The 544,009-nt window shown below is 44.6% G+C and overlaps 2 protein-coding genes, 2 long non-coding RNA genes and 2 pseudogenes across 7 annotated transcripts; 3 read left to right on the top strand and 3 right to left on the bottom strand.

Moving 5' to 3' along the window:
* The first annotated feature begins 30,604 nt into the window (after positions 1–30,604).
* Positions 30,605–32,083, top strand: LOC133748026 (uncharacterized). The gene is made up of 3 exons (XR_009864429.1): positions 30,605–30,671; positions 31,270–31,454; positions 32,015–32,083. It is a non-coding gene; the product is annotated as an uncharacterized LOC133748026 (long non-coding RNA).
* Positions 32,084–93,047: 60,964 nt separating this feature from the next.
* LOC133748380 (uncharacterized) lies at positions 93,048–440,737 on the bottom strand. Its single transcript, XR_009864452.1, has 3 exons — positions 440,680–440,737; positions 438,975–439,058; positions 93,048–93,114 (listed from the first exon to the last, which is right to left on the bottom strand). It is a non-coding gene; the product is annotated as an uncharacterized LOC133748380 (long non-coding RNA).
* LOC133748345 (peptidyl-prolyl cis-trans isomerase A-like) lies at positions 252,167–252,649 on the top strand (annotated as a pseudogene).
* Positions 408,477–408,629, bottom strand: LOC133748930 (U2 spliceosomal RNA; annotated as a pseudogene).
* MPHOSPH6 (M-phase phosphoprotein 6) lies at positions 440,694–457,561 on the top strand. 3 transcript variants are annotated; one of them, XM_062177134.1, is made up of 5 exons: positions 440,694–440,713; positions 443,759–443,871; positions 452,819–452,909; positions 456,431–456,525; positions 456,902–457,561. In XM_062177134.1, exons 2-5 carry the CDS (start codon positions 443,762–443,764, stop codon positions 457,032–457,034), a joined length of 429 nt encoding a protein of 142 aa, XP_062033118.1. In that variant the 5' UTR covers positions 440,694–440,713; positions 443,759–443,761; the 3' UTR covers positions 457,035–457,561. The 3 variants fall into 3 exon arrangements, with proteins under 3 accessions (XP_062033118.1, XP_062033116.1, XP_062033117.1); XM_062177132.1 differs by lacking the exon at positions 440,694–440,713 and adding an exon at positions 440,781–440,888; XM_062177133.1 differs by lacking the exon at positions 440,694–440,713 and adding an exon at positions 441,170–441,278.
* A 23,292-nt stretch (positions 457,562–480,853) lies between these two features.
* On the bottom strand, positions 480,854–540,879 carry HSD17B2 (hydroxysteroid 17-beta dehydrogenase 2). Of its 2 annotated transcripts, XM_062176459.1 has the most exons (5): positions 540,318–540,876; positions 508,644–508,856; positions 502,847–503,032; positions 488,765–488,902; positions 480,854–481,575 (listed from the first exon to the last, which is right to left on the bottom strand). In XM_062176459.1, the coding sequence occupies exons 1-5, from the start codon at positions 540,565–540,567 to the stop codon at positions 481,217–481,219; spliced, it is 1,146 nt and encodes a 381-aa protein (XP_062032443.1). In that variant the 5' UTR covers positions 540,568–540,876; the 3' UTR covers positions 480,854–481,216. The 2 variants fall into 2 exon arrangements, with proteins under 2 accessions (XP_062032443.1, XP_062032444.1); XM_062176460.1 differs by lacking the exon at positions 488,765–488,902 and having other exon boundaries at positions 540,318–540,879.
* Positions 540,880–544,009: the final 3,130 nt, after the last annotated feature.

Here is a 544,009-nt window from a genome sequence, read left to right as displayed (position 1 = left end):
ATGTCCTTCATTTTTAAACTTTGGCACTGCTGGGTCAGGACCAAGGTATGGGTGATAAACACTTCTACTTTTAATAAACTAAAGAAGTCTATTCATTATGCAGGGTCAGCAATACTTCTTCTTTAGCAATAACAGTATCACACAGATCTATTTGGTAACTTCCAGAAAAATCTCTTAACCAGAATTATATATAAAGTAGAGCCTCCTCCACTTCTTGCTGGATGGAAAAGGTGATGTTCTGCAGCACTCTGGACGTCTTGCTCGATCCCAGTCCAGGCTGCGGCGTCTTCAGGATATACAGCAAATAATCCTAAGCCAGCATATGTACATAGGCAAACTCGCAGTCACTCATCTTCCGCTGCTCGGAGAGCAGAGCCAAGGACTGCTTCTTCAGGAAGCCTTTAAAGAAAGCCCTAAAAGGCAAACATTTAAGCAAAGCCTGGCAAAATAGAGAAGTTGCAAAAGAGTAGCAGCATATAAAGGACATGTAGCATTATAAAAATGTGTAGCAGCAATTTGACCCAGTCTCCAGTGCCAGTCCCCACCATTAATTATATGTTTTTCCTAACTATATCCCCAGTACCTTGGCTACCGCTACCACCATCTGACTTACCCTATAAACACAATGTAACTTTCTATTTCCAACACCTGTGCCACCATCTGACTTACCCTGGAGACGAAGGCCGGCCCGGTGTCTGACCCCAGTACCTTTGGTAGTCCAAATCAGGGAAACATTGGCACAATTCTTCTTCCTGGTCGATAAAGCCTCTGTCCATTTTGAGTTCCCCGTAGGTAGTGGCGAGAGCGTACCTGCTGTTCTTGTGCATTGCCACCCGCTCCTTTTTCTTAGCTGCACGGAGTGCATGGTCCATAGCGATCAGCCCTGCCTGCCGAGCAGAGTCCTCGGGGGGTTGAAGGTGGAAACCCAGACGTGTCCCAATGAGGGAGGGGCCGAGGGGCCGCTGTCGCCCAGTCTCACCACTCCGCTGCTGTCGTCTTTCCTCTCGCTGGCTTGCAGAGGCCGTTTTCGGTCAGTTCAGTCTCGTGTGGCAGTCGTACACCACTTGACTCTCGTTGTTAGTCGGACCTTAGGCAGACTTGTCCTTTTGGGCACTTTTCTGTGCTTTTGCCAGTCTCCGGGGGTCCCTGCTTACCCTGATTCTCCCTTACTCTGCTTCCTGTTAACTGTGGTGGTCAGGATCCTAGTTAGTTCCTCTTTCTTAGCCCATTTTAAACTTCCCCTTTTTTTTTAACTAAAAAACTTTAACCCCTTCAGCTAAACTCCTCAGGGGAGTCTGGCAGTAGAGACTGAGTCTTTTACAAAATTCCATTTAAGTATAGTAAAATTAATGTTAATAAAACAGGCCCTGCAAGTCCTGTCAGGGCTTGTCTTCCCAGTTATATGGAGGAGGAGGACGGCCAGTTAGAACGGGCCGGGGGTCCTCCCTCCTCTGCTTCATTCTAACTGTTACATTTTTGTAGGTTTGTACAATCTTAACTATTTATTTCCCTTTTGGCTAGACCTCCCGTTTGATCCACATTTGAACTAGCAATACATTTGAACTAGCAACGCCTGGTTGTTTAGCGTTAGCTGGACGGAGACTTCATCGGTCCCTTTTAAAGAATCTGGCTTCTGAGCCAGAGACTGGAGCAGCTAGAAAGAAACATGTTTATAGCTGAAGTTTAGCATCATTTTACATCTTGGCACCACTTGTAATTTAAACAGCCGATTGGTTATTATCTCTGCAAGATGAGAGATCTCTTTTTGACATCTCCAGGGGCCCTCTGGGGGTGTCAAAAGTTCGGATAATTTAGAACTTGGATTTTTAGAAAGTCTGTTAAAGGTGCCAAGAGAACTTAGAGTATCTGGTCAAAATAGAATTTCTTAACATCCTGAAATAGTAGCCATTTATTAGTCAGGGTGATTTTTACACTTTTAAACCAGATTTGATCATAATACTTAACAATGCTTTTTATTAATTTAAACTTAACAGAAACAGTAGAGTACACAATAGATCACTTTGGTAAAACATGAATTTTATGTCTGTTGTTAAGTAAACCAGAAATAAAAACCTTGAACATAAGGGTTTACATAATTTAGAACTACCCAACAGAGCCAAAAAGAGCTTATAGGACCTAACTCTAAAAATGGCAGAATAACTGATTCAGTAGACACTGTTAAAATAGACATTACAATTTTTGCAAAAACAGATTTTAAAACTTAGACCATTTTTAGGTATTTTGTTGTAACAGAAGATCAGACTTTAACTTTAGGTCAATGTAATTTTGGCATTAGCACTTAACCCAAAGAAAACTCTGTAAACAATTCTAAAGTTGCAAACCCTTTAAAACTTTTTATGACTTGCTCACATTTTCTGAAACTTTATACCTGTAGTTACTTTTACATAGTCTTGAATTGTTATGTATAGACAATCTATAACAATACATGTTAACAAACTTAAACAGTCTCTCCCATCGAATTTAAGATGTGAAAAGTACAATACATTTTTTTTTTACATTTTGCTTAGCATTAATGCCTAGATGGCTTAAGACACTGAGTTCTGAATTAAAAGTCCTGGACAGCAAACATGGACATAACCTTGAAAAGATCTTCATCGTTAAGAGAAACATGTCTAAAGCATTTTAATATATTTTATTTTAACAAATTTTTAGAGTCTCTTCCTTTGAGAGTTCCAGGGATCCGACTGGAAGCCCAAAGTTGGAAGACTCAGTTTAGAATTTAAGCTGTCAGAGTCAAGCGGTTTGGCCAACAATTAGTACACCTCTAATCAATTGGGTAATCACTCAAACACTGAAAACAGATAAACAACATAAACAACTTCGCGTTGCAGTTTTCCCAATCAAGACTCATAAAGTAAGACTCAAAGGTGTAATTAATTCCTGTCCCATATTGAAGGGGAAAGGCAAATAAGGGAAGTATATTAAAACACAGAAAACAACCACAAGACTCACAAATCACAAGACTTCACAAAGACACTGCGCACAACACTGGAACGAGACCTGCGCGCCCTAATGAGACAAGACCTGCGCGCAACAAAACTGAAACCAAAACGGGAGTGGCTGCTGCCACCAGCTCTTCTCCCGGGGAAAAAACCCTACTGAATCCTAACCAGAGCTTCCGATGAGAGCGAAGCGGCTGCCACCCGCCACGCTCCCCTGGTAAGCTTAATAATGGGAGCGAAGCGGCTGCCACCCGCCAGGCCCCCCCCAGAATACCGCCAATGGAGCGTCCTCCAAGGGCCTGAGCCAGGGGTCTTGACACGTCTGTCCTTCCTACTACTGGCTCAATACAGATACAGGTCCTGCAGGCACAATCTCAGTAAAACATGAACCTCCGGTACGTCAAGCGCCCCGGGAAAAAAATAAAAAATCAACAAAATCAACAGAACACAAAAAAACACTTAAAACAGCAAAAACTTACCTCCGATTGGAAAATGGAGCGTGGGTCTGGGGTCTCGAATCTCGGTGGGACCTCCAAGAATGTAAGACCCCCGACAGGTGTCTCACACTTTTACCGACCCCAGAAACACGATTCCAATCCAATCGCTGCAAGTGCATGAGGAAGTTTATTACATCTGCGCAGATGGGCCATCTCTGTGCAAGAAGAGAGGCCCCGACCATCAACTGCTCAAGGTATTTAAGACTAAAAACCACAACATTAGCATATCTCCATAGCATGACACAAAGGATCACAAGATAAACCGCAGCATGACGAACCATCATAAGATCCAGGGTAAGGGGACAGAAGACCTTGAGTAAGCATAAACACGGGGTCATCATGACCAAAAACTTGTCATATGCTCAGTTATCTCATAAACGCATTAACTAAAGTTCAATTAGCTCATGAAAGCATTTTGCAAGCCCAGCTATTTTGTACAAAAGCAGAACAATATGCAGTTAGCCAAGCGACTCCATTTTAAACCCAGGCTGCCTAATTTCTTTCTTTAAACCTGTCTAATTTCCTTCAAATATTTCAGTCTCAGCCAAATCTGTTGGATTTAAATAACCTGTCACAAAACGGCAAATTTCTGGCTGTTTCCTGGGAGTTGTTACCAGGGAGCTCTAGGCCTAAGGCCTGGCCACATGGTTCTGCTGCCCTCAAGCCGGAGAGAATCAAAGATCCAGATTGCACAGTCTTGGTTGGATTCCCCCATTTGTCAGTCGCATCAATCATAGTCAGATTCCTTACCACAGTCCGAAACCTTGGTAATCACCCAGGGTGTCATGGAGGAGGGCTGCACCATACAGAGCAATGATGTCACTAACAGGTGATGTCACTGTGCCAGCCAGGGCCAGAATCCTACAGACACTGTGCTCACGCAGCCTCAGAAAGTGGGTGTGACTTGGGTCAGCACCCTGACACAGTGGGCTGGGCCTCCGCCTACAGCACCAGCATCCCATATGGGCGCTGGTTCATGTCCCAGCTGCTCCATTTCTGATCCAGCTTTCTGCTATGCCCTGGGAAAGCAGTGGAGGGTGGCCCAAATGCTTGGGCCCCTGCATCCGCATGGGAGACCAAGAGGAAGCTCCTGGCTCCAGGCTTCAGATAGGTGCAGCTCTGGCCACTGCAGCCATTTGAAGAATGAACCAGCAGATGCAAGACCTTTCTGTCTCTCCCCCTCTCTGCCTATAACTCTACCTGGTGAAATACAGGCCAGAAAGGAGGGAAGAGGATGTGAAGAGACATAAGAATTCCTCAAGTGGCAGCATGTATTGTGTGACTGTCCCATGCTTCGCGCTTCTGCGTGCAGCAATTCATTGCCTTCTCTAGCCAGGAGAGGGGTGCTGTTCCATTACCAGCTCTACGTTGTGGACAGAACAAAGAAATGCAGACATCCCCTGCTGGTTCCAGGTCCTGCGGCTCACAAGGGTCACAGGCAGAACCAGAGCCCAACAGTCCGGTTCCTGGGGTTATACCCTTAGCTAACCACGTCATGTAGTGGCCTTGGTGCAGGATGGTTCGGCTGGTCCTGACTGAGGGCACAAGGTCTCCTGTTGGGTGTGTGTTTCAAAGGTCCCTTTTCTCGCTTTTGCTCCCTTCTTACTTTGCCGGCACACAAGGACAAGTGGCCTTAAGGGACAGCATTTGAGGAAGTGCCTGTTCTTCCTCCCAGCCTCCTATCTTCATCCAGTTACTCAAGTCCTGCCCTGCCCTGGAGCCACGTCCTGCAGAGCTGGCCTGACCTTGGATTCTCACCTCCAGAGTGTGACCCACACAAACCTATCAGTTTTGCCTTGCCATAGCTGACCCCTGTACCTCCATAATGGGATGGGGAGATAGGCTAGAAGTCTCTTGTCCCCCAGGGCTGGGAATGAGGACGAATGAAGGCAGCTGGAAGGACAGAGAACTCCATCTTGCCGCCATCCCCATTATTTAGATAAAACAAGGTGCAGAAATAACTACAGGAGCTGAGCTGAGGTTGAATTCAGGATTGTCTGATCCCAAAGCTCTTAACTACTAGACTTCACTGTTATCTTTTGAAAGGTGCCAGGCACAAATAGGTACTCAGCTAAATGCTGCCTTAAAGGATGAAGGGATGGGTAATTCAGTGAGCGAAAGGCTCACAGAAACAGGCAGGTGTATGCACACCCAACAGCCAAATATGACAATAGAGCCAGCCTATGCATGAAAATGCACGGTGTGCTGGGTGCCCAGCTTAGGACGGAGGGCCAAAGAGCCCATCTCAGAACTGCTGTCAGCAAAACTCTGAGACCCCAATGCCTTGTCTCTCAGCTGCAGTTCAAGGATCTCTTGTTCTTTGTTTTTCTTGTCCAGATAAGGACAAGTGGATTTCAGGGACATCCTTTAGGGGAGCACCTGTTCAAGCTAGGATGGCCCCTAAGGGGAGAGAAGTGTGCCCTTAGGAGCAGCAGAATTGTGGAGAGAGAGTCTGGAGCAGAGACTGGGCAGCTAACCCTCACGCCACGACTGACCAGCCTCTAATCGCCTAATAGCAGGGCACATAATTGGCAGAAAAGATTGCCCTGCCCTTTACACACGTGTCTGCAATTACTCTTCAAGCCGGAGCGATAAGTGGCATGATTGGTTTCCTGACGCAGGCTCCTGCTCCTTGGAGGCAGGGGGCTTTTCTCCTGAAGCTGCGGTCGGCACCGTTGGTCAGGAGCAGAACAGCCCCCAGCAGATGCACATCTGGCCTCGCAGAGAAATAAGCCTCCTACTCCTCACTGTGGTCTGACCTCCTTTTCTACCTCTCTCCCTCACATACTCTGCTTCTCATCACCCTCCACCCTGAGTCTCATCACTCCTGGTGTGTCCTGTGGCCGCCAGCTCTCTGCCAGTACTTCTACATGTTTTGGTTAGGTCTTGCAGCACAGATGTCACCTGTATCTCACGTCTACTCCCTAAGCCCCCAGCCACACCTGTACTCCTCCACTGAAGTATTTTTATTTACATACAAGGGTGTACATGATGCTGTGTCTTGTCTGTGTCTATGTATTCATTTATTGTCTGTCTCCTAACTGGGATCAGAGCTCCGTGGAGCAGGGATTTTGCCTTTCTCATCACTGCTCGCTCAGGATCCAGAAGAAAGCACATGCAAAAGTCTATCAACAGGTCAGAGTATTTTTTTAAAAAATGGCATGGCAGGTACTTGGTGTAGCAGTAAGATGCTTGCATCCCATACTGCAGAGTCCCACCTCCGCTTCTTTGTTTTCAAAAATTTATTTATTTATTTGAAAGAGTTATAGAGATAAAGGGAGAGACAGGGAGAAAGAAAGATCTCCCATCTGCTAGGTCACTCCCCAGATAGCCACAACGGTCAGGGCTGGGCCAGGCCAGAGTCAAGAGCTTCATCCAAGTCTCCTACACGGCTGGTAGGGGCCCGTGTACTTGGGCCATCTTCAGCTGCCTTTCTCAGGCCGTCAGCAGGGAGCTGGATCCGAAGTAGAGCAGCCAGGGCTTGAACCGGCACAGGAGGCAGCTCTACCTGTTCCATCACGATGCCCAGCCCCCAGGCTCCACTTCTGATTCCAGATTCCTGCCAATGTGCACACAGGGAAGCAACAAGTAATGACTCAAGTAGTTGGGTCCCTAGCACCCACATGGGAAACCTGGATTGAGTTCTGATATTCTGACATCAGACTGAGCTGTGGAGTAAACCAGCAGATGGAAGCTCTCTCTCCCTCTCTCTGTCTTACCCAGTGTGTGTGTGTGTGTCTTTTCCTTCCTGCTCTCAACTAAATCAATAAAAAATTCTAAATGTGTGCCATGAACTGACCTCAGAAAATAAGGAAACCCCACCATGTGCCATAACAGGAGTGCACCTCACAGCAGCCATCTGCGACAGGCATGGCTCTGCCTGGTTTCCAAATGAGGAAACAAAGGCAGCCAAGAGCCCAAGGGCTTCCGAGGACCTCGCAGTCCCTGAGTGGCAGCCCCAGACATCAGAGCCAGGTCCTCTGCTTTCTTAATCGTGCCAGTTTGCTTCCCTTGAAAATGAAAACACATCACAGAAAATAAGCAAGACATGAACACAAGCAGCCCTTGGACCCAGAAAATTTAGTTTGAGGGTCACAGTTTAAATTTCCCCAAGTCCTTCTCCTTGATAGCTCAGGTGGAGGAGGCTAAGCCTTGGGTAGGGCTGCCGGATAAAACACAGGACACCCAGCTGAATTCAAATTTCCAATAAACCCAGTTTTTTACATATATACTTAATAATTATGAGGATAATTCAAAAAAATGAAATTAAAAGATCCATGTGTAGTTTTTTTTTGTGAACTGTGTGAAGATTTCACAAATTTTTTACACCAAAATAAACTGATCTCTTAATTCCATTTTCCACAAACTTGTTGTAGTTTGCTTGTATAACTTTCTCTCCTTCTCCCTCCTTCCCTCTATCCCTTCCTTCCTATCTTTTGCCCCTACTTTCTGGTGAATCTGGATTTCTTACAACCCAACAAAGTGTACACGGCTATGAGCCTATCAGTGCTCCTCAGCAGAAGTGGGGCTTGTGGTAGGCACTGGAGGACTTCCCAGTCCATGGCCCTCTGGCCTGCTAAGGAGCCCACCATACCCCAGGCCCGACCCAAGGGTCCTGACTGCTCTTGACCAGTCCAGCTGTCTGCTGAGAGCCTGAACCAAGAAGCCTGGCAAGCAGAGGATGGGAGCTAAGGCAAACTTCCAGGGAACGTCCAAAAGGGTCCCTGAAGCTTAAAGGCCTCCCAGACCTTGGCATGACCAAGTGGAAGAAGAAAAATAAGGACACAGATGAGGGAAACTTCTGGAAGCAATGGGATCAAGCCAAAAGAACGAGGAGCAGAAGTGGTGCTATCCAAGTGGCTCCCTCGCCCAGGCGGCCTTCAAGAAGATGTAGGAGAATCAGCAAATGGAAAGGATCCTGAACAAAGCATCTAAAGCCCACAGAGAGTGGTGGACTTCCACAGACTTGTGGGTACACCCACAGAGCATTGCAACATTGCCAACATCAGCCAAAGTAGCCCCAGCCCTGAGTGCCAGCAGCAGCATGAAGGGGAGCAGAGGGCCTTTCCAACCACATCTGTGCCTTGGGTGTTGCCTGTAAACACCCTTCCACCCCTGCCCCGCATCATGTACAGAGACTGCATGTCTGGAAGCCATGTCCCCTTATCCTGGAGCTGTATTAAAATGCTATTGTCCTCTTATGTGATTTTGGATTCATGGCTGCCCATAGAAGATAAACCTTTGTAGTCTGGACTGGAAAGCATTACATTTTTCCAGAGGTTAAGATCATTTCTGTGTAAGTGCCAAGGAAAAGTGTTTGCACCCCCGTGAAGTGGCATCGGACATTCTGAGGCCTGTAACGGTCCTAGCCTGGATGAGATGGGCTACTGAGCAGAAGGAGCCAAAGCCAGCATGGGCCGCCCTTCCAGCCTCCCTGTGGTTTGTGCTAGTCCACGCGGGCTCTGGGGAAGTCATTTGCAGCTCCACGGCCTTCTAGCTGTCTGCTCACTGCCCCAGACAGTGAGCACAGGCAGCAGACTACCCGTGAGCATGGAGCCTAGGCCTTGCCCTCTTCTGAGCCCACGGCAGGCACGCAGCCCCTCTCCCCCTCCTCCCTGCTCCTTCTAGACACATCTGACGGGTTATTGCCAAGGCAGGCATCACTAGTAGATCACGGCACTCTTCATAACAAAGCCAGGCACAGCCTGCATCAGAACTCTAAGTCCTGGCTGTCCAGTCCGTGGATGCAGAGTTGGCCCATCCTGTGGAGCCCCTGATCAGGGGTGACAGGACCAAGGCAGAGCCTCAACACAGACAGATGTGGATGTAGTCAGATGAGAGGGCCCAGGTTCAGGTGCTGCAGAACTGGGACCTCTAAGGGCCGACATGTAGGGGTCCACCTGCATAAGCTCTTGGTAGAAGCAGTCTTCAGTAGCCCCGATACTCAAACAATGACCATTAGAAGCACTGGGCTTGGGGCTGTTCTATGTACAGAATAAGGCAGGAACAAGGTATTTAAAATAAAGAAAAGAAAGTTCCGCTTTTGCATTTCTTCCAATTTTGCCTTCTATTGTCTTTTGGTTTGGCTTTATTTACATTGTTGGCTTCAAAAAGATTTTGGCTTTTGCAACTGACTTGGCCCTGACAGACCAGACAACTCACGAGAGTTGTAAAAATGACCCAGACTCTTGAGTGCCTGCATGAAGGCATTATCGCCTTTTAAAAATTCTCTAATGTTATTTATTTCTTCAATTCGTTGCATTTTATTTTCAATAAAAAAAATACCATTCAGAGTTTATTGAAAAGGTAATGAGACTTAATGTCTTGAAATAACAGTCATTCCAAGTGTCATCAGCTTTGATGGGCAGGCTCCATCCAGTCTTCACGCAGCATCCGATGACATTGGCACATCCCTGGGGACAGGGAAGCACACGCCATCTTCAAGAGACAGTGGAGCTCCCACATGTGGCTCCCCACGTGCAATGCATCATGGGCCAGGATCCTTCACTGCCTGACACCTGTGGTCCCATCCTGGTTGTGTCACCAGGTTCCTTCTGTACCCCAGGAAGAGGCAAGCATACCAAAGCCCTGCTATCACCAGCATTTCTGAGAATAATTCCCCAGCATCCCAGGCTGACAAGGAATTGCCTATCTCAATCTCTGAGGCTTAGTAGTCCCTCTAAGAATATCTGAGCAACTACATTTGAGCACCTGTCAGGTCACTACCATTTGACCCCAAGCCCTGACCCTGGCTCTCCAACTCTGCCCAGCTCCTGGGGCCTGGGACTTGGCTAGTGTTTCCATTCTAACTGAACTTTATGTCACATCTTCCAGAACTTAAAACTTTCCATGCATGGGAGAGACAGAGTAGGTTCACTCTACTGACCCATGGCACGACCCCTCCCTGAGTCCAGTGCCTTCTCCCTGGACAAGCATTATCACCACCTGAGCTGTCAGGTGACATTTAGTGGCCCAACACTGTCACTTCTTCCAGACATACGTTTTCTGCATGCTTTTCCTAATCCAGAGGACCTTCCTATCTCCCTGCTGAGCACTGTGTGGCTTCCTCTTCCTCTCTGTCACGGGACCTTTGCTTCCTTGACACCCACCACGCCGTGTTCACAGGCTTTTAGTTGCTTTGGTGGATTTTTTAAAATCCTGTGATGCACAGTGTTAAGAAGTTGGGGTGCCGTAGCCCCAGGAGTCTGAGTGGTGTCCACCCTCCTCTTCCTCCATCCTTCCTTCCAGCCATGCAGTTCTCATAAACTACATGAAAAAGGAAGGAAGGAGGGAGGGAGGGACGGAGGGAGGGAGGGAAGGAGGGAGGGAGGGAGGGAATCTAAATCTCTTTTCTACAAAAATGTCTACTCCACTGATGAAGACCAAGCCGGCTTCTCTAGTCTTGACCATCAGCTCTTCTGGCACTGACTTTATGCCCACTAGATGACTTAGCACCTGCTGTCCCCCAGTTTAGTGGCTTAAAGCAGCAACAAACTTTTATTAGCACTCAGAGTCTCTATGGGTCAGGACTTCAGGCACAGCATGGCTGGGCTATTCTGACATGGGTGTCTCTGTTGAGGTCAAGAGCTTGACTAGGACATGGGTCACCTACAGGCTTGTCCAGGGCTGGAGGACCTGTGCAAGTGGCCCCCTCTTAAGGCCAGCAAGTTGTCGCTGGCTGGTGGCAGGAAGCCCTGGCTCTATTTCACCTGGGCCCCTCCGCAGGGCCGCTTGAGCTTCCTTGTGTGATGGTGACTGACTCCTCCATATAGGGGGTCTAGAGGTCAGAGCGGACTCTGTCATGCTTCTGTGAGAGCCTCAGAGGTCAACACAGAACAACCACGACCATGGCGGATCGGCCTTCTGAGTAATTCTGGGAAGAGATAACATGAGGGCGTGAATGCCAGGAGGTCAAGGTCGCTGGGCTCTGTGAAGGAGGCCAGCTTCCATGTTTGCCACCTGGCCCTTCTCTCTGCTCTGCTCTGTTCACACATCACTAACCCACTTCAAGTTCCTGGAAACCCTTACAGTGATTTGTCCACCTGCAACAGGGCAGACGGAACCTTGAGCCTACTACCAATGGTCATCTGACAACACAGTGCAGGTTCAGAGACAATGGAGGAGGTGCAAATCTAAATTCAAACCATACCAAGGTTGCCCTGTGCTTCCTAGTCATCTCCCACGCACCAACTCAGTCCTCCCTTCTCCCTTTCTCCAGCTGTCATCCCACCTGAACTTCCCCTGCCCACAGCTGTCACAGTTCCCTCTGTCCCCTCTGTCTCTTCTCCGTCTCCCATGTGGGCCAGCAGACTCCAGGGTGACGCAATGACAATACTGCGCTCAGGCACAGCACATTTCCCAAGTGCTTGTACATCCACTATCTCAGGTTAGCCTCGCTCTCTGGAGATCCGGAGGACAGAACAGTGACCAACGGCAGACACTATGAGGCAGACAGAGAGAACAATGTATTTTTTTCCTTAGCCCAGGAAGACTGCCCTAATACATGGAGTCATGCAACCTATGGACCATGAAGAATATATTTCCCGCTACACAGGAAGAAACCGAGGCCCAGAAAGCTTTGGTCACATGATCACAGCTTCACAGCCCACTCACAGCAAGGCTAGAACCAGTGCTATGCCTCCCATGGGTTCATGCGTTGAAAACTTGGTCCCCAAGTTATGGGTTTGTTTTCATTTTAGATTGATTTATTTATTTGAAAGGCAGATAGTCAGAGTGAGAGTGCCAGAGAGAGAGGGAGAGATTGTTCACCTACTGGTTTACTCTCCAAATGGCTGCAACAGCCAGGGCTGGGCCAGGCTGAAGCTAGGAGCCCAAGAACTGTATCTGGGTCTCCAACATGGGTGTCAGGGGTCCAAGTACTTGGGCCTTCTGCTGCTGCTTTCCCAGGCACTTTAGCAGGGAACCTGATGGGAAGCAGAGTAGCCAGGAGTCAAACTAGCACTCCAATACAGGATACCCATGTTGCAGGTAACAGCTTAACCCACCGTGCCACAATGCTGGCCTCGGTTCCATAGTCTTAGGAGGTGGTAGAACCTTTAAGAGGAAGAAAACAGTGACAGGGACTGGGTCACTGTCCTCAGAGTGGATAAAGTAGTTCTTGTGGGACCCCAGTTAGTTCCTGGGGCGAGCCAGTGATTATGGAAGAGCAGGGCCTGCACCTTCCTGTTTTCTGGTTTCCTGTATCTCCATATGCATATGTATATTCCCTCTCTCTCTCTCTTTCTCTTTCCTGCAAAGTTGCCATTTACCATAAGGCCCTCACCAGAGTATGAATCAGTAAAATTTCAGCCTCTGAAACAGTGAGCTAAATGAATCTCTTTATAAAGTATCCAGCCTCAGATACTTCATCAGAGCAACCCAAACCAAATACAGCCAGTCCTCCAAGTCCAGAGACCCTGAGTTCAACTCTCTTTCCCTGTGTACCGTCACCAAGCAGCACTCCTTGGGTTGCAGACAGGAGCAGACAAGGAGCCTTGCTCGCTGTGTCATGGAAGTGCCGGTGGTGGCACCCCTCGCCTGCTCCTCCTCGGAGCTCAGCACAATAATGCTTTGCACTTATCAGACTCCATTCATCTCCTCGTCCCCCTGTGACATTCATTATCGAAAACACAGGCACAGGGAAGGGCAGGAGCTGGAAGCAGAAGAATGCACAGCCCTTAGCAGCTTTCGTTCCGTTTATAATAAACTCTGTTAAAAGCCTGAGCTGGGGAGTGCAAAAAAGTGGAGCATGAGGAACAAAGGCAAACATCTATTTTATTTGTGTAACAAAGGCTCATGGGAAAAGCTGGCTGTGGCATAACAAGGCGTGCTTCTCTAGGATGTTACTCCAGCAAGAGAATTCAGAAGTGCTTATGGGAAAGATGCGATTATCAGGAGCCTTAGTGAGTTCAAGGAGCAGAATCTGACAGGCACTGCAGAGCAAGGGGTTGAGGTGTAGAAAAGGGGTTCCTTGTGTGAGCAGAGAAAAGCACACCCTCACCGCCCCAGGGACCAGGAACAGCAGTGTCAAAAACTCTCCGTGGAACACACAATCACAGTGAACTGGGGAGCCGGCACAGGCAGTGAGAAAGGCCTCTTTCACACATCCTAGGAAGCAGAAGGTGGGAAGATGGTGGGGTCCTTAGTCCCCAGGATCTCCTCTCTATAGAAGAGGCTTCCTGAAAACAGGCATAGCGGCTGCTGCTCATGCCACCCCCTCTTCTCAAATCTGCAAAGAAGCCCCCAGGTCAACAGAGCTACAGCAAAGGCCCGAGCCACATTCAAGAAGACAAAGCCAAGTTTCTTAAACAAGCTGCCTGGGAGTTGGCACTGGGTTCAGGGTGGAGTCTGGGATTGGGATTCTCCGTTTCTTACAGGCTCCCAGGTGAACATGCTGCTTGTCCACTGACGGCACTTTGAGAAGCAGTGCAATCAGCTTCTGTTTTTTCTGCTTTACCATGGACTTGGTTAATAATGCCAGTGTTTAATAACAGCTAGAGTGGTTACAATGGCACCCTCACTCCCTCAGCTCCAGGAGTAACTAAAACACTGGCTATAATAAGAAGAGTGACTAATCCAGCAACCTACATGGCTGGTTAATAGCCCTGGTGCCTTCAGGGCACTGTCCAAGCTTACCTGAAATACAGGGAAATATGTATTAGAGAGACAAGGGCAGTGATGGGAGGGTGGGCTACAAGGACCCTCCAGTGATGTCTCTATCATGTGGGATGTAGGGAGGAAATTCAATCCTACAAACCTGTTTTCAAATCCACTTCCCCTTTCTCCTCTTGTTATAATTGTGGGGCGACCAACATAACTCATCTGCAGATTCACCAACATCCCCCTTAGTGCAGAAAGAGGGTTTGGGGACCCAAGAAGACAGAACAGGACTGCTCTGGGTGACAGAGTGGGTCCTGGGACAGTACAGTGAGGGGCTGTAGGCTGTACATGGATCCTAGACATCAGGACGTGCTTCTGACCTCGATAAGCTGCAACAGAGGCTCTGTCTGCCAGCTCTCTGTACAGCACAGGGCAAGATGGAGGTGCCGGGAGTTAACACACCCAAGAGCAACGTTTAAGCACTGAATGTGAGATGTGGTAACTGCAAACGCCAGTTTCCTCGCTCTTCAGGTGAGACCACTGGTGGAGGTGTGGCACTGTGAGGTGCCCCCACAGGGTGGAGCACCACTGCACAAACATAACTCGCTCATAAACACACCCTGCTGTGCTGGTTTCCTGCGGCTACTATAACAACTCGTCATAAGCTGGGCAGCGTAAAACAGTGGAAATCTGGGGCCAGCATTGTGGCATGGCAAATTAAGCTGCTGTTTAGGATGTATCATATATATCATATGTCATATATATCATATGTCATATATCATGTCAGAGTGCCAGTTCAAGTCCCCACTACTTTGCTTCCAACAAAGCTTCCTGATAAGGTGGCCTTGGGAGACAGCAGATGATGGTTCAAGTGCTTGGGCCCCTGCTACACACATGGGTGACCTGGATCAAACTGTAGGCTCCTGGCTTCAGCCTGGCCCATCCTTGGGCGTTGTGAACAAGTGGATGGGAGACTCATGTGTGTGTGCATGTGTGCGCACATGCACGTGTGTGTGTAGCTCTTCCTTTTAAACAGATGAAAATAAATAAATATTTTTAGAGATACCCAGACATTTATTTCTCACAGTTCTGGAGGCAGAAGTCAGAGAGCAGGGGGCCAGCCCTAGAGCTCTGCTCCCTCTGGTGAACCAGGGGAGAATCCCTTTAACTTCTGGTAGCTGCCGATATTCTTGCTGCCTGTCTACATCACACCAGTCTGCCTGTGCAGTCATATGGCCTTCTCCTCTCAGTGTCTGGTCTCTCTCTGCCTCCTTCTTATAAGGATATGCAATGGCATTTAGGTCCCTCCTGGATATTTTGGATCATCTTTCCATTCTAACTTCTTTTTTTTTTTTTTTTTTTTGACAGGCAGAGTGGATAGTGAGAGAGAGAAAGACAGACAGAAAGGTCTTCCTTTTTGCCGTTGGTTCACCCTCCAATGGCCGCTGCGGCCGACGCATCACACTGATCCGAAGCCAGGAGCCAGGTGCTTCTCCTGGTCTCCCATGTGGGTGCAGGGCCCAAGGACTTGGGCCATCCTCCACTGCCTTCCCGGGCCATAGCAGAGAGCTGGCCTGGAAGAGGGGCAACCGGGATAGAATCTGGCGCCCTGACCGGGACTAGAACCCGGTGTGAGGCGCCGCAAGGCGGAGGATTAGCCTGTTGAGCCATGGCGCCGGCCCCATTCTAACTTCTTAATTTTTTCACATCTTCCATCACTTTGTCATGCCGTGACACATTCAGAAGTTTCAGGGATTAGAACACACCCATCTTTGGGGGCACCCTTCTTTCAGCCTAACATACTTAACTCACTCCTGCAGTCTCCACGGGGAGCTGCATTGGAACCATTTCCTAAATAAAAAATGTCCTTGTGCTCAAATCTTTGTCTCAAGGTCTGCTTCTGGGGAAACCAAAACAAAACAGATGCTTCACTTCTTGAAAAAAAAAAATGGAGCAAGATTCGAATTTCCACCTGTACCGGAATTTGGGAATATAAACTCATCATGGGTTTAGACCCCATAGGCCAGGGCATTCTGAGTCCACCACAATGAAAGAAGACAACCTCCTTGTCGCACAGGCCTGTCTTTGGGTTCCACTGCCCATTCTGGCATCTTGCACCTGCTCGGGAGTCTTATCAGACTGACGATTTCCCCGCCAATTCCCACCAGTCTGGGGCTCAGTCCCACCCTTCTCACCGCCGTTTTCTCCTCTTCAGCACCCTGCCTGTGTTAGGAAGAAGCTGCTGACCCCAGGTGGGGAGCACACAGGCAGCTGAGGTTGCATGGGGCCAGCTGATGGGCCACTGATTGGGAAGACCACAGCAGCATCACTTCATACCTTCAGCTCCTGAGAGAAGTCAGAGAGGAAGCTGAAAGGACAGCCCTGCCTCTCCCTTCTGAGGTCCAGCTGATCACAAGCCCCAAAGTGTGACCAACAGAGGACACCCACAGCCTTCTCCGTAACTTGCCTCCATGGCAACATTTTCTTGGAAAGCATCATGCACCCAACAAGCCTTGCTCACAAGGTAATGCCTGGATGCACATGGAAACAGTGGATATTCTGGGACACAGGTCTTCTGCCTCACGCACCTGCCCTCACCCGGCAGAACAGCGTGATTGTTAAGAGTTCCATTTGACACATAAGGAAACTGAGTCACAGAGAGATTAGGAACCCGAGTTATGGTCTCACCACTATGAAGTACTGGAACAAACACTTCAAGCAAAGCTTTTGGACTCCTGGCTGCTGCTCCAGAAACTGCCCACACTGTGGGGTCAGCTCTGACCTCCACCCATGGCTGTCAGGAAATGCCAAGGACTCCAGGCCCAGCTGGTCAGGAACATAGTTCTACAGTCACTGCTCGTCCCCACCCGCTCACCCTAAGTCACCTCCCGGGGCCTCCCTGGATCTCTGAGTTGCTTTTGGCTGTTTCCTGGAAACTGACACACCAGGATTGAGTGACAGGAACAGGAGCTCAGCCTGGGACAGAAGGAGAAAGAGGAAGCCTGAGTCCGTCAAGGGAGTGTCTACGCCCCTCCTGGCAAGAGTCTGCCCGCCGGCATCTTATTATGCTGGGAGAGTAGGCACAGGTCCCTTCAAGCCCATTCATCACTGTTCCATTTGGTCCACTGCTTCGAAGCAGTAGCCTTGGTGGTATTTCTCCTGCCACTCCCAGTTCAGCAATCTGGGAAGCAGAGGCAGGGTAATCTGTCTCCCCGTCACTGGGGCGAATGGGGGAGATTCTCCAGTGGACACGGCCCCCCAGGGTGGGTGGGCAAAAGGGCAGGCTGCGGTTTTGAAATGAAAAGGCTGACTCCTGGGGTCCTGTCTCCAAACAGAGGCTGCGGGAAGATGAATGGTGTGGGCGCCTGCAGGCAGGGAGTGCCCTTCTGCTCCGACCTCAGGAGACACAGGGATGGGCCTGGGCTGGGCTGTGCACAGAGAGCTGAGTCACTCAGAGTGTGAGAAAGCAGCCACTGGCACCCAGAGACAGCTGGGAAAGGCAGCTTGAAGAAGGGGCTGCAGGCAGGGCGAATGGTGCCCCCTGGCTGGACGCAAAGCACAGCTGTGTGCCAGCTCAGCTCTGAAGTACTTCTTGGAACCTGGGTTTCATTCTTGACCTCTCTGTGTTTCCTGGCTGTGCCGCACTGGGCACATCACTTGTCTTCTCTCCTTAAGAGTTAGATGGGGGCTGGTGCTGTGACATAGTGGCTAAAGCCACTGCCTGCAGTGCCAGCATCCCATATGGGCTCTGGTTTGAGTCCTGGCTGCTCCACATCCAATCCAGCTCTCTGCTGTGACCTGAGAAAGCAGTAGAAGGCGGCCTAAGTCCTTGGGTCTCTGCACCCATGTGGCAGGCCTGGAAGAAGCTCCTGGCTCCTGACTTTGGATTGGTGCAGCTCTGGCCATTGCATCCAATTGTGGAGTGAACCAGCAGATGGAAGACCCCACCCCCCTTTCTCTCTCTCTCTGCCTTTCCTTCTGTCTTTCAAATAAATAAATATTAAAAAAAAAAAAAGAGTTATATGGGGGCCAGTGTCCTGGCATAGCAGGGAAAGACTGCAATGCCAGCATCCCATATGGGCTTTGGGTCATGTCCAAGCTGCTCCACTTCTGACCCAGCTCCCTGCTAATGGCCTGGGGAAAGTAGGAGATGGTCCAAGTGTTTGGGCCCCTACCACCCAACGTGGGAGACCTGGATGGAGTTTCAGGCTCCTGACTTTGGTCAGGCGGCCATGTAGGGAGTGAACCAGTGGATAGATCTCTCTGTCTCTCCCTCTCTCTGTAACTCTGCCTTTCAGATAAAAATAAATACATCTTTTTTTTTTAAAAGAAGAGTTACATGGATGAGATAAACATCAGTGGATATCTGAGGTGCAGATGGAGCAATTCACGCACATTGAGAGTCCAGGACATAGCAAGACTTCAGCGACTACGAGCTGTTATCAGCCTCCTCACTGTAAAATGTGAGGCTCAATAACAGGACCACTGTGCTTGGCCTCAGAGGTGGGAAGGACATATTGGGTCCTCAAATGGTCTACCAAGTCCATGCAAGGGCTTGATAGGCATGGAAAAGTGGGGCATTTTTATTATGAGACTAAAAAAATAATAATAATAAACTATATTAACTAGCATCACACTAACTGTTCTAACAACTCCCCAGATTCCAGGGACTTAACAAAAGAGAATTTTTTTTTTCTCTCATCAAACAGACCAGGGTGCTATTCCTGGTTGGTGGACAGGTCTGCCATGTTAGCCTGTGCCATTCTCTAGATGGTAGGAGAGTAGCTCTGGTTCTTTCTGTAGATAACTACATCTGGTGACCAAGTACACAGAGAGGCAACAGATAGCTTACTGAAGAACAGTGTGAGTGGTCAGTGCAACATGCTCTTCCCAAGTTCCAACTAAGCACAACGACACAGACACGGTATGGATGTCTCTGCTTCTACAAAGCAGGAAGAGTCACACTCCTCCCTGTGTAGATCGTCTTCTTGTTTGGTAAATATGGCAGCAGTACACTTTCCCATCTTGTGATACTGAACGCGGCCATTTAACTTGCTCCGGCCAGTGGAATGTGGATGAAGTGGCTGTGCACCATTTCTGAGTGTGGGCGCATTTTGTAATAGGTGTTAGCTTACACAGAGAACAACCAAGCCTTTATCTTGAGTTTCTCAGAGGCCCTAAGATCTACCAGGCATTTGAGAGAGAGCTCTTGTCAGGTCTACAGGTCAAGCACAGAGACTTGCTTTGCTTCTGCAGTCCGCTGTGCGGATAGCTCCACCTGCATTTGTCCGGCCAGTGCATTGCATCTTAGTGCTCCTCCAGTTCTTCATTTGGAAAGTTTATCATTTAATATCTCTTAAGTCAGGTTGGTCACACAAACCCTGTTTTTGATAGTGCAAATTTCCTCCTTCCCAAGGAAGGCTAGATAACGACTCGAGCACAGATGGAGGAGATTTCTTTAGGGAAGAGAAGCAGCATTTAGGTTGGTTAATGCCTTCCCTGGTGAGCCATTGTACTCTTGTTTGGGGTTTCTGGGCCCTTGTTTTGGATATAGCAAGACTCTTCAACTGAGATTTATGGTGTGGAAACAGTCGGCAAGAGCAAATGAATCAATCTGGGAAGCCATCTTGCCCTCCACGTAGTACATTTCCTTCTGCTTCCCCCAAGTATTTACCCTTTTCTTACAATCATTATTTATCTGATGAAACATATTAAAGCAGTTTCATGGGTACACTCAGCCAGAGTGTAGCATAGTATGCATGTTGATATGACTGCTGCTTTTGCCTACATATGTGGCTTCATTTATTGTCTACTTCAGAAGGCGTCCGTCTTTGCGCTGTAACGAGTTGGGCCCAGGCCTGCTCTGCGTGTTGGAGAGCAGTAAGTGCCTTGGACACCCCCTTAGCTGTCTGTGCTCCACTCGACGTTCTAGGAGAACTCTTCAGCTTCGCTCCAGGCAGGAGGGAGCTTTGCTAACTGTGGGGTGCTCTGTGGATTACTGCTGCTTCCTCTCCCCAGCCTGTGCTTCCCTGGGCAATCTGGTCTACTCCTGTGGTCTTAAGTAACAGCTCTACAATGCCAGTCCTCTTACGGAGACCTCTATCCTGGGGTCTAAATTCATTAAAAAAAAAAAAAAAAAAACTGCCTATTTGACACCTCCACTTCAGTGGTTTAGGGACATTTCAATATAGTGTTCAAATGGACCTCTCAACTACTCTGCCCTCTCACACAAGCACCAAACTTCCACATATGATTGTCTACCAATGTTCCCTTTTCTCAGTACATAACATTTGCATTATTTAGGGACTGAAGTCTAGAGTCTGGGAGGCATTCCCACCTCTCTGTCCTGTTCAGCCCCCACAGCCAATCACTTTCACACACACACTGCTTCTCCCTGCCACCGCTCAGACCAAGCACTGGGACCCCTTCTATTTGGCCTTCCTCATTCTGTTCTCTGTAAAATAAATCAGCAATTTTCTTAAAAGTGAAAGTCAAGCCATATCATAGTTCTTCTCAAAACCCTCTAGTGACCCCAGCCATAAGAAAATAACCACAAACTTAGTGACTTCAAGCAACACAAACTGACTGTTTTACTCTCTGGAGGCTGGAAATCTGATGTGGGACTTGTGGACGAGCATCAGGACGTCAGCAGGGCTGGTTCTTTTCTGGAGTCTCTGGGCTGGATCTGTTTCTTTCTCTTTCCAGCTTCTAGATGCCACCTAAATTCCTTGGTTTGTGGCCAAACATTACTGTGACACTCTGCTGTGACTCTGTCCCTCCTGCCTCCCCCTCACAAGGATCTCTGCCATCATGTGAGCCCACCTGGATACCCCAGGATGGCCTCAGCTTAGCATCCTCAGTGCGGCCACATCTTTACAGTCCCTTTTGTGACATAGTCACAGGCTCTGAGGATTACAACATTTGTGGAGCAATTATTTTGTCTATCACATTCCATCTCACTTAGAACAAAATTAAAAGTTGTTCCCTTGATCTACAAGGCCCAGTACCACCGAGGATGTTCAAGTCCTATTACCTTTCCTGTTGTTCAGTCAAATCCCCACTGGCTCCCTGACCATTCCCCAAAGAAGCCAGTCCTGCTCTAGACACTGAGGCCCCTGGGCCCTCCCCAAACAGCCAGGTAGCCACTTCCTCCTGTAATTCTCTGCCCAAATTCAATGTATAGCAAGAGCTTTTTTTTTTTTTTTTTTTTTTTTGACGGGCAGAGTTAGAGATAGAGAGAAAGGTCTTCCTTCTATGTTAGGAAACTGGCTCAGTTTTATCTATGGTGCGATCTATACCCTGATTTACATCCCAAGCTCTAGCCCCTGCCGCCATTGCTGGAAGCCAGGTGGCCATATGACCCAAACTACCTGTGCCAAGCTCCACCCCCAACCTAATGGGATTCGCTGCTCCTGCTTCCCTGCCCGCCCTCTGGCAAAGTTTTAAAAGGACCTGTTCCTGAACACGTGGCTCTCTTGGATCTCTCTCTTGGCTCCTCTCCTCCTCTCATCTCTCTTCTCTGCTCTACCTTCTCTCCTCACTAGCTCCTCTCCTCTGGCTCTCTCTCTCTCTTATACTCTCTCTCTTTTATCCTTCTTTGTTGCTCCCCTCCAGTCTGCTGGGTTTTCCCCCAATAAACTCTTTCCCTTTAAAGAAAGGTCTTCCTTCTGTTGGTTCACCCCCCCAAATGGCTGTTATGGCCAGCGTGCTGTGCCGATCTGAAGCCAGGAGCCAGGTGCTTCCTCCTGGTCTCCCATGTGGGTGCAGGGCCCAAGCACTTGGACCATCCTCCACTGCCTTCCCAGGGCACAGCAGAGAGCTGGCCTGGAAGAGGAGCAACTGGGACAGAATCCGGCATCCCAACCGGGACTAGAACCCAGGGTTCCAGCACCGCAGGCAGAGGATTAGCCAAGTGAGCCACAGTGGTGACTGCAAGGGCTTCTTTACCAACAATATAGACTCCCAACCATAGACAAGCACACCACACACACACACATATATATATTTACCTGTTTGTTCATTACTTAACTCTCCTAAATGTAAGCTCCCTAAGAACAGAAACTTTATTTGTGTACGTTGCTTTCCTATTTCTTTTTTTTTTTTTTAAGATTTATTTATGTATTTGAGAGGCAGAGTTAGAGAGAGAAAATTGAAAGAGAGATCTTCAACTTATAGGTTCATTCCTCAAACTGGACCCAAGCCAGGAACCCCGAGATTCTTCTAGGTCTCCCACATGGGTGCAGGGGCCCAAGCACCTGGGCCATCTTTTACTGCTTTCCCAGGCCACATTGGATCAGACATGGATCACCCAGGGCTTGAACTGGCACTCATATGGGATGCCAGTGCCACAAGCAGAGGCTTAACCTACTATGACATAGCACCAGCCCTGGCTCATTGCTTTTATTCAGTGCCTAGACAATGCCTGACACACAGTCCATATTTGGTGAACAAATCAATGAGAAAACAATTAAAAAGTCCTGGGCCAGCACCGCGGCTCAATAGGCTAATCCTCCGCCTTGTGGCACCGGCACACCGGGTTCTAGTCCCGGTTGGGGCACCGGATTCTGTCCCGGTTGCCCCTCTTCCAGGCCAGCTCTCTGCTGTGGCCAGGGAGTGCAGTGGAGGATGGCCCAAACTGCTTGGGCCCTGCACCCCACGGGAGACCAGGATAAGCACCTGGTTCCTGCCTTCGGATCAGCGCAATGCGCCAGCTGCAGCGCGCGGGCCGCGGCGGCCATTGGAGGGTGAACCAACGGCAAAGGAAGACCTTTCTCTCTGTCTCTCTCTCTCACTCTCCACTCTGCCTGTCAAAAATTTCTTTAAAAAAGTCCATTATTGTTAGGTAGAATGGCCATACACAAGGGTATGAAAACTGAAGTAAGAAAATGAGGCAAAATTTTGAGGGAGAAATGACACTGAGCAAGTGGGCAAAACACTTAACAATCCTTCCCAAATCACCCAAGCTTTACCCAGGTAATCAGAACAACTCAGCTGCCAATAACTCTCTCATGAGAAATGCTAAAGAGTAGTTATTTAAGCCACTAAGTTTGGGGTGGTTTGTTACACGGCAGTAGTTAAGTGATATGGGGTGAACACAGATGGATTTTAAGACAGGGGCTGACACAGAGAGGTGGGGAATGTTGTGTCTCAGGGGAGCCACAGAAGCACCAGCCATTGCTAGGCCTCCTGTACAGAGCTCAGCAGCCACAGGTTCACATCTAAGACCTTCAAAAGCCAGGATACAGCACCTGCCAGACTATGATCGGCTTATGCACTGGGTAGTTGTGTTCCTGAAGTTTGGGTTGATGGGCTTCTGGAAAACAAGTCTGGGCTGAAGCCGATGGCCTGTGAGCCTGGAAGTCTTCTCCACTCAACAGGAAATACGCTCCCTGGTAATCAAGAGCAGGACACGGATTCAAGAATCCAGCTCCCTCTGGAGACTCAACAGCCACCCAGAGGAGACTCTGAAGAAGCAAAGTTGCCAGAGAAACAAGCACAATTTCAGGTGCTCCCTGGAAAGTTACAGCAATGTTTGATGGACATGGATAGATATTCCTCAGACAGCAGAGGTTTCTCTGAGATTTCCCACTCTTCAGAATAAAATCAGCTGGACAGAATTTTTCTTTCCAAATGTAAAGCATTGTTTCCAAACAATGGCAGTGAGATGTTTTCTACAGCTGCTCCATATCCATTATGCCTTTGCAGGATCATTGTTCGTGAGGTTTTTATGATGCAAAAAAATAATTAAGATGAGAGGCACTTCTTGTCTCTAAATCTTTTTTGTTTAAACATGTTTTGCAAATGGCCAATATCTCCTGTTACTTAGGTTAGCAGCCAGAAATGTTAGCACTTGATTATGAAATCAGCAGCTAATGTACTTAATGACTTTCCATTATACTCAACAATAGCTGCACTGTGCTGTACAAATGCATTTGCATCCCTACTCCCTTGACCTACCCATCAGAACCTTGAGGCAACCACGCTCTAACCATTTACTAGTAATTGTCTTGGTTAACCTGGAGGCCCTTGGTGTGCTGTATCCAGAAAGGGAAGGAAAAGACTTCTGGAAGAAAAATCAGAGTCCTGGCCCACAACCCAGCTTTGTCTTTCAAGAGCTCAGAGTCTGTATGTTTAAGATTCAACAGCTGCTGCGCTCCCCAGGAGTTAGTGGACTTCGACACTCAACAGCGAGGGTCACAGAGAAACAGCCAGGCTTGGTGCCCGAGAGCAGCCCAGAGAGAGGAATGGGAGACCAGTGGGGTGCTGAGGAGTGGCCAGGAGCAGAGGCCAACGTGCTGAATTGTGTCCTCATAAGTTCACATCTTGCAGTCCTAACCTCCAGTACTTACTCAGAAGTGACCACATTCAGAGACGGGGCCTGGGAAGAGGTCATTGGGTTAAACGGGATCCTGGGGGTGAGCCCAGTCCATGAATAGTGTCCTGTGAGAGGAGAAAATGCAGACCCAGACAAGGACAGAGGGAAGAATGTGGGCGGACACGGGAGAAGATGGCACTGCACCATGGAGAGAGGCCTCATGGGAGGACACGGGAGAAGACAGGATCTGCTCCATGGAGAGAGGCCTCATGGGAGGACAAGGAGAAGATGGCACTGCACCGTGGAGAGAGGCCTCATGGGAGGACACGGGAGAAGACGGCATCTGCACCATGGAGAGAGGCCTCATGGGAGGAAATAGCACTTTTCACCTCCAGAACTGCGAGAATATTTTCCTTCCACTGTTTAAGCTGCCAGTCTTGTGGATGACCTGGCAGACTGATACAGACAGATTCCCGCAAAGTCCCCAGCCTCAGGCCAGGGCAATCTCCAGATACAGAATGGTTTCTGATGGACCCTACTGTGGTTCTTTATCAGCTTCCCACCACCTCCATAAGGCAAACTCCATGCGCAGGGGATTCAAGCCCCTCAGCACTCCCTGATCTGAGGAACCCCAGTCCCCTGCCATTCCTCACGCCCTCGCCCCTTCCATCCTCCATCTCCCTCACCTGCCCCGTTGCTCTGTGCTTGGCGAGTTCTCAGCTTTCATCTTCTCCCCTCCTGCTCTAATCCCATCATCATGGGTCAGGTTTTCTTTCCTCGCATCACACTTCCTGTTCCTCCAAACTCAGCATCTGCCACTCCAAAGGGCAGCCCACTCAGTCAGGAACCCCACAGACATGGAAGCACAAACCAGGTAGGTTTGTTCTTCCCCAGCACTTCTCAAACTCTGATGTGCAGTCACATAACCTGGGGACCTAGTTACCATATAATTCAGGTAAGTTTTGCTGAGCCTGATACCCTGCCTTTCCCACAAGCTCTCTGGTGCTTCCCAGGCTTCAGGGACAGGGACATCCTCTGAGTAGCCTACCTAGCCCAGGGTTTCTCAACCTCAGCACTTGGACCAGATCATTTCTGGGGTGCAGGTTGTCTTGTGCATTGCATGGTGGTTAGCAGAATCACCAACTTCCATTCACTGGATGCCAATAACATCCTTCAGTTGTGAAAACCACAAATGTCCCAGACTTTCCCAACTATCCTGGGGGCAGGAGAAGGCAAAGTGGCATCTTCTACCGAGATGCCTAACTCTGAGCATTGCTTCCTGAAGCTTTTCTGGCTGCAGAACAGGCAGTCACATACCCTACAACCATGGCTTGGTCAATGAGAGGCCACATATACAGTGGAGGCCCCATAGAGTCTTATCACCACATGACATGGGGGTCCTCTTAGTTCATGCAGCTGTACCCTATGATTGTTCAGTGACAGAACCAGCTAACAATGCATTTCTCAGACCAAATCCCTGTCACTAAGAGATGCAGGACTGTTTTGGAAAGGAAAACGCACACGTAATTCACTATAAAGATGTGTTGAACAACTGAGGAGGGAGCATGCTGCAAGGAGTGACTGTTCCAGTAATTAAACCACACCCCACGTGAATACCTGGGAGGGACATCCATGGAGCTGGCTACCATCAGGGCTGATGAAGGGGACTGTATCCACTGCTTCTATTGGTGGGAACATCTGTCACAAAGCATCCGTTCCTGTCACTTCCCCAGTGGTGTCAGGACCACCGATAGCCTGGCATGAGTTTGATGAGCTGAACACTGGAGGAACACGTATTTTCAAACTGGTCTGCTTTGTCCAATTTGTCTTTCAATGTATTTCCCACCAAGAAGGTGAAGGACTTGGTTCCTTTTAAAAAGCCCCGGTTGGTAACAAAGGATCAAGGAAAGCTATAAAGATGCTGGAGTCACTCTCCTGTAATAAAGCTATTTGGTACAGTGACAGAGGGGCAATGTGGGTGAACTGAGAACTGAATTAGTTGACACACCATGAAAAAAGTTTCCCAAGAAAATTCCTCCTGAATAGAAGACTGTTGTGGAGGACTCTGGCTCTCGGTATAAGCAGACAGACTTCATCGTCAGCTTTCCATTTTCCTTTAACCAAGAAGTATGGGGAGTTGGAGCTGGTAGTTAGACTAACAGGCAACCAAAGTGACAATGCAGAAAAACCAGGTATCCCCTGGGAGAGCTGGCAACTAGGAGAGAGCTGAGGTCAGCATCAGTCAAAACAGGCACGAGCGGGAACAAACCATCAGCAGACAGGCCAGAGTCATGAACAAGCCCTGATGAGGTGCTCTCCATGGAAGACAACTGTGGGGGCCGGCACTGTAGCACAGTAGGTTAAGTCGCCTCCTATAATGCCAGCATCCCATATGGGTGCCACTTAGAGTCCAGGCTGCTTCACTTCTGATTCAGCTCCCTGATAATGCGCCTGGGAAAAGCAACAGAAGATGGTCCAAGTGTTTGGACGCCTGACCTCAATGTGAAAGACCCAGATGAAGCTCCCAGCTCCTGACTTCGGCCTGACCCAGCCCTAGCTGTTGCGGCCATTTGGCGAGTTAACTAGTGGAATGCACATTTTATCTCTGTGTGTGTCTCTCCATTTCTGTCTGTAACTCTTTCAAATGAATAAATCTTAAAAATAAAAAAAAAGACAATCGTGAATGCATCACAAACAGGGGGAACTGCCTCCCCCCTCAAGTAGTGATGGGAAAGAGCTGAATTCTGAGCAAAGACGACCCACCTTATGGTCCTGGTTCTAGCATGGACTGGAACACCACTTCCTTATTCCACTATCGTGTTAAGTACACATACTTCCTAGGGTTGCCAGAATGATAACAAAACCTGGGGGGCTTAAAGCAACAGAAATGGAGTCCCTCGCCGTTCTAGAGCCCTGCAGTAGAGATCAAGGTGTCAGAAGGGCCACACTCCCTCCAAAGGCTCTCAGGGAAGAGCCACCCTCACCTGTCCCAGCTTGCAGTGGCTCTCTGCAGTCCTCAGCTGTGGCAGCATCATTCCAAACTCTGCCTGCATCTCCACGTGCTGTTCCCTCTCTGTCCTCCATCTCCCATGAGCACACTTTCACTGCACTGGACCCATCTGGGTGTCTAGGATGATCTCATGTTGATATCTTTATCTTAACCACATCTGCTAAGACTTGACTCCAAATAAGGCATGGGTATTTGCGTATGGACCTAACTTTGAGGACCACAATTGAATGCATTGCAGTAAACAAAAATTAATAGCCTGATTTTTTGGAAATTCTGTAGTTTTGAGGAAAATAGCTAGCTGGAAAGACCATGTGCTGTGCTGAATAAAACCAAGTTTTCTCTGCTTGTATGTTTCTATGAGGGGGCTTCTACTACATTCTTCAGAAAGGGACCGGAATGCTTCTGGCCCCTTCTACATGTCACTCACTCACCTTATGGCAGGTGCTATGACATGAATATGATTTGTCCCACATATTCATGCAGGATTTCTAGCTCCAAAGTCTTGTGTCAATACTGAGTGGAAACTTAATCTGTGATGTTCAGAAGCAGGGCCTATGCAGAATAATTAGAGTGGAACTCCATGACTGAATTCTGGTGGCTCGATAAGGGGAGGAAAGAGACCACACAGACACAGACAGACGAATGCTGTCTCTGCCACCTGATGGTCTGTGCCTCCCTAGGATTCTGCCAGCAAGAAGGTCATTATCAGACAAGGCCTCTAGAACCTCCAGAACTGTTGGCCAAAATAAACTTTTTGTCTTTAAAAGATAGCCTGCCTCAGGTTGTTTTGTTTTAATGTAACAAAAATCTGACTAAGGCAGGAGGGTAACCGACTCATTTGTCTGTAGAGACCGTGGAAAGTTTAACACCACTTGGACCACTTAACAAGCGTGGACAGACAGTGTAAGCCTATTCCTCCTCAGAGATGGGCCACTGGATAGCTAGGAGTTCTCTGTGGGCTGGAACTTGCTTGGCATGGCTGTTAGGAACAACACGGGTGTAGATGAGTCCAAGTTCGAGAATCAGGGGTGGGGAACTTTTTGTCTACCAAGGGCCATTTGGATATTTATCACATCATTCGTAGGCAATACAAAATTATCAACTTCAAAATTAGCTTGCTGTAGATTTATTGAATTTTGACTCCCGTCTGTGGTTGCCTTGGCAGGGCAAGACCAAATGGTTTCATGAGCCTCATGGGCCTCCAGGCCAGACTTTCTCCACCCCTAGAGGGGCTCTCTACAAAAATGCTCTCTTTGACCTCAGGTCTAAGCTGTGTTCTCCAGTACAGTTGATCAAAGATCCTGAATATGAAGGGTTTGCGCACCACCCTTGTCCATTAATGTATCTGATGATGCATTTGACAGTCTCTGGTTCTTTGTGTCTATTTTCAATTGCGGAAGAATTCATGGGAGAAGAGAGGAGTAGAACCCTTAAATCTTCAAAGTGCCACTTTCCTATTTTCTCTGTTTTATGCATCCCTAACCATCATTCTCAGGCAGTACTAGTTTACTGGATCTTAGCTATGAAAACTGAAGAGGCATTGCCTAGAGAAGACAATTAGACAATCAAGATTTATAGGTGTGCCCTGGCAAACTAAAACTTAGAAAGTGATAACACATATTATATAATTCAAGAGGTGAACTGCATAATAAAAGTTCTGGACTTGACAACAAAATGTCAACATAAAATCTTAAATATTTACTCAGTTATATGTTGACTGTAAAACATAAAGCATTTCCTAAAGTAAAAGAATAATTACTCTCATAATAGCGAACAACAAGAAACCTCTTAAATGTCTATCAATGGAAGACAGTTAAAATGAATTCTGGTATAGTATCTCCATACTGCAGAGCAGCAAACAGCCGCCAAGAAAACAAAAGTCACCTGATGTAAAAACAGAAGCTGCAGAATAACATACGGCACAGGTCTGCACTTTTGATAGAATAAACCATGTATTTCTGTATGTTCCAATTGTTCCCCATACATGAAATGCTAGAAAAATGAAATGCTAGCTTCACACTGAGCTGCTGCAGTGGCCACACCTGGGAAGGGCAGACGGCTTGCCTGGAGAGGCGACAGGTGAGAGGCAGCCTCACATGTGGGGCTTTCTGTAGGTTTCTTCATGATTAGAAAGCATTCTGCTATTACTTGAACAGTTTAAATGAACATATCAGTTACTGTATTTTTAAAAAGAGCAACAGGCATGGCCGGCACCGCGGCTCACTAGGCTAATCCTCCGCCTTGCGGTGCCGGCACAGCGGGTTCTAGTCCCGGTCAGGGTGCCGGATTCTGTCCTGGTTGCCCCTCTTCCAGGCCAGCTCTCTGCTGTGGCCTGGGAGGGCAGTGGAGGATGGCCCAAGTGCTTGCCCTGCACCCCACGGGAGACCAGGATAAGCACCTGGCTCCTGCCTTCGGATCAGCATGATGCACCAGCTGCAGCGCGCCAGCAGCGGCGGCCATTGGAGGGTGAACCAACGGCAAAAGGAAGACCTTTCTCTCTGTCTCTCTCACTGTCCACTCTGCCTGTCAAAAAGAAAAAAAAAAAAAAAGAGAGCAACAGGCAATCACTAGATCTCTGCAGAGGTTAGCAGGGAGGTGAATCGAAAGTGGAGCAGCCTGGACTCGAACAGGAACTCACGTGGGAAGCTGGTGTTGCAGTTGGCTTAACCTCCTGCGCCACAGCATAGGCCCCCGGAGGTAATTTTTGGATGAATATTTTCAATCTGTGGTTGAATTCAAGGATGCAGAACTTGAATGTATAAATAATTATATACACAGAGTATTAATTTACTAACCACTAAGTAATTTCATTTCACAGATTCATTAAACAACTGGCAATTCTTCTTCAGAATTTTTATGTTTTTGCTGCCGTACAGGTCCAAGTTGCATTTAATAAAAGAGAAATTTCCTACTCACTCTCCCTTCCATCCTGACTCTTGCAGGATTATCCCTGGATTCTAGTTGAAGTGAGTCAGTTCTGAACTCTGGGAAGCCTCATCCGCCTGATTGATGCAGGTGGAGAAAGCTCTGGTCATGACTGTGAGATTGAAAGGAGGTGCAACCTGACCTAGTAAAATCATCAAGACTTTGGGAGTCAGGTCCATCCATTTTAGGATTCTGGCTCTCTCCCCTTAATGAAGAAGCCCAGCAAGACAGTTCAATTTCACCAGAGCTTGGGAATTCACGGAGGAGGTGTGACAGAGCCAACAGTCAGCCAGGGCTTGGCCTGCCGTACAGAATGACTGAGCGAATGCTGAGCCTACTACCCACTGCCCCTGGAGGACAGGGTAAGTCCATCTTGGTCTTTCATGAGTGAGAGGTTCTGTGCTTGAAAATGACAAAGGGTGGCAGAGACTAGCAACGATGCTATACCTACCAGCTTTGTATCCTTGTGTCCTTCTAACAGGGACAGGTAAAAATTCTGGTTAGAAGCACCTGGTTAGAAGCACCTCCTTCTCCACGTGTTTCACATATGTCCAGGCTTTGGCATTACTGTGACTGCCCCACAATCCACAAAATCTCAATTCTTTATTTTGTCCAGTGAAAGTCTGCTTTCTTGCCTCTTCTTTTTAGGCTAAGGCCAACTGCATGAAATGAGTTTCTAAAAGTGCTAAAGAGGTAATACCACACTTTCATTCCAACTGGCATTTGACTAGTTTGGAATATGATCCTTATTAGTGAAGCTCTGTTATCCTGGCTTTTATTTCCCTTGATCCCCACCAACTTTACAGCTATCTTCAATAGCTACTATACCTTCCTTCTTATTTATGGTTTCTGAACGCTGGCAACAGTGCTTGAAATTTTCCTGGGTGAGTCAGATGCTAAAATTAGGGCAGCCACTCTCTTACAAAACCCAAACCCTGCCCCACTCTCTCTTCTCCGCAGTTTGTTCATGGGCTGCCAGCTCCTGCAGCGCTCCCTTTGCCATCTCAAGTTTTCCATGCAGCCAACAGACCACGGTGAAGAGCTGTGAAGTGGAAGTAAATAGTCAAGTGCCAGCTGACTGTGCTACACTCATAGCAGCAAAACTCAGAAGCTAAAAGGGCAGGTGACTGTTGGTCTGGCTTGCGGTAAGCATCAAATTGCATAATGTACGCAAAGTGCCTAAGATAGCTCCTGGCACTTGGTGGTGACAGTGGGGGTGACAATAACTCATCTCTTTCTCCTTTTCCTTCTCTCTACCTTCCTCTTTCTGGTTCTCCTCCTCTCCTTCCTTTTCCTACTTCTATTTTCCCATTTCCTCCTCCTCCTACTCCTCATTATTGTATTGACATAAATAGAGCCACAATTACTGCTAAGGTGCTAAGCTAAGTGATCACCCACAACATTGCATTGAATCTTAAAAATTATTCAGCAAGGCAGTCTTTGTTGAGCAACCCTGATTGCAGCAAAGGCAATGATTAATAGTGAAGGCATTGAACTGTTGAGTCCAAACACTCAAATTTGAATCCTCACCTGACCTTTATTAAGGTTGGGCTCTGAGCAAATAATTTCTTCATAAAATATGACATCTAGCTCATTGGGCTACAAGAAGTTTATAGGGAAGGGTACAGTGCCTGGCATACAGTAGAGCTTTCCTTCTTACCGCCCCCACTCTCCATCACCCCCTTGCACTGCTTCTCATCTACAGGCCAGTACTGTCCCATAGAACGATGGACATTTGGGAATTTCACGGGTGAGCTGAATCTGTTACTTCACATTTTCCAATGGCACATTCTTAAAAGGCAAAAGGGAGCAGGTGAGGCTGACTTTAATAATAAAGTATAGGTAAACCAATGTATCCAAATGTTGTTTCAGCATGTCCAGATGTAACTGATACCATGAAATGTTCTACCTCCTTTTGAAATACTATGCGTTTGTAATTAGGTGGGGGACTTCACCCTCGTGGTACATCTTGGGCCACAGTGGCCACACTTCTCTGGCTCCATAGCCACATGGGTTTGGTGATTATGGCAGCCTGTAGGCTGGTAACAAAGAGGGTGGAGATGGATCGGAGAGGGCCGGGTAATCAGGCTCAGCTTACCTGACTCACACAATCATGATTCAAACAATGTCCATCCAGAGCCAAAGCCTCCTGTGATTTTATAATAGCCACAGAAACAACCGGGTAGTGACTCAAGGCCCACTTTTTTTTTTTTTTTCCTTCTAGGTCTCTTAATGAGATGGTTATCAGAGTCAAAGGGAGACTGGAGACTCACCCCTTCGAACTTGGCAGTTGTACCCCATCTCTCTAAACAGCTGCTGTCATAACTAACATGCATGTGCCTTTTTTGTGTAGAGAGCCATTAGTCCCTCTTGACCCTTAAAGAAATAAAAGGTCAAAGACACAGCTGAGCTCTGCCTCCCTCCTCCTTCCCGGCCAGAGGTAATCTCTCTCTAGAGGCTGATGTGTTCTTTCTAAAGACCAGACTCAAGTCATCGTTGGCAAGTGTGGGAGAGCCCCATGGGAGTGCGATGACTAATCAGTGCTGGTCTCGGGGGACAGCTGGCCACTTGCTCATTCACCATAGTAAAGGGCACATAAGCCTCAGTAATCTTTTCAAATCACTTTGAATTGCTTGGCTCAAATCCATGCATCTCAGTCCCACACCGCGTGCTCCCTGATCCTTGAGCCATTCTGAAAAGCAAGTCGGACTGAGATGACTTTCTGAAGAGAAGCACTGAGGGTCAGTCTCTGCTATTCCACCCTCCCAGGGAAGTCACTGGGAGCATTGGGTTGGTCTGAAAAGTGAGCACTTCCCACCCTCCAAGCCAACAATCCCTGAGACTTCACTGGAGATCAAATTGCTGCCTATTCTCAGTGAAAGAACATTTTGAGTATCTCCATAGAACTAAATTTACACAGTATAGAATCTGATCTTTTCTGGCATTCCAATCACCCTGTCTCTGTTATTATTGTGACCAGTGTCAGGTAAGTGGATGCCCAGGACAGTACAGCCTCTGTCTGGGAATACTGGCATTCCAGAAGCATGGCTCCCACCACTTGAGCTAACTAGCAACATGAAAGAGAAATGAAAAACTTCTGCTGCTGTATATAATTCTTGGCTTCCTCTATTAGATGGTAACAAGAGTTGACGTTGGGGTGGTATGTGTCTTTGAATACCTGACTTGGCATAATAAGGAGTTGACAGTCCTCCTGAAGTTTCCTGGAGTAATGTATGCATGAATGCTCATACAGTATTGTATTTAATCCTCCAAACTACTGTACAATGTAGACTTGACTTACCTGTATAGGATTCCATGTCTAGGAACTACAGATCTGATATTTTCCCAATGGCATGAGACATAGAAACACTTGGAGACTGGCAAGACATACATGGGTGAACAACTTTTTGAAGAGGCATCAGGAGAAGAGAAGTCACCCAGCTCTGCCACTTTCTTCTTGGCTTATTTACTTTTCTGAAATGGGTGGGCCACCTCCTTTCCACCATGACATCATCATGGAAACAGCGGTTAACGCTGACTGGTTGGGCACTGCCCAGAGTGCCTGCCTGCATTATCAGCTTTACCTCTCACCATGACTATAGGAGGGGATGAGTATCCCTGCTATGGGGAAAAGGAAATCAACAGGAAGTAAGGGAAGGAAATGATTCATAATTGCAGAGCTAGGGACTGGTGTGGCTGGTATGTGAGCCCAGGTCTGCCTGATAGCAGAGCATGTATCCATGACCACCGTGCTTTGGCAGATTGTGTAACTACGTAGAAGCAAACGGGTATGAAAAGCATACTTAGTACCACAAACTGTGCAGCTCTTTTTAACTTGGGTGGCCAGCTCGGGTGTCAGGGACTCATGATTTTGGGATGCCAACATCTCCACTTAGGATTTAGTAGAACTTAGATTTTTCACTCCAGGGAACTAATATAGTTGGGTTAGAGTGGCAGTATAGAGTGATTGTGACTGACTCAGAAAATCTATCTCAACCACATGCCAGGTTCTCAAAGTACACACTGCATGGCCAAAGACAACTAACTGTCTCATTTCTCCAATATGTCCCCATGTCTATCCTTCACATGAAAAGGCATGATGTACCTGGATTTTCTGGGCATTTATCATTTCAACAACTTCTCCACACTGCATTCTAATCAAGGAAGTTACGAAAATTACTCTAAGAGTACAAGAACTGGATCAGGTGCCGCTAAAATGGAGCCTCTTATTTGTCAGAAGCCCTTAGTCCTGCTTTTACCTTCATTTCTTCTCACTTTGCTCCTCCAACCGCAAGAGTCACCATCACAAAGTGCACATGCTATGGAAGCTACAACTGCCCTTGCCTGCAAAAAGAAGACTAAAGTGGACTTAGACAATCAATACAGTGAGCCATGTTGCACACTGCTCCAATTTAGCAAACCACTCAGTCAGTTCTGGACACGACTTGAGTCCCACATTGTAACACAAGAAAATAGACTTGGCTTCTGCCACCCTGGAATCAGTCTCAGCCTGCTGTTGATCCAAAGCAAGAGAACAGCATATTCTCATCTGCACAACCTTTATGGGTATCTATCTCCGGTTTGGTTCAGGTCCAGGCGAAAACTTGAATTAAAGGTTGAGATTGATGACTCAGAACTTAGCTAGCAATGCGGATGAGAAAATGGAACTACAAACTCGCAAGAAAATATGTCTGAGGGTGAGACGGAGAGATGGAAGAGCCAGACACTCAGACCCTTGTCCCACTACATCCGCCCCAGGAGCTCCCATCAAGGTTGGTGCTGTGGGCAGCAGAGGGCACTATTAATACATTCTGAAGTAAACAGCACACTCGAAGGGGAAACACAGGTTTAAAAAAAGTCTGTGTATGGCATCTGGTGGGGGACAGGTCATAGGATTATACTTATCACCTTTACCCTCCCTTGTTCTTGGGCGGAAACGTTATCAAGACTCTCAAGTTAGGCTACAGGATCAAAGTGTTCCTTGCAAAGAATCTCAAGTTCTAAGAACCTAAATATATACAAACATATGTGAAATACAGTCCAATGTCATGGCGCTAACGGCTTTACAAGCATTATTTTACTTCATTTTCAGCTCCCTGTAAGTTAGTTAAACATGAGGAAATGGATGACCAGAGAGGTCAAGGGACTTGTCTCAGGTTGGCATCAAAAAGCAACAGGGCTGAGACCTTCATACAGCAAAGCCCATGCTCTGCAACCCTCAGGCCACGTGTCATCAGACATTCCTCCAGTAACGGGAGATGTGAACATCAGTTCTTTAACCTGGTCCAACAGGAGTGGAAACTGTTGTAAATTAGTGTTGCTACACCTATGCTACAGAAATTGTAAGGATGCTGCCACCCTGCTGTAGCCTGTCTTCCTCCTGCAGCCAGTTCTCGACCTTGTCCTGGCAGGAGTTCTATGGAAAGTGGATGATTCTGTTGGAGGTTCAACAGCCTCAAGTCCTGAAAACACGCCTGTCGTCCCAGGGTTTTAATCTCAATGCCAACATAAAAATGCTATGCCAGTTAGGGGTCTAAGGGCACAAGCCACAGGAACTAAGTCAGGCTACGCTGAGCACATCAAGGGAATTTATTTGAAGGAAGCTGAAGACGAGAAACAAGGAAAGCCAAGTAACCGTAACAGCCAATCCCCGTGGACGCAGCCTTTGAAGAATTTTCATGCCACCTCCCTCAGGTATGCCAGGCCCAGCTTGGACACTACCTGGGCTACAAGGGGAGGTGGGGCAGTAAATTTTGGTGGGTGGTCCACAGGGGCTTACAAATGGTAGAAGAGACATTTCCTGAAATAAATACAGGAACTGTTTCCAGAAGAAGGGAGGAAGTCAAAATGCTCAGCCAGCTAAACTGAAGTCCACAGCAGATATCTGACAGAGATACCTTTATACCTTTCCCAGGAAGCTATCGAGTTAGGGGTTCATTCTTGATCCATCTCTCTAGAAGATCTGGCACAGAGCAGGATGTATCTATCATAAATTCTCAATAACTGCTAAACATGCACATTAATAAAAATAAACTAGTGACTCATTGAAACTCAAAAGGAATCAGGAATAGCAGTAGAATGCACAGGTGGCTTCCATTCTAGAAATGCCATCAATATGGACCTAAAACCCTAGTGCTCCAAAGTGGTGTACTCTAAAACTCCTATGGCACTTTGGACCCTCCCTGAAGCACTTCTCTGGGCAATATTGCTCATCGTGTTCCCATGAAGCATTCTGATAGGGATACAGAGGCCATTTGTCTTGGAACTCTCAGGGTTTGCAGTGCGTTACACTCCTCAAGTTCAATTCTTTTCCTAGGGATGACAAATATAAGGGGTGTGTGTGTTTCCACCCTCTGCACTCCCTGTGTCCTGGAAAGACCTTGCTAATGGATCATGACATTCTTCCCACTGAGGCCAGTCAGCCACAATCCATCAGAGTGGGTCTACAAGGCAAAACCCACTTATTATTCTCAACTCATGACATTTGGAATCACTGCTCCAGCATCCCAGGCAGGTGATGACCCAGCTCATGCCTGACCACCTCCACAGATGAGAAACACACTCTCATCCAGACAGCACATTCCATCTTCAGAACTCTGTTAGAAAATCTTTCTGAGGGACATTTTTTGGTGAACATAGAGACAGAACACCTGTGCCTGCTACAAGTGGATCTTTCCAAATTTTATGAAAATTCTCCTAAAGATAAAAACAACAGACTGCAGCTGGCCTTTGCAGGAAAAAAAATGACAAAAATCCAAAGGGAATTTTTATTAACTGCATTAAGGATACGAATTGATAGAAAAGCATATTTTTGAAATACACACCATATGTCCCACCCTTTAATTGATAACAGTATAAATACCTCTAATGAAAGTAGGAAACATACTAGCCCCTTACTCCAATAAATTTCACTTTGTGCTTTGATTCCTATACTGTCCAGAAAAAAAAAAAGGAAGTCAACTCCCTGGAACATCTTTGTGAGACACCCAGAACAAGCGTTCCAGGCAGCCCCTTCTTTCCCCATCATTGGCTCCTCTTTATCTCCCCCCTACCCCATTTTAAGACAATGAAATCAAGAATGCTGTGGGATGCCTCAGGTCTGGTTCTAAGATACTTGTCTACCCAAGGAAAGACCCTATTGGTAGCTATGTGATCTCTCTTGCTAAGTATGTACAAAGAAGAACTGCAAACAAGGACCTAAGGAGCCAAGTAGGGGTCAGAGAGACCCCTCCCTCACCCTGCTAAGGCTGTACTCATGAGTGACCTGCCTATGGAGCACGGAAAGTGAGCTGCTGCACCTGCACAGCACTGAGGTCTCATCAGAAAGAAGCCTTAGGGTGTACAGCTCTGTGTCTTGACAGCTGCCTTAGGTCTGACTGGTCTAGCTTGGATCCTGCATGGGGTGGGAGGACAGGGGACACCCTTATCCTCCAAGGATGTGCAAGCAGGATACATCAATGCTATACTTGGAGCAGAGACCACTGACAAAATAACTTGATAGGTAATTACACTGAGGAATGACTAAATGAATAAGGTCAAAATGAAAACTTAAAGGGATAATGAGCATCACAACAAAGAACAACACATCTATCAAAATTATATTCTTTTTAAAAGAGTTACATGTTTATTTGAAAGGCAGAGTGATAGGGAGAGACAGAGAGAAATCTTCCATCTATTGGTTCACTCCCCAAATGCCCACAACAGCCAGGTCTGGGCCAGGCTGAAGTTGGGAGCCAAGAACTCCATCCTGGTCTCCTGTGCGGATGGCAGGAGTCCAGGTATTTGGACCATCTTCCTCTGGCTTCCCAGGAAGCTGGACGGGAAGCAGAGCAGCCAGGACTCTAACTGGCTGTTGATATGGAATGTCAGGATTGCAAGTTGCAACTTAACTTGCTGTGCAAAAATACTGACACACCAAAGTTACATTCCTTAAGAAACAAATAGAGCATGGGCTTTGCAATGAGCACTGGGTCACAGTATTGTAGAGAAGACCAGCTGGACAAGCTGAGAAAGATACAAGGCCAAGTACTGGATCCTGAAGTTCTCTGGGGCTCCGCATATACTGCACAACAGCAGGACTGAAGCTTTCATTGGAGGCCGTGAGGGACAAGGAAGAATTTAAACCCATCACCCGCCTGTGAGAGTGGAGGAACTCCCAGGTGGATGAGAAAGCTGATACCTATTCTCCAGGGCACCTTCCTTTGACATCACTCCGGTCTTTCTGAGAGATGCCTCCCCTGACTACCTAAAGTAGAACATCCCTATTTGCTCTTCTTCACAAGTAAATGTAAAATTGTTTCTCGCCTGTCTCTCTGACTGGAAGCTCCCTGGGAGCTGGGCCCTTATCTTTGCCCTGCTGAGCCCTTGGTGCCTGACAGGAGAGCAGGGAATAGAGGAGGCCCTGAGTGAGTACTAGTCATGCAGAGGTACAAAAGAAAGAAGGGAAGAAAAATTCACTACCACCAGAGTTCACTCCTTCAAAGCAAGGGTGGTTTAACAATAGAAGACCTACACAGTCTCATGTTAATAGATACATTTTAAAGGTAAATTGAAATAAAATCTAAGACTTTATCATGATTAAGAGCAAAAAATTCTGGTATGCTAGGGATAAAAGAAAATTACCATGACATGAAAACTAAGTTAAATCAATGATATTTAACAGTGGAACAGCACCATTCCTCCTAGAATCAGAAATCAGATAAGGGTACATAATCTATAAAATTATTTTTAGGTTTTTCTGGGCATTCTAGCCTGCTGCATAAGTTCCAGATAGAACAGAGTGTTAAATGAATACAGAGAACACTATTAAAAGTTTTTTAAAAGTGAGAAATTAACTCATCTTGCTCAAAGTATTCAAGCATCAAAGACTTTTTTTTTTTTAAATCACATTGGAAAAGAAAAATCTATTCTCTCTATAAAAACTAAAGCTTTTTTTTAACCTTTCAAAGTAATAAAACAGGAACATTATTTTTATAAAAGCTCAATGGAGGACAGCTCAGTGACACAGCAGGTTAAACTGCGACATGCAGTGCTGGCATCCCATGTGGGCACCAGTTCAAGACCTGGCTGCTCCACTTCCAATCCAGCTCCCTGTTAATGGACCTGGGAATACAGTAGAAGCTGGCTCAAGTGTTTGTACCCCAGCCATCAACATAGGAGAGCTGGATGAAGCTCCTGGCCCCTGGCATCAACCATCTGGGGAGTGAACCAGCAGATAGAAGACCTCTCTATCTCTCTGTCTCTCTCCCTTCTCCGTAACTGTAACTCTGCCTTTCAAATGAATAAAATAAATCTTTTAAAAAACACAATCTCATGTAATATTTATGTATGTTATGTGTGTTTATTAATTATAGGTCAATTAAAGTTTAAAAAATTGATAATGACTCATTTACTGAAAGGGCTTCTAGATCTGGACATTCAGTCTAGTGGCTGAGATCCCCACACCCCGTGTTGTTGTACTGGCTGATTCCTGCTCTGGCTCCTGATTCTCACACCCTGCCAACGCACATCCTGTAGGCAGCAGCGAGAGGTTCACGCCACTCCTATTCCTACTGTCTCACTGAGTTACCTACTGCTGTCACTGAGAAATGCATTAGACGAGTGAGAGGAAACCAGAACACTGTTCATAGTTGGTTTTTTTTTTTAAAGCAAATCACTTACTGTATTTTTATGGCAGGAGGGAGAAAAAGTGTTAAACGGTTTCTAATGATGTCAGATATTTAAATATGAATGACTAATGTGTTTAGTAGAGACAAAATAAACCAATAAATGATAAAAAAAAAAAAAAAAGAGACCTGGAATTTGTTCCTGGATCTCCTCTCTGGCCTGCACCCAGCCCTGGCCACTGAGGGCACTGGGGGCGGAGGGGTACAGTAGAGGATGAGAACTCTCTCTCTCCTTGTGTCTCTGTCTCTCAGCCTCACAAATAAATGTGGGTTTTTTTTCAATTTTAAACTAGATTTTTAAAGTTCTGTTATATAAAGCCAAATTCCAATACAAATGCAAAGTTCCAAGTCAACAAAATGATTTAATTATTTAACATTTCCAATCTTAAAAACTGCAAAATAAAGCAATAAAAATGAAAACATTTTATTCCAAAAGTCTTTTGCGGTGGAATGAAGCAGGAACTCATCGCTGGTGGCAGGAGAGGAACTGCTGAGTGCCCCATGTTCAGATCCACTCTTTTCCCAGTTCTGATCTCTTCTCTACACCACAGCCTGAGCCACCTTGTCAGCCGGCCAATGGAACTGCAAGACTGACTCACGCAAAACCCTTCAATCATCTCCCACTGCTTCAAGAAAAAAGATCCAAATCACAGCACAGCCCACATGGTCCTCTAGGGTCTAGCTCTGTCTCTTCCTGAACCTCATGTCTCAACATCTGTTACAGATCAACAAGAGCCTTCCTCTCTGTACTCACTATGGCTCATTATCTCTGACCCGAGCTTTTACAAGGTGGTCCTCTGGCGAAGAACACTCCCTCTCTTCCACCAGTTCACTTTGATTCTACTTAGGTCTCAGCTCGAGGTTCAGGGAAACGTACCCTGTCCTCCCTGAATAGGAGCTCTTTGAACCCTGTGGGCCTCTCTATCCTGGCACATACCACCTTCCTAATTGCATATTTATTTGGATGGTCATTTAATCAATATCTCTCTCCATCTGGGGTGTGTAGATAGCAATGGTCAACAAGCTTTGTGTCCACTCAAACTTGTAACCTGTGTAACTTAGACCACAGGAGATGTTAAGTAGTTATTTACTGACGGGGCAGCGCTGTGGCTGACTTGGTTAATCCTCTGCCTCGTGGCACCGGCACCCCATATGGGCGCCGGGTTCTAGTCCTGGTTGCTCCTCTTCCAGTCCAGCTCTCTGCTGTAGCCCAAGAAGGCAGTGGAGGATGGCCCAAGTGCTTGAGCCCCTGTACCTGCATAGGAGACCAGGAAGAAGTACCTGGCTCCTGGCTTCAGATCAGCACAGCGCCAGCCGTAGCGGCCATTTGTGGGGTGAACCAACAGAAGGAAGACCTTTCTCTCTCTCTCTCTCTCTCTCTCTCTCTCTCTCTCTCTCACTGTCTATGACTCTATCTGTCAAATAAAAATAATTGTAAAAAAAGTAGTTATTTACTGAAACAAACAGGCTGCTCCAGTTTTCTGGGCTTCTCCTATGATGAGAAGACCTAAAGTCTCACCCACAAACGGCTGGTGAAGACAAGGAGACGCAGGGCAATCACATCTCTTGGTGTGCCCTCTCGTAGGGTTGAACATGGGTGAAATTACTGTCCTCCAGCATGACTCTGTCAACCCATGGCACCTCCAGTCTTATCATGGACCTACATTTCCGGCTTCCAAGGTGAGATGCTATGTTTATCCCTACTAAACTCCCCCATAATTTCAACCTTAAAATCCCTCTGAATCTCGATTTTTCCAATTCACAAATAGTTTTCTTCTGAATTATTGATGAGTGTTGTAGAGTTACAATGATGTCTTTGAGCCTATCAATCATTTTTGAGCCCCTTACCTAAAAGCACCAGGTCCCAAGAGGCTCCAGTTGTATGACAGTTGCTGGCACCTTTGTAACATTATGAGGGGTGTTGTCTCAGTCTTTAGACATGGGATCTGCTAACTTGACCAAGATTTCACAGATCTTAAATAGAGTGACAGGAACTGAACCCAGGCATCTATGCCCCCAAGCCCTTTTATATGATTGAACAGGTTGCAAAATATTATTTCAGCTTAATATCATTAAGCTAACATCAGAAAGAATTTCTGCCTAACACAGCTTTAAAATCACCATAGCATATTAGACTGATGTCCACCAATGCCCTAAGTCAGGGTCCTGAATGAAAGAATATTAGATTCACAATATAGGAATTAGTCACTCCTTTTAAAACATTCTAGACTATTTTGGAACATTTTAGAATACTCTGGAAAAGATTGCAATGATGGAAATATTCCATTCTGTGCTGTCAATCTGATAGTCACCAGGCACATGTGCTACTGAACACTAGAAATATGGATGGTGTGACTGAAAAACCAAAATTGCAGTTTTGTTAAACCTAAATTAAATTACATTTAAATTCAAAAGCCACACATGACCAGTGACTGACATATTAGGCAAAGCATTTCTGATAATTATGACTTGGCTCTATTTACCAGATTCTGCTTCATACCTTCTTACTCTCTTTAAGACACAATAGATTGGAAATAAAAATGCAGACACGGCATCAAGAAAAATCTAGCATCAGGTGCTGAAAAAAAAAATGTGCTTGCTTACATCTCCCAGCTCCCCCTGCAGTTGGATTGGCACCATGTGACCAGATCTGACCAAAGAACTCAGAGGAAGTGACACAAGGCTCTTGTGGGCTGAAACAGTTAATACTCAGTGAGGCCTGATGTCCCTCTCGTCATGGAGGCCACTTGCTCCAGAAAACACAACTAGAAAGAAATAACGTGTACTTCACAGAAGCAGAAATAAACCGTTATCCCCTAAGACTTCAAAATGAACTTTTACAACAGGAGCCAGCACTGTGGCACAGCAGGTACAGCCACTGCCTGCGATGCCAATGCCAGCATCCCATATGGGCACTGGTTCAAATCCCAGGTGCTCCACTTTTGATCCAGCCCTCTCCTAGTGCACCTGGAAAAGCACTGGAAGATGGTTCAAGTCGGGCCCTGAACCCAAGCAGCAGACTTAGCAGAAGCTCCTGGCTCCTGGCTTCAGTCTGGCTCAGCCCTGGCCATGGTGACTTTTGGTGAGTGGATCAGTGGATGGAAGACTCCCCCTGTGTGTGTGTGTGTGTGTGTGTGTGTGTGTGAGAGAGAGAGAGAGAGAGAGAGAGAGAGAGAGAGAGAGAGAGAGAGACTCTGCCTTTCAAGTAAATTAAATAAATCTTTTTTTTAAAAAAAAGTTACAGCACCAGCCTATTGCTGACAAAAAAAAAATAGTAACAATGAGATCATTCAGAATTCTTGGCAAATAAAAGCAGCAGAGAGGCAGCAAAGACGGGACTCAGGGGGTGAGAAATCAGAGACAGCAGACCAAGGACAGCCAAAAATAAACTCTACTCACAGTAGCACTAATTTTTGTGCATCGCCCTATGGAGAAAAGTGACATTTTCACAATAATTGTCCTCCAGGCTTATAATGGCAGATAATTAGGAATGATAATCTCCATTCTGTTATACCACAGTTTGCTTCTTAGGAAAAGTTGTTCCCACTAAGCACCATTTCACTTTTTTCCTTGGGAAGCAGGCTTAATCCAATTATGTTATGTAAGTGGAGATTATAAAACCTACATTAGCAATGATTCCTCCAGCAGCCCTGTATCCTTGGATCTATCACTTGGAAATTGTTTAATGGGACAGATGTGGACCTTTGCGTATGAGGAGTAATGCGGGAAATAGACTTTTATGGCCACTTTGTCAGGGCTGTTTTTCACCAGAGGCAATCCCTCATCTCAATAAGGATTCTATTAAGCCCCACCAGCGCTCTGCCCCCCAGCCTAGAAAGTCGGGGGCCAATTGGACACCATTAGCTAAGACCCACTGTATCTTTGGCTAAAAAGATGCATTCTTTCAGTAAGTATTTACAGAGGCTTCACCCCAAGATACATGGGTTGTTCAGGGATTTCTCTTTGGCAACTTCTTGGGTCCCCCATTGAGGGACATCCAGGACTGCCACCTCCCAGCCCCTCAATGAAGCAAGCAAATGTGCATTGTAATTCCCAGTTTCATGCCCTGCCGAGATTCCCAGAGCCTTCAGAACAGCAAACCACAGCACAGCTCAAGACCCAACAACCCAGGCGTGGATCCTGGCTCTGCTACCTGCTAGTGCTGTGACTATGGGCAAGTCAACTTCTCTCTCTATGCCTCGGTGTAGGAAGACCCAAGAGTGCTAACCCTCTGTGTCCCCACGTCAACATGCCTTCTGGCTTCTGGAGCCTCTTCACTCAACCCGAGAAAGTCAGCTATCCCTGGGAATTTAAGGCCCCAGCGGGAGTGGTAGATGAAGACGAGTACAGGGGGTCAGTGTCCAGCAATCTTGACTCCATGCAGGACCAACTCTGCTGTGCAACTGACCTCCAGAATCCCATCTGGGATTAAACTGAGGATGGAATTTGGCAGGAACTCTCAGCTTCGCTTCACTGTCTCCCTGCCCTACCCTGTTTCTCTCACTCTCACATCAACTTCCCCAGGGAATGCTTCCTTTTGCTTATAATACACTTTTCTTATTTTCCACTACTTAGGGGTTTACAGAGATTTTTGCAAAGACAGTAAAAGAGTTTCCACATACCCCACATCCAGCTTCCCCCATTACCAACATAGTCTATGGGGATGATCCATTTGTCACAGCCACAGAGTCAATACAGACAGATGGTTGTTAACTCAAGGCCACACTTCACTCAGATATCCTTAACTTTTCCTAATGCCCTTTATCTGCCCCAGGATCCAGACGCCACGTGGGTTTAGTCATCAGGCCTCCTCAGGCTGCTGTTGGCTTTGACATTTTCTCAGACTTCCCTTGTTGCTGACAACTTTGACAGTTTTGAGATGTAGCAGTCGTTTATTTTGTAGAATGCTCCTCCACTGGGGTTTGTTGAACACCTCTCTCTGATGAGACTGGAGTTGCAGGTTTTGAGGAGGAACATCCCAGAGGTAAGGTGCCATTTCATCACATTTTAAAAAAAAAGACCTAAATGAAAGATCTCTGTGAGTGAGATCCCAGTGGAAAGAACAGGGCCATCAAAGAAGGAGGTACCTTTCTCTGAAGGGAGGAGAGAACTTCCACTTTGACTATGACCCTATCGGAATAAGATTAAAGTCAGCGAACTCTAAAGGCTTCCATAGCCATGGCAATTCATGACTAGAGCCTAGGGAGATTACTGACGCCATGAACAGGAGTGTCAAATTGTTAAGTCAGCAACAGGAGTCACTGTGTACTTACATCCCATGTGGGATCTGTCCTTAATGTGTTGTCTAATGTGAAGTGATGCTATAACTAGTACTGAAACAGTATTTTTATACTTTGTGTTTCTGTGTGGGTACAAACTGATGAGGTCTTCACTAATTATATACTGAACTGATCTTCTGTATATAAAGAGAATTGGAAATGAAAAAAATGACCTGGTGTTAAATTGGAAATGGCATAGAAAATTAATTATTTTTTTAAAAAAAAACTATTATGTAGTATCTCTGTCTTTAATGTGCTGTACATTGTTATTTAATGCTATAATTAGTACTCCAATGGTAGTTTTTTCACTTTGTGTTGCTATATGGGCAAACTGTTGAAATCTTTACCTAATATGTACTAAACTTATTTTCTGTATATAAAGAGAATTGAAAATGAATCTTGATGTGAATGGAAGGGGAAAGAGAGCGGGAAAGGGGAGGGTTGCGGGTAGGAGGGAAGTTATGGGAGGGGGGAAGCCATTGTAACCCATAAGCTGTACTTTGGAAATTTATATTCATTAAATAAAAGTTTAAAAAAAAAGATTATTCACTCTCTGAGGTTGCTCTCCTCTGCTTCTATACTGTTCTCTTGTAAGGAAGTCACTGTGGGATGCCCGTTGAAGGACTAGGGAATTAGGGCCTGCACTGTGGCCCCACAGGCTAAGCTGCCACCTGTGACATTAGCATCTTCTATCAGTGGGCAGGCTGGAATCCTGGTTGCTCCACTTCTGATCCAGGTCCCTGTTAATGCACCTGGAAAGACAGTGGAAAATGGCCCATGTACCTGTGCCCCTGCTACCCATGTAGGAGACCCAGTTGGTCTTCCAGCCTCCTGGTTTTGGCCCAGCCTAACCGTCGAGCAATTTAAGGAGTCCAGCAAATGAAGGATAGATTCTCTCTCTCTCTCTCTCTCTCTCTCTTATTCACTCCTTCTTTCAAATAAATAAAATAAATCTTTTAGAAAATGTAGTAGAGAATCACAAGCCATCTCCTTTTTGGTGAAGTGTACACATAATCACTTTGGAACTTTTCTCAATGGGAGACTTGTCTCTCTCCCTCTGTTTATGGATTTAATCATTTATTTGTGTTAATATGTACTTAGATATTTATTTTGTATTTTTGTTTATAATCCATATATGAGGTTTTGCCCAAATTGTTCTAGCTTTGGCCACTGGAGCTCTTCTGCTTGGCTCCTGTGCCCCTATGTTATACTCTTATCACTGTTGTTATTTTAATTTTTAATATTTTGTTATTTTCTGGCACTACAAGATACCCTCAGGTCCTCTTATATGCCCCTACCCAAGTGTTTGAATCAGCCATTACTCCAAGGAGCTCTGGCTTCTTTTGTTGGAGAATGATACATGAAGCCAAGATCTGAGTGCCGGGTGTGCTAATTGCAGCCCGGATGTCACTGCTTCTAGGCCACCTTAGCTGGCAGAACAAGGAAATACATCTATAACATTGGAGATGATGGAGCTTGTAAGTTTACTGCAGAAAAGTTAGAGTCTAGTTGATAAAACTGTTTCACATGGATGTGGGTTAGCAATTTTCTGAAACCACTAAACATATACGCTGGGAAGCCATATGCACTAATTTGTATATACATCTACAGGAACTACAGACTTCCACTGGAAAATGGATTTAAAAAGATAAGCTTGTTTTGGTGCAAAAGTGTTGAAAGCCATTGGTAGTTTTTAAATAATTTTTCATGAAAATGTTTGAAGTCCCCTCTTACATACACACCTATGCTTCGATGTCCCCAACTCTAACCCATTACACCATGAATCACCCAGACATTTCCCTTGCTGATCTGTAACCACCACCAGCAGAGAGAAGCACAGTTCTACGTCTGTCATCTGTATGCCTGATCACTTCCAATATATACTTACAGAGCATATGTTCCCCACACCCCTGCGCAAAACCACTTTATCAACTGGAGTGCAAGGCTCATGGGTTTAATCTCACAGACTCCATTCGTTTCCAAAGTTACTTAGATCAGAATTTTTCCTCTCAACCCCTTCAATGAGATCATTTCATAGATTTTTAACACAGTTTGATCCTCTTGTCACATTCTGCATTTCACTTTGGAGTTCTGCAACTTCCTAAATGATTTTTTTTTTATTTTTCATGCATCGTGTTTCATTCTTTATGCTGTAAATTTATGGATTTTTACAAACATACAGTGTCATATATACATCATCACTATGTTATACAGAATAGATTCACTATTTTTAAAATTCCCCTCTGCATGACTCCCAATCTTTTCCCAGTTGATCTAATCTCTTGGCAATTGCTGCTTTCTTGATTATTACTATTTATTGTCTTTATAATTCTGTCCTTTCCAGAAAGTCATATTAATGCACTCATACAAGAGCATTTCAAATGGCTCCTTTCACTTGGCAATGTGAATTTAAGGTTGATCCATCTCTTTTCATGGCTTGAAGATGTATTCCTTTTTATTGCTAAATAGTATTTCATTGCACAAATATAATAAAGTTGTTTTACTCAGTCACCCATTGAAGAATATCTTGATTGATTCTAGTTTCTGGAAACTATGAACAATGTCACCACAAACATTTGCAGGTTTTTTGTGGCTAGAACTTTTTCAAAGGAGTTGGGAACACATGTATAAGTGCAATTGCTACCTCCTATGGTAAGACTGTGTTTGACTTTCAACCTGTATTCCAAAGTGGCGACATCACTTTTGCACTTCCACCAGCAATACTAGATCCTTTTGTTCTTTGTCCATACCAGCTTCTAAGTCCATCATGTATGTCCCACCCAAGCCTTTGACAGACATTTCTTTCAGATTTTTGTTTTCATTTTAGCCACACTAATATGTATATAATGATATCTCACTGTGGTTCTGACACTTCCCTAATGACAAATAATGCTGCAAATATTTTCATATATTTATTCATTTATTCAGATCTTTAACCCATTTATTGAGATGTTTTCTTACTGCTGATTCTTAGGATTTCTTTTACTATCATATATATATACACACACACACACATATATATATATACATACATGTGTGTGCGTGTGTGTGTGTGTATACATACATACAGTTGGGTCTTTGGGATTTTTTACATAGACAATCAGGTCATCTGTGAATAAAGTGTTTAAGTTCGTCTCTTCTAATAATATACCTACACTCCTTTTTCTTCTTTTATTGCATTAGCTAAGACTTGCACTGCAACGTTGAACAGGGGTGGTTGGAAAGGACATCTTTACCTTGCTGTTGATCTTTGAAGAACAGCATCCAGTTTCTCACCACTAAGTCATAGCATCTTGATAGATATATTTTGTAGATTTACTTTATCAAGTTTAGAAAGTTCTCCTCTATTCCTAGTTTGCTAAACTGTTTTTCTTTTATTATGAAGGAGTCTAGAATCTTGCCACATGTTTTTTTATTTTTTTATCAGTTGATGTGATCATGATTTTGCTTCTTTAGCTTGTTGATATGATAAATTATGATAATTGATTTTTGAATGTTAAACTAGCTTTACACACTTAGACTAGATTCCATTTGGTTGTGATATAATTTTTATACACTAGTGGATACAATTTGCTATTTGGGGAGGCTTTTTACATTTATATCATGAGAAGTGTTAGGTCTGTAGTTTTATCTTAAGTTAGGAATGGCCTCATAGAATGTGTTAGAGTTTCCTCTGCTTCAATTTCCCAAAAGACATTGCAAAAGATTGTTAACCCTTTTTTAACCTTTTTTAAACCACATGAATCTCATTTCAGGATCTGCTTCTGAGAAACACAACCAAAGACATTATTGCCTCATCTGTGAAATGGCGAGGATAACAGTGCCTTCTTCCTAGGGCTGTGATAAGCTCACACGTGCTATTGTAGCAGATGCTCTGAGCACCCCACCCATATCCCTTTGCCAGTCAACAACTTCCATCCTTCAGCTGCTATGAGCCTTGGCTGCCAACAGCTTACAGCTACTCCCTTTCCCGCACTATTACCCCTGGAGGAACAGAACTGTATCATCTGGAAGAGAATGCCATTCCCCAGGGGCAGCCTGTAGTCAGTGACAAGGGACCAAAACTAATCTGCTTGCTTTGACTGAGGGACAACTTCCTAGGACACTTTATGCTCCAGGGGTCCCCGTGGACCAGGTCAAGGCCAGACTCTGCCTGGCTCAGCATATCCCCCTCCCCTCTCCTGTAGTCCTTTCTCCTCCAGAGATGTCTTCTTAAGAGCAATTTCTCAATAAATCGCCTGTGCCTCAATCTGCTCAGACCTGGCCTCCAGGATGCCATGGGTAAACAGAAATGGTCCTGGGGTGGGGGGCGGAAGCGGGATTCTGAGGTTAAAATCACTTTTTGGCAGTTGGATAATAAAGATTCCCATCATTGGAACTATGCAGAGGCACTGATAGTTTCCCATGTGTGGGGAAAAGGCAGTTGCAAAAGCTTTTATCTGTGGTGAACTGCAATGGGCTGCAGGTAGAAGCTGTACCACCTCGAGGGATAGCTTTGGTGCTGCAGAGCTATGGGCTGGAAGGACACAATAATTATAAGGACTCAATTTGAGTGACTGTTGCTGAAAACAACACTGACTGATGCTTTGAAGAGAGAAAATGACACAAGGAAAATGAATTTTGGAATTCCAGGCAATAACCTGGAATCCAATAGCAGGCTTTATTGGGACTCCCCGCTTGTCCTGTGATGCTGCAGGAAACCAGGCCACCTAAGTGGGATTCCTAAAATGACCCTGTGCCCCATTTACCAAGCCAGACACACAAAAACACAAAACGGTCAAATTGTTTTGTGCTATCTGTCTTATGGAGCTAAACAAAAATGTGGTTGAAAAAACCCTGACACTGCAGCACGTGGATTCTATCAAAGAGACAGTTCCTCCGTCACGGGACTGACAGCTTTTCCCAATTCAATTAATTGAAACTTCATAGAAAAAAAGAATGCTGTACAATAAAAGCTTCAAACATCTGGGACCCCATGCACAATCCAGCAGAAAGCACTAATATGAAGCAGTCACAGTTTGTGGATGGAAATCTTAAGAGTCTTTATTTCTAAGAACTACTGCTCAGAGCGAGCACGACATTTTTTTTTACAATTAATGAACAAAGCATGTTTAGGTGGTGGCTTTTCTGAAAAAGCAATTTATTGAGACATCGCCAATGATCCATGAGACATAAACGTATTTATTAAGTGTCTCTTTTGGGTCAGCCACCATGGGTAAAGTACAGTGGGGAACAGGGTAGATGCCAGTAAGCTCCCTCCTCACAGAGGTGAGGGTCTAAGTCCATTTCAAGAACTCACAGCCCAGAATGAGAACATCACAGAGAGAAGGCTGCCCCAATATGACATATCACCTGAACTCAAGGGACACAGCCAGCTGGAGGCACCAGCACCCTCTTTTCTCCATCCAAGGGCTCTCCATGAGCCACCCCAACCAAAAGCAGGGGCCACAGAGCCGCCAGTGACCAGTAAGGAGCTGGGAGCCGAGGGGAGCTGGAGAGGCACTGGGAGACAATCACCACACAGGTGTGAAGCCCAGCAAAGCAGAAAAAGGCTGTTGTCTCAGCAACCCACTTCCCCCAAGCTGGGCAAGCTCCAGGGTCCTCTCAAGGTATCTCTTGTACATAATTTTTCTTGCACTAAATTCTGAATGAATTAATCTGCCCTCATCTATTCTTGTTTTTCTATGCAGCTTCTTGAAGATAATGTTGACTCCCCTTCCTTTTCCACACAACCTATTTCTTTGAAACAAATTACTCCCTTTGAGGACTCCTAAGAGATCATATTTAGCCTTTTGTTAGGAAAATACTGATAGAGCTAAAACCTATACAATTCCAATTGGACCGCCAACTTGTGTTCCTAGCCACTTTCAAATGAGAACTCATGAGATTATTGAAGAAAACACAATCTGAGAATGGTAAAACACACCTGAAGGATAGCGCTCTAAGACCACGATTGTTACTGTGCAATGTTCACTTAGCATTGCCACGGAGAAGAGGTTTACCCAGCACCAGATGAACTTGGGAGCTATGCATTCCAAAGGGGAGCAGGAAGCTGAGAGTAACACGATGTCACTGACACTGACAACAGTAGTAACAGTGGTACTGATCACTTACCACAGCTCTCTACGCATATTATTTAATATTTTTCAGTAATATCAATTTTATACACATTTAGTATTCAAACTGATTTTGCAGAATTTGTATTTTTGTACAGTTTATCAAATGCTGTATTTTAATTGATATTATTTCAGAACTTTTTAACATATAACTTTATGCACTTATATACCTTTTATCTCAATTAATACTGAACGTATTAGTCTTCCAGATCTTTTCATATATTATTTTATACCCTTTATTACATGTACCAGTCAGACTGCTATTGGCAGTCCCACTTTCGAGCATAAGGAATGTGAGTTTCTACTCAGAACCTCAAACTGGGAGCAGTGGAACTGGGTTGAAGCACATTCTGCTGCTCCCTCCAACCGCAAGAGCCGACAAGCAGCAGTCCTTGCCACGAGCCAAGGCCAAGCACTGTAGCTGTCCTTTACTGAACTTCTTGCATTTGATCTTCACAACAGCCCTCGGAGGTAGGTTCTATTTCCAATCTTTATTTTGTAGATCTCAAAAGTGGCACTCAGACAAGCTATAATAATTAAGGGAGATTTCTACTACCCAAACATCTGCAGGGAATCTAATCTGGCTAAAAATAGAGGGTCTGCAGAGTCGCTGTGCCGAGCACTGTCTCATCCTCCCTGCACTGACAAAGCAATGAGGTGGCCTGTCCCTGAGGACGGAGCTGGGTTTACATAGAAGACGAGTGAGTGGTGACGGTGTGGCAGCAGGCCACTAACAAGCAACAATTCGCCTAAGATCCTTAATCATAAAAGAGGAGAAAACAAGCACAGGCAAGTGCAAGCTTTACATTCAGAGTAATCATATTAAAAAAAAAAAAAAAAAAGCAGTGTAACAGAGTCCATGGCTGTAAATAACAAGAAGTGACTTTGGCTGCCTGAGCACTCTGCAACAACTACAAAAACAATGCCAGCTACTTTGCACAGAGGCATGGAGTTTGGTAGGCTACGTGGTTACAAGGCTTACAAGGGCTGGCACAGTCCAAAGAAAGATAGCAAAATTGAAATCACAAAGTATCCCAGCAAGGAAGGGAATAAGTGGAGCCAGCAAGGCAGCAGTGTGGCCCTCTGAAGGCACCGAGACTGAGACTGCCCAGGGACAAAGGCAGAGCGTGGGAGCAGAGACAAAGGTGAGACATCCACGTTGACCACCAGGAATGGTTTAGGGAAGGGACCAAAGTGAGGAGGCTAACACGTTTCTCCAAGAGGAGGGAGAGGGCAACAGTAATGGCTGACCTTGGTCATGGCAAGTTTAGGCTCTGGAATCTGACGGAGCTGAGCTAGAATCCTGGTGGTGCCATATACTAACCTGGTGACCCTGGAGCTCTTCTGCCAGATGTCTATGGGACTGCCTTGACCCCTCCAAGTCTCCATTGCTACCATGAGCTTCTGAATCATGTCATCCTGACCACTTCTTACCTTCCTTCCTGCTGGATATCAATTTACCATGTTCTACTCATTCTTTGTTATCTCCTAACATGCTGACTGTCATTACTGTATGTCCTGATTCCCAAACATACACTAGCACAGGGCCATTTGTTGATTTTGCTCAAAGATGTATCCCCAGTGCTAAAATAGATAGGAGTGTTTAATAAATACTTGCTCAGTATTTGCCCATTTTAAAATTGGGTGATTTGATTTCTTGCTCTTGATTTGAGTTCCTAACATATTTTGGATACTGACTCTTCATCAAATATACAATTTTCAAACCTTTTCTCCCATTCCTTAGATTTTCTATTCAGTTTTCTGCTTGCTTTGTTGGCTATGCAGGGCTATTTAATTGGATATAATCCCATGAGTCAGTTTTTGCTTTTGGTATCATATCCAAACAGTCACTTCTGAGACCAATGTATTGGGCTTTCCCCCCTGTGTTACTTCTAGTAATTTTACAGTTTCAGTTCTTACATTTAAGTTTTGAATCCATCTTTGGTTGATTTTGTACATGGTGTGAAATAAGAGTGGAGGTCTTTTGTGGTTATAAACTCATTCTAGGATTGTTTATCTATTTGTATGAAAAATAGCTTGGGACCAACACTGTGGCACAGCAGACTAAATCACTGTCTACAGTGTCAGCATCCCATACGGCCACTGGTTTGGGTCCCAGCTGCTCCACTTCCAGTCCAGCTCCCTCCTAATGTGCCCGAGAAAGCAATGGAGGATGACCCAAGTGCTTGGGCCCCTGCACACATGTGGGAGACCTGGATAAAATTCCTGGCTCCTTGCTTTGGCCTGGCCCAGCCCTGGCTGTTGCAACCATTTGGGTGAACCAGTGGATGGAAGATTCTCTCTCTCTCTCTCTCTCTCTCTCTCTCTCTATCTCTGTGTGTGTACATGTGTATGTGTGTGTGTGTCTTTCTTTCCCTCTCCTCTGTAATTCTTTCAAATAAATAAATAATGTTTTTAAAAAGAAAAATAGGTTTAGAATTTTGACAGATATTACATTAAATTTGTAGCTACCTTTGGGTAGTATGGGCGTTTTTAACAATGCTAAATGTGTGTTGCTTACACATTTGACTAATCACCCTTAAGTAAATTAAACTGCAATAGCAAATATCATCTCCTGAATGGGTTTCTCCAGAAGCACTCTCATCATAGGCTGAGGATGCACAGTGTATTTGGGAGCTCTTGGGAGAACCAGCCCACAAGGAGTATGTTATCAAGCCAGCTACTTTATTACATGACTGACACTTGGCTCTGCAAGGAAGCTCTGGGAAAGAATACACAGCCATGGCCAATGGGTAGGGGAAGTGAGGTATCCACACCTCTACCCTTGTGCCATTGGGTAGGAGCTCACCCAGGATGGAGATGTGGGTAGCTAATCCCAAAGCACTACAAGTCCACAACGTGCATACATGTGTGTGTGTGTGTGTGTGGTCTGGAAGCTGGTGGACAGCCCAGTGACAAAGATGCAGTTCAGGCTGCAGGAAGTGAGTTGTTGTGCACAGCAGGAGGGATCTGAGATGGATCATCAGCCAAAGCTGCTACCTACACCACACTGAATCTTTAGAAATTTCAGACACCTTCAAGAGAGACAAAGCATGCATACAATCCTTACGAGGTAAGTAAAACCTATTCTAAAACAGTTCACCCAGTGTTTCATTATATCTGCCTTTGAGCTTTTTAATTTCCTAGAGTTACTGCTGCGAAGCTTTTATTTATTCCTAGCATTTTCATTCTAATATTTTGACAGTTTTCCTGGTTTCAGTTATTAGTCTGTATACTCAAAGAACAAGTTGTTAGAACAGCTGATGTTAAATATTCCTGGAGGCGATGGAAGCCTGGTCATCAGGCTTTGGAAGCCCTTCAGCATCCTTATGATAGAACTTTCTAAGCCTACTCTTTCACACAAGTTTTCCTTTGAGTACCTTGGGGATATCCTCATCAACTGTGTATGCTGAGGGTTCTGGTGGGATATTACATTTGTTTGTGTTTTAATGCTGTCATCTTAATTTATTGATCTTATGTGTTAGCATTATTAAAAATGCACAAACTTCTACTCACATTTTATTGTTATCTGCACAGCTTCCTAGAGGTTTCATCTCCTAGGAGGAGAGCAATTGGGTCTGTGTACTTAGCATGACTCTCAAGGACTTTGGGCTAATTAATCATGTTGAAACACTGTGTTGAATCGTCCATCTACTTGGCCATAATACAAGATCATCAACACTGACCTGTCTTGCCTGAACTTTAAATATAATCTGCCTTATCATCTTTGGGGTTACTTGACTTTTGCATGCTTGTCTAGCTTACTCTTGCTTAATTATCCTGATCAAAATAAATACAGATTTCTATTTCTTATACAAATACTTGAATGAAAATATTGGTTTATATAGGAAGTGAGGAAGTGACATACCTTTGTGATAAGAGCACAGACCCTGGAGCTAAGTGGCCTAAGTTCAACTCACCAACTGTGTGGCATGGAAAGGTCACTTTGGACCTCCATCTGCTCCTTTGTAAGATGGGGTTAATGAAGCCTCTTTGGTCTTTGCCTGTATCACGTGAGTGATTAGGTACAGGGAACTTAGCCTGGTGACTGGCAAGCAGTAAGCCCAGCAGATTACCATTTTCACTGTGAGGATTATGATGATCAACTCTCCCTTATCTACTAAAGTCAATAGGAACGCTGAACATATTATATCATATTGACTTTTTCAATATAAAATACTGTATACACTTGATGTTAAATTTTCTCTACTGAGAGGAATTATTAACTTGCAGTCTTTAACAAACATATGTTTCCTTATTAACTGTTACTACTGTTGTCCTTATTACTAATGCTCAGATTGCCACTGCTTGGCTGGTGGGAGCTCTCTTAGGCTGGCTTCTTGGTCCACACAAGTAATGTATTCCTCATGATTACGAAGCAGCCTGCTTTCCAGCAACAGGAGGGTGCTGCAAACCTAGCCTCGTCTTTTTCCATCCTCAAACACAGGGAATCAGCATCCCGGTGTTTGGGTTTATTTTCTAAGTGTACTATTAGCTACTGAAATCAAGGCACTGAGGCTGGTGCTGGGTAAAGGTGCATCTGCCGCTGCTATTGATGAGATTTTTTTTAGTGATGATGGAGCGATGCTATTTTAAAGTTATGAGTTCACACTTCCCTTTCTCAATATAACAAATTGGTTTGTGATATCCCACTTTCCAGCCAGTGTGGAGTTTCTTGATTACTACAATCTTATTTTGCCTTGACAGCAGAAAGAAGGGTAGAGATGGGAGGGCATGGAAGGCAAAGAAAACAGGATGTATCACAAAGGATGAGCAGAAAAGAGTGCACCATGAACTAGCACAGAGGAGGAGTGGAACGGGGGAGACCTGTGGTGACTCAGTAATTGCATGACTATTGGAACACAGGGCTGCCTCCTCATGCTTCCCTGACCAAGGCAAGTCCTCTTACACTAGATTTCCATGTCCCATGTAGCTCTCTTTGTACTACTTTTAATAGTTACAATTATGTACCTCATTAATTGAAGTCTGCACCTTCTGTTAGACTAAAAGATCCAAAGGGCAGGGATGTATTAGTTAGGGACAGAAACAAATAAATCAGGGACTGGCGCAGTGGCATAGCAGGTAAAGGTGTTGCCTGCAGTGCTGGCATCCCATATGGGTGCTGGTTCAAGTCCCAGCTACTTCACTTCTGATCCAGCTATCTGCTATGCCCTGGGAAAGTAGTAGAAGATGGTCCAAGTCTTTGGGCCCCTGCACCCACATGGGAGACCTGGAAGAAGCTCTTGGCTCCTGGCTTCACATTAGCCCAGCTCTGGCCATCACAGCAGCTGGGGAGTGAACCAGCAGATGGAAGAATTCTCTCTCTCTCTCTCTCTCTCTCTCTGTGTGTGTGTGTGTGTCTTCCTCTCCTTCTTCTCTGTGTAACTCTTTCAAGTAAATAAATAAATCTTTAAAAAAAGAAAGAAACAAATAAATCAAATAACCAAGGTAGCTTAATCCTCTAGAAGGATTTTTTTTCATTCAGCTAAAATATAGTTGGAAGGAAGCCTTCCACACAGTCACTAAGGCATCCAGGCTTATCCCATGCAAGAGATCTACTATTCCGGGGCCTGGATATTCTCTGAATCCCCTGCATATGACCAGTAGCAGAAGGAAGAGAGACAATTGGGATTCATCATGTACACAATGTTTTAATAGGCTGGGCCTGGTTGTCATGACCTTTATAGCAATCCATTCTATTATACTGGCTGGACAGGGCCCTCACCTAAATGCCAAGGAAGCTGGAAAAGTAATCCTACTGGGTGCTCTGGAAGAACAGGAGTGCGCTCTTCCACAGAGTGAGCTCTCTGGTTACACTCTCTGTGATATCCTCAGAGCCTTCTCAGCTCTACATCAAAAAGGCTTAGATCTCACGTAAACATGTATTAAACACATGAAGAGTCATTACAAGGCTGAAAAGCAAGGCTGAGGCCATATTGCCTGGGGTCTTGGACATCGTCAGCATCAAGTGGTCTTTCTCACAACAGCAGTGAGTCTTTATCTCAGCAGTGAACCCATGCCCTAAGAGGAGGGAGCAGACGTGCACCGAGCAACTGCCCTTCTTACTGCACACGGTGTTTCACTCAGTTCTGGATATCATCTTGTTGAAAAATACCTTAATGAAGTAGGAAGCATTTGAAGGTCAGTTGAGATAATAGAGGGGCTGGACATGATTTCCTCTGAATGGGACTGGAAAATATAATGGATTATTCCAGCAAAAGAAGGGGAGAGCCCGTGAGATGACCTGGAGGTGGCTCAGGTGCATACACATACTCAAACCAACCGAAAAGCTCTGGAAGCTCCATGGCAGGCCCAGGGTGGAAGCTTTACAAGGTGATGTGTTGGATTATACAGCATTACTCTGTTTGTGACTCGCTTATTTCACTTAGCATAGTATCTTCAAAGTTCATTCACGTTAAAACGCATCAGAATTTCATTCCTTTTTAAGACTGAATAATATTCCAGTGCATGTATATGCCACATTTTAGTTATCCATTTATCTGTTGATGGACACTTGAGTTGCTTCCACTTCTTAGAATACACATAAGACTATTGAACTTTACACTTAAACATTATTTTGGTAGTGGGGGGGGGTGCGGAGTTGGGCAGCTGCTCACCGTCCATCCCCAGTAACAGAACCCTGAAATGCAATGTCCTTGCAGATCTGTGATGGACAGAGACCTGATCCACCCAGGCTCCATTCTTCCAACTCCTTCTATGGGAAAAAGTGATACGTGTATGTGTGTTTAAAAGATTTATTTACTTATTTGAAAGCCATAGCTACAGAGAAAGGGAGAGACAGACAGAGACGACAGAGAGAACCTTGCATCTGCTGACTCATTGGTCCATTCCCCAGGTGGCAGCCATGGCCACGGCTGGGCCAGGCTGAAGCCAGGAGTCAGGTGTTTCATCCAGGTCTCCCACCTGGGTGCTGGGACCCACATGGGTCATCTTCTGCTGCTTTTCCCAGACCATTAGCAGAGAACTGGATTGGAAGTGGAGCAGTCTGAACCTGAACCAGCACCCATATGGGATGCCAGAGTTACAGACAGTGGCTTTACCTGCTATGCCAAGATGCCAGACACACAAAAGTGGTTTGGAAAGACTGCTTGTGTGAAGCCCCAAGTCCTCGTGTGTCTTACGGTCTCTTGCTGACAGGTCTGCAGCACTGGCAATTGTACACTAAGGATCCAGAATGTGAGAAGTGCTCCAAAGCACTGATATACTAACCCTACCAGTATTTCCAAACGTTCCATCTCCACATCTCCAGTATCCTCTGAGATATTTCCAATCAGAATATGGGCTGTTGCCTGTGATAATCATTTCTGGCATTATGGTCCAACAGGCCCATTTGCAAACTGACTTTGGCATTCAAAGTCTGGGAGTATTTGAGGAAGCTAACTAATTTGCTTGAACCTCAGCTTCCTTGGGAAGGAAATGAGATGAAAGGCAAGCTCTCTCTTGGACCTTTTTCCCTAGAAACCCACTCTCTACATCTGAATCTTGCACACTGTTGGGAGATGAACCCATGTGGACTGTACCAGAAGTTCTCAACAGAGATAATGCTGCTCCCCTCTACCCAAGGATATTTGGGAATGTCTAGAGACATGTTTGGTTATCGCAACTGAGAGAGTTGCTTTTAGCACCTGGTGGGTAGTAGCTAGGATACAGTTAAACATCCTACAATATCTAAGATGCTTCTCCACAACAAAGAACTATCCAACACCCATTGTCAATAGTATGAGGTTGAGAACCTCTGGGCTCTATGAACAGGCTCTCTTGCCTTCTGACTTATGGTTGATTTTGGCTAGTGAATAGACATAGCATGGGTCAGGAGAGGAAAGAGGGGGCAAGCTATTTATCCTCTGCTCCCATTCCAAGGAGTCACCTTAGGTTGGCTGTGTCTCTTCACCCAAGGCTGCTACTCCTCTCAAGGCAGACTGTCCTCCTTCAGAACTGCTACCTGTCATCATCTCTTTGACCAAAGGGTGGTGACACCTCTGTTGCTATCAGCCCCTGGCTACTGTACTCCTCCTGAGGTTCCTTTGAATCTTGCCACACCGTTGTAAATAATCCCCTTTCAAATAAACCTTTCTCAAATTATCACCTCTTTTGTTTTGAGAATTGAGTAGTATCCCTACCAACCTTATAAGACTCTTACAAACTTTCAGTGAGATACCAGGTAGGAGCGTTTGGCACAGATCACATCAGAATGTCAGTGTCCAGCCAACTGGGGTCTTCTGGCCGGTCCACTTTGGGCATTGCTGTTACCCTGGGTCCTCGTGGCAGATGACCGTACCTTCACAAGAACCACCTAGAAGCTTTCTTCCTCTTCAGTCTGAGGCTCATTTGGAGCTTAGGAATAGATCTTTTTCTCTTTTTCCTACAGTTGAGCTCCAGGGTCTAGAGAGAGCCATTCTCTGCAGTGCTCAAATATGGCACTAAAATATGTTGTGAGTTGGAAAGCCTTTGCAGAAATTCCAGGCCTGTCTTTGCTCTCAGAATGTGAGACATTATTTGTGTCACTGTCACATAAATCTGAAAGTGCTGCCCATGCTGGCCTTTTTCTCTCAGGTTTCCCGACTCAATAGTATGAATGGATGAGCCCCATTTTTAATCTTGGTGGCAGGAAGAGAAGAGTAGGTAACAGCATCTGCAGCTATCCCTGGACAACCTTCAAACAAGGAGAGGGAAATCACCCTGCCCCTGCCCATGAGCCCACACCTGTGGGCAACCACGCTGGGGCTGAAATGCAAGCCCAGGGTGTGTCTGAGGGTATGGGGTGGGGAGAGCAATTCACTACTTCTTCATCCCAACAATGTATATTGATATGAGAGGAACGGATGCTTCTGCACTTCAGCCTGTTCTAGCCATCACCTCTAGGACGCAGAACAGTAATAAGTATAGACAATATTCACCTTCTCACCCACTATTTCATAGAGAACACTCAAAAGCCTTATGGCCCGTATGAGGAGTAAGGCAACTGAGACCTCGGAAGAGTAAATCCTTGGAGCAGGCTGCAGAGTGGGGAATGTGGACTCACATGCAGACGGGTGAAGTCTAGAACCAGACAGACTAGTTCCAGTGCCTTGCCGACTCTCTGTCCTGAGAGTCCTGTGGCTGAGAGACCACTGGACTCACCTTGCTGCCCAAGCGACAGCCAATGCTAAGGACTGGCCACATTGTTGTTCAGGAGAAAGAACTTTCTGTCTGGCATCCCTGAATTCCAACCCTGCTCTTCCTCTTAACAGCTCTGCCCTTAGGATGAGTCCTTCAAACCTTCCTGGGTCAGGTTTCCTCATCTACAAAGACAATAATATCTGCCTTACAGGATCACCCTGAGGACTCAACGACAATCGCAAAGGTCTCCAGAGTGGGACACATACATGCCACGACAGGGCTCAGGATGATCCACTAGTGTGCAGGAAGAAAGCCTTGGGATTTCTATCTCCCATATATTTATTGTATTTCAAAATTAAAAAAGAAATTGTCATGATATTTAATGCATGTACAAACACCTGACTCCCATATCTGACCTGTATGCCAGCTCTTTTCTTTATTCTGCAGTGCAGAGTAGCTGGTAACACCCCTCATTCATTCATTTGCTTTTAGCAAATTGTCTTCTGTGGCAATTTATGCATTCCCAGGTAAGTGAATGTAGAGGTGTTCTGTGACTTAAAAAACACTGCTTCTAAGAATTCATTTAGTGAAAAAAACTAACAGGTAAATATCAGTGAGCAGCCCGAAAATGACAGAGCTCACCTTTCTTTCACCCCTGTGAGCATGTTCACTGGCTAAGGCACAAGGCAAAGTAACAATGATATACTCCGAGCTGACAAAGGGGTGTCTACCACCCCTCCAAAGGAATTATCATGGGATTGCTTGCAACATGTATTCACACCCACTATCCCACTATGTAACTTTGGAGATATTAGCTAGCAATAACACAAGGCTACCACACTTAGTAAGACATTACATATTATTTATCCCAACTTAATTTCATCCTTTTAGAATTTTTTTATGTTTTTATATCCTTTATGTTTCATAAAGGACTCTAAAAGCACCTTTTGCCACTATGTGTATAAGTGATCATAGGTAATTACATGGGTGGTGTTAGCACTTAAAATCACTTATATAGATGGAGACGTAGAGTTTACAGTGCGGGAACCTCCAGGCCAATAGATAAAATATAGTAACTGACTCAAAATACACTAGATGCTCAATAGATAGTACCTGTTATTATTAACAATTTCCTATTCATTGAGCACTTATTGCATACTTCTTTCCACACATTTTAAATACCTTCATTATGGAAAATACTAAACACTTAAAACACAATAGCTTTACCCGGCTTCCACAATTATAATTCTACTGATCTTGATTTTTCTCTTCCCCTACTAATTTTTCTGGATTATTTTAAAGTAAGTCCTATATCAATTCACCTATAGAAAGTTCAGTATGACTCTCTAACCAATAAGGACTTTGTTTAACCATCTTGCCATAGTCACACCTAAAATAATAACACAAATTTACTTAATATCATCTACTTTGCTGTTATTATTGCTATGCCATTATAATTATTTCTTAAAAATGAAAATACAATCAGGTCCCTCCAGAGCCATTCTGTCTCCTGCAGGCCCATAACCAAACCTCATGAGGGGTCACAATGCCCAGGATGATCTGCTGTGCCACCCTCCCACAATGCCTGCCGCACCCCTGGTCCTCAGCACCCTTGCACCTGCTGAACCCTGTACCTAGATAGGTCCTTCTCAACCGTCGGGTCTTGGCTGTAAGGTCACCTCCAAAGAGAAGCCTTTCCTGACCTCCACATGGGAGACTAGTTGCCCAACTTACTCATGCACTAAGTAGAGTCCATAAGTATCAGAACACTAGGTAAGCCCTTGCTGGTTGCCTGCTCCCTTTGTTTGACTGAGTCTGTTTTATGCCTCAGCCTCACCTTGGGCCCGAGCTCATTGCCAGGCAGAAAGCCGCAGCTGACAGGCATATACTGAGTGAAGTCACTACCTCATCCACGCTTCCTTCTCCCTTCCAGTCTTTCTTGCCTTGCCTAACCCTGCAAGGTCTCCCACATCGCTCTCAGCTGCACACCTGTCCTTCCACACCACATCTCCCATGCCTCAACACTCCGATCAGGGAAGACCTGCTCTCGGAAACCCAGGCTGCCTCTGTGCTGCCTTCGGACTTGCAAACCCAACTGAGCTCATCGAATCATTCACTCATCTTTTGCCCTCTCTCCTCTCTGTACTCCATGAGAACCAAGACCCCGCCCTGCTTAACTTGGTAATCCTGCGCAATGCCTGGAACCCAGTGCCGGGGACATCTCCCTGTAGATTTCAGAACTGAATAAACAAATTGGCTGGGGGCAGGAAGCAGAGCCAAGCTGAAAGGCCAGGAAACAGAGGGAGAACGATGTAGGGAGTAGGTATGGCTTGAAGACATAACGGGATGAGGCCCTAGGAAGCTTTGAATCATCTGATAAACTCAAGGAACCTGAACAAGTAAGAGGTCCCTAGGTTTGCATGTCAGGACTTGCCAGGTGTGACCTTAAGGTGATAGCAACTCTTTAAATAAATGTAAAACAATCAGAATATGAGTATAATCATCTTATAAAACAATCAGAGCATAGCTTCACTAGGGGAAGCTCCTCTGAGGAGGACCCTTACCTATACCCTTCACTGCTGAATCTGTAGTACCTGGTGGATGGTAGGCACTCAATGAGGATTTCTTGAATGGATACATGAATATTAAAATGAACTCAGGAAAGGCAGAAAATGAGGAAGAGATGGGAACTGTATCTCAGTGGAGATATGAAAATGCTGGTGCAAGAGAGAAAAGACACAAGCCTGCCAAGACTGTAGTGACTGATACCAAGCCTATCTCATTTAAACTTTCATCTTCAGTGCATAGCAGTCTGGCACCTAACAGTGCTCAATAAATCACCATGGGATACATGATTATTTCTGTGAAATGGATGCTAACATGACTAACTTCAAAGTGCATTAGGATTCTAAGTGCTCTTCATGCTCTATATTAGTCAATCCCTAAGGTTTTTTTTTTTTTTTTCCCTGTTTGTAAGTGTTGAATGGATTCCAACTTATCAATCAAGGTCAGAACTGTCACTGAGCATCTGGAGCGTACTCACATTACTATGAGTATGTGTGCATTTTACCCAGATTTCTATTTTTACTATCGTTGAGTGCGTGCCAGGCCGTCTCCAATCACAAAATCATAATTGGAACAACAGGGTCTTGAGAACTGTGAAGAGATTGTGATGGAGGAAAAAGAAACGTTGTTTGGACTCATGGATTTTGCAAATTGTGCATTAAACAAAAAATTATTCAGTGCAGGATTGCTCAGATCCTTTGTTCTTTTAATATGAAACTGTGACTCCCTTAAGAGAGTTTCCAAAAATATAATTCTGAAACTCATAATTGATGGAATCCAATTTTTTTTATCTCTTCATGGAACTTTTTTTTAAAAAAATATTTATTTATTTATTTGAAAGAAAGAGTTACAGAGAAGCAGAGGCAGAGAGAGAAAGAGAGAGAGAGAGAGAAAGGTCTTCTATCCAGTGGTTCACTCCCCAAATGGCTGCAATGGCCAGAGCTGTGCTGATCAGAAGCCATGAGCTAGAAGCCAGGAGCTGTTTCCGGGTCTCCCCGGGGGTCCAGGGACCCAAGCACTTGGGCCATCTTCTACTGCTTTCCCAGGCTGTAGCAGAGAGCTGGATTGGAAGTGGAGCAGCCAGGCTCCAGCCAGTGCCCACATGGGATGCCGGCCCCGCAGGCAGCGGCTTTACCCACAACGATGCCACAGTGCTGGCCCTGATGGAACACTTTTTAAAAATCCAGAGGCTGCTTGTTCTAACAGCAGAGCGTAGAAAATGCTGTTTTCCAGAACACGGAACCATGAAGACTTCTGCATTTCCTTAACCACTCAGTGTATTGTAGTGCAGGGGGGTATGCACTCATGCCTGCTCCTCACCCACTCCTCTGAAGGGCAGAAGCAAGAGGATCAAGAGGTGGAGCTTTGATGTGAGCTTGACCTCCTACGAATTTCAGTTCTGCCACTTACCAGTTGTGTAACATACTGCAAATTAATTCTCTCACAGCTTTGGTTTTTCCATCCATGAGGATGAGAACAATGTCACCGCTGAGAAACTACATGGCCGTGATGGTAGGTGGTATCTCTCAGAGCGCATGGCAGGCTCTGCACATAGTAGGTGATAATTCATTCATGGAACATCAGGCATGGACAGAGACTCTAGATGGAGCTGAAAACAAGACAGAGAGAAGTCCCTGCCTTGGGAGAGACATTAGCCTAGCAGGAGAAAGAAAGTTCTGTAGAGGTTGGCTCCTCAGGTGGTTTCAAGGTATAGCCAAGGTGGGGCACCAAAATTCTAGGCCAACGATAGGTGCTGTTCTTGGGAAGTGCGTTACTGAGGTTTTCCAGACAGGCAAGGAAGCTGGGAGTGGTTCTGTGCCAAGGCCCACCCAAGTGCCGTCTGAGCGCTGCAGCCACCCAGGAGGAGGGGCAGATGCCTGGATCTTTCCAGTTCTCCCACACAGTGGAGACCCAGAGAAGCAGAGCATCCGTGCAGCCTCACGCCAGGGTGTCTTTGGACACATATGCCAGTCAGCCCCATGACAAGGACCACAGGCACAAAATGAGGCCATTTATTTGCACATAGCTCACAGATGACATGACGAAGCGTCAAGGTTCAATGCTGAAGGATGGACCTGCAGGGACCAGTGGGCAATAAAGCCTGACAGCAAAGCCTGTCTGTTCTATAAAGGCTCAGGTAACTTTATGAAAATGGTGGTACACACCTTGGTGAGCAGGTGCTCAGGGCCTTGATCTGTCCCTGTGTCTCCCACAGATGGGCCCACGAGACCTGCCGAGGTGCCTGCCGCTGGTCTATGTGCTGCCTCCCTGGAAGGGGGAGAAGTCAGACCCTAATTGCACTTGCTTTTCCTCCCGCTGCCTGCATCCCTCCCACTGCAGTTTTCTCACAGGCATTAGGCGTCTAATTGTGCATGCCACTATTCATTGTGCCCGGGGCTTAAGCAGGGGCTGCCGGCCTTATTTCTCCACTCCACTGGCTGAGCGCAGAGCGCGCTGACTCCTGTCCTGCCTGCCTCATGAATCACAGTGCAGCATGTTCTCATAGTTGTCTCAGGTTTCAGGTTAGGAAGGAGATCCTAGAAAGCTCCAGAAGGTGCAATATTTAGTTTGCACCAAATGAAGGACACAATTGTGTGTGCTTCCTTTGTACACCAATTAGCAGCATATGGGGAGAACAAAATGCACTAATAAAGTTATAAAGCAATAGAAGGGTTAGGGAGACAATCACTTGCTCACAGGCGCAGGCAGGAGTGCGAGCTGCTCACATTGCATTTTCCCAAACAGATTGTCTGAACACCTGCAGGCATTCAAGGGCCCTCCGACTCTCAAGCACCCTCATCTATGTCTCTTTCAGCTGAATCGCCAACATTCAGGCGGAGTTATGGTGTTGAGATTGGAGAGGCTGTGTGACAGACAAGTCTCATCACAGACCAGGGGCTGCCTGGCATGCTGTGTTGAGAAGGATTCTGAGGCTGCAATGGGACTTCATGGGCATGAAGGCAGTGATGAGTGGCAATGTTTGTCCCAAGGGTGGACAGGGCAAGGAAGATGTATGCAGACATCAACACATCTACTGGTGCAAAAGAACCCTAACCGAGGAGCCAGAGACCCTGTGGTCCTGAGGAAGGCATGCCTTTTCCTCAGCCTGTTTCCTGAGCTGTAAAACTGAGGTAGGTTTTGTCATGTTTCCCTTATGGGGCCCTGGTTAAGATCAAATGCAGTGGAAGGAATCCAACTGCTTTCAGAATCATCATCCATCACACAATCGTGAAGTCCTGTAATTGCAAAACTATCTGCACTCAGATGTGTGTGTGTGTATGTGTGTATTTGCTTGTCTGATGCTCCAGGGAAAGCCTTCTGCACTCCAGCGCTTCACTGTTTTATGTAAGATCAATCTTTGTTGTAAGGGTCTGGCCTCTGTATTGCAGGATGTGCCACGACGCCAGTAGCACACCCCCAACAGGTGTGACGGCCAAAATTGTCTCTAGACGTTGGCTGGCAAATACCTGCTTAGGGCAAAAGGCTCCTGGCTGAGAACCCCTGGCCTAGATCAGCAGTTTCTCCTCAGGATGCATATTGGACTCATCTCTGGAGTTTTTTAAACCCACTGAGTGCCAAGTTCCAAGCCCCACCCAAGAGGATTTGTATTTAACTGGCCAGAGTGGACTGGGCACTGGCACCTCTTCTAAGGTGATTCCGACGTACATTCCAGAGCTAAGAGCCATCCCCCAGCCCCACAGAATCCTGGCTGTGAGTGCACAGGGCCTCCTCTGCCATAACTGACAGCCCCCAGGCAGACTCTCCAGGCCTGGCCACAGACTGGCCTAAAGCATGCAGCCATGTGCTCTTTAGGGCCCAGCCAAAGATCCTCCCAGGGCTTATATCAGGGAGACTGCTCCTCACACCTCAGCCCAATGTGTAATTTCCTTCCTGTATTCAATCACAAGAATTCCACTTTTTAATGAGCCTATGAACAATTTATCCTTTAACAGATGACTGGGGGAAGTTGATGAGGGAGATAATTAAACGTGATGGATACCCATGCGTGTCCATCTTGAAACCATTTTTTAAAGGCCATGGAAGCCCTAACATCCCTTTGATGAAAAGGAGCCAGACAGAAACACAACAAGTAACATATGACTGGGGACAAATGGTAAAATTAAAGGCAAACATTGTTGATGAGCTTACTAGAGCCTGAAGTATTGAAGCACAATATTAGCCTTGGTGGAAAACAACTTCATTGAAATATGTCCTTCCTGCTGCACGGCTTTCCTAGGGCTCCCAACACCGTCTGTCTCTCTCGGCGTCTCGCTCTCTGTCACCAGGCGTTTTCAACAGAGTGCACAAGGCAGAGAGTTTGGGAATGAAAGTGAAGGATAATTGAAGTCTTGCCTTGATCTATTGTTACAACTGAGTAGGCAGACAAACACTCAGTTCCTGTGTAGACCCTCGCAGAAGAGCTTCTGCTCCGGGGGCTGGCACGGCAGTCAGTCAATCAGCATATACTTACCCAACACCCACCATAAATAAGCCACCGTGCTAAGCTCCCCAGGGAATACAAAGATGGATAAGACACACATCCTGCCCTCTAACCGTTTGTAGTCTAGTTAGGGGCCTATAAAAACATAATCAATAACATGCAGTCGTCTCAGACTAAGTCCAAATAAATGACACTGAAAAGAGACATTAGCTGAGGGGTTTCATGTGAAACCAGATGCAAGTTGGACACAGACACCCAGCCACTCAATCTGGACCCTGGCACTGCTTACAAGGTCATGTGCAGGAGGCCATTGGGCTCCTGAATGAGTTGGGGAAGCACTTTGTGGAGGGCCAGGGCACAGAGAGCAGGTGGAATAATTCCTACTCCTCCTCGGACCCAGCCATCAGCTCTGTCTCTGAGACAGAGACCAGGGTTGCATGGAGGCACAGGGTGGATGGAAAGGCCAGCTCCCATCGCCCCGTGGTGAACAGTGGCAGGACCACCCACACAGAGAGGGGCAGGGGGCTGGCTCTTGCCTTCTACCCTGGAGCAAATGTGTCCTCGGGCAGAGCTCTGTTTTCCAGGAGAGAAAACTGGGACCTCGGTATGTGGCAAGGATGTGACACGCGTGCTGCCAGCAGAGTGGCCTGAGTCGCTGTAACAGCCTGTGGACTCACGCACTAACTCCAGGCGTCCTGTTGGAATCCGTCAGCAGCCACCTTGTTCTGGGCTGGGGACTAGGGGAAGCCGTGTGATACCCGTGGGAGAGCAGAAGGAATGGAGACACATGGACATGAACATCAGGAGGAACAGCTTTGGATAAGCTTAGCTATAAGACTAGTGTGAAATGAACAGAGCCGCAAACAATCAGCACCACACAGGGTGAGACCAGCAGGTCACATGGCCGCCAACAGCCTGAAATCTCTCTTGGACAGGAAGGCTGTGTGTGAAGAGAGACACAGCCCCAGTGGTCGCAAGAAGCCTGATCCAGGCCGGCGCCATGGCTCAATAGGCTAATCCTCTGCCTGCAGCACCGACACACCGAGTTCTAGTCCCGGTCGGGGCACCGGATTCTGTCCTGGTTGCCCCTCTTCCAGGCCAACTCTCTGCTGTGGCCTGGGAAGGCAGTGGAGGATGGCTCAAGTCCTTGGGCCCTGCACCTGCATGGGAGACCAGGAGAAGCACCTGGCTTCTGGCTCAGCGTGGTGCGCCGGCTGCAGTGGCCATTGCGGGAGTGGGGGGGGGGGGTGAACCAATGGCAAAGGAAGACCTTTCTCTCTGTCTCTCTCTCTCACTGTCCACTCTGCCTGTCAAAAAAAAAAAAAGAAGAAGCCTGATCCAGAGGCTCATCCAGTGGTGAGGCTTCGCCTGGGCGGCCTGCAGCAAGGGGTGGGACCTGGGAAGTGTGGCCGTGAAGCCACTGCCAAGTCCGGGCCCCTTGCTCCATTACCTCCCAGTGGGCTTCCGTGCCCCTAGTGCAGATGCTCGACACAGCAGCAGAGTGAGCCTGTAAAGCTCCAGTTAGACCACGGCACTGCCCTGCACAGATAATCCATGGATTCTCTCATACTAAAATCTAAACATCTTTCCATACCCACTTCTCCCTGCCTTCTCCCTAGGTTCATTTCCAACCTTCTTCATCTTACTCATCTCATTGCATTGACCATGGCTTTGTCCTGAACCCAGAACACACATAACTTGTCCTGCCTCAGAGCCTTGGCCCCTGCTGCAGATACTAAGACACCATTCCCCCGATATCTTACGACTGTTTCACCTTCTCATTCAGGTTTCTGCTCAGGTCCCGTGACTCCAGAGAGCCCTTCCTCGACCACATTCTCTCAATGAGCCCCTACCACCTCCTGTACCCTTCTCCTAATTACTGTTTCTTCATAGCACTTATCTCCCAACACTATTTTATAAACTCACTTGAATGTTTATTGTCTTTAAGTCACATTAGAATATAAGCTCCAGGAGGAGAACCTACCCCTGGTGGCTAGAGCAGTGCCTGCCAGGTTCTTAGTGCACAGGGAATACATGTTAAGTTAAAAAATGAGCAGCCCCCTTTCAAACCATTAGGTAAGTTGCTGAGGGCTCTAAGTCCGCTTTGTAAGCCAGGAACTCGCATTTTAATTCATGATTACAAAAGCTGCACCCACAAAGGGCTTTTCACCCTAACTAAGCAATCCTCTCTGTTACTGTCACTTCACTTGATGTGGTTGCTCCATGACATTCCAATATAGATCAACACTGGTGATTGGTTATCTACTCTTATTTTTACCTTTTTCTGCCCACAAGAATATCAGCCCATGAGACAAGGCTCATGCCTGCTTTGTTCACTGCTATAAGGCCACACAGGGCAAAGAATGCACACTTAGTGAACATTTTGTTAGGAATCAATCCAGTGAAGCCAGGATTCCTTGGTCCTGACATTTTTTTGGTGAATACTTTGCACCTCAGAGCCAGATCTTATTTTACTATGATGAAATAGCTTCGTGTTACATTCACCTCTCATTCCTGCCTGCTGAACTCGTCAAGATCCTGACTCTGTTATTCAACATATCACCACCCCTGCCGGTCTGTGGAAACTCCACATGGCTGCTCCCACATGGTTCCTGAGGCAGGGAAGGCGGGCGCAGACACGCGGGTGTACCCTTCTCTCTCTGGCTTCCTCCGTCTCCTTGCTGAAAGGTCACCTGATTCAGGGTACAGCTGTGGCTGTCTCCTCGACACACTCCCCAAAGGGAGGGGGCACAGAGTAGACCTTGGGCTAGAAAGCAGACTAGACCATGGCTGGAGGCCCTCCTGCTCCACTTGCTTTCTGAATGTTGGCACTGGCCATTCCCTTCACCTCTCGGCATCTCAGCTTCCTTTACCTGCCCCATACAGGTAGTGCTTCCTACTTAAGTTTGTACGGACAGAACAGTGATAAGTACCCAATACCATGCCAGGAACTCGGTGAATGTACCAACCATGTGCATTTAAAACCAAACATACCACTCTAGAGGGCCAAATGAGGAAGAGAGAGGAGCTGGAAGTTCACCTATTTCACCAACTCCTCGTTAATCCAAAGGGGAAACCACCAGTACCTACAGGCTAGTCCCCGAGAGGGCATGTGGACAGCTGTGGTCATTGGCTTAATATTCCCAAGAAAGTCTCCATGCATCCACATAGCCAAGGAAGGGGTCCGGGAGCTTGCACTCAGGGGGCCAAGAGAAGGTGAGGTGAGTAGGTGCACAGGAACAGGCTGACTGGCAGATGGCAGCCCGGCATACTCGCGGCTCTGTTGCTCTGCCTTCCTTACAGCACCGATGTAGGGTGCTCACCCAGCTGGCATTTCAGCATCTTCCTTAGACTCATTCAAATAATGGGGCAAACTGTAAAGGTGGAGAAATAATCATAAAAAGCGTAGGCAAGGTATGCAAATAGAAAACCCCACAGGCTCAGAGGAGGCTGCCAGAACAAAGATAATCAAGCGCATTCTCCATACCCTCCAGGTGTGCGCGCCTTGGGAGTCGGAGTGGGGCACACAGGCCAGGAGGGGAGGAAGGGAACACCCTGGCTCAGGTCTCCTACCTGTTTGCATTTATAAGCCTGCTCTCACTCTCACTCTCGCTCTCGCTCTCGCTCTCGCTCTCACTCGCTCGGCAGCAGCCTGGCAGATGGCGCTCAAGCACATTCGAGAAAGGAGGAAGGGGAAGTGAGGTATTCCCCATAATGCCTTCTCTCAACCCTGTTCGCATGATAGGCTCACCTTATTCAGGCAGCTACACAGATGAGCTAAAAATGACATCTCCCACTGCTCAGAACCCTGAGGGCTTTTCATCCAGCTCAAAGCAAAAGGCTCAGGCCTTCAAGGCTGGCCCCCACCCTCTGAGCTCAGCCCCTTCCTTCCTGACTCCTCCCACTCCAGCCACAGACAGTGCCTTGCAGAGCCACGATGCCAGCCCTGGGCTCATCCCGCCCTCCCCCTTTTCCGTATCAGTGCAGAGGTCCTCTCCCTGCACGGAGCCTTGCTCCCTATGCAGACTGCACGCCCTCCTGCTGACTCTAGCACAGCTGATGTCCACCTTCCTTCCTCACTTCCGCTCTCCCTCTCCTAAGTAGAATGGAAGCTCAGTGAGAACAGGACCTTGGGTCTGCATATCCGCTGACATCTCCTCAACGCGGTCAACGTGGCCCGGCACATGGTGGGGGCAGAAATATTCATGGCCTGACCATTTTTTTGTTGAGTAAAGCTACACGTGTGTTGACTTTGTCCCATTTTCCTCCCTCTTTTCCAACTCTTAGCTTTGCAGGGCAGGGCTAACACCTGATGAAAAGCATATACATCTCACTGAGTACGTGATGCATATGTAATTAATACTGGCTGTCATTACTATTGGCGAGTTCGACTTCAATGAGTATTGGTAGCAAACCATGGCAGTGCTCAAGAAGAAAGCCAGTGGTGCTATGGCATAGAGGGTAAAGGCCCTGCCTGCAGTGCCAGCATCCCATATGGGCATTGGTGCTAGTCCCAGCAGCTCTACTTCCAATGCAGCTCTCTGCTATGACCTGGGAAAGCAGCAGAAGATAACCCAAATGCTCGGGCCCCTGCACCCGATTGGGAGACACAGAGGAAGATCCAGGCTCCTGGCATCAGATTGGCCTACCTCTGGCCATTGTGTCCATTTGGGGAGTGAACCAGCGACGAAAGATTGCTTTCTCTCTATCTGCCTCTGCCTCTCTGTAACTCTGTCTTTCAAATAAATGGAGGAGGAGGTGGAGGAGGAGGAAGAAGAAAGAAAGAAGGTGGGAGGACAGAGGAGGGAGGAGGGAGGAAGGAGGAGAAGGAGAAGGAGAAGGGGGAAGGGAGAAGGAGAAGGGAGAAGGAGATGAAGAAGAAGGTGGCCAGGAAAGACAGTGGTACAGGGCCAGCACTGTGGCACAGCCAATTAAGCCACTGTCTGCACTGCCGGCATCCCATATGGATGCTGGTTTGAGCCCCAGCTGCTCCAATTCCAATCTAGCTCCCTGTTAATGTGCCTGGGAAATCAGCAGAGGATGGCACAAGTACTGGGACACCTATACTCAACTGGGAGAACTGGATGAAGCTCCTGGCTCCTGGCTTTAGCCTGGTCTGACCCTGGCTGCTGTGGCCATTTGGGAAGTGAACCAGGAGATGGAAGATCTCTCTCTCTCTCTCTCTCTCTCTGACTTTTAAATAAGAAAAAAAAGACAGTGGTAAAAAACAAATGCACAGTGAGCTATATTTGCACAAGAAAGACTGGGAGAAGGGATCAGCCAGGGAAAGGGACCCACAGAGGTCAGGCAGGAAGAGCTGGGAAGGCAGAGGGTAGAACTCACAGTGTGGCTGTCTCACCCTCCCCTACAGTCCTTCCATCTACTTGAATGGCCATGCAAGCACATGTGTGCACTTTGGTTAGAGCTAACTGTGGATGACAGAACTCCCCACCTCCACTTCCGTCCCAAATCACCTAAGTAGGCCAGCATAGAGGCGAGGCTGATTCCAACAGGGCTCCCTCTCTAGCCAGACTATGTGGATGGTGCACCCAACAAGTCGGGCCATTTCCCCAGGAGCAGCCTGCTGCAGGCTGAAAGTATTGAGGACAACAGAGGTGGCCCACAAGTGGATACCAGCCCATGACCAACACTGGTATTATAAACAGAATCTTGGCAGGGTCTCTAGGGCTCTATAAGACATGGCTACCATATCCCCCCACCCCCGCAAGAGCCTCATGGTACATTCCCCATTCTCGGGACTCCAGCCCCCAGTAGCATCTCTGGTTCCTTGAGAGCTTCCCACCCAGAAACTCCTTTCCACCTGCACACCTTCATGACCTACCCTTTCTCTTTTTTGCAAGTTCAGTTCTCCCTTCTAGTGGGCACTCGTTCTCACCTCCTGAAGTTCATTCTCCCAGCTATGCCATCTTCCCTCCATTCTGTTTTCTGGCACAGGCACCTTGTAGACACTGTGTGTGTGAGTGCATGTGGACCAGGGAACTCCAAAGAATTCACAAAAATGCATATCATGCAAAACTATGCCTGGATCTCAAAATTTTCAACACCAAAATAAACTCATCTGATACAATTCCATTTTCCACAAACTTTTGAAGTACCCTCAGGTGTAAATTAGCTCATGAGAATCCCTTTTGTCAGAACAAGGCTGTCTCTTCATCCTTAATTCACCATCACCTCTTCTCTGTGTTCAGATCCTTCCTCAAAAAACAGTGGGTTCGAGATGTCACACCACTCCTGCTTTCAAGGCATTTGCAGTGCTGCTTTCTGGCAGTCTGGGTACCCTGTCTCCTCCAGAGCTTGGCAAAAAAATGTCTCTTATGAGAGTCATCTGCTGACCACTCGGCCTACAAAACACTCTCCCCACCTGCTTACTCTGCATCTCTACATCCTTCAGAATCCTGTCACTCTTCAAGGAATGGTCCTTGGGTGAAGAACATTAGTTTCACCTGAAAACATGGTAGACCTGCAGAACCGGAGCCTCACCCTGATTGGCTGCATCAGAGTCTGTATGGGGGCAGGGTTTCCCAATCACCAATGTGGACATAAAGTTGGAGAAGGTGAATGGTGCTGTGCCGTAGTGGGTAAAGCCACCACCTAAAATGCTGGCATCCTACATGGGGACTGGTTCAAGTCCAGAGTGCAGCACTTCCAATCCAGCTCCCTGCCTGATGGCATGAGAAAGGCAGTGGAAGATGACCCAAGTGTTTGGATCATCCGGGGAAGACCTGGATGAAGCTCCTGGCTCCTGGCTCTGGCCTGGCCTGGCCCAGCTCTAGGGAATAAACTGGCAGATGGAAAATCGGTCTCTCTCTCTCTCTCTCTGACTTTTCAATAGGTAAATAAGGCTTTTTTAAAAAGAAAGTTGGAAAAGTATTTTAGAGCAGCCCTCATGGTCTGTTGTTGCCTAACTTGTTTATTTAGTAATCACCTATCTCACTCCCAACCAAAAGGAAATTTCTGTGAAAGTAGAGGACTTGCCTGTCCTGTTTACCACGGCATTTGCAGTGCCGAACACAGTACTTGCTACATGGTCAGCACCAAATAAAAGGAATGAATTAGCGAAGAAAAGAAAAAATGAATGAATGGCCAAAGTGTCTTCAAACTCAAATGCAGTCATCTTATTCTAGCTCACTTCCCTTCTCCCTGAGATCCAAGTTGAGCCTGTCTGCCTGTCTGCCTGTCTGCCTGTCTGCCTGCCTGCCTGCCTGTCTGCCTGCCTGCCTGTCTGCCTGCCTGCCTGCCTGCCTGCCTGCCTGCCTGCCTGTCTGCCTGCCTGTCTGCCTGTCTGCCTGTCTGCCTGCCTGCCTGCCTGCCTGCCTGCCTGTCTGCCTGTCTGCCTGTCTGCCTGCCTGCCTGCCTGCCTGCCTGTCTGCCTGCCTGCCTGCCTGCCTGCCTGCCTGCCTGTCTGCCTGCCTGCCTGCCTGCCTGCCTGCCTGCCTGCCTGCCTGCCTGTCTGCCTGCCTGCCTGCCTGCCTGCCTGCCTGCCTGTCTGCCTGCCTGCCTGCCTGTCTGCCTGCCTGCCTGCCTGCCTGTCTGCCTGTCTGCCTGTCTGCCTGCCTGCCTGCCTGCCTGTCTGCCTGCCTGCCTGCCTGCCTGCCTGCCTGTCTGCCTGTCTGCCTGCCTGCCTGCCTGCCTGCCTGCCTGTCTGCCTGCCTGCCTGTCTGCCTGTCTGCCTGCCTGCCTGTCTGCCTGTCTGCCTGCCTGCCTGTCTGCCTGTCTGCCTGCCTGCCTGCCATCAGCAAGCACTTTCTGCACCGGAGGCACCATGCTGAGCACTGGGAACAGTCAAAGGCAGTGCCTGCACACAAAGAGCTCACACTCTAAAGGGATCACTCACAAGGAACAGCCTGTCTTTTCTTCCATTACAGCTCCAGCGTCTCACCTTCCATTTCTACAACACTACACAGCAAGAGAGTTTCTCAGTGCTCAGTGGCCAAAGAGCTGCCCACTTCCCTTCCCCGTGGGCTTGTGTTCCCCTGACTGGATCCTGGATCTTTGTTTTTCCAAACCCGTTACGGGAGAAGCGTTTCCCACTTCTGCATTACTCATGAGCTTCTACCCAGTTCCTGAACGCGCTGAGTCCTGTCTGCCTCTCAGAGAACATTCCTGTAACGCTAACCTGGCGTCCTCAGTGCTCCACCTCCAGTCCTGGGAACGCCCCGCCCTCACAGCCCGAGTGTCCTCACTTGCTCACTTTTCACCGCTGGGCACCCACATTTCAGCTGCTGGCAAGCAGTGCTTAGCCCTAGCTTCCCTGCTTCCTCTTCATTAACACCCACGCAACCCCGCCACTCACACATGGTGTGATACACTCTTCTCCCTCCCTCCCAGGGAACTCTTCCTCATCCTTAGACACTCTTTGTGGTACAGGGAAATTTATTCCCACAATTTATTACATCAGCAATCGAGGAGAAAATTCTATGATGATATTACCATGCACTGAAAAGGCATCTAATAAACTTTTGCAGCCATTTCTAAGATGTAATCCGTGTAAGAATAAAAATAGAAATCAGAAAGAAATGCATAAATATAATAATTTTAATATAAGTTGATAACAAATATTAAAATCAGAAAAAATTCATAAAATCAGAAGCTGGATAGAGATTCTCACTATTACTAATATAGTAGTCAGTAGAAACTAAATGATTCCAGCCAATGCAATAAGATAAGGAAAATTAACTAATGGGCCTAAAACAGAAAAAGAAGAGGTAAAATTTTACCTTTTAGCTGATGACTTGATTGGACATGTAGAATGTTCACAAAACTTTTTAAAGATTTCCACAGCTAATAAGAGGATTTGATAAGGTTAAGGAATATGCAAAGAATTTGAAAAGAAAAGAGATTTTTCCACAAACTAGCAATAAGCAGTGAAAAATGGGAACGATAAAAAATGTATAAGTGGAAAAGATCTTAAAATACTTAAGTAAATTTTAACAAGAAAGCCATAGGGTCTACATGAATAAAATTATAAAATCTAACACAATGATATAAAACAAATTTTGAATATATGAAAAGAGAAACTACATTCTCCATTAGGGAGATATAATACTATAAATGTGTCCAAATTATATATATATAAAGCTTAATGATGCTTCCATTAAAACATGAATAGCAATTTTCTCTCCTTTTCTTCAAAGGTAGCATCAACTTCAATTCATACAGTTTTCAAGAAGTGCTCAAGAACACTAACCTTTATATGCACAAATACAAAGACTAAAATGGGGATTTCCTTACCACACACCAAATAATTCTATAAAGCCACTCTAAACAATCCAGTGTCATATTCCCATGAGATACAAAATCTGATCATTGATAAAGGTCCAGAAATAGATCCAAGTAAATGTAAGATCTTAAAATATGGCAAAAGAGGTATCCCCATTAAATAAAGAACGTACAACAGGCCAGCGCCGTGGTGTACCAGGTAAAGCCACTGCCTGCAGTGCCAGCATCCCATATGGGTGCCGGTTCGAGTTCTGGTTGCTCCACTTCCAATCCAGCTCTCTGCTGCGGCCTGGGAAAACAGTGGAAGATGGCCCAAGTCCTGGGGCCCCTGCACCCATGTGGGAGACCTGGAGGAAGCTCCTGGCTCCTGGCTTCAGATTGGCACAGCTCCAGCAGTCGCAGCCATGTGGGGAGTGAACCAGCGGATGGAAAACTTCTCTCTCTCTGCCTCTGCTTCTGCCTCTCTGTAACTCTTGCTTTCGAATAAATAAATAAATCTTTTTTTAAAAAAATAATGTACAAATAGTTGTTAAATTAAAAGAATATGGACAATGGGTACAAAGTTGTGATTGCACAGTAGGGTGACTACAGTTAACAGTAACGTATCATTTGTGTGTTTCAAAAAAGCTAAATTTTGAATGTTATCTCCACAAGGAAATGATAAAATTTGAGGTGACAGACAGGCTAATTACACTGATTTGATCATTACAGAATGTATACATGTGTCAAAACAACACACTGTACCCCATAAATATATGATTATTATGTGTCAATACTATTAAATAATATAGTTGGACTAGTATAAAGATGAATTCACAAAGAGTAATGAAAAAGCTTAGGTATGAAAAGTTATACAAAAACACCACATGAGCAAGTATATCTATTCATAGTTTAGAATTGGAAGATCTTTATACTCAAAAGAAACACTGACTTTTGAAGGGAAAACACAATGCATGTGGCATGTGTCTATGGAAACATCAACCACAAACTATATACCATGTAACTATAAGCCATAAACTATTTAAACATAACTAAAGGTTTCATTTTGTAAATTAACAGAGAAGCCCAAGAAATGGAAGAATCTTTGTGGTGCAGATGACAGGCAACAGGTTAATAAGTACCTATGCAATGTAAAGAGCTCTTGCAAACCCACAGAGGAACCATCCCACAGGAAAGGGAACAAAGGATATGAATAGAGAGTTCAGAGAAGATCAAGCCCAAACTGTTAATAAACACATGAAGAGATATTTAAACTCACTGGTAGTGAGAGAAGCACAAATTACAGCAATGAGTTATTACTTTATGCCATGTACAGGGCAAACATGAAGAAGTGATGATGGAAAAGTTCTACTTATTACTGGCAGAAATGTGAGGTGTTGCTGGAAAGACATACGATACTTCTATTAAAATGAAAACTACACATACCCTGCAACCCAGAGTCTCCATTCTTGCAATTCTGCCCTATAAAAATGAAATTTCAATATCCAAAGATAGATGTTCAAGGATGTTTATTGCAGCATTCTTCACAGAGGAAGAAAGCACTGAAAATAGTAAATGTCCATTAGCAGGGGGAATATTTATTAAGTCATAATATATTTACAGCATGAAATATTGTATTATACAATGCAGCCACATAAAGAATGAGATTTAGAACAATTGTTGAAATTAGAACTCTTATAGACTACAAGGTATAAAGTAGTATGAATAATACCATGTTTTAATAAGTAAAATATTTTAAGCCAATCTTACACACACACGGATGTGTGTAAAGACATAAACAATTAAGTAACATTAGACAAAAACATGTAGAGAGTCAGTTAAGGTGGAGTGGTAGAATTCATTAAGGTGCATTTAGGGGAAGAAAGGGCAGGGCAAAGCAAACCCAAAAGAAAAAATGCTATACTAACAATTCCATCAACAATCCAGGACGTGTGATAGGACCCCATTTTTGTTTGTCTGCTTGTGTGTGTTGGGAAATTAAAAGTAGCACTTGATCTAATCTACTTCCTGTAACTCCATCCCTGACACAATAAGATGTACGGTACGATATTATTCCATCAATATAGACACCAAGTGACCCCTCCATACTCTTGTGTATGCTATGTGGTTCCGTTTTTTGTTATTGTTGTTGGTGTAGAGATGCTGTGGGACTCTGCACAAATCTCAGGATGAGAGGACAAAGGCCATGGAATATACTTGGAGCTCTGTGGTTCTGAATCCTTGGATTAAATAAAACACAGACTGAAATACTGGGGGGAAATGCCTCTGTACAGAATATAGACATTTTTCTTGTCACTCTTCCTTGAACACAGTGTAACAATTATTTATATTGTAGTAGGTAGGTATTAGATTTGTAAGTGACCTAGAGATGATTTCAAGTATGTAGGAGGATGTGTGTAGGTGTTAGCAAACACTCTACCATTTTATACAAGGTACATACACATACGGGGATTGTGGTATCTGCAGTAGGTTCTAAAACCAACCCCACGGGGGCCAGCACCATGACGTAGCGGGTAAAGCCATCGCCTGCAGTGCCAGCATCCCATATGGGTGCCGGTTCGAGTTCTGATTGCTCTACTTCTAATCCAGCTCTCTGCTATGGCCTGGGAAAGCAGTGGAAGATGGCCCAAGTCCTTGGGCCTCTGCACCTGCATGGGAGACCCAGAATAAATTCCTGGCTCGGCTCCTGGCTGCGGGTTGTCACAGCTCCAGCCGTTGTGGCCATCTGGAAAGTGAACCAGCAAATGGAAGACCTCTCTCTCTGTCTCTCTCTGCCTCTGCCTCTCTGTAACTCTGCCTTTCAAATAAAATAAGTAAATATTTTAAAAAATAAAATTAAAATAAAACCAACCCCACCATGGATTTTAAGGAACAACTGTATTGATGGGGGGGGGGGTGATTATCCTTTATGATAAGAATCGATTGTTAGGTATTCTGAACCTTGATAGATAGCTATTAAACCCAGACATTTTCAAAAAGTACACTGTATAAACTGATACTTAAATAAATTATATTACAAGCAAATGAATGAAAAGATACTGCTAATCACTTCTTTTTACAACTGTGGTGTTTAGAGGGCAGAAATACTGTTCCCTACTCTGTTCAGTGATACCACATTGGTAGCTTGAAATCAGCCATGGTGCAGGCATTTACACCACAGAAATTGGCAGCTACTCTAAGCCAAGACTTGCATCTTTACTAGAGAATGTGTTAATAATGCATGTTAACCTTGAATGTAGGCATGTCTTTAGTTGTTACGTTGTGGCTAGCACAAAATGCTGAGAAAATGTTCTTTAGGGCATCAAAAATCATTACCCAATTCAGCAAAGCTGAGTTTGTCATTGATGAACAAGAGACCTTGTGATTTCAATTCATTGTCTCCCTTTTGTCTTCTGTAACATGACCACATCACCTGGCATCTTTGTGAACAAAAGGGAAGATACTGAAGACTTCAACTTTCTAGTTCATCACAATCCCAGGTTGGCTAGGAATATAAGAGTTTAGCAAAACTTAGCTAAAGCAGTTTGTGACAAACCAACTGGCTGTATGCACGGAACTAACATAAAGGATCTCTCCATTTTACTCTTAACTAGACATTACATGCCATACGTCCTTTGTGTTGGTAGCATGCATAGCTAGCTTATGGGCACACACAGAGAACTAGCTGTCAAAGAGTTACCAACACATCACTAGTTGTGTCAATCATGAGTCTAAAATAAACAAAAGGAAAGTGTTAAATTAAGGGGCACCTCTTCTCTGGAGTCTTCCAGAGAATACTTTCTCAGTGTCTCCCTTCTCAGCGTGCCTGGGAGCCCAGCATGTGTGGTGTTTGTCCTGGTGCAAGGGACTGTGTCCAGTCCTTCCTGGCACACTGCTGACTCTCTCAGAGTGGCTGCTCAACACATGAATGAATAAATCATCTGGGGAATCAGAATGAGAGAGAAGATGGCAGAGAAGTCCAGAGACACATGCAGGGAAATGAGAGTGGAAGAATTCTGAAGTGCTTACTTGGGACCCCAGGGGATCAGCAGGACCTGAACTCTCCACTGGAATCCTGCACCTGAGTTCACCTTCTTTATGAATTAATTTCATCAACAGAATTCTCAACTTTTGTATTATGAATACACACAAGGATCTCTGTACTGTGTTTGCTTCTTCTAATTGCTTTCTTTTTTGAACTTTCATTTCTAGATCAAAAATTACTCCATCAATGAAGATATAGTCTCATATTCTTGACAGGACAAGATCATGGCTCCTGGTATGATTTTCTTATCTCTTGTTGATGGGTAAACTAAAAATACTCAGTGAGAATGCTCATCTTGCCCTCTGAGAGTTTGAGTGCAGCAGCCAATGTGGATAACGATGACGGGGCATACAGGTAGTTTGGGAAATACATTCTTACTGTGAAAAAATTAATGCTTTCATTCTTCCAAGTGAAAGAATTCCTCTCTATGTTGGGGGAGCAGTATCACACAGGGGCTTTGGTCTGGCCTCAAATGCCAGCCCTGTGCTGATGAGCCACAGGCTCGAGGTAGAGTCGACTTTGGGGAACCAAAGCTTTCTCTTCTATAAAAATGAGATTATAACACAATTGTATTATACTGGCTGTAGAAAGAAAGCATACGTGTACACAAAGACTTGTTCACAGATGTTTATGACAACATCATGGATCACAAATACTGGAGTTAATCCACCTACCCACCAACAGGTAAATGGATAGACATGGTGTATGCTACATTCACATAATGGACAACTACCCGCAACACACAGGAACAAACTGTTGATATCTCCCACACCAAGGATGAATCTCAGTATAATGATACTGAGTGAAAGTAGCCAAACTCAAATAAGACTACATACCTACATACGATATATCACTTCCATAACATTCTAGAAAATGCAAGCACAGTGACAGAAAGCAGCTTAGCCATTTCTTGGGGGACAGAACTGAGGGTTAAGGGAGAAGAGAAGGAAGAAATGAGTAGAGACCCAAGAAAACATCTGGGGAAGGTACACCTGTTTATTATCTTGATTGTGACTTTGGCTTCATGGGTATATTTTATATATCCAAACATCAAATTGCATACTTTAAAAAGATGAAGTTTCATAAATGTCAAGTATATCTCAGGAAGGCTGTTAAAAACTAGATGTGGATGGGTACTGTGGTAGAGCAGATTAAGCTTGCATCCCATATCTGGGTGGTTGTTCCAGTCTCAGCTTCTCTGCCTCTGATCCAACTTCCTGCTAATGTATCCTGCTAGGTAGCAAATGATGGCCCAGGAGTTTGGGTTCCTGCCACTCACATAGGAGACCCCAGTGGCCTTCTAGGATTAGCTTAGTCCTCACTGTCACAGGAATATGGAGAGTGAACAAGAAAATAGAAGCTCTGTGTGTGTGTGTGTCTATCTGTCTCTCCATTTTTTGTCACTCTACTTTTCAAATAAATAAATGAATGAATACACATTTTAAGGAAAGAGTAAGAGGTTAAAAACAAACATTTACCAAAAAAAACCAAACAAAACAAAACAAAAAAAAACAACCTATATGGGCTAACAGAGGTAAATGCATACAACAGTTTCCAGTATATCATCAAGAGACAATGAATGGTGGCTGTGACAAAGACTATGAAGAAGCTGAGGATGCTGACAATGTTAACATTCCTGCTGCTGTCATTCAAGGAAGGGAGCATTGATTCCTGCTTATATTCTTGGAATATCCACACTCCTTCTCTTTCACCATTAATCACCCTCACCATGGAAGGCCCAGTATAGTTCTCATCTCTCAACGCCCCAATAGTCATTGCCTTCTCTGATAGCAAATATCCCCTGTAGCTCAAATATCTTTCTCTTCAAGCTCAAAACTATTGGACAGTCTTGACCTTGAGCTCAGCAGAGGTGGGCTGCTATCTGCTTTGTCACTTCCTAACTTGGACAAGCCTCAGGTTCTAGTCTGTAAATTGAGGATGGTAACAACAGTGATACCGCTGGCACACTTAAAGGAGGTGGGTGGGTGCGATGTTCAGGCTCTTAGAGCAGACATTCTGCAATGGGGACTTTGATGTTTCAGATGCTCTCTCATCTTGATTGGGTTGTTCAGGGGCTGCTCATCAGCCTGCTCTTCTATTCCTGAATTCTGAACAAATCCAGATATAAGTTGAAAGAGTGGCAGGTGGAAGTCAGCAAACCACCTTTAGTGCCAAACAAGGACGTCACCCAAAGGGAAAGAAAATCAGATTCTTAGCAGTGAACCTCTAAATGTAACAGATTTATCCACGTGCTAATGGCAGCACTGAACTTCGGCAGCTTCCCAACATGAGTACGTGGGCTGGGGCTCTGTGACCGGAGAAGAGCAGATCAATTGTGCCTTCTAGGGGCAGCTCATTCCCAAGAGGGGGAAAAGAGTTTATTTGTAAATGTATATGGCACACAAGTCACTCCACCTGTACCAATCAATGGTACAGAGCCAGAGGCAGAGCAGAGACCAGGGCTGTCACACTAATGGAGCTCTTTCCACGTGAAGGACACAGACACGAGGGGTGGAGGACAAACACTCTCTTTCTGTGATGCTGTTTTCTTGGACAGAAGCCTCACTTCCCCAACTGTATCTTAAGTCTAACAGCTGAGCATACAGAACTGAGTAAGGTGCTGAGATCACACTTTCTGTAGCTAACACAGAATGTCCTCAGGGAGTCAGGGAGTGGCCCTCTCATGGGCACTTCTGTCTGGACTCCATCTGAGTCAGGAAGCTTCCCCCATCACAGACCAGCTCACTCCCCTGGTTGCACCCAGTGTCCAGCAGGTCATGACCATCACCCACCACTTAGGGATCAGCACGAAACAGGAGGGCACCACCTTCTGTGTGAGCAGCCTCCAATGACTAAAGAAAGTTATCCCCTAACCCCCAACTCTGCTTAGGAGTACGTTACTCCATTTTTAATCCTTTCTCAAATATTAGGACTTATAAAATGTTCATCCACATAATTCACCTTCAGTGAGGATTCCCCTGTAAATTGTCAATGTCAGTTATGCTTCAGTCTATCAACTACTGTAAAGCATACCACTGGAAGGCAAAGCCTAGAGGTAGAGTTAATCAATCAATCAATCAATCAATCTCATAATCATGTGCCCTGAATGGCACTGCTTATGGAGAGGACCACACACCTCCCTGAACAGAAATCAAGTCACTTTTGTGTTCTCAGAGCACTCATGCTCTGCTGACTCCTGTGAAAGATTTGCATATCCTGTACTTTCACTTCTTGTTTCTGAGTTGGAACTCCAGAATTCTACTCTGCCTTATCACACCTCCTCTTTTCAAAAGGTAGCCAGTGGGAGGGGATTAAAAGCACAGGCAGCTGTCAGGCAGACATAGTACAAGCTGTGGATATGATTCTCTGAGCTTCTGTTTTCTCATTTATAAAACGATACTAAGGATACTCAAGCCATGAGATTGTTATGAGAAGAGAATGAGACCATGAACATAAATGGCTTGGCACAATACCTGACATAGAGAAGCAAATATATAAATATTAGCTCTCATAATTCCTTTGGTGAATACATAAATATTATCAGAAAAAGACATAAGTAAGTAAGAAGTATGTGACATGAGGTAGAATCATGATTTGATTCAATCATCTTAGAAATTACTTTGGAGCTGTGTGTATAAAACCACTGATAAGCTGAATTTTTAATTATTTAACATCATTACAAGAGATAATTGAAAACTCCAGTGTACCTGTGAGCTGGGAAATCTGCAGATGTCTTACAAAGATAAATGTCTTTTTTTCAGATGTAAAGGGTCAACCATTTAAAATCAACCTCATACTATCTCTCCCCCCGCCCCCACCTTTGCCTTCCAAATAGAAATACAATTTTGAAGTCAATCTACCTTCTTTGGGAGCCTCTACCATTTCATACAATGCCCCACCATCACTATCAGCAGTTCCACAATCAAGTCCTTCAGTAGCCTGGGATGGAATTCCCATAGGATTACAAATTTGGACTAGACAAGGAACTGCCTCTCTCTCCACTTACTTTAGTCCTGTGTTACCACATCTGTGATGTTCTTTCACATAGCTAGAGTGCATTCTTCATATAGCTAGAGAAGATGAACCCAAATGCCAGCCAGGTGGTTGAGCTTTTCCGAAGTCATAAATGCATTTCTTTCCTCTTCATCTTTCTCTGAACATATCTATAAGGACCTTTCTTGCTCAGGTTTAGTTTTACTATCAAGCCAGGCACATCCTACAGTTTAGACTCTGTAGCATATCGATATGTTAATCCATTACAGCCACTCCTCTTGATACTCAAACCCTTGGCCATGTAACTTTGCAGGGCCTCTCACTTTGGACTGATTATTATTACCTGGCCTCTTAACTCTGGACTCAACCATGTGATATGCTTTGGCCGACGGGATATTAGCAAGCGTAATTCAACCCCTTGTATCTCTGACTGCCTCACACGCATTTTCCAGCTATGCTCCTGGACGATGGAAGTCATCCCAATCACCACAGTGAAGAGATCAGAGCATTGAGCAAACCCAGTCTGCAGCAACAGAGTCAGTGATGAACCTGCAGCCAAGCCCAGAAAAACAGGACACTCAAAATCACCCAAATCCAGCCAATACTGTCTAAACCCTAGAGATTTATAGGCTAAGCAAATATTAGGGCCACATGCCAATGCTTTATGGCTTGTTGTTACTCAACAGCATTGTAGTAATACTCATAGGTAACTAATACAGCCTCCCTACACGAATCTATTAAGAATATAACAGGTATGGAACCTTTCCCCATTCCTATCAGTCACACTTCGGTTAAGCTTAAGGCAATACAATAAAAAAAGCTTGGGAGTGGACACTCTTGGTCCCATCTGAATGGCTGATATCACAGTCAGGAACCACACAACCTCAGTGCACAAAAAGTGGAAACCTGATGATTCCCTTGAACATAAAAAATTGTCCAATTCTACCCATAGACATGATCACTAGACACAGAGACAACATTCAGTTTGACACTAACGCATTCACAGTGGATGGCTTGTCTATTCTCTGTCATCTAGAACAATTCTACCATCAAAAGTCTGCTTTTGATGTATAAAATCTTGGGATAGTTAACGACTTTTTGTGCAGCTTGGATTTTTTTTTTTCTTTCACAGAGAGCTATTTTAAATACCCCCAAACTTGTGTGGGAGTGCCAATCGGCCACATTTAATTGGCCAGATTGCTAGCCTCGGCAACGGAGCACTTTTCAGAAAATTAAACATAGACATGATTGTTACTTTGCTCTGTTATTGTGGCTACAGAATGGCAAACCAATCTGTTGAAACCAAAAAACGCAGCCGCTCAATTATCTGTCGGGCTTATACAGCTAAATACCCCCATAAGACAATTTTTTTCCCACTTAGCTGAGGTAGATTTTTGATTGGATAGATTGTTTGGTTGGCACTGTGCATGGACATGACTCAAGGTCTTCTTAACAGCCTGTCTACTCCTTGGGAAAAGGTTGGTCTTATAAATACAAGCACTCACTCACTCATTCAGTCACTTAATCTGAAGGTATTTATTGCAAAGCTCTGTGCCAGAGACTTTGCTAGGTGCTGGGAATAAAGAAAGCTAAATAACAATTTATTAAGTAAACAATTAGAAGATGGTAAGGCAGAGGTAGATGTGAGCTTCTGATTCTAATGGTTCTCAGCCAGGAACAGTTGCCCTCCCTGCTGAGGGAGCATCTGCCAGAATCTGGAGACGTTTTTATTGATCACAAAGTGGGCGGGAAGTGGGGCAGGAGCTTTCAGAATGTAGTAGTGTAGAGTCTACAATGGATTCCTACAATGGGATGACTGCTCTCACAACAAAGGATTCTCCAGCCCAGAACGTTGATAGTGTGGAATTTAAAAATCTCTAAGGGCTGGTGTTATATGTTGCAGCAGGCTATGCCACCACTTGCAACACTGGCAACCCATATACAAGCACTGATTTGAGTCACAATTGCTCTGCTTCCAATCCAGCTCCCTGCTAAGGTGGCTGGGAAATCAACAGAAGATGACCCACATACCTAGGCCCATGCCACCACCCACATTGGGGACTAGAATGGAATTCCTGGGTCCTGGCTTCAGCTTGATCCTGGCCACACCATTGTGGCCATTTGGGGAGTGAACCAGCGATGAAAGGTCTCTTTCTCTCTCTGTACTTCTCTCTCTGTCATTCTGTATTTCAAATAAATTTTTAAAAATCTTAAAACAAACAAACAAAAAAAACCTGCTCTAAAGACACACACTGAACTAATTTCTTTAAGAGCAAAGTCTGTCTAACCTGCGCTGCATCTTCTGTCCCAGTACAGAACCAAGCTCAGGCAGGTGTTCTGTAAAAGCTAGTCGTCTGGCTGGCAGGCTGGATGTCACATTCAGTAGACGATCTCAATGGATATACACAATGGGCATTGATAGAGTTGTTCAGGACATCAGACATTAAGCAGATGTTTATGTTATCCTCTGGAGTTTAGATGACTCCAAGGAGGGAAATGATCTGGTAATTTTGACATGATTTTCAGAGAATTGTGCTTAGTGATAAATTTGGTATTCAAGAAAACCCCAAAGTTCTGACCTTAGCCTCTCTCTTAGGTTCCCCTTAACTCAGATAAGATGTGCTGAGATGTTCCTGCACATCTCCTTGGCCTGAAATGAAGATAATCTGTCTTCTTTTATTTCTTAACCACTGGAAATGAGAGTGAATTCATCACACCCAACACTTGGTAGATTCATTTGGCCAATTATTCCACTTTGGGTCTGAACTCATCCCTAGTAATGTACAATCTGTTTTAGTTGTTAATTTTTAATGGTGTGATTCTGGCTTGTCCTTCAAACAAGCTGAGTTGAAACACTGATTTATTTTTATCTGTTTCATCAATGCCAAAGAACAGAATAAATTACTCAAGAGTATATTCCCTTGCCTATGCTTCCCCCACCATAAGAGATTATGAAAACAAATGCCCAAGGCTTGATCTTTCTGACAGACTGGCTGTGCACCCTGGTATGAACAAGTGCCAGGTTGTTGCTGCAGCAGGAGACATCCTATGGCCAGCAGGATCCCACCCCTGCCTTTCAGGGGATCACAGGAAGGAGCGAGTGAGACGATAGCAGGTGCACCTGGTGTCACGGAGGATCCAGAAATCACTGATATGTCTAGGTCTCCCATCAGGTCATGTGATTCTTTGGACAGAGACCAGGCCCTTAATGAAAACAGTATTCTTACCCAGTTTAAATTTGGTTCCTCAATAGAAATCCTCCAAGGAGAATCACATATTGGAGCAAGTGTTTGGAAAATGTTTCTTCTTAATGATTCAGATAAGATGTTAAGTTTCACCAGCACAGGTCTGGCCAGCCAGGTTCAGCTGTTCACTTGTCATCCTGCCCCTAACACTGTGTGCTGTACTAGCATAGCACAGCACTTGGAAACCCACCAAACAGCTGTCATCACAACTGTTCTGATGAGCCAGATACACTTAGACAAAGTTAAAAGAGGTGAAAAGAAAAATTAGTTTGTTGGTTCAGCAAACACCTACTATGCCAGGCATAATGCCAGGTAGAGGCAAGAAGAAGCACCAGGCACACACATGCACTGCTTTCTAGTTGCTTCCAGTTCACTGCAGGAGAAGGGTTGAGATTTGTTTTGGTTTGCAGCCCCCCTTCCTTTCTGTAATTCTCTAAATACCCAAAGAGAGATGCAGACCTTTTTGACTATGTCTTTCCTTTCTTCAATTTTCAGATGCTTATACATTTCTATCTCTTCCCCCAAATTCTGCTCTCATCCTTGAAAAGGCACAAATGAGAAGCCTGGAGGAATGCAGCTGCCAAAGTCAGTGTGTGGGTCAATGACAATCAAGGCCAGGATTCCCTAAGATTCTTGTTCTTTTTTCTTGTGCTACTTGCCTGTTACAAAATGGCTTCAGAAATTCTAGGTTCCATGTCCACAGATTATACGAAGAGAGAAGCAAAGACTGGACATCCTTTTCATCTAGATCTGATTCTTCCAATAAAGGACCAAAGGTCCATGTGGCAAGCCCCATCCTATAGATTTTATTATGGTCGTTTAAAACACTGACACACGACTGCTTCTAACTGGAAGGTGGCATATAGGAAAGGGTTGTATTTGGGGGTCAGTTTAGCCAAGCAACAGAGTCTGTCAAACAGTTCATCAGTAAAACAGCACCTAAGAAATAGATATGTATAAAGAAAGTCTTTGGGACATTTTTCCCATATTGACCAACTAAATGGAGGTACTAGAGATATGTATGAATTTCTTAAAAGTGGAAATTTGTGAAATTACAAATAGGTTACATAGTTTTTAATATTTTCCATTTTATTATATCACTAACCATTCCATCAACTCTCTGGTACCAATTTAATTATTTTTAAGGATTTTGTTTATTTACTTGAGAGGCAGAGTTACAGAAAGAGGGAGAGACAGAGAGAAAAGTCTTCCATTCACTGGTTCACTCCCCAGATGGCCATAATGACCGATCTGAAGCCAGGATCTAGGAGCCTCTTCCAGTCTCCCCTGCAGGTGCAGGGGCCCAAGCACTTGGGCCATCCTCCACTGCTTCACAGGCCATAAGCAGAGAGCTGTTCAGAAGAAGAGCAGCTAGCACATGAACCAGCACCCACACAGGATGCTGGCTACACAATCAGAGGCTTACCCTACTACGCCACAGTGCCAGACCCTCAATTCAATTATTAACCCCATTTACAAACTGAGATTAACAGAGATGAGTGACTTGTCTACAGTCATACAGACAAGAAAGGCCGAGTTGTCCTCCTTGACTCCACACTTGAGCAAATGTGCAGAATAAAACCTTCTGAAGCATGACATATGTGCACACATTCCAAGCACTAGTGGAGAAAAGGGCAATTAGGCCAGCGTCGCGGCTCAATAGGCTAATCCTCCACCTGCAGCACCGGCACACCGGGTTCTAGTCCCGGTCAGGGCGCCAGATTCTGTCCCGGTTACTCCTCTTCCACTCCATCTCTCTGCTATGGCCCGGGAGTGCAGTGGAGGATGGCCCAAGTCCTTGGGCCCTGCACCCGCATGGGAGACCAGGAGAAGCACCTGGCTCCTGGCTTCAGATCAGTGCAGTGCGCCGGCCGCGGCGGCCATTAGAGGGTGAACCAGTGGCAAAGGAAGACCTTTCTCTCTGTCTCTCTCTCACTGTCCGCTCTGCCTGTCAAAATAAATAAATAAATAAATAATAAAATAAGAAAAGGGCGATTAGAGTGTAGTGGATTTAGCCGTTCAACACTTTTTTTTCAAGAGCAAGTAAGCTTTGAACCAAGAATTCCAAGGTAGTTGAAAGAGCAATTCATTCACACATTTTTACTTGTTGCCCAAAAGAAGCCCTCCAGTTGTGGACTTAGATGCTTCCAGAGATAGCAGTAGTTAAGAAAGGCCAAGGCAGGTCAGGGAGAGACAGATTCAGTGCCTTAAACATGCAGGTCCTCACAGAGTAGCCTGGCTTTATCTCAACATGGTATCCACTGTGCCTGCCCCCTTTCCTAATGGTCCCACATGCCCCTCGCCCATAGCCCTGGCAATAACCCCAACAATAGGCATCCTGGTGGAAGCATATTCTTTGCTCGGTCCCACTGCATCTGATGGAACAGGAGAGCAACATACAGTCCATTTCTCGGGGCGTGAACAACTCACCTGCAGATTGGAGGGATGGCTGACCTGTTTGCTCCACCCGCCCCCCAGAGCAGTGATTCTAGTGATTAGACAGAGCCAATTCAAGCCTCTGTGAAACAGAAAATTGCTGCCAATTGTCTGGGCTGGGTCTGCCCAGGCTATATTCTACCTACACACAGTCCCAAGCGTCAAGGTATCTTTTGACTCTGCAGTCCCTGTTCCAAAACCAAGACTCACCTCCCAGGAGTGAATAAAAGGCCATTTCTAAGGCAGTAATTGCATAATATACCGAGTGTAACCAAAGGGAGACCCCCGAGCGCCATGACTTTGAGGAGTCTGTCAGTGTTTTCATTACAGTCCATTTTCTGTAGTGATTTATCTTCACTCGTGAATCTGGGCTGACAGCTGGGGCTTAGCACCCATGGACCCAGCCCAGGAGCACCGGCTGGAGTTTAATTTACTTGGAGTTGTTTGGCCAGTTCCTTACTGAAGACTTGAAGTCTAAGTTTGAGTTCTCTAGCATTTTTGTAACAGTTCTTGTTCCCAACATCCTCAATAGCTCATCTGAAAATTGGGCTTGGCTGACAGGCTGAACTATACCAAGCCAGGAACACAAACAGGGGAGTCATTTTTCACACTTTTCAAAGGGCCATTTTTGGGTGGTCAGAGGAAAGGATTTGTAGTTGAGATCCATGGATATAGTTTACGCTTCTTTTTGAGTAAAAAAAAAAAAAAGAAATCATGAAAACCCACATAATCTTTTAAAAGTTATTTCCTCTGCTTCCTAGCCTTGAGGGCAGGCTCTGAGCTCTCCTGGAGAAGGTGATACACCACCTACAATGCCTCCGCCCCCAATATGTATCTCCTTGGGAAATAGAAAGGGGGTCCCAGAACCCACATTTGGCACAGAAAAGCTAAGTCCTAGAAATTAATCCAAAAAGGTACCCCAAGGAATGGCTCCCAAGTTACCTAATTTCCTGTCTTGAACCTGGTGTTCAATAAATCTCAGGATTCCAGCTCTGAGACCAGGATCCAGCCCAAAAGCCAACAATCTATCTCAAAGCTCGTACAAGTTAAGGGAAGATAGAAAATCCCTCTTAAAATGTTCCTCCCTCATTTTTCTCTCCCTGGTCTTCTTGGGCACTAATGGCAGAACAATCTATGAGTTTTCTGCAGTCTCTACAAGGCACAGACATGACCACAAGCCCCTGGAATTCTTAAACCAGTTGCTTCACTCTTACCATCATGCTCACCGTCAACAACATCTGAGAGTGCCAGTTCCACCATAACCACCATCAACCATGGCATTTTTCAAGAGCGTGCTTCAAGGAGGGCTTTGTACTGTGTGCTTTCCTGATGTGCTTCCCGCTGACCCTCACTGCCAGCTTCTACAAGCTTAGGCAATGCTTTTACTCCCAAGCTCAAGAGAATGAGTCTTGAAAAGGCGACGTGACACGCCTAAGGGCACCACATTGGGAAGCCACTGGGAATGCTTACATGCTGGGCTACTGTGGGGCTCTACCTACCAACCACTCACCACAGCACTGGCTCCCCAGGAAGCCAGTGCAGAGGTGGTATTTGGAGTCAGCACGTTTCTCAGGGGGCGCTCTTGGGACCAACACTTGTAGAAGGCAGGGGAAGAAGTGGACAGAGAGGGGAGCTGGGGTCTGATACAAGCTTAATAGCCTCCTGGCTCCCCTTTAGAGTGCCTCAGGGGCTAGAACAGCCTGCCTGTCAGTCTGTCCTGCTTTGGCCCAGAAAACTGTACCTTTGCGCCCCGTATTCATATTCCTATTGCTACTGAAACAAATTACACGAGCTCAGAGGATGAAGGTCAGAAGTACAAAATGGAGCACCTGGGCCAACAGTACCACAGCCTCTGCTCCCATCACATCTGTTCCAACGCTGCCTCTTCTGCCTTCCCCTGCCCTCGTCATCCTCGTGAGGACGTTAGGCTGCCTGACCTCCAAGACCCTGGCTTCATCACATCTGTGAAGGACCTCTGCCATGCAAAGCACCACACTTACAGGTTCCCAGGATTACCATGTGGGCATCATGGGAGACCAGGCCTGCCAACCACTGTCCATGGGTGCTGAGCATGATGGCTGACCTCTGGCTGCATATCTTAGGCTGTAGTTCCTTCCTAAAGAGGGACCTGGGGGCCATGTCCATGTCCATCACAACCCCAGAAACGTCAGGTTCAACCCAGCCCAGACCATCCGTGCCTTTGGTCTAGACTTGCATTTTCCGAGCTTCGAATCCCAGCTCTAAGCTCCGCCTCAGACTCCACGGCTGAGTGTGCTGCATCCTCCCTGGCCTGTGAATCACAAGACTCTGATTTTAGGTTTATGATCAACTGGTTAAATGGCTCTGAGTGTCTGACCACAGCTCAACTGTCCATCACTGCAATAATCATCTGTCTCTTTGTATCCAGAAAGCAGCACCGGCTAGGAACTGTGAAGACCACTTTTGGCGCTGAGCAGTTGTGTTTGGGGGGACGGCTCTCCCGCTGCTGTGAATGTGTTACACTGAAGCATATTTTCACCCATCTGCAGCCATGCCATATTGCAGGTAACTATGAACAAAACAAGCAATACAACCGCAAAGGAGCTGCTGCCTCTTCGTATACAGCCCCTCAGTTACCTGTGCTAAGGCCAGAGGTTCCTCTTCTTGAGTTCCTTCCATCCTCGCCGAGCAGCAACTACCACCTGGGAGATTTAAGAAACCAAGTAAGAAAAAGCTGATAGGCCCACTTCAAAAAGCACCAAGGCCTGAGAAGCCCCTCTTCTTTGATCCTGCCTTCTGCGTGATTCCCTTTCTGTGTGGTGCGTCTTGCAGAGTGAATGAGAAACATCACTCTGTCCCTTAGAGTGGCATGTGTTATGGTTTTGCCTGCCTTTTGTGCCTTTCATTGGAGGAGCACTAACTCATTGCTCTGCAGGGGCTCTAGCAGAGACCTCATCTCTGCACTTCCTTGCTGGTGGGTGTTGAACCCAGGAGTCTCAAAGCTCTTGTTAGAGCCACCCACTCAATTCTATCCCCTCTCTCTCTTTTTCTCCTCTCCCTCTCTGCCCCATCTATCCCTCCTCCTCCTCCTCTCTTTCTCTATCTCCCTCTCTCCCCATATATCCCTCTCCCTTCTCCTCTCTTCTCTCTCTATCTCTCTCTCTCTCTCTCTCTCTCTCTCTCCATCCCTACCTCTTCCCCTTTCCCTTTTTTCTCTTTATCTCCCTCCTCTGCCCCTTTACATTTCTAAGCTACCCGGATCAGAGTCTGGGCTGCTGGCTGTCTTCTCAGGAGACAGAGAAAATCAGAGCTCTGAATTCTTCACTGAACCCCTGGATCCAATCATGCTCAAAGATAGAACTACATCTTTCTCAGCATATCAGCCAAGGCAGGTTTCTGTAAACAAAAGTTATTTTTAATAGTTTCTACCAAACAACATTGAAACTATCATCTTGCCTCTTTTGTTTCACTCTCTAGATGTTTCTTAGTAGCCTCAAATGCAACGTGCTTGAAAATTTAAATTGCCCATGCCCATTTCTGCTAACATCACTGTCTTTTCCCCCAAATATCTCCATTTTCCACAGTCCTAGCCCCTGGAACCCCTGCCTATGCTAGAATCTCTCTTTCCTTCAAGACACCAACTCTCCAGTTGCTTTCCCTTTGTCAGGTGTGGATGGCTCTCCCAAAAGCACAGCAGGAGTCTCTCCGAAGGCCCCTTTCCAGACTGATTCCACCAGGCCCACCTATCTGTCAAGAACTCAGTGGTCCCATCGAGTACCAAACAGGCTCCCAATGTCCCTGCATGACCTCTGAAGTGGGGTGCAGTACACACAGGCCAGTCTAGGACTCAGTCTTAGCTCTGCTCCTTGGCTGTGTGACTCTGATCAAATTATTAACCTTGCTAACCCAGTACTCTAATTTCTATAATTTTAAATTTTTATTTATTTATTTTTGAAACAAGAAGTGAGAAACAGACAAACACAGCTGCCATAGATGGTTCACTCTCTAAATGCCTGCAATACCTGAGGCCAGATTAGGCTGAAGCAGGGATCCAGGAACTCCAGCTAGCTCTCCCGGATGGGTGGCAGGGACCCAACTACCTGAGCCATCACTGCTGCTCCCCAGGGTGCGCATCAGTAGGAAGCTAGGCTCAGGAGTGGAGCCAGGCACTCTGATATTGGGTGTGGGTGTGCCAAGTGGCATCTTAACCACTGTGCCCAATGCCTGCCTGTCTTCATTCGTAAAAGTGAGAGAGAACAATACCCACCTTGTGCAGGGGTGGTGAGAATTAAACCAGTTGCTACCTGTTCAGTGCTTAGCACAGGTACTATAGCAGCTGCACCAACAATTAACCCAACAGATAGTTATTGAGCACTTACTGAGTATTTGTTCAGGTCTGTTCTCAGGACTCAACTTACATAGAGAGAAAACAGTCTGGACTTCAGCCTCACCTGGTTAATGGCACCCTTCAGTGCTGCCTGACCAGCATAACACTGGACACTGATGGCAGGGTGCTGACCACAAAGTGATTCTGACTTCAAGGAACCCATGTCCAACAGGAGAGGTAGACAACGGCCATGTGCACAGATCCTTTCAAATGCCATCTGACTGCTGTCTTGCCACAGTCCCTAACTGGACCTTCTAGGAACCTTTGTCTCTAAAATTCTACGAGAGATTTTGCTTCCCCAGAAACAAGAACAAGAAGCCCCAGAGGCACAGACGTGAGAAGGCTATGAAATTCCCCCCGAGTCCCACTTTAGACAGTGTCCTTGCAGCATCCTACCCGGGGAGGGATCTCTCGGCCCAACATCCAGGGGCTGATCTGTGGCAGTGACGCCAAGTGGGAGAGAATCGGAGTCTGCAGAATGACTCTCAGGAGAGCAGTTCGTCCTGACGTCAGGCTCCCTCCCCTCGTCAGAATCTGTTCAACCAAGAGGCCGCCCTGGAGGCCTGCTCCAGACATGTGCTTGCCAGGCATTTCCAGGAATGTGGGCTAAAGAATCTGTGGAAAGGGGGATGTATAGAATGCTCTAGGGGTTCTGGGGAGGGGGACATGGAAAACAAAGCAACTTCCAGGAACTTTCTGGAAGCATGTGGAGCAGGGAGCCTCAGTGTTGGGGCAGACATTGGGCTGGACCTGTCCAGGCATGGCTGTCCTACTGCATGGCCGATACGGAGCAATACCACTCACCTCCACTCACAAGGCACCAGGGTGCCTCCCCGCAATGTGGCAGCCAATGTGAGTCCAGTACTGGCCCTGGGTGGCAAAATACTGCCTGACTGAGAATCACTGGTCTGGATCCAGTGCTTCTGGGAACATAAGGAGTATCCTCAACTTCAGAAAAGGCCCAACACAGAGATTGAAGAGCCTAAAAAAAAGGAAGTTCTAACAGCACAACGAGCAGTGTGAGGAGAGCAAAGGCAGATGCCCGTGTTAGCGCTGGAGTCCAAAGAAGGTGGAAACACAGAGGCCCCCAAATGCCTGGCTGTGCTCTCCTCAGTGACTGCATTTGTCCACAGACAGCATCAAACCCCACACACATCAGAACCCTCCCTGATGCCGAAAGTGGAGTGTGGCGCTGAGCCAGTCCTCTGACTTTTGCAGGCTCCAGGCTTCATCCTCTGCCAAATGAGGCAGTTGGACTGGTCGGGGAGTGGGGGAGGTGTCTGCCATGTCTTACTTCCCTCCCCACAACTTCCATGTCTGTGACAGACATCACTAATCAATCACAGCACACTTGCCTCTTCAGTCTGAGGTCTCCGAGTCCTCCTTCATAGAGTGCTTCCGGAAGGTGCTTCAGCCCCACTAACTGCCATTGCTAACAAGTCCTTAGAGGAGTCATTTCCAATCTGAATTCTGAGGGCATGTGGAGCACCGCCCCAGGGCCACCTGGGGAAGGGAAGAGGGCAGGGAAACCTCCAGGTTCTGAAAGCTCACCTCACTCAAAGCATTCATATGTTTTCTACAACAGATAAGAAATTTCACTTGAACAAAGCAATCCTTCAGCTAAGAGACCCGGATCTGGTCAGTTTGCTAGGACTGCTTCACAAAAGACCACAGGCTCAGAGGTCCCAGGCATTTCTCGAACAATGAATCAGATGGCCAGCGGACACATCAGAAGATGCTCAGGAAATGTAAATCTAAACCACCATGAAGTTTCACCTCACCCCAGGTAGAATGACTCTCATACAGAAAGCAACAAGCAGTAAATGCTGGCAAGGATATGGGGAAAAGGGTGCTCTGATACACTGTTGGTGGGAATGTAAATTAGTGCAACCATCATGGAAGACAGTATGGAGTTTCCTCAGAGTTCTGAAAATAGATCGACCATATGACCCAGCCATTCTACTCCAGGGAATCTACCCAAAGGAAATTAAATCAGCATATGAAAGAGTTATCTATACCCCCAAGTTTGTTGCAGCTCAATTCTCAATGGCTAAGAAATGAAATCGACCCAGATGCCCATCAACTGTTGACTGAATAAGGAAAGTATGGTATATGCTATGGAATACTACTCAAACATTAAAACAATTATGGAATCCTAACTTTTGCAATAAAATGGATGCCACTGGAAACCATTATGCTTAGAGAAATAAGCCAATCCAAAAAAAGACAAATATATTTTTCTCTAACATATGGCAGTTAATATAGAACACAAAAAAATATATAGGTATGTAACTGACATCCTGTGACATGACTGTTGTTCTTAGCCCTTGTTTACACGCCTGTGGAACTGTGGTCTTCCTACTTTTTACTCGTTGAATATTGTGGTTGGTGACAAATTAAGCCTCTGATTATACAGGAGCTTGAAATTATTTCTGGGCAAAAATTAAAGACAAAGAACTGAAGGAAGGAGAGGGGGTTGAAGGAGGGAGACAGAGGGAAGTGTGGTTATCTTTTTAGAACGGTATCTATGAAATACATGATATCTGTCTTCTTTATATTAACACAAAAAATTTGAAAACAAAGAAATGTATTGTTCAGAGTTCTGGAGCCCACACACTAGGTCAACGCCAGCAGGGCTGATTGCTGCTGAGGGCTGCGTGAGAACCTGCCCCGCCCTCTCCCCGTCTGGCTGGGTCACCAGGGATCTTGGGCATTGCTCATGCTGAGCTCCACCTTCATCTTCACACCATATCCCAAAACGCATGTCTGTGAATCCAAACTTTCCCTTCTCACAAGGACGTCAGTCCTAGCATAAGAGGGCCCATTTTACAGACCTCACTTTAACCTGATTACCTCTGTGAAGACCGTATCTCTGTAAACATCACACTCTGAGGTACAAGGGGTTATGACTTCAACATATAGATTCAGGGGGCACAGTCTAATTCCTCACATTCTGACTTCTAGCATCTCAAAAACTCAGAACTTCCCACATGCAATATAAACGTACTCTAACACAGCATTCCTAAAATTCTGAACCATCCCATTGTCAACTCTAAGTCTAAAATCTCATCAAAAATCATCTAGAAGCAGTTTGGTGCTGCAGTTAAAATGTTGCTTGGGACACCCAAATCCCATATTGACGTGCTTAGATCAAGTCCTGGCTCCACTCTCAATTCCTTCCTAATCATGCGCACCCTGGAAAGCAACAGGTGATAGGTCTAGTGCCTGAGTCTCTGTCACCTAGGTGGGAGACCCAGATGGAGTTCCAGTCTCCGTGATTTGAGCTGGCTATTATAAGAATTTGGTGAGTAACCCAGTGGATGAGAGATATCTCTCTGCTCCCCACCTCCCTGTGCCTTTCAGATAAAATAAACAGATAAACAGATGAAACTAAGATAAAACAAAAATCAAGTATGAGTGAGAAAGGATATGACTCATCCTGGGGAAAATTCTTCTCCATCTGTGAACCTGGGAAGGCAGACAAGTTATTGGCTTCTGAAATCCAGTGAAAGGAGAGGGACAGAACAGATGGAGTGACCAAGGCAAGAGTCCAGTTTTCTGTGGGGCCTAGGTACCCTGACATCGCCTTTGTCGGGGCCTTCCCGTAAGTGGTTTCTTAATGGGCACCCCATCCCTACTTGGTGTACCCAAGTTCATGGGCCTGTTTCTTGTGGGCTACATTACAAGTCAAAGCTTCTCACAATGGCAGTAGGAATCTGGATAATCGAATGCTCAGAACCTGCTGAATATGGTTCTTGAAACCCTGTAAGTAGCTTCTCATTCCCTCCTTGCTTGTATCTTTCTATGTGGGAAAAACTAGCAAAATAAATCCTAAATGTTTCTTATTTCTGGCCAAATGAGGCTCAAATGTGCAGTGCAATATTCCCATTGCATATGAATTCACTGGGGAACTTCCTGTGAGTGACTTTGAGCACGCTGGTCTCCCCAGGTTGCTGACGGCCCTGATAGTCATTGTCTTAGTGCCATGTGAGGACAAAAAGCCTTGAAGATCAATGACTTTCAAGGATCAGAGAATGCAAGAGTCTTTTACTCCAGTTGGATAATGCACTTAGGATTTTAATCAACCCTAACGTGTAGATTTTATACATTATTCAAGACCTCCTCGAGCCCCACATAGATCCTTCTGTTGACAAACACACTGTTAGAAGCGTGGGTTGCCTCACTGCAGTCCCAAGACCCTGTTGGTATGCAAGGCAGCAGCTCCCAGAAGAGCTGAAGTCAACACCTATTTATGTTCAAGCCATAGCTGGCAATTGGACATTTTCTCTTCTGAAGAAAACTCCCCAAGTTGCTCCATGTGCTTCGGCGTTAATACCAGCTTCAATGTAAATGTTGACTTCTATGGTGACCCAGAAGGACGTAGCAGGGATGAAGCTGAGGAAATCGCTCTGGGCAGGTGGGAGGAAATGCCCGAGGGGCCCACTGCACTCACTGCTCTGTAGGACAGGAGCTGTGTGAAATGGGAACAAGTCAGAAGTCCCCATTTCTGCCTTCAGCAGTGCACCCAAATGAGCTGTGATTGACATCTGGCTCTCAGGATCTTTCGGGCCTTGGAGTAAGGGGGAGTGTAAGTTATAAAATCTATTGACTGCCTGTGATGTAGTGGGTAAAGCTGCTGCCTCCAGTGCTGGCATCCATATGGGACCTGGTTTGAGTCCCGGATGCTCCACTTCCGATCCAGCTCTCTGCTATGGTTTGGGAAAGCAGCAGAAGACGGTCCAAGTCCTTAGGCTCCAGCACCCACATGGGAGACCCGGAAGAAGCTCCTAGCTCCTGGCTCCTGGCTCCTAGCTCCTGGCTCCTAGCTCCTGGCTCCTGGCTTAGATCGGCACAGTTCTGGCCGTTGCGACCAACTGGGGAGTGACCCAGCAAACGGAAGACCTCTTTCTTTCTGCCTCTTCTTCTCTCTGTGTATAACTCTGACTTTCAAGTAAATTAAAAAAAATCTATGGACCAAGGACCAACTATGCAAATTGCAAGGGGATTAGATTAAGGATCCAAGCTCTGGCAGATCTCAGGGTTTCACATTCAACCCATTAACACTTTTATAGCCAAGGTAAAAATCACTTCTCTCCACCTCATTTTCTTTATGTGCTAACACAGGGAAGCAGTTACACTCAGTTTGGGGACTGTACTGCACACATGGTGGAGGACATGATCAATCAATGCAGAGGCTCAGGGCCCAAGAAGTCTCGGGGAAATACCTCCGATCATGCCTCAGCCAGGAGCAGTAACAGCAGCAATTTCAGTAGTTATGTTTCTAAGACTCTCCAGCAAACACTTTGCAGAAACTATGATCATTCCAACAGTCACAACACATACGAGGAAACAGCTCATGTGTATCAGTGCAGACCCTATCCTAAGCTTTTCACACAAAAACTCAAACACTATGGGTACAGTATAGACTGTATATATGGGTACTGCAGAGACTCCAAGAGGTGAAGCCTCAAGCACAAAGACACAGAGCATCAGAGCAGAGCGGAGTGCAGGCCTGTCTGGCACAGAGTCATGAGTCATATTATAGAAATGGGGGACCCCCACTGAGCTTCTCTACATCTCAGCTTTCACTGGAAGGGACAATTCCTGGTTCAGAGGTGATTTGGGGAATCCAACTGGGCTTTGAATTTAAAAGAGCCACTTTGCACACAGAAAGATCTGACTAAGAAGTTAGGATTTGTTGTTGAAATCACCACAAGGCTGTCATGTGCCTACCAGGAATGCTGGTAGGCAGTCTCTGAAGCTGAGAAACTCATAGAAGTTACTAGGAGCAGTCCACCCTGCAGAGAGGAAGAAAAGAAGCAAAAAAAAAAAAATACAAAACAACCCACATCCTAGATAAGTAACTAGTTCTCTGGCCATCCCAGAAGAAAAGCATGGTAGGAAGAATGGACGTGCAAAGATAGCCAGGTGAGGTCCCTGTGACCATGTCATCTTACACAGCAAATTTCAAATGTGATCAAGTTTAAATATCTTGAGATGAGGCATTATCCTGGATTTTTGGGTCTGGCCCAATGTCATCACAAGGATCATTGCAAGACGGGGGCAGGGGGATTAGAGAGAGGAGGTATGATGACGGAAACAGAGAAAATGTGAGAGAGATTAGAAGTTGTTATAGTAGTTGCTTTGAAGGTGAAGAAAGGGCATGTGAACCAAGAAATGCAGGAGTCCTTTGCCATTCTTATTTATGTAGAATACATGCATGCTATCCTAAGTCATTAAGTCTACAGCAGTTGGCTACAGCAGCAATAGGAAACCTACACCCAGTGTCTCTCGCAGAACTCAGCTGACTTAAAACCAAACTCCAGCCAGCACAGGGAGAAAGAAAGGATGGATCTTTTTTATGTTGTACCACTGTGAGAAATCGTTGTACAGCTGAGCCTTAATACAGGTTCTGTTTTGTTCAAATTTTGTGGTTAAATATTCAGACCGAGAAGAGACACAGCCCCGTTCAGAAAAGAATGTTAGCATCTTGCATGTGCAGAAAGCCAGACTGTAAAACAGGATGAAATGGAATCTCTTTGTAAAATGGAACGTGACAGACACACATACAGGGTTATTATTATCAATATGAATTTTTAAACTCAGAAGTGAGTCCCTAAAAGTGGCAGTCTATAGGGAGCTCCACCACCCTCCCATCTTTGGGAACAGAAGGAGCAGCGTGGAGCTGGCAGCCAGGGCAGAGAAGAGACCCAGCCTTTCTAAGAACTGGGAATAGCTGGATTGTCTCGGATCTGGTCACATTGGACAATGAAGCGTGAATCACTGAACAAATGTGCAACAGAGAAAAACCGCAAAATAAACCTAGAGACAGCATGCTAATAGTCAGGCAAATAAGAGTAGAGGGTTATTTGAATATTCATGAACCTGTACTCCGGAGCTCTGGATGAATACAGAAATGGTAACATTGGTGGTCACACACTCCATGGGGAGGAGAATCCTATCTAAGGAGGTGGAGAGAGATGTGGAGCAGAGCTGTCCTGCTGCCCAGGACTCCCAGGACATTGGCCTGGGTCTTTACATGCTGGTCCACACAACGTGGATTCCTTCCCCATCTGTTACTCACACTACACTGCAATTGGTCTTCCCTTGCCATAGAAAGTTTCTGCTTTCAGAGCTCGGAAAAGGGAGATGGAGAGAATATTAGTATGTCTAAAGCATCTTCCAGGTGCCAGGCCTGAGCTGTATGCTCTGTGCCTATTTCATTGCATCCTCACAACCACCTGTGCGTGGGGACATAATTATCCTATTTTCCAGGTGAGGAAACCAAGGCTCAGGGAAACTACTTACTGCTTATGTCAGAAAACTAGTAAATGACAGAGCTGAGATTCGAAGTTATTCTATGTAACATCAAAACCTGCAACTCTTCTCCTTCACACAGGGCCACCAGGATTCACTCCAGACAAGGGTACCAATGAGATACAGATAAGCCATCAACACTGTTTAGGCTGAAATGCAGTATTTGTAGAGAGGTGATGCAGGCCACACAGGGGGTGGGTGCCCCGGGGTCAGCACGGGCTGGGTGTGTTGGAGCTCCTGGCATGCATGTGTGCACATGCACACACACACACACACACGGCCAGACATTTTTAAAAAGATTTATGGGGACACACACACACACACACGCAAAGAAAGAAAGAGAAAGAGAGATCTTCCACCTACTGATTCACTCCCCAAATGGCTACAATAGCTGGGGCTGGGCCAAGCTGATACCAGGAGCCAGGAGATTCATCCAGGTCTCCCATGGGGTTGCAGGTACTCAAAGACTTGGGCCATCTTCCACAGCTTTGCCAGGCATATTAGCAGGGAGCTGGATTGGAAGTGGGGCAGCCAGGAATTGAATGGCTCTCATGTGGGATGCTGGCATCACAGGCAGCAGCTTAACCTATTGTGCCACAATGCCATCCCGTCCCTGCTGCCCCACACCATGCTGACTTTGCACTGTGCTGATGCAGGAATCAGCAGAAAACAAGGCCAACATGGTATCTGGCCTCCTGGGCCTGAAAGTCTGCTTGAAGTAGATGGACAAATGGAATAACCAACAGAACTTTGACTGCTGGTGGCAGAAGATATGAAGGAAATAGACAGGGATGCAGAGGGTGAAGAGAAAGGAGCAAGAGCTCATTTAAGCCATCAGGAGAGAGGCCTGAAGGATGAGTGAAAGGCGGTGGAAGACGCCTCCAGCAAAGCTATAGCGGGTAAGGGTCTCCAGACAGCTGTTGGTATTCAGCCCTCATGTGGGCAGCAATGGGCATCAGGATCCAGCCATGGTAAGACAGGAGCCAGCCCCAAAGAAAGGGATGAGCAAGAAGAATCCAGCAAGATACCTGGTAACGGGCTGGGGTCTTGAGGCAAGAATATGTTCCTGGTAAGGGAGAAAGAGCAGGGCTCCATAGCCAGGGATCTGATCCAACACTGGCAGGAGCCTCACACAGACACTGCCTTCCATACTCTGCACAGATCCCCAGAACACTGGCTTCTCACCCTCCTTCTCTGAGGTAGATGTCACAGTCCTGCCCTCCTTTTCTATCACTATTTCCATTACTGTGGACACAATGGCACAAACCAACACACACTTGTTGTTGCACAGGCTTCCATGGGTCTGCAGTGGTGCACATTTCGGCCAGCTCTTCTGTTCACGTCTCCCAGAACTGAAAACAGAAGTCAGCCAGGCTGTGTTCTCATCTGGAGGCTGGCCTAGGCAAGGACTGCTCGTGGGCTCCTTCAGGGTGCAGGCAGAATGCACACCTTGTGGTGACAGGACGGCGGGTGGCCTCTGTTGTCTTGCTGGTTGTTTGTGGGCTATGCTTGGCAAGGAGAGATAGCTCTCAGGCCCTTGCTCCTTCAACCTTCCATCAGTTGCTCATATTTCCAACCCCTGTGGTTTCAGGAAAGCTCCAATCCTGTTTCAGGGCCTGCATGATTAAGTTAGAGCCACCCAGATAATCTTCTCCCTGGCTAACTTGAAGCTTTATGTCATCACCCTCAAGCACAGGAGAGTATACAAATAAGCAGAAGGTGTGTCCACCATGGGATGGCCATCTCAGAATTCAATAACTTACAGTGGCTGATAGCATTAGCATCCTCATCCTCTGGCACCTTCCATGCACTAGGCATTGTGCTAGTGATTTAATGTACAACCAGAAAACAGTCAAATTGGTTTGACAACATCCTCATTTCTTAAAGAGGATGATATAGGGATCAGGGAGGTTAGTAGCTTGGCACAGGACAAACGGCCATTGCAAAAATGCTACTTCTAAGGCCAGCCTGCCCTTTAGGCCCTGTGACACAGCTTATTGACCATGTACTTGCCCCAAGGTCTTGATCACTTCCAGCAGCTGGGCTCCAGAGGCCCCCAGAGGGAGCCCCTCTCACTTGCTAAAAGCCTTAGAGGAATATCCCAGAAGTGAGGCAAAAAAGAGCTGTTTGAAGGGACCAGAAAGTGCCCATCCTATTAGGCTGTGCACACATCACAGGGATCCTGGTCACAGTACCAGGGCCAGAGCAGCCCCCTCATTAGACCCCAGTCATGCAAAACAAGACCACTGGGGTCCCAGCCTGGCTCTCCCAGGACCAGAATGCTCCAGCATGTCCAGCAAGGCCAAGAGGCCTCCAGGGTGTGCAGAGTAGGCTCAGGAAGGGCCAGCTGCTCTGCCAGACACACAGCCGATGGGGGCATCTGCCCTCAGCTCCAAGAAGACTACTTTCCAGGCTACCTGCCCAGCGTCCTGACCCCCCTCCCCCTGTGACAGAGCCTGAAGCAGATGGTCCGGAGTCACTCCAGTGGAAATTAATGGAGTCAGACTATCCACACACTTCTTCTCAACCAAAGAGAAATATTTTCCACGAGTCAAACACCAGATGTATTTTGTTTATGGGGCAATTTAGCACTTGCAAGGGTTAGAAGACACTGAAATCAGGGACGAGACACGCTTGCGTTCAGGCAGAGCCCACGCACCCCCCAGCCACCTGCAGTGAAACCAGGGGCATCCTTCCTGAGATGGGCCTGCGCTCCCAACTCAGCACTTCCACACCTGCCAGGGAGAAAGCATGGCTTCAGCAAGTACCTCCCTGTCTTCTTTGCAGGGTTCTGTTTGATGGTGCTGGCCAAGTTGGAGATGGGAAGGGCTGGGGAGAAGGAGAAACAGCAACACTAGAGGACTAAAAACGTTCTTTGGGTTTAAATAATTGCCAGACATTTATTAAACCAGCCTTCACTGGAACCATATTTTTTTTTGAGTCACAAAATTCTCTAAAGCAGTGTGGCTTCTGGGTCCAAAGAGCAGCATCAAGGCAGATTCTCGGGCCATGACCCAGAACCCTTGAATCCAGACCTGCAGGGATGGACCCAACAGGCTGTACTCCAACTCCCCTCCAGGAAGCTCAGATACTCCATGGAGCCTCAGAACCACAGCTCCCAGCAAACACCAGAGGTGAACTTTACAGAAGGCTCACGAAATGTTCACATAAGCAAGACAACATCTCCATGTCTTACCCACTTATCTACAAGATGGATTAATAGTAGGACAGGAATTAATGAGGGAATTAAAGCATTTGAAACTAGAACTTGCACCGTGCACATCATCAGATGTTGTTGCTGTCATTGGTTTCATCATGGTTATCTGCGTTTGAGATCAGCTTTACTAACAGCTATGATGACACTCACACTCTACACTGAGTTATATGCTGGGCACTATACAAATAGTGACAGGTAAATGGATAATTGTCACATGGCTATAGCAAGTGATTTTTACAGTAACCATGACTTTCACCCATTCATTCACTCATCTACTCATTACTCCAACAAATATTCCTGAGCCCTATTATGTTTCAGGTGCTGTTTGCAGCACAGTGATTCAGCAGAAAATAAAGCAGATACACAAATCAGAGCATTCATTCAAATCCAAGCACAATGCCTTGATCCCCACCCTGTGACACGTACACCCCAAAGCCCTGTTGCATGGTCTCATCACGTTGGGTTCCTCTAGGCACCCTGTTCAGGCTGCCACTCTCTGCTCAAGGCCTGCCAGTGCCCTTTCTCCTCCAACTCCTCCATTCACTCTCCCATCCTCAAACTAACACAAGCCTCTCCATGTCCACAGTCCTGTCATGAGAAGTGCTTCCCTCAGCCCTGTGTCCCCCTCTTGACAGAGGTCTCAGTGCAGCGTTGCCTGGCCTCAGACACAGCAGAATGGCTCTTTCTGTTTTATAAACACCAGTTTCACTAGCAGCTTGTGCTACTAGGGTACCAAGGGCAGGGCACTTCAATCTGTTAGCAGGTGGTCAGGGTAAAGACATCACTCTAACAACTCAGAGAATGAGGTGTGCATATGAAGGGGAGGATTCTAGAACTTCCAGCCTCTCACTCTCAGGGGTGACACGTTCCTGAGCCTATTATTACGAATATCCAAATACCTACACAGACTCTCTGGGCTAACACTGTAAATCTTTCACAAGCACATATAACTTAGGCCCTTCAGAATCTGTAAAATGGGGTGATGATTTTGCCTCTAGACACTCACTTATGCATGTACAGTGTAGAACTGGGGTTTGAGAAACCACAGCCTAGGAACAAAAACAGCCCATTGTCTGCTATTGCAAACAGAGTTTTGTTGGACCTCAGCCACGTCCATTCTTAGTTATCATCTATGGGGGCTTTTGCACTACAGGGGCAGACTCAAGTGATTTTGAGACAGATCATCTGGCCCACAAAACCTCAAATTTTTGCTATGTAGCCCTTTGAGGAACAAGTTTGTCAATCTCTGGCATAAAAGACAGGGCTTATAGAACCTACATTAGAAGAAATTCAGTTTAGCCTTTTCACTGACCCGAACAATGAAGTTTATGGAACTAAAATAAAGTAACCAACCATTCCCTGTCCTATCCCCTCTGTAGACTATGTGAGTTGAGAACCCATGAAAACATTTCAACTAATCAGACATAATTGTAACTGATTAATGTAACAATTTAATAACATTACTAAGTATGCTGCTCAATAAAGCTCAACATAACCTCATTCAACCTAAAGGTTTCCAAACCAAAGCAAAAGAGATTCCATTTTCCACCTGGCTGAGGCATAGTTACAGTCTGTGTTTACTCAGGAAGCAAGGTAAAGAGGTGACGATGAAGACATCCCCACACTGTGTTGGGGTGCAGTAGCTGCAGCTCTGGGGCAAATGCTTCACTAGTACCTATCACAACTGCAAACATACCATATTTTTTTAAAGATTTATTTATTTATTTGAAAGGTAGAGTTACAGAAAGAGAAGGAGAGGGAGAAGGAGAGACAGAGAGAGAGAAAGAGAGAGTGAGTGAGCTAGCTCCTGTCCTCTGGTTCACTCCCCAGATGGCTGCAACAGCCAGAGCTGGGCAGGTCTGAAGCTAGGAGCCAGGAACTCCTTCCAGGTCTCCCTGGTGGGTGTGGAGGCCCATGTACTTGGGCTTTCCCTCAGCATGCCAGCAGGGAGCTGGATCAGAAGTAGAGCAGCCAGGACTCCAGTGAGTGCCAATATGGGATACTGGCATCACAGGTGGCAGATTTGCCTGCCACGCCATAGCACCGACCCCCAAATATACCTTCTGACTGGGGGATTCCCCTTCTAGGAACTTACTCTATGGGTGAGCTCTCAAAAGTGTTCAGTGTCATTCACCTTTATGTGTTCATTTGCATCACTGTTCATAACAGTGAAAACTGGAGTGAGGGTGGAAGTTATCCAACAATAGAGATTGTATAAATAATGTTGGCTATTTCCCTACTGTGGAATACAACACAACCCATATAAAGGAATAAACTAGGCCTGAGTCACCTCATGAGATAAAAAACACTCTTGATCTAATGGAGACAATATAGAAGATTCCCTGAGCTATTAAGGTGAACAAAAGGTCATGATGTCTGTGGGTGTGTTTGAGAGGCCAATGATATAAATGAAGGATACATAAACACACACACACACACACAAATCCTTGCACATATGTAAAGTTTAGACATTCTAAATACAGGAAACTGTAACAAGACACAGCCATAGATCCCCCTGGAGGAAGCACCTGAGGGTCTGCCTTGAATTACGCACTCTCTCCTGACTTTATACCCTCTTGTTCTGTTTTACTTCAGTTCTTCTTACTATATGTATATTTTGTTAGTTTAAATGAAAATGGTTTTTATTTAAGAAAACAAGAAGGCGGACTCTGGATCAGACCGGGGTCCCTGTGTGTGTGTGTCAGGGGCTGGTGCAAGACCTTGGTGGTTAGCCTGAATCACTTTCCCCAAACCCCCAGAAAGCAGCAATGGTGCCCAGAGCCGTCCAGCAGGCTGCAGCCAGCTGTCTAACTTGCCATTGTGTACGAGAAGCCAGTGTTATTAAAAGAAAAGAAAAATCAATAATCCATCACGGCAAGGGCTTTGAAGTCAGCCTAGGAGGCTGGGTTCTGGCAATGCCCCAGGAGCTGTGAGACCCCTAGTCTTCTAGGGGTGTTACGGAACGCTCTGAGCCTTCCTTCCTCGCCAGTGGGGGCGGGACCATACTGTGCCCACTCATGGCAGACTTGGGACGGACTCACATTCATTCAGCACATGCCCTGTGGCAGGCTCTGTGCAGAACACCTCACAGGTCACAGGGAGTCATGCTGCGACCCTCATCTCCCATTAAGGGAGAGTAAGGATTCAGGAGCCATCAATCAATCGTCCAAGGTCACACAGTTATCAAGCAGCAGTCAGGAAACAAACTCAGGTCTTTCTGCTTGAGCTTGCAACAACATGACATTTTCCCTTTGTAATTAAATGAGATAAAATGGCTCATCCACCTAAAACACCCTCTTAGCACTCAGCACGTGCCATCCATGCTGATGCTCACAGGCCTTCAAGGTCCCAGGACAAAGGTGCCCAATGAGCACTACCCAGGCCTAGCTGCTACACGGTTGCCTATGCTTCCCCCTGCTGGTGGGATTGATCATAACAGCCTCAGTGGCCTGCCGTCTTGGCCAAGCAGAACATCCTGGCTGAGGACCCTGAACACTGCAGCCCTACCCTGGCACTCCTTCCTGGGCTGACTCTGTTCCCAGCTCCTCTTCCAGTGTGCAGAGGCCTCAGCTTTAACAGCCACACCCTGCTCGGGAAGCTGTGGGGTCCTGTGGGGACCATCCATCTCTCCGCAGCTCAGCAGTGCCTGTCTGTCTCTATCTCCCTATGTCTGTCTCTGTCTCACTTTATCTGCCTTTGGCTCTGCTTCTGTGGCTCTTGTTGTCACTCTGTATGTGCTTTCCTTATTTTTGGTTTCTCTGAAACACACACACACACACACACATACAGGAACAGCGACTGCAGTCACCTTACTAACAGCACAGCTGGTCGCCCTCCCCTCAGTGCAGAAGTTCAGGCTTGCTCTCTCTACAGGACACCCCCAAGCCTAGATTCTGTTCATCAGCAGCTGTCTCAGAACCCTCTCCTACCAGGGCTCATTTTGCTTTACTCATTCATTACTCTAAGAGCTCACCCCACCCTGAGTTGTAGCTGTCTTATCTGTGAGGCAACTGGGAGGAACGAAAGGGTGCAGACTGAGGCAGGGTTCAGCCAGGGGCAGCTCCTGGTACTGACTAAAAAGCACAAATCACACAAGCCATATCCCTGGTTCATCAGCTGTACCTAGTGCAGATCTCTCTCTCTCTCACACACACACACACACACACACACACACTGAGCATCTTGCTTAGTCAGGTGCTATACCAGAGGCGAGAAGAAATCTTGATGAGGGCACCCTTGGGTACAGTGCACACACCCAGCAGAAAGTAAGCAGGGGAAGAATCCTAGGGATCCAAGGCCTCAACCAAGCCCACTCCTTCTGCCCAGGGATCCACACACCCTTTTACCTGCTTTTGCACATCTAGTTGTTAGAAGAGTCCTGCAGGGCAAGCCTTGTTCCAGAAAGAAACTGAACGGCAGCAACATCTGGGGACGTCTCCGCAGCCACTAAGTGGGGGGGAAGCACTGGGCTTCTGCCCCAGGCCACCAGCCATCAAAGCTTGGAGCTCTCTTCCCAAGGGCAGTGGCGCTACTGGTCCTGCCCAACACTACACTCCTCCCAGACAAAGGGACTGAGATCTCCTCGACACAGGAGTCTTTTCTGCACCTCCCAGAAAGTTCCAAAGACAGGACCAGCCAGAGGCCTCACCTCCTCACCCCATCCTACCCTCAAGCATTCTTCTCATTGGGCTCTTGGCACAGAGTGTCCACTTCCCAACACAGTCACTCTTGAGCTGGGCCATCTCAGCCACATGTCCCAAGGACACTTTCCCTCTCTGTAGGGGAAAACTGGAAAGGGCAAGATTGTGGCTTCAGCAGGTGAGTTTAGTTGGCCTGAGGGTGTCTGGAACCCAAGCAAGCAGTTACACAACAGAAGGCTGTACTCATCAGAGACCTAGGAACCCAATTTGACAAAGCAAAGGCGCCTGTGCAGTTCATCCCGCGAGAGGCTGGAGGGAGTACAGCGAGTGCAGCCATCCGTTCTTACTTCCTGCCACCATGAGCAGGAAGGCTCCATAGCACTCTCAGGAGTTCCCTGGAGAGTGCCCCCAAACATTCTTTTCCATTGCTGCACACTTTGCCACTCCCTCCCACACTTTCAGCTAGCTCTGCCTTCAAAAAAGTCTTGGAAGTGGCTTCTGCCGGGTGTACTAGACAGTCTGTCGCTTCTTCTGCCCTGCCTGTTCCTGGATCACATATCTCCTGAACAAGGCTTCTCTCAACTTCCTGAAGATCACAGAGCAGCCACATGATGCCAGCCCTCTGGCCAGCTCCCTGGACCAGGGTAGATGCCTTATGAGAGACAGGTACCACACTGTGACTGACTCAGTTAGCGCTGAGTTAATTCTATCCTGGAAGGAGATTGCAGCTAGGGTGCTTAGGGTGAAAGTAGCATAGTAAACCCCATCCCCATCCGCTCTTCCTAGTAGGCATTTGGCAGAGAGGGATCTACCATGGCTCTTGGAGACAGGGGCTGGAGCCCAGATTGAAGCCTGGTTCTCTGCTGCCTGCCCTGGGGTGTGCTTACCTCTCCCTCAAGTGAATTCAGGAAGGGAAACATTAGGATTTGGAATAGGAACCTGAATCTGCTGGGCTCACTTTAAAAGAAGTAGCTGGGGGAGGGGAGGTGGAGAGGGAGTAGTTGCTGAAGGAGAGGAGGGAAGCCTGTCTGGGCTCATGCAACTGAAATCCAGAACTGCTGCTGCTCCCAGTAAGGTCAGATTCAGGAACTCCATTTCATCAAGTCTTGGTTTCTCTACTTTTTACCAGTGCTTTCCTTATGCCAACAAAACACATACTAGAAGCTCTGGAAACTCAGACTCACAGCTCAGCCACCCTGTCTTTACTAGTTCCAGTAGCCATTAGAATTAAGTCTTATGAGATCAACTTGGGTTTCAAACCCTATGTGAACTGGTTGTTGTGGCCAGAGGATACAGTGTGCTGATTAGTTAGACATGGGACTAAAGCCAAGTGGAGTGGCTATTAATAAACATTAAAAAGCATTAGGAATGTTGAGCATAAAACAAGAGATGGTCCCTAGAGGTGCGCAGAGTATAGGTCTGGGCTGCCGTTCATGCCTTCCCTTGCTTATCCGACGCTTGTTTAGCCCCTCACATACGCCAGGTGTCGTTACCATAGGAGGCTCTGGGCTGAGGTATGCAGGCAGAACTAGCAGCTGCTCCTGAGAAGCCCAGATCCAGTAGGAGGATCAGTAAATTCACTAGCCAGCAAACCAGAAAAGGAGGCGAGTGTGAGCAGTGAGACTGCAGGAGAGGAATAAAATGGGGACGAACACAGGCAATCGTGGTAGCAAGGCAGGCTAAGCTAGTCATCATCTGGGGCCATGTGACACAAGGAAGCAGAGAGCACCAGGTCACAAAAGAGACAGGTGGATGGCAGGACCAGAGACTACATTTTCCAGAGAGAAAGGAAGGCAGGAAAAAGGAGATAGACAAGGATGAGAAGGGCTTTCAGCTCATCTTTTCCCTTACTCTCATGCAATTCTTCCAACTTGTTGTCACCATGAATCCCTTCTACTCAAGTTAGGGCAAAGGGCTTCTCTGTTTTGAACTAAATCACCCGTGACTATGAAGCTAATTAAAAACTCTGAGGGCCAGCCTCATTAGTTGTCGAAAGGATACTGTTTTCTGGAATGGTCCATTTTTAAATGATGTAGCGTGTCTACATTGTTAATAGGCTACTGCTAAAAAGGAGCCACATTTAAGGAAAATACCATACAGTATTTAAACCAGAGTATAAAACTATACGTGTGTTTTAAAAACTATATATATATATATGTGTGTATATAAATAGCATTTAGTGTGACTAAGGATGTACGAGAATGGAGGCAGTCAGTTGTAATTTCTCAATTAAAAACTATAGCACAGGGTCTATCTCTCAAGCTTTCCTCTGTGGGTCTGTATGGGCACAGAGAAAGACTAGCGATACTGCTAAAAGGAACCTCACATCTCCCTCCCCCAGAAAGATGCACAAAGCAAAGGGTGTGCACACAGATACACAAATACACAATGAACACACATGGAAAAACATACATACAAATTATACCCATGCACATATGTATGAAGTACACACATACACAGAAGCACTCAGAGAATACACATGCACAGAGTATATACATGTGCATAAACTGCACACATGCACAGCTACACCCGGCACACACTGAGGCAGAGAGAGCACTCTGTGCCAGGCAGGATTCTGGGTGGGCACACATGCACAGCTACACCCGGCACACACACAGGCAGAGAGAGCACTCTGTGCCAGGCAGGATTCTGGGTGGGCACACATGCACAGCTACACCCGGCACACACTGAGGCAGAGAGAGCACTCTGTGCCAGGCAGGATTCTGGGTGGGCACACATGCACAGCTACACCCGGCACACACTGAGGCAGAGAGAGCACTCTGTGCCAGGCAGGATTCTGGGTGGGCACACATGCACAGCTACACCCGGCACACACACAGGCAGAGAGAGCACTCTGTGCCAGGCAGGATTCTGGGTGGGCACACATGCACAGCTACACCCGGCACACACACAGGCAGAGAGAGCACTCTGTGCCAGGCAGGATTCTGGGTGGGCACACATGCACAGCTACACCCGGCACACACACAGGCAGAGAGAGCACTCTGTGCCAGGCAGGATTCTGGGTGGGCACACATGCACAGCTACACCCGGCACACACTGAGGCAGAGAGAGCACTCTGTGCCAGGCAGGATTCTGGGTGGGCACACATGCACAGCTACACCCGGCACACACTGAGGCAGAGAGAGCGCTCTGTGCCAGGCAGGATTCTGGGTGGGCACACATGCACAGCTACACCCGGCACACACACAGGCAGAGAGAGCACTCTGTGCCAGGCAGGATTCTGGGTGGGTTCACGCCGTCTATAGCAGCAGTGGTTGAGTGCTCGCTTATCAGTCTTCACAGATCCCCTAGGAGGCAGAGTTCTCCCACATCACCTTTTTAAAGGGACATAACTTGAATGGGCCACACCTGTGGACACATCTGTTTTTTGTTGGGTGCCTCCCCTCTGTGGCCAACTCCCAACTGCTCCATGCATGTGTGTGCGTGTCCCCATGTTGCCACACCCAGGGCACCAACACAAATGAGTCTCTCAGCCAATAGCTCTCAGCACACTGCATGTCTCAGGGCATAAAACTGTGCTCTGTATATCCCAGGCCGCAGATGTCAGGGCAGATTTATTGCATTTATTTAAAAACAACAAACATTCTCAATTATTTCCACACTGCTCAGGACCATAATTTACTCAGAGGTATGAACTATCAAGTTTCTCAGGGATTGCTTCAGAATGTCAGATCTAAAAGATGACTCCCATGTTAGTGAATATGAAACACCCATTTATATTTTTCATTTTTACTTTGATTTAATTTCCAGACAATTCAACTCTCTCCCTATGCCTGAGTGCCTAAATTCATTTCACTTGTCAAAAAAGACAAATTTTCATAATTACAAAATAAAACATGGTGGCCTTTCTTTGGTGACCACATATTTCACATCATTTTTTTTTCCCAGATGAAAATGCTTTTCCTAGTCTAGTTGGCTTACTTCTGACACATTTCTATTTGGTCCCTGCCTAGAACAGACAAGGGGACAGACTAAACACTCACTAATGTTTTGTTATGTTAATGAACATCTGTAAAAAGAGTACTGAAATTTCCCAACCGGCCAGCGATGCTTACATCTTCTTTTCTGTCATTTGCAGGGGAAGACATCAACGTGGTGAGGTAACTGGGCTCTGGCGTGAAATACTCCCTGTTCTCAGCGGTTCTTTCTGCTCTGACCGAAACCCTGTGAGCCCTACTGTCCTGCTCTGTGGGGTCTTCATCCAGGAGAGGTCAGCAGTGCCCTAGGTTTTCTTACCATGGGGGCCAGTGACAGGTGCAGGACCCAGTCGGGGAAGGGGTTCTTCTTGTTCATTTACAAAAGGAGCAACTGTTCTTAATACAAACATTTTGAAAAAAATCACCACACTATAGTAAAAAAAAAACAAAAAAAAAAACAAAAAAAAACAAAAAAAAAAAAACAGAAAAATATCTTTAGTCTCTACTCTTTGCAAAACACAGCAAAGGTGTGGATGCAATTTCAGGTCACTGTTTTAAAATTTAAATTTGCGGGGCCAGCGCTGTGGCACACTGGGTTAAAGCCCTGGCCTAAAGTGCTAGCATCCTATATGGGTGCTGGTTCTAGTCCCGGCTGCTCCTCTTCCGATCCAGCTCTCTGTTATGGTCTGGGAAAGCAGTAGAAGATGGCCCAAGTCCTTGGGCCCCTGCATCCACATGGGAGACCTGAAGGAAGCTCCTGGCTCCTGGCTTCGGATCGGTGCAGTTCTGGCTGTTGCGGCCATCTGGGGAGTGAACCAGCAGATGGAAGACCTCTCTCTGTCTCTACCTCTCTCTGTAACTCTTTCAAATAAAAAAAATAAACCTTTAAAATAAATAAAATTTAAATTGGCATTTTACTTGGTTGGGTTCTTGAATACATAAAATGCACTTTTATCATTAGAAACCTACTCTGGTATTTGAAAAAGGGTTAAAGACAAAGGCAGAAAGACAATTTAATTATTCGAACCTCTTCTTTGGAACTACAAAGTTGCAACTCACAGGTTGTTGGAATACCTGGTGCGGTCACCTGCTGCCCCACTCCTTGTTCCTGTCTCTGTGCACACAGACCGTTCCTTAAGGAAGAAGATAGAATTTAAGGTTCAACGGCCAGGTTGGGGCTGGTTCTGTGGCATAGTTGGTAAAGCTGCTGCCTGCAACACTGGCATCTCATATAGGCACTGATTTGTGTCCTCTCTGCTCCACTTCTGATCCAGCTCCCTACTAATGCACCTGGGAAAGCAATAAAAGATGCAGCAAGTGCTTGGGCCCCTGCAGCAACACTGGAGACCCAGAAGGAGTTCCTGGCTCCTGACTTTGGCCTGGTCCAGCCCCGGCTGTTGTGGCCATTTGGGAAGTGAATCAGTGGATGGAAGACCTCTCTTTCTGTTTCTCTTTTTGCTGTAACTTTGTCTTTCAAATAAATAAATACATTTTTAAAAATATTTTTTAAAAATAAAGCTCAATGGCCAGGGAATGATGTTCAAGCACAGAACAGGATGAGAAGCTGTGGAATGAAGAGAACAAGTGAGCAGGGCAGATGCTAGAGGAGGAGTCATTCCGGGGGACAGATGTAAAGCAGTGATACACTCACACTCATATCCTCGTACAACATCCGCCTTGTCCTGGACTGAGGCCTGCAGAACAGACGCTGAGCCGCAGATGAGCCACCAGTGAGGTTCCTGGGGCAGTGTGTGGGGAACAGTCACCCACGTAAGGGAGGCGTGGGAGCCAGATCAGGCCAGGGGGGATGTTGAATGGAGAGGCCGTCTCAGCCAAGGTCTTGGCAAGCCCTGTGGGGAGCTGTATGGCCATTGGGAGTTGAGCCGGGATGGTGTGAGAGGGAGCCTTTCCTCCATCACTACATGCGGCTGCCCAGGACGAGCTGGAACTCTTCAGCCAAGGCAATTCCAGAAGCAGATCGATGTCAAGGGCTACAGGGCATTCCAAGCCACCCCAGAAAGGGTCTGGAAGTTTGTCACAGCACCTACGAAGCTGGTATCTTGCTTTAGCAATGCCCCCCTTCCCAAAAGAAAGGACATGGCATAACCAGACCCTCAATACACTGCTTTTGAGGTACCCCCAAAATTCAGGAGCAGAAGTCAACAAGAGACCCCAGTGATGAAGAAAGAAAAATGCTCATGCTTACACGCTGCAGGCAAGTCCAGAAAGGAGAGAAAAGGCAGAGGCCACTTTGTACAACACCTACTGAGCTACCCTTGTCAGCAGGGCAGTCAGGAACAGTGGGGGACAACCTTGCCTTGTGACAGCCTAAATTTAAATTCTTCCAGAATCCTCAGTTTTGCTGTCACCAGAGCTATGCTCATAGCCTGGTAAATATCAATGTTTCCAAAAATGATGACTGGGAGCGCAGACCTTTCACCCCTCATTTGAGCAGATTCTCTGCTCTCAGCTGAGTCCCAGCCGAGCCCACTATATTGTTTATTACAGGACTGGGGACTTCGGAACTTTTTTTTTTTAATTTTTTTTTTTTTTTATTTTACTTGAAAGTCATAGTTACAGAGGCAGAGGCAGAGAGAGAGAGAAAGGAGTCTTCAATCTGCTGGTTCACTCTCCAGATGGCCTAAACGTCCAGAGGTGGGCTGATCTGAAGCCAGGAGCTTCTTCTGGGTCTCCCATGTGGGTGCAGGGGCCCAAGGACTCGGGCCATCTTCTACTGCTTTCCCAGGCCATAGCAGAGAGCTGGATTGGAAGTAGATCAGTGGAACTAGAACTGGGAGGCTGGCACTGCAGGTAGTAGCTTTACCAGCTAAGCCACAGCACCAGCCCCATGTGATGCCACCAGAGAAGATGGACTCTGGCACCTAACTGCCTTCTCACCTGATAAGGGATGCACTGTTGCTGCATTTTACAAATCAAACAGAGGCCCAAAGCCATGTTCAAGGTCACCTAGAAAACATGCAGCACCAGAATTTGCTAACTTTGGGATTCTCAACTTTGGACGCATATCAATATGCAGGGCTGCCTCTACCTGTTAGCATGGTCATGAATTAGGTCACATTTGCCTTGTCACTGCCTACAGGTATATTTTTCTACTGTCTGAGCTGCAGTCCTATTTTATTCCAGTCCTTATTGTCTATCATAGAGGGACACGCCTTTCCCTGATAATGGTGGACAGGCAGAAAGCACCCGTCAATCCCTACAGAATGACAACTCACAGCAAGATCCGGGTCTCACTTCAGCTTTAAGAAGAAAAGGCCAGGGCCAGCGCTGTGGCGTAGCGGGTAAAACAACCACATGCAGTGCTGGCATCCCATATGGGCGCTAGTTTGAGTCCCGGCTGCTCCACTTCTGATCCAGTTCTCTGCTATGGCCTGGGAAAGCAGTGGAAGATGCCCCAAGTGCTTGGGCCCCTGTACCCGCATTCAAGACCTGGAAGAAGCTCCTGGCTCCTGGCTTTGGATAGGCACAGCTTCAGCCGTTGCGCCCAATTGGGGAGTGAACCAGCAGATAGAAGAACTCTCTCTCTCTCTCTCTCTCTCTCTCTCTCTCTCTCTCTCTGCCTCTCCTCTCTCTGTGTAACTCGGACTTTCAAATTAATAAATCTTTAAAAAAAAAAAAAAGAAGAAGAAGAAGAAGACAGGGCCATGCCTCTTCTCACTGGAAGAATGACAGAATGACTTCCCACATCACTGGTGCAGCAGCCTAACTATGGGTCAACAACAGTTGCCTTTAACACTTCTCTCTGGCCTGTTTCAACCTGATTGTGTCCCATCAAACCTGAAGAATGGGGCTTTGGACAGATTACTGCAGCAAAGATAAAGTGGGAATAACACCCGGGGGAAACTCCCTTTTGACTTGGATGCTATTCCACTTAGGCAGATTATAGTAGGATGTGATACTGTCCGTAATTTAATAATACGGTAAGCACTGTCCTTCCTCAAGTTTCTCTACCAGTCTGACCCTCAGTTTCCCCATCTGTAAACTGTAAGACTTTGGGCTAAATCATGCTAAATCATGGAGGTTCTCTCCAGTTTTGTCTTTCCACAATCAAGGCCCATTAACCCTTACCTTGTTATAATTGCTTTGGGGAAAAAAGAGGAGAAAGACGCAAAACTATCACCGCCACCACAGTCGTATCACTTCCCAAAACAACGAGGACAGTGGGGAGCTTCCCTGCGGTGTTTGCTGCTCCTTAACACAACATTGTTAGAAAATGCTTACGTCAGAAGTTTTTCTTTTAAAAATGGTCTTGTTTCATTCTGGGCACAGTAATAGGGACATCAGCAGACAAAGAACCAAAGCAAGCTGTAATACCCCCCAAAGCTCACTGCAGTGTTTAGGCTATAAATTGAAATTAGAATTATAAAAAATGACACTGCGAAATTATTTTTCAAGCTAAAAACATCTAAAGAAACTGAAATGGCATTCCGACTCAGCGGTTCTGTGGGCACCCCCCAAGTCAGAATGTCTCAATTACGGAAACATCATCACTACCCTCTCAACCGAAATTGCCTGTGAGAGCAGGATGATTTACATCTGCAGTTTATAAAATAAATTAGGCAGAAAAGAATCTCATAATCTCAAATACATTAAGTTTACCAAATTTCTTGAAGGTAAATGGCCAAAGCATGTGATCCTTGAAGCAGCAAACAACGATACTAATGATTTATTAATATGTTCATTAGCAAAATTTGATAAATGCATACTCTCTTCCAGCCAACTCTCAGACGATGGATCAGCAAGAGTTTCCAAGACACGCACCTTCCCCAAACCCGAATCCTACTGTTAGTTACACATACTTTGATAGGATTTCTCAGGACAAGACTGATAGCCAGACTGCTTGGATTTCTACGTGGCTGGCTTAGTCGGGAAGCCCAGAGTGTTGTGTCTAAAACCACGTAGAACAGGTGTTAGGAACCCCTGCTCCACCCTGGCCCAGCTACCATCATATCTGGGGTTACCACAGTGGCTTCCCAACTGGTCTCACGCTGCCCTTCTTATCCTGCCTTCTTCCTTTCTCCTTACAGGAGCCAGAGGGGTGCTTTAAACACGCAAGTCAGTTCACGAAATTTCTCATATTGACTCAACTCAGAGAGGCAAGGTCTGCAAAATGAGGTTCCATCTCATCCGTCTGACCACATCTCCTGTACCCTCCCCATTACTCACTTAGCTCAGCTACATGGGCCCTTTGGCAATGCCTGGAACGTTCCAGATGAGCTTCCACCTCAAGGGTTTTGAGCTCACCATTCACTCTGCTCCTTCTTCGTGCGTCTGCACAGTAACCTCCCTCACCCCTGTGATGGCTTGGCTCCCTGCTTACTCGCCCTGACCACTACTGCCGCTTCCCCCAGACACTCTCACATCCTATCTCCCTCCTTGACTGTTTCTTTCATCCAATAAAATTAAAAGCTTCTAGCATTTCTATTTGCTTATTTTTATGTCTGCTGTTTAATATCTGTAATCTCCAGGGGGCAGGAATCTTTGTTTCGTGATGCTGAGTCCCCAGGCCCTAAAACAGCACCTGGTGAGAGCAGAAACACAATGAGTATGAGAGGGAAGGAAGCAGAGAGGAGCAAGGGAGGGAGAGAGGAGGGAGGAGGGAAAGGAGAAGAGGGAAAGCAGAATATGTAATCATTTTTAAAGAGCTGTTATATTAGAATGACAGAATGAAGGTTTTTTTTTAATTTGTAACACTTTATATTATTATTAAATCATATTGTAATTTAATTTCAAAACATTTGCATAGCAAATTATTGACATTTTCAGGTGGCATGTCTTGAAATGTTTTTTTTTTTATTTTGTTTTCCAGTTGGTGACTTAATTTGAATGTGTCACTGAGAATTGTAAATAAGCGTTTTAAGTATGGTAAACCCTTGCAATATTCAGTTTTATTAAAACGTAAGTCAAGAAATCCTGGGAATATCGTGCAATTCCAGAATGATGTTACACAAAGGAGGGGGGTGTTATGGGAAAGTGCACACAGGTCCTGGTCTGCTGTCTTCATTTTCTTGATCAGCTTGCTCACGCGTAGTGAGCAGACATGTTGGACATAGCCCCATCCAGCCTACCATTCCTCTGTATTCTGCCACAGTGTCAAACATTCCAACCATCTTCTTAAGCCATAAACTATTTTTTACACTTCTAGACTTTGGAAATCTAAATAGTGAGGTGTAGAATTATACAGTCCATTTATGCAAAATTAAATGCATGCATCTGACTGCAGAGGAAGGAGAGAAGGATGGAGGAGTATGTATGTTGGGGTGAAGGGGGGAAGAATAGTTGGAGAGAAAGAGACCTTGGAGGAGCACTTGAGGGAGATGATTTAATGGTGTTACACAAGTCCCTAGCATGCTTGAAAGAGATAACATACACAGAACTTCACAAGCAACTCAAAGGATTGTTGAGGGGCATTTGGATTCCATGAAATATTTGTTTTGTTCTTGGGTTTTGGGCCTAAACTCTAAGTTGGATTTGGCGCCATTGTCTGTTTGTTTCTCAAGGCTACCCTGGCCCTAAATTTGCATTTTAGTGTTCTCAACAAATCTATAGCTTCATATAACTGCCCACACCCAGTCACTGTCACTGAGGACCTAGCCCACTCCAGATCCCCACAGAACCACAGAAATGGGTGAGTAGATGCCATAAAAGTTCTAGGTGATAAGGAAGAAAGAGGATGTGTGTGAGACTGGCAGAGACTGGTCAGGGAGCTCCTAGTACACCTACAACACAAGAACTTATTCAGGCCAGCGCTGCGGTTCACTTGGCTAATCCTCCGCCTGCAGCGCCGGCACACTGGGTTCTAGTCCCAGTTGGGGCGCCGGATTCTGTCCCGGTTGCCCCTCTTCCAGTCCACCTCTCTGCTGTGGCCCGAGAGGGCAGTGAAGGATGGCCCAAAGTCCTTGGGCCCTGCACCCTCATAGGAGATCAGGAGGAGGCACATGGCTCCTGGCTTTGGATCGGTGCAGCGCACCAGCCGCAGCAGCCACTTGGGAGGTGAACCAATGGAAAAAGGAAGACCTTTCTTTCTGTCTCTCTCTCTCACTGCTTAACTCTGCCTGTCAAAAAAAAAAAATTTAAAAAAAGAACTTATTCAATGAGCATCTAAGGAAATGCCAACTCAGTGCCAAAATTCATTGAGGAGCAGTACTAGAAAGTGAAGGAGAAACAACCAACCAACAATGAATAATGGACACAGTATGCTAAGCAAGCTACACTCTACAGCTTTAAACCACTTCTAGTTTATTCAGATGAGCTCCAGAACTTCCAGCCAACTACAGTGACTTTGGAGCCCCAACAGCATTATCCACCAGGTTCTTTGGCAAAGTCACCAAATTGGCTTCAATGCCCTGCTCAAACAAGGTCCTGGAAGAATGGCTCATATATTCATTTATCTATTTATTCACAGATATATTCATTCCCACACACAACCAAACTCCAATCCATCTTAATGAGTTAATTTATTCAATAAGTATCAATAGAGCAACAACTTTATATCAAGAAATTGTTCCAAAACTTCTGTACACAACTGGGCAATTTCTTCCACAAAGATCAACATCCCAGTGATGGATGCATCAAGGGGTGTGGGAGTAAATCCAAATTGCACGGCATGTTTTTGCATTTCTACACTGTGTCTTCCCTCCACCCCCCCTGCAAAAATGGGAAATATCCTCTCCAAAACAGAAGCACTAAGGGATCACTATCCAAATGTACAAATTCTCTTGTCTCACTATTTCTTTCATGTCACGCATCCTCGCTTCTACTTATAAGATTCAAATTAAACTTTTAAGGTCAAAATGAGATCTAACAGAGACATAAATATTCTTAACTAGTTGTGTGGAGATGGCACCTATGGAATACCCAAAGGATATGTTGTATATTTTTAACTTGCTACTAGGACCTCTGAATTCAAGTAAGAGGGTTTGCAAGCAAAGGAAAGACACATCATGTTACATAAAAGAAGAAAGTTCGGTGTTTTCTGCAACCGATGAAAGATGCTTTCCTCTTCTAACGAGTCATGAGTGACTCATCTTCTCTAGGGAAAATCTGAGGTGCCCAGTGATTTGAGTGCATTTTCTGCTGTAAACACATCCAAGAAGTAGAGCCCAGGAGACAAACAGTAAAAGACCCTGTGAAATTCAAATAATTTTCTTTTTCATTTTCCAAATGATAACATATTAAAAAAATTTAATGTGAAAAATGAACTGTCTTTCATCTTAGAAATATTATAGGAGGCCACTGAATCAACTGGTTTTGCCAGAGTAAAAATGGGGGGGGGGGTGTTCTTATCTATTAATGGGATTCCCCTTAAATATCCATCCAATTCCATCACTTTATAAATGAAAGTCGCAGGATGACTTTCACTTCTATTATACCTGGTTGATAAGACACCATTACGTTTTCATTTCTGTTTCTTTTTCTCTGCAGAATCTAACTAGTTTGGTAACTTACAAAGATGAGAAATGTTCAATGTTGAGGAAAAACACCAGAGAACTTTTTGAAATTCATTGTACCCCAAAGGCTGACAGCAAGAATATACTTTCTGGTACAAAAGAAAGAAAAATGTATTTGGTATGACTGGCTGTTAATATGTCATCAAGATAAATCATAGGTCTTACTCTTGATCATCTTAATAAAAGAAGTCACTTGAGATGTGGAAAGTACAAAAATAATCACCAGGAGGCTCTACCTTTGACTAGAACCTGGGGAAATTTTGAAAGTGTTCCTTCATAGAGACACTTAAAGAGACATTGCCCAAATTTATCTTTGTCATAAATTCTTGCTGACTACAAAGTTTCCTTAGAATAATTTACAATGCTCATCATAAAATACTTCATCAAAAGGAATCACTTAGCTTTAATACAAAGCTAACTCTGAGGGACTGGGAAATGGTCTCAGCCAGGCTCCAGAAAAGATGTGATCTGTGGCTGCCATCCGTCTCAAGATTGGCCTTGCTTTCCGCTAGCATTCTCAGCTTCATGACCCTGCAGTGATGGCCTCTTTCCAGAACTCCAGAAAGAGACACGTTCCCTTTATTGTCTATCTGAGGGGGCAGAGGCAAGGAATGATGCCGCCATCTGGACACTGCAGTTGGGTGATTAGAAGTAACCCCATGATTTTTTTTTAAGATTTATTTATTTATTTGAAAGAGTTACACACAGAGAGAAGGAGAGGCAGAGAAAAAGAGAGAGGTCTTCCATCCACTGGTTCACTCCCCAATTAGTCGCAATGGCTTAAGCTGCGCCAGGAGCCAGGAGCTTCTTCTGGTTCTCCCACACGGGTGCAGAGGCCCAAGTACTTGGGCCATCTTCTACTGCTTTCCCAGGCCATAGCAGAGAGCTGGACTAGAGGTGGAACAGGCAGGACTCAAACCAGAGCCCATATGGGATGCCCGCACTGGAGGTGGCGGCTTTACCTGCAACGCCACAGCACTGGTCCTGTAATCTGTGATTAATAAAGCAGACACCCTGAGTCCACATCCTAGCCTCAGAGTGGAGGGAACCAGTCCATGCTAGATGTTTCTGGATGTCCACCCTATCAGGTAACTGGCTTCACTTCATCTCCAGGACAGGGAAGCTGTTAGTTCACAGGTTCATCTCAAGATAAAAGAAATTTATATTTGGAAGAACAGAGCATCAGCCTTCCTTTTTTCTGCTGTTCTCTGCAAATCATTAAGGCAATTAATCTGAACTCTGGTGCCAATCCTGATGAACCCATGTGCTCCAGCACCACAGTCTATGCTGTGGACTCAGTCACTCTTGCTCACACTTCTAATTCTTTTCTATCAATTAAACTCATTGTCTTCTTCCACAACTTGTCATTCTGTAAGGATATCTCCATCTACTTCAAATCAAAGCCTTCAACCTTGACATTCAAGTTGTATGCCACCAGTCTCTTGAACAACCTCATAGTCTTTTCTCACATGCAATCCCCTTGCAAATGGGCTGGCCCAGCTAGACAACTCATGCTGCCGCTGAGGGTCTTTAGCATACTTTTGTTCTATTCCTGAAAATAAATCTACCTATAGCATAGCTCTGCTGATGTTACCCTGACACTAAGAACTTTCAACAGTTCCATGTCTTCTACCATGTTTTCTGTTCTCATTGAGCTTTGCCCTTCATTGTGATAACCATCTATGCAGCCTCAGTTCTCACTAGTCCTTTTAATATACACATGGATGTATATGAAATGTCCTAACATTACACTCCATCATTCCTGGTGCCATTACCCCTGTCCCTACCTTTGCCTGGAATGATCTCTCTCTACTGCTAACCAGTTAAAATCCTACACTTTACAAGTCAAACTAAAGTGCCACATTCCCTACCAAGGATTTCTTTCTCTCGATCAGACAGTCTATTTTGGATTTTTTTCTCATTATACCTGGATCATTTGATACTGATAGCATTTTGTATAATCTTTTATCTCCTATGTTAGTCTGTGAGCATGTTATTATTGGATGGATGGGGGGGTGGGTGGATGGATGGATGGGTGGGTGGAATTAATATTCTATACGGATAGAGTTGATATACAAAACTGTGGAAGACAGTGGCTTATTTGATCAAACTTTCAGTTACCAGTAAGTGGTAATCCTATTTCTCATCACATCCATCACTTCTAGATAATCCTTGTTCTAGTTGTGATGTTGGTAGTTGAAGGAGGTGCGGGAAAAGCAGCAGAACCAAGAATATGGAGACTAGATAAAACTATGATGAAATAAATGTGCATATTTTCCATAGACATCTGAAGATCCTGAAGAGGAGGAGGATGGTGTTAAAGAAGGGAAGACCTGAGCAGGGCAGGCTCCAGAAGTAAGCCCAGAGAAGACGGAGAAGTGAAAAGAAGAGATTTTAAGACCCAGAGAAGAGACTGAACATATGCTCAGAAGTTTTGAGCACAGAATGTTCACTGAAATGCAAATGATTGGAGCTTAAAGTTCAAAGAAATAGATGAGAAGTAAGACTGAAGAGGTGGAGACAGCCACCAATTAGAGGTGACTTCCAGACATTACCTCCTTTGAACAACTCCACATCTCTTACCTGGGGCTGAGTTGTTTCCTTCAAAGATGACAGAGCCCAGGTGCTCCATGACAAGGAAGGTCATAGCCAATGAGTGCTGGCAGCAAGAAGCGAAAGCAGCAATAGTGAACCAAGAGTTGGACAGCTCACCAGGAGCACTGCTGTTGGTGCTGGCACCAGAAAGGTTTGCAGAGTTTTACCAAAACATCACAACCAGAGGTAAGGGAAAGTGTGAAAACAAAGTTGATGAAGAAACCATTCCTTGAAAGCTGCCATAAACCAATCGAAATTTGAACTTCACTTTTCTTGTAAAGAAAATGAAAATACCAATAATGTAAACCACAAAACAGACACTGCTCAGGTGCCTACCAAGTATACGCACATGATATAAGACACTGTCCTCACAGCAACGTATTTGGGAAGTGTTGGTAACCATATTTAACAGATGAGAAAACTGAAATATACACAGATTAAGAAACTTTTCCCAGTCCATATGGGTTAGTTCATGGCTTAGCTGAGCTTCAAACTCAGGTAGACGCATGCCTCAGCACTGCATGACATTTATTCTCCTCCTGTCAGCTCTTTAGGGCTTGACTCCAAAGTTGACACAAGGCTCGGTTAGACCATCGCAAGAACTGAAAGATCAGGCTCGCTGGGAAAAGAGAAATTAAAAGGCTATTCTTGCCTAGGCAAGAATAATTATATACAATTAGGGTCAACAAGTTATCCATAGTCCCAGAGTGCCTTCTAAGGCTAACAGTTGGGAGGGATGGAGCCATAAAGACGTCCTTGCAGTGACTACAGTCATTATCCCATTATTCACGAATAATGAGAATCAGTGAGTTACAGCAGGACCAGCAGCACACTTCTCTGCAACCCTGAAACCTGGAGAGCCCAGGGAGAACCTCCCGTGGCTGCAGTTTCCATGCAAAAGACCCAGCAGCACCAGAGCAGGAGGGCAGCAGAGGGTGAAGGTCAACCAGGAAGTCCTCTTGGAAGGAAAAAATTTGGACACGGTTCTTCAAGTGGCACAGAATGAGGGCTTCCAGGCACTGCACCCAAGAAAGAGAAGCACAACAAATGTCAATCCCCATAGGCACGACAGCCACTGAGACCTCAGACAGCTCAGAGCCAGAGCAGCCACCACCTCCAGCACATCACCAGTTCCTGGGCACCGTGGTGGCCACGAGTCTCCCCACAAGGCAGGACTCGTCATCCTGGCTTCAGGGAGAGCGGGCAGCCAGCAGCCTTCAGGCTGCCAGCCCTTTCAAGAACCTCTTCACCCAAGGTCACCTGCTTCCTGGAGAGGCCTACATGGATGGCAGATGGAGGCAGTAGGACAAAGCTCAAGTCATTTGGGCTCAAAGGACAAGAACGATGAGACATGGGCTCCAGAGCTCCTGTGTCACAGCTCTGCGGGGCCCTGCCTAACCTTCTGCCTCGCCCTCCCTTCCACAGGTGTTGATCAGAAACATGATCCCCAATAAATCCACCATGTACTCTCTCTGTCTCAGAGGGCACTTCCTAGGAAGCCAGCCCCGCAAACAGCATGTGCCTCTTAGCCACATCCCCAGATACCTCCTGTTTCCCATCCTTAATTTTATGTAAACCCTACGCATCCCTGTCTATCTAACCAGATTGGGGACTTGTATGATGAAGGAAGGGGACGAGAGAGGGAGGCTTAACGGCCTACAGGTCTGGGTGGGAAGTGAGGATCAGTGAGAAAACGTTGTGTGCTCACTGGGAACTGTAGGGAGGTTCTGAGGGTTGAAGGACAAGCAGATCTGCACAAAGCGGATTGTATTGGTGATGAAAGAGGTTTTGAGAGGAGTTACTGAAATTATGAATTGTATCCCCATTGGTGTTTTTCAAGAGACACAAGTAAATATTTAAATCACTTTTTAATTACTCCTTAGTACTGGGCCACACATTTAATATTCCACTCCACACAGAATTTGAGGCCCTGACTTTCACTGGGTGTATTAGTCAGGGTAATTAACACTAGCTGCTTTAACACACAATCCCAGATCTCAGCGGCTTAATATAATAAAGGTTTATTCCTTAACCGTATCAATCAAGCGGGGGTGGGGGAGCTCCTGTGGGTGACCCTCCTCCAGACCGCCCATCCTGATGCTGCCATTTTAAACCTGACTCTGAGATTGCCACCCAACTATGCATTACTGACCTAAGGATTATTTAGAATTGTGTTGTTTAGTTTCCATGTGTTCGAGGATTTTCCTAGTACCTTTCTGTTACTGACTTCTAGTTTGATTCTACTGGGGCAGAAGACACCCTGTGCCTGGTTTCAAGCCTTTTACATTGGTTGAGGCTTGTTTTATGGCCCAGGATATGAGCTATCCTGGTAAATATTGCCTGGGAACTGAAAAAGCCATATTGACTGTGCTGCTGTTGGGGGAGTGTTCTATAAGAGTTGCTCGGATCCTGTTAATGGGTGGTTCTTCTATCTTGTCTTGTATCTTATTTTCTGATTGTTTTATCCCTGGTTAAAGAGGTTATTCAAGTCTCCAATCGAAACAGTGAGTTTGTCTTTCTCTCGTTTCACTACTGTAAGTTCTTGTTTGGCCTTTCTACAACTCTGTTCTTAGCTGTTACTGTTGTGTGACTGTCTCCCTCAGAAACGCACACTGAATGTAACTGTTGTGGCTGGAGCTGGGCATTGTGGCACAGCAGGTTAAATAGCCACCTGTGATGCGGGCATCCCATGTGAACTCTGCTTCAGGCCCAGCTATTCCACTTCCAGGCAGCTCCCTGTTAATGTGAAGGAAAGACAAAAGAAGATGTCCAGGCCGGTGCTGCGGCTCACTAGGCTAATCCTCCGCCTAGAGGCGCCGGCACACCGGGTTCTAGTCCTGGTCGGGGCGCCGGATTCTGTCCTGGTTGCCCCTCTTCCAGGCCAGCTCTCTGCTGTGGCCCGGGAGTTCAGTGGAGGATGGCCCAAGTGCTTGGACCCTGCACCCCATGGGAGACCAGGAGAAGCACCTGGCTCCTGGCTTTGGATCAGCGTGGTGTGCCGGCCACAGCGTGCGGGCCGCGGCGGCCATTGGAGGATAAACCAATGGCAAAGGAAGACCTTTCTCTCCTCTCTCTCTCTCTCTCTCTCACTGTCCACTCTGCCTGTCAAAAAAAAAAAAAAGAAAAGAAAAGAAGATGTCCAAGTAGTTGGGTTTCTGCCACCCACTTTGGAGACCCAGATGGAGTTCATTGCTCCTGGCTTCAGCCTGGCCTAGCCCTAGTTGTTGCAGTCATTTGGGAATGAACAGCAGATGGAAAATTGTGTGTGTGTGTGTGTCCCTCTCTCTATATAAATCTGTCTTTTGAATAGATAAAATAAATCTTTTTTTTAAACGCCATTGTCACAGTACTGAGGGGCAGAAGCTGGAACAGGTGATGGGTTCATAAGGGCACTGCCTTTATGAATGGGGAAAGGCTGATCTCGCAGGAGTGTGTTAGCTCTAAAGGGGGAGGTTCTGCCTCCTTTTCTCCCTCTCTTGCCATGCTATGCCTTCCACCACGGTATGGCACAGCACAATGGCCCTCACTAGATGTGGTGCCTATGTTCTGGATTTCCCAGACTCCAGAACTATGAGCCCAATAAACTTGTGTTGTTTCTAATTTGCTCAGTCTGCTATCAGGCTACAGCAGCAGAAACAGACTAACACAGGTATTTGCACACTTTAGGGCTGCCGTGCCTCCTCAGTGAAGAGACTACGCAAAACTTCTCTCTGGCTCCAGTAATTGCTTTTTTCTGAAGTTGATTTTGTTTGATGTTAATATGGCCATGCCTACTTTGCTTCCTTTTGTTCAACCAAATATCACTTTTCATCCTTTTACTTTCAACACACCTATGTAGTTACATTTGAAATAGGTTCTTACTGACAGCATGCAGCTGTATTTTTTATCCAATATCAATCTCTATATATTAATTGCATGTAGGCCACTTGAATTAACACAGTGGGGGTGGGAGTTTGGAGCACTGATTAAGATGCCACTTGGGATGACCACAGAGTACCTGGTAGGAGTCTCAGCTCCTCTACTTGCAAACAAGCTTCCTGATAATGCACACCCCAAGAGACAACCAATGATGGGTTGCAGTCATTTAGGGAGTGAACCAGCAGATGGAAGATCTCTCTCTCTCTCACTGTAATTCTGCCTTTCAAATAAATAACTGTATATTTAATGAATAAAACGGAAAAAATAAAATATACTTATTGTGTATTTCAGTTCTGAAATTCCCATTGGGTTCTCCTTTATACTTCTATTACTTCTTTCCTGAAATATCCTCTTCGCTTTTTATTTGTTTTAAGCACGTCTGTGATTGTTCACCGATGCATTTACATGGTGACTGCTTTAAAACCCTTGTCAGATAATTCTAATATCTGTGTCACCTGGGTGTTGGCATCTACCGATTTTCTTCTGTCACTCAAGCTGAGATTTTTCCCACCTGTGATGGGCGACTGTCAGCAGTATCTTGAACATTTTTCTATTATATTATAAGACTCTGCATCTTATTTCAATCTTTTATTTGAGCAGGCAGCTGCCACTCCGTCACCACAGCACCTCGTCACCACTAGGTGGGGGGTGAAAGTCCCAGTTCTTCATGTTCCTTTCATTTGCAGGGGAAGGGCGGCATTGTTACTGTGGGGGCTGGAATTTCAGACTCCACACTAGGCCTCCGCTGGGGGCGGGGGCACCCCATTACTTTACCATTATGACAATGTACCATGCAGATTATAAACTATTTAAAACATGTTGGAAGGATAAACCTTTTAAAAATTATTTAAAATAAAATGCTAAGGTTCACTGGTGTTCCACACAGGAAACCACTGCTTGGACTCCACTCAAGGGCTGTGTTTCCCCAGCAGTCCCTGGGTTCTGCTGCATTCCACAGACTCCCTGAGAGGCTATGCCCATGCTGTTCAGACAGGCACCCCTTCACAAGTGCCTTCTGCGCAGACCATACAAGGAGCTGCCGGTGGGGCCTCCAGCTAGGCGGGCTACCTAGAGAGAGGGATGGGTGTTCCTGGTCAGGCTTGATGAACCCCCAAAGAGACTAGCCAGGCTGTTTCCAAACAAGATCTTGAAATGGACACAAGTCAATTTCAGTCAGATTTTATGTGGTGACTCTTTCTAAGCGATGCCGCATGGGTAGCTATGGTTTTAAATACTGAAAAATATAAGAAAATCCATTCCAAGACTTGGGTCCTGCTGAGTCACTGCAGCCTCCCATAACTTGTCCTATTCTTAAAGGGTGGTATTGGTGACAGGTACAACATATTGTATCTTTAATAGCCTTAGGTGAGGGTAAGGGAGGCTATCATCTACAGGGTAGGAGTTCAAACCAGTTGGTAAGACTTGGCAATAAATTGCTTCACAAATTCTATTTCAGAGACTTGAAAATTTTGCCTTCCTTTCATCCATTTCCTTACATACTCACTGGCATGAAAACACTTGCATAATGCATATTTGTGTTTAGTGATGCCTTGATGAGCTGCTATTCCAACTAAGGGCATGGGAGACAGCAGCACATCAAACACGATCCTATGATCTGGTGCTGGCACACAAGTGCTATAACTTGTGCACAGCACATGTATAATAACCTATCTGATAACCTGCTCATCACCCATGGCAGACATCACTAATCAATCGTACAAAATCACTGCTGAGCTTGGATTTAGCCTCAGATTGCTCCTCAACACACTCTCCAGTACAATCACTACCAATCAATCACAGTGGGCGCACAGATGAGCTAAGTTTGCCATCTCCAGATTACAGATTTTTCTCTGCTCCAGCTCTGTTCTTAGATATGGGTAGTCCATGGGACATAACGAGCACCATCTTCCCTGGATCTGGTGCTCATTTCCTAGAAGTGCTCCTATTGGTGGAAGAGCTGTGCAATTATATGCATTATCCTTTTAAATGGATGCCTTTCAAGTCAAGGAACCAGAATACCTGTAACGCAATATTGTCCCTTCCTCCACTAAGATATTGTCACAAAGTAAGCTACACAATTGAGAGCAAAGTGAACATTTTAATTAATGATTTTCTTTAAATCCAAAACACTGTATATGCACAATTGCAAGTTCCCTTAGGAATGCTTGCTTTGTTCCAAGCTCCAATGTTTCCTGGATGAATCAGTAAGTGAGAATGAGGAATCAGGCATCTCACATGGGCCCTTTCCTTCTACCCTGGGTGAGCTTGCTCAGTCTCGGTCTACAGAACAGCACCCATCTTCCTAATGGCCGTTCTCCTCCAGTCTCCTGCAGAGAAATCTCATCTCTGGGGTCTGCTAACATGGAACAGAGCTACAGGAAAGAAAAATTTGAAATCCTGCATAGATATAAAACGGTCTTCTTTGGTTTTCCAAAGGAACACACTTGGTTCTCATTATTGGTCATGGTTATATTCTGTGATATCACCACAAACACCAAATGAGCAAATTCTGACCTACAGTTCCTGGGCAAGATACAGTTAACTCCCCGTAAGATTCCAGTCAATCCATTAACTTAGAGTTGTGCTTTCTGTGTGTTTCTCCTTAAGGACACATTACTTCTAATACATGATGGATTCATTAACATGGAACTCAAAAGCCACTGCATTGTAACTCATGTCTGAATGAAGCTGATCTAACACTAGTGAAATCACCAAGAAAAACAACACACAAATGTGAAAACGTAGCCCTAAACTGACAACCGAAGGACGTGCATTCGTGGTCTGAGAAGCAGAGGGCGACCTCCATCCACTGCAGCTGGAGATGTGTGCCTCAGACCACCCAGGTTTTCCACCCCTTCCTGCATGTCTGCCACTGACCATGAAATGCCACACACACTGCTTTGGGAGTGACAGACATGTTTTAGCAAGTAGGAAGATTCCATATATATGAGTACGTCTACTTGCAAATTCACAGATAATTTGCCTGTTTGCAGATTCTCAGACAGGGAACCTGAGAATAATGAGAATGGCTGTATTGAAATGACTGTCATGACTCAGAGCAAGTGCAGTGTGCTGGCTCATCCTTTGGAGGTCAAGAGAATCTCCAGAGACCTGAGTGTGAAGAAGTTGTTTTCAAATATTTGTTGCAAATATAGAGGAAACACAGAGTGCTGCCACTCTGCTGCTGGGATTTCTGTGTCTCCATAAACCACCCACAACCTGCTCCTAGGTAACTAGCTTTAAAGCACATTTGCAGCAAATGCCTACTGAGCTCTTCCTGGATTGAGCGTACCTTAATCTTTTTTTTTTTCTTCTCTTCTCTTTTCTTTTTTTTAAATCTGGCATTCAAGCATTCCTGCTGATGTGTTTGCTTTAAGCTGTTTTCATTCATTCGAATCAGTTAAGTATGGTCCGAGGTGAGGTGGGAGAAGCACAACCCAGCAGAGCACCTAAATCCACATGATGGAAGTTCTGGCAGCCTCTCCCAGAGCTCTGCGTGGCTTGCTACTTTCTCTGAATGGGGAGCCTGAAGGGGCCGCGTGAAGAGAACTGACATAGCAGTAGGAGGAGCAGCAGTTCAGCCCCTCCACCTTTGAACTTTGTGTGCACCTGTGACAGGGGATAGGCTTCTTTTACGTGGCACTCTGGGGGCTGCTTCTCTAGATAGGGGCAAATGAGAGGCCTCTAGGAAGAAAGATGCCTCAGCTCCACGAGGCAGCAACTGCATTTACTTAAACTGCTAGGAAAAGGGGCTGAGACCAGGCTGGGTGCCACAAGAGTTCTGGACAGAACGGTGTCCTCTTCATCTGTGGGGTACACTTGGGCCAGAGGAAGTCAGAGCCTAGAAACAGAACCGCAGGCATGGCCGGGTTTACATTGCAGGATGGCGTGCCAGCCTGCAGGCGTCACAACATCTGGAACCCTGCAGGTAAGGTCCCACGTGGGACCCTCCACTGGGAGGTGGGGACAGCTGGTCTCCCACAAATAAGGTGTCACTTAACTTCATAAGGAGTCAAGATGCCCTCCCTGGATGCTATGGACTGTGGAAACGACTGTGGGGACTGTTAGATTGAAATGCCATGTATCTGAAACAAAGCAAGGAATGAGATTACAGGATTAATGGAGTTGAGAACGTCCATCAGCGGGTGAAAAATCTGCCTCACCAGTTTGCTAGGAAGAGATGTGCCCTACAGGCAAAGTGTTGGTGGGGCCAAGACACCAGCACCAGCCCTTGGAACAATGGGTGCAAGTCCACGTGTGTGACAAGTAGCCCACATGAAGATTATCTTCCTTTTACTCTAGCCTTCATCCTCATTCTGCTCTCCTCACACACACTGGACTTGTATACAACACTGGTGTGGTCCAAGATGAAACACAGGCGTGGGCAGCATCGGGGTCTTTGTGGGAAGCCGTCCCTGCCAATGTACTGCAGGAGCAACTTCCCTGCATGAGAAACCACGCATTGCAAGCTTTTCCCCACTGCCTCCTTGACTCCGTCTGGTCACCTGCCTCCTCCTCCATCTATGTGTCAATCTCTCTTCCAGCTGCACACGGCAGACTTTCCTCCAAGATCGAGTGAACGAGTTCACCTGGACTGGCTGCTGTGCGTTTTGTTTAATTTCTCATTCAATCTTTTGGCAAACTTATTTTGTATTTATTGCCTTGAAAAGGACCTAACAAGTCTCAGGAGCCCCTTCGTGCATAAGATTTTTTTCCAGTGAACAAGGTTAACAACTGTCCGTTAGTGAGATGTTCCCTTCTGCATTCTGCGGGCTCTTGTCACTTGACTTTTATCACAGACTCTGTCACATCAAGCGGGTTAGCACTGCAGTGTTTATGTGACGCTAAACACCAAGCATGCAGGTTTCCTACACTACTGAGTTGCTTCTATTAGGGTTCACATACGAAATGGCCAAACGTTGCCAGCTGGGAAATATGAAAAAATGATTCTGAGCATATACACCATGTAAAAACAACACCAATCTGTCAAAGAGTGCCAGGTGTGTGTTTGCCTGTATAGAATGGGCCAAGCAATGGATTAATCTATGTTGGCATGCAGTCTTATTTACATTTATTTTATTTATTTATTTGACAGATGGAGTTAGACAGTGAGAGAGAGAGAGACAGAGAGAAAGGTCTTCCTTCTGTCGGTTCACCCCCCAAATGGCCGCTATGGCCGGAGCTACGCCGATCCGAAGCCAGGAGCCAGGTGCTTCCTCCTGGTCTCCCATGTGGGTGCAGGGCCCAAGCACTTAGGCTATCCTCCACTGCCTTCCCAGGCCACAGCAGAGAGCTGGACTGGAAGAAGAGCAACTGGGACTAGAACCTGGCACCCATATGGGATGCTGGCACAACAGGTGGAGGATTAACCAAGTGAGCCATGGCGCCAGCCCCCTTATTTATATTTTTATTATATAACAATTATCTACAAAATTATGATTAATTTGTAAACAATGCCAGGATATTTTGTAACAGGACTTTTTTTTTTTTCCTTTTTTGAGGGTGTATTGTGCTTCTATGTTTTAGGGTAGGTCTGTTCACAAAGTTGCAGTATTTAAGCCTTTGTCTTTCTGGGAAAAGGTAGGGAGAGCTCAGGGTGCCCACGGAGACTGGTGCACAGCAGAGGGGGACTCGGAAGGAAGGTGTTTTATGTGGGAACTCAGAGGGCAGTTGTCGGGTCATGGGAATGTCCCTCCATGAGGTCCATGGTTTTGAATAAGGAAGTAGTCCCCCGAAATGGGAGTAGGTAAAGTACTAACAAGCTCTGTGGTGTCTTGTATGCTCCTTTAAAAAGGAAAATACAGTATTCAAAAGGCAAACAACTTTTCTTATGAGTTTTCCAAATAGATTTCTTGCACAATCACTTTTTCTCTAGCTGTGCTACTACTTCTATTCCATATAGATGTGATTTATCTGGTCAAGAATCAAAAAAAAAAATGATATTTTTAGAAAATAAGTCTGAAGTCCAGAAGCTCAAATTTGGCAAAGGACTCCATGATTATCAGGGACCCAACCTCCTATTTTGATGTTCCAGCAAGCTACAGTTTCACTTCATGGTCAAATGAAGGCTGCTCAACCTCCAGCCATTATGTCTACATCCCAAGCGGTGGAAATAGGAACAGTGCCTCTCCTAGAGTCATGTTCTGTCAGGCAAACCTCTCGTACATTTCATACTATAATGTGTATCCAGAGCTTCTTCACCTTCCTCATTCAGCTGCAAGGGAACCTAAGAAACGTAGACTTCCAACTGAACATTTCACTGTTCTAAGAAAATTCAGGGCTCAGTTGTTAGGGTAGGAGTGGAGAGCAAATACTGGAACATAGCCAGACATGTCTGCGAGAAGGGAGGAAGATGAGGCAGAACCTCCCTTCCCGTGGGGGATTCACAGGGAGATGGAAGCCAAGCAAAGAGTCAGCTCACACAGGGAAAATGACAGCAGGGGCAAGTGGGACGAGGGCCTGTCAGGCGTGTTTGGAGACTGCACTGAGACGGGAGTGCAGGGCCAGAGAGGCAGGGGAGCCCTTCCCAGGAGCAGAGGGAAGTGCAAGTTGGTCAGACAGCTGACCCTGACGCCCTTGCGTGTGAAAGGTGCTGGCTACTCCTTCCCGCTCCTTCTGGGAGCCTTGGGGGAACATTTGCCATTGTGGTGGCGGGGATTCCATTGCTAGATTTCTACCTTGGAAACATCCTGGCTGTGGATGGGGTGTGGGGAGGGGAGATTCTGGGTGCTTATTGCAGAAGTGTAAGCCAGAGGTGTTCACCTGGATCACGGAAGTAAAGGCCAAGGCGAGGGAAAGGAGCCGGTTTCCAAAGAGTCAGCCTGTCCCGCAACACCTGGGAGAGCTGCGCACTGGGACGCGTCCCGCAGCTAGAGGAACACTCACGTTCTGATATCCAGCTCCACCTCCTTAATCCGAGGGGGCCAGACACTCGGAGTCCTGGGCGCCCTGCCGTCCACAGCGTCCTCTGAGAATGGGTCTGAGGGGAGCCTGGACGAGAAGCCACCTGAGTCTACCCAGGGCTGCTGCAGAGGCCTTCCTGCCCCGGGCTGGTTCCTGAGGTGACAGGGAGGCTCTCAGAGCTGAGCACACAGAGGCAGGCAGGGGGCTGCCGGGAAGGGATACCCTATCTCCCCTGCGGCAAATCCCTGGCCCAGAGAAGGCACTCTGGTTAGTATCTATTGCATGGATGGACTGACGCGCTGAGTGTCCTGTCAGCGAGACCCAGCTGCCAGGCACCTCCGCCCAGGTGAAGAGCTGTGCACACAGAAGCCTCCTCATCTAGCGCACGGCCATCCCTACCTATGTAGGCGCCATAAATGCTGCCAGAAACGTTCTCTCTGGCTTCTCTGCTTCGTTGAAGATCTTGTGCACAAGGCCTACTCCACGGCTCGTCCTCTTCCTCCTGTAGCATTCCACGGGTCCAGAACGTGAATCTACCCTCATGAACACTCTGTGGCCCAAGGTCTATCAGACACATCTCACTTTGAGTTCTGGAACCGGGCAGATCTCTTGGAGCTCAGATTCCAGCTTGTCTGCTTCCCAGTTGCATGACCTGAACCCAACTCAGTCCCCGGGTTCCTGTTCTCATCGCCACCTGGCTCTTCTGGTCACATCAAGAGAATCCCCTGCCACACCAACGCAATGCTCCATTCCTAGTAAGCACTCAGCAGCCCACCATCACGGCTGCCACACAGGACCACTTTCTCTCTCCCTCTCTTTTAGCATGACTCTGAACCCTTAAGTCAGGCCACAAAAAAAACGTAAATTCAATTCATGCAATTAGCCTTGCACGGTAAGTATTATGATGACGATCCTTGTTTCACTCATGAAAAAAAGAGAAGCACAGAGATCAGGTAACTTGTCCAAGGACACACAGCTTGAAGCTAAAGCCAGGCATTTGGGATCAAGTCCATTCTATTAACCCCCATGGCACAGACCAGAAGAAGCAAACACCCTTAGCTCCCAAGGAGAATGTGCTGTTTTGTCAGTTCTCCACCAAAGATGCTGGCAAAGCCTCTCCCCTGAGCCACCTCACCCAAGAAATCCAAAGCTCGATGGTTGCCCTCCCAAGATGAAAGTAGGAAAGCTGGTGTCCACGGCTGCAAGCCCACGCAGCAATAGCAGGGATGGCGCTCAGGCTGAGAGAGAAGGAAACAGAAAGGGAAGGCAGATGGAGGCAACGATGCTCAGGGATCACCCAGGCAACTCTGAGCACCCTGCAAGGCAGCCGGCAGAGGGAGAAGGGATGAGCTCTCTGCTCATTCATTCAGTGTTTGTCATGCTATTTACTATGAGCATGCGAACCCGACAAAGCTCCTTTTCCCACTGAGCTTACCCTCCAGGCAAGAAGACAGCCTATATTCAAACAAGAGATGTGTGCGTGTGTGTGTATGTGTGTGTAGACAGATAACATATACATGTATAGATAACACACACACACAACAGTGCTGCTGAAAATTCGAATTGGATGATATCCTACATTAGAGTTTTCTACCCTGACTACACATTACAATAAGCTGTTTAGATTTTTAAACTCCAGATGCCCAGGAGATCACTGGACCAATTAAAGCAGAATTGGTGGTAGGTGGGACAAAGACATTGGTATTTTAAAGTCTGCCAGATTATTCTAATGTATCTTCAGAACTGCAAACATCTTTGATAAAGGGGACAAGGTGACTGACTTGGACAAGTTCTCTGTGATGCTGTATTTACGTTGGCAACATCTAACCATGACTCCAATTCAAGGAGGAACTAAACCCGCAAAGATAAGACGGAAGACCCTTCCTGACAGAGATCAGTGCTCTTCCCAAACCCTAATGCATAGACTCCCTGCGTGTTTATGATCGTAGCCACTAAGCTTATTTTGTCTTAGATGATAAACAGTATTATCTGCAAGGGTTCTGGGCTGCAAGCAACAGAAAACAGATTGTGTAATGTTAAGCAGAGACTTAATTCAGAGGAGGAAATGAAAGTTCACTAGATGGATGGGAAGATAGAAAACTCAACTTGGAAAAGGAGCAAAAACCAGGATGTCTCAGAGAACCAGCCTTGCAAAGTGTTCTGCCATGACTGTACTGTCAGATTCTGTGGCAACTGCCATCAGTGCATCCCAGCCATACTTTTCCTGAACCCCATCAGTCTTGATGGCAAACCTAGGACAAATATCCACTCTGCCTCCAGAGAATCTCCTGCTAAAGAATCTTCTCTCTGTATCTCTGTCTACCTATCTACTTGGAAATGGAGAGAAAGACATATCTCCAATCAATTTGTTTACTCTCTAAATGCCTGCAAGAGCTGCAGCTGGGCCAGGCTGAAGCCTGGAGTTAGGAACCCCATCTGAGTCTCTGATGTGGGTGGCACGGAGTCTACTACTTGAGCCATCACCTGCTACCTTCCAGGGTCTGCATTAGCAGGAAACTGGAGTCAGGAACAGGTTCAGGACTTTAACCCAGGTACTCTGATATGGAATGTAGGCGTCCCAAATGGCTTCTTTACCATATGACAAATGCCCATCCCCTGCTGTAGCTTTTATATAAGGAGGCAGTGTAGCAAGTGTCACTAACACTGCAAAATCCAGAGAGGGAGCTGGGTGCCTGAATATTGCTTCCATAAATGAGACTTAGCAACCACAGACAACACTAGCTATCCTTTTCCAGTACAGTGGTGCACATAGGTGTGATCATGTTAGTATTAGTTCGTTAATAGGAAGCATATTCCCTTCTGGCTTGTTTGTTTTTTCCTTTTACAGTGTTCTTGTCCCGGACCCATCACATAACATTTCTCTTTGCAAAGTGCACATCCCAAGTAACAATTGTTGAATGAATATAATTGTTTTCAACTATCATCTTGCAGACATGTTCAAAGAAGAATCAGAAAGCAAAGTGTAGATTACTCTGTGAGTCCATGATCTTTCTCTTTCCCTCCCCATTCAGTCTGGAGCTCATCCTCCTCCAGGTCTGAGCCAGTGTTGGCCCTGAGCCCTTTCCCTGAGCATCCCACCACCAGCTTTTGCTTTGGGGCTGGAGCAAAGGCCTGCACCACGGGCCCCTCCCTCTGTTTTCCTTCCAGCTCCACAATGCAACTGTGTCACCCAGCAATTTATTGCCTTTGTGTACAACGCCTGAATAACTGCCTTTTGAATGGTTCTGATTAAAGGATGAAAGAATTGCATTCTATAATTTGCAAATTCATAACATTCTCAAAGAAATGAACCTTGTGAAGTTAAAACTCCATTAAAAAATATACCCTGAAAGGCTTACAAGTTACAAGGCTGACTTTGACAAACAGCTTCCGCTGCCTTTGGCATTTCGGTAATAACCTCAGAATTGCCACTGACCTACCAGCAGGCTTGATAAGGAGACAGTCTGCTCAGTTTCTTGCCCTGCTAAAATGTGGGAGGGTTGGGCCAGTGCTGTGGTGCAGTGGGTAAAGCCGCCGTCTGCAGTGCCATCATCCCATGTGGGCACTGGTTAGAGTCCTGGCTGCTCTACTTCCGTTCCAGCTCTCTGCTATGGCCTGGGAAAGCAGTAGAAGATGGCCAAAGTCCTTGGGCCCCTGCACCCATGTGGGAGACCTGGAAGAAGCTCCTGGCTCCTAGCTTCGAATCAGCACAGCTCTGACCATTGCGGCCCATTGGGGAGTGAACCAGCAGATAGAAGTCTCTCTCTCTCTCTCTCTCTCTCTCTCTCTCTCTCTCTCTGCCTCCCCTTCTCTCTCTGTGTAACTGTGACTTCTAAATAAATAAATAATTCTGTCTTTAATGTGCTGTACATTGCTATTTAATGCTATAATTAGTAATCCAATGGTAGTTTTTTCACTTGATGTTGCTATATGGGCAAAAAGTTGAAATCTTTACCTAATATATACTGAACTGATCTTCTGTATACAAAGAGAATTGAAAATGAATCTTTACATGAATGGAGGGGGAAAGGGAGCGGGAAGGGGGAGGGTGGCGGGCGGGAGGGAAGTTATGGGAGGGGGGAAGCCATTGTAACCCATAAGCTATACTTTGGAAATCTATATTCATTAAATAAAAGTTTAATAAAAAAAAAAAAAAAAAGAAAAAAAAAATAATTCTTTTTTTAAAAAAATGTGGGAGGAAGGGGGAAAGGGAGGGAAGAAAGAAGGAAGGAAGATTAAAGTAAGGTGTGGTACACAGAATACGGGCCCCTAAACGTGTCCATATCATTATCCAGGGGACCTCTGGATGTGTTGTTACGTGGAAAAGGACAATTAAGGTCACAGATGGAACTAACATTGTTAATAAGCTGACCTTAAACTAGAGAGAGTACCCTAGATCGTCCAGGGGTCGCAATGTCATCAAAGGGTCTTCATAAGTAGGAAGCAAACAGGAGACTCAGAGGAGATGTGACTGCAGGGCAGAGCCTGCGAGATGCTGCAGGGCTGGCTTTGAAGAGGGAGGCAGGGGCCACAAGCCAGTGCAAGCAAGGGTCTTCCTGAAGGCGGAAATGGCAGGGAAACAGATTTTCTCCTAGAGCGTCCAGAGGGACCCCAGTGCTGCTGACACCTCCATGTCAGCCACTGAGACTGGATTTTTGACATGCGTAACTGTAAGGTACTATGCTGAATTCACTCAGTCTGTGATAATAGGTTATGCAGCCACAGCAAACAATATGCAAGGAATGAAGAAGGAAGGCCCCATTTCTCAGTAGCACCCTTGGGCCATGCACTGGGCCGGGTGAACTCCCCTGAGACACCTTGTTGGGCTTTTGTGGGTGTTTGAAGCACATTCTTTCCTAAACAATGGAGCTCACTAGGACTTGAGGGAAGGAATAGTCATCCCTGGGTGAACAGTCATCCCTGGGGGAAGGGTCCTTCCTGGATAGAAATGTGAAACCAAAGGTGAGAGTGGGGAATCAAATGATAAAAGGAGATCATGCATAGAAAACAAGCTATCCTGTTTGCAAGGGAAGAGCCCTACAGAATGTCACTGAGAAGAGCAGGCATGGAACACCACCACCTCAGCCAATCCATAGGTGCTTGGGTACTTACCAAGAGCTGACCACTGGGCAAGATGGAGAGAGAAGGGGCACTGACCAAAAAGACCTGCACAATGCCTGCAGGGAAATTCAAACTTCAGAAGATTCTAAACTTGGGGCAATTACTTTGGTACAGGAAGTTAAGCTGTCTCTTGGTAAGCCTATATCCCATATTACAGAGCCTGTTTGAGTCCCGACTACCCTACTTCCCAGTCAGCATCCTGCTAATGCCCCTGGGAATGCAGGAGATGATGGCTTAAGTATTTGAGTTCCTGCCACCCATATGTGAGACACAGATGGAATTCTGGACTCCTGGCTTCAGCCTGGTCCCATTTTGGGGAATGAACTAGAAGATAGAAGATCTTTCAATCTCTCTTTCAATCTCTCTCTCTCTCTCTCTCTCTCTCTCTCTCTCTCTCCCTCCCTCCCTCCCTCTGAAATAAATACATCTCTTTTCTTTGGTAAAAAACAAAAAGATGCTAAACTCAAACCAAACCACAACAAAACACCCTACATACTCACTGGCATGACTATAATTAAAAAGAAAAAAAAAGTGTTGGCAAAGAATTGAAAACCTCATGTACAACTAATGGGATTGTAAAATGGTGTAGTCACTTTGACTATCTGGCAGTTCTCTACCAAAATTTAATTACTGTGTTAATGTACAACCCTGTAATCCCAATGTTTGATATATATCCAAAAGTGAAAAATCCACAGGAGTAGGCATTGCGGCACAGCAGATAAAGCAGCTACTTGGGACTCCCACATCCCATATCAGAGTGCTGATGTAAGCCCCAGATATTCTGCTTCCAACCCAGCTCCCTGCTAATGTCCCTGGGAAATAGCAGATGATGGCTCAAATAGTTGAACCCCTGCCACCTATGTGAGAGACTCACGTGGAGTTTCTGGCTCCTGGCTTCAGGCTTGGATGAGCCTCAGCTGTCAGAGTCCCTTGGGGAGTGAACCAGTAGATGGACAATCTCTCTCTCCCTCCCCAACCAGTCCCATAACTCTGCTTTTCAAATAAATATATGAATGAATCTTTGCAGCAAAAAAATCCAAGTAAAACTTGCATATAAATACTCATAGTAGCCTTATTTATAACAGCTAAAAGATAGAGACATCTAGATGTCCATTAACCAAGGAATGGATAAATAAATTCCGGTATATCCACAAAATGTAATATTACTCAGCCACAAACAGCAATGGAATGCTGGGACATGTTAGAACACGGGTGACTATTGAAAATATTACAGGCTGGCGCTGTGGCGCATTAGGTTAATCCTCCGCCTGCAGCACCAGCATCCCTTATGGGCACCGGTTCTAGTCCTAGTTGCTCCTCTTCCAGTCCAGCTCTCTGCTGTGGCCTGGGAAAGCAGTAGAAGATGACCCAAGTGCTTGGGCCCCCTCCACCCATGTGGGAGACTGGGCCCCTGAACCCATGTGGCTCCTGGCTTTGAGTCAGCATAGTTCCGGCCATTGTGGCCATTTGGGGAGTGAATGAGCGGAAGGAAGACATTTCTGTCTGTCTCTCTTTCTCACTGTCTGTAACTCTACCTGTCAAATAAATAAATAAAATCTTAAAAAAAAAAAAGAGCTTCCCAACTGCCCTCAGATAGGAAATGGAGTTTTTTAAAAAAAAAAAAAAGAAAAAGAAACTATTACATTAAATGAAAGAAGTCAGTCATAAAAGGCTCATATTGTATGACTCCATGTATACAAGATGCCTCCCAGGCAAATCTGAAGAGACAAAAAATTTATTGGCTGTTCTCTGGGGCTGGGAAAAGGGATGAGGGTATTATGGGTTAATAGTTAAGGTTTAGTGATTTCTCCTGAAGGAGATAAAAACATTCTAAGTGTAGGGATGGTAATGCAACTCTGAAAATATACCAAAAACAAAAATAAAAAAAAAAAACACACTGAATTGTATCCTTTAAAACCAGTTAACCTGGGGCCAACACTGTGGTGTAGCAGGTAAAGCCATCACCTGCAGTGCCGGCATTCCATATGGGGGCTGGTCTGAGTACAGCTCTCTGCTATGGCCTGGGACAGCAGCAGAAGATGGCCCAAGTCCTCGGGCACCTGCACCTGAGTGGGAGACCCAGAAACCCTGGCTCCTGGCTTTGGATAGGCACAGCTCCGGCCATTGTGGCCATTTGGGGAGTGAACCAGCAGATGGAAGACCTCGCTCTCTCTGCTCCTTCTCTCTCTGTGTAACTCCGACTTTCAAATAAATAAATAAATAAATCTTTTAAAAATTAAAAAAAAAAAGTTAACCATCCACTCCTGGCCCAAAAAACAAAACAAAACAAAACAACAAAAGCCAAGCAGGATGAACATAAAACAGCAGAGCAAGCGTCAAGGTGGAGCAGACACAAGCACAAGCACAGGCTGGTGCCAGGAAGGTTCTTCTAGGGTGATTCCTGCTCCCGGAGCGGCTGCTGACTTGAAGATTCTCACCACGGCTGATAGAAACTCCCCAGGGTAGACTGGCTTGCTCTCCGACTGCAGCCTTTGACAGAACCAAAGTCAATCTTAGAGACCCTCAGCTGCCTGCTGTCCCTTGGATCCCAGGATTCTGCTGGTTCTCAAACAGCCATTCTGTTCCTGCAGGGTGAGCAGTGGCTCCAAGTGGAACTACCCACATGTGCTTTGTCGCATGATTGCCTCAAACCTCATCAGCAACAAGCCTGCCAATCTTCCACCAATCAGAATTTGGGACTGTGGCGGTCTCACTGAAATGAAGTTGGGCTAACAGTGCCAGCCAGAACAGGAATTTCAGCGGCCCCTTTCCATGGAAGTTCCAAAGCTTTAGGACCACAGGAGAAGAAGAAAGAGGGAAGGGGCACTTGTGTTGTTTGTGATCACAGCACATCTGAGGGATTGTGTGATCACTCAATGAGACTGCACAGAACTGGAAGCCCCTGGAGGTTGGGCCATGTCTACTGCTCACTGCTCAGAGAAGGAAGCTTGTTCAAGGTCACCTTGGGCTGCTGAGATAAAGGGAGAGCTGCTCCTCTCCCAGCTGTCTCTCCGTGGCCTCAGCAGCTGCATGCAACTGTCTTAAAGCTGTAGCAGCTCGGATTTGTCTCCTGACAGCCAGTGCCCTTTCGGACTTCACACCCCATGCATGGCAGTGTCATGCTGCATTGCTTCCAAATGCCATCAGCCACTCTGCCTGTCTCCAACTGTGTGGATGTGTGGGGGTGGAGGTGTGCACAAGCACTCACAGGCCACTGTGTCACTGACCTCACGGGGGCTGTTCTTCCACCCAGCAGGCCACACAGGGTGTTCCTCTCTGGGAGCTGAACCAGCTTATATGGAAGCAAATATTTGAAGTTTACCAAACATAAACCAAGTAAAACCCAAGTCAATCAAAAGTGACTAAACACCACTTTAGTCCAAATACATGTTTCTAAAAGGTCACAGCTGGTGTAATTATCCATGCTAGACTTAGCACGCATTCAGCTGTGTGCTTAAGACTGCCAAGAACTGGAATACATTTAGAATCCTTAAATAAGAGTCACCTTGTTTTCAGAAAATGCTTGGTTAAGTCAGGCTCAGTGGGGGGAGGCTGTGTTATTGGGGGAAGCCTATTAGAGCTTAATGACACTTTGAGAAAATGTATAGGGAAACTTCTCTGGGAAAGGAATAGAAATATATGTCAGAGCCAATTTCTCATAATATGTGGGTTGAAACCCTTTTTCTTCAAAGAAAATAAGTCCTGACAAGTACAACAACAACAAGCAAAGAACACAATGACAAAATGAGCAGCCCAGGGAGTCAGGCAAGAGGAGGAGAAAGCAAATAGCTAAATGCAGGCTCAGAAGCCACCCCCAGAGGGCTGTGACCGGTTGTGCAGGGGGAGTGTGGGGCCATGATCCTGCTTGGAGTCTCCAGAGTCAGAGGCCAGCCCAGAGTGGCCCTTGGTGCTGGGAAGCCCTGCCCACCCTTGACGCATTCTTTTCTGGGGTGTTCCCAAGGCTCCAGCACAGCACCCCAGGGGGTCAGGAGCACAGGTTAACAGCCTTCAGCGCACAAGGCCCTGTCACAGAGAGAGCCTGCCGGCGCCGGCGCCGTGGCTCAACAGGCTAATCCTCCGCCTTGCAGCGCCGGCACACCGGGTTCTAGTCCCTGTTGGGGCGCCGGATACTATCCCGGTTGCCCCTCTTCCAGGCCAGCTCTCTGCTGTGGCCTGGGAAGGCAGTGGAGGATGGCCCAAGTGCTTGGGCCCTGCACCCGCATGGGAGACCAGGAGAAGCACCTGGCTCCTGGCTTCGGATCAGCGCAATGTGGCGGCTGCGGTGGCCATTGGAGGGTGAACCAACGGCAAAAAGGAAGACCTTTCTCTCTCTCTCTCTCTCTCTCTCTCACTATCCACTCTGCCTGTCAAACAAAACAAAAACAAACAGACAAATAAAAAAACACACACACACACACAAAAAAAGAGAGAGAGCCTAACAGAGCCCCCCACGGGGGAGAAACAGAACAGAGATGAAGCTGGGGGGGGGGGGCAGATTGTAGGGGGAGGACCAGCATTCTGCAGGACACCTGACAAGTCCCTGGAGGGACAGACAGAGAGCTACTCAGGGTGTGGATCCTCTCACCCAGGTCCTTCATGCTTTCATCAATGGCCCAGATGGCTGAGCTCATACAGAAAACAGCAAGACTGCACCACTTTTAAAGAACCCAAATGACAGCCTGGAAACCTCCCCCAGAATTCAGCCAGTGGAGGAGCAACGCTGGCAGTGCATAAGTGGAAAGGAGGTCATGGACAGGGCCTAATGTTCTACCTGAAAGAAGAAAAAGAGAGGTCTGAAGTCTCCAGTGGCAGCTCACGACGGTGAGGACCACTCCCTGATGCCAGCCTCCCTGGGCTCAAACAAGCCCTCTGCTCAATGCTAACCACTGGGCAAGGGACTTTAAAAGTCTCTAAGCCTGGGTTTCCTTCTCTCTGAAACAGGGACAACTAGAGCACTTCTCTCATACACTGATGTGAGACGTAAATAAATTATGCCACGTAAACCACTTACATAAGTGATAGCTATTGTTGCAGACACGTGGCAAGCCGTGAACATTTGTGAAATGTGAGGTTGGCACTGTAGTGCTCCTTATAGTCTTATGCTCGAAATGACTGAAGTTAAAAACCTACTTCCCCCAACCAAAGGCGCATCCTTCTGATTGTATCTCCAGCTTGATGAGACCTCTGAAGATAGCTATTGTTGCAGACACGTGGCAAGCCGTGAACATTTGTGAAATGTGAGGTTGGCACTGTAGTGCTCCTTATAGTCTTATGCTCGAAATGACTGAAGTTAAAAACCTACTTCCCCCAACCAAAGGCGCATCCTTCTGATTGTATCTCCAGCTTGATGAGACCTCTGAAGAAGCGTTTGCAGGAGGTGAAGACAAACAGGACTCTGAAAGAGTGGTCCTAGGACCAGCAGCACCAGCATACCCTGGGGAACTTGTCAGGAACGCACATTCCTAGGCCCCAGCTGGGACTCAGGTTGGCTGAGATCCACAGTCTGTGCTTCAAGTCCTCCACAGGATTCTGATGCAAGGCCGGAGGCTGTCACCCAGATGAAGAACCATGTGGCTTGAGGTCCCAAAATAACCCCATGAAATTGACTGCCTCTGATGTTGATGCTGCCACTGGCTGGAACATCTTTACTGGCCTCACTGGTGAATCTCCTCTCCCTAAAACCCTGTGAACTCCACATAGAACTCCATAGGGGTGGCTGGGAGAATGCATTCAGCAGGAATGCGCAGCAGAAAGAGCAGTTTCACTCTTCCTGACTCTGGCTGGTGAGGACCAAGGCTTGGCTGAGGTGACAGGGACAGCGTTCATGAAATTATCTTTTAACAGGACAGCATCTGTGACTCCAGAATGTTCCATTCCTCATACACAGCAACCTTAATCTCTCAGATTCCCTCATTGCCACCCTCCCACCCCCAGGGCTCACAGCACTGACTCCAGTAATGACCTTTGAGCCTTGGCAGTGGCCCAGGGTGGTGCATTTGTCTTACTTCTGCCCCCACTCTGGCATGCACCACTTGCACGGTGATTGTTGGAACGTGAGAGAACCATCCAAGTGCTGTAAAGGCATCTTTTAAAATTGTAAAACAGATAAAATAAAAACTACGGGGTTTGTACTACGATTGTATAGACACTGCAAATGTATCAGTGGGATGGACATTAAAAACAAAGACAAATTGTGAGCAGATTCTCCTGAGAGAGATTGTACAGGGTTAGGAGCAGCAGGAAATGATGGTTTGAGATGATTTAATCCCTTTATAAGTGAATACTGGAGAGATACCCAATAAATATTTGTTGAATGAATCAATAAAATGGGCCATTTACGGTACACACCTGTGTCTCATCACCGCACTTACACATTAACAATGTTCTGCCAATTTATCTGTGCCTGGGCATGAGGCCGTGTCCTTTCCTATCCAGGTGGATTTTTTTAGATGTCCACAATCTGCTACCAAAATTTCAGAAAGAAGAGAACAAAAAATTGTACAAAGAAGACAGAGCTAACCTCCAGAAAAAGGGTTAGCACGTATAAAACTGAAGTGCTCATTGAGCAATGGTGAAGCTTGACTTCTTGTGACAAAGCTGATGATAATGAATTTCTGATCTAGAGAACAATGAAAGGAGGCAGAGCGGGAAGGGGGGCGGGGGAAGATAAGGAATCTCAAATGTCAGCAAAGTTAACTACAAAGAGGAAACTTAAGTGGATCAATCAGGGTTGAACCACCAGATAGAAGGATTAAGTGGCTAATAAAAGGGATGTTCTACTGACCTCTAACACGGGAGGGCAGAGATAATGAGATAAGTAAAGCTGGTGAGGATAATAAGACTGTAATTATGGCCAAGTTCAAACTACTGAGTGTACATTAGAGAACGCTCCAGACAGCGTTGAGAGAAAGGAAACCTCGGCCTCCCCGGATGTTAATGCTGCCTCCTGGCCACATCTTCTTCTGGCCAGCGTGAAAATAAAAGCTTCACAATGGAGGTTGCAAATACACTAAAGCAGAGCTTGTGGTTCACTGTGCTGAAAGGAGAAGGTTGAAAGAAGCAGAGCCCGGTCAATGGGAGACGTCCACTGTGCTCAGAAGTCAGCCCACAGTAATTATCGTAAACAATAATGCTGTGACCACTGCCATGGGCATTCACTGAGCTCCTGCTGCGTAGAGGGTGGTGAGGTAGGCACTATACATTCTAGGATGCTTGAAACACACACACACACACACAGTTCCCCAGGCTGAAAGACAGAATGCAGCAAATTTACAAGTTGATTTCTTCAGAGTTTGAGGATAAAGTAGCAAAAACTAAATGGATTAAAGTAAGAGCATTTGCTGAGGGACACACGCACCATCTCCCTTTGCATCTGGAACATTTGGTTTTTCTGTGGAATGCTTGAAATAATTGTTTGCTTAATCTCTTGGGTGAAATAAACGTATGGCAGCTTTACTACACTGTTGATTCAAATTATTACTGTAATGACAGAGCTATCCGGGGAGGTGTCACTGGGTTTCACTAGACATCCTGACAGCTGCCTTGTGCATTATTAAGGAGTGTGCTGAAAAGGAAGCCCCTCCCCACCCGTCCTGAGCCACTATCCTTCCTGGCTCTGTGAGTCCTAAGACTCACGCCTGGGCTGTCACGAACCAAAGGGAAGCTTTCCATGGTCTGCAGCTGTGAGTCAGTGTGCCCCGGGCTGGGGGACGGTGATGACAGGGCACGTGGCATCCATGTGTCAGGATGTGGGGCCCTGAAAACAGGACTGGCTATTCACACAGGCACGGCAGGGTTCCTGTAGGAAGCACACACTTTCAGATCCTCACAAGATTTCTAAGAAAGGGCCTGCCTGCAGGTAAGGAAGGGTTAAGGAAAGTGACACGGTGACATGGGCTGAGAATGGGAGCACAAGGGCACATGTAAAGACACAAGCTGCTGTCTCCTCCCCTCAGACCCCCGCAGTCAGAGGCTTTTTAGGGCTGAGCTTCCAGGGACTCACACAGAGGGGATCTGATAAACACCCCCGTGGCTCCCAGGCTCAGTGCATAAGAGGAGAGGGTGAGGGAGACCTGAAGGGCTGGTGTACAAATACAGTGCCACAACATGTCAGTCAGAGCATGCGGTCGATGCCCCATAGTGGTCCTGATGCCACCTTAAAAGACAGTGAAGACTCTTCTCATCACAAGGGAGCCAGCCAGGAGCCTGGGATCTTCCTCAAGCAGACCTGGAAGCGAGTCCTGGCCCAGCCTCATACAGGTGTGTCCCCTTGAGAAAGCTGCTAACCTCCCAAGGCTGAGTTTGCCCTTGGGGAAAAGTACCACCACACAGAATTATCTGAAATCAGATGATGTTTGTAAAGCACTTAGGCTATGCCCTGTTTTATAATAACTTCTCCAAGATGGCAGTTGTTGATATAAATTAGGGAATCCATTCCTCTAAAACTGCTTAAACACTACAGGGCATTGCACAAGGATGAGACATCTGGCAGAACTCAAGAGAAGGATTTTGACCATTCTCAGAGCCCAGAGCCCAGACCCTGGTGGTGTCGTTTGTTTCCTGTTCTGCTTCTTTCTGCAGAAAAGCCTCTACATTCCCTCCTCCTCTGGGCACTGGCTTCCTGTTTGACTGTCCACACAGTGGACTGTGACCACTGAATATGCTTTATGACTACTGTACAACCATAAAAGCTCCCACTCATGCAAAATCACTCCCAGGACTCCCAGGCCTGGCTCTAAATTCTGAGGACAGAGACCAGATTGGCCTCACTCGGGTCCAGAGTCTGCCCTGCTGGGTCACCCTCCACGTGTGCTGACTCTCTTCCCTTGGTCCCTGCAGATCCACTCCCCGTCACGCTCTCCCCACCCCTGGGCCTGTGAGGGCTGCATCAATCTACAGCCTTGGCTTTAGTTTCTGCTTCAGTCTGGCCAATAAGAAGCCCCAGCAGGACACTGGAGGACAGAAGAGTATAAAGTGGTCACCCTCTCCCTGCAGGGTCAGCTCCAGGGTGGCTACTGGCCCTTCTCCTAAGGCCACATGTCATTCAAGGACACCATCTCTACAGGTGTTTCTGGGGTTTCAACAAGTTCTGCTTGGCCCTCAGGACCGAGGGTGGTTGGGCAGCTCCTCCGTGGGCATCTAGCTAGCCCCTGTGGTTCTCCACACCTGCCCCTTTGTTCAACGTTCCACCCATTAATTGGAACCTGACACCAGATTCCTGCTGGCACATGTGGCAGAGGAACACGGTTAAGGACTCTACATAAATGAGGCTCCTGGACTCGACCTGGTGAGGAGCTTTGTGGATGTAGGGAGAATGATTCAAACGCAAGAGGCTCCAAGCATTTTCTATGTTGTTATTGTTGCTACTGCTTTATTATAATGATTACTATAAATATCACTCATTGTTCAAGGACTTCTTCCCCCTCTCTAAGGCTGGATGTTGGACTGGAGTCAGTCTCCATCCCCCAAACAGCTCCGGTGCACAGGCCTCCAGGTACACAACTGTGAGTATCCTTGAAGCTGGACACTGTGTTTTTCCTGGGAGCCTCCAATGTCCTTAGCCTGAATGCCGGGCTTTTGGGAAAAAATGACAACACTTTTTAAAACTTTGGTGATACCCCATTTCTTGGGCCAAGTGGTGACACTGGCAGTATTCTGGGGGACCCAGGACTAACCCAGCAGTCCAGAGGACAGGAAAGATTTATCTGCAAGAAGACGTCCCTAATCACTGGCAAGGGAGGACACTCAGCTCTGCTCTGTGGAGCAGGACTGGCAGGATCATCGTCAACCATGCAAAAGCAACACAGATGGTGTAATGGGGGCTGCCCCAAGCTTCAGTCCCAGGCCTCTGCATTCCAGCTGATCACACACCCATCTAGAAAATATACTCTTTTTTATTATTATTTTTTGGACAGGCAGAGTTAGACAGTGAGAGAGAGAGAGACAGAGAGAAAGGTCTTCCTTTTTCCGTTGGTTCACCCCCCAAATGGCGCTCCGGGCAGCACGTTGCGGCCGGCGCGCTGCACCAATCTGAAGCCAGGAGCCAGGTGCTTCTCCTGGTCTCCCATGTGGGTGCAGGGCCCAAGCACTTGGTCCATCCTCCACTGCCTTCCCGGGCCACAGCAGAGAGCTGCACCCGCATGGGAGACCAGGAGGAAGCACCTGGCTCCTGGCTTCCAATCAGCGCAGGGCCAGAGTATATACAAGAGTGTGTGTATATATATATATGTCAGCAATTAAATAAACCTGCTAACCTGCTCCTGCTTCCATGATTAGTAAGAGGTTATTTCTATTTAACTATTCACAATGCACCAGAAACTGCTGAGGATGCTGGGTACAAAGTGCAACCCTGGCTTCTCCTTCCTCCTGCACTGAGTCTCCACGCCTCACATACGGAAGGAGCATGGCCCCCGGTATTGATTGGGGTTTAACATGCACATGTTTGGTGACAACATATATTCTTCTGCAGAGCAAGGGTTATTTTAGCAAAATTAAAAGCAAACATCAGGTGGAATCATTTCTCCTGACCAAGAGGAAGCTTGCACAATGAAAATGGAAAGTGGAGAAAATGCGGATTAATTTACCAAGCCAGTCATTTTCCACTTTTTCCTAGCTTGTTTAAATATTTGTGATTCAGTGTGGCATCTTCCTCTCCGAGCTCAGCATTTCCATCTACCTGATCCTGTGACAGAGCTGGGACAAGACTCATCGCCATGGAAATGGGGGGAGGTCCCCTGATGCCCAGCACAGTGACCAGTGACTTTTTGATAACTTTGGAGTAGTTAGAACTTTATCACTCAGTAGCTGTGTGACCTTGGGCATAGTAGTGAAGCTCTCCGAGTTTGTTTTCTCGCCTGAAGGTTGGGATTAATAACAGCTCTAAATCATTCTAAGAACAACATGGGATTCACTCAGTAAAGCGGCTGGTGTGCTTTCGGTGGCTCTGTATGGGTTCAGCAAATGCTAGGTGCTTTTGTTATTACACATTAGGAAGTGAGACTACATATTCATTTATTCATTCATTCATTCCATCCATGATTACTGACTTTCACTATGTCATAGACACCATTCTAGAAGCTGAACATGAAGTTCTGCCCTCATGGTGCTTACGTGGTAGTGAGGGACACAGATGATCCACAGGACCCTGCATGATATACACGGGTAGGCAGGGAGAAAGGCCGTGAAGAAGCACAGCCAGGGTAGAGGTCAGAGGAGAAGGGTGGCTTGCAGGGCGGGGGAGCTGTGTGTCATCTTCTCTGAGGAGGGGACATTGGAGGGGACAAGCTCAGTGAATACAGGGCAGGGGAGGGGGGCGGCGCTTTCCAGCAAGAGAAAAAAGGAAAGCCAAAGAGGTGAACAGGATGGCAAGGAGGGTGCACAGAGGGAAAAGGAGAGCACCCACAGGTCTTAACGTAAGGGAGCAAGGATGCTCGCATGTGCTCTGCTGTGGAAGTGAGAGGTTGTCAGGTTCCTGCTGTGGCAGGAAGCAGGACAGCAGGGTGACAGAGAGGAAGCTTGGGAGCCCATTTCCCGGATGGACTCTACGCTGCCACTCACCAGCCCTTGACCTGGGCTGTGCCACCGCTACAGTCCCCCGCCAGCAGCAGCGTCACCTGGGAGCTTACTAGGAGGAATGCAGTCTCAGTCCCATCCCAAACTGCAAGGTCAGAATCTTCGTTGAGACCAGGTGCCCAGATGATTCACAAGCTTATTAGCATTTGAGACTCACTGGCCCTGGACTTGACCTTAACCTCTCTAGGTCTTGGGAGAGTCCCATCTGTGAAATGGGCACAATAAAAGTAACTCCCTCATAAGATTATTCCAAGTTCTAAATAGGCTTGTGACAGTAAAATGCTTTTGTGATGTGTACTAGTTTCTGCATTTAATTCCTGGTATGTTAGCACACCAGGGGCTAGATCCTAAAGATCTGAGTTACAGAAGACACAATTCCTATACAATGTCTGAGAGCTTATAAGAACCCAGATGCTATGAGGATACTCTTTTGGACTCCTGGGAGCTGCCACTGTTGCCTGCTGACTGCGTGCAGACCCACTTGGAACCTGCACAGAGGAAGAGTGCTCATGGCCGCTTTACCTGCCTATGAGTCTGCCAGCTCCAGCTCCAGCAAGACCCCCTGCCTCTTCCTGCTACAGTGAAGGTCATCCTTTCCACTTGCAGAGAGCACTGGAGTCCTGATGGCAGCAGCAGCTGCAGTGGGGATGAGAGCTTGCAGGGACCCACCCACACTCCTTGGTCCAATTCCCCTTGACTCATAGCTCTCACCAAGGAAGGAAGCTGTCTCTGGAGAGGATCAGCTCTCGAATACTGGCCTTGATACTCTGTTCCCAGCAGAGAATGTTCCTCTAGCCAAGATGGAAGCTGTCAAGTCTACCTCCTTCCCAACTGCATAGTTATAAATCTCCAGGCCACAACTGTGTAAAAAATAAAATCTGTTTACTAAATATGAGTTTGCAACTTCCAGTGAAGCACCAGTGGCAAATACTGTAGAGTGATCAGGCATCTGGGTCTTCAGACACACAGTGGGGACTGGTGCTGTGGTGTAGTGGGTGAAGCTGCCGCCTGCAGTGCCAGCATCCCATCCCATATGGATGCAAATTCAAGTCCTGGCTGCTCCACTTCTGATCTGGCTCTCTGCTGTGGCCTGGGAAAGCAGTAGAAGATGGCCCAGCGCTGTGGCATAGTGAGTAAAGCCACCGTCTGCAATGCTTGCATCCTATATGGGCGCCAGTTTGAGTCCTGGCTGCTCCACTTCTGATCCAGTTCTCTGCTATGGCCTGGGAAGGCAATAGAAGATGGCCCAAGTCCTTGGGCCCCTGCACCCACATGGAAGACCTGGAAGAAGCTCCTGGCTCCTGGCTTTGGATTAGCGTAGTTCTGGCCATTGTGGCTAAGTGGGGAGTGAATCAGTGGATGGGAAGACCTCTCTCTCTCTCTCTCTCTCTCTCTCTTTCTCTGCCTCTTCTTCTCTCTCTGTGCAACTCTGACTTTCAAATAAATAAATAAATCTTTAAAAAAAAAAAAAAGACACACACTGGTTTTAAACCCCAGCTCAGTCATGCAGCCCTAGCTCCAATTGTTTTTTCCTCTCTAGTTTCTGTGTCTGAAACTGGGTAAAGGAGAGTGGTAGAGTATCTACTTCCCAGATAATACATTTAATGAACTTTTGAAAGTCTGAAATAAACTAAGCATTCTAAAACTGGTAGTGGTCCCCACAGTTACTGTTTCCTGTGTATCCAGTTGTACAGCAAGCCACGCTAACAAGGAAAACACTCCTGAGAAGACAGGACCCAACTTCAGTTAAGAGAATATGAAGAGAGGTTCTGCCACTCGTAGGGATGAGAGATGGTAAAACTCAACTGGAGAGATGACATGAAAATTCAGAGGAGCCCACACATGCAGGAGAGGTTTCTGAAATAGGGTCCCAAGGACTTTGAGATCTCTTGTGTGCAACGGGGAAGGAAACAAAGATTTAGACTGAGATTTCTTATCCTGTTCTTGCATGAATGGTTACGACCACACTCGACAGGAACATGGAGAAAGTTTCGTGAGAAAGGATGAGAAGTTCAACGGTAGTCTATGACCTTTAGGGGAATACATGTTCTGAACAAGAAATGTGCAGTTCTTTAGCACGCAGGTTAAATACACATTTAAAAACGCTCCAGAATCACTAGTCAGTGGGTATGCTAGGTACAAGCACAGTGAGACACTAGCATGGCTCTACCTAAAAGGACAGACAATGCCAAGAGTTGGTGAAGATGTGAAGAGACTGTAGGTGGGAGTGCAAACTGATATGACCACTTTGGGAAAAATTCTGGCAGTATTTTTGAAAGCTGACATGTGTTAGTAATTCCACTGCTGATGATATACATGGCTGAAATGAATGCTTGTCCACAAAAATACAGGTATGAAAATGCTCACAGTGATATTACTCACAAAAACTGGTAGCAAGCCAACTGTCCTAGGCGTAAAATGAAAAAATAAAATAGAAATATTATGTCATCTATTGAATAAAATACTGAATATCACAGACAAAATTTTGACCAAAATATCCAGAGCCACACAAAGAAAAGTTCTGATTGGCAAAGTTTACACAAAGTGCAAAAAAACCAGGCAAACTAATCAGCAAAATCTTAAAAAAAAGTTACTTTCATAGAAAATGTATGTGTTTTACTTTGTGGAGGGTATACCTCAGTTAAAAAGCAAATTAAAGAAGGAACACAGGGCTAAAGTAAATTAAACAAACAAACACAGGGCTGAAATTTTTGAGCAGCTCTTGAAAACTACGTAGGGAAAGTTGGCAGTTCTGGAATGCACTGGAACTCTAAGGCTGAAGTGGTTATTTGGTATGCAAAATGAGTTGCTGGCTCTAGGAGGACTATCAGACACTATTTAAGGTCATTCTTGGGATTAATGGTGATTTGGTGTTTGTGATCCCAGTGGAATCTGTAGTAAGCCTCCTGAAGGGCTAAGCAGTATAGAAGAACTAGAGGGGTGGGTCCCATAAGCCTTCCCGAAACACCAGGTAGCTTGGAAGAGCAGTGTGTTCAACACAGGGATTCCACTACAGGACATCACTAAGAGAGTGCCAGGACTGGCTATTCTCCAAGGGGTTCTTCCAAATGATGCTCTTATTGCCACCCAGTTCAAGAGTGACCCATGCGTTCAGAGTTCCTAGAAAGAGCAGTAGATGGTGTGTCTGCCAGAGGTGGGGCTGTGCTGTGGATTTGTCTTCCAGGAGAACTTTAGTTGAGCTACTTCCTTTCCTGGGCTTCACCTTCCTCAGGTGCAAAAATAAGAACCAACCAGCATGGACCCTTTCTAGTACCATAAATCCCAAGATTCCATGATGCTGTAGCTCAAGTGCTTGTCTATTTGCTATCTGTTTATTTACTAAATATTTCTTGAGTACTGACTATGTGCATTGAAGACACAACAGCAAACAAGACAGAAAAAGCTCTTGTCTGCAAAGCACTTAGCTTCTAATGAGGGAAAGAGACAAGAAGATGGATGAAACATCCAGGTTATATAGTGACACGAAGACAATGATGGACATAATGTAGGAAAGGCAGAAGTTTGAGGTAGTGTGGCCTAGCACTGTCTCTCCTCCAAGGAACTGATCTTTAAATTGAGGTTTGAATAATGGGAGGAAACTGGCCACCCTGAGAGCCACAGGGTGAATCTGGTACAGAAAAGAAGAGCCAGGTCAAGTGAGAAGCACGCCAGCTCCCTGACACCCAACATGAACCACCTGTGGCCCATCTCTCTGCATCTTTCTCTGAGTATGAAGAGACTGCTACGCTCTCTGGTTTTCCATTTCCTCTCAGCAGCAAGAGGAAACAACAATTTTCCACCAGCAAACACCAGTATTTGGGGATTAAATGACCCAGGAGTTAGAACTCAGCCTGGGAGCAGGGGAGCCCATTGGATTTAGAATGTACTGGCTCAGAAAAGCGGTGGATATATCTGCAGACAGTTCCAATGGGAAATAAACAATGAAGTGGCAATTATGTGTTGGGTCCCCAGGCGCAGCCACACATATAGAAGCCGGAAGCAATCTTGGCTCTGGTGTGCCCGCTCCTTACCTTTGTCACCTTGGCACGTGGGGCTTGTGCCCTCTTAGGAATTAGCACTTGGGGTTGCCATTGCTGGTTTGCCTGTTACTCTCTCCTCCTAGCTGTTCAAGAGACCACATCAAACTTCCATTGCTAACTGCAGTACCTAGTTCAGGAGCTGGTGCTTTGTGTGTGTTTGGTAAATGTTTGTGAAAGGACTGTGTGCACACATTCATGAGTTATCCCATAGCCACAATCCAACTAATAATTACTGAGCACCTTCTATGTATAGGCACTTTTTCAGATGTTGAGGATACAGCAGTAAATAGAATAGACAAAAATTCCTGACCTCATAAAGGCGTCTTAACTGTGGGAACAGGGTCAGAAAGACAACAAAGGAATAAACAAGGAGGCCATGTGGCTGTTCCGGAGTAAGTGGGGTGGGGAGTGGGGTCAAAGTAGCAGCTGAGGAGGTCAAAAAGTTGACCAGGGGTCCCTGGTTTAAGCCTGGTTAGGGCTTGACTTTGACCCTGCAGCAGCTACTGAGCCATTGGATAGCTATGAGCAAAGGTGGCATAATCTCACTTCTACTTTTAAAGGATCAAGGAAACTCAACTTGGTTTTCGAACCAGAGGCTAAAGTGCCTATCCTGTCTAGTTACAGGCACCAACAGAGAGGAATCCTCACCCAGGGGAAGAATAAAATATTCACACGCCTGAGGCTCCTTCTGTGAACCTTGTGAAGAAAAAGCAGTCTGAGCTCACTGTGAAGGGCCTGTCTACAGTATCCGCCTGCCACGGACCATCAGTATCATCTGCCTCCTCATTCATTTTTTAAGATAAATGCCAAGGGTGAAAGGTGGCAGCGTAAGAAGGGAGCAGTGTCTGATCTCAGCCACCCTGGGCAACAGGCGTTCCAGGGCCTGGTGCTCTCTGCCGTGGTCTCCAGGAGTGTGCAGACTGCAGGGGCAGGCGGAGCTTGGCTGGGGTGCCAAGACTGCCCTGCAGAATCCCTTCTCTGCTCCCAGCCCCAGGAGGCTGGAGCCAGGGGCAAGGAGGTGGCATCAGCCTCATGAGTCCAAAGGGGTGGTTCTCGCGCTCCCCTTGCTCTCATCCAGGAAGCAAGTGGCCCTGCTCTATCTTCTCATCTCTTTCACACCTGTCCTTTTCCATCAGCTCTCAACAAAGCCCCAGATTCACCCCACAATTGCTGCCTATAATTGATTTCTGCCTCTGTGACTTCCCTTAGAAACAGCATGGGCCCACATTACACTGTATCTGTGTCACTTCCTGTTCCACACACCTCTTGTGTCTCCCTACTCACCCCATGAGAGCACTTGAACCCAGCCAAGCCTGAAGCCGAGGTTGCCTGGACTCTAGTAGGGGAGTGGGATCGGGTTCCTACTGCTTCAAAGCTTTCCCTGAGGCTTGGAGGTTTACAACATCACTCTTCTGCAGCTCAGGTCAGAAGTCTAAAATCAAGACTGGCAGGGATGTGTTCCTTTGCTGGTTCCAGGGGAAAACCCATTCCACTGCCTTTTCTAGCTTTTTGAGGCTGCCTGCCTTCCTTGGCTCACAGCCCCTTCCTCACATCACTCCAACCTCTGGCTTCCATCTTCACGTCTCCTATTCCTTCAGGAGGGCCCTCGTGATTACACTGGGCATTGGACCCCCCCAGATAACCCAGGATAATCTCCCCATTCCACTGTCTCTAAACTTCAATGCATTTGCAAAGTCCTCTTTTGCCATAGACAATGAAGTATTCCTGTGTTCTGGTGATACGGATGAGCACGTTTCTGGATGCCACCATTCACTGACCACTGGAGTCAGTGTTCTCTCTTCTGACAGACTGACGAACCCCTTTAGGCCAGGGATCTGCCGCTCATGCTAGAAGGAGTCCATAATACATACCCCGAAATCCACAGCATCATCTTATCTCTGGGGAACAGACAAAGCCCTAGTAATCAGTTTACCCAATCAGAGTTATAATTTCTTTGAATGACTTCAGTATTTTAATTTCATCTGACAGCACAGAGTCGAGGTTACCAACACAGCTTTCGGATTCAGACAGCTTGGGTCTATCTACATCCTGACCTTTCCACTTACTAGGTAACCTGTTAAGCTGCAATCCTCTAGATCTGTCCAGTGGAGATAATAAATGCATCAGCTTCAGCCAGCTATTGTAAGAATTAAATGAGATAATGAGTATTCTGTGCTCACACTGTAAGGTCAGTGCTGGATAGACAATGCCGTTTCCACTAGGTTTGTAGACAGGACTCCTAGCACCTGGTATCATACCAGTTTCTCATACATCTCAGTTAATTGCTACATTTTTATTTAGCTCCCTTAGAAACGGCTCCAGACTCAGAGAATGATTCTCACTAGGTCCTTACATCAGCACCTTAATTTTAAAGGTGTTGTTGCCAGCACTTCCACAGTACAGTCAACTCTCCAAGATTTTTGCAAATGGGCCATGCACGTTATTGATAACATCAATCGACTGCCGAAGAAATGCTACCCTGTCTGTGAGGTCTGTGTTTTTCAGCCATTTTAGGCAGAGTCTTCTTCACACCTGTGTAATTTTGTTCTTCCCCTGGCTTATGTAATAACCATGGTTTTTTCTGTTCTTATAGAAAATGTGATTGTTCCTCCTTTCTGCCAAACTCCACTTAGCACTTACAGCTCCAGTCTGACTGCAGAGTTGATTCCAGCCTGGCACTCTTGGGGAGCTGCATTTGTGGGTGGAGTCAGGGGGTGTTCTGGGAATTCACAGTCCATGCCCAACTATGTAACTGGAAACAACAGGCAGTGTCCACATGAACAGTTCAAGTTTGGTGGACTGAAGGCCAGCAAGGGGCCGTCATCTGTGATGATCAAAATACTCTGTGTGGTTGATGGGGGTTGAAATTTCAGGGTATTCTGTACCCGTGTGGCCAGCTAACGGGAGGAGATGTGGCTGGAATTTCCTAGACAGGTAAACTGAGCTTCTACCTGGAAACCTGCCAATCCCAGCATCAGACCCATCCACTCCCACCTTTCCACACAGTGAGGATCTCCTTCGACAGTTACTCCTACAAATTGGAGAGTAATTTCTTAGCTCTTTCACATAACTGATCACAACACATCTGGGGAAGACATTTTTGTTTCCGCTTACTGGGGTGGTAAACCACACACTCCTGGAGCAGAAGGCAGACATTTCTTTACCGTATGAAGTCACCCAGCCCTTCTCAGCTTTAAGATTACCTAAACCACTGTGGCAAATCCTTCTTTCCTTAACAGAAGGCAAAGACCAAACTCTGTCCAGGGAGACACGAGGAGAAGCCTGCTGGGTAGTTTTCCTGTGCTAATGAAACAATGGAGCCTCACAAGGAGGAAGTCTTTCTGTTTTCCCACCTTTCTGCTTGGGACGCAGGACTTGATGCTTGGAGCTGTGGCAACAATTTCTCTCCATGAAATAAAGGCCAAAATAATTTTCAAGATCTTTATTTCCATTCTTCCTTCACTAAACTGCTGCATCAACTTCTTCTTATGTGGTAGATTTCAATACCTTTATCATTTAAATCAGGGTTACTTGAACATTTTTCTACTTACAGAAGAATGTATTCTAAATGATAAACTATTTAACACTTTGTTTTCCAAAAAGAATATTGAAACTTATCACCTTCCATCTTTTTTAAAAATGTGTTCAGACATGATGGCAGCATTAGTCTCCTTGTCAAACAACTTTTAAATTAAGTCAAGTGTTAAAAAGTCCCCAAGTGGTAGTTAGAATCTTGGATTATCATTTCCCCCCACTAAATAAAGGCCTTTCTCTCCCCTAAGTAGTCAACAGCGCATTGCTGAGTTCTCATTACCCAACTACTAGACTACTTGACTGCTTCTGTCTCTTTTCTCTATACTGGTCATGCAGCAAGATGTGTGGAACACAATTTTCTATGTAGAAACATACCGAAGGGAAGTGGGAAATATCCTAGAATTCCCTGCTGTGAAATATGAGGAGAAACCCAGTAGGGAGCTGATTTCAGGACAGGGAAAGAGGAACAGAATCAGGAGCCACAATTCTCACGGACATTGCTAATTAAAAATGGCAGCTGAATCATGGTTTCCAGTATAGACTGTACCTAACAGATGGTGTTTGACTGTGGCCTTGCATCTGATAAGAAAATTAGAAGGCTGATCATAAAGTTGTCAGAAGACAGAAAAAAAAATATATTACACAAAGGGGTGGGGAAGTAGTTGATCTAAGGTCTAAACATTTTATAGCTTCCTTAGCTATAAAGGCAAATCTTACAGTAACTGTCACTTCCTGATGATACATAAGACTGAAATATCTAAAACTCTTAAGTGAGCAGGGCTGGCACTGTGGCGTAGCAGGTAGTCACTGCCTGCAGTGCTGACATCCCAAATGGGTGGCCACTCAAGTCCCGGCTACCCCACTTCTGATCCAGCTACCGGCTAATGTGCCTGGGAAAGCAATAGAAGATGGCCAAAGTCCTTGGGCCCCTGCACCCACAAGGGAGATGCAGAAGACGCTCCTAGCTTCTCGTTCCTGGCTTTGAATTGGCCCAGCTCTGGCAATTGCAACCAGTTGGGGAGTGAACCAGCAAATGGAAGATCTCTCCCTTTTTCTCTGTAACTATGTCTTTCAAGTAAACAAATAGATCTTAAAAAAAAATGGGCACCAGCTCTTAAGCAAAGGAGTCTGGTAGAAATGAAGTTACAAACCAGATGTTAGACACAAAGGAAACAAAGAAACATGGCCACAGCTCCACAGTGCAGAAGCTGGTCAACCACCGAGAAACAAGCCAGTAGTCCCTGTCTCAAAAGGCCTCAGGAAGAGGAATGCATGTTCCTGATGACTTCACTGGCCTCTGAGGGCTGGCACCTCAGCCCCGGCAGTTCTGAGAACTGACTTTTCTAGCACAGCAACATCAGTTATTATTATAAGATGTGGAATTGCAACACTAAGCCTCATGAGATTTGTTATAAAAATGCAATGACAATTTCTTAAGATTAATAAATAACTGGCATAGGTATTTTTAAAATTTTATTTAAGTTATATAAGTTTCATGTATTTCATATACACAGACTTAGGAAATCAGTAATACTTCACACCCTCTCTCCTGACCACGCTCCAACCCTTCTTTCTCCCATTCTCACTATTAATTTTTGCAAAGATCTACTTTTAGTTTACTTAATGATCATAAAGTTAACCCTACGCTAAGTGAGAAAGTTCAACAAATAGTATGAAGAAAAATACACTGTTCCTCGACAGAAAAGACAAGGGCTGTAAACAATCATCAAATCTCAAAATTTCCATTTCATTACAATACATTACATTTTAGGTACTCTGTTAGTTACCTCAGATAAAGGAAAACATATGGTATCTGTCTTTCTGGGACTGGCTTATTTCACTGAGTATAATGGTTTCCAGTTGCAATGATTTTGTTATAAAAGATAGGAATTCATTTTTTTTTTTTACAGCTGAGTAGTACTCCATAGTGATCATAATTTCTTTTTTTTTAACATCATAATTTCTGTATCCAGTCATTAATTGAAGGACATCTGGGTTGATTCCATATCTTAGCTACTGTGAATTGTGCTGCAATGAACATAGGGGTACAGACCACTCTTTCATATGGCTTGGGTAAATTCCCAGGAGTGGGGTGGCTGGGTCATATGATAGGTCTCTATTCAGATTTCTGAGGTATCTCCAAGCTGTCTTCCATAGTGGTTTTACCACTTTGGATTCCCACCAACAGTGGATTAGGGTACCTTTTCCCGCACATCCTCGTCAGCATTTGTTGTTTGTTGACTTCTGTATGAAAGCCATTCTAACTGCGGTGAGGTGAAACCTCATTGTGGTTTTGATTTGCATTTCCCTGACAGCAAGTGATCCTGGACATTTTTCATGTGTCTATTGGCCATTTGGATTTCTTCTTTTGAAAAATATCTGTTTAAGTCCTTTGCCCTACTCTTAACAGGGCTGTTTGCTTTGTTGTTGTGGAGTTTCTTGATATCTATGTATATCCTGATTATTAATCCTTTATCAGTTGCATAGTTGGCAAATAATTTCTCCCATTCTGTAGGTTGTTCTTCATTTTCCTGACTGTTTCTTTTGCAGTACAGAAATTCCTCAATTTGATATAATGCCATTTGTTAATTTCGGTTTTGACTGCCTGTACCTCTGAGGTCTTTTCCAAGAACTCATTGCCTGTGGCAATATCTTGCAGGATTTCTACAATGCTCTCTAATAATTTGAAGATATCAGGTCATAGATTTAGATCTTTAATCCATTTTGAGTGGATTTTTGTGCAAGGTGTAAAGTAGGGATCTTGCTTCGTACTTTCACTTTTTTTTTTGACAGGCAAAGTGGACAGCAGAGGGAGACAGAGAGAAAGGTCTTCCTTTTTGCCATTGGTTCACCCTCCAATGGCCGCCGCGGGAGGCGCGCTGCGGCCGGCGGGCGCACTGCGCTGTTCCGATGGCACGAGCCAGGTGCTTCTCCTGGTCTCCCATGGGGTGCAGGGCCCAAGCACTTGGGCCATCCTCCACTGCACTCCCTGGCCACAACAGAGAGCTGGCCTGGAAGAGGGGCAACCGGGACAGGATCGGTGCCCTGACCGGGACTAGAACCCAGGGTGCCGGCGCCTCTAGGCAGAGGATTAGCCTACTGAGCCGCGGCGCTGGCCCGTACTTTCACTTTCAGGCTGCGTGCATCTTTGTTGGTGAGATTTGTATCCTGCAGGCAGCAAATAGATGGGTTTTGAATTTCAATCCATTCAGCCAGTCTGTGTCTTTTAACTGGAGAGTTGAGGCCATGTACAATCAAGGTGACTATTTGACTTGGCCCTGCCATTTTTTCATAAATATTCCTATTTTTTACTTTGGATTTCCTTTGTACTTTTACTGGGAGATTTTCAGCCTTCACCTTCTTTCATAGTGATGGCCATGTTTCTGTGTTTCTGTGTGCAGCACATCCTTAAGCATCTTTTGTAAGGCTGGACGAGTGGTGACAAATTCTTTCAATTTCTGTTTCTTATGGAAGGTCTTTATTTCACCTTCATTCATGAATGAGAGCTTTGCAGGGTATAGTACTCTGGGTTGAGTTTTTTTCTCTTAAAACTTGGAATATATCTCACCATTCTCTCCTAGCCTGTAGGGTTTCTAATGAGAAGTCTGCTGTGAGTCTAATTGGAGATCCTCTGAAAGTAATCTGGCATTTCTCTCATGCACATTTTAGAATCTTTTCTTTATGTTTTTCTGTGGTGAGTTTGATTACAATTTGTCATGGTGAAGATCTTTTCTGGTCATATCTAATAGGAGTCCTATGTGCTTCCTGTACTTGGATTTCCCTTTCTTTCTCCAAATTAGGGACGTTTCCTGTTATTATGTCACTAATAACGCCTTCTAAACCGTTCTCTCTCTCCATGCCTTCAGAAACTCCCAGAACCCATATGCTGGGTTGTTGGATAATATCTTGTAGATTCCCAACAGTGTTTTTTAGTTCTCTAATTTCCTCCTCTTGTCCTTGGTTTGACTTATAATTTCCTACGCTTTGTCTTCTAAGTCAGACATTCTTTCTTCTTCTTCACAGATTATGTTGTTAAGGCTTTCCGCTGTATTTTTATTTGTTCTTTTGAATTCTTCACTTCATTTTGATCTCTCTTTAAGATCTCAATTTCATGAGAAAAATTTTCTTTCATGTCATGTATAGATTTCAGTAGTTCATGCATTCGCTTCTGATTGCTTCTAAGTAATCTAATCAATTTTTTAAACTCTATTTCTTGCATTTCTTCAATCTCATCATCTTCACAATCTAGTATTCAGTAATCTGGGGTGAAGAGGGTGTCTAGGGTGACACACCCAAGTTTCCATTGCCCATTTCTTAACAGGATTGTTTTGTCACTGTTGAATTTCTTGAGCTCTTTATATATTATGGATATTAACCATTTATCAGGTGCATAGTTTGCAAATACTTTTCCCATTCTGTTGGTTGCCTCTTCACTTTGCTGAGTGTTTCTTCTGTGGTGCAGAACCTTCTCAGCCTGAAGTAATCCTATTTATCAATTTTTGACTGCCTGTGCTTCTGGGGTCTTTTCCAAGAAGTCTCTGCCTGTGCCAATGTCTTGCAGAGTTTTCCCTAACATTTTCTAGTAATTTGATAGCATCAGGTCATAGATCTAGGTCTTTGATCCATTGCAAGTGGATTGTTGTGTAAGGTGTAAGGTAGGGGACTAGTTTTATACTTCTGCACATGGAGCTGGCACAAGTATTTTTTTAAAAAACTTTTATTTAATGAATATAAATTTCCAAAGTACAGCTTATGGATTACAATGGCTTCCCCCCCCACAACTTCCCTCCCACCTGCAGACCTCCCCTTTCCCGCTCCTTCTCCCCTTCCATTCACATCAAGATTCATTTTCATTTCTCTTACATACAGAAGATCAGTTTAGTATATATTAGGTAAAGATTTCAACAGTTTGCACCCACATTAGAAACACAAAGTGAAAAATACTGTTTGAGTACTAGTTATAGCATTAAATCACAATGTACAGCACATTAAAGACTGAGATCCTACATGAGGAGTAAGTGCACAGTGACTCCTGTTGTTGACTTAACAATTTGACACTCTTTTTTATGGCATCAGTAATCTCCCTAGGCTCCAGTCATGAGTTGGAACAAGTATTTTTAAATGTTCTCCCAATTAGTTCATTATCCTCTTAGAGCCCAATATTGGAAGAAAGTCCAATCAATTTTACCTGGAAGTTAATGAAATCATAAAGCACTGTATTTTTAGGATCGTCGTGTGAAATCATCTGATGCAATCAATGCCCTTGAAGGGGGCATGGACAAAACTCAATGACACTCATTCCTTCAACCATTTCCATAGGGAAGGATGCCCTCATCATGAGAACAGAATTCTCTAAGCTGTTTGGCTATGCCTCTTTCCCCGGGACAATATCTGGATGAACATTGCCAAAGCTTGTCTCCAACATTATCCATTCTCAATGCTGTCATAAATAGATTAAAATTCTTTCTGCCCAACATGTTAGTCAGGAGGCATGTTTATTCTTCTGCCCAGATTGCTGAAATATCCTACAACCTGGAATCTATCTCCTCTTTTCCAGCTCTTAAGACCCATTACGCATGATGTGCTTAACTCTCAAATGTAATCAGCAACATATGACCAGCTTGGCTCCTTCCCTACCTGTCCATTCCATCCCTCTTTCACTAATGTGTCTATTCAGTAGACATTTATTTGGGCAGAACTTGTTCTAACCTCTAGGGATACAGCAGGAAACAGAATAAACAAATAAAAACGCCTTTCCTTATTCAACTCACATTCTATCAGGAGAAGCCAGGCAGTACACTTATGTCAGAGGATGAGGAGGGATATGAGAAAATTAAAGCAAGGAAGGTGCATATAGATATCTGGGGAGTGAGTGTGCAATTTTTTAAATGTAGCATTGAGAGTCTTTGTTAAAAAGATAACAATAGAGCAAAGACATGCAAACAATAGCTATGCAAACCGTGGAGATATCTAAGAAAGAGCATCCCAGACAAAGGTACAACATGTTTATCTGGATTGAGGTGGACCAGCAGAGGAGCAGGAGATGACATCATAGAGTTAATGGTGTCGATTAGGGATAGTCACAGGGTTAGGGTTAGAGTTAGGGACAAAGCAGGGCCTACACAACTGATACATGGACAAAAGCTGAAACATACCATTGATAGAATTAATCTTATTCCTCTGGTCCCTGTAAAAAACAGGTGGGAATTCTGGTTCTTCAAGTATTATATACATAATATTACATATATTACATAATATTATATACATAATATTACATATAGTATTACATAAACCTAAGGTACAAGCTGTACCCATATTCATTAAATCAAGATTGCTGTGCTTCTACCTTGTCAGCCCTTGACTTAGGTCTTGATGATTTCAAGGTGAAGAAGAACTGGTATTCTAATGGGATAAATAGCCCCCATGCACATACTCTCTCAATCTTAAGCCAAAGAAGGGCTTCACCATAAGGGAGACTGCTGGATATCCCAGGAGGTGTAGTCTAGTCTGGGAGGTCAAGTCTCCTACAACAGGAGAAGAGACATTTAACCCCAAACCAAAGATGAAGATAAATTAATGAGAAAAGGGAGGAAATTCATCAGGGGAAGGGGCCATATTCTAAAATGAAAGAAGTGGGGTGAGGGAAAATTCAACAGAAGCAAAAAGTATGGGACGGGGAAGCAGCTGACCAACCTAGAGGAGTTGGTGGGTATCAGACACATAGATGAATGGCAGAACATGGAGTCTGGATTTTACAACAGGGCAATGACAATGTAAGAAAAGTTTTCAATTATCTATAAACTCCTTGAGTAGATATTTATTTAGGGGCTACTCTGTGCCAACCTTGTGCTTGCCAGAACATCATACTTTGTAGCCACACAGCTCAGCGGGGAAAGTAAGAAAGTGGCATAAACCCAACAACTTGGAAAGTCATAGTCTTGCAGGTTTGCACCTCATAAATTATTATAGATTATTCTTACAAATTGTAATTATTTTATAATTGTACACTATTATAGCTCAATGGTACATCATCTACTACACTCACCTATCTACAAATAAATTTTTCCATTTTACAGCTGATAAAACTAAGGTACAAAGAAGCTAAAGAATTTCCAAATTTCCAAATTTGGCAACCACAGTATGTCATATCACATATACTCGTTTTACTAAGTGACCTTGACATCCTTCCCATCATGTTTGTGTGCTCTTCATCTCCTTCTTTTGAGCCTGGGATGGGCCTGTGACTTTAGTGGGAGAGTTTACAAAGGCAAGTGGTTTCCACCTGCTTTGTCTGAGAACCTCACTTCTGGAACTTGGCTGTGGTTGATTGGAGGAAGCCACACGTGGCCACACAGGATGACCCACATGAAGAGGTCTTATGTGGGGGTCTCAGCTGAGACCCCTAGCAGACAATCAGCATCCACTCCCAGACATGTGAGTCATCAGCAAATTCCAGACACCAGCTGTCAAATCACTCTAGTTTTCAAGTCTTCCCTGATGATGCTCCCAATAGGCCCCCAACATCACGGGCAGACACCCCTGGCTCAGCCTGTCCTAGATTCTTGCTCAACAAGCTCTGTGAGCATAACTGAATAGTGGTGTTTTTATGCCACTTAGTCTGGATTCTTTCAGCGCACAAAGCAACCAGAAACGGACCAAGCCCCAGACTTCCTACTCCAGTCGCAGAGCTCTCTGATGTTCCAAGGCAGCCAGGAGAACGGAGCAGTCAGGAGCAAGCATTCAAGTCCTGGCTCTGTCTCTTATGTGGCTTTGGGAATGTCATTCAATGCTTTCTAGGCTGTAAAATTTATAAAATGGGGACAATACTGGGCTGCTGTGAGGTTAAATCAGACCACACACATTGAGAGATTAGCACATTGCCTGGCCCACAAGAAATAGCCTTTAAAAATACTATTATTTGTGCTGTACACTGTTATTTAATGCTATAACTAGTACTCCAACAGTATTTTTTCACATTGTGTTGCTATGTGAGGGCAAACTGTTGAAATCTTTATATATACTAAACTGATTTTCTGTATATAAAGATAATTGAAAATGAATCTTGATGTGAATGGAAGGGGAGAGCAAGTGGGAAAGGGGGAGGTTGTGGGGGGGAGGGGAGTTATGGGGGGGAAGCCATTGTAATCCATAAGCTGTACTTTGGAAATTTAAATAAAAATTTAAATAAATTTAAATAAAAAATAAAAATAAAAATATTATTATTATGTTTAGTGAATTTATATAACAAGACCAGACTTTATAATAAGATCAGAGTTTATACAAACTTAACTACATGACTGACACTACAACTCACTTATCCGTAAATGCTGTCATTGGATTATGGGTGTATGATTTTCTTTAGGACTAATCTATGTGGCATATTAGAAAATCAGGATGGTTATTGCATAACAGATAACAATTCTGATCCAGTTGATGTATCCGGATATGAAAATAAGGCTCATTATTTTACAAACACATATCATCTTTTACACTTCTTTGATCACCTATGATGGAACAAAGACATAAGCCTCAGCCATTCTTGCTCACTGCCCAGAAGATCCATGAACACGGGAATTTATGCTTTGCCTTTGAATCTCAATTGGGCCTCACACCCTATTGCCTTCATGCCCCATCCTGCATTCTCTTCCAGGGCCCCAAGGCCCTACCCAGTTCTAGGAATTCACCTCTGCCTGCTACCTCCCACCCCCATCCCCATCCCTAGCTCTCCTAAAATATAAAAAGGTCCGACCCCTTGGGGTCAAGGCCTCTGTCACATGTTCCATCAGTGTGCATGCTGGTAGTTGGTACTCACCTCTGCGAATTTATTTTCTCTGAATAAATTCAGTCTGGCTGTAAATTCGTATACTGCCTCCTCCCTATTCTGCACCTCTTTTCCTAACAACCTATCTTACTGAGCAGACTATTTCAAAAAGTGAATCCCAGTTTCAGAGTATAAAGGAACAAAAACCACATGAACCACAAAGCAAAAGACTGGTAAATTTAGCTGCACTAAAACTGGAACTTCTGGTCATCAAAAGACACCATTAAAATAACAGAAAGGAAAGCCAAGGCTCAGAAGAAGATATATGCAGTATATACATCAGACAAAAAGCTTATTCAGAATATATAAAGAGCTCCAGTAAATCAATAAGAAAAAGGCAACATTACACTTGAATAAAGACTATATAAAAAAAGGAAATTCAAAGAGTCCATCAACATATGAAAAGATGTTCAGTCTCATCTCATTTTCATTATAGCAATGCAAATATAACCACAGTAAAATGCCAATATACACAGACCAGAACTAAAACCAAAAAGACTTACAGGGATGGCATTTGGTCCAGTAATCAAGTCACCAATAGGATGCCTAAATCCCATGTCAGAGGCCTGGGTTGGATTTCAGACTCTGGTTTCTGCCTCCAGCTTCCTGTTAATGCACATCTTGTGTGGAAGCAGCAATGGCTCAATCAGTCAGGTCCCTGCCACCCGTGAGGGAGATCATATTGATTTTCTGGCTCCTGTTTTGGTCCTGTTGCCATTGCAGGTAGCTGGAGAGTGAACCAGTAAATGGAAGCACTCTCTCTCTCCTTTATCTAACTATCTATGTACCTATGAACGTATGTATGTATGTATGTATCATCTCTCTCTTTGCCTCTCAAACATTTCCCTTTTTTTAAAGATTTATTTATTTACTTGAAAGAGTTATAGAGGAGCAGAGGCAGAGAGAGCACTAATCCATCCACCAGTTCACTCCTGAAATGGCCACAATGCCGCAATGGCCAGAGCTGAGCTGATCCAAAGCCAGGAGCCAGGAGCCTCTTCCAGGACTCTCACACTGGTGCAGTGGCCCAAGGACTGGGCCATCTTCTACTGCTTTCCCAGGCCACAGCAGCGAGCTGGATTGGAAGTGGAACAGCTGGCCCATATGGGATGCTGGTGCTGTAGGTAGTGGCTTTACCTGCTATGCTACAGGGCTGGCCCCAAATATTTTCTTTCTAATTAAAAAAAAAAAAAAAACCTACAGTACCAACTGTTATTAGGCTACTGAAAAAGAGAAAAGCTTCCACTGACTGCAAGAAAGCAGGTCATGGTGTTCTGTTAAATATATTCTCCTCTTGCACCAGACAAACTCAAGATACGTTCACATCACATCTGAATGCAGACAAAACCCACACACTGCTCAAGCCACAAAAGTGACCACATACCCCATGTCTCAGCTGTTATGGAGCTGGACTGCAAAACAGGTATGCCGAGGCTGTAATTCCCAGTACCTGTTCACGTGACCTTGTTCAGAAATGCAGTCTCTGTTGACACACTCTAGTTAAGAAGAGGTCATTAGTGTGCACCCCAATCCAATATGATGGCTGTCCTTATAAGAAATGGACCGGCAGTCTGGAGACAGACACCCAGGGAGAATGCCACAGTGGAGGAGCCACAGATGGGAGTGACACATCTACAGGCCAAGGAATGTCCAGGCTCGCAGTCATCACCAGCAGCCAGGGTACTCTGGGAACAGATTCTTCCTCAAGGCCTCCAGACTCAAAATCACCCTGCTGACACCTTGAATATAGCCTCTAGAAATGTGAGAAAATAAATTTATGTGGTTTTAAGCTGCCTAAGTTATGTTTCTTTGCTATCAAAGTTCTAAGATTGAATACATTGCTTTGTATAGTGAATTCTGCTTCCTCACAAATTCCAGTTTAGCTTCACTCACTCCACTCTGCCTGCCTTCTCCTTAAAACTAAGAAACTCAATTATAGGGGCTAGAGTTGAAGCACAGCCAGTAGAGCCACCACCTGCCAACAGTGGCATACCATATGCACTTCGGTTTGAGCCCTGGTTGCTCCACTTTCCATCTAGCTCCCTGTTAATGTGCCTGGGGAAGCAGTGGAAGATGGTCCAAGTGTTTGGGCCCCTGCACCCACATGGGAGACCCAAATACAGTTCCAAGCTCCTGGCTTCAGCCTAACCCAGCCCCAGCTCCACTGCAGTCTTTTAAAGAGTGAATCAGAAGATGAAAGATTCTCTCTCTCTCTCACCTCTTTCTCTCTCTCTCTCTCATTCTCTCTCTGTAACTCTGCCTTGCAAATTAATCTTTTAAAAACAAAAAAGGAAACTCAATCACAGAATTAACTCAGCTTCCTGACAGCACTCAACCAAGAACAAAGCCCAACAGCCCAGCTCCCCTGAATCCTGGGTAAAATCACACCACAGAGATTCCAATTTACAATAATTCTTTCTAAGGCCCCCTCTGAATACCTCACGATCCCCACAAGGTTGTTCTCCCTTACTGCAATGAATTGAGGGGTAAATTTTTTCAATGAAGCTTATTTTCCTGGTGCTCTTTTGCTGCACAACACTGACAATGTGGATTGCTATGACTACTTTAAAAATTGCTTGGCAATATCTACCAAAGCAGAAAATATTCATGCCCAGTGATTCAACAATTCTTATTCTAAGTGTACACCCAGCAGGACTGCAAGCACATGTGCACCAATAAACATCTATAAAAATGTTCATAATGGCACTATTTGTATTAGGAAAAATACTCAACTCCGCTGTCCATCAATAGAAGAATAAATGAGTAAATTGTGATATATAGGTACAATGGAATTCTATATAGTAATGAAAAGGAACAAATTACTGCTACATTAAACTGTATAGATACATTTCAGAAACTCATCTTGAGTTTAAAAAGACTAGACATGAAAAAAATCGTATTATATGATTCTGTTTATATTAGATACAAAAACATATAAAATTGATTAATGAAGTAGAAGTCAAAGGGCTCCAGGGAAGCTGCTACTGGTGTGTTTCTGAGTGGTGACTACAAAGGTATGTTGAATTTGCAGTCATTCATCAGTCTGCACACTTTGAAATTGTGTCATTGTCAGTATGCATGTTAGCATCAATTAATTATCAAACCAGTTCTAAGATTACCTATTCACACTTTGGTGTTGCTTATAATGTGATAAGCTGGTTTATTATATAAGTCATTCACTTAACAGACTTTATTGAGTATCTACTATGTGCAAAGCACTATGAAAACATAAGAGCTCCTGTGCATAACATAGCCCTCCCTTCATGGAGGTTTCCTTTTTAGCTCACGAGAAGAACACACAGAGATAAATGCACAACAGTGAAGCAGAGAAGAAAAAAGACGGAGAGAAACAGTAGCAGTTCTTGGAGGCAGCTTCAGCACCCTGTGAGTTCATGTATATTGCATGTGAAAGGGAATATTAAAATGATGTATTTGACAATCACAACAGATATGTTGAGACGCATTGCATTGATAACTTATAAATTGCAATGTGCTTCATAAAATGTTGATATGGTTATATGTAATATATTCTCATTGCAAAATTTATTGCTAAATTATTTAACAGTTTAGAACTGTGTGTATGGACCACAATTCTGCCAAAGTTGCAAAAAATTGTGCCTGCTTTTAAAAATTAATTTTCTTTGGATAATCTTTCCCTTTTTGGTGCAGGGTGCGGTATGGAGGGTAATTATCTTCTAGGAGCCTGGTTTACCCAAATCAGTCTTTCACTTAGAGCTATCTTCCCTGTACTCTCCTCTAGCTTGCTTGGGGATGAAGAGTCCACAAGACCTTCATTCACACTGTAGCCCCACCACAGTGAGGCGGCAAAACTGGGGGAAAACACCAACCCAGAACTCGAGCTGGACAGTCGAGAGCACAAGCTCAGCAGAGTCCACTTGTTAACCACCCTCTGCCACCCACTGTGTGAGCTTGGGCAAGTCCTTCACCTGGCAGCTTTTCAGTTTTATCGTTAGAAAAAAAGAGTACCTTCCTCTAGGACTAAGTGGACCCAATGGGGGAAAAAAGCATACAAACTGTAGCATAGTACATCATGGTACATCATGGGATCCTCCTTACTTCAGTGCCACTTTCTGTTGTCTGAAATGACACCTCCTTCTCTCACTTCTAAGTTTCTACTCTATGCAAAGTGGAGGCAAACAAATTCTTCTGTATAACATTGCAACAGAAACATCATTCACATTAGGCATCATTCAGATGCAGATGTCAAAATGTTCATTCAGAGTTAAGTCATTCAAAAGATGTCAACTCCCAGGCTTACCAGTTTGTCAAACACTACCAGAGAGAGAGAGAGTGGCTCCTTTATCACAAGCCCCAGGAGTGACTCTGATTGGATTATCTTGTGCCATATACCTAAGACTGAATACAGCACTATGCCAAGAAAGGTGTAATGATCCCTCGAACTGAAGGTGGATTCAACCCCATCCATAGCACACATATGTTAGGTAGGAAGTCAGAAATGAGCTTATGTGTGTGTGACAAAGGTCTAAGGAAATTATATCTAGGTCCAGCATCCTCCGATAACCTTCCAGGTGCAGCCCAGGATCTGCACTTCAAACATCCTACCTTCCAGAGGGTCCTGCCCCTTCTACCCGATAACCATACTTCCTCTAACTGGGGTGACACCAGCCAGGCTTCCCCTGTCTGATAACTTCAGGGGAAAAACTCAGAAAGGAATTTTTTGTATTTACATCCAACAAGTCCTTTGTTCCGGGAGGAGGAGAAGGAGAAGAGGCAGGAAGGCAAGACCCGTCCCCTTAACAACCCCAGCCTAACTGTAAACTGCACACTCTCTCTCAGGTCCTGTCTGGAGAGGTGCCCACCTGTTCTTACAGATGTCCCTACCCTAATAAACCTTGCTATTTTGCTTTCCACTTACTCTCTGTCTCACACCTGAATTCTTTCTTGCACAAAGACAAGAACCCTTGCTTCTCAGGTAACACATAGAGCTTAGAAGAAGTAGTCCTCCAAAGGGAACTAAAATGACCACACGATCTCTACCATTTGACTTTCACTAAGAAAGTAACAATCTCTGGCTCATTCCCCATAACCATTCCAACAATAGGAAAGTTTCAAGAAATAACACTAGTTAAGAAGAACCACAGAACATAGGATGGTAAAACCGGGAAGTGATCACGCACAACCTGAGCCTCGAATAGGGAAGCCACACACACACACCCGAGACTCCCAGCTGATTCGTGTGTGAAGCAGTGTGAAGCAGAGTATCCAGAGAACAGTCACGACGGAGAGAGGAGGACGCGGTCAGTCGGTTATGACTTCCCAGCAGAGGAGCAAGATGACTGCCTCCATGAGCAGCAGGAGGCTAACAAAGAGGCGGGCATGGCCTTGGAACTTTTCATTCTCTACACTGTCCAGCCAGTGCTGTCAGGAAGAACCCTGAAACAGAGAGGGATTTCTGCACCTTTATCTGGCTGTGCTTAGGATGACACAGACTTTAGTTAACTTAAGTTAGAGCTCTTTCACTTTTAACTTACATGAATTCATCTCACGCACTCGACACTACACGAGCGGGGAGAGAAGAGGAAAATGAAATGGTGTGGATGATTCTGTGCCTTTTCACTAACTGAGTGCCCGCTCCAGGATGACGGTGAGGGGGAGGTGCAAATCTGCAAGCAACGCCTCCCTCTGGAGCTCAACTCGAGAAAACACAATTGGATTTAATGCTGGCAGGAACACTGGCTGGTTTGGACTTAACAAGAGATAGGATGGCTCGTCTCCAAATGAATGTGTAGGCAATTTTGGCCACACAAGATATCCACCCTACGTGCTGACTTTCAAAGCTATCATAGGTTGCAACTGCACTGTGTAAGGTGGACAGCCTGGAGGAAAGGTCACAAACAGCACAATCAGCTGCTAGTAACAACAGCTAACACTTGGTATAAAACGATGCTAGGCAGTGTCTGCTCCATTAACTCATCTAATCCTCGAAAAAACCCTATGAAGTCAGAGGCAGATGTTTTTATGATTCTCAGTCTACTGAGGAAGAGAGTAAGACTTGTCCAAGGTCACAGAGCTGATTAGCGGCAGAATGTAGGGTATGCAGATATAAATGTGTGCTTTCCCCCTATGTCGGGTGTTTCCTTTGCTAAGCTCAAAGCAGCAGCCCATGTTGTCATGCAGTGTTGCCCTAGGTGTGTTTTGTGGGCCAGAGCCAAAAGCAAACCTGCCAGAGAAGACAGCATCCTTCTCAGCTACTTTTTGTCTAAAAGCCTTGCCTCTCTGGGAGACGCTACGGTGGATGATACTGGACAGAGAGAAAAGAAGCAAAAACTTCTTGAGTTTTACAAGCAACTTGAATTGAGAGCCTGTAGTGGAGTAGGTATTTGTGTCCCTGCAAAATCAGCGTCCTACCATTCACCTAATAAGAGGGTATCAGGCGGTGGGGCTTGTGGGGTGATTAAGCTAAGAAGGTGGAACCCTCACGAATGGGAGTAATGTCCTTAAAAGGAGACATGAGAGGTTCCTCTCCCTCTCTCTGTGCCCCACAGGATACACCAAGACAGCAACAGAAAACCAGGAAGAGGGCCCCCACAGATACCTGATCTACGGCCTTTGGATCTTGAACTTGTCAGACTTCAAAACAGTGAAAACAAATGTTTGTGGTCCACATCACCCTGTCTTTTACAGCAGCCTAAGACACAGAGGTGGATAGTTATTGAACAAGATGACAGAATGAAGTCCTTCCCTCAAACAGACTGGTCTACATCTGGTGGTTGTGGTGGTCAGTGTGCCATTGTGCTTTAGCCCCGAGAGCTACAGCACAGAGTCCAGGTTTAGCACAGGGGACTCGGAGCCTTACTTTCAGGTGAACATCAGGGCTGAAACAATGAGCCTGTGGGTGGTCAGCTGTCAAGGCCAGGGACAGGGACGTTAGAGCCCTGCCTGAAATGCCAGGCTGCAGGGACACCACGAGCCCTGGCATGGCCCTTTTAAGGTGAGCTGGTAGTAGAAGAAACTCCAGGAAGGACAGAGATTGAATTTTCTGATATTTCAGATTAAACTTGATTTAGGGAACTAAAAAAAGTGGCATTTCTTGCCCTATGGTGTGATGGAATAAAACAAATCCCTCCTACAGATAAGCAAATTCCTAGGGACAGGACTAGAGTTGACCTTGGTAAGAACACATTGGAATGAAGGTCCTGAAGAGGCAAAGGGGTGTTGAAACAAATGAGGCCTTCAGACAGATAACATTCCTGAACAAGGCAAGATAAGGGAACAAAGGCATATCCTTGGATAACTAGAGATAGGAGAACAAAGAAGAGACCATGGTGGGCCTCCAGAGAGGGTGATGGGCAGGGAGGGAGAGAGGCTGCATGGTAGTAGGGAGGGAGAGGCAAACTTGGAGGCAAAAGGGCCCAAGCATGCATTATCAGCTGTGTAATCAGTGTGCTGCTTTTGAAAAACCCGAGGAACCCCTACTTTGGTGTCTTGGTGTGCGTAGTAACAAGTGTGGTTGGGAGCTAACTGCAAATTTTTGCTTCTGTACCCGATTGCTTTGCTTGCTAATACTTGTTTTTGTGAAATGCGCCCCCCACCCCCAGGTTAGCCAATACTCTATAAGTTTCGATTTCCCGAGAGTTTCGCTCCGGAAAGTTCCGGTTTCCCCAGAAAAGAAACTGACTGTAACTCCCACCCGGGGCTCCCGCCCGGGACAGCCACTCCCCATCTAATGGATCCAATGAGTATTCATGGTAACTTTCAAACTGGCCAATCAAGCCAAAGCATGTGAAATATGTTAATCTTGTGGTTTTTGTCTTTAAAAGCTGCTGGTAACTGCCGCTCAGGGCTTCTCTTTGAAATTGCTGGCAGGGAGCCCATTTGCGCAAATGTCTAATAAAATCCTCTTGCTATTGCATCTACCAGTCTGGAGATTTGGGTCTTTGGGGCGGCCACCCGAGCATGTTGGATTCCCGATTTTGGGGTCCTTCACTTTATTTATTTATTTATTTATTTTTTGAGAGGCAGAGTGGACAGTGAGAGAGAGACAGAGAGAAAGGTCTTCCTTTTGCCGTTGGTTCACCCTCCAATGGCCGCCGCGGTTGGCGCGCTGCGGCCGGCGCACCGCGCTGATCCGATGGCAGGAGCCAGGTGCTTCTCCTGGTCTCCCATGGGGTGCAGGACCCAAGAACTTGGGCCATCCTCCACTGCACTCCCTAGCCACAGCAGAGAGCTGGCCTGGAAGAGGGGCAACTGGGACAGGATCGGTGCCCCGACCGGGACTAGAACCCGGTGTGCCGGCGCTGCAAGGCGGAGGATTAGCCTAGTGAGCCACAGCGCCGGCCTGGGTCCTTCACTTTAAATTAGCCTGGTGTGGCTTACTCCCCACACACTAAAGACAGGACTGAATACAGATGGGGATTTTGGGCTCTTGAACCCACTCAACACCAAGGAGGCTTCATCACTCTGGAATGAGTACAGGTGGCCTATGAGGTATGTAAGATGCATAGGACATGCTCAGGTGGGAGGGCAACAGGGTGATTAGCAGAGAGGCTGAGTGAAGGAGAGCTGTCTGGACAAGGCACTCATGGGCTGAGAGGGCCTAGAGCCCACAGGGCACAACACATCCCAGTGAGGTGTGATGAGGTTCATCAGAGGACACCAGTTTGGATATCAGAGAAGTGTGGGAAGTCCAGGTTGAGTCCAGTCCTAAGGTTAACTGGCAGTGGAAATAGGTAGACATTTTTATGGAAAATGACTGATGGAACAAGGACAAAAGCCTTAGCCATTTCTGCTCCTTACCTGAAAGCAGATAAAATTCGCTTTACCACTTTACCCCTGCTTCCTTTCAGGATACCAGTTCAGTCCCACGCTCTGTATTGTTCCCCACCCCTGCCAACCCATATTCTTTTCCATCTTTGCAAGCCCTTAAAAAAACCTGTAAGAAATAACCCACCTCCACCCCTGCCCTCCCTGCGGAGCCTTAGACCACCCTACGCCATATGTAAGACCTAGCCCATTGGAGGGCTGTGCTCTTTGTCAGGTGTTCTTTGTGTGCAGGCCAGCAGCCAGCTACCTCTGCAAACTTATTTTTCTTCTTGAATAAATTCATTTTGGCTGTGAGTTCGTATCCTGTCTCCTCTCTGTTCTGCCCTTCTTTTCCTTAAAATGACCATCTGGTTCTAAAATTGATTTTCAAATGAAAAAGATTCATAATATAATAGCCAAAAATATCTGGAAATAAAAAGTTGGAGCATTTACACTTCCTAAGACTACCTCGAAATATCAGCGAGGGAGTAGACAAAGACATCAACAGAGAGTCCAGAAATAGATATATACATGCGTGAACATTAGAAGTTCTACAAAGTTCAAAGGGGATTTAATTGAGAAGAAATAGCTTTTTAAACAAACTATGCTAGAATTATAAGAAAAATATTCATATAGTCCTCCATACTCAAAAATTAACAAAAAATTAATCACAGACCTAAAGAAAAACCTTAAAGTCTTAAAACTTTTAGAGACACAAACACAGGAGTCAGGTAACCATTTGCTAGATAAAACAAAATTACTAAAATTAAAATTTGATAACTTGCATTTTAGCAAAACTTTAAGCCTCTGCTTTTCAGAAGACACTATTAAAAGCACCAAAAGACAAAATGCAGACCACAAAAGATATTTTCCACTACATATCTGACAAAATTACAGCTGGTATCCAAAAATAAAGAAGGAACTCTAAAAACTCAATAAGAAACTATCAACTTTTAAAAGTGAGCAAAAATTTTAACAGATACTTCATTAAAGAAAATATATGGTTGGCACATAAGGACTTGGAAAAATGTTTCACATTATTAATCATTTGGGAAAAGAAAAATTAAAATCATTAAGTGATCCTTCTAACAACTGGTAATGATGTTGAAATGATCAAGATAGACCTTAACAGGTAAGGAAAAAGCTATGCTCTTATATACACTGAATGGTGCCATTACTTTGGAAACGTGTGGCAGTATCTTTAGAAATTAAACAAATATATGACCATACTAAGTATTCCACGCCCAAGTATTTTCCCAAGAGGAAAAAAAAGCATATCTTCATACAAAGCCATGTATAGAAATGTTCATAGCTGCTTAACTGGTATTATTCAAAAACTGAAAATGTAAATGCCTATCAGCACGTGAATGGAAGAATGCACTGTGGCGTATCCATACAATGGAATCCTACTCAGTAATAAGCAGGAATGAAGTACTGTACATATAAAATGGAGCGACTAAAGCCTAACCCCTCCAGGAGCTGGTGCTGTGCCATAGTGGGTTAAGCCTCCATCTGCAATGTTGGCATCCCATACGGGTGCCAGTTTGAGTCTTGGCTGCTCCACTTGTGATCCAGCCTCCTGCCTGGGAAAGGAGCAGAAGGTGGTCCAAATGCTTGGGCCCCTGTGCCCATGTGGGAGACCCGGAGGAACCTCTAGGCTCAGTCTAGTCCAGCCTTGGCCATTGTGGCCATTTGGGGAGTGAATGAGAAGACGGAGGCTCGATCTCTCTTTCTCTCTCTCCCTTTCTCTCTGTAGCTCTTTCAAGTAAGTAAATAAATCTTAAAAAAAAAAAAAAAAAAAAAAAGCCTGGTACCCCAGAAGAGAGTAGTAGTGTATAATTCAATTTATATAAAATTCCAGAAAATGCAAACAAATCTAAGTGACAGAAAGCTGATCAGTGGTTGCTGGAGACAGGGGTGGGTAGTGGAGAAGACTTAAAAAAATTCTCAGGGTTGACAGAAGTATTTCCTATCTTGATTGTGGTGATGGCTTCAGGGGTGTATGCATATGACAAAGCATCAGATTATATGCTTTTAATATGTACAATTTATTGTCTGCAAATTATGTTCCAGTAAAGCTGTTTAAGAGTCCTTGTTGGGATAACAAATTAGACAAGAGGTCTCTACAAAGTTCATGGAAAATATGTTCTACAAAAAAAACTGTATGTGGATTTCAAATTTTGGGAGGACCAAAATAAACTTATCATTTAGTTCTATTTTCCACAAACACTTAGCCCCCTAGTATAATTTTGCTTATAATAAAGGACCTGGCACTTCACACGGCTTGCACCCGTGCTGAGTAATAGTGTCAACATATCGTAGTATCTTTCCTGCCACAGTCATAGAAGCCCAGGAACAGAGGGGTCTCATCTCCAGATAGGCCCTGGCAGCAGACAGGAGTGGGGACTGAGGAAGCAGTGCTGTCTCCGACTAAGAACCTGCATTTGGGAATGGGGGGGGGGGGGAGCATTGAGCAGAAATGGGTTAGAACCCAGTTTAATCCAACAGTTTGCTAGCAGTGTGACCTGAAGCAAGTGCCTCACCTTCTGTGAGTTTTCAGATTCCACGTCTAGAAACAGTAGTGCACACCGACTAGTCTCATGGAGGTGTCTGGGAGGACCAAGTGAGACAATCCAGGAAAAAATAGAGACACACACCCTGCACACAGGACGCAAGGCAGCCTTGTGAAAGGAGAACAATAGCAAAGGTCTGTGCCAGAAGAGGCCGCTGAGCACAGATGCTTGGAGACGGGCGAGACCATGAATCAGAGGCGGTGGCTGCTGCCGTCTCGCCACTGAGTACCAGGCTCTCTGCTCACAGAGATGATTAACGGGCTGGGTTCTGTTTTCAGGATGCAATTACAACAGGGAAAAAAAAAGTGTGAAGACTCTTTTTTTTTCCTCTAGCTAAAAATGTGTTACTCTGCCTAAGTGAGTTGCTAATGAAACTATAGCATTGGCCACAGCAGGTAGTTAGCAGAAATGGCACAAATGTTTAGAAACAAGATGATCTGTTCACAGAGGAGGATGCCCTGTCCTTGGAGAAGGGACAAAGATGCTCCAGGGACAGTAAGTTGGGTGGTCACAGCGAGGGAGAGACAAGTAGAAAACCAGATGATTGTGGCTGCAGAGAGCAGCAGATGCAGGACTGAGCTGACCTGCTGAGGTCTTGCTCCTTGAAAAGTCATTTTCTCATGGATTATCTTGTCTGTGGAGTGAGTGCAGGCCATCAAATACAATTTTTCGAAAAGTTTGGGTCCTATTTCTCCATAAATCAACAGTGAGGACAGGCCAAGGTTTTGTTTAGTGAGTCAGCAGGCTGAGAAAGCTGAGCAATGACTGCTATGATAGGTTCTAAACTGGTCAATATCAAGGCAACAGAAGCCAAAGCACTGGGTTCCTTTTCTACTAGACATGAATCCTTTGCATCTCTACCAGCCAAAAGGAATTTGTGCCTTGTTAGTAAATAGTAAAAACTAAGTCCAGTGAAGTTGCATTCCCCTAAAGCCTGGTGGTGAAACCTGGTCTGCCTCAAGCTTTTGTAAATAAAGTTTTATTGGCATATAACGCCTTTGCTCAGGTATTCTATGGGGCTGCTTCCACGCTACAAAAGCAGAATGCAGACATCGTGGCAAAGACCATCTGGCCAGTGCAGCCTCAGATATTTCTCTGACCTTTGACATAAAAAGTTTGCTGATCCCTGCCCTAAAATAGTCGAGCCCAAAGTGGGCTTTGTAATGAGAATGTTAGTGTTGCAGTAGAAGGGCCTTGGCTTTCTCTTCAGATTTCAAATACAGAGCGACACACACACTTGTAGGCATACATGCATACACACTTATGATCCAGCTCTCTGCTTGTGGCCTGAAAAGCAGTGGAGGATGGCCCAAGTGCTTGGGCCCCTGCACCCACATGGGAGACCGGAAGAAGCTCCTGGCTCCTGGCCTCAGATCAGCTCAACTCTGGCCATTGCAGCCATTTGGGGAATGAACTGGGTTTGACTCTGTCTTCTGAGTGGCAGAAGTTCACTCTAAGGCCTCTGGGACAGTTCAAGACCCTGTCAGAGGTATCTCAGAGGTAAGGGGGGAATTATAAAGATGTCCCTTTGAGAAGTTTTTAATAGCAACAAAGAAGGAACTGTATTTCCAATAAAAGCAAATATTCAAACAAAAATGTATTGGATTAAGCTTCCAATGAATGTTCTGAAGTCATTAGTTATGGTAATAAGGGACCCAGAGTTCTGGTTTAGCGAGTTAAGCTCCCACACACAGTGCTAGCATTCATATAAGGGGCACCAGTTCAAGAGTCAGCTACTCCACTTCCAACCCAACTCCCTGATAACGGCCTAGGAAAAGCAGCTGAAGATGGCCCAACTACTTGGGCCCCTATTACCCATGTGAGAGACCCAAATAAAGTTCCTGCCCTCCTGGCTCTGGCTTCGGCCTGGCCCAGCTTGGCTGCTGTGGCCATCTGATAAGTGAACCAGCAGATGGAAGCTCGCTCTCTCTCTCTCTCTCTGTAACTCTGAATTTCAATAAATAAATCTTTTTTAAAAAAAGGAATGATTATAAGTCTACATTTTTGTTAATACAGGAAGGTCTCCATGGCCTATTGTTGAAAGAACCAAACTCAACCCAAGCAGCATGACCAGGATGATGCATCTGTTTAAGGATATAAGTACATAAAAATTATTGAAGGACAAACACCAATTTAATAATAGCACTTATTATTATTGGATGGTGACTTTTAATTTTCTTTATGACCATCTGTTTTGTTATTCCAATTTTGTAAGTATGAATGACATGAATAATAATAAATAAACATTAAGGATTTTTTTAAAGATTTATTTATTTATTTGAAAGTCAGAATTACAGAGAGAAAAGTAGAGACAGAGAGAGAGAGAGAGAGAGATCTTCCATCCACTGGTTTACTTTCCATATGGCCACAACAGCCAGGGCTGGGTCAAGCTGAAGCCAGGTACCAGGAGCTTTATCCCAGTCTCCCACATGGGTGAAGGGGCCCAAGCACTTGAGCCGTCCTCTGTTGCTTTCCCAAGCGTATTAGCTTGCAGTGTCCTGAATTGGAAGCAGAGCAGCCAGGTCTTGAACCAGTGCCCATATGGAATGCTGGTGTTGTAGACAATGGCTTTATCCACTATACTATAGCACTGGCCCCCAAGGAATATTTTTGAAGGCTTTCCTCATAGACAACTATATTGCAACTATATAGACAACTATTGTTTTTAGAGGATAACATGATTTTGCCTCATAATGTACACATTTATATCAATATAAAGCATTTTAATAAGAAGGATATAGTACAAATACTTCCCTCCAAAGGACATAATGCATCCTGGTTATTCTAAACTATTTTGTCTGAAGGGTTAACTACTTTCCCAAAGAGAACAGGATATGATAGAGGACTCAAAGAAGACATGCTACAGTAAATACACTCTTTTTCAGAACTATATTGATTCACAGCCCTTAAGGCATTTAGATCTGGCTAAAAAGCCCATGAGAGCATTTCAGGCATGGAAAGCCAAGAAACTGTGGCAAAAAAAATGACCTACATGAAAGATCTCTGTGAGTGAGAATCCCGGTGGAAAGAAGGTGCCATCAAAGAAGGAGGTACCTTTCTCTGAAGGGAGGAGAGAACTTCTACTTTGATTATGACCCTGTCTAAATAATGTAGGAGTTTGTGGACTTAAGAGCCTTCCATAGCCTTGGCAGCTCATGACAAGACCCTTGGGTGACCACTGACATCATAAATAAGAGTATCAGTTGTTAAATCAACAACAGGAGTCATTGTGCACTTGTTCCCCATATAGGGCCTCTGTCCTTAATGTGTTGTACTATGAGAATGGTAAAACTAATCTCCAAATAGTACTTTATACTTTGTGTGTCTGTGGGGATGCGAACTGTTGAGATCATTACTTAGTATACAGTTGATCTTCTGTGTATAAAGATAATTAAAAATGAATCTTAATGAAGAATGGGATGGGAGAGGGAGTAGGATGTGGGACCATTTGGGGGTGGGAGAGTGGGTATGGGGGAAGAACTGCTATAATCCAAAAGTTGTAACTATGAAAATTATATTTATTAAATAAAAGCTTTCTATTAAAAAAGAACTATATTGATACATCTTTGAATTCTAATCATTGACACCAATAAAAACTAGAATTTTATGTAAGCATATAGACTGACCTCATAAACTTCTACCTAAGAAAATTATTGATTATCTACACAAGATAACTATTAATTATCTACCTAAGAAAATTAACAATTATCTATGTAAGAAAAGTCCATATGACATACGACCTTTTTTTAGATTGATTTATTTTGAAAGAGTTACAGAGAGAGAAGGAGAGGTAGACAGACAGGGATCTTGCATCTACTTACTGGTTCACGCCTCAGATGGCCCCAATGGCCAGCTGTGGGTCAGGGTGAATAAAGCAGCCAGGGGCTTCTTCTGGGTCTCCCATGTAAGTGGCAGGAGCCCAAACTCTGAGGCCATCTTCCACTGCTTTCCCAGGTGCATTAGCAGGAAGCTAGATTGGAAGTGAAGCATCTGGGACACGAATCAGCACCCATATGGGAAACCAGTATCACAGGAGTTGACTTTACCTGCTATGCCACAATGCTGGCCCCAAAATGTGACTTTTCAAGGCAAACATTAAGAATGCAATAGCATCTTCCTTTTTCCTCTTTATTTTTCACAAGACATCCCAGACCTGCTGCTGTCACTGTATGTGTGTTGCAGTCTGCCAGGCAGCATAAGGGTGGAAAAACCATGGACATTAACCCAACACCCCCATTCGCGGCTGCTCAAACCTCTTGGCCACTTACACTCTGTTTCTGAGGTCAAACTGCTGTGCAAAAATCCTACAACTATTTGTTTAAGAGTTTTCCAATTTCACAAAACAATCAGATACAAGGTAACATGATTACACAATATATCTAATACATCAGTTCAACCACATGAATTATAAATGTTAAATATAGTAAATTGGCTGGTAGTGACTAGTACTTAAAAATGGAGGAAATGCTCTTTTCTTTCTCTGGATTAAGAGAGAATAAGAGTTGAAGTCATTAGTGTCTATTTCTGTTTGAACTATGCTCAGGTTAAATAATATATACAACAGGCCGGCACCGTGGCTCACTTGGCTAATCCTCCGCCTACAGCACCGGCACCCTGGGTTCTAGTCCTGGTTGGGGCGCCAGGTACTAGTCCCAGTTGCTCCTCTTCCAGTCCAGCTCTCTGCTGTGGCCTGGGAGGGCAGTGGAGGATGGCCCAAGTGCTTGGGTCCCTGCACCCACACGGGAGACCAGGAGGAAGCACCCGGCTCCCGGCCATGGATCAGCGCCGCGCCAGCCGTGGCAGCCATTAGAGGAGTGAACCAACAGAAGAAAGACCTTTCTGTCTCTGTCTCACTGTCTATAACTCTCTGTCTCTCTCTCTCTCTCTCTCTCTCTCTCTCTTTCTCATATATGCAATAAAGAGAAAAATCTTGCAGAAATAGGAGAGGTGTAGAAGAGGCTGTATATGCCTTACTAAGATATGAATACTGAAATCTTTCTCATTTTTCATGTAAGAATAAACTCTGGATAGCACAGACAGCACCAAATAGGTTTGTGAGAAAGAATTTTGCTAGATTTCAGTATCTTAGGTAAAACTGGCAGGAAGACATAGCTAAAACAAGAGGTTGGAGTATTTAGATGGACAAGAGGAGGAAAAGCTAAACACATGTACAATTAAAGCTTAGTCAAGTTATATTTTTAAACACTTGTTTGATTTATTCATGTTACTATGTTAATGTGTTTAAAAGGAAGCTTGATAAGGCAATTGGGAATATGCCCTAAAGAATTATTCTGCAGTGGAAATTTGTGACCAAAGAAGCCTTTTTCCAACTTGACATTAGTTTTTCAGTGAATTAATTGCAAATTTCAAGAATTATGAGATATCCTAAGTTATTTGTATTAGGAAATGAACAGGAAAATGTAATTATTTTTCCCCTCAAATAATATTTGAGGTCTGAAAAGAAGCTATGAGCTATGTCATATTTCTTGTATCTTTCTGACAGTTTGTAATTACTTTTAATGCTGCTGTTCTCTAAATTATTAATGCTAATCTGTCATGACAGGGGCTGAAGAGAACCAGTGATTATATAACCTTTTACTAGTAAGGCTGGTTTTAAATAAATGTCTTAATCACAAGAAAATAGAAGAGTAGTTACTTTAAAGGAAATAGATTTGCACCTTCTTCCAGGTCCCACCCATCCCTTCAAATAAAACAAATGCACACTGACAACAGTTGAGGCAGGACAATCCACGCAATAACTCTGCAAGTGACATGGTATGATGACACCCAGTGATTCAAAGACTCACAGAGCTCCAAGGTGTCTTAAAAAGCTCATCGGCTGCAACTTGCCTGCCAGTGTCTGCGCCATCTCTATTAATCACAGCCAATGGCCTCCTGGGCCCTGCTTAAAGATCTGCAGAATGCCAGCAGGCTTCTGCCCGAAGGCATCACTCTTCCTTATTTTGAGTCAAGACCTTGATTCCCATAAATTCTGCCTCCTGTTCTCAGCTCTGCCTTCTGGAAGTACACGGAACAGGCAGGTCCTCTCACTCCAGTCCTGCGTGGCAACCCTTCACAGGTTTGGAGTTCACAGTGGTGTTCTCTCTAGCTTTTCTCCTTTCCGGGCTAAACACACCAACTTCCTGGAAGAAGCTCCAGGAGACCAGAGGCCCTCTGTTTTCCTCACCCCTTTGGCTGGACACTCTCAGCACAATAGAGAACTCGGCAAATAAGAGCTGAGGGAATAAACTAAGAGTCTACTCATCATCTCCAGTGACAAATCGGACCACTCTTTTCCTTTCCTTGGCCAGTCATACCCAAACTCCTGTGTCAGGAGATGATCTCACCTAAATTAACGATTGAATGAGAGGCACAGTTCTTGATTCCCAATTCCTCCATGTTTACGCCCATTCTAACTTTCTTTTATCATCTCGATTGCTCTCCCTTCCATTCCTCCACCAGTTGTCTCTCTTCTGCTCTACCTCTTCACAGCCCCTCCTCCCATTTATTCAGTATGTTTGGGTGGCCTTCCTAAAAACAAAAATTCCCCTTTACCTTAACTTTTCTTCAAAAGCTGTCACCTTTTTCTTCAATGCCAATGGCTGCATTTTCTACAGACATATTGCATGTCCCCTTTATAAAACTGCGAATATTTCCTTGCTAATAAAAACACATAGGCAAGAAGTAGGAAGTGCCACCAAAAGATTTTAGATTCTGCATGTGGTGAAAATGACTAGTAAGAGTGGACAACTAATAAAGAAATGTCAATCAAATGAATTAATTCAGAGACACACTGAGGAGTAGGGCCAAGTATTACTGTCAAATAAGCAAATATTAACCCTTTGGAAAAATCTTTTATTGTTTGACATAAACTCATGTTTATGTCAACACATTGAAATAATGCTTAACTATCCAATATATTTCTTACAAAAAGGCAAAATCTTGATGGTCTAAATTCTGTTGCAAAATCAATTAAAAACATACGTTTTCACCCTATTTTAAAACCCACTATCAAAATTTAATGATACCAGATTCACACCTTTAAATTTTTTTATTTGTGTTTTCTTTCTAAGATACAAGGATAAAAAGTTCCCACTGACAGGTTCACTTTCCAAATGCCCACAGTTACCAAATGCAGACCAGGGTTGAAGCTGCGAACCAGAAACCTACTCCATGTCTCCTTTGTTGGTGGCAGGAACCCAACCACCTCAGCCATACTCACTGCCTCCCAGGCACCACATTGGCAGGAATCTGGAGTCAGGAATTGGATCTGGACAACACAGGTACTCTCATATAGGACGTGAGCTCTCATATAGGACGTGAGCATCTTAACCAGTAGGACAAACATTCACCCTCATACCTAACTTTAATCTTTAGTCTGATTTATTAATATCAGAAATCAAATGTATAAGATACATTCCTCTGTTTGTTTGTTATTAATTCCTGCTAACATCCCTTTGTGATAATTTACATTCTATTGAGGTTCACCATTTCATCCTGGTCATGTTGGGTGCTTCTTTAGAGTGAGAGACTGTATTAAGGAATCAGAACCACATAGTATATTTGAAAACAATTAAAAACTACCATGCTTTTATTAGGTTCTAGGCTGATTACTTCATGCACATTATTTCCTAGAATCATGGAAGGAATAATATTACTTCCATTTTAAAGATGAGGAAACCAAGGTTCATAGAGCTTAAGTAATGTGCCTAGGACTATACAATCAGTGAGGAGCAAAGCTGCGATTCAAATGCTAAAACCAATGCTCTTAACCACAGTACCATTGCTCTCCTTTATACATTATTTAAACTCATTCCCTTGAGCTAAGAGTTAGGATACAGAGGTGCAGAGAGGCGAGTAGTTTATGCAAGCTCACACACACTGCTAATAGCAAAAGCATAGATCACCCTTTGAGACCCACACCAGCTAAGAGGAAAAGATGATTTACAATCATACCAGCTTCTGAGGCTGGCTCCCCTTTTCACCAGAAAGCATTTAGGTTCTGATTGGGAAGCTGTCCTGAGGACCAAGTGAATGGAAACTAGGGTTGGAGGGATAAGAGAGAAAGGGGGCAAGAGCTTCAGTCTCTGCACTTAATTTGCCTGTTGTTTTCGACTTTGCCCTCATGCTGTGATCCCACATTTAGATAGCACTGAAGAACTAAATAAAACCTCTGTTTCTCCAGCACTTTCCCCATCATTCTGTCTTTAACAGCAACCTATGCCATTGGGAAACACAGCAAGGACAGACAAACCACAAGACATTACTAGTAGAGGAAGGAGTCATCCAGGCAGCCCATACCATGGCCTGACAAACGCTGAAGTCTTTGCTGATCCAAAGCGAAAGTTCAAGTTGAATTTAAATAGGAATCTAAGAAATCCATACCACTGCCAAGGACATAGAGAACTTTTGCTGAGCTATACAATAAGACATTTGTGCAGAACACATTTGCATTTGAAACTACCAACAAATCCTAAATGTGCGGCACATGTACAGATCTGTGCAGGAGCAATTAGGAACAGAAATAACCAGAGCAAGTGAATTCGAGCTGATGAGGTTTCCGTGTTCCAGGCAGTTGCTTCCTTCACGTGACTATTCTCTACCCAGGCCTCAGGACTAAGATGAGAAGCTGCTTTTTCTATAAAGTTTCCCCAGATCCCCAAAGCTAGGCTACATGCCCATCTGATGCATTCCATCTTTCATTTCTCCTGCTCATAGCATGTGTACCCTGATATCAGTATTACCAGTCTGCTTCTCAACTTTTCCCATGCAATGGTACAGTTTATGAGAGCCTTAGGAGTCTGGTCCTCAAATGACAGCCAACAAGAAAACAAAAACCACAGTCTTACAACAACAAGGGACTAAATTTGGCCAAAATTTGAGTGAGTTAAAAAAAGTATTAATCCCCAGAACCTCCAGAAGGAGACATAGCCCTGACAATTTTGATTTTGGCTTTATGAAATCCAGAGTAGCAAATACAATCTAGCAGACTGGACTTCTGATCTACAGAACTATGAGATACACACTTGTGCAGTTTTAATGAAGCCACCATGTTTGTAGTAACTTGTTGCACCAGTAATAAAAAACAATAGAGAGTTAATGTACTATCCATCAATTTACTACCTACCTAATATGAGCACATGTAGGTTCATATACTATATAGATATACATATACATATACATATATAAATACATAATATGTATATATGCATATTTGTCTATCTGTATGAAGATACTGTGTCTATAATCTATATACATACGCTCATCTTTATCTGTTATTGGTCTAAAATCCACCCCCACCCCGCTTCTCCTGTTTGTTGCCTGAACTGGCTTAGTTCTTTTATTTCCAAACACACATACTTTCCTTCTGGAAGGACCAACAACCACCAGCAAGCAATTCAATCAGTTGTGGGATCCTCTCCTGTGTTCACTCACACAAATATTCCGTGTTTCTTGCCATAGTGTTGTATCTACATTCTGCCCTCTGTGACTACTCTCTCCTTTACCTACTGGTAAAGCCTACTGGGCTCTGTCCTGACTCCACTCCTTCATGCTCAACAGTAACCAGCAGGTGCACACTACCTCATCCTTAATTAGTCCAAGCTCACTACCTCAACCAGTGAATAGTGCCCCAACCACACTGGTGTCTGGGAAAGATCCTGGAAAATCATCAGGATATAACTGGTTCATTTCTATGAGTGGGGTCACTTTTATTCTAAATGGGTCTTTCTGTTCTCTTTTCTCTTTAAAAGGACTTAACTTCAAACAGCTTTTTCAACTATTATTGAGAGACACCCAAAACAGAAAACTGTCACTAATATTCACCATTCTAGAAGAAGCATTATCCCTTAGAGAGAACCAGGCCAACAAAGTGCCATGGAGTCCACTGGAATGTGTTACCTCTCATAACAACATTTAAGCAACATTTCTTTATGGAAGATGCGTTATCCCTGAAATGGCACACGAGAGGCAAAAGACCACATAAATCCATCTTCATACAAGAAGAGTCAATTTCTAACTGCCGAGGCTCACAGAAATAGAGGTCTTACAGCATGCTACTTGCCACAATCTTAGACATGGAGATTTTACATACTTATATTTACTTGTATTCACTAAAACATATACAGATTTTGAGTACTGGCTTCATGCCAGTACTTTAACTTGTGTATCGTCCTATAATCTTCTCAACTCCATAAAAGAATCTTGCTATTACCTGCATGCTATAGATAAGCAGTTAAGAAACAGCCAAGAGCACAGGGCTAGAGCAAAACAAAGTTGGGATGCCCACCCAGGAGTCTAGAACTCAGGCTTGTTCTCTCAACTGCAGCACTAGGTTTTGTCTGTATCATGTGGACATTCACTGGAGTGAGATGGATGGACATCCTGCTCCTTGGGTGAATCACGTCACACTCCTGGTCCTCGTTTGTAAAGTAAGGGAGAATGACCATGTGTGCCCTCAGGCTCCACGTGGCTCCAATCATCTGCAGTTTCCAAGGGCCACCCCTCTGGTTGGGTCCCCTTCTTACTGCAGTATGAGAGATGGATGCCTGGTCAGTATGTACCATCAGCACCTCTTCTGTAATAATGTCCTGATGTCATACATCATATGATGATGTCATACATCATTGTCTTCTTTCTTTTTAAGATCATTTAATACCCCTATTTACTCACTCCTGTTAGTAGACTTCTTTGCAAAGAAATAGTGACAAAAGATTTCAGAGTGATTTTTCTGTGTGAAGGGTACACCAAGCTCTGCAGAGCACTGAGCCAGCATCCTAGCTCTGCAGCAGTTAAGTGCCATGAGGACAATGTTAGCAAGTAGAAAGAACCCAACCTCATGCATTGAAAGCCAGGTCTCAGCTTTGCAAGAGAGAGCATTGATCAATTGATGATGTCTTCAAAGGAAAGGCAGTTATTCATAGACCTCTGAAATAACCACTGACATTATAGGATCTGCAATTGTATCAGCTTGTGTTCAAATCAGTGTTCTACCACCCACTAGCTGTGTACAACTAGGAAAATTTAAACTTTCTGAGCATCACCCAAAATGGAATCATTGTAAGAATAAAGACCCACCAACTCATTAGCAACTGTCTTAAGGTTGTCCATATAAAAAGGTAGTGTAAAGAACACTGCTAAATATAGCAGGGGAAAAATGTTTTTCTTCTTGGATTAGGGCAGCAGTCACAAATGCAGTCACAGGCCCAACCTCACCTTTAGACCAATTTTAGTTGGTTCGCATTGTTAGCTTGCAAAGTATAAATAATTTTGAAATTAGCTACCAGCTTATTTTATACTTTTTCAAAATCTATATATCTAAAAAAGAAAAGGAAAATCCAACTATCTTACCTCTCTTAAAACCATGGTCTCTGGGTGGGAGGGAAGTTTTGGGGGGGGGGGAAGCCATTGTAACCCATAAGCTGTACTTTGGAAATTTATATTCATTAAATAAAAGTTTAATAAATGAAAAAAAAAGAATACACTTCTAATGCATAAAAAAAAAAAAAAAAAACATGGTCTGGAAGTGCCCCTCGTTTAGCCTGGTGCTTCAGATCTCATGCTCCACGACGGAGTGCCTGAGTTCAATTCCCAGAGCTGACTTCTGACTGGAGCTCCTTGCTAATGCAGACCCTGGGAGGCAACAGTGATGGCTCAAGTAACTGGGTTCCTGCCATTCACTTGGGAGACCAGGATTGAGTTCCCAGCTCCCAACTTCAGCCCCAGCCCAGCCCCAACCATTTGGTCATTTGGGAGTGAACCAATGGATGAGAGTGTGCTCTCTTTCTCTCTCTCTTCACTTCTCTAATTAATTAATTAAAATCTTGGTCTGACAACCTTGGCCTCATTTCTACATGAACACCTTTTCTTCTCCTTTCTCATATTATAATAAATGTCATATATTCACAAGAGTCCATGAAACACATATACAGTTTAAAGAGTAATTATAAAGCCCTCGTCTTTGTAACTAAGGTCCCAGGTCAAATGAAAGAACTCAGCCAGCACCCCAGGAGATCCCTGTGTCTTCCCTGCCACAGTTGCTATCAGTATGCAGGGATCGACACTTTTCCAACCTTCATGATGATCATTTTCTTGTCCTTCACTGTATTTTTACCATGTGAGTATGTAGTTCTAAACAAGGTTCTTCTGCATATTTAGAGAGCAGCATGTAAATGAAATGCCATGGAATGCCTGTCTAGCTACTGTTACTCAACATCACGACAGAGTCACAGAGTAATGGATTTCATTTATTTTCACTGCACTCTACAGTTAGACTCTCTGTCATCTCTACTCTAGCCTTGTTATAGGCATTTGTATTTGTTCTTTTGCAACAGGACATACAGATCCCCCATTAAGAAAAATAATTAACATTATGAGCGCATTCTGTTTTCTGAGTGCTCCAGCCAAGGTCCCCAGCTTACCCTGCAGCCCCACTGTGAGCTCAGCTTGCAGATATTCCCCACAAGGCTTAAACCTAAGGGGACTCAGTCTCTACAACTCCTCCTCTATGTCCTTACTCAATTTCCAGTGACCTTCTAAGCCCTTCTATTAAATGACCCAACAGTCAAAGCTGATCGGCCTACATTTATTAGCCCCTTCTTCTCAATAGGAGTTAAGAGATTCAGTGAAGCCAGAGCCAGATCATCCTTCTAGAAGCTCATAGCAGCTCCATCCAAGGCTGTTTGTCATTACTGTGCCTTTATGAGCCTTTGTCCAGCTCTCAATCTGTGCCGACAACTCCTCCGCCAACCCAATTTGAATTAATTTGTCAAGCAAAATTTTGTGAGATAATATATCAGCTGCATTACTGAAATAAGATCTATGACTTCTACAGTGATCTTTTCATCTTCTAATTTAGCCATTCTATCAATAAAAGCAATCAAGTTTTCTTGGCCAATTTTTCTTTATAAATCAGCTTTATGGGTCACAGACCCACATTCTTCTTGATGTTTATGGATTTTCATTCCTAATATCTGTTCCACTGTTTCACTACAATGGAAGTGAGACATCTAAGACAATGAGAAAGCAAAAGTCAGGCTCAGAGGTGGAGGTATGCTGAACGGGCTTGCTCTCTCCACCCTCCATGGTGCATAGAGAGCCAAGCTCCAATCTCTCAGGCTGGGCGACAAGGACCTGAACCACCTGACCCCAACCCACCTCCCTAGTCTCATCTTTTCCATGCATGAGTGGCATGATAAGGCTCTGCCTTGTCATAATTTTAGTGGGTTTTATTTCCCTGTGAAGTCCTTCATATCAGTTATGACTCTGTAGCTTGTGAGTGACAGAAAGCTAAGGTAGTGACATCAGGTATAGGTGGATTAGAACTCCAGCAAAGCACTTCCTCTTCACTCCCTGCCTTCTCTCTACCCTCCATCTTGCCTTTTTCAGTCCTCAAATATAGAAAGTCTCAATGTTAGATTGTATTATTTTTCTAAACTCTTCACTTCTTTTATGTTGTAGAATTCTATATCTGGGGTGGCAGTTCTCACACAAGGGTGATTTTGCCACCCTGTGGAACATTTGGCAATGCCTGGAAACATTTTGGTTGTCATTATTCAGGGGGCATGCTACTGACTGACAACTGGTAGGGGCCAGAGATGCTACAAACATCCTACACCACACAGAACAGCCATGCCACAAAGAATGATCTGGTACCAATTATCACTGGTGCTGGGGTGAGAAACTGTGTGTTCCGCCCTTTGTTCTGTGAATTAGCAGTGAACCTCTGTCTCCTCCAGTAGTTAAAACAAAATGCTGGGTCTGCTGTCAATGCCCACAGTGTTCCAATCCTGCTCAATGTGAATTCACCATCTGCACAAGGATGCTGCACACGAATGTGCACAAAAGGCCAGATGGAGGGCTGAGTGCAGCTGACCCAAGTCTGGAAGCCCACGGACCAGGCAGTCAGGGCCACACCTATCCAAGAACAGGGCACCTTTCCCCAAGATTCCTGATTCCCAGGAGTGGCAGGAGGGGAAGCCAGGCTCTTTTCTGCATCTCTCACTAGGTTTATATTTTTCACTTACTAAAGTTTCTAGGTAGTTCATGTGACTTTTTTTCCAAGATTTATTTATTTGAAAAAGCGGAATGACTGAAAAAAGGACACACACACAAGGAAAAAGAGAGGTCTTCCATCCTCAGATTCATGCAACAAATGGCTGCAGCATTCACAGCTGGGCCAGGCCAAAACCAGGAGATGGGAACTCCATCCATGCCTCCCACACAGATGGCAAGGGTCCAAGGACTTGGGCATCTTCCACTGCCCTCCCAGAGACATTATCAGGAAGCTGGATCAAAAACAGAGCAGAGGCTGACACTGTGGTGCAACTGCTTAAGCTGCTGCTTGTGACGCTGGCATCCCATATGGGCATCGGCCAGAGTCCAGTCTGCTCCACTTCCAGTCCAGCTCCTGGCAAATGTGCCTGGGTAGATAGCACAAGATGGCCCAAGTGCTTGGGCCCCTGCTCCCTACATGGGTGATCTGAATGGAGTTCTGGGCTCTTGGCCTTGGTCTAACCTAGTCCTGGCTATTGCAGCAAAATGGAGAGTGAAGTGAACCAGCAGACGGGTGATATCTGTAACTCTACATTTCAAAGAAATAAATTTCTTGAAAGCAAGCAAACATCTGGAATTCAAACAGGTTCTGTGATATGGCATGCTGGCATTGCAAATGGCAGTTTAATTCATTGTGCCACAACACTGACCTCTCACAAGAGTCTTCAAGACTCTATTTATTTGAAAACCAAAGTTACAGAGGGACAGAGAGAGAGAGGTCTTCTGTCCACTGATTCACTGCCCAAATGGTTGCAACAGCCAGGGCTGAGTCAGGCCAAAGCCAGGAGCCAGGATCTTCATTTAGGTCTCCCACTCAGGTGACAGGGGCCCAAGCACATGGGCCATCTTCCTCTTCTTTTCTCAGGCCATTAGCAGGGAGCTGGATCAGAAGTGGAGCAGCTAGGGCACAAGCTGGTAACCATATGGGATGCTGGCATCATAGGTGCTGACTTTACCTGCTATACAACAGTACCGGCCCCAAGGAGGTTACTTTCAAAGCAAAAGGATTTGACCCACTATTCCAGACTTCAAAGTGGAGGGGCCAATGTGCCAGGGAATACAAGAAACCTGAAACATCTAAGAGGGGGGCCCTGGATAACAGCCACCTGGGTCCTACAACCCCAAGGAGCTGAATTCTGAAAACAATAAGAAAAACATTGGAAGGAGACTCACCCCTACTGATACTGGGTGAGAACTCAATCCAGTCAACACCTTGAGTTTAACCCTGTGATGCCCTGAGCAGAGCAAGCAGCTTCACTGGACTTCTGATCTACGCAACAGTAAGCTAAGTAATGCGTGTTGTTTTAAGACACTAAATGTACGGCCACTCGTCACACAGGCATTGAAACCTAACACACCCTGAGCAGATTTCCAGTCACAGTGAACACCCAAACCCTCTGCTAACCCCAACACATCGAGTCTGTACCTATTCCCACTTTCTTTTTTTTTTATCTTTTATTTAATGAACATAAATTTCCAAAGTACAGCTTATGGATTAAAAAGGCTTCCCCCCCCCCATAACTTCCCTCCCACCTGCAACCCTCCCCTCTCCCACTCGCTCTCCCCTTCCATTCACATCAAGATTCATTTTCAATTCTCTTTATATACAGAAAATCAGTTTAGTATATATAAAGATTTCAACAGTTTGCCCTCACATAGCAACACAAAGTGAAAAAATACTGTTGGAGTACTAGTTATAGCATTAAATAACAGTGTACAGCACATTAATGACAGAGATCCTACATGATTTTTTTTAAAAAAATTGATTAATTTTCTATGTAATTTCCAATTTAACACCAAGTTGTTTTTTTTTCATTTTCAATTATCTTTATATACAGAAGATCGATTCAGTATATACAAGTAAAGATTTCATCAGTTTGCACCCACACAGAAACACAAAGTGTAAAAATACTGTTTCAGTACTAGCTATATCATTACTTCATATTGGACAACCCATTAAGGACAGATCCCACATGGGACGTAAGTACACAGTGACTCTTGATGTTGATTTAACAATTTGACACTCTTGTTTATGGCGTCAGTAATCTCTGTTTCAGTACTAGCTATATCATTACTTCACATTGGACAACCCATTAAGGACAGATCCCACATGGGACGTAAGTACACAGTGACTCTTGATGTTGATTTAACAATTTAACACTCTTGTTTATGGCGTCAGTAATCTCCCTAGGCTCTAGTCATGAGTTGCCGAGGCTATGGAAGCCTTTAGGGTTCGCCGAGTTCTATCTTATTCCGACAGGGTCATAGTCAAAGTGGAAGTTCTCTCCTCCCTTCAGAGAAAGGTACTCCTACCTTGATGGCCCCGTTCTTTCCACTGGGATCACACTCGCTGAGATCCTTCATTTAGGTTTCTTCCTATACCACTGCAGGCAGGGATGACTTGCCTGATTGTGCAAGCTCCATCATCTGAACAAAGTTGTTCAGCATGAGACCAAAGGACTTTACTTTTCGTGGAGCTAAGCCACCCTCTCCATTAGTGCTCAAGGATGGCCCTTACCTCAGTCATTCAGCAATGCTCTTTTTAAAAGCTCAAAGTGTATTATTTCTCAACCAAGATGCAAACACGGTATCAAGAAAAAAGCCGTCACCCTAATGCTGAGCTTTACCAGGGTGCAGCAGGATCTCACGGTGAGCCCTCTTGAATATTTAATATTCACTTCGTCTCCACCGGAGGCTGTGAGGCTGAATAGAGATGATGTCCTGGGATTGTTAAACATAACTCTGGCATGCGTGCCTGAAACACATTCTGGTCGCTCGGAGATGTAAGATATAAGAGGCAGAGTATTCTATGCTGATGTAACTCTTTCCTACTGAATCTCCAAGCTTAGCCACCATCAGAATGTTTAAGTATTTTGGGCCAAATGTTCATCTACTTGCAGTTTAAGCGATATTTAAAAAGTTAGCCACCAAGTCCCACTATAATTTGAAAGATATATTGGAAAGCACTATTGGGAGTTGGGAGAAGATGTTTTGATCATGAATTAAAGTTTCATAATACCACTACAGCATTTCTGATGGTGCTTTTGTCTGCCTGTGAGACATTTCTCCGGATTTCAGCTCTGCATTTACATTTTTAATATTCAGTTGTGTCTAACTCGTGCCCAGACTTTTGGCCGTGTTTACATTAGAAGCTAAAGAAAAGAATTTGCAGTTCCCAATTATTTGCTACTGAATGCTCTATTGTTTTTAAGCATGTCAAGGGTTCCTGGCCAATGATTAGCAACAGCAAAGTTATAGTTAGAATGACTACATTGTAAAAGAAAAGATAGGCCATAAACTCCTCTGGATAATTAAAAACCTAGACAAATTATACTTGTTTATTAAATGAACATAAACATGCTACTTATACAGATGATTATTGCATTCACTCTAAACCAATACTGGCTATTAGTTAGCAATTGGGCTTGTTTCCTCAGATTTAGAAAAGCTTTTAAAGAAGGCAGTGAAAGGTCTATTTTGTTTCCCCAGTTTCTCAGGGATCGTTGACTAAATGCCAATTTAGTTTCATGCAGCAGGAGATGGTATTCAGAATCATATTAAATGTCACAAAACTACCCTTAAATTCAGAGGTTTTTTTTTTTTCCCAATAAAGCATTGAATCAGTTACTGCATATGTGTATTCCTTGTGCACATACATCACATGTTTGTGTGTATGCCAGTGTGTGCCCATGTACACATGTGCATGTACATGTTCTGTAGGCATGTGTGTGTGTGTATGTGTGAACAGGTGTGCGCGTTTTGTGTGGATGTGCATTTGTATCTCTGAGTGCACACGTGCATGTGTGTGTGCATCTTCAATTTGGAGATGACAATGGAGTGGAAGGGTGATGGTAGCGTCATGGCTCACTTGGCTATCCTTCGCCTGCTGCGCCGGCATCCCATATGGGCACCGGGTTCTAGTCCCGGTTGCTCCTCTTCCAGTCCAGCTCTCTGCTGTGGCCCGGGAGGGCAGTGGAGGATGGCCCAAGCGCTTGGGCGCCTGCACCTGCGTGGGAGATCAGGAAGAAGCACCTGGCTCCTGGCTTCAGATCGGTGCAGCGCTGGCCGTAGTGGCCATTTGGGGGGTGAACCAACAGAAGAAAGACCTTTCTCTCTCTCTCTTTGTCTGTCTATCTCTATATGCAAAAAAAAAAAAAAAAAAAAAAAAAAAAAAAAGGGTGATGGTAAAGAGCATTGGGATTGGGATTGGTTGAGTATGTGGTTATAAGTATTTTCATGCCAGTACTTTCTCTACTTCCTGTTTTCTCTCTGCTAAAATGGACCCAATAAATAGATCAATATGGCAAGAAATGAGATAGCCACACTAGATAACACTGAGTGAGATGGACAATAGAGTCCTCAATGTAGAGAGAGGGACTCGTCCCTAACCATGCTGCATTTTCACCTGTCGTAGGGGCACTCGAGCAGGTTGCAGTCAGTCATGGGGTTGAAGAAAATGTGGGGTGGAATGTCATAGCTATCGGGGTTACTTTCTTTTTTCTACCCTTAATATTCTTCTCTTCTTCCCCTTTCTGGTCACAGGAGTAGACATCTGACTAAAGCTTACCTATCGGGGTACCCTGCTTTTCTGAACACCGATGAGTAAGCTAGGGCGAGCATGCCATTCAAGAAAGGTTAGCCAGGTTTCTATAGATAATAAGAAAGAGCTACTCCCTTTGTGTTACTATGAATAACCACTGTCCCCAACCACATGATAAGAACTTGTCTGCTAAATGAGGGAAATGAGAAACAAATAGAGACACCAGAAAGGGAATGGGTAGATGACGGATGGATGGATGGATGGATGGAAGCACAGACAGACAGACAGACATATATGATTGCCCTTGTGCTCCCCACCTTTAAAAGGGACAGGGGCACCAATAACTGTGTCCTAATCTGATATTCCTTGACAGACCAAACTCATCACTATTTTGGTTTGGTTTTCTAGTGATATCATTTGAATCCTCAGAGTCCCTGAACAAGAATGGGATCTGAGTAAAAGGACTGTCCCCAACCAGCCTCTAATCACAGAGCTGCAGCCGCATACTTTCAGGTTGGGAATGGAGTCACATCACAGGCTTCCAGAAAGCAAACAGGGTCTACTGGTGTTGGACCAGGTGGTGGCCAGCTCCACCCTCCAAACCATTATTAAGAGCAATTCTTTGATCCCTTGGTTTGTCTTTTCCCAAGTGGCTCTTCAGCTTCTCATCAAGTGGACTCCATGGTGGTCTTTCCCCAGTAGACCTTAATACGGGGCTAAACTTTAGGGTGAATATGACTTGGGCCCAAACCAGGGTGCTGACCACCTGTGCTCATCTAGTTTTCTACCATCTGTGCCTCTGGTCCTTACTGTCAGAACTTGGCAGCTAATGGGCTTCCTGAGCCAATCATGGGGCTGTGGAGAGATGGCATGATGGCCTTGACCTCATGGAATTTGTGTTGGACTTCCGCGCCCATGCAAGACAAAGCTTACTAAGTGCAAGGAAGCACTGAAAGTCATCTTCCCAGAACACGTTCGCCAATCATAATACACAGAATTCCTTTGAAACTTGATTAAAATAAACTAATAATAAAAAAGTTTTTATAATTTGGTCAAGGAAATAAATGACAAGATATTTGATGCTAGTAAGCAGATGTTTATCATTTTTTAGATATGATAATGGTACTGTAAATCTTGTATTTATTAATTTTTATCTCTTAGAAATACATATTGAAGGGGTTGGTGTTGTGGCACAGCAGGTTAAGGCACTGCCTGTGGTACTGGCATCCCACATTGGAGCACCAGTTTAAGTCCCAATGCTCTACTTCCAATCCAGTTTCCTGCTAATGTGCCTAGGAAAGCAGTAGAAGATGGTCCAAGCCCTTGGGCCTCTGCACCCACATGGGAGACCCATTTAGAATATCTCTTTCTCCCCTATCACTCTACCTTTCAAATAAATTTTAAAAAAAAAACTTAAAAAGAATACTACTAAAGTATATACAGATAAAATGATATGATGACTGGTATTTGTTTTAAATAAACTGGTGAAAGTGAAAGGGGAAGAGAGAAGTGGGTGGGGTGAGAAAGGATACCCATGTGTTGACAACTGTTGAAGTGGGGTGATGTTTACATGGCTCCACTGTACTATTTTACCAATGCCTGTGCTTGAAGATTTTCATAATAAAAGGTTAAAAAATAATTTCAGGCATATCATTCAAGATTCTGAAGTCAGCTCACTACAAGCAAGTTGATAAATGGTCATCAGCACTTCCCTGATGCGAAAAGCCAAACACCATGATGAAAACACATACCTTCCACCAAAAATACACAGCAGAGTCAAGCTGTGTACATGCCAAACCAAACCAAAGGAAAGTGATATTCCACCAAACCACAAAGCTACAAGACATGTCTGCTTACGCCAAAATCAAGCAACAACTGAGTACTATCCTTGCCCATGTCAAAACACTGCCTCTCCACCTTCAGGGATCAAAGGTGAGGCTGTGATTTCTCATCAGAAGCAGATACACAGTCCCTCTGAACACATGTAATAATGAGGATCTGAGTGGTTACTCAGTTCCTTCTCAAGAGGTCAGTTTTGACTGGAGCCATCGGCCATCTCTCAAACACGGGTACTCCAAACATACCCATCATACCGGGAAAAAGGATTCTTCCCCATAATGTTCAGAGACACAGGGAGTGCCTGTTTGAAGCCTGTTCATTTACGGATCTTTCTAAGCAGCAAAATGAATAGAGGACTCAGGGTGCCTGACACATACAAATGTGTCCTTATTTACTTTGACCAAATCACTGTGAGTGTATCACCGCTGCCCTCCCAGAAAAGGGAGTCTCGGCTTGGGTTTATACACAGGCAATAAAAGAGATCTTTGAAAATTGTGCGTTGAATGACTCCACACACAGTCTGTGGTGCATCATTTTTATTGAATGTGAGGAAGATGTCATCTGCGTGACAAGACTATCTTCTGGGCATGGCTGGACACAGAACCTTTAAGAAATGTTTAGCTTTATTCTCCGCTTCTGCCCAGCAGGACTCAGGGAGGGAGGCTGGTGTGGTCAGTGAGTGGAGCTCGGCCTTGGAGCACAGGCCCGGCTCTGAAGGAGACCCCACCTGGATGAACCCAGGTGCAGCCTGCGATTGTACTATTTCTTCCCCTGCCTTTCCCAGTGTCGGAACTCCCAGCCCTAGTCAGCTGTGGGCCCTGCAGACCATCAACCTGAGGGGTAGATCTATGCCCCACCCCCTCAACAATGGCAGCCCAGCATACCAGGCAATCAATACCCACATCCAACAATGGCATGTACGTGTCCTCTCAAGTCTCTCAGCCAATGGTTAAGAATGATGGACTATGGCACCATATGAGTGTATTTCAAAAAAATCCATGCAACAAATGGACTTAAAGAGAACACATATTTTCCATGAACTATGGAAGACTCTCCATACGCTCCCTAAGCATAATGAGCTTTCCCAGATTTGCCTGGTCAGGTGTCTGCTTTTCTCCTTAAACCAGAGGTTTTCAACTTAATCAGGCATCAGAATCACCTAATGGCTCCTAACACGTGTTTCCAACTCCACTGAGTCTAGTGAGCTGCCAAGTGAGGCTGATATGGCTCATTGGAAGGCAGTACCCCCTTGAGAAACTGCTTGAGAGCTTTCTTTTCAGTCTGGAGCCTTTTCTTGAATCCTAGTCTCCTTGGTTCCTGTCCTCTTTCTCCTTGGCACAGACGTTGGCCTTAACACCAGAAGGATCACAACACACAGGTTAGTCTGATTCAGCTTCAAGACTCCTGTTGATATATCTACTTGAACATCAGCTTAGCATGTTCACCAACCTAGAGATGACAGCATTCTGCATGCATGCTAGGACATTGGGATTTGAATTGCTGCTACTGCCTTACTGCCTTTCCTAGGGTGCTGAGTTAAATTCTCTTAGTTCCTGTCCCACCCATATTCTTTCTTCCTGCCCTGGAGCCCCAGTACAGAGGTTTCAACCCTTTGTAACTGCACTGACAGGACAGAGTACCAGCCGTGTGCAGATCTGCCCTCCCCTCTCCTCTCAATCCTGGAAGCCCAGACCTCAGGCTGTCCAGCATGCTCTGGTGCCTGCACTGCTGAACCACCTTGTATTTATCATTACCATTGCTGCGGCGGCGGCTGCTGTTGTTACTGTATGTCCTTCCAGAAAAGAGAAGGCCTAAAATCAGACCCAACTCTGTACATGATTATCTGGGAGGAATTTGGTCAAATGCCTTTAGTCCTCTTGGTCCCAAGGCTCAAAGAAAGAATCTGTCGATGCTCAGACTTCATCTGCAGATATTCTGATTTCATGGAGCTGAGAGGGGACTCAAGCTGCAATGTGCAGACAGAGCTGAGACCCACGCTGGCGTCACCCCTCCTTCAGGACTGAGGGGACCAAGACTCAGAGAGATCTGTGATGTGCAGGAGCTCCAGAGTCACTGAGATCTGGCACCAGGCTTCGGGCCTCCCAAATCCTAGTTCAGAGATCCATGTGGAAATGGAAGAGATGCCATCCCACTGCAAGGCAGGGCCGGACCAGAATTGTACAGAATCCTACTGCAAGGCAGGGCTGTACACAGAATCTCCACAGAGCTTGTTAAAACAAAATGTGCTCCAACCAGGCTCATAACCAACACACAAATTAAGAACAAGACATTACTAGTACCCCAAGAGTCCTCACTATTGCCCTCTCTCCATTTCCTTCTTTTTAACATGGGGAAAGAAAACTCATTTTTCCGCATACTCACGTGCATTTCTTGGTAGGTATATGCCTGAGTGAGAATCCTGATTCTGGATTTGCCCTCCACTCCCTGGCTGTGATGCTCTGAAAAGACCTCACAGTTGATTGTGAGTTGGGCTCCAGTTTTGAGGTCCCAACTTGTCTTCTCAGCTTATGGACCCTCCCTCTCTCCCACTGTCTCTGCATCTTGCCTGACTCCGGAGGTTGTGTGCCTCCCTCACAGAGGACCTCATTCTCCCACTAATGGGCAAGCTTTCACAGGCCTTCCTTCCCCACAAGAAAGCAACCAGGTCTCTCCTCTACAGGGCTGGGAAACTGGACTCATTATACACACTATTAGCTATAAAGGCTTCAGAGGCTATTAGAGAGAAACAAAAGTTCCCCTAGTGGCTTCCATGGAGGGTCTGAAATGTTTGCCATTGTCCTCAAACAACAGCATGTCACAGGGACATATAATTCAGCTGAGTCTGAGTAGGCCCCTGGCTCTTCACTGGTTTATTTATGTCATTTATGGGGAGCTTTTAAAGAATTGTATTTCCCAGTCAGCCTAATGCACTGATGGAAGCACACTGTCAGCCCTCAAAACTCAGAATCACATCGTTGTCCAGTAAATACGTTCCTGCTCTTTTATGGAGGTTTAAAACTGTGCTCCATTGAGAAGAGAAAAATGGTACATGTAGTGTGTGAGCATGGATCAAAATTCTCTCCACTTGGGGGAGGGTCATCTGAGGATCTGTATCTTTCACAAAATGTGGCAATTTATTTGAGGAAATCCCATTATAGCTAATAGGAGTTAAAACCATTAAAACAGATAAGGATGTCTAGCCATTTCAAGATTATTTTGTGAAACGCGCCCTGCTAAAAAAAAGAACGAATTTTGCAAAGAACATCACAAGTCTACTCATACCAATTCAACTCACAAAGACAATTAAAACTAAATAAATCTGATACCAGCGCTACATGCTTTTTAAAAATCTCTCCTTAAATACACCAAGCTTAGAAATTCTTACTACTAGGAAAACACGTGCTGCACATTTAGACATCAGTGGTTATTCCTAGGCATCCCTCTTTAAATAACTGGACAAAATAATTGGACAAAATTTTAAATTTACATCAAGTAAGTTAGTACTATCATTTACAGAAATGTAAATTCCAGACATAAAGAACCTTCCGATGGAAGTAAATCACATTCTTGAACCTTTCTTCTCAAAGGCAGTGTCTTGAGTGAAGACAGAATGCGTTTTCAATTTACAGAGGAAACAAGACTGAGTGAAATAAGCAATCCAATGGAGAATAAAATAAAGATGATTCACATTGATTTTGACAGGCTTAAATAAATCGCACCCTTTACTAAAGTAATTCTATTCTACATGTAGAAATTGATTCTAGGGGGGAAATCCTAAGAATGTTAGAGGAAAAAATAAAAAAGGAAAAGAAAACTGTATGCAAAAGGATGTTCACTACAGTCCTGATTATAACAGAAGGAACAAAGTGTGCACATACTAGACTGTTGTAACAAATTATAATACATTCATATAAAGAGGTATAATGCTGTGATATTTATGAGAACTTACACAACAAAAATAAGTGCTTGCTTAAAATAAAACATCGGGGTATAAAATAGACTATCAAAATTTTTACAAAATGAGACATAGGAAAAAATAACTAGAAATGGTATACCTCCATGGTGGTAGTTCATTAATTCCTCATGGTCACGGTTCTCAGCACAATCACTCACTCACTCTATCATCTAATGTTTAATAAAGACCCACTCAGGCCAGGGTGAGGGTGTGGCTCATTTCCTTTTGCTCCCTACCTGTCAGTTATAATTCCTTTGAATACATTATATGCCAGGCTGCAGTTTCCTCAAGAAGACTCATTTATAAAATGAGTAGAATTAGGGGCCAGTGCTGTGGCACAGCAGGTTAAAGCCCCCACCTGCAGTGCCAGCATCCCATATGGGAGCCAGTTCCAGTTCTGGCTGCTCCACTTCTGATCTAGCTCTCTGCTATGGCCTGGGAGGGCTGTGGAAGATGGCCCAAGTCCTTGGGCTCTGCACCTGCACGGCAAACCTGGAAGAAGCTCCTGGATCATGGTTTCGGATCGGAGCAGCTCCGGCCATTGCAGCCATCTGGGGGGTGAATCAGTGGATGGGAAGCTTCTCTTTCTCTTTCTGCCTTTGCCTCTCTGTAACTCTACCTTTCAAATAAATAAATAAATATTTTTAAAAAAAATGAGTAGAATTACCTTACCAAGTTTACAGCCTGATACAGCCTCTCCTCTTTGGTTTAAAATGCAAACTCAGAGCAGGCATCTGGCACAGTACTTGAGACCCACTCTGGGATGCCTGCATCTTCTATCAGTGTGCTTGGGTTCACTTCCCAGCTCTGTTTATTATCCCAGCTTCCTGCTAATGTTTACCCTGGGGAGCAATGGTGGCTCAAGTATTTGAGTCCCTGTCACCTACATAGGAGACCTGGATTGAGTCCTGGATTGAGTTCTGACTCCTGGATTTGGCCTGGCCCAGCCCTAGTTGTTATGAGCATTTGGAGAGTAAACTAGTAGATGGAAGACTTTCTCTCTCTCTCTCTCTCTCTCTCTCTCTCTCTCTCTCTCATAAAATGAAGTAAAATAAAATAAAATGTAAATTCTATCCCTGTTATCAACTCTCCAGTTCACTTGGGTCTCCTTTCTGTTTTACTTCTTTGAGAGATGTTCAGACTTATCAATTGATTGCGGGTGTTACAAACCCCATGGAGTAAGCCCAGGGACCACTGAAGACTTTATGAGCTGGTTCTACTTCCCCTCTGAGTCTTCGCCCATACAAATAAGAGTCTCCCACACCAGCTCTCCCACTGTAGGCACCAATCCTCAATAATGGCCATGTGGCATAACACATGCAACAAAAGAATGATGCCTATCACACAACTTCAGAGGCACCCAAAAACATCCAGATCATCTAATTCAGGGCTCTGAGAGTTACAAATAACCAAAATTTTCTCAGCCCAGGCCTTGGGGCCTTGGCACGTGCTATTCTCTCTTTGCAGAACATTCTTCTCCAGGTATCTCCATCATCTCCTTAATGTTTTTGCTCAGCCATCTCCTTCATGGGAAGACCTCTCGAACTACACTATTTAACACGACAGACCGTGGGGCCAGCAATGTGGCATAGTGGGTAGAACCCTGCCTGTGATGCTGGCATCCCAAATAGGTGCCGGTTTGTGTCCCAGCTGCTCCACTTCCCATCCAGCTCCCTGCTAATGGCCTGGGAAAAGCAATGGAAAGTGGCCCAAGTTTTTAGACCTCTGCTACCCATGTGGGAGAGGATGAAACTCCTGGCTCCTGGCTTCAGCCTGGCTCAGCCCTGACTGTTGCAGCCACTTGGGAAATGAATCAGCCTATAGAAGACCTCTCCTTCTCTGTGTATGTGTCTCTCCCTCTCTCTCTCTCTCTCTCACTATAAAGCTGACTTTCAAGTAAATAACCTTTTGTTAAAAATGATTTTAAAACACTTGACCATGCCCCATTTATATTGCAGCACCCCCTGTTTCCTTTTTGGGCTTTGTTTTTTCTATGACATGGATATTTTCCTATACATTACAGAGTTTACTATTTCTCACCCTTCTCCCAGGAGGATAAAAGTATCTTTATTTTATAAGGCTTTAAATTCATTCCCTAAGGGAATAATAACACATCACAGGCACTAGATGATGTTTACAGAATGCACGATGAACGAATGATGCAATCCCAAGGAAATCGTAAGTCACAATAGCACGTGCCATTTCGGGAGAACTAGTTCATATGTGATTTCTTTTTTTTTTTTCTTTTGACAGGCAGAGTTAGACAGTGAGAGAGAGAGAGAGAGAGAGAGAGAGAGAGAGAGAAAGGTCTTCCTTCCATTGGTTCACCCCCCAAATGGCCGCTATGGCCGGCGCACTGCGCCGATCCAAAGCCAGGAACCAGGTGCTTCCTCCTGGTCTCCCATGCAGGTGCAGGGCCCAAGCACTTAAGCCATCCTCAACTGCCTTCCCGGGCTACAGCAGAGAGCTGGCCTGGAAGAGGGGCAACCAGGACAGAACCCGGCACCCCAACCAGGACTAGAACCCGGGGTGCCGGCGCCACAGGCGGAGGATTAGCCAAGTGAGCTGCAGCGCTGGCAATACCCTCTTTTTGTAAGGACTCCAGTCCCACTGATTAGGCTCCACCCATGTGACTTCATTTTACCTTAATTACCTCTTTCAGGGCCCTATCTCCAGATGCAGTCACACTGTGAGATCCTGGGAGTTAAGACTTCAACGCAGGAATTTGGGGGACACAGTCTCACCCATAACAGCTGTCAGCAGTGCTGGAATTTCACTGTGAGTCTGCTGACTCCGATCTAAATCCTCCCCCTCCACTGTGCTCCCACCTGTCCTGGGACAGCCCCTGATCTGCAGCCACAGCAACCACCTCTTCACGTGGACAGCTTCCTTCTACGCCAGGGGCTCCCCTGCCCTCCTCTTCCCATACATCATGCCCAAGCCAGACAGCATGATTTCCTAGTTCCTGGGTTTCCATGTGATCCAATTCCTCCCCAGCCTTGGATCTTATTAATCCAATTCCTCGGGTACTCCAGATTCCCTGGTGAGTCGCCTGGGAGCCATCTTCTGCAATGTGTCATCCTCAGGAAGCATCGCTCTCCCAAACGGCTCCCAAGGCAGCAAACGGCACTTCAGAAAGCAACAGCCCAAACGATCCCCAGGGGAGCCCAAGATGCCACTCTGGAAGGGTGGGCGGGAATTCACTCAGAGTTAGGGCCTGCAATGACTGAGGCTCCAGCTGCTGCCTGGGTGTTCCATAACCCCCAGTCCCCAAGGTTATTGTTCTGTCTCCCTAGTAAATGCAGTGCCTGTGTCTCCCCTTAGATACCCTTATGCTGCACCCCCATAGTGTTTACTCTGTCCTGAACATCAGGCAGCTTCACCAGCGATCAGACTTTGGCATCCAAGCCTCAGCCCAGGCCTAAGCAATGACTCTTGGCTGCTTCATTGCTGCTCAGCTCAGATCCCTATGTTGCTACTAAAAGACCACATTTATTGGACCACAAAGCAGTCTCTTTCCAGTGTCTAAATCTACAATCAAATCAGACTGACAAGGCAAATTGATCTGATCAACTGGTCAGTGACTGATCATTAGGGAAGCTTTAAAGGAAACCCATTTGGTGGGCACAGGCAAGCTTCCAGGCCTGATTTCTGTGTATATGTGCTTCTGTCAGGCACATACACACACAAAAAAGAAAGACACTCATTGGTTTTGTAAACACCGAGCTCCTTCCAAGACATAGGCTGAGCCCAGGAGTTACAGCAATGAACAAGGCATGGTCAAAGCTCTAAAGAAAACACACCGTGTTGCAGAGGTGAGGGGAACACTCAGCCACAGAGCGCTCACCGTGCGACACTCGGTGCCAAAGGACACCTGCAGGGAATCAGATCCTCACCCTCCAGGGCTCAGATGTCTGACACTGAAGAGAAAGGTGAGAAGGATGTTAGGACAGGGCTTAGCAGTCCAAGCACAGCCGGCTCTCAGCCACTTGGCTGAGCTGTCTCACCATTTCCTGGGGTTCCCTCTCAACTGGTTCTCAAAGGGATTGGCTTAGAGCCTTTGCCAGAAGATTCTTGCAGTGGGATCTAGTTCAGATCATCCTGGGCAGCAAGTCTACACTCAGACCTCCCCACTCTCTCATACTGTCACAGATTCACACACTCACACACTGTCCTGCTCACATATAAATATTCATAGCCACACACACATTCACACACCCATTCATGGATGCCTACACACGTATGCATGTGCTTTTTTTTTTTTTCATTTCAAATTTTTTTCAATTTCAAATTGAAGTAGGCCTCAAAGATGATGGGAACACTGAAGCAGGAGGGCTCCAAGCTCTGGGGCCATTTTACCCAAGACGTCTTTCTCAAAGCCGGTCTGACTTGCATCAGGATTCTTTTTATGCCAGCTCTATCTAGTCTGTTGTCAATACAGAGATCAGGAGGATCCTGGGAGGATATGAGTCATGCCATGCCTCTTGCTGGTTCCATCCCACTCCCCAAGTTTTTCCCAACTCATTCAGGGCAAAATGGCTCAAATGTTCATCACACCTGCCCCTGTTACTGCCTCAGCCTCTTCTCCCCTTCTGCCCACTTCCCTGCTCTGCTCAAAGCCCTCAGGCCTGCTCCCACCCGGGGATGCAGTTACGTGGCTGCTGCACTGGCTCTCCCCACAGCAGGCGCTGTCCTCCCCAGGTATCTGCTTTGTTCGTCCCCTTCTCTCGACTGGCATCTCTCCAGCGAGGCCCCCTCTGCTCAGCCCATTTAATAAGGTGCACCTGCCTCTCCCTCCCCCAGGCCTCCTATCTCCCAAACCTGTTTTGCTTTTAGCTCACAGCACACATGCAGTTCCACAGAGTGTACTTATGTGAATTACTCATTTTGGTCTCCACTTGCTCAGGGAGAAGGCAGGTTCCCTGAGGACAAGGATTGTGTTAGTTTGGGTCAGGTTTCCCCAGCACCTAGGAGCACACTGCACAGAGGATGGCTCCTCAAAGGAACACCAGCAGGAGATAGATCCACTTGCCCTGAATCCCGCAGGTACTCAGGTACAGTATAGGTCAGTTATCTTCACACCATGAGACAAGCACCATGGGGACCACCAGAGGAAGGGTTGGGAGTGGCTGTGTGCAGGGCTCTGTGGAACCCCTCCTCGATGCAAGGCAGCTCCTTTTGATTTCATTTTTATCTTTTTGAACTTTTCACATAGGGTTGCATCTAAAGAAAGTTTTCTGCCTCCTTGGATACAAAGTTTAAAAGCTGCCATGGCAAGATCGTGGAGATAAAAACAAAGCAAAATCCAGTTCCATTGCTTCTAATGGTGAGGTTCAGGCCAAGTCACTTATATCCTCTGAGCTTCAGTTTCTAGGCTTGAAAAATAAGGATGATACCCACCTTCAGGGGTGGTGTTATCAATATTTAAGCACTTTTGAGCCATAGATACCAGCCAATCAGAAGATATGCCATCAACAGCAAAGGAAATGCAGGGTGACTATGCCTGGCACAAGCAGGGGGCCATGAATAGATGGACTTCCACCACAATCCCAGCACCGTCCCAGGCAATCTGGGGACATTTGTGATTCCTCTAGGGGACATGGAAGCGTGGGGAAAGAACAAGGCTAATTCAGGATAAAAAACCAGAACCTAAACCTTTGTGCAGCCACCTTTGGTATGCAGGCTCAGGATGCTCCATGAATGAAAACTCAGAAACAAAAGCCCTGGCACACCTCCTTCCCTTCAGCCTTGCCACGGATTAAATAGCATACCTCAAAGCCACAGACAAATCATAACATGCCTATATTTTATCTGAGCTGTATTATGTGCAGTGTAATTAATGTTGAAAAAGCATTTCTGCAATAAAACGTCTCTGTGATAACCGGCATGTATCATGCGGGCACTGCGGCTGCTTTAATTTGATTGCTGAAGAGATTTCTAGTTAGTGGAGCTGCGCCGCCAATGGCCCCTTACTGGACACAGCTAAACACAGCCAAGTGATTGCATTTCCAATCAGAGGCGGCAGAGCCTGGGATGGACAAGTCCCTGGTGAACGCGTTTCCTGGCTGCAAAAGCCCTTTGTTCACTGTCTGGTTCTGCAAGTGAGCTTCCTCTGATGTCTCACAATCGCTGGGCTGTTTACCAGCATCTCCAAGGAGGCTGTTCGTGTGAATGTCACAAAAGAATCCTCAGCTGAGATTGCCTGGTGCCAGTCCTCTGTCGAGCCATTCTCTCAATTTGGTGAGCTGATGAAAAGCATCAATTATGTCAAAGCACTAAAGTTTGACAATGTCTTCATGAAATGAATATTTTAGTCCCCGTACAACCACAGAAGCAAAATGAGTTCCAGTGAGTGGGGAATGGACACCACCCATTTCTCCTCAGCACGAGAGATTTTCCTTCACTCATTCCTTCACACCTTTGCTGCTATTTTCCCTCAAGCAGCAGGAGGGGAGAGGGTGCCTGTCTCATCTAGGAATTTATAGGTGCAGCCTGAACCTGGCAGAAGTGGGGGTCATTTCTGGACCTAGAAGGCAGGATCTACTAAGTCTAAATAAAATATTCCATGTCTCTGGCTTGGACAGACCAGTTGTCAAGACCAGTCACCACAGTGACCATGCATACGCTTCCCACTTAACTCATAATTAATGAAAACATAACAGTGTACTGCTTAAAATGAATTATCAGAAATTGTGTATTACTTACTCTGTGATTAACTCATAAGTTGGGTCAAGTTAATGGTTATCCCTATAATAATGTCACTTACCTTACATTCCAACTTGCTTTCTAAATGGGCAATGTTTTGTGGTGTAAATTTGGGTCCATCAGTCAAAATGTTCTTTTTCAACTCTAAACTCTGCTGTATCTTCTATGCTCCTAAAACTGACTCTTTCTAGAAACAGGAGCTACACTCAGATTTCTGCTGTGAATATTGAACAGCACGCCTTTCCAGCACATCTAAATCTCAGCAAATTGCACAACTTCCTACATATGTACTATCTCAAGGAAACTTCCCAGCCCCTAGTGGAGGACGAGAAGATAGTCCACCATTTTTCGGGCCTTTCCAAAGGCAATGTGTCTACAATATATACTGACCCTCTTGGTTAATGTTTAGTTGTCCTTCCAATCCCAGCCAAAATACCTCTTCCTCTAGTAGAAGCTATCCTTCACCCCAGATCTAGAACTCAGGGACAGGAACTTTCAGTGTCCTCTGCGTTGCTATTAACAGATTTGCACTGTCCTTAACTGCATGCATGACTGACTTCCCTGCAAAGAGAAAGGCAGTGAAGGCAGGGAGTATGTGCCTCTTGACCACCACTGTAAGCCAAGAAGCCTACAACAACAGTAGGACCTAAAACGCATTTACTGTTTATTTGCTGGATGCATTATTTATGTAGTGAGTGAATTTGTTTGAAGATACAGAAATTGAGACTCAATTACAACAGACACCTTGATGAAGGGCCTTCAGAATGTTCTCTGAAAATATATATTGTGAAAAATTATTCACAGATTTTAATTTCTTTGTAAAAAATAAATTCATACTAAGTTGTTATAAACACCTATATAGAATAGAGTTTGAGGCACCAAGGAGAAGACACTAGTTCAGAAAGAACTCTTATTAGAATAACATGAGTTCTACTAAAATTGAAGCAAGAGCATCAAATTTATTGTGAATCTTGGGTGAAATAATGCTTAAATAATTGATGTTTTACAAAAAGTTTATAGGGACCATGCCCCAAAGAAATCAGCAGTTACAAAAGGATAACTTGTCTTAAGAAGGGATGAAACAATGTTGAAAATGAAGCCTAGAGTAGCAAACCAGCCATATCAACTTGCAAGGAAAAAAACCAGTCTTGTTAATAACCTAATTAAAGAAGACTGATGAATAATAGTAGAAACAATAGCCAACACTACAGACATCTCAACTCATTCAGCTCACACAATTCTGGCTGAATAGTAAAGCAAAATGAAATTTTCTGCTTGATAGAATGTCAAAACTATTATGCCCAGATGAACCACAGAAAAGAGAAGTTTCTAGTGGAAACTCTGAAGAAGCAGTATCAAGATCCTGAAGCATTTCTTCAAAGAATTGTAAAGCAAATGAAACATGGCTTTTCCAGTATGATCCTGAAGACAAGGCACAGTCAAAGAAATGACAACCAAGAAGTAGAATTGGACCAGGTAAAGCAAAACCAAATTGGTCAAGAACAAGGGTCATGGTAACAGTTTAGGGGGATGCTCAAGGCATTTTACTTAATAACCTCCTGGAGGGTCATAGAACAATCACAGGGGTCAATGTTTAGCCTAGTGGTTAAGATGCCCACATCACCCACCAGAATACCTGGGTTCAATTCCCAGCTCTGACCCTTGATTTCAGTTTCCTCCTAATGTAGACCCCTGAGGAAGTGGTAATAGCTCAAACAGTTGGGTTTCTGCCACCCTGGTAGGAAACCTGGATTATGATCCCAGCTCATGACTTCAGCCCAGCCTTAGACCAACTCTGGTCACGGCAGGTATTTGGGGGATGAATCAGCAGATGGGTATTAGCTTATTCTTTCTTTCACACATCCACTATCTCTCCATCAAATAAACAAATTATTTTTTAAAAGAATAATATTATTGGGGTCAGTGCTGAGGCTTAGCTGATAAAGCCACTGCCTACAACACTGGCATCCCATATGGGTGCCAGTTCAAGTCCCGGCTGCTCCACTTCCAATCTAGTTCTCTGCTAACATGCCAGAGAAAGCAGCATAAGATGGCCCAAGTGCTTGGGGCCCTGCACCCACAAGGGAGACCGGGAAGAAGTTCCTGGCTCCTGGCTCCTGGCTTCAGCCTGGCCCAACTATGGTCACTGAGACCATTCAGGCAGTGAAACAGAAGATGGAAGATGTCTCTCTGTGTCTCTTCCTCTCTCTGTGTAATTTTACCTTTCAAATAAATAAATAAATCTTCCATTAAAAATTAAGAATGATATTATCTGCTTATTAGTAGAGTGTTATGAGGAAGCTGACCAAAGCTTTAGTAGAGAAACACCTTCCTGGGGAAGTTTTCCCAGAGTCCTTTTCCAGCACAATGTTCCTGCACATTCCTCTCATCAAACAAAGGCACACTTGCAAGAGTTTCAATAGGAAGCCATTAGGCATCGTCCTCACTCCCTTTTGTTTCCTGATCTTAAAAAATCTTTAAAGGCACCCATATTCCTTCAGCAAGTAATGTACAGCAAACTTCACTGACATGGTTAAATGCCTGGGACTCTCAGTTATTTAGGGATGAACTAAATGTTTGGGAATACACTTACAAAAGTGTTTTGAACTAGATGGAGCTTATGTTGAGAAAGTCTCTTCTAATTTTTTTTTAATCTCACTGTTGCACCAATATTTCAACGTTCCTTTATATTGTTCCCCCAGTATCCCTGTTCCCAACATTTCCCAGCCTGTTTGCATTAGAAGAGGCCACGTGACTAGTTCTGGCCAATGGTCTGTTAGCAGAAGCAGCGTGAGTCCCTTCAGGGTCATATCCTGAAGGAGTGGGTGTGGTGTTCCCTGTTCCCCCCTTGTCATGGTGCAGTGATTGAAGAGGCCCAAGGTGGGATCACCTGTATCCCTAAGTCTCAACTTGAAAGGGAACTGACTTATTTTGCAAGCGTGGCTTTGGATTGCTGAGAACCTTGTGTGATTATAAACCCACGCAGAGCTGAGAGCCTTGTCTGCTCCTAGAGCACAGCCTAGCCTAACTAGACCAACTCCAGAGGCTTGACTGTTAGCACAGCACAGCGTAGCCTAACCTGATTCACAAGTTTTCCAGGGTCGCAGATTCAACTTCAGATCTCCTGGATTTAAAAGTTTAAGACTAATATGGGCTTGCCTTTAATTTCATGTAGCCTAATATCTTTTTATTCATCCTTCCAGCCAGAATTGAAAGAAAATTCACAAACCATCCACACCAAAATCTCTAAGGAAAATGGCTAGCCATTTGCTATCAATTTGCTAACATTTTCTGTGTCTATTAGGTTGATGTCTCTCGACCCGTTTATCCACTCTATTTATTGGCAAAAAAAGCTATGTGGGGAAAGGATCATCCCTCTTTGTGAATGAGGCCACCTGTTCCCGTGTTCTGATTTGACGGGTTTGAGTCTCTTCCCTGGGAGTGGGTGGACAGTCAGAGTTGATTTGCTGGATAGTATTCTCAGATATGATTACAGCACAATTACATTGGTAATCAGCTCAGTATGTGATCAAAATGTTTTCTAACCAAAAAAAAAAAAAAAAAAGTATTCCAGTCCATGGACATCAGAGTCTTTAGGGAGTGGGTTATTTATAGGCTAATGTCTCCTTACATCAAATACTGTTGCAAAGGGCTCTTTCTGAGAAGTCTGGCAAAGGTAGACCAAGTGGGCAAGAATGAAGGAGTTCTTCTCATCGCAGGGCGCTACAAACCCAGCTGGCTTTTCTGTAAGCCTCTTTCCTTCCCCTCCAACTCTGTGGTGCTAGGCCTAAGCCTTCAGGAAATGTGTGCCAACGTGAAATAAGGTCATACTCCTCCTGGTAGACTGAGGTCCCTTCAGGGTAGCCCTCTGAAACAGGTATGTCCCCAGATCAGCATTTAGTATCTGGTGGCCGTGAGCAAGTCATTGAAGAGCTCTGGCCTGCTGTCCTACTGTCTGCTGACCGGAGGAGTCGCTCACTGACACTGCCAATCTGGACAAGAGGGAAGCCCTGGCGGCACCTTCTGGTTCCCCGGAAGCAGTATCCGAGATGCAGAGTTGCATGCAGATAGCTTCCTGGGGAGCACTTTCAGGAACAACCCACGCAAGTGAGAGAAGCCGGTTAGATAAAAGAGGAAGTGAACGGTGATGCAGCTAAAATAACCTCAACCACTCGTGTGAGGGCTCTGGATGAGAGAGAGGGGTGCTTCAAAGTTGTCCCTAATTGAGAGGCAATGCAGGCCTTTGTATATCTAACATACACCTCAGTCTAGAACTCAGATGACGACTGGTTATAGAGAGGGGGTATCATCTCAAGCAAGAAAATTCCCTACTGACAGAGCAATCCCAGGGAAGAACTGAGCCATGAGTCATCAGCACTCAACAGAGCTGGCTAATGGATGCCTAATCCTGCAGGGGGAACGGGTGGTACAGCCAAGAGCATTCCTACTCATTCTGTGAGAGCAAAGACCCATGCCTTTACAGAGCTTACGGTCTTCCCAGTGGAGAAGGGAGAAAGAGCAGAGCCAAGTGCTCACAGTGCAACGATGCCTTGAGAGCAGCACAGCTACCCCTATTTAGCATGGGAGACACATTCCGGGACTGGCAGTGGTAACTGCATCAGCACCACACTGGGACCTAATCCCAGAGCTCATCTGGATTTGTGGCCTGCATTGTACATTACAATAGTCTTCAGATCCCCTAGGTGATGACTTGCCACCCAGCCCTCATTTCTCCCCATGACTGGTCTCCAGCTATTGTTAGACAACCCTGCTGTGGCAGTGATGTCATATCAGGGCCTTCCAACCTTGCGACAGCACCTGCTGTTCTTCACCCTCTATGTGACCAACCATGATCTCCGGCTGCCTGCTGCAGGCATGCTGGCCTCCAGGGAGAGAACCATCCTTGGGTTCTCAGGCACAAAAGCAGCAGTATCAACTGCACATCCGCCCTCAGTTCTGAAGCCGGTCCTCATCTCTAGGACACAAAGTAGATGTGGCTGCAAGAAAAGCTTTTGCAGGGAAACAACAAATGAGGGGATTTCAAAAAGTTCACAGAGAATTGAATTGAAAGAGTTTATTAGGTATTCGGCTGGCGCCGTGGCTCAACAGGCTAATCCTCCGCCTTGCGGCGCCGGCACACCGAGTTCTAGTCCCGGTTGGGGCACCGGATTCTGTCCCGGTTGCCCCTCTTCCAGGCCAGCTCTCTGCTATGGCCCAGGAATGCAGTGGAGGATGGCCCAAGAGCTTGGGCCCTGCACCCCATGGGAGACCAGGAGAAGCACCTGGCTCCTGCCTTCGGATCAGCGTGGTGCACCGGCCACGGCGGCCATTGGAGAGTGAACCAATGGCAAAGGAAGACCTTTCTCTCTGTCTCTCTCTCTCACTGTCCACTCTGCCTGTCAAAAATTTTTTTAAAAGAGTTAATTAGGTACAAACATTTTTGAAACCCATGTTTTTTTTCATAATACATATTTTCCATGAAACTTTCTGTGAAAAATCTATGCACAGATTTCAACAACTTTTGTACCAAAATGAGCTAACTCTTTAATTCAGTTTTCCAAGAACTTTTTGATGTATCCTTGTGTATTGCCAAACACACTCACTTTAAGAACATGTTTTAGATGCTTCCTAGTGGAAAGCATGCCCAAGGTCAAGGGTGCTTAGTCATAAAGAGTGTGAAGGACACCTTTTCCTGGCCCCCACTCTCACTGACCACCAACCAAGAGAAATTAGCATGTAGGATGTGAAGAAGCAGCAGGAAGAGGAGAAAAACACACAACCATGTACAAACAGAGCAGTATAATGGATTCTTCATATTTAAATATTCTTAATTTATATATAATTTTAGAGTACATTTCAGAGAAAAACAACATTTAATGGCACAGCAGAGGGTGGTACTAAACAGAGCATCTGTGCAGGGCTTACAGAAAGTCAGACATGAAGAGGAAACATTGTCTGGTGGAGCTGAGATCAGAAAGATGAGCAGGACTTGGCAATGTTCAGGGGTGGGGTGGGTACTTCAGGAAAAAGTGGCAGCACATGCCCAGCCTGCGAGAGGAGAGAGGATACCGGGCACATGCAAGGAAGGCAGCTTGTGAGTCTGAAGTGCAGAGGCTGAGAGGAGAGAGAGGAGAGCACAGGCAAGAACAGACAAGAGGGTCAGGAGCTCCCTGGCGCACAGGAGGAAAGCCAGAGGAAGGGGAAGCAGGGGCGGGGAAAGAGAAGACTCGGTGACTTCAGAAAGAAGTTCCAGGCACCACCAGGCTTCTCACCTGGATCATCACCCACAGAGCACACACAGCCTTTCTCCTGATCAATTCCACAGCCTGTGAACACAACAGCAATGCCCTGCGTTCTGCAGCCCTTCATAGTTATAGCTCTTTACAGTGACATGTGTGTGTGTGTGTGTCCCCATATACATCATGCAGATACATTTCCTGCGTTTCACATACATCATCACGAAATCTGTCAGGTGGGCAGGACAAATACAGAGAGATTTTTACAATTTGTGGATGGGACAGAGACTCCGGGAAATTGTCTACTGATGAGCTGCCCTTCCATTCCTAGTAGATGATGTGATTGTAAAAGGTATAATACAGGCTGGTGCCATGGCTCACTAGGCTAATCCTCCGCCTGAGGCACCAGCACACCGGGTTCTAGTCCCAGTTGGGGCACCAGGTACTAGTCCCAGTTGTTCCTCTTCCAGGCCAGCTCTCTGCTGTGGCCCAGGAGGGCAGTGGAGGATGGCCCAAGTGCTTGGGCCCTGCACCCACACGGGAAACCAGGAGGAAGCACCTGGCTCCTGGCTTCGGATTGGCGCAGCGCGGCAGCCGTAGCAGCCACTTGTGGGGTGAACCAATGGAAAAGGAAGACCTTTCTGTCTGTCTAAGTCTGCCTGTCCAAAAAAAAAAAAAAAAAAAAAAAAACAGGTATAATACAGGCAGGGTTTTGAAGTAGACTTAAATAACTGGACTTTGTCTTAAAGTCTTGCTTTTCTAAAAGAGAAAAACCAAAAACCTGTCCTGGGCAGTCTGGTTCAAGGAGGATGAGAAAATGTGGAATATACTTAACCCAACCCGCAGCCTGGAGCTTTGCCCAGGCTAGGATAACTCACTTATGGATATGGGAATAGCAAAGCTAAAATAGACAAAACATTGTGAAAAAGAGCAAAGTGGAATGGTTCACATTACCTGACTTTTGATTTACAATAACAATAGAATGATTAAGACATTATGAGAAATCAATAAACTTTTTTCTGTAAAAGACAACATAGAAACATTTCAAGCTTCAAAGGCTATACAATCTCTGTCATTTCTATAAAACACAAGTAGCCACAGATGATAGGTAAATAAATGAGTGTGGCTGTGCTCCAATAAAACTTTATTTACAAAAGTGGCTGGAAGAGTTGAATTGACCAACAAGTCACAGTTTTGCCAACCCTTGCAGTATGGTACTGGGGAAAGTATAGGCATAGACACATAAATCAATGGATTACAATAGGATTCCTAGAAACAGACCTAAATACAAATGTTCAATTGATGTTTTTCTCAATAAAGGTGAAGTGGTAAGGTGTTGCCCTATACCACATTTCAAAGTTAAATCATAGATGTAAGCATAAGTGGGATAACAGACCTAAATATAAAATCTAAAACTATGAAACTTCTAAGGGAAAATCTTTGTGACTTTTGGTTAGGCAATGATTTCTTAGATAAAACACCAAAACCATGAAGTATAAAAGAAAAAAATTGATAAACTGGGCTTTAAATTTCTGCTCCTTGAAAGACACTGTACAGAAGGTGAAAAGACAAACCACAGACCAAAAGAAAATATTTGCAAAAGACATAACTGATGAAAGAGCTGTAGCCAGATTTTAGAAAGAACTCTCAAAACTCAGTAAAAATAAAACAAACAACCCAATTTTTTTTAAAAAAAATACTGTTTAAAATATGTAAGCAAACACTTTACCAAATAATAACTAAGAATGTATGGCTAACAAACTCATGGGGAAAGATCAATATCATTAGTAATTCAAGCATTACAGATTCAAACCACAATAAATGACTAAACTTTCTTTAACGACTACACCAAATGCTGGTAAGGACGTAGAGCAACAGAATCTTTCAGATGCAGTTTGTGGGAAAGCAAAGTGTTACTATCAATTTGGAAGACTATTTGGCAGTTTCTTTAAAAGTTAAACATAAACTTAACATAAAATACATTAACCCCACTGTTGGGTATTTACACAAGTGGAAAAGAAACATATGCCCACACCAATACTTGTATGAGAATGTTTATGTCATATTTACTCAGAACCTCAAAAACTGGAAATAACTCAAAAGTCCATCAACTATTAAATGACAAACTGCAGTTCACCCAATCTATCTTCTATCATTTGTCAGTAAAAAGAAATAAACTACTGACACATGTAATAACATGGAGTGATCACAGAAGTGTTAGCCTAAGCAAAAGAAACCAGACAGAGAAGGCTCTGTTCTGTATGATTCCATTCACACGACGCTCAGACATGGGCCAGCTCTACGGAGAAAAACAGCGGCAGTTGCCAGGGTCTAGGAGTGCAAGTTGGGGCTCCCCTACATGAGGGCACAAGAGAACTTTCTGGGGTCATGGAAATATTCTACATCTCAATTGTGACATAGGCAAGAGGTTATGTAATTATACTTTGCAAAACCCCATAGAACTTAAAAATGAATTTATATGCAAACTGTAACATAATTATACCCAATAAAGCCCTGGAGCAGTTCCTCAGTTCTCTCGAGATCAAGATAAAAGCACACAACAGGAGTATAGTTTGGCTGTGCTGTCCACACCATCTTCTACAAATTCACCCCCAGTCCAGAGCTGCCCCAGTCTGGAAGCAGCTCCGGGAATCTGCATTAAGAAGCTCCCTCGGGGTACTCTGCCACCCATTCAAGTTTGAGACTCCTAAGAAAGGATCTCTGTCTGACTCCAAAGTTGTCTCCATGTCTTTCCCAGCCCTCAGCCACACTAGCTCAAGACCCCTCACCCTGGGGTTGGTCATCCAGCCTCCTGGAAGCCCAGAGCAAATGTCACTTCCTAGAGTCACCTTCCAGGACACGGCAGAGTAAGTCAGACCTATGTGAAGTCACTCTCACTGTGGTCTGCAGGTCTCTCTCCCTACACTTCTCATTGGTATAATTAAATATTAGACTATTAAGCAGTTGTTTACTACCCATCTCCCCAGGGAATGTGCTGTCACTGCAGGTCTCCTGCCTGTCTAGTTCCATGTTCGTCTGTTCACTGCTTAGCAACAAGCCTGACCTCCATAACACATATGACAGCAAATCCTTAAGCCATGCTTACTAGATGCCAGCAAGACTCAGTGAATAACTACCAATGCACATTCAGTTAATCTTCACAATAACCCTGTAAACGTATCCTTTTTTAGTCCCATTTTACAAATAACGAAACTGGGGCCCAGAGAAGTGAAGGTTGTAGGCCTTATGGCTGCTAAATGGCAAGCTAGGAAGTATGGCCCCAGCAAAGCACTGGGAACCACTACACTTTGAGCTTAAGATACATCTGCTAAATAAGCTAATGAACAGATAGGAAAAATCAAGCTGACAAACCAACAGCCCTGCAAAAACTGGATCTGACAGCAAAAGACAACCCAGCCAGTCCCCAGTCCTAGTCATTTCCAACCCTCTCAGACTCTCCAGCTTCTGCCCACACAGCCCACCTCCTCCTTGGAAGCAGAGGTGAGGAATCTGCACCAGCATTTCTCAAACATAAACTTGGACATTTCCAATCTCGGGAAATCTTCTATCATTGGGATAGAGAAAAGAAGGATCTGCTGGCAGCCGGCAGACTCTCCAACAACTAACAACTCCCACTGCTCCACCATGTGTTTGTTTGAATGGGATAATCAAGTCCATTTATCAGGCATTTGAAAGAGCAGGGAAGCTTTCTCTAGACAGATAAGCAAGGCAAAACAAACTAATCTGTGCTTCCTTTCTGAATCCTTGGATTTCCTTAACTGAATCAGTCAGTGAACTCTTAGGAAGGCTTTGGGGCATCATGAGAGATAACAAAAATTACGGTGGTGGTGATTGTTACCCAGTGGGACCACAGACCTACAGAGAGCGAAAAATGCAGGCTGGCCAAAACATTGGTACAAGGCAAACAGATGGAGGGTCTGCAGAAGTGAAGGGCTGCCTTCTCAGTGGGTGGTCCTCAACAGAACAGCATCATCTCTCCTCTGCAAGCTACTCCAGAGCCCACAGGTGCCTACTGCCTTAAAAGGCCCAGTGCCAAGGCCAGACCCTACTTGGCCCCACATAACAGGGCTGCTCCATCCTTCCCATGTCTAGCCATCACAGGAGGAAGGGGTATGCAGATTCTGATTCCTGGGGTGGAACCATACTTGGTTATGAGTCGACATTCCCAAGTCCCCAGCTGCTGATTCTGGTACTGTGCTTTGATAGCAAAGATTGCAGAGTCCACTGATGATAAAGAGGAGAGTCAACTCCGCCAACATACTTGAAGACCTGTGTCTTCCAAAAACTAAAAATAGAAAATCAAAACTGAAACCCCAGCCGATCCTTTCCTTTTGCTTTCCAGACACAAAAATTTCTCTGCCCAGGCAATCTGTCAACCAGCACTTACTAGAGCATGGTTTAAAATCAATCAAGTGCTATGATCATAATGATCCAATGTGATGTCTGTGGGAGAAATACAGCTGAAAGGATCAGGATACAGTCAGATAACAGGAGGATTTATCTGCAGTGCAGTGACTTCTTAGTTCTGAATCTTCACAGATAACTGCCCACCCATTGGACCACCTCTGTGGCTCTCAGGATAAAGACTTGACAAGGCAACCAGTGATCAAGGCAGAAAAATGTTTTCAAACAAAATTTCTATGGCTGATAAAAAAGTGTGCGAAGAAGTTTGAGATGGGATGCTGGCATCCTATCTGGGTGCCAGGTCGAGTGTAACCTACACACAGAAGTACACAACTCAAGATTTACAGCTGACCAAGCTTGGTCACAAGCACCAAGATCAAGAAACAGAAAATGACTCTACAAGCCCACATGGGCGTCCTTCCAGTCACAACACTGGGTGGTGGTGAAAGTTCTCACAGAGAAAGTAGAATTAGAACAGAAACCCAAATAGAGGAAAGGAACGTTGAGGAATGTGGATACCAAAAGAAAGAGCATTTCAGGCAGAAGGAATAGCAACTTCCAAGAAGAAATGAACTAAAGGTATTTAAGGAATAGCAAGAAAGCAACTGTGGCTGAGTCACAGTATATGGACGCATGGACGCATGGATGTGTGGACGGGTGGGTGGATGGGTGGGTGGATGGAAGGGAGGAAAAATGAAGTGAGAGGTAGGAGATGTGGCCCAGCGCAGATAAGGCTTTGGAATAAGGAGGTAGGATTTGATTCTAACAGCACTGGGAAAGCACTGGATTATCCTTAGCTGAGAATGGGGTGATCTCACATGCATTTTTAGAGTTCAGGAGGACAGCAGACTTGAAGAGTAGAGTAGGGGTAGCTTTTTACCTCTAGAGTAGAAGAACCATACACAACCCTAAAACTTTGACTGGGCATGACAGATGGAAGTGGGCAGTGCTATCTGACCTGAAACTTCAGAAAGACACTGCATCCTAGGAGACCTATGATTAGCTGTTTTCCAAGTGGCCGTGTTGGATAATGCAAACTGTAGCACAAGAGCATTCTCTGAAGAAAATTCCGCAGATGTAGGCATTCTTCCTCCATTAACTCCAGGCCTCCCCCTCTGGGTCCACTCTTCCCAGCCCCTTCAACATTCAGCATTCTGCTGTTTTGTGGACCTCACCTTGATGCGGTAACACAATCTGTGCGGAGCCTGAAGCTCTTCACATCAATGTGTGGACAGCCTCAGTGTTTGCAGTTAAGTCTCATCTCCCTTAACAAAATGGCTGTCTCCAGTTGGAATTCCAGGCTATCAGAAATAGCCTCATAAAGTCACTTGTAGATAAAGAGAGGCAGAAACATTGCTTTTGCATTTAAACTCATATTGCATCCCTGAGTGGACCAGAGTGTGGGTGACTCAGTAAAATACTCTTGATGCTTCCTGCAGAAAGTCCCCAGCTGATGGGCTCCTGCTCCTCCTGCCTTAATCTAGCCTTCCCTGACTTAGTCTTGGTCTCAGCACACCTCTCATCCCTAACACCAGGGTCAACAGCTGCCTCCCCTAGATAGCTCTCCAGAGAAAGAAGGATTCTTTTTTTTTTAAAGATTAATTTATTTATTTGAAAGTCAGAGTTACACAGAGAGAGGAGAAGCAGAGAGAGAGAGAGAGAAGTCTTCCATCAGATGGTTCACTCCTCAATTGGCCGCAACGGCTGGAACCGTGCTGATCCAAAGCCAGGAGCTTCTTCCAGGTCTCCCACATGGGTGCAGGGGCCCAAAGACTTGGGCCATCTTCTTACTGCTTTCCCAGGCCATAGCAGAGAGCTGGATCAGAAGTAAGCAGCCGGGTCTCAAACCGGTGCCCATATGGGATGCCGGCACTTTAGGCTAGGGCATTAACCTGCTGTGCCACAGTGCCGGCCCCGAGAGAGAAGGATTCTAAAAGTAGGAAAGCAAGGAAGGGTTCTGGCAAAATGGGCATCAAAAGCAGTGCTCAGCTCCTCAACCCAAAATCCCCAGTGGGGAGGGACAGAGCAAGGGAGCCTGAGACTCTGTACATGTCAGGGCAGGGGAGGTAGCAACTAATCAATCCTAATTAGTGAGACAGAAGATGCAACAGGTGTAAATAGAAAAACTTGGATTGTCTAAATAATCAATGCTAATCACAGTCTTTTATGGGAATTGTTTTCCATTTTATTCCTAATTACCACTTGCTACAACAGAGATAAAGTATATCACAAAATATAATCTCAAATTAACTTTGCAGTAAGTTCTCTTTGATTATAACAGTAAATTCTAAATGTATCCTTGCAAACATTACAAAGTACTGAGTGGTCCCAAAAGTAACTCCTCACAGCATGCTCATAATTGGTGGCCCAGCCTCAGGACTGGCTCTGAGCACTCACTATGGCTTCTTGTGATCATGTGCCCTGCATTTTCTCAAACTTGCCCCTTTTAGAATACCCCACCCCTATCATCATTCAAATATTGACCAAACCACAATTCCTACTTTGGGTTCAAACACAGATCATACAACTTGGTTTATACTCAAAATTTAGGACGTCTGAGAAAAACCAAATCAGAGTGGCCATTATCTTTAGCATCATGTCTTTCCCCAGCCAGGCTCAGGACAGCTTCCTGCCATTGTATAAGAAGAAGGTGCTTGGACTGGCCTTGAGTGCTGTGGTTACAACATTGCTTAGGAGGCCCACATCCCATTCAGAAGTGCCTGGTTCAAGTCCTAGCTCCTCTCCTGATCCATCTTCCTGCTAATGTGTACTCTGAGAGGCAGCATATGATGACTCAAGTCCTTAGGTCCATGCCACCACCTGGAGACACAAACTGAGTTCTGGGCTCCTGGATTTGGCCTAGTCCAGTCCTAGCTGATGCAGGTATCTGGAGATTGAATTAGAGCATGGAAGATCCTCTGTCTCTGTCTCTCTCTCTCCCTCTTTATCTCTCTCCCTGTTTATCCCACCTTCAAAAAAAATTAAATGGGCCGGCACCTTGGCTTAACAGGCTAATCCTCTGCCTTGCGGCGCCGGCACACCGGGTTCTAGTCCCGGTCGGGGCACCGATCCTGTCCCGGTTGCCCCTCTTCCAGGCCAGCTCTCTGCTGTGGCCAGGGAGTGCAGTGGAGGATGGCCCAAGAGCTTGGGCCCTGCACCCCATGGGAGATCAGGATAAGCACCTGGCTCCTGCCATCGGAACAGCGCGGTGTGCCAGCTGCAGCGCGCCTACCGCAGCAGCCATTGGAGGGTGAACCAATGGCAAAGGAAGACCTTTCTCTCTGTCTCCCTCTACTGTCCAATCTGCCTGTCAAAAAAAAATTAAATGAATACATGAATGGGTAAATGAATGAATAAAAGCAGGTGCTTTTATGCTTTCTTATGTGCTTGACGGGGCATTGACTCTTAATTAGCATTTGGAGACCTGGATATTCCATTTCCACAAGATCCAAGAACGCTGAGTCCCTCTACCCAGTAAGCCATGCATACATTCATTGGGGCTCAGAGTATGAGATTATCAGAGAAGGCTGCTTTGATAGGACCACCAGCTAGAATCTGTTGAGACAACCAGCTGAAAGACGCATTGTCAGCTCCACCCAGCCTGGGGCTCTGTGCAGCCGCCAGCAACTGCCTCACCAGGAATCATCCAGAGTACAAGCTAAATATAGTCTAGGTCAACTTGCTAGGAAAAGCTGCACAGCCACGTAAGTGGGTTCCCCTCGGGCCTCAGCAGCTGCCAACAACTGGAGCCAGATCCTTCCCTGCTTCCCTCACCACACTCACTGGCCCATCACAAAGTGTTTCAGTGCTGGGAAGACTCAGCTGATTTATAGGCAGATAAAACTGGAGAGGAAACATTGTTTATAATCTCATGGGATAGATATAATATTATTATATCGTGCTATAATGACTAGCATTTATCAAGGGCCCACTTATGGGGCTGTAATGGGCAGGGGAGGTGGTGCAGTTGGCCCAGACCCCATCTCTTGAAGTGCTATAGAGCTAGACTGTTGAGGTCACCCCTGAATGGAGCTATTTATATATTTATTCTGGCATGTTTATTAAAAGCATTCATCTGTCCAAAATAAACATTTAAAATGCAACAACTTTTCTAATAATTTGAGAATTTCTTTATTTTTTAAACATACCTGGAAGCTCAAGCAGGTGAATGAGCTTGGGCTTCTAGAATACCAAGAAGCCCTGTGCCCATTATGTGTTTAATGCATTTCTCATGCACCATGCTGCTCAGTATTTTCTGTGTGTTATTTCTAATTCTCACAACAAAATTACAAGGTGGGTTTTATTATTCCTATGATGCAGCTGATACTGAAGGTGAGTATTATGATTTCTATTCTACAAATGAGGTTGGGAGGTGAATATTATCATTTCTGTTATACAGATGAGAATATAAAATGGGTAACATTCTTTCTGTTACACAGATGAAGTTGGGAGGCAGGTATTATTTCTCAGGTACAGAAGAAGTTGGGGGTGGATGTTACTAGAGATTGGAAAGTGTGTATTATTTCTGTATGGCTGAGGTTTGAAGGTGGATATTATTATTTCATTGTAGAGATGAGGAAACAGACACTTACAACGTTTTGGAAGCTCAGCCGAGAACACAGTTTGGACAGGTGAAGCTATCACATCTATGGAGCCAACCCAGATGAGCGTGTGCCAACTCCACTGCCAGGAAGCTACTGAAGGTAGGGATCTTGTGGCCCTCCCTGTCCAAGTAGGAGGTCCTTCACCTCACAGGGGGAGGGAACCACCTGAAATCTTCCCAGAGGCTTTGCCCATGCCCCTGTGTCTTTTTTGCAAGCCCCACCACCACCACCTCTCCATCATCATGCCCCATGAACCCCTAGGGCACAGGAGCTCTCTGCAGTCTCCAACACCTATCATAGAGGAGTTCCACTAATGGATGGGATGGGCCCTGGGCTTTAAAAGCAATTTTGAAAAATGAATCTGAAAGGGTGCACGTCAAGGTTGCCGACAGTGATGCTTCAGTGACAAGCATTTGTAATAACACAATAGCACATCTGCTGGGCTGAGCCCATGAAGCTGGGAAACCTCCTTCTCACTCATGGGGATTCTCTGGGTGTTACTCCAGGGTGTGGTTGAGGCCTCAGTCCCGGAGTTCCACCTACCAACCCTTCACAAGGGTATGGAGAGCCAGCCCCCACTTCAGTGATGCATCAGGACAGCCACAAGTGGCACACCCCTCATAGCATACAGGTGCAAGTCTCCTCCAAGTCAGTGCTTACAGGGCCCTGCATCTGCCGCCAGCTGTCTGCCACCTGCACTGCCCTGCAGATGTCAGGGGCTGAGTTGGGGTTTCAGATACAGAGGAGGCAGAGATTCAAGTCTGTCTTTCGCTGCTGTCCCATGCCGAGCAGGCTCAGAATTGCAAGGTGAGACCCAACAGTGCCTTGGTTTGCATTTTTGGACCTTCCTACCTCATCTTCTTTCTCCCACCGGCATCACCCTCTTCCAGAACACCCTCAACAGGGGTGTTTAGCTGCTCTCTGAGGAATCTCTGGTTTGTCCAGAGCTGCCCCAGAGCCACTTGGAAAGAAGAAGAGAAAGCCTAGCAGCCATTTTTCCAAGGAAAGCACAGCAGATTCAACCTGGATGAACCCTCACTGAACTGTATTTTTCACTGGGTCTTTACATAAAGTGTTTTTCCCCCAGAAAACTTTTCATTGCTATTTTTAAAAAGAAGAAAGAAGAAAAAGGGAGAATAAAGGAAGTCCACTTAAAGATCACCCACGTCTGCTCTATTTGACGAGATCTTTCCACAGAGAGACACATCCTTCCTTGGGGGAGGGGGGGAGACAGTAAAACATCTGCATATCTGGGCATCTGGACTTTCATTTGAAACAACCTCCTCCTAAGAGCCAAGGACCTTTTGTTCTCTACATCTTGCCCATCCTCAGAAGAGCAGATTCCCCAGCTCAATCAAACAGGAATTGCATCTTCAATCTGAAAACCACTATTCAGCTCCCATGGAAGTTGCCTTAAGGGGTAGAGGGCCAGTGATGCCAGAGCCACCGATTTTTCAAGATAAATTGGATCTCCAAATTGTAAGTGACTTTTCCAAGGTTTAAATGGCAACAACTGTTCTCAAAAAAAAAAAAAAATCAAAACACTCTATGGGACAAACTACACATGTCTGTTTGGCCGGTATTGCTAAGTTGGAGAGCTGGAGAAGACAGACTGGGGAGTCTGGAGAAAAGGCAATGCTCCTGCCACCCTCTGCCTCCATTGCTTGGGAACAGTAGGGCTGTCTCCAAAGATCCTGGCACCTGGAGAGACACACTGAATCAGGGTCAACAAACTTGGCCTATAAATGTCCAGTGCAGATTTTCAGCCCTGTGGGCTGCACGATCTCCACAACCGCTCTGAAATCTGACCCAGTGTCCCACCAAGCCAAGCACCCACAAGTGGCCTCTGCACAGGCTGCACCCCCAGAGGCTGCTGCAGCCCTCCTACCTGCACACCACACAAGCCTACACCTGCCCAATTCCTTCTCCCCTCTCACTTTCCATTCTAATGTCTCTTTTTCAGGGAACCCTTTCTGGGCCTCTCCCTCTCTAGAATAGCCAGGGCTCCTGTTTAATCAGTTGTCTCAGAGTGAAGAGCATGTGTGTTTTCATATCTTCAGGTGATATTCAAAATGAAAAGTAACATCTGTCCTCTCTACATAGTCAGTCCAGTCTGCATTTTTCTTTCCAGTGTGAATTCCCAGCACTTGGCATAGTGCACACCACCATGGGAGGCACACAACTGTGTACGGACTTGGATAAGTTAATCTAGAGCACTGGGTGCCACCAGTCACTGTCCAATGAATTTGTCACAAATACCTGGGCCTCTCCGTTACCTTCATCCTGGATTCCCTTGTGAATTCAACCATGTCCTTGCCTGGTTGAATTCAGGGTAGCCCCTTGGTCGGTTTGTTACCTGATCCCAGACCTCTTCTCACTTTCTATTCCTAATCTTTAGGCTCTGAAGTTACTCCTCTAGACTTTTGTGTCTGGACCGGACCTGACACTGGACAGTGGTTCTGCCATCCCCTCCTGCAAGTCCTCTTCATCTAGGGATGCACAGCCCTCCAAGACCTAGCACCATGCCCTGTGCCTCAACATCCCAGGGACCCTGTGAGGAAGGAAAGAACCATAAGCTCATTACACAGATAAAGAAACAGGAGTTTCCAGAAGTCTAGGCAGAATCAGTGTTTAAACTTAAACTCTCTGAGTTAATGCCAATCCCCTTTCTTCTGGACTCCGAGTCAAAGAAGATGAATAAGAAACATTTCCCGGGGCCGGCGCCGTGGATCACTTGGTTAACCCTCCGCCTGCAGTGCTGGCATCCCATATGGATGCCGGGTTCTAGTCCCAGTGGCTCCTCTTCCAGTCCAGCTCTCTGCTGTGGCCTGAGACGGCAGTGGAGGATGGCCCAAGTGCTTGGGCCCCTGTGCCCACATGGGAGACCAGGAGTAAGCACCTGGCTCCTGGCCTTGGATCAGCGTAGCTCTGGCAGTAGTGGCCATTTTGGGTGTGAACCAACAGAAGGAAGACCTTTCCCTCTGTCTCTTTCTCTCTTACTGCTAACTCTGTCAGATTAAAAAAAAAAAAAAGGGAAAGGAAAAAAAAAAAGAAATGTTTCCCTGAATCAAAGAATTTTTAAAACCTAACATCAGTGATAGACAAGTTTCAATGTGTCACACTTGTATGCTTTATATCATCATTTCTGCATCTTGGCCCTCATATTAACTGACTTAAGTGTGCTGACTTATATAAATGCAACAAGGGAAAAAATAATCATTTTTCAGGTGAGCCTGAGCACATAGGATCTGGTACTTCCATTGTCATAAAAATGACAGTAGTAAGCAGTGGTAGCAAGCATAGTAACTAATATTTATCTAGACTTTTCTATGTGCTGAGAGATGTTTTAATCTTACTTTGGTGGTGGGTTGAAGAGTGTTCCCTAAGTATTCATGTCTACCCAGAAACTCAGAATGTGACTTTATTTGAAAACAGGGTCTTTGCAAATATACTTAAGTTGAAGATTTTAGGATGAAATCATAGTGGATTTGAGGTTGGGCCCTAAATCCCATCACTGTTTCCTTATGAGGGGAAAAGACACAGACATACAAGAGAGAATACCACGTGAAGAGGCAAAGAAGCAGAGACTGGGGGCCAGCGCTGTAGCTCACTTAGTTAATCCTCCACCTGCAGCGCCGGCATCCCATATGGATGCCAGGTTCTAGTCCCGGTTGATCCTCTTCCAGTCCAGCTCTCTATTGTGGCCCGGGAAGGCAGTGGAGGATGGCCCAGGTGCTTGGGCCTCTGTGCCCACATGGGAGACCAAGAGGAAGCACCTGGCTCCTGGCTTCAGATTGGCATAGCTCCAGCCGTAGTGGCCATTTGGGGGTGAACCAATGGAAAGAAGACCTCTCTCTCTATCTCTCACTGTCTAACTCTATCTGTCAAAAAAAAAAAAAAAAGAAGCAGAGACTGGAGGGGTGTCGCTACAGCTAAGGTATGCCAAGGTATGGCACAGAAGCTGCGAGAGGCAAGGAGGGACCCCCTGCTGGAGCCTCTGGAGAGACAGTGGCCCTGTTGACCCCTTGATCAGACTTCTGGCTTCCAGAAATGTGAGAGAGGGCATTTCTGTTGCTTTAAATCAGTTTGTAACAATTAGCTACGGCATCACTAAAAAATTCACACACTTGCTTTGCATCATCAAATTGTCACAGTAACTGTACAGGGCTAAGTTTTGTTATTCCAGGCAATTTAAAAGTGAGGAAATCAGCCGGCGCTGTGGCTCAATAGGCTAATCCTCCACCTTGCGGCGCTGGCACACCAGGTTCTAGTCCCGGTCGGGGTACCAGATTCTGTCCCGGTTGCCCCTCTTCTAGGCCAGCTCTCTGCTGTGGCCAGGGAGTGCAGTGGAGGATGGCCCAAGTGCTTGGGCCCTGCACCCCATGGGAGACCAGGAGAAGCACCTGGCTCCTGCCTTCGGATCAGCGCAGTGCGCTGGCCGCTGCACACCGGCCGCGGCAGCCATTGGAGGGTGAACCAACGGCAAAGGAAGACCTTTCTCTCTGTCTCTCTCTGTCCACTCTGCCTGTCAAAAAAAAAAAAAAAAGTGAGGAAATTATGGTTGCGATAGTTGGGTGACTTGCATAAGCCTACAACTGATAAACTGCTTCCAAGAAGGCGGTCCCTCCCTGACTCTCTGCGGTTATGATTAGTTTTTGACAAGCATACCCTGGCCTACCAAAACAAGAACAGAATCCCCCATACCCACCCTCATCACCATTCTCTGTGCTGTTCTTTCCCAGTGAAAAACACAGTTTACAAGGGAGCAATGTGTTTTCTGAACAATCTGATCTTTGGGCGCTTCTCCTACCCTAAGAGCTCCAGCTCATGCCATGGAGATTTACCATGTTGGGCTATGAGCTAACTCTACTCCTTCACTCTCCAACAAGATAGTTCAATAACTCAACCGCAGCCTACTCAGCTCCACCAGAATTGAAAGCACAGATGTTGTTTATTACCAAGTCTCTTCCTTGTCCTGCTTCCGTTCCTCCTACTCTTACCACCAAAGGCCCTTCTAGGAAGACCAGAGAACAGTGGGATCACAGAAATGCAGAAAACTCCAGCCTGCGCCCCTTACGGTTCCAGCTCAGAACATCAGCTGCCTGAAACACGCCTTCCTCCAGTTTCAGCCCAGGGGTCAGAAGGGGGCAAAGTGAACATGGTAATTTTTCTAAGTGTCTTATTAAATTTCTGTGAAGTGGCGGAACATCTGTTCTTTTTTTCTGCTTGTGTTTTGAGGAACGGATCGAGCCTGGAATCATAGGGCTTCTAGGGACCCCAGTTCATGTATAATCACACCAGAGCTTTCTCTCAGGCCCTTGCCAAAGCAATTAGCAAAGCAGCTTTTAACCAATTAGGCCCATCTTTTCAGCTCCCTGTGGCAGAGGCTGCCTTGCCCTCCCAATGCTTGGCCTCCGAGGAGGGCATTTCAAAAGGCACAATTTGAACCAATTATGCTTGTCTTGTTATTATAATCATTAATCATCATCACTCTAATGACAACTAATAGGCTACTTCAAATCCCTTTCTGGAACATGATGGGGGACCTACATAAATAAAAAACAAATATTTTGAAGAGTGCTTCCAAGTTTTGCTTGGTCCTTTCAAATGCGTGATCTTATTGGGTCTTCAGTGCTGTGACATGGGTTATTATGCAAATAAAAAGCAGCCTCTCAAGGCATATGATCAATCAACATACAACCAACATCGGTTAGAAAACATGGCGGGGTAGCTACAGTGTGCTGCGGTGGGCAGAGAGAACAGAAACCTCGGCCTGTCCATGGCTGCGTGGTGGTTCTCTAGTTCCTGTGCCCAGTTTTGCCATCCAAGAAGGAGATGCCAATATCTGTACCACACTATTATTCTGAAGGTAACATAGCATTTAGAAAGCACTAGTATTCTGCTTGCTATGTAACAGCCACATTAATGATCAACTGAGCCCACACAATGACCCAAGCCTTGTGCTGTTTCTCCACACCATGTTTTGTGTCCTAGTCAATCCTTACAGCAGCCCTTTGAGTTGCCCTCATGTTCTACTGCTTTACAGTTACAGTAAATGATACAAGGAGAGTCAAGTGCCCTGCCCAAAACTGTGGTAGCTTGTAAGGGTGATGTGAGCCTGGGCAATCTGGTCTCCAAATGATATCAGAAGGATTCAACAAACGGTATTTTTAAATGACTAGAAAAAAAATGACCTGGGAAAGGCAGAGGTAGTAGACATATTGCCTACCTAGCAACATGTCACAGAGGAAGAGAAGAAACATTTGAATACATGGTGTGTTTTGGCCACTGTGTGATGCAGCTTCCTATGCTAACTGCTTTAATTCTCCCACAGTCCTTCAAGGTGGTGTCACACTCCCACTTCAGAGGTGAGGACACTGGGCACAGGGTAATGCTAAGGACTCAAGCCCAGTCTGCGGTCTACATAGCCCATGATCTTCCATCAGTATTCCCTAGGCTGTGCCTCGCCATCCAACCCCCTTCTCAGCCCTGGGCCTGAGTCCTGCAGCCAGAAGGCTGGTGTCTACTCAGAGGCATGTTCCCCACCAAACATCTGACTAGATGAAAATCTGTGTGTTGATTTTCTCTGGTTTCCACAGAACAGTGTCCCACCAGGAAGAGCAGCCCAGTGACAGAACTGGCCTCACATAATGATCTCCCCATGGCCTTAAGGCTCCTCCGTACTCACACAGCAGCAGCAGCAGCGACAAACCCACGCCACTCCACATTCAGTCCTTCCACGTGTATGCGTTTCTGCCTTTTGTCTGCTCTCTTCCATATTCAGGATGCTTTCCAACTGCCATCTAGTCAAGTGACTCTCATTTCACTTAAAGGGTTAGTGCAGCAGACAAGGTAAGAACTGGAATCCAGAGAAAACCAACACTAACTTCAAAGCCCTGCCCAGCTACTTATCTCTCTGTGCCTCAGTTTGCTCGTCTATAAAATGGAGATGAAATGGGGCCGGCGCTGTGGCGCAGTGGGTTAACACCCTGGCCTGAGGCACCAGCATCCCATATGGGCACTGGTTCGAGTCCTGGCTGCTCTACTTCTGATCCAGCTCTCTGCTGTGGCCTGGGAAAGCAGTAGAAGATGGCCCAAGTGCTTGGGCCCCTGCAACCCACGTGGGAGACCCGGAAGAAGCTCCTGGCTCCTGGCTTCGGATCAGCACAGCTTCGAGCGTTGTGGCAATCTGGGGAGTGAACCAGTGGATGAAAGACTTCTCTCTCTCCCTCTGCCTCTCCTCTCTCTGTGTAACTCTGACTTTCAAATAAATAAATAAATCTTTATAAAAAAGAGAAATAAAATGGAGATGAAAGTAATAATACCACACAGAATTATTAAGCAGATTAAATAAGCTGATGCACAAAAATACCTTGGCACAATACCTTGCCAAGAGCAAGCACTCAGTACTGAAAAGTAGCCTTAGATTTACGTCACTCTTGGCAAGTCCTCAAATTTTTTCGTATGTTATCCAGGAGTTCAGGGGAGAGGTTTCCTACTTCATGCCAGTGACTTGAACAGCCCTCTCCCTTCCATGATGTTGGCCTGTACTCGCGACTGTACTCTTTCATCAGACACATACATGAACGGCACACCCCAGAAAGTGAAGCTCACACCTGGGTGGTGGTTTAATACGATGGGGGTCATTCTGTTTGGAGATCAGATATTCAGACCCTGACCCTCTCAGGAAGATGAGTGATGCCATATGCAGAACTTACTGGAAGTTTCCATGCATCAGCCATAGCTTCAGGATCAGCCCAACTAGATTCATCCTGATGTCACTCACTGACTTGACACATGCCCAAGAGAATGACAGTGGTGGAGGATTCTATGATGATAAAGGACACAACTGAGTTACTCTAAGAAACGTGACCAATATAACTCCCTTGCTCAAGAGACTCCTTTAGCTCCCAGCTGCCTGTGCACTGCTTCTCAAAGATTTTTGCCTGCAGATTCCTTTGCAGTCTTAACAAACATTGAAGGGGCCAGCGCTGTGGCACAACAGGTTAAAGCCATGGCCTGCAGCATCAGCATCCCATAGGGGTGCTGGCTCAAGTCCTAGCTGTACCACTTCTGATCCAGCTCCCTGTTAATGTGCCTAGGAAAAGCACTGGAGGATGTCCCAAGTCCTTGGGCCCCTGCACCCATGTGGGAGACCTGGAAAAAGCTCATGGTTCCTGGCTTTGGCCTGGCCAAGCCTTGGTCACTGCAGCCATTATTTGGAGAGTGAAGCAGAAGATGGACGATCTCTCTCTCTCTCTTCTTCTCTCTCCCTCTCTCCCTCCCTCCCCCCCCCCTCTCTCTAACAATACCTTTCAAATATATAAATAAATATTTTTAAAAATATATTGAGGGCCCCAAAGAGCTGTTGTTTATATGGTTATATCTATTAATACTTACCATTTTAGATATTAAGACTTAAAGATTTTAAAATATTTATTCTTTTAAAATGAACATTAGAGACTTTGAGTGGCTCTTCACCAGTGCATGATTTTGGGGAAAGCATTGGGTAAGCACGACATGCAGTTCCTCCAATACTCCATTCCACAGTATAAACTACTAGAAATCAGCACTGACAGTGCACAGTGGGAAAAAAGTCAATGATGTGCAGTGTATTTTGGTCCCACTGCTTGTGTCTGTGCTAAGGTGCAGCAGTTTTAGTCACTACCAGCACAAAATCAACACAGTGCAAAAGACAAAAACGATGAATGTACATTCCTGTGAAACACTTGGATTTCACGGACCTTCTTCAAGTCTCAGGGAAGCTTCCAGGGCTCTGCAGACCATGGTATGAGTTCTTCCATAATCAAGTGAGTAATTAACAGAGTAGGTTTTGGGGTCAAGCACAGGGTAGCCCAAATGAAAGCCCTGCTTCATGCTGACTGGATAACCTTGGACAAGTATATAGGATCTCTGACCCTCAGTTTACTCACCTGTAACACAAGAATAATAACAGTACCCATCTTATAGGACTGTGACAAGGGTCACAAGAAATATTCCATATGGAGGGCCTAGCACTGCCTGGCACAGAGTAAAGGACCTGATAAATAGTACATAAATTTTAAATAAATTCATCATTGCAACCAAAGTGCTAATCGAAGTGGCACCTTTTATACAGGAAATGAGGGTGAAACAGCAACTCATTCTACTTTACATAACCTTCCTTGTTCCATTTCAGGACCCTCTAGTAGAGAAATGAGCTGAACGCTTTGCTGAATTTACATGCATTACCAAGGGGAAATAAGCCTTATTTGTCCCACAGAAGCTATTGGTGCCCTTATGTAGCTAATATCCATTATGAAATGAAAATAAGTAGCAGAAAAGCAGTAGTTTGGCTCAAACATGCATTTTCATTTGGATATGGATGTTTTTCAGGTTCTCCGTCTCTTGTTACATTAACTATTCATTTGTTACACCTAACTGGCACTAATACTGCTTTTGCATGCTGAGAGGAGACTTCAATTTTAAATACTCAAATTTCTTAGAAGTCTCCTTTGCTATAAAAAATAATATGCCTTATTCTTTTAGAAGTCAGATCAAAGTAAAAAAAGCAAACCTTTCCTCTAAAACCCAGCAGCCACTTCTTCCAGAAAAGACAGTCATGAACATCTCTGCACAGCTGAAAAGCAAGCTAACAGTGTGTCTGGTTCAATACAAGACAAGGGAGAGTTATGAGCCTGCCTGGATATTGAAATACAGAAGTGTTACTTTTCAATGCCTCTACAGGGGGACCTGTTAGCCACTTCCTGCTACTCCAGACTCCTGGTCCTTGCACACCTAACCTGCTGTTTACCCACCCCAAGGAGCAATGGCTTCCTGCAGGCACGTCTGTGGCTCTGAGTCTCCCTCTTGCTGAGTCAAATGCAAGTTGCTTTATTTGCCTCTTCAATGGTCCAGCATCCCTCATAACAAAGGACAGCCTTGACCTCACAGATGAGTTGTGAGACAGTCGGCATTCAGGGCAAAAGAAGAAAACCAGAGTTAGTTTTGGAAAATGCTTTAGCCTGAACCTGACCTACAGAGATGACTTATGTGGAACCAACACTGGGAAAGAAATGCAGTTCCAGTGTTCTCATAAACAAAGTCGTAAGGGTAGAATGTTTGGGAAGAGACAAGTCACTGATTTTGCCTTGTGTCACCATCAAAGGAAGGTTTCTTCAACTACAGAGTGCTCAATATTTTCTGCAAAGCTTGCTAAAATACAGATTCCCTGGCCCCTACCCCTGAGGAATGACAATGCAGATACTGCAGGACTTCTGGGGACACAGTCTGCACCAGCCAGGATTTCCAAGCTAGGCCAGCGGGAGCCTCTCTGGCCACCATGATTTCTCTACATTAACACTTTTGTGTATCCTTTCAGTTACAGAGGAACATTTATCAAGCACCTACCAAATGTCAAACACAATTAATCATGCTAGTACTCACACACACATTCACATGTATGTATGTACGGTATGGTATGCAATATGGTATACAATAAACTTTGCTCTCAGGGAGCTCAAATTCTCTTGAGATGAGTCAGAGAAATAAATTACCTGTGTGATATATGCAAATGCTCACAGCAGCATTATGCATAATAGTCAAATTATTTAAGCAATCCAGATGTTCATCAACAGGAGACACAAAACTAACATATAGTTTATCTGTGCAATGGAACACCATTCGGCAAGAGAAAGGAACAATGTGCACCCATTGTACAATGCAGATGAGCCTTGAAAATGTCATGCTGAGGGGGCCAGCGCCATGGCTCACTTGGTTAATCCTCCGCCTGCGGCGCTGGCATCCCATATGGACACCGGGTTCTAGTCCGGGTTGCTCCTCTTCCAGTCCAGCTCTCTGCTGTGGCCCGGGAGTGCAGTGGAAGATGGCCCAGGTGCTTGGGCCCTGCACCCGCATGGGAGACCAGGAAGAAGCACCTGGCTCCTGACTTCGGATTGGCGCAGCACCGGCCGTAGCGGCCATTTGGGGAGTGAACCAACGGAAGGAAGACCTTTCTCTCTGTCTCTCTCTCTCAATGTCTATAACTCTACCTGTCAAATAAAAAAAAAAAGAAAAAAGAAAATGTCATGTTGAGTGAAAAAAGCCACTTACCAAAAAACCACATATTATATGATTCCATTTACATGAAATGCACAGGAGAGGAAAATATCTAGATACAGAAAGCTGGCTAGCAGTTGGGCAGAGCTGCCAGGGGCTGGGGAGCTGGGAGGATCTCTTTGGGTGATAGAAGTGTTCTAGAAGTAGATTGTGGTGATGTTTGTACACCCGTTCTCTTCTGCCTTGTGCACTGCCAGCAAAGACCACTGCAAACCTAGGCTCTGCACCATATGTCTCTGTGTTTGGGCCTCAGGAGAGCACTGAGCCATTGTATGGAGCTCAAAAGGAGGAAGTCAAAGGCTGGAGTTGGGTATGGTGTGAGAAGGAGACTGGTGGAGTCAGCAGGAGCATGTGCTGACCCATCCATCAGCCTAAACTTCACAAAGAATACGCAACTGTGAGGAACATGAGGGAAAAGCCAAAGGGACACAAAGTCAAGTGCCTCAACCATCCAACATGTTTCCTTTCCTCAGAGACACCATAACACATAACAATCAAGAGCCATACGGTGATTAGCATTTAAAAAACCCATCCTGTGTGCCTGTCACTGTTCTAAGTTTTTTATCTGTATGAACTCATTTAATAATCAAGAGCCACTCTTTGAAATAGATACCACTGAGAAAGGTTTCTATATTAGTCGGGGTCCTGGCAGGATGCTGATGGTCCATTCAAAGGAAGCAACTGATGACAGCTTAATAAAAGACCATTTACAAAGGGGTAGGCAGTGCCCTGGGAGCCAACAGGTACTGGGGCAGTACTCCAAGACTAGTGACAGTGGGGAGCAACACTCCCTTAGACCTTAAAGAGCTTGCAGGCAGAGATATGGACACCAGCAAGGACACAGGAGGAAACCAACTCACAGTGAACCTGAAAGAAGGGATCTGCGAGAAGAAATACCTCAGTCTCACTCTCTTCCCTGCCTCCAAGTTCCTTCTGATAAGTCCCATTGGACAAATCCATTCAGATACTATAGCACAAGGAAGTCCATTGATGCAGCCCATCTAAACTAGCCTCTTAGACAAAGAAAAGGATGGATGAAAAATATGTAGAGACAAATGGAAAATATTCTAACTATTCTTCACTCTTATAAGATAAAGAAACTGAGTTCTGAAATGCTTAGAGAATGTTCAAGAGCATACAAATAACTGGAAGAGCCAGGCAGGGCCAGGTGCTCTGGTGTGCCTTTGCCACCCTCCTAGACCACAAGTGTTTCCTGAACCCCAACATAGTCATAGAAGTGTCACTGAACACCTAGGAAGCGTGGGCAGGACTCTCCAATGTCCTAAGATTAGGGGAAACAATGGTTCCCCTAAAATGATAATCTAGAACGCAGACTGGGTTCATGACCCTGTACACATCACCTCTTAGATATTATGGTCATGTGGCACCCAGTGCCCCACTGGCAAAGGGGCAAAAAGCAGCTCAAGTCTGGGTCACAAACTCATTGCCAGGTCAGTAGATGTGTCTCAAATACAAACGCTCAGACACGGAGACTCAGGTGAAAAACAGTTAAGACTCCTTCAAGAGGGCACAGCTCCTCTGCACCTGCAGGCTTGCCATGCATCTGAACCTCTGGGAAGCAAAGCTCATGAAATTCTTGCTTGTCTTTCAGCCTGAGAATAAGCACCACTTGGGGAGATGCCTCCATTTAAACAGTAAAAATCTTGCCAACCCTTAAAGGAAAAAAATGTGCCTCTCCCTACTCTGATTTACAATGGGTTGCAGATTTGGTACATGGAGGAATACACTAAGGGGTCCTTGAGTCCCCAAAGGGACCTGGCTATGAGGGGCCTCCTTCCTCTGACCTCCCCTATTATACCGAGTGGGGCTGCTGGGTCCCAGAGCTGTCTTAAGAAGACACTCATCCTCGAGTCACTGCCCCCCAGCACCTACCTGACTGGCGAGTTCTACCCACAAGGTCCTGGTGGCCCCACAGACGCAGTAGGTAATGTGGGCCTCTTGGCATGGGATGAGCTGATGGCTGAGGGGTGGGGCTGGTGTGGGAAGGCAAGTCTGCCACACCAGCAGTGTGTGATCACCCAGCTCCTGCGGAGCACAGCAGTGGGAACACAGCCGTCTGCCAGGAGGCAGACTCTGGGCCTGCTGTTCGCCAAGGTTCCAGAGGCTCTGAGGCCGATTTCATCCTTGACTTCCAGCTTTGTTGTTCTGCGATGGGGAGGAAAGGGTGCCTCACCCCGTGTCTATCTAGCCCATCTTCCCTAACATGCACCATCATGGCCTCTGCCCACAGCAGGTTGTGGAAGCAAGTCAGTTTTATGATTGCTGTCTCCCTCGTTCCCCAGTCTGTGGATCTTTCTGTCCCAAATAAATCAATGTAACTATTTCTCCTTTCCCTCCCCATGCTCAGCAGGCTGCTGCTCAGGCCATTTCTTTCAGATAATGAGCTGGGCATACTCTCGGGCTGGGCCAGAGTGGGGCCCAGGCTGGGTTGGAAACAAGATCGCCCCTTCCGAGTGTAAGGTTTTCAGGCTGCTGCACAGATTTCCCTCTGGCTGGGCTGATCACAGCCGTTTCTGTTCCATATGATGGATGAGGAGTGTGGGATGGGGCAGGGAGACGAGGGTGGAGACAGCAGGTGCCAAGCTCTGTGTCACTCTAAGTGAACACTCCAGGTTAGACTGTAGAACACACTCTGTTTTTCTCAGAAGGGCTGCCAATACCGCTTCCACTTCAGACACTGAAGGAAGGATTCTAGACGCCATTTAGCTGAGCAGCTTTCAAAGTGGAGGCTTGTTTTTCTAAATAAGCAAACTCTTACATGCAATCCCCATCCAGGAGAGAGTGAAGTGAGCACTGCACTGGCTGAGGCTGCAGAGAGGATGTGACCCGCCCATCTTCTCTCACCATCGACCCCACAGGCCACCCAAGGGTCTCTGTGGAAATCCAGAATTAACTAGATGTGGTTCAGGCACTGAAATCCCCTCCTCAGCATTTCTGGCATGTTCCCAACTCCAGTCATCTGTGGCCCATCCCCACACAGACATCCACAAGTCTATCCCTCCCTGGAGCTCTGCACCCCTCTTCCATCATCATGCCAAACCAGCCTGGTCTGGTGACTTCTGCTCTACCTTCAGTTGCCTCACCACTCCCCTGGGACTAGCCTGTTCTGGGCCTGGGCCCCCAGCCCTGTGTTCCCAAGATCCTTTCTTGATCTCTGGATACACACTGCTGTTCTTTCCCAGGCTGGATAATTTCCCTGATCCTCAGACCTTATTGTCTTCTTGGTTTGTAACACAACAGTTAAGAGTACAAAATCCCAAGCTGCATTTCCAGGGTTCAAGTCCTGACACTTCCCCTTTGTAGCTACTCACTTTAATAACCTCAGAAAATTATTTAGTCTAATTCTACAAATCACTCACAAAGTAAGGACAGCAATCTTTCCAACTCCATTTGGTTGTTGAAAGGATGAACTGAGTCAACAGATCACACTCAGCCCATGCTAAGTGCCCAGTGATGTCATCCAGTTGCACTCACGCTGTCTCTTCATTCTTCCCACTCCAGACCTGACACAACCCAGCAGGGGCTGGACCACCAGCCAGGTCCTCTTCCTGGCTCCTGGCTGCGTACTTCAAACCACACTGCCACCTGCTGGTGGCCTGCGTACGCTCCAGGGGCACACAACCAAGACAAAACTTACCTCACGTGTTTATTTGGCATACACACATGCAACAAACACACACTGAGCACCTGTGATTTTAGGAATTATACTATACACTAGGGTTGCAATACAGAATAAAAGAGACTAAATTTTTGCTCCTGTGAAGCTTATATTTCAAGGACTTTTTTTTTCCCTTAATTTCCTTTCAAAGGAACCCAAAGTCAAAGAGTGACCCTGAGAGCCAACAAGACTAAGATGCTCAGCTCCCCACTTTGGTTGTACCACTGCCTAATGGAGACCCCTCAGGCTAAAACAGAATCTATCCTGAAAGCCTTGCCATGCTTGTGGACAATATTTCCTTTCCCTCTTGGGCACGGAGACTACTGAGCAGTCAAGGGTGGCCCAAAAACAGGGACAGAGGGGATGTGAGCTTCCTCCATGCCTGGCCTATACAGAACTCCCTGCATGGGATTCTCCAAGCCACAGGGAGTACCCCACGGCAACTTGAGAATCCCAGAATAAAGAAGATAGCGGAAGTAATAGGCAGAAAGAGCCTGGTGACTTGAATTCCCACTTGGAAGGAAAGTTACTCAACCTTAAAACCTGAAGCAGAGTTTGACACGAATGAGAAATAAGCTTTGAAATTTGGGGGTTCTATCTAACCACAGCTCACCCAGTGCTAATGTACAGAAGTGGCAATGCATTGTGGGGAGCAACAGGAAGCTAAATGAGAAAACAAGATGGATGATGAACAAAACAAGAATTCAATCATGTTCTGTTGCTCTTGTAAGTTTCTGTTCTTTAACATTAAAAAGTAAATGTGGCTTATTTTCCCTCTGAGCTCAGGAATAAAACATGAGCTACAAAAGGGGAGTCTGTGCCCACTGCTTTAGGGAAAGAGAAACAACGCTAGTGCGACATGATTTTTTCACAGGAGAGAAGAAAGAAATGTACTACGGAAATTTTCAAGCCAGTTAACAGGATCTAAAGGCAGAGTCTTGGGCACGGGAGGCTAGGGGGAGTGTAGGTAGGCAAACAGGAAGATGGAGAGAAAGGGAGAGAAGAGAGGTAGGGAAGGGAGAAACAGAAAGAGAAGTAGAGGAAGAGAGAATACGATCAAGGAACTTGGAGGCCATGTGGCCAGTTTTAAAGGCTGACAGATGTCTCAGACTACGGAGTCCCAGACCCAGGAAGAGGTGTGATGAAACCACCTGCATCATAATCAGGTGGACAGCAGACAAAAGCTGTGATATCTCGGTACCTGGTCAGGGCTGAAAGAATTCAGACAGCAAAACAGGTTACAGAGGAGTGGTAAGGAGGGATTCATCACAAGCAACTGTCCTCCAAAATATGTTAGAATAGTTCTCAACTGGTGTCCTCAGACCATCAGCATCAGAACCATTGCAAATTTGAGTTCTAACTTGACTCTAGTGGTCGCACGATGAGTTTAGAAATTTGTCAAAACTTACCAAAAGCAGTACAGTCCAAATACATGAATTCTGTTTGTAAAGCATACCTTCAAAATTGATTTAAATACTAAATTTTACAAAATACAGGCCTATTGGGAGCAACAACACCCTAACAGCAATGAGCATAGCCAGCACCTAGATGTTGATCTCTTACACCATTCTCCAGTATGTGGGAGCTGGGCTCCTTAGAGAAACTGCTGATTCCAGAACATGGGCAGGAAGTATAAAAAGTGAGCCCTGAGTTTCCTGCAGCATCAGAAAGAAAGAATCCACTCAGGAAGAGAAAAATAATTCCACAGCGATGGGGTATATTGGAGATACAGCGTCGAATGAGAGTGCTCTGAATGCCCAGGGCTGAATATTTGAGCACCAAAATAAATAAAGTAGCATTGGATATAAGCCAAAGGCATAAAACAAATAGCTGTGTGTCCATATTTGTATAAATAATTAACTGAATACATAAGAAGGAAAGAATCAGCAACTTCTCATACAGAAGAGTTTCCGATAATGTATGTAGATACTCTGGCCTCCAAGAGGTGGAGTGCTTCTCCCCACTCTCCAAGGGTGGGGTGCATGAGGTGAATTCTTTCTCAGGAGTACAGAAAAGAAGGGTAAATGAGTAACTACAAAGTAAGGATACCTGGCAAATACCACCTACGCCAGGAGATCAAAGTCTCCATCAACAGCGAAAGGTCGTGCTGGTAGTACGTGCCCTTCTACATATGATATGAGGAAAATGGCATTTTCCCTCTAGGGTCTTCCCCCACCGTGTCCATAACCACAGGCTAATCATGAGAAAAACATCAGACACACCTCCACTGTGGGACATTCTTCAATACGCCGACCCACAGCTACTCAAGGTCATCAGAACCTAGGCAATCTGAGAAATGGTCACAGCTAAGGAGATAAGACAAACAAATATGACATGGTGTCTTGGGTAGAATTCTGGGACATAGAAAAGAACATTGGGTAAAAAATAGTAGGTAACCTGAATTAAGGGTGGACTTTAGTTAATAATAATGTATAGACACTGGTTCATCAATTGTGACAAATATCACGGTTATGTAAACATAGATGTTAATGATAGGGGAACTGCGCAGGGTAGATATGGAAATAACTATCTTTGCAATTTTTCTGTAAATTTAAAGCTGTTCTGGAATTTAAAGTTTGTTTTTAAAACTCAGGCCCACTCAATCAGGGTCTCTGGGCTGTGGTGCCCTGTAGTCTATATTTAACACAGCTCCTTGCAGGGACCTGGATCCTGCCTGTTCATCAGAGTCACTTGGAGAACTGAGGTTCTGGGGAACCCCAGAAGCTGAGACTCGGTTGGTAGGACAGGAGGTCAGAGGAGGTTTTCTGAAAGGTACCCTGGGGGGTTGGTCTACAGAACCGAAATCCACTGCATTGGCGATGTGTTTGCTCCCCTCACTCCTCTTGGGTTCTACATCTAGTATTTCCTCTTCCATTCCTTCAAAGCTTTTAAGCATCACTTGTCTGCTTGGGGAAAGAGTCACCTTGTGCCTGAAGACCACAGGAATTCCTCCCGAACAAGCGGTTCACAGTCCTTGGGCACCAGCACATGGCCAGTTCCCAGTTCTACTTTCATCTACCCCTCCACAACGCCACAGACACCTGGGCCTCTGCTGCCTCCACTTCACTGCAGCGCATACTCATGCCTCCTCCTATGCCTGCTCTTCACCCTTCCCAGATACCCTCTAGAACTTGGTAGGACTTCCTCTCTCATCTCTCCTCCATGTTTTACTGGCACATATCCCATCACCTGGTGACACCCAGATGTCTCTGCCATCATTGTAAGGTGAGCACGTTGAGGATAAAAATATGCTGTTGTCGTTCCACCCCCATCCTCTCAGCACCTACCATCACCTGCTTAGCTCAGATTTGTCCCTCTATATTCACTTGTATGGAAAAGGGAGCTCAAAAAACATTGGGATGGAAGCTGGTATCAAAAGCAAAGCCCAAAGCAGCCACCACAAAAGAGAAATTGACTTGAAGTCCCTCCTTTCACATCTGTAAATGCTTGGTGACGATCACACCCTCAGTCCATACATCCAAGAGCTTCATACTTAGAGTTGGTAAGTAAATTTCCCCAAGCTCGCTCAGTGAGAAAGAAGGACTGCAATCCAATCCTCTTGTGATAGGGGGAAGATTCTGTATGGTACAAAGAAGAAGATCTAGGGTCACACATCATTTGAGGACCTAATAAGATCCCAGGGTTCATACTTTTGCATAAATGCCAGAATCTAACGGGCCCTTTGAAGTCTGCAAGGACTATTCAAGGACCCACAGGTCCTGGGTACGAATTATTCCACAATACAGTAATTCGTTCCCTCCATTCTTTAAATTATCTTTGTTTGTTTTTAAAGAAAAGTCCTTACTCTACACTACAACATAGTAACTACTCAATAAATGAAAGCGATTAAAATGAAAGCTATTAATAATGATGTGACAATAAATGTGGAATTAGTTTCTTTCAATTATGAGATAGAAACTCAGTGAAAATTGGCTGAAACAAAATAGAGATCAGGGAGCTTCAGGCACAGCTAGATCCAGATGTTCAAATGAATTTTTCTATTCATATCATCACTTGGTATGTCTTTTTTAGATCCTGGTTCTGTTTTCAGCCAAGCGCTCTCCTTACTGGGTCAAAATGACCCCAGATGCCCTAGATTCACTGCCTATCCTTTCATTAACCCCAGCAGAAGCAGCAAGATTATTTTCCAATCATTTCAGCGAAAGTTCAGAATGTACTTACTGGATCACCTTGAGTCACTTGTTGTTCTGGAACAAATCTCAAAGCCTGAATGATGAGCATGGCTTTAGTCTCAGGCCCACAGCTGGACCTCAATATGCTGAGGCCAATCCCCCAACCCATACACGTGGAGAGAGGGGAAGGTGTGGCTCCCCAAGGAAACCAGCCATGCTATTACCAGAGGAAAATGGAGGCTTATTTCATATGGGCAGAATGAATCTGCATTCACTACGGGAAGAGTAAACCACAATCATCTGCTAGGCTATTGCTCTCTGGAGTGGAGCCAGCACGCTGGTGTTTCACACTGTTCTTGATGTTTTCTTACAAGGGATATTGTGGTCCAGGGCAAAAGGGATGAGGTGTTCAAAGGTACAGGAAGCCTGTGACGCCTTCATCTCAGTAACAGTCTTCCTTGCTCATCGCAGCCCTGTCTCCTTTCAAGAGAGCAGCCCCAGAGTGGAAACCCTCTCAAGCCATGCAGTGCTGTCTCTGGCAGAAAACAGTCCCTGTTAAAGGGGGAAGAAAGCCTCCCATCACCTTGACAGGATCCCTGCGCAGGTGTACTTTTGTTCCTTTACCTAACCCTGAAGGCTATCTTTATTTCCTTCCCTTCTGAGTGATTTGGTGGCTGTTTGCTTTAATCATGTTAGAGCTTTAGAAATTTGCTGGGGGGGTGGTACTGCCATCCTTACAGAACAGTGACACCTGAAGTGCTCTTTCTATTAGTGATCCCAGCCCTGAAAGGGAGTCTGAGCAGCAGTGATAGATTGCTACCCCTGAGCCCCGGGAACGGGGACTTGTCTCCCTTGCCCTTCTTGTCCTCCATCAGCAGCTGGCCGGGGGACATCTTTGGTTCAGATTGGATGAAGTCAAAAGCTTTCAACTCCATTTCTGGCCTGTTCTGGGTCACAGCCAGCTCCAGGTAAACCCCCTCTTTCTGATGCTACTCAAATAGCCACCCTGGAAGCTCAGGAAGAAGTGATCTGCCTGCAGCCTGGATTATCCAGTTCTGTCCAAAGAGAGGGTAAGGAGGGAACTCAGATTTGGAGAGGAGAGGGGAAATGCTTAGTGTAATGGGAACTAAAGGGTGAGAAAAATAAGAATTTCCATCCAGCAGCTGAACTCCTCTGCTTCTTTTATAAAAGCAAGGAGGGGAATCTGACAGCAATCTCTAAACATTAAAATCTGCTTGTTCCCTCACTCAAAAGCCCACTCTGCCTCCCTACTGCCTTATGCCTTCCAGGTTCCTGTGTGTTCTGGCTAAAGTTTGTATCTCCAGTCTCAAATCTCTTTGCTTCCTACTTTTAATTTTCCTAAATATGTCTTTAAGAACACGTGCTGCTCTGTGAGCAGGAAGCTTACAATGTTGTTTGCTCTTCCTAAGCTGTTCGTGTCCTTGGGTACTGGTTCTGAGAAATTATCGTAGTTGGTGCCTTAAAAGAAAACATGCCACGCTCTTTCAGGCCTAGAAGCCAGAAGCCCGGAAGCCTTCCTGGTTTCCCTGGCCTTTAGCCAAGGTGTTCGTAGGTCCCTGCTCTCTCCAGAGGCCCGAGTAGAGAATCCACTTCCTCTTCCAGACTGACGGCAGCACTCTTCGCATCCCTTGGTTCCTGGTCCCTCCCCTGTCTATGCTTCAGTGCCCATACTGCCTTCTTCCATCTCAAGTCTCCTCCTGCTTCCTTCTCATAATGACACTTGTCACTGCAGCAAGGCCACCTGTCACTGTCCTGAGATTGCCCCAGGTAATCCAGAATCATCTCCCCACCTCATGATCCTTAGCTGCATCATATCTGCAAGTCCCTCCTGCAGTTTACGGTAACAGCCCAGGTTTCTGGGGGCTTAGGACCTATATAGCTGTTGTGGAGGGCATGAACAGCCCACCACAAACACTTGCTGTACATCTGTCAGGGGTCAACATGGGTGTCAGCTGCTTGAAGAAGCTGTCCCTCTTCTACTTCGCCATTCAGCTACAGTACCATGCACTTCACTATCCCCTACCTCCCTCTACATTGAGAAGACTACAGGATGTGACACTCACGACTGGCCTTTACCCCTGTTTAAATGCATCCTCTGACAGCACAGGACAGATCGAATGCATGGAAACGTATGTCACTCAAGGAAGGGCATATGAAACAAGAAGAGAGGAAACTGAAGCTACAGAAAACCAGTAAGTGTTTCCACAAATGCCTAAAAATAAATGCAGAAATACAGGAAGGAAGAACAAAGAAGACAACATGATCCACCCCAAAGGAACACAATAACAATTCAATATTAGAATGTGACGACAAAGAGATTGATGAAATGCCTGGAAAGAAATTCAAAAGAATGACCATAGGATTACTCAGAAGCATTGAGTAGTAAATTCATGAGTTAAAGAAATTCATACATGACATGGATGAAAAATTTTCCCATGAGATAGATTTTGAAATCAAACTAAATATTAGAAATGAAGAATTCAATATGTCAAATTAAAAAACACAATGGGAAGCCTTAACAACAGACTTCATGAGATAGAATAAAGAATATCCAAACTAGAAGACAAATCTTCAGAAATATCTCAGTCAGACTGAAAAAAAAAAAAAAGAAAAAGAAGAAACTAAAAAAAAATTCAAAACAATGTTTAAGATTCAAGAGATACTACTGAATGACCCAACATCCAGGTCTTAGGAGTTCCTGAAAGTGTGGAAAGAGAGAATGGATTAGAAGGACTATTCAGTGAAATAATAACAGAAAACTTCCCTAATTTGGAGAAAGGCAGGGACATCCAAGTACAGGAAGCACATAGAACTCTTAATAGACATGATCAGAAAAGATTCTCACCATAACACATTGTAGTCAAATTTTCAGCAGTAAAACATAAAGAAAATATTCTAAAATGTACATGAGAAAAATGCCAGATTACCTTCAGAGGCTCTTCAATTAGACTGACAGCTAATTTCTAATCAGAAACACTACAGGCTAGGAAAAAATGGAGAGATGTAGTCCCAATCTTAAAAGATAAAAATCATCAACCCAGAATACTGTACCCTGTACCCTCACTTACAAAGGAAGGTGAAATAAAGACATTTCAAAACAAACAGAAATTGAAAGAATTTGACACCACTAGTTAAACCTTACAAATGATGCTTAAGGATGTGATACACACAGAAACACAGATAGTCACCATTATGAAAGAATGTAAAGGCAGAAAATTTTCCAGTAAAAGTACAAAGGAAATCCAAGCAAAAAAAATATTTAAGGAAAACTGACAGGGCCAAGTCATTATTTATCAATAGTAATCTTGAATATGGATGGCCTAAACCCTCCAATTAAAAGAAACAGACTGGCTGAATGGATTAAAAACACAAGACCCATCTATTTGCTGCCTACAAGAAACACACGTCACCAACAAAGATACACACAGACTGAAAGTGAAAGGATAGAAAAAGATAGTCCATGCTAACAGAAACCAAAAAAGAGCTAGTAAAGCCATTCTAATATCAAACAAAATAAACTTTAACACAAAAACTGTTTAAACAGACAAAGGGTATTATGTAATGATTAAGGGATCAATTCAATGGGAAGATGTGACTATAATAAATGTATATGCACCCAATGCCAGGGAGCCTGGCTATTTAAAACAAATGTTAATGAATCTAAAGGGAGATATAGACTCTGATACAATAATAATGGATGAGGCCAACACCCTACTTTCACCCATGGACAGATCAATTAGACAGAAAATCAACAAAGAAACAACAAGGTTCATCTGCACTATGAACCAAATGGACCCAACTAGTATCCACAGAACATTTACTCCCACAGTTGAAGAATACACATTCTTTTCATCAGTGCATGGAATTTTCTCTAGGATAGACCATATGCTAGACCATAAAGCAAGTCTCAGCAAATACAAAAAAACTGAAATCATACCATGTATCACTTCTCACCACAATGGAACGAAGCTGGAAATTAACAACATAAGAATCTAGAAAATATGCAAGAACAGGGAGTCTGAACAACACATTCCTAAACGAACAGTGGGTCATAGAAGAAGTCAAAAGGAAAATGAAAAAATTCTGGAAAATGCATGAAGATGACAACAAAACACATAAAAACTTATGGGATACAGCAAAAGCAGTATCAAGATGAAAGCTTATAGCAATTAGTGCCTTTTTCAAATAATTGGAAAGGCATCAAGTAAATGAGCTATCAATGTATGTCAAGGATATAGAAAAACAACAAACCAACCTCAAAATTAGTAGGAGGAAAGAAATAATTAAAATTTAAAAATAAATTAAATTTAAATTTAAAATTAAATTTAAATTAAAGAAATTAAAACAAAAAAAATACAAAAATCAGTAAAATGAAGAGCTGGTTTTTTGAAAAAATAAACAAAACAGATACACCATTGGCCCAACTAACCAAAAAAGAAAGAGGGAGAAGACCACATTAATAAAATCAGAGATAAAAAAGAGATGTAACAAGAGATACCACAGAAATTAAAAAAAAAATCATAAGGAATTCCTTATATGCCAACAGCTATATGCCAGCAAACTGGACAATCTAGAAGAAATGGATAGATTCCTGGAAACATGAAATATACTAAAATTAAGGCACAAAGACATTGAAAATTTAAACAGAACAACTAAGACAGAGATTGAATCAGTAATAAAGACCCTCTCAACAAAGAAAAGCCTAGGACCAGTTAGTTGGCTTCACTGCTGAATTCTATCAGACTTTTAAAGAAGAACTAATTCCAATTCTTCTCAAACTATTCAAAACAATTGAAATCCTCCAAACTCCTTCTATGAGGCCAGTATCACCTTAATTCCAAACCAGAAACAGATACAACAAAGAAAGAGAATTATAGATCAACATCATAGATGCAAAATTCATCAGCAAAATACTAGCTAATTGAATCCAACAACACATCAGAAAGATCTTTCACTCAGATTAAGTGGGATTTATCTAAGGCATGCAGGGATGGTTCAAAACACACAACTCAATAAATGTGATATATCATATTAACAAATTGAAGAATAAAAACCATATGATGGGGCCGGTGCTGTGGTACAGTGGGTTAATCCTCCACCTGCAGTGCCAGTATCCCATATGGGCACTGGTTCTAGTCCCAGCTGCTCCACTTCCAATCCAGCTTTCTGCTATGGTCTGGGAAAGCAGTAGAAGATGGCCCAAGTCCTTGGGCCCCTGTACACATGTGGGAAACCTGGAAGAAGTGCCTGGTTCCTGGCTTCTGATCGGCCCAGCTCCGGCCATTGTGGCCATTTGTGGAGTGAATCAACGGAAGGAAGACTTTGCTCTCTGTCTCTCCCTCTCACTGTCTGCAAATCTACCTCTCAAATAAATAAATAAAATCTTCAAAAAAATGACATATGATTATCTCAATAAGTGCAGAGAAAACATTTGATAAAATCAACATCCTGGGGCCAGTGCTGTGGCATAGCAGGTAAAACTGCCACTTGTAGTGCCAGCATCCCATATGGGTGCTGGTTTGAGTCCTGGCTGCTCTACTTCTGATCCAGCTCTCTGCTATGGCCCAAGAAAGCAGTAGAAGACAGCCCAAATCCTTGGGCCCCTGCACCCATGTGGGAGACTTGGAAGAAGCTCCTAGCTCCTGGCTTCAGATCAGCACAGCTCCAGCCATTGCAGCCATCTGGGGAGTGAAGCAGCAGATGGAAGACCTCTCTCTCTCTCTCTCTCTCTCTCTCTCTCTCTCTCTCTCTGCCTCTCCTTCTCTCTCTGTGTAACTCTGACTTTCAAGTAAATAAATACATCTTTAAAAAATAAACACAATATCCTTTCATGATTAAAAAAAAAAAAAACCTTAAGAAAATTGGATATAGAAAGAACAATCCTCAACACAATCAAGGCAATATATGACAAACCTACAGCCAGCATCATACTGAATGGGGAAAGATGAAAGCATTAAGGATGCCTACTTTTGCCGTTGCTATTGAATACAGTCCTGGAAGTTTTAGCCAGAACTGTTAGGTAAGAAAGAGAAATAAAAGGGAAACAAATTGGAAAGGAGGAATTCAAATTATTCCTGTTTGCAGATGACATGATTTTATATACAGGGGAACCAAAACACTCCATTAAGAGACTATTGAATCTCATAAAAGAGTTTAGTAAAGTTGCAGGATATAAAACCAACACAAAAAATCAATAGCCTTTGTATACGGACAATGCCATGGCTTAGCAAGGAATTTGTAAATTTAGTCTCACTCACAGTAGCTACGAAAAAATTAAATACCTTGGAATGAACTAAACCAAGGAGGTGAAAGTCTCAAAGCATTAAAGAAATAGAAGAAGACACAAAAAATGGAAAAATCTTCCATGCTTGTTGATTGGAAGAATTAATATCATCAAAATGTCCACACTACTGAAAGCAATTTATACATTCAATGCAATCCCAATAAAAATGCCAATGACATTCTTCTCGAACTAGAAAAAATGATGCTACAATTCACATGGAAACACAAGGGATCCCGAATAGCTAAAACAATCTTAAACAATGAAAACAAGCCAGAGGCATCACAATACCAGATTTCAAGACATATTACAGGGCTTTACAGATGCCCTCGTAGCCTGCAGCTGTTTACCATCAGCCATGGTCAACCCCACCATGTTCAACATTGCTGATGACAGCAAGCCTTTGGGCCGTGTCTCCTTTGAGCTATTTGCAGACAAAGTTCCAGAGACAGCAGGAAACTTCCATCCTTTGATTACAGAAGAGAAGGGATTTGGTTATATTGGGCTGCTGATTTCACAGGATGATTCCAGGGTTTATGCTCCAGGGTAGTGACTTCACATGTCATAATATAACTGGTGGTAAATCTTTCTATGGAGAGAAGTTCAACGATGAAAACTTCCTTCTGAAGCATAGAGGTCCTGGAATCTTGTCCATGACAAACAGTGGACCCAACAAAAATAGTTATCAGTTTTCATCTGCAATGCCAATACTGAATGGTTGGATGGCAAGCATATGGTCTTCAGCAGAGTGAAAGAGGGCATGAACATTGTGGAGCACTTCCGATCTGAGAGTGGCAAGACCAGCAAGAAGATTACCATTTCCTACTGAGGACAACTCTAATACATCTGATTCACTTTATCTCGACCAGCAGACTATTCCTTCTGTAGCTTAGGAGAGCACCCCTCTATCCCATCTGCTCCTGACACCCTACAACTGTGCTCTCACTGCAGTTCTTTGGGTTCCAGGTTTTCCTTACTTCCTGTCAAGTCGAGCAGGATTGCAGGGTTAAAAGTTACTATTATGAAATAAAAATATAAATAATAAAAAAGATATACTACAGGACAGTTATTATGATAACAGCCTGGTACTGGCACAAAAACAGACATGTAGACCAATGGAAAAGAATCTAAACTCCAAAAATCAATCCATGCATCTATAACCAACTAATCTTTGACAAAAGAGCTAAAATCAATCCCTGGAGAAAGGACAGACTCTTCAAGAAATGGTGATTCAAAAATTTAACTCCACATGCAGAAGTATGAAAAAAGACTCCTACCTTACACCTTATACAAGAATCAACTTAAAATGGATCAATCATCTATATATACAACCTGCTACCATCAAACTACTAGAGGAGATCATTGGGGAAACTCTGCAAGATATTGGCATAAGCAAAGACTTCTTGGAAAAGACCCCAGAAGTACAGGCAATCAAAGCAAAAATAAATGGGATTTCATCAAGCTAAGATTCTTCTGCACTGTAAAGGAAACACACAGCAAAGTGAAGAGGAAACCAACAGAAATGGGAGAAAATATTTGCAAACTATGCATCTGATAAAGGATTAATATCCAGAATCTATAAAGAGCTCAGGAAACTCAAAAACAACAAAACAAACAATCCAGTTAAGAAGTAGGCAAAAGACTTGAACAAGCATTTTTCAAAAGTAAATTCAGGGGCCGGTGCCATGGCTCACTTGGTTAATTCTCCGCCTGTGGTGCCGGCATCCCATATGGGTGCCGGGTTCTAGTCCCGGTTGCTCCTCTTCCAGTCCAGCTCTCTGATGTGGCCCGGGAGGGCAGTGGAAGATGGCCCAAGTGCTTGGGCCCCTGCACCTGCATGGGAGACCAGGAGGAAGCACCTGGCTCCTGGCTTTGGATCGGCGTAGCACTGGCCATAGCGGCCATTTAGGGAGTGAGCCAACAGAAGGAAGACCCTTCTCTGTCTTTGTCTCTCTCACTGTCTATAACTCTACCTGTCAAATAAATTAATAATTAAAAAAGTAAATTCAGGGATCAGCACTGTGACATAGTGGTTAAAGTCACTGCCTGCAGTGCTGACATTCCATATAGGCACCAGATCGAGTCCTGGCTGCTCCACTTCTGATCAAGCTCTCTGCTATAGCCTTGGAAAGCAGTAGAAAAAGGCCTAATTTCTTGGACCCCTGCATCCACATAGGAGACCCTGGCTCCTGGCTTTAGATCAGTGCAGCTCTGGCCATTGCAGCCATTTGGGGAGTGAATAAGCGGATGGAAGACCTTTCTCCCTCTCTCTGCCTCTCTCTGTCAACCTGCCTTTCAAATAAATAAATAAATCTTTAAAAAAAAGAATAAATTCAAATGGGCAAACAGACACATGAAATAAAGCTCAGAAGCATTAGCCATTAGGGAAAAAACAAATCAAAACCACAATGAGGTTTTACTTCACCCCAGTTAGAATGGCTCACATACAGAAATCTAAATAAATGCTGGCAAGGATGTGGTGGAAAAAGGTTCCCTAATCCACTGTTGGTGGGGATACAAACTAGTATAACCATTATGGAATACACTATGGAGATTCTTCACAAAGCTGAAAACAGATCTACCATAAGACTCAGCCATTGTATTCCTGGGAATGTACCCAAGGGAAATGAAATCAGCATATGAAAGAATTATCTGTACCCCCATGTTTATTTCAGCTCAATTCACAAGGGCAAAGATATGAAGTCAACCCAGATGTCCATCAAACAACAACTGGATAAAGAAAATGTGGATTATATATATAAAATGGAATATTACTCAGCTGTAAAATATGAAATCCTGTTTTTGCAACAAAATAAATGTAACCAGAAACCATTATACTTAGTGAAATAAGCCAGCCCCCAAAAGACAAACACCATGTTTTCTCTGATCTGTGGTGACTAATAGAATACAAAAATACGTAATGTGTATTAGTAAAATCGGTATTTTGAGGATTATTGTTTACAGCCCTTGCTCTACTGTTGTGGAATAGGTTTTTTTGCCTTACTTTTTGTTGAATACTTAGTGGAGGGTTAATGTTATGATTATAAAATAAACTGAAAGTATGTCTGTAAAAATTAAAATAATAAGCAAGGAAGGAGGGTGGAGGTGTGAGCAGGAGGGAGGGTAGGATGGGAATGGTCACTATGCTCCTAAATGTGCATATATGAAATACTCGAAATTTGTTCACAAGTAATTGTTAAAAAGAAAATGAAGCTACAGTATAATAGATCCACTGTGAGCACTCTTTAAAGAGCTCCTGTCCAGGGAGATACAACCCAGTGTTGGCACCTGATTGCTCCTGGACAGAGGCATGGGATTGTGGAGGCAGCAATGAAGCAAGACTTACACTTCATCCCCGTGTTACTTGTGTTTTTATCTTTTCAAAAGTTTGTAATTTATATATCAAAATTGCATACATGTATGGGGTATTTAATGATGTTTTGATACAGGTACACACTTATATTATTCAAATCAAGGTATACTTATGCTTTTTAAAAAATACTATTTTCATCTCATGTGAAAGAAAGAGCTACAGATGGAGAGGGATCTTTCATCTGCTTGTTCACTCCCCCTAATGCCTGCAACAGCCAGGGCTGAGCCAGGTTGATTCCAGGAGCCTGAACTCCGTCCAGGTCTCCCACATGGGTGGCAGGGATCCAAGTACTTATGCCATCATCTGCTGCATCCCAGGGTGTACATTAGCAGAAAGCTGGGCTGGAATCAGATTAGCTCGGACTCAAACCAGGTACTCTGATATGGGATGTAGACATCCAGAAGCTGCGACTTAACCACCGTGACAAGCAGCCCGCTCCTACTTACACTTTTATCATGAGAATGTGTTCATGAATTTATTGTACATAAAAATTTTTGATAAGTTGTTGATGGCATATTTGAAATTCTGTGACATTTCCTAGTTTTCTGTTTGAACAAGCAGTTGTTTCCTGTGCATGTTCTGTGCCCAGCGAGCCCTGGTTTAAAAATCTTTCCAGAAGACTACTTCACTGCAGAGCCTCACACCTCAGGCTTCTGCCAAAAGCCAAAAATGATGTGCCAAGATTCCTACCCCTACAGTCACTGCCCTCTCAAAGGACCCGTCTGGGGCAGGACAAGCTGAGAAAACCCAGACTCCAGTCACAGAGGAGCCCCTGGAGCCAGCATCCGCCAGGGCTTGAGGCTGTCACCCAAGAGACAATAGCCCCTATCTACAAGGAAGGGCACCCAGGGCCATTCCTGTGGATGGTGAATGTTTCTGACCAGCCAGCCAGCAGCAGATGTCACCAGGATTGAGTCAAGCCAACTGCACTTATTAAAACATTATTCAGGTGCCAGCGCTGTGGCACAGCAGGTTAATGCCCTGGCCTGAAGAGCCGTTTATCCCATATGGGCATCAGTTCTAGTCCCAGCTGCTCCTCTTCTGATCTGGCTCACTGCTATGGCCTGAGAAAGCAGTAAAAGATAGCCCAAATCCTTGGCCACTGCAGCCACATGGGAGAACCGGAAGAAGCTCCTGGCTCCTGACTTTGGATGGGCCCAGCTCTAGCTGTTATAGCCATCTGTGGAGTGAACCAGCAGATGGAAGACCTCTTTCTCTGTCTCTACTTCTCTCTATAATGCTGTCTTTCAAATAGATAAAAATAAGTTTAAAAAAAAAACACTACCGATTGCAGAAGTACTGACTTGATTCAGCCAATGTTTGCCTTTTTTTTTTTTTTTTTTGACAGGCAGAGTGGACAGTGAGAGAGAGAGAGAGAGAGAGGTCGTCCTTTTTCCATTGGTTCAACCCCTAATGGTCGCTGCAGCCGGCGTGCTGTGGCCAGCGCACCGCGCTGATCCGAAGCCGGGAGTCAGGTGCTTCTCCTGGTCGCCCATGCGGATGCAGGGCCCAAGCACTTGGGCCATCCTCCACTGCACTCCTGGGCCACAGCAGAGAGCTGGCCTGGAAGAGGGGCAACTGGGATAGAACCCGGCACCCCAACCGAGACTAGAACCCAGTGTGCCAGTGCCGCAGGCGGAGGATTAGCCTATTAAGCCGCGGTGCTGGCCCAATGTTTGGCTTTGACACATGGGCCAAAGAAGCCAGAGGACACCCGGAAAAGCATCTGTGTGCTGTTGTGGGAAAGCAGAGTAAGAATAACCAGGGCAGTGATGACACCACTAGTCAGAGATGTTCAGTAGAAAAGTCAAGGACAAGAGATGGGCAGGGAAAAAATACTTGTCATACATTTAACAAAGGTTTGCTGCCTAAATATGCGTATTTAAGTATCCCTCAAATGCATAAGAAAAAGGCAAGCAATGTAATAAAATTAAGAAAAGTATGAATAATTCACAGGGAAGGACATTCAAATAGATGTAAATACATGAGACAAGGCCCCAATCCACTACATGATTAGAAAAATATTGATGTTAGATTTATATTCTATTTATAGGACATCATTATTTTGTTTAAAAAAAAAAAGGCATATGATCCGGTGCTGTGGCATAGCAGGTAAAGCCACCGCCTACAGTGCCAGCATCCCATATGGGCGCCAGTTTGAGTTCTGGCTGCTCTGCTTCCAATCCAGCTCTCCACTGTGGCCTGGGAAAGCAGTGGAAGATGGCCCATCTCCTTAAGCCCCTGTATTCGTGTGGGAGACCTTGAAGAGGCTCCTGGTTCCTGGCTTCAGATCGGCACAGCTCTAGCCAATGCAGCTGTCTAGAGTGTGAACCAGCAGATGGAAGACTCTCTCTTTCTCTTTCTCTCTCTCTCTCTCTTTCTCTCTCTCTCTCCCCCTGCCTTTGCCTCTCTGTAGTTCTGACTTTCAAATAAATAAATACATCTTTTAAAAAAAGGGGCATATGCAAGAAACTTTAAACAGCACTATATCCTTTCACTTGAATGGGGTTGACCATGGGTAAAAATTCTTTATATAAAGATACTTTTGACAAAGTGGATAGCACAGTTTCGTTGCAGCATTGTTCATTATTGTGCAATCTATAAGTAATTCACTTACACAAAAAAATCTCTGAAAATTTCTATAAAATGTTAAAAGGATATTGAGAAAGATATTTATAAATTATTTCTAAATATGTACATTTAAATATATGGGGTCGGCGCTGTGGCACAGTGGGTTAACGCCCTGGCCTGAAGTGCCAGCATCTCATATGAATGCTGGTTCGAGACCCAGCTGCTCCACTTGATCCAACTCTCTGCTATGGCCTGGGAAAGCAGTAGAAGATGGTCTAAGTCCTTGGGCCCCTGCACCCGTGTGGGAGACCCCGAGGAAGCTCCTGGCTCCCAGCTTCAGATCAGCGCAGCTCCAACCATTGCAGCCAACTGGGGAGTGAACCACTGGATGGATGACCTCTCTCTCTCTCTCTGCCTCTCCTCTCTCTATGTAACTCTGACTTTCAAATAAATAAATAAATCTGACCCAGCCACCCCACACCTTGGGATTTACCCAAAGGGAATTAAACCGGAAAAAAAAGAACTGTCTGCACCTCAATGTTTATTGCAGCTCAATTCACAATAGCTAAGACATGGAATCAACCTAAATGCCCATCAACAGATGACTGGATAAAGAAATTATGGGATATGTACTCTATAGAATACTATACAGCACTAAAAAAACAATGAAATCCGATCATTTGCAACAAAATGGAGGAATCTGGAAAACATCATGCTGAGTGAAATAAGCCAATCCAAAAGGGACAAGTATCATATGTTCTCCCTGATCGATGACAACTAACTGAGCACCTAAAAGGAAACCTGTTGAAGTGAAATGGATACTATGAGAAACAATAACTAGATCAGCCCTTGTCTTGACTGTTGAGGAAAAACTTACTATTTTATTCCTTTTAGTATTTTTTGTTTGTTTTTTGTTCTACTTAATACCATTGGTTGAACTCTGTAATTAATACACAATTATTCTTAGGCATTTAAAATTAATGGAAAAGTGATCTTTGTTAAATATAAGAGTGGGAATAAGAGAGGGAAGAGATATACAGGTCGGCACATGCTCACTTGGACTTACCTCCAATGGTAGAGCTAGAAATGTGCCAGGGGATTCCAATTCAATCTCATCAAGGAGGTATGTACCAATGCCATCTCACTTGTTAAAGTGATAAGTTTAAGTGCATAATTGATTAAAAAGATAGGTTAAGTGTCAAAGAGATTTCACAAATAGACCAGTGTCTGCAAATAACGAAGGATACAATCAAAAGGGAGAGAAAGATCCTGCGGGGGAAGCAGGATACACAGCAGACTCAGAATGGCAAATGCCCTAAACAGCACTCCTGCCTCAGAATCAACCCTTGGGGAATTCGGATCTGGCTAAAAGGCCTATGAGAGTCTCGCAGGCATGGAAAGCCAAGACACTGTGGCAAAAACGACCTGAATGAAAGATCTCAGTGAACAAGATCCCAGCAGAAAGAACAGGCCATCAAAGAAGGAGGCACCTTTCTCTGAAGGGAGGAAGGAACCTCCACTATGATAGGGCCTTGACTAAATAAGTTCAGAGTTGGTGAACTCAAGAAGCTTCCATAGCCTCGACAGCTCATGGCAAGAGCCTTGGGTGATTACTGACGTCATAAAGAGTGTCAGTTGTTAAATTAACAAAGGGAGTCACTGTGCACCTGCTCCCCACATAGGATCTTGGTCCTTAATGTATTGTACTATGAGAATTAATGGTAAAACTACTAGTCAAACAGTACTCTATGTCTTGTGCGGTTGTGTGGGTGCAGTCTGTTGAAATCTTTGCTTAGTATATACTAAGTTGATCTTTTATATATAAAGATAATTGAAAATGAATCCTGATGAAGAATGGGATGGGAGAGGGAGTGGGAGATGGGATGGCTGTGGGTGGGAGGGAGGTTATGGGGGGAAAAGCCACAACAATGCAAAAATTGTACTTTGTAAATTTACATTCATTAAATAAAAAAAGAAAAATAAATAAATAAATATATGGGCAGTATTTAGGAAAAATACAATCCAAGTTGTTAATAATAATGACAAGATTGGTGTTTTGCAAACTGTCTTCCCAAACCTAAGCAGTACAAATATGTTTCAACAAAGAATCAAACAATAACAATAAACAGAAATATTAGCTGATCAAATAAGCTTAAAATCACTATAAGTTATCACAAGAGTTAAAACAACTTGAGTCACATTAAAGAGACTATGTCCTTGAAACATTTGAGAAAATCTCCTGTGTGAAAATTCCATCTATCTTCATCCTATGTCACTTGTACTCCATATTTGTGAATATCATGTATTCTATTTCTTTCTATCAGTTACTGAGAGAACAGCAATAAAGTATTCCAGTTGGATTCTGGATTTTTCTATTATCACTTTACTGATGTCATTTCCTGCTTTCTGCAGCTTGGAGCTCTTGTATTTTTTTTTTTTTTTTTGACAGGCAGAGTGGACAGAGAGAGAGACAGAGAGAAAGGTCTTCCTTTTGCCGTTGGTTCACCCTCCAATGGCCGCCGCGGTAGCGCGCTGCGGCCGGCGCACCGCGCTGTTCCGATGGCAGGAGCCAGGTGCTTCTCCTGGTCTCCCATGGGGTGCAGGACCCAAGGACTTGGGCCATCCTCCACTGCACTCCCTAGCCACAGCAGAGAGCTGGCCTGGAAGAGGGGCAACCGGGACAGGATCGGTGCCCCAACCGGGACTAGAACCCGGTGTGCCGGCGCCGCAAGGCGGAGGATTAGCCTGTTGAGCCACGGCGCCGGCCGGAGCTCTTGTATTTTTTAGACTCCTGTATCTTCATGACAGAATAACTATCTAACCAACATCAAATATTCTTCTTACTTCTTTAGTCTCTTTTGATGTCCATTTTACTCACTGTTTATGTAGCCACATGGGTTTTCTTAAGTTCACTGTTAACCTGGTAAAGCTTCTCATGTCTTTTTGCCTTCATTATGTGTCTTTATACTGAAACAGTTTTGCTCATGTAGTTAGGTCTCAGTTCTTATCTAATCCTACAAACAAAGTATTTTGTTCATTTATATTTAATGCAATTAGTGGTAATGTTATGTTTAAGTCTACAGTTTTGGTATTTGTTATCAACTTAGTCATCCACTTCATGTACTCCATCTATTACTTTGCTCCTTCTTTCTTCTAATATTTTGGGTTAAATAAAGTGTTTTTTTTTTACTATTCTAATTTCTTTCCTTTATTTGACTATTTACTTATATCCTTTGTGTGACAGTAATTTAGTAGTGTGTCTAGAACAGAGCTGTCTAATAAAAATACAGTGTGAGATGCATATGTATATTTACAGAATATTTAAATTTCCTAGTTATCATATTAACGAATTAAAAGGTGGCATTAATTTATTTTAACCCAACATCTAGCAAATATAAAAAATATTGGGATGTTTTATATTCTGAGAGTACATTTATGCTATGTCTATGAAATCTGATGTGTCTTATACATCCACAGCATATCACCACAGTTAAAATGAAAGGCTGTCCCATCAGAACAACAAAATTATGTCTCACCAAAGAATATTTACGCTACTTCAGTGTCTCATTTAAATTTTCATTACTTAAATTATAAATTAATTTCACTAGCCACATATGGCCAATGGCTGCCGAGTGGACCAGTACGACTCTAGAGTCAACATTACACAAACATAACTCATCACTGTCTGCTTACAGTTATACTATGGCACTTGACTAATGGAGCACTAATACAGCAGCACAACTGCACTTATTCCTTCCTGCCCTTTGTGCTATTTTTGTGTATCTTTTTTCTTCCACTTACATGAGCAATCTCACAACACATAGTTCTTATTTTTGGCTTTAAATATCCAGTTTAAAAGTTCGACTAAACCCAATGTTCTGTGCATAAAAAATAATTTCCAAAAGTTCTATTGTAGGCTTACCTATTTATACGCTCTTTCTCAGGCTATTCAGTATTTGCCATAGACCTGATTTCCCATTTTACCAGTTGCCTTTAGCTTCAAGAACTTAGGGTGTTTCTTGTTTTCTTGTTTCTTCATTCCATTTTCCCTCATTTAAAGACATCTTTAGTTTGACTTTACATTACAAATATATTCATACTGATAGGGAATTCCATATGCAAAGTTTTTGTGTTCAATGCAGTCCTCTGAAGACTTTCCATTGTCTCTGATCTCTACTGTTGGCTATGAAAAGTCAGTTTGTTTTCTCACACTGCCTCCCTCTATCTAATATGCATCCATTTATCATCTGACTGATTTTAATGTTTTCAACTTTCATTTTCATCATCTTGGCTATAATGTCTTTTTTTTTTTTTTTTTTTTTTTTTTTACAGGCAGAGTGGACAGTGAGAGAGAGAAAGAGAGAAAGGCCTTCCTTTTGCCGTTGGTTACCCTCCAATGGCCGCCGCGGCCGGCGCATCGCGCTGATCCAAAGGCAGAAGCCAGGTGCTTCTCCTGGTCTCCCATGGGGTGCAGGGCCCAAGGGCTTGGGCCATCCTCCACTGCACTCCCGGGCCATAGCAGAGAGCTGGCCTGGAAGAGGGGCAACCGGGACAAAATCCGGTGCCCCGACCGGGACTAGAACCCGGTGTGCCAGCGCCGCAAGGCAGAGGAATAGCCTATTGAGCCACAGCACCGGCTTTGGCTATAATATCTTTTTTAGGTTTTGGGGTTTTATTCTCGGGGTTCTCAGAGCTTTCCGTATAGCAATTTTTGAAGATTTCATCCTATATTTCTTCCACATATTTATCTGCCATTCTCTGCTTTCAAGCTAACACTCCAAGAAAAATTGTGTGTTTCATGTTTGGTATTGTCTCACAGGCCACGGAAGCTCTATTGAAATGTAATCATTCAATCTTTTATAATTCTCTCGTTGCCTGATGTCCAAGGACCTGTCTTTAAGCTTAGGTTCCCTTGTTCTGTTGTGTCCAATCTCCTATTAACCCCTGCAGTGAAGCCTTTGTGACAGATACTGCAGTTTTTACTCCTCGGATTTCCATTTGATTATTTTCTAGATGTTTCAATTCCCTTCTGAAATCTCCACTTTCTTTGTTTAAGTCACTCATGTCCTACATATTTTTAAAACATTTTTACTATTGTAACCTTAATGTACTTACCTGAAAATTATACATTTGATAACCAAAAGACCAAGAAGGCCAAGTCTCTTCTGGGTTTGCTTCAATTAACTCTCTTTTTCCTATTTTTTACAAGACTCCTAATTTTTTTTAACTACATACTAAACACTGTTTTAGTAGTGACTCCTCCCTCTGAAATTCAGTCCTTTCAGATTTCTGTGTATAAGTAGTTCTTAGAGAGCTTTACACAAAAGTATGATTTTGTTATTATTTTTACCTAATGACTTGTGGTTGTTTGGTTAGGGTGAAGCTCTTTTGCATCTTCCTATATCCTAGCCAGGAGTGGAACATCTCTTTCAGGTTTTGTTGCATAATTAACATTCCCCAAACCTAGTGGTTTAAAACAACAATCACTGTGGGTTGACAGTCTGGACTGGGTTAAATTGAGAAGTTTTTCTGATCTCGGTTGGCGTCTCTCCCACATCTGCGGCTAGCTACAGGTTAGCTGGAAGGATCTGCTTTTGAATGTTGCCGGCCACCAGCTAGCATAGGGGGCAACCGAGTGATGTACCTCTCATCCTCCAGCAGGAAAGGTGATTTTGTTCCCATATCAACCAGGTAGTTCAATTCATCAAAACATGAATATTTCTTGAAGCTTGTGTTCAAAACAGACACAGTCTCACCTACTACATTCTATTGGCCAAACAAGTTGCAAGCCATCCTGGATTTAAGATTAAAAGTTTGACCTCTGATGGAATAAGCTTCAAAGTCATATCAGCAAGTGTATGCATCATGAAAGAGCTGAAAATTGTATCTACTGCAATCCACCAAAACAGCATAACAGTTGGTTTTCTTTTTCACATTTCCAATTCAGTACTCAAATCACCTTTTCCAAAATATGTAAATTCACGTGTTTTAACTTTGTCAGAAAAAAAAAAGTATGAATGCCAACAACATAGGATGACCATACAGTGGTATCAGGGAAGCAGAGGTTGATTTTGTTCCACTCTGACCCAAGGAGTCTACACTTTGAGCAGTGTTTTGGTTGGAGTAGGTATATCATTGAAAGAGCACTGTTGGGCAGGCGCCATGGCTCAACAGGCTAATCCTCCGCCTTGTGGTGCCTGCACACCGGGTTCTAGTCCCGGTCGGGGCACCGGATTTTGTCCCGGTTGCCCCTCTTCCAGGCCAGCTCTCTGCTATGGCCCAGGAGTGCAGTGGAGGATGGCCCAAGTGCTTGGGTCCTGCACCCCATGGGAGACCAGGAGAAGCACCTGGCTTCTGCCTTCGGATCAGCACGGTGCACAGGCCGCAGCGCGCCAGCTGCGGCGGCCACTGGAGGGTGAACCAACAGCAAAGGAAGACCTTTCTCTCTGTCTCTCTCTCTCTCTCACTGTCCACTCTGCCTGTCAAAAAAAATAAAATAAAATAAAATAAAAAATTAAAAAAAAAAAGAGCACTGCCAACTCAGGGTATCTCAGGAAAAGAAATCAGCTTGGACCAGGATTCAATTTCACCTCACAAGAGAAATGGTTGAAGAAATCAGAGCTGTTTATTTTAGAGATGAGAATTTACAATAAAGACAATCCAGCCAACTTCAAATAGCCATAGATCTGTTTGATTTAATCTTGTCCTTTAAATCCAGAATGAAGGATTGCTTTATCTAAATTATTTTATTGAAATATAATTCCTATACCATAAAATTCCTCTCCTAAGGTATTCAGCTCAATGATTTTTGCTACAGTCACCAAGTTGTACATGACAACTATACAATTCAGAACATTTTGATCACCGCAAAAAGTAACCTCATTCCCAGTAGCAGTTGCTCCCTATGCCTCCCTCACTGCAGCTCCTGGAAACCAATCAACGTTCTGTAACTACAGTTTTGTTATCTTGGACATTTCTTATCAATTGGTCCTTTGTGATTGGCTTATTTCATTTAGCTTAATGATTTTAGATTCATTCATGCTATAGCATGAATCATCAGTATTTCACTCCCTTTCATGCCTAAATAATATTATGTTCTATGACATAATCCATCCATCACGTGATAGATATTTGGATTATTTCTACTTCTGGATAATATGAATAATGTTGCTCTGGAAAGTTGTGTATAATTTTTATACAAATACAAGCTTTTGGAAAAGATCATTCTTGGGTATATCTCTAGAAATGGAATGGTGAGGTCATTTCAGTTGACCCTTAAAAGGTAGAAGTAATGCTAAGAGTAAAGAATTTTCTGCCAAAAGAAACTATGGTCACAATGAAATGAGGTTCACTGAAAGTTAATAAGCTGGGAAGATAGAAGGAGAAGCCACATGAGACTTTTGGCAGGATATGGGATGTTGAACTAATAAGAGGCAGCAGTAGACAACTTAGGAACAAAGATTCTGGAGCTAAACTGAGTTCAAATTTACTTTTGCTACTAGCCAGTTTTGTGATTCTGGGCAAACCACTATCAAAATTACAATTACTATCCTGCTTGTGAGACTGGAGGTTTAGAAGCCCTTTTTAAAAATACAAAGGAGGGGCCGGCATTGTGCCTAAAGCCACCACCTGCAACGTAGTCATCCCATGTGGACACCAGTTGGAGTCCTGGCTACTCCACTTCCTATCCAACTCCCAACGTGGAGGAGGCTCCAGGCTCCTGGCCTTGGTATGCCCCAGCCCTGGCCATTGCAGCCATTTGGGGAGTGAACCAGAGGATGGAAGATCTCTCTCCCTCTTCTTCTTTTTCTCCCTCTCCCTCTGTGTAACTAACTTTCAAATAAATAAACAAATCTTTTTTTACAAAGTAAAAATACTACCGGAATAGCCCTTTATAATTTTACTTTCTCTTTCCTGATCTTTCAGTTAGCATTCCAAATACAGTTTGCCAGAAACAAATAGGTTAAAAATCACCCTGAGGGATAGTCACTGTAGCATAGGGGGTTAAGCCTCCACCTGCTTTACCAGCATCCCATGGAGACACTGATTCGAGTCCAGCCTACTCCACTTCCAATCCAGCTCCCTGTTAACACCTGGGAAAGCAGTGGCAGATGGGCCAAGTGCACCCACGCTGGAGACCTGGAAGCTTCAGCCTGGCCCATCCCCAGCCATTGTGGCCATTTGAGAGTGAACCAGTGAATGGACGATTGATCTCTCTCGTGTGGTGTGCACTCGCACCCTCTCTCTTCTTCTGTAACTCTTTCAAGCAAATAAATAAATAGTTTTAAAAAATCACCGTGAAACTAACCCATACTCTACCCAACTCTACAGACAACTGGTTTGATTTCAGATTCAAAGGAGCAAACGCAGAGGTTCAATGCTTGTTGTAAAACGCATCTCAGCCCTGAGTGCCCAGGGAAACCAGCTTCTTTAACAAAGGATCCATAATTTTAACTGAATTGTAATTTCACCTAGAAACGAGCTGTATCCCAACTGTCCTGATAAACAGGAGTTGGAAATAAGGGATTGGGTTCCTGGAGCTATGGTTTGACTCCCAAAGTACAGTTCTCTAAGACCTGCCTATCGATGTGCAGTCTGTAGACCGGCAGCAGTGACATCGCCTGGGAGCTCTCTAGAAATAGCATCTTAGGGCTGGTGCCACGGCTCAATAGGCTAATCCTCTGCCTGCAGTGCCAGCATGCTGAGTTCTAGTCCCAGTTGGGGCGCCAGATTCTGTCCCGGTTGCTCCTCTTCCAGTCCAGCTCTCTGTTGTGGCCTGGGAGTGCAGTGGAAGATGGCCCAAGTCCTTGGGCCATGCACCCGCATGGGAGACCGGGGGAAGCACCTGGCTCCTAGCTTTGGATCAGCACAGTGTGCCGGCCGCAGTGGCCATTGGAGGGTGAACAACGGTAAAGGAAGACCTTTCTCTCTGTCTCTCTCTCTCACTGTCCACTCTGTCAAAAAAAAAAAAAAAAGAAAGAAAAAGAAAGAAAGAAAGAAATAGCATCTTAGGCCTCTCCCCTGACCTTCCACATCAGACTCTGCATTTTACCAAGATCCTCAAGTGACTGTGGTGCACAGCGAGCCCTGAGAAACACCGCTCCAAGATCTGTGAGTAGCGACTGTGCTTCCTGAGAGTTATTATGCAATATTTTTCATTTTTACAGCACTTTGCAAGTTACAGAGAATGAAACCACAAGACCCCTGAGGACAGCACTGTCTTGTTTTTATTCTTTGTGTAGGGCCTATCACAGTGGCCCAGACAGAGTTTGCTCTCAATGTTGGAGGAATAAAGAATGAGTTGTGGCATGTGTTACACATCTGCTATGTATCAGACACTGTCACTCCACAAGTAATTTATGTTAATACTATTTCCAAGAAGTGAAATCAGCTCAGAGAGGTCAAGGAGGCCACTCAAGGTCAAAGGACTTATGAGTAGTAAAGCCAGGACCAAGCCCACAGTTACATGGTTGGTAGACTAAGGCAGGCCCATCTAGCTGCCACAGTCTGTTCACAACTGAGTGTTCCACAGGGGGAGTTCCCTCAGAAAAGGCTCTTCGGGGTGACACAATTCCATCAGCCTCCACTTGTTGCAGGGATGCTAGCTCTCCTTGTAAACAAACCAACAAGGGATGTTTTGAGGTAAACATTTGAAACTGTCCACATTCAGTGCACTAATCTATTCCTAAATATTTCAGAAACTGTGCTTACATTCAAAATACATTCTCCTTTCATATCACTGAGTTGGTGCATACCCCAATCCCGTTTTCTGGTTAAAGAGTGATGTTAAGAGGACTCAAATGATTCATTGTACATTGATGGTTCTCAACTAGTACATGTAAGATTTGTGTCAGGTACATGGCAAAAACGACTTTTCTGTTCCACATTCCAGTCTTCTCCTCAGTTCCTACATCAGCAGATCCAAGTGGGGTATCTACATTTTCAAGAAGAAATCCCCAATGTTGCCCCTTTTCTACCTCCCACATGCCCCTGCAGGTGGTCTAATGCTCTGAGAAATTCTGCAACAGAATAAAGTACTCTGTGAATGGAATTCAGTAGTTTATTGAACTTGGATAGAAAACAAATATTTACAGCCTTATTTTTAATATCTTCTAATTAAAATTTAGTGTCCCCACCAACAACGAACATCAGCAACATTTGTATTAGCAGTGTCTATGATTTTTCCGCCAATCCAAGTCACAGATATATTCGTATCAATAGATTTTTTAGGTATCTCAAAATATCTTTTACCTTCACCAGTTCTTCAAAACTGTAGCAATTATAAGACTTGCTGCTAGATCTTAATATGTTAACTGAAAAAGTACATCACAAATTTGTTCTATTTACTATTCTGAAAATGGCGATTTTAATAGAATTGGCTGCCTTACAATCTAACATATATTCTTGATTTTTAGAAATATTCTGAAAAGAGATTCACAGGCCTCACCAAACTGCTTCTCTGCACTAAAAAATTAAAATTTAGGAAGCGCTGTTTTCATACCTCCCCTTTGCTACTTCTAGCTCCTTGCTGCTTATGGAGGAAGTTGGCTGATAATAGCTGCCTGACTGCCGGGGATTGCAATATAAGCCACAGCCCCATACGAGCCAGTGGGTGTGCTCCATAACCCCACAATGGTACAGAAGATGGCCAGGGATGCCTGCAGGGAGGATCCAGAAGGGATAGAGAAGCAAACACAAATCAACTCCATGAGCTCAGTTCTTTGATCCAAGAGTGGCTGAGAGAACATTCCAGCAGTCGCTCCAAAGCCCACCACACTCCCTGCCCTGGACCCGCATGAAAGTCACTTCTTCCCTTTTATTTACTTTCTTTTCATCTTTTCTTTTAATTTTAGTTAACTTTTAACAGATTCAATAAGATTTGTACATGCAAGTCTGAGAACATAATGATATTCTCATCCTCCCGCCTTCCTTCCCACCCTCCTTCCTTCTGCCATTTCTTTTTTTTTTTTTTTTTAGTTATTGAGATATTGTATTTTAAATTTACATTACAGGAAAAAAATGCTTAATATTTCACCAAATAAGAAGTTTAATAAGTAAAAAGCAAAAAGACCCTAGTTCTACTCTTTCCTGGTTAGAACTTCTACTCCCCATAGCCAGGTCCTCGGCTGCACTGTGTTTCTGCATCTGCCCATTTGTCCGCATCACCATCACACAGTGTCAGGCTCTGGATTTTCAAGCTGCACTTCTTGCGTCCATATTCCACCACTTACTGGTTAATAAGGGGGGCAAGCTGCCTCACTTCTGGCTACCTCATGCCTCAGCAGGAAGTCAGTAGTCACCTGAGATGAACGTCGCCTGAGTTACTATTGGTAAAACATATGCCTGAGACCGAGGGAGTGCTAAGTAATTTGAGACTCGTCATGCCCAAGTCTCAGGCATTATGCTTTACGTGATCTGCACACCCTCACCTCTCTTTTTAGCTCAGCCCTAGTCAGAGCTCACCACAATAGATGGGCCTGGTTACAGAGTGGACAACTCCTTAGACTTGCCTTTCCTACTAGAAAAATGGTACTTATTCATTGTCCTAGACTTTCCTTAGTAGCAGTGTGACAATGCTATCTCAGAGTTCTAGTCGATTATTAGAACGGGTCTACTTACTTGTGATGTAATTCTTTCTCTTTTTTGCTGAGATTGACTTATTTATGTTTTTATTTACTAAAATATAGTTTACCTCACATCTCCACTAACAAGGGGCAAATGACTCAGACACACACTGAGGTTAGAAACTCTTAGTGCACAAGGTATGCTGGGTACAGGCACAAAGTCACTGCACACACCCTTTAGGGTAACTCTGTAACCATGTCCCTCTCCTCTGCAAGGTGACCGTGGGCACTTTGTCGCCTTTTAATAAACACAAACTCGCATCAGGCTCTGAGCACAAAGGGTAGCAACCACTGCCTCCCGGATGCACACTTTGACGCTTAGGGCTGTCAAAGATGTGGATTCAAGAGAACTTGTTCCAAGAGTCCAATTTCAGATCTTCAATCTATTTGGCTTAACCTCTGTCCTTCCATCATTGATGTATACATCAGAGAAGTCACCTGGGGTCGATGTGGAATGCTAGAAAAGCTTGTCTGAGAATTTTTTCCCGACCATCAGGTAGTTTCATTGCTGCCTTGAGGTTTAGATATTTTATTTATAAAAAATGATTGATGGGAAAATAAAAACTTCTAAAGTTCCATTAGACCAAGCCCCTCCATCCAAAAAAGATGAATAATGTCATCAATCAAAATAAGTACCAGTAAAATTCTCAAAGTTATCTGCATAGATGGTGAAATATCCTTATTCCTAGGTTGCACCTTTAATCATGTTAACATTGGAAAAGATACTAGATAACAATAATGATGTTAATAACAGTGAGCATTTAGTAAGTGGTGGCTATGTGCCAGACACTATTCTAAGTGTATTCCATGTATGAGGTCATCTAGTTTTCACAAAAGTCAAGTAGGCACTATCATCATCTCAATTAACAAACACGCCCAGAGAGGTTATATGACTTGTGTAGGATTCCATGCCAGACACTAATATAAGCCTGCAAGAAATTGAGCTCATTTTCATAGACATTCTGTGAAAATGTGGGACAAAGTCACCTAAGACAGCCTTTCTCACTGTCCTTAAAAAGGACAGTGAGGTACCTGTTCACTGCTTTGTCTGCTTCCTCAAGTTGTCAGCGGGTAGACTGTCCAGGTCCTCCTCCAGTACTGCCAAGGAATTCCTGTGCAGCATGGCTGTGTTTTCCTCTGGGACTAAGTTTCATGGTCAAGAAAAACAAGGTGTTGAATCAGCTTATTGATAATATTCCTACCTGGTCTACTCTTTAGGTTTGTAGAGAAAGAAAAGAACCTTAGCCTAAGCATAACTGTTAATCCTTGGGAGATGAGTATCTACAACTGGCAGGGCTCAAAGAGGCATTGATTGAATCACTGCCAGGGCTGATTGATGATACCAGTGAGTTTTCTAGTTGTGGAGACAGTCATTGGGACAGGAAGTGAGCAGGAGGCTCTTCTGCTTGGCTATTGCTTGGTCACTGCCTCACTGGATGTACCTACAGCCTCCAGCAGGCTTTCCAATGTGGTGGTTTCACAGACCCCATAGCATCATCAAGAGAACTTGTTAATAACATTCCAAGACCTCAACCCTACCACCTGCATCAGGACCCCTAGAAGTGGCACCAGGAATCTGCATGTGAAGTATGGTCCCTGGGTTATTTGGAAAACACCTGGAACCATGACATTAGCCCAGAACAACTGACTGATGCCATACTTTAACTCAAGATGCACATTGTCACATGTTCCCACCCAGTAAGAAATGAAATTTCTAGACATTTTCACTCATTTTGTTATTGGGAATCGAGGACTATCAAGAGCATCTCCAGATCTTGTTTCTTCCATATTCCAACTGGACACTGCATTGCAAATGCAAATGGACCCTCATTCAGCTTCATCCTGGGATCTCAGTAAGAGAATTCCCTAATGGGATGCCTTGCCACAAATAAACAACTTCTTTCTCAGCAGTGAATTGTCACCATTATAATCTCAATGTCCTGGACAGCCTGGGCCTGAACTCTGTGCTACAACAGAAGGTGTTAGAACTGCATCATGTTTTGGGCTGAAAGGCAGCACAATAATGCTCTTATGTCTGGCTTTGACCTAGATTTATGGAATAGGAACCTTCAGACATGTGCTTGAGCCAACCTGCGTCAGCCAAGGGTCTCCATATATTCCTACTATCTATAGACATCTATAGACACGGCATTAGTTTGAGATAACAGCAGGAGTGGAAGTGAATTGTTCTACTTCCAGAAGAAAGCTTGGACTACCTGGGCATGATTCACCACATTAACTTATCCCTGCAATGGCCAATAGATAAGGCTCCAGATGGTGAGTCCTAGCAGCAGGGACTTCAGGGACAGGAGAGGCAGAGCCCCCAGGCAACCCACTATGTACACCTAACATGGACAAGAAGTGGCCCTTCATTGTTAAGGTGGCAGCATCCTAGAACTCCTTGTTGTCAGAGCAGAAGGTAATCTGTCCTGACTGGTCTACAGCACAACTCTTATATCATCGTTTTTAACCCTGGCTGCGTAATAGGATCCTCTGGAGAACTTTAAAACAAGTTCCTTAACACATCTCAGATTAGGACATAATCACTCTGTCATATAATAAGACAACCTCACCATAAATACAGGAACTAAGCGTCCACTGAGAATTCTTCAGACTGGACTTTTGTAGGAGAAAGAGAGAGCAATGAGTCACTGAACACAAAGAATAATCTAATGTCTTTAATAAGCATTTTAAAAAACACAGTTGCTTGTAGGTTATTTCTAAACACTACATGATACATTTATTAAACAACAACAAACAGTACTCCTATGTTGGTTGTGATTGTGACAGTTTTCCCGATCAACGGGCAGATACTTTTATCCAGCCAGTTTAATTAACTTTTGTAATGTGGTTCACTGAATCTAGAAATGCAAAATTATCTGACTGTGTCCAGAGATTTCTCAAACATAACCTTCAGAAAAACATACTTTCCCCTTATTGTAAGGAAAGAAAAGGAGGAAGAAGGAGGAATTCAGAAAAAAACATAACTGCATTACTGCAGCCCCGTTTTCCTCAAACTACCCTCTGTTTTGAAAACAAAGAGAAATTAGTTGGACATGTGACAAAAAGACAAAAACCCAAAATGATGAAAATGTATTCTGGAAAAAAAAAAGAATCCCCATTATTAGTATGCCTGGGGAGCTTGTGCTGTGAAGCAGCTGGGCTCGGCAGTCTCTGAAGACAAGCGGGGAGGAGGGAAGAAAAGGCTGTTAAAGAGATGGTGCTGCTGATACCTGCCAGGAAGCCACCCTCTTGATAACTGGCTGAGATTTTAAAATTAAAAATACTGCTCATTTGGCTGACCCAGAATTGTAGAACTACAAGTGCAGAGAAATTTTCCTTTAGTGGGAATGCAGTCTCTGGGCAGAAAAGATGGGCTCCAGATACCTCTTCTGAAGCTGAGCAAAACTACTGCTGGGCTGTTAGGAAAGTGTTTCCCACCTCTGGACCAACAGCTTCATATTGCTGGTACCAGGGAGGGCAGCTCCCCTGAACTTTCAGTTTCCTGCTGAATATTGCCTGATTCAACAGAGAAAGCCAGAGACTTACAGCCTTGCTAGAAGGGGAGTTGGCAGTGACAGAAATCAAGAGAGCCCATGACCACAATAATAAATGGCCTGCTAATTTTTTGTGACACATTTGCCTGTGAAATATATAAATATGGTTTCTATAAACTAGGATCACAGACAATCTTTAGGAAGTGAAACAGTTGGAGAAGAGAAAGCCTAGAGCTTTAAAGAAATTTTTTTAAAGGAAGAAAATTTTCTTGCCACAGCCTACCCTCCCAGCCACCCAATAGACATTGTTAATCAATCATGACTGTCATTCCTGCCAAGCCCTGATGCGGCCAGAATCCTCAACAACTTATTCCAGGTAGTCACTAGCAGTCAATTTGAGTTAGCATGCATGATGAGTACCATGTTTTCTATCTCTGAATTTGAGATTAGGCAAAACTTCCAATGCATAGCAAGAAACTTGAGCACATGCCAGGAGTAACTTGAGGCAGACATTGTTGACTACCTACCCAACAATCATTCAACCTTTTCAAAAAGAAAAATGTCCAGTTTTGCTCAGTAGCTATTCTCTCTTTTACATGACCATGTGTATCAGAGAGGAGGCCCCCAACTCTCTTCCCAAGAGGTACATTATGTGTGCTCTAAGCCAATCACAGAGATTCATTCCCAGTGTTTGGTTAGGCTTATGCATCATGCTTGCCAATAAGACGTGAAGGGAAGACTTGGGAAAGCATCTGGAAAAGGGTTTCTCTTCCCAAGGAAGGAGAGAAGAAAAAGAGGGACGAGAGGAAGGCAGGCAGGAAGGCAAGAGTGGGAGTCGGAGGGCTTCTCTCTGCAGGACATTCATATTTGGATGCAGTACTCAACCCATCTTGCCACCAAGACAAACGCACGGCTGAAAGAAAAGCCATATGCAAAGTTTACCAGAGTAAAATGATAGCAAAAACTTTGTTTTTCAACCATTTTAAGACATCTACGTCTACTTTTAGGAGAAATTAAATGCTCTCTACTGTTTAAAGAAGCTGAGTTAAGTCTTTTGTTTTAGCTACTAAAAAAAAAAAAATCCCAAATACTACTTTGGAGGCATTCTAAGCAGAAGTGTACAAAACCATTCCAAAGGGGAGACCAGCAAAACATAAAGCAGCACCATGCATTTCTAACAACAAAGGGCCAACTCTTGAGTTTGAGTTGCAAACAAAGCAAGGTAGGATACTTTTGAAAGAAAAACCTAAGGGAGGATCATGGCCCAGACAGATGAAAGGAAGTTATCAGGTCCAATACCTGGAGGTGACGTCAGTGAGAGGACAGAGAACGAGAGCAGGACCCCAACCAGCCATGGGCCAAGCCCTCCTCTCACTCTGCGTTCCTTACAACCATGTGAGGCAGGTTGATTGTCCTCATCTGCAAGCTGTGGCACAGAGAAAAGTCACGAGGAAGTCAACAGCAGAACTGAGGTTTGACCTCAGGTCCAACTCCCTGGACTATATCATGCCAGGAAAGGTCTAGAAACCAATACTGAGTTCCACCTGATTTTAAACTCTAACCTTAAATTGATTCACTACCCCAACAGGATTGGCTTAGTATAGGACTGACCCTGATGCTGACGGTGTTGGCTTCCTGGGGAGGAAGGAGAGGATCTTGAGAGGAGCAGGCAAACTTGTCACATAGTAGTGACCCCTTCGAGGACTTCGCCTCCAGAAGGGAGAAACAGCAAGCCCTCAAACTGTTGCTTGTGGTTGAAGGAGAAGCCTGGGATGGCCCCTGCCTATATCTTCATGTTAATGGCCACCAATAGACACATCAATGCCATGAATTTGGTGAGAACAGCACTGATGCTCAGTGGAGGGATAAAAGTTAAACAGATTTGGAGTCAGAAAATTAATTTTTTAGTTTCCTGTATTTGCTATAACAAATTACCAAAAACTTAGTGACTTTAAAGAAACCAAAGTTATTCTGCTATAGTCCTGGACATCATTAGTCCAAAAGGACTTCGCTGAGCAGAAAGCAAGGTGTTGGAGGGGCTGCTCCCTAAGGATGCTCCAGTAAAAAATCCATTTCCTTGAGGTTTTTGGCATCTAGAGCTACATTCCTTAACAGGTAGCTCTCCCTCCATCTTCATATCCAGCAGAGTAGCAGCTTCAAATCCCTCTCGGCTTCCATTGTCTTCATATCACCTCTTCTCCTGAGGTCAAATCTCTACCTCATCAAGATGTTAGCGGCCGGCGCAATGGCTTAACAGGCTAATCCTCCGCCTTGCAGTGCCAGCACACCGGGTTCTAGTCCCGGTTGGGGCGCCGGGTTCTATCCCGGTTGCCCCTCTTCCAGGCCAGCTCTCTGCTATGGCCCGGGAAGGCAGTGGAGGATGGCCCAAGTGTTTGTGTCCTGCACCCGCAAGGGAGACCAGGAGAAGCACCTGGCTCCTGGCTTCGGATCAGCGAGACACGCCGTCCGCAGCGGCCATTGGAGGGTGAACCAACGGCAAAAGGAAAACCTTTCTCTCTGTCTCTCTCTCTCTCTCTCTCTCGCTATCCACTCTGCCTGTCAAAAACAAATAATAATAAAAAAAATTTTTTAAAAAAGATGTTAGCTACTATAATTAATCTCCCCATCTCAAGATCTTGATTCACTTGTGTAAAATCCCTTTTTCCATAAAAGTGAACATTCCCAATTGCTTCAGGACATAGGTATGGACAAAGATATTTTACACAAGACTCCAAATGCACAGGACACAAAAGCAAAAATATGCAAATGAGGTAACATATGACTAAAAAGCTTCAGCACAACAAAGGAAACAATCAACATAGTGAAGAGACAACCTACAGAATGCAAGAAAATATTTGCAAACTATTTATCCAACACAATTAATATTATTTTTTTTGACAAGCAGAGTTAGACAATGAGAGAGAGAGAGAGACAGAGAGAAAGGTCTTCCTTCTGTTGGTTCACCCCCAGAGTGGCTGCTACGGCCGGTGCACTGCACCGATCCGAAGCCAGGGGCCAGGTGCCTCCTCCTGGTCTCCCATGAGGGTGCAGGGCCCAAGCACTTGGGCCATCCTCCACTGCCTTCCTGGGCCACAGCAGAGAGCTGGACTGGAAGAGGAGCAGCCAGGATAGAACCGGCACCCCAACTGGGACTAGAACCCGGGGTGCCAGCGCCGCAAGTGGAGAATTAGCCTAGTGAGCCATGGCGCTGGCCCAACACAACTATCTCAGGAACTCAATTCAAAAGCAAAAAATAAAAAATCCACTTAAAAAATGGGCAATAAACCTTTTTAAGCCATACAGCCTTAAGACATACCATGGCCAACAACAGGTCTTTGAAAAAATGCTCAGCATGTACTAATCATCAAGAAAATAGAAATGAAAATCACAGGTATCACTTTAAACCTGTCAGAATGACTACCATACAAAAGACCAGAGGTAACAAATGGTAGTGAGCATGTAGAGGAAAGGGAGCCCTTGCACACTGCTTTGGGAAGTATAAATTAGTAGAACAACTATGGAAAAATACTACAGAGTTCCTTAAAAAACAAAAAAATAGATCTACCATACCATGTATCTACTTCTGGGCATACTCATATATCCAAAGCAAATGAAATCAGTATGTTCAAGAGACACCAGTACTGCCATTTTTATTGTAGTACTATTCATGACAGCCAAGAAATGGAAACAATCTAAGTGCCACTGATGAATAAACAAAGACAAAAAAGGTACATATACAAAATCAAATACTACACAAAGTATGACTTGCTGTCATTTTCAACAACATAGCTAAAAATGCAGATCATTTACATAAACCGAAATAAACTTAAAATAGAAAGATGAACACCACATAATTTCACTCACATGTGGAATCTTAAAAAGTTGATTTCATAAAAGTTAAGAGTAAAATAGTGATTAACAGAGGCTGGAGAGAGTATTCTGGGATGGGATAGGAAAAGGTTGAGTGAGAGCTGCTTAAGTACAATTACATGGGAGGAATAAGCTCTGATAGTCTACTGCACAACTGGGTGATTAGGAATAACTATTATATACCATATCTTTCAAACGAAGCTAGAAGAAAGCTTCTTTTGAAAGATTCTGAATGTTTTTGCCACAAAGAAATAATAAATGTTTAAAGAGACATATGCTTGGCCAGCGCCGTGGCTCACTTGGCTAATCCTCCACCTACGGCGCCGGCACCCCAAGTTCTAGTCCTGGTTGGGGCACCAGATTCTGTCCCGGTTGCTCCTCTTCCAGTCTAGCTCTCTGCTGTGGCCCAGGAAGGTAGTGGAGGATGGCCCAAGTGCTTGGGCCCTGCACCTGCATGGGAGACCAGGAGGAAGCACCTGGCTCCTGGCTTCGAATCGATGCAGCGTGCCAGCCGTAGCAGCCATCTGGGGGGTGAACCAACAGAAGGAAGACCTTTCTCTCTGTCTCTCTCTCTCACTGTCTAACTCTGCATGTCCAAAAAAAAAAAAAAAAAAAAAAGAGAGAGAGACATGTGCTTAACTTGATTTGGACATTATATAATATATTCACATATAGAAACCTCACTCCATAAATATTTATAATATGTATGCATCAATTTAAATAAATAAATAGAAGTTAACATCACCAGCCTTCAGAAATTTGCAGCTGGGTGTCTTTGGTGCCATTATTTGGCCTACCACAGGGATCAATATTAAGTCCCCCACTATCTGCTATACAACCTTGGGAAAATTACAAAATCTCCATTATTGTCCCTTTATTTGTAACCTGGGATATGAATTCTACCACCTAAGAGAATTATTGTAGATTCAGAAAGAATCTGTTCTAAGCCTTAGCATGGCACCGACACATGGGTATCATTATTAGTGAGAAAAATGCAAGTTTCAAAGCAGAACATTCTGATTTTGGCAACTCTGTGTCCCTGGAAAGAAACTCACCGTCTCTGAGCAACTCTTCATCCGAACATCAGGGACAATGTCATGTCGCCTTGCTCTCTGAAGGTGCTTTTGAAAAGGCAATGATAATTCTATGGATAACAAGCCATACAACTGGTTGCACGAAACTCAAACACATAGTGGGAGCAACTAAACAATACAGAGCTGGGAGTCAAAATGGCAGGAACAATGCAAAATTCACGGACACTCCATACATGGTAGGAACAGTCCCAAGTTCTACAAGGATTTCCTCTTTTAGTCTTCACAAATGACAAAGAGAATTGGGTGCGTTTTCCACCTCATTTTTCATATGAAGAGCCAGGCATAGAAAGGTTAAGTAACTTGCCCAAGGTCACACAATTAGCAAGTGTTCCTGTAGCTGTCAACAAATTACCACAAACCATCAGAAACTAATCCTCCTAGTTCTGGATTCCAGGCATTCAAAATCAAGGTGTCAATAGGACCATACTCCTGCTGAGGATCCAAGGAATGACCCGTCCTTGCTTCTTCCAGCTCCTGGTTGCCAGTAATTCTTGGTGTTCTTTGGCTTGTAGACACATACTCCAACCTGCCTCTGTTACATTATGAAGGGATGCCTCATGGGATGGACTAAGTGTTTCCCCTGGGCTCCTGGCTCAGAGCTGCCCCAGATACAGGGGTAGCTGGGTACACGGGCATAGTCACAAATGGTCCCTGAGCAAAAACCCTGAGAACAGCCCTTGCCCCTCCACCAAGACACCAGTAGCCTATGTTTCACTCAAAACTGATTTTACCTCAAACGGAGGCTGAGCCCTATTATCATTACTTAATGTCAGTGTAACGGCGGTGTGATACCCAGGCTTTCACACAATACATCATCCCTGCAGACTTGGATGCTAGCAGGACACAGCAGAAATACAGCCTCCCAACTTCCCAGTGTGCGCTTGGCCATCAATATTGATGACGCATCATCAATCAAATCCAGCAGGCTTTTTACGTGCTCTCATTTTTAACCAAGCCTTACCGTGCATTACAATGGAATATTTAAAGCCATGTACACATTTTATCAAGCCTTCATGACCACTAAATGCTCTCTGGTTTGCAGCTCCAAATATTATTCATTGCATCTAGAGAGATGGTGTGCAAAAGTAAAGAAACCACACAGGAACAGAGTGTGATTAAGGACAGGGAGGGAGAAAGACACCATCAAAACCTGCTGCTGATCTGGGCCTACAGTTCAGACCACAGACATCAAGTAGGAACTCACATCCCATTGTGCCTATTTCCTTCTCATCTTCTGGCCTTGGGTCGAGATAGTTGCCTCAAATCCCAACCCTCACATAAAGGTGTACAGGCTGTTTGCCTCTTCCAGTCTCACTGTCCTCATCTGAAAAACAGAGGCAATTCTACCTAGTACATGGCACCTCCGCTGAATAACTGATGAGTAAATGCACCTGGCAGGCTCCTATAAACATTTCACATTTGCTGAGTACAGACAGACTGAGCCTCTGGAGCAGGCACAGGAACAGCAGCACAGGTATCTTCAGCACTTGGTCTGTGAGAGAACCTGCAGTGTGCTTTGTGTGCATCCTTCCCAACAATCCAGACATAGTCCACAGTCTCCCACTTACGAATAAGGACTGCAGGTCTTCCTGTTCTGGACTTGCTGCACAGTCATGGTGTGACCTTCAGCAGGTCACTGACTCCCAGGCCTCTTTCTTCTGTATGCCTCCTTCCTGTGTATTCCCAAAGACTGGGTTCTTGTTCCCCTGACACAAGGAGCACACTCCAGCATACATTCTCTGCCCTGTCCCACTTTAGCTCCATGGAAGTGAACACCATGGCTTACCCTTCTCTGTGTCTCCATTCCCCAGCCGCTGTTTCATGAAATGGGGTGAATAAATTAATGAAGGTAAAGTCAAAGTCCCACACTGGAATCAGGAATAATGGGTAGTATATATATTGCCATCCCCCTCCCTCAATCCTGGAGCACAACATGAACGAATGCTTGTACCCTTTTGTTCTAATCATATACTCAAACTCAAAATCCTTCTCTGCACTGTTCTCTAGAAAGCTGCTTCCAGTTCATTAGAGGAGGTAGAACAAACACATTCCTGATGTAATAACTTTCATTTCAGTGGCTGTGCCCAAGTGACAGTCCCAGCTGAGCAAATGGGCGTGGGAGGAATGGGCACCAGGCCCACAGCTGCCAGGTCCATCATCCCCCACCATGTTCATCTCCCATGCTCCTCTCTCACCTCTACAGACAAAACCCATGATGTTTATATTCTCATGTTGAAAACGGTGGACCCACAAGACAAAAGATGCCTGGATCCCCAAATCACAGCTTAGTGGAGAGCCAACTACCTGCCAGCCAGGAAATGTTCATTTATAAGAAAAAGAATTGAACATCAACTATATATCTTACACCACACATTTCAAGGTGGTATGTTATAGAAGCCAGCTTTGCTTTAGCTAATAAAGTTAAACTACTTTTTTTCTTTTGACAGGCAGAGTGGACAGTGAGAGAGAGAGATGGAGAGAAAGGTCTTCCTTTTCCGTTGGTTCACCCTCCAATGGCCACTGCAGCCAGCGTACCATGCTGATCCGAAGCTGGGAGCCAGGTACTTCTCCTGGTCTCCCATGCAGGTGCAGGGCCCAAGCACTTGGGCCATCCTCCACTGCCTTCCCGGGCCACAGCAGAGAGCTGGAATGGAAGAGGAGCAACTGGGACAGAATTTGGTGCCCCAACCAGGATTAGAACTCGGGGTGCCAGCGCCGCAGGTGGAGGATTAGCCTATTGAGCCACAGTGCCAGCCAAGTTAGACTACTTTTAAAAAAAAATTCTCTTCTAGCTCTAGATTTCTATAATTCAAAATTTTTCCTTTGTTATGTAAGTGGCCAAGGCACTTCTAATAGCTTAATGAGGCATATGTGCTTCTGGGTGTATTTATATCATGTTATAGGGCACTGTGTGCTCAGCAAGTCTAACTTTTAGTTCTGGGAAATACTTAAAAGAATTGCAAGATGTAATTTCTATCTTAATCTATAAATTGTCTTCTTAGGAAAATATCCATGTGAAATGGCTGTCTGTCCCAAAGCAATATCCCAAGAAATGTAGCAACAAATCACACAATCAATAAGAAATAATACAACTATACCATTATCCATGTGCCTTGGACATGTTCTGGGAAATGGTAAAGAAATCAGTCCGGACATGTGGTAGATTTTGAAATTAGAAATAATTCTTACTAGGACTAGACTCTGCGGTTGTCTAAATGCTAGAATGAAAATCAGTATTTTAATCTGTTTTATGAAAAAGTGCACAATAAAGAAAGGCAGGATAGATGGGTAGATGAATAGATGGAAGAATGAAAGGAAGAAAAAGAAAGCAAGGAGGAAAACAAGATTGATCATTTGGGATTTGACAGTGCAACACAGTAGAAAGCACTCATGCTTTGGAAGAAAGACCTGAATGGAAATTCAACTCTGCTTCTCATTATTACACGATTTGAATTAATTGCCTTCTCTCAATAATCCAGAGTTTCCTACAATAAAACAAAGGGCACATTCTCCCATCACCCTACTGCTAGCTGAGAATTAAATGAGATAAACTATATGGAGCCTGGCACAGTATCTGACCACAGGGTAAGCTCAGTCATTCATTGGTTCAACATTTATGCAGCACTACAAGCACCCTGCAGACAAGATGAAGTTGTGTTCAGCAAATATTAGCCTTCCCCTCCTCATGCCATTTAGTCAGTAAAGGCCATCCTTTCCCCTTCAACAGTACTGAAAGCGTGGTTCCCAGCCTAGGTCTGGCTAGAACCCAAACTGGCAGTCAATGTGCACAAAAACAAAAGCCCAGAAAATGCCACTGTCTCACAAAGTCCTGAGCAATGTTTCAAACATTCACATGTCTCTATTAGGGTGTAGGCTTGGGATGCAGGCAAGTGTTGCCAGGGTTTTCCTTCACTCTGCCAAACAAAAACGTATCCTAGCCCGAGAAAGCACCTCTCCAGACACACCTTTTCTGTACCTGACTCCTTTGCTGTCATCGTCTGTCAAAAAAGCACAATCTGCCTTCTGCAGCTTCCCCGTCACGCTGCAATTTCTGCCCTGTACTTTCAGCATTTAAAGAGCTGGGGAGGGAAGAACCTGTCTAGAAGAATTCAGGATGACAGTTACAGAAATACATCATCAAAAGCTCTGGCGGGCCATTCCTGGTGTTCTCATCAAACAATCCACGTAGCTGGGAGGAAGAAAAAGAGTCCTCTTCTCAGAAAGCCAGAGTGAGTCTGCCAGCCGGGAGGTACCCACTGCTGCCCTACAAACAAAGAAGTTCCTGAGACAAAAGAAATGTTTGGGCCACTTCCACTCAAACACAGCAAAAACTGCATCCCACAGAGCAGCCTGAGACCCAGGCTGTGGTTCTGTAGGGTATCTCTCTCACAGCAGGCCGCAAGGGGACCAACACTGGCAATTTCTTGATGGGTTGTTTGTGTCCCTGAAATGCCAGAAACAATGGTGCAAGTGGAGAGGATAGAAGTGAGGGAGGAGCAGAGCGTTCTCTAAGAGCATCAGAAGGACTGGTAAGCAGAGCAGGAAGGAAAATACAATGCCAGAAACATTGCTTGCTGTGGACGTGAGGCTGGAGATGGGGAAAGTGTCACAGTCTAAGAAGGCAAGGGCACTCAGGGGTTCTGCCCAACAGTCGTCTACAGATCCACCCACATCATGTGCAGGACCCAATGCAAATACAAATGCAATGAAATAAGGGAGCCCGTGGTTCACAAAGCAGAAACATGCTGTGCAAGGTATTAAAATGCCGTTTCATCCGGTCTTCCACAGTCTTCCTCTCAGCTCGTCCTGACACTTTTTGTTTGCTATTTAATGTCATTCTAAGTAAAGAAAAATTAACATTTTAAATTATTAACATGAATTTTACCATTCATCTTTGTGTTTGCAGTGCCAGTTTCAAAGGCAAATATAGGAGCATTTAAGTAGTATGCACACTCACAGAACTCACACACTTAGTATTCCATAGCTCGCACATGCATATGTATTTCATTCTTACCAGAACAGAGCAAATGCTGCACCAAACTATCACAAATGCTTTATTTCTCTTCCTGATACACACGCATGCTACCAACACCTTACTGGTGTCAGGAAGGAGTAAAAGAAAAAGTAACCATGGAATACTCAATCTTTGCATTTTCTTCACTTCCGGCAGAAGTAGGTTACATAAAGCAGGGAAGTAACATGAGTAGGAAAGATCTGAAAGGCCTGGTTTTCACTCCTGTTTTGTAGGACACCATTGTCTTCTTTCTGTGCTCAAAGTAAGCTCTGGCTTAAACAGAAGCCATGGCTCTCAGGGGTGTCTTCCCCTTTGCTTACTTGGTCACACATGGAACATGCTTACCTGGCACTTGTTCTGAACATCTCTAAATCCGCATGCCTCCTGGGCCCTTGGGTTTTCATGTTTATGGGCACTGAAAATGCCACATGCCAATGGGGGGCAGGGATCCGTGGACACACACATGTAGTGTATATCTCCTCTGCTCACGCACAATCTCCACCGGCCCATCAGACTTCACTCACAAAGGTCAAAGATAAAATCATCAAGATCCAAGACAGTGACAGCAGACGTTGACACAAAGGCTGAGCCCTCTGAGAGCAGATGCCCACGTGTCTGCCTGCAGCTGTGTTGATGACCTTACCCAAGGAGCCCCACTCACAACAAAACATAGGGTCCTCCCAGATGGCTAGAGTCAGTACTCTGTGTGATCCAGGGCATTTTTCCTTAATTTAGGGTCTTTGCTCAATGAAGTGGGTTGAAAATATCCTTCCCCCCTCCTCCAAAAAAGGACATGTTCAAGCCCTAATCCCTGGTATCTATGATTGGGATCTTTTTTGAAAATAGGAGTTTTAAAGACAAGAACCTCTAACCGGGACCATCCTGAATTTAGGGGAGGCCCTAAATCCATGACTACCATCTTTATAAAAGAAAGGAGACATAAAGGTAGAGAATAAGGTGACATGAAGACTGAGGCAGAGATTGGAATGACGCAGTCAAAGCCAAGGAACATCAAGATTCACCAGAAGCTAAAATGAGCAAGAGTTAACTCTCCCCTGGAGTCAAGAAGAAAGACGGCCCAGCTGACACTTTCATTTCAGACTTCTGACCTCCATAACTGTGAGAGAATAAACTCCAGTTGTTTTAAGTCACTAAATTGTTAGTAATTTGTTACAGCAGACTAATAAATGATTACACTCATGGCTTTTTTACTGCATGAGCTGTCTACCCCATTCCACCCAACCCCATCACATCTATACTACTGTATTAAAAGCACTTAGCTGAGTGCCTGACACCTAGTTTTTCTTCACTCAACAGTAGCTAATACATAAGCCCCAAAAACACAAGGACCTTGACTCTTGGGACTTCTTTGGATCCTGGACGCCAAGCGTGTTTAGAGGGTCAAGATGTAGTTTTCAAATCAATGAATGAAAGATGATTTCTTGAAGATTCAACATAGGTTTGACCTTCACTCTAAAATAGCTTCCACCTATTTCTAGACATCACCAATAGTGCTGCTGGAGTGTATTCACTATTCCAGTCAATAGCTATCTGTTGGTCTACTATAATCCTAGCCCTACTCAAGGTGCTGTAGCTGCCATGGCAAACAAGACAGGTGAAACCCTTGTTCTCATGGAGCTTATGTTCAAGTGCTAGACACAGATGACATACAAGGAAACAAAGAACAATGTAATAAGATTTCGACTAGGAACAATCACTATTTGATAAAAGGATAATGGTGGGAAGGCAGGAGCTATTTTAAGTGGAGAGGTTAGGATAGGATCTTTGAGGAGATGAATCTTTAGCTGGAACCTGAATGAAGTGTGGGAACATGCCATGATAACAGCTGAGGGACAAAATTAACCCGACAGAGAGCATAGTGAGCACAAGGGTCCTGCTGCTTTACAGGTCGGCAGATGAACAAGAATGCCATGTGCCAGGGGGGTTATATTTTTTTATAAGAAAAGACATTGGGGGTTCTGAGCAGGATGTGATGTAATCTGATCTAAATCCCTCTCACAGCTGTGTGGAAAACAGACTCAAGTGAGTGCAAAGTGAAAATAGAATCAGAGAGACCAGTTAACCTTTTGCAACCATCCAGTCAAGGGGGTATGATACACAAGGCCTCTGTTGAATGACTTCAAAAAGGAGCAGTGCCACACACAGGCATTTCCTATGGAAGGTCTGAAATAAAACTGCATTCATTTAACCCACCGGGGCCATATTTGTGATGGCTGTTCAATGAATGTTTGCACATGAAGCAGTTGGTCCAAATGCCCTTCTCATTGGCACTCAGGCTGACTCAAGGCTCCCAAAGCCTGGTGCTGTCCGGTGCTTCAAATCCCATAAATAGGTGAAGGAACACAGCATAAGTCAATGTTATCTTCACCTGCCACCTGATATACAGCAAAGTAAAATGGTACAGAATCTCCCAGGAGCATCTGCCCCATTCTTTATCCAGTAATCAGCCTGAGTCCTTTTTGCCTGGCTATTGCCAACCACAAATGTCAGCAAGATGAGTGCCATAAACACTTCATGTGTATAGTATATGGAAGATACCGGATACCCCTTTCTGGGTTGTGATCCCATCTTCTGGGAGATGGCCAACAATAGGGTGGTTTTTTCACAGTGCTGTTAGTCATGTGATTTGTGACCTGCTACATATGTCCCCTAGAAGTACTTCAGGGTCGAATGAGTGCAAAGATATTTTGTACTGTGCATGAGATTCATAACCCTTGCAAGCATGCCTGAATCTGCCTAAAAATGATCCTATCAGGTTGAGTAAGACAAAAACAGCAGATGCCTCCTCTTTCTGAAGGGGTACAGTAAGAGCATGAACTGGTCCTTCTCTGATGCAATTTAGGATATCTTGGACCACAGTCTTCAAGTAAGTTAGGGACACAGATTGGACTACGTGACACTTTACCCCTACACCTTTGTCAAAAGCATGAGTAACTGTGTAAAAGCAGGTCAAAGGATCTAATTTAACAAGCCAGGAGGAAGGTGGCTTTAAGAGTAGCATGGTACCCAGAACCTTCACAGATACCTAACAGGAGCTTAATGAACAAATAGAAGGAAGAATTTTTTTTTATTTTTTATTTTTTTATTTTTGACAGGCAGAGTGGACAGTGAGAGAGAGACAGAGAGAAAGGTCTTCCTTTTGCCGTTGGTTCACCCTCCAATGGCCGCCGCGGTAGCACGCTGCGGCCGGCGCACCGCGCTGATCCGATGGCAGGAGCCAGGTGCTTATCCTGGTCTCCCATGGGGTGCAGGGCCCAAGCACTTGGGCCATCCTCCACTGCACTCCCTGGCCACAGCAGAGAGCTGGCCTGGAAGAGGGGCAACCGGGACAGGATCGGTGCCCCGACCGGGACTAGAACCCGGTGTGCCGGCGCCGCAAGGCGGAGGATTAGCCTAGTGAGCTGCGGCGCCGGCAGAAGGAAGAATTTTAGTTCATAGCCTCTAAGACCAACAGTGGAAGCCAAGGGTCTCTCAGCCACTCGTGTGCCCAGGATCTGAGCACCTGCACAATGGGCAGCTGATTGGAAAATCATAAGATCATGTGATTAACATGAGCTCATCCATGACTTGGATTCCCATATAGCCTCAAGAAGTCAAAGAATGGAAACAAATGAAAGTGTTTGTAGTAACAATGGCCATAAATGATATACCTGCATTCCCTGCTCTGAGTCAACTATGATAATAGCATATGATCCTATCCCTCTTTGACCATAGCTGAAGGAGCTGGAGATGCCATCTGATTTAAACATAGACTCTTACAGACAGAAATGAGCCAACAAGTTTCTCTCTTGGGCAGCCAATCAAAGAGGCACAAAGTCTGTCATTAACCTGGCAGCAAATACTTGAGGTCATGATGTGGAGAAGGAGTGGGAAGGCTACCTACCATGGACCAAATCTGGTCTGCCACTTGTTTTTATTAATAAAATATTACTGAAACACAGTCATGCCCATTTTTATATATTATTTCTAGTTGCCTTTATGCTGCAATGACAGAGCTAAGTTGTTACAATACAGATTGTATGTCTTATAAGTTAAAAATATTTACCATCAGTACCTTTATAGAAAAGATTTCTGACCCATGATGCTGATTCAGATCTGACAGCTGCACGGGGATATCATATATAAGACTTTAAGAGGAGTTGCAAATTTCCAAACCTACTCTTCATAAAATATGACTTTATTTTTGGTTTTGTGGGTATATCACATATTCTTCAAGCAAGCCTGCAAGCCTTCTTTTCCTTGAGCTACCTTGAGTGGGCTTATGTTTATCACATCCAGAGACCTGGACGGATCCAGCAGATCAGTGTAGATCAATGCACACATGCTAGGCAGTCAAAGGACATGTTTCAAGGATGTTAAGGAAAGATGTCAGGTCCCACGTTGCTCACTAAGCTTGTATTCCAGCCCAGCAGCCACCCCAAAGACCAACAGGTGACTTTGGAATATCAGTATGTAACAAACAACTTCCAGGGATGTCCTACAGTGGAGGCTGCCAAAAGACATTTGTGTTTATTCTTGGAAAAACCCAAAAACTCTGAATAATTTCCCTTTAGTCTTATAAGTAAAAAGATCAGGGAATTAGAGAGGAAGATCCATAGATGGACCCCACTACGGAAATCAGCCCCCTTGTTCATGACTATGAGTGGATCCACAGTTTAGCAATCTTTATTCATAGGCAAGGGTGGGTATCTGGCACAGCAGTTAAGATGCCACTTGAGAATTTGCATCCCATGTCAAAGGGCCTAGGTTTGAGTCCCAGCTCTTCTTCTAATTCCAGCTTCCTGCTATGGCCACCCATGTGGGAGATCCACGTTCAAGAAAATCCTGCAAGGGGCTGGCACTGTGGCATAGCAGGTGGGGCCGCCACCTGTAGTGCCAGCATCCCATATGGGTGCGTTTCAAGTCCCAGCTGCTCCTCTTCCAATCCAGCTCTCGGCTGTGGCCTGGGAATGCAGTAGAAGAAGGTCCAAGCCCTTGGGTCCCTGCACCCACGTGGGAGACCTGGAAGAAGCTCCTGGCTCCTGGCTTTGGATCAGCACAGCTCTGGCCTTGTGGCCAACTGGGGAGTGAACTAGAAGATGGAAGACCTCTCTCTCTCTGCCTCTCCTTCTCTCTGTGTGTAACTCTGACTTTCAAATAAATAAATAAATCTTTTAAAAAAAAGAAGAAGAAGAAGAAGAAAAGGAAGACCCTGCAAACACCATTTCTGCAGGACTCCAGGGTTCCAAGTACAGCACCAGGAATCTAGCCCTGCAAAGAATCCAGTGCCTCCATTTTAGACCTTTCTTCCCTCATCTTTAATAGTCATTCATTTGCCAAGTGTTTAAAATTACTCCCTAATACCTAACTATGTGCCTACTCCATTATAGGCACTGGGGATACAGGAATTAATGCGACAGGCCAGATTCCTTGCTATCCCAGAGCATGCATTCCAGTAGGACTTGAGCACAGCAGGCAAAAACCAAGTAAAAAGAAACAGTTGCTTCTGAGAGTGAGTAATCTATTACACAGTCTAATGTGGAGCAAACTGATACAAAACCATCTCTTTGAAGTAGTTAAATGTAGTTGAGAGAATTGAGTTCTCCTGACGGCAATGAAAAATCCAAAGAGTCAAAGACTGGGTTAGGGAGGAAATAGCAGGTATGGGGCACACAGTAGGTCCTAGAGTGGAGCCAAGGGCTTTTTCCAAGCCTCCATTCAGCTTCTGACAGCCAAGAAGCATCTTGAGAGTTGGTGTACTGAAGACAAAAATTTGCCCTGAAAATGGTGGTTGGTTTTGGAGGTTTGGGGGAATAAATGATCTCATGAAAATAGGAGTTTTTAAAAATATTTCACACACTTGAAGGAGTGGGTTTCATGCACTCTTCAATTGACTTTAAATATATATAAAATAAGATTAACCATTTTAAGGTGGAAAAATTCACCAGCATTTAGCACACTCACAATACCATTCAATCACCACCACTCCCTGGTTCCAAAACATTTCCATTGCTGCAAAAGCAAACCCTGTACAGACTTCTGTGCAGTGGCTATGGGACCTGATCTGGGCCCATCTGTACAGGGAAGGTAGAAATGACAGGCTCTGAAGGTTGTGTTGGGTGTGATCAGGCAGATAAGAGCATATTGGTGTCAGGTAGCAGCCTGGATCTGTAGTCTGCAGTCTGGGTTATCCAAGGTCCATCTAGAACCTGTATGGTAGCTTTCCTCTGTGCTGCCCTGCCTACCCAGAGAGAAGAATCAAAAGATTTGTTTTCCTCCTGTGGAAAGAGTATATACATGCATTAGGAGTGTGGGTAGTCCAACAAAGGGTAGGGGAAGCTAAGGCAAACATTTTTGCACAACAGGCTGCCCAGGAGCAGCACTTACTCCAATAAGCAGTTGAAGCCCGACAGAGATGGCTTCCTGGGAAAATGCTGTTTGAGCAAAGACCTGATGACAAGCATCAAGTATCGGTTTCTTGGACGATTAAGAGCACAGTGGAGGCAAGAAATTGTGATTCCTGGAAGCGCTGCTTAGGACTACCTACGAACTTGCTAGAACTGTATATTCTCAGGCTGTGCCCCAGACTACCTGATTCAGAAACAGAGAGTGGGGCCCTGCTCTATCTCTCTGGATACATCCTCAAGGAGGTTTGATATAAGCTCTAGTTTGAGAAGCACTACCTAGGGGCATTGCAAATATTTCACAGTCACAGTCAAAGTCTTTTCAGGCTGCCTCCGAACCTAACTTTGTCTCCCTTCTGTCCAGAATGCCTTGCTTCTTGTCCTCCCATTTACGCCACAAGATGCCTTTTTTCATGTTTTACTTGTATCCAGTGCCCACTGTGTGCCAGTGCTTATGTTTTCAAGCATTATGCATGTGTTAGCACAGTTATATCTCACACTGGCTTGATGAGTTAAGTGCTGTCACTATTCCCACTACACAGACAAGGCAATAAAGGCTCAAAAAGACAAGATAACTTGCCCAGCATCACACAGCTAGAAAGTGACAAAGTCAGGATTCATATCAGGCTGACCAGGCTATCCATCACCAATCTATACTGCTAGAGTAATAAATCCTGGGCTGTTCTTACTCCTCCCCACTGTCTCTAACCCCTACACACACACACACACACACTGTAGCACTTATCACAAGGTGTTGATCATATACCCATCTGTCTCCCATACCAGATTATGAGCTCTGGTGGTAAAGGCTGTATTATTCATGTCTGTATCTACCTGGCATAGGTAGGTGCTCTAAAACATTGAAAAGAGAGGATGAATTTTACTCACTTGTAAGCAGCCCTACTGTACACCTGCTGACAAACTCACACTGTTCATCCTAGGATTTATGTAGCTTAATTGGGGGAAATGTTCCATCTTGGGAGACCACAGGAGAAGAAGAATCATCACATCTGGGAAGTGCCCACCTTCCTGTGACTTGGCACCATCTCCAGGAAACTTTCCCAGTCCCCTGGAGACACACATTCTGAATGAATACAGAAAAGACATTTGAGTTTGAAAGCCAGGACCCTAGGGAACAGTCTGTGTTGACTATAAAATGCCACAATCACAGCTGCAGCTGCTATCTCACCATTTTCAGAAAAAGGGCCAACAGGTTTCTCATTTAAGAGAGTAAGCACTCATCGACTGTTTTGACTTGGCATCCTCAGCTTGGGGAATGAGCTGAAAGGGATGTTGCAAGAACACCTTGCCTTTAGGGATGCCCCAATTTAAAGATATAGGAAAGCATCCAGGCTTACCATGGCTCTGGAGCCACACACTACCATGGCGGAACACAGAAATAAAACTGAACAAAATCATGATTGTGGTGCCTGGCACCATGGTTCCAAGTCCAAGTAGTTCTAAAATGGACACACAGATCCCTGATGTTTCCATCTACTTCTGCTTCTCCAGTTCCCTCTCTTTGACAGTCAGGCACCTTCCATGTTCACCTCTTTATCCCAAGAGTCTGACACCAAGAGGAAAACATTTGTTGATGGTCCACTATGTGATGTCAAAATGACTGGATCAATCACTAACAAATTTGAAATGTATCAGTTAGCTATGGCTGTATAGCCAACCACTCCAAAATCAGTGGCTTAACCCCATTATCATTGCCCAAGTGTCTTTGCATCAGCTGCTTGGCCCTGCTGATCTCGAGAAGGCTTGACTGAGCTCAGCAGCACCAGCTCACGCACTTGGCGGCAGCTGGTAGGTTGGTTGGTGACTACTGTGTCTAGGATGGCCTCACTCACGTATCTGGTGGTTGGTTATTGAGATCTCGGGGGAGCTGGGTCATCAGTCCCAGGACAACCATTTTAACCCTGGGCATTGTTCACATGGCAGGGGCAAGTTTCCAAGAGTGTGAGGCCTGCATTCAGAAACAGCATGCCATCATGCCTGCTACAATGTATAGGCCAAAGCAAGCCATGTACGACCCCAGATTCCCAGATTTCTCAGCAATAAAATAGCAGGTGCCATTCCTTACTGGGAGGAATGGCTAAGTCACATCACAAGGAAATGCAAGTCTATTGTGGCCATTTTTGCAGTCTACCTCCCAGTTGCATTTTAAAATCTATGGCTAAAAATAGAGATTATATAGCAAACAGGGAATCCATTGTTGGAGGTCCCTGGAGGGACGCTTCAAGGAGATGGGCTGTTAACTCTCAGAGCTGATGCAAGACACAATTTCTCTTCCTGTTGGCTATCAGTGCCTTAGAGCATCAGCAGTGTATTCAATTATTTGATTGTTCCTAGTGGGGAAAAGGAGTAAATATACCATTAGTGTTATAATGACCACAATTATTTAATAAGTAAGTGCCATGATACAACTATCGACCACATGCCAAACAGGGGATGAGGCCTTACATGTACATTGTTCTCAATCCTTACAAATCCCAAGATTTCAACTTTCTCTACTGATGAGAAAATAAGCCCAGAAAACTCCCCTAACTAACCTGAGCTGCGCTGAAAGAATGCAAACTCCGGCCTCATCATTTCAGAATAGGGGCGTTGTCCATCCTGTGAGGCTCACATCTGAGCATTCCAGGAAGAAAATGCAAATCTGGGAAGTAATTCACTTTGCATGGCTCGGACCCCGGTGCTTAAGAACACAGCTCTGCAGGGCCATGCTGCCTCCCCTAGACACACCTCCTGGTCAATGCAGGGTCAGGGTTTGAGTACCCATGAGTGCATCTATGTTACCAAGGCTTCTATCATCTGATTACTTAGGGAAACAGTATAGCTTAATTTTATTAATTCATATTGATTTATATAGCTTGGCTCTTTCCACAAAGGATTTGAGGAAATTTACAACAAAAACAATACAGCTAAATATGGAATCCTGGAAATCAAATGCTCTCAGAAATATATTCCCAGAACCACTTTTTCCACAGCATCTTTTACTGTGCTATGTAGACAAAATGAGAAAACATCTTTACAAAATCTCAAACCTGCAAGAGGCCATAATGGGTCTCCAATTAGAAAACATAAAAATCACTGGGAAATACGCTAAAATGCAGATTCCCTAGTCCCACTCAGACTAATTCAGGTTGTCTGTGTGAGGCCTTAAAACACATTTGAAATAAGTTTTAAGGTTTATGCAGGCAATTCTGTTTCAAATGGTACATAGACTATACTCTAAGAAAATGTTATAAAATCCCAGACACTTAACAATGAAGAAACAACCACCTTACTAGCATTCACTTCAAATTAGCACACTTTAGAGTCTGCCAGGTAAAGCCTCATGCTTAACCCTGGGTATTGCAAATAAATAAGAGAATTCCTGTCCTTAAAAAACTCAACGTCTAACCATGTTAACAATGATTTACACAACCAGTGGTGACACAACATATTTAGTGCCACAAACTTAGAGGTATGAGCCCTGTTAGGAAGGTAGGCAAGTTTCATTCATTAGGTGCATCAGGAGGCTGGCTGGCTGCTGAACTGCTGCAGGTGACAAGTATCCTGGCTTGGAATGTACTGACCACATGCTCATAGGCAGGTGACTTAACTTCTGTGGCACCTGCCTTTGTCCCTTATAAGGTGGTGATAGGCATACTATTTACCTCATTAGGTTGTAAGGATCCAATGAGAGAATAAATCAGTAGCAAGCTGCATATTTGAATTGGAAAATGTGTTTTGTTTTCCTACCCCAGAGGCTTCCAAATCTGTCTTGCTGATGGTAGTGGTGGTGGCGGTGGTAACAAAGTTAGTGATGACAGTGGTATTTAACCTCTCTTTAGTCTACTTGGAAACACAAAGATTAAAAGAAGCTGCATCCCAAAGCCAATAAAGTAAATATTCTGGTGCCTAGATGTAGAGTGAATTATTTATTTCCTAATTTCCAAAGAAATTAGGTAACTCTGAGGTTTGGGGTGAGGAGTAGGACACACAGCAAGGTCCGCTTTTGTTAATGAGTTAGAGATAAACAGAACCTCCAGCTGGAAAAGTAGATTAGTAGCTATGGAGGAAAAACAAATAAAGGAAATAATGTTTCGAGAATCAGTCACACATGTAGAGAAGGAGAATATGAAGGGGAAATCTGCAGAGAAAGAAGAGGAGAGAGAAGATGACACAGGAGGAAACTAGATGTCAGTGTGGAGGTAGGACGCCTTCCTCTAAAGTGGGGTGCTTTTCAGGAATAGTAGTTTAATTAGTTACAAATTCAACCCGTATCCAAGCTGGTGGAAAAAGATAACACAGGATATCATATCTAATGCCTTGCTGAAGTCAAAATATCCTTTAAGTATGAGAACACTTCAAAAAGTTCACAGAGAATATAATTAAAAGATAAGTTTACACTGGTGCAAAAAAACCTGAAATCCCTAACAGTATTTTCTATGAACTTTTGGAAGCTCCCTCATGTACTTTGGACATAAGCATTCCATCTAACAACCTCACTAGAAGAGGGCAGCGAGACTGGCTCTCAGCAAGCCTATGCCACATCCAAGCATCCCCGCTTGCTTTTCTTGTCTTTTCCTTCATCTTTCTCTCTCTCCCAACCTCCCTCTCTCCCTTTCTTTCTGAGAGGTATAATTCAAGTTTATTTCCAGTTTCAAGTTTGCATTCTGCTATAAAATAGGAGTTTGTTTTGTTTGTTCAGTTTCCTTTTTTTCTGGTAGAAAAATTTTATTAAAAGCAGCATCACTAAAGGCTTCTTTGGAGTAAAACAGTAAAAAGTAGCTTTTACTCTACAGGGATCTTGTTTCTTTTCTGTTTCAGTTTTTAGTTTTATTTGTAATTGATAAATGATTGTAAATATGTTTGGAGCACAATGCAACGTTTTGATATATTCTACAATGTGGAATGATTCTTTTCTATGCAATCATAACTACCCCATAAAAAGTCCACTGAAATTTTTGCAGGTAAGTAGAAGGTTTGACTTCAAGGTTTTTTTTGCAATTTAAAGATTTTCCACCTTCCCCCTTTTTAGGAAATTAGAACATTGGTTTCTACAGGCATCTGGCAGCTCTCCTACCCCCTCATTATTTCTCAGAGATCACAAACTGCAGCTCCACAATTTCAGCTGAGGTTGTCTCCTACAGTGTAGACCTGGGGCTACCCTGAGGCCTCTGAAGTCACCAGTGGTGCTCCACATTCTCTCGAGATAGCCTCACACTTCCAACTGTTGATGGCTCCACATCAAGTTTGTTCCAGTCCTTCCAGTTTGAAGGCCAGTTTCATTTCCTGATAGTGGAAACATACTGTCCTGGGTCAGAATACTGAATTTACTGAATACCCAATTCATGAGCTGTTCCTAAAAATGTCAGGTGTTTACACCCAGAATCTTCTTTCTATGTGCACCTACATTACCTCAACACCTACCCTATAAGATTTGACCCCCACTCGTATGGACTCACCTACCTCTCTTTTTTTAACATTTTTTTATTTATTTGAAATGCAGAGTAACAAACAGAGAGAGGGAAAGACAGAGAGAGAGGTATTTCATCTACTTGCTTACTCCCCAAATGTCTACAATGGCTGCAACAGAGCCAGACCGATGCCAGGATCCAGGAGCTCCCTCCCAGTCTCTAATATGGGTGTAGAGGCCCAAGCACTTGGGCTATCTTCCATGGGAGCCCACTACTTCTATTCCATGCCATTTCACTCTGGTGTGCCTATCCCAAAATGGCTCTTACTTCAGAGACAGAGTTGGAATCTCCTGACTAACCAGAGAAGGGAAGCCCTGTCCCGGAGCAGTATTAAAACCTATTTGACACTCCTGACATCCAAACAGGGCTGGCTGAACCACCATGGAGAACCTGGGATGTCTCCAAAATATACATATTTCTCTTGCCATTAGTTATTGATCTCTTATCAGGCACTAATCACCATGGCAGCACTGGAGTTATGATGGCAAACAAAATTATATACAACTATAGCCCTCATGGAGCTTAAAGTCCACTAAAGAAGAAAGACATCAATCAATTATCACATAGTTCAGGATAAAATTCAGACTCTCAAGTACCATGACAGAGGGTAGAGTGATTCCTCAACAGTGAAAAATAGGAATCTCTTGTCCTGGTCAGGGAAAATAGAGAAGGCCTCCTTGAAGAAAAGACCACTGAGTTGAGAGCCAAAGGATGAACAGGATTAACCAGGTTAGAGTTTTGCACTCCTGGAAGCAAGTGGAAGCACTTCTGGAGTTCCTAAAATGCTGATTCCCAAACATCTGTCCAGACTGCTGAAATTCAAATCTTAGGTGGCTGGCAGGCCCAAACATGTGGTAGTTTTAGGATCCTTTCCCCTGCCCCTCAGCTGATTCTGTGTGCAGCCAAAGGTGGCAGCCACTGGGCTAGGAGGAAGAGATTGAGGTATAGGGAAGGGCAGGCCCAAGGCCCTATAAAGGAGAGGAACATGGCCATCAATGTACAGAAGGCTAGTGTGGTTTAGGCATGGAGAGCAAGAGTCTGATTGAGGATAATGCAGGAAGGAGGGCAGGGACAGGCAAGATCCTGCACGCTGTCCTAGAATTTTGTTCATATTTACATCTCTAGGACTCTAGTGCAGATTTATTTAATTTATTTATTTATTTATTTCCATGATCCGCTTTGCATTCTGACACAATCATTGTGACCCCCTTAATGGAGACCAGATTGAATGGAGCAGGAGGGACTAGGGTCAGCCTGTGTGTGCTGACAGGGAAGGAAGGGGTACACCCTCCTGACCTGCAGGCTGAGAACTGAAGAACACGCAGTGACTTCTGTCCCTGGGCAGTGGGAGCAGACAGGATGAGGTCAACGAGGTGGCCTCCACAAGCAGGCAGCCTTGCCAAGCAAACAGACCATTTTGGCAGCCTCAGTGAGCACTAGTCAACAAGCTTGGCTGCAGCCCCCTCCTCAGAAGGACAAGGCAAAGCGGCTTCGACAGCCTTGCTTGGCACAGGGTTGGGCAAGGCTGCCATGATACAGGCAGCCCGCCGGAAGCCATATGCCCTGCTCAATTCCTCCACAAACCTACTGCTTGCAGCCATGCAGACATATGCAGCCTTAATATGGTTACAGTGTCTCCAACTCCTGAGCAAAGAGGGTACAATGATGCTCCCACCCAAGTGCAGTGATGGAGAGGAAAATTGTCAGAAGTGATTCTTGGCTGAGATTGGCAACATACACTGTCACTTGAACCTATCAATAGACCAGGCTGATGATGTTTTTCACTTAACACCTAGCGACAAGGCTGTCAGAAACTGGCAGGAGATCCCTGCATGCCCTGCCAAGAAAGAAGAACATGAAAATCTGTCGAAATTCATGCTTGTTAATAAATATACCCCTGGAATTCTTTTTTAAGGAAGCCGAGGCTTCAGATGCCTAGGCAATATTTGCCAGGGATTCAAAAAGACCAATGGAGCCAAGAGGTTTCTCTCTAGCTCCAGTTTTCACACAACTTTGGCTTGCAGCAAAAGAAAGGGACAAGGCAGAAGCATAGCAAAGAAGGGGTCCCAAAGATCCTCATCTTTGTAAATTCTAGCATGGGACCAAAGTGCAGGATAAATGCAACAGACATGTGATACTGTCCCTGGGTTCCAATAATGCACTGTACAGCATTAGGGCCAGGATTGTCGTGGTAACAGAAAAGGGTGGAGAAGAGGGGCTCTTTGGAAAAGGAGTCAAAGGGAAATTGCACTTTAAAAATCAGAGGGGAAAAAAACAGAAGGCAGTCCCATCTGGCAGCTGTGCAGTCATCGGTGCTGCCCAATGAATACTCCCAGTAGGATTGTACTTCCCCACTCCCTTAGAGCTGGGCAAGCTCCTGTGACTTGCTTTGGCCAATGGGAGTGATACATGTCACACTTCAGAGGGGAGGCTTTAAGAGCCAATGAGTTATTTGCCACTTGCTCTTTACTCCTTCCCTTGTAGCTTGCACTAGCTGCTCTAATATCTGGGTCACAGAGCAAGGGCAGAGAATATCTCTGACCTAGATTGGGTATGGAGCTTAACTGGAAAGTATAATTAGTTGTTTAAGTCATTGATATTTCAGTGATTTCTACACTATAAGCCAGCTATGTGTTCAAGCCATTTGGAATATTCCTTTCTCTTCCCTCATAATTCCCCCTGCAAAAGCCTTATGGCATAGTAGTTCTAGTCCAACAAGTCTGGGTTCAGATCTGCCAGTGGTGATCTCAGGAGGTGATTTTTTTTTTTAAAGAATTATTTATTTATTTGAAAGTCAGAGTTACACAGAGAAAGGAGAGGCAGAGATAAAGAGAGATCTTCCATCCAATGGTTCACTCCCCAATTGGCCGCAACGGGCAGAGCTGTGCCCATCTGAAGCCAGAAGTCAGGAGCTTCCTCAGGGTCTCCCAAGTATGTGCAGGGCCCCAAGGACCTGGGCCATTTTCTACTGCTATCCCGGGCCATGGTAGAGAGCTGGATCGAAAGAGGAGCAGCTGGGACTAGAACCGGCACCCATATGGGATGCCGGTGATGCAGGCCAGGGCGTTAACCTGTTGTGCCACAATGCCAGCCCCCAGGAGGTGATTCTTAAACTCCCTGAGTCTCAGTTGTTTCACATATAAATATGAATAATAACATGATCCACTCCATAATGTTCAATAATTAGATAAAACCTAGGTAGTGCCTAGGAATGATTACCTTCCACAGCATTCTGTGCAGAAAAGAGTTAACACACCAGCCTAACACTGACTTAGAAAGGCCCACCTGCAAGGTTGGTCCTTGGCTAGCATCTGGAAGCTTGGATTTCTGAAGGTTCCCAGCAACTCCTGGGATGCAAAGGGTGGCTATACTATCTGAACTATTTTCTAACAATATATTCTATATGCAACACCTGCTGTCCTTATGGAAGTCTGGAATTTTGGTACATGCCAGGCAAAGAATACCTTTTGTGGCCAGCTGCCTATAAAAACCTAGCACACTGAGTCTCTAATGAGCTCCCCAGGTTGGCAACAACCGAGTTATCAAAACTCACTGCTGGCCGGCGCCGTGGCTCACTAGGCTAATCCTCTGCCTGTGTCACTGGCACCCGGGGTTCTAGTCCCAGTTGCTCCTCTTCCAGTCCAGCTCTTTGCTGTGGCCCGGGAAGGCAGTGGAGGATGGCCCAAGTGCTTGGGCCCTGCACCCCCATGGGAGACCAGGAGGAGGCACCTGGCTCCTGGCTTCGGATCGGCACAGTGCACCAGCTGTAGCGGCCATTTGGGGAGTGAACCAACAGAAGGAAGACCTTTCTCTCTCTCTCTCTCTCTCTCACTGTCTAACTCACTGCTGAGGGAAGTGAGTGCATCCTGTGTGATTCCGGTGGGCAAGGACTCGGGGAAGCTGTGTCTGGTTTCCTCCACACCTCACCCATGCACGTTTCCCCTGTGCTGACTTTGCTTCACAACCTTGCCCTATAATGAAGCTTGGCCACGTCTGCACTCCATCCTGGGTACTGCGAGTCCTCACCACCAAACCAGGAGATGACCTTCAGGACCTAATAGTGCGGTTAACTCTACTAATCTATGAAAATAGAAATAAACTGCAAGAACTATCAGCATTAACTATAAAACCATGGAAAGCACACAGAAAGAGATGAAATAGGTAGCCACAAACCAAAAACACCAGGAGATGGACCTACTCAACTACCAGCTACTCAGAATGGAGACTATTCCAGCTGAAGAATCTAAAACACCCTCCCTAGGGAATCAGCATTGGCCACCTGGGGACAGGTCTGCCTCTGACTGAAGTCAGCCCACCAGTAGCCTCTTCTAAGGTTTACTGAGAGAAAACAATAATCCCAGGCCAGTATTGTGGCACAATGGGTTAAGCTTGTGGTGCTTGGAGTCCCAGCTGCTCCACTTCAGATTCAACTCCCTGCTAATACACTTGGGAAAGCAGCAGAAGATGGCCCAAGTACTAGGGCCCCTTCCACCCATACAGGAGATGCACATGAAGTTCCAGACTCCTGGATTCAGCCTGGCCCAGCTCTGGCCGTTGTGTTCATTTGGGGAGTGAATCAGGAGATGGAAAAAAATCTCAATTTCTCTGTCTCTGTCTCTATGTAACTCAATCTCTCTGCAACTCTTTCAAATAAGTAATAAATTAACAACCCAAGAGTGACAAGGGCTAACAGTGAGAGAGTTCCCATCTCCACATTTTATATACATTGTCTTATTTAACCCTTAAGCCACCTCTCCAGAGGAGGCACAGGCATCATTCCCAAGTACAGCTGAAGAAAGAAGCAGAGAGAGGAAACTGCATGCCCTCTATGGCAGGTATAACTGCAAACTTGAAATCCAGACCACCTGGGTCCCCATCTCAACACTGTAAGATTGTCCTGTGGCTGCTGGAACAATCTGCCACCAACTGGGGGGCTTAAAACAACAGAAATGTACTCCCTCACAATTCTGGGGGGCAGACATCTGAAATAACGGGGCAGTACGCCCACATTCCCTCTAGGAGAAAATCCTTCCTTGCCTCTTCCTGCTTCTGCAGGCTCCTGGCATCCCTGGCTTATGGCTGCATCACTCCAATCTCTACCTTTGTCCTCACACAGCCTCCTCCTCTTCTCAGTTTGTTTCTTCCCTTATCGCTTATAAGGATAATTTTCATTGGATTTAGGACCCACTCAGATATTTCAGGATGATCCTCAACATACTTATCTGCAAAAGCTCTTTTTCCAAACAAGATCACATTTATAGGTTCCAGCAGTAAAGACATGGACATAGCTGTCAGCAGTTACCATCCAGCCCACTGCATACAAAAACACTGCGTTCCATACCATTTCTGACCAGTTACTTAACCTTTCAGCCCATGACAATATGACTGATGGCAGAGGCTGCCTAAGAAAAACACCCGACAAGTGTTCTGGCATATCATAACAGCCCAATAAATACTAGCTGCTATTATTGACCACCATTGATTATTTTTAAGAAAAGAAACAGAACTTGAACCCAGGCATATATAACCACCCATCAGTCTTATTTCAATGTGTGAACAGTTGAAGAGTCTCTTTTAGGCACGTGCTTGGGGGAATCTTAGTACAAAGTGACTCCTGACTCATCATCCTACAGTCTTTCTGGCCCAGACCCTTGCAAACCCTCTCGAGGACCAGAGTTTGAGAAAGGGCTCAACTCCCCCAACCCACCTCCTGAGACCCTCCAACAACAGTGCTGGAGAATCTCAGCTTCTGTTTCACCATCTCAAAAATCCCAATGGTAATTACAGCTGCCACACTGGAGTGCTTCAAGGGTTATCAAGCTAATGAATACAAAGTCTATGGAACTCTTTAGAGGAAAGAAGCCATATAAGTCAGATCAATAAAAAGTCAATCAGGGGCCGGTGCTGTGGGTAGCAGATAAAGCCTTTGCCTGTAGTGCCAGCATCCCATATGGGCACTGGTTCAAGTCCTGGCTGCTCCAGTTCCAATCCAGCTCTCTGCTATGGCCTGAGAAAGCAGTAGGAGATAGCCCAAGACCTTGGGACCCTGTGCCCATGTGGGAGACTTGGAAGAAGCTCCAGGCTCCTGGCTTCAGATCAGCACAGCTCCGGCTGTTTTGGTCATCTGGGGAGTGAAAAACATCTGGAAGACCTTTCTCTTTCTCTACTTCTGCCTCTGTAACTCTGCCTTTCAAATAAATAAATAAACCTTTGAAAAAAAAGTCAATCAGCATGTGTATTGTGTCCACAGGGCATGCAGTACTGTGCTCAGAAATGAAGATCAGAGGCGAGAAAGCGAAAGAGAAGAGGGAGGAAGTTGAGCTCAACCAAAGTCTGTCTAGGCCATTGTACAAGCCAGCTAAGAAACAAAGAGCTAGAACCTTCCAGTGCTTTTAAAAAATGAAAGCAGTACCTACAAATCAGAGAGAAAAGGAGCTCTGTTGGAAAAAAAAATGGGTAAAAGACTCAAGTAGGCAGTACACAGAAAAATAAATACAAGGAGCCCATAAGCAATGAAGAGATGCCTAACTGTCCTCATAATTAATCAAAATAATAACAAAATACAATTTTCACTTCTCACATGGGCCATTTTATGTTTTCATTTTCTGATACAGTGTGGAAAGTATAAGGAAACAGGTACTGTCCTTCCACTTTTCTGCATATTATAAACTGGAGCAACCTCTCTGGAGAGCAATTAGGCAGGAACTAGCACAATTAAAAATATATATGCATCTCATCTCCTGAACCCCAAGGTGACCCCTCTCTGTTAATTTGGCCCCAAACACCCAAGGGGAGAAGAAGAAAAGAAAGGAAAGGTGCCTTTTATGGATTCAACGGGCCACTTTACAGGATGAAGTCATCTTGAAAAGGATAATTAGACCTCCAATTGGCATTCATTTTATTTCATTTTCCTGCCTGCAGTTGACAAGCAGGGGGGATTGCGTTAGTTCCACAGCCGCCTGCACCAAGGCTGCCCGGTTTCCCCTTATTTCTATATCGAACGTGTGAAAGAGAGATGCCTACTGGTGCAAACTGCTTTGATGAGAGGAAGCATCTAAAATGCATTTTAATTTCAATTTGTGTGAAGCTTTTGTATCAGATTACGGATCTGGGGCAGGATGCGGCTCAGTGAAGGAGCCCATTTTCCTTCAGTGTGGATGTGTTTGTTGTGCTGTCAAGGGATAAAATAATTAAGAGTAAAATCCCATCTCCATTGGAGACTGCTGGTATCCCTCTTCCTGTGTCATCAGGTCAGAGGACAGACCACAGATCAGCATTCAGAGGCCAGCACTGCCTCCTTGGGGAACCAGAGCAGCCCTAAACCCTCAGGCAAGTCAGAGAGCCCAGGGGTCTTCCTCAAATGTAATTCTGCCAATGGTCTGATGCTAACTGAGGATCAGCCAAGTTGCTTGAGTAAATGAAACAAAAGCTAGGAGAAGCCAGTAAAGCAGCTAAATTCTGTGAAACTACCAACCAATGAGTTACCAGCCAGCTGAATTCACCTCGTTGCTTTTATGTGAGTTGGACTGAGCCTGTATGTGGAGTACATAGCAATCAGACTAGAAAAGCCTCCACATTTCTCATTTCTCCAGCCTGGCATAGCAGGGTGGTCTCCTTGGGGTGCACAGGTTCTGCCCCCTACAGGTTGCTGAAATAGATCCTGTTTACTGGAACTGTACACCATCCCCCATTGCTATGACTGTTGACTGTTAACAGCCCAAAGGTGACTCTTCTCTGGAGACCTGCTCTCTGCTGAAAGAAGCTGGTTCAACTAGTAGGGTGCACCAACCCTCCTTCCACCAACCCAGTGGCGGCCAATGACTGCCTGAGACAACTCTGCAGAGTGACTTCGACCCAGAGTACCATACTCTGAGTCACATCGAGGCTGGACATTCACAAGGGCCACACCCTTACTTGGCACTTCCCTTTCATTCTCCTGTCCTTGCTCTCTAACAGTGTTCTGAGAGCATTCACTCAGTAAGCATTTGTGCGTAAGTGCTATCTCAGCCTCTGCTTCTTGGAAATCCAATTGTATTAGTTTCCCATCACTGCTGAAACAAACTGCCACAAATTCATAGCTTCAGTGCAAAGTTCTGGAGGTCAGAAGTTCTATCTATGTCTCAGTAAGCTAAACCAAGGTCTCGGAATGGCTGCTTTCCTTCAGGAACCTCCAGGGGACAATCTGTTCCTTGCCTTTTTGATTCTAGAAACAGCTGTCATTTCTTGGTCCATGGCCTGGCATCACTCTGACCTCTGCTTCCATCATCACGCATCCTTCTCTGACTCTGACCTTGAGGTAGCTATCCTATAATGATTGTGATCCCACTGGACCCACACAGAAAATGCAGGATATTCTTCCCATCTCAAGATCCTTCACTAAACAATATCTGCAAAAGTCTCCTTTTCCAAGTAACATATTCATGGGTCCAGAGTTTAGGAAGTAGATGACTTTGGGGGACATTATTCTGCCTTATACATTCCTGAGCAGTGGTCCAAGAAACAAACTCAAAAGCAGAGACCCTAGAGTTGGATCACTGATTGGCTGCCTGGCAAGGAGAGCCCATCAGTGGTGGGAAAGGAGCATCATCGTCCCTGGCATGAGGGTGCAGTGTGATTGATGAGATAGTCACCTGTGAGGAACTGGAAGCAGCTATGCCTGGAAGAGGAAACACTGGTTTTTCAACCTCTGGTGTTAAAGAAGATATAATGGTGATAAGGACTGTGAAACTGGGTGACTACAGGAGAATAACTTGAATGCTTTGAAGAGGAAAAAAAATGTCAACTCTGAAGCAATAAGTCAACAACTGAAAGTAATTATTTCCAAAAGACTCCTTGGTAGTATTGAAAGAAACCATGATTTTCTTCAGCTTGAAAACAGAGCTGAAGAACAGACATGGGACTTGACTATAAAAGCAGCAAAACTTCAGAGAAGGAGCAGTCTCAGCCTAGGCACATCTCCTCCATTAAAGTCAAGGTCCTTATAGGAAGAAATGGGACTTGCAGACTTGGGGTGGAGATTCCTGAAAATATGCACTTGAGCTCCTTCAACCATAAGGTCCTCCTGAACTCTGTGGGCCCAAAGAAGTGCCCCTCTCCTCTTATTGGGAGATTGGGACCTTTCCCCCTTGCTTAGATAATTAGAGCCTCTGATGAGGTAAGTAGCTAACATAACAATGCCCACGCCTCCCCTTCTGCCACAAGACTGACACCGAAGTTTGAGTCTCAGCCTAACCTGACTGAGCAAGACTGTTAGAGAATTCTGTGCCAGAGGGGCCACAGGACCCTAACATGGAAATGCATGGGTAACATGCCTGTGACATAGGCTGAATTCCTGGGAAAGCCCTGAGAGGGGAGGTGGCTGTGCAGCTGGGGCAGCTCTTGGAAACTTGGACCTAAGCCCCTTGGGATAGGATATGAAGAAGATGCCATGGCAATTACTTCTCTGGAGCCAACTGTGAGCAGTACCTTTCAGCTGGAAAATCATTGCTTAATGTATCTGGAAAAACACATTTGAGCTAACATTCTAGGAAGCCCCAAATCTTCCTGAAATCTAAGGGAAAGGAAACTTCCATTGCTGGGAACTACACCACTGCCTCCTTTATCCAAGAGTAATCCGCACGGTACTGTGTGGCGAGAACAAACGTGGCAGAGCTGAGGAATGCTGTTCTTAGAAAGGACTGCTTGCAAGGTGAGCCTCTGGCTGGCAGCTAGAAAACTGGATTTGGGAAAGCTCATCATGATCCTCCGAACTGAGAGGAGGGCTCACCGTGCCTACATGTGTACAAGCAGGATAATCCACACTGCACATCTGCTTTCCTTCTGGGAGCCTGGAACTTGAGTACCTGATAACTGCCTACATAACCATCTCCAATGTAAACCCAGGGCAATAACTCCGTAGTGAGTTTTCCAGACAGACAACATTTCACATGTGTTGTCATAATATGTTGCTGGGGAACTTAAGCCTCTAACCTCTTACTATCATCAATCCTTGACTTTCAGACGTAAACGTCTACACATGTTTAGGAGCCATATACTACTCAAACATGTCCTATGTATTTCCCCTCAGCTCTTGGAGAGAACTCTGAAGTTTGTGCCTGGCTTCCTCTAGACTTCACCCCTGCTTGTTTTCCAGTCTGATATTAATTTTACTTGTATCCTTATCCTTCCACCAAAAAAAAATCTCAGCCTTAAATATAACTATATGCTGAAATTATGATTCTTTCCAAAAAATCACCAAACCTGATAGTGGTCTTGGGGACTCCAACAGACACCATGACAAACAGATACACATACTCTTCCTCGTGTATATTTTTCTGGACCTTCCTGAGGGCGAGAAGTTTAAGATCTTGAAGAAAATACTCTGAGTTCAAAAGTTAAGTTATTCCTTTTCTTTCTATCCTAGAGGATTTTGTTTCCCTTTATAGCCATTATTAATGTGTTCCATCTTATTTAATATATAAGGAGTTGGGTTTTATACTTCCAGGTTTATAAAATAGACCTTATAAAATAGAATTTTTCAGAATTTCTTATAAGGGCTCTGTATGAATCAGATTTTCAACACTGTAACTAAATTCCTGACACAGTCTACTGATGAAGCAATGAGGTTTGTTTCAGTTCACAGTTTTAGATATTCACAGTATGAGAACAGGTGGACTCCACAGGTTCAGCCATCTGGTGAGGCCAAGAGATGACAATGGTGGAATGTGTGCACAGGAAAGATCACATGGCAAGCTGGGAAACAGAGAGAGCAACTGCACCCAACGCAAGCTTTTTAAAAAATTGTTTAAGAATTTTATTTATTTATTTGAGAGGTAGAGTTACACACAGAGGGAGAGACAGGTCTTCCATCTGCTGGTTTACTCCCCAAATGGCTCCAACAGCCGTAGCTGAGCCAGTCCAGAACCAGGAGCCAAAAGGTTCTTCCAACTCTCCCACATGGGTGCATGGGCCCACGCACTTGAGCCATCTTCCATTGCTTTTGCAGGCCATTAGCAGAGCAGAAGAGAAACAGCCTGGACACAAACTGGCACCCATATGGGAATGCCGGCACTGTAGGTGGTGGCTTTACCTGCTATGTCACAATGCCAGCCCCTCAACTTAAGCTTTTATAATCGAATATCTTGGGAAAACTACTTTCCAAGTGCAGGCCCCTAATAACCTAAGGACCTCTCAATAGGCCCACCTCCTAGCCATCACATGTGGATCCACCCATGACTTGGAGACTTAAGTGTCTGCATATGATATTCAAACTATAGAAAGCTCCTTTCCCATTCTGGAAGTATGGGTACAGATATTTTTATCCCACTGCCCTCAAAGAACTCTAAAATGTATGAAAGCTTAACGTTCATTCATTTCCCAATCACATTTTCTAAACAATCCCTTCACCAGTGAGACCAAATTCTGCTGGACACGTTTTGTGCTCTGGAAGTGGGGGAGACGACTGAGATGATGCTGTGGGAGTACAGAAGTCTCCGTTAAACTGAAAATAGATAAGGTTTCTTGAGCCTCTCAGTTGATCTTCAAGAAAGAGTCAATATTTTAACAGTTAACCACATCTTAAAGAAACATTAAGAATTATGACAGAAAAGGGGAATATTTGAATGAGGAAAGAAAGAAGTAGGAAATGCAGAAGCCATTCCAAGAACCTGCAAGGAGCTCAAATTCTAGAATTAACAGGTGGGAGATGGCCTAGCCGGGTACATATGGAAGATGGCCCCTCAAGCAATACCACGGAAAGGAAAAGGATACTATAGTGACCAAGGCATTAATGAAATTGAGCTCTGTCTATACAGCTGAAACCCAAAAATCATCTCATCAATTGCCATCAAGTTGCTATGAAGTAATAACTGTGGTTGGAACTTTTTTCTCCTTGATTATAGGTGACCAGTTCTAGACAACTTCCCTTTCATTTCCTCTGGTCCTATTTCCTGGCTAAGCTGCTCAGTCCTCAGATCCCCTGTTCTCTGGTTCAAGACAAGTGGGGAAAACCAACAGGGAAAGTTGATAGCACTCCCCACACTAGAAGGACAGATGGAAGGGGTATTACTGAACTCAACAAGATCTACAGCACTAGGAAAGACCACCTTGGAAAAGCTATGACCAAGTACAGAGAAAGGCAACCACTGCCAACTTGAGTCCCATCAGGAAGTGAATCAGAAATTCAAATGTGCCCAATTCCATTTCTTCTTTCCCTCCAAGATCCCACTGGTGATTCCCACTAGTCTAACCCAATGAGAAAACAGAGGCAAGAGAACTCACTGGCAGGCCTAGAGGCGCATATGAAAGGTACAAATCAAGACATAAAAACAGAAATACAATCAAGTTAGATTCCAAATGCTTTTGTTTCTAGGAAATAAACACCAGAGGAGTTCAAATATTGACGTGGAAATGCATTTGCGCACTTGGACAGCATGTGCCTTGCTAGACTCGCTATTAACATATACAGGTACTGGAATGGCCCTCCCCTTCGAGTGGACTGACAAAAGATGCCACTTTAGAACAAGATGAGAGAGCCACTGTGAGTGGAGCAAGGCTCTCCAGTGCTCTCTGGAGTGGTAGATACATCAGAGATGGTGCAGCTTGTCTGCTCCACAGCGATGTCAACACTTCCTAGCAATCATGTCTCTCATAGAAGCAGTTCCACTGCTCTGCAGTTATGAGGTCACAGCTGTGATGAGCCCACCTTACTTTTTGCCTTACTCCTCAGCCGTCTTGGGGTCTTGTTTCAAAAAGGGTTATCTGTGATCTATTTCACATTTCTACAGTCAACCAAAATCAATCCTCATGCACACCACTTATTGTGGGTTCTCCCTGACAAGTGGTAGGAAATTCCTGCATGAAATGATGAGTCAAATGTTTGTGCAGCTTCCTGCTAAGATCCAAAGCTTGACAATTTCTCCATAACTGAAATTGCCAGTCTGCAAGGGCACGGGATGGAGTGGCTGGCCACAAGAGCAGAGAAAGGGGGGAGGAAGGTTAAATGTCATTGGTTCTTGCAGGTGGCTGTGATGTCTGCCTACACAAGTAAGCAGAAGAGTGCCCATGAAGCCTGTGCTCCCTTGAAGCCTGTGCTCCCTTTCCCTTTCATGTAAAATTCTTGCTCATTTTACCATACAAAAGGTGGCTTAGTAGCTTTACTAGTGGGTAACATTCTTAGGGTAAGATCATTTTTCTTCCAATTGACAGTTGGGCACTGGTTCATGTTCCAGCTGCTCCTTTTCCAATCCAGCTCCCTGCTAATGGCCTGGGAAAGAAGCAGATAATGGCCCACATCTTTGGGCCCTGTACCCACATGGTAAACCCAAATGAAGCTCCTGGCTCCTAGCTTCAGCCTGGCCCAGCCCTGGCTGCTGCTGCAGTCTGGAGAATGAACCAGCAGATGGAAGATTTTTCTATGTCTCTCCCTCTCTCTCTGTAACTCTGCCTTTCAAATAAATAAATGAATAAACAAACAAATAAATACATCTTTAACAAAAAATAATAATAATAATGTCTTCTTTATTGGGAGGTACCATCCTCCTTAAGTACTGTAGAGAGGCAGGATAGTATGGTGGTTAAGGGCTCAAGTTTTGGAGTCAGTCAGTCCTGGGATTAAATCTCAATGCTACCATTTATTCTATAGATGACCTTAGGAAAGCCACGTAACTTTCTGGGCCTATGTTTTCTTATCTGTAACTCCATATCTGTAAGAGGTAATTATAGTCCTTCCACAGAACTGGTAAGAGTACTAAAGAAGAGATGACAAAGGAAGCTCGCCTATTTTTTTAAAAGCTTTATTTATTTATTTGAAAGTCAGAGTTACAGAGAGAGAGGGAAAGAGACACAGGTTTTCCATCCGCTGATTCACTTCACAGATGGCCACAATGGCCAGGGATGGGCTAGACCAAAGCCAGGAGCCAAGAGCTTCATCTGGGACTCCCACATGGGTGGTAAGGGCGCAAACACTTAGGCCATCTTCCAATTCTTTTCCCAGGCCATTAACACAGAACTGAATTGGAAGTCAGGACATTAACCAGCTCTCATATAGGATGCCAGTATCACAGGCAGCAGCTTTATCTGCTACCATATTTTCTAAAAATAATCAATTGTGAAAAGGCTGTTGAGATGTTAATGGGTAAAATGAGGATGAGGGGTATATTGAACTTTTTGTTTTATTACATTACTGCTTTTATTTTATAAATTTTAAACTATTCTGAAATAAAATGTTTATAAAAATGAAAGAAAAAATAAGCAAAATAAAATTACCACATGAGCCAGCAATTCCACTCCTACATAAATACCCCCAGTGAACTGTACACAGGTATTCAGAAACTTGTGCCTTAATGTTCATGACAGCATTAGTCACAATAATCCAAAGTCAGAAATGGCCGAAATACTCATCAACTACTGAATGGATAAACAAATTGTAGTCTATGCATGGACTACAATGGAAGATTATTTAGCCATAGAAAGGAATGAAGTTCTGACACATGCTACAATATGAATGAGTGGCAGAAACATTATGCTAAGGGAAAGGAGCCAGATACAACAGGCCCATATTATATTGTGTAACCCCATTTACATGAAATATCCAGAACGGTTAATCAGTAGAGACAAACAGCAGACTAGTTGGGCTAGAGGGAGAAGAGAATGCTTAATGTAAGTGGAATTTTCTTTTGGAGTGATGAAAACACATTTGAACCAGAAAACACATTTGAACAGAAAGGTGAGTGTTTTAAATGCCACTGAATTGTACAGTTTAAAATGGTTAATTTTATGTTATAAGAACTTTACTTCAATTAAATATAAAAGTTCAGCATAGTGTGAGGCATATAAAAAGTATACAATAAATGGTAGTGGTTATGACATCTCACCGGTAATTTAAATCACTTTCTGAGTTGCATTCAAAGACTCCCTGTCACCTACAGGATAAAGACGTGTTAGCTTGGAAGCCAAGGGTCTCTACAAACCAGTCTCCAAATCCTGTCTCCAACATCGTCTCTCAATATTTCCCTATGCCAGTCCTTCTCATCATGTGGGGTCATTTAAGAATCTTTTCAAAGTACCCAGCCCTTTCTCTGGGGGCTAAGAGGATGCAAACAAAGTTTTCCACTCAGCTTGGCAGGTTTCAAGGCCATTTATAAGCAGGAGTGCTCCTAATCTTTGTAAATTCTGGGTCAAAGAAATTCACAAACTCTCAGCAAAAACCTCCTTGGTATTACCTGCACCTCTACATACGTGCTATCTCCGGACCTCCTTGACTCTCACCCTATCCTCACCCAGTAGTTTCTGCCTATACTTCCTGGCCCAAATAATTGATAACATATCTGTTTTGACTACCCTATACTTCAAAACTTTCCTTCCCAAGAATTCTTCTGGAAGTCTAGATGATGTCACCCACTTGATATACTATCACATGCTGTTCTGTATTTCTGGCTTTCTTTTCCTTAAAAAAGAAAAAAAATAGGTTTACTTTTATGAGTGTCTCCAACTCTATTGTCCCAATTCAAATGTCCTAAATCAAATCTTAATTCAAATGTCTCCAGGAACCAAAGAGTTGGGATTGCAGTAAACTAGAAGAGAACCAGCATCTTCTAAAAAGGCTGGTGTCATCAGGCCTACCAGTTGTCAAGGAAAGTCAGCAACCTAACATTCACGGGAATAACTTGGGTTTTCAAATGTCAGTAACTACCTCCCAAAAAAGGAGGGGTCCATGCTCAGCCCATGGCTGGTCTCGTTCAGTCAAAAGGCATCATCAGGCTAACTACCCTGCTGGGCCATCACAATCCTGTGTCACTAGAGCACAGCTTAGATGAGGTTTAAGGGGCCTCCAACAGCACATTCTAGCACAACCACCTGTTAGCAAAAGTGTCAAAGGTCTGATTTATCTGTAAAAGGCCTAATTTTTACTTTAGGGCTTACTCCTGGGATGATTTTAGGCTGTGTCCTAATTGGAGACTTAATATCAGAGCAAAGCCATGCTTACAAGACAGGTTGTGATACCTTGAACCATTTCAGGGGCGTTCACACAATTATTTCATGACACACACTGTACCAGGACCAGCACGGAAGATACAGCAAGGGACAAAACAGACTGTCTCTATTCTCAGGAGTCTAGAAATGAAGTACAAGAGGATATTCGTGAGGGAAAATAGAAAAATGTAGACGGGCAACCAATACACATGAAGATGTTCACTATCACCAGTGTTCAGCAACACACAAATGAAAAAGTACTTCACATGGGCAAAAATTAAAACGTATGCTAATATCGATGTGGGGATGTGGATTGTCTTAAAGCTGTAAGTAAGAACATTTTGCAATATAGGTACCTGAGAGGGCAATTTGCCAGAAGCAAATGTGAGACTGTGTACCCCCTATGACTCAGCAATTTTCCTTCTTCATAGCCACCCTGGAGAAACACTCAGAGTATAAGAGACATAGTCAGGATGTTCATTGGAGCATTGTTTGCAAAGGTTAAAAAAAAATCCTAGATATATATCAGTAAGATTCTGAGTAAGCCATCCTAGGTGGTCATACAATGAAATACTACATGGCACCTAAATCAGTGAGGAGTATCAGCAAGTCTCAGCTCAGAACAGCTCTAAGACATGGCGCTGGGGAAAAACACATACTGAATACTACTAAATATTTATTCTATAAATAACGGAGTAAAAGTGCATGGATTATTAAATTTTAAAGGATCTGCATTCAAGAAGAGCAACTTATGACATGGAGAAATTCCTAGGGGATTGCTGGGGACAAAGCACCTTGGAGCTTATCTGTAATAGTCCTTGAAAATATATGTGTATTCCTCACCTGTGTGGTTGAAAAAATTAAAAACACTTCCATGATGACTCTGTGGATCTTTTTCTACCAAGAGTGTCTCGAGATGTTCCACTTTTTCCCAAGCCCCAAATCATGGTTCTCACTCCAGTGTCATTGGCACATTTTGTTGCTGTTGTTGAGCTTAACATAGTGACTCAACCAATTCACCACAGTGTAACCTTGAGCCTCCCACAAGTTTCAAGAGTAGTGTTTGCTATCTGCTGGGGTTTTTCCATTTGTAAACGTACTTTCCTTTCAAAACAAAAGCTGCTCTGACACACGTGAACTGGGACAAGTTGGGCCCAGTCAGGCTCAGCAAGAAGCCAGAAATCACCCAGGGACAGATGCCATTTGGCTGCTGGGTTCCTCTAGGAATCCACGGTAGGGAAAGTAAAAAGAGGTTATGTGATTAAATGGAACTGGTACCACAGCCTGGGTCCACCTGCCTCTGTCATTCTCAGGGTGGTACAGCGTATGGTGGAGGTGGGGTGTCCGCTAATACATCAGGAGGTGGATGTTTTCCCAGCCTCCCTCATTGGGAGTGCAGGCACAGGTCTGAGACTCCTCCCATCAGACTCATGCCCATGTTTTGGGAAAGGTGGGAGTTGGTCAGCCATTCTGACATTCAGCCTCTGCTTCCCCTGTGCTGTGACCCAGGCTCACTCTGGCCTGCTGACAGCAGGGCATGTCTCAGGCTTTGACGTGGGCAGCAGCAGCAGGGTCTTTCAGTGTTTCTCCCATCTGTGAGGCCTTTCAACCTGTATTGCCAGTACTCCCAGAGATCCTCGGGACCACCCAATACAATTTTGATTCATTGATTTTTCTGCTTAAATTAATCACGGTCTGCTTTTGTTATTTGCATCTAAGAACCCTGACTGGCCCAGTGATCCTGGAAAAATTAATCTCTTCTCTTTCTGCATCTACAAAATGAGGATAATATTACCTACTCAAGGACTACAAGGAAAGAAAATATGTACCATATACTAAAATATGCACTGCATAAGAAATATATTTTTAAATGCATATATATAGTAATGTATCAACTGAATATATTTTATGCACTTACATGAATTTATGAATATTATATATCTATATATAAAATCTTTATTAAGGTAAATACATTAAAATGCCTGACTTGACCTGTCTTCCTAGGGTTGGGAGAGACAGGGCCCGACAGGTTTTCAGTATTTATAGTAGATCTCAGCTGATTTCCACACCTAATGTATCAGAAATGGAAAGGGAAACGATGTACAGCTTTGCAAGGCGGCAAGAAAAAAAATAAAAAGGTGAAATTCGTAGACCTAAGCCTGAGTACAAATAATCACCCCAAACCTCCACTGGCTCACTTACGTGGCGTCTAATCTGCAGTGACCTTCTCACAGAAGGCCAATTTTCTGACACCAAATAACTTCCAACTATAGGTCAGGTGGTTTGTCATCTTTCACAGAACTCACCCATTCTAATATCTGTCACAATAAACATCATTAGGATTGAAGATTTTCTACAAAAGAACTCTCAACCCTGGAGTAAATTCCCCATCCAAACAGTCTGACCTCAAGGGTGACTTAGTCAGGTACTCACACCAACATTCCCGTATCAGCCCAGGTAATCAAGAGGTGGAAGGTGGCAGGGTTTGGGAATGCCTCCAGGATCTGAGTGTGTGAATTAGTTCAAGTCTCAAATTCTCTAGAGCCAAGAATTCATCCTCTCCTTCCATTCACAGGGAGTGTGCAACTCTCATGACAAGTCTTGTAGTCACTCCATCCATCAGGAGAAGGGAGGCTGGAGCTCCCCATTTCCCAGCTCTGTGGGAGCCTTCAACAGAGCTGAGCAGTAAATGAGTGCGCCTTTTCCTACCTCTTGCTGGACCATCTGCACATCTGACACGGGCCTGCCGCACCAGTAGCTAGGGCACGCACACTGTGTTCTTCATTAGCTTGTTCACCTGAGGACTTCCCCAGGCTGTCCCTTCACACATCCAAGCAACAGAAAGGGAGAGGTAGGAATAAGGAAAATGAGGGGAAAATGAATGAGGAGAATGAGGTAAAAAGGCAGCAGCAAATCTCAGCCTGAAACCATAGCAGACCTTTGCTTTAGTCTTAAAATAACAATTGACCTAAAGGAATTGTAGCTAATCTTTTTTTCTCTTAATTCAGGAGCTGGTTCCTGCATTTGGAGAGTATTGCCATCTTTCTTCTTCTTCTCTCCACCCACACTGTAGCCACTTCTTCAGGAAAAGCGGAGTTTTTATACACACCTATAATTCATTCCCCCAACACATGTTTCCCATTTCTCTGTTTATAAGAACCCCTGCTTTTCCCTGTGGGAAACTCATTCCACGTGGTGTCCTTGGGGCTAAACTTGCTAAGGCCTAGAAATCCCCAAAACATGCACACATTATCACCACCACAGCAGTAAACACCATTCCTCAGAAGTTCAGGCTCAAGAATGAACAGAAGTCAGGCCAATCAATGTTTTCCCTGACCTGCAAACATCAGGAAAATGCTTCTGTCTTCCTTTAAGACTGTGAATTCATGAGAACGAAGTCACCATGAGCTGCTTCTGGTCACCACTCACAGAAAAATGGGAGAAGCTCTCAGAATGGGAAGAAGGGTGCCAGCATCCAGAAAGAAAGGAGATAAAAAGATAAACAGAAACAGACACAGAGCCCTTCAATAACCCATTAAAAGAATGCTGATTAATGAAAGAAGAAAATCAAATCAATAAAGTCCGTTTGCCAGGAATAAGGTTTGGGGTTAGAAATGGTAAAAGGGTGAAAGGAAAGTTGACTCCACAGATTTTAAATGAGGGTCTAGGCCATACTGTTATCCCAGCATTTTTATAGTGCCTGCTGTATGCTCCACTCTAAGCCAGGGCCTTCTAACACATTTTGTGTTGCCGTGAAAGGAATTCCTTTTAACTCACACCAATTTAGTCAGGAAGGAAAGTGCCTGGCTAAGACTTTGATATAGAGAGGTACTTAATAAATGTTTTATTGAATGGTTGTGGTCTGATAAATTCAGGAGACAAGGAGACTATAATCTCCCTTGATCTTAACACTATGCTTCTATTAATTCAGCTTAGGCATACAGCTTTTTATCCAGTGTGTCACAGAACTGGCTCTAATTGACTGTGCTGCCAAGCTGAGGCTCTGCGATCCGATCCCTCTGCAAATTAATCTCTAGCGCCCATTCTCAGCTACCAGCTCACTCCTACCCAAATTCTTCTTCTGGTTTCAGCCCATCACACTGGCCTGTCAACAACGTGTAAAATGCTGCCCACATCATCTAACCTATAAGCTCCTTCCTTCTAGTTTGAGTCATCTGGTAATTTAAAAGGTCTCCCTGATGTAACTCTATCCTACCATCGACAAATACAAATGACACGAGGAAAAGAGAGGCCCTCAATATACTGGTGAAGGCAACTCTTTCCACTTCCAAAAATCGCCATTAGTAGAAGATGTTTATATGTAGTTAAACATCCCGTCATAAATCAACCTGTTAGCTCATCTAACCCATGTGTCTACCTGTTGACTACTGGAGTTTTATAAACTATTTTGTCAGATACCTGGATGGGAATCATGCCCATCAGCCTCCAGGCTGTTACAATACAATAACCTAATCATAAAGGAATCAGAGTTGGTTCTACATGAGCAGCTCTTGCTGAACCCATTCTGGCTCCCAGAAATCCCAACTTCCTTTTCTACTGCCTTACAAACCATGTGTTTGATCATTCAGTCTGCAATTGCACCATTCACCAGTGTCAAATTCACTGGCTTGTAGCCTCTAAAACAACCCTTTTCCTCTTTGAAAACTTCAAAATCTGCCTACAGTCAGTCTGCAGTCACCTCTCCTTTTTCTATCCGACAAATAAATATTTAAAGAATTTCTAACATGGGGCTCTATGGAGGCAGTTGGCATACAGAGCGAAGTAAGCAGACAGGGTTGTTGTTCTCGTGGAGTTCAAATGAAGATTGCCGACAACTGTGTTTCAATCAAGCAAACATAACATGGGAGAATCAATGGTATACTTCACCGGGTCTATCGCTGGGGGAAGTAGGAGATCTGAGTAAGTTTAGCTGAATCTTCCTGGTGTTCTCTCTCTGTCTCACTCTCACCTCCCCTGCCCTGCTCATACACACCAAGGAATTTCTCTCTCTTCTCTGGCAGTTCTAAGAAAAATAATGAGACAATGGCCAGCAACTGCTGAGCTGGAATGCTTATTGGGACAAATCTCAGAGGGTTTTTGTTCTCCACTTTAGAAAACTATTTGCTATAGTCAGCCATAGAGATATAAATGAGCAGCATAGAACAGAAAGGATGTGTCCAATATGGATGAGAAACACACTGAAAATTCACACATTAGCCAAGCCAAGCAAATATCCCCACCACTTATCACCATCGACTCCAGACCTGGAAGCAAACCTAGCAAGGAAAAGCAGAACCACCCTGTCTACACCCAACTGACTCAAGTCACCTGAGCAATGGAAGTTTATTTGTTGTGTAGCATCGTTTTGGCTATACATTGTTGTTTTAGTGGTAGTGCTCAAATATAAAAAGCATAAAGAGAAGGGAGGGGAGGGGCATTTCAATAGCAAGCTTATTAGGAAATTTGCCACACAGATGGTATAAATCCTTCACACTGACACACAGTCTTTGTGCCAAAGGCTTCTTATGGAATAGATGCGGAAAAGGAAGAACATGTGCCTGGGTGACTGTCATAAATATCCTGAGGAAGATCAAATATCAGACAGGGGAAGGGAGGGCGGTCAAAGGTAGCATCTCTGTATCACATGGGGCAACCATTGCCATAGATTTTATCCTTGAAAGTTGCAACAGACTCACAAGACAAATTTCATCGAAGCCTGGAGACCTGGGCTCATTTCTATGCACTGATATTGGCTTCATGGCTTTACTCCCATACGGGGTCTCGATCCCTCCCCTTTGTTCTACTTCTCATAGCAAGATCATTCTCTCTGGTAGACAAGTCAGAATTCAAACAGCAACCAAACAGTTCTGCTTTCTCTCTCATCTGTTAAAATCTCCCCCAAGCAGCCCTTTCCTTGTTCATCCATTTATTTCCCCTCTCAAATGGAGGTAGAAAGCTCTTTTTAGTTGTCTGCAGGATGTTTCTGAGAGGGTTAGCTCTTTTGGCTTTGGGGAGGAGTGTGACAGTTAAGAGCACAGGCTCTGCAGTCAGACGGACATGAGCTTCTGTTCCAGATACGCTACAAAAAGCTATGTAACCCTGGGCAAGTTTCCTTAGACTTCAGAACTTCAATTTTTCCTTTCTATAAATGGGATAATTCATTATATCCATGTCAGAGGGATGTTTTGAATATTAAAAGATAAAATATAAGCAAACTACTTAGTGGAGTTACTGACATAGCAAAAACCCACTACCCAGCAGCTAACTTGATTCTTTAAGCTCAGGTGGTGATAAGTGGGTATTTTTTCAATCCTTTGCTATTTTTTCTGCTACTGATGTGCCCTTTTGATATCTGGGCTTTTCAGAGGCCTCCACGTACAAATATGAGGCTACTTGTCAACATGCTCTTCTTAATCTTCATGAGAATCCCTCTATGGCAGGACACTGATCAGAAGTGGACTTTGCATTCCTGGGCAATAGGAAGTCAGGCCAATGTTAACCAGGCCTCGACACTGTGAATGAAGAGGGAGGATTCTGACCTCACTGCTGCCAGCGCCTCCTTCCCAGTCCCTACTTTCTACATCCTCCAGGCCCAGATACCATTTGAGAGAACAGTCAGCCTTGATCCTAGGCCAGAATCCTGGCAGGAAATTCCAGTTTCTATCAGATGAGACTCCTACGAATGAGAAGAGTATCACAAATACCCACTACCCTCACTGCCTACTCTGTTCCCCTAAGCCAATCTGTGGCCTTCCACTCACACCATGGTCTAATCCCTGGGCTGCCAGCCAGTAACAAGATGTCCACCTCTTTCTGGAATACCCGGGTCTGCTCAGGCTCTGTCCCTCCTACTCTACCCTCTCACCTTCTTTCCTTCCGGCCTTCCCTATCTCCAAACACCAGCTTCACACCAAATGGGGACTGCTTTGCCGGGTCACTGCTTGCGATAGTTGTGTGCGTCAACTCAGCCAGGCTCTAGCATCCAGTTATTTAATTAAACATTAGTTTGTATGCTGCTGTGAAGGTATTTTATAGATATGCTTAATATCTACAATCAATTGACTTAAGGCAAAACAGATCATTCTCCCTAATCTGGGTGGACTTTATCTAATGAGTAAAGCCCTTGAGAGCAAAACTGAGGCTTACCAAGGGAAGAAGAAATCCTAACTATGAACTGTAACATCAGCTTGTGCCTAAAATCACCTGATAGCTTGCCCCGTGGGTCTCAGACCTGCCAGCCACCACAACATGTGCATCTGTATCTCACCCCCTACTAATTCTGTTCTCTGTTAACTCCCTGGCTGACCCAGCCCCCATGTCTGGTCACCCCTGCCACCACCACAAAGACTAGGCAGCCAAAATATCTGAACTGATACTCCTCCAAATCACAGCAAAATCAGCCAGCCATTAGTCACAGGGTAAATGCACTAGGCTGACTGTCCTATTAGTATGCACAACATCAAAAGCTAACGATGTTTATTGAACCATGACTATGTCCAGGGATGGTGCTAACTCTCTGTATGTTTTATTTAATCCTCCTGGCATCCTACATGGTAGGAACTAGTATTAGTCCTAGTTTTTCCAAGGAAGGAATCAAGACTCCGAGAGGTCTCATGGAGCCTGACTGAGGACACCTAGCTACTAAGAGGGAGAGCTGGAATTCACACCTGCTCCTGCAGCCTCCTAGTCCCACCTTTCACGATCTCTTGTGTTAGCAGCTTTCTTACTCCCTGTTTTACCTTAAATCCACTTTTCCCATGGTAGCTGTAGTGGACTGAATGGTGGCATCCTGAAAAACATGTCCCCTGGAACATGTATTTGCAGAAAGCGTCTTAGCAAACATAAGCAAGGATGTTGAGGTGATATCCCTGATTGGATGGGCCCTAAGTCCAATGATAGTGCACTTAACAAAAGAGCAGGAGAAGACACCAAGAGTGGAGGCCGTGTGACGCTGGAGGGATGCAGCTAGAAGCCAAAGAGTAGCATGGATTGCCAGCAGCTGCAACGAGGAGAGGGGCAGAAAATGATTTTTCTCTCAGAGCCTCCAGAAGAAAACAACCCCACTGACACTTTGATTTTGGATTTCTGACCTCCTGTGAGAAAACAAATTTCTTTTGTTTTAAGTCTCTCAGTCAATGTGTGGATTAAATTTTTTTGTTGTTACGGAAACCCTGGGAAACCAATACAGAGGTCCAAGTAACGCTTTAAACATGAATCAGATCATGTCATTTCCAGCTAGAACACTTCCAGTGGCATCATATGACTCTCGGGTAAAATTCACACCCTTCACTTGGGCCCACCAGGCGCTGCATCTTATAGCTCTCTCTCCCTAGCAGTCACGTCATCCTCAGTCCACCCAGGCCTCAGCTGCCCTCTTTCTGCTCCTCTTTCTGTACCAAGCTGATCTCCGGACCTTCTGGACATGTTTATTCCAGGCCTGCCCAAGGGTGGCTCCTTTCTGGCCTCAGAACTCTACAGTCACCTTCTCAGAAATGCCTCCCCAGACCAGATGTTCTAAACAGCTCCACACCAGCACGCCCCAGCCCACTGTCCAGCGCCATTCCAGCACAGCAGGTGCACCTGATTTCCACACTGACCCGTGAGCACTGTGTTTCCCATGACAAGCTGATTCTTGCCTGCTCTGTTGCTGATGGATCTCCAGCACCAAAAACAGTGCTAGGCACATAACAGGTACCCAACAAGGTTTGTTTAATGAATAAAGACATTTTGTTAAAATAATCTAACTCTATAGCCCAAGAAAGCCAGCAGATCTTGAGGGAGAAAGACTCACCAATCTAATTCAAAACCTCTGTTCAGGTGACAGCTGTATTTGAGCCCAAAGCTCAATTGGTCCTTGTAGCAAGTGGATACCAAACTACCTGTCAATGTCCCCTCCTGACAACTGCAGCAGTCACAAAGAAAATTTCATCCCTAAAGCAAAGAGGAGCTTCATTCTCACAGCACCCTAAATGCTGCCAACATCTGCCCTCTACCCCTCTATTGCCCCCCAACTCTCCCTCCTGGTCATGACCCTTCTCTGTTAGCCCAAATATTATCCCCAGATGTGTGCCCACAACTGAACTTAGGAGACATTTTCTTGGACCAGAAGGCATTTACATTTCACATCCTCCTAGAGCTGCTCATAGCCCTCCATCTGCCTTACAGACAGGACTTTCGAGCTGATAATGATGTCCTCCCCTGCCTGGGACTGTCAAGAAACCCTAGCAGCACTGGGAGCTACAAGCTCACAGCCCCAGAAATCTTGTGGACTCAAGACTCCCCACCAAGGGCCTGAGCCCAGATTGCTTAATGAGGCCCATTAAGCAGCCAAATCACAGGCTGCAGGAAGTCGATGAGAGTCGATAAAGGCAGAGGCCACCTCTCAACAAAGTCCTTGGCACACAGGAAGCCTGATGAGCACCCATACCAGAATTAAACACAGTTCTCTTCTCCAAGGAGTAGGGCTTCCAATGGCTCTGATGTTGTGTGTAAGTCAACGTAGATAAAGTTGAATGAGTGGTGACAGTTCTGGCTAGAGGCAAAACAGTTCCGCGCCCCACCCTTTCCAAGCTTCCTTTCCCATCCCTGAGCTCAAAAAATTCTATACCTGACTTCTTTGAATCCACCCTCCTCAACATCCAGACATCCAAGATGGCCTCTGTCTCTTGAACACTCACAAGTGAGCTCTATGTCCAGCTCACAGATCTCCTGCTTATGACACTCAACAGTGTGCTTTTAAAAACATTCATACTTGCTCCCCATTCCACCCCCACAAAGATTCTGAGGTAGTAGGGCCAACAGGTATTTAAAAAAACAACTCTTTTCATGTTTTGGTTTTGGGGTTTTTATGTTTGTTTATTTCTTATGTACTTGAAAGGTAGGTCTCGGGGTGGGGTGGGGGTGAAGAGAGAGAGAGAGAGAGAAAGAGAATGAATTTCCCAACTACTGGTTCACCCACCAAATACCCACAACAGCTAGGGCTGGGACAGGTACTCCATCCAGATATCGTACTTGGGTGGCAGGGTCCCAAGTACTTGAGCCAGTATCTGCTTCTTCCCAGCATGAATTAGCAGGAAGCTGGACTGGATATGGAGCAGCCAGAACTCAAACCAAGTACTGCAGTATGAGATGCAGGTGTCCCAAGTGGCAGCTTGACCCACTGGGCCACATTGCCCTCCTATAATCTCTATCTTAGATTGTACTTGAAACTTCACATACAAACTCCAACTCATTTGAACCCTAGGAACTTCCCCTTTCCCCAGACCTTTCCTGCACAGCTCTAGGGCCCTCCTTAACCATTACTGGTGAAGCTGGGAAGAAGGAAGCAAATGCAAACACCTCTAGAGCAGGTCTGATTCAAGAGCTCCCTCACACCTGCTTCCCCAGGAAGCACCCTTGTCAGAGCAGCTGCCCGTGAGTTGGCCAGATCTACCTGATGCTGAACAGATGTAGCTCTTCTAGGTATAAAGAAGCTTTGAAACTCCTCACTCCCAGATGTGTGGAAGCTGGCATTGGGATCTTCTCCAGCAGTGAGTGATGCACTCCAGCCAGGTGTGCTGCCTCTTCTGCTCCTCCCTAGGCCTGATGCAGAGTTGGGCAGATGCATGAAACCCCACTCACGTTCTGGCAGGATTCTCAACCCAGAGAGACTCAAGCAGAGTTGTTGGCTACCAGCATGTGGGACTGCCTCCAGGAGCATGCTCAGATGGAGAACCCGAAAAGGGGAGGTATGAAGAGCTGGAGAGTGCTCTTTAAGATACTGGGAGCTCCCTGTGCTCCCCTGAAAATACCTGGGGCACCTGGTGCCTCCGAGGGCCAGAGCTTCTTATGAAGCCTCTAAGAGAAAGGTCCCAACCTGTTGTTCACAGGGATCATAACCATCACCGGGATGCTTGCTAAAACCACAAGCTTCCAGGTGCTCTGGCCACAACTGACTCCGAATCTCTGGAGAGTGAAGGATGCACTTGCAAACCTCTGGATGAATCTCAAGAGTAGGAAATTTGAGAGAACAAGGATAAATCTTGGATCTAAGCAGCCCACCAGTTCAGTAATTCACCTAGTCTCTTGAGCTTGCTACACCGCAGTAACTGCCCAGAACCGGAAACCATGCTTGCTGAGCACAGGCAATCCAACGCCCTGGAGGCCCAAATCACTGGTACAGCAGTTAGCCGAGTTGTAAAGCTATGTAAAGACCATTTACATTAGAAACAGGGAATCAGAGAGAAGAGGGGTACATAACCTGCTATGATATACAGATTCCCAGGTCACAAGCTAGAGAGACTGAAATAGAACCCCTGAGAACAGGGCCCAAGAACCTATTAACATAATTTCTCTCACAGAATTTCTCTCACTCCTTTCCTTGGTGACATTTAAGAACTCCATGTTGCTGTCTGAAAGAGGGACCAGCAGGGATTTTTAAGGAGCTCAAGAAACTCAACAACAAAACACGCAATCCAGTTAAGAAAGGGACTAAGGACATGAGACGGGCTAAGGCATTTTTCAAAGGATGAACTACACTAGCCATCAGGGAAATGCAAATGAAAACCACAATGATGTTTCACCTTTCCCCAACTAGCTATCATTCAAAAATCAAAAAATAACAAATGCTGGTAAGAATGTAGAGGAAAAGGTACCCTAATCTACTCTTGGTGAAAATGTAAACTAGTACAACCATTATGGAAGACAGAATGGAGATTCTTTGGGATGGGAGAGAGAGTAGGAGATGGGATGGTTTGTGGGTGGGAGGGTGGTTATGGAGGGAAAAGCCGCTATAATCCAAAAGTTGTACTTTCAAAATTTATATTTATTAAATAAAAGTTTTTTAAAAATGGAGATTCCTCAGAAACATCTTAAAACATGACACAGCCACCTCACTCCTGGGAATTTACCCAGAGGAAATAAAATGAAATTTTATTTTGCATATGAAAGAGTTATCTGTACCCTCCTGTTTATAGCAGCTCAATTCACAAAAGCTAAAATCTGAATTAACTCAAATGTCCATCAACTACAGACTGGATAAAGAAATTGAAGTATATATATATATATACATATATATATATACATGTATGTATATGTATACATACATACATACATAATGGAATACTACTCAGCCATAAAGAAGAATGAAGTCATGTCTTTCACAACAAAATGGATGCAAATGGAGACCATTATGGTTAATGAACTATGCCAATCCCCAAAAGACAAATATCATATGCGCTCCCAAATATGTGCTAATACACAGAGTACCAAAAAAGTAGTGTATATGAGTGAAAATGTCATTTTGAGTTTGATTATTGTTGATAGTCCTTATCTATACTCTTGAAGAGTGGTGGTTTTTCTACTTGTTGAATTATTTATTTAGTGGAGGGTTAAGCTTGTGATTATAAAGTAAACTGAAAGTATGTTATAGTAAAAAAATCAAAAGAACAATAAGAAAGGAAGAATGAGGAAGGGTGGGGGAAGCATTATTATGCTCTTAAAACCATATATATATATATATATATATATCAAATACACAAAATTTATTCCCTTTGTATAAACAAAAAATTAAAAAGCAAAAAATAATAAATAAAATAAGTAAATACATAACTATCATTGTGGGGGCCCTAGACACCGGGACACTGCCGTGCAGACAGGGGCCTATTCTGGAGTCTCCATTTCAAGTCCATCAGCACTGATTCCCACTCCCAGTCTGAGCTCTTGAGGAACACTCTTTTCCCAAATCCTGCTGGGAGAACAGTACAGCAGACTATTGGCCACTGCCTCTGTGTGTGCCCTCTTTGGGGAAGCCAGTACTGCCTGCCCTGTGAGGATCTTAGGGCTGGAATTCAGATGCTCCACCACCAGGAAGGAGCCTCCACTCCAGCAGGAGCCAGTCCTTCGCTCCCTTGTGCTCCTGTATCTCTCCTTCCTTTCCTGTGAACTGAATGAGCCAACTCCTCACACCCCTACCCAGTTCTCCTGGAGGCTACACGTGATGGAAGTCACCCATGAACACTGCTTCTTTCATTCTGGACAAAAACGTTGGGCTCCAACAGGTCCCCCACTTCTTTCTTACCCCCCTCAATCCTTTCCCACAGTGGAGACAAAATTCTCTTTATATAAAGTACATCTAAGCGGGTGACTTCCCTGCCTAGAACCCGCTGATGATTTTTTCATGGTTCCTAGGATACAAACCAAAACAGCCTGTGAGAACTGTCACCACAGCACCCACATTCATCTCACCAGCTTGTCCTCTCCCACTCCCTGCCTTCATTACTCTGCCCTACACAGCATCCTCCTCCCATTTCTCAAGAGAGTTGGGCTTCTCCTCTCCTCCGGGCCTTTGCACATTCTGTTCCTGCCTGGAGAGTCCTTTCCCTCGTTAATTCTAACTCATCCGCGGAGCTCAACTATCACTTCCCAGATCGCTCTCCCTCCCCAAAACTAGCTCAGGCCTCATTAGCCTCCCTCATTGGTCTCTTGGCAGTATTCATCAAATGTGTAGTGAACTCATTATCTGCATAATTATGTGCTCAGCCTCTACCTCCCCAGCAGGCTGTAAGCACCACAAGGACAATGACTGTGTCTGCACCACTAAATCCCCATGGGGTCTGGCACACAATGTTTAGTGAGTATTTATTGAACACGTGAGCAAAAAAAAAAAAAAAAAGTCAACTAATACAAAAAGTTTTCACAAGACCTAATTCCCCCTGGAGCACCGTGAGGAACTAAATCTGGACACCTGAATCTCAAGACCGACATATACCAACTCGGGCAAACCTCTTGCTCAGCCTGTGAACTGTTCACAAGTTCAAAATGACAACATTTGCCAAACGGATGTGATTTTTGGTATGACAAAGGGATTCTTCACTTATACAAAAAAAAAATAAAAACCCCTGAAAGCCATCTTTAAATACTGTGTTCCCTCCGGTGCCCATAGCCATATTAAGAGCTCATTAATTATCTGCCAGGGAGGCTAGAACTAAGAGGCAAGTCATAAGGATGGTTGCCAAGGGAAGAAATGATGATAAATCAGCACTTAGAGGAAAGTGTAAATCATGGGGGAAGGAGGACCCAATTTACACAAGTGTGATTTGTACACAGCTTATCCGGAACTTTATTATCTTGAAGCATGCTTGTGAACCAGGAACCAGATTTCCGTCTGAATGCGATCCCACTCTCGGCCTTGGGTTCTGCACAGCTTTGAAAGGTGTCTGAGCACTGGCTTGGGACTGCAGCACGGTCCTGCCCTGCCTCTGCAGCTTACCTCGTGCCCCATCAAACTTGCCAGATCACACAGGGTTGCAGATACCCATCCCTGGCCTGACTATGGCAGAGTTCATACTGGTCTATCTAGGAACAGATGAGGCACCCAGGGGCAGTCCGTCAGGAAAGAGTAAAGATAACTGAGTGGTTCAGGGGTATCAGTGCTTTTTTCCTGCTTCGGTATATCCTAAAACTGTGGGCATAACGACAATCAGCAGAGGCTATTTGTTCAGAGCTCGCTATAGCAAGGGACTCAGCCTCCATCACTTGCAGTTGGCAGAGACTCAAAGGCTGACAGGGGAAAGGAAAGCTTCAAAGTGGACAAAGGGAAGGCTTCAGGCATTCCCTGACTGATGGCTATTGGCACAGGGAAGTGCAGATGGGCTAAAGGAAAGCAGGGCATCCTATGCAGTTGGCTAGGGAAGCCGATTCGACTTTCTCTGGTAGGTCCCATATTGGAAACGGGTAAAACCTGTAGAAGTACTGGGTTTGGGGCCAACTGCAGCCAATATGTGGGCTAAAGTTCTCTTTTTGCCTGTGGTGCAGCTGTTGTCATGGTCTGTATATTCAGTCTCTTACTAGCATGGCACAACCAGAACCTGATTCAAGGAAGGACACTGGTTCTTTACTGTGCAACAGCAAGATGTGTGTTTCCAGCTGCCTTCAAGAGTCTGCTGTCCCTACCTCTTCCTTGCAATTGACCCTCTTCGCCAGACTGGGACCTGAGCTCACCAGGTTTGCTATGTAACAACATAGTCCCTGCCAATCATTCATACTGCACCTCCCTCTATTTCTCATGACCCCCAGAGCTTCCCTCAGATGGGCTAGCCTCACTGTCCTTGGGTGTGATTGATTTGATTCCCCACTCATCTCTGACTTCCCCAGAGTCTTGAAGATGGAGCCATGTCTGAGTTATCTTTAAGAGTCCAGCATAGCTCCTGGCCCACAGAAATAATATGCTAAATATCAAATGATCAGTTGAATGAATGCATTACCTATACTTCTAGCCCTCATGACAAAAAGGGAAAAAGAAAATTAAATAATGAAACCAACATTCATTATAAAACCAAAGAAATCACAAGAATATTCTGCCATCATGAAATGTAAATGGTCCCTTCCCTTCCCTTGTCTTCCCTTCCCTTGTCACTTCTCAGTGATGCTCATTATTAAGAGACTCCAGAAGAGACATTTTCCTCTTCTCCCTTTCCTACATCCTCCAGGTGTGGAGGTCTTCCATTGCATGCATCCTATGAGCCCTCCATATCCATGGGTTCTACCCCTACAACTTTTACCAACTACAGTCAAATTATTTTTTTAAAAAATTACTTCTGTGTGTACTACATATGTACAGATTTTTTTTCATTATTCTCTAAAAACACAGCAGTAACTATTTATGTAGCATTTACATTGTATTGTATGTCATAAGAAGTCTGGACATAATTTCAAGAGTGCAGGGAGAGTATGGGTTGTATGCAAATCCAATGCCATTTTACATAACAGCTTTGAGTGTCCATTGATTTTGATATCCACAGAGGCCCTGGAGCCAATCCCCAAGGATATGAAGGGACGACTATGTGTGCCTATTGCAATACAGGGGATGTGGCAGGGTCCCAAAATGTATCTGTAAAGTGATCTCAAAGTACATAGGGGAAAATGGTAGAGTCAGAAACATGCCAGGGGATTCAAATTCAATCCCATCAAGGTGGCATGTACCAATGCCATCTCACTAGTCCAAGTGATCAATTTCTGTTCACAATTGATCATAATGATAGGACTAAGAGTCAAAGGGATCACATAAACAAGACTAGTGTCTGCTAATACTAACTGATAGAATAAAAAAGGGAGAGAATGATCCAACATAGGAAGCGGGATACACAGCAGACTCATAGAATGGCAGATGTCCTAAACAGCACTCTGGCCTCAGAATCAGCCCTTAAGGCATTCGGATCTGGATGAAAAGCCCATGAGAGTATTTCAGGCATGGAAAGCCAAGACACTCTGGAAAAAAAAAAAAAAAAAAAAAAACAAGCCTAAATGAAAGATCTCTGCGAATGAGATCCCAGTGGAAAGAACAGGTCATCAAAGAAGGAGGGTACCTTTCTCTGAAGTGAGGAGAGAACTTCTACTTTGACTATGACCTTGTCTAAATATGATCAGAGTCGGCAAACTCAAAAGGCCTCCATAGCCTTGGCAACTCATGACAAGAGCCTAGAGTGATTACTGACGCCATAAACAAGAGTGTCAATTTGTTAAGTCAACAACAGGAGTCACTGTGCACTTACTCCTCATGTAGGATCTCTGTCCTTAATGTGCTGTACATTGTGATTTAATGCTATAACTAGTACTCAAACAGTATTTTTCACTTTGTGTTTCTGTGTTGGTGCAAACTGTTGAAATCTTTACTTAATATATGCTAAATTGATCTTCTGTATATAAAGAAAATTGAAAATGAATCTTGATGTGAATGGAAGGGGAGAGGGAGCAGGAGAGGGGAGGGTTGCATGTGGGAGGGAAGTTATGGGGGGGGGGGAGCCATTGTAATCCATAAGCTGTACTTTGGAAATTTATATTCATTAAATAAAAGTTAAAAAAATAAAATAAAATAAAAAGGGAAAAAAAAGTACATAGGGGAGGGAGAGGGCATTTTGAATAAGTATGGCCAGAGCTGACAACGGATAAGTTCATAGGAAAGATCTCATCCTGGCCACCCTAGTCCACAGGAAATGCTTTGTTCTCTACATGACATAAAATGATTACCAAACTGGCAGTTCATACATAATCATTGCATACTGTAGGAGGCAGTATGTGTACTAGGCTACCGCCAAACCAAGGCTTTTGTTTGGGACCCTGTGAGAGACTGCCAAGCAAAATTCTATTTAACCAAGTCACAGGATCCACACCTTTAGAGTTGAGAATATCTAATTAAGTCAGGTAAGACTCCCCATCTTGGTCTCAGCCAAATAATTAAAGGGCAATCAAAGCTTTGAGCCCAAAAAATTGTTAACGCTCCAATGTTTAGTCTTTTGTAAATACAGCAGCAGCCAGCACCTCTCCCCTAACACAACAGAGGGGTGGAACCATTTTCCCCACCCCCCTAACCCAGCCTGTTAACTGCCGTTTTTGCATGTCGGCTGTGTAATGATAATCACGACCCTGAGGCCCTACAAGATTGGGAAATGCCTTCTGAAGCATCAAATAGAGATTAAATTGTCTTGCCTGTAGTTACAGCATTAATTTAAATCACAATTCTTTGGAAAATTGTACTGGATTACCAGTTCTCAAAGGACATGAAACTTTATCTCAGGGTGACTCTTTATGAACCAGAATGTACGATGAACCTTGACATTGGTTTTCTGGGTCTTTCCAGATGCACAAGACTCTCTCCCTTATTTTTCTTTTTTAACAATGTATTGATATAAAAGCCACCAATTACGTTGGAACAGGACATTACAATTGTCAAGCACAGTCTGCCCAGAGTTTCTCATCTGATACCCACAACCCTTCAGAAACACGGATGAGGTGGAATGCCAAGGCTAACGGCAGTGGCTCCCACAGTTCCATTCTGAGTCTACACCCAGACTTTGCTGTGCTTCCATTTCCAACTTGCAGTGCTGTTTTGGAGGATTTCCCGAGAACATTGCCCAGATGGGTGGAGAGCTGGAAATGAGTGGGAATTTACATTCCCTCCTCCCATGGCAGTCCTCATCAGTGACTGAAATGCAAGCAGGTCAAAGGCGCAGTCCCCTTGCCTCAGATGGAGAACAGGCAAGGTATCAGTGACCTTCCAGAGTTCTGTGAGCTCAGGGTGCAGCCAGTCCTGTCTGTGGTCTTCCTGCCCTTGCTTCACTGCCTCCCCTTCTACTGCTCTGCCCTGTAAGCACTTCCCGAAGGTGCTACACAAGCCTGAAGCCACACATCAAGAGCTGCTCCTGGAGAGTTGAGCTTGACACTCAGGGATAATTATATTGACCTCTTACAAATGGAAAAATGAATGCAGAAGAGGAAATTTGACCTGTCCAAGATCACAGAAGCTGAGTCTAGAACCCAGGACTTTTCATTCATCAGTTATTCAATCAATATTTATCTTGGACCTGCCACTGTGCTCAGAATGAGGAATAGAGAAGTTCCTTACCCCACTCACGGGCACAGGCTTGTGAGGAAGACTATAAGACTCCCCACGGTGTTTTTAGCCTCCAGGAATGAAGGGGTAATTGTTAGGCCTTTTCAGGTGGATTCTGTCAGGCCTCCACTTGAAGGCAATCCCAATCTGTTAAGTGTTTTTACTGAGCAACACACATCACTCACTCCAGGTGTCAGAAGTCTAACCACCTGTTTCCCTGCCCATCAGGGGCCCACATCCTTACAACTTCTGGGAAGAGAGATGGATGGAGAGGTGTGGGGAAGGATGAGGGCCCAGCGAGGAAACAATGGAGAACCAGAGGGGAAACAATGGAGAACCAGAGAGGAAAGAATCGGCTGGGCCTCAGAATAATCTCACAGTGAGGAGGCAGTGTTTCTGCATGTGGTCACCATCACTTCCCCTGGGCAGCTGCCCTCAGACCCCCAGTGGCCAGCTTGCTGGAAGGACCCGCACTCACCCTCTTTCTGTCACCCACAACAAAGCCCAGCACTGACTCCAGAGCATCCCTAGCACCCAGTGGCCCAGTGAACCTGAATCTCTGATTCCTGGGCCTTGCTCAATTTGCCCAACACTCAGATGGCTGAGGATACCTAAGCTTCTACAGCCCACTAAGAGACAAAGCCAAGATATGAACCCAGTTGTGCCTGACTCCAAAGTCCACACTTGAAGAATAACAAGAGAACAGAAAGTAGAGTCTTCTCATGAACACTCAGTTTCTCCTAGCAGAGTAAACCACACTGGTAAGTTAAGCTGAGCAAATGGCTAAACATAAAAGTAAATGAAATTCTCACTCAAAAACGAAAAAGTAGAATTAAGTCTTGTATCACAAAGAAATAGCCTGGAAAGAGGGAGGAAAGTCTTAAAAAGAGATGGAGCATTAAACAACATAAATGTTGTAAAACTCTAAGATGTGTCTGCTAGGGAGGAAAAGCTAATGACAGAAGATGCTGGAAGCCATTTGTATGTGCTCACCTTTGTCTCTGTGACAACTTCACTGCACTCTCTTGATACCGCTTGCTGTAAGAAAAGAAACAGTAGACACTGAAAAGGCAAGAAAAGGGTTAAGTAGTATTTTCCTGGTGGGCAGGAGAACAGGGCTTCAATCAGGTCTTTCCTAGGGATGAGAATAGCAAAATGAGAGAGAAAGATGTATTTTTTTTTTAAGATTTGTTTATTTGAGAGGCAAAATTACAGACAGAGAGTGGGACAGACAGAGAGAGGTTTTTCTTCTTTTGGTTCATTCCTCTAAATGGCCGCAACAGCTGGAACAGAGCAGATCCAGAGCCAGGAACCAAGAGCTTCGTCCAGGTCTCCCACATGGGTGCAGGGGCCCAAGCACGTGGGCCATCTTCCATTGCTTTCCCAGGCCATTAGCAGGGAGCTGGATAGGAAGCGGAGCAGCCAGGACTTGAACTGGTGCCATTTGGGATGCCAGCACTGCAAGCAGAGACTTAACCTACTATGCCCCTAGAAGTATTTTTTAACAAATTTACAAACAAGAGGAAACAGGAGGATGTTACAAAGAGGACAGTCTAACTTCATGCAGCCATGGAAATCATTAATTTACCTGATGCTCAACCCTCAAAAACACACATGGTAAAGAGGAGCATGCAGTCTTCAACCTTGTTTGGAAAATGACACCATGCAGTGACGGCTGAAGCTAAGGAATACTCTTTCCATGAGGGCCCCGACTCAACACTCACCATTTCCCAAGCAGAGATGGCAGGCTTTCTCTTGGGAGGGCACCTTGTGGAGAGTCACAGGAAGTCCCTTCTCTAGCCTCTGACGCCCCTGGAAACCATGGTTTCCAGGTCTCCCGCAGGGAATCTGAAATTGTTGCTTGGCTTCCCTCTTGGGAGCTGAAGGCCCATTTAAATGCAAAGAGAGCCTGGGAGGGAAGTAAAGCCCCATTAATTTGAAGTAGGGCCACTGAAATCCTCCCTGCACAGACAAGTCCTCTGTGGTGTGACCTTGGGCAATTCCTGGCCTGCAAAAAAAAAATTAAACAGTGTTGATGGTCAGAGCCTTCTCCAGGGCTTGTTGTGCGAAGGCTAAGATTAAGAGCATGTGCGAGCTCTGTGTGCTCGGCAGATGTGCCACAGCACCAAATACTCTCTCCTGTGACGGAAGACAAAAGTAGACAAGTTTAAGGGAGAAAACGGAGTGCAAAAGAGGAAAGAAGACTAGACCAGAGCTGTAACTGGCCAAAATGGAGGCTCCAAGAAGCATCCTGGGTGAACTGCTGGGGCTAAGAAAATGGGGAGCATATAGGATGAGTTTCTTTCTGCCTCTACCAAATGCAGACACATCTAGAAAGGAGACATTTCTTCCCCAGCACTGTGTAGATGAGGCCAGCCTCCAATGAGAAGCTGTGAACTGGCAGAACTCTTCAGAGCACAGAGTCTACAGAGATACTGAAAGCAAAAAGAAGCCAGAAACTAAACTCTCCTACACCTACAATCCATAGATCTTTTACTTGTATCAAATCAGAATCTTCTGGAGGGCTTGTTACTATAGACTGATAAACCTTCACGCAGCCTTCCTGATTCAGTAGGTCTGGAGGAGAGACCAGAAGTTTGCATTTCTAGCAGGTACCCAGGTGAGACTGATGCTGCAGCTCCAGGGACCACACTTGGAGAACCACTGTCCTGCACCTTCATTTCATAACCCATATGGGAGATTCTCAGCCTAAAGCTGATAGGGACTTCAAACAGTTCATTGCCCTCTTGGCGTCCCAGTACTTTGAGCTGAGACCCTGTGCTGGATAACTGCTAGTTCTGATGTTCTGCCATTTTGCAAGTGTCCTGCCAGGTCCATGCATTCACCGCCTAACTTTCAGCTGGGAATGGGAGAAGACCAGGTAGGTAAGAGTCATTGAGTGATGAAGAGAAATATCTCCAGAAGACAGAAATATCAAATACCACACTTTTTCCCTACTGCCCAATTTTCTTCTTCTTTTTAAAAAAGGGTTATTCATTCTAAAGAGTTACAGAGAAAGCTAGAGATAGGCAGAGATAAAGAGGTCTTCCATCCATTGGTTCACTTCCCAAATGGCCTCAATGGTCGGAGCTGAGCCAAGAGCCCAGGAGCTTCTTCCAGGTCTCCCATGAGGGTGCAGGGGCCCAAGGACTTAAGCTGTTATCCGCTACTTTCCCAGGCACATTAGCAGGAAGCTGGATCAGAAGTGGAGCCGCAGGGACTCAAACCAGGGCCCATATAAGATGTCAGTGCTGTAGGCCAGGGCTTTAACCCCCTGTACCACAGCACTGGCTCCCCCCAATTTTCTTCTATATGCTGAAGTACTCTCCGGACTTCAATTAAGCTGCCCTGGAATCCTGAGCTTGGCAGATATTTAAAGTAAAGAATAAGCTGTTTGGTCAGGTAAAGTTGTCTTAAACACCTTCCCCAGAAGGAGTCTCAGCTTCTGTGACTCAACAGTGACATCTGGTGGCCAGAAGGTGAGTCCCAGGCCTGAAAACACCCACACATGCCTCTGAAGATTGACACTGAAAGGGGATGCCTAAGTGCCCATAAATAAGCCCAACTATTAATCACCTATGTGGCATACCCATACTGTCTGTGAGCAATCTTTTCTCTTGGTTGAATGCAAAAAAGGTTAATGCCTCCAACTCCTATTTTAAATCTCTATTCATTGACCCATTTGAAAGGCTAAGATCTTTAGGAGGCTGGCAACCCCTCTGTGGTTAATGCATCTTAACTACATTCATTTTTTAAACTGTTTGGTTAAAGGGACGCATCAAAGCATTTGGCAGGGAGAAAAATAAAGCCTAACTTTGCTTCCAACGATTTGATCTAAGCAAATAAATAAGTCATTTTCATTTCCAGTTTAACATAACAAGAATATTTTTACATGATAATTTGCTTTTAAAAATTCTAGCTGTGAAGTTTAATAACAGCACATGAAGCTGCCTGTCATTTCATATTTATGTTCCAATCCCACTTTTGACAGTTCCCATGGGCTCTATATTGCTCAGCTAGAGAAATTCTAGGCCACATTTTCAAAACAGGTAGAAAACTCAGCTCCAGAAGCAGGAAGGAGGAAAGAACTTTTAACAGAATTTGAAACATACAACTGGCTCTCTTTTAATCTTGCTGTAACACAACACAGAGAAATGATTAAGCAAACTCCCACCTCTAATCCCCTAAAGAGATGACCATGGTCGCAGGCCTTTCCCAAAGCCAGCCATGTCAGGAAAGCCCCCATCACAGGATCTGGCCGATGGCCATGTCAGCTACTAGTGATTGAGTGTGTGCCCTGTCTATGCTGGGCACCATGCCTAGACCATCCCAGACAGCTGGCTGAGTCTCCACAGCATCACCCAAAATTCAGAGCCACAAGTATCCCATCCCCACAAAGAGGAAACCAGGGCCCACCAGGCAATGGCCTTTGCACAAGGCTTCATGGATAGCATGGGTTGGACCTGAGTTCTGAACCCAAAATTTTTATTTCAGAGTAGAGCCAGGTAGGGTGTGTTGGGGTAAAGGTGACCCATTCCTATTAAGTTAAATTGTTCAAACCTCAGTTTCAGCATTCTGTCTTCCTTCCCTACACTTCTCACCACTGCTACACACACTGCCAAAGCACCTTCCACTGACAGAAAGGCCTCTTGCCTATGGAAGCTCACCCAGCTTCTAACCACCCCTACCCTAGACTACCTCACTTTGAGTGGGTGGCATGAACATAAGCATCTTAAAGGCAAGACTCATATCTAAAGAAGCTGTATTATCCTAGCAGCTGGAACAGGCTATTACAAGCAGTCAGTGGCCCAGGGTTTGCTCACAGAATTAACAGGTGAACAAGTAGAACTTGAGAAATGAACTTCCGCTCTGTAAGAGTCCCCTGGGATCAGAGAGGAGACTCCTTCCATTGGAGGAGTGGACAATGAGGATGGTAGTGGCCAAAGGATTGAATGAGGAGAAAAGATACCCAAGGAATCCGCTAACAAGGGAGCTCTGTGCCAAGGGTGTCACTAAAAACCAGCGCATTTAGACCACTGAACAAGGCAACTTCAAGTCAGAGTCAGGCACTGTGGCATAAAACCTCCCCCTTTTTTGTCCCTATCGTGGGGCCATTTTGAGGCATTTACTACCAGCCCCCTGCGTTATCCCTCTCTGTGCTCCTCTGCACCCTGGGAACTCTGAAGGCACAGGCTGTCTGGTCCTCTGCTAAATCCTGGGTGCCCCTGACTCAACAAATATTGCTTAATCATTCAGTCCTTAGTTCCAGCAGCAACTAAAAAGAAGTGATAAAGAAGAAGCTTGTGTCAAATCTAGAGCAATAACCAGAGTTCATCTGTCTTTTGCTGAAAGGGTGATGTATGTATTTTCATATTTTGTAGATGCTAATTGTTGACAACATGATTCGGTGGCTCAACAAATTGGAACTGACACCATCAACCTGCTCAATCCATTTACAATCTTTCATCGTCAATGCAAGGGACTTTGTCAACTGAGCAGGGCCAGCTTCCCTCATGAGGCCAGCATCTTGTTTCCTATTAGTGATGAGCATTACAAGTAAATAGATTGGCTTAGTGTGTTAAATTGCATCCAACAGCCCAGCAAAAATCACTAATGTAGGAAAGCTAATGTAGGAAAATAAAAATCTGTCAAGTATGGAGAGGGTAGAGTCAAGTCATTGCACATTGACTGAGCAGAAGTTTTGCTAACTAGCTTCTCCACCTCCAGCCTTGGTATCCCACCCTCCACAGAGTACCCAGAGTGATCTTTGTTTTTTAAAATTTTACTTATTTGAGAGACAGAGAGAGCTCCTATCCACTGGTTCACTCCCCAAATGCCCACCAAGGCCAAGACTGGGTTAGGCCAAAACCAGGAGTCAGGATCTAAATCCAGGTTTCAGTTGTGGGTGGCTAGGACCCAATTACTTGAGCCATAACCTGCTGCCTCTCAGGAAGTTGGAATTGCAAATGAGCCAGGTCTTGTACCCCAGCACTCCAAACAGGATGCAGGTGTCTCAGCTGGCATCTTAACCATCAGGCCAAATGCCCACTCTCAAAGTGATCTTTCTAAAATGACAATCAGCCCATATCACCTCCCTGCTTAAAAATCTTTAGTGGGTTCTCCATTCTCTCTTATTATATTATCCTAGACCCTCTGAGATCTGGGCCTTATCTATGTCTCTAACCCAAAAATTGCTTTCTTTCTACTCCACATTGTGTTTAGCACAGACACGTGTGCACATACACACACATGCACACACACACATACATGCACATACACACTCTCCAGCAATTTCACTGCGTAATGAATGACTGTAGTGTCTCTTCCAATAGGACATTTGCATATGCTGACCCTTCTTTCTGGACCATTTTCTCTGCCTTTCCACCTACTAATTCCTTCAGGACTTAGCTCAACTGTTTTATTGCATCCAAGGAGACTTCCCTAATGTAGTGGATTAAATGGCTGCCCTAAAAAAAGACATGTCTACTTTCTAACTCCTCAGAACCTATGAACACGACATTATTTGGGGAAAGTATATTGTAGATATAAATAAGCTAAAGATCTCAAGATGAGATTGTCCTGGATTATCTGGGTAAACCCTAAATCCAATGACAAGTTTCCTCGTAAGAGACATAGAGGAGTGACAGAGAGAGGAAGAAGAAATAGGTCACCAGAATGAAGTGATACAATCACAATTCAAGGAATGCCAGAAGCCACAGAAACTAAAGGCCAGGAAGTGTCTTTGTCTAGAGATTTTGGACAGACCATGGCTCTGATGACACCTTGCTTTCAAATTTCTGACCGCCAAAATTGTGAGAGAATGAATTTCTGTTCCTTTAAGCCACCAAGTTTGTGGTAACTGGTTCCAGCAGCCCTGGGAGACAAATGCACTTGACCTTCCCTTGTGCTACCCAGCTCTGTGCACATCCCTCTCTTCCACATTTTTGAATGATTCTGTGACTGCTATCTCACTTCATTACCTTCCACACTAGCCCCTGAGCTCAGAAAGTGGGGAGTTTATCTTCTGTGACCTTCAACTAGGTTCCAGCACCTCCTTGAACACTCACAGGCCTGTCAGCAGGTTAAGGGCAAAAGTGCCACAGTCAAGCTTGCTATTTAAAATCCCTAAGTCTCCCAGAGATATCTTTTGAGGACAAGCCTGTCTTTCCTGTCACACCCCTTGCTTAAAGCTTCTCTTGGTCCTTATTTAATATCCTCCCCATCTGGCAACAATGCGATCACCACCATTTACCTGGCCTCCTGAATCATGCATCTATTCCCTGTGTCTAAGTGACAAGCCCTTAAAGTCACTCATAAATAATTTCCATGGCTTTCAAGTGTTTGTCGTTGTTTCAGGGTTGAGTACACCTGTTGTCTGTGGCTCTACCTTCACGAAGGGGAACAGTGAACTCACTGTGATAGTTAAATTATTTGTCTCTGTTTTCAACTGTGTATCATTAAATGAGCATACACTGTAACACTAATGAAATGTTAAGTGAACAAATGACAAATATGAATTCATCCTAAGCCTTTTCTAAGCTCCATGAAGGAAACGTAGATAAATAAGGGTAAATCCTTGCTTTCAAAGGGTTTATAGTCTCAGGGAGTCTCATCTTAATTGCTAACATCTTCTGCTTTCCCTAAATCCTTTTCGTTTGACAGCACACAACTATCCCAACATGTGCTACCAATTTTTCAGAGGAAAAATTTTCAAGTTTCACATCCCTTTGTTATTTTTTTAAAAAACCACTCTATATCAAAAATAGACCCCCAAAATATACCTATTTACGAGTAGCTGGCAGGTGAAGCTAATGATAAATCAAAGAAACAATAGGCATTGGTGATGGGAAAGTAGAATTGTATAGATGCCATGGAAAACAATCTGGCAACTCCTCAAATATTAAATACAGAGGTACTACATGACTCAGCAAATCTACTCCTAGCTGTACAACCAAAATAATTAGAAACCAGAATTTAAGCAAATCCTTTTGCATGAATATTTATAACAGCATTATTCGAATTAGTCAAAAGATCCATCAGTAACACAGCACCCAACAGATGGACAAAATGTGTTATATCCATACAATGGAATATTATTTAGCCATAAAACGAAATTAAGTACTTACACAAGTTTGCAACAAACTTTGACACCTGAAACACCCTGCAAGTGAGAGAATCTAGTCACAAACTCAACATATGGTACAATTCCATTTATATGAAATGTCTAGAATAGGCAAATTCATAGAGACAGAAAGTTGCCAGGAGCTGAGGGGCATGTGGATAGAGGGGCTGACAGGGAAAGTGACTTCTCAGTTCTGACTGCTATAAAAAATGCCATCATGATTTCAATGATATTTATTTCTCAAAGCTCAGGAGGCTGGAAGTTTGAGGTCAAGGGGCCAGCACAGTTGAGTTCTTGATGAGGACCCTCTTCCCGGTTATGTCCTCACGCAGTCTGCCCTGGTGTATGTACACAGAGAGGTCGATAGTAGTCTTTCTCTTTTCATAAGCATAGTAATCCCATAAAGATGTTCTACCCTCATGACCCCATCCAAATCTACCTACCACCCAAAGGCTCCAGCTCCTAAGGCTATACTACTGGAGTTAGGATTTCAACACATGATTTGCAGGAGAGATGCAAACAGAGTCTGTAACATGAAGCAGAAAACAGTAATGGCCAGAGACTTCTTTGTGAAGAAGTCTTTTTTTTTAAAAAAAAAAAAAAAAAAAGTTCTAAAATTGATTGTGCTAATGGTCACACAATCCTGTGAGTACACTAAAAGTCATTGAATTGTATACTTTTAATGGATGAATTGCATACTGAGTGACTCATATATCATTAAAACTCTTGCCAATAATAGATGAGGCATTTGGTACAGCAGTTAAGATGTCACTTGGGACATCTCCATCCCACAACAGAGTGTTCAAGTCCTCACTCCACTTCCAACTCCCAGGTTCCTGCTAATGCCCACCCTTGGAGGCAGCAGGTAACAGCTCCCTGCCTCCCACGGGGGAAAAACCTGGATTGAATTCCCACCTCCTGGCTTCAACCTGGCCCTGCCACAGCTGTTGCAGGCAACTGGGAAATGAACCAGTAGAAGGAAGATCAATCCATCAATTGATCGATCGATCTCTGCCTTTCAAATAAATAAAAATAAGTTTTAAAGGAAGACAATGAGAACAGGGATCATATCTTCAAAAATATGAGAAATTAATATATCCTAAAGAAAGATAACAAGAGTCAAGCCCTCTATCAACACCATAAACCAGTAGGAAGCAACTATGAATCAAATCCAGGACAACTAAAGCTCCCCTATCTTCCTGAAGAGCTGATGCATGCTTTTAAGTGACTCTGGAACATTTAAAATGATGTGTCATTTGTACCACTAAGTTTCAAGGACCCTGTGCAATAAGTAACATAACGCCTATTTTACAGAAGCATGGAGAAGTGAGGCTGCTCATCCACAATCACTACCTGGTCAGTGGGAGAGGCCGGGTCTGACTCAAAAGCCCAATGCTCAGTACGGTAGACAAGATGCACCCATGGAGACACAAGGGGTGTAATCTGAGAGCCAAGAGACTACCGGAACAGCCAGTGCCTACAAAGCTTACTAAACAGGAGAATTTTTGCAGAGAAGGCATTGAAAGACTTGACAGGTGGGGAATTTCCAGAAAGGAGGGCAGTCAGAGAGGGAAACTAAGTTTCTGTACCTCTGCATGCTGGACAAACAGCAGCAAGAAAAATGAAGTCCGCTGAGGCTGTAAGCAGGTCCTAAGAGAGAGGTGCTCCAAGTGCGAACTGAACAGGCTGATGAATCTGACTCGGGCTGTCCTAGCAAACATGCAGGCTGAGAGACCCACATACATTTTCAGACCCAGAAAAAATTTGATTGGGCAGTAAGATAAATCTCAAATACAATCTTAATCTCCGCAATATATGTCCCGCAGGACGTGGATTCTCCCTGATGCTAAGAGAAGAGAGAAGGTTGTATGGTCAAATAAATTTTGCAAATGCTTAGTAAAACAGGATGAAGCTTTCTTTAGTGAGGACTTCTCCGAGCCTCCACTAAGCTAGCAGTCTGTGAGACTCTCCAGAGGCTGCAGTGGACTGCAACACTCACCAAGTTTACAAACATCAAGGACCACACTCCCAACACATAAAGGTGGCCTCATTGAACTCAGGTCAGTTTTTACAAGTAGTATCCTTTCCCCTCCCTCCTTATTACGTGCCAAATGCTCATGTCTTTGCTTTCCAGAAGTCTTCCCTGAACTCTCTAAACTGACCAAGGTCTCTTGCTAAGAGAGTACCCCCGACACTCCCTGCTCCACACCATGGCATCCGACTTTTTTATTTGTTAGCATTTATTTCATCCTTTTTTTCTTGTTACTCCACAAGCTTCTTATAAAAGGGTATCCCCAGGGTGCAGCACTCTGCTTCATCCATGGTGTTTGCTCAATAAAGCAGTGGTTAAATGAGTACATGAGTTTCCATCTATCTCCTGATAAACTCCTTTGCCCTGTGAAGACCCATCTAGTCTGTCTCTTTTACCAGTGCCAATCACTGGTCAACGCACAGCCTTCTCCAAGCCCTTTCTATGGTTTGTTTTCCCCACAGTCCTACTGCCCACAAGACTGTATGTATCCACACTGCAGGTCCTTCCCTACCCCTACCCGCACTGGGCTAGAGGAACTGGACAAGAGGCAGCTGATCCAGGGTCTGTATAAAGATGAGCTGGAAAAGTCAGATCAGATTCTTTCCCCTGCTTCGCTAATTAGAAATAAGACACATAGAAAGAAGTTACCAATCAGTAACAGATACTGAACATTTGTTTAATATGTCCTTTGAAATCTCTATCTCCACTGTTCAACATTGTAAACATTAGTTATTTAAATGCACATTTAAATTCATTAGAATTAAAAACTCACAGTTACACTAGCCACATCTCAACCATTCAACAGTCATGTGTGGCTAATGGCTCCTATACTGGACAGTGCAGGTGAAGACCATTTCCATCTTTGCAGAAAGTCCTATTGGACAATGCTGTCCTCTGTCCTCTGTCTTTACAGTAAGGTCCACTTACCTCAAATAATGTAAGTGCAACGTAAGATTCTCCACTTCTTGTAACCAAGGAGTCATTCTACCAGAACACCCATTACATGATTCAGCCCTTCATTCATTTAACATCAAATCTGTATTGATGCACAAAGTATCTCTTGCATACTAGGGATGCATTAGTGGATTCCTACCACTGATAAAACTGGGCAAGGAGACCCTGGCTGGAGCCTTAAGTATCTCACAAAGTGATGGCCTTTGCACATTTTCCCCATGCTAACTGAACTTGTAGCTGGGAGTACCAATGTTCCAGGCAGCCTGCTCCTAAGCTCCCCACATCCAGTGAGGCCTCTGGCCCTCAATCCGCCCTGAACCCACCTCTGCCACTCTTGTGGCTGGCCTGGTTCCTGCTTTGGCTCTGCTAAGCATCCCCAGTCCTGTGCCCCTGCTCCCCTGGCCTTCCTGGCAAAAATCTTGCCTCAAATTCCAACCTCCCCACTGTCTTTCCTTGCACACCCAGCTATGCTCATTAATCAGAGATGGCTGTCCTCACCCCTTAGTAGGTACTCAGGGTTTCCCTTAATGGCCAATTTTTCTGGATTCCTTTTCTATCACTGGAACACATTTCTTTAGGGTTTTAAGAAAAACAAATCAAGGTGATCATCAGCCCCTAAGTAATACAGGGCACCAGCAATACATTAAGCACTTGATCCCTTCCAGTCCACACCGCTGTCCTGTAAGGATATCAACCCCATGCTAGAGGTGAGGAAACAGCTCACAAGGATCAACAAACTGGCTCCAAATCACACAGCCTAGAAATGAATCAGTTGGGTTTTATATTTTATATTAAGATCTTATGTCCCAAGGCCAAAGTTCTTTCTATTATATCTTAACTTTAATCTTCTCTCATGGGACTACTGTATCTCAGGGCTCCAGTAGCCTCAAAGACTCTCCACACTTACAGTATCTCCTTACTCCTGCCCTCTATCAAAACACACAATTCTTTCAAATATTTCCCAAAGACAGATAATAGTTTAAAGCCTGAGTCCACTTGGAGAGATTCACATAGCAGCTAAATCAGAAGTTGTTAAGCCCTGGCTTGTGGTAAACTTCTGGCCCACCACCCATGAGCTAAAAATATGACCCATGAGCTAAAAATGGTTTCTAAACTCCTTTTTTTTTTAAGGGTTATTTATTTATTTGAAAGTCAGAGCTACACACAGAGAAAAGGAGAGACACAGGAGAGAGAGAGAGACGTCATCCATCCGCCAGTTCACTCCCCAACTGGCCACAAAGGCCAGAGCTATGCCATCCAAAGCCAGGAGCCAGGAGCTTCCTCCAGGTCTTCCACAAAGGCGCAGGGGCCCAAGGACTTGGGCCATCCTCCACTGCTCTCCCAGGCCATAGCAGAGAGCCAGTCAGAAGTGAAGCAGCTGGGTCTCGAACTGGTGCCCATATGGGATGCCAGCACTGCAGGTAGCAGCTCCACCCACTATGCCACTGTGCCGGCCCCTCTACATTTCTTAATGGTTGGAGGAAAAAAATCAAAAAGAGAATAATGTTTTGTGACATGGAAAAGTTATATGATTTTCAAATTTCAGTGCCAATAAAGTTTTATTGAAACACAGCCATGCACATTATGTATCTTTCTATGACTACTTTTGTGCTCCAAGGAAGAAATGAGTAATTGTAAATTACTAAAATATTTATTATCTGGACAATGGTAAAAGATGTTTCACACCTATGAATGAAACTAAGCATATTATATGCTGATAGTGAAATCTCAGACACTGATCATGACGGAAACCAAATACGTAAGACTGAGATCTCAAAGGTGGCCTTGGAGTTGGTAGCAGTTATGTAAAATTCTCCTACTCTCTGTGTGGGGTGCACAGTGAGGGAGGGGCCTGAGGAGTGACTCTAGTAATAATTAGTAGGTGGGAAAAAGGGACAAACTGTGACATCCTCGATGACACAAACTGCTCAATCTGATCATGCCAGATACTACTTCAAACCTAAGCAACACTTCACAGGAAAACACACTGGGAACATGAATGCCTAGATGGACTGAACATTGACCAAAGAGAGAAACTGAGTCAATTAGGCCGAGAAACGAGCCTCCGCTCTCTGTTACCCCACCTAGCATTACCTGCTCATGCACAGAATTTCCATCAGGCTCCTCGTCCACCGGGCATTCTCTATGGTCTTTCAAGCACTATGATTACTGTTAACGGAACAGTTATACTCTGACACAAGCAAAGGGGTTCTCTGCTATTCCATCCTTTATTTATTTATTGTTGCAACAAATGTAAAGCAGAGAGCCAAGCATCAGTCTGCAACCCCTTTCCCTCCTGCTCTCACTTCATTCTCATCAACAAACACCAAGAGGAATGAGCAGGTCCCCCTCTAAGACTAATTACTCAGACTCAAAGGTGGCTGTCTCTTCCCTCTGTACCCAGAAACATGAGAGAAATAAATAATGAAAATGTTTCTTATTTCTTCTTTTTCATCTTCTTTTTGTCTCAGGGATAAATTTAACACTTAAGCAGAGTACCTATTCTTAGCCTAGAATTTGGGTATTATAATCTATGTCTCTGAAATATTACTCTTGATTTTTTTCATACTTTAATCATTTTTAAAATATATAACTTTCAGTGCTGTACATCTTAAATGATTTTGAAATAGCATATAAGAAGTCAAAAGATTTTGTCTGTATATATATATATATATGTATATATTTATGTATAATAAGCAACATTATGCCGAACAAAAATAATTACCACTTACTGTCAACTTGTATGAGCCAGGCCCTCCACTAGAAGCTTTACATACAACATTTCATTTAATCCTCTCACAATCTGTTCTTTTTTTTTTTTTTTTTTTGACAGGCAGAGTTAGAGAGAGAGAGAAAGGTCTTCCCTTTGCCGTTGGTTCACCCTCCAATGGCCACCGCGGCTGGCACATCGCACTGATCTGAAGGCAGGAGCCAGGTGCTTCTCCTGGTCTCCCGTGCAGATGCAGGGCCCAAGTACTTGGGCCATTCTCCACTGCACTCCCGGGCCATAGCAGAGAGCTGGCCTGGAAGACGGGCAACCTGGACAGAATCCGGCACCCTGACCGGGACTAGAACCCGGTGTGCTGGTGCCACAGGCGGAGGATTAGCCTATTGAGCTGCAGAGCCGGCCCACAATCTGTTCTTTATTGTCAGCAAATAAAGGTGATTCATTAAGAGAGCCTAATTGCAAGTCTGAGACAGAATTTTCAAGATCAGGCCAGGATTTCAGGCAGAAACTGTCTGCAAAGTGCAGCAAGATATTGAGTCCAGCAGGAGTTGTTGATTCACTGGATGCTCAGGGTGGATACAGACATTAGAGGAAGGTAAGCTTTAGCTAGCAAGCTGGAAATACGTACGACCAAGAAAAACAGACAGGGCAAACACCCATGCTCTCAGCAAACATTGAATGAACATCTCAAAACTCGAAAAACTTCCAGTTGTGTGGAGAATATTTCAGTTCTCTCATATTTAAAGAACAGAGGATTGCTACAGGTAAACTACTATGAGAATTCAGTATCCTTTCAGTTTTGGGGAAATAATAGATGGGGAATCAATGACATCACAACCACTGACCCAACTGTCTATACGCTGATGTCCTCTGCTCATCGGATACAGATGAGTGAGACACTGCCACCACTTCTCACCATGTAACAAAGACATGAGAAATGACCGGCTGCCAGGTGAAGATGGCATAATAGGGAGGGAGCTTACGGCTCTAGTCTAGAGGAGGATAGTTAAAAAAAATGGAGAGTCCAATTTCAGGGGAGGGTTAGGGAGAAAATGACAGAGGAAACTCCACACAAACTGGGGGGACAACGTGGACTTACGTGGAGGGTATGCATGTGCACAGCTCGGGACCCCATCAGCTGAAAGCCTCAGTACCAGCTTTGGAATGAGGTGAGACCAGACTGCAGCAGCCCAAGCCACTGGCAATAAAGTAGTGGGAAGAGCCTGCTGTGGGCCCGGCTTGGAGCCCTGTGAGAGACAGTGTACCTGCCAATTTAGAGGGGGAAAATGGGGGGCACGATTCTCTCTCCCTGATCCACCAGGCACTGGTGACCTGTAACTAGCCAAGAGAGGGTGGGTGCCATTCTGTGCCAGCTCGTATCTGCAAGGCTAGCAACTAGCCAAAAGGAGACACCTGAGTCTTGCTGGGAGAACGGATAGGGGGCTGGGTGCTTGTGACAATGGGGTGTCTTGCGTGCCAGGACTGTGAAAACAGTGTGGCAGCATGGGAGGGCACAGGGTGTGGCTGGGACTTTGTGCAGTCACCGTGGGCAACTCCACAAGCTTGAGGCTCCCTGATTCTCTAGTGAGGGTCACAGCTGCAGGATCTCTGTTCACAACGAGGACTGCAAGGATCCTTTGTGCAGTTCCCATGGCAGTGCAGATGAAAACTGTACCCACTGGGGCTACTGCCCAGGCATTTGTCTCCTTTGAGGAAAGGCGGTGAGTGTGAGAAAATGCCAATAGAGCAGAACAAACCTCCCTTTTGATTAAAAAAAGGAGATTTACTATGCCCATGGTGTCACCTTGGACACTCCCCTCACCCTGGAGCACTGAACAGAGCTCCCTGACCACACCCAGAACACTCCTCTGGGTATTCACTGAAAGAGCAGACACTCACCAAGCCACAGAGGCATAGACCAAAGATAAAAGCCATCACAGGGGAAAATAAAACCAACACGTATCATCACAAATGCCTAATAATAAATGCAACAATTCAAGAAACAAGAGTAAGGAAGACAAAATGACACCCCCAAAAGAAAACAATACTTCAATACTAGAATGTGAAGATGAAGACATTGGTGAAATGCTGGACACAGAATTCAAAAGACTGATCATGAGGCAAGAAAAAGAAATCAAAGGGGTATAAATTGGGAAGGAGGAAGTCAAAATATCCCTATTTGCAGATGACATGATTCTATATACAGGGGATCCAAAAGACTCCATGAAGAGACTATTGGAACTCATAGAAGATTTTGCTAAAGTGGCAGGATATAAAATCAACACACAAAAATCAATAGTCTTTGTATACACAGAGAATGCCATGATTGAAAAAGAATTTCTAAGATCAATCCCATTCACAATAGCTACCAAAAGAATCAAATACCTTGGAATAAATTTAACCAAGTATGTCAAAGGTCTCTACAATGAAAATTATAAAACATTAAAGAAAGAAATAGAAAATAACACAAAAAATGAAAAATCTTCTGTGTTCATGGATTGGAAGAATCAATATCATCAAAATATCCATACTAACCAAAAGCAATTAACAGATTCAATGCTATACCAATCAAAATACCAAGGACATTCTTCTCAGATATAGAAAAAATTATGCTGAAATTCATATGCAAACACAGGAGACCCCTAATAACTAAAGCAATCTTATACAACAAATATAAAGCCAGAGGCTTCACTATAGCAGATTTCAAGACATACTACATGGCAGTTATAATCAAAACAGTCTGGTAATGGTACAAAAGCAGATGGATAGACCAACTGAACATAATAGAAACACCAGAAATCAACGCACGATTCTACAATCAACTTATTTTTGACAAAGGAGCTAAAATCAATCCCTGGAACAAAGACTGTCTCTTCAACAAATGGTGCTGGGAAAACTGGATCTCTACATGCAGAAGTATGAAGCAAGACCCCCACCTTACACCTTACAAAAAAGTCCACTCAAAATGGATTGAAGACCTATATCTCCAACCCAATACCATCCAATTATTTGAGAACATTCAGAAAATCCTATAAAACACTGGCTTGGCCGGTGCCACGGCTCAATAGGCTAATCCTCTGCCTGTGGCACCAGCACACTGGGTTCTAGTCCCGGTCGGGGCGCTGGATTCTGTCCCGGTTGCCCCTCTTCCAGGCCAGCTCTCTCTGCTATGGCCCGGGAGTGCAGTGGAGGATGGCCCAAGTGTTTGGGTCCTGCACCCGCACGGGAGACCAGGAGGAGGCACCTGGCTCCTGGCTTCGGATCAGCGTGGTGTGCCGGCCACGGCAGCCATTGGAGGGTGAACCAACTGCAAAAGGAAGACCTTTCTGTCTGTCTTTCTCTCTCTCACTGTCCACTCTGCCTGTCAACAAATAAATAAATACATACATAAATAAATAAAAAGACACTGGCTTAGGCCAAGAGTTCTTGGAAAAGACTCCAGAGGCACAGGCAATCAAAGCCAAAATTAACAAACGGAATTACATCAATTTTTTGTAAACTATACAACTGATAGAGGATTAATAACCAGAATATATATAGAGGTCAAGATACTCAACAACAACAAAACAAACAATCCAGTTAAGAAATGGGCAAAGGACTTAAACAGACATTGTTCAAAAGAAGAAATCTAAATGCCCAGCAGACACATGAAAGCATGCTCAGGATCACTAGTCATCATGGAAATGCAAATGAAAACCACAACAAGGTGTCCCCTCACCCCCAGAATGTCTCATACAGAAATCAACATCCAAGAAATGCTGGAGAGGATGTAGGGAGAAAGGTACCCTAGTCTACAGTTGGTGGGAATGTAAACTACTACAGCTACTATGGAAGACAGTATGGAGATAACTCAGAAATCTGAATATAGACCTACCATATGACACAGCCATCCCACTCCTGGGAATTTACCCAAAGGAAAAGAAATCAGTATATGAAAGTTATCTGTATCCCTTTGTTTATTACAGCTCAATTCAGAATAGCTAAGATATGAAATCAACCCAAATGCCCATCAACTGAGTCTGGATAAAGAAATTATGAGATATATACACTGTGGAATACTACATAGTGGTAAAAAATGTTATTCTGTCATCTGCAACAAAATGGATGAAACTGGAAAACATCATACTTAGTGAAATAAGCTAGTCCCAAAAGGACAAATACCATATGTTGTCCCTGATCTGTGATAACTAATAGAGCATCTAAATGGTAATCTATAGAAATGAAATTAACACTTCAAGATGCAATGACTTGGAACAGCCCTTGTCTCAGTTGATAAGAGACAGTTTTTTTCTTCATACAATTTGTTGAACTCTTTACTTAATATAGAGTTAATAGTATGTGTATAAAGTTAATTGAAAACAGTTCTTAGTAAAAATTAAGAATCGGAATAGGAGAGAAAGGAGGAAGAGAGGTAGGAGCATGGGTAGGAGGACAGGTATGGTGGAGAGAATCACTATATTCCTAAAGTTTTATTTATGAAATGTATGAAGTTTGCATTCCTTAAATAAAAGGCTTCTGGGAGAAAAAAATAAAACAAAGAAATGAGGAACACAAAAGGAGTCTTCCTGGAGAAAACAGCATCAAGGACACTGTATACACTCATGTGCGTACCAGTATTATTTACAATAACTGAAAAGGTGGAAGCAGCCTGCATGTCCACCAGCAGATGAATGGATAAACAAAGTGTGTAATACACATGCAATGGAGTTTTATTCAGGCATAAAATGTGAAAGAAATTCTGACACGTGCCACAACTTTGACAAACCTTGATGGCATTGAGCCAAGAGAAATAAATTAGTTTAAAAATATACTGCATGATTCCACTTAACTGCAGTACCCCGAACTGTCACATTCACAGAGACAGAAAACAGAATGGTGGTTTCCAGGTTCTTGGGGAAGGAGGAAATGAGGAAGTTAATTTCATTTGGCATAGTTTCAGTTGTGTAAGACAGAGTTTGGTGTGTGGATGGTAAGAGGTTAGCACAAGAATGCAAATGTTCTTAATACCTAAACTATACATTAAAAAACAGTTAAAATTGTGTGTTGTGTTTACCATAATTTTTAATAATTTTTTATAACAAGCTTTCATGACTGGGTCATATTTGGACTAGTTGAACACAGAACCAAGGAGACATAAATGAACACCAGAGTCAAGAATGATCAAAAGTCCAGCAAACAGGAAGCACCAGGTCTGAGGGCACCAGGAACAACACAACCTTGATGCTGGCAATAGCTGCATAGTTCCCTTTTTTTTTTTCTTTTTTTTCTTTTTCTTTTTTTTTTTTTTTTTTTTTTTTTTTTTTTGACAGGCAGAGTGGACAGTGAGAGAGAGAGACAAAGACAAAGGTCTTCTTCTTCCATTGGTTCACTCTCCAATGGCCGCTACGGCCGGTTCGCTGCGGCCAGCACACCATGCTGATCCGAAGCCAGGAGCCAGGTGCTTCTCCTGGTCTCCCACACGGGTGCAGGGCCCAAGCACTTGGGCCATGCTCCACTGTACTCCCGGGGCCACAGCAGAGAGCTGGACTGGAAGAGGAGCAACCAGGACAGAATCCGGCACCTCGACCGGGACTATAACCCAGTGTGCCAGTGCCGCTGGCAGAGGATTAGCCTATTGAACCGCGGTGCCGGCCCACAGTTCCCATTTTAAGCCTAATATGCAATCTGTGCAATGGTTCCAGGCTGGGCCTTGCCAAAGAAAAGCCAAATGAAGACAGCCTTACTTTAGATGCAGGGCAGACAGGGTGCCTCGGCCATCTTTCACACTGTACTTACCTGGGTATCCTGGGGTTTTCTGAAACTCTCCCTTTGTGTCTGTAGCAACTGCCCCAAGCTTGGCAATTTCAGGTACCTCACCAAGGTACTATAACCTACTCTGTCATTGTACAGAAACACGGAGAAAGCACTAGCAAGGAGGAGAAAAGGCCCCTTCCCATCATTCATGATATATGGAAAGGTCTCCATAGCTGCCTGAATTACTAGGACACACTTTTCAGGGTTTTGTAGCCTGTAAGCCCAGATTGGATTCCCCTGAAATCAAAGCCTGGGACAAGGACTTGGGATCAAGTGGCTTATTTGGAGGTAATCACAAGTGATGTAACAAAGAAAACAGGGAGCTAAGGAAGGTGAGATAGGGAAGGGGCAAAAGACCAAATCAAGGTGCACAAATGGGATTGCAGCTGCTGATCAAAGGGGCTCGAGTTCTCTGGGAGCTCCAGAGGTGAGTAGAGAATGTCTCCCAAAACTGAGTATCTGAATGCCAAGGTCTAGGGCATTCTTCCACAGACTCCCATCCTATATCGCTTGATGGCAGACCTCAGAGGCATGAGCTCCCTGAAATTTACAGGAAGCCTTTCCATGATGAGCCAAGCAGATTGTAGGAACCCTGAGAGCAGAAAGCTAAAGGAGCACCTCACTTCTCAGCTTCTGGTAGGATGCAGCCAGGTGAATCTGAGCTTCCATAGAACTGGCAGTCTCACAGTCATGGCTAAAACTGGAAGTGAGCATGAGGTAAGGAGCACCAAAAGTGTCTGTCCATGAGCCTCTTGGGACCTGGAAGACTAGGATACATCCAAATTGTGGTGACTTATGACATTTTATTATTCCCATGAGTAACAGAACCAGAGGAAAGACAGAGCTCTTTGAGGGTCCTATCTTAAGATATAAATTACATTACTAAGATCCCAAGAAACTTCTTCCACAAAGATAGGATTACACAATTGTCATTCAGTTTCAGCCACTACAACAAAGTGGCACGACCATGTATATAATGAGACAAAGTCATAGATAGTATCAGATAAGACAGAGTGAATCATGGTATGTGTCAGCTATGCAAATGTAAACACACTTCCATGGGCAGTTCTTTGCTAATTACGGGGAGCAGCAAGGATGCTAAGCAGGCCCATTCCTGGGACACACAGAACTCTTCTGACCCTGAATTAGACTCAGGAATGCCCCCTGTGGCTTTGCAGACACGTTCATAGCCTGCACCATCATGAGATTCCACCTGGCCTTTCCTCTTCTTTACTTGGTCTCAGAATCGCACACCAGTCCAGCAGCTTTACTCATCTTTCCCTCCTCACTTTCTCTCACAGACATTTCCCCTAACAAAATCTTTGTGTAATGAATCCGTCTTAAAATGTGTTTCTCAGAGGACTCAGATCAACACGAAGTGCCACTGAAAATTCCATTTGCCAAGTCCTCTCATGAGATCTGTGCCTTCCTCCCATAAGCACCTCAGAATATGAGTTTTTCTCATTGTTTTCACATTTGGCCCTACCCCATGTCCAGATGGGTTTCAACTTCTTAGATTTTACATACAAGAGAGGAAATACATGTTTAAATATTCCACAAAGAGGAAGAGCAGATTGTGTCCAGTAGATATTTTAATAACTTAATAGATGAGAAAGTACTGGAAGGAAAAGTATATAATATTGCTTCATCCTGGAATATTTATGTCTCCAGATGTACAGTACTTTTAGAAGGGTCCAGAATTTTCCCCCAGTTCTGACCAAAACTACCAACAAGCACCAACTGTGGCAGCCACAGAGGTGTACTGCTCAGACCTCAAGTGAGTCTGTCAAGAAGAGTGCAGGAAACTGACATGTCCAGTGGCAGAGCCTTAAGGTTGCACCCAAGTGGTCCAGCCAAGGTCAAGTTCTCTCTGGGCAGCTCCCAGCCAACAACTTTATAAGGCAGGGTACAGGGCCCAAGAGTTTCTGTATGACATATGATCTTCTAATGGGCAATCTTTACTCCGGAATTATCCACCAGTACAGCTGATATTATATTTGCTCTACTGGCTCAGGCCCTTCCTATTGAAATGTCCGTCAGTCACAACTTCCATCCTTCCCCTTCTCCTCGCACATGTGTCAGTTCTTCACCATAGTCTTAAAGTCTTCAGACGATGGAACTGAGCCCCGGAGACAGAGTAGTACCCTGCCCAAAATTTCTGAGCAACTCCATGTTAGAGCTGGAGACAACACACATAACTCTGAACTTTCAGTACAGCGCCCTTGCCCTCACATCATGCTACCCCTGCATGCAAGTGGGCTGGTTTGAGATCACCACATTCAAATATATACACATATACTCAGCAGTTGTCTTCCTGGGTGCTCAGAGAATCAATTACATATCTTCCAATCTCCATTTGTTGTGCTATAACTGAGAGGACACTTGCCTCACATCAGCTCCCAGGGACTGGGGGAAGAGGAATAAAATACTTCTTGTAGCTTGAAGAAAAATCATAAATAGTAAAGAACTGTGCAGTCAGCTTTCACTTATCAGAGCAAATAGATGGGTGTACTGGCGCATATACACGGCCTGGGGCTCCTGTGACTGCCAGAGCAGCATCAGGACATGGAGAGCAAGGAGACTTGGGAGGTGGAGAGCTAGCAAGGAGGCCCAGACAGCCCTGGGGCGCTGGGCCAGCCTGAGCCAGTCTGAGCCAGCAACCCTAATATATGCTGTTTCAAATGGAAGGAGAGTATGTGCATGCAGGCTTTTAAGCATATGAAGAGATAGATGTTCAAGCTCACTTAAAACAGCAACACAGAAGTAAACTAATAATGAGATAACATTATAAATTAAAATTTGTATGGATCAATATGCAATATTGGTGAGGGTGTACAAACATACATTGTTAATACTTATCCAGAGGACAACTTAGCTATTTTTACTAAAATGTAAAGGCTACATCTTACTGCGTGCTAAAATTCTGCCTAAGGGATAATTTCTTCTGCATCCCATTAAATCCAGAACCTGGGAAAGTCAGGACACAGAATTTCCCAAAGAAAAGCTCAGGTGTCTAAACAAGAGGTAGATTATTTGGGATCTATTCCAGGAAAGTGTGCTCTTTCAGTCAAGAGAAAGGAAGCTATTCTATGTATAGGCTCACCACAGACTAAAAAGCAACTAATGACATTTCTGGGAATGTCAGGATTCTGTGGAATATGGATTCCAGGGTTTGGTTTCCAAGCCTTTGTATAAAGCGTTAAAAGGCCCTGACACAGACACACTGTGCTGAACAGGGGAACCACAAAATTTGTTCCAAATAATTAAGGAGTTTTTAACAAAAGCTCCAACATTGGGAATCCCTGATGGCAGGATTCTGTGGAATATGGATTCCAGGGTTTGGTTTCCAAGCCTTTGTATAAAGCGTTAAAAGGCCCTGGTACAGACACACTGTGCTGGACAGGGAAGCTACAAAAGGTGTTCCAAGGAATTGAAGGGCTGTTAACAGAAGCTCCAACATTGGGAATCACTAATGTCAAGATTCTGTGGAACATGGATCCAGGATTTAGATTCTAGGCCTTTGTATGAGCTGTAAAAGGCCCTGGTACAGACACACTGTGCTGGACAGGGAAGCTGCAAAAGGTGTTCCAAAGAATTTGAGAGCTTTTAACAGAAACTCCAACATGAGGAATTCCTGAGCAAGCTATTCATAGAAAGATCCTCTTCGCATCAGTTGTAGTTTAAATGGAAAGGACTTTACTGAGCACGACTACCTCAGTAAAATTAGGATTGAACTTCTACCTCTTGAGTCTTCATAGATAAACTCAAAAGACACGTCTGATTATCCTGTAAGCCTATCGAAGGCCTTAAACACCTCTTCAAAAGCAAAAGGGTAAGTAAAGCTTTTGCTTTCATCACATCAAGACCACTGTACCTTAAGGCAGACATGCTGTACCTGCCTCTAATTTTGATTCTCTCTGGGAGCTGTTATTGACAAGAAAACGCCTTAGTGGGTTCTTCTATTATAATTCTCTATGCTCAAGCTAAATGGTTTTATAATCTACATAAGGATAGCCTACAGGTACCCACTATCTCGAAGAAGATATGTTCTTCCTGAGGGGCACTCCACTTACAATTGGTTTTGTTCCAGTTTTGTTTACACTAATTGGCAAACTTATATGTCTCAGAACTCAACAACTTCTGAAAATAACTGACCATGCAGGGGACAAAGCCATTGGTGGTGACTGAAAATTTGCTCATAAGGCAAATTTGTTAAATGAAATAGACTAGAGACTTCCAGATCCAGGAGAGGCAGAGCCTTTGCCCCTTATAATCAGGAAACAGCTCTAGAAGATATGATGATTCTATGTCCTTCAGCATCCCTGAAGGTCTGGAATCTCTGAGGGGGGAATGATCTAGGCAGGCAGATAGGATCAAATTGATTAGATCTGGAAGCTGGAGACCACGCCTTCATCTTGCCCGCTGTGTGATTTCAAGCCCCTACCTGACCTCACCTGTACACCCACCTGCCAATCAGACTATGTAACCACTCTTCTTTGGGAGTAAATAAAAGGCCTGGAGCACAGTGGGCCTTTCCCTTGCTGCCCTGTGCCTTCAGGCGGGTGGCCTTTGGGCCTCTGCCCTGCCTCTGCTTTCCTGCCTTGCTTGCTCCATGTGGCTCTGGCCTGCTCTCTGCCTGGTATGGACTCAACTCAGCTTCTAGACTTCTTTCTCTCCTAATTAAAGCACTCATCTTCCTGTGCATTTCTCTCACTGAATAAAAATGCTTAAAAACTTAAAATAAAATAAAATGTAGTATACCTGGAACCAGACATCCTACTTCCAAGACTTCATGACACGTATCTATATGTACAGATACACAAATGCACAGGATGGTCACTGTAACAGAATTTTATTTAGCCAGTCACTGGAAATAAACTCAATGTCTATCATTAGAAGAAGGTTAGGGGTTGGCATTGTGCCACAGTGGGTTAACCCACCATTTGTGACACCAGCATCCTGTATCAGAACACCAGTTCAAGTCTCAGTTGCTAAGCTTCCAATCCAGCTCTCTGCTAATGTGCCTGGGAAAGTAACAAAATATGGCACATGTACTTGCGCCCCTGCCACCCACAGGGGACACATGAATGGAGTTCCAGGGCCCTGGCTTCAACCTGAACCACCCCCAGTCATTGTGGCCACTTGGGCAGTGAACCAGATGATGAAAGATCGCTCGCTCACTCTCTCCCTTCCTCACCCTCCATCTCCCCTCCCCTCTCCATATCCCTCTGTCACTCTGTTTTTCAAACACATTTTTAGAAAGAAAGTTAAATAAATTATAGTTATGTGGGGAATCCCACAGGAGTCCCAAAAACGAGTCATGGATCACCGCTTACCCAATGATCAAAAGGAGATGAACCGTGGAGAAATCAACCGATAGCCCCAAAAAAGAGTTATAGATTACTGCTGCCCACAAAGAAGTAAAAATAAGAAAAATGGAGTTAATCATGCTAAGCCATAAGCTGATAACATCACTTATGCCAAGCTCAGTGCTTGCCAGAAAGATGCTCCTCATCAGACTGGACAGACATCCCTGGGCAGTCCAATAACGTGTGTGCTATGCACGATAACCTCAAGTTACCTTCCTCCTCGCATGGTGATTGGCAGCACCCGAGGAATACTCCAGATACACACTGTCCTAGACAGTGGGTTGGTGGTACCCTGGGAAACTCCGAGAGGGAGCACAACTGATTGGTGATGCCTGGACCCCTACTGGAGACTCCTCCTTCAGAGTGGCAAGGATAAAAGGGTGTTTTTTCCATGTGTAATATGAAGGAATGTGCCTTGGCCCTATGATTAAGAATAACGTTATATGCTTTGCTATACTTATATTAATATAGTTGCATTGCTTTTGAGACAGCTTTGATGCTAGATGTGTGTTATGATCTGTGGATTAATGAATATAACTATATAGATTGGTATGCACAGTGGTGAAGCCCTAGTGAATTGGTATGAGCAATAAAAATCTTTCATTGGGAAGACAGTCTGTGTCTGTGTGTTCCTTCTTCCCCGGACTCTGATACATTGCCCTTAAGCCCTGTTGAGCTGCGTTATAGTAGGCACTCACGACAAATTAATATGTGATGATGATATGGAATAGAAGATACTAATGTGGACTAGTCACTACATGGTTAACAACCAAATGAAAGATGCAGCAGTGGGTTTCCACTCCAGATATATATCATATATATGCATAAGCCTATAAATGCTGAGAATGTTTTTGGAAGAAGATGAAAAAGACTAGTTGAAAGCAGCTACTATTCTGAGAAAGGACTGATAGTAGGAATCAAACAGTTTTCACTGTATAACCTTAATTTTCTATATTTTTACCATGCCTTTGCCTTACTCAGTTGAAAGAAAAAAAGCAGTTAGAAATGTGTATTTTCCCTGTAAAACTAATCGTGGTGGCAAAACTAAACATATAAATAAAGGTAACAACCAACGTATGATCAGCAATTCATACTCCACATGTTTCCTACCCATTTCTTTGATGTGGGCAGAGAGGAATGATTTCTACCCCATTTCTGGAGCCACAGGGAACCCACGGATTGCCCAAGGTCACTGCAGAGGTCACCTGGAAGAAACCATTCTTACTTTTACCACGCTTTCAAAGAAAAAACGTGGAAGAAGATCGTTGTTTCCAGGTTCCATATCCTGGGGGCTTTTCTTTTCACATCTCCTCCTTCGGCTTTACATGGAATAAAACCACTGGCTCCCTTTTTGAAAAACAACAAAGCAAAAGTGAGTTTTTCAAATAAAGGGGAAAACTCATAAATGTTTGGCAAATCCAGAAAAAAGAAATGATCACAGAGGCCTTTCAGACTAGAGAAGGTGGCCCAAGATAGAGGACAGGGAGACAGCATGGACAGCACCAGATGGCCCTAGACCCTCTGGGGATGTCTCCACATTCTGCATTCTCACTACCTGATCCAAGAAGACAAAGAAGCCCCTAACCTTCCCCATCCAGGAGACCCTGCAGGGATTCCTTGGGTTATCAGAAGACGGTTTCCAGCAGCTTTTTTCCCACCAGACGAGATGAATAGGAAAAAAATAAAAAGGGGTTGAGCATTTGGTGCAATGGTTAAGACGCTTTTTGGGATGCCTCATCCCATATTGGAGTCCCTGGGTTTGAATCCAGACCCTGTTTCTGATCCAGCTCCCTCCCATTTCTGCCCTGGGAGGCAGCAGGTGATAGCTCAAGTACTTAAGTCCCTGCCGCTCACAGACAGACCTGGACAGAGTTCCTGACTCCTGGTTTCAGCCTAACCCAGCCCAGGCTATTGTGGCCACTGAGGGAATGAACCAGCAGGTGAAAAATCATTTTCTCCCTCTCTCTCTCTCTCTGTCTTTCAAATAAATAACTTTTTAAAAGTGGAAAGTGTTACCAAAATGGTAACAACAGAAGGATCTCTGCCCGTTGTGACTTCATGGAAATGCTGTGGCTAAAACTCTGAGATGAGATGATCTCGACGGGCGGGCTCCCTGTCACTAAATGGGTACATCACTGCAGGCACTTTCTTTGGCAATACTAAGACACTGAATCTTGGGTCAGTGCAAACAAGACATGGCTATGCGTGCCCCTCAGGGGAGTGCTCACAATGTAGTAATCTATTGTTATGTGAAGATGATATGCATACATACATACATATTCTGCATATCCATCACACATAAAAATATATATGTAATATATGCCATATATATGATACATAGTATCAGTGGTCTTTTCTGAGTACTCAAATGGACTTTTTAAAATTCATTATAGGGAGGGAGCCGGCGCTGTGGCTCACTTGGTTAATCCTCCTCCTGTGGTGCCGGCATCCCATATGGGCACTGAGTTCTAGTTCTGGTTGCTCCTCTTCCAGTCCAGCTCTCTGCTGTGGCCCAGGAGGGCAGTGGAGGATGGCAACAAGTGCTTGAGTCCCTGCACTTGCATGGGAGACCAGGGAAAAGCACCTGGCTCCTGGCTTCAGATCGGCACAGTGTCAGCCATAGCAGCCATTTGGGGGGTGGACCAACAGAAGGAAGACCTTTCTCTCTGTCTCTCTCTCTCTCTCTCTCACTGTCTAACTCTATCTGTCAAATTAAAAAAAAAGTATAAAAAAAATTCATTATGGGGGCCAGCACATAGGCCCCATAGCCGGTATAGCTGCTATGGGGCATAGCAGGTAAAGCTGCCACCTGCAGTGCCAGCACCCATATGGGCACTGATTCGAGTCTCAGCTGCTCCACTTCTGATCCAGCTCTCTGCTGTGGCCTGGGAAAGCAGTAGAGAATAGCCCAAGTCCTTGGGCCCCTGCACCCATGTGGGAGGCCTGGAAGCAGCTCCTGGCTCCTGGCTTCAGATCGGCCCAGCACCCATGATCACAGCCATCTGGGGAGTGAACCAGCAGATGGAAGACCTCTCTCTATGTCTCTGTCTCTCTATAACTCTGCCTTTCAAATAAAATAAATAAATCTTTAAAAAAATAAAGTTCATTGTGTTTTTTCATATTTTCCAAATGTTGCAGTTTTCTGCAACATGCATTTACTTTATATTCAGAAAAAATAATTCTAATAATAACTATAGAGTTTTAAAAGAGAACGCCATTGGAATGAGGGTGTAGACAAGATATACATGACGCCCTGCCTAAAGTCAGGCTCCAGAATTACACCCACTTTGGCAGGCATTTCCATGGCCTTATTCCTCTAGACTGGTATCTGTCAACAAACCTCTAACACCCTGAATTGACATTCCCTTTAAATAGGACCACTGGGTGGTAACCCAAATAGCTTTTTATCTAAGAATGTGTGGTCAGCTTTCTTCCAGTTGACATGTAGAGTTGTTGACAACATGTCAACATTTACAGTATGTTACAGCTATTGTCCTTCACTTCGGGTAGAATTAATGGTGTCCAAACAGATACAAATCAAACAAAGGGGTTTAGTGGTGACTTTTCTGCTCCAGTCCCTGAGAAGGACTCATTCCTAGGCCAAAGTTCAGCCAGGTTCCTAGGGCCCTCATTTTGACTAAGCCTTACCCTTGGTCTGTTGAATCCAGATTCAGCACAAATCCTTCTAAGGCAATTTAGCAAGAACCCCCACCCTCGATATCCAACCAAGTTCTTCTTGCCTACCCTTGAAACCTAGCAAAACTCCTATTAATAATCGTCCAGGCTCTCCCACAACCTGCCTGCTGGCTACACATCCCCAGTTGCCCTTGCTGTATTCGAAGTCGGGTTCAGTCTCTCTCCACTATCGCAATGGTCTTGACTTCTTTTGCAATAGTATTCAACAAAGTCACCCTTGCAATTTCTAGCAAGTGTTTAATGCAATTGCTCTTTAACACTACATGTTCCAGCAGCACCAGCATTACCTGGGACCTTGCTAGAAATGGAGAATCTTAGACCATACCCCAGACTCATTGAATCAGAATCTGTACTTTAACAAGATCCCCAGGCAATCTATATGGACATTAAAGTGTAAGCAGCATGGCTTTTATCAGCATGACTCCATATCCTCCAATACTTATAGGTTCTTAATTCCAGATTTTCAGAGTACTCTCCCTCCCTAGCATCAATCATTCACACCTGAGCAAACTGAGAATCATTGCTTTGTGCCCTGTCTCATTTTAATGCTCTCTTTAACCTCTGTATTCCCTCATCTCTGGATTCCATTTTCCATGGGCTCCGCATTCAGCATGAATTTCCAATCATTCTGCTCTCTATAGTTGCATGGATCTGAGGTGAAGGGAATTTTTCCAGAGTGGTAGAGAGAAGAAGAATAAGAAACCCTAACCAAGGTATGGCCTGGGATGGACCTTCACAAGGCAATCAGACAGTCAACACGCCAGAGATTAGTTACCTGGTATATTCTCACCAGTGTTTTTCCCCCACTCCACCTTGGTTATAACAAAGACACCTTCTAGTATACTGGAGAGTTAGGATGGGAAGCAGGAGTGAACTAGCTTTGCCAGACATGTGACATGCATAATCATTTGACCAAATCAAACTAGATATGGAGAGGAGGAATCCAAGCCATTCATTCAGTGTCAAGAGGCCAAGTAAGCCTGAATTGGGCTTTCCAGAACATGTTTATACTGAAAAACGTGTTGTTTAAAAAAAACTCTTTTGATCTGTATTCAGTTCCTTCAAAACACCCTTACTATATGCCAATCTGAGGTTTCTCATTGCCTGCTCAGAAAGTATCATGAAGTCATTAAAGCACTCTAGATTAGCAAAATATTCCTTCTTGATGTTTCTTTCTTATATTTCTCTGTGGATTTCAAGGAGATCATGAGTATATCCCAGTGACAAAATTTTGATTCATCCACCTCTCTATTTCCTGCATGTCCATCCACCCCTCATTGTTCCCTAGCAAAGACAATATCTCTCTCCTCCAAACTAAGTCATTGGCCTTTACTTCCCTCTAAGTTATGGTCCCATTTAATCCTACGCTATAGTTAGGTGTGCTTTAAGAATCTCTATGGTTTTGACTGTGAGCTCCCTGAGAGCAGGGCTGAGCAGCCCTCCAAACCTGGTCCCAGGCCCTGCGCATGGAAAGCCCTCCATAAATGATTCCTGAAAAAGTCCTAAAGCTTTCTTCCAACCCTGAAAAAGAGCCCCCAGCCGGACTTTGATTTGACTGAACTAGACTGTGATTGGAACTGAAAATGAAATGGCATCAGTCTGGTCCAGAATCCCTGCCAGGGCTTGCAGCTACAAAAACTACTGACAACACTCTTTACAGTGCACTCTCAAAAGACTTTCTTTGGCCTCTGAATGTACTGGTGCTTTTGAAAAGGATGCAAGCCCTTCCATGCCTGCTGAGTTCCATTTTATAATCCACTGCAACCATTAATCAGAAAAAAAGACTCAAATTCTATTACTTTAGCCATTTTCTTATTCAGAACTAGGAATAGCCCCTAGGAGGTGAGGCCTCCAACCTCTCAGGCAGGAGAGAAATAAAAACCTTTACACACTCCTTTTTCAGACTTATGGAAGACCAGGGTTGGAGTTCTACCAGACACAGGCAGCCACATGGTTCCAGATCAGTTCAAATGAGAAGCCCGTTGTTTGAAGGCTTTAGTGGATGAAGGTCCAAGTTCAAAAAGATGCCATACTCACCCCCGTTGAGGTTTCCAGTTAAGCCAATAACCCAATGAGAGTCCTTGATGAACCTTGAGGCAATCCTCACAGCCAGTTATATGGACTTCATGCTCCCCAAGTGACACAACCTGCCATGCTGAGGTGAGTGCCTACTCCTGTTTCTGAGCAAAGGGCACAGGCTAAGTGGTCCTGAGGAGAGAAGGCTTCAAACCACAAAGTCCACCAACCTCACTCTTTATTCTCTGTGTCCTTCCAGGAATTTACTTTCACCCATTGTCCCACCATGAGGAGAGCAGCAGCAGCCTTTCAGTACTGCCATCCTTTCAGGGGGCATTGGCTGATTAATCTGCCTCATGTTGACCCCTTGTCAACTCCAAGAGTATCATCCAGCTCCTAAACCACTCTCTTCTGACATGGCAAGGGTCCCAGGCCAGGCCAATCTTGACGCCCATGTCCCTGGCAACAGCGGGTGTTCTGAGAGGGCATGACTCCAGGTGGGAACTGATGCACTCCCTCTCTTGGGGCCACTGAGCTAGGAGGATGGGAACCTGAGGCTGTAGTAAGGAAAGACCTGTCTACAGACAGAAGTCAAAATGGAGGCGGGTTAAAAAATGGGAAGACATACATAAATCTCATGTCCAAGGCTCTGAATCCTTTAGTTTTTCTCTTGATCTTGCAAGCTGCACATCCTCTTTTGTTTAAGCTAGTTGATGTTGGGTTTTTATAGTATGCAACAAAGGTAGTCTTGACTAATATACTCTCTGAGTTTCCTTCCAACTAGGAAAGACACTTGAGGGAACACGACCCCTTCTTAATTTAAGCACAAGGAAGGAGTCAAAATAAAAAAAGGTACAAAGCTGCAGACTTGTAGTCACTGTAGAGGATGGCTACGGCAAACTGAGGAAAGCTGTCCTAAATGATAAGATGAGTAATAACTACAACTACAGTGACAACAACTAATGTTTTGGGACACTGAAGCCAAAGACTTGGTGAAGCTGATCCTATCTCCCTGATCAAAGCTCACTGAAAAAAAAAAATGGACAAGGCTTTGATTAAATCTAGCCAAATAGCAAAGATGAACTGAACTAAAACATCAGGCAGAACTGAAGCACAAGACTGCCATTTTGGTGCATTTCAATGGACCCAGTAAAAGAAGACGTGTTGTCCAAGAACTGCTAAGAGAGAGTTAGGAAGCGGGCACTTCCTTATGGAAAAGCAGAGGGAAGACAGGAAGTAGCTCTCGTTCCCCTCTTCAATGTCCAGCTACACACTCTCTATGTCCCGCCACAGAGCTGGACAGTGTTCTTCTGCACCTGCTTAACAACCCTCCTTTTCCACTTGAGACACTCCATTTGCATTCTGACTTGGTATAGCAGGACAAATGAACAGCTATTGCGATGGTTGGCACCAGAATATTTTTAAATGTTATATGCTTTTATAAAATTCAGCTATATTAAGAAATACACTTTGTGGCCGGCACCGTGGCTTAACAGGCTAATCCTCCACTTTGCGGCGCCGGCACACCAGGTTCTAGTCCCGGTTGGGGCGCCGGATTCTATCCCGGTTGCCCCTCTTCCAGGCCAGCTCTCTGCTATGGCCCGGGAGTGCAGTGGAGGGTGGCCTAAGTGCTTGGGCCCTGCACCCGCATGGGAGACCAGGAGAAGCACCTGGCTCCTGGCTTCGGATCAGCGAGACGCGCCAGCCGCAGCGGCCATTGGAGGGTGAACCAACGGCAAAAAGGAAGACCTTTCTCTTTGTCTCTCTCTCTCACTATCCACTCTGCCTGTAAAAAGGAAAAAAAAATTAAAAAAAAAAAGAAATACATTTTGTTTCACTGCTTTTTGTGAAGAAGGCCCTAACCTGCCTTATAAGGAGATCAATAAGAGCACAATAAATTAATATATTAGAAGTAAGCAAAGAGATGTGAAAAAAGGAAGAAGATACCACAGCAGGAAGCTGTAGCCTGCAGGTTAGGTTATCATTGAGAAGTTCCCTCTGGTGAGACAGCCAAGAAGTTTTAAGAACAGAGTGTCAAATCAATACTTTTTTTTAACAGTTAGGAGCCAGCACTGTGGTGCAGCAGGTTAAAGACCTGGTCTGCAGTGCTGGCATCCCATATGGGCTCCAGGTTGAGTCCTGGCTAATCCACTTCTGATCCAGCTCTCTGCTGTGGCCTGGGAAAGCAGTATAAGATGGCCCAAGTCTTGGGCCCCTGCACCCGCATGGGAGACCCAGAAGAAGCTCCTGGCTCCTGGTTTTGGATCAGTGCAGCTCCGGCCATTGTAGCCATCTGGGGAGTGAACCAGCGAATGGAAGACCTTTCTCTCTCTCTCTCTCTCTCTACCTCTGCCTCTCTGTAACTCTGCCTTTCAAATAAATAAATAAATCCTTAAAAATAGATTTATTTATTTACTTAAAAGTCAGAATTACAGAGAGAAAGGTAGAGACAGAGATAGAGAGAGATCTTCCATCTGCTAGTTCACTTCCCAGATGGCCACAACAGACAGTGCTGAGCCAGGACAAGACTAGGAGCCAGGAGCTTCTTCTAGGTCTCCCACATGTGTAGCAGCAGCCCAAGTGGTTGGGCTGCTTTGCCCAGGGAGCTTTGCCCATTAGCAGGGAGCTGGATTGGAAGCAGAGCAGCTGAGATTTGAACCAGCATCCATATGGGTGCTTACATCACAGAGAGTGGCTTTATCCACTATGCCACAACACCAGCCCCCAAATCTACACTTTAAATTTTACACTTAACACAGATAGGCATCTTCCATACCATCAAACTTTAATAAAGTCTGTCAACGCATGTGTACAAGTTAAAAGAAGAAAACAAGGTAACAGGGTGAATACCATGTTCAAGCTGGCACAAATATAAAAGAGAATATTGGAATGGGGTGGGGGGTAAGGCATGAGATGTGCATGAAATCACCAGCAGTAGAAGCTAGAGATAGGAGACCCACCATCCTACTCAGATTTCCACAGAATTTGGGGGAAGAACACAGACTTTTCATATGATTTGGAATACAAGTCCTTAGAGAAATCACCTAAAACCCTAGGCTTCCTAAGCCCTTTGCCAGTGACGCTGACTTGAATGCCAGGCAGTATTTTCACATACCTTGCAGACTCATAAACTTGAGCTCTTTGAGGACAGGGTAGTGTCATTCATCCCAGTGCCTGACATAATACCTGGAACACATTTTTTAAATCAATAATAAACTTAATTTTTTAGAACAGCGTTAGAGTTACAGAAAACTTGCAAAGACAGTATAGGTTCCCTAAATCTCACACCCAACTTCTGCTATTATTAACATCTTCCATCAGTATAGTAAATTTGTCATGATTAATGAACCAATGGTCATACATTATTAACTGAACCCCATACTTTATTTAGATTATTTTAGTTTCCACCTAATGTCCTTTTACTGCTCCCGGCTCCCATCCAGGATACCACATTCTATTAGTCATCATGTCTTTTTAGGCTCCTCTCAGCTGTGACAGTGTCTCAGCATTGCCTTGTTTTTGATGACTTTGGCAGTCTGGCAATGCTGGTCAGGTATTTCATAGAATGTTTCACAGCCGGGATTTATCTAATATTTTTCTCATGATTAGTCCTAGGTTTTGGAGTGGAAGACCACTAAAGTAGAGTGCTTCCCTCATCTCATCACATCAAGAGTGCACGCCAACAACATGACTTTTCACTGTTAATTTCCTCTTAGTCACCTGACGGAGGCTGTGTTTGCCTGGTTTCTCACTGGGAAGTTATTTCCCCTTCCCTCTCCTTCCATAATTTACTCTTTGGAAGAAGTTGTGACACATAGCCCACAGTAAAGGACTGGGGAATTTGCTCCGCCTCCTTTGGGCAGTATTATCTGCATAAATTCTTTGGACTTCCTCTGCATAAGATATGTATGTATCCAGCAGACTCCTAGAATGACATTCGCAGTAAATAAGACTCTGACCTCAGAATCAAACCTTAAGGCTTCCTGGTCAGGCTGAAAAGCCTGCGAGAACATTTCAGGTATGGAAAGACAAGACTCTGTGACAAAAAAAAAAATCCTACACGGAGGATCTCTGTGAGATCTCAGAGGAAAGAAAGGGTCATCAAAGAAGGAGACACTCTTCTATGAAGGGAGAAGAGAACATCCACTTCACTTATGGCTGTGTCCAAATACCAATGGAGTCTATGGTCACAAAAGGCTTCCATAGCCTTGGAAGCCCATGGCAAGAACCTCAGATGATCACTGATGTCATAAAAAAGAGTGTTAATTGTTAAAGGAACAACAGTAGTCACTGTGCACTTGCTTCCCATGTAGGACCTCTGTCCCTATTGAATTGTAATATGAGAATCAACTGCAAATTCTCTCCCCAAACTGTACTCTATATGTTGTGTGTGGGCATGGGTGCAAATTGTTGAAGTCTATGATTAGCATAGAGTTGGTCCTCTGTATATAAAGACATACTAAAAATGAACCATAATGAAGAGATGGGAAAGGGAACAGGAAGTGGGATGGGAGCTGGGGGGGGGGGGACGGAGTATGGGGGAAAGAACCACTATATTCCTAAAGTTGTATCTATGTAAAAATGCATTCATTAAATAAAAATTTTTTAAAAAGATACGTGTATATAGTCTCCCTTATTTATGTATTCAATCATTTACATCAGAATGGACACATGAATATTGATTTTATACCCAGAGTTATTAGCTAATCTTTATTTTATTGATGAAATGTTTCCACCTTTGGCCATTGGGAGGTCTTTCAGTTGGCTCCTATGTCCCTTTGAGATCACCAATCATTGTGAGGATGGGGGTGGGGAGTGTTGTTTGGTTTTGTTAGGGAGAATTGGGATTTCTGTTTATTTTTATGTGGGGTTTTTGTTGTTGTTGTCATTTTTGAGAACTTCCTTATTTTTGGGCACACAGATACTCCAGGCTTTACTGGCCTATTTGCTATCCCAAGTCTTAGACTTCCTGGGGCACCTCATATTCAGTGATTGATGGAAGTGTGATGTAAAGGCTCACCCATTTCAGATCAATCAAGGTCAACCGTGATAGATTACTTATGCTCAAAGCTCCCCAGGCTTTCCCAGGCCTACATCATTGATGTTCAACTTTTCCCCTACCCAATCCTGTTTCCTCCTTCTCTACTGACAGGTGCTGATTTCTGATAAATATCCTGTACACCAAACTCTACCTTGGTGCCTATTTCCAATAACCCAACATATGACTCTCCTTATAAAGTGAACTCATTTTCCACAGCACTTCATGAATGACAGGGTAGATTTTTTTTTTTTCCTATTAGATCAGCTTCACCAAAAAAAAAAAAAAAAAAAAAAAAAAAACAAGGGCATGGGCATGGAGGGAGAACAATACAAAAATTTTCTCACCATTTTGTTATCACTTGAGAATGCTCAATTTTGGCACATGGTTGCAGGATGAGATGTATTTGACATTATCACTTGATAGAGATTCTTCCAAAGCTCCTTGCCCCACATTGCAGGGTAATACAGCCACACTAACAGAGATTCTGGGACTATGAAAATGCCTGGCTCCTATTTGTCGACAAGAGTGGAATTCAAATGGGGAGATGTTACAACCAGAAATCCTCTTCTCAAAGCAGCACCAGACGAGAAGCCAAAGGTTACAAAAACGAAACTCAATTTGAAATCAGTAAGAGGGTTATCAGGATCCAATGAAACAGAGTGCTACCACCCAGAACAGTATCTCACAGATCAATATACATGTTCAGTCAATACTTTCTGGATGAATTAATGAATACTAATTTGGAATCAGTAGCTCTGGCCTCTGGTCTCAGATTTTGGACACATGGTATACTACTGAGGGCAAACTAAAACTGAAATGGGCCATTTTCACTTCCATGAATTCAACTCTCAAGCATTCCGCACACTGACACTCTATATATTGAACTTTTTTACATCTGTAGATGTAAATATAATTCAGAGTATCATTGCTGGCTAACATATTTCCATTTTAGCAGTATCCCCATCTTTGAAGGCAAAGCAATGTTTATGAATATTTCATCTAATTTTGTTCTTATTAGGTTTCAAACATGAATGAATAAATAAAAATGAAGGTGCTAATGCCCATGATAGAAGCATAGATCTCATTAACTCAATACAGTTGCAGCAGATAGAAATCACTAGGCCTATGGAAAGTGATAATTCATTAGCCTTAATCAGATGCTCATTGACTTCAGGCTGGTCAACCTTGTGGTCTGCTATGAAGGGAAAATTAAATGAAAGGACATGTATGAAATCTATACTCATAAATCATCCAGGTTGATAACTAAAAGGCAAGATGTAATTAGGGATGGTAGAATGGTTTCACCTCTCTGGTTACAGAAGCTACATGTAATCTTGAGAAGTTTTATACCTTTGACTTTTGCACAAGTTTGAGAATATGATGCACAAAATCAGGGAGATGGTTCAGTTACTGCATAGGCTACTAGTCTTACAGAGTCATACATCTCACCCTACACAATAAAATATGGGATTGGGTTCTAGTCTGTCATATTTAAATAAACCTTGTTAATTTGTAAGTCTAAGTCTACTGAGGGTTTTGTTGACCTAACACAAATATGTATAGGGATAGGGAAAGATATGGGTTATGAGGATGCATGTAGAAACATATACCTAAGCACTTTAACAAACTCCTTTTTCTGTAATGCAGTCTATGAGGAAGGATGTTTAGAAACAAAGAAGAAAGTATGGAAAGAATAATGGGATAGTGAAGAGAGAAAGGGGGAAGCAGACTCCTAGGTCCAATGCCCAGCCCTTCTCTTGAGATTGACCACGTCCCTTTTTTCAGTACTAGATCAATCATCTTCGTATTTTTTTCTTTTACCTCTTACTCAACAATTCATCATGAAGGCATGAACCCAGTTACCCTAGGATCATTTATTTTAGACAGGATTTTGGTTCCCAGTCACTCCATGTGAAGAGATTCAAGCCTAGAAGGTGAAGAAAGCTCAGCCTTTGACCTGACCACACCCTGGTCGTCTGAGGCCAATGGAGAGAAGAGGATGGTGGCCTTTTACCACATCTTTTCAATGAAATGCTAGATGTAATGCAGCCATTTAAATATTTTCTTTTTTTAATTTTATTTTATTTTTTTTTGACAGGCAGAGTGGATAGTGAGAGAGAGACAGAGAGAAAGGTCTTCCTTTTTGCCATTGGTTCACCCTCCAATGGCTGCTGCGGCTGGCGCATCACGCTGATCCGAAACCAGGAGCCAGGTGCTTCTCCTGGTCTCCCGTGCGGGTGCAGGGCCTAAGCACTTAGACCATCCTCCACTGCCTTCCCGGGCCATAGCAGAGAGCTGGCCCGGAAGAGGGGCAACAGGGATAGAATCCGGCGCCCCAACCGGAACTAGAACCCGGTGTGCCGGCGCCGCAAGGCGGAGGATTAGCCTGTTAAGCCACGGAGCCAGCCTAAATATTTTCTTAAATACTGAAATCATTTATTGTCAGCATGCTCCAATATTTTACTGATGACAAGAAAGCATTCTGAAGAACACACAATAGGCATTTCTTTTTTCATTTGAAAATTTAACATTCATGGTTTGGCCAATTTATGAGAGATCTTGGAGGACCACGACATGAAGCAATTCATAATTTTGCTAAAGCAAAATGGAATCACCTGTACTATAAGCTGGTGTGCTGCAACCTATTTTTTCAATGAGGTATCATGGGAAATAGTCTGCCTACCAATGTTGCGCAATGGCTTGCTTCCCCACCTGCAGTAGACTGCTCATTTCACCTTCCCTCTCTTTCTTGCTGAGAGCCCCTCAGTATCGTCCATGACAGTAGTAGATCCAATCTCTACTTCATCCATTCCCTTTATGTCTAAGTATTGCCCTATGAATCCAGTTCTGACTAAAGAGATGTAAGAGGAGGCCATTTGGAAAACTTGTAGGAAAAAATGTGCTTTCCCATCAAAAGGACACATATGGCACAAACCATCACTGACACTTTCCTGCCTTCAACATGGCCAAAAAGTCTAAAGTTCTGGCAGCCTTCATGCAACCATGAGGCAAGGAGTAACAGAGGAGGTTGGGTCTAGGCTTTCATAGAAGGGCTGTCTTGAAGCAAAAGCAATGAGTAACACAGAAAGAATTGCAGTGACAATAGGTCCTGACATTTTAGAGACACTGAACCAACACTTCTAGACTTCTAGAATGCATGAGAAAAATAAAATTCTATCTTAAGTCATCGTGAGTCAGTATATCTGCTTCATATGTCCAAATACAAGTACATTATTCATAAAAACAAAAAGACTATCAAGATCCAGGGGAACTTGGTGACTCTGAGACAAGAACACAGTGAGTGTGTGTAAACAAATGGTAACCCCCATGACACTTCTGAGACAACTCTACACATATCATGGAACTCTCAGCTAAACAGGAACTCCAACTACGCAGACATAAAGATTACTCTTCCATACAAAGGGCAATAAAATTCAGCTCAATTAAACTAACAGTGTTGGAAGCACCTACTATAAGCCAGATCATAGGAGAGAAGCTGGGGACAAAAGAAGGAGTAAAGGTCATGGCCACTAAGATATCATACGCCATGATAAGACAGTAAGCTGCTAATTCCCCATTTTCAGGAGAATTCATTCCAGGTAGAGATGTAACGAATTCTTCTCGCCTTTGGAGTTGCAATGTGTCTCTGTCTGTATCACCAAGCCAGATGCTGTTTACTGTACCTCATGCTGGGGGTTGGGGGTGGATAGGCTCGTTAACTTACTATTCATCCTCAGTCTATGCGATTCTTCAAGCTGGATGCCCAGCCTGGATGTCAACATTTTACAAATAACAATTGAAGTTGTCAGTTATCTTGATGAGCAGCACTCCAGTGAAAGAACAGCATAATTGGGGGGTGAAGTGTTAGTGAGCTAATTTTTTTAACCAGCAACAGGAACAAAACATCTTTCTGGGGATAATGTATTTACTGTTATTATTTGGTGTGTAGCACATAAGACCCAAATAATACAAAAGTGAAAATATAAATTCCTCAGCTTTTAGGAGAGGCAGACCATATAATCTCCTAGGTTTCAAAAAATACAGAGATTCACAGAACCGTATTTCTTTCTTTCTTTTGTTTCTTTCTGCCTGGTTTTAAACAGAAAAAAACCTGGTGCTTATTTTTCTTGGGTGTTTGTATGCTTAAATACAAGGCAGCAAGACTATAAAAAGACTTCAGTGTTAAAGCCTCAAGGCAATGATGATATGAATTTAAATGATCTATGGCATTGTCCTCTCACACACTGGATGGATCATTATTAAGTCAACCAAAATGTAATTTCTAGTATCCTTCCCATTCCTCCAGGTCTATCAATCTAAGACTCCAGCAATTTGCCAAATCCTGATCTTCCTTTAAAAACCAACTCAGATGCCACAACCCCAGTGAAGCCTTCTCTAGCCGCCCCCCAAGCAGTGCTAACATTTCTTTTCTCCTAATGTCCATCTGTCTTCTGCCTTTTCTCCTGTTTGCCCCTTCTGAAGCCACATTCTATTTGCTGGTCTGACTTTCAATAGTGAGGTCCTATGAGATACAGACTGAATTTATTCACCTTTGTATCCCAGGGCCTTGTACACTTTCTGGCACATGAACACCCTCAGTAAGTGATGGCTGAATGGGAAAAGGAGAGAATGAGAATGGAAGGAGGGGACATCCTGGTGGGTGACTACTCTCAAAAGAGCTCCATGGTAGAGTAAGGGCAAAAGGCTCCAAATAATCCCAGCAGAGGGCAGCAGAGAGCTTAGGAGCAGAAACTTCAGGGAAGGATAACTAATTCCCAGGAAGAACTTTTCCTGGAATTACAGATAAAAAAAGGCCACATAGCAGAGTAGGGAAAACAAGCCCGGTGACACCAAAAATCAGGGAACACAGCATTGTCACATGCAGTGGGATACACAGGTAGGATACCAAATCTGACAGAAGTGTTTGAGGACATTAAGAAACAAAAGGGACCCACATAGTGAGTCCAAGATTATTGGAGTAGATTGTGTTGTGTGAGATAAGACCTCATTGAAAGTTCCACAGCCCTGGCCCCAGCAGGGGTTGTCCCTCAAGTGATCGCAAGGTCTTGGTAGTCAGGAGGGAAGTAAGAGAGGGCAAAGTCTGAGAATTTGCATTCTAGCAAGCTCTCAGGTGACACTGATGCTATTAGTCTTTCACTCACATTTGAGAATCACACAGTCTGGGTCACTAATCAGAATCCAGGACTTTGGTGAGATAGAAAGATCGATTGTCAGAGGCAGGAGTTGAGCAAAGAGAGAAACCCTGAATAACAAGGAGACGTTTCTGCTGCTCAGCTCAAAAATCTAAGAGCACAGGGCCTGAGCGGAAGAGGGGGAACAGCTGTATTTTGAAATAAACCAAGCTTCCCCCTTACCCCTCTTGAAACTGAAGCAAGTCACACCTTATTTCGCCACTCAGGACTAAAATACATGGCTCCCTATCAACTGCAAAAGCCTCTCAACTAGCCCAACTACCACCTAATCCAATCAAGTACACCCTCACTGAACAAAATCCCAAAGCTCAATTATCCACAGGCAGAAAAGTAAAAACAAACCCAAACTCATACTCAAACCCACAGAATTTTGGTACTGGATTGCATTTTATTGTTACAAAGTGTGATCTATGGACTACATTAATAAAAACTCATTAAAATGCAGAATCTTAACCCCTACTCTAGACCTACTGTGTCAGAATACACATTTTTAACAAAATCTCCCTTGTATCACTAAATTTTAGCATTGTCTCCACCATCTAGGCATTGCCTGCATCTCCAACCATAACCCAAGACCCTCTCCACCCAGACAACTATGTTCATCATACCAACCTTCCTCCTGCTCCTCAAATAAGCCAGGCTCACTCACCATGTAGAGTCTCGGTTCTGTCTGTCTGTCTGGAACCATGCTGGATTTTCTTGACATCCAGATCTTGATTTAAAAATCAGCTTTTCAGAGAGGCCTTCCCTCAGTACCCAAAGCAAATTAAATATCTGAGCTCTCTCAAACATGATGCAATGTTGCTTCCATGCCCCCCCCCCATTGTTCTCGCCACCTTGAGCATGCATTAGAATCACCTGGGGAACTTGTGAACCCACAGATCCCTGTGCCCAGCCAGAGTCAGTAGATCTAGGCAGAGTCTGAGAATTTGCATTCTAGCAAGCTCTCAGGTGACACTGATGCTATTAGTCTCGCACTCACATTTGAGAATCATTCACACTGTCTTAAGAGGTGGTGATATTTTTCTTTATCACTTTTTCTATAGAATTATCTCAACTCCTCCAGTTCCATGACAGAAGGAAGTTTGTATGAGAATACTGCTCACCCTATATCTCTAGTGAATACTAGGTGCCTTTGAATATTTCTTGAATAAAGAACAAATTGATTAGGAGCCAATTCTTTTAATTATGAGTTTTATATCATTTTTGGACCTAATCTACTTTAGCAACAACTTTGCAATCCATCCTGTACTGACAGCTAATCAGCCCTGAGATTGGTATCCATCAACCATAGTTCAACTAACAAAACTGTAAGCTACATGCAGAGTTGACTGTATTTTATCTACATCTCTCTGATTGACAGGATTTAGGTTTTAGACTTGATTAGTTCATCTTTTATGTGAGGACAAAGATAACCATCTAGTACCCTACTGAAGAAACAGCCACTTCTTTTAACAACAGGAATTCAATGGTATTCTCTTTAAATTAAGTCCAACATCCTTACATACAAAATTGAAAAGGAGAAAGTAAACAATATCATATATTCATCCAGGAGAAAGTAAACAATGCCATATATTCATACAGCCACTCTTTCATACTCTGCAAAGTAGCATTTCTCATATACATCAGAACCAAATACTTCATCATAAGGCTTAACTAATCATTATGAATACATCTCAATAAGAGGGCTCCTATATTGCTCATAAAAGGATGGTTAACCTAATGATTGATTTGAGCATGGCTCTAAGGAGACTTACCAAATCACATGTTCCTAAAGTTACCGATGGGATCAGCACATTGCCCAGTCCCTCTGTCACCCCTCTATCTTCTAATCACAAACAGTGCTGCTGGAACCGTCCATTTATGAGTCTACTGATAACTGTGTTACTCTGCTGCTCCTGTCAAAACCACCACCTCCTCCCCTTCCTGTCCTGTTCCCCCTGACAGGCATTACCTATACCTGGCTCTTTGTCCCCACCAGACTCTGGATTTCATTTTCTCTGAGAGCCAGATTTGTCTTCATGTCTTTAATGATGAGGCAGAAATCCTCCCTGCATATTAACAGCCATAATCAAAAACCAGGTTTGCGACTAACTTCACTGGGTTGGTCACTGGGGGGAGCACCTGGGGAGATGGAAGGTGAGAAGAGTGGCCTTGTTAATTAAGCCAGATTCAAGGTGTCTGGAATCAAGTGCAAGCATCTGAGGCTAAATGTCAAAGTCCAGGAGCCAGCTCATAGAATGAAAAACTCTGTCAGGATGCTGACAAGCAGACAGCAGGGACTGGGGAGACGCTGGCTCTCTGTGGTTCAACTGTGTCATAGCCATCCTTCCTGAGTGCTAAGGACCAGGATCTGCTTGAAGAAAGCAGGTGTCCTGTGAGATCGGCTCCTTCCTGACTACACTTGTAAGACATTATTGAATGCACTGACACAGATGGAAATAAGCATCTGAAATGAACACTTCATCACAAGTCAAGGGCTGAGACAAAAATCAAAGGCAATATTAGGGCAGGCACTGTGGCACAGTGGGTTAATCCTCCACCTGCGATGCCAGCATCCCATATGGGCACTGGTTCTAGTCCCGGCTGCTCCTCTTCCAATCCAGCCCTCTGCTATGGCTTGGGAAAGCAGTAGAAGATGGCTCAAGTCCTTGGGCCCCTGCTCCCACATGGGAGACCGGAAAAAGCTTCTGGCTTCCAATCGGCACAGCTCCGGCCCTTGCAGCCATTTGGGGAGTGAGCAAGCAGACGGAAGACCTTTCTCTCTGCCTCCCCCTTTCACTGTCTGTAACTCTGCCTCTCAAATAAATAAATAAAATATTAAAAAAGACAATATTAATTCAATAACGCCAATTTGAAGGCTTTGAAGTTTCACTTTTGCTTTATTAATTACAAAACATGTTGACTTGATTTTTTTTTTTTTAAGATTTATTTGAAATACAGAGTTACAGAGAGAGGCAGAGCCAGAGAGAAAGAGAGACAGGTCTTCCATCCGATGGTTCACTCCCCAGATGACCGCAATGGGTGGAGCTGCACCAATCCAAAGCCAGAAGCTTCTTCCAAGTCTCCCACATGCGTGCAGGGGCCTAAGGACTTGGGCCATCTTCCAGTGATTTCCCAGGCCACAGTAGAGAGCTGGATCAGAAGTGGAGCAGCCAGGACTTGATTCAGCGCCTATATGGGATGCCGGCACTGCAGGCTGGGACTTTAACCCGCTGTGCCACAGTGCCGGCCCCTTGACTTGATTCTAAATTGAAGTTACTTAATGTTATTTTTAAACATGTTGTTTTGGTTTTCAAGACAGGAAAAAAAAATTTGGGTATAGGAACTGACTAATGAGCATTAGTTCTGGCTTTTGATGCTTGGTTTCTTTTCTAGGTGTGGCTTGTTGGTTCATGTAAAATAAGCATTCAGCTGACTCTGGATCATTTATTTTTGTCCTTTTTTATACTCCCAACAGCCCTATGAAGTAGGCAGAGCAGATATTAGTAATCTTTACTACTCCGTTTTACAGTGTAAAACACTCAGACTCAGAGATACCAATGACTTGCCTAAGATTCCTGCTATGAAGTAGTGGAGTTTGGACCCCATTAGTGCTGGGAAGGGAGCTCTTGGGGACAAAAAATTCCACCAGTGAGTTCAGCTACTGGCCATTGCACAGCCTTGGAATAGCCTCTTCCATGGTTTCTTCGACTGGGTGTGCTCCCTGGCAGCCTTATTTATGGCCAATGAGCCTAGAACTCAGACTGCCTTCTCACATACCTCACTGTCAGCTTCTACAACTCCTTCTCTTTACTTTCAGGTGCCATAAAAGATCCTTTTTCCAACCCAAATGATGCTGGTAACTTCAGCTTCAGCTGCAAATGGTTCTTAAACTGAAACTGCTCTGGTGGTTGGTGTAGAGGAAACAAAATTTTAGATCTTTATTGAATATTCTCTGGGTTTCATTTGTGATGGTGTGATCTTTTCCTTCTCTCTAGGCCCATCCTAACGTTATCTTCCTTTTAAGAGGTGGCACTGACAAAGCATGGGTGTCAGAATGGACATCCGGTAATACAGGTCAATGTGGAAAAGAAGGAGACAGACTCTGTGAGCATCATCACAAACAGTGGCTTTGCCATACAATCAGCGCTGGCAATACAAAAGGTTTAGTTTCAAGGTCAAAAGCCACCAGGAGCACAATACCAGCCATTCTAGAGTACAGTCAAATGGAACCGGATAGTGGACAAGCTTAAACAGGTCCCTAGCAGAAACCAGAATTGTGGCAAGGAGGGGTTAGGGGCAAGAAGAAAGAGAGAGGGTACAAGAGGACAGTTAAGGAATAAACATGTGGGCTGGCCCCAAAATCCAGGTTTGAAGAATCTAAGAGCCTTGAGAGACAGGAAGTTTATAGAAGTTGAAGACAAAAGAGGCATTAATCCAAAATCTTCTACCTATGGCCTCATTACAACTCGAAAATAGAGTGCAGGGCCGACCCCTGGCATAGTAGGTTAATCCTCCGTCTACGGTGCCAGCATCCCATATGGGCGCAGGTTCTAGTCCTGGCTGCTCCTCTTCCAATCCAGCTCTCTGCTGTGGCTGGAAAAGAAGAGGAAGATGGCCCCTGCACCCATGTGGGAGACCCAGAAGCAGCTCCTGGCTCCTGGCTTCAGATAAGCTCAGCTCCAGCTGTTGTGGCCATTTGGGGAGTAAACCAATGGAAGGAAGACCTTTCATTCTGTCTCTCCCTCTCACTGTCTATAACTCTACCTCTCAAATAAATAAATTAAAAAGAAAACAGAGTGCAAAGCCTCACTGGAATATTCTTTTGTGGCCATTTGGGGAGTGAACCAATGGAAGGAAGACCTTTCATTCTGTTTCTCCCTCTCACTGTCTATAACCTTACCTCTTAAATAAATAAATTAAAAATAAAAATCTAAAAAGAAAACAGAGTGCAAAGCCTCACTGGAATATTCTTTTGGACTCTGTGTTTGAAGACATGCAAAGGAAGACAGCATAAAATGTTTAATTAGAACTATCACACACACACTCACACACACATATCTACCTACGAGTACATGTGTGAGTGTGCACACAGACACCAATCTCAGGTAGATGGAAGCTATACCTATAACCCTTTCATCCACTAATATAGAAAGGGAAATTTTGAATTGTGGATTATAGCTTCTGCCTCCTTAATAGAACCATATTATATCCCTGGATGAGCTGTCAAACAGCCTGATAACACTGTTTAAAATTCACAATTGGGCATATGTTTCAATTTGATTTGAGAAATAACAAAGCCCATTATAACCAGTGATACGCTACTTATCTTGCTACTTCCTCCTTCGTTGTCAGTGTTTTTTTTTTTTTTTTTTTGAAATGCCTGTGCTACTGGCACAGTATTCTGATTACAATATCAGACTGCCCGAAAGCAAATGCTGCGAATGACAACTTAGTCTAAGAACTGAAGTCCTCTTAGCCCAGGGTTAAGAAGCCAGTTAGGGGCCGGCGCCGTGGCTCAACAGGCTAATCCTCCGCCTTGCGGCGTCGGCACACCGGGTTCTAGTCCCGGTCGGGGCACCGATCCTGTCCCGGTTGCCCTCTTCCAGGCCAGCTCTCTGCTGTGGCCAGGGAGTGCAGTGGAGGATGGCCCAAGTGTTTGGGCCCTGCACCCGCATGGGAGACCAGGAGAAGCACCTGGCTCCTGCCATCGGAACAGCGCGGTGCGCCGGCCACAGCACGCTACCGTGGCGGCCATTGGAGGGTGAACCAACGGCAAAAGGAAGACCTTTCTCTCTGTCTCTCTCTCGCTGTCCACTCTGCCTGTCAAAAATTAAAAAAAAAAAAAAAAAAAAAAAAAGAAGCCAGTTAGGGAGTCCTCCACGGACACAAGAAACTAAGGCAGAGAGTTGCATTCCTAAAAGGTAGCCTGACCTGTCTGGAAATGTGAGTTAGTATAGACCAATGCCTTTTGTAGAGAGACATATTCAGGTACCTTTACTCTTACCAAACCCCCATTTTTCATTGAAACAGATAGGGATGGTTTTATGTTTGTAAAGATGAAAAGCAGTAATTTTTGTTGCTTCTTGTCTCATTTCAATTTGTATTACATAGATTGTATGCAGATACACTCATGCTGTAAAAGATTCAAACAGCCAACACGACATCATTTAAAACATGAATGATCCCCTTCCCTACTCTTTGATGACTACCCTTCATGTTATTTTTAAATGCATTTACTTGCATGTGTGATTACTTTTTTAACACACAAGGGATCACCTTCTGTCAGCTCTCTGTGACTTGCTTTTCTACTTTAACAACACATCCCAGAAACTGTTACATCTCAACACACACTGCTACCTTATTCTTTGTAATGGCTGCATATTACTGCATAAGAAAGGTACCTGATAACTGACTGACTATGCACTTAATTATTGGCATGTCATGCTGCCTCCAATGTTTTGCTATTATGGCCAATGCTAAAATGAGTTTCAATGTACATAGATCTTTATAAACCATATGATTTAAGGGTTTTTGTAAAAAGTCTCCCAGACATGGATTGCTGGATCAAAAAATTATGTGAATTTTAAATTATGATTAATACCAAATAAGTGCCTTCCCAATAAGGCTTGTGCACGCATATGTCCAATGTAGGAGAATGCATTCCAACTGTATTGTTGTAAAGACCTGGCATCAATCTTCTGAATTCTGGCATTCTAATGAATAATCATTAGTGATTTATTTATCAAGTGTATTTTAATTTTCATAACAACATTTTTGGATAAGTATATTTCAGTAAATGTTTTCAGCATTTTTTTCTCCTTTTGAAAATTTCCCAGTATTTCTTTTTCTGCATGTTTTACTGAAGGGTTTACCATTTATAGTTACTAACAAGAGGTATTTATTGGATTTTAACATATTTCTTATGTACACTGAAAATATTTATCTTAGTCATCCGTTCACAATGACCCTTTAGCATAAGTTTTATTAATTTGCCTTAAAATTTGTGATTAATATTCTTATCTTAGGTCATCAAATTTCTATGTTTTGTGGTTATGTAAGATGGTAATATTGGAGGAAGGTGGGAGAAGGGTTTATAGGAACTCTCTACTATACTTGCAACTTTAACATAAATAAAAATTATTTCAAAACAAGGACATTGGTATGTATATGAATACAACCACACACTCTTTTTTAATTCCCTTTCTGTAATATCTATTCCCCATATCTCACAGAGATCGTGACTATCAAGGTTTATAAAATATTTTTGAATAACAATGACACATAGTTGTAATTAAATCAATAAGGTATTAAAAAGAATATGTGGGGGCCGGCACTGTGGCGTAGTGGGTAAAGCTGCCTCCTGCGGTGCCAGCATCCCATGTGGGTGCTGGTTCGAGTCCCACCTGCCACACTTCTGATCCAGCTCTCTGCTATGTCCTGGGAAAGCAGCAGAAGATGGCCCAGTGCTTGGGCCCCTGCACCCATGTGGGACACGCAGAGGAAGCTTCAGGCTCCTGGATTTGGATTAGCACAGCTCCAGCTGTTGCGGCCATTTGGAAAGTGAACCAGCGGATAGAAGACCTTTCTCTCTCTTTCTCTCTCTCTGCCTCTCTATAACTCTGCCTTTCAAATAAAAATTAAATAAATCTTTAAAAATCAAAAAGAGTATGTGATTTGAAAGGCTGAAAAGAGACCATGGTCTCCACAAGGTTCTGGTAAAATGCACACATACAATTTTGCAGGATAAATTAGAGAACTTCAAATGACTTGATTCATTCAAAATGAAAAGGCCAACAAATTTACACCTGCTCTTATTTCCACTGAGATCTGGTACCAGACAGGGATGCCCACTCTCACCACTGCTATTCAATATAGTTCTCGAAGTTTTAGTCAGAGCTATTAGGCAAGAAAAAGAAATTAAAGGGATACAAATTGGGAAGGAAGAACTCAAACTATCCCTCTTTGCAGATGATATGATTCTTTATTTAGGGGATCCAAAGAACTCTACCAAGAGACTATTGGAACTCATCGAAGAGTTTGGCAAAGTAGCAGGATATAAAATCAATGCACAAAAATCAGTAGCCTTTGTATACACAGGCAATGCCATGGCTGAGGAAGAACTGCTAAGATCAATCCCATTCACAATAGCTACAAAACAATCAAATACCTTGGAATAAACTTAACCAAGGACGTTAAAGATCTCTACGATGAAAATTACAAAACCTTAAAGAAAGAACTAGAAGAGGATACCAAAAAATGGAAAAATCTTTCATGCTCATGGATTGGAAGAATCAATATCATCAAAATGTCCATTCTCCCAAAAGCAATTTACAGATTCAATGCAATATCAATCAAAATACCAAAGACATTCTTCTCAGATCTGGAAAAAATGATGCTGAAATTCATATGGAGACATAGGAGACCTCAAATAGCTAAAGCAATCTTGTACAACAAAAACAAAGCCAGAGGCATCACAATACCAGATTTCAGGGCACACTACAGGGCAGTTGTTATCAAAACAGCATGGTACTGGTACAGAAACAGATGGATAGACCAATGGAACAGAATAGAAACACCAGAAATCAATCCAAACATCTTCAGCCAACTTATATTTGATCAAGGATCTAAAACCAATCCCTGAGGTAAGGACAGTCTATTCAATAAATGGTGCTGGGAAAATTGGATTTCCACATGCAGAAGCATGAAGCAAGACCCCTACTTTTCACCTTACACAAAAATTCACTCAACATGGATTAAAGACTTAAATCTATGACCCAACACCATCAAATTATTGAGAGCATTGGAGAAACCCTGCAAGATATAGGTACAGGCAAAGACTTCTTGGAAAAGACCCCAGGAGCACAGGCAGTCAAAACCAAAATTAACATTTGGGATTGCATCAAATTGAGAAGTTTCTGTACTTCAAAAGAAACAGTCAGGAAAGTGAAGAGGCAACCGACAGAATGGGAAAAAATATTTGCAAACTATACTACAGATAAAGGATTGATAACCAGAATCTACAAAGAAATCAAGAAACTCCCCAACATCTAAGCAAACAACCCACTTAAGAGATGGGCCAAGGACCTCAATAGACATTTTTTCAAAAGAGGAAATCCAAATGGCCAACAGACACATGAAAAAATGTTCAAGATCACTAGCAATCAGAGAAATGCAAATCAAAAACACAATGAGGTTTCACCTCACCCCAGTTAGAATGGCTCACATTCAGAAATCTACCAACAATAGATGCTGGAGAGGATGTGGGGAAAAAGGGACACTAACCCACTGTTGGTGGGAATGCAAACTGGTTAAGCCACTATGGAAGTCAGTCTGGAGATTCCTCAGAAACCTGAACATAACCCTACCATACAACCCAGCCATCCCACTCCTTGGAATTTACCCAAAGGAAATTAATTTGGCTAATAAAAAAGCCATCTGCACATTAATGTTTATTGCAGCTCAATTCTCAATAGCTAAGACCTGGAACCAACCCAAATGCCCATCAACAGTAGACTGGATAAAGAAATTATGGGACATGTACTCTATAGAATACTATACAGCAGTCAAAAACAATGAAAGCCGGTCATTTGCAACAAGATGGAGGAATCTGGAAAACATTATGCTGAGTGAATTAAGCCAGTCCCAAACATCATATGTTCTCCCTGATTGGTGACAACTAACTGAGCACCAAAAGGGAAACCTGTTGAAGTGAAATGGACACTATGAGAAACAGTGACTTGATCAGCTCTTGTCCTGACTGTTGATGTACAATGTAATACCTTATCCATTTTAGTATTTTTTGTTTTGTTTTGTTCTAGTACTATTGGTTGAACTCTGTAATTAACACACAATTATTCTTAGATGTTTAAATTTTAACTGAAAAGTGATCCGTGTTAAATATAAGAGTGGGAATAAGAGAGGGAGGAGATGTACAATTTGGGACATGCTCAATCGGACTTGCCCCAAATGGTGGAGTTAGAAACGTACCAGGGGATTCCAATACAAACCCATCAAGGTGGCACGTACCAATGCCATCTCACTAGTCCAAGTGATCAATTTCAGTTCACAATTGATCACACTGATAGGTCTAAGAGTCAAAGGGATCACACAAACAAGACTAGTGTCTGCTAATGCTAAATAAATCTTTTTAAAAAAACCTTAAAACAGAATATAAAGAAATGGAATACTCACATTTGACTGTAAAATACCAGTACAAAAACTGTAGTTTGAACATTTTAAAACATCAAAGGTTAATTTTCAGTGCCATAAAAAAGTAGAAGACTAAATATACATATATACATGCATATACATATATGTATGTATGTATGAGTGTGTGTATGACATGCAAATGAGAGACAACTAGTCCTTGATGATACTGAAATGTGGTGAACATGAAAATTGCTAGGACAATTGCGGAATGTAGATAGGAGTTGATAGCCTAACATTGAAAAGGCAAAAATAGGTGTCCCAGTGTCCCTGGGCTAGATTTCAAATCAAGGAATTTACTCACAATACACACAGGCGACTATAATAAATTCAAAGACAAAATGAAAAATACAAATTTGTATATATATTACAATAAATATTATAAGGTGATGATTGTGAGTACAAATGAATAATTAGGAGGGCCGGCGCTGTGGCACAGTCCATTAATGCCCTGGTCTGAAGTGCTGGCATCTCATATGGGCACCAGTTCAAGACCAGGCTGCTCCACTTCCAATCCAGCTCTCTGCTATGGCCTGGGAAAGCAGTAGAAGATGGCTCAAGTCCTTGGGATCCTGCACCTATGTGGGAGACTCAGAAGAAGCTCCTGGCTCCTGGTTTCAGACTGGCACAGCTCCGGCCATTGCAGCCAATTTAGGAGTGAACCATCAGATAGAAGACCTCTCTCTCTCTCTTTCTGCCTCTCCTCTCTCTGTGTAACTCTGACTTTCAAATAAATAAATAAATAAATCTTTTAAAAAATGAATAATTAGGTAGGATCAGCAACGGACCCACAAGCAGATATAGGGGACATTTATAGAAGGATTATAAATATCATTTTGTATTTTCTTCTAACAATTTTTACAGCTTTGTAGTAGTGGTGGTGATACTTTCCAAATTTAATTTGCTAATATACTTGGAATTTACCTTTGTTTATGATACATTATATAAAATACAAAATTTCATACAAATTTCCCTTCAAATGAGGAATCCTTGAGCCCAACATTTTTTAAAAAGGTCTTCTATTTTCTGACTAAAATACTTCCTTTATCATAAACTGAATTTTCATATTTAACTAAGCCTGCTTCCAAAGTCTACCTCAGTTCATTATTCAGTTTATCTACTTGTAAATTAATACCACACTTTTTATTCTTTTCAGGGTTTTTTCAAAAACATTTTACTGAAAATATGGTATACATACCAAGAAATGCACAGAAATGTACAGATGAGGTGTTATTTTGTCCTCGGATAACACTCATAACCAACACCCAAATTAAGGATAAAACATTACTAGTATCCAAGAATCTTCACTTATCCCCACCATACATTTTTTAACATGGAAAAGAAGAGTACATTGTCATTTACATAATATGATTCAGTGAAGCAATATTTATAACTATATACCAAATGACATGACATCCACACAATTTTTAGACTCTCTCTTTATGTTAACTAACAAACATGAGAAAATGTGATATAAATGCTCTCATGGGCTTTTCAGTCAGACCAGAATGTCTAAAGGGCTGATTCTGAGGTCAGAGTGCTATTTAAAGCAACTGTCATTCTATGAGTCTGCTGTGTGGACTGCTTCCCATGTTGGAACATTCTCTCCTTTTTAATTCTATTATTATTACCAGACATTTTATTTTATTTATTTATATGATCCTTTTAATACCTAATCCTATAACACTTAATCCTTTAACACTTAAGACGGCATTGTTACCACGCAGCTTAACGGAATTTGAGGTCCTAATCCTTTAACACTTAATATGGTCACTTTAACACTTACGATGGCATTTTTACCACACAGCTTAATGGAATTTGGGGTCCCATGAATGTCACACTTTTAAAACCATGATGGCTCTACAGCACATCTTATTTCTTTCTTGGTTTGTGAGAGGCCTTCATATGGCCTCTAATGTCCCCTTGATCAATTCAAGTAAATGGGTCTTGTCCCAAATTTATTTTTTTAAAAAGGAAACTAAGTACCTTTACAAAAAGTGCTTCTTATCCAAGAATAGGGTTTCTCTACTTATTCTACTGTGTCCTTCAGTAAAAATTTATGATTTTAATTATCTTAATTTAGTTATTCATTTCTTATTGTGTTTATTCATAAGTAGTTGATGGATTTCATTTCTAATAGGAAGGAGATTCTCTTTTTCCATTATACTTTCTAGGTGATTATTACTGGTGTATATGAGAGCTGCTGATTTTGGTTGTAAATCTTCTATCCAGTCACTTTATGAAACACCATCTTTGGAGCTGATTTTTCCATTAGTTTTTCTTGCATTTCTCTATTATACTCAGGCTATACACAAAGCAATGGTGATCACTGGCTTTCTTTGGACATTTTTATTTGAGAAGGAGAAAAGAATATCTGGGCGTTGACATTCAGCAGGCTTCACTTTAAGATGGGCAGGTACTATCACCACCCTGACCACCAAATGCCAAACAGGGAGATTTTTAGGTTGCCATGTCCTCATGGCTGCTTGGCTCAGCTTTGGTCTACTTCATCATTTATTCCAAGCCAAAGGCTTTCATGTGGCCACAGTTGGATCTCTCAGCTTCACTTCTAGGTGGACAGAAAGGGTTAAACAACAATGCTGAGCATGGCTCTCAAGGGTCAGCACTGATTTGTGTACCCATATCCAAAATAATTCCTATGGCTAGGGCATTAGACAGATTTATTGATCGGTTTAAACTAATTGGAGCAGAGATCTTCCTGTCCTTTTTCCTATAGCCTACCTCACATAACTGTAGTTGAGAGGAGTAGCATATACATGTAACCTATCTTCTGAAGATGGGTTAAACATAGGAGCTCTTCAGCCCACTAAGAATGGGTATCTATCTTGGCCACTGCTCTACCTCCTGGCTCCAAAACCCAAATTCAGTGGCAATTTCCACTGCTGTCTGCAACTTCCTAAAAGGACAGAGGCATCACCTGACACAGCTACATATGCCACTGATAACCGTCTGCCTCCTGTAGGCTCTGCTTCGGGAGTTACAATATCTCCAGAGCTGATTCCTTCATCATAGCAGTTGTCACTTGTGTGCATTTGGCTGCATTTTCCTTCATCAAAATAATCACATGTACATTTTTTCAAGCATCCTTGATTTTCCTCATTCATGTTACCACTATAGTTACGAATTTCACTTCTTTTCTTGTGTCATTTCTTATATTTTGGGAGATTTTGGATGGGAGAAGAGATGGGTCTGTACATTTCTTTCCAAACATTTTGATCCAACCTCTTGGAATTTGTAAAACAAAGATACCAATATTTCACAATCTATTCACCTTTTAAACAATTATTTTTTATTTTTTGTATAATCTTTTGCAGATTTTGCATATAGAGATACATACTGTTAAAATCAAAATGTACTTAAAATTTTACATTCTTCTTTTCCACTTATATTTAAGTGTATCTTAAATATTTTCATGTAATCCTCATAATTACCACTTTGATGGCAGCACAACTGTATATTAAGGTGATCCAGTATCATTTCCTTAACTACCCTCAAATTTTCCATTATTACAGACAAGTAGAAATGAACGTTTTCAAACATTTTCCTTCTTTTCTTCTGATGGATTGCATTCTTAGAATATATGTAGAATGGAATGACAGGTGACAGAGCAGGAAGAGTTTTAAGGTCCTAGAGCTCTTGTGTCGTATTGAATTTCAAAAGGATTTACCAATGTACTCCTTTTACTATAATTTTATCAGCATTATTATTTTAGTTTCCTTAATAAACATAAAAGCTTAACTTGCCTTAATAATGGTTGAGTTTTAATGTCTTTTAAAAATGGGAAGATTGAACATTTTCTTAAATACTTATTTGCTTTCCATCTTCTATAAATTATTAAATATCTCATAAATCAAATGAGGTATGAATTTTATTCCTCAGAGATGAATGAGTTTTTTAATATAGTGTAGGTATTCATTAACACCTGTCTCATAATGAATGCAAATATCTCTTCCAATCTGTTTGAGTGCTCCTTTTTAATGATAATTTTGACTTTTCCGCTATCTAACAGTGTTACATTTTATAGTGGTAAACGTATTGACCTTTTTCTTTGTGCTGTATCTCCAAAATTAAGAAAATCATCATCACTTAAATTCTTTGGCAAATATTTTTACTCCTCCAGTCATATGGAATTGATTTTGGATGAACCACTAGGTAGGAACAAATGTCCCTCACCCTGCCCCAAATGCTTTGGGGATGCATCCTCTCAAACACAGAATATATCCTCTCAAAGAGGCAGTGTCATTGGGGCAGAAAGTCCTGCGATGCTCAGCACAGTAGCCCCCAGCCTCACATGGCTTCTAATCTCTCAAAATATGGCTAATCCGAAAGGTAAACACCAAGTTTTACAGACTAGGTATGAGAAAAGAAATGCAGAATCTCTCTTTAAAATTTTTATATTATTTATATATTCTGTGCCTACCAAAATGCAGGTTAGACTTAATTTAATCAGATGTTTGCTTCTCTTTTAATTTGGCTGCTAGGAAAGTTAGTTACATATGTGGCTTGCATTCATGGTGTCCATTATATTTCTGTCAGACAATGCTGCTCTAGCAGATACCTTTACTGTCATAGCTCTTGATAAGAAGCAGAGCTGAGCCCAGAGGATGAGGGCAATTATTACAGCTCTCTGAAAGAAGAAAATGCTTGCTTTCCACGTAATGAGGCTGAGAAGGAAGAAAAGTGTCACTATCCACTGCTGGAGTCCTCTGTGTCAAGACTACACATGTGCTCATCTTTCAGGGCAATTCTAAATTGATTCACTGTTGAAAACTCCTTGGGGCTCAGAAGAGTGTGGACACAACACCAAGACCAGGCCAACTTCAAGGACCATACAATTCCAGTTCCTATTGTTGACTAGTTTCTCAGAACACAAAGAGGCCAGGAGTCCACCTTCCTGCTTCCCATCTTTATTCCTCCTGTTTTTCAGGTTCTTCATGTAGCTGCCGCTAATTGCTCTGCTTCCTGCTGATAGCCCCACTTCTCTGAGTTTGCTGCAGCCTTAGTATCTGTAACATGATTGGCCATTGTGCTTTTTGCTAACGATTTTGGGTGACACCAGAATCAACATGGAACATTCTGATACCTGTCACATTTCCATGACTGCTTTTTCTGGTCATAGGTATTTTCAGCATATGTGGCTAACAGTGCTCATTCTATTCTTTGGCCTAAATTATCTGAAAATTTAAAGTAATAATAACTTCATATTCCACCAGTATTCTCTCAAAGTATTTTCATTCTAATGATCTCATTTAAACCCAAACAGGATCCAAGTCCAACTCACCAATTTTATGCATCCTTGTTCTACAATGTGTTATAATCTAGGGACAAAGTGAGGGGTTCCAACCACTGCTTCTCTACAGTGCTCATACCATAAGGATTATTGCTTCAGTCACGAACTACCCAGAATAAAATTCTCCCTTTACAGCATTTGCTAGGCTGTCATAATGCAATTGCATTTTATGCCATTACTAACTTCTCACCACTTTGCACAGAAAAACGTATTTGTATGACAGTAAAAGTGATTAAATAACTAAGTGGGCCTTGTAGTAAATGAGTTATTTCTTTACTGCCATTATGTCTAATTCACCATAGATTATTCTGTCTGAAGGCTTTTTAGAATCATAAGTAGCCAAAATCATTTTTCACCTCATCATCCCATTACCCATAATGAGAAAATACTTGTAAATGTGAAGATTACTCTTTCCACAGATCCCTGGTGAACACTCCTATAGATATTAGTGAAATTTATTAAGTGTATTTTTTGCTACAGTGGCAGTAGAAAGGAGATGATAAATGACACCCACATGGTCCTGCCAGGGACTCCCAAAATCCAGTTTGTTTAAAACTATATATGGACCCTTCAGAGTGGTCTACTGAATTCATGACTGACCACCTCACCTCACCACCACTTGGTGCACAAGATATTAACAGACTTTGAATTTACATCCAAAGATTTAGGAGAAAGAGAAAGTCTTGTTCTGGAGTGAAATTTCCTGTGGAATGTCAGTGGATCTCACCAGTCTCATTTTGAGTCCATAGCTCTAATAACTTTTCCAAGTACGTTATAACTTACAAAGGGCTTCCATATGCATTTTCCCATGTAATTCACTACAACCTAAAATCCATTTATCCACATTTGCCAGGTTAGGAAAACGATGTTCAGTGACTATCAGCAATTTGTACAAGATCACAAATGGAGTTAACTTTTGAGCTAAATCCCATGCCCATGTCCTTTGAATTCAGATGCCAGGGGAAGAGAACTTTAAGAAACAGCTCAAGAGAGAGAAAAAAAAAATGCCTGTTTGGTCATTTACAACTTTTTGAGCTTATATACGTCACTTTACCAGAATGAAATGGACCAGATAACTGCTAAGACTCCATACCAACTTAATCACCTTAAGTTGCTTTCTAGTGCTTTCTATATAATTCCTAATTTGCCTGTGTCCACCCCAGTCCTTGCACTAGACTCCTGATAGTACTTCCAAAATTTGGTAGGTTCTTTGGGTTTTTGCTCAATTTACTCCTAGTGTCCTAAAGGATATCAGGGTCTCCATTCATCCCAACCTAGAGCAAAAAGTACCAATCACACCAAAGAGTTCCTGAGTCTTAGAAGTCTTAGAAGAGGGGCTGATGCTGTGGCACAGCAGATAAAGTTGTCACTTTCAGTACCAGCATCCCATACGGGCACCAGTTCAAGACCCAGCTGCTCCACTTCTGATCCAGCCCTCTGCTATGGCCTGGGAAAGCAGTAGAAGATGGTCCAAATGCTTGGGCCCCTGCACCAGCATGGGAGACCTGGAAGAAGCTCCTGGCTCCTGGCTTTGGATAGGCCCAGCTCCAGCCATTGCAACATGTAGGGAGTGAACCAGTGGATGGAAGATCTCTCTCTGCCTCTGCCTCTCTGTAACTCTGCCTTTCAAATAAATAAATCAATCTTCGAAGAAAAAAAAAGAAGTCTTAGAAGAAAGAAGGAAGTAGAGACATTCCTCTGCTTGTAAATACCCAGAACCCTGTGCTTAAAGGAGGAAGCCAAGTTCATCCTCTGTTACTGTATAAACCACATTTGAAATACATTGAAAGTTGCTTCGATAATAATTGTTATACTACAGGTTTCACATATGACAGGACTTTGAGGAAATAGCTTCCAAATGGGAAAATGATGTCCTCTTCTGGAAAATAAGCTCAGGAATATCAAAGTCTTTCCATCAGATGACACAGGATGGGTACCTGAGTATATCCACTTGTGCTGAAAATATATGCTCAGGTCAAGACAGATGTCTGCCCTTGGTTAATCTGAATATGCTAAATATATTTTTATAGAGTTAAAAAATGTCTTTTCCGCATGACTAGAGCCTAGGGAGATTACTGACGCCATGAACAGGAGTGTCAAATTGTTAAGTCAGCAACAGGAGTCACTGTGTACTTACATCCCATGTGAGATCTGTCCTTAATGTGTTGTCTAATGTGCAGTGATGCTATAACTAGTACTGAAACAGTATTTTTACACTTTGTGTTTCTGCGTGGGTACAAACTGATGAGATCTTTACTAATTATATACTGAATCGATCTTCTGCATATAAAGATAATTGGAAATGAAAAAAAAACAAAACCTGGTGTTAAATTGGAAATGGCATAGAAAATTAATTAATTTTTTTAAAAAAATATTATGTAGGATCTCTGTCTTTAATGTGCTGTACACTCTTATTTAATGCTATAACTAGTACTCAACAGTATTTTTTTTCACTTTGTGTTGCTACATGGGGGCAAACTGTTGAAATCGTTACCTAATATATACTAAACTGATCTTCTGTATATAAAGAGAATTGAAAATGAATCATGATGTGATTGGAAGGGGAGAGGGAGCGGGAAAGGGGAGGGTTGTGGATGGGAGGGAAGTTTTGGGAGGGGGAAGCCATTGTAACCCATAAGCTGTACTTTGGAAATTTATATTCATTAAATAAAAGTTTAATTAAAAAAAATGTCTTTTCCTGCCATTGTCTCCACTAAACTCTAACAATTCATAGAACTGCTTTCCCTGAAGATAATTACTATAGTATCTTAGATACAAACTCATGAAAAGCTGAAACAGTTGACAAAAACCAATTGTGACATTCTCTTTCTCTCCCCTGCCCCCAACCCTGTCTCTCTTTGGTAGAGCTAAGAAGTAAAGAGAAATTTTAGTAGGAAATCTTGAATGCAGTATAAAAAGGAAAAATTTGCTTTGTAGTACTTAGTCTGTATCTTTTTGTTTTGTTATTTTTTCTTTTGTAGAACTAGATGGGCAGGCAGAAACCCAAATATGCTAAGGATTCTGAGTTAAATTTAGATACCTTTCTAGACAATAGTATTAGTAAGAATAATTTTCAATTGTATCCATGAAAATGAATGCAATTCAGAACTTAATGTTAATTTTTTGAATAATCATTTGATATGGTCCTATGTTTTTAAACAAAACTGAAGTAGTTTCAAGAGCTTCATATCTTCCTAGAAGAGATCGTATGTCTCATGTCCTTAGGGATAGAATACTGAACTTTCTGTAGCTTAATAATGTAAAATCTGGAGAATCAATATTCTATAGAAAGCATATAGAGCTCACAATTATAAGACATGGCTTCCAAGCTTAGATGTGACTTCTACTGACTGGCTGTATTGTCTTAAGAAAGCCACTTAACTTCTCTGAACCTCATTTCCTTCACTCATAAAAGGGGTCCTAATGAATTAATCAAGGTAGGCATTGAATATCAATGGCTGACACCATCACACACAGGAAAGGAAATACTCAGGTTATGAATCATCAAGGAAAAATTAACCTAATTCTGATAAAGCTTCAAAATCTAGCTACCAATTTATAAGAAACGCAGGGGACAGAGGATTATATTAAACAATATCAAAGGGACACAAGCAGCAGAATTCAGATTATAGGAAACTGTAAGATAAATAATCTGTTGTCTCTGACAATAAAAACAACAACAACAACAAAGGAAGGCAAAAAGAAAAAACTAGAGATCAAAAGAAACTTAAGGGGCATATCAACATTTGGTTATATAAATTTTATTTGGATTCTGACTCAAACGATTGTGGAGCCTCTAGTTTTCATGCAAGAATAAAGAGAGCTACACAGAGCACTGATGTCAATCTTACTAACAGCAACAAAACAAAAAGTCAAACAATTGCAAAGCCATGACTTTTTTCAAAACTGTTAGAGAACTGAGGTCTGAAGGCAATCAGTAGTTCTAAAATTCAAGGAAAGACAGGTTCCAGTAGAGACAGTGGTGATGTGACTAGCAGCTAATCTAGAGTAGAAACAACTGGACTAATTGTAGGAAAGTTCAGGTAGAATAGTTAGCACAGGAGGCCAGTGCTGTGGTGTAGTAGGCTAAGCCTCCAACTGTGGCACCAGCATCCCATATGAGTGCCACTTCATATCCGAGTTGCTTCTCCTACCATCCAGCTCTCTGCTTATAGCTTGGGAAACCAGTTGGAGATAGCCCAAGCGCTTGGGCCCCTGCATCCACAAGGGAGACCCAAAAGAAGCCCCTGGTCCCTGGCTTCAGATCAGCTCAGTTCCAGCCATTGCAGCCATCTGGAAAGTGAACCAGAATATGTAAGACCTTTGTCTCTGTCTCTCCCTCTCTCTGTAATTCTACCTCTCAAATCAATAAATAAAATCTTTTTTAAAAGTTAGCATAAAATCAGCAAATCAAACCCAATAATAAAAGAAAAAAATAATATTTCACAACCAAGTGAGATTTATCTTGAGAATGCTGGTTCAACCTTTTTTTTTTTTTTTTTTTTTTTTTGACAGGCAGAGTGGACAGTGAGAGAGAGACAGAGAGAAAGGTCTTCCTTTGCCGTTGGTTCACCCTCCAATGGCCACCGCGGTAGGCGCGCTGCGGCCGGCGCACTGCGCTGATCCGAAGGCAGGAGCCAGGTGCTTCTCCTGGTCTCCCATGGGGTGCAGGGCCCAAGCACTTGGGCCGTCCTCCACTGCACTCCCTGGCCACAGCAGAGAGCTAGCCTGGAAGAGGGGCAACCGGGAAAGGATCGGTGCCCCAACCAGGACTAGAACCCGGTGTGCCGGCGCTGCAAGGTGGAGGATTAGCCTAGTGAGCCGCGGCTTTCGAAAATCAATCAATACTGGGTTTTTTGGTACAGTGGGTTAAATTACCACTCTGGATTCCTGCATCCCATGTTATCAGAGTGTTGGCTCAAGTTCCAGCTGCTCAGCTTCTGATCCACTTTCCTGCTAATGCACCTGGGAAGGCAACAGATGAAGGCTCAAGTACTTGGGCCCTTCCACCACATGGGAGACTCAGAAGGGGTTCCAGAATCCCAGTTTCCACTTGGCCCAATCCTGGCTATTGGAGGAATTTGAGAAGTGAACCTGTGGATAGGAGACTTCTCTCTCCCTTTCTCTTTTCCCTCTCTGTCTCTATGATTTACAAATACATAAATGAATCTTTTAAAAATATAAAATAAACCAATATCACTCACAATATAAGTAGAGAAAACAAAAGAAAAATCACGTAATGATGAAAGACTGAGTGCTTTCCCATCAAGTTCAGGCCAAGGATGTCCTCTCTAACCACTCCTACTCAGCATCATACTAGATGCATCCTAGCCAATGCAATGAAAACGGAATAATAGGCCGAAAGATTAAAGAGGAAGAAAGAAAATGGTCTCTATTCACATACAATATGATTGTATTCTCAACTTCCGGAAGGATTACATTCCAATAATCCCATCAAAAGTTGGAAGCAGAGTAAGTCAAAAACGCATTTGGTATGCCAAACCTCTGAATACCATAGCTTGGCAACACAGTCACAGGACTGTATCAGTTGTTGCCCATTGATTATGTGCTGACTGGGAAATGTGGCTAAAGCAATGGCCTAACATCCTGAGAGAATACTATACCACTTATCACTAGACTGGGAACGATTAAAATTCAGAGTAAAGCTTCTACTGATTACTTATCACTTTCACACCACTGTAAAGTCAAAACCTTATGTTGAACCATTGTAATTAGGACAGTCTTAGAGAAAAATCTCAAAATATCAATCAAAAGTACTTTTTACAACTAGTATGTGAGTTTGACAAATTTGCAAGATATAAAGCCAACATAGCTACACACTGGAAATGAAAACTTAGAACTCAATTTTTTAAATACATTATTTACCCAAATAATCATGTTCATGAATTGGAAGATTCAATACTGTTAAGATATCTATCATTCCCTATTTGATTGTAGATTTAACATAATACTGATGATAAACAGTAATCTTCTATACTACTTTGAAATTCATTTGTAAGTCTAAATTTACCTCAAAATTTGAAATGTTTAAAAGTTGTAAGATAACTGAGACAACATGATGTTTTATGATATGAAGGGATTCTTCATTTGTTTTAGGTGATATAATAGTATTAGAGTTGTTTTTAAACCTTTATATCTTGGAGACACAAATACAAATTTTAAATTGTTATAAAATGATTAAATTGCACAATAGCATTACTTGTTTCAGACATAAACATAGGTGTTAAAATTAGTTCATGAAAGTTTGAGAAACTGGTATTGTCTCAAAATATCTCCCCACAAGATGTTTATTTTTAAAACTGATTCATTTTATTTGTTTGAGAAGCAGAGTGACAGAGAGAGAGAGAGAGAGAGAGAGAGAGAGAGAGACAATCTCCCATCCTCTGATTCTCTCCCCAAATGCCTGCAACAGCCGAGGCTGGGCCAGGTCAAAACCAGAAACTTGGAACTCAACTACAGGTCTTCCAAGTGGATGGCAAGGACCCAACTACCTGAGCCATCACTTCTGCCTCCCAGGATGTCCACTGGCAGGAAGCTGGAAACCGGAGTGGATCTGGAACTCTAACCCAGACACTCCAATACAGGATGTGGATGTCCCAAGCAGCGGTTCAATCACTACATCAAATGCCCTTGCCAAGATACTTATTAAATGCTATTTTTTTAACTTTTCTAAAAGTAGAAGTTATTCCCAAATAAGAAATTTTCAAAACTAACAAAAAAGATAACACCTTGAGTCCACATCCTACCCTTTTTCTACCTCCTTTCTGTCTATCCCAGAAGGAAACTGGTTCTATGAGTCCATCATTTATTAGAGCATCATGGCCATAGCTTAGTTTTCTACTGTAACATATTACCACAAATGTAGTGACTTAAAACTACATAAACTTATCAAAAGTCCAAAGTGTGTCGGGGCGGCACCGTGGCTCACTAGGTTAATCCTCCGCCTGCGGCACTGGCATCCCAAATGGGCGCCAGGTTCTAGTCCTGGTTGCTCCTCTTCCAGTCCAGCTCTCTGCTGTGGCCCAGGAGGGCAGTGGAGGATGGCCCAAGTGCTTGGGCCCTGCACCCTCATGGGAGACCAGGAGGAAGAACCTGGTTCCTGGCTTGGGATCGGTGCAGCGCTAGCCATAGTGGCCATTTGGGGGGTGAACCAACAGAAGGAAGACCTTTCTCTCTTTCTCTCACTATTCAACTATATCTGTCAAATACAAAATAATCCAAGGTGTCAGCAGATCTGAAGCCTCCCTTCATAGAGGCTCCAAGAGAAAATGTGCTTCCTTGCCTTCTCCAGATTCTAGAGATTTCCTGAATTTCTGGACTCACGGCCTCTTCCTCCCCATCTTCAAATCCAGCAGCATAGTGTCTTTAAATATTTCGCTGGCTCTCACTTTCTCTTCTGCCTTCCTCTTCCAATTTAAAGTACTCTTATGATTAAAATACACTCACTAGTATAATCCAGGATAATCTCCCTATAAGGTCAGCAACCTAATTCCAACCACATCCTAAATTCTTGCCGTGTAACCTACCATTTGCAACCTCCTGGGATGAGGATATGGACATCTTTGGAAACCATTATGCTGCCTATCACAGCTACTTTTTGCTAAGAATGCCTCAAAAGTGTGCCCCTATAACCAAGCACTTCTGGCTCATCAGATTCCTCAATTGAACTCTTCCAAAAACATGTCCCTAGGTAGTTGGAAATGTTATAGTAATTGCCACAGGTATAACTTCCTCACTCAACCATCCCCAATAAGTTTACTGATTTTATTTGTGTCTGTTTGCTTGTTTAGTGTACAGGCTTTCTATCTTTGACTGTTATTATCATTGTCTGTCTGAGCCTATAAATTAAATTGGAAAACTGATGTAGACAAGTAAAATGTTGCTGATAAGAAAACTCTTCCTAATGTTTAACTTAAATTGCCTCTGTTGAAATGTAATCATATTTCTTCCTGTCTTCACTTTGGTAGCAACAGAAAACAACAGTCAATATCCACCTTATAAAATCCTTTTCGATTTAGAATCTGTCTTTCTAATGCCAAAAAAGCCAGATAATATGTCAACCAACAAGCCAATCAGAATAAAGACCAGTCAAGTTAGTTCTGGAAATGATGGAGTGATACAGGTAAGCTCTAAGATAAATAGTCATCAACAAAGGTGACCTCCCTTTCCACCCTCCCCAACCCCTTAGCCAATAATGCCATCATTCAATCACTGCTTATTTCTTGAAGTTCTCATAGTTATCTTTCCTTGGAGCTTTCCCAAATCTTTTCTGAATCTCCCATCTAAGTTCAACTTGAACCTGCAGCATTTTCCCTCTCCAACTGGCAATATTTGCTCATCTTTTGAAACTTCTCACATGATCCTTTTCTTTCCCTCTGCAAGAACAATTAATTCTCTTCTTTGGGCTTCTATCAAATGTACTGGGAGTTTAGACCTCTGAGAGAGCACTTCACTTGTGGCATTGTGATTATATGCATTGCTGTCAACACTGAGTCAGCAAATCAACAAAAACATTGACTTTTTTGAGCTCATGTCTAGTTATTAAACTATGAATCCACCATGGTAGCAAATATGTTTCATGCTTTATTGTTCATTAATTGAGTCCTCCTGAATATCTTCCTTCCTCTCAGATTGCTCCATCTTCTATCTTCAGGTAAATTCTCCTTTACCTAGGAGAATTATAATTCAGTACTGGAAATCCTCAATACTTGTTCCATGGCCACCTTCTCTTCTCAGTGTATAATGCACTCCTTTTACTTCATTCATGCAGTCAGTTTCAATGGCTATTATCTAGCAAATTACCCCTCAGGTATATTTCCAGACCAGATCTCTCCTCTGAGACTAAATAGAAGTAGCCATCATCTCTGGAAAATCTTCAAGTCACTTCAAACATGTCATTTTCAGAACAAAACTCACACAATTTTTCCCTGGTATTGAGAACTTCTAGTTACCTTCTCAGGATCTATTTCCTTGTTTCTTATTACAGAAGTGTCCTAATTTCCTTTTTTAAAAAAAGATTTATTTATTTATTTATTTATTTGAAAGTCAGAGATACACAGAGAGAAGGCGAGGCAGAGAGAGAGAGGTCTTCCATCTGGTGGTTCACTCTCCAATTGGCCACAATGACCAGAGCTGCACCGATCTGAAACCAGGAGCCAGCAGCTTCTTCCAGGTCTCCCACAAGGATGCAGGGGCCCAAGGACTTGGGCTATCTTCTACTGTTTTCCCAGGACATAGCAGAGAGCTGGATCGGAAATGGAGCAGCCAGGTCTTGAATCGGCACCCATATGGGATGCTGGCACCTCAGGCCAGGCGTTAACCCACTGTGCCATAGCACCGGCCCCCTAATTTCCTTCAGTGAACTTCGTCTCTCTCACTGTTGGCCAATCTGATCTCCATACAGTTCACATGGTCCTCATCCACAACTCCAGCCAGGGCCACTGTTGAGCTGGGGACATAATCCAGTCCAGCAAATGACTTACAGGGATGTTTTGGCTGGTGTTCCCAAAGAAAGGAACACTCACCCTTCATCTGAACATGGTAAAATAAGAATATGGTCACCTTTCTTCCATAAGTGGCAGAGTTCCCAGAGAAACAGTGTTGAGAAAGTGATCCTTGTCATATTGATCCCTAAACAAGTCATGCAATGCCTATAGCCAATTTACCTCCTTTTTTCTCTGGTTGTATTAGCCAATTAATTCTTTCTTTGTTTAAGCCAGTTTGTGTTAGGTTTTCTATCACTTAGATTCAAAGAACTTTCTTTTTTTTTTTTTGACAGGCAGAGTTAGACAGTGAGAGAGAAAGAGACAGAAAGAAAGGTCTTCCTTTTCTGTTGGTTCACCCCCCAAATGGCCACTACGGCTGGTGCTACGCTGGCCTGAAGCCAGGAGCCAGCTGCTTCCTCCTGGTCTCTCATGCAGGTGCAGGGCCCAAAGACCTGGGCCATTCTCCACTGCACTTCTGGGCCACATCAGAGAGCTGGACTAGAAAAGGAGCAACTGGGACAGAATCCAGCGCCCCAACCGGGACTAGAACCTGGGGTGCTGGTGCCGCAGGAGGAAGATTAGCCTAGTGAGCCACGGCGCCAGCAGATCACAAAGAACTTTAACTAATACTCCTCCTTGCCCCTGATCTTGCAAAGTGCCCTAACCAAGTAAACTCTGTCCTTAGCTAACCAGCTATGACAACCAGATGCTGCGGAGCTTTTTCTGAATTCCTTCTCCATTTCATCCCATATCTAATATGTCACCAGATCCTGTCTATTAGAGGCCATAAATATTTCTCAAGGCTGTCTATTTCTCTCCATCTTGATTGGTCTCACTCTGTCCCGATTACCTTAATGTTTACTTAGACCAATAAAGCACATCAACTTCTCTACCTTCATGTACCAATGTCTTCTCCAATCCAGTCTCCACAATAATCTTTTACCTGTGAAAATACTAATTTTACAATTTATGGAAAATGCTCAATCATTTTCCATTGCTTTTAAGACAAAGACAAAACTCCTTAACCTAGAGTTTTGGGCTGCCTTTCCCCAAAATGCAGGACACAAAATCTTGCCTGCATATAGTTTTCATTGGTAAGCAACCCCAGAAATAAGAATTCATGTTAGGGAAAGTGAGTAAAACAGAGAAGGAGGGAATGAATGAGCAAGTTGACCACAGCAGTGAACAGCTGTGATTAACCCTGTAAGGAACCTCTAATGGACCATGGGGAATACGTCTCCTTCAGAGATGAATGGAGAAGCACTCACCCACTGACTTTCATCTTCCAATGGTTGAGATGACCAATGATTGAGAGCTAACCCCTACCAGTTCTGGAATGCTCCTATGCAGTTGACAGTTGTCTTCTGCAAAGAACCCAGACCTGGGGACAAGAGAAGTCCCCGCCACACTTGGGATGAAGTTAGCTCAAAATCAATGGGAGCTCGTGTGGCACTGTTCATCTTATCCTTGGATAGAATTAGAATGAGGCTCATATCATGCCTCACTGCTGTTCAACACCATAGAGGTCTGACCTCTATCCGTCTCCACAGCTTCTTCTCACCTTCCGACTTCATTTAAACACACCAGTCTTATAGTGCCTGGACTCCACATTCCCCTAACCACAGGGCCTTTGTACATGTTGTTTCCTCTACCTGGAAAACTCTTGCCCTCCCGTTTTATCGAGTTTCTTTTATTCATTGATCAGAACTTAATGGGCAACTCACTTCCTCTGGGAAGCCTTCTCAGTGCCAAACCACCCATAAGGGGGCACTTACAGCTCTGCATGCTTCTCCTTTGAGGCACATGTGAAAGTTGAAATTGTCCCCTCATGTGATCATCTGAGATCGGCTGGCTCCTCATAAACAACATGAGGAAACCCTTAGAATCCCCAGTGTTAGCACATATTTGGCACACACAGGGTGCCAGATAAATCATAACTGATAATATAAAAAAATATATCTCTTTATTCCTACTAATAACTGGAAAATATAGATGCTCAAATACTTTTAACATAAGTAATCAATTAGTGAATGAAGCTTGTTAAGAATCATAAATGTTATGTTATGGAGAAATTCATATAATCCTCACTGAATTACATTCAATTTCTCTAAATTGCTAAAGCGAGTCTCTTCTGCTAGGAGCCCTAGGATAGACATTATATCTTTCACTTTGTGTGATGCCTGTAAGCAGAAATTGCATTCCTCTAGAAAGAATAGTTGTGAAAGAGAAAAAACAGAAATCACCAATGCAGATAATAAAACTTCTTTGTGAACTAAGACAGAGATGCTATCTAAAACAAATGGATATAGGGTATTGACCACAGAAAGAGTAAAACTCATTGGTTACTTCCCAGAATCACTCTGGCTCTCCTTCTCAGCCAGGACCATCAGTTAGGATTATTAAGTGCCTGCTCAGCTGCACTACAGTGGGAGAGGCAGGGAGGTTTGGTAGCTAAGCAACAGGCCAGAAAATCAAAGGGTAGGAGTTGTGATCTGGCTCCTCCATAAAAGTGATTAAGTAGCCTTGAGTAAACTTCCTTGCCTTGTTTTCTTCATCTGAAAAATAGCATCACCATTCTACCTTTCTGCATTGAGGGGAGAAAAAGAGAGTAGTACTCTGTGACTGCAGGCAAGTGACCTTATGGGGCCTGTGAAGTAAATAATACACCAACAGTCTGGGCTTTCACTCAAATCACCTCTTTACTACTAACAGTTTGAGCCTGAGTATGGCATGCCTTGGTTTATCCATCTGGGGTGATTCATAGGTAATGGTCTGGTCCTAATTTAAAATACAAATTCAAAAGTATGTCTTTATATCTGTAGGATCTAGGAGAAAACTCAAGTAGAGAAACCTCTTCCCCAATGTGCACTGAGGATTTCTCAAGTACCCTTTGTCTACTTACTTTGCTAAAGCTTCAAAAATACTATGTTTACATCCAGATTAAAATTCCAGACTGTCTTATTTGTTTATACCTCTGACTCATTTGTGAGTTCCAAAGGAGCCACACCATCTACCCTGTCTGAATATTTACCATCAAACACAGTCTGTTAGGATGGTGTTTAATCAGTGCTTGATGAAAGAATGAATAAGAATGAATAAAAATGAGTTAATGAACTAACAGGTATGATTGAACCAACAAACAGGCCCTTCCCCGTGTCCCTACTTTGTCCCTATGTTACTCAAAGGATGGCACTGAATTGACTTCACAGGACGGCAATCAGCATGTCCAAAGTAGTCTGCAAGGCCAGCAAGGGAAGGAAGGTTTCCAAGTGTGAGTGACAGAACTATTAGATAGCAGACAAGAAGCAAATAAAGACATAGAGAGTTTCTTTCTTAGATCATGGAAAGCCTGTGGAGAGATGAGCTGAGATGAAGGGCAGAGGTGGGGCAGCAACACAGGAGAACTGTGAGACTTGGAGTGGATGGGATGGTAACCTGAAGCATGTAAGTGCACTTGGGGGGGGAGGGGGAGAGAAAGGGGATGTTTGTGCAACTGAGTGAGGATGGAACTCATTTCATCTTCTGTTTTGTCATCAGTCTATTTCCATAGGGTGAAAAAACTCCTCTGGGTAAATATAAGCTGGAAGACAAGAATGTTCATGGCAGCACTATTCACAATGGCTGAAAAGTGGAAATAGCCTAAATGCACATCAGTGGATGGATGAAGAAGATATGGTCTATCTATGCACTGGAATATCACTCAGACAGAAGAAGGAATGAAGTACTAATGAATACTATAACTTGTATGAACTTCAGAAACATCACGCTCCGTGAGAGAAACCGGACACTAAAGGTTACATATTGTGTGAATCCATTTGTATGAAACATTCAGAATATGTGAATCCACAGACACAGAAAGCAGACTGTGGTTTCCACAAGTGGGGAAGAGCAGGGAGTAGGGAGTAACTGTTTAATGAGTACAGGGTTTTCTAATAGGATGCTAAGAATGTCTTGGAACTACACAGAGATGGTGATTACACATCCTTGTGAGTGCACTAAATGCCAGTGAATTCCAAGACTTTAAAACGGTTAATGGCTAATTTTATGTCATGTGAATTTTACAGTTTTTAAAAATAATCTACTAGGAAATATATCCATCTTGAATAAACCCCTTGCTATAGCATTCCTCCCTGTCAGGGAGACAGAAGTTGCAGTTACACCAAAACCAGCACGTCTTCCAGTTTGACACAGAGTGTCATGGACTATTTCCTCCTGACTCTATGGTGGGAGAGCTGTCCCTCATCCCTCAAGGCTTCTGTTAGCTGACTTAGCTTTCTCCTTCTCTCCCAGGAGTGTAAACTTCAGGAGGGCAGCGGCTGGATCCATCTTGCCTGCTACTGTTTCTCATCTGTTATCTGAGTTGGTGCAATTACTAGTGTAACCTGCAGTCCCTTCTGCACACTGTGATCACTGATGTCTTCAAAGACATTATAGTCCACAGACCCCACTTCTGCTTTAAAACCCCAGTGGCACAACATTGCTCTTAGAAGTAAACTTAGCTCTCTAAACTGCAAGGCTCAGCATAACCTGGCTTCTGTCCATCTCTCCCAGCTCATCTTGTACCTTTCTCTTTCTCTGTTTCAGGCCTGTGACCTACTTTCTGCCAAAGCAAAAATACTGTCTTCTATTACATGGCCTTTGCATGAGCTACCCATTTGCTGGCAAAGACTGCCCCCAGCATACATTCGTATCTTCTTTTTATCAGCAGAACTCCCTGCGCAGCTATTTTTCAGCTGCTGCCATCTCCAAGTCGACCTTATAGCTAGGTGCGGCCATGTAACTAAGCACTGCCCAAGCAACTATAACATGTTCAGCTTCCAAGGCACCTTGTGAAAGCTATCTGCTCTCACCCATTCTCCCAGATGAGAGTGGTATATACAGGAATAGCCTTGGAAGCCAGATGTTGAGGATGAAAGAGCTGCCCACCAACTTGTACTACTTACCTCAGGATTGTCATATGAAGGAGAATCTTAAATGTTATTGAAGACACAGCAAGTTAGTATCTTTGTTAAAACAGTTTAGCCCGTATTCCAATTAACCCATACTGTTATTTCTAATGAATCACATCAAAGCTCTTCCCTATCCAATGTAACCAAACTGCTCTCAAATAACTGTGGACCTCTAATTTCTACTGCTATGGATGTTAAGTGGGTGCCGAGGTGTGGGGGAGAGAGAAAGAAATTATATTTTAATGCTGCCTCCTCCTCCAGACTATAAACTCCTCAAAGGTGGAAGTCACATCTGCCTGATTTACCATGCAAGCCCCAGAACACAGCCTCAGGCTCAGTGTCTGAAACACGACTGGTGCTCAGTCATGTTTACTGGATGAATACATGAATTATTTAAATAATATCACCTCTTTAAATGGGACAAGATGATACATAACTTTAAGTGAAGCATAACTAGTCTTGGAAAAAAATAAGCCGCAATGAACACCTTTGGAGAAAGAGGCCTTGATCTGTGGTCTTGGGTGAAGGTAAGTCTGTGCTGGGGCATGAATAGCCACTAAATGAGATTTCACTTTGAATCTCTTTTATTGTTTCCACCATTATTTAGAACAGTCCCAAATAATATAGTTCCAGCCCCGCAGTGTTCCTCCCTCTAAATGTAACTGTCATTCCTGTAGAGTAAGTTTCAGAAATGTTTATATATTATCAAAATTAAGTTTCAAAATGAGCTACAGTATCTGGGAAAAGGGGATAATAATATTTCACAGAAACTAATTGGAAACTTGTTTTGAAATAAAGTAGTTATTATTTCCATCATGGAGAGATGAAAGTACAGAGATTTCCTTTTATCTCACCCAGCCTAGTATCTTACATTATTTATTCAAACTGAAATTAAAACCTGGCCAAATCCTACTGAGGCATTGCATATCAGTTAGAGATTATTCTTCTGGAAATGAACTTTTGTTCACAAATTTCATTATGCAGTTACAAATGACTATTATTAAAATGTAACATACAAAACTAAATTGTCTTTTTTTTCTGGCTATGCACAAGGTTCACTTTCCAATGCAGTATTATTCTTTTCTTCAGAACTTAGCAGCATGCTATCCCTCTGCCTACTGCCTGGGTTTCCAGAGAAGCCCACAAAACCTACCACACTGTCCTCCTGACTTCTCTGTAAGCATGGTCCTAAAGCATTGAACCAAAGTCCTGTGGACCCCCTCAATGCCATGTTTATCACTTCTCCCCTTAAGTCCCAGAGAGCAGACATGAAGGAGTTTTCCCTAACCGGTAACCTTGCTAGGACCCATTTTCACTTTTTCTACAGATTCAACCCTTGGGCAAAGCTACTACCTGTAAAAAAAAAAAAAAAAAAAAAAAAAACAGTGCCTGAAGTATGGTGCTGACTGGTTGTTTTCTGAATCCCTTAATACTGAGGGTTTTCCTGTCTGTCCCCCAAGGCTTCTCACATCCTAGTCACTCCGCCTGTGCTTTTCTTTATTCCTTGACTGCCTAACTCCTACTTCTCCTCTAGGTCCCAGCTTAGATGGAATTTCCTCCAGGAGTTCCATGACCTCACTCACACTGATGGGGTCAGGTGCAGCCTCTGTGTGGAATGGCACTTTGTACCCTTACTACTCATATATATTTTTTTAATTTTATCTCACTCTGGCTGGATTGTAATCCTGGGAGGAGAGAAATTAGCATGTGTCTGCCCACCAGTATACCTCCAATACCTGGCACAGCAATGAGCACACAGCAACTATCAACACATGTTTCATTAGTTTGGGATTTAAAATTGACTCTGGTATCCGGCTCCTGGTAAAATCAGTCTTCCATCTCAATTCCATTTACTATCTTCACACTTTCCTGGCATTAACTCTGTGGCTCACTAGAGTTTCTTTTGGTTGTTCATCTTGAGAACTCTAATCACTCCTGTGTTCATTTACTTCCACCCATGGAAGCATCCATCTGGTGCATCCAGGGTCTTCTCTTCAGGTCAATCTGCATGAATCACATTTATTGAAAAGTTTTCAAATATGGCCTATTTCTTGGGTTCTTCCCATCTGTATCCCACAGCCTATACATCTACTTCTTTTCTACTCTCCTTTCTACTTGTTGGTTTCTCTCTGGCTCAGGAAGGATTTGAGCTTGGTATGCACATGTTAACAGGGAGGAAAAATGTCTCTAGGCACTGAATGGACTTTTGTACAAGAATAAATTTTAAAGAAATTTCCAAACTCAGGCTCTGTACATCACATGACCTCCATTCTCAATCCTGCTCAAGCTTTCCTTTCCCCAGCGATGACCCACCTCTATGCCCTATGCTTAAAAAAACCTTCACACCCAGTCTCTGATAGTCCCAGTTAACTCAGTTTAGTTTTTGCCTCTGTCCAGATGCTGCCAATAGCTTCTTTCCCATCTTGAGTTTCTAGATTTATGTTTTGTCTCTCTGTTTATCTGTGTACTTAACCACAACAAAGGGGAGAAATAGGGCAGGGGTTCCCAGGTGGAAGTCAGTCACATTGTTTGTTTTTTCACAGTGTGTGGAACACTGCCTTAGTCCACATCTTGGCTACATGCAAAGAAAGGAGCTAATGACTTGCTTACCTTTACTCCTATGTGCATCATTCCAGGAATGAAGGTAATAATAAATAATACATCTCTCTTCCCTCCTCAAATTAAGATCTACTGAGAAATAAGACACAAGAGACAAATAGAGACCAAAATATCACTTTTATTATTAAAACTAGTAAGGCTTATTAGAGGATTTTTCTGGAGAACTGGGCACAGATGGACCTGCTAATATTCATTCTAAATTAGACAGATTTATCCATCAACCCAAACTATCAGAGGGTTGCTGCAGGACCCTCCCTTATTTGGAATTGGCTACTTTGGAAAATTTCCAATGTGCAGCAATATCCTGGAGAGAGAAAGGTATGTGCTAAACAGATTTAGTTCCTCCTCTAGTCAGAGAAGGCCAGGAATGTGATGACTGTCAAGCCAGGAAATCTCATAAAAATCTAAGTGCTAGGGCCAGTGCTGTGCCACAGTGGATTAAAGCCCTGGCCTGCAGTGCAGGCATCCCATATGGACGCCAGTTCAGTCCCAGCTGCTCCACTTCCGATCCAGCTCTCTGATATGGCCTGGGAAAGCAGCAGAAGATGGCCCAAGTGACCTAGCTTCAGTTCGGCACAGTTCCAGCCGTTGTGGCCATCTGGGGAGTGAACCATCAGTTGGAAGACCTCTCTCTCTCTCTCTCTGCCTCTACTCTCTCTGTGTAACTCTGACTTTCAAGTAAATAAATAAATCTTTAAAAAAAAAATCTAAGTGCTGGGGGATGGAGAGCCTCCCCATATAGCAACAGATCAAATTCTATCAGCATTTCCACCGTTAGCCCTAATATGTTTCGGGGATCCCACAGGCTCAAGGGTCCCTGACAAATTTACCTTTTCATACTGTTATGAAACAATATTTTAGTGTTTCCATGAGGTGATTTGGAAATGGATATGCTTGATACTTGAATTCTCTGATTTTTTTTTGCTTCAAACCAGACTCAGAGCTGAGAATCTTTGTAAGATGCATTCATTCACTTTCCATTCACATTCCTGCCATGAGAACACTAAGCATAATTTCATCTAACTTTGAGGATTTTTGATCTTTGAGAGCCTTACATCATCATTACCTGCATCAAGTATCACTGTTTGATACATAGAGATAGAAGAGACTACAGATTGGATTGAGTGTGCCCTAACGATAAGATGAACTGGCCAGGAAGTTCTCTAATGAGGTCAGATCACTTACGATATATACAAAATATGATAGGAATAAATGGGAAATGGTGGTAATGATGTTGAGCACTTATTATGTGACAGACACTATGCTTAACCTTTTATGTACATTAAATCATTTAGTCTCAAATCCTGGGAGGTAAGTTTTATTATCTCCATTTCATAAATATGACAACTCAAGTCAACAAAAAGTAGAACATCCAGGATTTTACCCCCTGCTAATGTGCCTGGGAAAACAGTGGAAAATGGCCGACTTTGTGTCCACCCATCCATGTGGGAGACCCAAAAGAAGTTCCTGGCTCCTGGCTCCTTGCTCTGGACCAAACAGCTCTACCTGTTGTGGCCCTCTCTGGCAAGTGAACCCGCAGATCTAACATATCTCTTTTTCTCTCTCTCTGTCTCTCCCTCCCTCTCTCTCTGTAACTCTGCCTTTCAAATAAATAAATAAATCCTTTTTTTTTTATAAAGTGCACATTCTAAAACAAGAGAAAATGTACATGGGAGTACTGAACAGAACAAACATGGTAAAAGATTAATCTCTTAATGAGTTGAAGTAAAATATGCTTAAACCTTCATCCACAACTCAGAAACATACACATACAACACCTTATCAGCCACAATCAAAGTAAAAAAAAAAAACTAAAAAACACAGACTCACTGCTTAAAGCAGATGCTATAACATTAACAAACAACTAAGAGAAAGTCATATATCTCAACTCCTGTTGTATTTCAATCTTCCTTATCAAGAAGAATCATCTTTAAACTCAGGAGTGTTAAATAAATGTAGTTTAGAATGAATTGAAGTATGAGATAAGTAAGGTGATAGCAGGAGACCATCTTGCTGTTTTAAATGAGTTCAAGTCTCCAGGCCTAAACAAATTACATCCCAGAGTATGGAGAGACTTTGCAGATGTAATCAGAGTCACTGTCAGTAATCTTGAAGGGATCATAGAGAATAGAAAAAGCAATGGAAGAATGGAGCTAGAAAAACAACATTCTAGTTTTTGAACAAGAGGAAAAAAACGTATTCCATAATCTACAGGGCTGCAAGCTTGACTTTGAAACCTGGTAATATTGTGAAATGACCAGATAACTGTGCACCCCTAGAAAAGGAAACGTTGATCACCAGGAACCAGGAGTCACCGGGGAAGAATAGTCAAGGTCCTGCATGCCTCTTTTTCTGTAGCATGAGGATCAATGAAAGCAAAGACACCATATGCACAATGAAGGATGTGAGAGCCACGTTTCCGAGGCTCCTATCACCTTCTAGGTCACCAGGGTTGGTTCAGGTAATGTGGCTGGGTGACAGAGTCCCCTTATTTACTTTATGTTCCATGAAGTTACACATTTGCTCACAGAAAGGCCTTCATATGACCAATACAACTTCTATGACTCTTCAGAGCCCCCAGCCCAGCTTAAATCCATCTGCAGTTTATATTAATTAGGGCAAGCATATTTACATTAAGTTCTCCTACTGTTCTCGGGGATCTGATGGGTAAGAAAGTACTTTTAAGAAAACAAATGACCATTCATACCAAAAAACACTTGAATTTATGAATCAATGTTCTTCTATTCACAATACTTTTCCTCCAGAGAGTTATACAGCTCAAGTCTTCTCTCAGTCAGGCCTCTGCCCAGATGTCATTTGCTTAGACAGGTCTCTAACTCTATAAGACAACATTTATCCCCATCATACACTGAGTTCATTATTTTTTTTACATTCTTGATATTACCTAGTACTTTAAAATGTTCAAGGAAAATGAAATTAAAATCTAAGTTTATTTTTGTATAGAAAATGTTAAGGTTCAAGCAAAAACAGGTCTTCAAAATGTTCACAGAAATTGTGTATTAGGAAAAACTATTAATGGATTTCTTTTTTTCTTTTTTTTTTTTTTTTTGGACAGGCAGAGTTAGACAGTGAGAGAGAGAGACAGAGAGAAAGGTCTTCTTTTTCCATTGGTTCACCCCCCAAATGGCCGCTACAGCCAGCGCACTGTGGCTGGCGTGCTGCGCCAATCCGAAGCCAGGAGCCAGGTGCTTCCTCTTGGTCTCTCACGTGGGTGCAGGGCCCAAGCATTTGGGCCATCCTCCACTGCACTCCCGGGCCACAGCAGAAAGCTGGAATAGAAGAGGAGCAACCAGGACAGAATCTGGCGCCGCAACTGGGACTAGAACCCGGGGTGCCAATGCCACCAGCAGAGGATTAGCCAAGTGAGCCACAGCGCTGGCCCTATTAATAGATTTCAAAACTTTACACCAAAATATACTTCCTTTAATTCCATTTTATATGAACTTCTTGACTCATCCCAATCTATTCCAGCTCTTACCACTACTTGAAATTGTATTATATATTAACCATATGCATACATATATAATTTTTCCTCTCTCCTCTTATAGAGTCAACAAATTCTAAGTGCATGATGTCCTCTGTTATATGGTATCCCTTCCTTTTTGAATTATCAGCTCCTGAGGGAAGAGACTGCTGTCCTTTGGCCACTCTGCCCCTAATCACTAGAAAAGTACTGATACTTATTTAAGCTCAATAAATAGTATTTGCTAAATAATATTTGTTTAATTCATGGATGCAACTTGGAGTATCTAGAGGCTATGTAGTTTGTCCCTGGCATTATCCAAAATAATTAACTATAACCCAGGTAAGGAGAAAGAAAATAAGAAACCTGATTGTCAGTAAAACACTTATCTTCAAGAACCCAGTATTGTGTCGTAGTAGGTTAAAGCCTCCACCTGCAATGCCACGTTCCATCTGGGCACCTGTTTGTATCCCAGCTGCTCCACTTCTAATTCAGGTCCCTGCTAATGACCTTGGAAAAGCAGCAGAAAATGGCCCAAGTGTTTGGGCCCTTGCTATCTATGTGGGAGACTTGAGTGAAGCCTCTGGCTCCTGGCTTCAGCTTGGCCAACCCTGGCCATTGTGGCCATCTGGGGAATGAACCAGTAGATGGAGGATCTATTCCCACCTGCCTTTGTCTGTTTTTCTCTGTATCTCTTTCAAATAAAATTTTTTTTTAAAAAAAGTACCTTCATTAAATCTCCAGTAAAAGTACAAAGGAATCCAAAGTAAAAAATATGAATATTTTTGGAAAACTGGCAGGTCCAAGTTGTTACTTATCAATAGTCACCTTGAATGTAAATGGCCTCAACTCTCTTGTTAATAAACACAGACTGGCTGAATGGATTCAAAAGCAAAACCCATCTATTTGCTGCCTATAAGAAACACATCTCACCAACAAAGATGCACACAGACTGAAAATGAAAGGATGGAAAAAGACATTCCAAGGTAACAGAAAACAAAAAAGAACTGATATAGCCTTCCTAATATCGGACAAAATAGACTTTAATATAAAAACTGTTAAAAGAAACAAAAAGGGGCACTATGTAATGATTAAGGGACCAATTCAACAGGAGGATTAACTATTATAAATGTATGTGCACTTAATCACAGGGCATCTGACTTTTTAAAAGATGCACCGGCTGCAGCGTGCTGGCCACGGTGGACATTGGAGGGTGAACCAACAGCAAAAGGCAGACCTTTCTCTCTCTCTCTCTCTCTTACTGTACACTCTGCCTGTAAAAAGAAAAAAAAAAGACAATTTATAACAAACCCAAAGCCAGTGTCCTATTTAATGGAGAAAAGCAGGAAGCACTACCACTGACATTCATAATCAAACTAGGATGCCCATTCTCACCATTGCTATTCAATACAGTCCTGGAAATTCTAGCCAGAGTCAATATGCAAGAAAAAGAAATCAAAGGGATACAAATTGGGAAGGAGTAAGTCAGACTATCCCTATTTGCAGATGACATGATTCTATATATAGGGGATTCAAAAGACTCCATCAACAGACTACTGGAACTCATAGAAGAGTTTGGCAAAGTAGCAGATATGAAATCAATACACAAAAGTCAACAGCCTTTGTATACACAGAAAATGCAACGGCTGAGGAAGAACTTCTGAGATCAATCCCATTCACAATAGCTATAAATAAAATAAAATATTTGGAATAAGTTTAACCAAAGATAGCAAAGATCTCTATGATAAGAATTACAAAACATTAAAGAAAGAAATAGAAGAAGATACAAAAAATGGAAAAATCTTCCATGTTCATGGATTGGAAGAATCAATATCATCAAAATGTCCATTCTCCCAAAAGCAATTTACAGATTTCATGCAATACCAATCAAAATACCAAAGACATTCTTCTCAGATATAGAAAAAGTAATGCTGAAATTCATATGGAGGCACAGGAGACCTCAAATACCTAAAGCAATCTTATACATCAAAAACTAAGCCAGAGGCCTCATTATACCAGATTTTAAGACATACTACAAGGAAATTATAATCAAAACAACCTAGTACTGGTACAAAAACAGATGGATAGACCAATGGAACACAGTAGAAATCGCAGAAATCAATCCAAGCATCTACAACTAACTTATATTTGACAAGGGAGCTAAAACCAATCACTGGAGTAAGGACAGTCTCTTCAATAAATGGCGCTGGGAAAACTGGATTTCCACATGCAGGAGTACCTTATACCTTGCACAAAAACCATTCAAAATGGATTAAAGACCTAAACCTAGAACCTAATACCATCAAATTATTAGAGAATATGTGGGAAACCCTGCAATACATTGGCACATGCAAAGAGTTCTTAGAAAAGACCCAGAGGCATAGGCAATCAAAGCCAAAATTAACAAATGGGATTACCCCAAATTGAGAAGCTTCTGTACTGAAAAACTAACACTCAGGAAGGTAAAGAAGCAACCAAAAGAATGGGAGAAATTATTTGTAAACTATGCAATTGATAAAGGATTAATACACTTGATCTTAGCCAAAAGGCCGAGAAGCGATGATAAAGGATTAATAACCAGAATATAGAAAGAGATCAGGGGGCTGGCGCCATGGCGCAGATTAATCCTCCACCTGCAGTGCTCGTATCCCATATGGTCACCCGTTCTAGTCCTGGCTGCTCCTCTTCCAATCTAGTTCTCTGCTATGGCCTGGGAAAGCAGTAGAAGATGGCCCAAGTCCTTGGGCCCCTGCCCCTGCATGGGAGACCCGGAAGAAGCTCCTGGTTCCCGGCTTCACATCAGCGCAGCTCCAACCATTGTGGCCATCTGGGGAGTGAATCAGCAGATGGAAGACCTTTCTCTCTGTCTCTTCCTCTCACTGTCTCTTTCTCTACCTCTCAAATAAATAAATAAAATCTTAAAAAAGAGAGAGAGATCAAGAAACTCCACAACAACAAAACAACCCAGTTACAACATGGGTGAAGGACTTAAACAGACATTTTTCAAAAGAGGAAATCCAAATGGCCAACAGACACATGAAAAAATGTTCAGGACCATTAGCCTTCAGGGAAATACAAATCAAAACCACAATGTTTCACCTCACCCCAGTTAGAATGGCTTTCACACAGAAATCAACAAACAACAAATGCTGAAATGCTGGAGAGGATGTGGAGAAAAGGGTACACTAATTCACTGCTGGTGGAAATGTAAACTGTTAAAACCACTATGGAAGACAGTTTGAAGATACCTCAGAAATCTGAATATAGACCTACCATATGACCCAGCAGTTCTACTCCTGGGAATTTACCCAGTTTACTGCAGTTAAATTCTCAATAGCTAAGACATGGTTCAACCTAAATGGCCATTAACTGAAGACTGGATAAAGAAATCATGAGATATGTACTGTATGGAATACAGCAGTAAAAAAAATGAAATCTAGTCATTTGCAACAAAATGGATGAATCTGGGAAACATCATACTTCGTGAAATAAGCCAGTCCCAAAGGGACAAATACCGTATGTTCTCCCTGCAATAACTAATAGAGCACCTAAAAAGAAATCTGTAGAAGTGAAATTGACACTCTGAGAAGCAATGGCATGCACAGCCATTGTCTTGTCTATTGAGGAACTGGTTTCATCTTCTTAATACTATCTATTGAACTCTTAACAGATTTATTAATACAAGTATAAAGTCAATTGAAAATAGATCTCACTAAAAAATAAGAGTGTAAATAAGAGAGGTGGGAAGAAGTTTGTATCTGTAAAGCTGTATAGTTCTGCATACATTACTATGGACTTTCTTCTAAGGGTACAGTTTAAAAATTTGCCAAGGGGGCTGGCGCCGTGGCTCACTTGGTTAATCCTCCACCTGCAGCACTAGCATCACATATGGGCGCCAGGTTCTAGTCCCAGTTGCTCTTCTTCCAGGCCAGCTCTCTGCTGTAGCCCAGGAGGGCAGTGGAGGATGGCCAGACTGCTTGGGTCCCTGCACCCACATAGGAGATCAGGAGGAAGCACCTAGCTCCTGGCTTCGGATCGGCACAGTGCCAGCCATAGCGGCCATTTGGGGAGTGAACCAACGGAAGGAAGACCTTTCTCTCTGTCTCTCTCTCTCTGTCTATCACTCTACCTTTCAAAAAAATTTTTTTTTAAATTTGCCATGGAACTCCAAGTCCCATTAAGCTGGATGGCAAAAATGTCATGTCATAAAAATGACCATATTAAGTATTAAAGTGATCATAGGGAATGTCCAACATGGGAAGCAGTGCACACAGACTCCTAAAATGGCATTCACTGTAAATAACACTCTCACCTCAAAATCAACGCTTTATTTAAAAGATTTATTTACTTGAAAGTCAGAGTTTCACAGAGAGAAAAGGAAAGACAGAGAGAGAGAGAGAGAGAGAGAGAGAGAGAGGTCTTCCATCCACTGGTTCACTCCCCAATTGGTCGCAACAGCTGGAGGTGGGCTGATCTGAAGCCAGGAACCAGGAGCTTCCTCCAGATCTCCCACATGGGTACAGGGACTCAAGGACTTGAGTCATCCTCTACTGCTTTCTCAGGCCACAGCAGTGGGGCTGGATCAAAAGTAGAGCAGCCAGGACACAAACCGGCACCCATATAGGATGCCAGCACTGCAGGGAGCAGCCTTACTTGCTACGCCACAGCTCTGGCCCCTCAGAATCAACCTTTAAAGCTTCCTGGTCTGGCTGAAAGGCCTGTGAGAGCATTTCAGGCATGGAAAACCAAGATTCTGGGGCAAAAAATATCCTATACAAAGGATCTCTGTGATATCCCAATGGAAAGAAGGGGCCATCAAAGAAGGATGTACTTTTCTCTGAAGGGAGGAGAGAACTTCCACTTTGCTTATGGTTGTGTCCCAAAATCTGATGGCGTCTGTGGTCACAAAAGGATTCCATAGTCTTGGCAGCTCATGGCAAGAGCCTCAAGTGATCACTGATGTCATAAATAAGAGTGTAAATTGTTAAATGAACAAAAGAAGTCACGATGCACTTACTCCCCATGTAGGACCACTGTCCTTAATGAATTGAACTATGAGAATTAACTGCAAAACTTGTTCTCAAACTGCACTTTATATGTTGTGTGTGTATGGGGGTGCAAACTGTTGAAATCTGTACTTAGCATAGAGTTGGTCCTCTATATAATGTTAAACTAAAAATGAACCATAATTAAGATGATGGAAGAGGGAGTAGGAGGAGGTAGGAATGGAGTCGGGGTGGGAGGGTGGGTATGAGGCAAAGAACCACTATATTCCTAAAGTTGTAACTATGAAAAATGCATTTATTAAATAAAAGCTTTAAAATAAAAAAATAAAGTGATCATATGGATAGGAGTAGGTGTTAAAGGGATCATATAAATAAGATCAAATGTCTGGCAATGATAATAATAAATAGAATTAAAAAGGAGAGAATGTTCCAATATAGGAAGCAATCCACACAGTAGACTCATAGAATGACAATCACTTTAAACAGTACTCTGACCTCAGAATCAGCCCTTAAGGCATTCTTGTCTGGCTGAAAAGCCCATGAGAGCATTTTAGGCATGGAAAGCCAAGACATTGTAGCTAAAAGATGTCCTGCATGAAGGATCTCTGTGAAAAAGACCCCAGTGGAAAGAAGGGGCCATCAAAGAAGGATGTACTTCTCTGATTGGAGGAGAGAACTTCTACTTTGCTTATGGCCTTGTCTAAATACTGATGGAGATTGTGGATTCAAAAGGCTTCCATAGCCTTGGCTGCTCATGTCAAGAGCCTTGGGTGATCATGTTACATAAGACTGTTAATTATTAAATTAACAACAGGAGTCACTGTGCACTTACTTCCTATGCAGAACTTCTGTCCTTAATGAATTCTACTATGAGAATTAACTGTAAAACTTGTTCCCAGTTTGTGTGTCTGTGTCTTTGTGTGTGTGTGTGTGTGTGAATGCAAACTGTTGAAAAAGTTACTTAGTATAGAGTTGGTCTTCTGAGTATAAAGTTAATTGAAAATGAATCTTAATAGAGAATGGGGCTGGTAATGGGAGAGGGAGGAGGTGGTGGGGTGGGAGGGCGGGTGTGATGGGAAGAATCACTATATTCCTAATGTTGTACTTATGAAATTTATACGCATTAAATAAAGGATTTTTTGGGGGAAAATGCATCTTCATTATTAATACAATAACTGTTACCTACAATGTGACTGACATTGTACTAGACCCTCAATAATCCTAACAAGTAGAACTTTTGGGGCCATCACTGTGGCACAGGAAGTTGAGCCACTGTCTATAGTGCCAGCTTCCCATATGGGCACCTGTTCGAATTCCAGCTGCTTCACTTCTAATCCAGCTCCCTGCTGATGTGCCTGGGAGGGAAGGAGGAGATGGCCCAAGTGCTTAGGCTCCTGCACCCATGTGAGACACCCAGAAGAAACTCCCAGCTTCTGCCTTCAGCCTGGCCAATCCCTGGCTGTTGCAGCCATTTGGTGAGTAAACCAATAGATGGAAGCACTCTCTCTTTATCTCTCTCTCTAATTATGCCTTTCAAATAAATAAATGTAATCTTTAAAAAAAAAAAAGAAGTAGAGCTTTTCATCATCTTAACTTTGAGATGGGCAAACTGGGATCAGGGAGTATAAATGTCAGACAACAGTCAGACAACAACAAATGTCATGAGGAAGCTGAGAATGAAATCTAAGATCTGTCTCACTGCAAGGTGCATCTGTTTTTATAGTACTATTATAGCACACAAAAAACATGGGAAACCTACTTAATATACAATTGATAGGAAAACCAGTACATAATATGAACAATCAAGGTCTTACAAGAGTTTGACAGATGTGAATGGCAGGCTAGAATTCAAAAAACATATATATTAAGTAAAGTCCCTTATACCAGTTTTAAGATCCAAATGCACAGGTATGTGTATGTTGGGAGTGGAGGGCAGATATTTACTTATTTGAAACAGACCAAGTGGCATCAATGTACCACAAGCTCAATTTGAACCAACAATAAGTAAAATGTTTCTATGAAATGAAATGAAATATTTAAAGTACATTATCAAGATTTTTTTAAAGAGAAGTTTCCAGTTTTATTGTATAGAAGTGAGATTACAGAATTTCATTATACAATGTAAAGGCTCCTAGAATAGTAACAATCTTACTATGAATGAAATTATTAAAAGGTTTGGTGGGGGCCGGCGTTGTGGCACAGTAGGTTAATCCTCTGTCTGTAGCACCAGCATCCCCTATGGGCACAGGTTCTAGTCCCGGCTACTCCTCTACTGATCCAGCTCTCTGCTATGGCCTGGAAAAGCAGTAGAAGATGGCTCAAGTCCTTGGGCCTCTGCATCCACGTGGGAGACCTGGAAGAAGTTCCTAGCTCCTGGCTTTGGATAGACTCAGCTCCAGCCATTGCAGTATATTTGGGGAGGGAACCAGTGGATGCAAGATCTTTGTCTCTCACTGTCTGTAACTCTAGCTCTCATATAAATAAATAAATTAAATATTTTTTTTAAAAAAAGGTTTGGTGAACTTTGACCTGTGAGAGAAAAAGATTCAGAGGGGATAAAACATCCATCTTCATTATCTGAAGGGTTAAAATAAGAGGAAATTCTCCATTGTTCCTGACAAGTGAGGCCATGGGATACAGGCTTAGCTAAAGACGCCAAGCTTACCAATAATTAGATGCCTTCTGAATAAGAACTCCCCATGCGTCAGGAGAGAGACACAAGCAGAGGCTGCATTAACAACATGTCCTGGATGCTTTAGGAGCTACCTATGGAAATTAGCTGATTTGACGTATTTCTTTCAGTCCAACTTCTTTCCACATATGGTGGCCTTATTTTCTGAACCCCAAACTAACACCTGTAATCCTGTAAGAAGACTTTTGTCATGCACCTGGTTTTGAAACACAGGTATAACCACCAAAATATTATAGCTTCAGAGAGATGTCACCGATTGAAATAACAGGTGAAATATATAAAACTGGCACCTTCCTGGAAAAATGAAGATGTAAAATTGCTCTAGGGCAAGCAGCTAACTCTTTTTCAGTACTCGTGTTTCAACGAAAGAGGTGGAAACTTTTGCTAAGAGTTCACTGCATTTTTTTCTTGCAAAGCAAGTTTTCTTGAACTCTTCCTCCAAAAACTGGCCATTGGAAAATCTGGTAACATTACCAAGAGTGCCACATTCTCCCATAGGAGGTATGTCAAACCCACCAGATGACAACTCCTCCACTGTTGTGCACACATGGGGATACTCTGGTCATAGCTCATTGAGACCCAAACTATCCTTGCTCCTCCAGCTTGGACCAGAATGCATTCCCCAGCAATTCCCCCACTTTGAGGTTCTTGAACCAAGGAGTAAGAGGGGCAAATCTTAGCCAAATCTCAACTCACTACTCTGCCCACTAGGAACTAATCAGAATGATTAAGATAATGTAATTCCAGATATCATTTACAGGGCTATCAGCTGTTTCCTATTAGACACAATGTTCTTTTCACAGACTTCTTTGTTTCACACTGACAGTCATTTTTCACCCTGCATGGCAGAATTTCAAAGCCAAGAATCTTGTATTACACAGTAAACAAACAAAATTAGACTCAAAATTGCCTTTTTTGATTTTGATATATTAATCAACTCTTCAGGAAAGCTTCTAAACATTTTCAATTACATCAAAAACAGGCTGGCAACATTTTCCAACTTCAAAAAAAAATCAGGCATAGTTAAGGTTTGTTTTCTATTCCACTGATACTCTAGATTACATATTTGCAACTGTTTCTACTTTAGGACAGATTGATTAATAGCATCAATTCTAAAATCCCAGCATGTCCACAGGAGAAAAAAAAGTTTTTCCATCTGTGATCTTAATTAACCAACACAGATCTATCTATTTTGGTTTGTTTGCTTCTTCCTTCATCGTCCCTACATATTTCAGAGACTATGGATCTCATGGTTACTATTAAATGCTCATTGAGAAGCAGATATGCATTCAAGAGATGGAGGCCAAAGAATGGACCAAATGAGCCAAGGAGAAAGAAAAATCTTGATACCTCAAAGACCTGGCCTCCCTCCTCTGCTTTATGCCATACTTGACTGGGCAGAAAAAAGGCACTTGAATTAGTAATGAAAAGATACTGCAAAACAAAATAGATATCTGCATATGATTCACTAGGGAGGTATAAAAGAAAGTGTACACTATATAACCATGGGCTTAATAGATTTGATGATGATAGTAGCCCAAGTGCTTAAATTATGTCTATTGTTGCCATTAAAAAGTAGAAATCATGGGAAGAATGCTACCAAGACAACTGAAATGTTTACACATCCTTTCCTAAATAGATTCCTTAAGAGCTTTAGATTGCTCCTGCTGCTAATTGCTGACGTTTTTATTTTGTAAGTTTTAAAGACCTATCTTATCTACTAGTTGAAACTGGTTAGTTATCAGGATTTACTGAATCCCTGCAGTTCACAGTATGTGTCACATTCAAGAATACAAAAGATTTAGATTATAAATCTTTTCACACAAAAGAGGTTACAATATGTGAAGGAAACAGAACAAAAACACTTGAAGATATGTAAGCATTCTCTGAGATGTGAAAACTAATGTAACCTATTATATAACTAGATGAGGCTCTATGTTACGAGAATGGAATTTCACCTCCCTTGTTGAAGTGAAATATAGAACCTGAACTGTTTTAGAACTGGAAGAAGATTCTCCTAGAGGTTAGAGGGGCTGGCCAGTGATTTCACACACACACACACACACACACACACCCCTTTCTTGACACTCTTTAATCCACATGAAACAAGCTAAACATTTTAATTGATTATTTTACTTTCTAGAATATGCAGAGTCCAACATGACAGCTATATAAACCTCTTGGCTCCCACGATTATTCTCATTCATATTCCCCAAAGGAGCTCATGCTTCAACACTGATCTGAAGCTCATGGATGTCATTAAAGAGAAGCTTTAGGGTCTGTTCTAAGATCCTTCAGAATTAGATATACAGCTCATCTCCAGCATAAACTGTACATTATGTCATGACACAAAAGAAGCTTCAGGGCCGGCGCCGCGGCTCACTAGGCTAATCCTCCGCCTTGCGGCACCGGCACACCGGGTTCTAGTCCTGGTCAGGGCACCGATCCTGTCCCGGTTGCCCCTCTTCCAGGCCAGCTCTCTGCTGTGGCCAGGGAGTACAGTGGAGGATGGCCCAAGTGCTTGGGCCCTGCACCCCATGGGAGACCAGGATAAGCACCTGACTCCTGCCATCGGATCAGCGCAGTGCACTGGCCATTGGAGGGTGAACCAACGGCAAAAGGAAGACCTTTCTCTCTCTCTCTCACTGTCCACTCTGCCTGTCAAAAATAAAAAAATAAATAAATAAAAAAATAAAAAACAAAAGAAGCTTCAGTATGCCACAAGATAAACACTCATGAAAATATCTTGCACACTTTCCTATCAAATGCAATGACAAACAATAGCTCAGTGGGGGGCCGGCGCCATGGCTCACTTGGTTAATCCTCCGCCTGTGGCGCCAGCATCCCATATAGGCGCCGAGTTCTAGTCCCGGTTGCTCCTTTTCCAGTCCAGCTCTCTGCTGTGGAAGGGCAGTGGAGGATGGCCCAAGTGCTTGGGCCCCTGCACCCACATGGGAGACCAGGAGGAAGCACCTGGCTCCTGGCTTCAGATCGGTGTAGCTTCCGGCCATAGCAGCCATGTGGGGGTTGAACCAACAGAAGGAAGACCTTTCTCTCTGTCTCTCTCTCTAACTCTGTCAAATTTAAAAAAAAAAAAAAAAGCTCAGTGGGACCCTTTAAGCATCCAAACCTGGCATTGCTCAATTAAGGAGTGATGTGTAGAGAGTAGCTTCCCTCATGTACACAAGTTTCTGCAGAGACTGAATTGGAAGAAGGTGTCCCAACAAGTAAGCCCAAAGTTTTGACAAAGAAAGAAATCAAAAACCCATGGTACCATACAGTCACACTTTTGTTTTTGCCTTATATCAGACAGTAGGAAATGAGTTTCTCCCCAGTTTCTCTTCACAGACATACCTACTAAATGTGCTAGCAGGTAGTTGTCTTCCTCAGTGTAGACACACAGCATGTAGACATACAGTCTACTGCAAAAGGGCATAAGAGTTTTATTCTCTGATGAAGAATAATGATCACAGTATTAGTCTATTTATTACCAAGAGAAGAAGAAACCACTATATGGAGATGCCAAGGGTTGAGGTCTGCCTCCCTCAGGAACTTTCGGAAGGATCTCTCCTAACAGCCTCCATTTGTTCTGTCCGCTTCAAGTTTGCTTTGCCTGGATGACTGATAGAAATACCTGACTGCCCAGTGTCATCCTTAAATGAGATCCTGTTCCCCTAGATTCATAGTTTGATTCCTAGTGAGTTTGAGGATAAACCTCTTGCAACTACAACATTCAAAGATGAGTTACTTACATAGTAAAAAGAAACACTAGTCTCAATAACTATACATAGTAATGACATGTTACAGGATGGTAGCTGAAATACGGTGACTTCTTCAGGAATGATATTGAAGAAGATTTTCTAAAGGTGGTAGGACTTCCTTATAGACTTGATCATTATTCAAATACATTTATTTTTAAAGGCTCCTATTATCTGTAGCCCTAGTGATTTACATGAATCAATTTACATAAATCTATGCCAAAATACCAGCAAAAAATTAAATATATGTTAAGTATATGTCAAATTAATTTTTTCTTTCATTTAACACAACAGGAATCTCAACTCGCATATGTTCAGTCTTCTTCATTTACAGCTGCTGTTGTATGATTCTGAGCTCATGACTTTTTTTAAAAATGGAAAGTTAACTTTAGGATTTCTACATTAAGCATTTTTGTTAGGAAAATAGTATATCAGCCCAAAAGAGGTGGCTTGCTTTTGAGCTGACTGTGATAATCTCCCTTCCAGGCTGACTTCCTTAAGCACACTGTATCCCCTGAGAACTTGAAAAGGCAAAAAGATACTACAATAAAATAAGGATCCAAGGGAAACTACTTGGTAATTTTAATATTTACAAGATAGAGCCCAAAACACTAATTTAAGTAAAAAGAAATGCCACTGGTTAACATAAGCTTACAAATATTAAAATATTAACTAAGATATTAATATTAAGATATTAATACTAGGTTTACAAATATTGAGATAGTGGTAACTGGCAAGAGAAAAAATGAGAGAAGAAGGCTATGCTATGCCTTGTTCTACTGAGACTTTACTTCAGTCTTCATTCAGCTCATTCTGTCAACTATGATAAAAGAACACAAGGAATGAACCAGAATTATAATTAAATGATTTCATATAATATCAACTAGTGAGTTATCTGTTGAAAACGGGAGAACGGCAACAAAAACTGGCTTAAATACTGACTTTCATTGTTCCACAAAGCAGGAAGTTCAGGAGCAGAGTAGCTCCAAGGTGAATTCATTTGGTAATTCACTAGCATCAACAATAACCCAAATTCTTTCTGCCTTTCCGTGTTACCAGCCTACACACGATAGCTTACCCTGTAAGACAGGGTCTCCTCAAGGTCCTAAGATGGTTTATGCAACTCCAGGCATCATAGAAAGACAACAACTATCAGAGGTAGAAGTGTTTCTAAGTATAAATTTTACATGGAAGTACCCCAACATCACAACCCAACCTCCATCCATCTCAAACACTCTCTCTCTGTACTCACTGGTCAAAATTCTATCACAAACCCATGCCAAAGCCAATCATTGGAAGGGTAGTAATTCAAATGTCTGGTTTAGACTATTCAAAATTCACCTCCTTCCAAAGCTGAGAGAAGGCCCAACTTTGAGAAAAATTAGATTTCTGTTAGCAAGAAACAAGGCTGGTGAGAAAGATAGTTGCGACAGATAGCCTAAAGCGTCTGCCATTATATTAACAGAAAAAAAGTGTAACTCACTACACCAAGGTTCAATCCACATGAACAGTTTAACAGGTGGACAGTATTATATATTAAAGATTAACCATTGTTGTTTTACCAATAAGTCTTTACAGGGAGCCGGAAAGATTTGGATCTCTCTTCAAAAGGCAGTAAGTGATTATAATTGAAGCACAAATCATTGATAAATCCATATCATCTAAATCTAGAATATACATTTCCTCTTTTATTGAAAAATCAAGGGTTCTCTTTACTGTAAATCTGAGTTCCAGTGAGTTTCCAGTAATTGTTTCATATTCCAGATGTGCATTTGTAATAAGTTTATGTTGGTTAATCTGGCTCAGTTTATCTAATGAGCTACAAAAGTGGTCAATTGTTTATGCAAATTAGGAATTGTGCCTTTATTAAAGGGAAATAAATTACCTAAATATATTCTGACATAAATTGTTTTATTTTTCACTTCTAAATTTTTCCTTTATTATGTCTATTTCCCACACAGGAAAAAAAAAAGGTCGTGATATGTTTGTTAAATGTGTTCTTTTCTCAAACATTTAATCAATCTTAATGTGAAATCATAACTATTACAATATTTTGTGACATTTAAGGGATGTCAGAAGATACAACATGGTACAATGATAAAACAACCAAGTGAGAGGTAGGAAACACAAATTCCAAATTCAACTGCATTCATTAAGTGCTCACTACATACCAGACATTGTGCTGTTTAACCTGTATTCACTTATTTAACCCTTGTAATATCCTGTAAACTATGTATTACGATTATCTCATTTTCAGATATGGAAACTTATGCAAAGTTATGTAACCTGGTCAAGGCTACATTGTTGTTAAAACCCAGACCAAATCACTTAACTATGGTGCAATACTGGTTTATATAGTAATGGAACTGCCACTAGTTGCTTCAACTGGATAGGACTTGTTTCCAGTGAGTCAAATAAAGATAAGAACATTTCCAGCCCTAACATTTAAAATGCCATGAAAGTCATGACCTTGCAGACATCCTTGTCTGCCAAATGGTTTTATTAAGATTACATTTATGACCCAACTGAATACCCATGTCTGGACCTTCTAGTGACACCTGCAAGGTGATCCATAAGAAGGAAGAAATAAATGGCCTCTCTACGTAAGACAACAGGGAAAACCCATCTCCTTAGAGGAATAAGGTTACAGGTTATGAGACCTAAATTCACAATGCTCCCAGACACTGGCATGAAACCTACTAAGAAGGTAGGCAACAAAATTGGGTTTCCTATAACACAGCCCTTGAACTACCTAATGATCTTTCAAAGCAAGTTATAATGTTTCACGACATCAGTAGTAAAATCTTTCCCCTTCACAGCTAAAAGTATTCTCTGTCTGGAACTTGCAAAGGAGTTAGAATTGAATTATTTTAAAACATCTCACCAAACCTAATTATGAATATTTATGAGGGATTTCTCAAAATATCCTCTTTGGGGTATCAAAACATAGAGGCATATAGTAGAGATCTACACATTTCCAGGATTAATATTAGATTTCTATCTCTGAACACTGTGAACTAACTACCCACTAGAGTGACCTATCTTTCAGCTTATCTGAAGTGTGAAATTTTAAATCTAAATGACTAAAGTCTGTAATCTTATCTTAAGAATACAAGCAGGATTGGATAATAGAGTGTTGTCCTGGTCCTGAGTCTATGAAGTAGTTCATCCTTGTTGTACTTTCTCACTGTGTGTAAATAGGGACGTCAAGTGGTCTAAGTTCCAGAATCTCCATCTTGTCAGAGGACTTTCCTCAACCCAGCTCCTCAGACCTCTGATGAAATAGCTAGACAAAGGGCCGGTGCCATGGCTCAATAGGCTAATCCTCCGCCTCGTGGTGCTGGCACACCGGGTTCTAGTCCCGGTCGGGGCGCCGGATTCTGTCCCGGTTGTCCCTCTTCCAGGCCAGTTCACTGCTGTGGCCAGGGAGTGCAGTGGAGGATGGCCCAAGTGCTTGGGCCCTGCACCCCATGGGAGACCAGGATAAGCACCTGGCTTCTGCCATCGGATCAGCGCGGTGCGCCGGCCGCAGCACGCCGGCCATGGCAGCCATTGGAGGGTGAACCAACGGCAAAGGAAGACCTTTCTCTCTGTCTCTCTCTCTGACTGTCCACTCAGTCAAAAAAAAAAAAAAAAAAAGAAGAAGAAATAGCTAGACAAAGGAGTGCAAAGAATAAAAATGTCTTCCTCTTAAATAACAACTTGAACATTTTAAGAAAAATATTGTTAAGGATCCATTTGCTTTGGGGTATGAAGAGTTATCTTTTGGGTACGCAGTAATATCTCAGTTTTCTTCAACAGATAAAGGAATAATGCTCTGAATACACAAATAATTCATGTATCATAGTACGTGTCCATGATTATGTTATTTTATAGATAAATTTTATTTTCTAATTGCATTCTTTGTGTTTTAGATAAAAAGGTTAATTTGCTATTCCTGAACAAAACATGTCCAGGAAATTAAAAATGTGAATACTAAGGTCAAGTTGAGAAAAATAAATTCACTATAGTATGCAAGAAATAATCCACAACATGCTTTTAAAAAATATATTAATAGCTTATTTACATCTATGATTTGGAATATGTTCCAAATAAAAGTTCTGGGCATGTCTACTTCCTTATATCACAAATTCGTTCCCTGATATTTATAGAATAAATTAAATAATTTTATCAGATTTTCCACCAAAAACAGAAAACATTAGGCAGCTGCAGAACAATGCAAAAGTCACTGATGACAAGACCCATCTGCCTGTCATTTAAATATTCCTAAAATCTGGGTGGGTGTTCTATGTAGCAGTTAAGATGCCACTTGGAATGCTTACATTCCGTATCAAAGTGCCTAAGTTGGAGCACTAGCTCCATTTTCCAGTTCCAGCTTCCTACTAATGCATACCCTAGAAGGCAGCAGGTGAAGGTTCAAGCAGTTGGGTCCCTGCCACCCACATGGGATGCCGACTGAGTTCTGAGCTTCTGGTCTTATCCTGGCCTAGTCCAGCTACCACAAGTATTTGGGGAGTAAAGCAAAGAGTGAAAATCTCAATCTCTCTCTCCCTCCCTCTCTCTCTCAAATAAAATGAAAATAAATAAAAATTTTTCCTAAATTTAAAAAAACATGAAGTTGTTTTTGAGTTGTTTATTCCGTTCTTCAGGCCAGCCAGATTCTATGAGCAAAGGACAAAATGCAAAATGGGAGGAATTATTACTCTGTCTTGTCTGAAATTATAGTGACATAAAATAGTTAAAGCTCAATATGAAAATTCAACAACAATTGGCCGGCACTATGGCATAGTGGGTTAACGCCCTGGCCTAAAGCGCCAGCATCCCATATGGGCGCCAATTCAAGACTCAGCTGCTCCATTTCCAATCCAGCTCTCTGCTATGGCCTGGGAAGCAATAAGAAGATGGCCCAAGTCCTTGGGCCCCTGCTCCCGCATGGGAGACCCAGAAGAAGCTCCTGGCTCCTGGCTTCAGACCGGTGCAGCTCGAGCCATTGCGGCCAATTGGGGAGTGAACCATCGGATGGAAGACCTCTCTCTCTCTGCTTCTCCTCTCTCTGTGTAACTCTGACTTTCAAATAAATAAATAAATCTTTAAAAAAAGAAAGAAAGAAAATTCAACAACAGACAAGTATGGACTGAAATAACAAAATGCATTCTGTACTAGTGAAACCTTCAGAACCCAGGGAAGTAGAATTGTCAGCTGAGGACACAGCCTCAGTCAGTTTTTTCCAAGTCTCTGCTAAGTTACTTAACTGCTCTACATCTGTTTTCTTAATCTTTAACATGGGAATACTACTATACTCACCTCAAAGGAATATGGTAAGCAATAAATCATCAGATTGAAGGCACATGTCAAAACCACTGGCACACAGCCAGCACTATATATGCTAGCTGCTGCTCTTACTAACCAGGAGTAAGATCAACCAGCTGAGTGATAATATCTGGACAGGATGCCCTAAGAGCATATCTTATTTCACATACTTAAGTTCTTCCTTTCATGAATTCCCTTTTGAAAAATTAATTCCAAAAATAATACAGATTTTTACAAATAAAAAATAATGAAGGGCCAGTGCTGTGGGTCAGTAGGCTAAGCCTTCACAGGTAGTGCCGGCATCCCATAGGGGCTCACGTTCATGTTCTGGCTGCTCTTCTTCCAATCCAGCTCTCTGCTTGTGGCTTGGAAAAACAGTGAAAGATGGCCCAAGTGATTGAGTCCCTACACCCATGTGGGAGACCCAGAAGAAGCTCCTGATTCCTGGCTTCAGATCAGCTCAGCTCCAAATCAATGGATAGACCTTTCTCTTTGTTTTTCCCTTTCTTTGTAACTCTACCTCTCAAAAAAATAAATAAATAAATAAATAATTTTTTTAAATGAAGACTAGGGGGGGGCCTAGTGCTGTGGCATAGCAGGTAAAGCCATCGCCTGCAGCACCAGCATCCCATGTGGGCGCCGGTTCAAGTGCCAGCTGCTCCATTTCTAATCCAGCTCTCTTCTACGGCCTGGGAAAGCAGTAGAAGATGGCCCAAGTCCTAGGGCCCCTGCACCTGTGTGGGAGACCCAGAAGAAGCTCCTGGCTCCTAGCTTCAGATCAGCGCAGCTCCTGCCATTGTGGCCAATTGGGGAGTGAACCATTGGATAGAAGACCTCTCTCTCTCTGCCTCGCTTTCTCTCTGTGTGTAACTCTGACTTTCAAATAAATACATAAATAAATCTTTAAAAAAATAGGTTAAAAATGAGAGTCCTTTCCCTATCCCCAAAACCAATTATAATCGCTCTTGGTTTAAAAATAACAACTATGGGGCCAGCGCTGTGGCGTAGCGGGTAAAGCCACTGCCTCAGTGACAGCATCCCATATGGGCGCCAGTTTGAGATCCAGCTGCTCCACTTCCGATCCAGCTTTCTGCTATGGCGTAGGAAGGCAGTAGAAGGTGGCCCAAGTCTTTGGACCCCTGAAACCATGTGGGAGACCCAGAAGAAGCTCCTGGCTCCTGGCTTTGGATCAGCGCAACTCTGGCGGTTGAGGCCAATTGGGGAGTGAACCAGTGGATGGAAGACCTCTCTCTCTCTCTCTCTCTCTCTCTCTCTCTCTCTCTCCTTCTCTCTGTGTAACTCTGACTTTCAAATAAATAAATAAATCTTTTTAAAAAAAATAACCATTGTTCTTGGCTCAGAGTATGATTCTAAGCCTTTTACATGTTTAAGCAAATATAGATAATAGAAATAGAATTATATTATAAAAGTTAGTCTTTTACTAGCTATTTTACTTAAGATAACTTGGATATTTTTCAGGATAACTTAGTATGTATATATTTATGTTGTTGACATAAATATTAAATTTTAAATAAGAAGATAAAGGGTAAATGATTAAAATAAGATTAAAAAGTGTTCGTTCAAGTTTTAAAATAGTATTTAACTTTTAAGTGCAATAGTGACATTGTGATTACATCTTAAATCTTAACATTTTAGAGATACATACTGAAATATTTACAGATTATATGGTTCCCAGGATTAGCTTCAAAGTAGGAAATGGATGGAGAGAAGAAAACTGGAGAGAGGGGTGAACATAAACAATACTGGCCATGAGTTGATCATTAAACAAGCTGATGAGAATATTAGGATTAGACTATTCTCTTCTCTGTACTTTTAAATATTTTTAGAATTTTTCACAATTAAATGTTTTTAATATTTTTCTCCCTATAAAATTTATCTATGAAATGAGAAACAACCAAACCTTTAAATCACAGCAATTAATTCCTCACTGGTAAGGTGATAAATCAATCAACAAGACTAATCATCATTAACATGTATACCTGAAGCTACACAAACAAAAGCAACTTAGCTTCCCCATAGTTTGAATGATGCTATAAAAATCCAAATAAAACAACCAGTCTAGAGAAGCATAAAGCATCATAATCAGAACTCTTAGAGTTTTCCTTATCTTTTCTAGTGGAATTATTGCAGTTAGATGAAAAGAGGAAAGCAGTTAATTTGTCTATGTAGTCAAGAAATCAAAAGATAACACTGGATGTTCCATTCATCCAGATAGGTTAGATACAATTTGGAGCATGCTCACCAAAACTCTGCTATGCATAAAGCAAAGAGAATATCTTTGTTATGTCATTGGAACAGAAAATTTTTTGTCCTTAATCTGTTTTTCTCTACATATACCTCAAAAGCTCCATGAAAGTGCCCAGGCTTTTAATATCTCTTCTCTCATTTATAAGGCTTTCAGGAATTCTACTGTTTTTCCTGATTTTGGTAAAGGCCTATATTCACCGAGGATGAATGTCCCAGTAGCCGGGAAGCAGACAAGAAAGACTAGTAATTTCTAAAAAGAAAGCAGGATTTTTTTTAATATTGAGAAGAGAACAGAGGTCAGAAGGTCCAATGAGACACAGATTCTGCCAAGACAAAGCAGAATCTCCATGAAGCACCCAGAAATGTTGGATGATGGGCCTCCATGTCATTCCAAGATTGCTGGAGGCCAAACATGGAATCAGAGTAGGGGGAGAACAGAATCTAAATGGATCAAGATGAATAGACAATGGGTAGCTCTGTATTTTCTGGTGAGATTCACAGCCTGTACTTTAGCACCATTTAATATCCCAAACCTTTGCACAATATTTTGGAGAGGTTTGTGCTAATAAATATTTAAATTTAATTTCTGCTAACCCAGAAATATAATGAATTCTTAGATTTGGGTTTAAGTGAGTTCAAAGAAAATAAAAATGTGCAATAGTTTTTAAAGATGTGGCTTCATGACAATTAATTCATATAGACTACTCCATTAAATATCAACCAGTCCTCTAACAGTCACTATAAAAGTAACTTGCCTCCATGCTACAATAACCATCCTTTACAGCTGCACAGCTTTGCACGTGTGGCAAGGTGTTTTCATATATGTTACCCCATTTTATCATCAGAGATGAGGGTTCAGTGTCCCCTGTGCTCTTAAGAATATATGGGCATAGCCGGCACCGCGGCTCAATAGGCTAATCCCCCACCTGCGGCGCCGGCACACCGGGTTCTACTCCCGGTTGGGGCGCCGGATTCTATCCCGGTTGCCCCTCTTCCAGGCCAGTTCTCTGCTATGGCCTGGGAAGGCAGTGGAGGATGGCCCAAGTGCTTGGGCCTTGCACCCGCATGAGAGACCAGGAGAAGCACCTGGCTCCTGGCTTCGGATCAGTGCGGTCCGCCGACCACAGCGGCCATTGGAGGGTGAACCAACGGCAAAAGGAATACCTTTCTCTCTGTCTCTCTCTCACTGTCCACTTTGCCTGTCAAAAAATAAAAATAAAATTTAAAAAAAAAAAGAATACATGGGCAGGAATGAAATAGCTTAATGGGAAATTTTTCTCTCAGACATATCACTTTCTGATCTCTCTCTTTTTCTAACAAGACAAAAAAATTATTCCATACTTCATTTAAAAACATCTGTCCAAAGTTGTAATTTGTAAGATGGCCTTCACATAACACATCACTAAGTATGAATTCACTTCTTAAAAGTTCATTCAGTTTGCCAGGTGGTATTAACTTATAGGTCAAACCTCACTGAAAAAAAAAAGAAAAGAAAAGAAGAGAGCGGCAAGATGGCGGAATAGGAAGGGAGCACATTGATAGTTCGGCAAGACACAGGTTAATAAAAGTGGAGATACTACAGGGTCAAGGAAGAGTAGGGGAAGAAACAGCAGAGGAAACTCTTCCGGAACTAGTGATTCACAGTGGACCTGCATGGAGAGCGTGGGAGCCCAAGTTCGGGACACCAGTGGCAGAATCAACGCACCAGCGCTGGAACGCGAGGTGAGCCGAACCTCAATAGCCCGAGACACCAGCGGGCAAGCGGAAAGAGGAGACTAGAGGGAACGAGGCTTGAAACTCCGTGGGGAAAAGTTCACCAGGCTAACTAGAAGAGAGAGAGGGAAAAAAAAAAAGTGACCGATACGGACACGAGTTTCTCTCTCTCCACTCACCTCTCAAAGGCGAGCAAGACAGAGCAGGCGCCATTTTGGACATACGTCATAAGCAGGGCGACCTCAGGTCTGCACCGGCCCTGAGCCTAGCAGAAAAACCTGACTCTGGGGGGAGGGGTGAAATAACAGGAGATTAGGATCTAACTTGGCAACCCACTGGGAGACTGCAGGAGAATTGGAGCCCACACCGAGGGCAGCAGAGATTCCCTGTGTGGTCCTTGGGAAAGAGCTTCCGATCTCTGGCTCCTGTGGGTATATCATTTGCCTGCTAACTACCTCCAATTACATTCAGCTGTGTGGAATTACTTCCCTTTTGAATCAAAAGAAAGAAAGAAAGAAAGAAAGAAAGAAAGAAAGAAAGAAAGAAAGGAAGGAAGGAAGGAAGGAAGGAAGGAAGGAAGGAAGGAAGGAAGGAAGAAAGAAAGAAAGAAAGAAAGAAAGAAAGAAAGAAAGAAAGAAAGAAAGAAAGAAAGAAAGAAAGAAAGAAAGAAAGAAAGAATTTACCACGCCTAACCTGGGAGTGCCATCTTTGACACACCCTCAACCCTGAGGAACCAAACACAGCTCTCAGTCCACACTCATCTCAAGCCTCTAAGGCTCCACCAAAAGCAGACAGTCCACTTAATATAGAGCCATAGTGTAACAAGAAAAAAACACCACAGTGAAGAAACCAAATATCTCCAACATGCCATACAACAAACCCAAAACCCGAGGTAACAAGAACAAGGAAGACACTATGACGCCCCCAAATGAAAAAGACACCCCAATTCAAGATTATGAAGATGATGAGATAGAAGAAATGCAAGAAGCAGATCTCAAAAAATTGATAAGAACATTAAGAAGTTCTCAAAAACAAATTCTTGAACTACAGAAATCCTTAATGGACAAGATAGAAAATCTCTCTCGTGAAAATGAAATATTAAGGAGGAATCAAAATGAAATGAAACAACTAGTAGAACAAGAAACTGTGATAGTGACGAGAAATCATAATGAAATGAAGAATTCAATAGATCAAATGACAAACACATTAGAGAGCCTTAAAAACAGAATGGGCGAAGCAGAAGAGAGAATATCAGACTTAGAAGACAGAGAACAGGAAAGGAAACAGGCAAACCAAAGAAAAGAAGAAGAAATTAGAAATCTAAAAAATATTGTCGGGAATCTACAGGATACTACTAAAATACCTAACATTCGGGTTCTAGGAGTTCCTGAAGGCATGGAGAGGGAGAAAGGATTAGAAGGCATTTTCAGTGAGATACTAGCAGAAAATTTCCCAGGTTTGGAGAAGGACAGAGGCATCTTAGTACAGGAAGCTTATAGAACCCCTAATAAACATGACCAAAAGAGATCCTCACCACGACATGTTGTAATCAAACTCACCACAGTGAAACATAAAGAAAAGATCCTAAAAGGTGCAAGAGAGAAACGTCAGATTACTCTTAGAGGATCTCCAATTAGACTCACAGCAGACTTCTCAGCAGAAACCCTACAAGCTAGAAGGGAATGGCGAGACATAGCCCAGGTACTTAGAGAGAAAAACTGCCAGCCCAGAATATTATATCCTGCAAAGCTCTCATTTGTGAATGAAGGTGAAATTAAGACTTTTCATAGCAAACAGAAACTGAAAGAATTTGTTGCCACTCATCCTGCCCTGCAAAAGATGCTTAAAGATGTGTTACACACAGAAACACAAAAACATGGTCACCAATATGAAAGAAGGTAAAGGAAGGAAACCTCACAGCAAAAGATCACAGGAAGATCAATTTCTCTTTGACATAGAATTAAACTCTGATGCTCTGTTAAAGCAATGTGTTAAAGTAATCTATTATGTTCTCTTGATGTCTGTTAAATTCTAATTGTTCCAAAAACAGCTGAATTTTTATTAAGAGCTATGGGTTATTTAAATATTTGCTTATTTTAAAAGATTTGAATAATCACCTTGTAACAATGATCAAATTTGGTCAATGTTATGGCATGATTTTAAGAAATCTTATTTCAACCAGATATTTTGGATTTTGAGCCTTCTTGGCATTCTTGACAGGCATTCAAAAAATCAAAGTTTCAAACAATCTGGACTCTAAAATTTCCAGTAAATCTTGGACTTTGGTTTTTCCAGTTTGGGCCCAACTGAAAAAATCCAAGGACCTACGTCTCTCATCTTATAGAGACACCAACTAATCAGGCTATTTGGATTATATTAGAAGTACTGTCAAGATGTGATGTGGTACCAAACTTTAAGTTTCTATAATGGAAAATGCTATTAATACAAATGTTTGAGAATTAAAAAGTCTAATGATCTTGTGTTACTAGACATGATAGTTATCTTAATGAGAAAGCCCCAGAGGCCTAAAGGGTTAAATACTTGTAAAATCCTACAGGTGCTTTCAAAAATACTGTGAAGTAAGCAAGTGCCTCTTGTTGGTTGATGAGTTTATAATTTTAAACATGGCGACTTAAAGTCTTTTGTCATCCACAGTTATATATGATTTGCTGCTCATAAAACTAAAGTGTTGTTGGTTCTGTGTTTAGCTGTCCTCCTATAGGTTCCTATGGACTTTTTCCAGCCACTTCTATTGTATTCGTACTTTGGGATGGCTCTGTAAACAGATGAAGCCAATAATGTATTAACAGTACCAACTGAGAGAAAGTATGGTTAACTGAGGTTACTAAAAACAAAAAGCAATTCAAATCAATTGACAATCTACAAAAAGAGTTAAAGATTTTAAAAGCTATTATTGAAATTGCTATATTGGTTTATTATGCTATATTATATGTGTGTATATATTGTATGTCCACATGGGGAAATTTTATTAAGAGTTTTATTTTAAATGGCTTATAGATAAGATTGTCCATAAATTTAAGCTGCTAAAATCAATCAAAGATACATTTTAATTTGAGTGACCTGAATCTGTGTATCATATGTTTTAAACTTGTTGGTAGAAAGAAACTAAAAACATTTTATATGTTTGTGCTTAAGTTTACTGGTTAAACAAACTACACCATGTTAGATATTTAAGAGGTGTTTTCAAATACATGATTCTTAAAATTTATAGAAGGCATTGGACCTTCTGGTAAATGTTTTCTTAAGTTGTTATCTAATGGTTGAAACTATTTGCTAAGTATTCATGTGATATTGCTATTGTCAGCAAGCGATCTAGGACTTGCTCCCTCATTTCTCTATTCTAAGCCCAACTTGTTCTTTCATTTCTCTATTCTCTTCAAGGTAGGAAACTAATTCTATTATGAAGGAATCTGTAGGACGCACAATTTAATCTTTAGACCTTATAAAAGAGATGGCTAACATTTTTCTGTAATAGCATAGCCAAAATAAGAACTTAAATAATAATCTCACAGCTAGATTCACTTCGCCATCAGCGAAGTATACAGTAAGTAGAAAAAACCTCCCTTTCAGACCAAAGGGAAAGAAAGTTTTAAAGTGAGAATATAATTTTCCTCATGGGCATTGTCTACCTTAGAAAAACTACTACAGAACATGCCTGTGACTATAGACTTGTAGTTCAGGCCACCGAAGATTAGAGATGGGACACGGGCACTCCCTTGACTTGCATCCTCTGGTCTGCTTGAACACAAACCAGGAGGAAAAGAAAGCTAGGCATCAGAAGCAATAGGTGGCAGGCCTATTAATGGCTGATCTGTACAGTGATCTGCCCTCAAGGAGACCTAACAGGCCAGTCCACTGCAGTGGCTTTCAATGTGGTAAGCCTGGGCTTCAGCAGAAGTCAGCTTGTGAAGAGCCCTGGCAGCTCTGCCAAGAGTTGGATCACTGGAAATGGACCTGCCCTGGAGTCGAAGGATGCCCAGGTCAGAGCCACAGATCTTATTGGCTCTAAGCTGAAAAGCCCTTCACTCAGCCCAACTTCCAAAGTGACCACTGCAGTTGAGGGGACGGCCAAGTAGGGTCAGCAACATTGCAGGCAGAACTGTAAATTTCTTGTTAGAGATGCCCCCTGCCTTTACCTGGCCAGCTCTCCTCCCAGGCCAGCCAAGTAATGAAAGTCAACAGAGTGCCTTCCCCTAGGAGGTTCACACCTCCCTTAGGATATACCCCATGTGAAGAGATAGGTAGGTCTGGGCCTCTTAACTTACAAGGCCTAAAGCCCACCAGATTATTATCAAGCCCCTTCTATCAGGTTCTATTTGCCTCTCAATCAGAAAACTTAATTGTAGCTTAGACAGCACCTTTCTTAGCTCCTCTAATAATGACTCTGTCCTTTGTTCTAGACCCTGTCTAGCGCACTTGGGCCTCATTCCTTTGTAATCATAACCTCTACTCTACCACCAATGGCTCTACTCCCAACCTGTGTGTACTGATGGTCCTCTTCCCCACTTAATGCTGTATAATTGTTCAAACCTGGTAAATGCCACTCTTAGGATCATTGGTTACTATCCTCACTCTGTCTTTTATGACCATGTCTAAATATGATCAGAGTCGGCAAACTTGGAAGGCTTCCATAGCCTTGGCAACTCATGACGAGAGCCTAGGGTGGTTACTGGTGCCATAAACTAGAGTGTCAATTTGTTGGGTCAACAACAGGAGCCACTGTGCACTTGCTCCTCATGTGGGATCTCTGTCCTTAATGTGCTGTACATTGTGATTTAATGCTATAACTAGTACTCAAACAGTATGTTTCAATTTGTGTTTCTATGTGGGTGCAAACTGTTGAAATCTTTATACTAAATTGATCTTCTGTATATAAAGAGAATTGAAAATGAATCTAGATGTGAATGGAAGGGGAGAGGGAGCGGGAGAGGGGAGGATTGTGGGTGGGAGGGAAGTTGTGGGAGGGGGAAGCCATTGTAATCCATAAGCTGTACACTGGAAATTTATATTCATTAAATAAAAGTTAAAAAAAAAGAAAAGAAACATTCATTTGAGAAGGAAAAGAGATTAGAACTGTTTGCAATGCCTACATGAATATATTTCTCAACACAACACAAAAAAACAGTTTATTTAGAGTATTCTTTTTGTGCAAACTTTCAAAGGTAAGAGATTTAACAGAAGTTGCCTCTGAGGAATGGGAGCTGAAGAAGAGAAGAAGAGGAGACTTTGAGTTTCCTACTTTGTACACTTCTGTATTTTTGTATTTGTTATAATGAAATACATTACTTTTGTAATATAATTTGAAAAACAAATCTTTTTAATCAAAGTAATCTAATTAGATTATTTTCCTCTTTATCACAAACATCATTGCTATCTAACAAAACAGCTACAAGCAAATGGCTGTCCTCTCATATCTTACACGGCTTCAAAAAGAGAACCTGGATTTTGTTTTCACTGTTCATTTTTGTCATAAAAAACCTTTATCCTGGTATGTGCATGCCCTCTAGGCCAGGACTTTCCAACTACAGTAAGAACATTAGTGGGATAGAATAGTGTGAAAGGAATTCAGCATCATTATCAAAATTAATTCACTCTCCATCAACCTACACCATCTGCTGAGTATGCAGGGCTGACTGCGCCTGTCACTGATTTTTCAGGCATGCTCTCAGCACGCAGGTAGAAATCCAGGAGAGCAGGTTTTTTACTATATTTTAAAGTAGTAACAAGAAAGATTTCTCAAAAGAGGCTAAACACATTTTTGTGTCTGCAAAACCTTCTATAAACGATAACAAAATAGGTACAGTCATAAAGTGTCCTTATAAGAAAAATATGGGTTTTTTGTTTTCATAATAGCAGGACTTCTATTCTTGGGATTGGAAAAGGCTATAAAAAGGTAAGAACCACTGCCCTTAACTTGGCAGAGTCTCATCAGCCTACTTTTTCAATTATTTTGATTTCTATAAACTGGTCTCTGCTTTTCGAAAAGAACTTGTCCTAGCTAAAAAGACCATTAGGTCTCTCCAGTCCTCTGATTTAAAACATTTCTCTGTTCCTATTAGTGAACATACAAACTACTCTTCTCCTTGGAGAAAATAAATATGCATCTCAGTTGTGGCTTGATGTCCACACTAAAAAGTTCCCCTAATACTTAATTTCTACATCCTTTTCCTGAGAACCTCCTCAGTCCCTCCCAACTGTCTCCTGGTTTATTTGCATGAATTGATGATATTTTAAAATTTTTTTCTCTTCATAATCCCCATAGCAACTGGTTTCTCTAGAAACTTCCTCAAAAAGTCCAAAGATATCATATCTCTTTTAACTGAGTGTATTTTGAATAGAATTTGCACAGGAAAATAAGCTAGTTTCATTTAGTAAGTCCTTGGTCTTTTTTTTGTTTGTTTTTTCTACAGTAAAATAAAAATTTTTTAAAAAACTGTCAACTCACCTGTATAGAATTTTGAGGGTTTTCTGTTTATAAGTTATTAAAGAATATGTATGATATAATTTTTTTAAAGATTTATTTATTTATTTGCAAGTCAGAGTTACACAGAGAGAGAAAGGTCTTCCATCCGATGGTTTATTCCCCAATTGGCCGCAACGGCCAAAGCCAAGAGCCAGGAGCTTCTTCCGGGTCTCCCACATGGGTGCAGGGGCCAAGGACTTGGGCCATCTTCCATGACTTTCCCAGGCCGTAGCAGAGAGCTGGATCGGAAGTGAAGCAGCCAGGTCTCAAACTGGCGTCCATATGGGATGCCAGCGCTTCAGGCCAGGGCGTTAACCTGCTGTACCACAGCACCAGCACCAGGATATGTATGATTTTAAAAGATGCAGTCTCACCCATTTTAAGGAGTTTTTCACTTATTCATTCAAAAAGTACTGAGTATATGAAAAACTGCTTGAAGCTGTGATTCAGTTAAGAAAAAACTCAAAACTGCCTTCCTGCATCTACAATTGTGCTAGATAACAATAAAAGGCAAAATATAATTAAACACTGAAACTAAAGCAGCCCGACTATTATTTTTGGTTGAGGTAAGAGGATGGTGGTATTTGAATCAGGCTCTGAGATATATACGATTTGACAAGTTCAAAGTATTAAAAAACATTATCCCAAGCATCATTCCAGACCGAGTGGGCAGTACGAATATTTACATACAAGGAAATTGTAGAATGTTTGGAGGGATATTAAGTAGATCACTTTGGCTAGAGGAGAGTATATTGAGACACATAAGCCAGGGCTAAAAAGGTAGGACACAAGGGTAGAAGACCAGTATAGAAAGTCTTGATTTTCTATAAAGTTCAAATTTTATCTCATAAGTGGTTGGATTAAATAGTTAAAACAGGAAATCAGTTTAAAATACATAAGAATAATCTAAAAGGATCTTCAAAATGTCTCAAAAGTCAGGCTTTCTCCCTGTCTTCAGCTCTGTTTTTCCTTCCTCCATTTCCCTACTCTACTTTAGTCAGAGTGATCTAAAGAATGACACAATTCTATTCAATTTTTAATGGTGTCATTCTCCTAACTAAAACAGTTCAATAGCTTTACTGTGACTCTCAGATAAAATCCTAGCAATACAACATAACACAGGACCTTAGGATCTGGCCCTAGCTTGTTTCTCCAGACTTGTCACTTACACAATAGGCATCATTCAAACCTCTTTCCATCTGACTGAAACATCCTTCCCGCCTCTCTCTTTCCCTTTTATATCTGGCTGTCATAACTCATTCGGAAGTTTCTGCTTAGATACTTCCCTTAAGAAGGTTCTCACTGAGTGCAGAGGAGAGGTAAGTTCAAAATTTTAGCTGTGCAAAGAATGTATGAAGTGAGGATTAAATCAATTTCTGTCCCCCTCTCCTTCTCCCTCCTCCCTTCTTCTCTCTGCTCTCCCTCTCTCCCTCTCTGTTTGTTCTCTCCTCTCTCCTATCTAATTTGTGTGTAGGTATATATACATATATGTATAAATATTTTGTGTGTGTATATATATATACTCTAGAGTCTCTAATATTCATTTATTCATTCCACGTATGCTGAAGACTTTGTCCAAGCATTCTGAGAAAACAATTAATAAAATGCATCCCTATTAACTGTTAAAAAAAAAGAAGAAGAAGAAGAAAGCTCTCACAGCTCCTCAAATCCAGTTTCAGGTCCCTGCAAAACTATGACAATACTTAGGATCTATACCCTTGTTTGTGGCACACCTTCAGAACAGGGGAGGCTTCTCTGACTTACACCAAATGGCCAGGAACATAAGAAATACCCCAAAACACTTGTTTAAAAAAATCAAAACACACAAGAAAAGTAAGTCTATAGAGGCACTCATAAAATAGTAAGAGTTAGGCACAGATTCAGGGATAGACTCACAGTAACAGAAAAGAAGGGATGAACAGGAACACAGTAAAAGGAAAGCTAAATGTAATATTAAGAAACCTGAATTCTGAGTTAACATAATCTGGTATATATAATAAGGTCCATCTTGCACTGTAGTTGCCAAGTCCTGGCTGATTATCAGAATAATCCAGGGAATCAGGTGTTTTTTGTTGTTTATGATGTATTTTAACTTCCCCTAGACATTCTGTCATATAACTGACTGGTGTTTAGGAATTGCACGGATGTATCACAAGGTCATTCCTAGTACTAATGTTCTAACTTAACCAAGATATCCAGGAAAAGTAACTGAATCAACTTGATAAGTAATTGAACGTTAGAGCAGAAGAGAATTACACTACTTAGATTTTTAGGCTGGTTTACCTGGAGTCACAACTCGCTTTTAACAGGCGGCAAATAAACATTTGCCTAATGAAGATAACAGGGAACCAGGGAGGGGGAACAGACTTGTAAAAAAGAATAAATGACATGAGTTCCCCAACTGACAATCAATTATCTGTCTTTGAGGCTGCCTCAAAGGAAATCTCTTCCTTTCTGTCTTAAGTGGATATATGTTTTTGGCATTGCTGTTTTGGCTATTATAGTGACTATCTTCTTTGAGAAAGGGCACCCAATTCCTCTTTAAAGAATTACCCTCCCCAGTGAGGTATGGTCTTGCAAGCATTGTAAATCAGGTCCTACCCTCCCTTAGCCAATACAGACTCTGTCCTTAACTTTGAATACCTGAGTAGTGTTCCAAAAACAGAAAAATTAGTGAGAGCTCATCCATAATGCAATGGAATTAAGTTCATTTCTGCTTCCTAGATCCCAGGCTACTCTCCTTTCTCCCTAACTCAGTCTTGTTCTGAAGCTTAATGGTCACTTCTATCATCTACTTATAGTATTCTTCTAATAAGCCCTTGTTTTGTTTAATAAGCCACTTCAATACACAGTATTTGTGAAAAAATCAACAAAAACTAATACAGTACTTAATAAACCACCTTCATTGTCTCACTACCATAAGAGTTCCATCTTGTACCCAAACCATACTGTTCTACTCTAGTTTCTGTGCTGGGAAGCCATGCATAGCCACTGTGGTCCTCCAAACTGGTAGGGTACAGAAAGAAAAAAAGCAAAAAGTAAAGAAATAGCCCTACATGCACACATCATTTTAAATTTTCTAGCACTCATATTTGAAAAAGGGAAAAATTAATTGTAATGATATATTTTATTTAAACCAATGTCCAAACTATTATTTCATCATGTAATCAATATGAAAAAATACCAAGATGTCTTACTTTTCATTTAAGTTTTTGAAATATGCATTTTATGCATCCAGCAATATCAGACCAGATGCAAAGTTTTCACAGGTCAAGTGAAATCTATTTTTTTCTTCCCCCCAAAAATAAAGATATATACACACAAAGAAACTTGTTACTTTTTAATTTAAGCTAAAATTAAATATTCAGTTCTTCAGTTGCATTAACCACATTGCAAGTGTTCAGTAGTTCCAAAGAATTAGTACTTAAAGTACTGAGCAGTAAGAGCAGTGAAGAACTCAGGGAACCTTTTCTTCCTGGATCCAGTAGTTGGCAGCACTTTTACACTTCCAACAAATTCCATTATGAAAGAACTTGGAATTGTGTTAAGTACTATTTGAAATATTTCTTCTCTCAAAACCAATGTTTTCCTGGCTTTGTAACCACAAGCTAACATTTGAGTGTAAGACTTATGTTCTGTGTTCTACACTTCAATAAGAAGCAGTACTCCTTTCAGGGATTGTAATTCAAAGCTAAATTAGAGAATAACACCAGCATCCCTTCTAAGCACCAGATCAAGTCCCTGCTGCTACACTTCTAATCCAGCTCCCTGCTAATGTGATGAGAAAGCAGCAGAAAATGATCCAAATGCTTGGTCCCCTGCCACTCATGTGGGTGATCCAGATGACAGTCCTGGCTCCTGACATCAGCATAGCCCAGTCCTGGCTGGTGTGGCTATTTGGGGAGTAAACCAGCAGACAGACCTCTTTTTCCATCTCTCCTTCTAACTTTGTCTTTCAAATAAATAAATAATTTTTTTTCAAAAAAAGGCAAAATTACCCTATTAAGCCACTTCTCATTTACTACATTTTGAGGAGTAGCAAGAGACTTGGGACTAATTTTACTAATTTTACAAGTATTTTCATCATCAAGTGATAATATAGAGTTTTAGTGGCAGGTTGAAGAATCTGAATTTTATCCCTCAATCAATAACAGCTATCATAAATTTTGGAGTAAGGGAGTACCAACATCAATGTTTAAGGAAAACAAGTCAGAATTCAGTGGGTAATCAAACTAGTAACAACAGAGGCCCACAGGGAAGGTATAGGGCTTCCAGCATCCTTAGCCTTCATATGCTGTCATTTCTCCAAGGAATGCTGCTTTCCTTTTCTTAAGCTGACAAGACATGGACCAATTGTTTAAAACTCACTTCAGCTGGCGCCGTGGATCACTAGGCTAATCCTCCGCCTGCGACGCTGGCACACCGGGTTCTAGTCCCGGTCGGGGCGCCGGATTCTGTCCCGGTTGCCCCTCTTCCAGGCCAGCTCTCTGCTGTGGCCCGGGAAGGCAGCAGAGGATGGCCCAAGTCCTTGGGCCCTGCACCTGCATGCAACGCACTGGCCGCAACAGCCATTGGCGGGTGAACCAACGGCAAAAAGGAAGACCTTTCTGTCTCTCACACTGTCCACTCTGTCAAAAAAAAAAAAAAAAAAAAAAAAAACTGACTTCAGAGCCACCTTTCAGTTCCCTGGAGGAAGTCGGTACAATAAGTCATTTCTTTACCTGTTCCTGAAACCCTTCTTTCAAAATCCTAAACAAGTCAAAATTCAGAGTAAAATAGTGGTTGCCAGAGGTTGAGAAGTTGTTGTTTAATGGGGACAGTTTTCATTTTACAAGATGAACAGCTTTGAGTATTGATGGTGGTGATAGTAATACAACAAAACCAATGACTATAAGGCCCTTCCCCAAACTAACTCCTCTCCTTTCAGCTCGTGGTTTAAATGTTACACTAGTAGGGCTGGTTTCCAGACCTGAATAGTTTAGGTATTCTTGCTGTAACTTCTGATGTATTTCACATGTTTCTCATAGGGTAGTTCTTATCACAACTGTATTCTATACTTAATTATATGGTATATTAATTTGCTCAGACTATAAACAACAGTCTAGATGGCTCATACAACAGAAACTTATTTTTTCACAATACTGTAGGTTAGAAATCTAAGATCAAGATGTTAGTAAATGTAGTTTCTCCTAAATTCTCCTCGGCCTGCAGAAGCCCTTTATGTACACACATACCTGGTATTTGTAGGTAATCATTTCCTCTTCTTGTAAAGAAATCAGTCATATTGTATAAGGAACCACTCTAAGTGCCTCATTTTATCACCTCTTTAAAGACCCAGTCTCCCAGTCACAGTCACAGTTTGAGGTACCAAGAATGAGGACTTTCAGCATATTAATTTGGGGGGGACACAATCCAGCCTATGACATGTTTAACTCTATTGTTCCCACTTGGCAAACTCTATTGTAAGAGGGACTTTGTCTCGTTCTCAAGACCTTCATAACTTCTGTTCCCTCTTTTGAGTGCCCTCCTCCTCCAACTCTTCATATAATAGGCTTTTCTCAATTTTCAAGCCTCAGTATTATCATCTGATTAGGGTCATTCCAGAACACCTTGGTTGAAGTAAGCCTAAAAGTCACTCTATCACATCACTGTTTACTTCCACCCATGGTACTCACCCCTTACTTATGTCCAGGGTGTCAACTCCAGGAAAAGGAATTCATGTATTTTTATGCACTAATGTACACCAGTGTCTCAGTGAACTGTGAATGAGTGAAAGTTTTTGTGATTATTGGGCACATTATAACTTTATTTACTCCTTTAAAAACAAAAAACCTGTAGGGTCTTTAATAATCAAAATGCTTTTCAAAGCTCAGCTTTTATTTTATTTTATTTTTTTGACAGGCAGAGTGGATAGTTAGAGAGAGACAGAAAGGTCTTTCTTTTTGCCGTTGGTTCACCCTCCAATGGCCGCGGCGGCCGGCGTGCTGCAGTCAGCGCATTGCGCTGATCTGAACCCAGGAGCCAGCTGCCTCCTCCTGGTCTCCCATGCAGATGCAGGGCCCAAGCACTTGGGCCATCATCCACTGCACTCCCGGGCCACAGCAGAGAGCTGGCCTGGAAGAGGGGTAACCTGGACAGAACCCGGTGTGCCGGCGCTGCAGGCGGAGGATTTAGCCTCATATTGAGCAGCGGCAGCGGCCTTGAAACTCAGCTTTTAACATTTAGCAGCTGTGCAAACTCAAGGGCATCCCTTCTCTTTGGGTCTCAGAGTCCCTAACTACACAATGAAAACAATATTTTCTCCAAAGGACTAAATAAAATAATACAGGTAAGGTACCCAGCTCAAGAGTTTCATAGATACTGTATGTGATTAGCTGAAATTCTATTAGGTTACATGTTTCCCAAAGTGTGGGGCCTGAGAATGATGTGGAAAAAAAAAATTCATAGTCTTCGGGTGGCAAATAATGGAGCATCAAATCTTTTCATTTTTCAATTCCTTGAATTAAAATAGGATCTCTTCAGGGTCAGCACTATGGCGTAGTGGGTTAAAGCCACAGCCTGCAACGTGTGCAACCCATACGGGTGCTGGTTCGAGACCCGGCTGCTTCCACTTCCGATATAGCTTTCTCCCTATGGCCTGGGATAGCAGTGGAAGATGGCCGAAATCCTTGAGCCTCTGCACCCGTGTGGGGAGACCCAGAAGCTCCTGGCTCCTGGCTTCAGATTAGCTCAGCTCTGGCCATTGAGGCCATTTGGGGAGTGAATCAGCAGATGGAAGACACTCTCTCTCTGGCTCTACCTCTCTATTTTTCGAATAAATAAATCTTTAAAAAAATAAAATAGGGCCTTCCGATGCACGAATGTCTTTGACATCTACCACCCGTCTGTATCTCTCTCGATATTTCTCGCCATTCTTCCTACTTAACAGAGGGACCATTTAGTCACAAACGCCCACATAAAAATAGGTGAATTCAGTACGGTTTTCCACCGGATTTGTGGCCCAGTGTTGGGCAGCTGCTCTGAAGCCCGGGTTCGCGGGCCTCGCTCTGTAATCCGGTATAATAACGGTATTATTATCATCATCACCCTCTTCACAGGATTATTGTGAAGAGAAAACGAACTGTTTACGGCACACGGGAGGCCCGCCAACGCCGTTCAACGCGTCAAACACGCGGTGTAGAAGACTAGACGGCAAACACGCCAAAGACCTCCCTAGGGCCACAGAGTACGGGAGGCGCGGCGGGAAGCGGCTCCCTGAGGCGGCGCGGCCCAAGTCACAGGGGACCGGGCGCACGGGCCCCTTCCGTTTCCGGTCTCTCAGGGGTCCGCCCACCGGGTACCGGCCGCTCGCGGCCCCGCGTCGCCGAACCGCCGCCTTACCAAGAGCTCCTCAGGCAGCAGAACCCTCCCTGAGGTACGGCGCCCAGCGCCCGGCCCGCGCCGGAGCACGAGGTTTAGGGGCGGGGCTACGCACGTTACGTACGACGACGCAGCACGCACGCGGTAGCACGCACGCGCGGCGCCCCGCTGGAGCCAGCATGGCGGCCGAGCGCAAGACCAAGTTGTCCAAGAACTTGCTGCGCATGAAGGTGCGGGGATGCTGGGGGAGCCGGGCTGGGCAGTAGGGGAACCCGGACCTCCAGACCCGTCCAGGGCGGGCGGCGGGCGCACGGAGAGCACCAGCGGGGTTCCCAGGGGGCCGCCGGCTGCTGGGGTCATTCATTCCCCTGGCGCCTGCTCCTGCGCTGGCGCCGGGAACTAAACTTGACCGGTTAGCCAGACTCGCTCGTGCAGCCCGCGGACGGGAGCCGGCACGTACGTAGGCAGGCCGTAGGCTGAGGGCAGGGTCGGGGAGCGCTGGCGCCTGGGGCCTCTGGCCGGAAGTGTGCGGGGCAGTGGGAGGCGCCGCGTCCTGAGCTGAGAGGAAAGCGAGGTCGGAAGTGCGAACGGCGAGGGAGAGGAGCGAGGCGTGTGCAGTGGTGAGAGCTGAGGGGGACTCGGGGTGCCAGGAGGGCCGGTGGCAACAAGCGGGGCTGCGGTCAGGGCACGGAGGGAGTTGTGGGCAGGATGAAGACTGGTTTTCCGTTTGTCTTGTGAGCCGTGGGAAGCTGTGGGGCGAAGCAGAACCCTAAGCTGTCAGCCTCTCAGGCTGCTTTGGTCCTGGGGAGAACACGTTGGTGGAGGAGAAGCCAGGCCAGGGGCGAACCTGGAGTCAGACCCGCTAGAAGCCCTGGGGAGCCGAGTAAGGGGTGAGGGCCGCAGTGGAGGTGGGGATGAGGTGAAAAAGGTGGGTTGTGTCACCCCGTTTAAAATCGGCTTTTGGATTTGAAACTAAAGTGGTTTTTATATTTGAAATGGAGTCAACCTAATTGTAATCTCATAGTGGAATAATTAAAAAGGCGGCAGTAGATAAAATGAACCCGGGAAGGACCACAGGGAAACAGCAAAGCCTGAAAAGAAAAAAAGAAAAAAAAAAAGAAAAAGAAAGAAGGAAAAAAAAAAAAAGCCTGAAAACTTCAATCATAGCAGCCTCCGCTATGTGCCAGATGGATTTTAAGTGTTTTGCATCTATCTGCTAGCTCATGTAATTTACATAGTAACTCTGAGGTGGCTACACCCATTATCTCTCTTGTACAGCTCAGGCAACCAAACAGCAGTAGGTAACTTCCCCGAAGTTACACAGTGACTGAGTACTCGCTAACAGGACTTGGACTTGGGCAGCCAGGTCCTGAACCCCTGCTCTTAATTACTACCCTGTGCTGCCTGTCACTACTTCTGGATGCAGACTGTTAGATGTCGTGCCTATATAGTGGTGGAATGTCCAGGAAAAACAAGGCATCAGTAATGGAGAGTAAACTGCTTGTGCAAGGTGCGACTGGAGTTCAGGTAGGATGTACCAGGATGAGTAGTGGATGGAGTCAAATTGTTGCATAACTTACAGCTCGTAAAGTTGTCTCGTACATGTGAGCAACATGTGAATCTTGACTGAATAGACTTTTCTTTTGGTTGGTGGTTTGTAATCTTCAATTTCAGAGAAATGGAGTGAATTGATTGAGCACGCATTGAAAAGATTTTAGTGTTTCATTTAGTTCTTGTAATAAGCCAAGTGAAGATGTGCTGATGAACTAGGGCTGTGTCGGAAGATCTGACTCTGCAGTTAACAAGAAAGAAATTAACTTAAAACAGTTACTACCCCCATCCAAGCAGAAGGGAAGAGGAAGACTTAACTGGATGTAGGAGCAGAGGAAAGGGCAAAAAAATTATCCACATTCTCTGTTTGGGGTTAGCAGCTTTGGTCATTGGTAAGAAAGAGATTGATAGGATAGCAGGAGACACTATACATGCTGATGGAATGAAATGTCCCATGTGAAGGCATTGAGCATCTGTGCCCTGGATATTATGGCTGGTGTAACTGTTCAGCTCGAGCCAAGTAGAGGGCAAGTATGAGAGCACTGACTCATTTGTTTCAACGTTCTTTAACTCTTTTGATTGGGTTAACAGAGGGAGGAGGGAGATCTTAATGGGAAGTGGAAAAAGAAGGATATGGGTGGAGAGTCACTAGTAGGACCCAGTGACTGTAGAAAGGATGCGTATTTGCAATTTTAACTCTTTTGGACTCTTAGGACAGGACTTGGTGAACTTTTTCTTTTTGTTTTGTTTCTTAAGATTTATTTATTTGAGAGGCAGAGAGAGAAAAGTCTTCCATCTGCTGGTTCCCCAAATGGCTGCAAAGCCAGGCGTCAGGAGCTTCTTCTGGGTCTCCCACACAGGTGCAGGGGCCTAAGGACTTGGGTCATCTTCTACTGCTTTCCCAGGCCACAGCAGAGAGCTGGACCAGAAGTGGAGCAGCCGAAACTCAAACTGGCACTTACATGGGATGCTGGCACTGCAGGTGGTGGCTTTATGCCCTGCTCCATAGCGCTGGCCCTGAACTTTGTCTGTGAAGGGTCAGATAGTAAATGTTTTTGGGCTTGTGAGCCAGGCCAAATGAGCATGGCTATGTTACAGGAAAACTTTGCTTGCAGCACGCATCCAGCCTGCTGTGGGCCCTCAGTTCTGAGTGGAGGCTAGATCACTGGCTTTGCCGTGTGTTCTGAGATGCTGGAGGGTTAGGAGAGTTTGGGAGAAGCTTGATTCATATTCACAGGGTGTTCTGTCATTTCCAGATCTACAGAATGTGTCTGTGTGTATCATAAAAAAACAGCTACTTGATCATAATGGGAGAGCAAAGGTCAGTTGGTCAGGATTGATGAGTTTGACCACCAAGGTGTGAGTGATAAAATGAGGCCTCTGCATTATGAAGAGAATGATCCAATAAAGATAATCTGGAAAAATAAGACATGTAGACTCATTTATACTCAGAGAACCTTTATTGAACCCTTGTTGTATACCAGGTCCAGCCTACCTAGCAGTTATACAAGGTAAGAGTGCTGACACTGATTCTGTTCTGCTTTGACAGTTCATGCAAAGGGGATTGGACTCGGAAACCAAGAAACAGCTCGAAGAGGAAGAGAAGAAAATCATTAGTGAAGAACACTGGTACTTGGATTTGCCAGAGCTGAAAGAGAAAGAGTAGGTTTATTTGGATATGTATTGATGATTCTTGGGACATTCAGAGGGAAATCCTTGTCATTGACTCATCACTCCTGTGACAGAAAGCCCATAGAATAGGTTCTCTTCAGTTTCTTGAGTCAGCCTTTTAAGTAGTTTTCTAAAAAAAAAAAAATTAAACTTACAAAAGTTCTAAGTGGTTTATAAGTTTTTACTGATCCCCTGCCATTATTTACAACATTATCCCCTTTTAAAAATACTGAATGGAGGAACATAGCCCTTAACTCTCTGATAACAGAAGACCTTTTTAAGTAGCTAGAATATTCTTTCTCCCATTAAATTCCAAAGGTTAGGTGTGTGCTTCAAACCGCCAGTGTTGTTTCAGTGAGAACTCCTCATTAGGCTGAACTTCTTAAAGCTGTTCGGAATGGTGTCTTCTTTTTCTAACTGTAAATACTTCTATTACCACTCAGCTAACAGTTTCTTAGGCTATTGAGCATGCCAGGAAGTAGGCTAAGCACATTTCATGGCTTGTTTACTGAGTGCTCATAGGAAACCTGCGAGCTGCCTCCCACTATGTCACACATTGTCTGCCAGAGGAAAGGAAGCTGAAGAGGGCATGACTTTATCCATCCCTCAGCTGCTAAGTGCTGAGGCTGGGATAACTCACTCAGCTGTTCCTTCCACCGCTAAACAGCGCTGGTGCCTGATAAACAGTTGGAAGGGGAGGAATGATGCATTCATCCATCCATTCATTCGAAAACTTAAGGAGCTTTCTGTCATTTCTCCTTGGTACTTAACTGGTGTGGAGAAACTATGGGGTTGTTTTACATCAGTTTTTGTCAGATCGCTGATGACGCTGCTGTTATCCTCATGCATGTTTGTCTTTTCTTTTTTTTTTTTTTTTTAAGATTTTATTGATTTATTTGAGAAGTAGAGTTACAGACAGTGAGAGGGAGAGACAGAGAGAAAGGTCTTCTGTCCGTTGGTTCACTCCCCAAATGGCCACAATGGCCTGAGCTGTGCTGATCGAAGCCAGGAGCTACTTCCCGGTCTCCCACACGGGTGCAGGGGCCCAAACACTTGGGCCATCTTCTGCTGCTTTCCCAGCCCACAGCAGAGAGCTGGATTGGAAGAGGAACAGCCAGGACTAAAACTGGTGCCCATATGGGATGCCGGCACCGCAGGCGGAGGATTAACCTACTGTGCCATGGCGCTGGCCTGTCTTTCCTTTCTGTAACTGGTTTTTGTTCTGTTACATTCCCTTCTTCATCGGGCCGACCTTCTCTGGGCCTTTTTGGGAAGACAGAAAATAGGTCCCTCCAGGAGGGATGGAAGGAAAGTGCCTGTTTTCCTCCACTTTCTGTTTGGAGGAAGCAGAATGTTGGCAAGGAGGAAGCAGAACCTGCCAGAGATAGGAGGTATTGAAGGTAAGGGAGGAGCAAGGAGCCATTACTAATAAGGAGCCATAATTTAATTTTGTGCCTGGACCAATCTCACAGCAAGTATTCCAGCTGTTTATTGAAGGGCAGGACTGTTTCTGACTTATCAGTATTTTCTATCCCGCAATACAGTATGTTCTTTCTAGAAAATGACCTTTAGATTCCTTTCCTGGAAAAGCAAATAGTAACTTCTTGCCAACACTCAGCATCCTGTTTATGTATAGGTGTGTATGTTAGCTCAGGATGTTGGCAGGAAAAGATAAGGAGAGCTTCACAGCCTAACAAGTTGTGGGCAGGTAGGAGCACCCCTAGGAACAGTGCAGTGCCTTGTGTCTTGGCTAGTGGAAGTAATTCCTCTCCAGCCCAGGAGGGAATGATTACTAAATCTGGAAACAGGCTGTGTGGAGAGAGCATCTTGCAAGAGTTACTACCTTCACTCAAGGGCACAGCCAGCCCCATGTAATTAATCCTGCAGGAAGGGAGTCAGGTACCTAGTGGCAAAGGAGTCACTCAATCTGCTACCTTCAAGTCACCCTCCCAGGACCTCCAGCACGGGGAGAGGGTGGGAGGTAGACCCGCAGGAGCAAATGGGTCCTCTGTCCTTAGTGAATGGATGTGTTCTTGTGTTTTACTCCCATGTAGAGACAGCAGAATGAATTAGGCTCCCTAGGCAGGCAGACCTGGGTTTGATGCCCTGTTCTGCCACTTGCTTTTCACCTTGAATGAGTTCTTTAACCTTTTTTCACTTTGGGGCATGATAATAGTATCTGTTACATACCTTATGGAAAGCAAATGAGATAATGTACATAAAGCAGTCACCACAATGCCAGGCGTAAAACACAATCAATGTTGGCGCTAATAGTCATGTATCACTAAACAGTGGGGATGCGTTCCAAGAAATAAATCATTAGACCATTTTGCAGTTTGAACATTATAGAGTATACTTACGAAGAGACTAAGAGATCCATGGTGTCACTGAGCAGTATAATCTTATGGGGTCAACATCTACATGTGTGCATCAGCTGAAACATTGTGTGGTACATGGCTGTGCTTCCGTATATGGAACTCACCCATTGCTTTTTGCTTATCTGAACTATTCCAAAGGGTTACTGCTATCTGTGTAATTAGAAACTTCATCTGTAGGATTATGTGTTCCCAAATCTAGAGGTTTCCTTATTTTTATTTGAGTGGCAGAGACAGAGACCTTCCATCTTCTACTGGTTCACTCAAAAGCCTATTACAGGCCAGGTAGGCGAGCCTGAAGTCAAGACCAGAATTCAGTTCAGGTCTCCCACATGAGTGGTAGGCGCTCAACTTCACTCCCTGCTACCTCCCAGAGTGCAAATTAGCAGAAGACTGGAGTCCTGAGCAGAGCCAGAGCTTACACCCAGGCACCCCAATCTGGGGATGTCGGGTGCAGCCTTCCCAATCAGTAGTGGTTGAACCAGTGGTCCAGACAGCTGCACCTAGAAGTTGCCTTTTAAAATATTAGCTGTATCAGACTGTAATTCAGTAATGACCACGGGGCTTATTCAGTGTTAACACTACCTAACAGGGAACAAATTTAAGTGGTGGCTGGGCTGTGGAAGGGAATGAGAGTTAAGCATCTTTGCCTCCACTTGGAACAGCTGACGGGATTTCCTAACTCTAAGAGCTTCTTGTAGTGGCCGCGACTTCAGGGCAGCCACAGTGCAGGGCCATGTCTCCCTCTCCCTGATCTGCCAACCCCACCTCCATGGAGGGGCCTCTCCTGAGCAGAACCCCCTGATAAACTTGTCCATGTACAACTGTCTCGGGATCTGTTTCCAGAGAATCCAATCTTTGTGTTCTGTACATGGCTTTTTTTTTTTTAAGCAATCAAAGACAGATTAATAAAGTTAAATTTTTACTACTTCATCAAGAACATTTTATGTGAGCTGCTTTTTTTTTTTTTTTTTTTTTTTTAATCTGTGAGAGCTTAGTGACAAAGAATAAGACTACAAATGCAATCTGGTATTACTACTGTTCTAATTTGTGTTGAGATTTAATTTATCCTTAGTTGACTTTGCACTCTGCACATGTCAACACAGTGGATTGGAAGTGGAGGAGCCGGAACTGGAACCGGCATTCATGGGATGCCAGCATAAGCTTAACTCGCTGTACCACAACTCAGGCCTCTCAATTGCTGTTTTGGTTTAGAGCTTAACCAAAGAATATTGTTCCATTTGCCTATTTATGGACATTGGGTTGTTCCTAGTGCTTGCCTGTTGTGGGTGAAGCTACTATAAACTTTCATATTCAATTTTTGTTTTATTTTGGGTTTTTTTGGTTCACACTTTCATTTCTCTTGAGTAAATGGTGCCTGCCAAGTAATGAGATGGGCATATATTTAAGTCTATGACCAGTTTCCAAAATGGTTGTAACACTGGACCCTTGCACTGCGGGAGCATGTACCATCTGGAAGTTTACAGTCCCATTTGGTGCTGTGTACCTTTTAAATTTTACCCGTTCTACTGGCATCTCATGGTTTTTGATTTGCATTTTCTGTCTACTTTTGTGAAGTACCTTTTCAAATGTTCTGGCCATTTTAAAAATTGAGAAAGTTTTTTCTTTACATTTTCTTTTTTCTTTCTTTTTTCTTTTCTTTTTTTTTTTTTTTTTTTTTTTTTTTTGACAGGCAGAGTGGATAGTGAGAGAGAGAGAGACAGAGAGAAAGGTATTCCTTTTTGCCATTGGTTCACCCTCTAATGGCCGCTGTGGCCAGCGCATCGCGCTGATCCGAAGCCAGGAGCCAGGTGCTTCTCCTGGTCTCCCATGCGGGTGCAGGGCCCAAGGACTTGGGCCATCCTCCACTGCCTTCCCGGGCCATAGCAGAGAGCTGGCCTGGAAGAGGGGCAACCGGGATAGAATCCGGCGCCTCAACCGGGACTAGAACCTGGTGTGCCGGCGCTGCAAGGCGGAGGATTAGCCTGTTAAGCCACGGCACCGGCCTTTTCTTTACATTTTCTAGTGTTGTACAGCACGTTATTTGTCTGCCCTTCTGTATCCGTGCCTCTATCAAGCCACTGTATTTTTTGTGCATTTCACAAATTAAGAACATCAATACATTTTATCCCTAAACACTTCAACATGCACATTATTAATCAAAATTCAATACTTACATAGGGCTTTCTTTTGGTTTTTGGGGGGGGATAAAAACATTTTTCTATATGTAGCATTTGTTTATATTCTGCATATAAGTCTTTTGCCAGATATATGTACTGTAAACTTTTTCTCTGAGTCAGTGACTTGAATATTTATTTTCTTATTGTTGTTTTTTTGATGGGTAGTGGTTTTTGTAGATTTCTTTCATTAATTTTTTGCCCTTCATGGTTGATTCTTTCTGATTCCTGCCTACTGAACTTTTGGCTATACCAAGGTTCTATTTTACCACTTAGGTAATTTTTTTTAAAAGATTTATTTATTTATTTATTTGAAAGAGTTACACACAGAGAAGGAGAGACACAGAGAGAGAGGTCTTCCATCCACTGGTTCACTCCCCAAATGGCTGCAACAGCCAGAGCTGTGCTGATCCAAAGCCAGGAGGCAAGAGCTGCTTTCAGGTCTCCCATGGGGATGCAGGGGCCCAAGCACGTGGGCCATCTTCCACTGCTTTCCTAGGCTACAGCAGAGAGCTGGATTGGAAAAGGAGCAGCTGAGACATAAATTGGTGCCCATAAATGTGCCACAGTGCCAGCCTGGAAAAATGTTTAATAATGAATTCAGGTTCTTTGATAGATACTGGACTATTATTTTTTCTCTAAAGATATTGTTTCTTATTTTTCAGAGTATCTACCCTTTTTTTGTAGTCTCCATATGTCCTGTTTCATGATTACGTTCATACTTTCATTTAAATTTTTTTTTTAAGATTTATCTATTTGTAAGTCAGTTACAGAGAAAGAGGGAGAGAAAGAGTTTCCATCTGCTGCTTCACTCCCCAAGTTCCCACAACAGAGCCGGGCTGAGCCAGGTTCTTCACCTGGTCTCCCATATGGGTGGCAGGAGCCCAGATACTTGGGCCATCTTCCACTGCTTTTCCCAGGCACATTAGCAGAGAGCAGGATAGGAAGTGGGGCATCCAAGACTCAAACTGGCACCCATATGGGATGCTGGTCTTACAGGTGGCGGTTTAACCCTCTGTGCCACAACTCTGGCCCCTTGTTTAAATTCTTGAGCATGTCTATAAAAGCCGCTGTAAAGTCCCTTCTGCTAATTCAAGCATTTGTCTTTCTTCTGTGTATGGGGTTGCATTTTCCTGCTTCCTTGCATGTCTAATTTTTTATTGTGTGCCACACAATATATGTGTTACATTGCTAGCTACCTGGGTTTTGTTGTCTTTCTGGATAGAGTATGAAATTTTGTTCCATCAAGCAGTTAATTTACACGCCAATCAGTTCTTGTTTTAGTTAGTGTGGGTTTTGTAGCTTTTCTTCTAGGCCTAAATTAGCTTACCTCCTGCGGTGTATCCTTGTGCTCAGTATTGCAGAACCTCAGGTGATCTCTCCTCTTTGGCCAGACTGAACTCATACACTTCCCTCCTCCGTGCAAGCCCTGGCATTTGTTACTTATACAGTTGCAGGATAAGTCTCTTTCCCAGGTAGGAGAGGCTGGAAAATAGTTCCTCTGCCCCTGAAATAATATCCAGGTCCTCATCTCTGTTAGGTTATGAGGCAAGGTCCTTTAGATGAGAGATTATCGTGGATTATCTGGATGGCCCCTCAGTGTAATCATGTGTTTTCTTAGAAGGCAGCCTGGAGGGATCTCTCTGCCCTGTTAAACACCCAGGGAAAGCATTATAGCCACAGAGGCAGATTGAGATGTTGCAGTCCACAGCCAGGGAGGGCTGGCTGCCACTAGAAGCTGGAAAAACAAGGGCTGAATTCCGGTCTGAAGTCTCTGGCAGATCCCATTCCTGCCAACATGTTCGTTTCGTGTATCCAGCCTCGGCCAGAACACCAGGAGGTGGTTCTCCCAGAAAACGTCTCTCAGTAGTCCTCTCCCCTGCTGCCGTGGACTCAGCCTGTACATACACAGCTTCGCGTTCCACCAGAGGGTCAAGGAGACCCCATATGGAAGTCCTGAATCCTTTTGTGTGACTCCCCTACTCTAGTATCCTGAACTGTATACCCCAGCCAGCCCTGTAGCCCAGCCTTCAGTTTGTCTCTGAGTTCAGCAGTGCTGAGCTCTCTTCCAGCTCCCCATCCCTGCTGCAAGGTCTGCAAATCACCTGAAGGCACAAAAGCTGTGCATTCATGGGGCTCACTTCATGGTACTTTCTTCTCAGCCCTCTGCTTTAATGTGTTCATTGTCTGAAAATTACTAGTTCTTCGTTTCCCCTGTTCTATAGTTGAATATAGAAAGGAAGAGCTCATTCAGTTCCAGTGCCCCCTTCTGGGCAGCAATGGAATAACCTGCTTTATCTTCATCCGTTGGATGGTATGTTATTTACTATGTATCACTCTCTAGACTGTAGTGTTGCAAGGAAGCTGGTGAGATGAGTCTAGGTTGGTGTCTGATGTCCATGACAGTTTATGAAACCAGATACAACTCAAATGAAGTTTTGTTTGAGTAGAAAACAGAGATACTCCCCACAAAGGGGAGAGGCTGGTAATAAAGAAACCACACTGCTGAGGTCTTGTGCTCTAGGGGTATTTGTATGTCTCTAACATTTGTATGTCTCCAGGGGCCAGCACTGTGGCACAGTGGATTAAAACCCTGGCTGCAAGTGCCGGCATTCCATATGGGCACCAGTTCTGGTCCCAGCTGCTCCTCTTCTGATCTAGCTCTCTGCTATGGCCTGGGAAAGCAGTAGAAGATGGCCCAAGGCCTTGGGCCCTGCACCCACGTGAGAGACCCAGAAGAAGCTCCTGGCTCCTGACTTCAGATCTGCTCAGCTCCAACTGTTGTGGCCATCTGGGGAGTGAACCAGCGGATGGAAGACCTCTCTCTCTGTCTCTACCTCTCTCTGAAACTCTGTCCTTCAAATAAATAAAATAAATCTTTTAAAAAAAATGTATTCAGCCGGCGCCGTGGCTCAATAGGCTAATCCTCCACCTTGCCATGCCGGCACACCGGGTTCTAGTCCCAGTCGGGGCACACACGGATTCTGTCCCGGTTGCCCCTCTTCCAGGCCAGCTCTCTGCTGTGGCCCGGGAGTGCAGTGGAGGATGGCCCAAGTCCTTGGGCCCTGCACCCCATGGGAGACCAGGAGAAGCACCTGGCTCCTGCCTTCGGATCAGCACGGTGCACCAGCCGCAGCGCGGCGGCCATTGGAGGGTGAACCAACGGCAAAAAGGAAGACCTTTCTCTCTGTCTCTCCCTCTCACTGTCCACTCTGCCTGTCACCAAAAAAAAAAAAAGTCCAAAGAGCAAATGTAGTGGTTATGCATTAGCTATTGTGAGGGCAGAGGCAGTCTTAATGGAACCTTTTCTAACTTGTTTTTGTCAAAACCTAATCTTGTTGTCCATTGGCAAATACCTGTTAAAACCAGCTTCCATTCTGTTTTGTTCAGTGTGTACGTGCTGGTAAGGAGCTATAGGATGGAATTAGCTTGGCCTGCTTCTAATATCAGGCTCCCTCAGTATTCTCCACAAGAATAGAGACTCCTTTCTGTCTGGCTGCTTCCTCAGCTTCTAGAACAGGGCCTGTACACCGTTGGGTTTAGAAGTGTTTGTTGACCGAGTAAATGTTGGTAAGAAACAGAAACTGCTCCCCACAAAGAGGGACGTGAAGGCCAGGTGTGTGCTCCCAGGTATACTCTGGAGCTTGTAGCTGTGCTGTAGATAGATCGGCTTACCTCAAATGGGAGGGCGTGAACTGGGGTCATGAGTTTACTTTTGGTTCAGCCACCTGCCCCTTTTCCACTGTGCTCCTCCAGCTTTCCCATTATTCTTAGAATCGATTCCTTTTCTGCTAAAGTCAGTCAGGGTCAGTCTGTGGGTATGTACTCTGCCAAACGCAATCTGGTAAGGCTGCCCAGGCCTGATTTCCCACTGCTACTCTTGGGTGCTGTTTAGAACTTGGGGGCGCCGGGGTAAATGTCAAAGAGATTTTGCTTTGACTTTAGAAAATGCAAGTTAATTATAAATACTGTAGGTCTTTCCATTGTGTAGATATTTATGAATCTTAAAGTGAAGGGATGGGGAGAGGGAGCGGGAAAGGGGAGGGTTGCGGGTGGGAGGGAAGTTATGGGAGGGGGAAAGCCATTGTAACCCATAAGCTGTACTTTGGAAATTTATATTCATTAAATAAAAGTTTAATAAATGAAAAAAAAAAAATAAATGTAGAAGACGGTGTGCTTCCCTACTGCATCTCTCCTCTCCTGTTGCCTTTGCAGACCAAACTGACCAGCTTTTACTTTTAACCCTAGTCTAGAAATCTTCCTATATTCTCACTTGTTTCTACTGAGAAACATAAGATTGATTTCTCATTCAAAGTCTTGACTTTTATTTGCTGTGCTTTGTTATAAGTTGACATGCTGTTAATGAAGGTCTATTTTTCTGTTTAGGAGTTTGATAATAGAAGAGCAGAGTTTCTTGTTGTGTGAAGATCTTCTCTATGGAAGAATGTCATTCAGAGGATTTAATCCTGAGGTTGAGGTATTAAATATAATTGCTTCAAATTTAAAATTTTTCCAGTTGAGTTTATTCTACTAATAATTGGGCTAAGATTTTTTTCCCACCAGGTGCCGTTTCTTCTCATTATATAGAAAATGACAATTCTTGAAATATTGCCATAGCAATTTAAAGAAATTGCAGGCATTGCAGTCTAGTTTTATGATAGAATTGAGTAGATAATTTAATATGGCAGTATATAGTCCCTAACGGTGCCACTGACTCAGAATTTCAACTGGAGTCTTTTACAGGAATGTTGAGATTTTATTCATATGAAGCTATTACAAAAAGTTATTCTCTGGCATCTATAAATGTAGCTTTTCTAATGGAAAAATGTTACTTAAAAATCATATAATTTGACTTTTTATTGGACAAGTTTTAATCCAAGCTCATAAATAGATTTTTAAATGAATCTTTTGGAAAGTTGGTATGATAATTGAATCTTCATTTTGTAGCTGAGCTGTTCATTTGAGTTTTCTTTTTCTAAGTTTGTAGAAAAGCAGACCTTTATTTCACAAATATTTATTGGGACTCTGCCTCAAATATTAAACACTGTCCTATCAGGTGTTTGACCAACCAAATAGACATTTGTAGTATAAATTTTTGGTTTTGTAAACATGACTTGAAGCCAGTATTTCTCGCCCTTGGCAGTGTTGACATTTGGAACAGATCGTCATTGGTGGTGTGACTGCCCTTAGCCTTGCAATGTGATTGACAGTTTCCTCCACTCACTAAATGCCAGTAGAGAACCCATACCCCCTGCAACCCAGGGTGGAAACCAAAAATGTGTCCAGACATTGTCAGAGATCCCTGTTGGGCAGAATCATTCTTATGTAAGATCTTCTGGGCTGGCGCCGCAGCTCAATAGGCTAACCCTCCGCCTTGCAGCGCCGGCACACCGAGTTCTAGTCCCAGTCGGGGCACTGGATTCTGTCCTGGTTGCCCCTCTTCCAGGCCAGCTCTCTGCTGTGGCCAGGGAGTGCAGTGGAGGATGGCCCAAGTCCTTGGGCCCTGCACCCCATGGGAGACCAGGAGAAGCACCTGGCTCCTGCCTTCGGATCAGCGCGATGCGCCGGCTGCAGCGCGCTGGCCGCGGCGGCCGTTGAAGGGTGAACCAATGGCAAAAGGAAGACCTTTCTCTCTGTCTCTCTCTCTCACTGTCCACTCTGCCTATCAAAAATAAAAAAAATAAATAAAAAGATCTTCTAGGATGCCTCTAGAGAGCCACCGTTAATGAGGTTAATTCTAGAATTGATTTAAAGATTATAGCTTTGGCTTCCTTTTTCCTTTTTGTGGGGAGGGGATGAGTGGGTAGGCCAGGACAATATGTGATAATGAAAGTATGTTATATATACTTTATACAAAGTCAATACTATGTACATTTGTTTTTATTTATTTATAGATTTATTTATTTACTTGAAAGGCAAAGAATGAAATCTTCCATGTACTGGTTCACTCCCCAGATGGTCCCCAGTCTGGCCCAGTTGAAAGCCAGGAGCCAGCAACTCCAACCTGGTCTCTCACATGGATGACAGGAGCACAAATACTTGGGCCATCTACTGCTGTCTTCCCAGGCGCATTAGCAAGATCTAAAACAACAGCCAGAACATGAACTAGCACTTTGGTATGGGATGCCAGATATAAGCAGTGGCTTGTCACCACAGTGCTAGCTCACAGGTTTGTTTTTAATGTATGCTCTGTTACTAGTCAGCTTCCCATCACTATAACTAAATGTATGATACAGGCTTCTTAGGAAGGAAGGAGGTTTATTTGATTCGTGATTATGGAGCTTTACAATCCAAGCTTGGACTGCCATGGCAGTGGTAGAACGCACACAGAGGGGCCTAGCGTTGTGGCATAGCAGGTAAAACCACTGCCTACAGCACCAGCATCACATATGGGCACCTGTTCAAATCCTGGCAGAGCCACTTCTGATCCAGCTCCTTGCTAATGGCCTGAGAAAGCATTGCAGGATGACCCAAGTGCTTGGGTCCCTGCTACCCATGTGGGACACCAGGAAGAAGCTCCTGACTCCTGGCTCCTGATTTCAGGCTAGTCCAGCCCTGGCTGTTACGGCCATCTGGGAAATGAACCAGCGGATGGAAGGAAGCCGAGAATACCACTGGGCCTGATTCAGAATTGGGACTTCTGTAATAACCAACTCTGCCCGCAAAAGCTGCTGTCCAGTGACCTGAGGACTTCGCATGGACCCTTCTATGAAACAGCATAACTGGATCAAGTTTGCACCTTCCCATGCCCCTGTGGTTTAAATTCTTATATGGGTTTGGGAGCCAAACTACAGCACCTTTCCCTGCTTTAAGCTTTAGGTTAGGCGGTAGAGTAAAAAGGGAAAACATGAGTGTGCAGTGTCCACAGAAGAGGATTAAGAATGGGCAGGGCAGGTACTTCAGTGTATGCCTGGTTCAGGGGAGAAGAGAGGCAGCGTGGAGCTCAGAACCTGATGTGGGAGGTTACTAGAAAATGGCCCTTCCTAGTGAATTCTGAAACCCTGAATACATTCTTTTTTTTTTTTTTTTTGACAGGCAGAGTGGACAGTGAGAGGGAGAGACAGAGAGAAAGGTCTTCCTTTGCCGTTGGTTCACCCTCCAATGGCCGCCGCGGCCACCGCGCTGCAGCCAGCGCACCGTGCTGATCCGAAGCCAGGAGCCAGGTGCTTATCCTGGTCTCCCATGGGGTGTAGGGCCCAAGCACTTGGGCCATCCTCCACTGCACTCCCTGGCCATAGCAGAGAGCTGGCCTGGAAGAGGGGCAACCGGGACAGAATCCAGCGCCCCGACCGGGACTAGAACCCGGTGTGCCGGCGCTGCAAGGCGGAGGATTAGCCTGTTGAGCCACGGTGCTGGCCATTCTATTTTCAGTCCAGTAAACACTGGGAAAACTACATGAGTCTGGTTTCTCATCTGCCTTCCTTTCTCATCCTTCCCTTGCTATAAAGAAGGTATGACACGTTATAAAAAGACAGATTTTTGACAGGGAGAGTGGACAGTGAGAGAGAGACAGAGAGAAATGTCTTCCTTTCCGTTGGTTCAACCCCCAATGGCTGCTGCGGCCAGCGCACCGCACTGATCCGAAGCCAGGAGCCAGGTGCTTCTCCCGGTCTCCCATGCAGGTACAGGGCCCGAGGACTTGGGCCATCCTCCACTGCACTCCCGGGCCACAGCAGAGAGCTGGACAGGAAGAGGAGCGACCAGGACAGAATCCGGCACCCCGACCGGAACTAGAACCCGGTGTGCTGGCGCCACAGGCGGAGGATTAGCCTGTTGAACCGCGGTGCCGGCCAAGATTTGTGTTCTAAAACAGTTTAAATTCATTGAGACCAAGTCTTGCCGTGTTTCTGATTCAGGGCGGAGCTCTGCCGGCACATCACTGTGTAAAGTATTTCAAACTGTGACCAGTCCCCCATGTTCTGTGTCCTTAGTTTCTGACACCAGCTCCTTTGCCAAGCCTTTTCTAGCAGTGATGGACAGCAATGGCGTATTTTTCAGAAATTAATGCTTCAGATGAATGGTAAGAAGAAAGCAGAGGAGGTTGAAGAGGAAACAGTGGAGCTTGATGTGTCGGATGAAGAAATGGCTAGAAGGTAATAGTTACCCTGGGCTAGCTTTGTAACCTGAGCCTGGCCTTCACCGACTCCACGTGCACGCCTTAGTCAGAGTCTCCCCTAGTTTCACACGCGTGCTCAGTGGGAAGATAGCTGATTCACTCCCATCGCGAGCTGGCAGTTGAGGGCTTGTTTCCAGTGCTACTTCCCATTCATATTTGAAATAGGCATCTCATTTTATTTAGGATATTGCAAAACAGAAACAACAAGTATATACTTGTTTCAGAGAGATTCATGATTCAGAGAGATCAGATGGTTTCTTCTAATCTTTTTATTTTTCTTTTATTGGATTTGGTTTGATATTCTTGACAAGGCCTACTGAAAGTTAAACTTGTGCTGTGCATTACCTTAACAGATATGAGACTTTGGTGGGGACAATTGGAAAAAAGTTTGCCAAGAAGAGAGACCGTGCCAATTATGAAGAAGATGAGAATGGAGACATGCAGCCCATCAAAGCAAAGAAGATGTTCCTAAAGCCCCGAGATTGAAGTGGACACCCCCGGTTACAGCGCAGGGAGCAGCTCGTGTTGGAGCTCATCCTGGTGGCATCTCTGACGTGGTTAATACTGTGGTGTTTATTCATGAAGAGATAAGTCCAGGTTTTGAAAACATGCTGTTTTTAGAACAGATGTGTGGTGGATGTTATACATCCTTTGCTTGGTGGTGGTCTTCAGGAGTGGGTCCCCAGCCCTCAACCTCGCAGTGTCCATAGGTACAAGCTTGCTTCCTAGAGGTTTTTTTTAACCTCCAATTTTTTATCATGCAGCTCTCTAGTCACTGACCTTGAACTGATTTCATAGGAATTACTGGCCGTGTTTACATTTTACTTTCTGTTATTAATCAAGTCAAGCCAGTTCATATATACATTTTGGAATCAGCTTATTATCTGTAAATTCATCCAAAACAAACACACTGCTCCGTCCTGAGAAATTTGCATATGCCAGGTCATTGTCAGTTTATGGTATAAAGGTTTTTTGTTTAAAGAATTTAATTGTGAAAATTGTTGCATAATAAACACCTGTTTTCACATTTTTTGTTTTCTTTCATAGAATAATTTTAGCCTGATTGAGTTATGTAACTGAAGTCCAAATAGTGACTTTATAAAGTTAGATGTTAATTTAGAATATTGTGATACAGTGGGTTGAACCATAAGAACTTGTCTTTTATGGGTCAAAACAATATTAATTTCCTAAGAAATAGCCGAATAGAATTTACCACTGAGCAGACCATCCTCTGACCTGAACCCTGCTCTACATGTCACATGCAGAAGCCCGTGGAATTGAGTATACGTATGTGGAACTGTCTGTCTGGATATGGATGGGAATCCTGAAATCACTAGACTTTGGCCCCAGCAGATGAGATGTGTGTCAATTTTCTGCTTCATTCTCTGCAAACTTAGGTTGTGCTTTTAGCCCTCTGGCAAGTTATGGAAAAACTTATGTATTTGAAGTTAATCTGACTCTTACTCTGAGAGTGATAGCAGTACACCTTGCACCCTCACTGTCCTGGAACAGAAGCTGGAAGCTTTTGCCGTGCCTTCCTGACACCACAAATTCGTGGCCTGTTTGAAGTCATGTGCACCTTCGTGTTCTGCCCAGCATTTCTTCTGAGTGCTGAACGCATTTGCCTCTGGATTTCACTAATCAGACACACACACACACACCCAGGGGATAATAGAAAGGTGAACTGGTCCACTGAAGACACTTAGAGCTCCAGACATGTGACAGTAATTTATGTTTTAAACAAGTGACCACTCTATAGGGCCGGTGCTCTCGGTCAAAATGCATGGTCCGTAATCAAGCAGAGGTGGAGAGAGTAGCTCCTCTCACTGTAGACACAAAGTGAATGCATGCTGATGATTTGCTTCCTACCTGCCTTGGAGGGTACCCAGGTGACAAGGGCTTCCACCCAGGGACCTGACAATGGTCCCATTAAGATAGCAGTTGAGAATGTGTTCTTTTACCACCAAGCCAGCAGGTAAAGGAGCTTTGTGTCTCAGCTGTGCGAGTAATCCTGGCCACCAAGGGACATTTGTGTTGTTCCCATACAGTGGATAAAGAACAGTGACTTTAACCCTGGGTTTTCCAAGGTAGTTTTAGCACTTCCATATCCAATTAGAAAATTTGAGTGAAGAACTACAACCTCAAGGAAGGGGATGGTTTGAGACCCTTTAGGCAGTACAGTTTTAGGATACTCTAGCAGATACAAACCTTGAAGACCAGGTCCTAGCTGAGGGAAGAACTGAATTTCTTGGCTAGTGCCTCCTGACCGACAGCTCAGAAATAAGCGCACCAGCAGTGCCTGTTTCCTTCCTTGTGTGGATGTCTACTGATTTCTCATACCACTTCTGCTTGCTTTTTGTATGGAGATAACTTTACTATTTAGTCTTTCTTTTTAAGATAGATTTCACTTACTTGCATGGCAATGTGACAGAAAGGGAGAGAGATTTTCCATCTACTGGTTCACTCCAGCTGGCCACAGCTGTCAGAAGCAGGCCAGGCCAAAACCAGGAGCCTGGTTTTTTGTGTTTTTTGTTTTGTTTTGTTTTTTATTTATTTATTTATTTTTTGACAGGCAGAGTGGACAGTGAGAGAGAGAGAGACAGAGAGAAAGGTCTTCCTTTGCCGTTGGTTCACCCTCCAGTGGCTGCCGCGGTTGGCGCGCTGCGGCCAGCGCACTGCGCTGATCCGATGGCAGGAGCCAGGTGCTTCTCCTGGTCTCCCATGGGGTGCAGGGCCCAAGCACTTGGGCCATCCTCCACTGCACTCCCTGGCCACAGCAGAGAGCTGGCCTGGAAGAGGGGCAACCGGGACAGAATCCGGTGCCCCGACCGGGACTAGAACCCCATGTGCCGGCGCCACAAGGCAGAGGATTAGCCTAGTGAGCCGTGGCGCTGGCTGCAGTCTCAACTCTTGACGCTGGGCAAGGACTTAGGAGACCTTGTTCCTCCTATGTTTACTGGTTCTTTATGGGATCTGCCAGTGGAAGCCCAGAGGCTGATGCTAAGCCATAGGAGGAGGGCTGTTCCTTTGTTACCCTAAAAGCACCACACCCCAGCAGAGGCTGGTGACCCAGTGACAGTTTTTTACCAGTTTACGTTTTTCCCATCACCACTGAAACAGCTTCTCAGACATCCCCAGCACCAAGCACCCAGTGCCCCCTCCGCAGACGTGTGTCCCCTCCTCCCCCCAACTCAGGGACACTGCAGCTTGTTGTCACAGCTCGGAATGTGACATTCTCTGTCCAGACTTCTGAAACAACGGCCTAGCCTCTTCTCAGGGTGACAGCTTCCTGTGTGATGCCTTCAACTTTTTAATGTGTGCTCTGTGAAGATAGAGGTTCCTGTCCTTGCCTGCCAGAACACTTCCATGTCCCCACACTGAGAGAGCAGATTTGCCACGTGAGTTGAAAACAGCAGCCTTGGAGTCTGGTGTGACCTGCCCACTCCCTACAGGAACATCTTCCATTAACAATTTATTAACATTGTTTTGTGGCTCTGTAACTTCCTGTAGGACTTAAAGTTAGGCTGCTCACTACACAGTAGCTTTTCTTTTTAATTTTAATTACTGAAAATGCCATTTGCCCGTAACTGTACCCTCTTAAGCTCTTTTGGACAAAGGAATTATTTACACAAAGAAGACACCACTTTTCAAACCAAAACCCAGTTTTACTTCCAATATAACTTTCTTGTTCCTTGTTTTCTGGATTGCCCTGTTTACGTTTTCCCTGGGGCACATGGGGGAGTTACATACTGACTTTTGGGATTCTTGTAAATAAGAGGTCCTGGACTTGCTGTACAGAGCACACTGTTCTGAAGGCATGTTTCTTCTGGATGGGCTCCCTTGCTAGTATCTCTCCCATCAGCATTGTCTGGATGGGTGCAAACCGTGCCTGCCGCGAGCAACAGAGATGACCCTACGCTGTTGTAAAACTGCAGCAGAATCAAATAAGACTATTAGGTAATGACTGATGCCAATCTGCTAGAAGTTGGCAGGTTCTCACCACTCCCTCCCACCTCTTGGATCACTGTCACTCATGTATATTTTTTCACCTGTAGCACTTGAGTCAAATAGACTCTATTTGAACATGCACTTCTCTGCTCCCACCTTAGAGTTTTGTCTGACCACATTGAAACAGCCACAAGTCAAACATGACCACAGCATAGGAACAAGTCTACAACTCTTAAGACCTTGACCAACAAGTTCCAGGGTGCTTTTTTGTGAAGGAATACATAACCAAAACACCAAACTGAAGTTGTCTGCCAGTCTACAGGGTGTAAGGTATAGTCTTCATTTGCATGTCTCTTGATTACTGACTTTCAGAAGCTTTTTATGATCCCCTACAAATGTATTCCCACATACCTCGCCCTGTGAATTGCATGACATGGTGGAAGGCAAGGTGTTGGGGGGGGAGAGGGGAATGTGGGCTTTCTCTGAATCCTTAAGATAAATCTGCACTTTAAGACAAACTACAGTGCACGTGTTGCTAGAGAGAAATTTCAAGGGAAGAAAATAATTCCACACATTTGTTTGTGGGCTAGTTGACCCAACGTTGTGTGAGTCAGGGGTGCTCGTAGCTGACTGCAGGAGAGGAACTCTGTAATGGAGCATGGCTTCAGTCCCCTTGATTCTGGGAAGGTTGGCTGAGGTTTTTGAGGAGTGACGAGTCATGATGATGCTCTGTCATCTCCAGCAAAAATGGCAGGAGCAGATGAGGGCTCCCACAAAAATCAAACAGGAAATCCTGGATCAGAAGTCTTGCTGGTGAAAGAGTGAAGTTGCAGAGTCCCCTGGGGTATAAGGCTAGGGTGGCAGGGAGTTTGGAAAGTCTCCAGCACTCACTGGCAGCCAGTCGTTTTCAGATCAGAAATGGTGTGACAGTCAGATGGGCTAATAGGCAATTAGGGTGGTCCCAGCTGGAATGAGGGAAAGGGGAGTCCTAAGAGAGTGCAAAATGCTTGCTTCCCCCAAAAGTTGAGACTAGCAGGGGAGTAGTGGTTCCACTCTGAGTTCTCAGTTTACTGTTAAAATTGAAAGAAGTCATGGTTCCCACCCTTCTGTTGGGTTTTTGTTTCTGTTTTTTGTTTTTTGTCTTATCCTGAGCAAACTAGACAGGACAGACAAGATTACAAATCCAACATTTTGAAGGATTTTGTTCCTGCCCTCTAACTGATTGGTAGCTGCTGTTCTGGGTGTTTTTTGTTTTTTTGTTTTTTTCCCAAAAAGTATGCTTAAAATACTGGACCCTTAGGACCAGCACTGTGGTAAAGCAGCTACCTGCAGTGCCAGTGTCCTATATGGTTCAAGTCCCAGCTGCTCAACTTCTGATCCAGCTCCCTGCTAATGCGCCTGGGAAAGCAAGTGAAGATAGCCTAAGTGCTTGGGCTCCTACATCCATGTGGGAGACCTGGAAGAAGCTCCTGGCTCCTGGCTTCAGATCAACCTAGCTCTGGCCGTTGCAGCCATTTGGGGAGTGAACTAACAGATGAAAGATATTCCTCTCTCTCTCTCCCTCTCCCTCTCCCTCTCCCTCTCCCTCTCCCTCTTTCTCTCTCTCTAACTCTGCCTTTCAAATAAATCTTTAAAAAAAAAAAATTGACCCTCACAGCTCCTTGAGTCTGCCTGTCTTGGAGCTCCCCTCCTGATCACTGCAACAGGCGATTTCTGACTTAAATAATTGTTTGTTTTCTCTCTGCCTTTTCTTTGTGGAAATTCTTATTTCACGGGAGACAAAGAACTGTAACAATGGGGATACAGCCAGATGTTTATACCTGGGGGCAGTAGAGCAAAAGAAAGGCCTAGTGTCTTCCTGACTGTTCACAGATAGATATCAAAAAGCCACAAAGCCACTAACTATTTGGCAGTGGTTTCAGATGTGTGAGGACCCAATCATTCTAAAGCTAGGAAAAGCTCTCTTGAATATGAAGTATGTAAATTGGAAGCTCATTGGTTTCAATGCTAAAAGTGCCAGAATTAGTACTGTCTTTTTTCCAAAAATTATAATTCATAATAAATTAATACTTAGTATAAAAATTGGAATATAAAGCAGTGCCCTCTTTGTTTCCTTGTTGAAAAATAAACTCATTCTTCAAAAGAGAGAGGAAGAAGAATGCAAGGTTTTTTCTTCACTGAACTCCCCTGGGAAAGGGGGTCAAGGAAGAGGTTGGCTTGAAGATTTCCGCAGTGTCAGGACCCTGATTAGAATGTCAGGGCTGAATTTTCAGCTTCTACGTGCCTTTCATCTTGTAGCTCTGTCAACTGGAAAGAAGAATTGATGCTGTTTTTCTGCCAGTGTTAAAGTATAGTTTACACTAACGGTGTGTTGCGGGAAAACTGGTGAGATGAATCCGTGTTCATGTCCTGGTGTCATTGACGGTTTATGAGACCAGACACAACCATGAGAGTAGAAGTGAAAATGTATTTAAGTAAAAAGAAGAGATGCTCCGAACAATACAGTCGGAGGGGCTGGTAGAAGGAGAGACCAAGCCACTGAGGCCTTGCAGGCTAGGGATATTTCTATGTCTGCAGCACATTATCTCCACAAAGAGTAAATGCAGTGGTTTTACATTAGCAGCTGAGAGCAGGGGCAGTCTTGGTGGAGCCTTTCCTAACTTGTTTCTGCTGAATATAAATCTTGCTGTCTGCCAGCAAATATTTGTTGAGATGGGCTTCCATCCCATTTTTTTGGTGTGGACATGCTGGGAAGGAGCTGCAAGATGGCGTGCTTCTAGTCCCAGGCTCCCTCAGATGCACCCAGGTTAAGCCTACTGTGCACTCTGAAATACCTGACCCACAGCATCACAAAGCCTGGCTTTTTCCAAAGTCGTGGAAGAGCTCTCAAGACAAGCACAGCACTCTAGGAGTCAAGGACTTCACATGTTCTGGAAACAGAGCTCCACTGGCCAGAGCTGATACTGACACACTGCATCACCCCTGGGATGGGACAGCCCTGAAGTATGTGTTTAACACTGCCTGATGGGATTTTCCCAGGGGGTTAGGTGCTCTTTGTCCTCCGTGCTGACCTGCTTGATAAGACAGCTCTGTTGACTTGCTTCTCCTTCTCATCCCCTTTCAAGTAAATTAAAAAAAAAAAAAAATTTATTTACAAGGCATAATTACAGAGGGAGAGGGAGAAACAAAAAATCTTCCATCTGCTGGTTTACTCCCCAAATGGCCACAAAGGCTAGGGCTGGGTGGAGCCTAAGCCAGGAGCCAGGAGCTTCTTCCAGGTCTCCCCTGTGAGTGCAGGGACCCAAGCGCTTGGGCCATCTTCCATTGCTTCCACAGGTACATTAGCAGAGAGCTGAATCAGAAGTGAGCAGCTGGGACTAAAACCAGCGCCCATATGGGAAGCCATTGTTGCCAGCTGCAGCCACAATGCCTGCCCCTTCTCACTGAATTTCTACCTCCACCCACTTGCCCTTTCCTGTATTATTTTGAATTGAATGTGCTATATATTGTTTCATTGGAAAATATTTTAGTATATATTTAAAATAAGGACTCTTAAAATAAGCATAACAGGCCGGTGCTGCAGCTCACTTGGCTAATCCTCCGCCTGCAGCTCTGGCACTCCTGGTTCTAGTCCCGGTTGGGGCACCGGATTCTGTCCCATTTGCTCCTCTTTCAGTCCAGCTCTCTGCTGTGGCCCGGGAAGGCAGTGGAGGATTGCCCAAGTGCTTGGGCCCTGCACCTGCATGGGAGACCAGGAGGAAGCACCTGGCTTCTGGCTTTGGATCGGCGCAGCATGCCGGCCATAGTGGCCATTTGAGGGGTGAACCAACAGAAAGGAAAATCTTTCTCTCTTTCTCTCTCAGTGTCTAACTCTGCCTGTCAAAAACAAAAAACAAAAACAAACAAAAAAAGAAAACATAACAGTACTGTTAGGGTAGGTGGCTGATCAGAGGTTCTTGTCTTCATGCAAGAAAAAATGAAGATGTGAGACAGGGAGTAGAGGTATGCGAGGCAGCAAAGTTTAATGAGGAGAAATACACCTGATAGACCAGGCCAGCATCTCAAGAAAGAACTCAGTGTGGACTCTGTTTTGGAGTGGAGCTTTTATGGACATGAGTGTGGGTCCCCCCGTTTTTCTTCCTGGGTTTTCTCAGCACAGTGTTATGGGACCTAATAGTCCCCTTGGTGCCAGGCAGGGGGAGTTCCCAGAGCTGCCGCCAGAGAGGGGGCTGGAACCCATCTAATAGGATCAAAGAACAATTACTTTAGCTATCACTGCTCTCAAGACTGGTTTCCTCATTCCACTGTACAAAAATTCATCCTGAAATGGAACCCCTATAATGTAAAAGCAGGACGCAGACTCTTGTCTGTCTCTCTTAGCTCAAAAGGAATTCACTGACCAGAGGGAGTGATGCAGCTTCCTTACAAGGTTCTAATCACCAGACACAGTGAGTCCAATTGCTTCTCCAATTGATAAGAACCTTGGTGGCCAGTATTTGTCCAGGGGTGGTTTGTGTAGGGGAATCCCAGGTCCTGGCAGAATGTTACTGCCACCTGCAGATAACCCCAGAACAACTGGAGCCCACCTGTCCTCCATAAATACCCTACAACACCACGTCATCACTGACCAATCAAAGGAAGGCCATGAGTTCCACTGGCCAACCGGGAACATGGATACGAGCCGATCAGGCACCTCTCAGCCCAATTTCAATCTATAAGAACCTGTACCCCTAACTCGTCAGGGAGCCCTGGAATGAAGCACTAGCTGCCCGACTCCTGTCTGCGCTTTGCAATAAACACCACAAACCAGATGCCAGTGATTGGCTTTCTGTGTGTCAGGTAAGCGGACCCAGTTTGGGGTAGTGTCTGGCAGCAATCCTCTTTAAAATTTTCCGTTTTCCTTTAAAATTCCCATTTTTTTAAAAGAAATTATTTATTTGAAAGAGAGAAAGAGGTCTTCCATTCCTCTGGTACACTCCCCAAATGACCGCAATGGTCAGAGCTTAGCTGATCCAAAGTCAGGAACCAGGAGCTTCTTCTGGGTCTCCCACGTGGGTGCAGGGGCCCAAGAATTTTGTCCACCTTCTACTGCTTTCCCAGGCCATAGCAGAGAGTTGGATCAGAAGAGGAGCAGCTGCGACGTGAACCAGCACCCATATGGGACGCTGGCACTGCAGGCAGCATTTTTAACCCACTGTGCCCCAGTGCCAGCCCTAAAATTTCCATTTTCTTTGGCCCCACTTACACACACAAGCTAATGTCTGTCTAGCTTCCTAAGAGTATTGTTATAATACCTTAAATAAGATTAACATTTTCTTCATAACGTAAAGTATTGGTGTTCAATTTTCTAATTATCTAGTAAATGTCATATATTTTTAGAGTCTGTTTAAATCAGGTTCCAAAAGTCTCTACATTGTGACTGGTTAATATTTTCTTTAAGTCTTTTCATCCACTGATCCATACTCCCTCTCTCTTTCTTGCAGTGCGTTTCTTGAATAATTACTTGATGTATTTTAATTTAATAAAAAAAACTTTGCCAAATCTAATGCAAATTATTTTTTTTTCTTCCTGTGAGTCACGCAATTTATAACCCTGGGTTAAGCCAGTGCTTTGACATGATTTCTTACTGTGTGCAGGCAAATGTTGGAGACTTTTCTTTATACTGTGGAAAGCATCTTCAAAACTTAAATGCTTGGAGGCCATGGGAAGAGACATATGTATATGAAAGTAAAATCAGGCACTCTGAGAAACTGGGTGAGCAGAGAGAATAAGAAAGCCAGAAGTAAATGCCAAATTGCTTTGTAAGTCTAGAAATCGCTCCTGTCACCTCTCTGTGGGTTTTGACTGTGCTGAGAACAGTTTCCTTGCCCTGACCTGTCTGGTCTGAACCTGCCCTTGCCATTTCATCTACCGTTGCCTCTCCCTCCCTACCCTTATCGGCAAAATGCTCCACCCCACCAGCACCGGCTTTATGCACTTGTTTTTTTTCTCTGCCTGCATGGTACGGTGCTGTCCTGTCTCTAAACATGTCTGCTCAAGGTGGAGGACTAAATAAATTCCATACACTTTCCAAACATAAAAACAATGAGCCAAATCTGAGAGCTACAGACACGTGTCATTAGTCAACCTGGAAGTAAATGAAACCGTGTGACGCCGTGAGGATCTACATGAGAAGAATCCTTTGGGACTGGGACCTGGACTCATGTTTAGAAATGGAGTGCTCTGCACAATAGCTCATTTGGGTATGGAATTCTGGGTTGAAATTCACTTTCACAAACACAGAGACCAAGAGCTCTTACTCCTTCCAGACCCTCCCTGAAAGAGGCACTGAGTAATGAACTAGGAAAACAAAGACAGGATTGAGTCCTGCAAGAAGCATCAGTGCAGACAGAATGCAGCGAATGTTGGTTGGAAAATCAGAATAGCCAATGAAAGACAAAAAGAGAAAGAGAAAAAATAAAAACAGAAAGTGTGTGGATTAGCATAGGATATTCAAATAGATTGATCCAGTAGAAGGGATAGAAGAGTTCACAAATAGAAGTTTGTGGAAAGATGTGATAAATATGTTTATTTTGGTGCCAAAAATATGAAACCTATGCATGTGTGGGGTCATCAAACAATTTATGAAAATGTGTATTATGAAAAAAGTGTGCAGAAATTTCAATTTTTTGTACCAAAATAAACACATCTTCCTGTTCCATTTTCCACAGATTTTTCTGAGTCACCATTGTAAATTTCTCACTGTTTAATTCACCCAGTTAGCATCCCAAGCAAACTAATGCAATGATTGTATCAAATTGTCCTCCCTTAGCAACAAATGGCCATTCAGGTTGCTGCTTCTCCTTGTCAATACCTGGAATTGTCTGCCTTATTTATTTTAGCAGGAAGTGATACTGTATTGTGAGTCCCACTTGCAGTGTCCTGATGGCTAAAGCAATGTAGTTACTGTCCATTTAGACTCCTGTGAAGTGGCTGAAACTCCTTGATCAGGAATTTCACAGCTGACTCTTTCCTAACAGGACTTTCCACATCCTGTGTTGCACTGACTTCACCTTGCCAAAGCACAATGTTAGCCAGCCTGGACTCCTCATCTCCCCTGCCCCACATCCCACCTCCATCCTGCATGCTCAGGCTCTCTCTGCCTGCCAAGTCCTTTCCCTGTGTGTTTGCCACATCCCCTTCCACCAGCTCTGGCGCCGTCTTCCACGCTTTATCTCCTTGGCTTTCCATCTCAACTTCATCTTCTTCCACCTGAAGTGCTTTGCTAGACTGCTTCCCTCAAAATGTTTTGGAGAGCAAGGTAATAGGTAATATTTTTTAAAGATTTATTTATTTATTTAAAAGTCAAAGTTACACACAGAGAGAAGGAGAGGCAGAGAGAGAAAGAGGTCTTCCATCCGCTGGCTCCCCAATTGGCTGCAACCACTGGAACTGCACTGATCAGGAGCCAGGAGCAAGAAGGTCTCCCATGCAGGTGCAGGAGCCCAAGGACTTGGGCCATCTTCTGCTTTTCCAGGCCATAGCAAAGACCTGGATTGCAAGTGGAGCAGCCGGGTCTCAAACCGGCACCCATATTGGATGCCGGCACTGCAGGCGGCGACTTAACCCCCTACGCCACAGTGTCAGCCCTGGTAATAGGTTTTAACAAGCAGTCTTGGCTGTTGGCTTGAACGTGGAGACCCCAACCTTGCCCTGCATCCTTACTTGGTCCCTAATGAACTGCTGCTCAGGTTCCAAACTTGGGGCTGGCACTTCAAGAGCAGGAGGCCTCCCTGGGGAAGTAGACCAAAGCTGAATCCCCAACTCTTCTTCTCCATACTGTAGAAGAAATACGACCACAACCAGAGACAAAGAAAGAGAAGCAGACCCCTCCTCCCAACACAGACCTTGAAAAGCGGCTGCTCACAGTTAACTAGTGAAGCAGGTGCCTATTGTTATCTTGTCTACAGAGGGAAGAAGTCCTAAGTTCTGCTTCTGTAAACTCCAGTCATACATCTGTCCTAATAAATCTGCCCCTGGTAGCTCTTCTACAAACATACCAGGCCCTCCAACCACTGGAAGTGTGGTCCTAAGTCACGTAGGCTGCAATGTAAACCCACCAATGCTGCAACAGCTAAGGTATGATGGTGATGAACCTATAAATATTGTAAGAAACTTGGGATTGTAGCTCAGTTCTCAGGAAATGATTCCAGCTGAGCCCTCTGGTGTTAATAAACTGCTCCAATCCTCCACTGCCTCTGGTGCCTGTTTGAACAAAGGGAGTCTTCCCACCTCGGACTTCTGTAACAATTCTACTTGCTCATTACCCTGAGTCTGATGCTCACTCTAGCCTTGCAAGACAGATCCTATGGGGAAATCATATCTGGAGATTACAAAGTTCAGCAAGGTTGTGCTCCGGGAAAACTGGTGAGATGAGTTCAAGTTCGTGTCTGGTGTCGATGACGATTTATGAAACTGGACACAAGAGTGAGAGTAAAGGAAGGGAAGTTTTATTTACGCAATAAGAAGAGAAGCTCCGAAATGCAATTGGAGGGGCTGATAGAGAGACCAAGCCACTGAGGTCCCGCGGTCTAGGGGTATTTGTATGTCTTTAGCATATTATCTCCAAAGAACAAATGCAGTGGTTATACATGAGCTGCTGTGAGGGCAGGGACAGTCTTAACGGAGCCTTTTCTAACTTGTTTCTGCCGAAACCTAAATCTTGTTTTCTGTTGGCAAATATTAGTTAAGATGGGCTTCCATCCATTCTGTTTAGTGTGTACGTGCTGAGAAGGGGCTGCGAGATGGAGCCAGTGTGGCCTGCTTCTAGTCCTGGGCTCCCTCTGTTGTACAGTTTGCACCCTTGGGAAGGCAGCTAATGGGATCTGAGATCCACCCTGTTCTCCCCTTACCAAGCCCTGCATCCTTGGGTCTGTGTCTCTCAAGGGGGGGTCACCCATGGAAGCTAGTAGCCTCCCTGAACCTTAGCCGGGGAAGCCAGAGGAAGACTCACTTTGGCTAGATTAGAAGCCCTTGTACCATTCAGAGCCCTGAAGGCCTGGAAGGCCAGAGCAAAGCAGCTGTGCTTTTCAGGTTTCTCTGGGTGGAGACAAAAGAAGGCAGCCTAAAGGCGTAAGCCAACCTTCAGCTACAGCCTTTGCCCAGTAAGTTCCATCCTTTCAGCCAGCGTTAGCCAGAGCTGCCCTCTCTCCCTACTGGACTTGTGCACTTGGCCTGTACCCAGGTGTTTCAAAATGAAACAGAGCAGAACACAGGCTCCTCCTTGTGGCCAGGATCCTGTGGTCCTGCGGCCCTGGGGCTTACAGGGCTGGGCAGAACCTTGTGTCCTCCACAGATGTCAGGCTGGGATTGAAGTCACTTCTTGAGGGTGTATGAATAGCAGGCAAAGGGAGTTGGGCTGCCTGAATGCCAGCTGTTCCTGAAAACCTGTTAGACTTCTCACACTCCCTGGGGCTGGTTGCTAAGAACCTCATCCTTTATTGACTTCTTTTCAGAAGTTCCAGAGGTGTTTGGCTTGGTAACTGGAGCACAGATCCGGCCCTTCCCGTCCCCACCCTGGTAGGAGACAGCTAAAACCAGGAACCCCTTGTGGTTAGGCGTATAAAGCTCCACCTCAGGATCACTCATTTGCATCAAACAGCCATTTGTTGAGTTGCTGCTTGTTCGTCTTTCCCACTACAATATCAACTCCAAGGAGAGCAGGAATGCACCATTTGCTGGGTGCGTGGCCCATACATTTCTACAAGGTCACTGGCAGCATCTAATATATCTAAGAGAAAACCTCCCATCCTTTCAAAGACCCTCAAGCACTTAATACACATCTCTCCGCACCTGCTACAAGTAACCCTTCCACCTGAGACAAAGGGTTCTGAAGCCATGTAGCTGGCCCGTGAAATCCTGCCAAAGGAGGAGCAGGTGACCATCCACTGAAGTCGGGGCAAAGTGAGAGCTCCCATTGACTTCTCCCCCTCCTTCAGTAAGATGATGTTTCTTTAGGTCTTTGCCCAGGGCTGAGCTGGGCATTGGAACAGCATCAGCCAGTCATGGGAGAAGCTGTCGGGAGCTTCTAAACCTATCGTCAAGGGCTGGGTGGCACGTTTTCTCTCTGACACCTGTTGTCATTGGCTGGTATTCACTGCGGAGGGCATGTTGCTGCTGACACAGTCAGAGGCCATTTCTACGTTTGGTGGGAAAGTGCTTCCTGGTTGCTTAGTAATCCCTACCTTGGTTGGTAGGAAAAACTCACTCAAAACTTGGAACTAAGGAAAACATAGCTGTGGTGTTTAGTTCCAGGTCCTGCCAGGACCACCTCATCCTCTGAGGAAATGGGACTTTTCTTGCCCTACAACTTAGATATTGAGACTGTTTCATAAAGGTAGATATTAATTTGGAGAAATCTGATAAGGTGCAAGATCATTTTTATCCAGTAGAGATGCAAATGGTCTCTGGCCAGTAGAGAGTATAACCTCATTGATTATATTGTTCTGTAGAATCTTAGCCAATAGTGTAGTTTTGTATCTAATTTAACAATCTGATTTGAATTCTTTCTTAAAAAAAGCACTGTATTTTATGTATCAATTTCTCATCTCCTCTCTGAGAGTAGCTTTGCCATCCCACTGGTTCTGTCATTAATGAGTTAGATAGAACTTTGATGTGTGCTTGTATGAGATTTTAATAATTTCTGGAAATTATACTTGGTCACTGTGGGAGGTGAGAAATGGCCTGAACATCATGAGTTTTCCTTCCCCAGCATGGAGTCCAGAAAAAGAGAGAGGTCTGCTAACATCACCTCCCCAGGCTAGTTTCTGTGGTGCACCCCAAACTCTCCACCTGCCAGGAGTGAGCCCTGTAGGCGGAGATGAGCGTGTGCTGTGTGTAGTCTGCTTGGACCACCCTGCTATCCAGTGATGAGAAGGACAGCACTACCTCTCAACCAGCATCACCTAAGGAAATTATCAAACCCAGCTCAGAGCAGTGAGTTTGAATGAAACTGATCCTCATCCGAAGCCATTATCTCACTGCAACATTTTTTTCTGATGCTCTCATATTTTAGCTCCCCCTGTCATTTCTGTGGCACCCTGTCATTTGTCATATGGAGTGACAAAAACTAATTCCCATTGTATGCCTACCATTTACCAGCTAAGTTCTAAGTATTTGATATAGATTATTTCATGGTACAGGCCTTCGATGAGAGAGGCACCGTTAATGATCACCCTCCCCACGTCACAGATGGAGGTATTGAGGCACCAGGAAAGTTGGGTAACATCCCCAGGATCTCCAAGCTCATCAATGGCAGAGCTGAGACTTCAACCCAGGAAGCTAGCTCCAGAAAGAAATTGGCCAGTATGCTACCAGTCCTTTGGAAAATCTGAAGTTGAACAAGCTCAATCTAAAAAGCTCAGCTCTGCGCTGGTGATTTTGGCCAAGTGCACTTTCTAAGCCTCTTACCTTATCTATATTTGGAGATGATGACAATACTTGTATCCTGGGGTTGTCGCAAGGATTGGATTGGTAAATACAAACAAATTGCTTAGTAGAGTTCCTGCCCCACAGGAAGCTCTAAGTGGTCCTTAGTTTAAAGAAAAGAGCAGCAGCGAATTTTTACCAGGAGGAGTGGGAGATGTGAGTTGTACTGTTGGCTCATGAAAGACTCCCCTGCGCCCTCACGGGAGGAGGGGCATTAGCCAGTCAGCAATGAAAGCCCCCATCTGGATCAGGGCAGTCCTGAAATCCTGGCTGCAGACACGTGCCCACATTGCCTTCCCACAGTCTGACCTCAGCCGAGAGGAGATGCACCCAGGGGACCCTGTCTTCCCTCAGATACAGAAGAAAGCAGCCACTACTGGTACCACACTTACTGAGCCCTTTCTAAATGCCAGGCACTGGCTAACCCCTTTGCCTGATCATCATAGTTAACCTTCTCAGTAGCTTCATAAGATGATCATCACCCCTGCCTCTGATGGTAGGAAGAAAAACAGAAAAAAAAATTGAGACCCCCTAGGATACAAAGTAGGCAGCTTGCTCATGGTCTCCTGGCTATTGGGCAGCCAGTCTAAGGCTCTGACGGAAGTCCACATATGTCAGTGCCCTTGGGCTGCTGTTATAAATTACCACAGACTGCCCAACAGTAAGCAGCTTCTTCTCACAATTTTGCAGGCTGCGAAGGCCAGGGTCAAGGAGTAGACAGCCTCTGTGTCTGGTGAGGGCCCACTTCCTGGTTTGCATTCAAATCAGACCGTCTTCTCGCGTGTCCTCACATGTTGGAGCTCCCTCTGGTCTCTTCTTGTACAGGCACCAACCCTGCCCTGAGGGTGCCACACTCACAACCTAATCCTCTCCGAAAGGCCCCACCTCCTGCTACCATGCATGCAGAGTTAAGATTTCAACATAGGAATTTTGCAGGGGACACACACGGGCAGCCCGTGACACTGTGGAACTCCAACATGCCCGCTGCAAACCACCTTGCTGACCTGCAAGCAAGAATGTGAAGTGTTTGGAGGAAGATGCACCAAAATTCAAAACATAAAACAAAGACGAAACTCTAGAGGGTGGGGGCAGGGGCAGTCATCCTTTAACCTTAAAGGAAGGAGAGCATCAGAGTCCCCGCCAGGTCCATGTGTGCAGCCTCCCCGAAAAAGTGCTCCCATCTTCCTGCCAGCCCTCCTAACCTGCTCAGGAAAATCCTTAGTCCTATCCTTACATGACACCCCTGTCTTCTTTCTGGGGGAGGCCGTTTGAGAACTTGGTGTTCTCAAGTTGTGTCTCAGTGGAAACCAAGAAGGAGAGATGGGACTCCAGTGCCCACCTGTAGCTCCATCCCACCACGTCCTGGCAGGTGGGGTGCAGCCCTAGCCAGGCAGAAACAGGAGAGGAGAGGGCTGCTGGGATGGTGTGTGTATGGGGGGGGGGGGGGATGTTCCTGCCATCACTCTCACACACAGGGGCTTTGCAGAGGGTGGGTCCTTCCTGGAGCCACCCTGAGGATCCATGAAGATGTGAGTCTGAGTGTTAGGAGTAGGTCTTTGATGATGATGATGATGATGGTGACAATAATGATGTTGATATAAATTAGAATTTTGGGCTTACAAGTAACAGAAACTGAGTTCTAGCTGTCTTTTATCAAAATGGAAGTTATTTGAATTAAGTATGTGAGTCACATAATCAAAGCAAGCCTGAAAGGCCAGGAGTGAAAAGTTGAGTGACTGAGACCAAACGTCTCCAGTACCCAAGAAGGAGGAAACACGACTGTCATGAGTGGGAGACTGCTGCCTCACTCTTCACACCCCTTGACCAACATTCCCCGTCACTGGAGGGTCATATGTGTGCTCATATGCCCACGTTCTGGGAGCTGATATACTGGGAAAGGTGCGGTTTAGACCTTGTGAGGAGAAGCCTTGGTTTCCATCAAGATTTCATGCCTGGGGAATGGTAAGCAGGTGCTGGACGGCCACCCCCATGCCCTGTAAAGCTGACATTATAATGGCAGTGGTGTGGACTGGCCCAGTCACTTTACAATTCTATAGACGTATTTTGCTACTCACCTTGGGCATTCAAGATCAAAGTGTGCGTTTTACGTTCATCAATGACTTGTCTTGCCCAAACTTTTAAGTCTTACCTAGAAACCATACCCAGAGTACAGAATACCATGTTTCAATTTAGGATAATCTCCATATAGAATTAGTTCATCTCAGTCAGGAGAGAGAGAGAGACCCAGAGCAGGGACAAAAAGAGAGATTTGTTCTATGTAGCAGTGAGTCATTGCCCCCTGGCAAAATAGGAAGAACAGAAAGTAGAGCTGAACAAAAACATGGCTGTGGTAAAATTCCTGGGGCAATTTCTTAGTGGCCGGGACGTCCTCATACAGACAGAACAATCTGGAAGGAACAAATTATTTAGGACAAAAGTCTTGAGTTTGCTTATTAATCTTCCCAAGTCTCATGGTAGGCTTGAATCCTCACTTTAGTCATCCATATATTTCATAATATAGTAAATATGTTTTGTAACATTCCAAGACAGGATGTACCTTCACTGTTATCCTAGCAAGGATGGTTCCAATAATCTTTTTTTTTTTTTTTTTTTTGACAGGCAGAGTGGATAGTGAGAGAGAGACAGAGAGAAAGGTCTTCCTTTTTGCCGTTGGTTCACCCTCCAATGGCCACTGCAGCCGGCGCATCTCACTGATCCGAAGCCAGGAGCCAGGTGCTTCTCCTGGTCTCCCATGCAGGTGCAGGGCCCAAGGACTTGGGCCATCCTCCACTGCTTTCCCGGGCCATAGCAGAGAGCTGGCCTGGAAGAGGGGCAACCGGGATAGAATCCGGCGCCTCAACCGGGACTAGAACCTGGTGTGCCGGCACCGCAAGGCAGAGGATTAGCCTGTTAAGCCACGGCGCCGGCCCAATAATCTTTTTGTTTTTTAAAAAGATTTGTTTATTTATTGAAAGTCAGAGTTACAAGGAGAGAGAAGGAGAAGCGGGGTGGGGGGGTCTTCCATTTGCTGGTTCTACTCCCCAGTTGGCCGCAACAGCTGGAGTTGAGCTGATCTGAAGCCAGGAGCCAGGAGCTTCTTCTGGTTCTCCCACATGGGTGCAGGAGCCCAAGAACTTGGTCCATCTTCTACTGCTTTCATAGGCCATAGCAGAGAGCTGGATCAGAAATGGAGCAGCCAGGACTCGAACCAGTGCCCATATGGGATGCCGGCACTGCAGGTGACAGCTTTACCCACTATGCCACAGTGCCGGCCCCAATTCCAATAATCTAAAACTAAATCTAAAACTGCCTGTGATCAGCTGAGATCTTTGGCTTCCATCATGAGACTAATCAAGAACTTAGCCTCATCTTGTTCCAGAGGCATTGTGCTTGCATATTTTGGGCATGAGACCTCAAAATACATTTTTTGAAGATGTATTTATTCATTTGAAAGGCAGAGATACAGAGAAAGAGAAGAGGGGGGAGAAGGAAAGAGAGAGGAAGAAAGAAAGATCCTCCATCCACTGATTCACTCCCCTAGTGGCCCCAATGGCCAAGGCTGGGCCAGGCCAAAACCAGGAGCCAGGAACTTCTTCCAGGTCTCCTACATGGGTGACAGAAACCCAAGGACTTGGACCATCTTCACTGCCTTCCCAGGCTCACCAGCAGAGAACTAGATTGGAAGTGGAGCATTCTAGACTTAAACCTGCACCTACATGGATGACAGCAGTACGGGCAGGAGCTTAACCTTCTAGACCACAATGCTGGCCCCTCAAAAACACACTTTTGTGGAAAACTTGCTTTTCAATAGCAGAGAACTTCTGATCAGCAGCATCGCCCACACTAACCTTCGTCTCTCTCTTTGTCTTTAGTCTCCTCTCTTTCTTTCTCTCCAGGACGTTGAGGTGTTGATCTTTTTCCCTGCCAAGCATTATTTGATTCCTCCAACTTCAATGAATCTGTTCTTATATCATCTATTTGTTAGGAATTAATTCTGATGCAAAAGATAGAAACCCAACTTGAAATAGTTTAAAGGGAATTTATTGGTTCACACGTTTGGAGATCAATCAGAGTAAATCTTTAGATTCAGCTAGATCAAGGGCTCAAGCTATGTTATTCGATCTTGGTATGTCAGCAGCATTCTGTTTCACTTTCTTTTATCCCGGCTTCATTCTCTACCAGACTTCCCACTTGGAAGGCTGTGGAAGCTTCTACTGAATATGGACGTGACCGTTCAGCGGCTGGAAAGGATGCCCTTCTTCTCAATGCCTGCCAGCGATCCTCCCGCCAAAAGTCTTCTGTTGGCCCTTTTCTGGATGCAGAGTCACATCACTGAACCAATCACAGGAGCCAAGGGTCACATACCCACTTCTGGACCAGGAAGGTAGGATTCCGTGAGTGGCAGTCACACTGAAATACCCGAAAGAGGAAATGCAGGACAGGCAAAAGAGGAAGGCACTTCACGCTACAAACATACTGAAGTCTCTTCAACCTTCCAAGGAGTTCCCAATCTCCCTTTCTTTTTACACGTTTCCTGGTATGATATTCTAATCTGGGTATTATACTGAGACTCAGAAAGTTATCTGATCTCATTACGGCCCCCTAGGGTCCCAGAAATCCCAAGGAGGAATATTGGTCTTCGAGTAAAACCAGTGGAGAAGCACTTTATTCTGTGCCACTCCCAGGCCAGTGTCTGTGGGTCCCAAACCCCGGAGGGGAACCTTCTGTGTGGGCTGGAGCAGTGAGCAGGAAGGGCCGCCTCCCCGTCAGAGCCTCTTGTATGAAGCTTCTCTTTCTCAGAACTGAACTCTCCGGAATGGCATTGTGAACACGGTCTTTATCACCAGATAATCAAACTAATCGAATTTATCATCCAGTCCAATAATATAATAAAGTTTATTTATTGACTTTTATTGGCTCCCTGTGTCATGAACAAGCCATATTTTTGCTGGATACTTTTCCTGATTCCTGCCTTTTATTGTGAATATGTCGTGAGGACAGCCCATTTCCCTGCTAACAGCATTCGGGGACACACAGAAAGGGAGAGATAAGGGGAGTGGGCAGGGTGAAACGCTGAGTCACCCTGTATCCTGTCTGTGAGCAGTAGACACAGCAGGCTGGGAGGCCTGTTGCTGGGTCACCTTTTCCTCTATGCCTTCCTCCTAGCATGTGATAATTGAGGATGCAGTAGGGGTTTGACTCTGCTGTTACCTCTCATTGGTTTTCTGCAATAAAACAGGAAGCATCAATGACTTCGTGGACATGACATGGTCAAGGCATGAAGGCTGTTCGTGTATAATGTTTGTCTCTTCTGTTTTCTGAAGAATTGTATGTGTAAGGGGCCTTCGAATAGTTTATGGAGAAGCAGGTGTTTACTCTGGCATTTCAGCTGCCTGCATCCCCCATCAGAGTCCCTGAGTTTGAGTCCCAGCTCTGGTTTCTGGCTCCAGGTTCACTCCAATGCAGTCCTTGGGCAGCAGCTCTGACAACTCAAGTAGTTGGGTCCCTGCCACCCATGTGGGAGACCAAGATTGAGTTACCAGTCTTGACTCTAGCCTCAGCCCAGCCTTTGCCATTTAGGGAGCAGGCAGCAGATGAGAGCTCAGTCTCTCCCTCTCTCTCTCTCTCTCTCTCTCTCTCTCTCTGTCTCTTTCTGTTATTCAAGAACATGTCTAGATTTTTTTTAAAAGTTCATGGAAAACAGGTGTTATACAAAAAACAATGCATGGATTTCAAATATTTTGCACTAAGATGAACTTGTTTTTATTTGATTTCCATGAATCTTTGAAGCCCCCTTTTACTGGTCTAAAAATGAAATCTACTTGAATTCACCATAATACTTTCAGATAGCTTAGTCTCTTCTGGTTTCAAACATCCCCCCACTCAACCCCAGATGAATTAGATTCTTGCCCTCTATTTTTTTTTTTTTTTTTTTTGACAGGCAGAGTGGATAGTGAGAGAGAGAGAGAGACAGAGAGAAAGGTCTTCCTTTTTGCCGTTGGTTCACCCTCCAATGGCCGCCACAGCCGGTGCATCTCGCTGATCCGAAGCCAGGAGCCAGGTGCTTCTCCCGGTCTCCCATGCAGGTGCAGGGCCCAAGCACTTGGGCCATCCTCCACTGCACTCCCGGGCCATAGCAGAGAGCTGGACTGGAAGAGGGGCAACTGGGACAGAATCCGGTGCCCCAACCGGGACTAGAACCCGGTGTGCCAGCGCTGCAAGGCGGAGGATTTGCCTGTTAAGCCACGGCGCTGGCCATCGCCCTCTGTTCTCTTTCTCCTGCTCTTTTCCTCAGGATGTGGTTCCCAGGGGTTGGTGCACGTTCCTGGCACAGGCCAGGGTGTCAGTCTCATCCCTGGTTGTGATTCTCATCCCCGCTCAGCCTGGCTCAGGGCTGCCTGTGGAAGTGCCCCTGCAACCACGTCTGCCACTCGCCCGCAGCCACCCGCTTCTCAACTCCAGCCCCTTTGCATTGCTCCTCGCCCTCTCCAGGAGCCTCAGCAGCTTTTCCAGACCTCCCGACTCCCACCCAAAGCGCAAGGAGTCATGATGGGTGCTATGGGCTGCATGTTTAGTGCTCTCATGCCCCCAAATGCATGGTGAAAGGTGGCTCACAGTACCAGGTGGGGCTGTGGCAAACTGACTAGGGCATAAAGGAGGAACCCTACAAACAGGATCCGTGTGCTTTTAAGAGGCCTGAGGAGTTCATTCATCCCTTTCCCCACATGAGGCCACACAGCAAGCACCATCTATGAGGAGCAAACCCTCACCAAGCCCCAACGCTGCCAGCAGCCTGATCTTGGACTTCACAACCTCCAGAATAATTTGCTATTGTTTAGAAGTCCTGTAGTCTATAGCATTTTATTATAGCAGCCCAAACAGAGACAATGAGCGGTTTCTTTTCCTCCAAGGCAACCCTAAAATAATGTGGACGCAGATGTAAGTCTCTCTGACCTGGGACTCTCAGATCTGTTTGGGCCTCTATTCAGCACCCGCTCACCATGCCTCTTTGTTCTCAACCTCGGGGAAGCTGGGAAACAGTAAGTAGGCCCTGCACTCAGTCTCAACTCTCTTGCTCTCTCCCTCACAGTCTTCAATTTCCATTTCTTTTGTAATTTGATCACATATCCAGCAGCCTGCTTACTGTAAGGCTCAAAGTGGAGGGCTCATGACAGCACAGGTCAGCCCCACCCCCAGAGGTGCTGATTCTATAGGTGAGGTCATTAGAAAATTACCCTTAACAATGAGAATGACACACTGGCTCCTGGCTTCGGAATGGTGCAGCATGGGGCCGTTGTGGTCATGTGGTTCACTGGAGTGAACCAGCAGGTGCAAGACTCTCTCTCTCTCTCTCTCTCCACCTCTGCCTCTCTGTAACTCTGCCTTTCAAATAAATAAAACTTAAAAAAAAAAAAAGAAAAAAAAGGTTGCTATGAATTGGAGGCAGAGGGGGCAGGTGACAGAAGCTGTGACGATGGACACAGAGGGAAGTGATACAGACACAGAAAAAGGGTGGAGGCCATGGGAAGCTGGTGAAAGCAAGAAATAGATTTTTCCCTAGAGCCTCCAGAAGGAACACAACTTGGCTGAACACTTGGTTTTAGCCCTGTACGATCCATTTCAGATTCTGAGCCTCAGAACTGCAAGGCAGGGGCCAGCACTTCGGCATAGCAGGTTAAGCAACCCCTGTGATGCTGGCCTCTCATATCAGAGAGCTGGACCGGGCCCAGCTGCTCCAGCTCCCTGCTAATGCACCTGGGAACCCAGCTGAAGATGGCCCATGTGTTCGGACCCTGCCATCCATGTGAGAGAACTGGATGGAGCTCCAGGCTCCCGGCTATGGCCTGGCCCAGCCCGGGCTAATTGTAGCCATTTGGGGAGTGAGCCAGCAGATGGAAGACCTCTTTCTTTGTCTCTCTCCTCTTTGCTGTCACTCTGCCTTTCAAATAAATAAAATGAATCTTAAAAACAACAACAACAACACCAAAAGAACTGCATGGCAATATGTTTGTATCGGTTTACACTGCCAGGTATGTGGGATTTGTTGCAGCAGTCATGGGAAACTACTACAGGACTGGGGTGGCTTCTGAGAACCTGCTTTCTAATGGGTCCTCAGAGGTTGTGGGTGCTTCAGGCCCAGGAGTAGGTTTTTGGAGATGGAATCTACTCCTGCTGAAGATGCTGTGAAAGATGCCGAAATGACAGCCAAGGGTACAGAATACGACGGATTGCATAGAGCAAGTAGCCGCAGGATTCGAGAGGATTGACTCCAATCTTTTTTTTTTTTTTTTAAGATTTAATTTATTTATTTGAAAGGCAGAATTACAGAGAGGCAGAGGTGGAGAGAGAGAGAGATTGGTTTTCCATCCACTGGTTCACTCCCCAGATGGCCACAACGGCCGGAGCTGCACTGATCCGAAGCCAGGAGCCAGGAGCTTCTTCCGGGTCTCCCACATGGGTGCAGGGGCCCAAGGACTTGGGCCATCTTCTAACTGCTTTCCCAGGCCATAGCAGAGAGCTGGAGTTTAAGTGGAGCAGCAAGGTCTAGAACTGGTGCCCATATGGGATGCCGGCACTGCAGGCGGCAGCTTTACCTGCTAGGCCACAGCGCTGGCCCCTGACTGCAATCTTGAAAGAAGTTTTGCTGTGGGGCGATGTGCCAAAAACAGCATCACATGCCGCAGAGGAGTCGGTTGGGAAAGGGAGAGTCAGTCCACAGGGCAGACCCATTGCCACCAAAACCTTCAGCAGCCACCAACGTCGAGGTGAGACCTCTCCTACCAACAAAAAGATGACTCGCTGTAGGCTCTGCAGATCCTTAAAATTTTGAGCAATAAAGTATTTTAAAGTTAAAATCTACACTTCTTTTTTGAGATAATGCTATTGCACTCTCAAGAGTGTAAGCATAAGTTTTATTTGTCCTTAGAAACCCAAAAATCAATGCGACTCCCTTTATTGTGACACAGGCTTTGCTGGGATGGTCTGAAGGAGGCCTGCGGTATCTCTGAGCTGGGTCTGTATCTGAGACGTGTATGTGTGTAGAAGGGACCCGATTAACACTCTCTCTAGTGTGGACCACCGCTTGGTGTCTTTCTCACTGCAGAACCTTACCCAACAGATTTCACAGGGAATGCAAAGTAGGAAGCAACTCTAAGGGGAAGGTCTCAGTTTCCCTTTCACTCCAAGAGGGAAACAGCGCCTCCCTCCTCTCCCCCTCCCCTTCCTTCTTCCTCTCCCCTCCTCAACTTTGAGGCCTACATGGCCTTATTCCTGTTGGGCAGGCTCAGCGCTCTGGGCATGTGCTGTGCTTTCGTAGCATTTCTTTTCCAAAGATAATCATTTAAGCCAGTAGGGAAGATGGAGGCCATGCAGAGCCACAGGAAGACCCCTTTCCCTGGGAAGTAAAAGGCTGCAGGGTGCTTGGCACAGAGGGCATGCTGCACGTCGAGTATCAGCGGGGAGAAGTCGGGGCTGGCATGGTCCAGCATGTGTGCCAGGAAGTGCTTCAGCGTCAGGATGTAGTCCTCGCCGTAGTCCGCCAGCACCTCGCTGGGCAGGTGCTCCAGGATCTTCTTCTCATGCATCTCCCACATGTCACTCGTGCCTGTGATTTCTAGGATGTGAGAGGAAACGAAGGGTCAGGGGCCAGGCAAGCGAGGAGGAGTCAGGCTAGCAGGTGCTTGTGCGTGGGCCTCAATTGTAAAGGCCTTTTGCCATGTGTCCTTTCCAATGGCATTCACCTTTAAACCTACGCACAGAATAGCACACAAGGGACTGCACTGGCATAAACTGAGCCACTTGTGTAGCCAGCATCAGAGCAGGAGCCGAACAGAGCCAGCCCGGAGGTCTTCTCACCCGCCTCTGGGCAGCCAGTGTCCCCACACCAGGGTACGTGGTTTTTCCTGGTCTCTGGCAAAGTATGTAGATGGAATCATAAGGTGCTTACTGTTCAGCATTAACGTTGTTTCTCAGCATCACATTTGTGAGTTTTATTCACGATCGTTTGTTCATTCTCCTTGCACGCAGGTTTCCAATGTGCAGATATCCTATCAATTATCCATCACACCACGATGCTCATTGGTGCTGTTTCAAAGTGGGGTTCTCATACACAAGGCTGCCACAAACATTCTGTGTCCTCAGGTGACTGTTCTACATACCAGGAATCTTCACAATGCTCATGGAAATACGGGAGAACTCTGTGGATTTCACTTTTTTGTATCAAAATAAACTTAATTCCATTTTCCCTGAACTTTTTGAAGTAACCTCACATAATATGTAACATCTGCAATACATAATATTATATACATGCATGCTAATATGCACACACATACATGTATAGTATGCACATAGTAGATTTTTAAAATATGGAAGTAATGAATGCTTCTATAAAGTTAAATTCATTATTCTAAATATTTTATCTGAGTAATAGTATCACTGATTTAATTTTTAAAATATATACTAAATGTAATTTAATTTAAATGTAGATTTTAAAGTATATGAATTACATATAATTAAATATAAATAGAATTTTAATACAGTGGTGCCTTCTTTTAGTATAAAATTAAATCATAGTTACTTAAAAATGACTGCAAAGCCTGCTCATTATATAGTTAATAATGCTTTTCAAAGCAATCTCAATTAACAGTTGTATGTACCTTTCTACCATCCCTCCTTGTAAATATATGCATATATATGTATGTATGTATACATAGAAGGCTTTAGATTAATTTTATTTTACCAAGAAAGAAGAACAAAAAAGGGAACATGCTATACATTTCTTGCTGAAATTTGCTTTTTTCTTTTTTTCTAGTACTTTGTTTTGCTGTTTGCTTTGTTTTGTTTTGCTTAATAGTAAGTCAGAGACTCCTTCTGGTCAGTGGCTGAGTATTTAAATAATTAATGAACAACAGCTTAGATTTCAACCAGAGCAACAGAATTTTCCATGAACAGTCCTTAGTGGACCATTTTTCACTGCTACGAGCAACACCACAGTGAGCAGGAAGTGGACTCCATGTTCCTGTTTGAACCTGGCCTTCTCTTACATATAGTAGAGCCCTCAGTGTGGCCACCTGGTCAGAAGGCACATGCATTTTGAGTTTCAATAGCCACTTCCAGATACGTTTCCAAAACGTTACTTCCATGCAGGCTGTATCCTGCAAAGAGCATAATTGCTCCGTGATTGCTAGCCTGGTGAGTCCCGGGATCAGGACTACAGGGAAGACTGGCTGTGAAATGGAAGCCAGTGAAATCCAATTACACTCATGAAAATTCAAACACGGTTTCAATTGCTTGTTTCCTAAGGCACAATGTTATATTAAAAAAAAAAAAAAAACAAAAACAAAAAAACAAAAAAACTGTCCTGACAATTACTCTGGAGGCAGGTGAGTCTTGGAAAATGTGTGCCTGAACCATGGTTCCTCTTGCAACCTCTACCTTCACAGGGCAGTTCCTTTCCTTCTCTTCCTCCTCCCCAATTAAACATTTCATGGACTTCTGGCAGTTCTTGTGGGTATCCTGTCCAGAGTCTCCAAAGACCTCTTTATGGGTGGCCTGGCTGTCAGCCTTTTGTCAACCATTATCTGCCACATTTGACATATGTTGTCAGTCCATGCCCTGCCACTTGGAGCTACCCGTGGTGAACTCTTCAACATGACCTGAATCGAAATCCCATCTCTGTCTCATTTCACCTCTATGGCTTGAAAGGATCTCTGAGTCTGGGTTTTCTCAGTGCAGTATGGGACTATTTGCGGTCCCTACTTTGTTGGTAAGGATTAAGTGAGACAGTTCACATACAGTGCTTAGAATCTGCCAACTATGCAATGTGTTTCAGCTATTTTCATTGTAGAGGCCTAAGAAAATCTGGTCTACCTCTTTGAACATCTTCAGAAGCTCCTTGTCTGTGTCTGTGAAGATTCTTTTCCTTGCTCCCCACCTTCAGTGAAATCTAGACAGGAAGTCCCAGCTCGAGTTCTCAGCCTTCTGCTGTCTGGCCTACTGCCTTCAGAGAGCTCATCTAGGGGCAGCCTGGTGTAAAAGAATGAACCAGGTACTTACTGCACCGAGGGGTCTGGTTTGAAGCACCACACCCTGTGGTGTACCTAGCAACCTAGCACCATGACAGGGCAACTTACCTACTCAGCCTCAGCACCCTCACCTGGAGAAGAATGTCGATGAAACGTACCCCTTAGAGAGGTGGTGAAGATTAAAACATTACGAGGGTGCTTCAAAAGGTTCATGTAAAGACGGGGCATATTGCCAAGCAGTGAGGCAGTGAAGACACTAAAGACACCTGTCATATCAGGATATCGGGGTTCATTCGATGCCCTGCTCTAGCTCCTGACTCCAGCTTCCTGATAACCAAGACCCTGGGAGGCAACCGTGATGGCGCAAGTAATTGTGTTCCCGTAACCCACGTGGGAGACCTGGATTGAATTCCTATCTCCTGACTTTAGCCCAGCCCATTCCTGCACATTGTGGGCATTTGGAGGAGTAAACCAGCAGATGGGGGCTGTCTCCCTCTATCTGTCTCCCTCTGTGTCTGCCTCCCAAATAAGTGAAAAAGTTTAAATTTTTAAAAAAGTTTGTGGAAAAATGGAATTAAGAGTTAAATGAATTTTGTTGCAAAAAATGAAATTCATGTATAGTTTTTTCATGAACTGTTTGAAGACCCCTCATATGCATAGATGTCAAAATTTTTTCACACCAGATAAATACCCTTCAATTTTACTTTCTCTGAACTTTTTGTTGTTTAAAATAGATTTACTTAGTTATCTGAAAAACAGAGTTACAGAGAGACGGAGAGATAGAGAAAAAGAAATCTTCCTCTGCTGGTTCACTCCCCAAATGGTCCCAGCAGCCAGGGCTGACCCAGCCAAAGCCAGGAGCCAAGTGCTTCATCTGGGTTTCCCACATGGTTGCAGGGGCCAAGTATGTAGGCCGTTCTCAGCTGATTTCCCAGGTACCTTGGTAGGGAGCTGGATTGGCACAGCCGGGACTCAAACCAGCACCCATATGGGACACCTGCGTCCATGGCAGCTGTTTTACCCACTATGCTACAACGCTGGCCCCTCTATGAGCTTTTGAAAACACTTTTGTACATGAAGGGTGGGAGTAGAAATTGGAAACCGTTTGCTACTGGGCAGTAGCGCTGAAGACAGGTAAGCATATGATGTAAGTCATTCCACTCCCGAGTATGTGTCATAGGAAAATTCATGCACCCCAAAACCACAGAGCACACAGCACAAAGTCCAGAGCTGTATTGGCCATAATTGTCCCAAAGGAGAGGTGATCAGGTATCTCCTCTGCAGGAGGAAAACTGTAGCACATTTGCAGAACACTACAGGGCAGTGGAAGTGAGCTCCAGCCGCACACAGCATAGATGAACTGAAAAATCAGGGTGCTGACGGGGAGAAACCAGACACAAACAGGCAGACACGTATTGACTCCATTTCAGGTGCTAAAGGGATTAAAGCCAAATGAATTCTGTTGTCTGGGCTGTGCACATGGATGTAACACTGTGAAGAAAAGCCGATGAGTGATCCTGACGGAAAGCGAGAGGGTGGTTATCTATCGGGAGAGGAAGGGCTGTGAGGAAGAGGATCGTATATGCTGCTGGTGTTTTATTTTTAGATCTGGGCATTAAACATATGGGCGTTATTAGCTAATTTTTAAAAAATTTTATTATACAGGCCGGCGCTGCGGCTCACTAGGCTAATCCTCCGCCTTGCGGCGCCGGCACACCAGGTTCTAGTCCCGGTCGGGGCACCGATCCTGTCCCGGTTGCCCCTCTTCCAGGCCAGCTCTCTGCTATGGCCCGGGAGTGCAGTGGAGGATGGCCCAAGTCCTTGGGCCCTGCACCCCATGGGAGACTAGGAGAAGCACCTGGCTCCTGCCATCGGAACAGCGCAGTGCGCCGGCCGCAGAGTGCCTACCGCGGCGGCCATTGGAGGGTGAACCAACGGCAAAAGGAAGACCTTTCTCTCTGTCTCTCTCACTGTCCACTCTGCCTGTCAAAAAAAAAAAAATTATTATACAATTTAATGTATTTCATATATACAGATATACAGATTTTGGAAACTACATGTGTTAAATATCTTTTTTATGTACATATGATACATTTCTCAATGGCTCAAGTAACTGGGTTCTTGCCATCCATGTGGGGGACCTAGGTTGAGTTCCCAGCTGCAGGCCTTGGGTTACTCTAGCCCAAGCCATTGTGGGAAATTAGGAAACGAACCAGCTCTGTCTTTCTGTCTGTTGGTCTGTCCCTCTACTTCTTGAATAAATAAATAAAATTTAAAACACAAAATGAAGAACCCCAGGAAAGAATGCGCAGAAAGCCAGTGGCCCAGCACCTGATAAAAGTCACTCCCCAGAAAGCTTAGCTCTGACCATGACACTGAATCCTTGAAACTGTAACTTAACTGCAGAGTTGCTTGCTTGTCCCAGTCATGTCATACATTTGTGGGTTGGAATTTTCCTTTGGGCCACATCACTAAGCCTTCAACTGTGCTGCCAGGTTCAAAGTGAATCCCAGCATTCCCCAGCCTGAATTCCCTTCTGGCACACTCGGCTTCATCTTTGTCCACTGCCCTTCTCTACCAACTCCTCTCAAGTTTCCTCCCCAAGATGGAAACCTCTTGTGAAGACTCCATCTCTTTCCATTCCTACTGCCCTGGTCCAGCCTCTCACCCTGCGTGGTCCATGGCCCTGCCTCTCGGTCTCCCTTCCAGAATAACCCCTTCGCAGAGACCTGAGCAAACTCCACAACCTTGTGAGGGTCCCAGCTGCTGAGCACTTCAAGATGGAAGTTCAGTTGATCTTTTCAGATTTTACCAGGTACATTTGGGCTAACGGTCAAACCTTTAGGGTTATTTTTCAGTGTATTAACAATACCTCCTCCAGTTCGTGGTCTCTCGTTAGACAAGGTTTTACATCTTCATTGAAATCACTGATTAAATGCTTGACGACCCAGAACTGAGGCTTGGGGTGGTCCCGTCTATGCCCAGAGACCACAAATCCAGAGTGCGGAAGGAGAGCCCGACCACCCCTTCCCAGAGTGGAGAGGAGGAGAGTCGTGTTCCTCAAGGGGGAGAAGAAAAATGCTGTTTTCAAAATGCAGAGACTCTGGAAAAAAGAACCATCTCAGCCAATGAGAATGGGAGACAAAACAAATGTTACCCGGGTATCTGCTCAAACTTTTGAAGGAAAAAAGCTCTAGGGCCGGCGCCGTGGCTCACTTGGTTAATCCTCCACCTTGCGGTGCCGGCATCCCATATAGGGGCCGGGTTCTAGTCCCGGTTGCTCCTCTTCCAGTCCAGCTCTCTGCTGTGGCCTGGGAAGGCAGTGGAGGATGGCCCAAGTGCTTGGGCCCCTGCACCTACATGGGAGACCAGGAGGAAGCACCTAGCTCCTGGCTTTGGATCGGCGCAACGCCGGCCATAGAGTCCATTTGGGGAGTGAACCAAAGAAGGAAGACCTTTCTCTCTCTCTCACCGTCTATAACTCTACCTGTCAAATAAAAAAAAAATAAGCTCTAAATCCACATAAATAAGCCTGATATGAGCCTTGTGAATTTTATTTTGGAAGAGAGGTTTGGCTGGCACAGCGAAAAAATGATCAAAACTGATGACAGTTGGGGACATTTCTGACCGATGCTCCCATGTGGCAGAGTCCTACCTACCAAGGGTCCTGTTCTGAGTGGGCCTCAGGAGACCTGGGTTCCTACCCAGCGAGGCTTCTGCTGGCTGCCAACTTCTGAGCCAACTCAGTTTCCTTGTAGAAAGAAGCAGCTGAGCAGCCACAGGGGCGAACACGACACTGCCTCTCGATTCCTGGACAAGGCTGACCCATGCCAAACCCTCTCGGGTGGACACTGAGCGTGGCTGAGCTCTGGGCACATAACAACCCCTTCCACCCCCAGCACCACAAGACTTGACCAAATTCTAGCACAGCTTCTAGCACCGTAAGGCTGTGTGCCTGGGTGGACACGAGCCTCCCACTAAACTCCCTGCCCGAGAAAACACCACACTGCCAGCAAATGGTTCTGCTTGTTCACATCATCGCACCCCTGATTTGCCATCCTTTCTTCAAGCATCTACTAAAAAGGACTTAAATTTGTAAATATGAATAAATATGTTACATATATTTATAAATACATATTATATTACATATATAATACATACTATATTACATATATTTATAAAATATATTTACATTTGTACATATGAGGAGACTTCAAAAGTTTTGTGGGAAAACGGAGTTAAAAGTTTCTTTTTGGGCAAAAATTTTGAAATTCATTCCAGTTTATTCATAGTGTGCCTTTTCCATGAACTTTTTAAAGACCCCTTGCTTGTATCTTGCACATCAGAAGCATCTCTCTCCAGGGACCCGAGAGCGATTCCTTTGAAATGGAGTCATCCACCCAGAAGGACAAGGCCTGTCTCCCAGCCTCTGTGGGAGGCAGAATCCAAACTTTGATAACCGCCAGCAAACACAGCTGGCCCCAAGGCACCCATAGTGACCCAGGCTTTGTACTTTCCCTTCTGCTTAGTCTGCTCACCCCCCCTCCCCTCCCTCATTCTCTCTCTAAACAAGCACATCCCAGTCTGCACAATTGGGCGTGGGGCTCAGCTCTCTGCCCCATTGTCAGTAGTTACTGAATAAAGTCTGCTTCTGCCACGTTATCTGTTGCCTGACTTGAGTCCAGTTTTGGGAGCACCGAGGGGTTCAATCTGAGCGGTCTCAGACCAGGAGGAGCCTCTAGGATGACCACTATGGGGCTCTCAGGCCCAAGCACCTACTTGTTTGGAAGCCTCCAGGCTGGACAATAGCGACTTTGACTCCCCATTTGGAAAGCTCTTGTCTCATAACTGATGAAAACATAGTCAGGGCCGCCTTTGTGGAGGAATAGGACGACATCTTTTCCATCGGGACCCCTGCTACAGGAACAAAACAGGAGAGAGAAATCAAGTCTGAGGTTTTCATTCCTTCAATCAATAAATATTTAATCAGCACCTAACTGTACACCAGGACAGTGTTGTCAGTGGAGGTTAAGGTAGATAAAGGCAGATGAGGGCCCTTTGTACTGAAGTGAATGCATGCTCTTGGTCACTCCCATTATGTGGCTTCATCCACTTCTGCCTTCTTTGGCTCCTCCATCCCAGCTGGTACAATGACAAAGCAAGTTTAAGGCTCAATCTTGCCCAGCTTCTAAGCGAAAAGTGATTTGTGTGGGATAAAGAGCATCTGCCCACTGGCCCCCAATCTTCCAGTTTAACCAACCTGCAGTCTCTGATTACAGGTGGACATACACGTTGGGGGCCTGCTTCCCACTAGTCCACCTACTACAGCACCTCCAGTTGAATAAGTTGGGCTTAACGTTTGTTGCAGTAAAGAAAAACACACACCTGGGTAAGAGGGTTTGAGGAAGGACTTATTCTAGGGCTGGGGCAGATGCTCTTTATTCCATGTTAACTCAGGTTTAGTTTAGATGCTGTTGAAATTGAGTCTTGAACTGAGTTTATCCTTGAACCTACTGTGAGGAAGGAGGGATCAAAGGTAGGATCAAAGGAAACCAGGAAATGGAAACGATCTATTTGGAATGAGGGTCTTTGCATATGTAATTAAGGCAGAGGTGCCTAAATCAGATGACCCTGGGTTAGGATGAGCCCTAAATCTGATGATGGCTGTTCTTACAAGGACACATAGAGACAGAGAGAAGGCCCTGTGAAGGTGGAGGCAGGGACCGCAGCTACACCGTCACAAGTTGAGAAACACCTGGGGTCGCGAGAAGCTGGGAGAAACAAGGACATACTCTCTTGGAGCTGTCAGAAGGAGCATAGTTCTGCTAACACCTTAGTTTAGACTACTGGCCTCCAGATCAATGAAAGAATATGCTTTTTTAATCCATTCAGTTCATGGTGATTTATTAGAGCATCCCTAGGGAATGAATTCAGGTGCATCCCTGGTAATCTTCATGGGGGAGACACTGAAACCATGAAAGAGTGAAGACAGAGAGGGTTGGTTCAGTGAGCAGACTCAATGAGGAACCCAGAAAGACTGGACCCATGGCATCAGGGCTCTTTGGTCTAAAAAGCATCCATTGGGTTAATGGGTAAACTGGGGGTAGAGCTGTACCTTGAAACACAACTCAGCCATCCAAAGGAATGAACTGGAAAAGTGTAACAATGTGGATGCCTCAAACCAGGTATGGCAACAGAAAGAGCCAAACAGAAAAGAGTATATTTTGATTCTGACTCCATTGGTGGAACATCCTAGAAAATGCAAACTAATCTCTAATGAACACAGCAGTGGATCCCTGCAGGGTGGCTGTGCTGTGGTTGAGCTGTGCCTCCCCCCACATGCAAATGTTGAAGCTCTAATACTTAGTGTGTTGGTACCTGGAAATGGAACCCTTGGAGGTAATTAAATCACAAAGGTGGGGCCCTTTTGATAGGATCCGTGCCCTTTCAAGAAGAGACATCAGGGATTTTACTCACCTCAATCTCTGCTTTGTGAGGACCCAACAAGAAGGTGGCCATCTGCAAGCCAGGAAGAGAGCCCTCACCAGAACCTGACCGTGCTGGCACCCATCTCCGACTTGTAGACTCCAGGAATGTATGGAACAAGTTTCTGCTGACTAAGCCATACAGTCTATGGTATTTTGTTATGGTCGCTCCAGCAAATGAATATGGAGTTTGGGAAGTGGGGGGGTGGGGGAGCAAGAGAAAGGAATTAGAAAGGATGGACAAGTATGGTGGATGATGGACTGTATGTTGTCTTCACTGTGGCAGCAGTTTCATGCCACACACATACATCTAAACTTGTCAAATTGTATACTGCAAATATGAGCAGTTTTGTGTATGTCAATTTTTTAAAAGCAGATTTATTTATTTGAGAGAGAGAGAGAGAGATCCTCCATCTGCTGATTCACTCCATGAATAGCCATAACAGCTGGAGCTGAGCTGATCCGAAGCCAGGAGCCAGGGGATTTTTCCAGGTCTCCCACATGGGTGCAGGAGCTTAAAGACTTGGGCCATCTTCCACTGCTTTCCCAGGCCATAGAAGACAGCTGGATCAGAAGTGAAGCAGCCGGGACTCAAACCTGCGCCCCTATAGGAGGCTGGCACTGCAGGTGGAGGCTTAGGCCCACTATGCCACAGAATCAGCTCCAATGTGTATGCCAATTAAAAAAAAAAAGACACTGTACTTTAAGAGTCCAGAGGACCTCTGCAAAAGCTGGGGATGACTTCAGAGGTGTTTTACTCTGCCTAAAACCCACAGGATATTTTCCTAACTGTTCTGGCGTGGGTGCAGGAGCTCCAGTTTCCTTCGTCTTGTCTTTCTAGGTACCCTGCTTTTCACCAGCTTTTTCAGCGTTGATGATTCTCAGAAACCAAAAAGGGCTTTCGCACATGTGCTTGTCTTCATTTTTCTGACTCCGGCTTGCAGTAAGCTGCTGGTGCCTGCGCCTGTCTCTGCTGGTCTTCCAATGAGGACTGCTTTGTTCGTGGGACAGTAGCTTTTTGGCCTTGAGCTCTCTTGCTTGAGCCCTACCTCCAACCGAAAGTTAAAATTTTCTACATGAGTTTCTGAGACCATAAAACATGGCTCACACCCACATCTAACATTCATTAACGCTCATTGTCAAAGCGAGGTCTAAACTGTCGTTCACAATTGTCATGAGAAGGATTCATGCTTATTTCTAGATAAGCTTCCAGCTACGTCTTCCTGGTCCCCCATAACACCCTGGGCTCATATCTACACAAAGAGGGAGTGTGGATTACAAGGGCCCTGGTGCCTTACCCACATGTGGTTTGTTAAAAAGGCAACTTCCAATAGACACATTGGCTATTTCCAGTCACGCAATGAAACTGTCTGCCTAACCTCAGTCGTTTGAAAGCCGCACAACTTAATTGAAAAGAAAATGAGATAATAAAACTGTATGGAACCACACACACACGCACACACATACACACACAAATACAAGTAAAATGAGGGAAAACACAGACTAGCAGATTGTATCAATGTCAATATGCAGTAATATCATACTATAGTTCTGCAAAATCTCAAGAATTGGATTATACTAGATAAAAGGTACACAAAATATTTTTTGCAACTTCAGGTAAATTTATAAGTACCTCAGGGAAAAATTCAATTAAAAAACAGGATGGCATTGAAGAACAGATACCTAGAATACTTCCTTTTTTCCCCCAAAACCTTTTATTTAAGGAATACAAACTTCATGCATTTCATACATACAACTTGAGGAATGTGGTGATTCTTCCCACTCTAGAATAGCTGTTGGCAGTCATTACCACTGTGTCTGTATTATTATTAAAGCTTTGGTGTAGCCCATATAATATCCTCTTCTCCCTGTCTTTCCAGGAAGACTGTTACCGGTGGTTCTGCCTTCTCATTAAAAGAGGCAGACTGGCCAATAACGATCCCCTACCACCTGAATAGAGAGATGGAGTTGGGGGTGAATGGGTGCCCCATGTTGAGTCACAGCCCTTCTTAGAAATAGGTATGGATGCAGGAGGAGAAGAGGCTTTGCTGTTGATTTCTGGCTGCTGATTTAGCTGTACTGTCACGCTGTTATTGGTAGCGGACTAGAGCTTTTAGCGGGCTGTTTTTGCTGCAGCATAGGAGAAGGTAAGTGGAGAAAAATCACATGAGCAGAAACAAGAAAGGAGGCACTGGAGGGGGAATAAAGATTATTGGTGGGGGAAATTTTGATGATTTCATCTTAAAACTTGGTCCCAGCCAATTGGTGACCTAATAAAATCCTCTTCCATTTTGAGTTTAAATTGATTTGAAGTTTGATCCAGTCTCCTAAAACAAAAAGTCCCAAAGCTTAACTGATATAATTTCAAAATAACATCTGGCATCAAACAAGCTCCAATCAAACAAAGCTTGTCACAGATGACCAGCTGATTTTTATTTAAGTGATTTTTAATTTTTTTAACGATTTATTTATTTGAAAGGCAGAGTTACAGAGAGGCAGAGGCGGTGGGGGGGGTGGTCTTCTATCCACAGGTTCACTCCCCAGATGGCAACAATGGCCAGAGCTGTGTCAATCTGAAGCCAGGAGCCAGGAGCTTCTTCTGGGTCTCCCATGTGGGTGCAGGGGCCCAAGGACTTCAGCCATCTTCTACTGTTTTCCCGAGCCATAGCAGAGAGCTGGATCAGAAGTGGAGCAGCCAGGACTTGAACTGGTGCCCATCTGGGAAGCCAGCACTGCAAGTGGTGGCTTTACCCACTATACCACAGTGCCAGCCCCTGATTTTTAATTTAACAAAAGCTTACTGCTTAAAAACCAAGTCCTTCCTTGGGGAGAAGGACTAAAGAAGTTTAAAAAAAAAAAAAAAAACTTGCGCAAAGTCACACTGTTGTTTGCATGGTAACCCCAGGTTTTTAAAATAAGCTTGCACTGTTCCATGATTTTGATAGGTGATGAAGACTGGCCAGCTGGAAGGCAGCCAGCCATGGCTAGGCTCCAGACTCTGGGAGCCAACACTACCTGTGTTCAAATCCCAGCTCTGCCATTGATTAGCCACCTGTTCTCAGGAAAGTCACTTTATGTGTGTGTACCTTGGCCTTCCAACTTAGTTGATAGTGATAGTATATGAATCACAGGTTGTCAGGAAAATTAAATGAATTAATATGTGAGAATAGTACCTAGCACACAGTAAGCTCTCGACAAGGGCTTTCTATCATTGGTGCTACTCAAGTACTTCCCAATTATATCTTAATTGCCCAAAAGGCTCCATATGTTCGGTGCTTCTGAGAGTGATAAGTGCACCTGCTTCAAAATCCCAGCAGCACTGTTTCTGAGGTGGATTACTGGGACCCACCCTAGAGCTATGGAATCAGAACCTGCACTTAAAACCAGTCCAGGAGACCCTTTTGAATACTAACTCTTGACGATGAACTTGGGGGTTTTCTGGTCATGTGTGTCTGAACATGAGCCTTCCTTACGATGGATGCCGTGAGGATGATAGAAGTGCTGTGGCCTGAATGTGTCCTCTCAAAAGCACAGGTGGAGAGCGAAATCCCCAGTGCAGCATGCTGGGAGGTGGGGCCTCATGGGAGCTGGTTAGGCTCTGAGGGCGCAGTGAACAGATGAACGCCGTTATCTTGGGGAGCAGAGCTCCTCTCTCCCCCTCCTCTCTCCCTCCGCTTTTCACCATGGGTGAGAAGAAGGACCTCACCAGATGCTGGCTCCTGGATCTTGGACCTCCCAGCCTCCAGAACCGTGAGTCAATGCGTTTCTGCTCAGTATAAATTGCCTAGTCTCAGGTTCTCTGCTAGACAATAAATGTGGACTAAGACAAAAAATATGACAGCAATTAGGGTGAGAATGAATGATAGCCTCCATTATCAAGCCAAACAAAAACGTGCATTGGACCAAACATTTCAGACACATTTATCTTTCATATTATGTTGAACCCTGCAAAACTGCCAAGATTAGACCAGTTTATAAGTATAAAATGGCAGTACTGTGGGGTTCAACCTTTTAGATCCAACCTAGTGGTAAATGTTTTCTATTAATGTTTAAAGTATCTGTGGGCGTCCAAGGCTCACTGACCTAGACTCACAGTGTCTCAAGGCTTTCTTCCTTGCTGACTTGACGTAACTCTTCCTCATTTGCCTCATTAGATTCTCTAATTTTTAAATTTAAGTTCTTTTGTGTTAACGTTTGAGATGCCCCTTCTTAACAGGATTGTGAGTTAACAGTGTTAACTGTAGTGACAGTGTTGTACAGCAGATCCATGGGACTTTCTCTTCCCGCACAGCTGAAAGTCTTGGAGACACCTGTTACAGGCTGACTTAACTAACAGGTGACCTCTTGTTAGGGGCCGAGTGTGTGTGTTCCCTGGATTTCACGTATCGAAGCCATGTTTGGAGATAAAGACTCTGAGGTCAGAAAGATGGGGCCTCGGTCTGACCACATAAGAGACACCAGAGAGCTTGCTAGTTTGTTCTCTTTCTCTCTCTCATTTTTTCTTTCTCTCTTTCCCTCCCCCTCTCCCCCTAAACACATTGAGGAAAAGCCATGTGAGGACATAGCAAGAAAACAGCCCTCTGAAAGCCAGGAAGGCAAAGCCCTCACCAGAACCCGTCCCTGCTGACACTTTGATCTGGGCCTCCCAGCCTTCAGAACTGGGAGATAACAGGTTGATGTTGTAGAAGGCCATGGATCTGTGACAGTAGCCTGAGCTTTCTCACCAACCACGTGGAGAACTCCGAACTCACTCTGCTGTTCCTATACCCAGGCTGCAAACTTTGTCCTTCTTAATATGGCCCCCCATGAACACATCACCCCCTTGTCCTTCTTAATATGGCCCCCCATGAACACATCACCCCCTTATTCTCCAACATATTTCTTCAGCCTTTTCTGCCTCAGCAAACTACTCAGTGAATTGGTTCCCTGGCCTGTGTTCCCCTGTCCAGCAGGTGCATAAATTCAGCATTGACTTTGTCACTCATTCTGTCAGTCATTGTCTTTCCTATCCACTGTGGTGTATTATTGGGAATGAACTAAAAACAGGCGAGTGGAAGTTACCATTTTGGAGCTTATGGAAGCAATGGAGAGACTCCCTTTCTCCTCTCACCTTCCCCCACCATCAGTGGCTGCAGATCTCGTGTTGGTTCTCTTGGGTTGACATAAGCCAGGAGTTGGTAACATTTCCTAATATTTGCCCAGCCAAAGGTCTTGATGCCCTTGGAGATAACACAGGACTTCACAAACTTCTCAACACTTAGGTGAAGAGACCTGTTTTTCTAACCTGAGGCTGCATGGCTACATGGAAATTATGAAAGAGAAAAGGCTTTGCAAATAAACACCCTATTAACACATCAGGGAGCTGAAATGTTGCAACCTTTCTGCCTGAGGTGGTATAGGAAGGGGTACCAAGATTGCCTGCCCAAGTTAGCCTATGCTTATCTAATAATCCAGGCCAAGACTAGCATGATCTTGTCTCAGGAGAAGATAATTAAGGCTATCAGCCAATTTCTTGCTTCTTCCAAGGTCAGCTGGAGTCAAGTCAAGCAACAAAATTTACACGTTCATTGGACTTCTCCAAGCTGAAGCACGCATGCCAAGCACATGGTTTGGGAGGGGTGGCAGGTGTTCTCTCCACTGAGCAGGGTACTGTGGAAAGCAACAGTACCCGATGGTTTCCTCCTAGTTTCACCATGTCTATAGCTCCAAGTGTTTCAAAGTCCATCACCTTGTTACTGCAAGCATGGTTGAGAACCAGCCGCAGCACCTGGAAGTCTGTTAGAGAAATCCTCGGGGCGGATCCACACCCATGAAGCCAGAAATTCTGGGGCTGAGCCCTAGACATTTTTTCTATGGAAATAAAACATCAAACAACTTTGACCATTTTAAAGTATGCGATGCAGGGTGCATTTGGCACACTTGTGTCGGGGAGCCATCACCTCTACCTAGTTTGAGGACATTTCTGTCACCTCTAAAGGAAACCCCATGCCCACTAAGCAGTCACTCTGTTCTGCCGTCTCCCAGGCCCCAGCTTGTCGGCTTTCTGTCTCTCTGGGTTTGTCTGTTCCAGACACTTTTTAAAGGTGGAGTCATACAACGCATGGATTTCGTGCCAGGTTTCTTACACTTGGCATAATGTTTTACAGGTCTGTTCATAGCGTAACACAGATCAACGCTTCACTCCTTTTCAAGGCTAAATACTATTTCACTGTGTGAATATGCCACACTCTGGGTCCAGTGGCCTGCCTGTGGGCGCTGGGGTTATATCTTGGGTAATACTGCTCTGGACATCTGTGGACAGTGTTTGCGTGTTTTCTGTTCTCTTAGACACAAGCGGCCTTCCTTATCTGTGAGTGCTGCATCGTGGATTCAGCTGTGGATCAAAGAAGTTGTTTAAAAAGTGTGTCTAGAGTTAATGTGTTCAAACTCAGTTTTCTTGTCATTATTCTCTAACCAATATAGTATAACATCTACTTACACAGCATTTATCTTGTAGTAAGTATTTGAGTAATCCAGCGACGATATAAAGAGGAAATGCATAGCTTCTATGCAACATTGCACCATTTTATGTGAGCTTGAGGGGCTGCAGCAGCCACACAGTTTGATATGCACGGTGGAGGGGGTGAGGGAGTGCAGGGCCCATCGCCCGTGGCGACTGAGGGATGGCTGTGGAGAGCTAGGCCTGGGATTCCTGGGTCCCACGATAGATCCACGTACTGAAGTCCTATCGCATGTTTTCCACAGCAGCTGCACCAGCTTGCACTTGCAGCAACTGTGCTTTTGGAAGCCCACCTGGTGCTTCTGATGCAGCCAAAGCTTGGAAGTGCAGTCCAGGGAGCAGCAGCACTGACGTAACTTAGAGCCTACTAATAGCAAAGCAGAACCTCAGGCCCCACCCGGACCAGCTCAGCCAGATTCTGCATTTCTAACAAGGTCCCCAGGTGATTCTCACATTGAAGTCTGGGAAGCACTGGGTAGGAGGAAGCCCTAAATCCCTGACACTTTCTTAATTATCGTTTAAACAGGCCGGAGTTAGGGTTGATTTTTTTTCTTGAGGGTTTGTGTTTTTTATGTTCGTTGCTTGCCTAGTAAGTTCTGGCTTGATAGCCTAGAAAAGTGGGAAGACAGTAGAACTTAGGTTAAAACATTCCTGGTTTTAAACCCTGACTCCTTCGCTTACCAGGTGTATGAACCTGAACAAGCAAGCGCTTGATCTAGAAAACCAACTCCTATCTGCACCTTGCAGATGCCAGAGTTAAATGACTTCAGGTGTGTGAACATCTAGCGCCGCCCAGCACGCACAAGCTCACTCAATCTGGCTCCGCTCCCTTGCCCCACAGTAGCTGGCAAGGGAGTCGGGGCAGGAAGTCTCAGCCTTGGCTTCCTGTCACACCACAAAGTCACCAAGGGACAGGCTGCCTGACTTTCCAGATAATTCCCTAAGGTGCTGGATCAGCAAGGAAAAGTCCAGAAATGATCCTACAGCCCACGGGGGACCAGGACACAGATCAAGGCTGGAGCCACAAACGCTCCTGGATCTTTTAATTTGTAGACTCTCTCAGGTGGCCTGCTTTGGTATAAAGTAATATTAATGTATTTTAAACAGCTTGGTGTGGTGGGCAGCAATTATACTATCTCTCAGTAGGAGGTGCCTCATCTGTATACCAGTAACTATGCACAGCACTCAGAGCCACAGTGCACTGAAATCAACAACCGAGATAACAGGGTCTCAACTTGGGTGGGTGGGTGGGTGGGGGTGCATTTTGCTCCCAGGAGACTTGTGGCACTGGCTGAGAATTTGTCATGACCGGGGGTTAGTGGATTGAGGATACAGGTGTACTGAACATCATAGACTACACAGAACAGCCCCCCCTGTGTCCCACTTCCCTGCTGCAGAATTGCCCTCTGTCCTAAGATGTCAATACATGAGGGTTGAGAAATGCCCCCTGCCCGGAGCCCTAATGCGTTTGACAAATGGCACCCAGGTGCTGCAGAGGATAAAACAGACAGGTGAGATGACCTGGCCCAGTCCTCCCAGCTGGGAAGAGAAGAGGGAGATTGAAACCACCCTGTCTCACAGTCCCTGAGGCCTGAGTCGCTGCACAAGGCGTCCTTGTTCAAGCATAGCGTGCAACCATACTTAAGTGTTTACTTGGGGATTCTCTCAGAGGAAGAGTGGCTAGAAAAAAGCTTCTAGATCTGTCAAACAGAGATTCTCCCACTGCCATACATACCTCCAAATTCCTGTTATCCTGGGTTAAATATTTATCCAGCTGCCTTGTCAGGATTGGGGTTTAAAGCTACACTGTTTGCCTGGGAGAGACATTAAGCATGTGATTATGTGGGCAGAAGTCTCCCGGAATGGTTGTGACCCAATCTGGGTTACAGAAGCCAGAGAGGAATAGCCTTTAAACTGGGGGAAAGGACAATGTTTGAAATAGGAGATGAGGTACCTATGATATATCACCAACTGAAGATAATTAAATATTGACCCATAGAGATAGCTAAATGGGGGTTGTTAAACATGCACTTCTCACTGCAGCAAGCAACCTCTGGTACCTCACTAAGAGCGGTACCTCGCTCTGGCCATTAAAACTACCAGGAGATGTCCTGGAGGAGTGCTCGTATGGCCTGGCGCAGGGTGAGCCTTGATGTGACAGCTGCTGTTGGGTATTGGAAAGGCCAGGCCCATGGCTGTTTGCGGGGATTGGAAATCGATGGACATAAGGGAAAGTGGATGTAAAGAAACTGCTGTGGGTCCAGACATTTTTGCCCTGATCTCCAGATCAGACCAGGAGTATTTGTTTCCTATTGCTGCTGTAATTATCACACTCTTAATGGCTTCAACAATACAAATCTATTATCTTCCTCTTACAGAGGTCAGGCATCCCACTGAGCCAAACTCAAGGTGTCAATGGAGCTGTGTTCCTTTTGGCAAAGACACCTTTGTTCCTTGGTTCAGGGCCCCTACCTCATCTTCGAATCTCTCTCTCTAGCTGTGACCTTCCTGCCTCCCTCTTACACAGCCCTTTGTGGTTGAGTCCCACCCCCACCTTCTCCCCCCCTCCCCCCCCCCCCCCCGATCATCCAGAATGACATCTTTGGGTCCTTCACTTGTCACATCTATGCAGTCCCCTTTGCCACATAAGACCACAAAGGTGCAGGTTCTGGGGATTAGGATGTGACTATCTTTTGGGGGGGCATTTTTGTGCCTACTCAAGCATCCTCTGTTCATGTTGGGGGTCCATCTGATCTACAGCCACAAACAGCAGAAGCAGATTTACCCATTCTATCTCAGCTGCTCCTGGCTGGTCAACGTCCTACAATAAATCTGCAGTGCGTGCATTCCTGTCATTCGGGGGCTGGAGTAATGTGGTGGGTCAGGGCAACCATGCTCTCTTGGAAGAAGCCTCCTGGTGGTCACTGCCTGCCTCTCTCTTTGCTCCCCGCTGCAAAATGAGAAAAATAGCAGCAGCAGCACACTCCCAAAAAAAGCACATTTTCCAAAATTATCAAGACGTCCGTCACCGATCTGGCATCACATTGGATGTTAATTTTTGCGGATTTGTTGGTTCTTAGTGCCTTTTACACATATTTTGAGTTTCCTAGTCTTTGTGTTAAAATCTAGCTTTTCTTTTTCTCTACTCAAAATCTTTCCTATTTTTCAAAAACCCTCTAGTAAGGACTAGGTTTTCCTTCATTGTGTTCTCTGCTGAATCCCTTTGTCCCTCATCTGTGTTAGGCCCAGAATGACACGCACACCCCTTCCTCCTAGCAAACTTCCCATGTGGAAGCCCTGACACCTAGGGCTTTAGTACAGGAACGCCTTCGCAGATAGGGCCCTGAAATAGGTGATGAAGTTCCAAGGAAGCCAAGGAGTCCGATTCTGCATGACTGGCACCCCTGGCAGCGGAGGTGGAGATGCCAGGGCTGCACTCGGGCCGACAGGGATGATACGTGAGCTTGTGATGAAGATCCGCAAGCCCAGAAGACCGGCCCCGGGAGAAGCCAGCCCTGCAAACTCCTCGCTCTGGGACTTCTTGCCTCTAGAACCATGAGAAAAGAAATTTCTGTTGTGTAAGCCATCCCATCTCTGCCCTCTGTCAGGAAGAACAAGCAAAGCAAGCCAGAGGAGGCTGTGACGGTCTTCTTACAGACTCCCTGTCCCAGCGGGTACACATGCCTCCTAGCTCTTCTGATTTCTTGGTGCTGTTTAACAACTCCATAAGATACCATGGGTAGTGTCTGAGCCCGACAGGTGAGCTCATTTGTGGAGTTTCTCTGGGACTTAAGGATCCAACATTGTTGATGGGGTAGGATAAAGAGGCACAGGAATGCACATAACAGAGACAGCTCTAAGCTCTGACACTTGAAAGGCCAGGAAAGGCAGAAGGAAGTCCGCAGGGCAAACTGCGGGCTGACAGCAAGTTTGGTTGCAGATGTGTGGACTTGGTGATGATCCTAAGACAGTGGAAAGGAAATGGTAAGGCCGAGTGTGAAGAATTTGCACAAGGAGAGGTTGAGAATAGGAGTGAGACGTGTGATTTAGTGTAACACTCAAGGTTTTCCTTCAGTGGAAATAAATGATAGAACACCACATGGAAAGAGCTTGAGAGACCAAACGGGAGACGCACACGCATTGAAAGTCCGCATTGAAAGTCCTCGTTCACCCATTGCTCCCTTCATTTTCCCACCTTCACACACTTGCATTTCCTCATTTATTAACAGCTGACACCTGCCAGACACTGGGCCTGTAGCAGATATGAATATTCTCCACATCAGCGGCAACTAAAGTAAAATCCTAGAAATGAATGAGCTGCTCCGAGTCAGGAGCAAAGAGAAAAAGGAAAAAAACACTTTCATCAGTGTGCCGAGGAGAAGGCAGAGGTCAGTCACTGCAGTAACACTGGCTGAATGAGTGAGGCTGGACAGTCTGAGACCCTGCCAGATGTTCCAGACCGTACCAGGCACCTGAGAAACATAAACCTTCTGTAGGGGTCAAAAATGTGAAGGCTTAGTTGAGAACAAAGCCTAGGGCAAGATATTGCAAGTGTTATTCCTCTGAATTTGTTGTGCTTCAGCAAGATAGCATGAAACTGGAAATACTTCAGGGTTCTCATACAAGTTAGGAGCAATAACACTGTATGTTATTATATGTTATCATAACAATAACATTATATGTTATAATGTTATTGCTCCTAACTAAGCTAAACAACATCTCTCCCTGTTACTCCATGTCTGGCTGTCTCTCTCTCCCTCTCGTTCCCTCTCTATCTTCCTCTCTCTCCCCTCCCTTTTTTCCTCCTATTTCTCCTCCTTATTCTTCTTCCTCTCCCTTTTTCCTCCTCCTCTCCCTCTCCCCCCTGTCTTCTTCCCTCCCCACTTCCCTTGCTTATGCCTTAGACCAACTGACTAGTAGTCAAAGACACACTCAGCAGTTAGTTTCAAGGAAGTGACTGAGGTACAGCCAGATAGGGAGTGTGATGAACAGCAATCATTGTTGAGGAAGCACAGTGAATCTCTCAGAAAGGAATTCTTTCAGGACCGTTGTGCACACTGTAAAACACACACACATACCAAAAACTAGCCAAACAAAAACCATCTGGTTGAATGCTTTATTTTATAAAACCTTCCTTAAAACCAAATGACCCTTCAATGAGGAATAGTATTTGTTTGTTGGGAGACAGAATGCTAGAGTCCTAAATCCCCACTCATGCCTGTAGGGATCCAATAGACAACCCCAAAGCTGGGGAAGGCTCCAGGGGACCCCAGTTTTAAAGCATCTGTCATGGGAGGAATGATGTGATGTCATGTGCTTGGGCAACATCGATGGCAAGGGAGATTGTCTGGCCCTTGCCTCAAGGTTTTGACCGTTCTTTGAGGTGGAGAGACAAGTCATCAAGTGCTCCATCCTGGCCTAGCTGTGTTGAGGCTGCATAATGCTGGGGACAAAAGCAGGCAGACCCCAGAGTCCTGACAGTACAAAGCCAGGGAAGGTATTTGCCAGCTCAGCCTCAGAGCTTGCTGAGCTCAGAGAGGGGTGAGAACACACAGCTGCCAATGCTGCTGTTTGTGGTAGAACATGATACCCATCCAAATCTAGGGAGCTTGGACGCTGGCAGTCACATTGTGAAAATATGCAAGAATCCTAAATCCCCAGCAGTGAGTGCACTACTTACAAGATTCTGTGCACAAAAGGACTTAAAAGGAGAGAAAGGTTTTACTGTATTAAGTTCAACAGTGGATCTACAATCTAATGAATCCTGAGCCAGCTCTGCCTTTGCATGCGTTGCATTCTGGTTCAGCCCCCAACGAATGCAGCCAGCCCTGTCTTGTGCCGGGCACCCTATGACCATGGCGGAAAAGGTCAACTTACCTCCCATGCTGCTGATGTTCACCAGCCTCCCCTTGGATTTCCTAAGCAGAGGCAAAAATGTCTTTGTGACTTCTACAGCTCCAAAGAAGTTCACGGCCATGCACTGTTTGTATTCATTCATGGGAATGAGCTCCCCGTCTGCAGGGAAGCCAAAGATCCCAGCGTTGTTGATCACAGCCCACAGCCCTGGGGACAGAAAGCAACAGACTTGGAGACGGGCAAGATGAGAGAGCGTGAAGGTTTTTAACACTTCAAGCTCTGGAGCGAGATCTAGGCAGATCCTAAACTCCAACCTCAGTCTCCCTGAAAAACTAAGACTACTTACCTCAGGCAGCTGGGTGGGGAATCAGTGTGTGCAATATTAAGCAGTGGTGGTTTTGCATACTCCTTCCTTTGCCTCAAAGCCTTTCCCTACGCCCAGGAAGCTGGATGTTTCTGGTACATGGGAAAGAGCTGTCAGCAAGGGAAGGGCAGTAATCATCCTGACTTCGAAGTCAAAAGCCCACTTAATGTTTCTGCTCCAAAACAGGGAGTAGAGACTAGAATAATATCTTTAGGACAATGTAGGATGATGCAGCAGCCTGTCTTCCCTTATCCCTATACTTGAACAGGAAATGGAAAGGGAAAGGGAAGTTCCAAGATCTCGGATGACTGTAGGGTCCCTAGAGTTTCTGGGTTGTTTTTTCTGAACCCCTTGACAGCCATCAAATGCAGATTCTGGACCCCAGCCCCAGAAATTCTGAGCTGGGGTATCTGGGTGGGGCAGGAGGATCTGTATTTCTAATATGTTCCCAGGGGATTATGATGCTGCCATTCCAGAACATTCTTAGCATGCTGCCCCACAGAAATGGCTTTCAACCTTCCCTGCCCACAAGGACCACTTAAGTGACTTAAAAATCCCAAAGCCCAGGCCATATCCCAGCCTATTAGATCAGGAATTCTGGATTTGGGGTAGAGAAGAGACATGAACACTAAAAGCTTTTAAAATTCCCCAGGTGGTCCAATGTACAGCCAGGTCTAGGAGTCACTCTCTAAATGGTAGGAAAGAAATAATACAAAAACTCCAGCCAGTGTCTGGAGCAGAGGTGAGCGACCTGGATCTTTTTATCTGAGAGAAGTGGAGATCATAGTCTCTAAGGTGTTTTTTTTTTTTTTTTTTTTTTTTTTTTTTTTTTTTTTTTTTTTGACAGGCAGAGTGGACAGTGAGAGAGAGACAGAGAAAGGTCTTCCTTTTGCTGTTGGTTCACCCTCCAATGGCCGCCGCAGTTGGCGCGCTGCGGCCAGCGCACTGCGCTGATCTGATGGCAGGAGCCAGGTGCTTCTCCTGGTCTCCCATGGGGTGCAGGGCCCAAGCACTTGGGCTATCCTCCCTGGCCACAGCAGAGAGCTGGCCTGGAAGAGGGGCAACCGGGACAGAATCCGTTGCCCCGACCGGGACTAGAACCCGGTGTGCCGGCGCCGCAAGGCGGAGGATTAGCCTAGTGAGCCGCGGCGCCGGCCAGTCTCTAAGGTTTTTATAGCTAGGTAGACCTGAGTTCCCAGAGCCCCAGAATGGTGTGGGACAGAGGGTCCCTTAACCACTAACAGTCAAAATGACTAATGACTTGTTTGAGATGCAAATTCTTAAACCCCCTTGCAGCCCTGCTGGGTCAGAAACTATTGATCAGGAAATGTTATTGAGGCATCTGTGATACAACACATGTGCAAGATTGTGATGCAGGCCCAAGAGGGAGGACCTGGCATAGAAGCCAAGTGAACTCTCGTGCTGAAAGGGAAGGCACCAGCCCCAGTGAGGCTGTCTGGTGGCAGAGAGGAATGGGAAGCAGACAGCCTGCATGAGGACTGCGAACAGCATTGGGCATCTCAGCTGGGGTGCACACCAAGTGCTAACCACCAAAGACCAAATGCCTTGTCTCCAGGAATGTCCACCCTTCCTAAGAGAAATGGCATAAGGCTCAGAATTCTGGTTCCTGCCACTTGGTAGAAGGCTCAAAATAGAAACTGAGCTGACCTGCAGAAGATAAAACTATACTTCCTGCGCATCAGAGTGGAAGGCCTGATCCCGACACAGAGTAATGATGATGAGCATCTGGTGAGACAGTGCCTGGCAGATAGGTAGAGCTCACCAGCTTTGGGGCCGGCACTGTGGCGTAGCAAATAAAGCCGCTGTCTGCAGAGCTGGCATCCCACGTGGGCGCCGGTTCGAGTCCCGGCTGCTCCACTTCCGATCCAGCTCTCTGCTGGGAAAGCAGTAGAAGGTGGCCTGTCTTTGGGTCCCTGTGCCTGCGTGGGAGACCTGGAAGAAGCTCCTGGCTCCTGGCTTCGGATGAGTGCAGCTCCGGCCATTGCGGCCATCTGGGGAGTGAACAAACAGATGGAAGACCTCTCTCTGCCTCTCCTCTCTCTGTGTAACTTCAACTTTCAAATCAATAAATAAATCCTAAAAAAAAAAAAAAAAAAAAGCTCACCAGCTTTAGGATGGTGAGAGTAGAGAGGTTTCAGTCTGTCCAGCCTGATGCACACCCTTGACCAAGCAACACACAGCTTGAGAATGTTCTCGAATGAGGGTCAGCTACATTTTTCTGTAAAAGGCCAGGTAGTGAAAGCTTTATTTTTGCAGGCTCTGCTGCCATCATGGTGTGAGAGCAGATGCAGGCTCCACAAAAGTGTATGCCAGTGACATTTTATTTATGGACATTGGCATTTGAATTCTATGTAGTTTTCATATGTCAAAAATCTCATTTCTTTTAAAAAGTGTAAAGCCCGTTCTTAGCTCACAAATCGGGTGGTGGGTCTAGATAACATTCTTTAAATAACAAAGTTACAGAAGGAGAGGACAGATTAGGGCTTGCTGGCATCTGGGGACAAGAGCATGGCAATGACAAGGTGGTATGAGAGAGTCTGGTGGGGACAGGACGCCACCATCTGCCAACCCTTGTCGTAGAATTCTGTGCTGGCCAGTGAGCCCATTATATCTGTAGGTCTTAATAACAGTAAAATAATCACTAATAGTAGTTAACAATCAGCCGTTCATGAAATCTAACTTCATCACGTGCTGTGTAGGCACACGACACAGTTGCTCATCCTCTTAGGGGAACAGAGCCTCTCTCAACTCTGAAGGTCCCGGGGGGTTCATTAACAAACATGCTTCTCGATCTTAAGCGCTCCTGCTCCACTGCTGCAGTTTGGCCCGGGAGGCTGACGTTCAGAGACCCTGGGAAGAGCAGGCAGGTGTACTGGCCTCCGTGTCCAGAACGCTGGGCACAAAGCCGCAGGGGCTCATACCCGGGAAACTGCACCGTGTCTCTTCACCACGTAGATGCCGTGACAGGATCTCCATATCTAGAGCCCCCTGCTCTGTCATTTCAGATGATTGGTATGGCCCTTCTGGGCCTCTTAAAAGGATCTCAATTGGATGACCCTTTAAATAAAACATCATGAAGTCAGACCCATAAAAAAGACAAGCCCAATGCTATAGCAAATGACCAGGCTGGGAGAACTGCCATTCTAGAATATATGATTGCTTATTGCTAAATTTGCCAAATTCATCTTTACCGGGAATCTATTTTTTCTCTTCCCTCTCATTTATCATACGTTCACCAAATATTAACTCAATGCTGGGGACTCTGCTTAATATTGAATGAGCAGAAAACAGGAACCTTTCCTGAGTGCTTGCCTTGTGCCCGGGACTCTTCTGAGGGCCGTTTTCAACAAGTGTTTTCAAATGTTTAAGCAAATACATTCCCTTTTTGGCATTGGCATTTTTCAACTGAGTTGTGTCACTTGGATCTGAAAGAATCCTGACAGACACATGGTTTCATGGTTCTTGTTTTCCAGGCGGGGAGATGGACAGATACAATATTGCAACATTAGAAACATATGCAAGGCATAATAAGAGTATCCAGAAGGGAATGTGATGATGCAACCCAGGTCACCAGGGAAGCCATGCGGAAGATGCTATGGGTGAGTCGGGTCTCTTGTGGGAGTGGTATCTGCTGTTAGACGAAGCAAGAATCTTAGGGGGAAAAAGAGAGGGAAGTTCCAGGAAGAGGCTGCTGGATGTGCAGGGTTGTGAGACGCCATGCTCTGTTCTGGAAACTTGAGAATTGACGAAGTGGACCAGCAGGTCTTGCAGATTAAGGGTTTGGCAGGGGTCATGATCCTTGTTGAGGTGGAAGCCCTTGCACCAGTCACTGAATGACTGATGAAGCGAATGGCCGTCCATAGACCTGGCTCGTGGGAGGAACCTGGCACATGGAGGCTCTGTATGGGGGTGGCTGGCGTTGAAAGATGAGCACCTTGCGACCACTGCTCTCCTTTGGCAGTGCGGTGGAAACAGCAGGTTACAGCGAGGCCACTGGGCTACCTAGAAGTGAGATAATGAGGGCCTGTGCTCCCCACAGTGGCCAGGAGGGAAGGGGCTGGACAGTACACGTGGAAGGGGTGGAATCGCCTGGACTCAGAGCCAACAGGGTGCAGGGGTGGAGGGTAAGCTGTGGGTCTCGGTGATCACCAGATTGCTGGCCTGAATGAGTGCTTGGATGGCAGTGGCAGCACCCCAGCCCTAGAACACAGGGCAGGGGACTGCTGTGCTGCAGAGGAGGGAGACAATAAGGTCAGTTTTTAACTGGTTGAGGTTGCCTCTGGGATACAAGTGGAGACACCTGGTGGACAAGTCATACGCCTGTAGGGCCAGATGTGTCAAAAAAGAGCTAGGTTGGTAACAGAGACTTGAAGTTACGAGCATGGATCAGGGTTTCCTGACTGGTTAAACATTAGCCTCAGCTAGGGAGCTTTTAAAAAGGAGAGCCAGGACACCCTCCTTGGGACAATGGGTTTGGGGGTGGAGGCACCCGGGTAGGAGGATGCCAGAGGGGAGGGAACAGTGCAGTCACACAGGGCCCAGAGCCTCAGAAGGGCCCCACACTGGGTTTCATTCTCTGCTGCTCCCATCTGAAATTCTTCATCATTTTCTAAACAGGAGACTTGATGTTTGCATCTCATTTTCTTACGGTCCCCTGAGTTGCACAGCTCTTCCTGAGCCCTGGCACGGGTAGTGGCAGACATTCCCTGGGTGACTTCAGCGTGCACCTGGCCTGCGAACTCTGGTCTAGCAGGAGAGAGGAACACAGCCTAGGGTATGTGGAGCAGGCAGGGCTTTGGGGTTAGAGCCCTGGAAGCACTCGTGTCAGGAGGACATGGGTGCAGGAAGCAGAAAAAAGGACCAGAGAGCCAGGAAGGCAGTAGGGTAAGGGGGCCCCAATGCCTAGGGTGTCATCAACATGTTGGGTGTCATCAACATGTTTTCACGCTGCAGATGAGCTGCAAACTTGGCCTTGGGGTAGTACTATGAGCTTTGTCAGATCAGTTAGGGAGGCACTGCAAGAGGCAACGACAAACTCAGGGTGAGGAAGAGAAACATCAGAGAGCAGCTGGGCTCCAGAGAGCTCGGCCCCAAGGGCAGAAAGGGAAAGGGCAGTGGCTAAAGGGGACAGTGACCCCATCATGTGTTTCTGCAGGTTAGAGGAATCTAACACCTGTTAATGCTGCAGGAAGGAAAGCCATGAGGGCTGAGCGGGTAATTCATGCAAGGGTGACCAAGAAGGTGGGCGAGGGCAAGGGATAGGGAATTCTGAGTCCATTGAAGATAGGACATATCCGAGTCATTCCTAACATCTTAGTGGCCCCTGAAGCCCCGGCCAGCACAGGTGTCCTAAGTGGCCAGGGTGAAATAGAGGACACAGCATCAGAGGCTGGAGTGAGAGCGGGGTGGCGGTGAGGAGAGGAAGGGCAGTACCTTTGTCTTGCACCTTTTCCACAACTTTGCTGTGAGCATCCTTCACCTGCTCGGGCTTGGTGACATCCATCTGGAGCACAGACAGGCGACTGGAGCAGCTCCTTCGCAACTCCTCTGCCCCGGAGCCTTGTTCGTTCAAGACCCCGGCGAACACCGTGAAGCCCATCTTGTCCAGGTGCTTGCAGATAGCGTGGCCAAACCCGCAGTCGCTGCCTGCAGAGGGTTAAGGCAAGATGACGTGAGCTGGGACTGCAGGGACAGGAAAAGTCATGTAACAAGGGAAACATCACACAGTGTTTACTGTCTTGCCTGTGCGCTAAGACAAGGGGTCCTGGGGAGATGCTTTGTTTGCTAAGTGGAGAAATGGGTAGAGAAGGCATGACATGCATTTCTCATCCTAAAGAAAGGGGAATAGGGTAGGACTGCCCAGGGCGAGTACCTGTGGGTGGAGCAAGACAGCTGAGGGGCCCAGGAGTGGCCAGCGGCCAAAGAAGAATATGGGGTGGGGGAGGAAACCGGAGCTTCTCATGGGAATTTTAAACAAGTATCTCTGTTGTGTAGCATTTGTAGGATGTGAGACTTCATCATTCCGTAAAATCCACAAACATTTCTGTTACAAAACAACATGGGAGCTGATTTTGTGTTTTGAACACCTTGAATGGGAACGGGCACATTCCACAGGGACCAGCTCATCATGGATTGCGAGAGATGAAGCCCATGGCACCTGTGCTGCTCCTCACCCCAGGCCTTTTGCCCTCTCCACAGCCTACCCTGGAGCTGCAGAATAGATATCAAGTATAGAAAGAAAATAAGAGCAGAAATCAGATAGAGAGCCCCATGTACGTTGCTTTGTGAGGGTCTAACGTAATGTAACATATCAAATATGTGTTAGCTCACCCAGAATTTGATTAGGGAATTTGGCCAACCAGCTGGTAGGATGTGATGGAACCTGAAAAAATACTTTACACCCACAGGGCAAAACATAGGCACCTGGGATTCCAAAGATGAGGGCACAGACACAAAATCACCTTTGAGTCTCTCTGTAATAACCATACAATCATTCACCCAGCTCCTCGGTTCTGGCCATGAGAAATCATTTCATGCAGCTGTGTGATGTGGGTCTGTCCTCTAAGCCTTGAGGGACTTCCCTTGGCAGCAGTCGGGGGTTCTGGTCAGATCCTAAATCCAAGTCCATGATCACCGTACTGGAGCAGCCACATTCTGTATCTGAGTGAGCGGAGGCAGGAGGTGCCTCGGGACCTGGAGCCCATCACCTGCTTCCCACATCCACATGGGAAACTTGAACCCCGCACTTCGCAGCCCTCGCTTTGATGCATTCAGGGGTTTTGTGGGTGTGCTCCCACCATGGGTGCCAGAGCTTCCTCTAACCTCAGGGTCCTTAAGATGACACTTGTCCTGTGTAATTCCACCCCTTGACTGTGGCTGATAGAACCACGGTCGACCTGCCTTTTCCTCCCAGCAACCTTCAGTACTGTTCGGCCCATGCTCCTATGAAAGTGCAGAGCCACAGAAAAACCTGTGGCTCATGTTTACAGCTGTATTTACAACAGCAACAAGGGGAAACTGGCCGACTGTCCATCAACTGACAAGTGGCTTACACGTGTGATTTATCCACACAGTGGAATAGTGCTCCTCATCAGGAAGGGGTGAAGTGCCTGTACCTGCTACAACACAGGTGAGCCTTGAAAACTTGCTCAGCGAAAGCAGCAGCAAGGCAGATACGGGAGAAGACATCGTGACCTTGACGCCATTTTTTCTGAGTAGAGAAGGATCTCGCGGGCATTCCTGATGGCAGTGCCCCTGACTGGCTTCCTGAGCCTGGAATCTGACTGCCTTCGGAAAGTTCCTCCGCAGGGCCTGGCACGTAACAGTACCAGCTGCAAACTCAGTGACGATCACGTTGAACTTGAGGCAAGTCACGTGATCCCAGGAGACAGCAGCGGTTAAGAACTCCTCATTCTCTGCAGAGAACCTCCCTTAGAGGAGACTCAGAGGTGTTCCCTCCATCCCCAGTGACCCAGAGACTCCAGATTCCCTCTTTGTCTCATAAGTGATTAGCTGCACTTCCTGTTCCCACTGGCCAGCTGGAACGACCATTGTAAGCTAACTTTGGCATGGATTCTTCCCTCTGCCTCCCCTCCTGGGGTCCTGGTCCACTCTTAGCCTGAGCCAGCCGCCAGCCAATACCTTCTGCGAAAGCCTCAGAGTCAAATACTCTTCCACCTACTATCTAATCCTGCTCGGTGGTCTTCCACCTTCTGTCTACCCTTGGTTATTTCTTCTTCTAAAAGTAAAACTATGTCTGCCTAATCCTTGAGATACTAGCAGCTCATGTGGCCAGAGCATTCCCATCCTCAGCCCCTAGCCCCTGCAATAATCCTCTCCAATAAAACTCCCATAACTGCATCAGGGGTTGATTTCATTTGGCAGCGGATTAATAAACCTAAAGTTCATGGGAGACCATCTGCTTGTGCTTACCTGTGAGTAGAATAGCATAGACCATCACATACAAGCCTGACCTTCCCATTGCAACCTGGGCAGCCTTGGAGAGGTTCTTGAACCTGTCTCTGCCTCAGCTTGCTTGTTTGCAAAATGAACTTCATCATGGTCCCAGCACCAGTCAATATTGGAGAAGTGCATAGCAGCGATGACTATGTACATCTGTTTAAAAAATAACATGGTCCCTTGTGCGTGTGTGTGATTGTCAGGCGTTTACACACACAGTGTTGCTAGAGGCAGAGTTTGCTCTCATGACCGTCATCCAAACACCTTGGTTAAGACTCTTTCATGTATGAACCTTGGAAGGAACACACAGAACCACAGGGAGCCACCACTTTCTTGTGGGCAGAACGGGGTTACGTTAATACCCCCTCCTGGGTCCCCCTGGATTCAATGAGACAGAGCACCTCTCACAAGAGCCAGCATGTTGTAAGTGCTGTTCTCTGTATCTCACCCAGACATCATTTCTGACTTTCTCTGTTAGAGTTCAGTGTGAGGCTGTGCGGGTCAGAGGGCCTTGGAAAAGTACGTGTGTGGGGAGCCACTCCCTGCTGACATACAATAACCTCTGTGTACTCTGGAAACCCAGAGATAAAGCCAAAACTCTTGAGAAGGCAAAAGTTTCATAAGCATTTTCCAACAATGGAAACAACCATACTTAGAATAAATTGTGTACTTCCTAAATCCCAGCCTGCTTCATGCATATTCACTCAAGAAATCTTCCCAGCCCCCGTGGGAGATGAGTCATTTTACTGTGGCCAGGTTATAAGGGGGGAAACTGAGGCACAGAAGGGCTAACTCATTCAACTAGGAGACAGCAGAGGTCATCTGAAATCAGGCAGGTTTGGGATATAAATGATTCTAGTCATTATGAAAACACCATACAAGGGGGCCAGCATTGTGGTGTAGCCGGTAAAGCTGCCATCTGTGACAGCGCAACCCCTGTGAGCACCAGTTCTGTCCTGGGTGCTCCACTTTCAGTCCAGCCCCCTGCTAATAGAAAAGCAGCAGAAGTTGGCCCAAGTGTTTGGCCCCTGCCGCCCACGTGGGAGACCTGGATGAAGCTCCAGGCTCCTGGCTTTGGCCTGGTTCAGCCCTGGCCATCGCAGCCATCTGGGGAGTGAACAAGTGGATGGAAGCCCTCCCTCCCTCCCTCTCTCTCTTCCTTTCTTTGTAACTCTGACTTTCAAATAAGTAAATCTTTTAAAAAAAATCGCACAAGCCATAACACTTCATGGTCAACAATGAAATTAATAAATAAAGTATTATTCATACCTCACCAATCAAGGATAATTTAGAATGTTTTTCTTCCAGGCCCTTTTTCACGGTGAACTCCCCTTGCTAATAGAGGACTGGATAATCACCTACCAGGTGTCAATAAGAGGACAAAGTCTAAATGTGAGTTTCCATTGGCCCATACCATGTGTTTTGTAAATATTCGAACTAAGAATCAGGGGGATTTCACTGAAGGTTCAGATCAATAGCTTGTCTTGATTAAACAGGAGATGGAGCAACTTCCGGCCTGCATTTCCAAAAGGGACACCCTCAGCAGAGGCTGAGGGTCCAATAGCTGCCCTTAGGGTGGGACATGTGCATTCCCATCACCAGCTCTGCTCGCTAAAGTGACCTGCCCCACCCCTCTTGAACACAAGACCCTGACATACATCGTCTCTATTACAAAGGTCATCTGGATTGAGTGTTGTTTATCTGGTTGGAAACCAGTGGGGAACCGGTGGTGAAAGGGCATTGCCCTCTCTTGTTTAAGGCTTAGCCAATCTATCAGATAGCCACCCTTATGCTGACACTGCCTATGCCCCACATAAGATGGTAGATAAGTAAGATTAAACTCCAGTGCACCGAAACACTTCCCTGAGGCTCAAATAAGGCTCAGCAAATACTTGACACCCCATCTTTATTGCCCACAGCACTCTAAAGATAATCAGTGCTGGTGGCAAGGCCTGGGAAGTAACTGGATCTTTCATGTCCATTTTGTTAAGCCAATGCATTTTTCCTGGAACATAACCTTTATGAATAATTCTGTGTTCTTGTTATTCCTGTTTAACACGCGCAACCGAGATGGCAATAGACTAAATACTTGTTTAAGGCTGCACAGTGGGACGTGCTAGAGTCAGATTTGCTTTCCCTAGAGAACATCCTTTTACTTCTCCGGTTCATTTTCCTGCGAGCACTTGAGAAGGGGAGGAAGGATGGCATGCAGAAAGTTGGGACCAATGGCGGAAGCCCCTTGCTAGTCGGGGGTCCTATCCCTCTTGCCAATTGCCTTCACAGAGGATGGGCCCCCATCATCGGACGACATTGCACACCCTACAACTGCTCATGGGGTGGGGGAGGGAATGCAATGGATTTCTTCTCAGTGGATGTGAGATCTCAGCTCCGAGTCTCGCTACGGAATAAGCAAACGGTTGAGAAATAGTCCAGCTGGATCTGAGCAGGTGAATGGATCCCTGAAACAATCCGTTCCTCAGGCATCTCCTGAAACCCACTTGACCATCACTTTCCTTCTGGCCTCCCAGGATCTGTGTATCTGTGTCTTCCCTCCTAATACCCACATACTTTACCCATGCCTGCCTTCCATCCCAAGATTTTCTATACCTTAAGTAAAAAAAAAAAAAAAAAAAAATCCAGCTCAGCTCAGCCTTCCACCCAGTGACCACCAAGCTACTGATATGCATTCTCAGGTGCAGAAAACACATCATGATGTCCATGTTTTCATTTTATTTCCGCGGAAGGCATACATAGAGCAGTGTGCCACAGCACACATTAGTAAGAACCCCTGCACCTGACTCGTGGCGCTCACCTCCCCCAGCTGATGCTGATGGGGATGATGTGTGTTCAGCTGAGGAATGCGGGGTTTGCAGAGACCCCTGGTCAAGGCAAGAGGCTGTTAGAGCTGAACTGAGGCCCTGGGCGAGGGGGAGAGCACTCCTTGGTGGGAGTTCTTGGAGAACTCGGCCAAGACTTTCCAATGCTTTTTCCTCCGAGAGTCTTTGCAGCAATGCAGGGAAAGGTTTTTGTTTTTTAAGCTGCCTTCTCCAAAATGAAAGGTAACAGGAAGGATCTACCCAACAGCTGATATTCATGGCGACAAAGGGGCGTGCCCTGACTCGCCCTGATGACCACTTTGAACTTCTGGCATTTCTTCCTTTCTTCACTCTCATTCATTCATTCATTCATTCAGGGTTTCCTGTACTAGGTTCTAGTGATAGCCCCCATAGTAGGCAAACACTGTTTGACTTCACAGAGCTTACTATTAGGTCAGATTCTCAACCTTGAGTCCAGAATCCAGGATAATCTCCAGGCCACCTTCACACACACAGAGTCTTATCGAATTGGTCTTGGATGGGACCAGCCCTCACTGATGACAGTTTCTAAGTCTCTCCCAGTGGTCCCAAAAGGCAGCTGAGGTTGGGGACCATGGATATAGGAGGCAGATTCTCAACTAAGGGTAATTTTGTCCCCCAGGGATTCACAACACTGGACATGCTTCTGATATCCAGTGGACCAGGGATGCTGTTCAAAATTGAACAGTACATGTGCTGCCTCCAACAGAGAATGATCTGGCCCCAAATGTCAGTCGTGCTGAGGTTGAGAAACCCTGGTCCAAGGCAGAAGACAAACATTGGATAAATGATTCCTATACTGATGAATATTATCAGTAGAGAAGTTCTAAGAACAATGGGCTGTAGTCTGTGTGCACTGGAGAATTCTAAATCTCTCCTAAGGAAACACTCACTGAAAAAGAATATGAGCAGGGAAGAGAAGAAACTATGGAGGGCATTCCATTGGATTATCTAGTTCACTGTTCTGGTGCCCATGGCAAAAAGAGTGCTGGCACATTGGAGTTGCCCAGTCAATATGTGTCAAATGATCACTGATTTTTTTAAAAATGCAAAATCTGGGCAGCTGGCCTCACAATTGAAACACCCAGTTCCTACATCAGCATTCCTGGGTTCAATTCCAGGCTGTAATCCCTAATTCCAGCTTCTTGGTAATGCCAATCCTGGGAAGCAGTGGTGATGGCTCAGGTAATCAGCGTCTGCTACCCACATGGGAGTCCTGGAGTGCACTCCTGGTTGCCAGTGGTAGCTCTGACCATTTTGGGTATTTGAGGAGTAAATCAGTGGATAGGAGTGCTGTGTGTGTGTGTGTGTATACACACCTGTCAAATAACTTTTTTAAATAAAATTATTGTAGTCCAGGTACTGTCACCTTTCTCGTAGCTTCCTAGTGTTGCTCTAGACCCACTTATTGAGCCCAGTGATCCCCTCCTAGTGACTGCCCGTGCCCTGCCTTCTGGCCTACAGTGGCAAGCTCTACTTTCCAAAGGAGTCTCTGCACCCAACTCTCCATTGCTCTGTGGTTTCTACCAACCACAGAACAAAATTCAAGTTCTGAAGCCAGCATTAAAGGTCTTAGGATCTGATTCTGACCCACGTATCCAGGCTTATCCTCCACTACCTTATCCACTCTGTCTCTTTGAGTTTCCTTTGTGCTTACATGAGAGACAGAGATAGACAAAGCGAGAGTTCCCTTCTGTTGATTCAATCCCCCTGACCAGCAATGGTCAGGGCTGGGCCAGGAGCTGGGGACTCAACTGAGGTCTCCCACATTGGTGTCAGGGACCCAACTCCTTGAGCCATCACTGCTACCTCTCAGGGTCCGCATTAGCAGGAGTCTGGAGCCAGGGGCCAAGCCCAATGCAAGCATCAAACCCCTGCTCTGTGATGTGGGACTCAGGTATCTTCCCTGCCAAGTGAAATGCCCAACCCAGCTTGCTGACTTTTTGGAGCAAACACACTTGTGCAGCAGCTCCCAGATCAGGGAAAAGAACACAACAAGCTGGCCAAAAATCTCTCCCTATGCCTCCTTCAGGTCATCACTAGGCCCCAGAGCTTACTCTATCCAGACCCCTGACGGCATAGGTCAGTTTTGCCTGATTTTAACTTTAAATAGAATAATACATTAGTTCTCGTTGTGGCTGGCTTCTTTTGTTCATTCTTCCGTATTCTCATGTGGTTTTGTTAGGGGAATTTTATTGAAAAGGATTCCAACCATTTATTTCACAAGAAAGTTTACAAGGAAAACAACACTAGTAAGAACATGCTAAGAAACTAACTAAAAAAAATTAGCACAGCACTATGTTAAAAAGTAAAGTTACTTAAGATTATCCTAACACAGGGAATGGGAAACGACTCAGAGATAAAGCAAAATTGCTCCATCACTCCAAGGTGACTCAGTTTTCCCACCCCAGCATTATCTGCAGTTTCATCTTCCCAGGGCGTGCTCATTAATGTCCCCCTGGGCCTTTTTCACAGGGAAGGTGCTTTGCGACCGATGGGATGTCATTCTTGTTGACACATAGCCAAAAATTCACTCTGCCACTTCCAACATGCAGTGATACAAGACGCTACCTGCCAAATTCAACTAAAATACCGCCCAGCCTGTGATGTACAGAACTTCTCTACTCTTTGCTTTCATAACAATCCCTGCCAGTGGCCAGGTGCCTTCAATGGGGATGGCAAACCCTTGGTGCCATGCCACTAACCTTTCCCATGCTCCCCTGGACACTGCTTAATCAAAGCACTGTCGCCCTTGGAAACGCCTCACCAAACAGAGGGGCCGCAGGGAAGGAGACCTGTTTCCCTTCCCCGTGTTATTTCCTAGTTAGATCCAAGCTTTCATGATCTTGTTTTCCATTTGAATCTGGGCTTCTCATTTCTACTGGAGCCTTGTCACATCTCTCCCCCACTCATGAAGCTGTTCCGGCTCCCCCTTGCCTGATAGGGAATGGACAAACTACTCTCCTTGGACTTCAATAAGCTCTAGACCACGTCCAATCAAGTTTTCTCTTTCCATCCTGGGACCCAACTTTTACTCTCCTTGAGCTGGCTTCTTCATTGTCTCCTACATATCCTTTTGATTCCATGCTGTGGGTTCCTGCCTGTCCTTCTAACAAGCGCCCATTCATTCACGAGGCATTCTTTCAGTAGCTCTTAGTTAAATGCCTCCCTAGCACCGTGCACTCTCCTAGATCTTATAAAAGCACAAATTCTATCATGATGTGAGGAGTTAGATGGGGATCCCAATAGAATTTGGGGTGGAAAATATTTGCCTCCTTCCCCAAAACTTTATCTTCAACAAGAACTAACAGACTGCTCTCCTTCCTTTGGAATTTCCAAATTTACCATGAGAATAGCAAGGGAGCTCTTCCTGAGCTCACAGCTTATGGTGAAAACAAGTTACCCATCCCACCCTTAGCTGGCCAGACAGGATGGAGAATTGTAAGTGAGGTCTTTTGATGGTTTTTGTCCCTGCCTGGTAACTGAATGCCAGACTGATCCGTCATTCTTTTTTTCCTTCAAAATTGTACTTAAAGTTGACTGCCACCAGTCCCCTTTGGGTTTTCCTGTTGGAAGCCCCCCTCCAAGCTGCTCTGGCTGGAAGTCCTTGACTCTAATAAATACTTTTAAATCTCTTTGATGTCCCCTTGGATATTCTTCTTCCATGTGAGACAAAGAACCAAGGTAATGATAATTTCTTTTTTTTTTTTTTTTAATTTTATTTTTGACAGGCAGAGTGGACAGTAGAGGGAGACAGAGAGAAAGGTCTTCCTTTTTGCCGTTGGTTCACCCTCCAATGGCCGCCGCGGTAGGCGCGCTGCGGCCGCCGCACCGCGCTGTTCCAATGGCAGGAGCCAGGCGCTTATCCTGGTCTCCCATGGGGTGCAGGGCCCAAGCACTTGGGCCATCCTCCACTGCACTCCCTGGCCACAGCAGAGAGCTGGCCTGGAAGAGGAGCAACCTGGACAGGATCGGTGCCCCGACCGGGACTAGAACCCGGTGTGCCGGCGCCGCAAGGTGGAGGATTAGCCTGTTAAGCCACGGTGCTAGCCTGATAATTTCTCCATTGCTGTTTTTCCCATAACAATGAAGCCAATAATCCTACTCATTTGCATCATTATCTTATCCCTGCCCCTTCCTCTAAAACCACCACATTGGAAATCAGGGCTTCAACATCTGCATAGGAGGGGGTAACTTAAAGCAGCTCATAGCACTGTCCACGCAAAGCTTTCAGTCTGGCGTGGGATCTCAACACTTCCCATGGAACATCAACGGGAAACTTGTGTATCCATTGAGTGCTGTAAAGGCCCTAAAACAAATGCTGTGATCAATAACCGAGGTGAGAGGGGGCCTGCCTGCAGGAGGCTGATCAGAGAAGGCTTCCCTAGGGAGCCACATGCAGGCATCAGAAGTGTGGGAGGATGAAAAGGAAGAAAAACTCCTCACTGATAATTTCTATACTTGTATTTGAGATGTTGCACTAAATAGAATGTATTCTTCTTTACTTTTTTTTTTTTAATTTTTTTTTTTTTGACAGGCAGAGTGGACAGTGAGACAGACAGAGAGAAAGGTCTTCCTTTGCCATTGGTTCACCCTCCAATGGCTCCCGTGGTTGGCGCGCTGCGGCCGGCGCACCGTGCTGATCTGATGGCAGGAGCCAGGTGCTTCTCCTGGTCTCCCATGGGGTGCAGGGCCCAAGCACTTGGGCCATCCTCCACTGCACTCCCTGGCCACAGCAGAGAGCTGGCCTGGAAGAGGGGCAACCGGGACAGAATATGGTGCCCCGACTGGGACTAGAACCCGGTGTGCTGGCGCCACAAGGCGGAGGATTAGCCTAGTGAACCACGGCGCCAGCTTAACTTTTTTACTTTGTGAAATGTTAACTATTAGAAAAATGTTAGCAGCGGCTTCTATTATATTTCTATTTAAATAGTGGCTTACAGTGTATTTCTGTTGGACAGTGCTCTCCTCCCCTATTCCCTTCCTGCAAAAGACACTGATGGGGAGGGAGAAAGATGACCCCCTACAGAGGTGGAGTGGGGGTAGGATGACTGTGTGACAGTTTAAGGAGAGGGCAGCCTGTCAGTGGTTTGGGGTTTCTTTTTGGAGGGTTGAAAATGTGGAGTTAGTGGTAACAGTTGCATAACTTTGTATATATACTAAACTACTGAACTGCATGCTTTAAAGTGGTGAGTTTCATGGTGTGCCCATTACATCTCAGTGAAAAGTAAAGAAAAGATTAAAACAGTCTAAAATCTACGAAGTCTATTATGACAGAAGAGTCTCAAATTCTCCGGAAAGCTTATTACTGTGATCTCACCTGTGTGTGCGCTCGCGCTCACTTTCTATCTCTCTCTGTCTCTCTCTCCCCCTCCCCCATCCTGTCCCTTCTGTTTGTGGATTGAAAGGGAGTCACTAAGGAGAAAGGGCTCCTGCATGTCTCTGCTAAAAGCCAAATAAACAATGAGAGTTAATTTTCACCAGAAATCAAGCCAGAGGTGACTTGGAAAAATACACACTTGGGAACTTGAAAACAAGTTTTGGAGGCAGGGACCGCCCTCCTGCCCTCCCCCCAGGTTATAGTATGGGGACTCAGACAAGTGATATCCTGACCTAATAGACATGGCACCCTTACTGATACCTGAGTTCTTTTCATTATCAGAGATAATTGCTTCATTCAGTCAAAACCATAATGAGCCTCTGTCTGTGGTCATGCATTCTGATTGGACTTCTTATGCAATGCACAAGGGGCTACTTCACCTCCTGAGCGCTTTCTGGGGTTGTCTCAGTTGCCCTGCAGCAACCTGAGCTCATGCATTCTTTTCAGGAACAACAGTGCCCATGGTCGAGTTTTCTCTGTGCACAGTCTCAGAGTTGACTGTGCACGTCTTCAGAGGCCAGCCACAGCCAGGGTCTCACACATTAACTCCCTCAGTCTCTCTCTGCCCCACGTTGGGCTGGGTACTGGAAAACTCAGCATACCTGTCTAGTACTGTGGACTTCTCCAATTTGGCTCAACTTCTCATTTGCTATCCTTGTGTTTATGTTCTTGGGTTTTAATCTTTCTCATGTGTTTTAAATTCAAGAGAGTAAAAAGTGGTGATATTTCAATGATCTCCTTTCTGTAGGCTCTACACAAGAGCCTATCAGTCTTAACCCAAGGACATGTCACTTCTATGAGTCTTCCCCGCCTTTGATACCTTTTGGTCTGGCTTCTTTTCCCTGAGGTCCAGGTCACTCTGACTCTTAGCTTCCTGATGTGCACGGACTTGTTGGGCTCCCTGTTGACTTTTGTACCTACCGCACAGTGAAGCCTGTGCCTCTGGGACAGGAAGTTCCTAGGAAGCACTTTTAGTTAATGAACACAGACTGGACACAGTGTGGATGACACATTCAGAGTCAGAAGTCAAGATGGAAGTCCATCTAACATCCACAAAACATTTATGCAGCCAGGTAATGACAAACACTTCTTAGAAAAGTACAAGACATTAGTCGTTTTTACCCCTGTGACAGTGGAGACCTCTGTAATAAAAAAACAAACGGCAGATAGGGCTACACAAGGAACACTTAAAGGGTTTTAGAGCTAGGATCCGCTTTCCTATGCCTGAAAGGGCAAGAGGAGGCAGCCCATGGTGAGGATGTGAAAGGCCACAGGGTGAATAAAACAGACTCCAGCCATGCTGCCAGGTGCTGAGGCCAGCCTTGGGGACAAAGAGGAAGGGAGATGCAGTGTGGATCTCCCCACAGCCAACAAATCTGTGCAACATCCACCCACACTGTTTTTGTGGTCATAAGACCCTTGCTTTGGTTAGGGGAAAATGTGAAGAATTGTGTCTCCCAAAAAGATAGGTTGAAGTCCTAACTCCCAGTACCTCAGGATGTAACCTTATTTAGGAACACCTGAGTTGTTGCAGATACAACTAATTGTGCTCAGGCCGGAGTAGAATGAGTCTTTAATCCAATACGGCCAGGGTGCTTATAGGGAAATTTGGATACCCAGAGGGAAGACAGTGTGGGAAGGCAGAGGCCAAGACTAGAGCGATGGACCACAAGTCCAGGCTTGCCTGGGGTTACCAGAAGCTGCAGGAAGCAAGGAATACTGTTCCCTAGACCCTTCGGAGGGACATGGGTCTACCTGCCAGTAGCTTGATTTCAGACTTCCAGCCTCTACAACTGTGAAAAAATACATTTGTTGTTTTAAGCCACCAACGTGTAGTACAGGTTGAGCATCCCTAATCTGAAAATCCAGAATCCAGGATTTTGAGGGCACTGACGGATCTGATGCCATAGGTGGAAAATTCCACTCTTAACAGATCACAGTCAGAAGAGGCACAGGAGGGAGCCGTTAGCCTAGCACTTAGGCCCCCTCTTGGGATGCCTGCATCCTATACTGGAGTGCCTGGGCTCGAGTCCTGACTACGCTCATAGACTCTATACAGCTATACTGTGGTCTCTACACAACAGTGTATCAGTCTTAACCCAAGGACATGTGACTTCTCTGACTCTTGTCCGCCTTCCGTACCTGAATCCAACTTCTTCATAGTGCACACCCCGGAGGCAACAGGGACAGCTCAAGTAAGGGGATCCCTGACACCCATGAGGAAGACTGAAACTGAGTTCCCAGCTCCTGGCTTTGAGCAGACCCAGCATCAGCCATGTGGGCATTTAGGAAGTGAATCAAAGGATGGGAGTGCGCTTCTCTTCACTCCTCTCCTCTCCTCTCCTCTCCTCTCCTCTCCTCTCCTCTCCTCTCCTCTCCCCTCCCCTCCCCTCCCCTCTCTCCTCTCTCCTCTCCTCTCCTCTCCTTTTCTCTTCTCTCTCTCTCTCTCTCTCTCTTAAATAAATTAAATTTAAAAACATAGGTGCACAACACACAGTTGTATAATATCAACTACAGGCTGTGTGTCAATGTTGTATATAAAACAGAAATGAAATTTCACATTTAGACTTGAAAAGTGGTATCTCATTATAAGATGAAATATTCTAAAACTGAAAAAGATCCAAAATCTGAAACAATTCTGATGCCAAACATTTCAGAACTCAGCTCTGTGAGAGCAGCCCCAGGAGACAAATATAGGGGTCTACCTCTTCCCTAGTGGGTGAGATCTTGGGTACCTGCCCAACCCCACCCTAGTGAAGAGAAAGGAAGAAGTCTCTTCGCCTGCATTGTAAATTTTGAGCATGAGAAGTAGAAAGATCTTCAAGACCTAAATTCAGATCCCAGTTTTGCCACTTCCTGGCCCAGGAAAGCTGGGCTGAGCCAGTCCTAGGGAAACGCAATCCCAGGGAACGGTCTGCTGAGAAGGCTTTGAAAGCAAGCAAAGGACCTCACGGAGTGCTTGCTAAGGGAACCTCGTGCTATAAGCAAATTGGAGCTTGTTGGCAGCTCTGCCCAGGAGACTCCCTCAGTGGAACTGTTATGCAGACATGAAGCTTCCCTTGTGCTGGCCAAAAGGATGAGCTGAGCATTGCCACCCAACTCCATCCCCTGGGTCTAAGAGACAGACCATGTCCATAAAACACTGTTTGCAATGGTCAGGGTAGAAGGAGGACACAGAAAGGTTCCTGGCCTAGATTCTCAGCTTTCTGTAAGAAGTCAGAACTCGCACCTGAATAGCAACAATAGGCACCTCCCTGCTAATCTGATAACCCAGCAATGAGGGGCCTGGGATTGGTCACTTTTCCCAAGGACCAACCCCTAGGAGAATCATCGTAGCAGCAAGAGCCCACAGAGCTATCAGTAAGTCTCAGGTACAACCTGTTAGTCATACTGCTCAAAAGGCATTTCCTGAGCACCTACCATGTGCTTGGCTCTGTATGAGACACTGAGAAGTACAGTGTGATCCTGCCCTTGGCGACGGTGAGCCCTGATGGAGACTGGTGTCAGGTGCCAAGTGTACATGGAGAAACGTTCCAACCACTGGGGGTCAAGGAGAGAGCAGGCAAAACCATACAACTGATCCAGCGCTCAAGGATAGTATCCCGACTTTGCAGGTAAATAAAATGAGACTCTGAGATATTACTTAAGCTGTCCCAGGTCTCATTCCTAGTAGACGGCAGAGCTGGGAACCTGTAACTTGCTGCCCCCAAAGTGCATGCCCTTGCTGCTGTACTGGATCTCCTCTCTCACCCGAGTGGAGGTCCTTACACGCCCAGGAGTCATTCATGCAAGCACACATTTTTCAGTGCCTGTTTTCTTGAATATCTACTGTAAGTCGGGAGCTGCACTCAATGCTGGTATTACAGAACTGTGTGAAACAGTTAAGAGCATCTAGTGGGGTGAGGCACAGGTGGGTATGCATTTTTTTAACTTTATTTATTTGAAAGGCAGAGAGAGAGAGCAAGCGAGCTCTTCCATCCACTGGTTCATTCCCCCCCAATGGTCACAATGGGGCTGGGCCAGGCCAAATCCAGGAGCCAGGAACCCCTTCTGTATCTCCCACATGGGTGCAGGGACCCAAGCACATGGGCCATCTTTGACTGCTTTCCCAGGCACATTAGCAGGGAACTGGATCAGAAGTGGAGCAGCTGGAACTCAAATGTGCGCCCATAAGGGATTCTGGCACTGCAGGCAGAGACTTAACCTTCTATGCCACAGCACTGGCCCCAGTTAGTGTATATTTAACTTCAAGGTGGAAAAAGTTGATGAAAGCAACTCATAGGATATGGAAATTGAGAAAAACAACTGAAGACCAGGGAATACCTGTTCAAAAGAATAGTATTTAAGCCAGCAGTTCTCATGGCCCCTGTGAGACATTTGACATTTGGCACTGTCTGGTTTTTGATCATCACAGCAGGCATGAGTGGGATCCCACTGGATCCAGTGGGTACAGTCTGAAGATGCAGCCAATTATGCTACAATGTGCAGAACGGTCCCAACCACAAAGAATTCCCCAGCACCAAATGTCAGCAGTGCCAAGATGAAGAAACCCCAAGTTAGACGACGCTGTGAAGGTGAGGCAGCTGCTCCTGTAAAGCAGATGTGGGGGTAGGGGACATTCATGCGAAGGCCTCCGAGCGTGGTGCTTCAAGCTAAGGAATAAGGAAGGCTGTGCGGGAAGAGGGCCTCCGTTCTCGTGACCATGCAGGGCCTTTGGGTTCTTACTCTCTATGGGGGAAAACTTAAAAGATCTGAAGCCAGATATGGACACTCCCACTCCTCTGCAGAGAATGGGTAAAGGCATCAAAAGCAGAATCCCCGAGGCCAGGAGGAGACCTGGAAGAGACGACGGCAGTTTTGGTTACAGCAAAGGCAGTGGAGGTAGAGAGCAGAGGGTGTATCCAGGTGCCTCCTGCAAGTAACAGTTACAGCCCTGGAATGAGCTGGAAACGGGGGTTAAGGGTAACTGGTGGGATTCTAGCCTGTACACAATGTTGCACCATGCAGTTCACCAAGTTGGCGAATCCTAAGCAAGGGCCAGGTAGGCTAGGGTCCCAAGTCAAGAGCTGTTCCATACATGTATGTTCCGAGACACCCAGTGGAACCGGGCACTCAGGGCATTGCAGAGAGGAGCTGCCTGTATCATATTTGAGATACTGCTCATTCTCAACGTAAGGCTACCCATTAGCTTCACTTGGGATGAGTGCTCCCTAAAGAAACATCACACATCTCAGATCAGGTAAATCTGAGCTATGGGAACAGGTGTCCAAGCATCAGAGGTCCTTCAGAGTCCCACGAGTGATTCCGATGTGCAGTCATGGGTGATAGCCATCGAATTCGAGGAGCTGATCCAAAGTGGTGACCTTCCCTGCATGCGTGGCAGCCCCTCGGTGGACTGAGATGCCTCACCTTTGCGCAGCACCACAGGAAATCTCTCTGTTTTCTGCCTGTTTAAAATCCTGCCTCTGCTGCTTCAGCGGCTGGCTGGATTCTATGTCAGAACGATGAACTGCTCGTGGTCTTGGGTGTTCTTGTGTTACCTGCAGTTGCAGACCTTTTGTTCCAAGATTCTCTCATTTGTAGCTATGTCAGTCTCCTGGTGAAGCCCCAGGGCTGTTCCTCTCCATCTTTAACAGAATATTCGCGATGTCCTCTGTGAGCTTGCTTTCCAGACCGTTCCCAGAACCCTCTGCCGCTGAGCGCTCAAAGCGAAAAATTGCAATCAAACCTGGCTGATTGCTCCATGTCGGGTTCAATCTCTGTTTCCTCTTACTATGACAGGGCACCCTGTGCTGCTGGCGCTTGAGGATCCCATGACCCATGTGAACATCATGGCCTCTGATCTAGGGAGTCCACATCCCAGAACAAGGTGTCTCGACCTCAGAACTATTGACGTGTGAGGTCAGGTAATTCTCTATGGTGAGGGCTATTCTGTCCATCATAGGAGGTTTAGCAAGACTCCTGGCTACAGCACTCTAAGCCAGTAGCATGTTCTATGCCTCCTAGTTGTTAAAACCAAAAATATCTCCAGACATTGCCAAATAATCTCCTGGGAGCCAGATTGTAGCCCATCAAGAGACACTGCTGGAAGGGGAAAAAGAGATAAAAATCCTCAATCATAGAGGATGTTGGTAAGAGGAAAAGGGTGTCAGTCTGAGAGATTTAATTGAAGCTGAACATAGAGACAAGAGCTCAACGTGAGACCACCTTGTTCCAGCCCAGAAAATAGCCGTATTGCTTCCATCATGATGTTTTCTCGAATTACTCTCAGCTACCCTATAACCGCAACTGGCAACAAAAATAATTAAAGATTTACATACAAGCAAATTGCCTTTCTAACCAATAGCTTTGCACGAGAACAAAAGCTGAGATACCCATGGCTCTCGTTTTTCCTTATCTCGTAGGTAACAAGATTTGATCCTTTCTTTTATTTGATCTTTTCTCCTATCTCTATCTTCACTGTCAATGACTTCTCCAGGGCCTCTGGATCACTGCCCAGATTTCTCCCTCCTCCCAGATTTCTCCTTCTGCTCTTACTGCTTCTGGAAGCTACGTTCCCATCTTCTCAAAACTTCAGCATCGTCAACTAGCATCATCTCCTCATATCTCTGCACTAGGGATCCTTCCTATACCATTTCCTCAATTACCCCCAACCAGTACCACCGAGGCATGGGATTCAGAGTTATCTTCTCATCTCATTCAGCCTACCCTACATGGGAATAGTGTTTGTAGCTCCTCTTTGGAAGTGTCTCGTCCTTGCAACTCTGCACCACCTCCTACGTCCTATCCTACAGACCTGAGTGGACTCCACTGCCCCTTGTCCTGGACTCCATGTGCACTTCCCTCTCAGATATCATTTTAGCTTCACTTGTCCTTCCCATATGGAACACTATCCTAATTTTTTCTCCAGTTTTTGTCTCTTGGATTTTAACTTCACTTCTAACTCCACCTGGATACAACCTTGGCAAACCAACTTGAACACATTGCAAATAAAAGATATTGTCTTCTCAAACTCACGTCCTTGCCTCAGTATCTGAAGATCCGCTCTCTCTCTCTCACTGCTGACAATCCTTCTCACACCCTCAGAATCATTCCGCACGTTCCTGTCTGTGTGCATTCATTTCCTGACCCAGTCATGGGTGCTGTGCTTTACCCTAGGGACACAGTGCCTCCTCTCACAGAGCACGCAACCCACTGACAAGCCAGGCAGTCAAAAGAGGAACTACACAGAGCACTACTGAGGGTTCTGAAGGGGGAAGACCAATGTGCTGTGAGCGTATCCACGTCTTCTCTGCCTAGATCTCATGACCAGTAAGTGCTATGACCCTTCCATCATCATAAAGTCCAGCAGATGGGTACTTGTGCTCACAACTCAGGACCTCTGTCCCAGCCTCCTGGTGGTCTTAGCTCTGCCCATTCCTCCGCACTCTCACATGGTGCAATGCCTTCTGATATTCTGGTTTCTTGTCTGTGTCCCCCATCGCACTTTATGAAATGTAATAAATATTTGCTGTTTGCCACTGTTCCCGGTCCTTGGCACAGAGCACTCAGTAAATATTGATGAAATTATAACTGCACGGATTCAGATTCCCTTTCTACATTGTCCTCTTTTTCTAAAACCTCCTATCCAAGTTTTATCTTCCCTAAGTTTTCCCAAAACTTCACCTCAAAAGGACACTAGAGGAGCTGGTGCTGTGGCATGGCAGGTAAAGCTGCTGCCTGCAATGCCAACATCCCATGTGGGCGCCGGTTTCAGTTCTAGCTGCCCCACTTCTGATCCAGCTCTCTGCTATGGCCTGGGAAAGCAGTGGAAGATGGCCCAAGTCCTTGGGCTCCCGTACCCACATGGGAGACCCAGAAGAGGCTCCTGGCTCCTGGCTTCAGACTGGCACAGCTCCAGCTGTTGCTGCCAATTGGATAGTGATCCAATAGATGGAGACTTCTCTCTCTGTGTAACTCTGACGTTCAAATACATAAATAAATCTTTTTAAAAAAAAGTACACTAGGCAGATCCTGAAGTCACAAGCTCAGGCACAGCTGGGAATGTATGGAAAACGGTGTCAGGCTCATGAGCATTGAGGAGCCACCTTGCTCAGCACCATTATAGCCTCTCACTGCAGAGATGCCGCTCCTGCTGATGGGGTGTGGGAAGCTCCTGGCTGCTTCGTCCGCGGTGTTCTATGGTGCTGTTAAAGCGAGCCCTGCTGGGGGATAGAGCTCTCCTTCCTTTCCTGAATGCCACGTTTATCATGGACCCTGGGTCCGAGCATGGAAGCCAGCGATGCCTGGATTTGTTTTGCTGAGCGGCATTCATTGTTCTTTCCATAGAGGGAGGTATACTTGCCATCTGTCTGTCTGCAATGCTCCTTCAACCTTCATGGGCTGAGGGAGAATGATTTGCACTTGGGTTCTAGCGCGGATTCTTACCTATTTGTTTTGTGACCTTAGTTATCGGAGCTCCTCATCTTTGAGTGAGGTTGATAATAGAAATCATCTCATCAATATTTTGATCGTAATCATTCCAGGCTATGGATGTGGGGTCTGTTGAGTCTATTTGCTCTTCTTCGTGTATGGAGTTTTCAGTGATTTTTGCCATCCACCTTGTAAGCTGTCTGTGAGAATTCAATGAAATGAGACATGGAAAATGCTCAACACACTGCCTGACACACAGACACTGCTGACTAAAGATGTCACTCCACAGTGCTTTGGGTGACACCACTCTCCTTGTCATGAGGGTGTGTGGCATTGGGACGCTCTTCTGTCTTTGGAGGGCCTTTTGTGTTATGTCTTCCTCCTCTAAAGTTAAGCTTCGTGAGGGCAGGGACCTGATCTGGCTTTGGTCCCTGAGGCATCACCAGGATGCCTGTAGGTAATCAACGAGCAGGTGTTGGAGATACAAGCCGTGAAAGCAACAGCTGCAGGCCCTGGCCGGAATCACCAATGCTTCCTGCTCGCAGTCCCACCCTCTGCCCCAGCCGAGTGTCTCGTAGAGAGATGGGCACTCAGGGGCAAGAGTGACAGATGGACAAACATTTTGCCTAAAGCACAGGTTTCTGCAATCCAAGACCCCCCCAAAGACTCTCATTCAAATGGAACTGAAAGACAATTCAGAGTAAAGGGACCAGCACTGACAGGGTCTGAGGAGAAGATCCTAGAGGGAAAGGGGCCCCATAGGAAGCTTTCTGGTGAGGCCAAGGCTTGGAGGGCAGGACCCAGTGGTAGACCAAGGCACGGAGCCAAGGAGCCAAGGAGCTGGAGAAGCCCTCCCCACGCATGGGAAAGCATCTGTGAGTGAGATTCCAGAGGAGACTGTGGCTTGCAGAAGCAAATTAGCTACACAAAGAAACCTGGCAGGTCAAGGAGCAGGCAGAATGCAAAAACCAAGGGCCAGGGCCGCGCTGAATGAGACGGATGGAGCAGTGCTCTCGCAGGGCACAGAAGGCAGGACGCCCAAGCTCCTCTTTGTCAAGGAGGTGATGGGATGGAAAGCATAAGAAAAAAGTCAAACTCATTATATTTCATGAAGCATCAACCATGCACCAGGCAACAATAGCTATTCATAATTCTGGCTTAATCCTTAGGGGAGACATTAATCAGGTTTCTCATTTTATATCTGAGGAAGGTGAACCTCTGAGAAGTGAAGCAGCTTGTCCAAGAGCTCAGGGCCAGTGGGCGGTCCCAGACTTTCATTTGCATATTGTATAGAACTTAGGTGGAACGGAAGGGGTATGGAGATGGGGTTGGGGGCCGGCTGTGGACACACAGCCCAGCACTGACTCCACTGAAGCTTAGAGCTCCCTGGATCATCCTCACACAAGCCACAGGTCACACACAGCCTCCTCCACCCAGAGTCTGCTTTCTGAGCCCCAGCTGAGGGAGAAACACTGCTTCCTCACTTTCGTGTTTTCTGCATTGCGAGGGACTCCTATCATAGTGACACTCCTGGGCTCTCTCTGGCTTCTCCCGCTCTCATTTCCTGTGGACGGAGAGCAAAATATCTGACTGGTGTGGCTGATGTGAATATTTCGTGGGATGTGGAAGTCTTCTCTGTGTAGCAGGGGAACCCAAAGGACAACTCAGAGAAATGGTCAGGCCTGGGAAAAAAAAGAAAACCCCAGAGAGCAGAGGGCGCAGCCCTCATCACACCAAAGACGCTTCTGCCAATGGTTCCGCTGGAAATCAAACTGACAGCGTGGCCACTGGCCCCGGTTCCCCAGGACTTTTCACTTTGTTCAGGATGCAACTGAGGGAGAAAGGATTCTTTGGATTGACCCCAGTCCACCAAGCAACAGTACCCAGTAAAGAACCTAGCAAGGGGGCTAGCCTTGTGTTGCAGAGGGTTAGGCTGCTGCCTGTGACTCCAGCATCCCATGTGAATGCCAGTTTGAGTCCTGGCTGCTCTGCTTCCAATCCAGCTCCCTGCTAATGTGCCTGAGAAAGCATCACAGGATGGCCCAGGTGCTTGGGTCCCTGCTCCCTACATGGGAGAGTCAGATGGAGATCCTGGCTCCTGGCTTCAGCCTGGCTCACCTCCGGCTGCTGCGTCATTTGGGGAGTGAACCAGTAGATATGGAACCTCTCTCTCTCTCTCTCCCTCCCTCCCTCCCTCCCTCTGTAACTCTGCCTTTCAAAAAAAATTTTTTTTAAATGAACCTTGCATGTGTTCTGATTTAGTTTCACCTCATCTCATTCCACTCTGGTTTGTTTTGTTTGTCCCAAGGTGGGACATGCTATTCACTGAGTCAGCATCTCAGAGGAATGTCAAGAAACGGGAAATGGGCGAGAGAAGACTTGAAAGAGTGGCGAAGGTTCTAGAATCTAGGTCATGGGAGAAACGGCGAAAGGAATGAGAAGATTTAGTTCAAAGATTTGGCTGAGATACGAGGCAGATTCCGCAGGTTTGAAGGGCGATGGTGTGCAGAGTCCTTTAATTGGATTATGTGACTGCCAAGGGCAGAGCCAAGGTTCAGGGAGGATTACTTTGGCTCATTACAAGGAAGATATTTACAACTATTAACACTGTATAAAGATATAATGATTCCTATCAGTAGGTAGTGAGCTCCTTGTCACCCGGGTTACTCAAACAACTCTTTGGATGAAATTGGATGATCCTGAAAAGGACATCCTGGTGTTGGGGAAGGTGAGTCAAAAACGGAGCTTGCCCGGCTGTAACTTTTGTAAACCCAAGGGGCAGGATGAGACATTCTTGCCTCCTGCTTCCACTTCCCCAGTGTCACACTGGCCTACAAAAAGGAGAAAAGGCCAGCGAGACCTCCATGCGTGTAGCCAAACGCTGCCTGGGGACCAGAGGGCTGTGTCGCCCTAACCCCAACGCCGCGCTCCCTCCCCAGAGGGGCTGCAGAAGGCTCAGGGAGCCGCACAGCCCTCGAGTTTGGAAAAGTTTGCCAGAGGGGAAGTTCTTCCTCCCTCAGCCCCTCTCTGAAGGAGTCTGCGGGAAACCTGAGACTGAAGGCAGGAGCCCTGATACCAAAGTTACCACGGGAATGATGCCAAATGATGCAATCGTTTGCGCAAGACAAAAGTTCTTTCTTCACCTGCTACTCTCTGAAGCATTTAAAGGAACCAGAGCCAGCTTGCAACAAGGATATGTTTTGTTTGATCTGTGGGGTTGTTTTAAATGAGAAGGAACTAATCACCAGCTTTTTTTATAGGGAAGATTTCACACATGAAAATTTACGATTTCCTGCTTCCGGTGGGAAAACACAGTCTGACGAGTTGGCAATAACTGGCTGCCGGTGAGATGGGCAGCTGCACGTGGCCCCGGGTGTGTCCTCGTTTGTGTGGGACTTCCCCGCTTCCTTCTTCCTTCTAGACCCCAACTTTCAGTACCAGTCCATCAGCGGCCATTGGCCCCTCGGTGCCTGTATCACTTTGGAAACAGGAAAGATGACATTGGTTGGGGCATGTGTCCTAGACCCCACGTGGCCCACGGTTTCTCACACCTGCCTTTGTGAGATGTCCCCATCCAGGTTCCGTCCCGTGGTGCTTGGCTCCCAGTCTCCAGCATCCCTGCTTCCTTCCAGAATTGGGCTGAGAGACAGACGGGTGGGGCTGCAGGGGCATCATGGGAGCAGAGAAGGAGGGCAGCCAGAAGCAGAAAGAAATTGCCTGGTGTCATCCAAAATGGACTCTGCATGGCTGGGCACGCCTGGCCCCAGCCTCTGATCCCCACGCAGGCTGGGTGGCCGATACTGACTTTCCTTCTGGAAGCTATGTGGGAAGCATCCCCAGGCAGGAGAGTGTTACAAGGAGGGAATCTGTGTCCCCCGAGATGACGTATTAGTTTACGCCATCATCTTAGCACAGACTTTCTGTGCCTTATTCCAGAAGCTCCTCTCAAACTTTAAGTGGGAAAAGGTGTGGGTGTTGAGCGGGAGGATCTTGAAGAAGGGGTTCTCTCTGTTTTGGCCGAGGGGGAGGCCCTCTCTCCACCCTCTCCCCCAGCCACACGCTGCTCCTCGTGGGCTCAGAGTGAGACTCGCCGGCTGCGGAAAGCCCTTCACTGTCTCATCTCATTCCTTCCCTGACAGTGCTGGTGGGATCAGAATTGTGATTACTGAGGCTCTGGCAGGCTAATTAACTTGCCCCAGCTCGGAGAACTCTTAAGCGGCCAAGCACTTTGGGTTCTATTTATTCTAAGGCCATATGGAGCACCGGTTCAAATTGAGACGTGGCTGGTACAGTCCCTGGAACTCGTGTCCTCAGACTCAATGGGTATTAACAAGTTCCCAGGAGTCCCTGATCTTGAGTTTTAGGTTTGATTTTGCACGGGAGTTGGTGATTCTGAGTGTTGAGGCAGGATCTCATGTGTGGGCCAATGAGTGAGGGTGAGGCAGGGAGCAGCAGATGGTGTATATAGAGTCTTGGGCCAAACAGGAGAATCTGCTTTATGACAGTGGTGCATGGATGGAAGCCCGAGGGCCTCTGGTCATCCCAATGCAATGTGCTCCCCCACGTCAGCCCATCTCTGTGCTCCCATCTTGGCCCCTTGGCGCCTGGACATGCTCCTTTCTCTCAGCCATTGTCTGGGTACCTTCTGGTGGTTCAGTGAAGAGGAGCTGTCTCACCCATCCACCCGTCAGTCTGGTCTCTGGCCTTGCTTCAGAATCTTTCCCATGCATATCCTGATACAAACAAGGGGCCTTTCAAAAATTGGAAACACTGCATGGATTTCAAATTGTTTTGACCCCCAATAGACTGATTTTTTAATTCAATTTGACCATGTGACTTTTGAGGCACCCTCAGATATGTCAGCACCCTACAGTCTGGTTTAATTCTTGACCCTCACCAAAATTGAGAAGGTAGAGGATGTGGCCAAGCGGCAGGACCTCCGAAGGGTTCATCATTAGGAGCCTAACTAAGAGCTCTGAAATCTGTGGAGTCTCAGGGTCCAGGTGCCGACATGATCCAGTGGGCAAGGCAGCTGCGGGCTGTGTAGATCAGGACAACCTTTGACGGTTTTGAGACTAGAAGTTGTTTGAACCAGGGGCCCTAATGAAAATCACAGGTTTTACCTCTCTGGTGATACTTGATGTGCCTCACAGGTTTTAAGGATGGTGTCTGGACAGCATACAACTTTCAATAGCTAATAAGTATCCAGAACTTTATTAGAAATTGCGGCGTGTAGAGGAAGTGTATGATCCAATCTCTGTTGTCAAGAGCCTTTGCACATAAGACATGCAGACTGTTTAGGGGATGTGGCAGCTGTAGCAGGATTTTTTTCAACAGAGGAATGTGGATTCATCAGATTTATAGTTTGGAAAATTCATTCTGGCTGTAAGGTGACAACGGAGCAAACGTGTGGTGTGGAGAGCGATCACAATGTTGTTTCAGTAGTCCCGATGAGAAATGATGAGACTGGACACGGAATGATGATGGGAATGGAAAGGCAGACCGACATCCAGGAGGCAAGGAAAGGCCGCGGGGTTAGGAGTAAGCAGCCAGCAGAACGAGGCAATGAAAGAGAGGGAAGGCGGGGAGGGGGGGACTCTCAGGTTCTGGTTCAGGCACGTTGATGGGAGGGTTCAGAGGCGGCTGTGAATCTTCTGACGTGGACAGATGGGTGGATGAGGACACTGCCATCAGATAAGTGGAAAATGCTGGGCCGATGGCAGGATCTGGGGGAACTTGGAGCGCAGGCTGGGGACACACTGACGCTGGGACACACTTGCTTCTCAAGAAGCAGTGCAGGACACAAGGCTAGGCGAGACGTAAAGACTTCTGCATCATGCAAATACAGGTGGAGTCACACATGCCAACAAGGCTACCGTTGGAGAGAGCAGGAAGTGTAAATGGGGCCGGCAGGAGAAAGCAGAGGATTTGAGGGTCTGGGGACTGCTGATTTTTAGGAAGGTAGACAGAGGCAGGTGAACCTATGAAGAAACCACTGCAAAGCAGTGTGCGAGGAGAACTTGCGGCGAGTGACTGACATAAAGAAGCAGAAGCCAAGAGGGAAAGAGCTGGGGCAGACAGAATCGGGGGAAGGTAAGAAGAGCCAATGAGGCCGGCGCAGTGGCTCACTAGGCTAATCCTCCGCCTGCAGCGCCAGCACCCCGGGTTCTAGTCCCGGTTGGAGCACCAGATTCTGTCCTGGTTGCTCCTCTTCCAGTCCAGCTCTCTGCTGTGGCCTGGGAGTGCAGTGGAGGATGGCCCAAGTGCTTGGGCCCTGCACCCACGTGGGAGACCAGGAGGAAGCACCTGGCTCCTGACTTCAGATCGGTGCAGCACGCTGGCCATAGCGGCCATTTGGGGGGTGAACCAACCGCAAAGGAAGACCTTTCTCTCTCTCTCTCTCTCTCTCTCTCTCTCTCTCACTGACTAAATCTGCCTGTAAAAAAAAAAAAAAAAAAAGAGCCAACGAAGTTCAGAAACTAAAAGGACCAGGAGGAAATATAAGTTTGCCTTATCTGTGCCAGGTTTAGAGTCTTAGGCTAAAATCCTGTAAATATGAGTCAGGAGGGTGTGGAATAACAGGTACAGAAAACCACAGATTAGCTAGCCCTCACACAAAGGAGACCATTGCTTCTGTAGGAGCAGGAAGAGAAATTAGCAAAAGCCACAGAGGTTACGTTGGGGGAAAGGTGAGACAAAGACTCAAGGTGTCAAGGGTCAGAGGAGGGGGACAAGCAGGAGTATGCAGTGCCCTGGATGGCAAGGAAGCCAGACAATAGTGTTGGCAGTGCTGGAAGGCATGTTGACCTCTGGTGACTAAGAGGGTACCAGGGACCCCGGAGGGAACTTTCAGCCTCCTGGTGGGGCCCTGGGTAAGCCAGAGCACACTTAGAACAAAGCCCACATGAAGGTTGTCCAGAGCAGGGCAGCAATTAAGCTGCTGTGGTACAATGGAGCCTCCCATAGCTTGGCCCTGTCCCTCTTCGCTCTGTAGGCAGGTGCTCCCAGCAAAGAGAGCCCCGGAGATAGCACCTGAGTGAGTGGGCAGAGGAGGGCGATCCTCTTGTGTCCAACCAAGGGCCACAGAAAGGAGAGGACATTTCATTGCCGTGGTTAGTTCCCTCACGGCTCCCTCACCCAACACTGCCCTGGGTTGGATCTAAAGCGCTCTGCTGTGGCTGAGGAGGAGGACGTGGGTCCTGGCCTTCAGTGCAGCACAGTGGGTCTTCATTCCCTGGGACTGTCTCCCTTTCAAAACACCCCACCTGCAGAACCCATGAAAACCTCCACTCAAACTCTTACAAAAGTAGGTGGATTAACAACCTCTTCATGCTTCCATGCAAAGGGCTCAAGGGAAATTCTAACTGTCTTCCCATCGGACTGTGAGGTCTCCAGCTGTGTGCCCTGCACATGGAAGATGTGAAATCGGTGCTTTGCACTCAAAGTGGCTGAGGAAATCGAGAGGAGTGAAGACAAAAGGGCTGAGAGCAGAAAACCCAAGTTACCTGTGTGTTCCCTACTGAGCTCAGATGGGCTGGGAAGGAAATGCTGGTGATAAGGAGGAAACCCCAGTGAGTGTGGGTTCAAAGTCAAGGATAAGTAGGAATTCTGATCCCATTGCTTGACAATAAAAATTCTAAATTTTCTTCTACCACTATCTGTAGAAAATATTTATTCATGACACATCCTGGGTTCTCAATAAATATTTATTAAATGAATAAATGGATGTTTCTTCTCTCCATCTGTTTGTCAGTCTTTTTTATTTCTTGATTCCTTGTAACCACTCCTCAACCCCCCCCCCCCCACAGGCACCCTGTCATATCTCTCTCCCACTCACTCTCTCCTCTAATTCCACCTTTGAGAATCTGAGTTGTGTTCCTGTAAATGAGATCATTCCCTGTTTACAGAGGAGAAAACAGAGGTCCCAAACCCCCGGAGTACCAAAGGCCACCCAGCTAGGAGTGTTTGCAGGAGATGGCCCTGGACCCTGGACCTCCGGAGCACTTCTGTGTGCATTAACCATGGTGCCAGTGGCTACAGCGCTGTCTGAGGGCTACACCAGGATGCAAGAATCCACTCTTCTAGAGTCCACGGGTGCTGAGAGTGCCTGGTGTTGAAGCCCCCCCTCCCCTCCCATCCAAGGACAGTGCGATGGCCTGAAGACTATACCTCCTTGACCCCCGCATTGGCACCTCCGATTTGAGATCCACACCCCCCTCCCGAACATCTGCCTAGGGTGATCTTCCTTGGAAATCATCCTAACAAATCCTTTTCACAGAAATCCTCATCTGAAGCTCAGCACAGGCAAGACAGATGCAGGATTCAAGGCCGAGTCCGTCTGACTTCACAGCTTCCCCACTGTACTGGGCTTCGAGCGTTACTGAAATTACGCCCTCCTGCTCCCACGACTTCCGCAGCCCCTTAAGAAAACCAGAGGGCTGGCAGGTGCCTTGGAGACAAGTACATATTCAGACATGCTTTGCTTGCTTATTTCTTATCCTTACCATAATTATATTGTCTCTGAGGCAAAAGAGCTTTGAACTTCTTAACAAATGAAATAAAGGACCCAAAAGACACAGAAAAATCTCTTTTTTTGACCTTGTCTTTGTAATTGCCCTCCACCCTCATCCATAATGAAGGAGAAACTAAAATGGACTTTATTCGCTTAACGTTATCTCTGAGTGTTTTTAATCATCTAAGTACTACAATGACATTAGGGAAACTTAAAATCTGGGGAGGGGAGGACATATTCTAGAACTCTAACCCCAATGTTTATAAATGGTTTCCTTCCAACCACTTACAGCCTCCAGGACTCTGGACTCGAGACCACTCCCTTGCAGATAAGCTCTGGACTCTCATCTGACCATTCAGCAACTATCTCCAGGAATCCAAACGGTAGATTTTAATCTCTTTGGTTGCTCTTGATATTTTACTATTGTAATTAATAAGAGTGTGATGAATATGCCATTTATTCTTTGGTTCCTACCTCAGAATACGTATTTAAGATGAAATCTCAAGACTTGAGTTATTAGAGAAAGGAATACTAGTTTTATGTATATGACCTCATTTCTCCCCTGGCCTCACCCCCACTAAAATGCAAACCCGTTTATAACTGGTGCCAGTCATAATCCTCAAAGACCAATCCTGAGCACCGTAATCCTGAATGTGGACAATCCTGAAAGACCTAAATGCCTAAAATCTAAAAACCCCCGAAGAGGCACTGATCAGATGATGAAATCCTACAAGCTGAAACCCCGCAGCCCACAATTCCCATTGAGAGAAGAGGCTGTGCAATAGTAGAAAGCCGAGTTCTGGCAGAGGGGTTGGTGCATTTTCATCTGTGGGCAGGGTGGTTGCCTCATTTTAGGAAGAATCAATACCTAGAAACCCGGGGGAGCATTCTTGGGGTGTGTCTGGGAGGACGCTTCCAGAGATACCCAGTGAGTGTGAGTGCACTCAGTGATGCCACGGAAAGAGAAATGAATGTGGATGGAGAGTGGGAGGGGAGCTGCACCCTTAAAGGGAGAAAAGAAGCTATTATGCCTCTGCACTGTAAGACTTCGACTGGCAGCCCATGGTTGGGAAAGTGTCCCAGCTCTTGTGGGGTACTCTATGCAGCTGCCATAATCTGTCCCTATAATACTTTTTCACATTTCCTTTTTTTTTTTAATTTACTTGAAAAGCAGAGTGCCACAGAGAGAGGGAGAGACAGAGAAAGAAAGAGATCTCCTGTTTGCTGGTTCCATCCCCAAATGCTGGCAACAGGCCGAAACCAGGGTCCAGCCATTCCATCCGGGCTTCCCATGTGGGTGGCAGGAATCGAAGCACCTAGGCCATCATCTTCCGCTTCTCAGGTGGATGGGAAGTGGAGGTCGGACTTGATGCCAGGCACTCTGACTTAACCTACTGCTCCGGGATTCCTGCCCCTCCACTTGTCTTTCTAGTCTGTCTTCTTCTTCAAAATTTTCCCCACTATATTGAGTTTCCTGTGTTGTTAGTCACAGTTCACTGTGCTCTGTATTTCATCTTCATATTGCTTCTGATACAGAAAGTATACATTTTGTAAAGACTTTAGAGAGTTCTAATTTGTCCTATGCATTTCCTTTTTTTTTTTTTTTTTTCAAATTTTCTGTCAAAAGTCCATGATCTCCATGCTGACTTTGTGTGGAAACCTTATTTGAGTACCTAAGAAGGTGGGAAATTTCTCAGTAAATGTCCTTTTGCATTTGTGAAAGATAAAATTTTCTGAGATCTCATCTCTGGGCTTTGAGTGAGCTCATCAGAAATGTCTTTTAAAAGAATTTGTACATGTTTTTTGTTTTTCCCAGCTTTTGATGTTTTTTGTTTTTCCCAGACTGCGGGGATTTGACCTTTCCAGATTTCGACCTCCAGGATTCTGGCGTTCAGGATTGCGACTTTGGGAGAAGAGGCGCGAGCTTGTCATAAACACAAGCTGCAGCGCCGCGGCTCAACAGGCTAACCCTCCGCCTAGCAGCGCCGGCACACCGGGTTCTAGTCCCGGTCGGGGCGCTGGAATCTGTCCCGGTTGCCCCTCTTCCAGTCCAGCTCTCTGCTGTGGCCCGGGAAGGCAGTGGAGAATGGCCCAGGTGCTTGGGCCATGCACCCGCATGGGAGACCAGGAGAAGCACTTGGCTCCTGGCTTCGGATCAGCGAGATGCGCCGGCCGCAGCGGCCATTGGGGGGGCAAACCAACGGCAAAGGAAGACCTTTCTCTCTGTCTCTCTCACTGTCCACTCTGCCTGTCAAAAAAAAAAAATATATATATATATACACACACACACACACACACACAAGCTATTGTGAACTCAGGGTGGCTCTGACTAAACTCACATTTTACATTTCTCCATTTAGGACAAAGATCTGGAAACCTTATCTGGACCTCCTGCTGGCCATTCAGCCAGGCTGGGACATTTCAGTGGCTGCACACCCTGGACTGGGTGTGTGTCTGGTGAGCTTTAACACAGCCTCCAGCTTTAAAAGCATGGCATCAAGAATGCTGACAAGATAAAATAGCAGGAGCAATTGTCATTGTCTCAGCTACCCTGAGCTTCACCCAAATTTATCCTGAGGTTTATCTACTCGTTTATTAGCCTTAGCAGTGCCGTTCCCTACATTTCATTCCTCAGGAAACTTTGAACTTCTGGGGAGATCCTATTAGCATCACCCTTGCTTTGCCATTTCTTTTTTAATATGCTGATTTGTCCCGTCTCCTTTCACTCAGAGGGACAAGTGTGGAACGTCAGTCTGGTCTGGATCGTCCTCAAGTACTGGCCGCTGTACACAGAATGCACAGTTAAGACTGTATTACAGGTTCTCATCCAGTCCACCTGAGAATTCTAGAGAAAAACAAAAACGCAGCCCGTTTACCTGCTGCAGGAGCACAGACCATAGCACAAGCTCGTGCAGATGAACAGCCCTTGCACGGGCTGTGTTTTCTACCCTCAAACTTTATTTAAGAAGCATGTTTTCCACAATACTTAAAAATTCCATCAAGCGCCAACTTGCATTTCAAGACAGAGTTGTGTTATTAGGTTCAAGTAAAAGGGGAGATAGAAAAAAATCTCTTTAGGGTTCACTTCTCGGGGAATTGCCAAAGCCCCCTGTTTCTTTCCACACGCACCCCATGCAATCCTTCACCCCAGCAGATCAGAACTGGGAGCTGGGGGTGCGGGTGGGGGCAGGGTTGAGGGGAGGCTCCCTGTAACCTACTCTGCAGCTGGGATCCTCTCTTTATCTTGGCAGTGCTTTCTGGGTTAGGATAACTCTGGATAATCCTAATTAAAGCCCTATCCATGCTGGAACTTCACAACCAAACAAACCAGTTTCACAACTCAAAGGAATTTAATTTGGCCTCAATACTTGCAATGGAATAAAACACAAAAGCAGGAGTCGGCTAACGAGCAACTGGACGCGGGACACACGGCTGGCTCGATCCAATTAAGAAACATTAGCAGGCTAATGACAGACAGACCGGGACAGGAAAGGTTCAGGCAGAACCCGAGGCTCTGCACAACAGCCAGGCAGACCGCAGAGGTGGATTCCCTCGCAACCAAGGACGGGAGAACCTGGCTTTGCAAGCTCTCCTGCCCACCCAAGGAGCCTGAGCCCACGTCTAGAACCCAGCCCAGCATTCATCCTGACAAAATGCTGGTTAAGCCTAAAGACAGACACAGGACATTGTTGGGTACAAAGAAACACATGAAACACGGCGGTCTTGCTTATTGATAGCTATTCCTTGGAAACTGCAAAGTCAGTGCTCGGATACACTCCACCTTCACCTCTCTTTCCCAGCCCCGGCTCCTTCCCATGCACCTCTCGAAGCTAACAGAACCACGCAGTGAAAAACACTGGGGAGGTGCTTTCATTTTCTCCATGCCAAGTGTGTCATTGCAAAGCCAAATTTGACAAAGTCCCACAGGAGCCAAGCAAGTTTCAGACCCTGCCCCTGCTCGGTAAGAATTCCAGCGCCCGTCCACTTACCTGTCACCAGAACGGCCTTCTGATCCACAGGTAACCACTCTTGCTCAGACAGGTAAGTGTACATGAGGAGACACGACAGGGAGAAGAGTGCAAGGCCCCAGAACAGGGACAGGCTGATGAGGCAAACGGCTGCCCAGAGGCCCAGGGCCAAGCACACTGCCTGGCTCCCCACCTGCTCCGGGCTCTTCTTGTATTTGCTAAGAACTGTCGCCATCAGCAGTGCGGCAGCAGCCAGGCAGAGCCCTGCCATCTCACAGGAGAAAGCGCTCGTTCTCCACCTCTCTGCACCTTCCTGCACTCGGGGTCAGGGATTCCAGTGGGCAAAAGCTGGCGGCAAGCAGCCTGGATTATATGAGCGCAGAGGCAAGAAGGGAGGGGAGGAAACAGCCCCAGCCCCTTCTGAACAAGCCTGGATTAAGCATCATCCTGCAGGCTCACATTCCCAGTGGGTAGTTGAACCGCACGTACTTCAGCATAAATACAGGGCACTTCCGACTGAGCCCTGCCCACCTTGCCCCTTGCACACCCAACACAGGTGCGTTCACAGTGGCAGGCAAACATGCACTTTCTCAAGACAACCGTCCCACCTCTGGGGAGATGACTGGCTGGATAATCATTGACAGAAATGGAACTGAGCACATGAGAACAAAACCTCTAGCCCAGGGGAAGATTAAATTCTCCTGTAGAAGCCTTGGGGAGGCAGTGTGTGCGAAGTCCCTTCTCTGATTGAGCAGCATGTGTGTGTGTGTGTGTGCGCGTGCGCGCGCTTGCGTGTACAAACCCAGGCAATCTGTGCAATTTGGAAGAGAGATTCTTGGAGGGTGAATGCTTCCCTGAGCTGGCCCCAGCCGGCGTGACTTCTGAGGGAGGAGGGAGGTGACTCCTTTGCAGAGAAGTGCCTTGGTCTCACCAGAGGGCAGTCGATAGCAGTGACATTGTAGCTGACCATGGCCAGCACCTACTGCACTCACTGTGGCAGGGGCTGTTCAGACACTTAGTTATTCCTTCTCTTGATTGAGAGACCACTGTGTCCCAGGCTGTGTTCTGGGCAGTGGGACAAGCAGTCAAGATGCTCAGTCACTTTAAATGTAGGATGAAGTGGGTTCTATTGTAGTCATGTTGCAGGAGAGGAAACAGGAGAGGTTCAGGCACTTGTCCAAGGGCACACAGCAGTGGAACCAAGCACTACCTTTGGAGTCTTAACCACACTGCTGCCTGCGTTAGAACCAAATAAATAGGCTGGTGCCGTGGTTCACTAGGCTAATCCTCCACCTACGGTGCCGGCACTCCAGGTTCTAGTCCTGGTTGGGGTGCTGGTTCTGTCCCAGTTGCTCCTCTTCCAGTCCAGCTCTCTGCTGTGGCCCAGGAAGGCAGTGGTGGATGGCCCAAGTCCTTGGGCCCTGCACCCACATGGGAGACCAGGAGGAAGCACCTGGCTCCTGGCTTCAGTCAGTGCAGCGCTGGCCGTAGCAGCCACTTGGGGGGTAAACCAAAGGAAGGAAGACCTTTCTCTCTCTCACTGTCTAACTCTGCCTGTCAAAAAAAAAAAAAAAAAAAAAGAAGAACCAAAGAAATCATCATCACATCAGAGCATTGTAGCATGCTAGCTTCCCTACCTTCTTTGGCTCAGATGTCTACTTAGATGTCAGCACCTCACCACCCAACCTCAAAGGCTGTCACTGCACTGACCTCAACTGACAAGTGTGTATTGGAGTTGTACATTTTAAGAGATTTTTTTCTTCCTGCCTTTCCTACCAGACTATGAACCATTGAAGGGCAGGGGCCTTATCTGTTGGTTGTTGTTTTTCCTTCACCAATCAGCCAATGCATAGCCTAGTGCCTGCCTGGCACATTGCACGTACTTCATTAATATTTGCTGAATGGAGCTGGTGCCGTGGCTTAACAGGCTAATCCTCTGCCCTGCAGCGCCAGCACACCGGGTTCCAGTCCCGGTTGGGGCGCCGGATTCTGTCCCAGTTGCCCCTCTTCCAGGCCAGCTCTCTGCTATAGCCCGGGAAGGCAGTGAAGGATGGCCCAAGTCCTTGGGCCCTGCACCCCATGGGAGACCAGGAGAAGCACCTGGTCCTGGCTTCAGATCAGCGCGATGTGCTGGCCGCAGTGGCCATTGGAGGGTGAACCAACAGCAAAAAGGAAGACCTTTCTCTCTGTCTCTTTCTCTCTCACTATCCACTCTGCCTGTCAAAAAAATAATAATAATATTTGCTGAATGGCTGCAGGAAGGATTAAGTCTGTAGTGAGTGCCTTGTCGGCGGATGTTTCTGCACCAGCCACTCAGCAGGGCATGATACGGATCCAAGCGTTGACGTTGCTGAGCCAACAGCCCACGGCTCTCAGGGAGGGGGAGGCTGCCACAGGAGCAGTGCCCGGGGTGGTGCATGGGGGTGTGAAGCAATGCTTTATACCAATTCAGGACCACATGGAATTACAGCATTTCCAATGCCCCAATCCCTGAATGCCCCCATTGCTTTGCTTGACGACATCCCACTGGAGAGCTGCCTTTCTGAGCTAATTGTGTCTTCCGGTTTCTCCCCATTATTTGCCCTCAGGCCATCCTTGCTGCGCTAGTACCTCATAAATCTGCCAAGCTGGCTTTCAGTATCCCAAGGTGAAGGAGCCAACTGGAACGACTCATTCTCGCCCTTGACACTGATGGGTCCACGTGCTACTCCTGCCAGAGGCGGGGCCTTCTGGAAGCATCTTCTAGGGACAGTGAAAGCGCATCCCAGCCAAAGGAGAGGATTCCAGCCTGGAGATGCAAACCGTACCGAGACTCCTCCAATGGACGCTTTCTTAGATTCAGTAGTTCTCAAATTTAAAAGAATTTTGGAAAAGTAACTTCGTGCCTAGAATAAGGATTCTCTCTGTCACATCCCACCAAGCCAGAACAACTCGGACAACAGACACTCCTCTGGCTCTCCTGTTGGACTTTGCAGTCCAGGGAGGAAGGTTCTCCTTAGACGGAGCTTCACCTTGGCACACGTCTTCCGTCCCCACTTGGAGTCACACGGGGCCGTGTAGTTCCATTTCTCTCAGAATGTGAAGAGTGTTTCCCCATCTCACCTTCTCTAGGCTGACAGCACCCAGTTCTCTCAACTGCTCCTTACATGCGGGATAGAATTTTATCCGGTGCTAAACATCTGCCACAGCTACATTTTTAAAAACTCAAACCTTTTGAAAATCATGTTGTCACACTTATTGAAGACTACTTTGTTGTGCTGGGTGTAGCACGGCGATGGCCAAGCAGATGATGGTTTGCCAAGCACAGACTGTGTGCTGATGCCACAGGGATCCAAAGTTCAGGATATGAACTGGGCAGTACAGATCAAAACAGATAATCCCAAGATCAATGGGCTGGTCTTTCTGGCAGTACAAAGTTGGTTAGGCCCTTTGAGTATTTGGGAAATAATGAATGGCATTGGTGCAAATATCATACACATTTCTCTATTTCTTTCTTTCTTTTTTTTTTTTTTTTTTGACAGAGTGGACAGTGAGAGAGAGAGACAGAGAGAAAGGTCTTCCTTCACCCTCCAATGGCCGCTGCGGCCGGCACACCGCATTGATCTGAAGCCAGGAGCCAGGTGCTTCTCCTGGTCTCCCAGGTGGGTGCAGGGCCCAAGAACCTGGGCCATCCTCCACTGCCCTCCCAGGCCACAGCAGAGAGCTGGACAGGA

Source organism: Lepus europaeus, chromosome 19 (assembly GCF_033115175.1).
Source record: "Lepus europaeus isolate LE1 chromosome 19, mLepTim1.pri, whole genome shotgun sequence".
NCBI lineage: Eukaryota > Metazoa > Chordata > Mammalia > Lagomorpha > Leporidae > Lepus > Lepus europaeus.
Note: the sequence above shows the minus strand (reverse complement) of the source record. Positions and strands in the feature narration are given on the sequence as shown.

Bases quoted from the DNA above. Each gene is read 5' to 3' on its own strand.
- HSD17B2 (XM_062176459.1), bottom strand. From the start codon at position 540,567: ATGGCAGGGCTCTGCCTGGCTGCTGCCGCACTGCTGATGGCGACAGTT. The intron at 488,903-502,846 runs GTAAGTTGACCT...TTGTTCCTGTAG, and splicing joins GAACATCAGCAGCATGGGAG to CAGGGGTCCCGATGGAAAAG. The intron at 481,576-488,764 runs GTAGGTGCTTGG...CTCACATCCTAG, and splicing joins GCCTGGAGGCTTCCAAACAA to AAATCACAGGCACGAGTGAC.
- MPHOSPH6 (XM_062177132.1), top strand. From the start codon at position 440,838: ATGGCGGCCGAGCGCAAGACCAAGTTGTCCAAGAACTTGCTGCGCATG. The intron at 440,889-443,758 runs GTGCGGGGATGC...CTGCTTTGACAG, and splicing joins AGAACTTGCTGCGCATGAAG to TTCATGCAAAGGGGATTGGA. The intron at 452,910-456,430 runs GTATTAAATATA...CGTATTTTTCAG, and splicing joins GATTTAATCCTGAGGTTGAG to AAATTAATGCTTCAGATGAA.